Source organism: Mustela erminea, chromosome X, assembly GCF_009829155.1.
Source record: "Mustela erminea isolate mMusErm1 chromosome X, mMusErm1.Pri, whole genome shotgun sequence".
NCBI lineage: Eukaryota > Metazoa > Chordata > Mammalia > Carnivora > Mustelidae > Mustela > Mustela erminea.
In genome coordinates this window covers 124,282,539-124,859,254 of record NC_045635.1, presented here as the reverse complement: position 1 = coordinate 124,859,254, position 576,716 = coordinate 124,282,539, and the positions used below count along the sequence as shown (strand labels likewise).

Below are 576,716 nucleotides of genomic sequence, written 5' to 3'. Positions count from 1 at the left end.
TTTTTTTAAATTTATTTTCAGCATAACAGTATTCATTATTTTTGCACCACACCCAGTGCTCCATGCAATCCGTGCCCTCTATAATACCCACCACCTGGTACCCCGACCTCCCAACCCCCGCCCCTTCAAAACCCTCAGATTATTTTTCAGAGTCCATAGTCTCTCATGGTTCACCTCCCCTTCCAATTTCCCTCAACTTCCTTCTCCTATCTCCCCACGTCCTCCATGCTATTTGTTATGCTCCACAAATAAGTGAAACTGTATAATAATTGACTCTCTCTGCTTGACTTATTTCACTCAGCATAATCTCTTCCAGTCCCGTCCATGTTGCTACAAAAGTTGGGTATCCATCCTTTTTCTGATGGCTGAGTAATATTCCATTGTATATATGGACCACATCTTCCTTATCCATTCATCCGTTGAAGGGCATCTTGGTTCTTTCCATAGTTTGGCGACTGTGGCCATTGCTGCTATAAACATTGGGGTACAGATGGCCCTTCTTTTCACTACATCTGTATCTTTGGGGTAAATACCCAGATGTGCAATTGCAGGGTCATAGGGAAGTTCTCTTTTTAATTTCTTGAAGAATCTCCACACTGTTCTTCAAAGAGGCTGCACCAACTTGCATTCCCACCAACAGTGTAAGAGGGTTCCCCTTCCTCCACATCCCCTCCAACACATGTTGTTTCCTGTCTTGTTAATTTTGGCCATTCTAACTGGTGTAAGGTGATATCTCAATGTGGTTTTAATTTGAATCTCCCTGATGGCTAGTGATGATGAACATTTTTTCATGTGTCTGATAGCCATTTCTATGTCTTCATTGGAGAAGTGTCTGTTCATATCTTCTGCTCATTTTTTGATATGATTGTGTTTTGTGTGTGTTGAGTTTGAGGAGTTCATTATAGATCCTGGATATCAACCTTTTGTCTGTACTGTCATTTGATAAACTGAACTTCATTAAAATTTAAAACCTTTGTTTTGCAAAAGACAATGTCAACAGAATAAGAATACAAACCTCAGATTGGGAGAAAATGTTTTCAAAAGACACATCTGATAAAAGACTGTGTTATCTGAAATATACAAAGAACTCTAAAAACTCAGCAATAAGAAAATGGGGTGTTGGGGGGGGGTTAATTGGTTAATTGGTGATGGGCATCAAGGAGGGCACTTGATGAAATGAGCATTGGGGGTTATATGTAACTGATAAATCACTAAATTCTACCCCTGAAACTAATAATGCACTACATGTTAACCAAGTTGAATTTAAGTTAAAAAAATTAAAAATAAGTGAAATGGGCCAAGACCTTAATCAACACCTCACCAAAGAAGATATATGGATGGCAAATAGCATATGTGAAAATGTTCCACATCATATGTCGTTAGGGAATTACAAATTAAAACAACAATGGGATACCACTATTACACCCATTACAATGATCAAGATCTATAACACTGCAATACCAAATACTACATAGAATGTGGAGGAATAGGAACTCTTATTCATTGCTGAGAGAAATGCAAAATGGTATGGGCCTTTAAAAGACAGTATGACAGTTTCTTACAAAACTAAACCTAATCTTCCCATACAATCCAGAAACCATGTTCCTTGGTACACCAATGAGTTAAAATTTTATGTCCACACAGAAATCTGCATATTAATATTTATAGAAGCTTTATTCATAATTACCAAGACTTGGAAGCAACCAAGATGCCCTTCAGTAAGCACATGGATAAATAAACTGTACTACATCCAGACAATAGAATATTTTTCATGACTAAAAGGAAATGATCTATGAGGTCATCAATAGATGCTGAGGAGTCTTAAATGCATGTTATGGAAACTGGACTGGCTCCTGGCAGAAAAACCAAGCAGCATTCGGAGGCTCTGGAGGACTGGAGGTTTATTTAACATTGGTGGGCTCAGATGAGATTGTTCTCCAAAGGTCTGAGCCCCGAGCACAAGCAGGGAGGGGGATTTATACCCTTCTACTTCTGCATACTTGGTATATTTGGCACACATGGGAAATGGGGTAGGAAAGAAAAACCCAGAAAGGCTTTGAGACAGGGACTGGAATTCCCTTGCTGGTTTGGTCAACCATCTTAGAGTACAGTTTTGCCCTATCACTTCCCTTTTTGATGCCCCTTTAAACACCTAATTTAGAGGGCAACATTATCATCTATTATGATGGCCCTGCTAGGCTAGTATTTGAACAGTGAGTGGTTCGCCTGGTAATAGTGTTTTCTTTGAACTTAGCAATCAGTCTTAAGGTTCCTAAGGCTGCCTAATAAGCAATAACAATAACAAGTTTCTGGGAGAAAGTCCAGTCAGAAGGGGGGGCAATGTAAAGTCCAACTCCTGATGTAAGGGTGTCAGTGTTGTGCCAGCAAAAGCCAGGGACCATGGTGAACAGAAGTCCATCAGTCGGTGGGGTCTCACTGAAGGTGTAGCTGGAGCAGGTCCATAGGATCTGGTTGGGCTTTCCACTGGTGTGATTCACCCAACTGGTGAGAGCCTTCTTTACTCTAGAAGGGTGGACTCATTCGGTGGCACCTAAGACCCTGAGGGCTATAGGGGTAGTTAGAACAACAGTGGCAGGCCCTGTCCACCATGGTTTGAGGGGGTCCTTTCTAAAGCATCTCAGGAGATACACCTTCAAGCTTTTTCCAGGGCTTGGAGGTGTTGGGACACCTCTAAGTTTTCAATCTGTTCGAGGTCTCCTCTAAGCCTACTTACCACAGGGGGTGGCCTGGCATAGAGCTTTTGAGGTGAATTATAGCTGTGGTAATCTTTTAAATCCAGTTGACTAGAATAAACAATATCAATGACCTCCAGCAGTTATGCTCTACAGAAGTGTGACATTCAGGTCCAGGCATAGGGGTAGCTGGATTTTAAAGTCTGACAGGTTTTAGGTATTATTTCAGTCATGTCTATCAGTGTATCCTGGTATTTAATAAGTTGGCCTCCCTCGTCCATCAGGGGCCTTTGGTTTCTAAGACAAATCGGCACCTGATGTGAAGTCATTACACTCAGGGACTGTCCCATAGTAAGCTTTGTGGCTCCTTTTATGAGGGCTGTCCTATGCTTAGCTAAGCCTTTGTTTGTAATTGTACCTCAATAGAGGTGGCTTCTAGGATAAATATGACTAAGGGATGAAGCCATTAAGAAGCCCTTTTCCTGAGTGATCCAGCCTTGATATCCTAATTATAATGGATCACTGGCAAGTGGGAGAAAACTTGTCAAGAGATAGGGGGAGTCCCACATGCATCAGCCAATCCAATCATAAAGAAAGTATGGTCATCTATTATCTCTACAAGTCCATAGTTAATCCTTTAAAAAAAAAAAGATTTTATTTGTTTATTTGACAGACAGAGATCACAAGTAGGCAGAGAGGCAGGCAGAGAGAGGAAGGGAAGAAGGTTCCCTGTTGAGCAGAGAGCCCGATGTGGGGCTCAATCCCAGGACCCTGGGATCATGACCTGAGCCGAAGGCAGAGGCCTAACCCCCTGAGCCACCCAGGAACCCCTCCATAGTTAATCCTATGGGGTGGGGTATGCTTCTGGATTTTAGGCAGTTTTAGTATTCCAGCCACACAGAACTGGTTAAGGTGATAATTAAGTTATATAATTGTTGGGGAATCAATCCCATTTTCCAGTTGTGCCATGGGGTCCTGTTATTATCCCCCACAGAATAAAAAGCAAGAAGATCGTCCAAACGAGTTATTGTGTAACTTCTTCGAAGTTTACCTCAAGGTGTCTAGGTTAGGTAAACATTAAAAGACAATCAAATCTAGAATCTGCAAGGTGTGTTATTAAAACATAATTTTTCTCTCTAAAATAACCCTCATTTCCAGAGATGGCCAAATTAGGACTAATTTATATGAAAAGTCCAGTTTAAACAGATTTGGGCTAATTATTTTCATAGCTCAGCAAGAACACTGAGTGACCATATAGATCTTTTAGAATATGCTTTGCTGGAACTTCTTATAAGGAATCTCTAGGTTGAACTTTCAGTAGCCTCTCCAGGCCAGAAGCCAAGCCAAGTACTTGCCATCAGACATGCCTGCAATACCTGCCGATTTGGGCAAATTCTTCTTCCTGAGGACTCCAAAGTATCCTAATATTCATGCACCTGCTGGGAAGTGACATTCTTTACTCACCTGGTGAGGCTGCTTGGAACTCTGTAAGCAAGGTACCAGGTCAACAGTTCCAAAGGGCTTTATGGCTCCAGGTTTCATAAAGTCAACCTTAGTTCCTTAAAGCTGTTTGGTCATATTTGAGTCTATGCATGTCTTTCTCAAATATGACATTCCAGTCAAGGCCTTGGTAAAATAACTAATGTTTCCAATGGTGTCCTGTTACAAGGAGAACAGATTCTTATTGAACTTATGCAAATGACTGATTGCCGTGGAAGAAGGAATACTTACTGAGACCTTTGGGTTTAAGAAGGTTCAGATAGAGAGAAAAGTTGAATGCTTTGATTTGTTTAAAAATGAATATTTTTCCATTTCTGTAAGTCACAGATAAGTAAAATTTTCCTTAGTGTGTAAGAGTAAACATAACACTATAATATTTTAGTTCATTTGGTCCCATGTTACTAATTCTGGCTTAGTTTGAATGCAGCTTTAGTTAGTTCTGGAAATATTTACTAATTTCAGTTCTGATCTTAAAGATACTGAATACCTGTGTTGTCCTGAAAGTCCTTTTTATGAATCTCCTTTAAGGTGGAACTCATTTTACAAGAGAATTAAAATAATTATAAATGATAAAAATTCAGAATAGATATGGTTAAAAAGCTGATGAGATGAGAGTTTGCAATTTAGCTGGCAAGGAAATCAGGTTATTTCTGTGACACATAACACTTCAATAATTAAATATCAAGTGATGACCTTATCAAAACATTAAAACTTTAGGAAATATATAGAACCTCTAGAATTGTTATAGCATTTACCCAAATGCAACCCAAGGTTTATCATTTGTTTAGTAGTACTTCCTGAGTAACTTAGCATACCAAGGAAAAGCCTAATGAGTTAAAGAGATTTTATTTACAATTTAAATCTTGTCAACATTTGCTAAAATCTTAGAAAGTTTTAAAGCACATGCCTAAATATAATTAAGGATGTTAAACACCTGATACAGGCAAATGTTGAAAATGTTTTTTCTGGACAGGCAAAGAGGAAACAACTGTTTATGTTTTCTTCTTAACAGCAGATCAATTAACTTAAGGAATCTTTGTCCTTTTGAACAGAGAGAAAACCAGTTTCTATACCAGTGTCTTTTTAAAATTCATTTCAATCTTAGTCCATCATGACCACACTTAAAATTCTTTTTCTGAAGATTTCCCTTCATAATCCTTCTACAACTTTCCTTTGCATTTGGGTTTTGTCCCAAGCCACTTCCTTCTAAACAACCATCTCATTTAGGACAAAATTACCTTCTTTTCCTTTAACAAAATGCATTCCCATTCTTTATATCTTTCTTACATATCTCCTAATTTTCCACATAGAGTTGTTTCCCTTATTTCCATTAGTCATAGTTACGGTAGCAAAATTTTGTACTCTTAGAAACACCTTAAAATCTAGTGATGGCTAAGTATTAACTATTTGTGAACTGTTACAACAGAAATATTTAGATGGCAAATTTATGAATCAGTTAAGCACAAGACATGTTTATCAACAGATTTAAATATTCTTAGTTTCTTTGCAGTAAGTCAAAAGCATAAACCTATGTCCAGTAATTAATGACTTAGCATTTTATCCTATCTGAAATGAATTTAATTCCATTGTCATTCAACCAAAACTTTATAAAGCTTCAGGTTACCAAAGACTTTGGAAGCTTTATTAACAATTACCCATGAAAACTTTGAGACAATTAACCATCAGTTTAGTCATCACTTTGCTAACAAATTTCAACAGAGATAACGAGCTTATTTGACCTTCAGTAAACCTTAATAGAATAAAATTTTCATGCTTACCACTGATAACTTCAAAGACACATCTGTCTGAACTAAATCAACAAACTTAGTTTAAATGCTGAAATATATTCCACTAGGATCTTCCCCATGGTCAATTTTCACCTGAGATATGTGGGAAAATCTGGAGTGAGTGGTGTTAGGTCCTGGGGTGCTCTTCTTGCTCCTTGGCAGTGTTGCCTGAGGCACTGAGGATGGTCTAGAAGCAAGTAATGCAGGCTGCACCCAAGGTGGTGCAGAAACAGGAAAAAGGGGGGTGGGGAGGCAGAAGAAACAAAATACTGCCAGAGGGCAGAGAAAGGGTTCCCAGTTCAGGCTATCATCTGCTCCAGAGGAGCAGATGCCATGTTTTCCCGTCAACAAGCAGGGGTGGGAGGGTGGGGGGGGGGAGACAATCTATATTGGGCCAGAGAGGACAGGGAATTTCCCTGAAACAAAGGAGTTTTGGCAGCAGCTTGGGAATATTCCTTAAAGTCCCCATCCTGAAGGACACATGGGATCGTGACCTGAGAAGAAGGCAGATGCTTAACCAACTGAGCCACCCAGGCACTGACACCACCCCCACCCCCCACCACTTTCTCTTAAAGGTAAATATGAGCACTCCTGTTAATTTACATCCTGTTTCTGTCTGGATCAAGTTTCCTGTGGGCCATCAGAGCTGCTAAATTGGATATCTCCCCACACATGTCACTTACAAGAAGCAGGAGCACTGTCTTCCTGCAGCTCAGCTTTAGGCCCTGGGTCAGAGGACTGTGGTCCCCACACTTTCTGATGGGTTCTTCCTTGTCCAGAGATCATTTATGTTGCTGCTCCTGATGTCCCCTGGCCAGGGCCTCCCTGATAGCCTTTGCTTCCTTACAGACTTTGGGCTCTTTTACTTGGGTTACAAATATCCTACTTTGGTCTTTACTATTAGCACAGAATCAGACCTGTGGGGGGCAGAGTTTGGGCTATCTGAAGCCAAGAATAAATATATGGGAATTGTTCAGGTTTCCTGGGAGTCCTGACCATAATTTTATAAATGAACTGGACAGTGGGTAGGTCTTAGGGCCCCTCAGAGGGCCAGTTGACCCCAAAGGTGGCCCATTCTGATTCACAAAAATGTGCCTAATTTTCTAGATGTACCCCTGTGGCCTGGGATTTTGATAGTGGTGGGGGGTCAGGAAGGGTTGTGAGTGTACAGGGGTAGGGAGTTGATAAGAACTCCATGCCTTTCACTTGATTTTGCTGCAAACCTAAAACTGCTCTAAAAGTAAAGTAGACTTTTAAAAAGATTATAATGAAATAAATGAGAGAGCACGGAAAGAAATTCAAGAAACCTCTCCATGATCACACAGTAAGTGTTTATTAAGTTAATCTACTGGTAAAGAGAATACACAATTATTTGAGTAGTTGTGAGTAGTTCACACTGAAGCCAGAGCTCAGACCACCAGGCTAATAGTCTCCACGAATTAAGAGCATTTTCTTCACAGAACACTCCTGTACTACTCAAGGCTGCTCAAATAATTGTGTAAAGATACATATTTTTATTTTTCTGGACAGAATATCCCTGACTTTCCCCCAAACTCCCAATAGGTTAAGAATCACATTGAACTCATGATATTGGAAATTTCTCTATGGCTAAAGGCAGGAAACAAACTTTGGAAACTATTTAGTGTTATCAGTTTGAGTGTAATGGTTATAACATGTTCCAACCTGTCTAGGTTAGGACTGTTTAGAAAAATGAAAGAAGCACATCATTCCTGTTTGTTACTAAGTTAAGACACCATACCACAGGAAATCCCAAAGGTTGATTTTCTCAGGCTAAACTATATTCTCTGAATATATAAGAGCCTCCTTTTTCCCTGCAGTATATATTTTTATAGTCAGAACTTATAAATTGTAATGACACGTTTTTTTAAATTTTATCAGAATAATTTACATATAAATATATATATATATATTCCATGTATTAATATGTTAAAAGGAGCATACATGTGGTCATTGGAGATGTGACTTTGAGGAATCCAAGTTAAGTTGGATTTTTGAACTCTCGTCACTAAAGGCTAAACTTGTTGAAGACCACCATTTCAGCTACATTATCTTTCTGTGCTGGTATGAGAAATATGTACACAGCTGAGAAAAACTATGGTTATGGTGTATGATGTTAGGGCAGAAAAGGACCTTACAATTCTGCTTCTCTCTGTACATAAAGGATATTGATTCTGAGAGAGGAAAGGAAGCTTGCCTCTTGCCTTGGATCACCCAGAGCAAGTTTTAGGAGCTGAGTCAGAAAAGAACTGAGGTTTCTTGCTTTCCAGGACAATATCTGTTCAGAAAGGTGATTCTCTAACTTTCTGACTTGTTGTCTCCAAATACTTACTGAATATCTCTACTTGGATGCTCTTCTCAGGCAGCTCAAACACAACAGACCTCAGACCAAACTCACGACTTCCCCTCTATTCCTCTCAAAAGATCCTCTATTACCTCCCATCTCCACTCTCCCTTCTCTTCGCAAACCTTCAAGCTACTTCCGTAACTCCTCCTCTATTCCTGTTATCTACTGCTGCATGAAAAATATCTCAGAATAATGGCTTAACACACTTTTGTGCTTATTAATATGCAACTTGAATAGGGCTCTTCTACTTGACCTCAACTGATTGTCTTGAAAATTGGGGAATGACTCTCTCAGATGCCTTGTAGTTACCTACAAGTAGCCTTTCCATGTAGCCTCATAGCTTTCTCACATGATGGTGCCTGGGTTCCAAAGTCAAGCACCCTAAGAGAAGAATGGAATGGGCAGGTGGAAGTTTTATTGTCTTTTTTGACCTAGCCTCACAGGGTTACTTCTGCTACATTGTGAAGTCATTTACAAAAGCCCGAGTAGGTTCAAAGAGAAGATGAATACACTCCACCTCTGACAGGGGAATAGCAGTGTTGTGCAAGAGCATATAGTCCAGAAATCTTGCTAAGACATCTTGAGATCATTCATCATGGCACTGATCACTGGGAACTACTTCCTATTTTAGGATTTGGAGGTTACTTGTCTACTTTTCTGTAACTCTAAAGAAAGAAAACCCCAAAAAACTGTGTGGTGTTAATATTAACAGGGCTAATCTTACTTCTTAATTTTCCTCCATAATCTCTAAAAATATGCCCATTAAAGTGCCAAGGAGAAGGGCCTTGAAAATTCTTTCTCCATAAGCAGTGTTGCATTCATTAAGGACCTACATCTAAATCTACTGTCAATGTCTGTGGGTTTTATACTATTATGACATGTTCTGTAGACTCATAAGGTAATGTTTAATACAGTGTTCACAAATGTTTCAAATAAGTTAATGACTTCCACTATAAAAGAGAACATTTTCATTTGGGGATTTCACTCACTCACTCACTCACTCATTCTCTCACTCATTCACTCACCTATATTCTGATTGATTTATTTAAAATCATAATACTTCAATGAATCCTACAAAATATTCTATCAGATGTGTTCTTCCTAAAGGGACCATTAACTGACTGCAACACGATAATGGAAATGGGAACTTCATAATTGAGATGGTTAATTGAAGAGTATTATGACTAAAACATGTTAGCAAAGTGTCCATACCAAAAAGTTAATGGAATCTCGTGTGACATAAAGTAGAATTTTCAGAAATTGATGAGGAGTCTGGTCTACTGTGTATAGATCAGATAATACATGGAACCAGGCCTGATAGACACCATGTCAAATATAAAGAGATGACCACTGGTAAGTATCTGCTGACTATCAACCTTACCTGGAGTATTATATAAGCCATAGGCCCAGGACATCATCAGAGGCATAAGGAGAAAAATGATCATTCTCAGAGGAGAGTTCTCATGATGGGGAGGGGTCTCAGAACTATGTTGTGTGATGAATAGTTGAAGACCCTAGGGGTAGTGTGGTAGACTAATATGTTGCACCCAGTTCTTTATCCTCTGTAAAATACATCCACATCTTCATCATAGTCTTATGGTGAGTGCGGTACATTTTCCTGACCCTTGACTTTGGTCTTACTCAATATGATATCAGTACATGTGATGCAAACAGAGCTCGAGGTTTGGTTATTCTCCTGCACTCCTACATTTTACCATAAGAACATGCCCATGTAGCTCCTGGTCTAAGGAGAATAAGAGACCTGTAAAGCAGAACTTCATCCAACCCACAGCCTAGAGCCAAGCCCAGCTGATCCCAACCTAGACCACATATACCCCAGCCAATTCTCAGATGCATGAATGCAAACCAACTGCCTGCTATCACATTGTACTGAATTTTGGGAGGAGGGTTTATTATGTACCATTATTGTGGTAATGGCTAACTAATACAGATGGTGAGCACTTAGAACTTACATAGCACCAGTGCTGTATTATAATCAAGTACCACACAGAGTAGAGTAGAAAGAAAATGTGACTATATGTCCATCTAAGAACTCTTGTACCCCTTATACTTTACAGTTTCAAGGAGGGATATGAAAAGTTTTCTGAAGTGAGCAAATGTCTTTGATTTATAAATTTTTACAATTCAAATTCAATCAGAAAAAACACTCCACTGAGTTAAATGAGTTAAAGTCAATATCAATCTTATTCTACTGCCTCAAAATCTTTTAGATTTCTTACAGGTATGTAATGCTGTGGTTTTGGATCACCTTCCTCACCTCCAAAAGTTTGGTGAAGCTTCCCAAAGGCACTAACTGGCTCAAAGGCACTGGAGCTCTGCCTCAGTGAAGGTCAAGAGAATGAAGCTGGGCAAAGTGGCTTGGCCACCTCTGTAGGTCCCAGAGGGAAGTCATCTACTAGCCATACTTTCCTTAGCTTTAACATACACCAGGGAGATAACCTTCCTTTAGCAGATTATATGCTACTCTAATAAATTCCCTAAATCCACAAGGGAAAAACAGTAGGTTGACAGTTATATTGATGTCCATTTTTCATAAGAACTTTGGTCTTGGAATGCCAGTATGTTAGTGCTGCTAGAGATTTAAAAAATCTAGGGGGCCACTGGAATCTAAATTACATATATATATAAAGCATCTTTCCAAAACTTTCTAAAAGTAGAGAAAAGTGGTAACTGGGTAGCAAAGATGACTTTGTAATCCACTATACCACTGACCAGCTCAAACTAATTTTCAGAGATATTAAAATATCTGCTAATGGGATTTTTTATTTAAATAGGAATTAAATAGTATTGATTTTCTGCCTCCATTGTTTCTTGCCTCCTGTTACACCTGCACCACCACCCCGAAAAGATGTTAGAAGAGTTCTAACACCATACTGAAACTGATTGGTTGAGCCCTACAAATAAATATACAAACCACACTAGGGCCAACTTAAATAAGGAGATGTTGTTTCTCAAAGTGCAGACCTCAGACCACTAATGGATCCCTGATAATCTATCAAGTGATTCCAATAGCATTCCGTAGTGTTAGGTAAAAAGCCAATGAAATTAATTCATTCCTGTAGATTCCATAGGTCTGAAGGGTAAGATCAGTTATGACTGTCACAGAAATTCCTTAACATTTCTAATAAGTAGTACGGTCTTCAAGGATGGAATTTATCAGCTTGTCTTACCTAATAATTCAGTTACCAGATGGTTCTTCACTTACATTTTTATGTCATTTGTTGTTATTGTTTATGGGTATTATATTTTTATTGCTCCTATTGTTTATTGTGCTTGATTATATCTGCAATTCAAAACAATATATCCATGACTCACAATGGTTTAATGAGGTATAAAAGAACTCAAGAAAATGGTAACATAAATATAGTTCCAAATAATGCTGTAAACTTAGCAGAACTCAAGTATGACTACAGACTGTGTAGTCTAGGACAACTGAATGTGTGCTTGCAATGATTTCGCATAAGCAGCAAAAAAAAAAAAAAGGAGAAAAAATGTAGCTAGGAGATATGCTGATGACTGTGTAAAAAAATAAAACTTTGTCAGAAGGTTGTATACAGGCTTCACACTTCTGATGTCCTTTTCTAACAAAACACATGCATTATTTCCAATGCAATGTATAATAAGGATTTCTGGGAATAAATTTTTTTTTCACTAAAAGCAAATAATAAGCCAAAGTATAGGTGCTTTATTCAAGGATTTCTCCTTGTAGCAAAAATCAGGAAATGACAGAGGCTGCTAGATGTCACCCATATCCATGTATCTCTTTTTGCATAAAAAAGAAACTCTGACTTTAGTTGGGCACATGCACATTCAGAATACATAGGAGATGGCTCATTTTTTTTGCCGCTACCCCATGGGTGGTCATGTGACTAAATTTTAGCCAATGGGATGTGAGGACAAGTGACACGTACAACTTCTTGATTGAGTCCTTAAAGGGAAAGAGTATGTGCCTTCCCCACTTCTTCCTCCATCTGCCACCTGGAATGTGGATGGGGCAGTGAGCAATCTTGGACCATACAGGTGAGGGCAACAGTTGAGAGAAGGTGTGGGAAAAAGCTACAAGGAGCCTAGATGTCTAGATGACTTCCTGGGGTGGAGCCTCTGTGCCAATTCTGAAGCTTCTGACTCCAGACTGACACGAGGTAGAAATCAACTTTTAGTTTGTTGAAGCCTCTGTTAATTTTGGTCTCTATTTCACACAGCTAAACATATATTCAGACTTCATAGCCAAGTTAAGCTAATTGATTGCCAAGAAGGTTGTGATAGCAGCTGCAAATTTATGACAAATACTCTGTTCAGAGAGAAAGACTATAAAGGTGTTAAATGACACTGTTGGATGTTACAAAACATTAATGACAAACAAAAGGAAGAGCAATTACTATCACGTGTGCATGAAAGCAGATATCTTGCATTATAGTTAAATAAAACCACTGACATATAGAGTATAAATCAGCTCTTGGCGTATGTGTAGGGCACATATGATTGTTACATTCAACTACTTTTTATTATTGCTCTGTTTATCACGGAAAACCTGGAGTACAGAAGAAAACAGTTTATTTTCTTCATTTAGTTATTGATTATTTTGTGAGTGATGATTTTTTTTTTAAAGATTCCATTCATTTATTTGACAGAGAAAGAGAGATCACAAGTAGGCAGAGAGTCAGGCAGAGAGAGAGAGGGAAGCAGGCTCTTGCTTAGCATGGATGTTGAGGCAGATGTGGGGCTCGATCCCAGGACCCTGAGACCACGACCCGAGCTGAAGACAGTGGCCTAATCCACTGAACCACCCCGGCGCCCTGTGAGTGATGATTTTAACAGGGAAGAACAGTGTGTCTGGATTAGTACTGATAGAGAATACATAATGTACACAGCAAGGAAGGGTATTATAAAACAAAGAATTAGAGGTTGTGCCTGAATACTCCAAGCAGATTTGTTCATAGAAAACAACTGATGGTCAATAACTTGTCTCCTGATCAGGTCTCAGTTTTGAAAGGAATGGTGAAAATCATGAATATGATCAAAATATAGCCTCTGACTTTACTTATTTTCTGGCTGCTGCAAGAAGAGTCAAGCAGTGAATCCAAGATCACTTTTTTACAACAAAATATGCTGGCTATCAAGGGGCAAGATGCTACACGTGCTTTTGCAACCAAGGCTGAGATCTCCTCGAGACACTGAAACAATGTCAGCAACCATTCTGACTTTCAGAGAGTTGCTCAAGTGTTGCATCTCAGCGATAGGTTCTTTAACTAGAAGAGTCTGAATTGCCCCCATTCAGGCTTAAGCTTTAATGATGTTTTATAAGAAGGCTGAGATAGAGGAATTTCTTAAAAACAAATTGGTTCTAGCATCTTGATCTCTAAGAGTTGGACTCTTTCCCATCAGTTGCTCATTATTTTCACTTGTGGAAAAAGGCAACTGATGACATATCATTGGATGTGGTGGGATGACACATGAAATAACAATATCGCACGTATTTTCAGTCTCTACTATCCTTTTATTTGCCACATTATCCCTCCCTACTCAAGGTAGACTTTGGCCTTCACAGCCTCAGGAAAGGAATGTCGCCAGTTGAATTAGAAAAAAAAGAAAGAACTTAATTCTTTTTTCTCTTTTTTTAGCCACTTTAATGAGGTATGACTGACATATAAAAAGCTGTATATAGTTAATGTGTACAAGTTGGTGAGCTAAGAGGTAAGTATCCATCCAGGAAACCACCATCACAATCCGTGCCATAAATCTTGACTTCTGAGAGTCTAGCTGGTTTTACCCTAATATGGAAGGAAAGGAGGTACCAGGTTTCTAGGCAGAAAGGTCCAGGTGAGAGTTTGGAAAGGAAGCAGTGCAGTCCATTTTGTACAGGAGCCCTGAGGCTGCCCCCATTACCTCCTCCACCAAGCCGAGTCCCAAGACAGGCACCACATGATTGCCTTCAAGCTTTGAGATTAGGCCCTCTAGCACAAATGGAAGAGCATTTAGTCTAAGCATGAGAGGGCCAGGCTTGGTTCCTGTGACAGAATTGCAGAGAATGGAATCCATAAGTTCTTGTATCCATACACAGACCTCCAGAGAAGGCCCAAAACTTAAACTAGAGAGAATTACACCATTGCTTTTTTGCTTTCAATCAGCTCATTTGCATCAACAAATATACCTGCTATGTTCAACATGTGAACACAGCCCATCGTAAAGCCATGTCATAAAGCCATGTCATAAAGCCATGACTCTGCTGTGATCTGAATGTTTATGTTTCTCTAAAATTAATATGTTAAAATTCTAACTCCCAAGGGTGATGGTATTTGTAGGTGGGGATTTGGATGGTGATTATGTCCTGAGGGTGGAGCCCTCAGGAATGAGATTAGTGCTCTTTCAAATAAAATTCCATAGAACTCCCTAGCCCCTTCCATCCTGTGTGAGGATACAACCAGATGTCAGCAGTCTGCAACCCAGAAGAGGGACCTCATCCAACCAGGCTGGCACCCTCGTCTAGGACTTCCAGACTCCAGAGTTGTGAGAAATCAGTGTCTGTTATTTATAAAGTCCCCAATCTCTGACATTCTGTTATAGCAGTCTTATCAGCCTAAGACATCCTCCTTGACCTTACGTGTCTGTCAAACTTCTGTCTCATTTCTCTGTTTCCCTTTATGGCAAAACTCAAAAGAGCTATCTACTCTTCCTTCAGGTAGCCTTCAGGCAGGCTTTGGCCTTACTCTTCCACTGAAGATGTTCTTTTCAAGCTCACACATGACCTCTATATTATCCTATCCAAGGTCAATCTCAGTCCTTAAATTACTTGCAATCATTCTTATAATAATATATAATAAATGTCAATTCCATTCTTCCAGTTGCTCTAGTCAGAAATTTTGGAGTCCTCTCTGACTCCTTTCTCTTTCCTACATCTAGTCCATTAACAAATCCAATGGGCTCTACCAGCATGATTTTTATTATTATTATTTTTTATTATTTTATGTTAGTCACCATACAGTACACCATTAATTTTTGATGTAGTGTTCTAAGATTCATTGTCTACCAGCATAATATATCCAGAAACTTAGCACTTATCCCTGTCTTTAGGGCTACACCCCAGCACAGCTTCCATCATCTTCACTTGTATTATTGCAAAGGTTTTTTGAGAATTTGCTTCTATTTTTGCTGCCTGTAACAGTCTATTTTCCATATATATATTACATACATACACATACATGCATGTGTGTATTTTTATGTCTATATGTATATGTGCATATATATGTTATGTATGTACTTAAATATATGTATATATGCCATATTATATATGTAATTGTGATTAATATATTAAGACCATGAAATATGGGTATAGAAATAGATATATGGATGGATGGATGGAACAGAATATATATATATACATACATATATGTGTGTGTGTGTATACACTTGGGAACAACATAATCATGTTACATTAAAAATCGTACTGGTATTTTGATGTCAACTACATTAAATATATAAGTTAATTTGAGGAAAACTCACACCCTTACAACAATAATTTTTCCTTTCTAGGAAAAGGATTATGACACATCACTCTTTAGTATTTTTTTAAAGATTTTATTTATTTATTTGACAGACAGAGATCACAAGTAGGCAGAGAGGCAGGCGGGAGTGGGGGGAAGCAGACTCCTAGCTAAGCAGAAAGCCTGATGCAGGCCTCCATTCCAGGTCCCTGAGATCATGACTTGAACCAAGGGCAGAGGCTTAACCCACTGAGCCACCCAGGTGCCCTCTCTTTGGTTATTTTTGTGTAACTTTCTACATATAGGTATTTGGGTTTATTCCTGGACATTTTCTATTTTGTTTTTATTATTATTTTGCTTAATTATTTTGTTGGAGAATTGTTATTTGCTATTGTAGAAAGAATCTTCTTATCATTTACACATTCTAAATCATCACAGTCAATATAAAAGAAAGTTCAGAGTTTTGTTTACTAACATTTTATCTGGCCACTTTAATGAATACCCTTACCTTTTTAGTAATTTTTAGTTAAGGGTTTTATGTAGAGATAACATATTATCTTCAAAATATTATACTTTTGTCTTTTTCTTACCAGTATTTACATATCTTTATTATTTTTTTAACTCACCTTATTCCATTAGTAGGTATTCCTAGTGTACTTCAGGAGCCATCTTGGAATTCTGCCTCTCATACTCCTGATACCTTATTATTTATGTTATAGTTTTATGAGGGGCATATTTTATAAAGTAAAGAAGATACCTATAATTATTTTTTGTCAAAAAAGGGTATCAAATTTTATCAGCACTATTTTACCACGTATTGAGATAATCCTGGTGTTCATTTCCTTTAATATGTTAATGTAGTAGATTATATTAATGCATTTCTTTTTTTTTAAGATTTTATTTATTTGACACAGAGAGAAACACACAATGGGAACACAAGCAGGGAGAGTGGGAGATGGTGAAGCAGGCTTCATGCCAAGTGGGGAGCCTGATGCAGGGCTCCTTTACAGGACCCTGGGATCATGACCTGAGTAGAAAGCAGATGCTTAGTGACTGAGCCACCAGGCGCCTCTATTTCTTTTTTTCAAGATGTATTTATTTATTATTTGAGAAAGAGAAGGCATGGTGGGGGAGGGGTAAACGGAGAGAGAAAGAGAGAATCTCAAGCAGGATCCCTGCTGAGCTCCGAGCCTGATGTAGGGCTCAGTCTCACAGCCCTGATATCAGGACCTGAGCCGAAATCAAGAGTCAGACATCTAACCGACTAAGCCACCCAGACATTCCTATCAACACATTTCTTGATGTTTAAGTTTTCTTTCTTTGGCTCAATCCTATGTATCAATTAGGAGCTACTTTTGGCTGCTAATGATAAATGGAAGAGTGGCTTAAATTAGTTAGCAGTTGATTCTCTCATGTCAGGGTAGTCCAGAGCTGATCTGGAGACTGTACCCAGTTATCAAGAAGCCAGACTACTTTCTTCGGCCTCCCCATCCTTCACATGCAGTTCCATTCTTCACTTTGCCTCATTATCTGAGATGGTTGTGGGTACTCCAAATAACACATCTGTGCTCCAGGCAGGAGACATGACAAGTGCATCAGGCAGGGTCCTGGCAAGACCTGGAGTAATGGAGTGCATTTAATGATGGACTCTTCACAACAGTGTGGGCAGGGTGAAGGGAAATAAACAAGGAATGGTAAAGAACCCAGGTCAGCTGCTTGCCGAGCCACAGAGCAGAGTGGGTTGAGTGGGAAAGGGCTGAGAGTGGCTCTGCAGAATAGACAGCACAGAGGAGGGAAAGGATGAGAGAATCAGGCCAGCTGCCTGTCCCCACTGTAAGGGTTCTCATGGAATCCCTACTGAGAAATTTCACTAACATTGTCTTTGCCAGTGCTGAATTACATCATCCCATAAATCTGTAGGTGATATTGGGAAATGTAGGCAGTAATTGCTTCTTCATTTGCTTGTTTTCAGCTGGGCTCATTCCCCACCAAATAAAATTAAACTACTGTTACAAAGGAAGAAGAGAATGGATAATGAGTAGACAACTGACAATCTTTGCTACAGCCTATTTGATCTGCTGCTCCAGTCAATTGCTAACATATTACTTAGGATTTGAGATCTATTTTCCCAGATAAGATTGCCTATAGTTTTTCCTTTGGTGCTAAACCTGTCGTTTGTGGAACTCAATGTAGTATAACCTTGTGGAACATGAAAGTAAACTCTCCATGCCATCATATGCTATGAAACTATTTGTATTACATATAAACTTTCTTGCTTTTCAAAATTATTGGGATATGCTTGTATATTCTCTTGTAAGGTATATTCTTTCATAAACTGTTCTCAGTAACTAGTTATATCCCCTTTCTTATATCTGATTTCTTTAGGTGTGTTTCCTCTCTTGGCACAGTTTAAAAGATTGGTCTCTGTTATTTATTTCTTTTAATTTTATTGATCAAGCCTAATTTTTATGTTTTATTAATGTGTGCTTTAGTAATTACTTTTATCACTTTTTTTGAGATTGCTGTGCTTTCTTTATCATCTTGTGTAAAAATTAGGCCATTTGTTCTGAATATTTCATGTTTTCTAGTATATGACATGACATCTCCCTGTGAATTCTACACTGGATACATCTCACAGGTTTTGGTTGAGAGTGTTCTCATGGTTGGTTATTTCTAAACAGCTTAGAAATTTTGGTAATGAGTTTTTACTTTAACTCAATGATTAATTAGGAAAATATTAAAATATTTTTGTTCACCCTTTTGTGGTCTATTTCAAATCCTATTGAATGAAGTTAAAGAATATGACCTGTGTGATCTCTGTTTTTGAGAATTTGTTGAGATTTTCTTTGTGGCTTCATAGAGGGTTAATTATATTTTTGTCTATTCAATCTATTGATTTCAGATGGTTAAGTTCAGGTCTCCCAACAGGAGTTGGGGACTATGAATTTTCAGTTTTTAAATCATATATTTCCAAACTATGTTGCTAAATGTGTAAGAAACTCAATACAAAATGTCTATTTTGCCACTTTTATTGTTTCTAATAGCACCAAGAACCATTAGATACCTGGGAATAAACCTAACCAAAGAGGTAAAGGATCTGTACTCGAGGAACTACAGAACACTTATGAAAGAAATTGAAGAAGACACAAAAAAATGGAAGACCATTCCATGCTCTTGGATCAGAAGAATAAACATTGTTAAAATGTCTATACTGCCTAGAGCAATCTATACTTTTAATGCCATTCTGATCAAAATTCCACCAGGATTCTTCAAAGAGCTGGATCAAATAATCCAAAAATTTGTATGGAATCAGAAGAGACCCCAAATCGCTAAGGAAATGTTGAAAAACAAAAATAAAACTGGGGGTATCACGTTACCTGATATCAAGCTTTACTACAAAGCTGTGATCACCAAGACAGCATGGTACTGGCATAAAAACAGACACATAGACCAGTGGAACAGAGTAGAGAGCCCAGATATGGACCCTCAACTCTATGGTCAAATAATCTTTGACAAAGCAAGAAAAAATATACGGTGGAAAAAAGAGAGTCTCTTCAATAAATGGTGCTGGGAAAACTGGGCAGCTATATGTAGAAGAGTGAAACTCGACCATTCTCTTACACCGTACACAAAGATAAACTCAAAATGAATAAAAGACCTTAACGTGAGACAGGAATCCATCAGAATCCTAGAGGAGAACATAGGCAGTAATCTCTTCAATATCAGCCATAGCAACTTCTTTCAAGATATGTCTCCAAAGGCAAAGGACACAAAAGCGAAAATAAATTTTGGGGGCTTCATCAAAATCAAAAGCTTCTGCACAGCAAAGGAAACAGTCAAGAAAACAAAGAGGCAACCCACGGAATGGGAGAAGATATTTGCAAATGACAGTACAGACAAAAGGTTGATATCCAGGATCTATAAAGAACTCATCTTGAATTCTATCTTGTTTGGTATTAATACTGCTATCTATGTTTTCCTTCTGTGAACATTCACATGGAATATCTTTTCCATCCTTTCATGTATTTTACCTTCATGTGTCATTTTGTTTTAGGTGCATCTCTCAGAAATAGTATGTAATTGGATTTTTTTACACCCAGTCTGGGCATTTCTGTCTTTAATAAAGGGATTGATTTGCAATTATTATGGTTACTGATCCATGCTATCTTAATTTGTTTTCTATTTACATAAGAATTTGTTATTGTTTTTCTAGCTTTTCTGTCCAGCCTCTGTCGTCTCTCACATTTTCCTTAGTCTATGTGTTTTTCCTGTAGTGGTTGTCAAGTTGTACATCCCTACTTCTATTTCTATAGCAAGAACCCTAAAATTCTGTCCACATATTTAATCTTATATTTGTAAAGTCAACATCTAGAGTTAACACTAACAATGCTAATAGTAATAGCTGACATTTATGGAGTGCCAGACACTGTTCCAAGTGTGTACAACTATTAATTAATTTCAGCTTCACAGCACTTCAGCAAGATGGTTTTAATTATTTCCATTTTACAGATGAAGAAATCTGAGGCAAGGAGAGGTAAGTAAACTTTCCAAAGTCATACAGTGATCAAATAGGACTTGACTAGCCAATTGATCCTGCAGCCCAGGTTCTAAACCACCACCATGATCCAGCCTCTCTGGAGTGACAGAATCAGGTCAATGGCCTTTGAACTCTAACAAGAACTTTAGTGTGAGTTCTCTAACTGCTCTTGCCCTCAATTTTTAGATCATGTGGTATTTAATTTCTTACTGTTACCCTCCTTTTTCTTTCTAAAAATATTATTCATCAACTATTCTTTGGACTGAACTATAACTTCTACAGTTCACTTCCCTTTTGTGCATTTCATGTCATCTTTTGTTCTTATGTTTATTATTTCATTTTGCTGACTACAGCATCAAGACATTCAAAGGTTTAGGGGCACTGGGGGGCTCAGTTGGTTAAGCATCTGCCTTTGGCTTATGTCATGATCTCAGGGTCCTGGAACTCCCTGCTCAGCAGGGAGTCAGCTTGTCCCTGTCCCTCTGTCCCTCATCCCCACTCTTGTTCTCTCTTTCTTGCTTTGTTCTCTCTCTTCCAAATAAATAAATAAATAAATGAAATCTTAAAAAAAAATTTCAAAGGTATAAAAAAAAAGAAAGGAATTCGAAGGTGTGGATTATAAACGTTTGGGGCTCAAGTATGCCTAAAAATCACCTTATTTTACTTTTCTGCACAATACCTTGTTTAGCTAAGAATAGGATTCAAGGTTCAAAGTAATTCTCACTTTTACCATCTCATCCTATCCTCTTCTCACATCCAGTATTATTGATGAGAAGTCTGATGTGAATCTGATTCTGTTCTTTTGTATGTGATCTCTGACAGCTGTTAGGATTTTTTATTTTTTATCTTTGGGGTCCTGAGATTTTACTATGATATCTAAAAGTAAGTATATTTTTCATTCATTCTCTGTAGCATTTGCATCTTTCAAGTGTCGTGGTTTGTTTTTTTTTTTTTTTAGCTCTGGGACATTTTCTTCTATTATGGATTCTATCCCCTCTATCATCTGTTTCATCTTTTTTTTCCTAGAACTTTTTTTGGAAATAATTCTCCAGCTACTTGCCATGAGAGGTATCCTGGAGACTCTCCAGCTACTTGCTTCTATTGTTTGTGAGTTTGAAGTGATCTCTTGTGTGTATGTTGGCCTTAGTTTCAGTCTGATCTGTTTTCTATCTTCCAGAGATTCCTTAACGTTTCTGGCCTCCGGATGGCAATCTTTCTTGTTTATCAGCACTGCTTTACATTTATTGCTTTCCTGTAAAACATATTTTTATGTATTTTCTAATGATGTTAAACAGAGGGGTTGAAGATATATGTTCTTAATCTGCTATTTTGATCCAAGCCTCTACATTTATTTTTGTCTTATTTTACAGTATATGATTTATGTTGCCTCACAAACTTTGGAGAACTAGGCAGGTTAAAAATAACAAATACATAAACATAAATAAACATTATAGAAGTTATTGAGATGTCACCTGTTCCTTTTCATACAAGTATTTACCACAAACCCCTGCATCTCTGAAAGCTGTCAGTCATATGTTATTTTGCAGACAGTTTTGGGGGCTTGTGCCCTAAACCATTAGGGGTCTGGGGCAGAAATATGATGATTCCTCCATGATGAAAGATTATTTCAGGTCCCTCAGGCCCACAAGTGGGAAGAAGAGGTAGACTATAAGATTCACTCATTAAGGGACTATATCTATTTGCTTCATTGCTCTATTACTTGTGCCTAAGCCATATTTGTTGTTCAATAAATGAATGGAAAAAAAGAACTTGTTGTCCAGTGAGAAGGTGTCAGTTATGCAGTCACACTTGGGTTTTCCTGCTCTTATATGAATGCCAGAATGAGATTTTGACCCATGGCCCCCTGTGGATACAATCTCAAAGGCAGACATATGTAAATTCTTTCAGCAGTAATCCAGAATCCTTCCTCTATCCATTAACAACAACAACAACAAAATAAGAGCTAATATTCACTTGGTGCTTATTCCATGTCACTCTTCTAGGTGCTTTATATGTGTAATCTCATTTTATCTTTATAACAAACCACTGATAGACACTTTAATTATCTCCAGTTTACAGATGAGCACACTGAAGCTCAGGGGCATTAAGTTGACTGTGGTCACATAATTGTGGTAGTAGAGCCAGGATTTTTCCTGAGGCAATTGGATTCTGAAGGGGAGCAGAATGTACCAACCCAAAATATGCCTCTTTGGCATACTGATTATTTTGAGCTGGTTATTTCTTTTTTATAAACAGTAGATGTGGAAGGGGGGTGGGGTTATGGACATTGGGGAGGGTACGTGCTTTGGTGAGTGCTGTGAAGTGTGTAAACCTGGCGATTCACAGACCTGTACCCCGGGGGATAAAAATATATGTTTATAAAAAAATAAAAAATTTAAACAGTAGATGTGGTGAGGTTTTGAAAACCAGGTGTAAGTTATCTTTTTATAAGAGACATTTACATTTACAAGAGAAATCACCATTTGTAAGGGTGTCTTCCTCCCTGTACTGGGAATTTGGGGGCAGTGGACTCCAAATCACTAGAAACTGTTACCAGTGGAGAAGAGGGTGACTTAAATCCAAATAACAACCTCTCCCTTATTACCATTTTCTGGTCACCTTTCATAATTGACTCTGCATCCCCCAAAATATTCTTGTGTCTTTAGCTGAGGATGGTATTTAAGGTGGTGGTTTTGGCTATTTTGGAGAGTGACACACTTTTGTTGCGTCTCTCTCATGTTTCATCCTAAGATGAAACAGGAGGTAAACATGTTATTAAACATTTGTTTGATTTACTTCTGTTAATCTGTCTCATATCAATTTAATTCTCATACCAGCCAAAAGAATCTTGAAAAATAAAGAAAAAAATTTCCTCCTCAACAATTCTGCCTGCTAAACTGCTATGACATATTGCCTCTATGCCAGACCTTTTTTGCTGGTCTTTCCCCATTTTATTTTTAAAAATGTCTTGAAGCCTTTGTCCAGATCACTGCACCTGATTCCAGAGTCTCTTGGGACATGGCTTTAGAAGTTCAACCTGGTCTTTTATTAGCGAGTTCCATAAAGTCAAGACACTGAGTCAGATCTGAGTCAGTGCACTCTGGCCCAATGCAGTGTTCCCTCAACCAAAGATGTCTTGCATGAAATATTATGTAAATCTGGTTGTAAATTCTCCTTATAAAAACCTGGAATGGATAGAAACAATTTCTGATGTTAATATTATTAGTAAGGAAACAGTCATTTAATCAATGTTGTACTGTCCTTTAGAACTCATGATACCTCTACCTATTAATTTATGGATCACACATTCGTGCATAGACTATATTTTAACTCTATCACACACCTCATAAAATGAGCAGGACCAATGCACAAATGATGTAACAGTCTCTCTCCTCCCAAAGGAGACTTTTTTCTTTCCTGCCTGACAGACCCAGTGCCTTAAACCCAAAAGCCCATCTCTTATGCATTCATTTTTGGCTGTGTCATTTTTCAGAGCTGCACTCATAACTTTTAACCATATTTATAAGAAGTGAGGTATTATATTAAACCAGAGGATTAATGTAGAATTTGAATTTAAACATTCCATTTTTGGCTCCATTTTGCCATGTTTCAGCCAAGTATACATATATCTGTGGAATGCGATTTAGATTTTTCTTTGCTGCTTGCTGGTTTTCTGCTAGTTTATTTTTTCTGTTAGTTTATTTTTCCTTTAGCTTTTGTAAGTTGCCTTCTGTCTGGACATTTTTAACTCTTGAGAACTGCAGTAATATCTTGAAAGAAGTTGCTATGGCTGATATTGAAGAGATTACTGCCTATGTTCTCCTCTAGGATTCTGATGGATTCCTGTCTCACGTTGAGGTCTTTTATTCATTTTGAGTTTATCTTTGTGTACGGTGTAAGAGAATGGTCGAGTTTCACTCTTCTACATATAGCTGCCCAGTTTTCCCAGCACCATTTATTGAAGAGACTCTCTTTTTTCCACCGTATATTTTTTCTTGCTTTGTCAAAGATTATTTGACCATAGAGTTGAGGGTCCATATCTGGGCTCTCTACTCTGTTCCACTGGTCTATGTGTCTGTTTTTATGCCAGTACCATGCTGTCTTGGTGATCACAGCTTTGTAGTAAAGCTTGATATCAGGTAACGTGATACCCCCAGTTTTATTTTTGTTTTTCAACATTTCCTTAGCGATTTGGGGTCTCTTCTGATTCCATACATATTTTTGGATTATTTGATCCAGCTCTTTGAAGAATCCTGGTGGAATTTTGATCAGAATGGCATTAAAAGTATAGATTGCTCTAGGCAGTATAGACATTTTAACAATGTTTATTCTTCTGATCCAAGAGCATGGAATGGTCTTCCATTTTTTTGTGTCTTCTTCAATTTCTTTCATGAGTGTTCTGTAGTTCCTCGAGTACAGATCCTTTACCTCTTTGGTTAGGTTTATTCCCAGGTATCTTATGGTTCTTGGTGCTATAGTAAATGGAATCGATTCTCTAATTTCCCTTTCTGTATTTTCATTGTTAGTGTATAAGAAAGCCACTGATTTATGTACATTGACTTTGTATCCTGCCACATTACTGAATTGCTGTATGAGTTCTAGTAGTTTGGGGGTGGAGTCTTTTCAGTTTTCCATATAAAGAATCATGTCATCTCGAAGAGAGAGAGGTTGACTCCTTCATTGCCAATTTGGATACCTTTTATTTCTCTTTGTTGTCTGATTGCTGTTGCTAGGACTTCTAATACTATGTTGAACCCACGGAATGGGAGAAGATATTTGAAAATGACAGTACAGACAAAAGGTTGATATCCAGGATCTATAAAGAACTCCTCAAACTCAACACACACAAAACAGATAATCATATCAAAAAATGGGCAGAAGATATGAACAGACAATTCTCCAATCAAGGCATACAAATGGCTATCAGACACATGAAAAAATGTTCATCATCACTAGCCATCAGGGAGATTCAAATTAAAACCACATTGAGATATCACCTTACACCAGTTAGAATGGCCAAAATTAGCAAGACAGGAAGCAACATGTATTGGAGGGGATTTGGAGAAAGGGGAACCCTCTTACACTGTTGGTGGGAATGCAAGTTGGTGCAGCCTCTTTGGAGAACAGTGTGGTTATTCCACAAGAAATTAAAAATAGAACTTCCCTGTGACCCTGCAATTGCACTCCTGGGTATTTTCCCCAAAGATACAGATTTAGTGAAAAGAAGGGCCATTTGTACCCCAATGTTTATAGCAGCACTGGCCACGGTCACCAAACTGTGGAAAGAACCAGATGCCCTTCAACGGATGAATGGATAAGGAAGATGTCGTCCATATACACTATGGAGTATTATGCCTCCATCAGAAAGGATGAATACCCAACTTTTGTAGCAACATGGACCGGACTGGAAGAGATTATGCTGAGTGAAATAAGTCAGGCAGAGAGAGTCAATTATCATATGGTTTCACTTATTTGTGGAGCATAACAAATAGCATGGAGGACATGGGGAGTTAGAGAGAAGAAGGAAGTTGGGGTAAATTGGAAGGGGAGGTGAACCGTGAGAGACTGTGGACTCTGAAATCTGAGGGGTTTGAAGTGGCGGGGGGGGTAGGAGGTTGGGGGAACCAGGTGGTGGGTATTATAGAGGGCACGGATTGCATGGAGCACTGGGTGTGCTGCAAAAGTAATGAATACTGTTATGCTGAAAATAAATAAAAGATATATTAAAAAAAAAAGAGCCAGCTCAAACTGTCTTGGATCTACATTTGTTAGACTAAATACATGGAGAATAACATCAGATATGACTCAAAGGAGAATTTTACATGTGGGCTCCTTGGGTGTGTGGCTTTCATCTATGTTGAAGTGACTAAAAACAATCCCTGTGGTAAATAAGTAGCAAATTTATTCTGCAGCATGGGGGAAGGGAGGACCTACTCTAACTGGAATCTACACATCCTTTGTGTGTGTGTGTGTGTGTGTGTGTGTGTGTGTATTGGGGGTGATGCGTACAGAAAGAGGATAGTGTGATTTGTATTAAATCTCTTGTAATCACGTTCAAGTTGACAAGATAACCTATCACTTAATAAGAAGCTAATTATACAGTGGATTGTCTGGGATCACTCTGTTGTTATCATCTTCCCTCTGAAAACTGTGTTTTAAAACCTTCCCACCAACACAAAGACTCCGATCTATAGAGTGTTCACTGCCATGCACAAAACTACTCTGGTTAAAAATTTCCTGAGGGACATCCCCTGTTACCCTCTGCTCCCACCCATACACATATACAACAGATATCATGATTACAGCCTCATGTTGCCAGCATCTGGAAGGCACATGGACATACTCTAAGATGAAACAAGCCTTGGGGTTTTGGTGCAATAAGTGAATTGCTTAGTGAGTTTGCCTGTTTCATCCAAGTAACTAAGATGTGGATGCAATAAATGTATTTGTCTGCCAAAGCAGACTCTGGTCTCTGATACTCACTCTCGGTGACTTCAGCGTGGCTATGTGTGCTCTTGAAAACAGAAATCTGTTCCCATTTCTTATTTTTATTAATCTGCCTTCAGAAGTTTGAATTTCTGATTCAGAACCTAGAAGTCTTAACAAGGGAAATACAGAAGGCAGTGGAAATAAGAATGAGTGCTTCTGCTACACACAACAAAAGGATTCAGGTGAAAATGAGTAAAACTGGAATCCCATCTGAAAGTAGAATTTGCAACACTAGGTAGCAGCTGCCTATGAAGGTCTGTGGGGAATTTATTTTTTTCCAAGTTACAAATTAAAAGGGGTTCTTTGGCTAAAGAAAAATTTTGGGGAAAACAAACTCGAACTGCCATAAATCTGAGACAAAGATATTCAGAGTGGTAATGAGAGACATTTGGAAGCAATAGCATTGTATGCCTCCTGAGTGATTGCTTGATTTTAAGGAAGTGATCTTCTCCACCCCCACCCCAAAAAAAAAACAACAAACCTTTTGAACTTTCAGAACTCCATTTGTGTTGATCTAATTTTTCAAGGCTAAAAAGGCTGTCTGGGTGAAATTGACACTCATTTCTAGGCATGCATTACATGTCATAACCAGATTACTGTTTTCCTGATCCCTCTCCACTGTTTCTTCCTCACTGATGAGTTATTACATTGTGGGTTGCCACCTCAGGTCACCCAAGAAGGTCTCCATACATCATCACGGCTGGAATCTGTCACTTTTGGCTGGCTCTTGTTTTGAAGCCTGCGATCTGGTGTTAGGGAAGTTGGTACCCATTGACCTTTTTGGTGTAACTCCTGGCATAGACTGCTTGTTTAGCTTTTAGAGCCTTTAGGTTGATTAGAGTGATTAAATCTCCCGGATATGTTCACTTACATTGAATGTTCTTGGACATTAATTTTAATGCTCTCTAAGTGACTTGGCTTTATAAGGTGTTAAGTGATCTAAATGGATAGAAAACAGCTCAGGGACCTCAAAAAGCCTTTCCCCCCAAATTGGGTGGGGGAATTTCTGAATGAGAGACCTTGTGGGAAAAGTTATTCTTGGGAGGTTTTCCATCTCTTCTTACTTCTCACTATCAGGAGGCTCCTGGTTACTTGTTTGACAGGAAGGTTGTGAGTGAGGGATAGCACAATGAGGAAGGGCAAACAGCCCAAATGTGCAAGCTTCAATCAGAGTGCCTCCCTCAGAAATCCTTCAGAGAAACATTTCATTTCTGAAGATAAATCTGGTTTAACTACTAAAAAATGAAAGCAATTCCCCCAAAACAAAGCCATAGTCATAGCCATATATGGCTATTTCTTTCCATGGCCAGTCCCAAAGAAAGCTAGACAATTTTTAACCTCCAAAAGTGGCATGTTTCTGTAACCTGCAGTCCAGAATCAAGTATTTCTTATTCAGCTCGCATCTCTACCTGAAAATGACAACTCAACATGAAAATGTCAATTGACCCTTAATAATTGGCACTAGGGAAAAAATGATTTCTAATCTGTGGTAACTCTGATGCCTATAGTCCTCATTAGAGGGTCATCAATACATATTAAAATGCATGTTAAAATCAAGATCATCAGAAAAATATTTTAATTCTTATTTAATGACAGTTGAATCATTGTCACATATGATTAAGTAATGAGGGCTAGGTGATTCAGCTAATGACATCTTTACTAATTTGAAAAATCTTACAAAAGAATTCCCAGTTAATTATGATTGAGCTGTTTTCTCTTGATAAATAAGGTTATTTTCAATAAAGTTAAAAGAGAAATCCTGTTTTAAAATCATAATCTTTTTGAACCTATTTGCATTTTAAGTTTTCTAAAATCTATATTAAAAGGACATTTAGAGGACCAATTATAGCTCTTTTTGGTTTAACCACCATTCATTGGGTACCCACTTGGGGAAGGTACTAGAGATATCAACATGGTCAAGACAGAAGATTATGGAGACTATTGTAGGTAGCAGGTGGGTATACAAATTATAGTGCATCTTACAACATACAAAGGATACATGCATTCAAGGAAGGGTATACAAAGTGTTATAGGAGGAGAGGGGAAGCAGCTCATTGCATGGTAGAGGTGATGTTAGAGGCTATTATGGACCTGAATAGGATGGCAGGGAGCCAAAAGGATAGGAAAGGAAGTTATAGAAGGGACCCACTTGAACAAAAGTCTTAAGGCATGAGACTGATGATAGATGTAATAGAAGGGGGCATAATCCAGTATAACTCAGATTTTAAGGGGGTGCTGTGATATGAGGCTGGACAAGTGGTTTGTGAACTAGTTTTAAGTCAACTTTGAATGCCCAGTTGAAGCAAGAGTTGGATGTAATTCTTCAAGCCCCCAAAATATACAGTCAAATAGTCAAACCTCAAGTCAAGGAGTGTGATGGTCATGAGAATGTCTATGAAGGGAGCAGGAAGGAAAGAGGGAAGGAAGGCTGGGCAGAGTGAGGGAGTCTGGCAGAAGGGCTAGTTGGTTGCGGTTTTCCAGGTTTTTTTTTAAAACACAATTTAGATACGTCGCTAAAACAAGCATCTACTTTAGGCTGAATGTAGGAAAGATTGAAATTATTATTACTTTATTGTTACTTTGTGAGAAAAATTGGGACAGAAGAAACTGGCAACTAAATTTTTTTGTAGTGTGTGATCAGCATGAAGACTCATTCATCCATCTGAGGGATGAATGCTTTTTATGTGTCAGGCACTGGGTTAAAAGCTAAAGCTACCGAGACAATAAAATTACGTTTCTACTCTTTAAGGGGGTCACAGAGTGTGAGACCAAGAGATGAATAATCCTTCCCCATGCAAAGGAGTCAGTGCTAGACTCCAGGTCAGAAAAAGGTGGCAACAAGGTGGGAAGGATCAAGTTCTTAGATGGGTCTGGGAAAGCTTCCCAAAGGTATAGAAGTATAGTCTGGCCACTCATATATTCCTGATGGATATGAGGTAGTATCTCATTGTAATTCTGGATCTTGTCCTTATAAATAGGAATGGTTTGCCAGAGATACCAGACTTTATAGAGAAGCCTCCAAGTTGCCTTACTGCAAAGCCCAGAGTGTCCGGTCCTGAAGAGTAAGGACCATAGGTAGTAGGGAGAGGATAGGGGCTAGTGCCAATAAGAGCCTTGAGGTGGGATGGGCTCAAAGACAAGATGAAATTGGCTGGGGGAAAGCCTGGGCATTGTAAAAAGGAAGCCAGAAAGCAAAGAACATATCTTTCTTCTGAGGGCAAGAAGCTTCCTACCAGATATTACTGATTGCTTTTGTTGAAAGTTTAGAGCAAGAGATCATGAAAGCCATGGTTATTTGTTTTTCTTTTTTAAAAATTGTGGTAAAATATAAACAACATAAAATTGACCATCTCAACTATTTTTAAGTGTACAGTCCAGTAACATTAAGTACATTCACAGTGTTGTGCAGCCAACTACCACTAGCCATTCCCATAAGTCCTTTCATCTTGCAAAACTGAAAGTCTGTCCCCATTAAACACTAACTCTCCAGGCTTCCCTTTCCCCAGTCCCTGACAACCACCATTATTCTTTCTGTCTTTATGATTTTGACTATTCGAAGTACCTTATATAAGTAGAACCATATAGTATTTGTCCTTTTGTGACTGCTTTATTTCACTTAGCATAATGTCTTTCATGTTCATTTTTATAGCATATTGTGCAATATTCTTCTTTTTAAAGGCTGAATAAAATTGCATTCTGTGTATGTTCCAAATTTCACTTATCCATTCATTGGTCGATGGACATTTGTGTTACCTCCCTGTTTTAGCTATTGTAAATAATGCTGCTATGAAATGGGGTATAAAAATGCCTTTTCAAGACTCTGTTTTAAGTTATTTTGGGTATATAGCCAGAAGTAGGATTGCTGGGTCATATGATAATTACATTTTTTAATTTTGGGGAACCTTCATACTGTTTTCCATAGCAGCTATACCATGTTATAGTTCCACCAACAGTGCACAAAAGGTTCCAATTCCTCCACATCTGTGCCAACATTTACTGTTTTCTGCTTTTTTGATAGTAGCCATCCTACTATGGCTATGAGGGATATATGGATATGAAGTGGTATCTCATTGTACTTTTGATCTGCATTTTTCTAATGAATTAAGCATCTTTTCATGTTACTAGTTATTTGTATATCTTTTTTTTGAGAAATGTCTATTCTAATCTTTTGCCCATTGTTGAATGAGGTTGTTTGGCTTTTGTGGTTGAGTTTTAGGAGCTCTCTATGTACTCTAGATATTAATTTTTCATCATATATATGACTTGCAAATATTCTCTCCCATTCTGTGGGTTGCTCTTTTACTCTACAGATAGTGTCTTTTGATGCACAAAATTAAAAGAGTTTCATGGGGCACCTGGGTGGCTCAGTGGGTTAAGCCTCTGCCTTTGGCTCAGGTCATGATCTCAGGGTCCTGGGATGGAGCCCTGCATCCATGGGATGGAAGCCCCCTGCTTCCCCATCTCTCCCCATCTCTCCCCATCTCTCATGATCTCAGGGTCCTGGGATGGAGCCCCGCATCCTGGGATGGAAGCCCCCTGCTTCCCCATCTCTCTGTCTGTCTCTCTGCCTACTTGTGTTCTCTCTCTCTGTCAAATAAGTAAATAAAATCTTCAAAAAAATAAAAAAGTTTCATGACTCTTTTAGACTATTTAGACTATTATTTAGACTAGTTACCTGTGCCTTTGGTAGTACAGCCAAGAAATCATTGCAAAATCTAATGTTACAAAGCTTTTGTCCTGTGTTTTCTTCTAAGAGTTCTATTGTTTGAGGTCTTACACTGATACATTTTGAATTAATTTTTGTGTACAATGTTAGGTAATGGTCTAACTTCATTCTTTGGCATGTGGATAGTCAGTTTTCCCTGCACCATTTGTTGAAAAAGGAAGCCAAGATTATTGGTATTAACTTTAAAAATGGGTTTAAACCAATCACTACCCCACCTGCTTCTAAGTGTTCTTTAGAAGAACAGAAAAGATAACCCATTTCTCAACCCATCATAATACATATGACTAAAAAGAGATGACCATAACAAGATCTGAGTAACTCATGAAAAATGGTATAAAAAGGACATTCTAAACATGATACCCTACTCTTTTTTAGTTCATTCATCACAGCCCTTGGACCCTCTGTGTTCTATTTTCCCCACCCTGCTCCTGCCGCCCTTCCTACGGGGAACTGTCATTGGTTTCTGTTCAATGTTTGCCCACAGTCCTAACTAATTGCAGGTGGCAGAGCTGAGATTGGGCCTTGATTGCTCAGAAACATGTTGGTTATTTGATAAGCAGGTAGAATTAACTCTTGGGCATCTGTAGCCTGGTCCTTAGGGATGTTTGTAGAAACTGGCCTTGTGTCTGTCGGTAAGGACAGCCACAAGGCTTCACCTCTTACAGCCACTGCTACTGACATAGATTAAAGCTAGGATGGCAATTAAAGTGGCTTATAGCTCTAGTGAAAGGGACTTTCAGGGGTTAGAGCTGAGGCCTGTTGAAATAAAGGGAGGTAATCTCTAAGATGTCAGATAAGCCCATGTGTCCAAGAAGGGTCACTGTGCTGTTTTTACAGGTGTCACCCTGAAGACACTGTCCTCAAATAATAATGTTCATGAAATACAATTAAAACTGGTTTTGGCAATTTATTAATTAAGGATAATTTATTATTAAGGATAATTCCTTGCTAAATAAAATATACAAACCAGTTGTTACAGTGCTGTGTCAACTTCTGAATTCAACTACTTCTACTCAATCAAAACACTTGATATGGTTTAAATAAACTAAAGAAATAGGTTTCTCACATAATATGCTTTTTGTAGTGAATAAAGGTAACTATAGCCAATCCCTTCAGGAGTGCATGTGCATTGAGTTTAGGATTATGCTGCATCATCTAAACTCACCAATAATAATGATGGCAAAATAGTAGCCCCTATTCACAGAGCACCTACTAAGTTTACATAATAAAATGTAAATGTGGGGCACCTGGGTGACTCAGTGGCTGAGTGTCCAGCTCTTGGTTTTGGTTCAGGTCATGATCTCATGAGCTGTGGGATCAAGGCCCCCATCTGACTCCCTGCTTACCACGGAATCTACTTAAAGATTCCCTTCCTCTCCCCCAACCCCAACTCATTCTTGCTCTGTCTCTCAAGTAAATAAATCTTTAAAAAAGGAAATGCATGATTTCTCTTAATTATCACAATACCCTTTCAAAGTAGACATTATTTTTTTTTTCCATTTTCCAGTGTGTCCAGTTTTCATTCTACTCTCCCAGGCTGCCATTTTACTTGTTCTCTTGTGGCTAGAAAGAGACTGATCTAACAGTGAAGAATAATATGTTCACTTCATACCCACCACAGTGTGACTTGCCTCCCATTCTGATGGCCTTCTAGAAGTTTTGCCCCTTCTTGATCTGTCCTTTGGCAAAATCAATTTTCCCAGGAGGAGATAGTAGTGGTTAGAAGGGGCCTGAGGAAGACTTTTGGGAACAAGTTAATATTCTGTTTCTTGACCTGGTTGGAATTCCATGGGTGTGTTCACTTTAAAAATTCATTGTTTTTATAATTTTCTGTGTATATATACTATACTTAAAAAAAAAACAAAACTCCTATCCTATTTGGCCCTGATCTGTTACTATTTTTTATTCCAATTTGAATTAAGTTATTCAGTATCCTGTTAAATGGCCAGGAACTGTCCTATGACAAAGTATCAGAAGGCTAGATGGAATTAAGAAGATAGCATGCTACATGGCCAAGCAGTCCATGTGTAATCAGTATGGAACCTTTGATCTGTTGAGCACTGTGTTCTCCACATGACTGAGTTAAGTTAGCCAGTTAGCACAAAATGGTTCCATCACAAATTGTTTTTTTTGCATAAATCCAAAAGATTCGTTCTTATGCCTGGGTGTACTCTGGTCAGACCTATGAGCAAAAGCTTTATCATTTGCATGAAGCTGCTTTTGAAAAACAAAATAGGCTCTTTGGGGTATTTTTGAGCCTGTCTCACTTAGAAAAGGCCAGAAAACAATCTACTCCATTGATTTACCCTGGGACAGAATTCAGATTAATTTTGGTGGCAGGGATGGGGTTGTTTATCTCCTCACTATTCATCTGCCAAAGTGGATGGAAAACTATGATGAATCCCTCTGGCCCCAGGGAATGTCAAGAACACATTAAAAAAAAAAAGAGAGAGTGGTATTGACTGATGATGTTTGTTGAATACTTCATGTGTCCTTAGTGAATATATTTTCCTCTTAATCCCAGTTTCCCAACCAGGATTACAGATCCATTTTACAGATTAGGAAAGTAAAGACCAGAGAGGGAAAGTGGTTTGCCAAGAATATATAAATTGAAGGTGGCAGAACACAGGTTAAAATGTATCCTTTCTACTATCCTACAGTATGTGTACACCCAAATCACTTAGAGGGAGGAGGCAGGTAGATGAATTGAGTCAAACAACTCACATTCAGGAAAAAAAAAACTGTCTTTCTCTTTCAGTAGGAAATTTCAACCACCTTTTTTTTTGTATTGACAAGCAGGAGTTATAAAGACTTGGAACTGGAAGAACAAATCTGGGTTTGACTCCTGACTTTACCACAAACTGTGGGGCCTTGTCATTTATAACTCTAAGTCTTATTTCTTCTGTAAAATAGGGATAGCAAAGCCTCCATGTGTCACAGGATTGTTAAGAAGATCACATGAAGTATAATATAGGACAATATTTGGAAATAAAAAAATGCTGTTACTGTATAAGGAGGAATTACCTGAATATAAGCTAAACAGTGACAAAGCACAAAAGAGGTAAAGAGCACATATTCTGTAAGTTCAGAGGGAAGGCTATCACTTCTGGCTGTGAAAACAGAGAAGACTGCCCAGGAGAGTTGACCTATGAATGGAATCTTGACAGATAAGTAAGATGTTGGGGCACCTGGGTGACTCAGTCAGTTAAGCATCTGACTCTTGATTTTTGGCTCAGGTCATGATCTTAGGGTCATGAGATGGAACCCTGCATGGGGCTCTGTGTTGAACATGCAGCCTGCTTGAGATTCTCTCTCTCTCCCTCTGTACCTTCACCTGATCCCTCTCTCTCCCTCCCCAAGAAAATTAAAAAAATATATATATATACATATGTATATGTATATGTATGTGTATATATATATATATATATATATATATATATATATATAAAAGAAATATGAGTAAGATTTAGACATGTGGGCATGGGGTGGGGGTAGGATGTGAATGATGGAGGGAATAGCTTAAGCAAGAGCCAAGGCTTGGAAAATCTGTTGTATGGGCAACAGAAAGTAGTTTAGTTTGAATGGAAGAGAGGATACAGGAAGAGGAGTAGTAACAAAATATTGGTGTGGGAAGGTGGTACTGGTGAGTCTTCTGAACTCTCATAGAAGATGATTTTGAACACCAGGGCAAGGAATTAGGACTTCCTTCTGCAAGCAGATTGAAGGCTTTCAAGGTTTTGCAGTGTAAGTGGTGAGTAAAGAGGTATATGATAGGGCTGTTTTAGGATAGGTGCTCAGCCACAGTGTGGTGGGTGTATTGGCACAGGTATGTGCGTTGATGATAAATGTATGTGTAGACCCTCAGAGAGATCATTACAGTATCCTGTAGGGGCCAAAAGCAGACCACCCCAAGTTGGGCCCCTTGGCATGAACATTATTTTGAGTTAAAGTACTCAAAACCTATCAGATTCAGGAAAAGCTCTTTACCTCTCCCTCAAATGCATGCCTTTACCAGGAAGAATGCTGTTAACAGAGATTCCTCTTTACCTAAGAAACTTACTTGCTTAACAGGGTATCTTTGTTTTCCAAACATCCCTCTTACCTTCTTGCTTAATTGTCTTTCTCCTTTTTGTATCTGCAGACCCCTGCCCTTCTCCTGAGCCCATATAAGCATCACCTTGACCTTGATTACTGTCTTTGGAGTTCCATGTCTGTGTGGATTCCCATACATATGTTATTAAATTTGATTTCTTCCTATTAATCTGCCTCATGTCAGTTTGATTCTTAGTCCAGCTAGAAGGACCTTGAAGAGGAAATTCATCCTTCCCAACAGTCCCAATAAGATGTAGGAAGGTGGTGACTAGGGGAAGCTACAGGGAAGATGGAACAGAAAGAAGAATCCACAATACAGAGAAATAACAGGACAGACCCACTGACAAGGGACAGAAAATAAAGGGATATGAAGGAGTAAAAATGTCTCAAGGCCTAGGGCCAGAGGAACAGGCAGGGGGGTGATGGTGCAGTCTCTGATACACAAAAAACTGGAGCTCTGCTGTTAGTGTCCGGAGTGTTGAACCACTGAAGCCCGGGTACCTGGGTAAATCTGCCTCTACTCTGACAAACAGGCAGAAGGTCATTCAAGCTTGGGTTGAATAAAACCTCTGGCAAGAACAGCTTTTCCATTTTATTGTTGCTAATAATGTAGACTCAACTATATCTATATAGAGAGTTCCAATAATATATTTAACATCTTAAAAGTCCCTAGCTGTAGCACCAGTTAAATTGTAGTGCACACACATGGCCCACTGCTCTCTGGGGTTTAATATGCTGGAAACATGTTTCTGCATCTTTAAATGAACATAACACATTTATTCAGACCTCTGGCCTCGCCTTGGTCCCATTGTTAATATGATAGACCCAGTCAAATGCTATCAGAAAAGTATGATTTATACATCAAAGATATTGTCAGAAATGGTTGAGGAAAAAATGCATGAAGGAAAGGAACATTTCATTTGTCTTCATGTAACTCTTTAAAACCAGTGAGAGTAGCAAGATGACTGTATTCTTCAATAAACCTTTGATAAGGCATTAGGAAGCTGACATGGGATCTCTTGATGGGCCATTACTACCTGCTTTGGATGCCAAGTACTTTCATCCACTCCAGAGGTATATTAATGAGGCAGGAAAGGCATATCTGGGAAATGAAATCATCATCTAAGCATGGCTTTTCTTCTTTGTTAATCATCCCTTCTTTCTTTTTTCTCCTTTCCATTTCAAAAGTTGGTCTGGCCAGAGTGAAGCCTGCTGGAGTTTTAGGAATAAGAAACGCAGGCTATCGCTCCCACTGGGTTTCTCTGACTTTTTTTTTTTTTTTTTTTAAACACATGCAGGGTGCTGGCATTTTGATGTTTGCTCTTGGGTGGTTTTCCCAGGTCTTTCCTCCCTCTGACTTCTCCTTTTTGCTGGGCTTCAAAGGGGTAAATGAGGAGTCAGTGGCCACATTTAGCAGTTGAAGTAGAAACAATGGCTTTTCAAAGGGGTGCCACAGAGGTGGAGGTTTGGAAGGTGGCTCAAGTGGCATTTCTGGGAGCAAGGAGAGTTCAGCAGTGCATGTTAAGTTGCTTCGTTCAACAGAGCTTTACTAGCACCCAGGAGACTTTCAGCTCTAAGCTTCTGCATTTATTTTATTTGAAAGGGGGCAAGAAAAGAAATCAGGAGCATTCTTCAGATGCAAGTCACCAGGAACCCTGCCTGTCTTCTGCATGGAAGCCTGTGTTAATCCGTACAAAATCGATTTATGTCACTGTCAGTTATGTGCTCATGTGGAGACTAGAGTGGCCCCATTGAGATGAAGGACCACTCTTTGTGCTACCTTCGCATTCGTGTGAAGAACTTAGCCAACAGAATTGCCCTGGGCTTCTCCCCCACTCGCTTATTCTGGGAGACTTTGGGTGTGTTAAGGGATAGTGTTTGCTTAATGATGCACTTAATGAAAGTCCTTGATCAATGATTATTTGTGGACCTCTAGTAGAAGAGGCTTGAAAAGCACAATCATTTTGCTAGTAACTATTTTCTCAGGCAAAAAGAGGGGGAATTGCTGCCACAAGTCTAGCAGCTGCAGGACTATGACAACGATATGGACAGATAAAAACTAGATAGACAAAAGCTACAGATGAGGCTGGGAGAAGGGGTATAAACCAAGATGATAATGATAATTGGTGAATAGGGGATGTAAAACCATGACAGTGAGTGACATGTAAACAAATAGGTTAGGGGCGCCTGGGTGGCTCAGTGGGTTAAAGTCTCTGCCTTCAGCTCAGGTCATGATCCCAGGGTCCTGGGATTGAGCGCCATATCGGGCTCTCTGCTCAGCAGGGAGCCTGCTTCCTCCTCTCTCTGCCTCTCTCTCTGCCTACTTGTGATCTCGGTCTGTCAAATAAATAAATAAATCTTAAAAAACAAACAAACAAACAAACAAACAAACAAACAAAAAGAATCTCAGGGAAGAATGGGAATGACTGAAGTGACTGGCACGGGAGGCTGGAGAGCGGAGCGCCGTCAGAATGCAGCAGCATTGGGGCACCTGCGTGACTCAGTGGGTTAAAGCCTCTGCCTTCAGCTCAGGTCATGATCTCAGGGTCCTGGGATCGAGCCCCGCATTGGGCTCTCTGCTCAGCAGGGAGCCTGATTCCTCCTCTCTCTCTGCCTGCCTCTCTGCCTACTTGTGATCTCTGTCTGTCAAATAAATAAATAAAATATTTAAAAAAAAAACCAGATAGGTTAAATGAAATGAAAGATGAAATAAAGAGTGGATTGGGTAGCAAGGGCATCCTTGCTGAAACCAACAATTTGGGAGACCAAAAAGGAAAAACAAAACAACAACAACAAAACATACACAATATGGAGATCCAAATCAGAATTAAATTATTTATAAAGGAAGACAACAAAACAAGGTAAATGGTTGTTAACTAATCAGCCACTTGGCATACAGCAGGCAGTAAATCAATCAGTAATTCAATCAGGGAGGGGAACCCTTGCAGCAAGGAGAGAGCCCTGAAGTAGGACTCCCTCCCTGTCACAGGAACAGGACAGATGGGAACCTAGAGGAAGGAGAAGTGGAGTCATATACAGCACGCAACCTAGCAGGGGCTTCCTGGGGTAAAGGGATGGCTAAAGGGTCTGTGGTTCCTGGCCTAGCCTAGCCTGCCACTTCTGCAAGCCAAGTGGAGCATCCTCTGTTTCTTAAAACCCACAGACACTTTAGGTCAACAGATAATCCGCTTGTCTGCATCCTCCCGTATCGACTTTAACATTGATATCTGTTCTCACCAGTCCAGACTACTACATGAACTTCGCATTCTGCAATTTTCAATATAAAATCAATGTTTCCTCCCTTTTTGAAATATTCCATTATAATATGAACAGTGCCTTTTCGATTCATACACTCTGAGAATCTGACACACTCTCACTTTGGGGAATGCATCCCACTCTCCCAATGACCAGTGTATCTTGGAATAAATAGTAAAAGCCAATCAACATGAATATTTAAAGGCAGATTCTTAGAACTATTAATACTCTTAGTCTAATACTTCTCTTTAAAGATGGAGAAACAGAGGTCCAGAGGTGGAAAGGATTTGTCTAAAGTCATACTTGGAGTTAAATGCTGAGTCAGATTTGATACATATTATCTCTTGAGCCTTGTTTAGCTGTTATTTCTGCTTGCTTTCATTAATTTCTAATTCAACTTGGGCTGGGCTGAAATATGCTTGGGCTTGATCTGGAAATAAAAAGAATTTTGTTGTGTCTACTATAAAGGAAGATGTCTCATCTGTCTGCTTCAGGAATTTGAGAAAAACACAGGAGCTGGTCCTAGCACCTAGCACAGAAACTGGCACATTCTAAGAGTGCAGGATGTATTTGTCTAGTAAATCAATGAATGAATAAATGAAAAATCAATCATGGGAAATCTGCCTAGTATAGGGTCCAAGGCCAGGCCTCCCCAAGATGGGCCACTTTAGCATGAAAATTATTTTGAGTTAAAAGCAATCAAAATCCAGCAGATTTAAAGAAACCTCTTTGCCTCCCCCTCAACTGTTGAAATTTATATTGGAAGGGAGAGACTGCACCAGGAAGACAGCCATTAACATATTCTTCTTTACCTAAGAAACTTATCTCCATAATGGAGTAACCTTTTTTTCCGGAACATCTCCTCTCAATTTTCTGCTAATGGTCTTCCTCCTCCTTTGCATCCTCAGACCCTTACCCCCCTCCTTAGCTCAGGTTGTCATATAAGCCTTCTGTTGCCTAACTGTCTTTGAAATTTCAAGTCTGCAGGCATTCCCCATGCATAGGAAACCACATTTCACTTTCTCTTGTTAATCTGCCTCACATAGGAAACCAAATTTCATTTTCTCTTGTTAATCTGCCTTATGCTAATTTGATACTTAGTCCAGCTAGAAGGACTTTGAAGAACAAAGGAAATCTCTTCCTCCCCAACACTAGTTTGTCACATAGCCCATAATGTCCCCTTTCTTCAGAAAGCCTCAGTTTCCTACTTTACATAAGAAGAGTATTGATGCTCTCTGTCTCAAGCAGCCAAGATTTATATGGATCAAATGCATAGAAAAGTGATTTGTAAACAGGAAACATAAATATTGTACTGAAAAGCTCTATGATTAATAAGAAACCTAGAGAACAGAGATAAATAAAACTCCCAAACCAAATGGAATTATACAACTCCTTTCCCCACTGTGAGTTCCCCTTAAGCAAAATTCTAGTGTAGATAACTTTGTCTCTGTATACTTGACCAGAAACAAATGTCCATATGAGAAAATGTGAGTCATTCCTGATGGGGGTAATTAAAGAGAGAGGGGACCCAGGTGGGAAGCAGGAAAATGGAGGGGGTATTCAAACAGGAGTGGACACGTTGGGGTTGTAAAATGAAGCTGGAGATGAAAAGGAAACTGGAACATGAACATTAAAACTACAGCAAACATTTCTAAAATGCAAAGCAAAATTTTAAAGACAGATTTAAAAACCATGGTGCCTCCCTTCTTGATTATAGCATGCATGACATGATATTTACATAATAATTTTAAAAAGCCCAATGTCAGTCTGCTTTAAAATAAAAAGGAAAAGGGGGAGAAAAGAGCCTTTGGGAAATTAGGCAAAATAAAAAGAACAAACAAACCTGATTACCTGTAACTAAATTGGAATAAGATTAGAACAGGTTATTTTTCTTCCTTTAGCTCAGACATATTTATTTCATTATACCCATACCTATATTAACACAGTGGTGTGTGGCATTTACGATTCATGCATACAATAATTATGGTTTGGTTCTCTATGAAAGAGGTGATAGATTTGCACATATAGAAACAAGGAACATTGGTAAAGATAAGAAAAGGATAAAGAAAGGTACGGAAGTTAACATGTGCTTTGTGGTGGGTGTCTGGGGGCTTGGGAGAGACCCAGGAGGAGTTAATCACAGGACTGCAATATAGGAAAGTTCTTGAATGGAAAAGCAGACATAAAAATAAAATCATCTTCACCATATCGTGTGTAACAAAGCAAAACAAATATAGAACCCTCTCATTGACAATGCTGGGAGAGAGATCCAGGAAACTTCCTAGTTAGCAAAGGTTGGTATGTGTAAATGAATTGGACAGTTTTCATGTCTCTCATTTGTGATGCATAAACACTCTTTGAAATCTTTATTCAGTGATCTGTCTTTAGCTGCTTTATTTTTGTAAAAATAGAAAGTATTGTTAAGGGGTTTTAACTGCTACCTTTGTCCATAGACTATATTGGGATAAGGCCTGTAAACAGTCAACCTCAAAACAAAAACAAAAACAAAAACAAAAACAAAAAAAACCAAAAAACACTATCATAATTATCTCTTGATCAAGCAAAGGTAAATAAATCAATGTTAAAGCATGATTAGGATTGGACATAGTTTGTGCCATATTAATAGCTTGGAATTTGTAGACCGTGAAGTGAGGGTTTTGAAGTAAGCCTTGAAGAGTAACAATCATATAAAAAAACCCTTTGAATGACCTTTCATTTTGAGAAGAGGATCATTATTCTGATGAGAGTTAGTTGTCCTTTTGTTCAAAACAATGTATTTTCAGGAAGTCCTTGGCAGGGGGTGGGGAAGTTATATATAATTTCATCTTCCTGGATTAGAATTTCATGGAATGGCAAGATCTTGATCTTAACCCTATTAACCTGTGTGCCAAACTGGTGGTAACTTTACCATTTTTTCTCCTTCAGTATCTCTGTTCCTGAGCCCACGGTAGCTTGGGACCCAGAGAGGGCTCCAGGAGAAAACTTCTAGTTCTGGCTCAAGAAACGGTAATCAACTCTCTAACCCCATTTGGACTCACTATCTTATTACCAGCCAAATCTATGAAAGTGTGATAAGCCAACCAAGAAGCTGCTACCATGCTATTACTCAGGGAGTGCTTGACACTCACTGGAAATTGTTTAGGCCAGAAAGAAAATGTAAAACTTTTTTAAAGCATTGACAGGAAAAAAACTGTCAATAAGAATTCTGGGTAGGGGTATGATATCAGAAGGAAACTTGGAACATTAGGAATGAAAGCAGAGCAATGTAAATGGTAAATGTCTGGGTAATTATATGATAGATTATTCTCATCTTGAGTTCTTTTTTTTTAAAGATTTTATTTATTTGATAGAGAGATCACAAGTAGGTGAGTGGTAGGCAGAGAGAGAGGGGGAAGCAGGCTCCCTGCTGAGCAGAGAGCCCAATGAGGGGCTCCATCCCAGGACTCTGGGATCATGACCTGAGCGGAAGGCAGAGGCTTAACCCACTGAGTGACCAAGGCGCCCCTCATCTTGAGTTCTTAAAGCATATTTAAAAGTTGAAATCAGAAGTTATTATCTGATTAGGTTGTAATGAACAAAGATATAACACATAACACAAGTACAACATAAAGTGGGGGAAGGTAAAGGGACCAATAGACTGGTAAGGTTTCTATATTCCTTTGAAGTGGTAATACACTGATTCTAACTAGACTGTTAAATATGTAACTGTAATTGGTAGAACAACAAATAATAAAAAAAAGAACTAGTCAAAGATATATAATACAAAACACAAGAGATAAATTAATATGCATTACTAATGTTCAAATAACCATAAAGAAGGCAGAAGAGTGGCAAAATATGAAAGAAAAATAGAGAAAACAAATAATAAATGGTAATTCCAAATTCAAATCTAATTATATTAGATGTACACGATTTAAACATATGAGTTAAAAGATAGAGATTGCCAGAATACATTTAAGAACCCACAGGACCCGGCTATAGACTGTACACAAGAAACTCATTTTAAATGTAATGGCTTAGCTAGATAAAAAGTAAAAGGATGTAGGAGTACATGGCTGGTTCAGTTGTTAAAGCAAGAGATTCTTCATCTTGGGGCCATTAGTTCAAGTCCCATGCTGGGTGTGGAAGTTACTTAACAAGAAAAAAAAAAAAGCAAAAGGATATGAAAAGATATATTGTCAATCATCAACACCCAATGTAATCTGGAGAGACAGATGAATTTCACACAAATTACAATTCTGAACAAGAAAGATTATCAGGGATAAAGAAGGTCATTACATAATGGCAAAGTGGTCAATTTATCAAGAAGAAATAATAATCCAAAATGTGTATTCACCAACAGCAGATATTTATAATATATGAAACAAAAACTGACAGGACTAAAAAGAAAGTTAGATGAATCCAGAAGTATAATTGGAGACTTCAACACTCTTCTCTCAGTGACTGAAAGAATTAATAAAAATAATTTAGGATATAGAAGAACTGAACATTACTATCAACCATGAGGAATTAGTCAACATTTATAGAATACTAATAAGAGCAGAAGAAAAATTCTTTTCAGAAGCATGTGAAACATTAACTGAAATAAGCTAAATCCTGGTTTGTTTGGCTGGAGATCAGAGAAGAAAGAAGAATGGTAGGAGTTAAGACTGGAGAGAATGGTAGGGGCCAGATCATTCTGGGTCTTACAAAGCCATGTTAAAGATTTTGTTTTATTTTAAGGTCCATAAGAAGTCACTTATATGGTTTTTTAAAAAATATATATTTATTTATTTAACAGAAAGAGGGAGAGAGAGAGAGAGAGAGAGAGAGAGAATATGAGCATGAGTCTGGGGAGGGGTAAAGGGAGACAGAGAATGTAAAGCAGACTCTGTGCCAAGCATAGAACCCCACTCAGGGTTGATCCCACGACCCTGAGCTGAAAGAAAGAGTTAGATGCTTAACTGAATGAGCCACCCAGGTACCTCTCATTGAAGTGTTTTAAATTAGGTTGTGGAGGCAAGATGAGTCACACAATAGGCTTGTTTAGAAAAACCCACTCTAGCTATAGTGTGAAGACGAAACTGGAGGAGGGTCAATGTGGATGCAAGGAGGTAAGTTAGGAGGCTTTTGGGCTGGATGGGTCCCTTTTGGGACTTCACAAAGCCACCTAGCATGGGTTAATAAATGGATCTTGTTAAAGAAAATACAAATTTATAGAAGCAGGATAGCCAGGAAAAAAGGCATAGACCTTCCATTTTCCTGTCTTCTGATGGAGAGGTGAGCCAAGGGCCAGAGTACTACTGGGTCTTAGCAAGGAGAACATACTTCCCTTGTAGTTTCCCCTTTTATAGGACAAACATGAAGAGGATTCCTGACAATGGGGGATGACACAGGCTGCTGACCAACAGGCTGTTTGGATTTTGGGGTGCCAGTGCTTTACAGGAATTCTCTGGGAATGCCAGCTGCCCAAGGAATGTTACGATCTCCACTCTTGGGGTGAAGAAGGCACCAATATCAGGGGAATTTGAGCTTGGCTGCAACCTCTTCCATTCTAGGAAATGGGAGAACCCTTAGCCCCAGCTGGCTCATTGTTCAAGTAACCCAGAATGACCCGTCATGGTCATAGTCTTTTTAGTTCTGCTCATGGCACTGCAGAAGATTTTGCAGTGGCCCAGACCAGGGTTTGGCAAACTTTTTCTGTTAACGGCCAAATAAGAGAGAGTTTGGGTGTCTGTCACAACTATGTAACTCTACTCTTGTAGCACAAAGCCAGCCACAGATAATATGTAAACAAAATATAAACAACATGGGTGTGTCTTTGTTCCAATAAAACTGAATACAAAAATAAGTAGTGGGCTGGACTGGCCCATGGGCATGGTTTGCTAATTCCTGGTCTAGACAGAAGATGACAGCTCCAATTTTGTACCTTTTGACAAAGGTACAAAAACAATTCAATGGAGGAAGGATTGCCTATTCAACAAATGGAGCTAGACATTCATCCACAGGCAAAACAATAAAGTTTGACCTAAACTTCATACTTAAACAACAATTAACTGAAAATATATCGTAGATCCAAAAGTAAAACCTAAAGCATCAAAACATTTTTTTAAGATTTGTTTATTTATTACTTGAGAGAGAGAAAGATAGAGGGAGAAGGAGAGGGAGAAAGAGAAGAGGGAGAAGCAGAGGGAGAAGAGGGCATGTGATGTGATGAGCACTGAGAGATAGATCCAACTAATGAATCATTGAACACTATATCAAAAACTAATGATGTACTATATGTAGGCCAATTGAATTTAAATTAAAAAAATTGAAAAAGAGAGAATCCTGAAACAGACTTCCACTGAGGATGGAGTTGGGTATGGGGCTTAATCCCAGGACCCGAGATTATGAGCTGAGCCACTTAATCAACTGAGCCACTGAGGACACCAGGTGTCCCTAAGACAACAAAATTTTTTTTTTAAAAGGAGGATTTTGACCTAAATTTAGGCAAAGAATTCTTAGATATGACGCCAAAAACATAATGTATAAAAGAAAAACATGTTAATCAAACTTTATCAAAATTAGTTTCACCCTGCCAAAGCCACTGTGAAGAGAGTAAAAAAACAATCGCAGCTGGGGAGAAAATATTGATAAACCACATATCTGACAAAGGATTTGTGTGTAGAATATGTATTTAATTCTCAAAACTCAACATTAAGGAAAACAAACAACCCAATTAAAAAAAAAGTGGGCAAGATACTTCAATAGACACATTATCAGTAGAAATATACAGATGGGAAATGAGACCACGAAAAGATGTTCAACATCGTTAGACATTAGTGAAATATAAATGCAAACCACGATGGAATACCATTACAAACCCATTAAATGGCTAAAATAAAAAAAAATATTGGCAATATGAAGTGCTGGCAAGAACGCAGAGCAGCTGAAATTCCTACACATTGCTAGTATGAATGCAAAATGATAGAGCCGCGCTGAAAACAGGTAATGTCTTATAACTCATTATATGATTCAGTAATTACTCTTCCCTAGGGAAATGAAAAGTCATGGCCATGCAAAAAACTGCAGGTGAATGTCTATGGGTCTATTCATAGTCACCTGAGTAATCAACTGGAAACATAAGCAAACTAGAAACAACTCAAATATGCTTTTATTTAAACAAATTGTGGTACATTCGTACAATGGATTATCAAAAAGCCATAAAAAGGGAGGATCTATCGATATACACAACAATCTGGATAAATCTTAAAGGCATGCTGAGTAAGAGAAGCCAATTTCAAAAGGTTGTATACTATATGATTCCATTTCTATGACAATCTTGAAAAGATAAAATTGTAGTGATGAAGAATAGATCAGTGGTTGCAGGCATAGGTGGGGGAAGTGTCCTTATAAAGGGATGGGGGGGTAGTTTTATGGGGTGATGGAATAGTTCCATATCACTGTTGTGGTGGCAGTTACTTGAATTTGTACATATGTCAAAATTCATAAAACATATACCTTCAAATGTCACTTCCACTTTGCGTGAATTTGAAAATAAAATAAAAAGGGGGAAACTGGGGGGCTCAGTGAGTTAAACTTACAACTCTTCACTGTGGCTCAGGTCATGATCTTGGGATGGTGAGATCGAGCCCTGTGTCAGACTCTACCCTGGACATGGAGCCATCTTGAGAGTGTCTCTCTCCCTCTTGACTTCTGCCTAACCCCATGCTTATGCTCTCTCTCTCTCTCTCTTAAAAACAAAGAAAGAAAAGAAAGGAAGGAAGGAAAGAAAAGAAAAGAAAAGAAAAGAAAAAAGAAGAAAGGAAATGGTCCTATCAAAACTTGAAGGGAGAGCCATGACTCCACATGCCATTTTCCTTCCCCGCACTCTTACACGGCTATTTGTTGATGCACCCTGTGGCACCAGTGTCCCCCTAGTAGCCATGAGGGCCACACACTTTCCCTGGGCAGGGACTGAGCTAGCTGGGACATGGGTGCCAAGCTTTGTACCTGCAGAAGTCTGAGTCACCCTTCCCTTGAGAAACGCAGTCCCTTAGCCTCTGGGTACCCCCTACTCCTCGCCTTGAAAGTATCCCTCTGAGCTACCCGGGAAATGCACTTTTATGGTAGTGATTGCTTGCTGCTCGGAGGAGAAAAAAGAATCTCTTAGACCTAATTTTAGAGCCAATTAATAATATCAACAATAATAATTACTAATATGCATTGCTATTCTTTTAAGTCAAATTATATGTTGCTATAAACCAGACCTAAATTATGACTTTCTCTACTAGTGAAAGTCTTAATTAAAATGATGCATTTTAATATACTTTTGCTACATGATATAAATTATTTCTCAGCACCGCCGTTTTTGTACTCTTCCCTTTAATAATCTTTGCTGTGCAGTGTTCAGGAAGACGAAAATTGGTGATTAATAAAGGCGTGAACAGGTGGCTACACTGCTTCCAAAAGATCAGTAGTGTAATAATTTCTTAATTATTATTATACTCTGCAAAGGTTTTTAAATACATGATGATATATTTCCTTCCGCTTCTGGCACCCTGTAGCTCCTGGCATTACATTTCATCCCAAAGAATAATTAATGAGAAATGAGGTATCTGTATACATTTTATTCCTCCTGCTTCAGACTCTTAAGTAACCATCCCGCCCCATTTGCTCTGCATGTAATTGCAGCAATATGGGAGACCGCCTCCCAGAATGCCTTGAAGCCTTGAAGTACTTTTTTTTCTTTTGAATTAACATTTTATTTCTGAAAGCAGAATTTTCCACATGCCTTTCAAAGAGGCAGATGAAAAAGCCGCATAATTGCTCTGTTTTCATCAAGGTGAACGAACCAATGAAACACTGGAAGTATCCGACAATGGAGGGACAAAATCAGCTTGTCTTTCCTGCCATCCCCTTAATAACCACCCACTTAGTCGGATAAGTGTCCTGCCCATCCAGATAAGGCATGTGTTTGATTAAGGGAAATCATTCAGTGTAAATGCTGGCCTATGTAGCCAATCAAAGGCAGAGTCAGCTTGTCTATTATGGCTCTGTCAATCCTGTCTGTGTGCTTATTAAAGTTTCTTTGGCAAATCCAGTGGCCTCCCTTTGGTATGCTAAGTAGTCCTAAACGTTGCTAACATCTTGGAGTGAAGTCACAGGCCTTTGAATGACTCTGGGAGAGTCTACAGGCTTCCCCAACCTACCAAAGCATTTTTGTTCCAAAAGTTTGTTTGTAAGTCAGTTGTTTGGAACTCGAGAAGCGGTTTTTCCCATGGAAACAATGTTACAAATGGTGAGAAGGTTCCCAGGCCAGTCCACAAAAGCCTATTTAACCCAGAATATGGCTGGACTATAAGGCCCTTAGCACTAGGGAGCCAGCCACCATTAGGATCATTGTTTCTATGGGAAAATGTGCTCCCAGGGCTAATTGTGGATGCCAGAAGCAATTCTCCAGCCCTTTCTAGCCTCTGGCAGCTAGAGCAGAAACTCCCCAGTTTCTCATTTCCTTGAGCCTTGTAAGGTGGAAGGTGGGAAGTCCTAGGGTACTCGAAGGGGGGGGGCGTGGGAGGTTCAGGGGCTTGGGCAGGAGATCTCTGCCTGGGGTAGTGTGGCCAGATGAGCAAATAAAGGTATCGGGAGCCCAAAATTGACTTGCAGAAAAACAATGCATCATTATTAGTGTACGTCCTATGCAATATGTGGGGTAGTCTTATACTTAAAAAAGTCTTTGTTGTTTGTCTAAATTCTAACTTAACATGAATGCTGTATTTTATCTCACATCCCTGGGTAGGGATCACAGGCCTAGTGGGTTGCCAGGACTGTGAGGATTCTGGAGCAGAAATCCAGGGGTTCAAGGAGGAAGGATGGAATATTCATAGGTCAGAGAAAGTCTTTGATTTGAGTTCTTGCAGCTGGAAATCTTTCAAAGACATAGGACATGCTTCCTTGTCTTTTTAAAAGTGTGAATATAAGTTCTTCTTGATGATTTAGGAGGGACATTATGACCTTGGGAAAACTGTGTAACCTTTCTGTGACTCAGTTTTCTCATCTGTAAATGGGGCTGATAATATTATCTTCCTCATTGTTTTGTTGTGTAAGTTAAATCTGCTACTATGTGTAAAGGGTTTAGAATGGTGTGTTTTCTATTTTACCTACACTCTCAGGCACAGTGAGCTCTTTGGAATTTTTTTTACTCCAGCACCACATGGGCCAGGGTGCCTGGCTGGCTCTGCCAAAAGAGCATCGGACTCTTGATCTTGGGGACATGAGTTTGAGTCCCACGTTAGGTGTAGGGATTACTAAAATATATAAATAAACTTCAAAAAAAAGTCTTCTAGATAACATTTCCTTCTCTCTCTCTCTTTCTCTCAAGCTCTCCCCTCTCTTTATTTTACTTATTAGCTATTGTTTTTCTCTTTGTCTATATGCCTCAATGCTTCTAAGCTGGTGCCTTATTTTGTATAACTACATTAAAGCCTGAAGTTTGCTATGGCTTCTATGGCTTCCCACCGAATATAGAACACAGATTTGGAGATATATATATATATATATATAGAGAGAGAGAGAGAGAGAGAGAGAATAATTTCCCCAAAAATTTTATAATGAAAATGTTCATTTTACAGTGGACCCCCTGCAGGAGGTTGCCTTTATAGATGACACCCTCTGATTTCCTACCCCCACACTCCCACATCCTGGGATTGAGACCTTTGAGTAATCCCCTCCCCTTGAGAGTGGGCTGGACCTAATCACTTGCTTCTAATGACTAGAATATGGCCAAAGTGATGAGGTGTTGCTCTCAAGATTAGTTACAGAAGACTGATTTCTGTCTTGCTAACACTCTCTCTTTCTCTAACACCTTATCACACCGACAGAAGCCAGCTGCCGTGTTGTGAGTCACCCTACAGAAAGGCCCACGTGATAAGAAAACCAGGGAGGTCTGTGGTCATCAGAATTTAAGGAACTAAATCCATCCAATGATGTCTTGAGCAAACTTGGTCCACCCCCGGTCCAGTCAACCTCACGAGAGACTGATCCAGAAGACCCAGCTAAGCCAAGCCCTTGCTTCTAAGCCATCATTTCCAGTCTGCCTTGTGGGTCCTTTTGTAGTGTATTTACTTATTCATTCATCTTTCAACATTCCTTATTAAGATGTTGTCATCTTTTGGTGCTTTAGCACTGAAATTTTTCATTTTATCATTCTGTTCCAATTACTATTGTTGCATAGCAAACTATCCCAAACTACCCTTTGAAATACCAACCATTCATTTACTATGCTCAAGGAGTCTGTGTGTCAAGAATTTGAACACGGCACAGTGAGGCTTTTTCCTACCTTTTTGGGGGCCTCAGCTGGGAAGACTCCTAGAATCAGGGTTACTTAAGCAGTTGGGGACAGGAACTACCTGGAAGGGGTCCTCACTGACATCTGACACCTAGACTACAATGTCTTCAAGGGTCGGCTTAGCTGGGACTGTTGACTAGAGTACTTCCATGTGGCCAGTCACTATGACTTGGATCTCTTACGATATGACAGCTCTTTCCTAAGAAAGAACATCCTGAGATCAGCTTTCAAAGAAAGCAAATGTTTCAAGAGAGCGGGGCAGAATCTTCATAGACTCTTATGACCTCATCTTGGAACATAAAGTCACTTCTGCCATACCCTAATTGTCAATGATATCGCAAGCCTGCCCAGACTCAAAGAGTGGGGGCGTGAACCCAGAATCTCAGTTGGACGAGTGTCAAAGAATTTTCAGTCAACCACACATCTTAATTTCTCTTAACTGTTCTCTGTGCCTGCTGAAGAAGAATAACTCAGAAGATACTGCCAAAATTGTTCACACACCACTTTCAGACAATCACTGGAAACAATAGTTGGCTCAGTAAACAATGTAATTTCCAAACTACAGCTGTTATATAATACTCGAGAAAAATTGACAGAAGTAACCGATGACTCATTTGCAAATTTGGGAATAAAAAGTTGTTGATGTTACAGCGCTTGTTGCCATCTTTCACTCAACTGCCAAGAAAGCTGCAGCTGAAATGGAGAAAAATTCTCCCTTAAATCATATTTCCATGGGTCCTTAAAGTATATGTATGTAGGAATTTCACTATGCCCTTCATGTCTCTCTTTTCATGAGCAGTTATAAATCTGCTCATTGAATGGCTTGATCCATATCCTTTCATTCAAATAGCCTCTTCAAAAACATTTGTTGATTGAATAATTGAATAGATGAGCGAATGAAAAAATAAATAACTGATCCTTTACACATCTGAAAAGACATCCAGCAAAAGAAAATTATTGAATTTGGAGTCTGGAAATGGAGACCTTTCTCCAGATATGAAGAGCAAATTCTGGATTAAGGATATGACTATGTTATTAGTTTAATCCCCAACCACCCAATCATCCATCCACCCATCCATCCATCCATTCATCCACCCATCTACCCATCCACATTTAATATATATTTGGAACTTAAGTGTAATTAGGCAGATGGCTGTGAACAAGTAAAATATTTGGTTTATATAATGAAATATACACTAAGTTCTATGAAGAAAAAACCAGGGTGTTCTAAGAGATAATAACTTGAAGCCCTACTTAAATTAGATGGTCAAAGAAGGCTTCTCTGGGGAGGAGACATTAAGCTAAAATCTAAAGGATGGGAATGAAAGTTAGGTGAAGAATAGAGTAGAGACAGACAGAAAACAACGTGTGTGAAATCCCAGAGGTAGGAAAGGCATTTGGAGTATAGCTGGATTATAGTGGATGAAAGAGAGAGAGAGAGAGAGAGATACTAGACCAAATATGGGCTAGGGTGAGAAGGTAGGAAGGTTTTAAGCAAGGGAGTGATACAATCCAATTTCTAGGTTTCAGTAATGTTCTCGCTGCTATATTCATACTGGAGTAAAGGGGTACGGTTGCTCTTTCACACTTTTAATGAGATCTCTTAATAAAAATAACATTAATATTTTCTTTTACTGTTTGGTGCTTTTTGTGTTCCATTTAAAATTACTTTAAAAAAAATTAAAAAAAATAAAATTACTTTTAATCTTCAGCTTTTGAAGACACTCTCCATATTAATTTCTAAAAGGCTTATTATTTTGCCATTCACATTTAGCTCTGCAACACATGAACTGGTTTTTCTCTATAAATGAGGGACAGACCCAATTTCATTTTCCCCCAAATATATATCTTGTTTATACAATACCATTTATTGGAAAGGCTATGCTTTCTCTAGTGCCCTATAGTGACCTTTTCCATAAAAGAAATGTCCATATATATGTGGGTCTATTTCTGGGCTTTCTATTTTGATCATTTTGTTTACTTCACTGTGTGTTTGTACCACACTATTTAATTAATGCACTTTTTCTTGCAAAGCAGTTTATTCATATTTTTAAGATTTAAAGATTTTTATTATTTAAAAAAACTAAAAAATAAGGATTTGCTATTGTTACCTTTTGGATATTATTTAAAATTTTATTAAAGCATAAATTTGGAATATTGGAGGCTTTTTTCTCATATCTCTATTACTTTAATTTAATTTAATTTAATTTAATTTCTTTTCAGTGTTCCAGAATTCATTGTTTATGCATCACACCCAGTGAATGTACTTATAAAAAATCTTAATATCCAACAAAGTAAATCCTCCCATATTATTCTTTTCAATGCATATTCTTGGTCCTGTGCATTTTTATATAAATTTTGGAAACAGCTTTGAGGTTCTGCACACACACACACACACCTGTCGAGTAGAATTGGCATTGAATCTATAAACTGGTTTGGGGAGAATTAATATATTTGCAATATGAGGTCTTCCATTCCACGAACATGAAATATTTCTCCATTAATTTCCATATTCTTCAAATTCTCTTCATATTATTTTAAAATTATCTGCACAGATGACTTGCACATTTTTGTTATACTTAGTCCTAGGTTTTGTGTTAATTTAATGTTATCTTAAAGGATATCTGTTCAAAAGTTATATTTATCTAGAAATACAATCAATTTGTGAGTATTGTTTTTGAGTCTAGTAAACCTGGTAACTCTTATTAATTAAAATAATTTATCTCTAAATAATTTTGGATTTTTAATGCATGTAATTATATCATCTGTGAATGATAGTTTTATTTCTTTAAAATGCTTATACTTTTCTTTTTTTCTTGCTTTACTGTGCTGACTAGGAACTCCAATGCAATGTTGAATAGAAGTGATGAGAAAAGACAGTCTTTGTCTTCTTTACCACAAAGTGAAAGATTTGAGTGTTTCATCATTGTGGTAGGTTTTTTTGAAACACTACCAGACTTACAAAACTCTCTGCCATTTAAGAGGTTTTGATGCTTTATCCCAAATATATGTTGGGTTTTATCAAACATAATTGCCTCATCAGTTGATAAAATCATGTGATTTTTCTCCTTTATATTAATTTAATAGTAATTCTCTCTATATTAATAATGAATTACATAAATTAATATTCTAATGTTGAACTTACTTTGCATTTTTGAGGTAAACCCAGCTTGATTATGATGTATTTTTTTTTCACAAACTGATGGGTTTGGTAGGCTAGTCTTTGTTGAAGATTTTTACATCTGTGGCTATGAGTTAGATTGACATGTAATTCTTTTGTACTGTACTTGTCAGGTTTTATATCATATTTATGATATCTTCATGAAATAACTTTGATGTTGATCCTACTTTTTCCCCTTGAATGGTCTGTGTAACTTTGAAAAAATGTCTTTTTAAAAATTTATTTATTTATTTATTTATTTGAAAGGGAGAGAGAAAGAGCAAGTGGGAGCACAAGAGCAGGAGAAGGGAGAAGCAGACTCCCCACTGAGAAGGGAGCCTGACACGGGACTCAATCCCAGGACCCTAGAATCATGACCTGAGTTGAAGGCAGACGTTTAACTGACTGAGCCACGCGGGTGCCCCACTGAAATAATTTCTGAAAGGTAGAATTCTTCTGTGAATTCATCTGGATCTGAAAGAACCCAGCTCATGGAGAGCAGCTCTGGAAGCTGCATAGCCACTTGACCTATGGTCAGGCACTTTATCTCCACCAGGGCCCAGTAGCATACCAGGGACTATCTTGCAAAATGTATATAATTCTCCACTATAGATGGCATGGCCTTGCTGTAGAACCCCAGAGGTCTTCGCTGTGATTCTCCTATGTGGGCTTGCCATAAACCCAACTGAAACAAGAGGCTTCCATTTGCCCTTCTTCACTGTGGTACCTCTTGTATCACTGGCCAAGAAACCAATGCGGGGCTCGTGGCAACTACCAAGTATGTCCATTTTCATTATACACTTGGAGACCAGGGAAATGATCATCACATGACTCTGGATCCAGTGGACACACTGTAAGCCAGACTTGGGCCAGGACTACATTTATTATCTAGACTTCATACGTCCCTACTTTAAGGATCACGATGATGCTTTCAAGTACCCAGGTATCCATTCCATGGATATCAATAGAAACTTGAATTCTGTGAAATGTATAGATATTCCTCTCTCATGAGTGTTCAGTTACCCACATTTACATTTTCTGAGGAAAACCCCAGAGGAATAATTGCCATATATACATGCATGGTGCTGCAAGATTCTCCCTCCTAGGGACCCTTCATTCAAGTCTGAAAGGCAGCTCAGGTCTGGAAACTAGGCAAGGGATTTTTCACTTTTTTGTTGTTGACTGCCCACATTCTCTTGCACCCATCCTGATTTCCTCTGACTGTGCACATTGAATAATACCCTTCCTGCCTACCCCTCTATCTTATCTCTAGGTAGCCTGTGTTTTGTTGACTATGTCCATAGCTTTCTATGGATCAGGCCTTCCTGGCAACTCTGATATTGCTGCTCAATGCAGGGATTGCATGCATGTGGTTTCTGATGCTAACATGTCACCCACCTGGCCTTTATTTATGTCTGCACTGCTGTCAGTGAATGCAGCTCTGTGATCACGTCTTTTACCATCTTCCCTGTACTATAAGGGAGATCTGCCACCGACCTTCTTAGTGATGTTAGTGCTCCTCTCACTGCCTTTTTCCTAATGGCCTGGGGAATGATGTATACTCCAGGCCCTCCTGTCTGGTAATCCAGACTTTCATGGAATACGTACTCACATGACTGTGAGTATTTATTGACAGAGCAAGTGTCACAGCCCAACTTTTTGGAGATTTAATCCTTTTATTTTCTATTGTCTGCCTTGACAATTCTGGCATTTCTGGCATTTCTACCTTGCTTGGTGTGGACCATTGTTTTTTTCTTATTTCTAAGAGTCATCTCAAGCAGCATTTTCATCTGGTCTCCCGGGATCCTTGCCAGGTTAAGTCTTATATTTCTAGTGAGAGCTCCCTTGTCAGTATCTTTCATCCAGTGTTATGTTTGGCTCCCCCTTGGCCCAGTACACTCAGGATTCAGACCCAGGCACACTCTCCTGACTCCTGCTGGTCCATGATGACTAGAGCCAGTTGCTCCTTTGAGGTCGGGTCCCTTTCCTCCCTTAGCAGGCCTAGCTAGCACTTCCTCCAGCCAACTTATATAGTGACCTAATCTTAGATACTGGGCAGAAGCAGAGGCAGGTGGAGAGTCTGAGGGAGCACGTGTCATCTTCAGGGGTAAAGCCTCTGCATCACCCTCAGATAGGAGGGAGGATTTCTAGAAGAGTAGGCTTCTTCTGCAGATGCAGAGACTTCAGGGGAAATCCTGAGGATTCCAGATTTTTAGATGCCTCAGATCGGGTGTCACACGTCATGATTTGGGACCCCCCTCTTCCCCAATCAGTGTTAACAAAAGTGGAATTAGGGGTATGAGCTTCTTTGGAGCTCTGCTACTCTGATGACTGATTTCTAAGCCTGGACCTCAGCTTTCTTTTTTCTCTGAATGAAAGAGATGAGAACTTCTTTACTTCCTCCAAGGGAATCCCTCTGTTTTCCACGCTTAGCTTTTAATTGCCAATTAATCACTCATAGCCTTGTGGTTGTCTTTCTCCAAAGCATCAATCATGCTTAGCAAAGGCCACCCTGTTCTACTCCTGCAAGTGAATTTCCTTCAACAAGCATGACATCCCAGGTCCCACAGGTACAAGTGTTAACAATTGAATTGTTACCTTGTCCTGGAGCTGTTCCAATGCCACCTATGTCTCAGTAAAAGTGGTCTTGGTGCCTGTTGTCTGACAGTTGGCTCAGCTCCAGAATGCTGTCTTAGTGGTTGTTTCCTCAGATGACTTGCACCAACTTCAGCTGTTTAAGTCACATTGGATTCTGAGGTGGAAATTAGGGTGTCAGAATACTAGGGAATCCTTGGGGCAATCCCAGGGATCACAAGGGCATCCTTGTGATCAAATGCTCTTGCAGAATGGCAGGAAGCAGGCCTGGAATGAGCGAGACCCTGGGCTGTGACACTTGCTCAGTCAAAGCTTTAGTCACTCTCTTTGTGATTGCTGAGGCTGGAAAGGCCCTTCACATTACAGTGATGCAGCTGTGTCCTTGAACTTCACCAATAATGAGTCTCTGCATCAGGCTCTCCCAGAGGTGTGGTCTTTCTAGTCAAGGTCAAGTGATGGCACCATTTATAGAAGCTGGGGAAATGAGTTGTCCTGAAGGAGAGTCCGGATGGCACATCATGGCATCTATACAGTGTGTGTGTATGCAAAATTAGCTAGAGGTGTCAGGGTAGGACTCTTAGGGGTGATATTACTAGGGCTGAGGCCTGATTAGCAAGAAAAAGCCAGCCCTGTACATCTCATCAGGAAGAGTGTTCCAATTTCAAGGATTCCAAGATACCATGGGCTCTGAGGCAGGAGAAGCTCAGCATGTTTAAAAAAAAAAAAAAAAAAGGCCAGTGGCTGGAGCATGCTAAGTGAGGGGAGGAAAGCCCCCAGATGATTATGGAGAGATGAACCAGGGCCAGCCAAGTCTCGTAGGGCCTTGTAAACCACAGGGAAAGCCTGATTTTATTCTCAGTGTAATGAAGTCTCTGGAGGGATTTAAGGAGGAGAGGGGTAAGTAGTTTTAAGGCTCCTTTTATGAAGATAACCGTAGCTGCGGTATTGAGAACAGCCAGTGATTACCAAACTTCCTGCATACCAGAATCACCTGGGTTTATAAACATGCTAATGCCTGGCCCCCACTTCCAGGCTTTCTGATTACAATAGTATGCAGTGTGACACAGTTGAGGGAAGCCTTACTAGCTCCCCCAATGATTGTAGCACATAGCGAAGTTTGAGAAACAGTAGAGTAGATTGAAGGAGACCAAGAACTGAAACTGGAAGACCAGTTGAGGAGACTGTTAGAGTAATCTAGGCAAGAGATGGTGCAGCCCTTGACCAAGCGATTGTGGTGGCTACAAGTGGATCTTGGCCATATTTCTGACCTCTACTATCTTTTCCTCACCAGCCCCATGCTGATCTTCTCACTGTTCCTGGTCTCACCATCTCATTTGTGCCTCTGCTCCTGCTTGGTCATCTGACTGGCACCCTCTTCCAGACCTTCACAAGGTTTGCTTCCCTGCCACATTCTCCCTTCTGCTCAAAGGCCACCTCTTCAGAGACACTTTTCTTGATCACTCGATCTTCAAACAGCATTTCTATCCCCAGCCTCATTTACTGTGTCACTCATGGATCTCTTACGCTGGTTCATTCTGCTTCATAGTGATTATTACCACCTGATATTATATGTTCATGTGTTTGTTATTTGTCTCTCCTCCTAGACTGCAAGCCCCACGAGGGCAGGATCTTTGTCCAATTTGTTCACCCCCGTTCCAGGTAGGAGGATGCATAAGTAGCTTCTAGAAAGCTCAGGGCACATGTCACCTTGCTGCCTGCTGCAGTGAGGGGTTTACCATCATTACTGCAATGTTCTTTGTGCATATACTTGAATGTCCTGTCAACCACAGGGGTGAAATTACAAATGGGTTTTCTGTGCCTGGGGTTCATTGATTTCCCTGGTATGCCTCCCTTCATCCTCCCATCCTTTGGCCCAGCACTCAGAGCCCTTCTCCTCCTCTCTTTGGCCTTCGGACCCCACATGTTTACCTAAAAGGTATTGATATAGATCAGAGCTCTTTTAGGTGTTATATCTATAACTAAATGTTGACACCCAATCTGATTAAATTCCAAGCCATTGAGCATTTCCAGTCTAGGGTCTCTCCTCCCTGTGCCTGTGTGCTGGGCTTTTTCCCACAAAGGACAGCAGTAGCTCCTGGCTAAGATCTGATTTATAGGATCTAATTTTTAGAATCTGCCCAGCCCCTACTTGAAGAGGGCAGGGTACATTTCACCTCTTGTGACTACCATGGAACCATATATGATTTTTCATATTTAGGAGAGGAGGCAAGTCATACGGCCATTTTTCAAGGGCCATTTTGTGAGTTAGGAAAATAGTGACCATTTACTGAATGTCTTCTCTGTGCCAGGGACTATGCCAGAAGCTTTTCCAGATATTACTCCTCTAAAAATTGTGTAATACTGATGATTCATGGACTGGTACCCTTGAAGCAAATAATACATTATATGTTAATAAAAAAATTAAAAAAAAAACCCTGAGAGTTAGATGTCCATTTCACATGTGAGGAAAATGAGGTGTAGGCTGGTTAAGGAATTTATGGTAACTTTCCCAGCTAAGAGGGAGAGTCTCATCTTGGCCTAGTATCACTGGGCTCCTAATAAACGTTTTTTGGAAGGCTGGTAGAGCAGTGGGACTGGGATCTGAAGCTGGGCCCACCCAGTGCTGGATCTCAGACTTGGTTCAGCTAGACAAATGGCTGGAGAAACACCAAAGTCAAGGGACAATGCATTAAGGAAGCCTGTCATCCTTTATTTTGTACATCCAAATCAATCATGAGGTCTTCACTTGACAGTCATTACAATTTTTGGCATCGGTTGACTGAGAAAAAACAGATAAACTACCTCAGTTACATTTTATAATAAATTTATATTTCATTTATTATGTCTAATATAGACATATATAATACATTAGAAAATTGTGATGTGTATGGAATAATGATCCAATATTTATATGCTTCACATATGTTAACTGTTTTGTGAATATTATTATTCATGTCTATTATATAGGTGAGGAAACAGACAAGGCAAAGTGAGAAACTGTTAGAACTGAGATTTGAACCCTGGCAATCTAGCTCCACAGTCCCTGCTCTTGACCACTATACCATGGCACTTCTATGAAGCTTCTGGACCATTTATTTAGTCTTAGGTCAAGGCCTGGTTTCCATGCTGAGCCCTCTGCATTAAGGTGGAAACCCCTCAAAGATGCATGGTTTTGCCAGTTGTGAAACATTGGTCTAGCATGTAGGCCAATGAATCTTTTTTTCTTGGTTGCTTCTGGCCATCTTTCTCCACTGCTTCCTCTGTGCCCATCACAGTGTCATGCAGGCAAATGGTATGCAAATGTGTGTGTGGGTTGACTGAGCAAGCGTGGGGGCAGGGCAGAGTCATGAGTGACAGATGAATGTCCTTAGTCAAGTATGCTGCTCTGGCTCTATCTGGGTCTGTCCTGTCCTGGGCAAACATTAACAATTCCAGCATGAAGCCATCCTGAGAACTGCTGGCCTCAGCGTCAGCAGAACTGTCAGCCCAGGAGGCCCACCGGTGATGCCCCAAGATTCTGGCCCTATACTTCATCCCCAGTCTTCTCTCTTGTTATAGCTTCTCCTCCTGATTTGTTGGGGTCCCTGCTGTGCTACAGCTGCGTTCAAAGGTGCAGGTGATACAAGTGGCCTTTCAAAGGGACAGTAGACATTCAGTCTTACCTAGGTCATCTGAGACTAAGAGTGATATACCCTAATGAAGAATGAAAAATGAGTGAACATGGCAGGGTATGGGACCTGTGCCTACAGTGGCCCTGGGTCTCCAAAATCCCCCAGCTGTTCTGGGCTGGGGGACATCCTCTAGGCCCATCACCAGCCCATTGTGGCCAGCTACTTGTAGCCTCTGCAGATGCTTCTGCAAATAAAGGGTTATCATATATATATGATGACCTTTATCATATATATATCATATATATATGATAACCCTTTATCTATCTATCTATCTATCTATTGTGCTAGAACACAGATAACATTAAAGCTACCTTCTCACACATTTGTAAGAATGAAACCCAGTTTTGTTAACTGTAGGCACGCCCCTGGCCTGCAGACCTCTAGGGCTCTTTCATCTTTCATGACTGTAACTGTAACCTTTGCACAGGATTTCCCCATCTCCTCTCCCCACACTTCCCGGCAACCCCCATTCTATTCTTTGCTTCTATGAATTTGACTATTTTAGATACCTCCTATGACTGGGATCATGCAGTATTTGTCCTTATGTGGCTGGCTCATAGCATCATGGCATCCAGGTTTATCCATGTTGTCACACAGAACAGGATTTCCTTCTTTTTAAAGGCTGAATGATATGCCACTGTATGGCTAGACCATATATATATATATTCTTTTGATCTGTTCATCCATTGTTTCTACCTCTTGTTTATTATGAATAATGTAGCAATGAACATGGGAGTGCAGCTAGCTATTGGAGATCCTGTTTTCAATTGTTTTGAATATATATCCAGTAGTAGAATCGCTGGATCAAATGGTAGTTCCATTTTTAATATTAGGGGGAACATCCATACTGTGTGCCATAATGGCTGCTCCGATCTACATTCTTAGCCAACTGTGTACAAGGGTTCCAGGGTCCCTACATCTGTGACAAAACATGTTTTCTGAGATTTTCAATCTGGTTTTGGTTTTCTTAATAATGACTATCATAACAGGTATGAGCTGGGTAAATTTTTTTTGTTTGTTCATTTTTTGCATGTTGCAGGAGTGTAGCAAGATCCTTAAAAGCAAGAGAGACAAAGCACCATCATGGATGCCACATGATTTAAGGCTTTGTTTGCCTTTGGAAGGGATTCCTGTTTGTTCTTCTGCCTTCTAAGTTTGGAGCATATTTATGGTAAGAAGAAATGGGTTTCCTTATTTCTGATCAGAATCTGTTGCACTCCAGAGAGACCTACACTTATGGAAGCTGGTCTCTCCAATGAGAGAGAGCTGGCATGAGGGGTGGGGACAGCTACTGACCCAGCCTGCCTCCAGAGACCATTGTCTGATGACTGGTGTATGGTGGTCTTTTCAATTTCATGGGCCTGCTCCTACTGGTGAGCAGTGGTGACGTCAGTGGTTCACAAACCAGGTAACTGACGAGTCATACCACAGAGGCCCTGAAGGGTTACAGCACCCAGAGGGAGCTCCTTCATTTTCTCACGTGGCAAGTCAGCCAGGGCTGCATGAACCCAGCATGCCTAGGTCTCAGTGACCTGTGAAGAAATGTCTGGGCCAGTATGCAATAGATGAAGGGCTAGGAAGGCTGATTCATCTAGGACTCCCAGGAGTGCTGGAACAGGTCCAACTCGAAATGCCTGCCGCAGTGCCTATCCTGCCATTGCCAAGCCCACTGTCACGATGTTTTGGCTCTGACCACTAAGAGGGGTCAAAATCCATCTCCTGCCAAAACTTCAGAAGTTCTTGCTTGAGCCATTAAAGACAATGCTGAAACGTAAGCTGACATGGAGACACCAGTCTGCTTTGGAGCTGTTGTGCCAGAGGCCACGAGAGGCAGAACTGTCATGCTCAGCCTCAGCCTTGGCAGAAGCTGAGCAGAGGAGGCAGGGCAGGAGGAAACTCCTCCAGGGTCAATGCCCAGCAGGTGCAGCAAGCCCGTGTCTGTTGTAGAGTGACTATGAAAGAAATAGACGATATGGTTTATGTTCCACAGGCCTGGTGAGAGCTCTGATGTTCAACCAGCGAGTTAGAAAAGGGACAGTGTGAAAGCAGCAGCTTGAAGTGTCCTGAATGTACGATCCTCCAGAACATGTGGTCATCAGTCTTTGAAATCTGCCTTCTCAGATCTCAGTGGCTGTTGAGATGGATGGAAAGAAAACGGACAATTGAGATTTCATCTGGGGTCCCCCACATCCTCCGCTGCTTTAGGAATCTGACAGGCATATTTTGCATCCCCTCTTACTCATGTTAGAATTGGTGAGAGCTTGGGACAACATTTCATCCACATGTTGCTGAGTCCTTCACAATTATAAAAAGGTTGTAAGGGCTTTTTGATGTCCTCACAATCTATAAAGCCTCTGCCGATCCCTTTCTTCTGACTCCAGCAGCTCACAGCCTCATTTCAGAACCTAGAAGTCAAGATTATTCAGATACCAACTCTGGCAGGCAGACCCTACTGCCTCCTTGCAAGGCCCCCATGGGCTTCAGGGTATGGCTTCAGCTGGAAGGTGAATGGAGGAGTCTCAGATGCAGACAGGAGGTGCTAGCAAACAAGGTCCTGGTTCGGCATGTGTTGGCACCCTCGGGAGTCCCTGCAGGCTAGCACGGGGACCTGCTGGGAGGAGTTTCCCCGAGAACCACATGCTTGTTGGCTATCTGCTCAAGTGTGTCTACCCATGTCTTTATGTCTTTCCTGTATGAAATAGGATGATGGAGTCAGAGAATTGTCTGCAGCTGGGAAGCAGTACTGCCATGGGACCCAAGCCTTCTTACTTGGAGGTCTGGTGTTTACCACAGCATTTCTGATCCCAGAGGCCAGAGGGAGTGGGAATGAACCCAACGCCATACTTTGCAAGGCTGAGTGTAAAATGAAAATGCAGGCCCCTGTTCAAAAATTATTATAAATTTCAATGCTCCAATAGCAGAGCATCAAATTGAGTACACAGAGGCCTTCCAAACATGGAAGCCTGAGAAAATCCCCTGTTGGGCCCCCATTCAGCCAGTTCCGGCTATCAGAGGCTTCCAGCCTCTTCGAGGAGACACTGTGTGATCATGTCCTGTCTACATAGCTGCCTAGGTAGAGGCTTGTCCATTTGGGCTTACAGTCCTGACAGAAAGGCATGGTGGGCTTCTCCGCAGGCCTTATGTCCCTCAGTGGGTTCAGTCCCAGTGGGTTCAGCCAGCCTGGGCACACAACCTTTTGGCTTAGTGGGGCTTCTGGGGTTTCTTTTGAAACACTTCCTGAGGTCCACCTGTTGCTCACTCACCCAGGATACATCACACTTCAAAATTTTAAAAGACACACACATAAAAAACACACCATAAAATAAATCAAAAGATAACTAACAAACTAGAGAAAAGGGAACCCTCTTCCACTGTTGGTGGGAATGCAAGTTGGTGCAGAATCTTTGGAGAACAGTGTGGGGATTCCTCAAGAAATTAAAAATAGAACTTCCCCATGACCCTGCAATTGCAAACTGGGGAAACATACTATAACTGAGATCTCTGTTGAGGACTAATATTAAGGCTAATATTCCTTATATTTAAAGACTGAAAAATCATTAGATGAAGAACCCAAAACCTGATAGAAACATGTGAAAAATTATAGACAATTCACAAGAGGGATATAGAACTGACCCTTAACCATATTAAAAGCTGTTTCAGCGGAGCCTGTGTGGCTCAGTTAAGTGTCTGACTCTTGGTTTTGGGTCAGGTTATGATCTTAGGTTCCAGAGATCAAGCCCCATGTTGGGCTTCGTGCTCAGTGGGGAGTCTACTTGAAAAGTCTTTCCTTCTGTCCTCTCCCCACTCACATGTGCAAGCTCTCTCTCTCAAATAAATAAGTCTTTAAAAATTAAAAAAAAATAGCTGGGTGCACCTGGGTGGCACAATCGGTTGAGGATCCAATCTTTTTTCAGCTGAGGTCATGATCTCATGATTGTGGGATTGAGCCCTGCGTGGAGTTCTGTGCTCAGATCCAAGTCTGCATGGGATTCTCTCCCTCTCTCTTTCTGCCCCTCCCACTCATGCTCTCCCCCTCTCTCAAATAAATCAATAAATCCTTTTAAAAAAAGCTATTTTACCTCATTAAGGTAAGAAAAACACCAAAAAAAAAAAGGTCCCCAAACAAAATTCCCTGTCCTGAGAATAGGAAACCAACCGAAAACTGACACAGATTCTAGAATTTGTGGATAGCAATGTGAAAATAGTTATTATAAATGTATTCTATATGTTCAGTTCAGTATAGTCATAGAGGATGTTAGGGTCCATGATCAAAGGAACAAGACTGACACAAAGCGAAAATCAAACAAAGCTTTATTTTGCGCCAAGCATCGAAAATCAAACTGACTGGTAGGGGCCATCTCTTATGAAGAGACAACGACGATGACCCTGACAAGGTCACTCCCAAGAAGGCCGCTCCGGATGAGGCCACTCCGGACGAGGCTGCTGCTGACGAGGTCGCTCCCTAGATAGGGCCGCTCCCCAGAATGATGCCACTCTGGCAAGGCTGCTTGCGGAGGCGCTGTGGCCCGGGGCAGCGAGGCCGCTTGCAGCGGGGCTACGGCCTGGGGTGGCAGGGCTGCTCGTGGCTGGTCAGTGGCTCAGTGGTGGTGAGGCCTCTCGCTGTGGCGCTGCTGCCTACGACTACGATGACCAGGACAACCACGACGCTCTGGATGACCATGATGACCACGATGCTCCGACTCTCCCGAAGACTACCCTAACGGCTATCCCAATGGCTATTCTAATGGCTATCCTAACAGCTAGTCTAACTGCTATTCTAACTCCTCCTACTACTCCAATGGCTATTCTGACTCCTACTACTCACCCCCACCCCAGCCTCACAGACTAACATTTATAGAGGTGGTTGAGCCCGGCCCACACACAGGTGGCCAATGGGATTTCAACTCACCACAGTAAATATATGTGCACCCCACTGATTGGATGTCTCCATCGGGCCTGGCCCACCCCTATATCCGGGGTTTGCAACTAAGTTCCTATGGCTAACCAAGCCCTTACAGAGGACATGAAAAAGACCCAAATTAGATATATATAATGTAAATATATGATTTATATTAACTTATATTTTAATTAATATATATTATATATAACTATATAAATTAATACGTATCTCCTAAGATACATATCTTAGGAAGAAAGCGGCCTAAATAGCGTTGGGTTTGTGGCCTCCAGAACTGTCATTTCTTTGGTCCTTTGGACTAACTTTTAGTGGGGTGAGAAGTTCGGTTTTTTCGAGGGCTGTGAGTGGTTGACACAACAGGGTTGGGTATCACAAACCCCTCTGTGAAGTAGGTGACCTGTGGGCAGTGACTCTGTGTGCCTTTTTGGGGACTGACCCTACTGTACCACATATAACACCTCTCCTAGCCAGGTTCACACCCCTACACACACAAAGAAATGCCAGGTTCTTCCATGGGAAGCTCATCTTTGGTTCTCCCTCCTGAACCAGTCCTTGTCCCCACTTTCTAGCTAACTGGCCCTTCTGGTCTAACCCCTCACCCCACAAGATCCCGCTCCCTCCCTTGCAAGCCTGCCTCTTCCTTTCCTTCCCCACTCTCCACCATCAGAAAACTCACAGAGACACACATAGTTTCATAATAAGTTGGTTTTATTTTAATTTTCATGAATGGTATACCTCATTGTGTAAAATTTGATGTCTACACAATTAGTCATTTCTCAGGGGCCAGACCTCAGGACTTGGCAGGTAGTTCTGAGGTCTCTGGCCTTGCTCTGGAGTTACTGGCTGCCCAGGTAGGCATGGGAAGTGGTGGGTTTCTCCACCCTCTCTTGGTCCCATCCTGGCTCTTGGCAAGTCAGCACTTCATTCAGTCTACGGTAGTGACCAAAGAGTTTTGACCCTCTGGATTTCTTCACTTTCCTTGAAGGGGTGGAAGGTTTTGAAGAGGCTTCTTTGGCCAAGGTCCTTTGAAAATGTCTTTTTACCCTCGTAGTTGTTTTGGTCACCTGGAAGGACAACAGAGTGATCAGAGAGGGGGACTGGTTTGGAGGAACAGAGTGAGGGGGTGGATGGAAACAGGGGCACTCTGTTGGGAACAAGTACACTATGAAAAGAGGGTGTATCACAGGGAAGGAGAGGGGAGGAGTCTCGTGGGGGTGGTGACAACAGGAAGAGCTTGAGTGGCATCATCTCACCTTGCCACTATCTCTGGACATGGGTTGACAGGATGTCTTCGGGTGTTTTCTCCCTTTGGTGCTTGAGGTCGGTTTCTGTGCAGCTGTGGTAGGAGTCAGTGGAGTTTGTGCTTTCCTGGTCACCTGAGCCATTTTGAAGACTTCTAGTGGTATACCCCAGAGCCCCTGAATCCCCCTATATATACTCCTCCCCAGGGCAATGATGAGCCACACCCTTAAGCTTTGTGTGGTCAACAAGTCACTCCCTTAGCCAATGATGGCTCTGGGGTGGGGGCAGATATCACAAAGCACCATCCTGACACCTTCATGGGTAGGAGGGAGTGCAGTGCAGGTGAAGCCGAGATGTTCTGGTGGGAGTAAGGGGCCACATCTTTATCACGCCCTAAACAGCCTTCCAGACTCATCTGCCAACCTCCTCATCTCCACAAGTCAGTTCTGCTGGGTCATTTGGCTGGGTCGCCTGTCTCCTCCAGGCCTTTTTTCAGAGTAAACCTTTTCAGTGACTCATTCTGTTGTCACTCACCCACCATCACCTAGATTTGGTATGTCTAACTGAAAATCCCTGCATGGTAATGTGGTCACATTTAGCTTTCTGTGGAGGTGTGAATCATCTTACTTCCTGACTACGAATGACTCTTATGCACTGGGAAACTTTCCCATCTCACCTGCTTTTCCTGACATCCACGTAGCTCTGCTCCATTTTCCATTTTCCAGTCTGAAATCACTGCTTTCAGGTTGTCAGACGTTGGCAAATAGACCTGCCCCACTGAGCGTCCCAGTCTTGTTTCAAATCTGGGGGATCAGGCTTGTTTCTATAGGTGTAGTTCCCATCTTGGGTGTTAACCCTGTAGAGGATAAGGCAGGTATCTACGTGCCACAAGCATTGGTTAACGGCATGCAGGAAAATACAACATAGGACTGACGAGTATTCCAGAGGGGTGGGGGTTGGAGGAGTCTTAGCTTAACCACAGGTGCGTGAGCCTCACGTGCACAGGTCTTCTCAACCTGTGTCCTCAAAGACCACATTTCCCACCTGACTTTATCATTGGCACTGTTGGCACCCTATCTCCTTTGGAGTTTATGTCACAGCTGAGACATGGGTCAGGTTCATTTCTGTGAAGGAGCCCAACAAGCTTCCAACCACTTGAAGGAGACACCATGACATCAAATCTTGTCCGTATAGTTCCCTAGGTAGAAGGTCTTCCATGCAGGTCGTTGGCCCTGGAGGAAAGGGGAAACAGGCCACAGGCCTCACTGCAGGCCCTATATTCCTAACTGACAAGTGGATTCAACCAGTCTGAGGTGCTGACCCAGGCACACAGCCTTTAGACTTAGTGGGACTTCTGGGTTTTCTATGAAGCGCTCATTTTCCAGTGTCCACTGAGTGCTGACTCACCCAGGATGCAACATACTGCTTAAAATTAAAAGGCAGAACAAAGCACACCATACAAAAATTCAAAGGACAATGGGCAAAGTGGGGGGGGGAGTGCAGCCTAGATCATTACTATCACTCATATATAAAGCCTCTTCCAACTTTTAGAACAAAGATCCAAAACCTGATAGAAAAAAATTGTGAAAAAGATATGAGCAGACAATTTATGAGAAAGATGTAGCACTGGCCTTTTGCCATACTAACAAGCTATTTAACCCCACTAAGGGAAGAAAAAATAAAAATGAGACTCCCTTGAGAAATCAAAACTGCCCTAGAATTGGCATAGATTTGAGAATTAGCAGACAAGGACATTAAAATAGTTGTAATAAAACTGGATGCAAACAAGACAGCCTTCAATCAGTAAATGGATCAACGAACTGGTCCATCCATAGAATGGAATATTAACCAGCAATAAAAAGGAATGAAATATGAAGGAGACAAGTCTGAAAAGGTGACATATTGTATGGTTCCATTTCTGTGACATTCGGAAAAGGACAAAACAGAGACAGAAAGAATATCAGCAGTAGTCCAGAGGTTCCAGAAGGAGGTAGCACTGAATAGGTGAACCACAGGGGATTTCTTAGGATGGTGAAACTATTCTATGATACAGTGGTTGTGGATACACAAATATATGCATTTGTCAAAACCTATAAAACTTCACAACACAAAGTGTAAATCTTCATGAGTCCATTGGGTGATCATGAACCCCAATGGGCAGACCATGACAAAACAATATAACTATCATAGATGGATAACATCACTTCACTAAATAGAGTGCGGTACAAGGTTGTTGGCCTAAGTTACATTTGGAAATGAGTGACAATGTTAAATCTAAATACAGAAGGAACTGCACGTAAGTACTGTATTCTAGCTGGTGAAGTTGTTTCTTATGGTCTGGGCTGACAATTTGGAAATCACTGTACATGTATGATGGGATTGAACAAAATAAGTAAATGGAAGGCAGAGGGTGAGAGACAGGTTGGTCAGTGTCGGAGTGAAAGACAGATCAGCAAGGAAGGCAGGCTAGAATGAGCCTTGTGGTCCTAGAGCAGAGTAGAGATAACAGCGTGGACTCATGTTGAGCTTCATATAGATACAGATGGAGATACGGATGCAGATAGAGAAATAATTACAGATATGTGTATACACATGGGTTAGTATGCACAGACATATTTTATCTACCTCTTTCCATGGAGACAGACTGGAAGCAATGACATCCCCATAGCAACAAGCAGAGCTAGCATCCGAACTTGGTTTCTAATCCCATTATCTAAAGAAAGAGACCAGGCTCCTTAAAGAAATGGAAGATTCCAGGTCTGGGGAAGGAAATCTACAGGATCAGCCTGGAACATCTTGTAGGGCCAGAGAGTAAGGATGTGATCAAAAACACAAAAGGGTAGCACATCTCAAAGTGCCACAGGAGCCACTGGAGGAGTTCCACATGGTCACAGCTAGAACAAACTGAGCAACAAAACAAATAAAGGAATATTAAATTATATCTCAAGGCATTAAAGAACATTCAAGAGTCTATACTGACATAAATAAATGATAACATCAATACTTAAACGAAGGAGAACAAACAGATCTTCTGTACAAGAAGTCCAAGGAATTTACGTATACACTACCTCCTCGAGGAGGCAGAGAATAACTCTCCAGCCCTTAAGGGTGGGCTGTGTATAGTGGTTTCCTTCTGAAGAGGACAATGCAAAGATGAGAAAGGAATAACTCTGCAGCATACAGACCTGACAAATACTGTGTTGGCCAGGTGATCAAGGTTGTCTTCAACAGTGATGAGTCATGCTGATAGCATGCTCCCTTGATACGAAGAAATGGGAGGGCATTTTACCCCTGTGACTGGTCTTCCTGCCCAAAAGCCAGAGCCCCAGTCTAATCATCTGTCTAAATATCAGACAAATCCCAGCTGAGTGTCATTTGACAAAATACCTGACCCATACTCCTCAAAACTGTCAATGTCATCAAAAACAAGGAAATCCCGAGTGTCATAGTCAAGAGAAACCTAAGGAGACATGACAACTAAATCTAATCTTGGATGGGATCCTAGAACAGAAAAGGGACATTAAGTGAAAACCTAGAAAATCTGAATAAAATATGAGCTTTAATAATAATAATGTATCAACATGGGTTCATTAGTTGTAACAAATGTCTCATGTCCATATTAGAAGTTGACAATAGGGAGGACTGATGGACACAAGAACTCTAACTACCTAACAAATTTTCTGTAAATTTTGAATGGTTCTAAACTTAAACTTTCATTAAAAACACAAAACAATAGGCTATTATAGCTCTGTTTCCCATGTTCAGAAGTAGCTAGGACACCTATAATCCTCACCTCCATTATAGAGATAAGACAAGCAAGACTTCGAGAGGTAGACCAGGTAGCCCAACTTGATAGAGGCTCATACATGAAGAATTAAGACTTTGAACCACACCCCCCTGATTCCATAGCCCATGATTCTCCTGCCTCCATCTGAATGAAAGGAAGTCAGGTAATAGAGAAATGCCATGGTATTGCAAGCCACGCTTTGTCTGCAGGTTTGGCTTATGACATTGATGGTTCTACTTCTGGTTGATTTTTGCTTTCTGGATTTCATATCCTGGAAAATTTCTGACAGAGCACTCAAAGAGACTGCACTAAATAAGAGATCTCTTTTGCACAGGGTAAAACTTGTATTCTTCTCCATCTGCCTGGGGGAGGATAACTGAATGGTGATGTGGGCACAGCTACAAATTGAGATCTCTTCTAGGCTGGCCCAGGACCAGGAAGTAGGACCCAGCAGTTACCCTCTGAGACCCAATGGGACCAGTCCCCATCCAGAAGGCACCCCCAGCTCCAAAATTTTCTACTTCTCACATCTTACCACTCAGTGTCATCTTTCCAAAAAGAAAGGGAATTCATAGCCCACAAACCTCTCTTTAATATAAGGACTGAATGGTTTCACTTATCCCACATCTGTAATTCCTTCTCCCAGAAGAGAGGAAGGAATATGAAAGGCAACTTGGCCTCTGCCAGAATTGTTTGCCATCGTGTGTCTTAGAGAGTTCTTTATCCTCAACCCCCCTCCCCTCCAGGCCCTCAACTGAGTGGCTTGAGATGGGATGGAGTGAGAAAAGGTGGAGAAAGGTGTAAGCAGAGATTCGTCAAGGTGGGTGACTCTAAAGTCACCACTGTCCATTTTCTTCTTCCCTCAGGAGATAGTGGAGGCCTTGGTACAACATTCCCACTGTCATCGGGACTCACATTTCCTCATTTCCAAATGAGCAAACTGAGAAGTTCAGAGAGGTGAAATGACTTGCCCAAGGTCATACAACTAAGAAGAGGGACCGAATTCAGAATGGGCCTAGAAGACACTCTAGCAGATGGGCATAAGGCAGAAAGTTGAGGTAAAATCCACAAACCTTGGTCTCTATTTCCTCAGTGAAGTAGGAACACAGGAAGAACACAGTAGGAATAGGTATTGTCATAAGGTTCAGGTGAGTGGGAGAGCCAGCTTACGGCCAGTGCCAGACAGACATCCACGAGTGTCCGTGTCAGCATCTCCCACAGCTCAGGTCTGTGAGCACCTGAGGCCAAGTAAGTGGTGTAGGAGCAGACACTTCCAGGGGCCCACTTGTCTCTTCTCATCCATTCAGAAGGAATGGGGCGGGGGTGAGGAAGGAAAGAATTAAAACCAGTTGTTCACGAAAAGCCCACAGTCCATGATCCCATATTTTTCACTTTTCAGGTGATTTTATTGGCACTTGTTAGACAGCCCACGGCCAGGTTTCCGGGCCTGTAATTATACAGGCCACTAAGTCAGTGTTTTTCTTAATTACTCAGGAAATGAAAGAGAAGGAGATTATTTACTTTTTCAGCCAGAACTATACAATCTGAGCTGCCCACATGCACAAGACTTTGCCAGTCCTCCGGAGTTGGCAGCGTGGATTTGTCTGCATGAGTTGTAGCGCCCCTGTGAGCTCCCACGCTGAGCCTTACTGGGAACTACTGCCTCCTCCCTCCCCCCTTCCCCACTGGCCAGTTTGTATTGTGAAATATTTTATTACTTAGACACCTCTGGGTGTGGGGGGGAAATACATGACTTCTGGGTGCTGAAAAAGGCAATTGATCTCCCGTTTAATGTCAGCCACCTATACTTGTTTTAATGGCCATGGAATCAGATTCAATGAAAGCCTCATAATTTGGCTTGAAAGGTGGTTATGGCCCCTCAGCTGAGTTTGTGTTCCCTTACACTGTACAATTACATTGCTATACAGTAGGCTTTTAAATGGAAGAGGGTGTTTATCAAGTGAAGGCAAAAAAATGCTATGTGCTAATTTGGCAAAAGAAAATGTGGTTTTTATGTTAAATGTACACACACTTCATATATCTCTTAACAGACAACTTTCAATGCACAATTTTATGAAAGTTGAAAATGTACATCTGTGCAGAAACAATTTCTGATCTCAGGAAAGAGGAGCTATTAAGAGGTCAAATTGTGTCATGGACTCCAAACACCGAAGGGACTAAGTGTGATAGCCCACCCATCAGAGCTGACTAGATAGGCTTCTTGCCTTGCTGCTAGGCTTTGGCCAATGAACATCTCAATGTTTACCATGATGGCCAAGAGGCAAGTGGCTCTTCCTTGAGTTTCTTGGATGGAGTAAGCCCTGTTATTCTTTTCAGAACCATTGGAAGCAAGGAGGTTCTCTGGTATCACCACCACTAAGAAAAATAACAAAAAAGATGAGGCTCTCCTGAAAGCAGAACACTGGCCCCCAAAGATATCTATGTCCTAAATCCAGAAACTGTGGATATGCTACCTTTTATGGCTAAAGGAACATGAGTTGTTAAAAGCTGAAAAACTTTCCTGACTGTAGTCAGAAGAAGATGTCATGATGAAAGAAGGGTCAGAGAGATACAGCATTGTTGACTTTGAAGATGGAAGAATGGACCATATGCCAAGGAATACGGATAGTTTCTAGAAGCCAGAAAGAAAGAAAGAAAGAAAGAAAGAAAGAAAGAAAGAAAGAAAGAAAGAAAGGAAGAAAGAAAAACTGATTCTCTCCTAGAGCCTCTGGAAAGGAACTCAGCCCTGCTAACACCTTGATTTTTAGTACAGTGAGACCCAAGTTTGAATTTTGACCTCTGGCACTATAAGATAATAAATTTGTGGGAGCATCTGGGTGGCTCACTTGGTTAAGTGTCTGCCTTTGGCTCAGGTCATGATCCCACCAACATCCTGGAATCGAGTACCGTGTAGGGTTCCTTGCTCAGCAAGGAGTCTGCTTCTCCCTGCCCCACTCTTGTGCTCTCACTTGTTCTCTTTCTCTCTCTCTCTCCCTCTCTCCCTCTCCCCATCTCTCCCTCTCAAACAAATAAAAATCTAAAAATAAAATAAATTTGGGCTGTTTGAAGCCACTAAATTCTTGGAATTTGTTACAGCAGCAATACAAACGGACACAGGTTCTGATGCTGATCAGTGAGTATGTGGTCAGGAAGGTTATTATGTCCATTTGAGTACAGCATTGTCCATGCCACTCTAACCAGAAGAAATAAATTATAGAGTGAGTAAAGTGGGGTTCAGTCTAGCAACCAGGATTTTGCAGTTAGGATCATGCCTACAGAGTGCTGTGAATAAACAGGCCCACATCCAGTTGGTTGTTTTGGCATTGGACTGTTAGAACCAGCACAACTTTCCAAGGCTCCCTGGTTCCTTGCCCATGCAGTTTCTGAGGCGGATCCATGAACAAGAAAGGCAAATTGAGAGAGAGCAGGAGAGGGAGAGGAAGCAGAAGTAAGAGTGTGCTGCCAATTGTTTTTGGCTACATTCAGGATATTTGAGCTTGAAATCCCTTTTAAACATAAATTTTAGAGTTTTAATGGCTTAATCTTAGTCTTATATATCACTTATTCCTTCAAAATGTCTTCTAATGCCTTAGTTTCAAATTGTTGCCCAAAGTGGTTGATGTATATACATGTGTACATACACACACACAAACACATACACACCATGCACACGTGCACACACACACACACACACACACGCCCCCATGACAAACTGGGTAAAAGTGATCTTTAGCTTTGTTCTGAAAAGAACAGAATATGCATATAAGGAGACACCTAGAGTGTGGACTTAATGGACTCTGTCATTTTCTCCAATTTTGTTCCTTTTTCAAAAACTCACATTAGAAGCCCTTTTGTAAGATGTTTGTATGTGTAGTTGGACTCTTCATTCTCTATTCAGAGAGTCATCCTAATCTAATATGTAACAAGAGTCTAAAAGCTGATCAATAATGGAACACAGCTCTGCCTATGGAAGTCCCCGCACCTCCTTGGAGAGGAAGCTGCTCAAGAGAGCGGACCTCCAAGGGCACTTTCAACTTTATATTTATTCCATGATGATTCAAGTCCATGTGTAATTCTTTGTATTGTCACTTCCAATTATTTTTGGAACAAAAACACCAGGGAAATGAGTTACTTATTTCAAAAAGCACATTCATATTTGATAAATAGCTTACAGATTAGAGGGAAGATGTTTACTGAAACCAGGATTCAAAGCTCTTTCCTGGGGATCAGACTAAAGTGCTAGATGAAGGATGACAAATCCGCATTGCCCAGATCATCTGAAGCTAATAGTGCAGGGCTGAACCCAGTTCCCCACGAAGGCACTTCTCCGGGGAAACAACATGAAGTTGAGGCTTTCAGTGACGTTCTGACCAGATGCAAGACTCTGAGAGGCCTGTGTCCGTCTCCTTATTTCATCTTTAGTAGCTCAGGAGCAGAGCGGGCAGGGGTCAATTCCGCCTTGAAAGGCAAGAGCCAACTTCCGGTGTCAATGACCTGTGCTGAAATGACATGGCTGCCCCCATGCATTGCGCCCCTCAGTTCCCGAGTTCTTGACTGTTCACTACTTTGCATTTCAGGGCCCAGAAGGGGTTTGGGAACCCAACAGAGTCAGGTGTCTGCATTCTGAGCTCTGGGTCCTGCAAAGTAGAAATGAAAATTATCTTCTTACCTCTCTGCTTTTCTTTGATTGTTTAGCTCTCAGATTGTCCATTCAGGCTGCTCACAAAATGCAACCGACTATGTGGCTTAGAAAGAGCAGAAATTGATTTCTCATGGTTCTGGAGGCTTGAAGTCCAAAATCAAGAAGCTGGCCTGGTCATGTTCTGCTGAGAGTCAGCTTCTGAGCTAGAGACAACTGACTTTTTGTTGTATCCCCATAGGGTGGAAGGGGAGAGGGATCTCTGTGAAGCCCCTCTTGTAAGAACACTGCTCCTATTCATGATGGTTTCACCCGCATGACTGAATCACCTCCCGGAAGCCCCATCTCCTAATGCCTTTGCCCAGGGAGTTAGGATTTCAACAGAAGAATTTGGGGGAGGACACAAGTATGCAGACAGTAGCAAGGGTCATTTAACCTAAATCTTTGCTGAAAAAAAATTAGTAGGCTTCATTCACTCATTAATTTATTAACCAGCTGATACATACTATCTCAGTATTAGATTGTATTTTGGGATGTACACCGGGTGCCAGGTTCGGATCTTGTACACATTTCATTTCAAAAGTTAGGCTTCTTCTGTTTCTTTGTGCCCTAGCCCCAGCTTCCCTCGGTGTACAAGGAGAGGGCGTGCTGTTTGGACTGCAAAGATGACTTCCTTGGTGGTGTTTGGTCTCTTGAGGAACTGAGCAGCTGGAGGCTCTGACATGTTTGAGCATCTACTTCATGGGGTTGTCTGTGAACATTAAGTAAGCACGTGCATGTAAAGGGCTTCGAAGCATGTCTGGCAAGCAATAATCACTTTTGGAATGAAAGCTAGGCATATAAGATTAGTAGAAATAATGAAGAACTGGTTTCTGCCGGGGGCAGCCCAGAATCTGTGTTAGTCAGTGTAGGTGCTGGTTATCAACATTCTGCCTTTGTGACACTCAAACTACTGTCCAGCTGGTCTGGGGAAGCCCTCGTAATCCTTTGCAGAGGGACTAATCTCTAACAGGTAAGGAAGGTGTCCCTTCTTTGGGGATTTAGCCATTTAAGGCTGACCAAGAAATACCTACACTGGGTCTAGGAGGGAGACCTTGGCTTTATGCTCTTTCTACCACTGGCTCCAAGCCAAGCCACTTGGTGAATGCGTGTTGTTGTTGGTGGTGAGGATGTGTAGTGGCTTGGGGGTTTTATCCAATGCAGCAGAGATCCCCGTTCTGAGCCATGGGAGTGCTTGCTCAGACCTCACCTTCCAGTAATTTACAGAGACCTACTCAGTGCAGAGCAGCATGGCTAATGGCAGATGAAGGGGCAGGGGGCAGTCATGCTCCAGGGTGACACTGGGCTAGAGCCCCCTGAGTCTGTGGGATCTGCTTGTTGACAGACTGAACTGCATCTGAGTGTAGTGATTCCTGAAAATGTTCACTTTTCCCCTTCCAGGAAATAGAAGCTACAAAAATACTTCAGGAAGGCCATTGAGCATTCCCTTTTTTGAAACACCATCTTACAATGGCAATAACAATAGCAAGAATATATTAAGGATATAATGAGTGCTGGATACTGTGTTTAAAGTTTGACATGTATTAACCTATGCATTCATTCTCACGATTTTGGGAAGCCACTATAGTTATGCTCATATTTTACAAAGGAGGATATGGAAATTTAGAGGATGATGACTGATATTCAGAGGAAAATGACTTCCAATATCACATCATCCATAAGGGGAAGGGCTGGCATTTGAGTCCAGGGCTTAAGACTCCAGAAACCATACTCTCAAACACTGTACATTACTGTCTTCCCCAACGGGACTGTGCCCTCATGGAGAACAAGAGCTCCAGTGGAATTTCCTTCCAGACTACTTTGATGGATGCATGGTGACTTGACAAACTGGCCCTGTGAAAGGGTAATACGGAACCTGCCTCTGGTGAGTGCTGCCGGAACCTCCTCCAGTCCCACTCATCCCAAAGACTCCATGACTGGACACTAACTGGGATCAAGGTTTTCTGCAACAAGCCCAGGGTGTGGGAGGGGTCCCCAGTCTTTACTCCATGAGTCCATTCTTTGCCTTTCAAAGTCTTTTCTTGCTTAACATGCAGAACTGATCATAGACTGTTCTTTTCAATTTAAATGGGAAGACAATAGCTTCCATGTTTGAGGCCTTTTACAAGACTCTGATGATCTTTATCTTGTGCAGAATAAATATCATTATGGTTATTGAACGCATGGATCATTATGCTATGGCTATGTCTTTCGCAATTAAGCAGTTGGCATGTTTGTTGCTAATAATGTGTTAATATGGGAAAAAAAGTTTTAGAAACAAAAGGGCAAAGTGGGAGTCATTCATGGATTCCAGGTACATCTGGCTGCCATTTCATGTTATGCTTAGAAATCAAGGTAGCATCAGTATGAACAGAGATCCATTAAGAATCAGTGGACATCACTTAAAAACTGTGGTTTTTGTATTTTCATCAGGATGATAACACAATTACCATAGTTTATACGTAGGCTTTTTAAAAATTGTGGTAAGAAACATATAACATAAAATGTACCATCTTAACTACTTCAAAGTATACAGTTCAGCCCTGTTCATTATGTTCACATCCTTTGCAACTGATTTCCAGAGGTCTTTCACCTTGCAAAGCTGCAACTCTATTCCCGTTCGGTGTCACCCCCCAATTCCCCTTCCAACAGCCCCTGGCCACACCCTTCCTTCTGTCGCCAGGAATCTGACTGCTCTAGGTGCCTCCTCTAAGTGGAAACATACAATATTGTTCTCTTATGACTGGCTTCTTTTACAAGCATAATGTCCTCAAGATTCATCCAGATCATATCGTATGACACAATGTCCCTTTTTAAGGCTGAATAACATCACTTTGTATGTGCAGACCGGATTTCGTTTATCCATTCTTCTGCTGGTGAATTGTTGGAGGCCACGGCACGGTTGGAGTCGAGGACCAAACCAGGCCCTGACTTGTGTCTTCTTCAAAGTCCGGACACCTTGACAAGGTTAAGGATGGGAAAGTTGAGTGCACTGAGAAAGGGTCTGTGCTATGTGTCGTGCGCTCACCTACGTGACTTCCCACACACTCTCCCTACAGTAGGGAACAATGTGGCCAGAGTCCTGAGTTCTTAGTTAGTTCTTGGTGTTCTGTACCTCTCATAACCCACTCCCTGGTTGATTGTCTTGCTAATGGCTTTAACCCTGGCATCACAAGGTTTGCTTGTAGTTAATGTAAACTTGTTATAGAAACTTGTGGTCATCTGACTATGTACTGATGTAATTCTTCTCCTATTCTGGTCTGCCTTATAAATGCTTGTAAGATGTGGAATAAAATTGGCACTGTTGGACATCCTCCTCGGTGTCCCTCCTGCCCCCATCTCTTTATCTCTTGACTTTTTTTCATCATCCTCTTAGCCCTCACGGTTACCCTGGTCGATTCATCACGCTGGCTGCGACAGTGCATGCTAGGCTAGTTTTTACCTCTGGGTGCTGTAAATAACACTGCTATGAACGTAGATAAGCAAATATCTCTTCAAGATCTTGATTCTGTTCTTTTGGAAATAAACCAAGACATGTAATTGCTGCATCATAGGGTAATTCTGTGTTTGATATTTTGAGTGATGGCCATACTGTTTTCCATGGCATCTGCTCTATATTCGGATACTAACAACAGAGATTCTAGTTTCTCCACATCCTCACCAACAACTTTTTTTTTTTCTGTCTGCAGTAATTTCTTGACATAACAAATGTCTTTTTTAAAACATATCGAATGTGGTCTACCTTGTAGAATTTCACGGCGCTGATGAAGAATAATGTACTCTCTGTACACACAGCAGCACAGGGATACTTGGTGTGCTTGCTTGGGAAGAAAGCCCTAACAAGTTTCTTTTTCTTTTTGTTTTTGTTTGAGTCTACCATCTAGGAAGTGCACATCTCTGAGGCACTACTCTGGGGTGCTTGCCAAGATTGCCCTCGTAGAGACTATAGGCAGTCAAGGAGCTGGGAGGGGGCAGGGCCAATGCATTCTCTAGGGAGCAAAACAAAGTTTGCCAGACACTTATTTGGATTCCTAGGCTACCATGGTTAATTTTCCAGTTGTTATTCTGGAGTCCCAAGTAAAGTCCTGCAAAGGCTTATTTAAATGCTCGAGCCATCCATCTTTTATGTTATGAAGTGATTAAAGGGGCGGGTCCTATGTCCAACCTCTAGCCAGAATGATGGATAACAGGGTGGGCCCACTGCCGCAGCTGTCACTGTCACTCTCCACCCTCCACTCCCCCCACCATGCCCACTTGCCACCTCCAATATGGCCCCCATGTGAGCCGAGTCAGGAATCAGTGAAGAGGCAGGATAGGTGATGAATGGGGCTTTTGGCTCAGGGTATATGATACAACTTGGAGAGTCCACCTTCTCACTTGAAGACCCTCCCTCAAGAAGGATGATTGTTTTAGCTCAGGTTGTTGTAACAAAAATATGGAACTGGATGGGCTTAAACAACAGACATTTATTTCTGGAAGTTGGAAGCTAGAACTCTAAGGTCGGGGTACATGCATGGCTGGGGTGTGGTGAGAGCCCGCTTCTTGGTTCACAGATGGCTGCCATCTTGTATTTTCACAGGGAAAAGAGCATCTTTTAGCATCTCTACTTATAAGGGCACTAATCCCATCATGAGGGTTCTATCCTCATGATCTAATTATCTCCCAAAGACTTCCTGTCTAAATACCATCTTGTTGAGGATTCAGGCTTGAACGTATGAATGGAGGGGGATACAGACATTCAGTCCACACCAGAGACTGCCAGCCTTGAAGAATATAAACTTCATTTTATATTAAGGAAGGTAGTAATTTCCTTAACATGGTCAGAGTCATTGATACAAGTTTATGGATAAAATTTTATTTGGGATTATTTAATCTTATGGGTGCAGGACTCGCCTGTAGGGCTCTCTGGCTGGTCTGTCCCTCATTTTCCAGCCAAAGAAACCCAGGATGAGAGAAGAGAAGCTTTGCTCCTAGGGTAGAGCCAGGATGAGGACACATGTCCCTCAGACGGTGCTGTGAGCTTTATGACCCCTGCGACTGCCTCGTGTGACAGGATGGAACTTGGCACAGAGCATTTCAGTGTCACTTGACCTACCTTCTCTCTTGCTTGTCAGAGACAACGTTGTCTTGGGACTGAGGCTGAATGAGAAATCACCTCTCGGAATGCCTCAGCGAGCCTGCTGGTATGGTTGTGTCAGGAAATTCTTGCAGATGAGGGTAGGAAAGACATTTTTGTTCACTCTTTGGTGAGTAAGAGGAATGGTGGCCATCATTCAGGTCATACCAGGAAGATTTAGTACCCTATTAATTTTCAAAAGGCCTTTCATTTTTTTAAAAATCTACTTCATTTCAGGGCCTTTTTCCCCACTGGCCCCTGCCTGCTGGCTCTATAAGTGGAACGGAATCCACTCTTTGGCCTGCCCTCTTCAGGGAAGAGCAGGCCTGTGGCTTCCCCAACAGTGGCGACTTTGTGTTGGCCAGCAGAGGCAGGGGCTTCTGGGACCAGCAGGCCATTTGCAGTGACAGAGATGAAGAAGGCAGGAGCAGTTTACCTTTCACAAATATGGATAATTACACAGAACGCAAAGCTGTGGAGGGATTAAGAAAGTTCAGCAAGAGTCTCGGGAGCCTTCGCGAACTTTTGAGGATTTATCCAAAACGAACCTTTACCCTTTTTCAGTTCATCCTCAGCTAATAAAAATAAATCAATTGCAGTTATGATCCTGTCAAGCCCTCCAAGAAGGAAGCTATCAGAGAGGACAAATCTGGAGATGTGTTTGTCCTTGGAAAACTGGGTCTAATGACAGGAAAACACTCACTCGCCTTAAACGATACCTTTCTGGCAAGCTGCCTCCAAGCCTCCCAGTCTCACTGCGAGCAAACACGTGGCAAGTTCAGGTCGGAGACACTCTTCTGGTTTTAGACACAACGAGAAAACCGTGCAACTGTGGGCTTCAAAGCATGGTGTTCAGGCCGGCCTGCAAACTCCGGGTCAGCTGCAGAGATAGGACACACATCAGCTCAGGACATATTTCCCTGGACCAAGGCTGCTCCAAGCAAAGAACAGTGCTTTCTCTAAACCGTCTGCAGCAGCAAGGTGAGGCAGCCCATCATTTTCTGTCTGTGTCGCCTAACTTTCTAGGGGCCTGATAGCATCATCACTATTAATAAAAGCCAAATAGTGAATATTAGTTGAATGCTTATTATGAGCTGGGCCCTCTTCTCAATCTGTTTCCCATGCTAGGTCATTGAAGCGTGCCCAGACTCCTATGAGGAAGGTGATATTAAGTTGAATCATACAAAATTAGAATATTTGACCACTCCTAACCCACAAAATGGCCATTTCATATTGTCAAACCCCAGACGGCCCAATTTACAGATAAGAAAAATGAGGCACATCAGAGCTAAGTAACTTGGACCCCATGCTCATAAGTTACAGAGTTAATAAGGACAGGCTGGCTCTGTAATTCCTTAGAGTCAGTGCAAAATCAGAATGAGACCCCTGGTTCAAAAGTCAGGACAAGTCAGGGAAAGGACTCTCAGAGTTACAAAAATGGGAAAAAAAATTTTTTTTTTCTTCTGCCATCTCTCTCAGGACCTATCCTGGTGATTTCGATTTGCTATTTAATGTCACCTTCACTTGAGCACAGAGATGCTTGCAGGGAAAGTATAGACTCTCACACGTACCCAGGGGGCCCCGTGAGGTCCACCAGCTGTCAGATGACCGCACAGGGCCCTGCCTGAGGGCGCAGGGGCAAGGAAATCAAGCCCGGCACTTCTCTTTCCCCAGCCCAACCCACAGCACACAGGAGACCCCCACAGCGGGAAGAACCCGGGTCAATAGGAGGCTCACCTCTTCCTAGTCACAGAATGTGTGGTGATGCTGCTAGCCTGGGGCAGGGACAGCCACTGCCATGTCCCACCCTGATGCTCCACAGCACATGCGTGCCTGACTCTGCCTAGACCCGGGCCCCAGCCAGGGACACAAAGCTGTGGAGGGTGAGGTGAGGCGGTGCCCAGGAGTAGCAGGATCCTGTCAGCAGGCCTCCTCTTGGTGGCCCACTGGAAGACGGCTGAGACAGAGCCTCACAGAGGAGACACTGTGGAGGCTAGCTAGTTGATATAGTTCAAGCACTTTGAAGCTAAAATGTGCTACATTAATTCTACATTCCATTATTACTAATAAATGCTCAACCTTCGTGCATCCGAATATCCAGAAAAGGACATTTGATTCGTGATGAGTCAAGAGTGATTTAAAATGTTGACCCTAGCTCTAAGCACGGCCAGAGTGTTGTGCATCATATAATGCAATAATTACTATGGCAACCACTCATTTATATTAATTAGAGGAGTAAATAGAGTTCCATAATATATATTCCAGACTAATGCAGAGAGCATAAGTAAGATCTCCCCATTGAAAGATTTAATTGATGTATTTGCCCGTAGAAAAATTTGCTTTTTTTTTTTCCTTCATAGGTATATTTAGCCCGTTTAAAGCAATTTTCTTTTGTTCTCCCTCTCCCTTCTGCCTTGCACTGCCTCTGGGATTCCAAGACAATTAGCCATTTGTGTGGAGGAAAAGGAGGCCTTGATGTGCAGCAATTGTGAGATTTTTTTTCTCTCTGTGAACACTGAAGACATTTCGTGAGTAAATAATAGGAACAGGTCCTTCCAAAGCTCTGGTCATTATTGGAGCAAATCTTCTAAGCATAAAGGGTTGAAAGTTTAATAAGGCCGTCAGGTGATTTTAAGCCCATCACTGGAAAGACGTTAGGGGAGGCCTATTTTCTGCTCCACCCATTTGGTTCTAAATTTGTCAGCAGAAAAATGTAAAACCCTAATAACAATAGGATATCAGCTGGACAGATCTCTCTAGAGGATTGCTGAATGGCTACAGCAACAAGCAACTCCCAAATCCAAGTGACACAATGTAACACAAGTCTGGGGCTTTTTTGCACCTGCTACACATCCAGCAAGGGTCAGCAGAGGGACTGCTGGTCACTGCGCTTCAGAGACTCGGGCCCTTGGAGGTCCCACCTTAGCATGCCATCTCCTCATTCCCTCCATTAAAGGAGGGCAACTGAGCAAACGATACCCAGAAGTGACACGTGTCACTTGCCTCATCGTTCGTGGGCAAATCAAGTCCACAACCGAGCATAACTTCAAAGAAGAATAGAGAAGTACAATGCTACCACATGTCCTAGAAGATAGAGGGCCAGAAACACTGGGTGGGCAGCTCTCATGACTCCCACGGGAAGATATATGCCACCTGGTACCCAAAACTGATGTGGGGTGGGGGAGATCAGTTCATACTATTTCCGTGTTACCATGTTCGGTAATTCTTCCCCCAACATACTATTACAAACCCTCAGGACACTGGGAAAATAAAGGGTGGTATTGTAATTTAGTCTTCTTGCATTTTTGAAGAGACATCTTTTTTTATTATTATTACAAAAATCTGTATTATTCCCATAGAAACTGAAGAAAATACATAAAAAGAAAGAGAAAGTGAAGAAAAATCATCACTAATCACATTTCCCAGAGATAACCTTTGTAACCATTTGGAACAATATACTATTTTGTCTCATCTTGTTTTGCCCTGTTTTTCTTTTCCTAAATATAAAACTATGTCATCCTGACTGGGCATTCCTTAGGTTTTTCCCTCCTCTGGCCTCTTCACAGGCCTCTCTCAGTCAGAAAATATTGATGCCTTCTCCTTTTTCTCTTGATGGAGCTGGAAGGGAAGCCCATAGTGAAATATCAGTGGCCTCCAGCTCTTTCCTATGACGTCCCAGAGGCCCCTTCCAGGAAGGGAATGTGGAAGGGAGAAGGACTGCCCTGTGTCAGGTACAGGTCACGTGGTGATCTCTTCCTCTGCTAAGTTATAGTGGCAATTGCCATTTGATGTCAGATTTATGATGTTCCTTGGCCACAGTGAAGTCATCTTGTCATGACATCGCTTTTAGCTTCCTTTTCCCCCAATGGGACAGGTTTTACTGCTTCGTGTCATTTCTTGGATCACTCTTCTTCATGCCACTGAAGGATATCCCTCAGTAGTGGCGGTAAGCTCTCTTATTTTTTGCGTGGAAAAACATGTTTTATCTTTTTTTCTTGAATACTGTACCAGTTTCTCTTGATACAGAATTCTAGCTAATTTGAATAATTTTGTTTACTCCAGAGCTATGGTCTTTTAAAAAAAAAAAAAACTTTCTATTCACTTTTGAAGACACATCTCTTTTATTATACCAAAGTGAGCCTGAAATAAAATTCAAGATTGGTGGCTATTTTCCTTCAGCATTTTGAAGATAGTCTTGCATTATCTCTTTGAATCCATTATTGCTTATGAAAAATCTGCCAATCTAATTTTTTTTGTCAGTTATAGCCAGTGGTAGGTAACCTCTAACATGAATGGGGCTTCATGATCTCTACCTGCAGGTGTATGTCCCTTCTTGTAGTCCCCTGCCTTTCAGAGTGGGCTGGGCCTGGTGATTTTCTTCTAATGAATGAAACATAACAAAAGTAAGGAGATCTTACTTCAAAGACTGGGTTACAGAAAAGATCTGTCTTCCATATCAGATGGCTTCCGTTCCTCTCCTGCTTTCTTGCTCTGGTGAAGTTGGCTGCCAGCTTGTGATCCTCCCTACAGAGAGGCATCCATGGCAAGTCTCTGAGGAAACTCCTCTGGCCAATATCCAAGAAAGAACTGGGTTCCCGTCCAATAACCAGTGAGAAACTAAATCCCGTAATGCTTCCATGAGTGAGTGCAAGAGGTTGGTCCTCCCTCGGCTGAGCTTTTGGATGACGCCTTGGCTTTGGGAGAGCTTCTGAGGCAGAGTCAGCCAGCTAAGCTGCACCTACATTCCTGATCCACTGAAACTGTGCGATAAGGCTTTTTTATTTTTAATGTTATATTAGTCATCATACAGTACCTCATTGGTTTTTGATGTGGTGTTCCAAGATTCATTGTTTGCATGTAACACCCAGTGCTCCATGCAATATGTGCCCTCCTTAATACCCACTACCCAACTCACCCATTCCCCCACCCCCCTCCCCTTTGAAGGAGTTAAAATGTTCTTCAGCAGACAAATGGATAAAGAACTTGGGGTCCATATACACAATGGAATATTATTCAGCCATCAGAAAGGATGAATACTCACCATTTGCATCAACATGGATGGAACATGAGGGGTTTATCCTGAGTGAAAAAAGCAAAGCAGAGAGAGTCAATTATCATACAGTTTCACTTACTTGTGGAGCATAAGGAATAATATGGAGGACATTAGGGGAAGGAGGGGAAAGGTGAAAGGGGGGGAATCAGAGGGAGAGACTAACCACGAGAGACTATGGATTCTGGGAAGACTTGTTTTAAGCCACTGAACTTGGGGGTGATTCATATACAGCGGTAGGTAACTAATATACTGCCTGCATGGCAGTGTAGAAGATTTTCTTTTTTTCCTTCATGTCATAACATGAGAATTATTATGTGTATGGGTATACAGGTCAAGGATTTGGTTTCATTTATCCTGCTTGTCCTTTTAAACATACTTGAAAAATATTTTTTTTTCCTTTGAGTCTAGTTGACACACAATGTTACATTAGTTTCAGGGGTGCAACATAGTGATTCAACTTCTCTATAGGCTCTGCTGCACTCACCACAGGTACAGTTCCTGTCTGTCACCATACAACCCTACTGTAATATCATTGTCTATCTTCCGCATGCTGATTTTAAGCATACTTTAAAAAGCATATAGACTGGGCGCCTGGGTGGCTCAGTGGGTTAAGCCGCTGCCTTCGGCTCAGGTCATGATCTCAGGGTCCTGGGATCGAGTCCCGCATCGGGTTCTCTGCTCCGCGGGGAGCCTGCTTCCTCCTCTCTCTCTCTCTCTGCCTGCCTCTCTGCCTACTTGTGATCTCTCTGTGTCAAATGAATAAATAAAATCTTTAAAAAAAAAAAGCATATAGACTATTACACATCTAAAATGATAATTCCTTAATATCACCAAACATTCAGCCGTGGGTCAAATTTATTTTCAAATTGTCTATTAATGTTTTATACTTGGTTTGTTCAAGTTGAAATCCAAACACATTGTGAAGTTCCACTAATACTTCCAATTCAAAATCAGGATTGTAGATTTCATAGTTAATTTCTACAATATTATGTTCCTGTTTCTTTTCTCTTGTGAAGGGAATCCACTTCCTTGTTTGCTTTACACATATCTATTTATCTATAATTTAATCAATAGATTGATAGCAGATTCAGAACAATACCATTTTTTAAATTACCAATATGATGACTGAATATAATTTAAGGATCATTTTTGCTTGTTTTGTTTTGTTGTTCTGAGGGTTTGTGTTTTGTTTGGCTGGTTTTGTTGATTTTGGTTGGTTGGCTACTTTGCTTTTCTGTATAATTTTAAGTCCAGAGATGTGTGTGTGGAGTGTGACTACTTTTTTTGGGGGGCGGGGGAGTGTGACTACGTTTTTAAACAAATTTTCTCCCCACATTTCATTTCACATTGGCGTGGGTCTGCACAATGAGGAGGGAAGGGAGTATGGAGAAAGGGTGATGTGATGGGGCTCAAAGTATGAATCTACAGTGCCTTCTTGAGCAGATATTTCCATTTTTTTCTTTGCGAAAAGATGTTTGCATAATTTTTTGTGTGACAGGGAGGCAGGGTTATATATCCTTTTTTTCTAATATGTTGTATCTTAAACATTTCCACATGCCATTAAATATTATTGGACAACAGTGTGCTTCTATTCACTCTGCTCAAGCTAGATTGTGGCAACCTACATGTAGGTCTCCCCTGCTGTACCGTGAAATTGGAGGCTTAGGATCAGGCCTTGTTCATCTCTTCCTGTATCCCCAGGGCTTAGCACAGAGCAGACCTTCGGGGATATGTATTGAATGAACAAGTGAGTCTATGAATAAGTGATATTTGATTCCTACTATGTGCACATCATTGAGTTAGGCTTACTGTGTGATTTTTGGAGGTGTATACAAAGATGAGGAGCTGACAATACTCCAGTCCCAAGAGACTCGTGATATATTTAGAAGCTGACAACCCAGTTGATGATAAAGATGTTGCTTTTCACACTGCCTCTATCTCTCTGTCTCACTCATATAACTCCAACACTTAGCTGTTCAGTGTTTCTTGGGCTCCGATATCTGGGTAATGACAAAAGAAGCGATTGCACTTCCTAGAAACTCCCAGGGTTGGAGTAAAGCCAAGACATTTCCTATTGAGATGAGTTCCTGCATTAAAACAGCTAAGAATGAATTGTCCTTTCTCTTGTTTTCTAAGGCATGATTGCCATGGCTGGAAATCTCAGAGTTAATAATACCTGGGACCCTTTTGACAGCTACTCTCTGACTAAAACTTTACAGTTCTTAAAAGATTTCCAATTTAATTTAGAATTCTTAATGATCTTCATTGTCTTGTTTCTTATTATAAGCCTCATCCTGCAAATCTGGAAGCTGCTCAGCATGTATGCTGTCAACCACTAAAAATGTCAATATGTTTCAAATAATTACTGTTGCATCTCATAAAAATCTGTTCATACTGAAAATCCCCCATTAAATCAATATCATCCATTATTAGTGTTCTATATGCTTTATTTCACAGAAAAATTGAGACTATAAAGGGCCAGGAAATCATGTAGTCAATCAAAGTTTTGCCTAATAAATCCAGGGAGCGCCAATCCACCTCAATACCTTTCTCTGTTTATTTCTTTGGCCCCAGAGTTCGCCATCATTGTCTTGCTTCCCCTGTTTTTAAGATGGCCCCTGGGGATTGGAGGAAATTGTGGAAAGCTTAGACTCAGCCGTCAGAGCCTAAAAGATCAGAGTCAGTTTTGTGGAGTATAGCTAGAAATGCCAACATGCTCAAAAGACAGACCTGTCCCTCTTGCATATCCTTCTTCCCTGGGCTATGACCTCTAGGCATTCGGTATCCTTACCTACAGCAGTCCCACTAAATCACAAGCTATGTCAGCCATAATGAGGTCACTGGTGACTGGAATGCTAGCAGAAGCATTTGGAGAGCATTAACATTATACATGCCCATTCTAAACATAAGCCAGTGTACACTTGGGCCGTATAATTTGGTTGATGCTGGTTCTCTAACAAATAAACCTACCGAATGTCAGGAGCTGAACACACTCAAAGTGGGTTTCTCAATCAGGTAGCAATGCACTGTGGACATTGCTGGTTGGCAGCCTTTCTTCCACATGGTGACCCTGAAGCCCAGTCCTTCCATCCCATCGCTCTTCTACCACCCAGGCCTCAGAGCAGTCTGCTTCCAGCTGGAAGATAGGTCAACAAAGGCTGGCAAAGTCATATCTGCCCTTTTAGCTAGTTAGCTTGGTCCAGAAGAAGCATGCTTCAATGCTATTCATTCCATTTGTAAGGACTAGTATTATAACTTCACCTGGATTTAAGGAGAGCTTGGAAGTCCAGTTTCTCACTGTGTTACTGCCCTCAGACATGAGCAAATATGCCACCTGTCCCTGTCCCAGTTCCCCTCCCTCAGGAGGTCCCCTAATTTGGAATGCCTTCCAAAATTTTCTAAGACCCCCTCTGGTGCTTGGGACTAGTCAGGACCAGCAATGTCACCCAGGCATGGTGTCCCAGGGCTGGACTTGGGCCAGCTTGGGTCCTATTCACTACAAAAGCCTTCTTTGACATTCTGTAAGTCCCTAATGGTGGCAATTAGCCAGTCTGGCAGTGCTAATTGAGTATGCCCTGAGCCTGGATAGAAACCCACACAGTTCCCAGTCCCCATTTCCCCTCTGAGTACTCTACAGTGATTTTCCTGTGGTGCCCTCGCTCTCGATTGTGGGTTTAATGGGATGCCACAAGGAGCTCCAGGAGCCATACCCAAGGGTCGCTCCTAGTGTGTTGTGTGGCATTTCTTTCATGACACCTTGCAAGCCTGGCTGGCGAGAATATTGCTGACATGCAGATTTGACGTGGATCTCATTCCTGAGTGACGCAGGGTGAGTCCAGGGCTCTGGGCTCCTGTCAGTCCACCACCAACCCTTGGGCTTGTGTTGCATTTGTGAATCCGTGCATGGGGTCTTGCTCATCTGGGTTCTGGCCACTCTACAGCACCTGAGGTTTGGAGGGTAGTGGCAGGAATACTTTAGCTGGTGTGTTCCCCAGAACACTATCCCTCCCATGGGTCTGTGCCACTTGTCAAGAAGTCATAGAATATGGAAGCAACTGTTGCCTCCTTCTTCCAAGGACCCTTCTGATAAATGTCCTCTTTTGTTTTCAATCATGTGGTAATGTCAGGTTCATTTCTTACATGAATGGGACCACTCTTCATTTTCACACCTTGCCAGTGGGCCTCTCACCCATACTCCCTTCCAGTGGCACTGCATGGAATGCAAGATTGATGTCAATATGGAAAGAGATCCCATTTTAGGAATGCAGTGATTATAGCCTGGGGAGCTCAAGAGAGGACATGGTAGGAAGATGTGCTGTTCTACATTTATGCTATAAAATGCCAACTAGTACATTGAATATGATCAGAAAACAACTTATCATTCACATGTTCCTGCATATTTTGGGGGAAGGCTTGCATTTGTGGTCATCATCAATGAAACACTGTAACAATGTCCAACAGTCAGTCGATAGTATGAAGTTCACTTTCTTCTCCATGGGGAGATATGGAAGTATCCATGCACATTTCATTGGACAGTAAGGAACATGGAAAGGTAATTCCTGGACCTGAACAGGAATACATTGAACCTGAATCCTATAAGAACCTTCACGCACACTGATGAGGCAAGAAACAGACAGGGAAACCCCTTCTTTCTCCCTATCGTACTTCTTAGGCCACGAGTCCAGATCTGTCACATGGGTCCATGAATTTTGTCACATAGGTTTTCATTGCTATTTATATAGACAGGGGTCCACTATTGGCCAGGCATTGTGCTAGGCCACAGCGAACGAGACAGAAGGGTCTCCCATCCAGCGGCTGTGACCTATGCCTTCACTATGCATGCAGCTCACAGCAGAAGAAAACTTCCCTCTGGGTTGCCTTTTCTCCTGCACACTGTTCTTCCTTCTGTCATCTCTGTGAGCTATGCGTTAAATGTGAAATTTGTTTTCCAACGTGGCTCTCCTGTGTAAGGCTCTCTGTAGAGTGGCTTGGAAGGGCTGTTTGCCAAGCCTCATCCCAGGTCACTGCAACATGTCCATTAGGCACGGCCTTGTCTCCCTGGGGGCCTCCTGGTGCCACTTCTTGTCAGTCAGACGTCATTCGGCCAGCGTCGTCAGTACCTTAGAATGAAAAATCAAATGGCCTTTGCATGAAAAATAGTGTAATTCTCATTCCGCCCCCCCACCCACCCAAGTTCTCATTTAGGGAGCGCTCTTCTGATGGTAGCAAACACTCCCTGCAGAGGGCACTCTGTTGATGTGGCCTCTCCCTGCCTCGGGCTGGAAGCCCCACGTCCGCATCCTCTTCCATATGCAGAAACTGGCACAGTGGAGAAGGATCTAGAGAGCCAGGCGGCCACCTCTAGTTGAACTTTTCATAGCTCCCTGTGTTCAGCTCCCCTCAGCAATTCATCCAACTGTTCCTCTGTCCAGTCAGCAAATAGCTCACGAGACGCTGGGCAACAGGGACACAGCAACAACCAGAACCCTATCCTGACAAAGTCTGCACACAAAATGACTCGTGTCCTGTGGTCTAGGGGTGGTGGTGGGGGGGGCTAGTCACCAATTTTAAAGGATATGGCATGCAAATGAAATGAAGCAGTGATTCCTGAAGTGTGGTCCATGGACCGCTAAGGAGTCCTGAGAAAAGTCTATGTCACATTTGCACCGAGAATGGCTCAGAGTGCTGGCAACTGATCATGAATCAAGCCAGTGGCCCAAACTGTGCTGGTAGTTTTTTATGTTCTTCACTGTTACTCACTTGCAGTTAGAAAAAAGAAAGAATGAAAGAAAGAAAGGAAGGAAGGAATGCCAGTTTCATTTAAGAAAGTCTTTGATGAAGTAGAAAAACAAATACTAATTTTATTAAAGCTCAGACCTTGCCCATATATCTTTTTAACTTTTGGTACAACGAAGTGGTTTTCTATGTGTAAAGTCTTTCCCATGTACCACACTTGACTCAGAGAAAACCACTTGTGCAATTGAGCTGTGATCTGAACCCCATAGATCTGAACCCCATAATGGATTTCATAGAATCCCATTTTTACTTGAAAGAATGAGGGACAAACTATGGTTATTTAGAGTTGGACACTTAGTAGAGATTTTCTTGAAAATGAACAAAGTGAGCCCATCACTTCCAGGAAAACAACTAAACATCTCTTTTTTCCAGTGATGATAGTTGAGCTTTCAGGCAAAAACTACAATTTTGGAAAATCGGGATCCACCACTGTGAGCTTGACAGGTTCCCAGCCCTTGAAGACTTTTTCCCTCAAACAGGGTGATATGAAGAAATGCAGCTTTGGGGTATTGCATAATAAAAGGTGGTGTCATCGTTTGGAAGACTGACGTAACTCAGGACACCAATGTTTTCCAGGTAACTAATGCACAGGGTTGCCAAATCATGACTGCTTAAAAGATCCATTAGAAGAGCAAGAAAGATCAATGGATTTTAATATAGCAGAGTAGAAAATGTTCATTGATAAGGTTTTCTATCTTTATAACTAACCTTTTAACAAACTTACTTTTGTTGAGATTTTCACATTGTATTGAAGAAGATTGACAATTCCCTGAAAAGTCTATTAAACTAGCTTTCCCTTTTCCAAATGCATGTCTATGTGCATTTTCTTCATGTGCCTTCAACTGTAACAACATATTGCAACAGGTTCAACCTTAAGTTAAGACAATATTAAAATTTTTGCAAATCTGTCAAACAATGAGACTCTTGTAACTAAATTGTTTTATTTTGAAAAATACAGTTACTACTCTTTAACAATATGTTATTGATGTTACCAGGTACTGGGTTTATTTTATTTTAAAGTGAAGGAACAAATTTATATTGTCCAAAATTCCCAGTTTTCATTTCTAACATGGTAGATGAAGATAGACATGGCCCACATACACACACACAATCAGTTTTAGGAATATAAAAGTACTCCAAAACCAAAAAGCTTGAGATCTACTGATGTAGAGGATCTGTTCACATTAACAGCCACAGGTCACCAAGCACAAGTTTTGTATGTGTCTCTCATCTGTCTTCTCTTGAGAAAGAGAGCCTGTGGCATTCATTTTCATATTCTCCATGCCCATTGTGGTGCCTGACCCATGGCAGGTGTCTAGTGACTACTGAGCTTGTGAAGGCATGAGTGAATAAGACCCTGGAGCGATTCAGAGAAGATGGGGGTTGTGAAGTCAGGCAGAGCAGTTCAAGTCCACACGAAGCCAGACAGGGGTGGAAATAAACCATGAGATTGTACCTGAAGACCCAGTCCAGTTTGTTCCAAAGGAGGGCCAGCTGTCTGGGCTTTTGCCCTTGGCTTCTCTAAGTCGGCCAGCCTGAGCTATGGATCCCCTGAGGAAGGATTGTTATAGGATGAGAAACCTCAACTGCTGTGTTTTTCTTGGCTCTGTAGCAATGACCCAATTCAAAGGGAAATGTGTGTTGTCCCGGCTGCCACCACCATACCAGCTGGGCTCAGGAAAGTTTATGAAGCAGCCTGTGTGGACGCATGCCTATGAGTAGAACCCACTCAGCAACAGAAAGAGCTTTACCCTCAGCCAGCATGGTTCATTTCATCCTGTCTGGCCCAAAGTTACATGTGTCATGCACACTCTGCAATGGTCATTGTCAAGTGCCAATATGTTGGTCAGTCTCCTGCATAGACAAGCCAACGACCCTGGTCATTCTTTCTATACAGGTGCCCACAGGCCACTACAATGGAAAGATTTTTTAATGGTTCTACCAGGCCAGAACCTGGCACTCCAGACTACAGGAATTTTCTAATGAGAGAGACACGATGTCTCAGTGGACTTTAAAATGTTAATGCAGAGCCATAAATGCTTTGGTGCATTTGGAATTCAGGCTGCTGTTTGATTGGACAGTGGCAGAAGTCTGCCTGACGCCCATAGGAATTTGATCAATTGAGAAATACACCCCCAGCTCTCTAGGCCAGAGAGCACTGCCAGATCTGCCCCACTCCTGCACGTTCTTCCAAATGTCTGTTTCTAAATTAGTGCAAGTGTGTGCTTTTTAATATCCTCCCCACTATGAACTTCCTGTTCTATAATCTTAATGTCTTCCGTATGAGGGAAACCTTCATTATCCCACCCCTACCCTTGGACTAACTGGGTCCTAACAAGCTCCCAGAAATCTTCGCGGGAGATCAGGTCTCTGCCTTGCCCTTCTGTGGTCCCCCAACCCCTCTCTTGTGAGCCCTTTATTGACCACTGATTTTTTCCCTGGGGAAAGATCCCGGTTGCTCTTACAGGTCCCTCTGTAGTTATCTAGGAATGAGTAGAATGGACTAGAGATCCAGATGTGTGCCTTTGGGCTGGGCCCTCAACTCTCAGGATTTGTGGAGGGGAACAGACGGCAAAACTTAGAGGTTCCCATGTCTTCCCATGCCTCACACAGGACTCCCTCCAAGGGGCATTTGGGGAGGCCTTAAGATTTTGTGTTCAAATGGGACATGACAGCCTGTTGGCCTAAGTGACCTTCTGAGGGAAGCTTAGCTTTCTCCTTTGAAAGATGGCAGCCATGGTGTGGCTCTGGGAAGGGAAATGTGAACTAGGCAGAGGGGAGAGTAGAACAGTTCTCAGCTGACTGTCACTTTCAGAGTGCCAACTCCAGGCAATGCCTTGTACTAATTGCCAGGAAGAAGATGAGAGACACAAAAGTGAGTCTGATTTTGCCCAGCAGAGACTGAGGGATAAATAGCACTTCAGGTCAAGAGAACCATGTGGGGGCACCTGGGTGGCTCAGTTGGTTAAGGCTCTGTCTTCAGCTACGGTCATGATCCCAGGGTCCTGGGATCGAGTCCTGCATTGGAATCCCTGCTCAGTGGGGAGCCTGCTTCTCCCTTTGCCTGCTACTCCTTCTGGTTGTGTGTGCGCTCTCTCTCTCTGACAAATAAATAAAAATCTTTAAAAAAGAGAGAGAACCATGTGGGCAAAGGAAATCACGAGGCAATTCTGGAGCAATGGAACTCGGTCAGTATGGCTAGAGAGGAGTGCGTGTGGGCATGCATCAGAGGGACAGATGGGAAGTTGGGGTGGTCAGAGTGAAGAGGCACTAGAGACTCAGCTAGAACAAGATGTTCCTTGGATTAAGCATTTCTCCTCCAGGTATCTTTTCCTGAACCGTGTTTCCCTGAACATAAGCATTTCATTCTGAGGATTGTGTGCCCTTTGGACATGGTGGAAGGACCGTCTATACTTCAATCATCTTTTTGCCTTACTTTCACACTTATTGCCTATGTTCTGGATAGGTGAGTGTGTTGTGGGCACTGCCTATTTTCTTCTCTGGACTTCATGTTTTCAGTGATGTATTTTCAACACCTGGACAATTCACAGCACTAAGTAGCACCCAGCCACAAATCCTGCCTGAAGGAATGATGTGAATGGTTGTTCAGCAAAGGCATCGTCAAATATATTTAGGAACCTGAGAGTTAACCATAGTTAAACACCTCTCCCCTTCCAGAGATGTCTCAGTCTTGAATAGGTTAACTTGCAGGTGGGGGAATGATAGTGCCTCCAGGGTGGAGGCAGAGGCAGTTGGAGGTGGGTGGGAGGAGAAGGTCTCTGGACTGTATTGGAGGTACTATTGATAGGGCGGCTTGATGGATTGGATATGAATGATTAGGAAAAAGAAAAGATCAAGGACAAAATGTGTGTGTGTGTGAGAGAGAGAGAGAGAGAGAGAGAGAGAGAGAGATTTGAGCCCCTGGGTTGATTCATGATGATCAAGGGAGTTGTTGACTGGTTGAATGAACAGGGAGAAGACATCTGGAGAGCAAGGCAGGGCCAGGTCATATAGACGTTATCAAGTCACACTAAGTATTTTGGACTTTATCCTGGGGAGCCTTGTAAGGATGCTAAGCTGGAGGACAGCGTGATCAGACCTGCCTGTAAGAAAGATGCTCCTGGCAGCTGTACAGGTGGAGCACAGGGGACTGCGCTGGAGCAGGGGTGGGGACAAAAGGCAGGAGGCCACTCTGTAGGGCAAGGATGGAGTTCTCTGGGCATCACAGCTGGCCCAGCAGCTAGTCAGACCACTGAGCCCCGCACAGGTCAGATCCCTTCAACACCCACGGGGCCCCTTTTTTCACACTGTCTCCTGCAGAGGTCTCCGGGCACCCTGGATTCCTCACATGCTGATGTGGGATGTGGGAATGTGCACAAACACAGACCCTGGGCCCGGCGGCTAGTCCCAGAGACCAGGCCTGAGAAGCATGGTCCCTGGCCAGCCCCGGTCCCCTTGGTCCATGTGACTCACCAATCCATTACACCCCAAGTCCCCTCTGCTGTCTCTTTAGCCATGGTCTAACTTTACTCTGTTGTGGCTCTGCCAGTCCCAGCCTACGGACCAGGTACAGCCCACTCCTTTGGAAGAGAATACACAGCCACTAAACAGCAGGGCCACTGCAAGGTGTGGAGATCGAATTTGCCAGGTCTGGCAACTTGGGGCGGATTGGTTTGGTGGTGGTACTGTCCAAGTGGTGGGGTGACGTGGGAAGCAGAAGAAGGGGAAGATGTGCCTGGAGGGTAGGGACATCTGTCTTTATACCTCTCTCTGCTCTTAGCACCCCATGCCTCAGTTTCTCCTTCTGAGCAATAGGGGCCTGGGGCCAGGATCCAAATACAGCACATAGCCCTTGGTTCCTCGGGTTGCTCTGAAAAGGCGGAAGCTGTCTCCCTTGCCCCGCCTCAGTGTCACCCCCTCTCCAGGCTGGGCAAGGATGACATTCCCTGGGGCAGTTTCAGACCAGCTCCTGCCCGCTCCTGCACCACTCAAAGAGCATCCTAGAAAGAGGCTAGGTCCCGGCTGTGGGAACTCATAAAGTTGGGGGTGGGGGCGGAATCCCAACCTGCTCCAAAGGTTTACACCTGAGCAAAAATAAAATTTTATCCAAACAGCAAACCTGCTAGGCTGCAAGTTTAGTAAGGTATTAAACGGCACCATCTGAAACCTGCAATCAAAGCAAAAACACTGTAAAATCAATCAAGAGAGTTAAGAAAAGATTTTACATTGTTAAAAGTTTATGCTATTTATGACTTCCTGAATGTTACCATTAACCTGGGAGTTAATCAGACTTTTTCATTTACCCGTTGTTTGGAGCCATGAATGAGCACTTTAACAGGGTAAATAAAAAAATCTAAAGAAGCAATAAACGTGAATGTCACAAGTGGCAATCATCTACCTTGTGAGGCTTGTGAGGTACACAGCATTGCACAGCTGGAAACAAATGAATCCTCAGAACACTGTAAATAACCTCCAAGCCCACTCCTAATTAAAGTAGAGCCTCACTTTCTCATGGGCATTGAATATATGAACCAATTAAGGAAATATCATTTCTTTCCTGAAAAGCCTCTGTTCTCTCCTCTCCTCCCTTTCTCACCCCCTCTTTCCCTCTCCTCCCCTATTCTCCTCCCCTCTCCTCTGGCTCACTCTGTGTGCTTTCTCTCTCTAAAGAATTTCCAGCAAAGAGCCGGCCCCCAACGTTCCTGAGCTGCAGTAATGAGACATCCCTGCTTTAAGCAAATTTTCCACCTGTAACCTGCAGAAATATAGCCGTAGCATTTGAAAAATTACCTCCATGCTGCACAGTGCCATGAAAATTTATCTTTGAGATGATTTTATTGCATGGTTACCCTAGGCAATTAAATCAATAAATCTTAACTGTCAGGAAGGTTGGCCCTGTGCCAGAAATAAATGAAATGCGCGAAATCAGTAAATAAAAGGTTCCTGACAACTCATTCCAGAAATTATTTAGCAGTTGGGGTTGTGGGGGGGGTGTGTGTCTCACTCCCTAGCCTTTATTGACATCCTTTCGGAGAAATGTTTATGCTAACAAACACAATGGCTCCACTACAAAGACAACAGAGTTGCAGAACCATAAATTATAGCCCCCGAAAAGCAGGAAGCAAATACAGCCAATGGCCAGAGGTGGTGGGCCGGAACCAGCCTGGGTTGGGGCCAGGTTTAGGGAGCAGCTCCCAGGTGCCCCACGGAGGGAGGGAGCCTGGTCCTGCTTCCTACCCTTGGCTACCACATCCTCACCCCACTGACCTCTGCCTTGATGGGAGGTGCCCTCTCCTCAGGGGCCCAATGTGTTTGACCAGCACCACCCGGGGTCTGCTGGGACTCCAAGGAGGTTTATGGTCTGCCCTTTTCCACTTCCAGAAACAATACCAATACGGACTGGACCACGAGTGTGTGGTGGGGGAGGGGGCCAGGCTCACTCTGTTAATATGAACTGCACTTCTTGTGGAGTGTTTCGCCTGTTGCATGCTTTAGGTTGGATCAACACTGAGAGGATAAAAAATTATCCTCATTTTACAGATGAGAAAATTGAGACTCAGGGGAAGTGACATGTTTGAGTTGACCTGTGGGCCATTCAAGCCAAGACCAACCTCCTCATGGCTCTGCCACACAACACCTCTGCTGTCTGTAGCATGGGTCTCACATGAGGACCCGGGGCGGGAGGCTGGGGATGGAAGCTGGTGCACACTAGTTCTTGCCTTAGCTCGCAGGCTTTTTTTGTCATCCAAATTTTTTCTCCATCCCCTATCAATGTGTACACCTCAGGAGGGTCAGTTTAGGTGCCCTCATACAGTTGGCAATGGCTAAATGGCTGTAAGCCTGATGGATGTTCAAGGGCCACCTGACAGTCTGAGCGGGGTCTGTGGCAAGTCCTACCACAGGGCCTTTGTACCAACTTTTCTTCCCGGTCTGCCTTGTCCACTTTCAGATTTCAGCTTAATCAGTACCTCCACGGTAAAGCCATCCTTCACTTGCCACTGAACCCCATTACAGGCTCTTACAGCAGCAGGCAATTTTCCCCAGTTTTCACCTTGAAGTAATTTCACATGTGTTTGTATCATTATCTGCTGAATGATTTTCTCTCTCACTTGCCTAGTAGCTCCACAGGGGCAGGGCAGGATCTGGCTCTGCTCACCCTTGAGGCCCCATGACCTCGTACTATACACGTACGTAGTGACTATTTGCCTAAGGAATGGATGAGGATAGGTATATTCCTGTCCTCAACCGTTGCTTGGGCTGCTCTAACAAATTATCACAGACTGGGTAGCTTGAAAAACAGAAGTGTACGGTCTCCCAGTTCTGGAGACTAGAAGTCCAAGTTCAAGGTTGTGCGTAAGGTCGGTCCCTTCTGTGAGGGAAGGATGTGTTCCAGATCTTTTGTCTTGGCTAAGAGATCGTCGCAGTCTTCATGTTCACATGAGGTTCTCCTTGTATGCACTTTTGTCCCCAGAAACCTCTTTTTATAAGGATACCAGTCATGTCGTTGGATTGGAGCCCACCTCACTGACCCCATTTTAATTTGATCATGTGTGTAAGGACACCTCACTGACCCCATTTTAATTTGATCATGTGTGTAAGGACCCTATCTCCAAAGAAGGTTATATTCTGGGATACTGGACACAGAACTCCAACATATGAAATTTAGGGAGATGTAATTCAATCCATAAGAAGAAGCTGCTGACCTGGGGGCAGAAATTCCTTAGGTGCCTCAATGGCAAGCATTTAGAGTCATTTTCCAGGTCAGAGCTAAGGAGAATAACAGGTCTGTCCTGCAGGGCCACACATTCAAATCCCGTCTCCCTGTCCCTGGGAGGATTATGAAAGGGTCTCTTGCAGCTGGTGGAGGGCTGGAATAACCCAGAAGTGTGGAGCCAGATGTGAAGCCTCAGGGTTCGGTGTCTGTAGGTCAAGGTCTGAATGTGTGGCCTGCTGGGGCGATTGACCCATTAGCTTCCATGGTTAGGGCTTTCTGAAGGGGTAAAAGCTAAGTCAGTAGAACAGAGATCCCCCAAGACCAACATGGGGGGGCCAGGGTTTGCAAGGAAAGGGCCCAGGAGGGGATACACGGCATGATGGAAAGTGACAGAAGGGGGCAGAGACTCAATAGGGACACTGTGGGAGACAAGGCTTGGCCCGGCAAAGAGACAAATGCTGCCTGGGGAATCATGGTTCAGGTCTTTCAAGGAGAGCTTGGGAAGTGGAGACCAGGAAGGGGAGTTGCCCCTTAGGAATCCCAAATCTTCTTGGGGCAGCTGCAGCTGCCTTCAGAAGGAAAGAGCTGCCGGGCTGCACCTGGCCCACCAGGACACCAGGTCCCCCTAGGAGAGGTGGGAGATGCTGGCAGGCCATCCTCAAGAGGGAAGAGAGGCAGTGGTGGTGCGGGGATGTGCTCCTCCTGCTTCCTGATGGGTTCTTCTCTTTGAGCTTCAGCTAATGCGCATCACTTTTTTATAATTCTTGCTGGCAATTTCCGAGGGCAGATATTTCCCCATCAGCACATCATGAGCACCAAGGTGGTTATTTTCAAATTAATGGTTTGAAACAAAATACGCGCATTGTTATTGAACTGGGGGCTGATAGATGGCAAAGGCACAGTGTCTAATAACCAAGATTTCAAAACAATAATAACTTGCATGTTGATAGCACTTTTCATCTGACTAATGAGTTTAACACGTTTAATTCATTAATTTATTATGCTCTTTGAGGCTACACAGAAGGAAGTGTTGCTTGAAGAATTTTTCTGCTTGGAGAAATGAAGGTAGGGAGAAAAGGACCATGTTGGTGGCAGGGCCACAATTCAGGAAGAGGTCCACTGCTCCAGACATCACGGAGAGGAGAGGGAAAAGTCTGCTAGGCAGGGGGTGAATGAAGTCTTCTGGTGCTCAGAGGAATATGGTGGGCAGAATTCTAAGGTGGGCTCCAATATTTCTCCCTCCACTCTTCATGCCCCGAGTAAAGTCCCTGGGGTATGGCCACGAACTGGGAAGAGGATGGATGTCACTTGGGTGTTTAGGCTACATTATATGGAAAAGATGAAGGGATTTTGTGGAAATAATTGAGGTCCCTAATAAGCTTGATTTGAGTTAATCAAAATGGAGACTAACCTGGGTGGTCCTGACTTAATCCGGCAAGTTCTTTAAAAAAGGGTCTAGAGGAGAGACTCCCTCTCCTGTTGGCCTTGACAGAGCAAGTTAACATGAGTTCTACAGACACAAGGAAGTAAGTTTTGCCAACATGCTGAGGGGGTCAGAGAGACTAGTTGGGAAGTTGTTGAGCTTGTCCACGTGGTGACGGTGATGAGAAGTTCAGCTGGTCATGAAGTGAAAGAGCGCTTCACAGTGCACTTGAACTAGAGAGGGCCTCAGAGGGTACCCAGTTCAAGACAACATGCTGAGAGTTTGTCGAGCCATGATGAAGCAAGGACAGTGGGCTGTCAATTTGGTCTTCAGAGTGGAAAAGCTAATTTTTATATTAAAACAAATATGGAATTTATGTAGACTATAGTGCAAACTATCCAAAAGTTTTAGGATGAAGCAGGGACCTAAAAGAAAGTGTCTACTTTTAGACATTCTCCTAGATGACGCCTCAGACTTTGGGGAAGGATGGTCAGAAGAGGAAGGTTCTATCCAGAGAAGAATCAGCCTAGGTCTCATATTAGTCCCTATGTCAGAGACTGCAAGCCAAGCCCTTGTCCTTGCTCCCACTGAGTATCAAGTAAAGGTGTTGTCATTATCACTGTACCCAAAGGACACTGAGGCACAGAGAAGTAATGGTCACAGGGAGTTCATGCAGAGGTCAGATAGAATTCTGGGTTTCCTCTTTGCCCTCAGCTAAAGGTTATAGTCCTTTTTTTTAAAGATTGTATTTATTTATTTTAGAGAAAGAGAGAGTGTGTGTGCATAAGCGCGAGGGGCAGAGGGGTAGGGAGAAAAAATCTGAAGCAGACTCGGCTCTGAGTACAGAGTTCAGTGCGGGGCTTGATCCCACAACTATGAGATCATAACCTGAGCTGAAACCAAGTATCAGATGCTCAACTGACTCTGCCACCCAGGTGCCCCTAAAAGCTATATCTTAAGAAAGAACTGGCATGTCTTAACTCATAAAGGGGTACAATTTGCCCTTGACAGTTGGTTAGAAATTATAATTGTTTTGTGGATTACTATTTCTGTTGGTAACAGATTCCCCAGGGATTTTAAGAATATTCTGGGATCCAAAGAGAACACTGTGCCATCTAAATGAGAGCTCCCAAAGCCAAATGTCTCCTGGCTTGCGAATGACCTTTAACACCCAGTCTGACACAGGCTATGAGCCAAGAAATTCAACTATATGTAAGGATCCACTCTGCCAATGCCAGACACTGGGTTGGGGAGTGCTAGGAGATGGGGTACAGCCCCAGCCCAAGGAGCTTTGGTTGGAGAAATGATTCTTAATCCTGCCTGCAGATCTGAAGCAGCTGGAGAGTTTTAGAAACTATACTCTTGAGGGTTTGGGGGATGGGAAAGCAGTACCCAAACCAACTAATTCAGAATTTCTGGTAAGATATTAAGTTCAGCCAAGGTTGAGGTGCCCTTTGTCAGAGGTCAGGAGATGAGCCCAGCCCTAAGTGCAGAGCCAGAGTCGAGGCCCCCTATCTAGCCAGGAAGGCCAGAGCTGGGTCTGGGTGGCAACAGGACACTGGCGGTACCTGGGACCCCCCCTTGTAAGAGCTGGCTCTTTCTGGGGCAATGGTGGACATTGCTTAGGATGGGTCTAGTGCTTGTCACAGGACTGGTTCAGTGAGTTGAGGCCAAGACTTGTGTTTTGTCTTGTCCCAGCCTACTGTCCTGCCAATACTTTAGCCCAACTAAGTCTTGTGGGGATGGGGGGTGTCTTCTTTTAAAGATTTATTTATTTATTTGAGGGAGAGAGAGAGAGAGAGAGCTGAATGGGAGAGCAGGGGGACAGGAAGAGAGAAAAATCAAGCAGACCCTGAGCTGAGCTTGGACCCTGACGTAGGACTGGATCCCAGGACCCACAGATCGTGACCTGACTGAAATCAAGAACCAGAAGCCTAACTGACTATGCCATCCAGGTGCCCCAAAGGGTGTCTAAAAGAACTTCTGTGAGGGAAGCTTCCTTCTTGGTCCCTCGGTTTTACTGTGTCCCCGGAGTCTGGAATTCTGGGAGAATCTCCACTCACCACCACCAACCTCTGCCCGGGTCCAGCCCCGCCTTAGATAATGTTTCTAAAGAGGGGCAACAAGCCTTCTCTTAGGATTTCCCTCACTCTCGGGTCTGCTGCAAGGCCTGTTGTGTTTAGGAAATGACAAGAAGTTCAAGTGAATTGTGGTTTAAACTAGGAAATTCCTAGAGAGTTATGTAAATGTGAAAGGGAATCCCTTCCCTGGTGGAAGCCTGCTCTGAGCTCAGATTCCTGTGGAATGTTTTTTCTGGAGCACTGGAAGTACCACTGGGGCCTGTTCCCTCTTGACTCTCAAAATCTTCCCTTCCCCATTCTCAGGAAGGTGGGTAGGAGGCAGGACGGAGTCACAGAACTAGAAAAATGGGGCATGCAGGTCATTTCCTGGCCCCCACTTGCCTCAATTGACACACTAGGTCCTGTTACTTGTAGTTCCAGCACAGCCCCAGGTCATGATCTACTTGTCACTAATCACAGTTACACAAGATCCTGAGAACCTGTGTCCATGTCAAATGCATACACCTGAAATTTACGGGCAAACTGCCCCCTCAACAAATAACACAGATCCATTTTCTATCATAGCTAGAGGTTTGAGGATTGTATTTCCTTTTCTAAAAGAGGGGGAATAGGGGGACAAAATAGCCTGCCCAAGCCCCAAAATGTGTTTTTTGGAGGACCTGACGACACTAAACCCATTCTCTGTGCAAAGCATGAGGATCGGTGCCCTCCCAGTCCTCTGTGTGGCCCATGCTGCCAACTGCCTGCACACCGTGGACTTGCCCCCGCCAGCAGAGCAACCTTACTGAGACCATCAGAGCTGTACCACCCTTCGAGGGCGCAGACCTCTGGCCTTAATAATGGTCCTGCATCAGGGAGATTATCTGGGGGCAAAAGGTCCTGCAGAGTTGCCAAGAGGGGATGTCCAATGAGAAAAGCCGGTCTTTATGACATCTTGCTCCTCCCTGGGAAGCAGCGAGAAGGCTGAGATTATGAAGCCCATTTTGCAGAGAAAGAAAGGGGGGCACAGAAGGGCTAAGCTCTAAAATCCTGCCTCAAAGCCCAGTGCAGCTGCTCCCCAGGATTGCCCCACTTCCTTTCTGAACCTGGGCTCACAGGTCAGAGACCAGAGGAGGGGCACAACCACCCTGCCCAGGCTTGTGAGGGAACTGATATTAAGACTGACCCAATGCCTGACCAATTAGCATAATCCCAGCACTCTCACTTTGAAAAAATGTCATTCTGCCCCTTTCTTCCTGTTCTTCTCTGCACGTGGGTATAATTTAACCCAGGTATGATCCTAATTCGTGGCATCAGGTTTTTGAGAGAAGTGGAAAACAACTTGGTTTGCTTGAGAATAAGTTTATCATCCATTTAGCTCTATCAACTCAGATGAAAAGTCTTTCATTATCTCATAAGGAAAATGTTCATATTTACCGACACTGTAGGCATCACATTTTGGAAAGGATTTGGAATTCTGAAGGATGACATTACGGCCACCAGTTTTGATGAAACGTAGCTGTGTTGATGTCGGACTATCATTAGGCCATGTCAAAATATCCTACAAAGCTGAAAGCAGTTCATTTGTTCCTGAAAATTCCACCAATTTTTAATGCTGTGTTCACTCACAAGTGTCTGTGAGTGCCATATGACATCTTAGCATTGCTCTTTTTCACTTTGTGTGGCCAAAGAAATTTCCAGATATTTGAGACCACCTCTTTCATGGCGTAGAAAATGTTTAACATTTTGAGGCAAATAATTCTAAAACATGCCGCGTTCTTCTGTCTTAGTAAAATGGGTATACTGAAGATAACTTAACCTTTTCCTGATGTCTTCAAATCATATATTGAACTAAATTATGGGGTCTGCTGTACTCCCATCAACTGTACTTTAAAGTTTGTAGGCTAGTTTGAGAATTTCCTCTTCCCTTAGCACTTGCTACACTTATGACTTTCCACTTCATTACCTTTTTTTTTTGGTGCTGTTTACCAGGGACCCAGACAACTAAACATTAGATGATTTTCTCTGAAATGGGCTTTGAACAATGGGCCAAGGGTATCTCTTATCAAATGAGTCAGCTTCGTGAGAGTTCTTTATGTTCCAGAACCTCAGTTTTAAAGCTGTTGAGGTAAGTAAGAGCATCGAATATGTATTATAATTCACAAGGGGTGCGAACAAGGGACTCAAGGCTGGAAAGTCTGTAAGCAGAATAATCTACATCTCTAAAATGAGATTTTCATAAAAATTTTATTTTGCATTTTTAAATAATTCAATGCATTGGCAGTATGGTTAATGCCTCTAGGAGAGAAACCAACACACCAGCTCAGCCAATATCATTTTTACAGAGACATCATGTTGGAAAACAACAAAATTACATTAGAATGTTTGTACACAGAGTTACTGTACTGAGAACAAAGCACCAACAGAATGCTTGTGCGCCACACATTTGAAATGCAAAGCCACACAGGCAGATAAAGTTTTATACATATGAAGCACATGAAACCAGTTTCAGCAACCAGATACCATTTCATTCCTTGCTTGATATTAAGGACAGTGACCTTGGTCTATACAGAACATCTGAATTCTGACAAGACGAGCATGCTTACGAACAGTGATAGTTCGTGCATCTGCAACGAGTGTGACTATCATTGGAGATCTGCACCCAAGAAAAAGTGGTTCAAAAGACTCATTAGATCATGGTAAAGCAAAGGGGGCACTTCATGAATTTCCCATGACATTTCAATGGCCACGTGGGCTGCCACCACTGTGGAAAATGGTCTTCCACTAGGGGCAGGGCCTTTTCTTCTCAGGATCCAGGCCAGGCTATTTCTGATTGTTCTCCTTGTCCACTGACATGGAGGAAGCCCAGGCTAGGACACTGGCCCCAGGGATTTGAGCTGCAGCTTCGAGGCAAGTTCGGTACAATCCAGAGGGCTCAACTCAGCTGAGGTGGCCTCTATCTTCCCTCCCATGTGTCTTGACCTATGGTTTTCTGTTGGAAACTCAGTTGGATTGGAACAGAGCCTCTTCCCTCACGAAGGCCAGTGAATCCATGTAGTGGAACCATAATGTTACGATAAAAGTTCCCAAAAGGAAAGGATTTTTCATTTCAAACCACTGCCTTCCTACATAATTGTAGCCATGGCCTCCTGGAACTGCAAAATAATGTTTTTTCAAGAAGGAAAAGCTAAAATCCAGCGAGGGTCATGGCAAGCCAGACATGTCGCACATGTGCACACACACATACAGAGATGACATGTTCTATTTGTGCAGTTATGGCTTGCCACAATGGTCCGGGTCATGGTGTTGGCCAGCAATCCCCCCCCACCGCCCAACACACACACAATAAAAGCTGATGATGACAATTCAATTCCCATTTGTATCCTGGTTACTCAATACATATTTTCTGTGACACTTAAATATACAAAGTTTCTGTTTACAATATGCATGAAAATGTCTTCTCTTTTGAAGAGTAAGGGAAAGGTTTATAGAGTCACATCTTCATTTACATCATGTTGGGATTATCTTTCTGGTTCTTATATACAGGCTAATGAGAATGCTAGGAAATACTTCACATGAGCACACAATACATGAATGTGTGTCCTAAATACAAAGCAGACGCACACTGTAGACCAGGCAGACAACCCCGGCAACTCTCAGGGGTATTTTTCAAGTCTCAGTCAAGTGGCTTACTGGAAAAACAGGTGGAGTCATTTGTTAAACTGCATCAGGTCTCAGAGGATATTATAAAAGTACCCTGTTGCAAGAAGTACCTCTGTCTTATCCTTTGTCAATTTGGGGCGTGGAAGGGCCCAATGAACATGGAGTGTTACTCTTTGAAATCCCATCAAAGTTTGTTTAGATCTTGATTTCATTCCTTGCCTACAGAGCAATCTAATGCAGATTTACCAAAGACTCCAGATTTCAATAGTTAAATGGAGAGAAAGACACACAGAGAAAGAGAGGAGAGAGAGAAACAGACAGAAGGAGGAGAACAGAGAAACAATACAATCAAAATATTTCTTCAGTCAATAATAATAAACAGCTTCAAAAAAAACCCCTGGGGATAAAAATATATGTTTATAAAAAATAAAAAATTATATTAAACAAAACTAAAAGAAAAGGAGAATTGAAAAAAGAAAAAAGATGAATATAAAAAAAATTCTTGATGGAAAGATTCTGAGAAATTTCTAGAACAGAAATTCGTTCTTCATTTTTATAATGATTAGAACAACATCTGAAGATGTTTGCCTTTGCCAGGCCTCCAACTATATAGTTCATTGCAAATTCCTGAATGTAAACTGTCTCATCTGCCTGCAACCACTCCACTTGCTCCAAAATTACATCATAAAGGTCAAACCAGCGCTCCACAAAGTTCCAATTGGACAAATGGATTCAACAGACTAATATTTCTAATTTCATCATTTCACAATACAATGTGCCTTTCCAGGTGGTATGTTTTAAGTTAGAACACATCTATTTTTATTAATCTGTCATGTCTTAAAAGCATGAAGAAGTACAATTCAAAAGCTCATGTTTAACTCAACTATTCATTTGTTTTGAGAGCGAAAGAGCCTGAGCAGGAAAGCGACAGCCAGAGCCAAAGCAAGTGAGTGAGGGTGAGAGAGAGAGGGAGAGAAATAGGTCACAACCACAGCCACAACCACAACCACAAAACCAGAAATGAAACCAGACTTTTCTTTGGAGGATCTGAAGGGAATGTCCCTCAACTAACCAGTGTGTCAAGGGGAAGAGTTTTAGGGATCTACTGATCCCAAGGAGCACTATGAGCATGGTATTGAAACTGGGCTCACTTATATATTAATTTTATCTGAAGACAACTTGATATCAGTCTCCAGAATAAATACAGCAATTTGTAGAACTGAATAATGTGAGGGATTTCATCTCAGACATTTCTCTTTATAGAATATCCAGAGTCTCGAATCATCCAGGAAGAAAACTATTTGACAAATTGTCTTGAGACAGAATCGATCTCATTTGTAATATTTGTGGGTGAATATGATTGTTTAAGGAGGATGGTTTTGAAATAGGCAATCACCGGATGATGATGAACGTCTTTCTCACTCTCTGTATCCATGCTAACCGGTCCATTGTCTACAGGGACTCCAAGTCCTTGTGTGAGTGCAATGTCAATTAGACCAGCCCCAGATGTTACCATTCTTCAGTAGGACAAACATTGCCCGAATACCATGAAGGGACAGAAGACCCCCTGCCACCCTATTAGTGTACTGGCCACAGAAGGAACCACAAGGGTAAAAGAGAGAAAGGCTAGAAAGAAAGAGTAGGATATGGGTCTCCTTCAGGGCTAACATTCAACCATGAACGTGGACTCAGGCAGAACATGGAAATGTTTAAAGAATAATAAGATCGTAGGACAAGTTCTTCAACCTTTACAGATACAGATCTCTTATTCACTGCAGAAGATGCACAGGACCAAGAGAATGGGTCCTTTGAGACTTTCTATTCTACTCTCAGGAAGATTTACAACGAGGAGGCCTAGGAAAAAAAGTTGCGCATGTGTGCGCCTGTGTGTGTGTGTGTGTGTGTGTGTGTGTGTGTGTGTTTAATGAAAACCTCACTCTCTTGAAAAAGTATACTGAGATTTATGCCTTCTTGTTAGTGACTCTGGTTTTCCTTATATTGAGTAGAAAAGGGAATTATTTTGGTTTGGATGATCAGTTCTGAGTATTAGTCATGTAATTGATACGGGAGACATTCTGGTTTGAATTCAGAGCTAGGACAGTAAGTAGACACTTTTAACTAAAAACACATGTTGAACACGTAACTTTGATCCCTAACAACTAAAGTAAAAATCTTCTGAACAGCAAGAAGGAAGGGGGAGAAGTACTGAGTTTCCATATCACAAGAAAACGCAATGCATTTTGGTTTGTTCTATTCTCCATAGAGGCCCTAATGTTTCCTAACTACACAGAGGTTATCATCAGAAGGATGAAGAGTAAATAATTTATCCAAGTTACATTTACAAGTTAGAAATACCAGTTGGAAAAAAAAAATGCCAGTTGGACATTTACAAAATAATAATGATAAAAGAACACTCACCAATCCTATTTTCAACCAACTATGTGGGTTTTCTAAGAGCTGATCTCACTGCTGTTTTTCCTTTGAGATGCTATGACCACCCTCCCCCCACTCCCATTTGTTTGTGCTTTGGTCTCAAGAGGCCATTCTTCTTAGCTCTCCTGCTTAAAATCCATACATCTTGCACCGAATCACAAACTACCTACATCATAGAGGATCAATTCACATTTGAAAGTGATGAAACAGCTTGTCACACAAGTGTATGCATGTGTGCTTGCAAGTGTGTGTCACTGTGAAAATAAATGTGAAATCAGAACCCTCCTTGGATGGCTGCCTTTGGCAGTGTGTTGGAGTTGTCTTGCTTGGACTCCCAACTTTGTGTGCATCTCTTCCCAACTCTGTGAACTGTGACATCATAGTCAGTGGCTTGACATCAGCCATGGTGGGGAGATTTACACTATGGAAATTGGCAAACCCTACAAGTAAGTCAGGAGCTTTATATTCTTAGAGAGCTGGCTATTAAACATTTTACCAGTACCCCACTGGTTGCATGCCAGACTGACCAAAGGAGAAGCTCAATCCGGGCAGTGCAGCACCAACTCAGCCTGTTTGGGGTTCTCTCCAATTCTGCCTCCTGCCTGGAGGTCCTCTGCTTCCGAGTTCACAGAAGGCTGAAGCACCTGGAGTGTATCGGGCTACCACTGTCACTCCCGGGTTCTCCTCTTAGAGATACTTCTCCTATTTGGTAGCCCCATGAGGGGTGTGGGCCGAAACCAAGTCGGTAAAGCATTTATAGTTCTTATTAAGCTCTGAATATGGCAGCTGGCTTCCTGCTGCACAGGCTGGAGAACAATAAGTCCCTCAGTAAAAAACAAGCTACCTCCGGCTGGAAGCATCCACTGTGGCATTCTTCGCAGGTTTCCCCCAGCTGGTCTGCACGCTGCCACCACTTACCAGCAAGTGCTGGCGGCCACTGGGTTCGCCACCGCAGCATGCTGCCAGGCGCCTGGGAGCAGGCTTCCTTTGCTTCCCCCTTCCCTCCTCAAAGTCTAAGACAAAGCAAAAAGGTCACTGGCAAAGAGTTTGAAATTTTGAATGATTTTTATTAAACACCATTAGTCTACACTGCACAGTTAATGAAACAGCAAAGCTCCAATCTCTTAGAAGAACGATGATTGATCATGGATTGGAAAAGCAGTTCAGTGTCCCCTAACCCAATGTGAGCCTGATGAATGATTCATTAACATCTCATGTCAGAAGCAGAACGGGGCAAGAACTGCAGCCTGGCCTGGAAGGACTTCCCTACCCTCCACCCCCCCAACCACCCCATACCCCTCCGCCCTCCCCACAATGCAATTTTCTTTGAGTCGATGGATTACAGAGGAAAATGTGATGCTCTTGGTAAAGAGGGCTTCTAGATTTGCAAGGAGGAGAATGGAAAGGGAATTACTTTTTTTCCCCTGAAAATATCAGATGGTAGGATTAACGTCTGAGACCAGCCTATCCGATTAGCCTCCTGCCAGGGTAAATGCCAGTTATCAATACACAGATGCCATCTCTGCTGTTGGAGTTTGCTAACACCAAAGAGAAAATGAATCAGGGTTTAATTATGAGAATAAGGCTGTGCGGGTGGAAATGACAAACAACGACACAACAACAACAACAACAATAGCAACAACAACAACAATCATAACGACGAAGAGGAGTTTAGTTTGCCAGTTGCGTAACCTGAGCAGGGACAACTGGCTCAACAGCTGACCCCCACAGAATTGATTTGGGGGGCACTTAATCAACCCATTCATTTGATATTGTGTAGCTACACTGTCTCGCCACACAGTTTCTCTATGGGGATAGTGATGCTTCTCTAAGCAAGCAGTTCATTTGCCTTAACTGAGTAGTCCTACCCAGTGATCCAGTTTGGTTCTTGCACCTGCCAGCTCACGCAGGTGAATGTTATCAAGTCTGTTGAGAAGTATGTGAAGGGGAAGCCCTCACAGCTCAGTTGATTCTGCCTTCAAAAAAGCTTTCCAACTTCATACTACAACTTCAACCTCCAGGATGCAAACTTGAATAAAATGAACTCCAAATCAGACAGCTTTGGGAAAGATATGACAGAGCAAGTATCTTTCCAATGCATTTAGCGGCGCAATATCCAAATGCAAATCCGTACGTTTGGAAACTCAACGAAACACATTTTAGCCAATGGTTTCCAATTTAGCAACTTGGTTATTGACTGAAGATTTGAAATTTTTTATGTCAGCCTCAAGTCTTTTAAAAGTTAGCAGCAGCTAATCTGCTTTCCCAATTATGTCATCCAAATATAAAACTACAAGTATTTTCCCAATGAGATTATTAAGTAATTAACAGTCTACAGGCTGGCTAACAACATGCTTACGGCTAAATTCTACCCCGAGGACCACACTAGTATACTCTTTTCAAATTAATTCTACCTACCAAACTCAGACAGTAATATGACAAAACCACTAAAAAATCCAAAGTTAATTAAAAATACAAAGCCCAGCCAACATCCTAACACGAACTTGTCAAACTCTCTGTGTTTGGAGCTTGGGTGACAAAGGAAGGCATAGTGGTGGCTGCCATCCTTCTGTGTACTTGCTCAGGTGGAGCTTCCCATTACTCTGTCCATTCCCCATCTCTGTGTGTTCATTGAGATGTGTCTCACCAAGCCTCCGTCAAGGTCTCCAGGCAGGATCTCTCACTGCCATCCACACATCCTACCTCCCTCCCACAAACTGGTACACTGAAGAGATTTACTTGGCAAAATATCTCCATTCCTCAGATAGGCACACACCTATGACACACACCACCATTCACAATGTGATAGATACAGTGCCTAGAAAATAGCAACAATCCTTAAGTGTGAAACCAAAGACTGTCTCATCTCCAGGGAAAGGAAGGCCATTCCTCCTCTATGCTTTATTGGCTTCTAGGCTGCTTTACAAATAAATCTGCTAAATAATCAGGTGATGATCCTGGATTCAATTGTCAGATGTGATCATCGTGCTGCTGATTTGGCACACACTGTATGGTCAGCCACTGGAGGTGACATCAGGCAGCAGGATTCTCTGATGCCTCCCTGTTGTGTGTAAAGTAGATCAAAGGTCTCGCTGAAACTAGAGCTATGCGCCTTTCATTCATGAAGCAAGATGCTGGTTTCCTTTGGAAACTGCTCCTAACATTCAAGTGTCTAGTTTCTGGAGACTGAATTTTAAGAATCTACCCCTAAATCCGTGATGGTCTAGGATCATGGTTTAGATTGAATTTACAAGTCAAGCCAGTGGGCTTCATTATGCAGTAATAGTCAGGTGCTCTACCTGGTAAGCCATGGAAATGTGAAGAGAGAACTTGAGTCACTACAAAGCCATCAGCTTAATTTTTATATGTGACACACACCTTAGGTGTTTGGAGTCTTTCATATGACCATTTTCCCCCTTTAAGAGGCTCAGAGAAGATTCTCTCCAGTTTGATTTGTCTGTGTGCACATCTGCATGTGTGTGTGTTGTTGCAAAGACTGCGAATATAAAGCTCAACCACACCGGGAGCATAGATAGTGCTAGGTTCAGCTGCTGTGTCACCTGACCACATGGCCTCAGCTGTTGGAGTACAACTTCCACAACTTCATTATAAAACAAAGGGTCTTGAACTCAAAGATGACCAGAGCGGAGCTCGAGTCTGGCACTTTTGCAACTGGGAATGTATCTAACCTCAACAATGAGAGTGCAGGGTGATCCCTTGCTGTTCCTATCACAGACTTGCATGACTGGCTTTGGGAATCACACAAGTTTGCACTTTTCATGTGCATATGTCTATTATTTGTCTGGTCATCACTCAGTGAACAGAATTCAATAAACTCAACAGAATCAAGGTGACATGGAATCATATACCATAAAGAACTAACGTATGACAAGTGTTGACTACAGGCGGGGGATTCTTCTGGTGAGATGGTATTTACATGGCGATGTTTGGGGACATAAAATGAATGTGGAGGATCAAGAAGGGTGACAATAGTTACAAATGATGTGGAAATATCTCCAAATTAGGTGAGCTGTTCCCAATCTTCAGGGCTCTTTCAAATCACCCTAGAGTGAAGTGTTACCTCAAGAATTATTTTTAGTTAAAGGGTTAGCCACTACTTAGAGAGCTTGGGGTTTTCCCTGGAATGTTCATGGAAATGATTCATGCTAATATAGACTGGAATAACATCACTGATTTCAGTATTCAGTCAAAAGTTAATGAGCCCCCAAAAAGGCAAAGAAATATCAAAGAAAAGAGAAAGAAGAAGAAGAAAGAGAAGAAGAAGGAGGAGGAGGAGGAGGGGAAGGAGGGGGAGGAGGAGGAGAAGAAAAAGAAGAAGAAGAAGAAGAAGAAGAAGAAGAAAGAGAGGAAGTAGGATGATGATGATGATGATAATAATAATAATGATAAGAAGAAGAAGAAGAAGAAGAAGAGGAAGAAGAAGGGGAGGAAGAGGAGGGGGAGGAGGATGGGGAAGGAGGAGGAAGAAGAAGAAGAAGGAGGAGGAAGAGGAGGAAGAGGAGGAGGAGGAGAAGGAGAAGAAGAAGAAGAAGAGGGAGGAGGAGGAGGAGGAGGAGGAGGAGGAGGGTAGTAGTTGGAGGAGGAGGAGGGGGAGGAGGAAGAAGAGGAGGAGGAAGAAGAGGAAGAAGAAGAGGAGGAGGAGGAGGAGGAGAAGGAGAAACACTGTGAACTAGAAAATGTGGATTATAATGAGAAGCAAACTGTATATTTTAACTCCTAGGTAGTGATAACTTGAATTTCTTTTCTGAGATTTGAGCAAAATACAATAAAAATATCCTTCCAGCAATGGACCTGCCTACCAGCTGCAAAAGAGGCAGAGGTATGAGTTCCTTGGACATTTCCAGACTTCTAATCTCTCATCTCTAAAACTGGAGTGCAGTATTTTGGCTCCTAGGGTGTACACCCATTTAACTGCCCTTCAGAAGGAGAGCTTTACACAAAGAGAATCCCAGGTGAGGATTTATGCTTCAGATCAGGGAGTTCAAAAATATTTAATGACAGCTGATGCCTTAAAGTTGTCAAAATAAATGTTGCCACTTCATCTCATTAACATTTTAAAAATAGGGCATCAGAGAAGGGATGCAAGCAAGAAAGTCCTCTGGTTGTATACAGTATTGGTTTGAGAGTGGCATTGCTATGCTTGTTTATTTTCTTAATACTCTTGATTTTATGATGTGGCTAAAACATCTAACCAGTGGGTTGACAATGAAAATTCTCACCTGGATACTGAGTCTGTGGGAACCACAAAATTTTAACAATGGATTCTGAAATACGTTTTTTTTTTTTTTTTCTGGACATAAGAGTACAGTTTGGGGAATAGCTATTGTGGAAAATTTGAATCTTTGTAGGTCCTTTGCAAATATATATATATATATATATATATATATATATATATATATATATATGGCATTTCATTTCATTTCTCAGGAACGTGTTATCATCACAAGTACTTCTCATTTTTTGTTTTGGGTAGTGTGGGCTTACAACAATATTGTAGGGACTGTATCATTGTATCAAGCACAAAAGGATGGTGGGATCTGAGAAATGCATATAAAATACTGAAAAATGACTAAGTAATAAAACATACTGCTCTCAAGTTGTAGTGTCCACTTACAATAACTTCTGTTTTTCACAGATATCAAAAGAAGCGTAAAAACAAACATAAGCAAAGAGAACTTTCCCAAGTGAGTGGAGTTCCACCAGTGACCATTGGTGCTCTGGTAGAGGTAGAGTGAAGGGTGGTGATGCTGGAGATGGGGGCCCCCACTACAACAAATGGGCATCGATGCGCAGCCAACACAGTCCTTGGCGAACGTAGCGAACGAGGTTGGTCATGCTGCTGTGCTGGGTCAGGGGCCCCATCAGTGTGTCCAGATCGCCGAAGAATTCTGAAAATCAGAGCAGACCTTGGTCGGGCCTTTGAATATCATCACAGAAATACATGCCAGATTGCTTCAGCTGCCTTTACATGATAACACAACCATGTGGACATTGGGAAAATTTTCATTATTTATTCACTCATTCCACAAAAACGTATAGACTAGGTGCTAGGGGACCAAATCTCCATATGTATAGGAGGCATGATTATTTTAATCTTTACGTAGATCCAAAAATTCTGCAGCATAATTAATGTTTGTGTTACTGTGATTCACAAACCACAAATCAATTTAAATTTGTTGATTCATAGTAAGTTTTTGCAAATCACTATATATTCTTTCCAATAGTGGATTCTATAAGTATATTATAATCCTGTGGAGGTTTGTGAGGTCTGTGTGTGCATGCATCCACACACACATCACAACATTATATCTAAAAATGTATCATCTATGTTCATATAATAAAGATGTATAACACATATATTTTAAAATATACACATAAATTACATACCTAAAATAAAATATATTTAAATATATTTTAACATTATATAGAGAATTTGTATTTTTAGATATTATAAATTAATATTTAGAAAGACTTTCAGATACACAAAATGGTAGGGAGCCATGGTCAATAGGACATTGGGCCATTTGCCATTGTATGTGTTACTGAATTGAAAGTATTCTCTTTTCCCTTTGTCTAAATGAACTGAGTTTACGGATTTTTCTTGGCATGTTGCAGACATAGCCAGTGAACCTGGACAGCAACTACAGCTATCAGCAGTTAATGCTAAATAAACATCTAAAAGACATCTGATTCAGTAAGTCTTATTACCAATTCCTTTAGGGAAGGGAAATGACCTGCAAATATCTGTCGTGAACAACTCCTTCCTTGCTGTGAAGGACATGGATGAAAAGGCTACTCAGGCTGATTCCCCTCTAGCTGATCTGGAGAAGGGGCAGTGCTGAGGCCACATTGCTAACCACTGGGGCTGGGGTTTGGGACAGTCTGCTTTGGATTGGGGAGGGGGTATGTGGAAAAGACTATGTGATGTCTAGAAAAGTATCTAGGCATCCCCTTTTCATATCTGCATTTATTTGTCCACCATTGTGTTGATCTTGGTTATGGGAGGACTCTTGGGTGTCCTCTTTGTCAGCTCCCAACAGAGGAGGGAGCCCTAACTGTGAGGACATCCCGCCTGTTCCAGTTTGCGGTGAGGAATCTGGCAGCAGTGGGGATGGTGTGTACTGAAGTCTACCTTAAAGGGGCTGGGATGTTCCATGTGCTTGATTGACCCGCAGATGGTATTGCCGGAAACAGTGCACTGATTCTTCACGTTATGTATAACATATGGGCTCCTTCTCTAGGTATTGACTTCATTTGATTATGTGATACCTTTAAACCTGTACTATTCAATAAAAGTAATTTCTGCTGATAAAGGAGTAAATTATTTTTGGCACCTGAAATATTTTCTTATGTGACCCAATATTAAGGGGAATGCTAAAGGACCTAGGTGCTGCTGAATGAATGTGAGCCGCCCGTGAGCCAGGATGCCCCCCTGGGTGTTCTATGCACAACCTGCTGTGGCATTCCTAACTAGATATCCAGGTCGCCATTTTTAAAAAAATATTTAAATTTTAAACATTTTTTATTTAATTTTTATTTGTCTAAAGATTTTATTAATTTATTTGAAAGAGAGAGCATAAGAGAGAGAGAGGGAGAAATCATAAGCAGGAAGGAGAGGCAGGGGGAGAAGCAGGCTCTTCACTGAGCAGGGAGTCCCATGTGGGACTCAATCCCAGGTCCCTGGAATCATGACCTGAGCTGAAGGCCAACGCCTAACGACTGAGCCACCCAGGCATCCCCAGATCACACTTCTAAAGAGTAGCTTTGAGTAAGAAGCTGGGGAGGTAGGGGATAAGGCTTCTAGACGAAAGGCCAGGGGGCAGCCTTACCCTCATTGGCTGACTTTAGGTTCCGAGTCCTCTGCCTGAAGCTGCACAGGTGTGCAGGTATGGAGCAGGGTGGGGGAGTGCAAGGACATGGTTGTCCCCAGTCAAGAGGGAAGCTCTGCCGTTCCCAGCTCTAGGTGGACCAAACAGATGGGGAAGTCTCTCTGACTCTAAGCAGACTGCAGAGCTGTTCTGATTATCAGGTGGGGAACTTAACAACTCCTGACACACTGTGCTAAAGATAAGATTAGCTCCTTTTCTCTTGGATATCAGCACAGCCAGCACATGGCTCCTGGGAAGTTTTGTGGTTAATTTTGAAGGAATTACCTTAACAGATTTTGAAAATGGATGCAATTATGATGGAAATCCATAAATATTGAACCGCCCTCCAGTTACCAATACAAAATAAAAGAGGAGAGTGGAGGCCCACAAGCTAGGCAAGTCTTAAGATGCTTATGCTTTCACTTGCAATTCTAGAACTTTTGGATGGACCTGGCCATCTGAGCCAGTTGTCCTTGGATTTTCAGAAGCTTAGAGAAGTAGAGAAGTGAAGAATTGCCCATCACTCAGGTAACTGAAGGCAGGAGCTCAGTGAAGTTCTCTGAGGACCTCTTATGAATCTCGCTCTCTAAATGGGCAGTGTAGCTAGTGGTTTAGAGTTCTAGATTCAATTCCTACTTCTAACATTAAGAGCTGTGATGTCAGAGGTTAGTTTTTTAATCTCACCTCACTTATCTACAAAACAGAGACAAATGAGGCAACATACATTACTATATCCATTACAGAAATGGAAGCTAGGAAGCGGCTCAGAGATTTAAGTAATTTGCTTGAGGTTGCCCAGCACTGCATGACCCAGACAGGATTCCAACTTAAATGATCAGGCTTCAAAATCAGCACCCTTCCCAGTTACCAGCAAATATTTATTTTCTTACTCCATATTATTTCATATCTATATGATTCCAGGATTCTGTGGCTATCAGAGCACATTCCATCACCTGAGACTTCAACCCACAGCCTGGCTATAAACTTACACTGACCCCTGGGGTTATTTGCACATATCAGTTACACTGGTAACTGGGAAGAAATCAGGCCACAATTTCTGCATGCCAGATACTGTACTATTTGCCCTATCATTTGCTGCCTCATCTATCCCTATCCTGGCCAGACAGTTCTGCTCCTCTAAACTGTTGGGCCCCTCTTTGCCAGAATCAGCCAAGCCGAATGAATGGCCAGGGCAACACTGTAGTCTGTTCATGCATCCCTCCTTCATGAGCATAGTGAGGCTTCTCTGTGAACCCAGGCAATAGCCACGGTCACAAGATGGAGGCAGGAGTTGCCAGAGACCACTGACTCACTCTCTGATGAAGCAGGGTCCTCCCTGCATTGGTTCTGTAGAAAACCCCATATGTTACCACGAACAGGACCCTGATCCTTCATCCCAGCTGTCAGTGTGTGAAAAATACCTGCTGAGCTTTGGCCTTTGCTTCTGAACACAAGCTGTATTACCATGTGCTCATTGGAGCCGACAGCTGTAATGAAAGTGGTAGGCCCTCAGTTCAACTTCAACTCTCCAAAAAAAGAAAAAACCAAAAACCAAAAACCAAAACCAAAACAAAACAAAAAACTCCCCAAATTAAATTTGACACACGGAGGCCAACGGGATCTTAATTAATTTGCAAATCATTCTTTTTTTCCTTCACCTCTGTTTCTCGTTGCCCATCCTTACCATGGATGGCAAATCTGAAATGGTCGTTTGCCAACATTCACAGCTCAGATTAGTTTAAGCTTTGAAGGAGAAAAAAAAAAGTCCCAGGCTTTGTTCACTCTCTCAGAAAAAAAAAAACAATTGGTTACTGTGTCCTCCCTGAGTTAACCTCTCTTTCCTCTACACCCTGGAAATCAGAGAGATGGGAAGATAAGGCACCATGGAAAACTCAAGCGCATCTATGCACCGTTAACCCTACTATGGCCAATGAGCGTGGGCGGAGGGGGTAAACATACCTTTGTTCTCTCTTGTCAGTTTGTCGGCCATGTCCCAGTGTTCGTAGCCCCGTAACACATTGCTGGTGATGTTGACATGGCTGGCGGCCATGTGGTGAATGCGCTGGGGAATGGTGACCGGGCCGTTGTTACAGCTGCCCATTGCGTTAATGGGAGAGACATTGTTGAGAGACACCGGGGATGGAGTGTTCCTGGGGGAAGGGGAAGAGACAACCTGGTGAGGCTGGTCGCAAAGAGTGATGGCAGCCTTCGAGGACTCCCTCCTATGCTGAGACCTCAGGAGAAGGTCACTGGTACATGAGGTTTAGGGTGGTGAGCATATATGAAGCCCAGCTTCAGTGAAGCTCGCTCTCAGAGGACATTCTGTGGCTTCTGCCAACACGTTCGTTTTCTCTAGAAGCCCCAGAGTAGAAACAGCTTATTTATCACTGCATTCGGGCCTTGTCTGACCAACCCATGCAGGACTACAGGGCCAAGCTCTAGAATGAGCTATGCTTCTCTTTTTCTAACTCAGTTGAACACCGATGTCTCACTGCCTCTGAAAACCCCAAGTGACTCCATCCACACTGATTCTTTTGTTTTAAGATAGCAGGGGGAGCTGGGTGAATCTTTTGCTGGCATTCATTCTCTCCACACATGTAGCTCTTATTTTGAATATATATAACAAGTGTTGTGATGTTTCAGAGAAAGACACCACTCAGAGCTGTGATGATTTCTCTGCCTGTTTCCAGAATGGCTACTGGCAGCAAGGAAAGGCCTGATGTGCAATACTGGGCCATTATCAAAGTGTTTTGTGGAACCGCAATGACAATTTGCTCCAAATACAGTCACCACAATAAACAAAGTGCAATTCTTGAAAGCCCCCCAAGGAGGCTATTGGGGAGAAGGAGAAGGATTAGGGAAGGAGAAGTATTAGGGAAGCCGGAAAAAATAAGATTCTGAATATCTCTTCAAGATTCTCAAAGACATGCTACAGAGATGGCTGTTAATTGCCGACCATTCACCTGCACGCTGTTCATGAAGGGAAGTCTCTGCAGGTCCTACTTTGGGCAGATCCAATGTCTGGATATAGATTTTGGTTCAGTTCCTTAACATCAGCAACAAGGAGTCCCCCGCAGTCCACACAGAGCAGGGAGGGCCAGGGTGGCTTCCTATGGCTGTGAGCAAACTCTATGCCCCTCCCCCAGCCTTCCTATCCTTCTTCACGGAGACTTCCAAGGACTGCCCTGTGGTGTCCCAATGTACCACTTTGTTACAGTAGAACATTTGAGGGGGAGTGGAAGAAATGGGGAAATTTGTGTTTGGGACTCCTTTTCCTTCCTCCAAGCACAACGAGCAGATCATCAAGGCTTCTTCTCACTCTCTCACTTCTCATTCCTAGCTGTAGCTGCTGGCAACTCTAGGTTTCCTGGGTGGCTGTCTGTGTTCCTCGGAGCCGATCTGTGCTCACAGAGTGGACATGCACCCTGACAGGTACCATGCACACAGGATTTGAGGCAATGGTTGGCCTCAACCATTGCTGCTAACTTAAGTCAGGGGCAACTCAAATAGATATGCTTGGCTCAAGACTCATGCAAGTTGTGCCAGGCCCTGTGAGTGAATCTGGTCCATTTCTGGAAACAGAGCATATCTTCTGGTACATTATAGTATGAGGGGGAAAGGGGATCCTCACACTCATTCTGCACTTGTCTGTGAGAGGGTGGGAAAGTTTGGTGCTCTATTTCTAATTTCTGAGACCTTCTGACACTTCTTGGTGGAAAGATTTATTCTCAAGGCAGGGATGGAGTGGCTCCTTTCTAAGCTAAAGAGCCTAAGCACAAAAGGGTTAACTAATGATCAAAAAAAAAAAAAAGCCACCCCAAAACACACACACACACACACACACACACACACACACACACACACGGCAGTGAATGCTGGATTTCTTTGTTGTGGTTGCTTGCAAATGCTATTTTCTTTTCTCTAAGTAGTGGTCATTAATTCTTTGATGCCAAATTAAGGCAAGAAGTGGGTATGTCTTCATTTGTAATCTCTGGAGAAAATTCACAAAGCTGTTAGGTGTCTCAAATGCTGAAATGGGAAGCATGTCATTCTGGGAACAGAATGTACTGGAATCCCAGGATACTTGTATTCTAACCCTGGCTCTGCCCTGAATTTCTGTGTGCTCCAGGCATGTCCCTTCCTTCCCCTTGCTGAGCCTTTCCTTGACTGAAAGAAAAGGGTGGATTCGATGATTTCCAATCATGTCCAGAAGTCACAAAGGGAAACACACCACCTCTTCTTACTTTGTACATCTTGAAAAGGTCTTTTGAGCTTACAACATCAAAATGCTAATTGAAGGGTTTTCTTTGCCTCTTATTGCCTACTTTTTTGTAAACAATCAGTAGCAGATGCAAGGGAAGCTAGGGCACGAGTTTGCTTCTGGTCATGGTGGATCTTCCATGAGGCTCTAGGAGTGACTTCCTGATGAGTGTATCTGCAGGCCACATTGTACTGATGAAAGAATTCCAACCTGCCTAAGGAAGGCTGTGACTCTGGTTACAAGGGCACAATGCAATGCTCATCTCGGGAGGCCTCGAACTCCTACCTGGCTTTCCACACAGCTTGGAGTTCCTTGTCCTGTTTTCTATCTGGGGTCTACTTGTAGATCTTGCCTTTCTTTTCATACTTTCAGGACACATGCAAATGAGGGTATACACACAGGCACACACTTCCCACTGCTTTCACCATTAGCACACTGGTCCAATCCATTTCTTAGCCACACTCACCCCCTTGCTGTTCATCAGACTCATTAGGCACACCCCACTTTGGAAGATGGCTGTTGTCCTGCTTGGAATGCACTTCTCCTAGGATTAGTATCTAGATGAACTATTCTCCGCCATCCTTCTCTAACATCCCAATTCAAGATGGGTGTCCTGCTCCCCACACAATCCCCAGACAACCTTCCTGGTTTCCATTTGTTCTATGACCTTTACCACCATTTAGCAAAAAACATAGTTTTTTTCTGTTTCTTCTAACAGAAGGTGACCTCAAGGAGGGCAGGGATTTTTGTCTATGTCTATGCCCAGAATCTAGAACAGTGCCTGATGCACATACTATGTACTTAATGAATGTTAGTTAAATAAATGAATGAACTGGCTTCCAACCATCCCTCTGTCATTATTTAGTATCCACTACATAGAAGAGGCTCTGGAGAGGGTAGGAGCACAACATATAGCACAAGGATGGGGTGTCAAGTGCCTGTCAAGTGCCTGTCAGAGTGTCTCATCCATAGTACACACTCAGCAAATAGGTGGTAAATGAAATAATGAATAGCCCCTTATTAGGAAGAACAAATGGTCTAGTAGGGGAGAAGACCCATAAGTTTCTGACAAGCTAGAATAAGTGCCCAAGGCGAAGTGTATGGGACAGTGTATGCTTTCCAGCTCAAATGGTAAAGTTACTATGTGCCAAACATGGTGCTCAGATATTACATCTAAGCCTCAGAAAAAGTCTGCCAATCCATGTTCGGTACTAAGCAGATTGAGCTTCTCCTTCTTCCAGCTGCTTCTTTGCAATTTTCTCCCCCAGTCCTCATGGTCAGGGGTTGCTGCTTCTGGAAGGTGCTTGTTGGGGCCAGCCACACTCATGTGTTGGGGAAAGCAGGCTATGGTCTTGTTTGTATAGAAGATGCCCTCCGTGACCATCCAGGGAAGACCAAGCTTGTTTTCTCTTGGGCTTCCATAGACCTTTGTACACATCTGTCACCTCCCTCCACTAGACTGTGTGCTTCTGGAGTACAGGGATCCCATCAGTCAGCTGTGCCTCTCATGTGGAAATGCATCTGAGGTGTTTGCTGAATGAATGGGATGCAACCCCTGGGTGACCCTCTGGAGTTACTTCATTCAAAATCTTTCTGGCCCACCAAAGGGAGTGAGCTTTCTTCACACAGAAGCTGCCTAAAACATCCTTTCAGGAGGCTTTTAATGTGACTTCACAAGCTTAGGATGCATTCTAGTTCTTTCGTTTCAGAATTAAAAGAAAAAAAAAATCCCAGAAATCCTTTAATGGCTGCTTACCTGAACTTGCCCTCACTCTACTCTGTGCTCAGAGAAATAGCTTTCCCTGGGCCTTTCAATGGTTATTTTTATTTTCTCAACTTCTAGCGAGAAGCACTCTTTTGCTTTAGTTCATCAATATAAAAGTAAGACTTAATCAACAATTTAAAGGGTACTTCCTTTCAGTACAGTAATTGAGATAATGCAGAGTTTTTAATGGGTCTCTTCCCTCACTCTGGATGTTTTTATGATATCGAAGTAGAGTTCCTGTTCCACTGCTTGGAGAATTCGCTTTGTAGATATTTATAAAGTGGCAAAAGGAGACTATCATACTCTGGAAGAAAATGTATGGACCAGAGCCGTAAGAATTTTGAAACAAGGAGAAATGGAAAAAGCACCTCTTTGTCAAACTCTGGGTCCGCAGTCACAGAGTTTCCCTTCCCAGTGGTGGTGGCAAGTGGGCCTGGGGTCATGAGGGAGGGACTGGAATCAGAAGGAACACTGATGCTCAAGCACAGAAGGGCAGGCATGGAGCCAGGTCACTACAGGGACAGAACTGGTCTTCCAAATCTTCCTCTTAGCAGGAATGGCTCTTTGCAGGGGCCTCAGATGCCAAGGAGTCCAGCTCTTTCCCTTTAGAGCTAGAGGAACACACTCGGCGTTGGGAAGGGACCCTTGTGCCCCACCCACCAGCCCTGCCCCTCCCTGAGTCCCCCTGGGAGCTTGGGACAGCCTCAGAACCCAGTGGGTGCTCTTCCAACTCTGAGCAGAGGAGAAATTGGGGGATTCTGCTGAGCCTTAGATCAGCAGTAGAGTGGATGCTTTTATGTATTTTAGGTCAGGGTGTTTTAGTATTAACATAAAAATCACCATGAAGGCTCAGATAATTGGCTGACTAAGTGCCTTCACATTCTCAACACTATTATGCCTTTGGTTTTATTAAATGGCACTTAGTATGTATCAATGAATATTTCATTGGTCTTTCATTACCAAGTGAATCATTGAAAAATCACTGCCATGGAGTTAACTTTACCCTGCCTCCCTTGAAATGTCACGGTGCTTGCCATCTCATTAACAGATATTTTTATGACCATAATTTGGCTTAAAGATCAAATAGTTGAAGAAATTTGGAATTACATCCCATTAAACTTTTCTGTCTTGCCCTTAGCTGAAACTGGACCAGAATTTCGTGTGCACAAAAATTACTCTAGTCTCAGGAATGACCTTCGCTCCTGAGTTGTTGATACAAAATATTTGGGGGGGGGGTCTCTTAAATAGCTGAGTTTCTGAAAAAGCAATTTTTGTAAGATACTTACTTTCCATTGCCTACCCAGGGAGACGGTATCTGAGCGACTTTTGAGGCATTTTGCTAAAAAAGAGAGAGAGAGAGGGAAATAAGGACATCTATTTTGTGTTTTATTAATTCAGAAACAGATGGAAGTGTGATTTCGAGTACATTAATATTGATTGCAGCGTTTCGGGATGCCTCCTGTTCTGTTCTCAGAGCTGGGATGTTAAGTGCACGTCAGCACACCACGACGCACACTCGATGAAAATAGCTGGGTAGGATAATTAGCGGGCTCCAATCAGGACCATGCAAGTCACTTGATGAAAGATCTTATATACTAAAAGGCCCAGTGAAATCAGACTCAGTTCTCCAAGAAGTGGCTTAATTATCCTCATCTGAAATTTATTCTGCAAAACAAGCTCTTCAGAGTACTGGCAAGCCTTTCACCTTTAGCTCCCATGGCAAACTTTTTCCTGGGATGCAACGTGGGCTGTAATTTCTGACTTCCCAGGAATGGGCCAGGACTGAGCAGAGTGACAGGCAAATCCCTGTTTAGCAATGCCACTGATCCGGGGGTGCATTGCCATGGACCACCGAGGATCCTTTGTCCCTCTGAATGGAACTGGGCTGGTTTCAAAAATGGGCCTCCTGCATTTGAGGGGACGACATACCTTTAGAACATTCAGCACCGCCACATTAGGACAGTGGTCCAGCTCACCACAATGACATTACTGGGTCAGAGCCCAAATTGCACAGGACCAGCCCCCAACCCCCAGCCTGACTCAGGCTGGCCTTCTCTGGCAAAGACCAATGTTATGTTCCTCCCTGCCTCTTGGGTTGCGGCCCAGCCCCATTTGCAAATGAGGTGCTAGGGAGAGTCAGGCATTTTCAGGAGCCCAGACTGGCAACACTTCTCTGGAGCATGGCGGGAGACCTGCATCTAAGTTGTGTTCTGCAAACTCCAGTTTTTCATCTAAAAGCAGCTCAGCACACTGCCAGAAGAGTGAGTTATTCAACATCTGTTTGGCATTTTTACCATGCCCTGAACATCACAAAGAACAGGCCAAAGAGGACAGATACTAGAGCTGTGGCTCTCTAAGCATAAGCCCAAGACCAGCAGTGGCAGCAGGATCCCCTAGGAACTCATTACACGTGTCAGCTCTCCAGCCCTGTCCCAGACCTCCAGTAGCGGACTCTGAGAATGGGATCATGGACTCAGAGTTCATGAGCTCCCCAGGGCCTCCAGATGCCCACTCAGGTTCGAGAGCTACCTTTCTGTGGCACAGGTGGAGAGCGGAAATGTAGTGGGGGCGATGGGCAGCTGCTGTATTTGATGCATCACCCCTACATGAGTACCAGCTTCATGGAATTGTGGCCACACCAGGGAGTAGCTGGTAGATGTGCTCTTTCCCCCAGCCCAGTCGGCGTGCTCCTATAACCATGCCCTGTGCCACTTAGTGCACTTGGGAGACCAATGTGAGGGTCATGGTTCAATTCATCTCGGACAACTGCTTTGGTGCAATTTAGCTAAGCAGTTTCATGCACATGGCAGAAATAATAATAATAATAATAATAATAATAATAAATAAATAATCATCCTTTTCCTTTAAGACATGACGAACAGGAGCCTTGAGCCTTCTCAAATCTAAATCATGACCAGTTGGGGGGGAGGGCTGCTGCAAATGAAGCAGAAGCTTCAGAGACCATGAAGCCAGTCAGTGGCCAGTTTTTATCTGGGCTCAGTCCCAAATTTTGGCATTATTTTGCAGTTAAAATTCCTTCTTTCCTTCCTTTTCTTTTTCTTTCTTTTTCCTTTCCTTCCCTTCCTTTTTTGCTTGTGAATTAAAATCTCCAGTTCCCTAGACCATGGGCTAGTTTATTTTGGTAACCAGAGCAATCAGTTGTTTTGTTTTTTTTTATCATTTAATTAATCAATTAATTAATTAATTTTGATCAGTAGTTTTCAAGAGCAACCACTGCCCTCCAAGGCTACCCATGGCTAAAGGGCTCTTACGGGAATGGCTATCCCCCTAGAGCCCAGGGTGGCTGCAGCGACTTATCCCACTGTTAAGACATTTCTGGGCTGGCTGCTCACTTCACAGGAGACAGGCCATGACCATGGACACAACCTGTGTCCCCTGGTGTGTCCCCACCGTGCAAGGTGGGGAAGAAGGCAGCATCATTCCCCTGACTGCAACCAGGAAGATGTTAAGGGTCATTTGGCCAGTCCAGAAGGTAATCAAGGGATCACACTACTGCACCTTCTCTCCCAGGAATCAAATCAAACGTGAGCTCTCTGCTGATCCCCGAGGGAGAGAGGCAGGAGGGCCATGGCTGGCTGGGATGACAGTGGCTAAGCCTGTTGCAGCAACAACCTTGATATTTAATCACATGCTTGCCATGTCTCATTAGTGATTATGTCCACCCGGTACTTATAAATTATACAAAATAAGGATTACCTTAAAATATTCCATCAGTGATCTGGAGTACTTCATAGCATGGTCCTTCTTCAGCTTGAACATCCGCAAGTAGAGAAGTGATAAACACCTGTAGCTGTGGCGAGGAGGAAAGGATTATGTTAATGCTACAAAAATGCTGATTCACAGGCTGTGCTCCCTCCCTTATGGTTACTGAGAGCCAGAAGTAAAAAAAGGAAAATGCTTCAAAGAGAAGGGGTAAGCATTAAAATCCCATCTTGATAAGGGTATAAATTAGGAGAGTAAATGTTTAGTCAGCAACTGAAGAAATCCATTAGTTATCCTTTAATAGTTTAATGGAAAACAAGAATAATGATCTGAGGTAAGCAGCTTAAGTCGATTTGGAGTTTTCAAATCCTTCTGTGACATTTCAGTTGCTTTCCCGCAACCTCTGTGAGACTTACCATAATACCGCCAGCTTTTTGTCCCCATCCGAAGCCAAGGGGCTTGCAAAGTTCTTCAGTCTCATCGCATACCTTTGAAGAGAAAGGACAAGCTCAAGTGCCATCCGCATGACCCTTCAGAGAGTCTAGAGGTCATTGCTATTCCCATCGCCTGAACGCCTTAGTGCCACATTTGCTCGGGGTGGGAGGAAAATGTAGGTCAGGTGGGCAGGAACACGAGTTCCTGGAAACAAGTGTGAAGTGATGATCCAAAGAGTGGCGTACAGAAGTCAGCCCTGGAGAGGTCAGCTAAATGTGGAGCCCACCTTCTAAGGCAGTGATGTGGAACTACCATAGTGTGGCAAAATCCTCAAAAAGAATGAGTGCTCACCATCGGCGACAATGTGGCTGGAACTAGAGCGTGTCACGCTAAGTGAACTAAATCAGTCAGCGGAGGACAAATACCGCATGATCTCACTCATATGTGGAATTGAAGAAACAAAACAAACAAGCAAAGGCAGAAAAAAGGGAGACAAATTCAGAAACAGATTCAACTCTAGAGAACAAACTGATGGTGACTTGGGTGGGGGAGAGCGGAGGGAACCAGGTGATAGGGATTAAGGAGTGCACCTGTTGTGATGAGGCCCGGGGGATGCATGGAGGTGCCGAATCACTGTATCATACCTCTGATAGAACACTGTATGTTAACTAACTGAAATTGAAATAAAAACAAACAAACAAACAAACAGAAAAACATGCTGGCCACAGACCGTCCTGAGGACCACTCTAGCTAACCAGCATGACTGGTCTGCGATGATAGGCGGCCACAGGTGTCCGTCTCAGTTGAGTTCATGACTGACAAGGTAAATGATACATGACTCTGTCTGACACAGGAATGGGGAGCCCACAATCACACAGTTAAAAAGGTCTTTTCTAATGGCTCATGTTTTGAAGATATTCCTATAGAAAGTGGTTTTATTTTATTTTTTTAAGAGGAAGGTCAATTTCACAGCATTTGCCGGTCTAAGAGCCTTTAATTTATGATGCTTATATATTTTGTCTTTCCATTCTCTTTAATTGTTACTGTTCCACATTGGGGTGGTCAAAGGTGGAACGGTTCTCATTTTTTTCTTCTAGCTGAGCACATCCCATTCTGGGCGTTTAGACTCTTGAAAATCAATTCATTGCATAAAATCATTGTCTGAGCTTTAATGCAATTTCACAGGTACCTGTGGAGGAATAAGTAATTGAGTTCAGCATTGCAAAAGGAAGCTGGAAGTGTGCAGGCAGCCTGGGGTCGTTCTTATTTATGAGAAGGTGATGGAGAGCCTGCACCATGGACTCCCCATTTTTAACAACCTCCCCAGAACACCAGGTGCCCCAGGGCTTGCCCCCTAAGACCGGGCACCTTGTCTCCTGGTTATGGCTCCACTGCTATGAAAGAATATTTTCCAGCGAAAGGACTTGTGAACTGGGTGTGGGTCCCTTCTATTGCCATATTAAGTGAAAGGATTTTTATTATGTAATAAATCAAACTGTCTTTGACAGCTGGATCACTGAAATGTCAAGTCATTGTGATGTCCCACTTGTTTGCACAAATACATTTCTACTGCAGATTCCCAGGGCTCGGAGCTGCTATAATTGCTTGATGGAAGAAAACTGGGCTCTCTCTGTGGCCAGCATACTGCCGGAGAGTGATAAAAATCTCTCCACCACATATTATGCCACTAAAACCCATGTTCATATTAGTTACCCTCTAATTGCAACATCTTTTGAAGTGAGTGGCTCATGGAACTTCAGTTGCCTCAAGGGACCAGAAGACCTAAATTGTTTTTGCCCATTTTATTCCCAACTGAAATTTTCTTAAATATATATATATATGTATATTTATATATACATATACATATGAATATATATATATATATATATATATATATATATACACTCCCATATATATACCCACACATGCTCTACAAAAAATGTGAAATCTGTAAATGTAAACAGAGGGCACATGAAGGGGTGCATGTGAAACTCTGAAAGAAGTCCATTGATTTTGTCAATTTCATTGTCTGGTTTGTGATACTGTTGGGGGAAACTGGGCACGGGGCCAGAGGAACTTCCTTGATCATTTCTTACAACTGCTCAGGAATCAACAATTAAGATAAAGTTTCAAACTATTGACTCTAAAGTGAACGTCCATACATTCTCCCCTGTAAATAATAATGGAAAAAGAAGTGTTTTCTAATGGGAATAAATGTTATTCCAAGATTCGCACTGCATTTTTACCAGAAATGAAATACGATGCTCTGCTTTTGTATCTTTAAGAAAGCATATGTTTTCCTAAAAAAAAAAAAAAAATGAAGAAGAAAGAAAAATATAGAGAGAGATGGGAAACACCCATCATTTCACCCTACTGCAGCTGGGATCTCATTTCCCTTCCCGCATGGTCTACAGGCAGAAACATGCTTTTCATGGCCAGAAATGTAGTGTGTATATAATTCTGCAGTTACATAGTCTCCATCGTTGCTGATATTCACTGGCTACAAAGAATTCTGTTGAGTGTACTACAGTGTAATTACTTACTCTTCTGTGATTGATTATTTGGTTTGCTTCTAATTGTGTGCTATAATATATGCCAAACTTAACACCATACAGATAACTTGCTCTACTCTCACAATTACTTTTTTCAGTACAGGAAATTCACATTTTCAGAAGTTGAATTACTGGCTGAAAAGATATGAATGCTCATTTGTAAAGCTTTTCCTCCATAATGCCAAATTTCCCTCACTTTATAATGATCAGGTTCCATTCCCCCAGCAAAGGTGAGGCCTAGGTCACCATTATTTGGCGCATGTCTGCATGTGTGTATCTAAACACTAGGTATTAGTATTTTTTTAACTTTCTTACTAATTTAAAAAGTGCCTTAAAAAAAGTTTGCATGTTGGATGGATAGAGAACATGAATTTTCTCTGTGTCTGTTCACTAATGCTGCCCCTTGGTTTTTAATTTTTGCCAGAAATTTCATCCTGTGCATCTTTGAAAATCACTGGTGGCCTCGAATACACTGAGAAATCAATTTCCTATTAAAAGCTACAGAATGGCAGTGGTGGCTTTCACAGAGCAGAAAGCAAGTCTGAGATATAGATGCCTTACATGCTTCTCTGAATAGAGGAAAGCCAAAGGTGGTTGCCTGGTAAGGTGAGGCTGCTTTCCTCATAAACCCCCTACTTTAGTGACTTGAACTTCCTTTTCTGATTCTATGGAAGCACAGTTGGGTTTTTTTTTTTTAATAATACTTTGCATTCTTTTGATCTTTTGGAAGACTTTGCTGGATAAAAATGCATGCTCAGTGTGTCCAATGTTTGTCTGGAGGTTTAATTACAAGGGTCTCCGATTTGTAACAGTAAAAGCGAGGCCTGGCATTATCAATTAATCGAGCCAGAGGTGACCCGAATAGAAAGGACTTATCAGGTGAGGAACTGCTCACTCAAACAAAAGCAATTATTTAGTCCATCCAGCAAATGATGGTGCTTTTCAATTATTTTACAAATATCTGCACATTGCTGGAAAATACAACAGTGGGCATTTCTTCTCTTTCCACTTCTTCCAGGAATTTTTCTGATTACTCACAAATTCTATTCCACAAGATCAGGGGCAGGCCAGGAAATTTCATTTCAAATGCAAATGAGACCAATAATCTGTGCAGTTAATATACTGGTTCCTATTCCCATCTTCTGATTTTTATCCCTCCCCCTTCTACCACCTTGTCTGTTTCCTTGAAGTTACAGACACAGGGGAAGTTCATGCATACCTGCTGCCCTCAAGCCAACTTTGTGTAGGAACAGTGGCTCCTCCTTTTTAACAACCAATGCAGAAATTCTGAGAAAACTTGGTTTATAACAGAAATCTTGATAGCGCCACCTTCCTTGAATTATAAAACTGCACTTTGAAAAGGCAAGTGTCAATACCAAATGGTGAAATTATTATACTTTACTTCTACCCACTATGTTTCCATTTTAATTTTATGAATATTGTAAATTATAACACTCATGTTACAACCTCTGAAGGGGATAATTTATAAAAGTAGTGTCCATCAATTATAAATTTCCATGACATTAAAAAAATGGCAAGAACTAATTACGATGACTTCTAAGAAGAAGATGCATAAGACAAACCATTAGTAGGAGGAAATGATAGTTTTAAAAAAACATAGCAGCTTCTAATTACGACTGAGATGAGCTTAGGAAGATGGCTGCAGAAAGGCCATTAACCTGAGGAGCTCCACGGTCTCAGAGTACATGGTATAGGGAGACTTGGCTTCTAGAGGGTCACGCTCCATCGCATTGCCACATTCGGTGAAGGACAAGGCTGCGTCGGCGTAATTCACGGCTTTGCCAAATTTCTCAAACTAAAACAAGAAGATGACTTGTTAATAGCATATTGTCTCTTTTCTCCCCCAGGTAAAGGAGCAGGTCTCAACCCCAGGGCCATTTTGCACCCTTCCCCCCAGGGAATTGACTAGACAGGGCCTTGGAGCATCCTATGGGCAGAGCTTGCCCTGAAACTCTTCTTTTCATGAGACTCATGGGCAACTTCCCTATACAGTCTATGCGATCACATCAACCCCATCCCCAGGGGAGGAGTAACAAATTGATGCTATTGTCATGAAAAGTGTGAAGCTTCTGGTGTGACTGTTGACAAGAATCATATCACTTTCATTGTAAATGATGGCCTGAAATAGTGTGTCAAAAAGCCAAAAAATATAGCACTACTAAATATTTTAGTTTAGTAAAATTTTATTGCAAAAGGTTTTAGCCCCGATAATGGTCATGATTAAACTGACTCAGACATACTGATTTCTTTTTTATGTATAATGAATACTATATATGACACTTTTATAGTGAGTATTTTATAACAGTATTTAATGTTTTCAATTTTTTGATAGCTGGATGTAAGAATTCCACTAATACGAGATTTTATGTAAAAAGAACCAATATAATGCAGATTTAGCTATTTTAATTTTCTTGTATACCTTTTATCAAAATATTTTCTTGCAGCTATGAAGGTTTCAATTCTCAAAATGGCAGAGTAGCTGTTTCTGGAAAAGGATTAAGTACAACTATAAAATGATGAGTTACAGGTCCTACAGAACCACTGTTGTAAATGACTCTTTTTACAATAAATGTTCTGCAGTTTCCTCACTGTGAGCTGTTATGGAAGAATACTGGTTTCAACCACGTTCAAAGCGATTTTATGAAAACCTATGTGTGTGTGTGTAAACTATCTCCTCCTTCTCGTGCCTCACCTGATTATTTCCTTAGGTAATCTGGCTCTGACTGCCTTTCTTGTGAGGAAATTCTTCTTTACAACTTGATTTTTCAAAGTGATTTCTCATTCAAAAACCCACAGCAGGAAGGCTTCCTAAAGATCTCCTAGACCAAACCTCTCTTTTTCCAAAAGGAGAGACTGAAAAGTCCAGAGAGACGATTACGTGGTCATTGTGCCACTTTGTGGCCAGGTCCTACCCTGGTCCCAGGCCTCAGTTTCCCCATCCATAAACCAAGGGGTTCAAACAACAGGGGGCCTCTGGGTCTGGCACAGACATGAGCCTAGCAAAGATATCTTCCTTTAAATGAGTGTCTCTCAACCTTTGTTTCCATCATTACCACCTCTCCCCTGAACCCTGTGGGAGTTATTTGAGGTATTTTTTTCACACACCTCCACCGAAACATAAAGACCAAAAGTATGCTCAGCATCTCTTCGTGCCCTGTGGACTGGAGGGTCATGCACCATTCCAATGTCTGACATTTTTACTTTAACCCCAAAACTGGCTTTTGCCCCCAAGGGGGGTTGGAGTTGCCTCAAATGAAAATGCATTTTCTAAATGGCTTAGACAAAAAGTGATTTTAGGGGTACACATAAACATAGCCCTGGAAGGTACAGAGTGATGTTGGCTCTTAACTATCTCTCTCTCTATATATATATAGAGAGATAGATAGATATAGATAGATAGATATAGATAGATCTATATCTATATCTATATCTATATCTATATCTATATCTATATCTATCTATATCTATCTATCTATCTATCTATCTCTATATATATATCTGTGGCTCTGATTTTTCTCAGTTCCTCCAAACCTTTCCTACATGGTCCCACTCCATGAGCCCATGAGTCTCTTCAGCATCACCAGTGGAGTGGGTACCCAGCCTGCCTTGTCATTTTTGTCTGCAGAAGCAGGGGACAGTAGCTTTCAAAGGAGCGCTCCTGCCACAGAAAGGTTAGCCGTAGACAATACCTGAGCAATTTGGACCACAGTGGGAAAATGACTGTCCAACATTGTGAGCCAGCTAAGTCCTGGATAGACACACTGTTATGATGGAGGACAGTGGGCTTTTTTTTTTTTTTTAACATAATGGAGTTGAACTGAGGTGAGGACCCTGAACTGAAGCACTGCCCTTCTCTGGGGACAGTAGAGAGTATTAATATCTATGCCTGGGTCCTCATCTCAGAAATTCTGACTCCATCTATCTGGGGTGAGGCTTGGGCATTGGGTTTATTTAAAGCTTCCTGAGTAATTGTGACATGTGGCTGAGACCCCCATTAGGAGGAGCAATCAAGGCAACTCAACATGCTGAGATCATCGTTGGTCTCGGTGGCCAAGACCCTTGGAGGAAACAAGGCCATATGTCCTCAGAACTCTGGATGACAGAACTTCATTTCTCTGTGTGGGGTCCTAGCCTGACTGTGGGCCTCACCTGGAAACATGTAATCAGTTCAGCATGGAGCTGCATTTTTTTCTACACACCTGGGTTTCTCAAAGCCATTTTTGGAGGCCACCTGACCAGCTGTCAACCACTTTGTCTGTCTACACCAGTTTGGATTTACTGAAGCCAAAGGGATTTCCCACTTTCTCCAGGGCACTTTCAAAAGTCATCTCGAATTCACTCGAAAGCCTGCAACAGTATGTGGCATTTAAGTTGGGAAGTTGGGGCAAGGGGAAGAAGAGTGAGAACATGAATAAGGGCAGGGAAACATGCTGCCAAGAGCTCGGGAATTCTGGTGTAAGGAATGAATCAGCCCCAATCTGCCTATGTCAGCATAGCAATGAGACAGTTGGACTTATTGATAAGATGACTTCTTTGTTTCCCTTCAAAACATGATACTGGAATGGGAGGGAAGCAGCAAGAGGGGTAAAACCTACCAGTGCATCAGCTTTGTGCTTCAGCTTCTTAGCCTCTTGCATGTAATAATCAGCATTGTGAACCCTGAAGAAACAAAACAGACTCCTTAAAGTTTCATCTTTTCCCCAAAAGACTGAAGAGCCACAAATAGTTTTGCTATAAATCCATGCCAATACAATGCCTTGGAGAAGGCAGGTGACCTCTAGCATTTGCAGAATAACCAACTTTGAAAGAAGCCCAGAAGTGGGATGTGAAGTGTGTAATGGCCCACTGGGATCCATTATTGGCCCCTGCAACCCAGTCATTCCACTGTACGAACATCCCATGGACCCCAATGAACCTAGCTGCTGCTGGCGCTCTGTTCAATCTGAGGACATGAATAAGAAAGGGAGCCAAGGGGCAGCTGAGTGGCTCAGTGGGTTAAGCCTCTGCCTTTGGGTCAGGTCATGATATCAGAGTCCAGGGATTGAGCCCCGTATCAGGCTCTGTGCTTGCTGAGAAGCCTGCTTCCCCCCATCTCTCTGCCTGCCTCTCTGCCTACTTGTGATCTCTCTCTCTCTGTGTCAAATAAATAAATAAAATATTAAAAAAAAAGAAATAAATAAAGAAAGAAAGGGGGCCAAAGCAACCTAGAATTAAGCACCTGTCTTTGGAAATGGTACCAGAGCTCCATGATCAAAATGGGCCAAAGACATTTCTTGGTGCAGACAGAGGATGTGTGGGGATGAGGGGCCACCGCTGAAGTCTTACTTTGGTGCTAGAAAAGCCATCCTGCATGCACCCATCCCCATGCACCACCCCCACACCATATCTGTGATGATCTGGAAAAACATACGAGTCATCAAAAGTGAGCTTGGGTCTCCGGACATTGGCGGTGCTGCTGGACAGAAGAGGCAGGGCTGCCCAGGATGCCATCTCCAGGTGACTGCTATCCATGAGGCCTGTAGTGATTGTGGAGGTGATGGTAGAGATGGTTGTGGTAGTGGTTGTGGTAGTGGCTGTGGCCGTGGCAGTTGCAGTGGCCGTGACAGTGGCAGTGACAATGGCAGTAGCAGTGACAGTGGCAGTGGCAATAGCTGTGTTGGTAACCATAATGGCAGCAGAGCTTGTCTTTTTTGGAGTGTCTCCATCCTGGGGAAAAGGACAGACAGTTGCCATAAGGTTCAGCCTCTTAGAACATCTTTTCACATATACTTTTAATGTCAAGTACAGTAGGAAACAAGGCAAAAGAAAGGTAACAATGCACACAGCTTGAGAATAAACAGGTGACCCTGGTAGATCACCAGCGCTTGTTCTAGGATAATACCAATCCATGGAGCTAGTCAGTTGCTGTGATTACATCATTATCTCAACAAGAGAGCCATTGGCAGATCTTATAGGAAATGTGGGTGGGGAGAGGAAGAAGGGGGTAGGGAGAGAAAGACAAGAAGGAGGAAGGAGAATGAAGACAGCAAGAGCGAGCATGGGTGGGGGGATAGAGAAAGAGAGGTGACCCTGATATGAAAATTTTTGATAAGGGAACAGCCCAAAAACTTCCATTAGGGTAAATAAGGTACTCCAGTCACTCTGCAATTCAGTGCAGCAAACCAGGACTTATACCCTGGAACCAAAGCTAAAGCTGCCCTTTTGTTCATTGAGGCCTTGACTGATGTCTGGCGAAGTGAATGTCACATGAATGCCTCCTCATTTTGAAGTCTTGAGATGGTGAAAGCTTATTTTGAACAGATCAAAAACTAAATGGGCAAGAGATTTCTGGGTTTCATCCTGAACTGTCACTGCCATGGAAAGAGTGGAATCCAGCCGAAAAAATGTAGGTGCTTCTGTGACAGTATATGTGAGACCACGGTACACTTGGCCCTCCCTACCCGGCAATTGTGGCGTGATCTTGACTGTTCTACCTCTGACCATGTTTGCCATGGGACCTCCTCCTTCTTCTGCTTGTCTGAGTTGCTATCTCTCTAAGGTTGATATCTCCCAAGGTTCACTCCTCAGGTCCCCATCCATTCCTCTTCTTTCCTGAGCTTGACAGGATTTGCCAATCCCATTTGTGTTGGCATAGATTGGATAATATCTAGATCACTGCCAAATGGAAACCTCAATCTTACCCTCTCTCTAACGCTCCAGTTGTGTGGTGATCACCTCTGGCTCATTATCACCAAGATGGCCATTAGCCCATCAAATTGCCCTGAAACCAAATTGATAACAAAACCAGTTCCCTCTTTCTGTTAATGGCAGCAACGGTCTTCCCTTATCACCAAGACTGGATTTCTCCATGTCAGTAAGGGCACTGTGGTCATCCCCGGGCCAGAAGCATTGGAGCCAGTATACTCCCCACCTTGCCTTCCATCTGAACTGCTCTGCTTTAATCAGCTTTATATGTTGAAGTGCTGTAAATTCTTCCATTTCAAAAAATGATAATGATCCTAAAACTCTTTTGAAAAGAGCTTCAAAAAAAAAAAAAGTGAATTTCCCCGCTCTATTTCATCTTTAATATCTTCCCCTCCATTACCCTTATCCAATCCATTATAGAGTCCTATTCATTGCATCTCCCCACCATTTCTCAAATCTGTCCCTTCCTGCTCTGAAGCCACCAAGTGCGGGCCCTCGTGGCTTCTGACCGAGACCATCAGCAACCCAGCTGGACCTCTGACCTTGGAGCCAGCTTTTCCAATCCATTTTCACTCTGCTGCCGGACCTTTTTCCACAAAGTTCCATGCATTTCACTGCCTTGAATCCAAATGCAAACCCAAGGCTGAGCTCCTTTGCTGGCCTGTGAGGTCCTCCCTAATCTGGCTTCTGCTTTCCTCTTGATCTCCTCCTCCTCATTCCTATAGACCTTCCCCCAGACTGGACACAACCTGCCTTCTTCAATTTCCTGCTTTGGTTCATGTGCAGTCTTAGAGTTGAAAGAACCTTCCCTTCATTACTTTTCCTTTTTCACCTGGTGAAAATTTGCTCTAATTTTTAATTAAAAAAAAAACTGTGGTAAAATACATACAACTGGCTTCTTTCACTCAGCGTCAAGTCCTCAAGGTCCAACCACATCATAGCACATGTCGGAATGGCCTTCCCTTTTAAGGCTGAAGAATATTTCATTGTATGTACAGATCACATTTTGTTTAACCACATCCCTTCATTTCTAAACTGTCCTCAACTTTTAAGACCCAGCTCAACAAATGCCTTCTCCTCCAGGAAAACCACCTATGTCTCCAGCCAGAGGGGTTTTAATCTTCCTTGCCCCTTCAGAGAACTGAAGTCTGTCTTAATCCCTCTCTATGACACCACCCACCAGACATTTTATATCGTAGTTCTTTGAGCACGTGTCTCATTGTTTACCTCACACTGAGAGCTTTCTGAACACTGGTGCCATCTCTGATTTCTGACATCGCTACCCCACCCCATCCCCCCGCCCCACAGCCTCATGCTCCCAATAATTTGCTGACTGTGTGCACCATACCTGCCTGACTCAAGAGGGTCAGTTGCAAAATAGAAGCCAAATGTGAACATTCCTTATGTCCATGCAAGTCTATCTTTTCCACTCGACCCTGAATCTTCTGATTATCAAAACTTACAACCAAGAGCTCACTGAAAGAAATGTGGTGAGAGGCTACCCATGTAACAATTGTTGGGATGGATAGGGAGAAAATCCTTGACAAATCATCATGGATTTTATTCAACCAAACACAGAAAAACATTGAAGCCTTCTAAAACTCCAGGTTTCCACTGCCAAAGCCAGATGGCCTGGACCAGGCAGTGGAGTCAACCCAAGATGGTCCCACTTGTCTCTATGATCAAGCTATGTGACAAGGACCCCAAAGCACTGCATCCACTATGCACATGACACTGTTGTCAGTCCTGGCATAGATGACTTGAAATGGCTGTGTTCAGTCATGATCATGCAAGTTACATAAATGTGTTCTCCATCCATTTTCAGCCATCTATTGAATCAATAAATGAGACTTCATGCCAAAGTAAAATACAGAAGACTCTGAGAGCACAGGATTGAAAATCCTTTGGGAGCTGGAAGAAGCCTTACAGATCATCTAATCAAATCCACTCGTTTTATGGACTCAGAGTGGTTTTGTAATTTGCCCCAGGCCATAGAAAACCTGTTGAAGTTTTAACACCATGCACCAAGCCTCCTAACCTCCAGGCTAAGGCAAAAATGTATTTGTCTTCCAGGTTTCAAGTCATTTATGAAAGGAAGTGGCAATGGGTAGTCAGTCATTGGAGCCTCTCATGGGAGACTCCAATGAGTTCCTTAAGGAGGGCAATCCACTTCTAGGTGCTGATGGAACCATATTTATCGGGTTTCCCTAGTAGCTTTTAGTTCTTATAGATATGAATTTGCTGATGCTTGTAAGCATTACCATTGTCACAATCACAACTTTATTAGGCACCTAATTCTCTGTGCTAATACACCAGGCATTGTATGAAGAGAATTGCCTAGGTCTGGCGTATGTCCTCCTAAAGCTTGCAAGAGAAAAGAGCACCAGTTGGAGTTTACCATATTAATTACATTCAGTATGAAAAATGGGATTGATAGCATAATTACTGTTTAGAGTAGATGGTTTAATTTCTAACGAGGTCAGCATTTTTAAATGTGAATGCAAATATTGTGTGGGCGCATGCGTGCACACACACACAATTTCATATGGAAAATGACTATTTTACAATACACCAATTGCTCCATACCAGCGATGAAATTGGCCTAGATATGCGTGCCATGCCAGTCATCTCAGATGATGGAGGACTCTACCTTGGAGTCCTTCAAGCTCAGAGGCCTTGTTGCTTTTCATGGAGTGGTAAATGGGCATGTTTGGTCCAGGGTCCACCAGGCTGGCATCAAGACATTTGAAAGCTCATTGATTTTCCCATATTTGCTTTTTTTTAATTTATTTATTTTCAGCATAACAGTATCATTATTTTTTCACCACACCCAGTGCTCCATGCAATCCGTATTTGCTTTTTTACATTACACTTAAAGGAGACTAGATGCATACAGATGCCACATCTGCACATACATACATTTACATGGAAAAGCAGATGCATTTGTCATTAATATTCACCGGTGACACTTTGCTTGTGGCTTTTGTGCTTTAGGTACCTATACCTGAGACAGACGGAAAGACTGCACAGATGTGAAAAATGATGCAAAGTCTCAATTTTCTATGCTAACAGAGCAGTGGTGCTGAAAATCCAAAGGGCTGGATAATCCTTTAGTTGAGCTTAGAACCACAGCTGTGCAATTTTTACCAACAGATTCACCTATTAAATTCCATTTTTTTGGGTCACTATTTTAAAGACAATTCACACCTGCTGCACTGGGTGCTGGGAAGATGCAACTGTGAGTTTCAGCCCTGTTTCAGTGATGTTGGGCAATCTCACCTCATCCACTGGTTCTTTCATTCACTAAATGATCAGTGCTGATGCCATGTGCCCGATCAGTACTTTGTGTGTCTCCACTGCCAAGATATGAAAGTATTAGACCAAAGGATGTCCAAAGCCCCGAGTCTCTGCATAATAATTTGTTGGGAGAAGTAAGACTGGAATGAAAAATTCATCCTACATTAGAACAATCGAGATTTGAAATAATGGAGAGTTTGTGTATTTCTGTACACTGTTCTCTCTGCCTTTTCCTCCCATCCCCCCAGGGGTCACATCTGGTTAGACAAGCTGGGTCAACCTGTTTGTACCTGATGATTATAATACTTCTTCTGAGATGCTTACATTTACGGATATCCCTTTGAAAGTAGCACAGAATTTGCCTTCACTTCTCTTCGGTTTAGTAGAGGTGATCTGTCCGATCATAGGGATGTTCTTGTCTTGACCAAAGGGGCCATTGCTGCCACTGATGTTTCTGCGGCGTGGAGGGTCCTCTGGCAGTGGGGAAAGTGGAGGAGGAAACAGCTTTTCTTCCTTCCTTCTATTTGCTCTCCTGGATGAACTGTTCCTGTGTAAACAAAAGCATAGAGTGTCAAAAAGTTTTGTCTCTCTTCTGTGATTTTTCCCATGATGTGGATACTTTCAATATAAGTATGATTTTAGTTGATCGTCCTTTAACTATGGTGAAGAAGAGTATATACAAAAATGCATGTAGACATAGATATCTATAAAGAGCTCTAGCTATAAATAAATGCAAATAGATGTATCTAAGAATAAACACATATCTCTGAAGCAGAACTCCATGATAAATGTAACTGTCTAATGGAGGGTGCTATAGTATGATATTTGTAACATTTCAAGATTTCTCTCAATTAGATTTTTTATGGAAAATCCAATGCAGACTTTAATCCCATCATTTTTTAAGATGGTTCCTACTTATTTTGCCCTAGGACTTACTTGCATAATCACACAATAAATGGAACAATAAACAATGAGTAGGGGGATATTTTCTTAAGAAATATTATGCTGTACATTACTTAGCTATCAATAACACACTAAATACTTTCGTGACACACTGAAAACCATATGTTCAACATATTCTAGGCCCATACCAAGGTACAAGAAGCCACTGACCTTACACTGTTATACTGGAGTACTGATGTGCTTCCTTTTATGGAACCCATTTGGAAACTATTTTGTCATATCGCCATAAGACATCTGTAGTCCTAGAAGTACTCCCATGCTTTCAGACTGATTTATCTGCCCATTAAATGGGCACCATCAAAGAAACAGAGACTTCAAATAAAACAGAACAACTAAAACCTTATGCTAGCTGCTTAACATGGTAATTGGGTCATGGATTTTCATTTTAGTTACTGTCTTAGCCTAATCAATGAAGATTACTTGAATTTTAATCTTTTCTTAGACAACTAATATGGCACTATGCAGCCATTTACTTTCCATGATTATTGATACAGTTTTCAATAGCAAATGAAGTCAACAAGAATTTATGTTTTCCTCTTGGTCAATTTCAGTCAGTGTCTAGCAATATAGATTTACAATATGTCAAGGCAATAAATCAAAGATGAACAAGCATTCAAGTGGTCTGATTTCCCTGAGATGGTAGAACTCAATGCAGTCTCCTTGTTCCCCTTCCACTGTGTTGCCCACGTTTGCCAACTATAATAGCATTTGCTGTCCTCACCAACTTTTGTTTCATAAATGTGGCCCTATGTCAAGTTTTGTGAAGCAGCAAAATATTTAAAAACAGTAACTGTTTTGCCATTACATTAATTAGTTAAGATCAATCAAAAAATATTTGCCAATGGAATTTAAAAATTGCTTTGACATGTAGAACCATTTTAAGATAGCCGTGATGCCCAATAAAAAAGATGGCAAACTGTTGAAATAGGACCCATGTCCATGAGGAAGCTATGCAGCTATCAGCTCGCATTAAGTATGATCATTACAGAAGCAGTGGACATCAGAGAGATGTCAAGCATTGCTGGAGTGTCTATGGGAGGTGAGTGGTTCATTAGCTAGAGCCACTCCTCCACTACTTGAGCTGCGTCTGATTTTCCAATGACCACTACAGTTGTGCTTGGCCTTCCCATCGCCACTGTACACACAACACCACACACACTCCAGCACATTCTGTGCAGTGGGCACCGATCCCCTGGTCCCTTTTCCATCTGTTTGGTAGTGAGCTGGAACCATGGGGCCTTCAATAACTTCCCTGGTGAAGGATAACCAGGGAGCATTTTCTAGAAATAACTTTATCACCATTATGGCTTCTTATTATAAGAACAGGTTTTGCCACTTGGGCACCTCCTGTAGGTCAGAGGGGGACAGTGGACAAGATAAGTGTGTCACTACCACCACTCAGTGCTTCAGAGGCCCTGCTGATGCTTCAAGCTCCCAAGGAGGTATGTGTTGGGAGGCAGGGGTGGGACTCAGCAGGGCCCTCCTGTTAGATGATGGAGAACTGTGGCTGTCATAGTCGTGTGTGGCATTCTTTGTTGGGTTTAGAACATTCATTTAGAAAAGTGAATGTTTACAAATTTCTAAGAATTTGGTTTGGAAGGTCAACAAGGAACAAAGGAGCAGATGGAACTTGAGGAGGGGATTCCTGGGAGAAAAGCCTTGAGAGGCCAGTCCTGGCTTCATTCTCTCTGTCTGCTCTGGAGATCTTTTCCACACATCTGGGTTTATTTGATGAGCTTAAGAATCTGGCCCAGGCCCTTCCTGAACGATGAATGCTACTAGGTAAACACTGCTTTTCTAATGACTACAAAAGCAGAAAGACTATAAAGACCATGAGTCAGCAACACCATTTTCTGAAGAACAAACTCAAATTACTAGACATTTACTTAATACTTGATTGTATCTCTTCCATGAGATGGGAGAAGTGGAGGGTCACTGGACTGCTTACAGAGACTAGTGTCAGAGACTAATGGTTGTGGCAACACCTCCTGCCCTTTCTTTGTGTCTTTGGGTTGCCTGAACGGGTCGAAGCCTGGAAACTGGGGAGCTATGGCCACAGCAGCCATACCATTTCTGTCTGTCTTCCAGGGAAGGAGGAGGCCATGGAAGGACAATGCTTGATCCCCAGGTAAGGAGCTTGCTTCCCCACAGGGCTGGCTCACTTGGGAGTGAAGAGGTCAGCTTGCCCCGCTGGAAGGGTCGTTGGGTCTGAGAACTCCAAGTATGTGAAGGGATGTCTCAGAGCAAAGTTATACCACATGCATTGTATGAAGAGCCACAGATTCTCAGGGAGAGGAGAAGCTTGGGGCCCCAATCTCCTTTTTATACCAAGTGGATAGAGAGGTAATTGGTCTTTTCCTACCTTTCATCTCCAAACAATATGGATCTCAACAACCACAAGCTGAAAACTTATTTCCGACATCTTATCTGTGGCAGATTGATACCATATCACTGATGTTAAACAGTAATCTGTGAAATCAATTGTTAGCAGCAGTTAGCCAGATTGCGCCTCTGTTCTGGGCTGCTAATAGGCTCCCAAACTGGTCTTTGATGGAAATAATCTTTAATGTTGAATGGATTTATGGTAATAATTATCCAGACGGAATGGTTCCAGTAGCTAACATGACTGTTAGTTAACTGATACTTCTAAGATGTAAGAACTTGGTCACAATGCTTGGTAGCAACAGATCTCAGGACTTCTCCAGGGAAGGCTGGGGCCATCTGAGTGAAGAGGAGAGAGAGGCCTCCCGCCTGACTCTGGCACTAATGGATGCATCACCACCAGCTTTCCCTGACATACCATGGCCCCGAAGGGGTGGGGGGCAGCTCTCAGATGTCTCCACTTTGCGGCATCCTCAAACATGTTACTCCCCTGGCCTCTCAGGATGTCAGGATGGACCTAGTAGCCCTCAAGCTGTCTTTAGGTCACGGAATGGCACCAAAGAGGAAGCAGGAGCTGGGTCATTGTGCAAAGGCTGCTTTCATTGCCATCAAAACTGGAAGTGGCCCAGAAGCAGGTGATCTGGATGCTCTCTTATTTTAATTCCTTCACTTCTTTTACTCTTCCCTTCAGGCTAAAAGGTCACTTTGTCCAAGTTTGGGCCCCACATGACTTGGGCTAAAGAAAGATTGCTATAGAGCTCATGGACTATGCAAGATTTGGCAGTCTGCATTCCAGCTTTCATCCCACCCTTGGTAGAACAGCTGTCAGGACTGGCTGTTTCCTTACTTGCCATTCCTCTGAAAGAGGGCTCTCCCACCCCACCCCACCCCCAAAAGGCTTCCTTTGAGATTTCTGAGGGGTCCAAACAATCGAGGCGTCCTACCAAGACAGGGCAAACTCACTCTCTACTGTGCGGAGGTTTGTGGGGTGGCGCTGGTGAGATGCAAGGGGGCAGCAGGCAGATAGCGGGGGCCTCGTCCAGGCGTTGCTTCTTCTCAGGGATTTTCTCTGCGATCTCTGTTGGCTTTAATGGGAAGAAAAAGACAGAATTTGAAATACATGGCACATGCTGACACTGAAAAACCATGAGCAAGGTAGACAGTTTGCTTCCATTTTAACTTCTAGTTTTGCTCGGGGAGTTAAATGCACACCTCTGCTCAGACAGAAAACAATCAGCCAAGAAGCTGGCATTTGAGCAAGTTGAGCTGTACTGTGAACCTCTGATTAAAGATTGGGCGGCACAGGAATCTCTGACCAAAAGTAAAGAGAACTTATCGTTTTCAGACTCTTCTTCCATCAATAATGCCCCCACCAATGAGTAGCAGAGAAACTAACACTGCAACTCTAATATGGCATGAGGCTGTGCAAACAGTGTGGGGCTCATGTGTTACATATAAAGGTCACTTAGACAACCAATAACATGCCAAGCAATAAACCATGTGCAAGACATGCCTGTGCATTGGCTGGTTCTGAAGTTACGCCTGTCATCCCAAAGAGGGGTGAAGAGTGAGGGCCAGAGCTCAAACTCACGAGGCCGAGATTGATGGTTGCCCTTCTGGTGAGAGTTTGTAGCCCTGGAATTCAGTCCTAACCTCTTCCAGGTGAGGTTTCCATGAGTCAGGCCAACCACACAGCTCTGGGACCGAGTAGTCTGGGCAGACTGTGTGTCTGCTAGGAGCATCAAAGTATAACTAGGGTGTGGTGATGCTGATGTGTGTCTGGAGAGATTAGCAGACCCGGGGGGGGGCATGTTGAATGCTTGGGATCACCTGGGTGCCCTGCGGCTGCCAGGGTGGGGACTGTGGGGGTGACCCTGTGAGTCTATGAAAGCCGGGCAGCTTAAGGAGCCAATGCTAGGGACCGGGTACCCAGGGAAGGCAACTGTCTCCACAGCCTTCTTTTCTTCCCATCGTAATCTCCCATGTGCCATTTCGGATACTCTTCATATTGGCTGCCCAATGCTGACCATTCCTCCTAGGTCACATTGAATCCCACATTTCCCATGGAAAGCATCATTGCCCTTCAGAGACTGCACTCCATGGCTGTTAGCCTCTTTGCACATGAGGCTTAATATCAAGTTCGCCAACACAGAGCTGCTGCTCATGATCCCTCGGCACACCATGGAGGATGGGAGGACAGCCTACCTTGTGTTTACGCTTGCCCTTCAGGATGGGTTTTTCAGCGGCTGCAGTGGTGGTCTGGCGCTTGGGCTTGGATGCAGGCTCCTTGGGGTCTGGCTTGGCTGGTGTCGCCTGCAGTGAGTGGTGGCCAGGTACTCTAGACAGCAGGTCAAGGTCAATCTTCACCCACAGATTTTTCAGGTTCTCATGATCTCGTAGTGGCGACAGCTCGGTTTGCATGACAGGGATGGGTGAAAATGCAGGCTCTTCACTAACGGTGGTTAGGCTGTTGTTGCTACTGTTGCTGACCAAAGAGCTGAGGGTCAAGCTGGCACCACAGACTTCCTTGGATTTGGCGGTATTGCGTCCCGGAGCAATGCAAGGAGGCAGGACCTTGATCTGTAAGGTCTCTTCCTGATCGGTGTTGGAATCGGACGTGGACGAATCCGTTTCAATGAATTCCCGGGACTTGGGCACAATCTTGCCAGGCCCTCTGTACTTCTTTTTCTCGGCAGCCAGGGGAACGTTTGGCCTTGGTTCCTTCCTAGGGACTGGTTTGTGGGCAGTGACTTTGTTGCGGCTTCTTGGTGGGTCAGGAAGCTCCATGCTTTCTTTTTCTTTGGGGGTGCTGCTGATAATATTTGGTTTGGGCCAGGTAAACTCATCAATGCTGGTGTTCTTCTCGACTTTTTTGGGCTGTTTTTTTCCAATCGTCCTTTGAGAGGCTGTCTCAATAGTTGTCGACAACTTATGCTTCAAAGCCTTGGTTTCTGGAGTTTTCTGGGTCGGCCGTGGACGGACTTTCTCCCTAATAAGACTGAGGAGAGGCCTCTCTTTGGGTTCAGCCAGGATCTGGCTGGGGGTTGTTTTCACTTTGACCTGGACTTCCATTGGCTGGATGATAGGAGGAGGCACAGACACTGTCTCCATGGGTGTTTCATTTTGGCCACAAATAAATGACTTGTTCTGGGATGTCACTTTGTTAAGCCATTTATCCAACTGCCACTTGTTGGTGGAGGGTGGCTCAGGCTGCAGATGAGAAACAACAGCAGGAGTGAATCTCACATCTTGGAAGAATCCAGAAGGACCCTTAGTACACTGAATGTTGATAAAAGCTGTGGATGTTAAGTGCCCATTCACACATTTAAAGACACACATGGAATCTAAATTCATCAAATTACCCAGAGAGACAAATACTCCACAAACCAGCCTCGATCTACTTATTGCAACAGGCTTCCACCCCTCTTCTGAAAGCAGTCGCCACTCCAGCCAGGAAAGAAAGAATTATTCACAGAGAGTTTTCCCAGAGGGTGGGCACGGAGGCCTAGCTGGGAAACCTGTTCCCAAAATCCTTTGGTGGGACTCATTGCTCATCCTCTCACCGGGAGGCAGAAGTAATGATCGTGGGTCCTGAAAGCAATGTCAATGTGCCTCAAGTGTAATTCAACAGGAAAGATTTTCTATTCACCAAAGTCCCAGTGCCTTCTCTATGGTGCTGTAATTCACTGCAAAAAAGGACAAGCCTTTTCTCTTTTTACTGAAGGATGAAAAGATTTGACTTCCCCAAAACCACCACACTTTCCCAGTGTATGGGCAATAACCAGTTGTTGGGGACATGCATGCAGACATTAGTGTCTGCTGTTAAGCCACGGAAATGATGCGTACAACTCAGGTGCTTTATTCCCAACTCTGAATTCTGCCTGTTGAACTAAAAGAGCCATAATTTTTATTAGAACTGCTCTTCTTTTGAAAGCCAATCAGCTGAGGCTTAATGGTACCAGCCAATAAAGGGTGACAGAATTAAAAACACTTGAGTAGCTGTGAGTCGACCGCACACAGGGCAATGATAGACAAGGGTTGGGGGAAGTTCTCTCTTAACCTCTCAGAACCTTATTCTTTAATTCGTAAAATGGGAATAGTAACAGCAAGGACCCCAGAGAAGTGTTATGAGGATAACACAAAAAAGTGAAGGTCAAGAGCTTCTCAGCCCAGGGCCCATGTTCAAACAGTCCTGGCTATGACTAATGGTGGGGTTGGCACTACTGCATTCTCCAATATTTCTTTCTGATGATAATGAACAAGTGTGCATGGAGCCCTGGAGTGGATCTGTAAGGGGCACAGGCTTCAGACCACTGAGGGGTCATTCTGGACTCAGCAAAGACAGGAGGGGAAGTGCTCGTTGTTTTTTATTTCAAAAGTGTAATTTGGATATTTTAGGGAGCTGTGTTCAATATTTTCATGAATTATCATCAAACACATTTGGAGGATGCAACCAAAATTTTCAAAAATCCATCCCATTTCTTTGGTCTTCTTTGCCAAGTGGCAACTCATCACTTTAACCTGGAGTCAGGGGTAGTATCCCTGGGGCCAGAAGTAGGTCTGGTTGACTGGTTCTCTCAAAAGAGGAGTTGCAAACCTGGTCATGACTCCTCCAGATTTACACATGAGAAGATGGGGGCTCGGAGGAGCTAAGTGAGTCATATAGGAAGGAATGTCCATCTTTTAGTGTTTGTGCACTTATATGTTTTAGAGGGAAAAAAATGCTTTCAGATATCCAAGTACTTCACTGAAATATTTATTGTGTGTGTGTGTGTGTGTGTGTGCATGAACGCGCACATGCATGTGCACTGGGAGTGCCACGCAACCTGGTGACAGGTGAGAGGCAAATCGCACTCATAGCCCCCATACCCCTCACCTCTGGAGTGGCTGCACGAGGGGCCTCATTGGATTCACTGTCGGTGGTGCTACTCTCGGTGTCTGAGTCTGACTCAGAGCTGCTTTCAGAGTCACTGGAGCTGCCGGATCCCCCACTGGCTGGCACTGCGGGTGGCGGCTGAGGTGTGGCCAAGAGTAGGCTGAAAGTAAAATGACATTATTCATTGCCTTGCTTGTCTCCCATCATCAGGCCAAGGGCCTGCCCTCACACAGCATCGGGCCTGTGATCTGTCAGATGTGGGCTAACTGGAGTACACCGCCCTATTCTACAGATGGGAAATATGAGGCTCAGGAGGCCTGGTGAGTGGCTGAAGGTCAAACGTTTCATTAGAACAGGGCCTGAATGTGGCCAAGTTCTTTGGGTTCCACGACATTATCTTCCCTCTCAGAAAAGCCTAGCCTCCCGCATTTTATATAAACTCTTTAAGCCAAGGATGCATGCCTTCTGGACCCAGAGACAGATGCTACAGACTGACACACAGCCTAGATTCTTAATGATCCCATGCTTTTTGGGTTGAGATAAGTTTTCATTTCCTATGGCCATCTTGTTCAGAAACCCAGAGGTTTGTCACAGGGCTATGGTCTCAGCTATACACACGGTATAGTTCTCTCACAAAGAAGGGGTGAATTCAACCCCCATTTTAATTGGAGGAAGCTAAGGTCCACAGGGGGAGAGGCTGGCCTCTGCCTCCCACTAGTTGGAAAAGTGAGATGGGAACTCCAAGGACAGGGATTGTGAAAAACATTTTCACTGCTGGTGCCCAGCACCCAGCACTGAGGGGGCCAGAGTCACATTTCTTGGCCTCCTCCACCTTAATTTTTATCAACTCTTTGTAAAACTCTTAGAAGGAGATATGTTCATAAGGCACCAAGCAAGTTTAATGATTGATTTCAAATCTGTAAAGCTGACCAAGCAAAGTATTTGGAAATTGACACCATTTGCCACTCTGCCTTCACTGATAATCAATAGTCTTCCTTACTAATCGTTTGCTCACTGTGCCCATAACAAATCAGCCTGCAACGTCTCTTGCCATGGTGGGTGATATCCTCACCCCGTCCTCAGGCTCACTGTGAGAAGTGTGGTTCCAGCCTCAGGGGGTGGGGAGGACTCTCCTCACCCCCACTCCCGTCTCAGCAGCCCGATCTCCTCCTCGGAAGTAAGTTCACTGGTGGTGAGTATTGCTGCTGTGCCAGTGGCTGCCCACCTGCAATTTGCTGGGCTCACTGCTGCTTATGCTCCCAGCTCCCAGCGCCCAGCTAGGCTCTCTTCCCCACTTCAACTCAGTCAGCAGAGTGCAGTCCTCATCTCAGGGGCACCTCATCCTGTGGTCACACTTTCAAACTGGAGTGAGAGGGGCCCCTGCGACCCGTCTCCTCAAGACTCTGGAGGCACAGAGCACTATTCCTTGCCTGCCCCCACCTGTCCAATGCAGAGAGCATTTTCACTCCATGTGCCTTACCTCCCTAAAGGCTGCCTTTTTAATCTCCCAGTTAGGTATTTTCTTTCATAAAGCAAAGCTCATTTTAAAATGCTATCGGCTAAGTAAATGCTATCCGAAAGTACATTTCTCTGCCAAATACACCAAGAGATTAGGGGAAGCAGAAGAAATAGGGGACTGTATCCCCTGGGAAAATGCACGCACACAAGCCTGCGTGCCTGTGTGTCCCCGACAGTGGGGGGTGGGGGGCGCAGGGTCCTCCGACCCAGCAGTCTCCTTCCCTTCGTTCTTTTGCAGGTCTCTCCTTTATGGCAGTAAAGACTCCACATTTATGCAAAGTACCTTCTAAATCTAATCAATTGTTTCTGTCTCTGGTTACTAAATAAAGACAGAAGGAACAGATTTAATGAGACCAATCCAGACATTATGCTAACTTGGCCTCAGTTCCTCCCAAGTACGTTTCAGGTCCAGCATGGAGCAGCCGCAGCCCTGAGCTGAGGGGCTGCTGGGCTGAGACACAATCAAGTGGTTTTCTAGTTTTCTTTCATATCTGTGCCTTCATGTCTGGTTTCTCTTAAGACTCCACTTATCCCAATATTACCAAACTCAAGTCTAGATTGACTTTGGAATATTTCTGGATAGAGTTTCCATTTACTGGATTATTTTTGAGCCATTGCTGTAAGAAGCAAAACAATTCCAGGGATTATTTTGCTAAAAACGAATGCACTGAGGTGAAACACATAAAGTTAGTCATCAGCTCCACCACAATAAAGTTTCACGGACATAGACGGAAACTTGCATATGTGTGTGTTTGTACACACATGTTCCTTATCCAAAGCCTTCTGAAGGGGAAAAGAATTCTGATGTTCAGATTTTTTAAATTTTAACAATGTGAAGATACCATTTTATATGTATAATAGCTCAAGTGGGATCTGGGGAAGGATCCCTTTTTTAATTGCATTATGTTAGTCACCATAAAATACATCATTAGTTTTTGATGCAGTGTCCCTTAATAAAACTTACTAATATTGACACAATAACATTGATGCAGTGTCACTTAATAAAACTCACTAATATTGCTACAAGAACATTAACAGTAAGAGGTCGGATTCTGTCATGAAATGAGTTTGTCTCAAAGTTCAGGAAGATGACAGCTCTCAGGACTTTTTTAATTTCAGAATTGTGATTAAGGGATCATGGATGTGGGCAGAAACCATATATGAAAAGTGGACTATAACTATATGTACAAGTAAATATAGGTAGATATGGATATGAAGTAAAGACTCTTTTAAACCTCAGAGTGACCTTGACTGAGACTCAATAGAATGAGACCTGTGATTATTTTCCCTAAGACTTCTTACGACTTTATCTATTGTGTTCTTACGAAGGACCCCACAGTGAGTCAGTATGGACAATGTCCCCTTGAGGGAGACTAGTGTAGAAAGAACAGGAAGAGGCTCACCAGGTTTTCATACCCACCCCAATGAACATGGATGCTTGGGGATGAGAGGGAAGGTGGGCTTGAATTCAGAGAGGGTAAAAGAGGATTACATTACTTGAGCACCTTAATGAGAAAGAACTGCTTTCTCTGGGCAGTTGGAAACAGGGAGGGAATAAGAGTTGTTTAAAATGGAAGCGAAATTGCTCTCCCCAGTACCTCCCTCTGCCTCTATTATCCATCTGCTCTTCCCAGGCTTGCTGGAGATTCTGGCTACACCCAGCGTATGGAGGAATGTAAGCCACATATTTGAGCCTGTTTGATCCTCACTTCCTCTGGGCCCACCTTGCACCCAGCAATGCAAACATCAATATGAGAATGACTGGCCAAGGGCCACATTGTTGCCTAGAATCCACGGTGGAACTTTCGAGTGGGCAAATCATTAGATTATTTCACTCACAGATTTTCACTGAGACCCGTTAGCTGTTCAGCTAGTTAAATTGCCCCTTCTGCTACATTTATTTTCATACATTGCCAATTTATTTTCTGCATATATATTAAAGTGGCTATGAGAGAAGCTAGATCATGCAATACTTGGTTCTGCCTAGGAGATTTAATACATTTAATACATTCTTCATTCACCAAACTGTATTAGAATTACTGTCCATGCACCATTTCCTCTTATATTTTAGTCATTTGTTTTTTTTTAAAAGAATGCTAGTGGTGACAACAAAGATAATGTATTATATTAAAAATCATTAGCATTCATCATACTAAACCATCTATCCATAGTCTGTAAATATTACGGTGATACTCTATAACTTCACCCTGATGCAATAAAACTTCTCAAAGGACCCACATTTATACCAACTTCAAAGTCAGTGGCTCAACCTTTTCAGAGATCCGATTCCGGTATTGTGTTCCTCAGCATGAGCCATCTTCAGTGAGTAGTGAAACCTCATTTTAACCCCAACCCCAATTAGTAGGTCCTCATGGTCAGGGGCCAGACTAAGGACAAAGGAGCTGGCTTAGTAAAGTCAAAGATCTTACCAGGGGAAATCCAGGGCTAGGGAAGGGGATCAAAGAGCAGGTCAGTGGGAGAGAAGTTTGGGAGGGATTTCCAATGCTTTGTCCAGGCAGGGTTGGCCCTGCTGTGGAAGGCTTGAGCATACCAGGGAGAAAGGTGGGTTTTGAGAGGTAGTCCAGGCACCTTAGTGTCTAGACATGACAGTGTCTCTATGTTTACACTGACTGGGCCTCTTCTGCAATAAAGAGGTTCAGTTTGTACCAGAAGATAGAGAGTTGGAAAACTGAATGAAGGAACTGGAATGACTTTGTCTGGAGAAGATTCTGGGGCAGGGAGGAAGAGGTTCAGATGGTGACAGTCTTCAAAAACCCAGAAAGTCTGTCCTGTGTGAAAGGGGGTGGCTTGTCCTGAGGGCCTCCCAAGGTGAAACTGGGCCAACAAGCTAGAGATTTAGTTGGAAAAATCTCACCTCAACATCAGGAAATACTTAAAAATCAACAGCTGGGGTGCCTGGGTGGCTTACTTAGTTAGGCGTCTGACCCTTGACTTCAGCTCAGGTCATGATCTCAGAGGGTGAGATCAAGCCCCACATGGGCTCTGTGCTGGGCGTGGGGACTGCTTAAGATTCTCTGTCTCCCTCCTCCCCAACACCTCCCCCCTGTGCCCTCTCTCAAAAAATGTGTAAGAATGGCCCGAGAAGGAAGCCAAGGCTTTGTAGGCCAGTGAGCCAATGCCTTTAGTTGACCAGGTAGACAGCAACAGAGAATATGATAGATATATTCCTATCGTGGGTCCCAAGTGGGTTTGGATGATCTTTAAAATATTTTCCAGCTCAAAGATTCTGATCCTTATGAAAGTACACTGTATAAAGGATTGTGAGGGGGACTTTTTAGGATCCTAGAAGAAGCATGTGGGGACAGGTCTGCACAATCCAGTCTGCTCCTTAAGGCAGTTCTGCAGTGTTCTGCTCTTGGCAACACTTTATCAGTCACAGAGCTCTTGTGTAAGCCTCAGAGGATTAAGGCTGCATTTCTGTAGGGCTATTTTATAAATCAGACTTTTCACTAATTCAGATTAACAGCCTCCAGAAAGCCAAACATCTGCATCAGTGCTGATTCTAATCCTAATTTAACTGTAAATTCCTTTCTCAGGAGATAAACAGGAATGATGAATTGGCCATTCTGCTCAATCAAGCTGTGTGGGCATCAAAAATGAAAGGATCCCAAACGGATGGCAATTTTGTGGTGGGAGACGTACATGGGAAGGGTTTGACAAGCAAGGCCTGACGTATTGACTTTGGCAACATATTTGGCACATGACTGGGATATGCCAACGACATGTAGCAGGAGATGTTTGATGGGGAGTCCTGTATTAAACCCTTGTCTTTTGTTGAGACTCATATGAACTTCATCAACATGAACTTTTTCCAGTTTTATAGGAATGAAATGTCTGTCTACAAGATAATTTGAAATGCTTCCATATTTGAAGTCATCATTAAGTTGTAAAGGGATGGCCCTGGGGCAAAGGAAGAGAAATTTATTGCTGATCTTACCCCTCTTCCTCATTCTCCTTTCTGAATTCTGGGTTCTAGAATTAGAACAATCTGCCTCATCATGCTAGGCCACTAGAGGCAGATACTCTGAACCCTGAACCTATCCCAGCCAGTGGGTAGGAGAATCCATTTTTGGTCTGAGTCAGTAGTTCTGACCTCCATCCCACCCACCTCCAGGAAATCCCTTCAGTCCCTTGATCCAGTAGAAAGCAGAAGCAGAAGCATGATACGTAAAGCAGAGTTTTCCTGGTGGAAACAGGGATTGGGCAAAATGTGAGGAGAGTGTGTTGCCAGCAGCATCCTCCTCCCTGGGTGGTCCCCAAGCACAGTTTGAAAGTAAACTGCTTCATATCCCAATAGTATCACCAGCAACTCAGGATCAAGTGTCTTTGGTGTTAATGCACTAACACTGTTGATGAATGTTGATAAGCAAATCACTTCCAGCTGTAATTTGGGCTACACTGGAGATAATCTTTGTTCAACATGTGCACACTGGGTATCTGCCTTTTTTCCCCCTTTTCAATGATTTATTTTTATTTTATTTTATTTTATTTTATTTTAGAAAGAGAGAGAGAGAGTGGGAGGGGTAGGGGCAAGGGAGAGAGAGAGAGAGTATCTCAAAGAGGCTCCACGCCCAGCATGAACCAGACACAGGACTTGATCTCACTACCCTGAGCTCTTGACTTGAGCTGAAACCAAGAGTCAGACATTTAATGACTGAGCTACTCAGGGGACTTTGGGGGCCTGACCAGCCCCAGGCCCTTGTCTTCTTTTCCTGCCTGTGGCCTATCTCCATTTTTACTCTATTTCACACATCTAAATAGCTATGTTTCCTCTATTGCTTTTTTTTTTTAATTTTAAAGATCTAATGGGTTTATAAGATTCATGAATCAGGCAGCAGCCCATCTAGTCAATAGAGGAGAGCTCCCTCTCCTACTGGTTTTAAAGAGGTAGTTTTAATCTAGTGGGAAGAACACGGGATTGGAAGTCAAAAGATCTTTTGAGTGTTACCTTGGATACTTAAGCACTTAACATACATAGGGTTTCTGATTCCTCATCTGTAAAATGGGTCTACTATATCACATAGGCTGTGAGAGGACCTAGTGAACATATTTAGGTGAGCCTCTCAAATATTAGTATACACACAACTCAGCGGGAGACTCAGGGTTGAATTTGCTAGGCCTGGATGGAGCCTGAGTTCTGCGTTTCTAACCCACTGCTCAGTGAGGCTGATATTCCTGGTTGGTGGGCCATAGAGAGAGCAGTGAGGCTAAAACCTACATGGGCTATTTAGACATAAGCTGCTGGGGCAAAACCTAAGTTGGGGATTTTGAAACTGAGGAAAAAAACACACTTTTGAGATCAACTGTGGATTTTATGTTTCTATAATTATTCTGTCCTCCTTTACCAACAGGCAAATTGGACCACCTTATGCCATTTTAAGTCAACTGGGCAATTGTGGCTGAAGAGGTTGTATCAGATTCCTTTTGAGAAGCTTACAACGTTACTGAGGCTATCTGCCTCTACCAGTGGTTGACCAAAGGCCAAACTTTGAATGAGGCCCATTGCTCCCTGCAAAGCTCAAAGGCAACTTGCCACTAGCCTGGCTGAGGCAAAGGTGGGACCCACTGTAGGAATGGCTGCAGCTGGGACACTCTTACTACTTCCAGAGCACTGAGACTTGGTACCAAACGATGTCAAGGTGAAAAAAATTTTTAAGGATACTAGGGGACAAAGTTCAATGTGCAGTTTCAAAGAAATTAAAAACAAAACAAAACAAAACAAAACAAACAAACAAACAAAAAAAACCAGAACAAAACAAAGCAACAACAACAAAAAACCCAACCCAACCCAAGGTACCTGGCTTCCACCTAGTACCCTCTGGGGCAAGACAGCACCATGGAGGTGCCAGCATGCACCCGGTAAGGCTGGTCAGCGCTGGCTAATGGGCCAGTGATGTCTTAAGAACACCACACTTTGCATTTGGGAGAACATACAAGCATTTTATTTCTTCTGGAAATAATTAAAAGCCACACAGACTTTTCTGCTATCAGTCAGAGCTGCTTCCCTCAAACAGCTAGACAGGTGGCAAAAAAATCATAGCCAGCAAGGTATTTTTGTCCTTTTTGCCTTTAAAGTGCATTGACAAAAATGGGAGCAAGGGAGAGAATGAAGGCAGGTGAGTGACCCTGAATGCTGACTCCCATGAGCCCTGCTCTCTACCAAAGCAAAGAATGAATACAAATGGCAGAATACGAATATGAATTGCCAGAAAGAATTTAATATGAATGCCAGAAAATCTCTAACAAGGTCCAACAAAGAATTCCATTAGTCACAAATCCAATGTGGAGCACACTAGGTACTTTGGTGTTTTATACCCAGAAGAGAATCACTGTATGCACAGAACTGGTTTGGAGGTGGGCACAAGAGTCTGGGCAACAGAAAGGCTGAAGATGCTAGGAGAATACGAAGCAGGCTGGAGATAGGCTCAGTGTGGCTCAGCAGAAGCCTCTGCCTTTTTCCTTGCTTGATGGCTTCTTTGGGTCTGTTGCCCATTATGCTTAGGGCTGCCTCGTGATTTGGGAAGCAGGCATCCCTCTTCCAACCTCTCCCTAGACTACATTTCTTCTTTGATGTCTCTCAATGCCACTTTCTCAGTATTGTCTGGTCCACTTCAGGTCTGATTTGTTACCTGATGTATCACAGGCGCTTGATTTAGAGAATAAGCTTCAATGGCTGGAGGCTTTATCAACCACACACACACACACACACACACACACACACACACACACACACTCAAATGCTTTGTGCACCTAAGACACCCTAGAGTAAAGCCCTAAATGAGTTTTCTCTATAGATCTCTGGGAAAAGGGTCCCTGGGTACCTCCACTGCCTACTGTCTATGTCTCTGTGGTCCCAAGAGGATACTGTCATCTTTGAAGCAATGAGACCAAAATACTTTTTGCACTGCAGAGCACTTGATAATGTGCTGGCATTTTTACTCCCATGACTTCATTTGGTTGCCATAAGAACAGTGAGTGGGGTGTGGATACAACAGATATCCTTACCACCTTCATGGGTTACCCATGAAGCTCCAGAACCTCTAAGCCAAAGTCGTGCAGCTGGGGTGTGAGGGGGGATTTCACCAGGCTCTGGTGACTCTTTTGGCAACACCAAGTTGGCGTGAGGAAATGAAAGCAATCGGGAATCCGCTACAAAACTCACCCTTGTCACCAAACTGAAAGGCAACGGGGACACAGAATTAATTCTGAATGCTTTCTTCAAGTGGCTGAATGAGAAAGTGCAAGAATGTGATGTTGAAAACATTGAAGACCATCAGTGCTCTATGCCAGCAAGACTGTGCTGCATTTGATTCAAATGACAAATGTCACTGGGTCCAGAGGAGACCTACAGCTCACAGCAGATAAGTCTTCCACATACACGAATAGATTTTGAGGAGTAAGTAGGGAAAATTTACAGGTCCTCTATCTTTCTACCTTTTCAAAAGCTGTATTTGTTTTTAAATAGGTGATAAACATGATACTGAATTCAAAAGATACGGAAAGGGACACAGGGAAAAGTAGACTTTCAGATCCTCTATCGTCCATCACCCTGTTTTCCAGCATTTTTCACGGTTAATGTTTCTTATGCTTCTTCCAGTAATATCCCCATAGATTTATGAATATTGATATGTGTGCTTTTAAAATAAAGGCTTTTTTAAATTATAAAAGTAATAGCTTAAAAAAAGTTTCTGTGTGTGGGATGGCAGGACATTAGATGAATGGCATTCAAAGTCACATCCATAATTTCTAATATAAAACTCATACAGCTTCCTTAATAAATGTGTCTTCATAATAGTGCCTAAGATATATTACAAACATCAGCATTAAAAGACTCAGGTGAATGACAAAAATACAACTCACAGCACTGCAGTGTGTCACCCTACCATGAGCGGGAGGCAGTAACGTAACACATACCATGAGGAATAGAAGACGCTCAGACAGCCCTGCTTGGTGGGACTAAGCTGCAGGTTCCAAATCAAGAAGCAGTCACTGAACTTCTTCCATCACAGACACTTCTTACAGATGTGGTCAATGCATGCTGGTTCTGCTTCCTCACCACTAGAAACTTCCATAGGCCCAGTAATCAGACTTTTCAACTCTTTGATCTACTGAGACTGCTTTCATTTGTGACCACCCACCCCTGTCCTCCCCGCTTCCCATCGCAAGTTCATCGCAGGTGTTCTTCCCTTACTCTCCTTGACCTTGCTCCCTGTTGGACTAAAAGCTTTGACTTCTTTTGTACTTGGTCCCAGTGACCATGTACAACATGAGATCTCTAGGTTTCAGAATTCACAAGGACTCCCTCGTGGGCAGATGTGCTCTTCTCTACGGGATTTGCCCAAGATCTATCTCCATCGACACCCTACCTTAGTGCCAGTTTTGATTCCCCTCTTTTTCCAGCACATCTGAGACTTTTGTCTTCTTCCTCTTCCTGCATTGTCTCCAAGCCTTTGCTTAGCCTGTTTATTCTGTCTAGAATGACACTTTCCCCACTTCTGCTTGCTTAAATGATTATCTTTAAAGCTCAAATTCAAATAACATAAGGTCCTTCCCAATGATTTTAATTCTCCTTGATACCTCACTGTTCTGATTTCTTTGCACTACCTGAATCACCATTTATTACTTAATTATTTTCAAATTCTTTCATCAGGCTAGCCTTTTGCCTATACAACTAAATTGTCCATTTTTTGATGACAGGTGCCAGAGTTTACAGTCATTTTTTGTGTGCCCTAAGGTGCCCAGCATAATACTTATATGGGATTTTCTTGTTATGAAAAAAGTATTCCAACTGGCCTTATAAGGTGTAGAAAATCCATTCAGATGAGGTCACCTGGTAAAGAACAATACTTAACTCCAAAATGTCAAGCTTTCAACCAGTTGGTTAAGTGTTAGTCCATCATCACCTGCCTCTTTCTTCAGCTTCAGTTCCATGGCAAAAACGCAACTTCTTGGGATGGTCATTTTAATGTAATTGTTATTTACAGCAACAGTTGTTGGGTTGCAGAGTGCACGCACACGCATGAACACGAGAAATAAATGGTGGCTCTTACGGAAACTGCGTGCTACACATACACACAGACCTTCTTATTTTTAATTAAGATGATGATTCCATTATTCCAAATCATGTGAAATGTGAGCTACTCTTGTCATATCATTTTGATACATTAACCAGCCCTGTCTACATTGTGCTTGATATTAACTCCCTTTCTACTTGATGGTTTTTCTAGTGGCGTAATTAATTTCCTCATGGAAGAAAAAATATTCAATCAATTTGGGATTAAATATGAGGTTGAAGGACTTTCACAAAAGATGGAACTAAATCTCCTAGCCCACATGCCTTGCTAATTATGACACACTCACATTAAGAACAAGAAGGTGTTCCCTTCCCATGATAAATGGGCCTGAAAATCCTCCCCAGCGTTTACTATAAATCACAAAGACCATTAATAAACAGGCAGGAAAAAAAAAAAGACAGTTTCTACAAGAATTCGCTCCCATTTTTTGCCTAAGACTATCAATGTCATATTTAAAGCTGATACCGGAAGGCTTCTATACAGAAGCCCTCTAAGTAAAAAAGCCCAGCTATTTTAAACAGAGTTTCCCCATGCCTGTTATTTTGAATGACAACAAAGGAAACACTGGACCTTCTTAATCCTGCATTGCTCTCTGCCCCAAAATCTTCCCTTCCAGCTAACAGCCTCCCTTCTCATCAATGCTAAATTAAAGGAGGTCAAGTGTAAATGAGAGAAGAGGGGCCACACTAGCCTCATCTCACATCCAGCTTGCTTTAGACAAAAGTCTGGTTGCAGCCACCAGGAATAAGGTAGCTGAGCACAGGTAGCCTTCATCAACACTGACCCCTGTATATGGAATGGCAGGGCTTACACTTGAATCTAGATCAAAAGCAACAAGAATGGCAATCTTATATTATGAATGAACACAGAGCCACCTAAAAGATGAACTAGAAAGAAATGGAAACAAACTTGGGCATTTCTCCAAGAACTGGCATGATCTGTGATAATGACAAACAGGCTGGTAGTAATAAGGTCAGGGTGTTTGATTTTGCCGTTAAGAGGAATCTGTCATGTGGAGAAATTTATCATGCAGAGAATTTGGGAAATTTAGCAATTACAAAGATGATAGAATTCAGAATAAAAAAGACTTTAAAAACATACAATTAAAAATGCCTTGTGAAGCTAAGCAAATTACATTCGTGGCCAGCCGAAAAACTTGGGAATGTGCATGTCCTGAACATTACATACATAGTAAGTCACAATTATGTAGGCCCCTCCCCCAGATAAGGTCCTTAAACAAAGGTCCATCTTAGGGAGTTACAGTGAAGACAAAGTGTTCACAACTTAGGGGCATTAAACACACAGAACAAGAAAGATATGCTCACTAGCAAAGCACATGACACATGCACTTTCAGTGAGATGTGACTATATTTTCTTGTCTGATGGTATCAATGGTATCTCCAATTTCATTGCAGTTTCCAAGAGTCTACAGTGCTCTAACTTTATCAGGACAAGATCAGGGTATATTACTTTGCTAGTTGGAAATGTGGGCAAAACAAAACAAAAAACAAAAACAAAAACAAGAAAACTGTTGGGAGAAATGTTTTCCAGAAAGGTTGTATATTAAAATGTTCCCTTTGACAATAATTATGTTTCAATATACATTGCAGACAACTATGCCCAAATTCAAGGTGTTTGAATGAAGTGTGTTTGTTCCCATGTTTAAGTGTGTGTATGTGTGTGAGTGTGTGTGCGTGCCTCATGAGTGACTACTAGCTAAAATCCAAGATGGCTAATACTAAGAGAAGTAAAGTAGTTTTGGCATCAGTTAAGATGATTGGCTAAGAAGGACAGCAATATTGGGAGCAATATCATCCTTCAAGTGAGGTACATAATATTAATTTTAAAAATAATGTCATGATTTAGGACAGAAATGTTGACTTCTGTAGTACATACTGGGCATTCAACATTTAGCAGAGAACATATTGTTGCTGGCCAATGTTGGCATTAACCTCTATGTGGGTTCAAGTCATGTATTAAGAGGAGACACAAATGTACACTCACATGTATGAGGATTAACTATCAAGTCTTACCGTGTGTTAGTTTTATAAATAATATATAAAGACAAAAAAAGTCCAAAAGAACTAAAATGTGGTTATTTTTCTATCTGTTAGACAAGATTTATTAAGTAGACAAGGGAAATGTGAACTCTTTCAGTTAGCCATGAAACTCATGAACACTGACAGGTTTCCAATATAGGGAAACAACTTAAGTGTTTGCCAACAGATGAATGGATAAAGAAAATGCAGTCTATGTATTTACAATGGAGAATTATTCAGCCTTAAGAAAGAAATACTGCTGTTTGAGACAATGTGGGTGAACTTGGAGGACATTATGCTAAGTGAAATAAGGCAGACTCAAAGAAAAATACTGCATGGGCTCACTTGAATGTGGAATCTAAAAAAAATTAAATTAAATTAAAAAAAAATCCAGCTCAGTAACATAGAGTAGAATGGTGCTTACCAGGGGCTGGGGGGTTGGGAAGAAAAGGGACATGTTAGTCAAAGGGTACAAATTTTCAGTTGTAAGATAGATAAGTTGTGGGTATCTAACATACACCCCAGTGGCCATAGTTCATAATAAAGTATTGTGTACTTGAAATTTGCTAAGAGAGTAGATACCAAGTATTTTCACTGCTAACAGAGAAGGTGATCCTGTGAGGTGTCGGATGTGTTAGTTAGCTTGATTGTGGTAATCATCCCACAATGTATGTTTGTAAAAATGACACAGTGTACGTCTGAAATATATACAATTTTTATTTGTCAATTCTGCCTCAGTAAAGCTGGAAAAAACTGGTAGGTTTCCAGTTGGTGGTTGGACAATGATAAGTTCCAGGTGTTGGTATGGCGTATATAGAATTAACCCACTTCTCTAGTAGTACAGATGACCTAGTAGTAGTACAGATTTAGTACCAATGATCTTTGATATTTTTTAGTAATTTTTTTATCTTGTCAAGAAAAATAATTAAACACAGATTTTCTTTTCTTTCATTTTTCCTCTTCCTCTGCCTCATTCTGGTGTCTTGTAATAGTCTCATTATTCAACATAATATTGTCCATTTTTAATGGTCTTTTCTTTCTGAATTATATTTTAAAATGATTTGAGAAAGTCTATTTTAGAAATGTTTCCAGTATATGTCTTTTTGAACTATTTGAGTCATTGGAAGGGGAGAATTTTTCCCCCCAAATCCCCCCTACATATCTTATATGCCTCTAATCTATGTAAAATAACAAGTCAAATACTTAAAAGTTTTTAATAGTTATATTTCAATAGGTCTTAGTTAATTCCATTTTGGAGTGAACAGGGAAAAAGAATACAACTTCTTAAAATTTGCATGTTATTAACATTGCCATAGAAGGGTAAGAAAAGGCACCACTTCAACTGGAACATAGAGAGATTTTAATCAAAGCTTCCCTTGCTGTGCTCTTTCTTTAGAGACTGCCTCTTCAGGAGCCCATCCTGTGTTAATTGTGTTTCCAAATTGTACACGGATCTGCAAGAGGAGACCAAAGCAACTTTTGCTTTGTGATTTTACTTTCCTTTAATACGATGGCTTATACTCTGTGGTTTATTCATTTATTGGTCTGATGGTTTTTATGAGTTGTGATTCAACATAGGTTCATTTCTAGTTCCGTGTTTTATAAAGATATGGAGAATGTAATATAAGTCTGAAACAATTATGGTTATGTGCCACGCAAGACAATACTGTAAATATGAGGAGAGTCTTGAAAAGCTGCTTAGCAAAATGATCTTAACGTACAAGGCAGTGTGAAAATATAAAAGGAATCTATAATGACGATGAAGATTAGCCATTTGCTCTCTAACCTTATTTACAGAAGCAATCAGAGGTATTCAGGTCGAGTTAATGACCCTGTCTCCAATTAATTCAATTGTCTACAAACAACACTGGTGCAGGGACTGTCTCAAAGTCTGCCATGCAGTCTCAGAGGGAATACATAAGACTCCATTAAAAGTGACAATAATAATGCATTTATTACTGAAACACTATTGTATTATAAATAAATTCCTCATGTTAAATTATGCTCCATGCTTTAACAGAAATTCAATTACTGAAATAATAAAAAGATGGTGTATTTGCCAAGTGCTTGGACTATAATTTGGCTGCTTAGTTACCAGTGGTTGGCTGTTTTGCAATTTTTCCTTCATAGACTATTTCTTTTGAATAAATGCCAGACTTTTTCATACAAATTTTATGAACAAGTTGCAAAATGAAATTTTGAGCTTTTGAATCCAATTATGAAAGACATAACTAAATCTATTATTGAAAAAAAATTCTAGTAAGCCCTTTCTGCCGTTGTTCAGAACTGTCTGGTAATTGAGGTAAGCACAGGTGCTGCTCATTATGGACCATTGTGCACCATCTGAATTCTGGGAACTGTGGAATTCAGATGGTTTAAACTCTGTTTGTGTGAATAACAAACAGGCCTGATTCTGCGCTTGTTTGTACAAGCTTGTACACAGCTCATTTGGGACTTCGAAGACACCTGCTTACCCTTTTGAAGCCAAAACAGTATCATTTATGTTCTGGCTATCCTTCCGATGACAATTTTGCAAAAGCAACAGATTTTGTGCTCTCTCCTCATTCCTACCATATCCTCCACCATGTAGTAACTTCAACACATCCTTGTCTTCAGTGATAGGAAAATTAGTTGAGTCAAGCTATGGCAATTATCCAATGATCCAAAGAAAAGAAGAATGAGCTCTTTCCGTGGACAGATGTCTCTGACGAACCAACTGGTGAAGGTGGACTAGGGACATGGTTTATTTGCATTTAGGACTAGATTTTTCCTCTTCATTCCCTTTCTTTTGCTCTGGTTCCTCACAATTTTCTTCTTAATGTCTAATGTCACTGTCTTTATTATGTTGCCTAGCTTTATCGAAATATAACTGACGTATCACATTGTGTGAGTTTAAGATGTAGCATTTGATAATTTGATACACTTATATATCATGAAATGATTACCACAATAGGGCTAGTTAATCCCTCTGTACCTTGTATAATTATAATTTGTGTGTGCATGTGCATGCATGTGTGTGTGTGTGTGTGTGTGTGTGTGTGTGTGGTGAGAACATATAGGATCTTTCTGTCTTGCTGCCTTCATATAGCTCACCTGAAAGTAGAGAAGCTTATGATCACAGAGATTTGTTTCCTGCTTTCAGGATGCAAAGGAAAAGCTACTCTTCACTGTGGTCTCCTCTCCTATCCCACAGGGCCACAGGCCAGTGACTGCCATGATTCTGCTGGCTTGCCTGAGGAGGCTGGGATCTGCACTGCCGTCCTGAGTTTCCGACTAATGTCACATGCCAACCTGAATACTCTAGCCCTGCAGTAGTTTCTTGGCACTATGACTAACTTTAATTATTCAGTGACTTTGCATTTTCTCTTGTTTTACTGAGGTCTTACCCACTATAAAGATAACACCCAGAAAACAAAGAGTAATGATGCAGGAGTTCTGTTGCAGAGCAGGAAACAAATCTGGACTACTCCAACTCTGGGTCCCTCCAACTGCAGCTCCCTGACCCCAACCACAATGACTACTCATAAAAGATGACCTTCTAAAGGTGAGAGCTTGCTTTCCTATGAATACAGGAAATAGCTGAAGATGTAGGGAATGAAAAATAAAGAGAAGAAATTATAACTGCATGATTTAAAGCTTGCTGGCACAACCACTGTGGAAAAAAGTATGGAGTTTCCTCAAAAAGTTAAAAAGAGAACTATCTTACAATCCAGCAATCACACCACTGGGTATTTACCTAAAGAATACAAGAACACTAATTCATAGGGATACATGTTTATCCCTATGTTTATAGGAGCATTACTTACCATAACCAAGATATGGAAGCAGTCCACATGCCCATAGGTTGATGAGTGGATAAAGATGGTGTGGTATATACACAATGGAATGTTACTCAGCCATAAAAAGGAAAGAAATCTTACCATTTTCAATGACATAGATGGAGCTAGAGAATATAATGCTAAATGAAATAAATCAGTCAGGGAAGGACAAATACCATATGATTTCACTCATATGTGGAGTTTAAGAAGCAAAACAAATGAGCAAAGGGGGAAAAGAGACTAACCAGACACAGACTCTTTCTTTTTTTAATGCTTATAGCATTTCTCTTCAGAATGACCCCAAATTGGAAATCACCCAAATCTCCTTCAACAAGATAAATGGTGGTACACCCCAACTGGAATATTACTCAGCAGAAAACGAGGAACAAACTACAGATACATACAACAACATGGATGAAAGAACTCAGACTCAAAAGGGTACATACTGTACCATTTATAATGCACTCTGACAGATAAAACTCCTGTGATGGAGAGTAGGTTGATGATTTCCAGAGGTTGGGATTTGTGGGGCATCTACTAATAAGGGGTTAACTATAAGGGATTTGGGGGCATGATGGAATGAAGAGACTCTTAACTCTAGAGAACAAACTGATGTTTACCAGAGGGGAGGGAGTGAGGGATGGGTGAGACACGTGATGGAGATTAAGGAGGGCACTTGTGATGAAAATCGGGTGATGTATGGAAGTGTTGAATCACAATATCATGCCCCTGAAACTAACCTAACACTGTATGTTAGTAATACTGGAATTAAAATTAAAAAATAAGAAATAAAAATAAGTAAATTTTAAGAAGATTTTAGGCTTGAAAGTTCTACTCCAAGACATTCCAATTCCCTCCACAGTGTTCATAGAATCTGGAATGTAACCCTTCCAATTTAGCAAGTACTTTCACTCCAAGCAAGGTTCTAGCAAAGTCTAAAGGTGAAACAGAATAGTCAGCCTACACCCATATGCAAAAACACAATGGAATGTTAACCAAAGCACTGTTAACTTGACACTTTTTCACACATCTTGTCCTTGTCCCTTGTCCATCAGGCAAAGTTAAGATCATGACAATGCTTAATAAAGCCAATCAAAGTAGTGACCATCAGACATTAACTGACCTGACCATCAGACATTAACTATAACTAATGTAGTTTGATGGTGCTCCACAGAAGGCACACTGGAATCTTACCTTTCCTCTTATCATTATCACAGGGAGTACAAGGTAAATCTCTGTAGGAATATAAATAATTTGGAAACCCTCATAGACAATATTCTACTGTGTGTCTCATTTGCACTTAAAAACGCTGCCCTACAGACCTTATGTACTTTTAAGATTTATCTGAGAGATACATGAAGACGACTTCCAGCCAAAAAAAATGTACATATTTAATGGAATTAGATCTCTAGGCAAGAAAATGTCAAAAGAAAAGGCAAAATATTAAAGCGAATGTGAGGTGCTCCTTTCCATAGCTTTCCCTCTTTGATAAATATCTTCTGGGATGTCATTTGCTAGAAAGTCATGATTTTACAAAACAAAACAAAACAAAAACCTGGAGTATAAAATATACTCTCTTTATTGCTGAAGTCAGTTGCTATTTTCTCATTTCTCTCTGAAATCTGCTTTTGTCAGCCAGAGGCCTTGATATTTGCCTTTGTATCTGCCTTTTTATCATTCTTATTGAACACATGGCAATTATTGTGAAATTGTCAAATTGCAGGCAAGCTTCATGATTACATGGCAGTGGCAGAGTGGTGTTCTGTGCTTGCACAAGGTTCTCATCTCCTTTTCAGCCTCTAGGGGGAGGTGAGTTCACCTGACACTAAAGATCACATGGTTGGTGGGGGCTGTGTCCTCACCAGAAACTGAAGATATATTTCACCATATATATATATATATATATGGTTTCAAATGACAGAAAAAATCAGCTTATTGTTAGCCTATCAACAATCTGCAGCTTATAAATAGAAATTCTTATACAAATCTAATTTCAAAAGCAGTTCTTCTCTCCTCTGAGTTTGATACCTGGGTGTAAAATCTATAGAAGTCATTAGGAGGTGGAACATACCCGTTTCCTTTTGTTCAGCACTCTCCTATCAAAATCTTTTTTTAAATCACCACTGCTACTCACATTGCATGTAGTCATGGCAATACCAATAATATTTAAAGTTATTGAGTGCTTTTTTAAAAGAAGATTTTATTTTGTTTATTTATTTATTTATTTATTTGAGAGAAAGAGAATGAGAGGGAGGGAATGTGAGTTGGGGGGAGGGGCAGGGAGAGAGACTCTCAAGCAGACTGTGTGCTGAGTGTGGAGCTCAAGTCGGGGCTTGATCTCATGATCCTGAGATCACGACTTGAGTGGAAACCAAGTCGGACTGACACTCAACCAAGTGCACCAGCCAGGTGCCCCTAAGGTTCTTAACTTCTTAGTATGTGACTTGTCCGAGGCCTAACAGCCAGTGAATGGCTGGGAAGCAACAATCCCGCCTTTTGGTTGTTTTCCTGTTTGTTTTGCCGGCACACATTTTGAAAAGTTCTGCTCTATTTCTGCCAATCGCTCATCCATATGTGTATTTTCGGAAAGATCTATTGGAGAACAAGCACTAAAATCTTTAAACATATGCTTTCACAAGATTATTTGCAGCCTTCTGTAATGATAATTGAAAATGCATAATGCTTACAAATTATTCTTCAGTTAATATCAATGGTGACGATGATGATGATTATTTATTAGGCCCCTACCGTGTGCCAGGTCCTGTGCCAGGCAAACCCACTTGATACTATTTTACAGGTGAGAAAATGGAGGCTTAGGCAGTAAAGAAACTTGCTTAAAGATCTTGTTCCAGAGGCTGTGACCTCTTACCTTTCCTTGGAAAAGTAAGATTCCAATGTGTCTTCTGTGGAGCACTGTCAAACTACATTAGTCATAGTTAATGTCTGACAGGCAGGGACTTTCTTTGGTTGATTGCTATATGACTATGCTATCTTGCAGGGGTTGGGGATTAATCCCCATATGTAATTTATTTTTTTTATTCTTTTTAAAGTATTTATCTGACAGGAAGAGAGAGAGATCACAAGTAGGCAGAGGCATGCAGAGGGAGAGGAGGAAGCAGGCTCCCCACCAAGTAGACAGCCCGGTGCAGTGTTTGATCCCAGGACCTTGAGACCATGACCCAAGACGAAGGCAGAGGCTTAACCCACTGAGCCACCCAGGTGCCCCATCCATTAATAATTTAAATAAAATATCCATCACTGCCAGTTAGGTTTCTGGTTTAGTAAATAATGCCGTTCTAATGGCCTTTTGCCTATTAACAGTTTCATAATGACAGAACAGAATCATAGTATCATAGAATCATGAAGCTATAGAGGACCCTGGGGATTTATGAATCCATCTCTCTCCATTGTGAGAAGAGGAACTGAGGTCAATCAGCAGTATGTTCAGTGAACTAAAGGTCACGTAAGTGAGTCAATCAACCTCCTAACCCCTCCTCCTTTGATAAGATCGGCTGTGGCCAATTTGCTCTGGTGGTGGACAGGAGCTGATGAGTACAGACACCCCAGAAAAAGAGATCATTTTATTGAAAACAATCAGCTATTTTATTGTAAGAGCTGGTTAGTGATGGGCCACAAACCAGGCATTGATGCATTCAATGGTGTAAAACCTAACAGTGACAACATGGCGTGGGTGCTCATACACATATGCTTAAAACAGAGTGTCTCAGGGTCATAGGTCTCAGGATGTGATCACTTATCTGAATTTCTTTTTCTTAATATTTTATTTATTTGACAGAAAGAGACACACCAAAAGAGGGGAACACAAGCAGGGGGAGTAGAAGAGGGAGAAGCAGGCTTCCCACCGAGCAGGGAGCCTGATGTGGAGCTCAATCCCAGGACCCTGGGTTCATGACCTGAGCTGAAGGCAGGCACTTAATGACTGAGACACCTAGGCAGCCCACTTATCTGAATTTTTTAATAAGCTTCATAGGTGATTCTGATGAACGTCCAAACTCAGAGCCGCTGGCTAAAGAGAAATGTCCTTTTGTATTCTGCACATTCCCCCTTCAATATTAGTAAATGACTAACATTCTCCTGGTGCACTTATTGGAAAAAATTATTCCGATATTTCCATATGATCTCATTGTTATCAGGTAACTGATAATAGTTATAATGAATTATGCAGTTAATAGCAATAGCAATTTTTTTCAAGTGTTCAGGTTAAAATTCTTGGAATCATTCTTCCGTATTTTTTTTTTCCTATTTGCATTCAGTGAACCCATCAGCAAATGTTATCTGCATTCCCTTCAAAATACATCTCAAATCCATCCACCAACCACCCTCACCACCCCTACCATAATCCAAGCCATCACCATTCTCACCTGAATTATGGCAATAACCTTCTTACTGCTCTCTCTGCTTCTGCCCCTGTCCCCCACAGTCATTTCTCAATAACCATGGTGTGACCCTATTATGACATAAATCAGATCAGGTCTCTCCTCTGCTCAAAATCTTCCAGTGGCTCCCAACTTAGAGTCATAGCCCAAGCCTTTCCATTGGCCCACCATCTCTTGTACAATGATTCCTAGTGAACACACAGACCTCCTCTGCTAACATTCTCACCCTTAACTCTGTTGCAACTGAGCTATCTTCTTTACTCTTTCTAGGCACACCAGGTACACAGGTACATGCCTGCCCCATGGCCTTTGCATGTGATATTCTTCTTCCTGGAGTGCTCTTCCCCCAAACTTCTGTAGGGCTCATGGCCTCACTTCCTTTGTTCTTTGCCCAGATGCCAGTTCTCATTGAGGCCTTCCCTGACCACCCTGTTTAAAATTGCAACTCCAACCCAACCCCCTCTAGTTCTCTTTCCTGATTTTTCACCATAACATGCATCATCTTGAAGCATTATTTTGTCATTACAGCCTTACGTTATTTACTGTCCATGAGGGCAGAGCTCTGGACTCTTTTTTTTTTTTTTTTTCTGCTTTGGCTCTAGTTCCTAAAACAGTGCCTGGCATCTGGAAGGTATTGGTTAAATATTTGATGCACAAATGAATGCAAATAAATGTAACAGTGTGTGTTTTGTGAATTAGGTAAGATTGGTGGCTTCAATGACTGACAAAGTAAACTACTAATAAGTGATAATAGGAATAAGAGTGCTTGTTTATTGAGCAACTACTCTGTGCCAGGGTTGAGTACTTAACATAAATTACCTCGGTCCTTACAGCAATTCTCCAGAGAGATGAGGACAGTCCTAGAAGCCAGCTGGACTCAACTGGAGGGAGGGAGTGTATGAGTTGGATGTTGGGGGTGGGCAAGGAAGGCTCCTCAGAGGGTGTGGCGCTGGACCCAGCTGCCCAGATGCTGAGGCTCAGGTAAGTGAAGTAGTTTGCCAAAGACCACACAGCTAGTAATCAGAGGAGCTAGTGAGCAAATCCAGGTCTGCCGACACCAGAGCTCTTCCTACTATGCAGAAGGGAGAAATGAAGAGCCTGGTAGATGCCCTCAGCTCCTTCTTTCCAAACCTGAAGAAGCAGAGGGGCCACTGAGCAGGCCTATGACTTATTGTAAAACCCCAAGAATTAAAAATTGACCCTCGTTCTTAATCTGAAAAATCCTCGGGAGATTAAGTGGCACCAGGCTATACCCAATCTTAGACCATGTGGTACCCTTGGTCCCATAAGATTCACCCCCAGAAGCAAATCCAAACTCCTAGCATTCCACATGGTAGTTTTCTAAGTGGGACTTGGAGTGTCTCATCCGTCCCTCTCACTTGATAGCAGAACAGACTGGGAGACCATAAAGAAAAGGGACATGCCAAGCTGGGGGCAGATTTAGGGGGAGAGTGCCAAGCTCTTGGTTCCCAGTGGAGTCTGCTACATATTTCCTATCCTGAGGCTGATAATGGCCCAAGTCACCTTTCCTAATATTAGCAGTAACAGCGACAACAGCAAACAAGAGAGGGAGAAAGCTCCCGTTACATGTTAATAACAAGGGAATGACACTCATGGATGGGTGTAAGGGTGAACGTGCTGTGACCACCACTCCTTTCCTTTTGTTGTGGGTCCTCCTCACAGTGGTGTTTGGAGCTAATCCTCCAAGGGCTTGGCCAGTCAAAAAATTTGACTTCTTGATGCACTTCCAGAAAGAGAACCCCGCCCCACTCCAAGTGGCTTTAATACCTGGAGCAGAATGAAAACATGCATTTCCACCTTCATCTTACTAACAAACCCAAGGAAAAGCAAAATAATATATCTTTCTTTTTCGGAGTTGACATTAATAAAGTTATTTCAATGACATCAGTCATTACAGATGATAAAAGTGCTATAAGACATGCAAATTAGAAGATGTTAGCTCTTTGTGTTCATATAATGACTAAGGTTACCAATTAATTGGGGAAGTATTATTTATAACTGTACCACCTTGATAAATAGGTTATAAGGGCTATTATAACCTTCACATGTTTTTCTTTTCTCTCTTAAGAAGCAGATATTATTTAAATGACCAATGTACTGCAACAGGCAGACATAATTCAGTGTAAAATAACTCAGTGTTGGGAACGTACAGCACCAACATGGCTTATGAAGGAGTTCTTAAATGCTCCTCTTAGCACAACCACTTGTCCAATATTTGCAGTTTCTGATGACAAGGAAACCCATGACTCAGAGGTGTTTGCAGTTGACAGAAACACCCTTCATGCTGAGTCCCTTCCTGAAGTCAGCCAGCAGTGGTTGTGGAATCAGCACTGTATTGGTGGGACCGGGGGCACTGTGCTCTTGAAGCCCCCATCAGCTGTAGGTAAGTGATGAGCAACATGACAGACATTTCCCCGGTTCCAGTGGCTAGAGGCCTCAGATTCCTTGCTTTGTTTGTCATGCACGTAGTGGTTTGGGACCAATGCAATCGAAATCTGAACATGCGATGCTTGTGCTGAATGCGGATAGAGGACAGAGATTTGGGACAGGGTGACTCATGGGCAGGGTACAGCTCCTAGTTGGCCCTGGCCATCTGAGGTGAACCAGTTTCTAGGCTGGGGAAAGGAACACTGGGACAGCGGACTCCACACAGGCCACAGCAGTCCATGCTGACTCGGGGGCACAGAATGCTCCCCCTAGTCCCCCACTAGTTCTGTTCCACTGTGTGGGAATGACAAGTGCCCTGGAAGACCCCAACCTTGCATGACCCCAGTCCCCACCAGGGCCTCCACTTCCGCTCTTTTTCCCCTTTGGCTGAGAGATGTGGATGTGGAGTGAGGTGAAAGGTTTTCCGGATGATTCCTAGGACACTTCCTCATGTCTTCTATAGGCCAGGACATATTGAGGCTTGATGCTTTATCGACCCCTTTGGCCAGTGTATGGGAAGGATAATCTCATGTTAGTTTATAGCTTCTTATCGTTTACACATCATTTGGACAAGAAAACATTCTCTCTCATTCCTTCAAGTCCCTTGAAGTTACCTTGTGAGGAGGCCAGCACAGAGATTGTGATCCCCGTTAACCAATGAAGAAACTGATGCCCCTGCAGGAAATGAGACAAGCTCAAGGCCACATGGCTAGCATGCAGCAGTGTAGGGATGGCCTGGGTCTGCCTGATGTCTGGCTTCTCACATCCTAGCTCTTCCTGAGGCTGTGATGTCCACACCCACTTCGTGCCCTGGGCATGACTCCTTGGGTCAGTAGGTTCAGAACTGGCTCGAGCCCTGTGAGGGAACCTCCAGGACTCTTTCGGGCTACATATGCATCCAGGTTTCTTCTCATCTTTGGTTTTGTAGATGAGGCAAGGGAATACACCTGGGTTCCCAGCTGGCCCCTAGCTTAGCGAAGACCAGCAAACCATCTGCAGAAAGAGCCCTTTAGTCATGGAGTCAGATGACTGGGGATTCTGCAACACACAGAAATAGACACCAGAAAGGCTACTCTAGATAGAGACCAGTGACAAGGGGGCTCAGAGGAATCTGTTGTGTTGCCACAGGAAGAAAGTACTTGGGCAGATCACAAGTGATGCAAAAAGACAGGGACTCTTGCCTCAGCTATACAACAGCCTAAAGATAATTACGAGATGTCAGGTTTTCTAATGACATTTAAAGAGGCAGTATTACTTTTCATTTGTTTGGTGAAATCAGATTGAGTACAGCAGAGACAGCATTTCATTCCATGTATCTTCATTAATGGAGTGCTGCTCTTTAAAGAGAAATGTTAACTGAAGGGAAACCAGAAACTACTTTTATTGCTCAGATGGAAATAAAGATCTGGGTAGACTGGCTATGCATTAGCTTGTAATCAACAGTGAATCATAAAGATTCATGCCAAAAGACTTGCAATTGTAATCTAATTAGTTTTCTTACTGTTTGAAGGGATTAATTTAGAGCTAGCACAAGTAATGCAGAATGGTACATGTCTAGGAGGTCTGTTAGTTCCTGCCTCCAGTCTGGGAGAACCTGAAGGTTAAATCTCAGTGCAGTATTGCCAACAGCGACCCAAGGATAAAAATGTGTGATGTGTGTGCCTCCGGTCATCAACGGACTCATTGAGTGGAGGAGGAGCCTGATGTCCTGGCAAGATCCCAGGTGGGGAATCCAAGCAACTCTGGGTCGAATTCTCAACTACTACTAAATAATTTTTGTAAGCCTTAGTTTTATTATATGCAGAAGGAGAATGAGGCCTTGCAGAATTGCTCAAGCAAGTAGAGAAGATGCATGTAGGATGAGTGGTGCCCAGTAGTTGCTCAGTATGGATAGGAATTATTGCCGCAATCACTTTCAGAAGGCCGGCAGGTCTGCAGAGACTATAACAATGGATAAAGGCATCTGATAGCAGGAAATACCTCTGTGCGCCATCTTGGAATCATAGAGTCTTTACGGGCTCTCAAAGGCAGGCCCGTTCTTTTGTCTATTCTTGCCTCGCAACAATTCATCCAGCGTTTGCGAAGCTATTTTGAAAAATGTAAATGAAACATCCTGAGTTATCTCCCAAATTTGTTACTGACAAATGATCTTGGGTGGCACCTTCCCATTCTGTGGCTAAATGAACCCAAGAAGCACTAATTGCTTTGAAGTTAATAAAGACTTTATTGGCTTCAAATAATTGGTGTTTGTTTGGCTGCTATGATTATAGTTATCACACACTCTTTACATAATGTAAGCTGGCAGAAGTTTCTACCTTTTACAAGTTTTAAATCCCAATAGAATTGACAGAAAAAGCTATAACCACAAATTGGTTTGCAATTTTCCTTTCTTCCTAGCAAGTCCTGTATGGTTATATTATGAACCTTGCTTCGCACAAACTGCTTGTGACTTTTATGGCCCTTTTGTGATCTAAATGGCTATCTCATAAGATATTCCATCGCAGCTTCTTTTTCAATTGCTTTTACTGTGAAATGCCCTTGTGGAGAGTTCTGGGGACCATTTCATACTCTTATGGTATTGATTTGCTAAACCTGATGATAGGTTTATATTTAAGATACCATGTTATATAAAAACAGAGTGGGAAGCTTATGAAAAACAGAGACAAAACTTCCATTGAAGGGATTTTGGATACTATCTGAGTGTTCTGGAGGACAAGGGGAACCCCTAATTATCTCTGCATTAATCTCATAAACTCAGCACATGGCAATACAACCTGAACACTGGCAAATTCTTACCCAATACTATGGTGCTCAGATGAAGTCCAAGTTAACAGTGGATACATAAAAGATGATAATATCATTTGTTCAACTTACTAAAGTAGGGAGTTTGGCGGTACTTTTGTCATTAATGTTTTTCATGACCCTCCACAAAAGAAGCCAACATCTGGCTGGGACGCAGAATGCACAGTAACTCTTTGCCCATGACTGAATTGCTGTTCAGTGTTCAAAATCATAACCAAATGCAAGAGACTAGTTGGAGGCCCCTCACCTCAGATGCAGCCTTCACTTGGCTTTGCATGAATTCTGTGGGCTTCTATATAATGAGAACGAGGCTGAGTATGAGTCCTGGCAAGAAGGGAAAGAGAAGAGGGTTCCAGGAAAATCTGTAAGAGAGGGAGACAGGCACAGAGTGAAGAGGAAAGAGAAAATGTGATGAAAGAGACAAACGTGAGAGAAAAAAGTAGAAAGAGAAGACTGATTTGCAGTAACAGAGTTAACTTCCTGAAAGACAAAAATGATGGAACTTCTTGGTCTGGTTGCTGTAAGGTCTCTGCCAAGACATAGCTCCTGCCTTGAATCCAACTCTGGCTGTACTCCCTCTCATGCAAGAATTCCAGCTATAGCATTAGTAGCTATTACTGTATGTCTATGTTCAAGGTCCCAGTTTCTTTTCCTCCCAGAATCTAAAGGTTCTCTGGATAAACTGAAAAGCGTGAGCCTTGGGCATACTGTAAAAAAATCCTAACATTACTCAAAGTGGCACCAAAAGGTAAACCAATTATTAGAATTCATTAAAACAAAAAAAACCTGAAACACAATCACTAGAAGAAATGAAGCCTTAGGTCTCAGGGTTGGAGAATCTTAAATTATCAGGGAAGAAACAGAGCTGGGAGGAAGGCATCAACCAAATGCTTTCTAGACTTTTCAATTAGAACATCAGGAAAGAGTTCATAAGCTGGGCTTTCCATGTGACACCGAGACTTTTATTCTAAGAGGTCACCCAAATAGATCCACCAATAAGCTTCCATTTGAGTGACAAAAATCAATGAATACTAATTGAAGTGGGGTGGGCAAGGTTCAACTGCCAGGAAAATGCTAAGGGGGTCATTGCAATTTGGTGATGCTTTGATGTGGGAGAGAGTGGATTGCTGCAAACACCAGCAAGATGGACTCAACCACAAATCCTCTATAATTATGAGCTATAAATTCAACTCCGCATTCTCCTTATGCTCCTTCTTCATTTAGAAATGATGGCATTATGGCTGCTTCCACCTCAGCTCTGCAATGAATTGATATCCCCACAGATGCTCAACAAAAGTGACTCCCATGAACTCTGAAGATTTCCCTTTCTGCCTGGCGTAAGAAAGGTGATGTGATTTGGGGAGGGCGTCTTCCTCCTGAGCTATAAGCACCACTTGGACAGTGTTAGTAGTGTGGAGCTCATGCAACCAGAGTGCTACAGAGGAGGGGAATTTCTATCCAGACTTCTCGTTTCAGAAGAGATGGAGTAAATAGAATTGTCAGGCTTTGATGAGGCGAGGCTGCTTTTGGCAGAAGACCCCAATGCATATTTTGTTATTTTCTTTTATGACACAATAAGCTTTGAACTCAAATGGAATTTACAGTACAGCCTTGATGCTTCCCCACCTCCCAACTTAGTCTTGGCATAGGGCGCAGAACATGGGAAGTGGTGGAGCCACCAGATGAGGCAAGGAAAATATTAGAAATATTGGATCGACTGAACCATGGCTTGCTTTGGGGGCAATTGCTCTAAGAACCTGCATCCAGCAGACTCGGCAGATGTTTATCCAGCACTTGCCATATGCCAGGGATTTTTATACACATTACAGGAGGCATTAGCCCATTTTAGAAATAAGGAAACTAAGACTGAGAAAAGTTCAAGATCTTGCCCAAAGCCACAAAGCTAGCTAGGTTTCCAATCCCAGTCTTCTGACACCACGTCCAGAGCCCTTGCCACTGAACCCAGCCAGCAGGCTTTCTGATGCAAGGACCAACATCAGAGCAGATATGTGGACAGCTCGCTCTTCCAAGGGCCTTATGCATCATCAACACATTTATTCTCCGTCGTGCCCTATGGAGCAGATTCTATCATGATCCACATTTTCCAGATGAGGAGTAGGAGGCAAAGAGAAGTGAAGCAAATCTGTCCAAAGTGGGGAAGGGGCAGTGCTGGGATTTGAACTGTTGCCTATGCTCCTCATTTCTTTACTCAGTGTCTTCTGTCACCAGCCTCTCTGGAAGCCCCTCGGAGAGGGTGTGGAGTCCTGAAGCCAGGGCCAACAGCCAGAGTTGTGCTGTGGAAGTGACCTTTAGCATCCCTTGGGACAAGTGTGCATGTGTGGTGCACTGCGGACTTGCTGTACCAAAGGCTAAGGTCACCTTCACTATTTCTTGCATCCATTCATTGAAATAAATATTAAATGCCTACTGTGTGCTAGACACTGACTCTGTATAAGTTGGTTACAAAGTTCAAGTTATTTTTCCATTTTTTTCTAGTTTTCTTTAAACACAGAGATGACAACAACATGTCATTATGAAGCTATCATTAAAAAAATTGCCCAGATGTCACCGTCAGTTAAGCATCCAACTCTTGATCTCCACTCAGATCTTGATCTCACGGTTGTGAGTTCAAGCCCTGTGTTGGGCCCAAAAAAAATTGGAATAAAATAACTAGATATTCTCAGATTTCTCCATATGGCTGCTTAATGACAGGAAGTTGTACATTAACAGAACAGATTCATAGATTAGACAAGATCAGAGCTGCCTAGTGTCTCAGAGCTCATGCAGTTCCCACTTTGATTCGATTAAGGGGGCAATGGGGGCAAACTGGACAGCAGCTTTTAAAAACAAATTGTGAAAATGATTTGATCTAGTATCACACAGATCTACTTTTTATCACTGTCTGGGCAATGGTTAGATTTGGGGGCATGTGCATCCCTTCTGGAGTAGATCTGGTTGGGTTGTTTGCTGATATTCAGCCTATGAAGACCCTCTTGGTAACATCTGACACAGATGAAGAACATAGACCTTAGACCTCAGTGGAAGCTGCACAAGCCCACATTACTCAAAGGTGTGGCTTGATTCTAACATTAAAAAAATATTACTCTGTATCACACTTAGGTTGGGATCTATCTGGAAGTGGAAGCATCTGAACACCAAACCCAAATCCCACCATTAAACTCTAATGCCCCTGTGTGCGGATGCTGGCGTCCCCACTTCGGCATCCCCTATGGTATCTCACATACTAGAAGCTCAACATACTTCCATTCAAGTGCATCAAATCCTACAGAATGCTTTCCCTGGGAGAAGGAGGAGCTGTACAAATGATCTCCATTTTCGCAACCCCATAAAAAATCAAGCACTGTTCGTCTACACGGAAGGCATGGCATACAGGTCAGAACTCTGAAGCTCAAAAGGTTTGCCTTAAGTGACAGAAAGCCCATGTTTGCTAAAACTATACCTACACAACATGGACATGCATACGTGGTAGTTTGTTGTGCTTTTGTTTTTTTCATTTACAACTCTCACTATTCTCTTTTCATTAGTCAGTGGGTTTAATCACGGTTGTTGGTCATCAGTTAAGTCTCTGACGTAAATAAAAAATGCATGCAATAGAGTTTCAGTTTTGAATTCTCACAGTTGCCCTTCTACCTGAAGAGGATTTGAGGCTTAGCCATCTGCAGAATGGTAAGACTCAATACACTTTCTATAGAGGACTCTAAAATACAGGGGTTGTTTCTAATGTTACTTGAGCTACCGTCAAGAGAGCTGAAGTCTTAAATATAATTAGGCCCCTTTGGCTGCTGGCGATTGCCAAAGGCTCCCTTTTGACATTACCCAGTTTCTCCACCAAAGATAACCATCCCAGAAAATCATTCCTAACTTCCTTTTTCTGTAACAAATCCATGCAGACAGTCCTCCTCCTTCTAAGATCTAGATACTCACCAGCCTCATAAACACGTGCAGTCAGATAAGCTTTTGGTTGGCTTTAGAAAATGATTTGGTACCCTGTGAGAGGTTTGGTACATGGTAGATTCCCTGGCAGAGAATAAAACCCTTCTAGGCAGAGGCTATATGCATCCAACAAAGCAAATAATCATGTGTTTTCCTAGGAGCTGAAGTATATTTCGATTCCCTACACTCTATCTGTGGGACCCTGTTCAACTCCACTAATGCACACTGTGATTTTTCACATATGCCCATATTTGATCTGTCACACATGCTTTGTTTTTACTTACTAGTAAGTTAGACATGGTTTGCTGTGTTTCAGTTTCCAAATTTCAGCAAACAGAAGTAGAGTTTAATATTCATGCACTTAAATCTCACATCATAAAGCAGATCTTGGAAGTCATTTATTTACTGGGAAGCCACCTTTTAACAAGGTGCTTTTGGCAATTCAGGGACAAGACCCATTGTGCCAGGCATATAGGCATTTAAGGTACAAAAGCAAACCATTTAATCCTCAAATCTATAAGGTCTGACAAAAGCAATCAATAATCGAATCAAACCATAATTTCATCTATTACGTATGGGTCGTCATGGTATGGATTTGGTTTTGAGGTGTCAACTCCCCAGAGTTGTTGGTATGTGAATGGTATGATTTGTTTCACTATCTTATAAATGTCTCTGTGCTTTATAAGGGGCACCTGTGTAACAATGAGCATGGTGAGGGCCAAAGGACATTAATGCATGAAGAGTGCCAGCCAATTGCTTTGCTCTGGCTTCAAAATCTGTCAGTGAAATCTGGCAGTCATGTGCTTTCCATAATAAACTTGTTCCTCTACCCGTGGCTGTTGGATCACCACAAACCAATAAGCTGTTCTGAGTTTGAAGCAAGAGACTGTACCTTGGCCAAGAGGAAACAGAGTAATGAATAATGAATGCCTTCTCCCTTTTGCTGGTGCGGAGGGAGAGGGGTGAAGGTGGTGCTTCTTTACAGATGACTGACTCCGAGTGGCAGGAAGAAGGTAGGAGAACAGAGATAGTAAGTAGGCAATGATTTAGAATCAAGTGTTGGTGGGGCACCTTGGGGCTCAGTCAGTTGAGCGTCCAACTATTGATTTTGGCTCAGGTCATAATCTCAGGGTCATGAGATAGAGCCACGTCAGGCTCCATGTTCAAGTGGGGAGCCTGCTTGAAAATTCTTTTTCTCTGGCTGCCTCTATCCCTCTCCACACTCTTTCTTTCAACCTTTCTCCAATAAGTAAGTAAGTAAGTAAATAAATAAATAAATAAAATATTTTTAAAAAAAGGAATCAAGTATTGGTGTTTGGCTGGGAAAATCCTATTAACTGTGAAGAGAGTAAGGATGTCTGATTGTCCATTAATAGCACAGAGGTCTCTAAACCCCATTGACTGCCATTCCGGTATCTGAAGAGACAAAAGGAGGGGGAAAAAAAGTCCTTGGATAAGAACTACTTTCCATTTTGTCTTCTTTGTCCAGAAAACGCAAGACAGTAAGATTAAGAAGGTTCACTAAATTCCCCAAAACCAAAACAATACTCCACAAGGACCAAATGGTGCAGCATTTGAATTATTCTTTAGCCACAAATTAGCACCTTTTAAGAGCTTTATGGTTTTGAGCCATTGATTTTTGATAAAGCCTGATTGGCAAATGTGAGAACAGATGTAGGTGTGCCAGATGGTTTTTCCAGACTTACTCAGGTCTAACTGCCAGACTTTGGGCCAACTAAAGCTGAGAAAATTAAAGAAATAATTTATTCCCTTTCTCCTGACTCTGGGGACCGTTCCCTCTGTGCCTCTCAGTTCCTGCACTGGCACAAGCTGCTGTCCATTTGGGAGAGAATCACTCATTCAACATCCCGAAATATACCAAAAAAGGGAAAACAGCCAATAGTGTCAACAAATGAAAAGATGCTGGAAAATAGTAAAAATACCAATTATCGGTTATCCAAGATTTTATAAGAAAATGCTTGATCCCTTTGAACCAGTGTTTATAGTTGCAGCAATGAAAATTCTAATTTTGCGCTCTAATGAACACAAAACAATCCATACTCAACCTTGGCAAAACTTATAATGACTGCGTAATTGAAGTGATTTTGTCATATTAAAATATTTCATAAAATTACAGGAAACTGCTAAGAAGTAAGAACACAGACTGGGAGGTCTTGACTATGGGGTACAACAGCCACACCACCCCCTGTTTTGTAAGTAGAATGAATCAGTTTATAGAATTGAAGAACACCATTCATACTTAACACCAGCTTACCAAACCATATGATGTGAGATGCTTTATCCACATGATGTAGTCATTTTATTCTAAGCATTACATAACCAGTCATAATTTACTTTTGTTGCAGTATCTCCAACATACTTAAAATGTTATTAAATTCTCCCTCAGTAGACATTTGGAATGGAAAATAAAGGAAAGCTTTCCTGTTTTCTGGGTGACATTCCTTGGGCAGAGTCAACTAGTGGGTCTTACCTACCATGGAGGCTGGGGAATCCCAGACTCCCGCATGGTTGTAAGAAAAATTGAAATCACAGCAATTCATGAGTGTAAATGCATGGATTTGGAGAGAACCTTGATTCCACCATGGTTCAGAGACATTTGCATACATTTGAGGCTTAATTTCCAGTCCCGTTCTCTTGGGGTTCTTGAATTTAGAATTGGAAATACCCACTTCCATACTGAGTGAAGGCTTTTTGTCTTTGTGTCCCAAAGACAAAGTCCAAATACTGGCTCAAGGGCTGCCTTCTAAACTAAAAGTCAGCATCTGTACAAGTCAAGTGAGGCTAAAAAATGTGTAAATCGGACCCAGAATAGCCAAAGCAATCTTGGAAAGGAACAAAGTTGGAGAAATCACACAATTTCAAAACCTACTAAAAAGCTATAGTTATCAATACAGTGTGGTATTAAAATAAAGACAGATATATAAATCAGTGGAACAGAAATAGGAGCCCAGCAATAAACTCTCACGTTTATGATCAACTGGTTTTTGACAAAGGCCTCAAGACATTTCAATAGGGAAAGAATAATAGTCTTTTCAGCAAATGATGCTGGGACAACTGGATTTCTACACACAAAAGAATTGAGGTGGACCTTCACTTCAGACCATACATAAAAATCTTCTCAAAATGGTTCAAAAACTTAACAATAAGGCCTAAGAACTAAAACTCTTAGAAGGAATCATAGGCACAGACCTTCATGACATGACAACTAACGTACAAGGAACAAAAGAAAAACAATAGATACACTGGGTTTCATCAAAATCAGAGACTCTCGTGCCTCAAAATACATCATCAAGAAAGTAAAAAGGCAACCCACAGAATAGGAGAAAATTTTTATAATTTTTACAGATACTATGTCTGATAAGGGACTTGTAGCTGGAACATATAAAGAATTATTACAAATAAATAATAAAAAGACATAGGACCTGGATGGCTATCTCTCTAAAGGTATAAAGTTGGCCAATAAGCATGTGAAAAGATGCTTAACATCATTAGTCATCAGGTAAATGCAAATGAAAACCACAGTGGTTTCTCACTTCATACCTACTAGGATGGCAACAATAAAAAGACAGTTAATTACCAGTGTGGGTGATGTTGTCCAAAAATGGGAAGCCTCATATACCACTGGTGAGAATATGAAGGGATCAGCCAGTCTAGAACATAGTCTGACAGGTTCTCAAAAGGCTGAACGCAGTGTTACCATATGACCTAGCAACTCCACTACTATGTATATACCTAAAAGCGCTGGCCAACGTAGGTTTCCACAAAAACTTGTGCACCCATGCTCACAGAAGCATTGTTCACAATAGCCAAAAGAAAACAACCCAAATGTCTGTCAGTTGATGAATGGACAAACATGATGTGGTCTACCCATAAGATGCAATAGTATTGCTCATCCATCAAGGGGAGTGAAGTACTGATTCATGCCATGGCCTGGGTGAACCTTGAAACTATTATGCTAAGTGAGGGAAGCCAGACACTTAAGGGCACTCTCATATGGAATGCCCAGAAGAGAAAAACCCATAGCTATAGGGTGATAAGGGTTGTGCAGGGTGAAGAATGGGGAGTGACGGCTCAGTGGGCTCAGGGTTTCCTTCTGGGGAGATGGAAATGTTCTCAAGTTGATTGTGGTGACTGTTGCACAAATTTGTGAATATAGAAACCCACTGAACTGTACACCTGAAATCAGCAAACTGTATGGTACGTGAATCATATCTCAAAAATAGCTATCTTTAAAAATTATGCTATCCTCTCGAAACCCCCCCTTTACACATCTGCAAAGAAGAAAGTTTTAAGACAGGGCAGACATATACAGGGGATGCTGATCTAGACAATATGGGTATTTGTATTTAGCTAATCCATTAGACCATAATTCCAATTTTCCAGCTCACGTTACCTGCTTATGGTGTGGCTGTGGCTTGAAGACTCTGCTCAGGACCACTGCCTGCTGATTCAGACTAGTGGTCCCTTTAGTGGCTCCCTTGGCATCCTAGTGAACCTCCCAGGTTCGGCCCCAGGGGTTCCATATACCCAAAGTAGGTTAGCTAAAGAGACTTCTGTTTCTGGCTCAGGGAGCTGCCCTCAAATGAGAATTACTTTGCTTAACCCACTGATAAGTTGACATCATTAATGCAATCCAGTTTTATTTACTGCAGCATATCTCAAAGCAGATTCTGAGATTCTATTGACAAAAGCCTTCTGGGTCAAATGAGCTTGGGAAGTGCTGCAGCAAACTACATTTTCCCATTGTAGACATGCACACTGTACATTAGAATATTAAGGGTTCAGAGTTAACTTAGAAGAAAACATTTTTAACCTAGCATTTCCCTTATTTATTTGAACATTCTTTACCACACGCCCCCATCCTCGTACATTTGCTTGTTTTGTTTCCTTGATAGCACCTATTAACATCCTTCAAGACACTCTCCATGGACCACACTTTGGGAAAAGCTAACTTAGCCCATCCAATTAGCTGGAGGAAGAGAGAATCATGACCTTGAAGCTCAACCTTAAGAAAATGAACATGGAGGCACAACACCCAGATCCCTAGAATGATGTTTCCTGACCTTCTGCACATCATGGTCCAAATAGGAAAGGACTGAAATAGTAGGGTTTGCAGTCAGGAGACTCCAGGGCTCCTGGACCCTGCTATCCCAAGGTTCACAAGGATCAGCATATCTGCATTTCTGTCATCTACTCCTCTAAGAAGTTGCAGGGAAGTTCTTCTCTGGACAACCCATCACAAAACCACCATCATTCAATTCTTTTCATGCTTGAGAGCACGCAAACTGTGGAGGCAATACCCAAATTCTCTGGACGTGTGCGTATTTGTACAGATGCTACCACCATGTTTTTCCCATCTGTGTAAAAGTGGCTATACTTTTCTTGAGGTCGGAGGAAGCAGGTGGAGCAATGGGGTGACTGAACATCAAATTGTTAAATCCAGGAGCAGAATCGGATACTTTGAGGAATCCAACTGCGCATGTTTACATCTAAGCATCTGAAACTTTTTCTCTACCTTGACTGAGATATAATTGACATATAAGGTTGTGCAAGTGAAGGGGTACAACACGGTGACTGGATGGGCTTTACTGCAAACTGAATACTACAGTAAGTTCAGTTACCACATCCATCACCTCACATAGTTACCACTCGCCTGTGTGTGTGGTGAAAACTTTTAAGATCTACTTTTGGAGCAACTCAGATATACAATATGGTGGTATGAACCATAGTCACCATGCTGGGCATTAGGTCCCCAGAACTTATTCACCTTATGAGTGGGAGTTTGTACCCTTTGACCACCTTCACCCATTTTCCCACATACCCTCCCCTGACAAGTACCAATCTACTTTGTTTCTATAAGTTTGGGTTTTATTAGATTCCAAATATATGTGAGATCCCACGGTATTTGACTTTGTCTTATTTCACTTAGTATAATCCCCTCAAGGTTCATTCATTTGCCGCAAATGGCAGAATTTCCTTCTATTTTTTTGTGGTGGTATAATAGTCCATCAAACATCACATTTTCTTTACTCATCCATCCCAGGTCTTGGCCATTTCCATTTCTCTGCTCTCATGAATAATGCTGCAATGAACATGGGGGGGGGGTGGTGCAGCTATCTCTCTGAGATGGTGATTTCACTTTCTTCAGATATATTACCAGAAGAGGGATTGCTGGGTCGTATGGTAGTTCCATTTTTAATTTTGGGGAGACCCTCCATACTGTTTTGCATAATGACCACACTGATGTACACTCCCAACAGCAATGCACAAGTTTTCCCTGTTCTCTACATCTTTTCTGACACTTGTTACCTTTATTTTTTTTGGGGGGGGGTTGTTTGTTATTTTGGTTTGTTTGTTTATTTAAATAAGAGAACACTATGAATGGCTCTCATCCTGCTATTGGCACAAGAATCTTGGTTATTCTGAACTTCTAGGTGCTTACTGTTGGTAACTGTGTGCTCCAGTTAGTGAATTGTTGATGACTGAGTCACAGAGGAAGGATTGGATTATACCTGGCATTGTTTCTTGTCAAGGGTATTCACTCTCTCCTAATTCCTTGAAAATCATTCTCTCTCTGTTTGATAGCTCTGTTAACCAAATGAGTTTGATTAACCAGAGCATTTCTTTACCCAGTCCTGTCAAATATCAAAAGCAGAAATATAACTTTTTTTTTCAAACACAGAGATTTTGTTTTTATTGTTCATTGGCTGCATTATTCTCGTTTGGGGGAACTTGAGGTATATTTATGATTTTTGCGGCAGTAAAAATTATTTTAAAAATCAGATTTCAGAAGGTTTCACCTGAAAGACAAATTCAATTTGACATGAAGTTTCATTACAAAGAAACTGTTACATGTGATGACACTGGTTATTGAAAATTGAAATGAAGTGAGGGGAAGCTAACACCAACATGCATGAGACTCTGCTTTCCCTGAATGACACAAAAAACTCAATATATCTAATCATCTCTGTTATGCCCACTGGGGAACTGAGCTCCCGTAATATTGTACAAGGTTGCTTCTTGATTGCTGGAAACCCAAGTACTAAACCATATGCCACTGACATCAGTACTTAAAAATCTTTGTGTGCTGGCTGGATCATGGGAATCATTTTACTTTCCCTCTCTTGGTTAAAGTAAATAATAGTAATAATCTGGGGCACAAAATTCATAAAAGAAGGGTGCCAACAAGTCAGCATAGATCAGCCATTGGGCTTTTATTCTTAGTGCCTGAATGATTTCAAACCCGGCAGTAGGCATTAGACACATCATCTCTGATCAAGTTTTCTTGTGCTCCAATGAGTGGCCTAAGCATTGAGACTTATAACAGAAGCATAACAGGGAGAATTGTCTCTCTCCTGCCTATTGTAGGTTTTGCCTAGGAAACAAAGGACTATTGCCTTTTAGCGAATAAACATCCCCTCTGCTCTGTTTCCCTCTCTCACACATTAAACTATTCTTTCTGGCTTCCCACACCCACCTTTTCTGTCTCCATGAATCAAATCTTCTTTCAAGGACCTTTTATCCAGCCTTCAGAATCAATGCCATCACAAGGTTTCCAGACTCCCCTGATGTTTTGCTTCCCTATCAGTTTCCTCCTTCCCTTCCTCTATCTTAGAGGCTCAATATATTTTGTCTATAATAGTCCCAGTTTCCACTTGGGGGAGGAGTTTGAGAGTTGGGGTACATTTCTTAATCGGGGTCTTCTGGTTAGTTGTGCTGCACCATGCCATGAGAATTCTAGATTCTTTATATACTTAACAAAGTCAACAAGCAGGAAATGATTGATAGATGTGCTATGCCTACAAAGGTACTGTGACAGTTTCAATATGCAATAACACTGTCCTCTCTCCTCTTATCCTACCCTCCATAATTCTGTCCTGTTGTCCACCAGGATCTTTGCAGACTTAAATCATTACACAAAGTGGTTTTGTGGTAAGCATCGAAAGTAAAAACTACAGGGAGTCTGGCCACGACTAGGAAAACATTTCATGTGCATGTTAAAACTAGAGTTTGATTACTGCCCTGTTACCTGGTAAGTCCCGAGCACAATTCAAAGTCAATTCCCCTAATATGTCCAGTTATTCTACCCTGCCTGAAGGATTGCTACTGAACATGCTGCCTGAAGGAATGGAACCATTGGAAACTCGAACAGCATAGGCATGGCTAACATGCCCCTGGAACCAGAAAACAGTGTGTCCCATAGAAAGTCTCTTCTGAAGTATGTTCCTCCTCCAGAGGTGATTTTCCAATAAAATCAGCCTCAATTATTGCAAGCATAAGAGCAATCCTTGAGGGAGGAGATTGGGCAATTCAATTCTAGGAAATGCTGTATGAGGCAAAATTAACCTTGTAGTAGGATTATTTCCTGAAACTTGGTCTTGGGTTTTCAGTTTCTTTCATACACATTGATATAATGTGAGGGAAGTTGTTTCAACCCCATCACCGAGATGTGACCAAAGGAAATAATGACGGTACTTACTTATTCATGAAATTAACATGAAATTCAGGAAAGCTTGTTTAGTTCTCATTCTCAGAGTTACTGCCTACACGCCTGTGGCTGGAAATGTCTGTGAGTCTGTGTGTCAAGCCTGGCTGAAGGATCAGCAGAGCCAACCAACTCCTGGGATAATTGACCAGTGGGGCAAGTTACCAAAAGCATCTTCACACCATGACAGTGAAGTATGGTGGGAAGGATGAAGGGGAGATCGGGGCTTCTCAGACTCCCCAGCTCTGAGGAAGAGGGCAAGTGTAGGTGTTTGGGCACTGGCTGTGTGTCCCATCCTGCTAATCTCTGAGCATCAGGATGGCCTTTCAAAAACAGGAAGTAGCATGTGTTGTCAGCTGTTAACTTAATAACCTTTCTGGTTCCTTGTTACCACAGTGACAAAAAGGTAATTTCTGTCATTCTTGAAAATGCTTAATAACATCTAATGCAATCACCTGTGCATAATCCCAACCCATAGGAAGACCAACATGTATATCCCTATGCCTTCCCTTCAAAAGAAAGAGTGGGAAGATACTCTGAGTAGGAAGGTGGGTATAAGACCAGAAGAAGGAATCACCATCTGTGAGGTAAAATTCTAGTGCTATAAAGACAGTAAACCAAACTTTAAAATGCCTCAGAATTAAAGCAACATGGAATTCAGAATATTTTAAAAGAAAGCTTGGTTGGTTTCCAGGAAAAATAAGTAACTCACGGTAGGGCTAATAAGGTGTTCATTAATTGTCCGAAAGGCAGGGAAAAAAAAAAAAAAAAACAGGCTTACTCTAAGACTAAATTCATATTCATACTGAACTCAAAAGAATGGCTGAACTTCGAAGTTCCCCCAACCGCCCCCCAATGCCTGTACTCATTCATCTGACAAATATTGAGCTCCTACTCTATGGGTGCTCTTTGAGGTGCTAGGGTTACAGTAGTGAATACAAAGTCCTCGCTCATATGGATTCTACATTCTTATGGGAAGTGAACCTCAAAACTCAGAGAGATGACAGCTGGAGAGATGGATCTGATGGACTGATACAGTATGATAATTGTTAAAGTGGGGGAAAAAAGGAGGGTAAAGGGGATGGTGAGGTACATGTGGGAGGAGTTGCTGTTTTGCATGGGGCGGTTGTCCAGTGCTGTCGTTCTTTGCAACAAAGCCTTCAAAATTCCTCTTGGAGACATTCGCTATTATTTTGAACAAATAGCCATGTTCATTTCCTTGACTGACCACTTTTTCAACACCCATGGCTCTGAGTCACCTCTTGGATGAGTTTTCAAAAGTTAAAGCTACATTCAAAGATTTAGCACCCATCACTAAGCACCAGCAGAAGAAGCTCACACATGTGCGACAGTATTCTGCACATTGATCTCGCAACAGGTTATGCCCAAAGGCATCCCTCTGTCACCGCAGGGGGGGCCCTCACTGAGGTGGATTAAAAAACACATCCTTTGAAAAAAAAAAAAAAAGAAGAAAAACACATAGCTTTTTCCTAGTGGCATCATCTATGTAAGCAGATATTTCTATAGTGTGAGGATCTTGTTTCATGACATCAAATCCATTTTTGGAAACAGGCGTGGGTTAATCTATATCTGAGCAGTGTACGTTCCTATATGTGTAGAGAGTGCATACACTCATCTGCACCTATTGTTAAAGCAGATTTGCAAGCGGGTCTAATCTATTTAGTCAACTCTTGCATCAGGGTGTGAGGCAAGTGAAACTTAACACTTAACCAGCGCCAGCATTGGTAGTAATCTGCATCTCTGCATCTCTAGTGAGCAGGAGAGAGATGAAGAAGGTGTGTCTAGCAGAGGTGCTATTATTAGCAGATTCCTGGCAACTTGCACTGCAGGGTCAGATGAGGCACAAATAGGGAGTAGGAAGGAGCCCCCTGCCTGGCCTGGGCTTCCATGGAGGTGGACAGTCATATGTTTCCTAGAGCTGCTAAAAAAGGAACAAAAGCCCCAAGGCTTTTCTGAAATATCTTCCCCAGCTAGGTGGAATAAATACACATGTAGGAATATGGTCTTGGGAGGAGGAGAAGAGTCAGATATTAGGGAGTGATGAGGACAGGGAGACAGAAAAAGAGAAAAGATTTCACAACTTCTATAGTTACAGCCTCTCTGCCTGCCCATCACCACCGCTTCTATATTGGATGTAAATTACCATGGAGCATGAGGGTGTATTAAGGCACCGAGTATATAAATGGGTGTGTATATAAAAATTTGGGTTGTGGGCGCCTGGGTGGCTCAGTGGGTTAAAGCCTCTGCCTTCGGCTCAGGTCATGATCTCAGGGTCCTGGGATCGAGCCCCGCATCGGGCTCTCTGCTCAGCGGGGAGCCTGTTTCCTCCTCTCTCTCTCTGCCTGCCTCTCTGCCTACTTGTGATCTCTCTCTGTCAAATAAATAAATAAAAATCTTAAAAAAAATTTGGGTTGTAATGACATGTAATCTACCCTCATGCTGTAACTTCTACAAATGGAAGCACTTCCCTATGGGAGAATAGTTTACCTTTCTTTTTTTTTTTTTTCTTTTTAAATTTTGGCTTTGTAGACAACTGCTGTTGGTTTCTGCAAAAGGTTTAATAAAGCAGAAAATCTTTACTTCCTGTTTCAGTTCCTGGCCAAAGGGAGTCATTTCCATTGTTTTCTGTTCCCCCTCACACAACTACTAGTCTACTAAATAATAACTTATGACCCCAGGCTCCTGATTATGAACATATTTTTTGGTCAATGGAGAGCTGATTTACTGGTTGAAGCCCCATGTGTGGTTATCATGGGGGCACACCTCATTTCCCTAGAAATCAAAATAGACCTACTGTGCTTATGTCTGTGGCTGATAAATTCAGAAAGAATTTTTATGTCTATGCAATGAACTCAGAAAATGAAGCTAAAATAATAGTGTTATGTGTCATGCCTAAAATACTAGACATTTGAATAATGTGAAAGGAACCGTATGAAAGCAAAATGTTTAAAATTGTAAGAAACAATCAAGGGTGGATAAAGCCGCAAGGAAACAGCCGGAGGAACCCTCCCTGTGAGCTGAGATTTACATAAAAGTCCGCTGAGAAGGACTAGCCAGATCTAATCAGGAAGGATTTGATATGTCTATTTCTCTGCAAACAGTTTAAAAAGGGTGGTTTGTAATCCCTCCCTAACTCTGACCTTTACCTTTCTAGAACAAAAGAATCCTTTTGAGCATTTTCTTAGTACCATCTACACTGCACTGCTCTCTTCTTAATATCAAAAGTGGGTCTGAATCTCCGGCAGTGTCATGCTTGGGGTGATATGGCACACACAGTTACTACTTCCCTTCTCTCTCCTGCAAGCCCCAAATGTGTTTCCTTCCACTGAAAAAAAAGGTGACCCCCCTCCTTGCCTTCCCATACCTACCGGACACAGCTCCCAACACAGTCTCTGCTTTCTTCCCTTCAGGCCGTTGGCTAGTGTTGTTCTGCTCTCTTAAATGGCTTCATCGGCTCTGTTCACCTGGGGACTCCTGTGGAGTGAGCGGGAGCCCACTCCAAGCGGATGTTCTTTCCTTTGTCTGTGCCTTGTGGAATGCTTTCCTCTGCATTATCTGCAGACCCTGTCTATTCTGTAGTGCAGTAAGGGCTGCATTTCCTTAGGACAGCGTGGGGACCTTCAGAGCAGACACTGTACCTTACTCATCTTCCCATCAACTGAGCCTGGAACAATTCATGTTTGTCAAAAGAACACATGCACATGGCTTGCTTGAATTTCTAGCAGATCAGCTATGTGATGGGTTGGACTATGTAAATAGATGAAACAATTGTCTGTTCTTGTCTAAGCAGCACATGATAAGAAGCATAGAGTTAGAAAGTAAGACAGTACTTTATGAAGGACGGGATAAAGAAGTATTTTATGAATGCTGTTGTTTAAAAAGTGGCTTTACTTCCTTTAAAGTGGTTTGATCCCACATTTGCTGGCTTGTGTGAGGTCCCTTTGCTTCACCAATAAATGTGTGCTTTCTACTTTCATTTCATCATGAGAAAAGGCACTAATGCTTTTGAAAAGATCAGTGATGCTAATGAGACAAACCAATGTGCTTGGGGTATTGAAGAAACTCTTCCTTATCAATATAAAGTTACCATAAGTGAAGTTGGCCTAACTGTCCAAGTGCCTGAAAGCTTCCTGGTTTATTACTTCTGGAAACATTTTTTGTTTGTTTGTTTGTTTTGTCTTATTTATTATTATTTTGTATGATATTATGTTAGTCACCATATCATTAGTTTTTGATGTAGTGTCCCACGATTCAATGTTTACATATAATACCCAGTGCTCTGTGCAATCCGTAAAATGTTTGATGTCATACTCCCAGAAAACAAGCTGTTATACGAAGTTAGCTAAAATGACTTTAAAAACCAGCCACAAGTCTGAAAGCGAAAGTATGTGTCCTAAGAGGTGATGAGAAAGAGGCAGAGTATCCAAGGTGAAGAGAATTTTCTGGCACCTCTAAGTTCTAAGCAGTCTGCTCTCCGGGTCTTGGTTACCTTGTCTGGGACTGCCTAGATGATGCCACTCCAATTGCCAATGGAAATTGGAATGTCCAGAAATTTGTGCTGTGCAGCTGACTGTTGGAACCTTCCACATCTAAATATAGCTACTGGACAACATATTGTTATAATTCCTTTACCCTTAAAATGGCGAGTCCATTTAAGACAGCTTAGACTTTCAGTGTAGGGAGAGTATCAGGCTGGGCGCCTCAATGCCAGGAAACAGGTGGTCACAGATCTCACTCTGAGGGACATAACCCTAAAATGTCCGTTATTGTCACTGAGGACTGCCCCTCAGCATAGTCCTAATCCATGAAAATCACTTAGTGTGAAACCATAAAAGAGACATGGGAGATACTTTATCATTTCAGACTTGGGAGATTTCTTTCCTTTCCATGGTTGACTTTGTAATTCAGCTGCTCATTTCAAATATTCTTATTAGGGATGGGATGCAAGGTATGAGGCCCTAGGGTTCTCAAACAACCAGGCTCCCGTGTGGTCATTGTATTGTCCATGGAGCTGAACATCCAGTTCTGCATTCCATGAAGCCCTATGCCAGATAAGGCTATCCTCTGGCCAAACAGGACTTCTCTGAGCCTGCGTTATTCAAAGTGCATAGCAGCAGTCCAGGAAAGGGATGTGATAGCACATGCCAAACCCTGGGACTGGAGCCTTTTATTCTTAAAGGAGATGATCCCATAGGACGAGGGTTTGGCAGAACACAGTATAAAATCCTTCGCCTCCTTGGTTCTAGAAGATATGGTGATTCCAGTGACATCCTGCACAGCTCCAAGAGCATCACAAGAGACAGGGACTCCAATTGCAAAATGTCCCTCCCACCCCCACCTTCTCCAAGAGCGTTAACTGGAAGTGCTTTCTGTCCTTAGAGCTTCCTTCATACTTTATCTGTTTCCTACTTAACAAACATCTCTATCTTGTATTTAGTTCTTTACAAACTGATTTTATCTCTCCTACTGGACTCTAAACTCCTCGAGGGTAAGACCTGTGTCAGATTTATTTTTTAATTCCCTCAGCATCTATCACAGTTCCCGGAACACTGTAGCTTCTCCATAAATATTCATTGGATGAATAAATGAATAATGCACAAACACCATGGTCAGGACAGTCTTCGTGGCTATTTGTCATTTTCAATCATGAAACCACCATATCTGTAAGATAGATTGGCTCCTAAATAAAGCTGTAATTTCCTAAGCAAAGCGGGTTCTGATCCTGATTTGCGAAAGACAACAACCATGTTGTTTAACTTTGTTAAAGTGTAAAGGCAAGAAAGAATGTTATGCTTGACAACCATTCTCTCGATTGCTCTCCCCTCCCCCCACCTCTTTTGGTAACAGATGTCAACCTTGGTTAGATTCAACTCAACTTATTAGTGCATGGCTTTTAGCCAAAAGCAATTCACATTTGCAGAAGTGTACTATCACATATGTCTTAATAACAGAAATGTGTTTTTAAAAAAATGTATGTGATAAGTCACATATGGTAGAAGAAATCTGTACATCTCTCAGGCCTTGTTGTCACAATGAAAGCTTGAAGATAATTGCTGCAGAACATTAACATACAAGTGAAAGTCTCTCTGACATGTTAAAGAGCCACATTTTGAACAAACTAATCAAGATTGGATACCTGCACAGCTCCAGCAGACTTAGAAATACACCAGCATCTCTTGTCCTGATCACTGATCTTAAGAACATTCAATTTTGATTCTTACTCTCAGAGGTAATATTTAATGTTCCAAGGTAAAATCATTAGTGTATCCGGATACATTATGTGCTTACATTCACTAAGCATATATTTAATTTCTCCTTTATATGGCATGTAATTAATGTGTACCACAGTCTCCCTATTGTGATGAAAGAGGCTTACGACCGTGAAGGTATTAAAAGTAAACTGAACAAGTGGCTGAGAAGTAGGGAAGAGGAGGCAAACCTTTAGAGAGGGAAACAGGCAAACTAAATGGATATTGTGAATCATTTACCATAGCTCTAATGCAAAGTATGCTCAGGCTGAGTTAGATCTTGGGAAGTGACAGAATTTAAGAATGTGCATATGCCTTTTGGAAGCTATCCATCCACTCACAACTTGGAATACATCACTGAACTGTCAATGGATCTCATATCCAGAATGACTTCAAAGATAGTAAATTCAGAGCCATCTCTTTGCTCTGAATGAGAACTGGGTGGTATATCAGCCCCAGAAAGTCCAGAACACAGGAAAAGGGCTTGGTGAATGCCTGTTCTATGTTTAAAATGACAAAAGAGAGAGAGAGAGGTGATAGTTTAACCCTTACAGTCAGGGAAAAGCTCACCTCTGTGCCTTTTTCTTCCTGACCAACGAGAGTAGGAGCCAGCAAAGGCTTGCTGTAATGGGTCAGATAGTAAATAGTTTCACCTTTGTGATTTGTACAATCTCTGTCGCCACTAATCTCTGACACCATGGTACAAAAGGAGCCACAGACAATATGGAAACAAATGAGTGTCGCCATGTGTCAATATAACTTTTTTTAAAGACCCTGAAATTTGAATTTCATATAATTTTCACATGTCACAAACGATTCTTTTGATTTCTTTCTGCCGCCATTTGCCAAACTCTGCACCAGAGGATGACATCCAATCACACAAACGATCATATGTACCACTCTGTGTTCAGGCTTTAGTTGCAAATGCTTCCAGACCTCGACTTTTCCAGCAAGCCCGTACACATTTTTCGTTGTATGCACAATCAAATGTTAATTCTGACATACAAGAGCAAGCCGGTACCCATCAGAAGCAGAGCAGCGAGAATGAACCGGAGCAACATGGCGTGAGTCAAGAATAGGAGGATAATGGATGACTTGATCAGTTACAACACATAGCCCCTTCCAATCTGACACTCTAGAGTGGGACCACCAGTCTCATTAAGCCTCTAGGCCAGTTCCTGGAAGGACTGCTCTCTGGGATGTGTCTAATTTGTTTACCTCATCATTCATTCAGGAAAGCATGTATTTGGGGTTTCAGTGCACCATGTGTAAGTGAAATTCTCGGTCAGATATCCAAAATAATAAAAGGACCACTATACATAAAACTTCAAAAAACCCTGCTTCTCCTTTGCTATCAGGCAGTGTTCATGAACTGTGTACTGGGATCTATGTCCCTGAGCTGAGGTCCTGAAGAGGTCTTCTTCTTCAAGTGCCCAGTGGTTGTGGCTGGGCAGGTGGTGTAGGTATCACGAGCCATGTCCAGTAGGAAACCCAAATGCACACCGAGAAGGGCACCTTATTCAGTTAGAAGGCAATTCTAAACACCTACCAGTTGATCACAACTGAGGCTTATTACTAAGCAGATTTTTAAGTCTATTTAAAGTAAAAAGCTCTATATTCTATTACTAATCCTTTGGTTTTTCTAGTTTTCCTGTTTTCTCTTTATGCTATTCCTTAAAGCACTTGACATTAGAGTCTGCATTGTGAATTAACCAGAGCTTACAAAAAATATAATTACCTGTAGGGTCAAATCCTCACAAGGAACAGAGACAAAATTTGTCCCACTTCCAGGCCACAAGAGTCCGATTTTATGCAGCCCCATACACTACCAATGGGCTGTCTTGTGCATCCCAAGTTGGAGCCTGGGACTTACTTCCTATCAGGAGGGCTTGAACTTGGAGATGTTTGTCCCACTGAGGGCCTCCAGCCCTTTCCCCATCCCTTGTGACCTAGGGCAAACATTTGCACACGGGTGGACTAGAGGAAAGGGTGCAATTGGACTAGGGGAAAGAAGATCACTAATGGCCCACCCAGGGACCAGCAGTCCTGGCCTTGGACTCATTAGCACCATCCTCTAATCCCACCACAGGTGTACAGTAGAGAAGCCTTCAGGGCACAAACAGAAAAGAAATCAGGCTGCAGGGGAGATTTCAACCCCAATCAAACAACCAGACAAAAACTCAGCAACCGGAAATACTCCCATAGGATGACTAGAGCACAATATATCTCCAGACTACAGATGCTTCTCCAGACACTACAAAAGTTGATATGGTATATTCTGCAGCCTATGAAAAATTAAATTTAAAAACAAAGTACACAGAACCTTTTGGAAAAATGAATTAGAGTTTGGATATAATGGTGGGCTAAACACTACTCTGGTGACTTGGAAAAGCAGCCTCCTTGTCACTGGTATTAGCTGATCCATTCTCTAAGAAACAATTAAAAACCAATGCACTCCCTACTTCTGCATTTGGTACCCACTACCATGGAAGTCGGCCATCATAGATTAACACGGAGTTCCTAGAGATGTGACATTGAAAGGCCTATGATAACCCAGCAAGGAGAGCAGGGCTTTCCTAGGCCACATGGCTGGTGGGCCCAGTCCGCATAACACTGCGATCAGATGTCACAAACCCAAACAATAAGACAAACATCCTTCTTAATTTGAAAGTCTCCTTTCTGGAAGAGTTGGGATATCTAAGATATACTATATTTAAAAGAGTGCTGTGTTGCTTGTTTATAATTTAAGAGTGTCCCATAAAATGCCTTGGAAACAGCTCTCTGTTAGCTAGAAAAACCTTTGGTTAAATATATTTTTACGAGCTTTTCATTAACAGAGAAGCAAGGACTTGATGCCAAGGTGCCAAACCTCCCCACGTGGCTGGAAATCACTTGGCACATTTTCAGCCATTTCAGTCCCTGTCATAGGTCCAAGGTTTGCAATTAAAAATATAATCTTTTTAGCATGTGCAAGACCCAAAGGCTTGAAGTACCATGCACTGAATAGGATTATAATAGTATGTGGCAGCTCTTCACGGAGGGCACATATTAATTTATGTAAACTGGGCACAACCTGGGGCACTGCCTCATCAGGATCACAGGCAAAAATCAAATCAAAATAAAAGCTGATCCCTACTCAACTGGAGATTGGGGTTTTGTGTTTTGGTGGTCCCTCCTCCTTCTTTGTTTTTGTTTCTTGATCATCATAAATAGAGAGGAACTAAAAATTCAAGGTCTCTTTTGTGACATGTGCATGGAGTCCACTCAAATCAAAATTTCCAACCAATAAAAAAATTACTTACTTTACAGGATTATTCTTAGGTTTTGCCTTTTCAACAGCCTGTAAACAGAAGAAAAAAAATGCAATTAGACAACATTAGCAGGCATAATCTTCACAACTAGTTACCAAAACAATAAGCAATATAAATTGCTCCTCCGAAACACAAGGAGCTAACGGAAGCAGGCCGCTTACGATAAGCAGCCTGGAGACATGGAGCAATTTTCCTTTCCCGGGGCACATGGGTACCTGTCTAAGTGCAGCTTTCAGACACAGGCACTCATTCTTCTCTCCACCTTGCACTCAGATATTAGCCCCTGGGTGGGCCTGCTTGGATTGTTATGATGGGGGGGGGGAGCACGTACGTGGTGGGGGGGTGTCATGGGCACATCCAGGACTTTCAGATTTGTGGTGGGGACCCATTTACCCTGAGCAACTCCTGACCCCTGGCTGCACCTGCATGGTGAGAGCAAGGCCAAAGTAGCCACTTCTAAAATGATTTTTATTAGTGTATACCACAAAAGGCCAAGGGATGACCGACCCCTCAGATCAATCTCCTCTGGTGGAACCTTTAAGAAAACACACACCAAATCATTGAAATGAGGAAACCTCTGGGCCTCTCGGCCTGTGTCACCTTAGACACGGAGCCTGGCTCCAGTTTATTGCTGAACCCATTGATCTGTGTACAGTCCATTTATCATTCATGAAAAGAGCTAGTGATCTTCACAGTATATTAGAAGAAACAACTCAGATCATCTGTCAACAGCCCTCTTATTTCTGTTTCCCTCTCCACAGGGATTGCATCTCCTTGGATTCTTCTGGAATTAAAATGTTGCTAAGCAACACAGCTGGGGGCACTGATGGCAGAATGGCTACATTCTATCAAACTGTTTAAGCACCTGGAGGGTTTTAGCGATGATTTTTTTCATACTTCTGTAGCATAATTATGTAATCAGAACCAAACTTGTACTCCCCTAGACTTTGGCAGACTATAGAAATAATGTGTAATATGGGGAGCATTTAAGCGGCAGCTTGGTACTCTCTGGGGTCTTCAGACCCTTTCAAGAAGCATCCGTTTGGAGACCTTTATATTTGTGAATTCTGGAGGTGGGCGATGGCAGCTCCTCGTAACACCAGACTTGGAATTCTGGGTAACCGGTGTGGAAGGAAGTATTCCGGACTTTCTACTCACAACAGCTCAAGACACTCGAGCCATTTTTTTAAATAAATGAAACACTTCTCAAGCTTAGAGATTAGCACTGGAAATTCAAGTCCTTCTCTATTAAATCTCAGGTTCTGTTGCTAGGTAAATATCCATTAATATTTGGGCACTTTCTTTGGCTCTCAGTGGCAAAAATCATCTTCTCACCATCTGTGCCTGAGGTTGAAGTTTGGCAAACGGTGGAGCAGCAAGGAAGCGAGAGCGGGAGGTAGCAGGTGAAAATGATAAAATAAGCAATATGTGTGTGGTCAGCCCAAGTCACATCTCACAGGTAGTTAGGATACAGAAGTGTGTCTCTGAGCAGATCTGGCCCTGGAATGGATGCGAGAAGGAACAGGGGGACGCTGGTGAGGAGGGGGGCCGGGCCCAGTCTGCCCGGCTGTGCACACCCACACTTGCCTTCTCTATCACCCTTTCTCCCCTACTCCTCGCTGTTCCGGAATGGCGTATGGTAGTGAGAGGAAGACATGTCACTGTGGAAATCACAGGGACCCATGTTCCCTTGTTTGTTACAATCCAAACAGGTCTGTTCTTGGAAGACTTTGGTTATTGTAAAGGCACTAGCATGGTGTTCGAGGGGTTTCCTTTGAAAGCACACCGAATGTGATAGCATGGGCATGCCACTGGCAGAAGACAGGGAGGGAGAAATCACAGTGACATTGCTTCACCTAGCTTTCATTCAGTGACATGGTTTTTGAAAATGTCTTCTCTTTTCTGTGCTTCAGGACTGTCAATTAGACCCAGTTAGTTTTCTCTGATCAGGAGGAACATAATCATGTTCAAGGCCAGTTTTTTTGAAACCTATGTCTTTTCATACAGCCATCACAGGAAAATAACTTCATTCAAATTAATGTTTTCTGGGCTGCTTGGCTATTGATTGAAAATGTCTCTGCTGAGAAGTTCTCTTTTCTTTGGAAATTAACTTGGGACCATTCCAGAGAGCCAATAGCTTTAGTCAGACGTGCTCACATCATCCTCCTGTGTGCTCATCACCTTTCATGTCTAAGCTAAATGGTTACAGGGAGTCGCCACCAGACCTGAGACAGAGCTCACAATGTGCGTTCTTTGTTCCTGCTTTAATGTGATACTGTGTTCCGCCTGCTATAATTATTCAACTCAGAGACTGTGAGAGAAAGTTAAGTGAATTATCTGTGAGAAAACTATATATGCCTTTAAGGTCTAAGAAGTAGTCTAAAAAAAAATGCAAAAAGAACATTCCTCTTTTGAGATAATGGGACATGAAAACACCAGCCCAAGTTCCGAAACATGCAAAAGGAGGGGAATCAAAATGAAATGATCTCATGTAATTTGCCACACATTAAGAGGGTTGCATATTGGGATTACAGCTCATTTTGAGTTTAAAAACATACATTAAAGTAATTTAAACTGATTGGAAGATGGAGGCTAGATAGTTAACACCCATGCCGCTTTAATTTGCAACATCTATATGCTTTCTAAAAGCTATATTCTACTTATTTTGTGCCACATTTCCCTAACATGATACTTATCTTACCATTAAGGAAGCTCTAGTATAAGAAAGGATGATATGATAAATTAAAATGCTAGAAAACAGATTCCACTGTTTGTGGTGAAAGGCCGTGGGCTACAGTGGAAAGAGTGATGGGCGGGAAATTCAGAAACTGGGGTTCAGCTCCCAGCTTTGCCACTTATTATCATCAGGATGCTAGCAAGGCGGCTGACACTTCTGAGTCTGTTTCCTCATTTAAAAAATGAAGATAATCATTCCTGTCCCATCTATATCAAGTGTGGGTGGGAGCAGCCAACATCCACGGCGGCACCCTAGAAACCATCAGGCGCCATGCAAATGCAGTGTGGACTGTGCCTGCTTTTGGGCTTTGGGGCACACATCTGCATGGCCAGAGAGTTTATGTGCTTGAAGACTTCTGGGCAGGGTTGTGGTATTGAACCCATACAGTTATTCCAACTAGGCTTCTGGGAGCCACTGTGTTCCTCTCTCCATGTCAGGAGCAGTTCTGGGCTAAATAGAATGCTTCTGTCTGGAAAGTCCTACTCGAGAGAGATCTGGGTATGTTTAGAGCCTGACCTGTCTGGGCCAGGAGGAGAGACCCCTGTACTTTTGCACAGGCCTCTGGCCTGAAACTTCTTCGGGTCTGGTGCTGGTGGCCAAGAGGCCAGGGCACCTGAGGTGTCATGGGGACACAAACGCAGGTGCATATTCTCAAATCTCTTTGTCTCCCTCCTTCTCCCCTACCCCTCCTCCACAAGGAAGCCTAGGAAACCTCCATCCTTTCTAGTGATTTCTTCATCAGCGGTCCCCCCTTTCACATCTCACTCCAGGAGGATTGTGCTTTGCTTTTTCACTAACATTTGACCCTGAGGTTGAGAAGCCCTGAGGTGAGCCTCCTCTGTCATATGGTATCTTGGAAAATTATATACCAAGGGAGAATGCACTTCTCTCATTCCAAGGAATGTGTATGAACAGATTCGTCTCTTATTACTAGCCTTGTACGATCCATGGTATCCTGCTAAGCAGCAAATTTATTTCCTCAGGAGGGATGATGTGGCTAAGGACATGCTCATAGTTGCTCATAGTTGCTCACTCATTAAAACTGTCTTCCTAAAAATAAGAAGGATCTTGTCTTTCTTCTATGCAGAGAAATTTCTGGTTCCACCAAGGTCCAAGCAATTCAGGGACCATACCGAATTACGTGAACCATAAAAACTGTAGAGCTGTCATAAGAAAATAGAAGGAAAGAAAGAAGGAAGAAAAGAAAATTGCTGTCTCTTGAGTCCCATCCTCCATGGCAAACATAACATCATGTGTTTTTAGGGAGAAAATGCTACATATACTTTTTTGACATCTTCTAAAAAAGGATCTAACTTTAAAAAAGTTCTTTGTTGATTCTGTCCCAGTGTTATTCTAATCCAACAAACATACATACTACATTTATTTTTTAAAATGAGAGACTCTTGGTCCACCTGGTGGCTCAGTCGGTTAAGTGTCTGACTCTTGATTTAGGCTCAGGGCATGATTTTGGGGTCCTGGGATAGAGCCTTGCATCCGGCCCTATGCTCAAGCTGGGAGTCTGCTTAAGATTCCTTCTCTTCCTCGCCTTCTGCTCCTCTCCCCCTCATGCGCTTTCTCTCCCTCTCTCTCTCTCAAATGAATAAATAAATCTTTAAAAAATTTAAAAATGAGAGGATCTTTTTGGGTTTTTAAGAAGCATGTCCTGAACCAGGATATCTGGACTTACCGTAATACCTTCCCCTTGCCCCCAGATTGGCAGAAAACAGACCCAATACCATATGTTTCCTCTTTGTTGAGACTATAGAGGTGAGCACTTAGAGGGCCTAGACATATTGTAGTGGTGGAATCATTTGACAAGGCTATGTATTCAGGTGCTGCTTTTTTCCTTAGTCAGTAATCATGCTGTCAATCAAGCAAAAAATGTGATTCTATGAGCATTGCTCTCTATAGCTTTTACCTTGCCTGCTTCTATGTTTTTTTTTTTTTTTTTCCTGGTGTTCTGCTAGCAGATACACTCAAATTGGGTCTAATCAATACATTTCTTGATTAAAAAAAAAGAAGTCAATCATTCAGATAATTTTAAATAACTACACATTGGGCATTATGGAAACGAGACAGAAGAACAATCAATTCCATTGCTTTTGAGTTTCTATGTTTTGTCTTTTTTTATCTTTTCACAGGACCGTTCTGTGAGACACAGCATGCCTTAACCTAATGATATGTATTGGTAAATTGTATTGGTCACTTAAGTTCAGAAGAGAAAACTCTTCTATTAACAAATGAACTCATCATTAGGGTATTCAGATGGTCTAAAATCAATCTACAGAATTGGTTAAATCAATTAAAGAGACATACTGAGAACACTTGCCCAAATATAAAAATGAATTGCTTAATTACAGCATTTAAATAGATTTCACTGGAATAAGTAGAACAGCCAGAGGCTTATATTATCTCCTATAGGCTGGGGTTTCAGCTGGGAGCACACACATGCAGAGTCAGAATTGCAGATTAAGAGGAGAAAATGTGACTCAGTCTTTTCCAACACCTGGATGCCTGCCTGAATCTCGGACTACATAAATAGGGCCTGAAATCTTCAGGAAAACACCACCTATTGTATTTTCCCCTTTGGAGAGAGACCGGAAGGAAATGTGGAAATGTCAGGTGTTTTAACCCTGAACTTCCATGTTCCCTCTCCTTAGAGTATTGAGCTTCTCCCATTTTAATTTAATTTGCTGTGTTCCATGCATCTACGAAGTAGGCCTGACTGGCAGAGCTTGGAGGAAACTCATCCCAGGTGGAGGGCACCCCGTCTTGCACCTAATAGTCACTTAATAAACACTGACTAGATAAACTAGTGAGGAATGAGCATGGAGTCTGAGCAGTCTCAGCCCTGCTGTGGAAGCAGGAGGCAAAGCTGAGCTCCAGGATGCATGTGTCTGGATTGGAGGTGCCACAAAGGCCCCTGAGACTCACCTTCGTACCCAGAGAGGATGAGGAGTCCAGGGTGCCTAACTCCATCCTCATTACCACTCACCTAGACATCAGACATCGGTAACTGCCCCTTCACCACACTGTCGGTCTTACGTTGATGCTCCACTTTCACCCTGACTTTCTCAGAGTCCTTTATGGTTTCCCACCACTCGCTGAATTCCTATTCAGCTTTACGCACCTAGGTTCAAGTCCCTGCCAGTGCTGGCCAAACAGCGCCCCTGAGTGGGTCCTGCTTGGGCCTGTGAGTGGAGTTTGACAAGAGCCTGTCAAGTGTCTTTAGCAAGACCCATGTGTCAGCTGGCGATTTGGTTTCTAACTAAGGTTTTGATCTGTTCTAACTAAATGAAAAATGCACAGTCTTTGGGGGGAAGACGCACGTTTCACTCCTAAGTCTCCTGTTGATGTTAATCATTCTCTAATTGGAGTAAATATGGACACAACAGGCACAGCATCTCAGCATTGGCTGGACTTATTTATTCTCCCCATTACAAGGGTCAGTGTAAGAGGCACTCGGTTACTCTGTTCCCCCATGGGTTTGAAACTTGAATTTTCTTCCCCCCCCTTCCCTGGCCAATCCAAGCCCTCTTGCCCCTGGTACTAGAGGCCCCCCCCTTGCAAAAGGACCTGTATCTTGTGGTGGGAGATGGTCAATACCTAATAGAGACGCTCTCCTTACCACATGTGACCAGGAAAATGGGAAGGATATTCTTAGTGCATAGTAGGTACCCAATGGTATAAAAGTATTCTACAACCTACATGGGAGTGAATACTGATGATGCATCCTTAGCATGAACATCCTAATGTATTCAGGCTTTCTGTCCCTTTAGAGCATGTTATACTCCAGGTAAGAACACCATAGCCATCGTTATCCATATACCTGTATTAGAAAACCCACTAGTCTCCCACCTGAGAATCTCCTTTCCTCTCACACTGCTACCACATTTGCAATACTTCTAACACCAGATGTGTGAGGGGCTGTCCCCCCACCAAGCAGTTCTGTGTCACACTGGCAGGGCATCCTACAATTTCACTAATTTCTGACATGCTCTCCCTAGGGATGGTGTCAGACTCTGGAGGCAAAGGGCTCCATCCCACAACACTGGCTCCAACTTCAGATACTCCTGGTAGGCCCAGGTTGTAACCTTTCATTCTAACCAATTAGCTATTAACCAGATATTCCCACAACTCCCTTCTCAGGTTCGACTAACTGGCTGGAGGGGCTGACAGAACTTGGGCCAACAGTTTACTCATGTCTACCACTTCATTGAAGGACATGATTGAAGAGAGAGATGGACAGCCAGGTGAAGAGATACACAGGGTGAGTTCTGGATGGGTCCTAAGTGTCAGAGCTTCTATACTTGTGGACTCAGGGTTCATCACCCTCCTGGGATGTGGGTGTGTTCACCCACCTGGAAACTTTCCAAATCTATACTATTGGGATTTTATGGAGGCTTTGTCACATGAGTACAATTAATTATTAATTCAGTTTCTGGGCTCTCTCCCCTCTCCAGAGAAATGTGTGTGCGTGGCAGGGGTGAGTGGGAGAACAGGGATGAAAGTTACAAGCCTCTAGTCATGACTTGGTCTTTTTGGTGAGAAGCTCCCATCCAGGAGCCCATGCAGAATCACCTCCTCAGAACACTCCTATCACCCAGGAAATTCTAAGGGATTTCATGCCCTGTATCAGGAACTGGGGTCAAAGACCAAATGTCAGAACAAAAGATGCTCCTAGTGCTCTTATCAAATTAGGAAATTACAAGGGTCTTAAGAGTCCCATGACAGGAACCAGGCACAAAGACCAATATATCAATATACATTTTTTATTATCTCACAACACCAAGTACCAACTGACTTCTCTGTGCCCCAGTGTACTTACTGGTAACATGAGGCAGCTGGAGCAAAGGCTCTCTATGGTCATTTTAAGGTCTGGTATTCTACATTCATACAAAGTACTGTAGTATCTCTATATACATATGACTCAGGGATAAATATGGAACCTGAGCCTACCTCCATTAGCAATAAACAAGATTTATTACCAAGTTCATAAATGTTTCTATCTGATGTTCCGGAGAGTCCTGTGTGGTACTCTGTGAAATATGGGTTATGCCATCCCATAGATTCTGGAAGTGTCTGCTGCTTTTTATCTGTCCATCTACTTGAATTCAGAATAGTTAATCTTAGGTTGGTAGCTAATCTCAAATTTGGATACCTCTTCTGTGTATTTACAATGCCTAAGGTCTTTGCTTTTACTAAATAAATACGGAAAAATATGTATGGCTGTTTAGGAATAAGATAGATTCTGTTTCCCATTCAGGACAATGTCCTGGGTGTTTGTAGCCTGCCTGGTACCTTTTCCAACAGATGGTAGATATTTCGCGGACGAATAAAGCCTTCTTGGTCCCTAAATCAAAGCCCCAGTATATTTTTCAAAGCCAGCGCATGAATTTCAAAATCTCACATTTTCAGACGGGTGGTGTTTTATTACCCAGCTTTTACTGGAGATGTTCATATTGCTCTAGTATATGCTAGAACCCTGGTTAAATTCAAGACTTGGAAACTTCCAATAAACTTCCGGTACCTGTGGTACACTGTCTGGAGTTTATTGGAGAATGACTGAGCCAGGACCTCCAGGCTCCAAGCATGGATCTGGGACCCAAACTGGAGCAACGAAGGGGACTAAGAGAAAGAAAACGATTGGACCCAACAAAGGGCAGGGTGAGAGTGGAGAAAGGACCAACCCAGGGATAGTGACAAGGGTAACTTTAATTCAAGTCAACTTAGGGATCCTCCACTTCCCAGAGGTGGCTGCTACCCCTGCCTCTGCCTTCGCAGATAGCTCCCTATTCTACATGAGGTTCACCTTTTCTGAAATAATGGGTCAGACCCATTTTTGCTTCTAGTTGGCTCTTAGGGTGTGCAGCATACCCTCACCCATGTCTGAGTTCAGCTCTCTGTGGGAGTGTTCAGCTAAGCAAAGGGGCCAGTGGCTTACAGTTGGAATGCTCAGAGATGGATACTTCATAAGCTGTAGTGGACATTATCCAGTATCTGGTCATCAACTGTGACAAGCACCACATGTAAAAACAAGGTGATTCTCTGCATGTCTGTGTGCTCTAAGCATTTTATTGAGATCACAATAAAAAGGTAATCTATGGAGATTACAAGTCAAAATATTTGGTACTAAAAGTAGAAGAGCTAATTACAATGAAAAAATCAGCACATGGGTTTCTAAACAGTCACAGACTTGCCTGGAGCATATTAAAAATCACATCATACAAGCCCTAAGCAGTTTCTTATTAATCTAGTCTCTATGCTAATACAGCCAAATGGGAAACACAATCTTGGGAATACGAAGGCCAATGTTATTCTATTAACCTTATGTTATCCTATTTACTTTCCTATCTTTAATGAATAAATTAAAATGTCTTCTCATTCTCTAATTGCTGCATAGTTAGAGTATGACAATGTACGGATTTTATTCAGCTATATTCCACAGCCTTAACTGCCCAAACTCTGTCATTTTGTGGGGGGTTTCAACGAAAGGCAATGAAAGATAAACTGTTTACATTAAGAGACTCTATCAAAGTTATTTTGCACCTGGCTTCATCCTAATCCATCTGCTGTTTCTCTGGCTTTGACAGGCTGACCTCTCTTGCTGTGTATGCCATGTTGATGTCATTGCTGAAGGGGGCCTTCCCCAGCCTTTCTGCTGATAACAAAGTAAATGGAAATACAGAGAAACCCCGGGGAGGTAACAACTTGTTCAGCATGATGAGGGAGAACTGTAGCTAAAACAAGAGGACCGATTACAGCAGGGAAGAGTGTCTGTTGTCAAAACGAATGCCTTCGCGACAGCACATCAGCTTCCCAAGAGCTGCCTGAGAGCAGGAGCAAAATGCATTGCATTGTTTTCATTAGCAAACTTTAAACGTGAACATGGGCTTGAGTTTCAGCTGACTACTGTGTTTCAAAAGTGTAAGGGGCATCCCAGGTATAAGGAAAACATCCCCCCAAAGCGGCCAGAATATTCGAGACCTCTGCTACCATAGAGTTCAGCTCATCTGCAATATGATATGAGAATGACCTGGTCAGGGAGCTGTCCCAACAATAATAAAAACAAACAAGTAAAACTGGATCAAATACAAAACGCAAATCAAGAACCTGGGTTAAAAACAAGCTACGTGTGTGTGAGGTAATGACAATCTTTAGCAAAAAAATACAATTAAGAAGTGGAGAGAAGACACAATTGTTCTGTAAATGTTAACGTGTGTGAGGTGCAGAAAAAGGAAAAAAAGATCCAGTTAAATAAAATGAGGAACAAGGGGGCTACTTGCAACGACATATCCAGGCACAACTCATTAGAATGCCTTTGTGCTCAAAGCAAATCTGAATTGTTCTGCTGTTTTTAAAGCATCAATACCACTCTAAGCTCTGGCTGGGCTCAAGAGTTGAGCCTAGACCCTGACCCAACATTTCCCATCACAGTACTCACTTTCTATACTTCTTATGGAGCTAAATGAAGTCCTCTAACATTTCCATCTAATTCGCATTAATAACAAGATGGTATTAATAATTAAAATGCTCTGAAGGTGGTTTCAAACAATACCCATTTCTTTACAGCCTTTGTACTTCTAAAGTCTGCTGCTTCTGATCCCAGTCTGATATGGCCAGGGCCTGAGAGCCCAGGGCCCCTCCGACCATCCTGCTGGTGGAGTATGATGGCGCACGGCCAGAGCTGCGCATATCCAACAACACGATCATCAGTCAGTGAAATGTTAAGTGGACGTTTACCTGGTTCTGCGGGTATATGTTGGAGGGAGCTCTGGAGTTTGGCCACCACACATTCTAGAAGTCTTTGGAATAGGTCAAATTGTGGATAGCTTAAAACTTTAAAGACAGCAATTTTAGTAAACCTGTCAATACAATTTCTTTGTTAAGAAAACATTTGAGACTGATTAGGCTGCTTATATCGAAAGAGAAGTGCAAGGTCTCTATCTTTAGATCTTTCATTGAACTGCCAGCACAGCATGAATAACTGCTCCTTAGCTTTAAATGAAAATTGATTCCAGGTTTAACTCCTCATTTTCAGGGGTCCTCGAAGTCCCAAGAAGCACACAAAGACACATTTGACCCAAAGGAAAACTGGACCAGGCTGAGGTTTCAGATCTGTGATGCTCAGAGGGGCAATTGGGTTAGTGATAGCCAGCTTTGAAAAATGAAACACATTGCAACACGGATATTTATGCATATGCTAAGTACAGAACACTGTATCCCATTTGAACCCTGTTCTGAAACATTCCAGTGTCCAAGGTCAACTTCAAGGATTATTTCCCAAACAGGGGAAGGTCCAAGAGAAAGCCATGATGAGTATAGCATCACAGCATGTCCTGTCTTTCTCTAGGGCAGAGGGAGAGAAAGAAATATAATGAAAAGGTGATGACTCAGCTGTCCACCTGTGTCAGTTTCTGAAGAGAAACTCTTGTTTAGAGTCACGTGATTTTCCTGGAAGAGACTTGGAGCATTGTCATTGGCAACCTGGCCTTTTCTTCCGGTGACTTCTGATTTGAAACTTGTCAGAGGTCAGAGGGGAGGAAAGGTCATTCACATCCAGTGAAGGCCTTTGGATGGGGACAGTTAGGAAGTTCAGTCCTGTTCCTAGCAGATCACTATAGACACCAAAGCCAAAATGAAGGTCTAGGTACCAATGGCTCCTAAAGAGGGGACTTCCAATCAGTGTTTAAGAGGGCCACGAGGAAGGCTTATCTGTAAATGTTTATAAGCTCACAACTACTTCTTGCTTCCAGGGCCCAGCAAGAGGGAATAAGTTGTCATTCTGCCTTAACCTGGATCTCCCAGTTCAATCTCCGCTTCGGATGAGAAGCTCAGTTGATGAAAGCATGACTGGGCTAAGAGCGGTACACCATGGAGAGCAGCCAATGCACCAACCAGGATTATCTGATGGTCCCAAGACTGACACGGAGTTACCGAACACACATCCTAAAAACCCAGATGACTGGGGCCAGTGGACCCACAAATGCCACTCCTTCAGGTAAACACAGAATAAAACAACTTGAGAAGCTGAAAAAACAGAGCATGTTTATTTAATCACATAGAGAGGAAGTCAATGTGCAAAATCTATTTTCAGTTATTGTTGATTATTGCTTTAAACATTTCCATTAAAAAGTAATGTCACATCTGTCAAAATCAATGATCTAGGGTTTTTTGGTTTTATTTACCAATGCTGTGCTTGTCCCTGGCATAGTAAATGCAGAAAGCAGGAATAACAGACCCTGGAATTTCAGTGTGCATTTTGCATCAGCTCTAAAGCCCATGGCTCACATAGGAGAGGGACTGCTTGCATCCAGGAAGGTCCAGCAAGCCCCTGGGAGATGAAGGGTGATTGATCTTGACAAGGCCCCACGGTGCAAAAATGCAAGTGTTATATATTAACAAAAATGCAAGTGGATAAAGGAGAAGAAAGTAAGAGCGAGTCAGGTGTTGGCCACATAACATTGCAAATGACCTCAATTTTATTGTATTATATATTTTTTTCAATTTTAAAATTATACCAAGTTTTGGGGCTTCTGATATGGTGAACAACTATGTATGAGAATGGAGTAGGTGAGCCCTGAGAGTTTTTCCTAAGCTTTTCTTTGCTGACTCTTCATAACACATTTAGTGAATGTGGAATTCTGTATTTTTTTTTTAAGATTTTAAGTATTCATTTGAGAGAGGGGAGAGACAGAGCACAAGTTCGGGGGTCGGGGGTGGTAAGGAGCAGAAGGAGAAGCAGAGTCCCCGCTGAGCAGGGAAAACAGGGAACCCAAAACAGAGCTCGATCCCAGGACCCTGAGTGGAAGGCAGACACTTAATGACTGAGCCACCCAGGCGCCCCTGGAATTCTGCATTTGATAATGATATTGGTATACCAGTGCATGAGCATTCCTTAAAACAGTCTGCTTTCAGTTTTCTAATGCAGTGGACTCCGCTGTAAAAAGAACCTGGTCAAGTACCGACTTTTAATATAAGGTGCTCCTTGGGTACCTGAGTGGTTCAGTCCGTTAAGCAACTGCTTTTAGCTCAGGTCTGCTTCTCCCTCTGACCTTCTTCCCTTTCATGCTCTCTCTCTCTCTCTCTCTCTCTTTCCCTCTCTCAAATAAATAAATAAAATCTTAAAAAAAATTTAAAAGAAAAGGCGCTCCTTCTGTGATCCTCCCCCAAGGTTACAAACATATCCTTTAGGAGCCTACATGTGGGGGCGCCTGGGTGGCTCAGTGGGTTAAGCCTCTGCCTTCGGCTCAGGTCATGATCTCAGGGTCCTGGGATCGAGCCCCGCATCGGGCTCTCTGCTCAGCAGGGAGCCTGCTTCCCTCTCTCTCTCTCTCTGCCTGCCTCTCTGCCTACTTGTGATCTCTGTCTGTCAAATAAATAAATAAAATCTTAAAAAAAAAAGGAGCCTACATGTGAAGTAGTTATGTCACAGAGAAAGCGCACATACACCACCCAGAGCACGCACTACACTGCCATTCTCATGGTTCAGAAACCACCCCTTGGCCTTTTCCAACCAACAGGTCCAGTTTCACTGGAAATGCTGAAAACACATTTCTGCCATCTTTTTCATGGGAAGTGCTGGCAACACTGATAATGCAGAATAGAAGAAGAAGGTGCAGTGGCAAGTTTTGCCAACCGTCCCTGTGCTTGCAGTCCCGCGCATGCCACGGGATGCTGGGTGCCAGTTCTCGGCATGTGCTGTCGAGTGGTGCACCTGGGAGAGGGGAATGCAGCATTGCATTTATGCCCTAATTAATTAATGAACATGGGCTGTAAGCCTCGCACTGTTATCACTAAAGGAAAGTTACATTCACCTGAGACAATGCTTAGTCCAAGGGAGGGAAGGACACGCTCTTGCTTACTGACGACCCCTACGTGTGTTTGACAAGGGAGCGGAGGGAGGGGGTGAAAGCAACGTTTAAGAGCTCAGCCTCTCCTCACTGTGGCTTAAATGAAACTGTGAGCTGATTCCACCTGTCCCGGAATACTGTGCCTAGCTTTGCTTCCTTTCCTTTCTCCGCAGCCCAGGGATGAAGCAGAGGGTAGGCTGGCGGATGGCAAAACACTCCCGGCCCTTTATGTTCCCTCCCCTGAGGTCCCAAACCAAGAGTGAAGCTCTTCCTACCTGGTAGAGCTCAGTGGTGGTGCAGTGAGTGGCCAAGGTCTTTACAGGCTCAAGGTCATCTTCATCACTGCTCAGCTTCAGGTCGTCCTCAAGCATCCTATAAAAAAAGCAGGGTGATGTTCATGTTAGAAAGTGTCTTTTCTAAATCATCCTCAGATACATCTTGCAATGAGGATAAAATATTGGAGCTACAATCTGACAGCTGCAATTCTGTCAAAGGTGCAGAGGGAACCAAGATTCTTTCAGCTAATTAGATATTTGAGCACTTATATTTATGTCATACTCCGCACACATCTTCCCTCTCTATCTTCCCCTAAATCAAGGGGAAAAAAAGGACTATTTCAGCATCTCCAGAGATGACTAGAGTCTATATATTTTTACTACTGAAAGTGTAATAAATGTACTGATCAATCACTGTGGAGTGGAACGTGACACTAGATCTCTACAGGAAAACATGTTCTGCGTCTCCCATGAAAGAATTGGGCCAGGGTAACAGCCCCAAGCTCGAGAGGCTGTTCTTGTAGTCTGCTGGGGCTCTCTGGATGACAGAGGCAGAAGGCCCAGTGACCTTCTACTGCCTCACAGAGCCCTCTGCACCGTGGCAGCTCTGTGGCCACAAAATACCTGAGTGAGAAATGGCTAGTTCTTAACCTTTTGATATATGTCCAATTGCTTCCTGTAAAATTTGATCCAAGAGATGTAAGCCCTTGATGTGGATGAGAAATCTTTCTCTCCTAAGGCAAGGCACTTGAAAAATACGTGTTTTCTACGGTGTCACCTGTTCTGTCCCCAAACTCAAGCCACACCAGGAAGAGTGACTTATTATCTTAAAATTCCAGATACACACAGCCTTCAAAGTCCAATCGGTATTAGTATTTCTATGTATTCAGTACAACTTTAGACCTTGTTCCCAGCCTTCAAACAGAAGGCAGTCCCAGTCTCCCTGGATGGATGACCATTTTCTGAGCGTGCTTTGCTCTTTCTTGCTTCCAGATGCTGAATCAGGCTCATCTCCCAGGCTAGAATTTCCTTTTCAACTCTGAAATTCCTATTTTGCTTCCATAGCTCAGCCAGATCCCACCTTCTCCACAAAAGCTTTCAAGAAAAAATCTCCACCTCCAAAAGTACACCTTTTCCTTCTTCCTCAGCCCCAGCTCCAGCTGGATCACAGCATGGCCTTCTCCACCGAGTGTCCCCACACCAGTCCCTCATCCCTGCATGGGCTGCAGTTGCCACTTATTCACTTCTGTCTTTCCAGAAATGATACAGTCCGCCACCCTCATTTTGCAGATAAGGGAAGAAAGATTCAGAGATGCCAAGTGCTTTGTGCCAGGTCACACAGATAGATGTATCTTTTCCAGAAGCGAAGCCAGAAGACAAAAGGCAACTTCTAATTTGATAAATTAGGGAACACATTATTTTAGAAGTTATGTTCAAATGTTGGAAAGAGGTTCAGTTCAGTATGGGTATCCACTCTTAAATCTCTGAAGAAGGCATGGCTCCCCCACTTTCATGCTCAGCCACCTAAGACCAGGATATGTTCCCTGAGGTCTGAGAACCAAAGACTGATATAAAGATTGATTGGTGGGAAGGGTAGGTGTTAGAGTTGGTTTCAGATGAACTAAACTTGCAGGATTTATGACTGTCCTTCATGAGACTAATGGATGTTTTGAAGATCTTAGAGAAGAAGACAAAATGTATCTTCCCATTTCTTTTGCAGTTATGGGCCAATGACTGTGAACAAATAATTCTTCATAACACATTGTGGAAAATGAAGACTGTATGATTCTCATAAGCTACAGAACTCAGATATTTTAAAACTACCTATGCTGGTCATAAAGGGTTTCATTTTCCATGTGTGTGTATGTGTGTGTGTCTCTGTGTATCTCAATACAGGTAGGCAATGTCTACAGTTAATTTCCATAGAAGTGATAGAAGTGTTGAGCAAAACAAATTATCATCAATTCATTCCATTCAGAAGATCCATTTATGTGTCAGGAAAGTGCTAAGTATTTGACCAGAAGCTTGTAATTTGGACCCTATGAAGGAGGGACTATCATTAGCCCCATCTTCCAGACTGAAACACTGAGGCTTAGAGAGGCAAGGAACCTCTCATGATCACACAGTGAGGAAATCATGGAGGCCAACATGGAGCTTAGACCATCTCCAGCCAGAACTCCAGAGTATATAATGTCTTCCCAGAAGGTGTAATTTACAAAGGATGGTATATTAAATACAATCCACAGCAACAACAAAAAACCCACAAAACATATTGACATGGAGTCAAGATACTTGGATTCAACTGCTGGCTAATCATAAACTGCTATCTTGCGAAAATCATTTACTGTCTCTGAACCTCATCTGTTTCTCTTGTGTGTTAAATGGGATGGTAATTAAGCTCATTGATGGGGTGGTGCCCATAGTGGACATAATGTCAACTAAAGCAGGTGAAATATTTTATGAAAGTGCAGAATGAATGCAGGGTATCATAGGTTTGTAACTACGTCATCACAGTTAGAAATAATGTACACCATTAACACCACTAACAAGTAATCACAAGCAAAACCTCTGTGAGACTTTGTTCTCATCTTCATTTGCTGAACAGTCTGAAGGTAAGCTTCATGGTAACCCATGCTGACTCAGGCAATGTCTCACAAAGTCTCAAAGCTGAACACAGAAATGGGTTTATGGTCTTCGGACTACTCTTCAGTTATTTCACCCTTCAACCAACTCTATGTGATTCTAGCATGGAAATGAAAGGCCTTCCAATGTAAAATTTTGGAAATAGGCAAACAATCTCCATAGCGATTGACATTAAACACCCCCCCCCCGAAGCAACAAGCTGGGTATGGATTTGGTTATTAATAAAGGCCAATTTGATGCATATATTCAAGTCCCAGTAAACACAAGTCAAGAAGTAACTAGGAAGGCAAGCCACCATTTGTTATCTCTGGAGGTGTTAGGCATTCGTTTCATTCTGCTCCTTCACTGACCTATTAAGCTTTATTCTTGAATATACATGTACTTGTTTGCCTTTCTCTCCATAGCTAATACTGAACATTACTCTAGGGAAAGAGGAGGATTATGAAAGATTTTGGATTTAATTATTATAACAGCACCATTCACACCCACTGCAGTTAAGGTAGTCTCAGCAGAAAAAAATGGTAAGTTCTTTTCACGAGGTCACAGCTCCATAGACAAATTCATCACACACTGGGTAACCCACGATGTGAGAAAATCATGTTTACATGTATGCCTGTATGTGTAATCTTAAAATGTGACAATCATTCTTCTGCTTTTCAAAGAGATGAAAACTGAACAAAGCCTCCTTAGTGACTTTAGATATTTGTTAGGAATCTAGTAGTTCATGGTGCCTGTCTTTGCACGAAAATGCTCTGGTTTTTATTTTCACCACGACTTACAATTTTTATATTATTAAGAAGTAAAATGGCCCCCAAAACTATGTCAACAAAACCAAGTCCTTGTCCTGAAGAGATGACCCTATAGAAGCTCCAATAATGAAATTTGGGGCATATGAGAGAGAACGAGCAAAGAAAACACTGCAGGGGCCCTAGGGAAGGAAGGGAGAATTGTGCCCATGGTCATCTCTTTTCCCAACTCTCTGGGTCTTGAACTGAACCTGGTGACTTCAGAGGGCTCTTTTCACTGGGACAATGCAGGACACAATGCTGCAGCAGGCTCTATGTGAATTATAACCATAAAATCATATAGTGGAACGCTCAGGTGATTATGAAGAGGGAAAAAACAGAAGGCTTGAAACATTACTATAGATGGTTCTATGGCAATGGAGCCTTCAGTTGGGTTTGCTCTCTTCAACTAGTTAGTCCAACTCTTCGAATCTCAATTTTCTCACGTATTAAATGAGCGACAATAATATGTTACTCTGGAGAGTTTGGGAAGGATCAGAAAAAGCAAATTTGTACAGATTGCCTAGGAGTCAGCATACGTAGCTACTGTTGGCATCCTGGTCATTATTGCTGTTCTGTCATTATTACTACCCAAGAAACAGTGCTTTACAGGTTGGAACAATAACACAAAAGGCTCTGTTGGTGACCCAAAGACTGGCAGAGGAACCAACGAGCAAGCATCACCGGATGCTCGATGAGGCATGGTTCAAAGATCCTTAAGGAGTTTGGAAAGTTTCAGTTCTCATTTATTTTTCAAGAATGTTCTAAACTCATCATGGCTGTTTTGAGTTTCCTGAGATCCTCCCAGAGTGCTTAAGATGCCCCAGAGATTTGAAAGCCCATCATAACATGAAACACACAGTTCCAAGTGAGAGTTTAAAAAAAAAAAAAAAAAAAACGAGTGGTCCTGATACCTTTCTCCTTCTATCTGTGGGGTGACCTGCTGATCCAGAGAAATGAGCCAAAGATGGCCTGCACTGGAAGCTTCTCTTTGGGCTTGCCATTCTCAGGAGGCATTTCTAATATACACCTGGATCTAACCTTTATATAAAAAGCAGGGCTTCAGAGGCTGTTGGTTGATTTAGAATCCTTGCTCAGAAGCAACCTTCAGAGCCCTGAATGTGTATGTTGAAAGCCTATAGAGTGCCTTTTCACGATAACAAAATGGTGTCCCTCTGGGCAGCCAGATCATCACATGCATCACTTGATATGGGCTGGATTCCAGCTTTCAAGTATCCAGGCAAAGAGCTGCCATGCTGGTGACCTGCAGTCTGACAGACCATGACTCCTACAGTTGGATGTGCCAATCGAAGGGGTATCGATTTTACCTTGTCACCCAGCGGAGCTATCCACAACATCCTCAACACATGGCCAGAAGCCATTGTCTGCAGGGTTGCAGGCCATGCCCTTCTACTGTTCAGGAGCTTTAATTGTTGGAGAGTTCTGCCACTTTGGAATTGCCCTGTGCTTTCTCGGAGCTTCCATGAGGGAGACTGGGTCTTATTCTCTGTAGTCCACACTAGGAGCCTGGACTTGGAATGGTGTTGGGGACAGAGCCAGTGCTGCTGTCTACATTGTGCAGTGGCAAGGTTGGGGATGAAGGTGGGGGCTGGGGGTGCAGCTTTGCTCAGGTTTTGGGCTCTAAACAAAAATTAGGAATCATCTTACTGTTGGCTCTCTACTAGAACAGTAACTTAGCCCTACTGACTCCTTAAAGGGCACTTCCTCTTCATAAAGTAGGCTGGGAGGAATGAAACATGACTGGTTTAGAATTACTCAGGGAATTATATATTTTCCTACCTAGTGTGATGTAGTCTCTGTAGCACTGCATCATTTGTTGGTAAGCAAGGCAGGAGATGAGGAAGAGGCAGTGATACTTTTCAAAGCACTCATTCTGTTTCCCTGAGGTAAGGGTGCTCAGGCTTTTTTTCCTTGGGAGAAGCTGCATTTAATTTTCTCAAGGTTTTAACTTAAAAGTCTGCTTCCATGACCAGCCCACTGGGAATCCTGGAAAATCCCAGTCTAGGGGCCATGACAGTGAAAAATAGTTTGAAAATCTTGACTATATTCTTGAGGGCTAAATCTCCCAAGACCTGTCAGGTGGGGCCCTCTAGCCCAGTGCCAATCAGTGAGCCCACAGCCTGGGTCTAAACTAGATCATGCTCCCTTCCATGGACATGAAGATCTGAGAAAGATCTGTAACTTCTGTAACTGATGGCCTGTAGGGGTTACCTAAAATGAGCACCCCGTAAAGTTAGTCTGTTTCTTTATTGTGAGAACTGGGAGTTCCTTGAGGAATGATATGGTCCAGGAGTTGGCAAACTGAGGCCCTCAATCCAAACCAGCCCTCCCTTGTTTCTTAAATGGCCCCTGGGTTAACAATGGTGTTTACCTTTTTAAACAGTTGAGAAAAACAACATCAAAAGAAGAATGATATCTCATGACATATGAAAATAATATGGAATTTAAATTTCATTATCCATAAATGAAGTTGTATTAGAACATGGCCACACCCCTTCGTTTGCATATTTGCTGGGGTTTCATGCTATGATGGCTGCATTCTGTAGTTGTAACAGAGAACACATCACCCAAAAAAACCAAAATATTTACTCTCTGAGCCTTTACATACAAAATTTGTGGACCCCCTTGCTTGAAGTAAATGGTTTTCAAACCCTACTCTCTTCAATTAAAGACTCTTTCCCCTGCCCAGTGGAATCTTATAAGGAAATCTGAAAGAAAAAGAGATTAAGGTTGTAATGTTTTCATCATAGCCGGGTTGGGTTGGTGGGAACATCTGGAGTGCCCCCAGTGATTAGAGGAACACAGTGTGAAAACAACTCAGCTACTTGAGTCTTATTTTGGGGAGTAATGCTGGCTTCATGGATACTGGATGGAATTTAGTTTGAGAACCTAAATTTTATTTATATAACCTCTCCAAACCTTGATTTACTTCCCTGTGCAATGGGAATGAAACAATATGTCTCTTGGAGATCCGGAAATGCCCACCAGTCACTTTGGGCAGAATGCTGAGTACTAAAAGGCAATAGTAGGAAAAAGAAAAGAATAAATATTCTTTTTCTAGATGTACCTGGGGTACATGTAGATTTATATCTATACTGTACACATAAGCCAAAGCTAATAGTATGAGCTTTAATATATATGACTATTGACTTGTAACAACTGTATCTCTTCAACATTGGACTTCTTAGAATTGATCACATAAATTCAGCACCATACCAATTTTCTGTTGCATGGTCATTATTTTGAATTTGATTTTCATTTTCTTGGTATATTTCTCTGGGTTATATAATTTTCCCAATGCGGGAACTCAAGTTATCATGCAAATGACAAACTGCCTAATAGAATTCAGATGGTTTTCAATCATGTCACACACAGTATAACACCACTGTATCATTTTTCAGGGGTGTGTTTGTGTAAAAACATCTAACAGTAGATTGCCCCAGAGAAGACCATAGCCCAGTGAACGCACCTGGACCTGAAATCAAATGTTGAGATAATTTCAAAGGAGAAAAGAGAATCTTTTGCCTTAAAAAAATATCTCAAGTGTGAATCTTAATATTTGAAATTGCCCTCTTCAGTAGGACCATACAAGTCATCTTGAATGAACTTTCTTTGGGTCATACTGGGCAACAGAGTAATCCTAGTGGATTAATAGGGATTCACCCAAGACCATCTACTGGGCCAATATTTGTGGGTGAGATACAGCTCTTTAAGGACACAGGCTGTAAAGTTGGTCTGTGCTGATTTGAAATCCAGCCCTAAAACTTAACGAGTGTAGACTTGGGCAAGTTACTGAACTCAGAGTTTCAGTAAAATGAAGCCAATAATAATACCTAGTTCAGAGGGTTGGTATGAGGACTGCATGTGTTTACGTACGTGAAATGGTTGGCAAGCATTCAGTAACGACTGTTACTGTCATTATTACTTGTCGTGGCTGTGCTTGAAATATAGTTGTGGGGAAGGAACCAGGAGTAGAAGACGGTCCCTCCCTTAATAAGTTTGCCTTTTAGCAAGGACAAAGGCTTCATAAACAAACAATGACAATGTTGTCATTCAATGCTACACAGAGAGGCTGGTGAAGCTACAAGGAAGCAGTGATCTTCAGGCCATGCCTTGAAGACAGAATGAACAGCCAGGGTAGTAAGAAAGGAAAGAGCAGTCTAAGGAGAACAGAGGTACCAAAAGACTTGAGGTTTCAAGAAGAGTGGGCCATTTGGTCTGATTGGAGTACACTATATGTGGAGTACACTATATGTGGGTGCCACTGAAAAGGGTGTGGGGAATCTAAGAGGTAGGCTGGGATGAGACTTTTTCCAAAGAATGGGGAGGGAGTGGGATGACCAAAGTTTTTAGGTGGGGGTGGCGGGTTGGGGGAGAGCATGGAAAGTCAGAAAGAGATCTCTGAGAGCAGAGAGGATGAAGAGAGGAGACAAGAGTCTAGAGACAGGTCAGAAAGAGAATCAGCTGAATCAGGGTGCTGATGGTTGTGACATTGACTGTGGTCCCTTCATTCTCCCAAGGCTCTGACACTGCACTGGGACCTCGGCTCCCTGGTTGAAGGGTGTCTCTCTCTGGCATTCAACCCTACTTGCTGGACACATACCTGGTGAGCTCCATTCCTAACTGATAAGGAAACACTGACTTCTGGCCATGAAGACTTCCTTCAGCTTTTTAGAATGACCAGAGCTGATGAGAGAGAAGAAACCCCTGTGGTTACCTCCAAAATACCTCCCTGCCCCCAATCACAGAGGCTGCTTCATTACTTCTCCCTGTACATCAGCTCCTAATTATTAATGGATTAAGTAAAAAAGTCCTTTATTGAGCTGGTCCATTAATCTTTATCTATGGAAACTCTTCAAAACGACAGAAATACTAAGTTGCTGTTAAGTGCACTACAAACTCTGCCTGCTGATAGACACTGTGCCTCACATGAAGGTCAGTGGGGACAAGGACTGATTCTTGGATCCAAGACATGGCGCCATTATCAGCTGCTGGTAGCACACAGCACTTGAGCTCAGAGTGCCTGAAACTCTTCTTCAGACCCATTTCATGAGCAAATCCTCTCCAGAAGGTCTCTTTACCTAAACTGACACAGCAGGTAGGATGATGTCCTTTATGCTGCTGCGTAAAGAATTCACATCTTCCTTCATTTGCAAAATGGTCACACCTGGCAATTTAGGCCCAACTTGAACGTCGACTGGCAACATTGCTCCATTTTTTAGGAAAACCCCACCTGATTTCTATGCTCTGCACTTTCTGTCACATCAAAAGGTAACCCCCCCACCCCACACACACTTTGGTTTAGGGTAGGAGGAAGAATTATCTTACGGCCCACACTGACGGTGTTTCCATTTTATAACATGCTACAGTTGGAAAGATTTTCTTGAGCACATGGAGCTCAGGGCCCAGTGAGCATTCCTTCTGGCAAGCATCAGTACCACCTGTCACACATGCACACACAAGCCAGGCCACAGCTAAGGCCAAGGCCAGAGTGATTCAACTGGTGAAGACACAGTGATTTACTTGTCGATTCAGACCATTTCATACTCACGTAATGAGAGAGAGGAAGTCTTGCCAATGGTGCCGGCTTCACCTGATCCTTGTCCCCAACACCAGAAAAGACCACAGCAAAGCAGAAGATGTCGTATAACAGCAGAGGGAGTTGGGGGGTATTCTGTTATCGAGGAACCAATTCCAGGTTTCAGTGAAGGGGTTGTGTAGGCCGCGGGTCTGTTCTAGCAAGGGTGCAACAGAACGTTCTCTACCTCATCAAAACTAAGAAGATGATGGGAAATGGTTTCATGACAGCCTCCCCCAAGAGAAAGGGGGCAAGTGGCAGATGGCCTTGAAGTATATCTCAGGAGCTTCTTGTCCTACCCTCTTTTGGGAGGATCACTGGGTGTTTTGCCAAGACTCTACTGAGCTGTGGTTTAAGCCTTGGCCTGCATGGCCCGTGTGGTCACCTGCACGGTGTCTGTGGTGCTGTGGGAGGGCTATTCCCCCCTGCCACGAGACACCCCAGTCAGTCAAGAATGACTCCTCCCGGGAGCTGCTTTTCAGATTCTGGTGCCAGGCTGAACATTCTCATTTACTGATGTTTCATGTCAAATGTGCTGCCACATTTAAGTTCTAGCAAAGGCTCATGGTATCATTACCATAAACACATAACAATGGCTAAAGGACTTGTTTCTCTGCTCAGAGTGACAAATGTGAGATAAGCTAGCCATAGCTCGAGTCCAAGGAAACACATCTACAGGAACTAGCCAATATTCAGAGTCCTGGGAGACCAGCAGCTTCCCTCTCTGCAAAGCCCTCTACTTGCATATGACTCTTGAGCACAGTGATGGGCTCAGTGTCATCACTGAATCTTCCCTACAGACAGGCCCAGGTCCAACCCTCCCCAGCTGTAGCTGTGTCATCTTTGACCAAATCCCTTGAACTTCCAAGTGCCTGGATGAATAATAGCACCATCTTCACGGATTCTGTAATAATTAAATGTAAGAACTCACGTCAAGTCTCTAGCACACAGAAATCAGCCAATCTTTATCATCTGTTCTCGTTACTGACTCAAGACAGTTATCCTAGATTATCTGAGACATATCAGGTGTCATTTGATTTGAAAACAAGAAAAACCAGAGAAACATGTCCTTGTATTACAGCAAAAGTTACTGGAAGGAACAGAACTGTACCTTCACCACAGATAGCTTTTGCAGGCTGTAAGTAGAACAATTTTGTGAGTACAGAGCTTTTATTAATATTGTCATATCGATATATTCAAATCTGGAATGTTCAAATCTACATAAAATGCAACTGGACCACATATCTATCCAAAATATTAATCTATCAGATTCCAGGAGTGCATTAACAGCTTGATATTGAGAAATCTATTAATATGCTACATCATGTCATCCACAAATAAAATGATAAAAACCGTATGGTCATTGTGAGTCTCAAAATATACTTGATAACACTTCATCCCCATTGCTGACCTGGGTCCTTTAAAACCGAGGTAGAGAAAGGGTACATCCTTTCTGGATAAGGAAATATGTAAAGGAAAAGTATCGATCTAGAGGTAGGTTTTAAGTAGGGAGGGAGGTTAGATCAATTTTTAAACATGTATTTTAAAGCAAAAATGGAATCACAGATGACTATGTTTCAAGTATTTCTAAAAGTCTGTATTAATATCAATTCACTGGGTAGACAGAAGGAATACAAACAGACTAATATCATCCAATGACACCATTTGTTCTGATAATTACTCCAATTTAAGCAGTTCTGAGGCACCACATATGGTTTTCCACAAGGGATTCTTTCCATGTAAGTAAAAACAAAATTAGATAGTGACACGAAAAACCTCAGTTTTCACTTCCACATTTCATAAAGTATTAATCCTTTCAAAATACATCAGCAGTTTATTGACATTCATATCTGCCAGCAAGCCTTACAAATGTAGAGATGCTGGGTAACAGGACTGAAAATCTGATCCTATTGTTTGAACAAAATGAGAATTGTCTTAGAAGGGGCTCCACAATGTCTGGGCATATATTTTCCCTAAGAAACATGCATATCCTCCAGGAATTCAACATTTATGTTGATGCACTTGGCTGCAGAGCCATCCAGCACTGGCTCTAATACAGAGGAATTTTCTGAACATTTTGAGTAATGGGACTGAAAGAATTCAATGGCTCCTTCTGTGCATGTTAAATGAGTTGCATGATATATTTAGCTTTTGTAGAAAACTTGTTTATACTATAAATTACAGCACACAGCACAATCACATTGATGCAGAAAGCCAGCCATGTTGAGTCATTTTGGCCATCTCTCTCCAAACTTTGACTTGGTGCAAATGAATTCATTGTGGCTCATCGACACGCTGCGAGTGTTTCCTAACCCTAGGACCCTGCTGAATGCAGGTTAAGGCCCTCATCTGAGCACTGCCTTTGATCCAAAAAGTGGAGCTGTATTTCTAAGAAAGGAGGATTCTCAAAATAGGGGAGGGCCCACTGTTGACAACTGAGTGACATCGAACTCAGTTGTTATGTACCACCATTCCTTGATGGGTCAGAAGGGATTGGCTTTCTAATTAGAAACACAGAAACAAGCAAGATGCCTATTGATTCAGGGTACTGATAAATCCAATCTCCTAAGAGGCAACATGATATAAAGGAAAGAGCAAAGACTTAGAAGTTGGATGGACTAGAGGTCCAGTCTGAGTTCTTGCGGTTACTAACTGTGCAAATCTAGACCAACCGATTGACCTCTCTGGGCCTCTGTTGTTTATCTCTAGAAGGAGACTGCTGATACGTACTTCACTTGGTTGTTGTGAACAGTAACTTAAATAACATGTGAAAAGAGTATGATGGTGAATGCTTAATAAATCCTACCACTTCTATTATTGCTGGTGTAAGTATGAATGGGAGACAAGTCTGAGAACAATACATTCAGAAGCAGCGTTAAAGGGCGCCTGGGTGGCTCAGTGGGTTAAGCTGCTGCCTTCGGCTCAGGTCATGATCTCAGGGTCCTGAGATCGAGTCCCGCATCGGGCTCTCTGCTCAGCAGGGAGCCTGCTTCCTCCTCTCTCTCTCTCTGCCTGCCTCTCTGCCTACTTGTGATCTCTCTCTGTCAAATAAATAAATAAAATCTTCAAAAAAAAAAAAAAAAAAGGAGCAGCATTAAAGGAATCACCACAGCAGAGTGCCCGGGTGGTTCAATCTTGATTTCAGCTGAGGCCATGACCTCAGGGTCCTGAGATCAAGCCCAGCGTTGGGCTCTTTGCTCAGTGGGGAGTCTGTTGAGGAGTCTTTCCCTCTTCCTCTGCCCCTTCCCCACTCTAAAATAAATAAATAAATCTTAAAAAAAAATAAAGAATCATCACAGAGGAAATCATCTGTCTTTGGTGGAAGAAAGTAGTTTAAGAACAACAGAGAGCCAGCAAAGTAGGTTTTAAATACAGGAGGTAAACATTGTAGAAAATTTAAAATACATTCTTTGGTGATTTGGCTTTAGCTAAGAAAGTGCAGAGTCTGAATACCCTGCTCCAGTACTAGGCTATTTCTAACCTCTTATTCACAAACTCAGATTCGTGATAGATGGGTACCTAGCTGTCTAGATAGAGAAAAACAGAGAGAGAGCTATAAATACAGATATATGGAGAGTGGCAGATCCCCACACTGGCCAATAGTTATTACCTCATTTCTACGACTGTAAAATGTATTTGGAATAAAAATGTTATCAGTCCCCCCCCCCAACTGCTCCAGTCATTGTAGGAATAACATGTTAGCCAAATCAAAGTACTTTGAACCTTTTACATAATACCTGTCAGAGGGGTCATTATGACTTGAGGGCTCACACCTTGCCCCATCTCACAATGAATCTAAGTTAGCCAATGCTTACTCAGGGAAGCTTAAGGCATGCCAGACATTCACTTGCCCAAGTGCACCAGTGGGCCACTCCATTGACTCTTTCCAAGAAATCTGGGAGGTTGTATTTGTATATATTTTTTGTTTTGTTTTTAGGCAGGGAAACTCAGGCTCAGAGAAGTTAAGATGAATGTCCAGAGGCTGGGAAGAAATTCTTGCAAGTAAGATATCTGATGAGGGTCTAGTAACCACAGTACGTAAAGCAGCCTAGAAACCCCAATGAGAACACAATAGGGAACCCAGTTAAAGAACTGACAAGGGATCTGAATGGACATTTCTCCCAGGAAGATCTACAAATGGCCAGGAAGTAGATGAAAAGAAGCTTGGTATTGTCAGCCATCAGGAAATAAACATAAAGTGCAAGCCACCTAAATGCTCATGAAATGATGAATGGTTAAACATGATGAGTTCAATCTGTGCTGGAATATTATTCAGCCATAAAAATGAGTGAAGTGCTAGTCCACGTTACAGTCAGACAAGAAAGGCCATGTATTAAATGATCGCATTTATGTGAACTGTCTCAAACAGGCAAATCTAGAGAGGCAGAAAGGAGACTACTAGTCACCAGGACCTGGGGTAAGGAGGAAGGGGGAGTGACTGCTAATGGCATAGGGATTCTTAGGGGGTAATGAAAGTATTCTGGAATCAGAGAGGGAAATGATGGGCGCACAATGCTGTGACTACGAAAAACTACTGAATCACTCACTTTCATAGGGTGAATTTTATGGTATCTGAATCTCAATAAAGCTGTTATTTAAAAAAGTCACACAGCTGGCCAAGTGGGAGAGAGGGAGCTGGGATGACAACCCACACCTGCCTGATGCCAAAGTCCGGGTCCCTAACCACTCCATAGGCTGCCCTGAATGACAGAGATTGGCAGAGGGTCTCACGTGCATTTCTTCTCACAACTACAGAGAAAAACGCTGAGAGAAAAAGAGCTATTTCCACCCCTCCCACACACACATAATCCCTCTTGCCTTCCATTTTTCCTACATTAAAACGGCCATTGATAAAGCCAACAGAAGCTGCACCAAGGGAAAAGGGCTTTGTTTTTTCCAGGAGCGACAAAGCATTACATTAAAGAGACAGCCGTCTGGATGGGGCAGAGACCGAGCCAAGGAATTCTTCAGTAAAGATGGTTCTACCCCTCCTTGACTTCAGAATTTCCAAACCTGAGGCTAGTAAAGAGAGGCATCCATCCACGCAGGGGCTCCTCTCTCCTCCCCCTGCCCAAACCCCATGAAACCCAGAGGCAGGTCCATGTTTAATGTGGGCTGACAATTTGGATGAGCTGATGTAAGGGGACATCAGGACTGATGGCAGGAGCCCTGCAGTTTAGCAGTTAAGGAAGGAGAAGCCCCAACAAGGAGGCAGGAGTGGCCCTCAGCCAATCCTTTTACAGGCCAGGGAAAAGAGTTCCTTCTTGCTGGTCTGACAGCTGGCCACCTAGAGACGCAGCAGGGACCCCTCTGTTGAGCCAGAACCGGGCCTAGAATCGATTTTCCAGACCCTGACAAATAGGATCGGGGAGTGGGCTCCTACTGGGGCCAATGCTAGGGAGCTGCTCTCAGGTAATGTAAGATCACAACCCAATTTAAGTCAGGGATCCCTAGAACCCCTTGCAATTTGCCTTGAAAGTTGCAGAGGGCGAATTTCCCTTTAACTGTCTTCTGGTTGTCTATGTCTAGCCTTCACAACCCCAGACAGGACCCCGTGAAGAATGTCCCCACCCTGACCCACCCTCAGGCTGCAGTGTCAGCAGGAAGAACCAGACACACAACTCAATTGCCCACCTGCCATCCCCCAAACCCCAGCCAGCCTGCCTGTTTGTCAGCTTCACCATAGCTACCTTCCCTTGGAAAGAAAACAAAAAACAAAAGACAAAACAACCCTGTGATTTGGTGGCGAGACAATGTGGGGCAACAGCCTGGTCTGTCTCTTGGTCTCCAGCCGGTTCTCCTGGCATCAAGTGGCATGGCCAAGTCCGAGAATGAAGGATGGCAGAGAAGCAGCCTGGTTGGAGGCTCAGCTCAGTTCAGGATTTGAGGAAACACCATAGCAGCCCAGCTCACAAAGAACATGGGGGCTGCTTTCTACCAACACAGTCTGTCTCCACAGCAAAAAGAAAATCTGCTGGGAATTGCCCAAGTGGTGGTTGAGCAGGCTTTTCTGAACTTGGCAAAATCAGGAACCAGTACCTTATGGGTTGAAGTCCAAATCATATAGAGTTCTAACTTCCACTACCTCAGAATGCAACCTGATTTGGAGACAGGGTCTTTACAGAGGTAATCAGGGTAGGCCTTAATCCAATGTGACTGGTGTCCTTATAAAAAGGGGGAGTGTAGACACAGAGACATATAGAGGGAAGACAATGTGAAGACTCAGAGAGAAGACAGCCATCCACGAGCCAAGGAGAGAGGCCTGGAAGAGATCCTTCCCTCATAGTCCTCAGAAGGAACCAATCCTACCAACACCATGACCTTGGATTTCAGGTCTTCAGAAGTGGGAGACAATACATTTCTGTCATCCTAAGCCTCCCCAGTTTGTAGAACCCTGTAATGACCACCCCAAAGAATGAACACAGGGCTCTACCCCACTTAAGATACATGGCTTGGGGGGAATGCATTCACACTCCCAAATCGCTGCCTTTTTATATACTTGCCTCACCATCTAATGACCTGGGGAAAGAAACATTTAGGGGTGAGACAAAAACACGTTTGCTAAGAGAAAAGATCAACTAAGCTGATGGCAGGGAGTGTCCCAGGGACCAATTTTCTGAAGTAGGAAATAACTGAAACTTGGGTCATCCAAACCTCTTGAGTGAAAATATCTCCCGAGCTAAACTTAGTCAAACCCCGTCTCTCTCTTTACCCTGTTTAAGATACTGATTATTTTTAAGAGAGATTATTGTCATTTTGTTTAGGTAAACCTCATTGATTTCATTTCTATTCTTGAGAGGGGCAAAGCTGAATTTTGCTTCCAGTTATTTCTGACAATGCCATTGGAAGGCAGATTCCAACTCTTTAAATATGTGAAATTTTAGAATGAAAACATTGCTATAGCATGTTTTTGTCCCCGTACAGAGATTAAAACCTCACCCTTTTGGCACATGCTGGACAGAAGACCTCAAAGCAAAAAGCGAGCCACATAGCATGAAAGGTCAGAGGCCAGAGAGTATGACATAAATGAAAAGGGCAGAATACAAGATAATTACTGATGCTGGAGGCATGGCCAGTAAAGGGGTTTATGTCTCTTAACATAAGGAGTTGAGAGAGAAAGGGGGTACAGACATGGCTCTCCCCCCATCTACCTGCTTGCAAATTCACTCTTCCCCTTGATCAATTTGCTTTTCCATTCTTTCTGGGTGGCCTTATCCAGTGCCCTGATCCCCTCATCTTTATCTTTAGTCTAGAACACTGTCATGAGCTGTGGACTCAGATCCAGCTCTCCTCCTGGACAATCCACCACTACAATCCACAAATGACTCGCGCCCAAGAAAACAAAACTGAACTCATCATCTCTAGCTTGTCCTCCCTCCTACTTTGTTTTATTTAACCATCTATCCATCTGTCCACCCATCCACCCATCTACCCACTTTATGATCTAGCCATTCAGCTATCCATGTATTATTGTGGTAAAATATGCATAAGACTTACCATTTTAAAATGGGTCTCGTCCATGCTTTTTCTTTTCTAGTAAGATTTCATTTGTCAGAGAGAGATAAAGAGAGAGAGATAGAAAGAAACTGACATAAATAGTAGGAATGGCAGAGGGAGAAGAAGTGGGCTTCCTGTGTGGGGAGCCTGATGTGGGACTTGATCCCAGGACCTTCGAATCATTACCTGAGCCTAAGGCAGATGCTTAACTGACAGAGCCACCCAGGTGTCCCTAGTCCATGCTTATGCATACATTTGCAATATTGTGCAGCAATCACCCATACCTAGTTCCAGGGCATTTTCAAGGCTCCAAAAAGAAACTCTGTACTACTGAGCTATCACTCCCTGATTCTTGCCCCTCTCCCAGCCCTAGGCAACCTCTAGTCTTCTTTTTGTCTCTCTGCATTGGCCTGCTCTGGACATTCTGTATAAAAGGGATCGTACAATATGTGGCCTTTGGTGTCTGGTTTCTTTCACTTCACAGGACATTTTCGAGGTCTATCCATGCTGTAGCGTAGACTAGCACTTCATCCTTCTGCTTCCTATGTCTCTCGATAGCATCACCATCTACCTGAATTTCCAAGCAAGACCCCTTTGAGTTACTTTAAGATCTCTACCCCACCCTTCCCATCATCTTGTCATCCATCCTCTCCTCTTGATGGGACACAGACTACCTTTCCAGTCTGTCCTCTTGTCCCTAGCCTCACCTTATTTCCGGCCTTCAGCATCCCTCATCCAGACCACTGGGATTTTTCTGGAGCATAACTCTTGGCAAGCAGTGCTTTTGAGTGAGATCCCTTCAAGGGCAACAGAGGCCACAGTCTCTGAAAGTCATGGCTGGGCTGTCTAGAATCTGTGGAGCAGTGAGAAAAGTGACCTGGTAGTGCCCACTTGCACACTCAGGGAGCAGAAATGTGCTGCGAGGGGCGCAAGGTTTGTGAAAGCCAGCAGGAGGGTGGGCCCTACACTCCAGGGTGTGGTTGGGAACTCGGAGAAGATAGTACCATAGCATGTGCAGTGACTTCTTGCTGGGATGCTCCGGTGTTCTGGAAGGCCTCACCACTGTTTGTGGACAATCCTGGGAGAGGATTGTAAGACCAGGACTCAGTGGCAGTGCCACAGAAAGCACAGGAAACCCATAGGAGGATGGACAGCTATGAAGAAGAGCTCATTTGTAGGACTAACATCTGTGTTTCCATAGCATGTAAACAAATAGGAACCCAAATGAGCACGTGTGTTGTCTTTTTGTACTCAAAATGAGGCTATTCACACTGAAGAAAATGTTGGTTAGCGCCTCTGGGCACTGACCACTGATCTTCCGAAAGCTGCTCTGTAACCGAAAGGCAGGCTCTAGTTGAGACTGCCACCTTGCTTAGCTGTCTTCCCCGTCCCATCCTGCTCTCTTCACTTCCTCAGAAGGTTTCTCTTCCTTCAAGTGCATTCTCAGGAAATGCCTAAGTCAGGCTCTGCCTCTAAGGAACCTGACATCCGGTTGCCCCAACCCCACATAGGATTTTGCACAACTGTGGGTCTTGTTAATGAGATGTCTCAGGTCTGTTCTGTTGGGGAAATCTAATCCCTTAGTCTTCCTGGGAGAAAATAAAGGCTTAATCTAGACATACTACCCTCTCTAGCTCTTCAGAAATGTATACCATCATGCTACAGCCTGAGAGAATCTGTCGTGTTACTAAAAATGGCTTTAATCCATTCTTTGAATTCCTTATTAGCACTAAATTAAATAAATGCAAAATAACTACTTTTGCATAATTCCCAAGTTTGTAATTATAGAGTGAGGAGCATTGCAGAAACTTAAAGCAGATTTCCACATAGCTTTGCTTAAGATTTATTAGAATGCAGTCACAACCTTCTTCCTCATGTTTACTGTCCAAACTCCCTCATCCTCGCAATACTGGTGCCCTCTCACAAGGCTGCTGGCTCTTCCCATTTTACAGAGGGGAGGGTAAGAAGCAGAGCGGTGACAAGAGCTACACACAGCATGTTGCAGGGATCTGCGCTAGTACAAAACATCACCTATGTTCTATATGAATGTGAGCATCTAGAATGTGCCAAGATTGTTGTTCTCATCCTTAATACACCTTCTTCTGTTTTTTATTTTTGTTTTTTTTGTGTGTTTGTGCATTTTTGTTGTTGTTGTTGTTTTTCCTTTTCACTTCTGCTTCTTTAAGCAAGGGCAAACAGACCAACAAAAAAAGTGCCTGTCACTCTACTGTATTGATCGTTTCCTACTAATTACACTTTATTTAATTAAAAATAAAAGCCAATGTATATCTTAGACAATGAATCTCTCTAAGTTGACAGCTTAGAAATATGAAGCCTCTCTTTGTTTGGGGGCACAAGTAATCCTTGAAGGCTAAGAGCAGGAGTTTATTTACATTGCCCTCCCCTTGTCCTGGAAAAAACAGTTCTGAGAGTCGGCAGGGGAAAGGGTGCCATAGAAATAACCTTGTCAATCCCTCCCTGCCAAGGAGGGTGCTAATTAGTGCCAATTAAGACCCTCGTTTTTTTGTCTGTGGAACATCTGTCCATAGGCATTGAACTCAAATCTCCCCAACTCATTTTATCAAGGCCAGAAATATCAGACAGCAGTTCATTTTTGGTCCCAGTTAATGCAGTTTAGTTTTAAACTCGTGACAAGTTCTGAGTCCTGTTCTTAGTAGGCTTAGCTACTGAGTTCCTGCATAGCCTAGTCATCATTCACATTTACCATATCTTGATAAACATACAGCTTCGTGAAGTCTAAGATGTGTACTGGTTGAGAAGAGAAGTGGTAAAGAGGAAAACCATGGGAGACCCATGCTCTTGCTTACCCTATATTCTGCACTCTGGCTCATTTTTTTTTTTAATGTATTGTTACATAGATAAATGGTCTTTGTTTTGTCGTCTTCTTCTTCTTCTTCTTCTTCTTCTTCTTCTTCTTCTTCTTCCTCTTCTTCTTTTTTAAATTCTGGCAGGTTAAAGGCCAGTGTAAAATAGCTTCTTTTTAAATTGAACCTATTCTGTGTACACAGTGTGTCCATAAAAGCTCCTCCATCATTAGCGTTTGGTGATGCAAATGAAGGTGCCCTGCTGTTTCTTTCTCCTTTTATAAAGTGCCCTTTCCATCAATGTTTGGAACAGGACAAGACCCATGGGACTTGCAGCTTGTTTTATTCTGTGTGGCCATGAGAGGACTTGCACGCATTCCCGGGATAGCTTTATAATGATGTGTTATCACAGACAGCACCTAGGATATTTCTTCCTACTGCAAAGTACTTGCTGTATTTTCCAAATTCGTTGCAGACTGGGAAAGCTGTTTATTTCATCTGGCAAAGATTTCTTTAATTCAGGCGTTTCTCCAGATTCCATTAGGAAGCCGTTGTCCTTTCACTTCAAAGTAAACAAACACACTCATTGATCTTCAGAGAACCATCAAATTTTACTGTAAAATGCATTATTGCCCTATCATTGTCTTCGGTTCCCTAATAATGTTACTTCCAGATACTCCATTTGCAACTTGCATAGTGCAGTGAAATGTCATGAGCCTTCCCACAATGAGTTAGAGTCTCACAAGAAGCAGAAAAATAAATTTTATTTAAAATAAGATGGAGTTCTGGCTACTAACACATTATAAATTGCTCTATTTTAAATTCCAAACTGGGCACCCTTAAAATAAAGGGCATATTTCATTAGCATTTATGCAATTTTTCAGGCGACTTTCCCCCAATGTTTCACTCATCATCAGATGAGACCGAGCTTGTCAGGAAAAATTGCAGTTAATGGTAGTTAATGGTGGCTAAATTCAATGGGCTTGTTTCTATTTTGTTTCACTCTTGTTGGAAATAATGAAAGTATTACATGAACAACCCTTAACGTTGCTTGCAAAAATGCGTCCAGTTTCAATGGTAGGTAACACAAAGCCTTATCTGATTTATAAAACAATCTATGTAAACCAATTTTTATGTTTTATTTGATTCTAGCCATTAGCCTGAGCTAGGAAGTAACTCTAAAATATATCTCACAGCAGCAATTTGCTGTACTATGCTAAATTAATTTGCACAAATCTATACCTGTTTCTAGGACACTGGAACGCATGTTCATGAAAAAGAAACACATTCAGACTATTGTTTTTGTCAAATCTGGGGGAAAGTCAAACCATTGGGCTTCACTTCAAATAGAAAGATTCCTTTCCCCAGAGGCAACGCCCTTTGTCCAGATTAACCACATCAACAAGACTCCCAGTTCTCGACTGCTAAGTCAGTTACAGACACAGAGAATCCTTTCCACCCTTTCCGGCTGATGTGAAGTCCCTGAGTTGGATCCCCAACCAGCTGGAGTTGGCCATCCTTTTGAAAAACTGCACCGGTTACCCAGCGGAAGCCAATCCACTCTGGACTTTCAAGGTAGGCCACTGGCAGAGTCCAATTCAATCAGTTCTCTGCCTGCTTCTCTTCGAGTTAAAGATCTCTCTTTAAAGAGTTAAAGAACTAATTTAACAATGCACCAAATGATGAAGATGTGCTCAGAGGGTGGTGGACCTTAACAAAGGACACAGTGCAGCATCAGCGTATCTCGGAGGCCTTGTTTTATTCTTTTCACCTTGTCTCTTGGCTTTCATCAGAACTCAGCTGCAGTGAGAGAAACGAAAAATAAGGATTCTTCCACCCCAACGCCAGGTCCACCTGCAGCTGATTTGCTGGCAGAACTTTATTTGATGGCAAACATAAGAATCTTCTGACTGCTAAGAATCTAATTTCTACTTCTCTTTGTAGATGAAAATAAACATGCCTTCTCACTCTGCTGCCTGTTTTTCCAGAACCATTCTCCCCCTCATTCTCCCCATGGACAAAGGAAAATACAAGGACAGCAAGAGAAGGCTCGACTCAGAGTAAGAAGCATACCTTTCATAGGATGACTTTGTGACTTGACAAAATAAGCTGGGCTTCTGTATCTACTCCAGGTATTTCCTCAAAGAATAATCATGAATCTAGATAGGAAGTCTACTGGGGTGCCTTTCAAAAATTGCCTCAGAAAGGTAACCTGTTATCACCTGGATGATGTTTCAATCCGAGATTCCCAAACCTCAACGAATAAGACACTCACTCAACCAGCTTTTGTAAACACTACACGCAGTTGGATGGCAACTTCCTGGTCCAGGGAACCAAGATAGTGCAAAGAAGAGCTTTGCTGTGCACAGATCACCATGTGTGACCATCAGCTGTCCTGCCTCACAACTTCTGACTGCACTTTTGGACCAGCCTCTTGGCAATCTGTATTTTTATATTTGTTATTTGTGTTTGTGTGTGTTTCATTCTTCTACTGCCAAATTTTCTAATTTAACCCTATCAATTTGCTGAGAAACATGATATTTGCAAAAATGGGTCCCTGACACAGAGGCATAAAATCAGTAGTGATAAAAAGCATGAGAGAACCTAAAGGCAAAAAGTTAGTCCCAGGAATAAAAACTGTCAATATTTGAGTTCTTCCATGGTATAAGGTAGGTGCCATAATATAGTCCAAATGCCACCACCAAACCATCTCAGTTTCTACCAATTTTACAAGACGCATGCTACCAATAATGAGTATACATCAGGAATAAATACAAATAACAACATGTAATTGGTGAAGGCAACTAGTCAGAGCTCATCTCTGCTTCCCATCAATATGTCGGGTGCTTTCATACCCAATCAACTAATTATCTACTATCATGCCTCAGATAATGTGAATGACATAAGACATAATGAAAATTATACATGGCTTGCATGTCACAGTTATTGTTGTAAAATGTGTACAAAACTGATGCTTTGGTCAATAAAGTCATTCAAAATGATAATTAAATGGCAGACTTTATACACAGAAACACCCTCATTTTAAGCATGTAGATTCAGAAGGCCAGAATACCAGCTTCATTACCTGGTAACTCTCTTGTCATAGGAGATCTGTTCTAAAGAAAGTGCTTAAGTAAAGGACCCATTCTTGGCCTTGTTGAAAACACAGTTTGGCTCTTCAAGAAGGACTATATCAGCTCTGGATTACTGGATTGTGTGAGATGCAACCTCCTTCTCAAAATTAAAAAAAAAATCTTAATTGTATTTTTTTTCCTCAATCTAACATTATGCAAGGTCGCATTTCAAAAACACACCCCCACAAAAGGGTGTGTGTGTGCAAGGAGACCACCCAGAGCCGTCAGCTCGGGAAGGCACAGTTTGAAGTGGACAATCCACATGCTTAGATTTGAGAGTTGACTTCATTACTGCATTTTCAATAATACCAGCATTCATAATGGTCTCAAAAGTCACCAGGATAATAGGACTATTATCTCTCTCGGCAATAGCTAATAGAAATCTCTTAAGCACATCCAGTCCCTGGTTTTCTAAAACATGGCAGCAAATTATCTGCCAAGAATGTTCAGTGAGTGTGTAGCGATTCTTTCTCTATTCAGCCAGCTTTTTTCCCCACAGGGAGGGAAGGTGATGGGAGGATTGGAGTCAACCACTCAGGAGAAAACTCACAGTTGCAGGTGGTCTAGGAGGAAAAACCAAAACCAGACAAAAGGTGCCTCACAAAGGAAACCTTCACAGTGACAGTTGGTGGGATTTTGGAACACCTTCCATGTCATGGATGCAAAAATAAAGTCTCCACGATTTCCAAATACACACTGTAATTTCACCAAGCTGCTTAAAAGGGCCATTAGATTTAACATATAACTTCTGATGGGGGGATAATTAGAGGAAAGCCAAGTAGGAGTGGCAAGGTCAACAAACACGGAGCATCTCCACTCCAGGAGGCTAAGGAAGCAGAGGTTACATCTGCATGGACCTTGGTTGGTATTCTGGGGGAAAAATTCTATGGCCCAGCTAGTTTGGGAAACACTTCATATTCTATACCCCTCCTGTAGAAACACAGTGAACATTAGCATATTAAAGGCTCAAAGGATTTCTACAATGAAAAGACTTGTTAGGTTTTTTTTTTTTTTTTTAACCCACTGTCTCCCAAAAATATTGGATCATAAAAGCCTTTTTTTTTTCCCCTGAAAAACAATTACTATTCCGTGGTGATGGTTGATGGTAAATGATAGAGGGAGAGTGAAGCTAGATATTTCATATCTAAAATAATTCTGCCTTAACATGCCCACATCGCGGACAGAAAGGCGAGGTTATTTTCTTTCCTGCTGAATAGATTTGCCTCAAATGTCTACATCGTTTGTGTGACATAAGTTTAAGACCATATAGCCAAAGCTTCCTTGATTCTCTGGCCAACCTTCCCAGTGCTCACAACTGGGTGCAGAAACGGACCTTTTTGTTTTACAGTTAAGAAGCTCATGTGATCTCAGAAATTATCTGAGACAAACTATATTTGAAAAAAGCAGTCTGAAGGGGTGCCTGGGTAGCTCAGGTGGCTAAGCATCTGACTCTCTAATTTCTGCTCAAATCTTGATCTCAGGGTCTTGAGATCAAGCCCTGTGTCTGCTTGAGATACTCTTTCTCCCTCTGCCCCTCCTCTCTCTCTCTCTCTCTTTCTAATAAATAAATGACTCCTTAAAAAAAAAGAAAGAAAAACAAAGTCTGAAACCAGTGTCCCATAAATAAAAGACCCAGGATTAACCCTGTATAACCAGTACTGAAAAAAACCTTTGGCAAAACTGCTCAAGCTAAATTCCATATGGAAGTTCAAAACCGTGTTTAGCCAAGTTATTGGATGAGGGTTTTCAAATACTTGCATCTATTTCTGGGGCTCTTTGCTTTAAATTTTTTTTTAATATTTTATTTATTTGAAAGGGAGAGCAAGCATGAGTGAGGTGGTGGGTGGAGGGACAAGCAGACTCCCTGCTGAGCAGGATGCCTGATGCGGAACTTGATCCCAGGACCCTGGGATCATGACCTGAACCAAAGGCAGAAACTTCACCAACTGAGCCACCCAGGCTCCCCTGGGGCTGTTTATTTTCATGCAAAGTAATATGAGTTTCCCAAAGAAAGCATCTTAGAAGAGAAAATCCATATAGTGCATATCTCTATATTGCTGTAAGTGTTCCTGCATGGTTTGACCCTCTTGCCAACAAAGACTGAACACATTGAAGAGCCAAACGATCCAGCACCTGGATGAACATATCCTAGGGCACGTGGGGAGGTGTGTCTTCTGTAACCTGGATGTGCTCACAGACATCATATGGCACCCTGCTCTGTTCAAAATGATGATCCGAGGGAAACTTTCCACACGGGCTGCCAGGGTGCTTTAGAGAATTCACATTCCAAGAGATGCTATGCCCCATCTCCAAGTCCTATCTGTCTACTTAGCAGTGACTGTGAATATTCTGCCCATCAAGGATTGCATTCCACCCCAGATGTTAGTAATGAAAACTGCCCTAATTTTCTCACTAATTTATTGTTTGGTGTTCAGCTCATGGAATGTGTCCATGGGCCAGGCAAAGTGAAGGGGGAAGAAGGGACTCCAGGATTAGATTCCCATGAGAACAAAAACAAGGTCACGTCTGATTGGCTGCTGCTGAAATACGACATTTTGCTAATTCTGAATGAGCATTATGGAATTACCTCTCAAGTAGCCTGTGACATCTTCATCTCTACTTGAGTTAGCAAAAGATACTAGACTATAAATAATTAATATTAATGATGAGCATACTCTATAAACCATGGACCCCAATTTTCAAAAAAAGAAATTTTTACTTTTTGATGCTATACAACTAAGCACCACTTTGCACAATAGATTTGTTTCTGGATAGTGCATGTAAATTGATGTTTTGAAAATCAAACCATATTGTAAATGCATGAGATGAGCATACTATTTAGAGGAAACCTGCAGTGAATCATTTTCAAAGTGAAGGATTCTTTTTAAGGATGAAAAATTACCTTTTAATCTGTTTGGAAATATATGCTAGAATTTTGGTGACAGGTTTGCTTCAAGTGGGAAAACATCTCTATATGTCTGTCTTTCTTCTCTCCCACATAAAATGTGAGTTATAATCACTTGGTGATAACCATCATGCAGCCAAACGACACGGTACTCGAGCGAATTCGTGGGTGAATATTCTCTCAGTGTTTTCATTATGAGAGACTGTCATGATTTGCCTGCTTTCTGCTTTGCCTTCTTTTGAGAAGGAGGGACTGTTGAACTGATATTTATGAGAAACAGTTCTTTGAAATCTTTTACTGGAATTCAATTAAGAAAAGAGTTTTATGCCATGCCTTCAAGTGTGGGAGATTATGTAATGGCTTTAAACTGGAAATGGCTTGACACACTCCAATGTGTATAATGAACTCTCTCATATCTCATCAAGCTTTTTTTTTTTATGTGGAATTAAAAGACAACAAACCTTAATTGTGGTATGATTTTAAAAGCCAACTTACTTCACAGTTCAGAGCTAAATGTTTAGCAAGGGCAATAGCAGGACATATGCTTAGGAAAACCTACTAGTCTATCACTTGGGGACAGGGCTTCTAAGAGTTTAAAACAAGATTCTATGCCAAGAATGGTCTTTGAGAGGGTTCCCCTTCCACAGAGGTAGTCGTCTGACCAGCAGAATTTACACTGTCCAGAGAAAGATCAATTTCCAGAACATGGAAATTCATTTCCTTGTACTGATATGTTTATTTTACTCACAGAATTCAAGATCTTATGCTAATAAAGGTGCCAGTAGCAAATGCAATACTAAATACTAATAGTGTGAAAGGCATTTCTTTGCTCAGAAATGCTATCTTCAAAAAAGTATTTTTGACCTTCGCTTAATACACCACTCAACTAAATTCCTTACAGTGTACTTTTCCTAGCAAGGGAAGAAAAAAAGATTAGTCTATTGGGTCCAAAAGAGATATTAAAAAAATGCACAAATATTTTTAAACAGTGCATATCTTCTTTATGGCAATGCTCTCTTAACTCAGTGCTTAGGGGTAAGGGAAACAGCACCTCAGTGGATTATTTTTCATAGTTCACTCAGCAATGTGTTTACTAAGTCACTGTTACAACTATGGGCTTATATATTTTGATATACAGCATGTTCTACAATAGTGCGTCTTCTGAGAATTCTTTCTTATTTTTAAAACCTATTTAAATGTTATTTTACCTTCCCTCCCAGCAAAAACAAGTTTATTTCTCAAGGGATTCATAGTCAAGCCTGATCATAATTAAACGCAGAGTCTGCAATGTCTTTTCAGACCAAGGAAACAGAAGCAGAGATGCAACTCAGGAATGATTTGTCCAGGCAAGGGAATAAAGTGTTTATTTCACAGAATGGTGGGGGCTAGCCCATGAAATTTCATTCCTCTGTTTTCTGATTCAGATGAATCCTCTTATGCATTCAAAAGAAGAGGGGAGGATTCAAGAAAGGATTCTGTTCTACCTGATTATTCAATTGCCAACATGCTTATTATAATATTTCAGAAGTGGTTATTCATATATATGTGAACCAAGTAGTCCACAATTATGACTCAGGATATTACTCCAGTGGCAATTTTATAAAAGGTGAAAGGGGATCCTGGGCATCAGGGGTAAAGAATGTCTTTGGTCAAGTTCTGGTCCTCTGTTGTTCTCTCTGTTACGTCTGAGGAAGTAGGTACTGCCATAGTCCCAAACAACCAAGTTCAGGTGGACTCTGGGACTGATCATTCCATGAGTAGTTAAGAAGGCCAGGGTTCGGGGGTCTCTTCCTGGACTCAGCCAGACATAGGTCCAAGACACGAACCCACCATCATTGGCTATGAGAACGTCTCTTCAATTCATGAACCTCAGTTCCTCCCAAGTAAAACGTGGATAAGAGCAGTGCCTACATCTTATTGGGGTAGGACAATTCAGTTACCTTGGGGATAGAAACAACTGTGAGTAATGCCTGGCACTGAAGAAGTCCCAGCTTTTATTTTTAAAAACTAGCACGGAATTAAAAGTACAATTGTGGCTGTGATAAGATGCTGTAATGTACTCCGAGAAGAAGAATGTGCCTAGTACCCAAGGGGTATGCATTCCAGATATTTTAGCCTTTCATCATTTTTATCCTCGGGGGCTGGAGGGGGTGGGTCAACAGAGGAAATGTTCAATGTAGTCTGGGTTTCTTAGCCCTGGAGAGGTCTTGCTCTAATTGGGAACCTCCAGGACAGTTCAGGGAATTGAGTGAAAGGCTCCTGTAGTGGCCAAAGATGGAACACAGTGCGAATGACAGTGGCTTGGAGCACTCAGTAATAACGACAGTACTAATTATGAGCATAATTAATCACCATAATTAATGTCTACCGAGAACTTTCTATGTACCAATTGCTGCAATAAGCACTTCAGTCACTTAATCCTATGATGTAGGTGCTATTACCATCCCCATTTTACAGATGAGGAAAACTGAGTAATAGTTTGAGCAACTTGCCCAAGATCACATGACTAAAGATGATGGAGCTGGGATTTGGACCTAGGCAATTTGCCTCCAGGGCGTATCCACTTCGATCTCTACACTATATGGCTTTCCACCATATTCAGACACACCGACATGTGTCTCTATATTTCTTCTTATGATACTACCTCTTCAATGTGGATTGATGAATAGAAGAATAAAATATATCAAAATGTAAATATTCATTTAAAAGAACTGAGACCTTCTGGATCATTCTTGCTTTCTGGATATTTTACTTGCCAGTTTGCTCAATAGTGTTTGCTGTCTACCTCCTGTGTAGTTGGTCTTGTATCAGCTGTGAGAACATTCAGGCAAATCTATAGCACCCCTTTCCCTAAGCAGCTTGTGGACTTGTGGGCCTATTTTGTTCAAGATGCTATCTGGGGGATCCACAGTCCTTATGAGTGCAAGGGATTACCGGCTGGGCTTTCCTGGAAAGTTCCTTGGGTTTGGAGGAATATCACAGTCTAGTCAGCGCTATCTCAATCTCCTCAGCACACAGACTGACCAGACCAGAAGGAAGAGGCTCTCAAGTGTCCCCACTTCCCCGCCCCTGCCCCCAAGTGCCTTTAGACCAAGCTACCCCTCAGTCTTCTGCTATTCCACATCCCTCATGCCCAGTTACCTGATACCATCTAACAGGTTTAATGTTTGATATCTGCTGTGTGGGAATGAGTATGCCCAATTCTCAGAGTGAGAGCATCACCTGTGTCTGAAATTGGTCCTTTCAGAGCATTCGAGGGAGAGATTTTCCACATGTTGTGTAGGAAAGACATGTTGAAATCCTATTATGAACATGTCAAAAAGTAAATTTTAAAGGCCCAGTTGTATAAAAAAAATCCTGTTATGGAACCACAGACAGAGCCCCCCCCCCCAGCTAATTATAAAGTCAGACCCACTGTGACATGTTTGTCTTGGGGAAAATTTGAAAAGGAAGGGCAGTCAGAGAATCCCTGAAATTTCAAATGCCTCAATGCCTCATCTTCTTCACGAGCGAGATAACCTGGATTGCTTTTTTCATTTCCCTGTCCTGGGGCTGTTGCACATCTCCTTATAGTGCTGAGCCCTGGGTCCCACAATATCTGTTTGGCAAGTGGCTGCCATTTGGAACCCCAGGGCCATGAGGGTTTGTCTGGGATGGATCCCCAAAAGTAGATTTTCTGTGCCTCTATGTCTTTACCGTGCATCTTGGCTTCCTGCCATCCTGAATATCACAGTTCTTTCTGAATAGTATAAATCAAGCTGAAGTCGATTTAAATTTCATGTGGAAAACAGCTTTGCTTCAAAGCACAACCATTTTTTATGCTAAAAAAAAACCTGTCAAGATATAATCTTTTTGCATCCCCCCAAACTCTTTCTAGCAGAGGGCAAGGCAGATTATTTCTATTAAGCGATTGTCGCTGACAATGGTAAGCAATGTTTTTTCAAAGTTCATGGCAGCAGTGCACTTTCAAATTTTGTAGTGACTGTCGAGATCTAATTTTCAAGGTATAGTTACCACAACAGCAAACTGGAATTTTAATCTGATAGTAAAGGTCAAGACAGATCACAGCTTCAGGTCCTCTTCAATCTCAAAGTTAGAGAGCACCCCCAAAAAAGCATGAAGATGAAGGGCTGACCTAACTCCAGATTGCATGCTCTAAGACAGTGAAACTGTAACACATATGAGTTTGGGTGGAACGTTTTCAAATTTGTCCACAAATGTACAAACTATCACTAAACCAGATAAATGGAACCTTGGATGTGCAGAGGTTGGAAAAGGCACTCAGTCTCATGAATGTGGTGAAATGGCCAGAAACGTGCTGGGTACGGCTGGTCTAACTAGGAAAGGAGTGGCACACACAGTGATTCATTTTAAGTCAAGGGCTCTGTCAGCGCCAGGGGGTCTATCTTTGATTCAAAGCACATCAATGCAATGGCAGATATTAGCAAAAAGAGCACCTCACTCAACCCCTGCAAGTGTGACTTGCCTGATTTCTACCACGGGGAGAGAAGGGATGTGAATCACCGCCTGCAGTCCCATTCATGAACTCCTCTGAGAGCAGCACAATTTACGAAGGAACCCAAGTGATATCGAGGCTCCATTTTATATATGATGCAGTAAAGTCCCGGGGAAGCACTAAGTGATGTCATGAAGTCACATGGCAAGGAGTGAGGAAGCTGGGATCTGAGCTGCCCCACTTTCTGGCTCCCAGGACTGGGGAGAGACTGGTTATAACAGTACGTGTAGAAACAGCAAGCCTCACGGGATTAGAAAGCATGATTATTATTAGCAGTGTTCTTTTCCTTCATACTTAATGATTAATGATTATTCAACTGAAATGTGATGCCAGTGTGGCAGTTATAGTAGAAGAGCTAAAAGTGAGGTTTTTTTTTTTTTTAGATTTTATTTATTTATTTGACAGAGAGAGAGATCACAAGTAGGCAGCGAGTCAGGTAGAGAGAGAGGAGGAAGCAAGCTCCCTGCTGAGCAGAGAGCCCGATGCGGGGATCCCAGGACTCTGAGACCATGACCTGAGCCGAAGGCAGAGGCTTAACCCACTGAGCCACCCAGGTGCCCTAAAAGTCTGAGTTTTGAAATCCAAGAATCCTAGAGTGAAATTCTAGCTCTTTCACTAACTAGGTGTGTGATCCTGAGCAGGTCATCCAACTGCTAAGAGGAAAACTCCTCTGCAAGGTTGGTTTACTGTTATGAAGCACTGTAGGATGAAGGGGAACAGGGCAGGCCAGGTCCCCAGGATTGGGACTAGTGGTGGCTGTGTGAATGTGGCTGTTTGGGGTGAGAACCTGGCAGGGACAAGCCTGGGAGTGGTAGAAAGGGCATACAGAAGGTGGCTGGAAGTGATGGCTGGAATGACCCAAGTTCACATATAGTCTCTGTGCTTCCTTTCTCACTGTACTACAGGTTACACAAAACTGATTTTGGAGACACCTAGAATAACCTTTTCAATTTCCACGTATCCTAGAGAATTTCTAGATATTATGAGTATGAGGGACTTTGGGAAGATTTTTCTTTTGAAAATCTAGAAGTAACTTCACATTATTACAATACTGAGATCCCAGTCTGGAATTTTAAGAAGTGGCCAACCTATGCAGAAATGGTGTTGGTCCTGAAGCTGGGGAATGGAGGTGGCAGAACTACAGGCTGACTTCTGGGTAAATCATTACCTTCCCCCCACCACCCCCTTCCTAGATTCCCCTTTTCCTGAGCTAAGGACCAGACGGTGTATTAAGGGCTGCACTGGTGGATACTGGGTGCCAAGATCCCAGGGGGTTGCAAAGAAATGATTTTGTGCTCATTTGGATTTACAAGGTGTACCATCCCTCTGTCCCTCTGGGTCCCCATCTTGGCAGCATATTTGGAGATGTCCATCGAATAGCTTTGAGACCTTCTCCTGTTCAGGCCCTCTTTATGGACATGGATGGATGGGTCACAAAGAAAGGCATTGGTCAGATTTTTCAACTGACTCTTCAGCTGGAATTGTGCAAGCATCTGCAGTATTCTACCAATACTGTTCCCCACTTGTCAGTAGAATGGAAGGGCTTTTAGCAGCTCTGGGAAGGTGTCAAGAGCAGACCATTTAAACATAGTGCTCCTGACAACGTAATTGTGGCAGATGAGCTGGCTGTTTGTGAAATGCTTGATAAGATGGAAAAGAAGAATGAATAGTTTAGAAGCAGGGCAGATACTCCTTCACAGCCACTCCAGCCTCTGCTGGGTTGGTTTTCTTGTTTCTTTTTAATTTCTGGGAATGATCTAGAGGCTTGTCTATACTGTGGCTATTGTTTCTTTGCCTGGAAGACTAGTCGGTACTCTGGTTGATGTGCTCCAGCCCTGTGGCCATCGGGGGGATCTGGGGACAAGGCACTATGCTCTAATGGGCATGCAGAACTTGGGCTTCTAGCTCCAGCTCCCTCATCCCTAGCTCGGGGACATTGGGTGAGGATTTCCCCCAAACCCAACCTGGTTTCTTTTCACCTGGGGCTAACGGGATTGCTGTGATACCAATGTAGGGCCAACATATTTTGTGAGGGTTTTTAGGACAATGAAAGACAGGGGTGCCTGGGTGGCACAGTTGGTTGAACATCTGACTCTTGATTTCAGCTCAGGTCATAATTTCAGGGTCATGAGATTGAGCCCCACATTGGGCTCCCCACTCAGGGGGGGAGTCTCCTTGGGGATTCTCTTTCTCTCTCTCTCTCTGTCTCTGTCTATCCTTCCACCCACTTGTGCTCATTCTCTCTCTCTCTCTCTCAAATAAATAAAAAAAATCTTAAAAATCACAGTGCACAGGAAAGTAGCCTTGGTTGTAGCTACATTCAATTATACAAGTGGAATTATTTTAATTCTGGTGTTTTCCACCTGTGTTATTTCCTTCACTCCCAGTTATTGTTCAAAACATCAAAGAGAACTTGGGGTTGGTTGATCACATTGGGAATAGTTTTTAACATTATTTCACAATGAAGACATAGAAAAACATTTTGATTATCAACCAAGTTGGTAAGCATGAAAGGCCATGGATGAGCTTCTCATAAAAATAGACCTAAGTATCAGCTGGCTTATGTTGGCTTAAATATGGCAAAATGGAGCTTTCTGGAGACAGAGAGAGAGAGAGAGAGATGCTATTCCTACCACAGGTCACAGAAATCGGCCTCCCAGGGATTTGACATGGTGGTGTAAGTCCCCTCAGAGTCACAGATCCTTCTGCCTCTCTGAAGAACTCATTCTATAGGCATGATGACACAACTGAGCTGTTGGCCCTGAGTTGAGGGCAGACCCAAGCTCACCTACACAGTGTCCATGTCCACACATGCAGTATTAAGATCTAATACTTTCTCTGATCTAAACTAAACTGACAGCTACCATTCTGGTCTGCAGCTATGGTCAGTCCACTTTAGCCTAATGCCTGGGCAAGATCACAACTGAATGGAAATCAGTAGGGCCATCTCCAAAGTGTCCATGGAATGGCTTTAGTGTAGGTTAAGGGCATGTGCTCTGAAGTCTGTCTTATTCTGGCTTTGTACTGTAGCTCTTTGGGCAACTCACTTAATGTCTCCAAGATTTGGTACTGCCCCTGTGGCAAAAAACAAGGTGACTCCCACAGGCTTCTTATCAAGAGACAAACTGCCTGGCATATAGTGGACACTCAGTTGATATGGCTTAGTGGAGGTATTGGTGTCATCAGTGTGAGTGTAACCTTCACTGGGAGCTCCTGGAAGGAAAGACGTGTGAATTTACCACAAGGCTTCACCCCAAGCTTTACAAACCAGTGGCTTCATGCATTTTTGTGGAAAGGAAAGAAAGCCTGAATGAATGAATAAAAATGGATGCAAATCAGGTGGAAAAAAAGAGATACTTGACTTTTCCCTGAGAGAAAGAGAGGGAGACATTGGCTTCTAATTACAGATTCTCACAATCCACCAGAAACAGATGAATCTTGGGCACGTGAACAACACAGAAATCAAATCTGATCTTTCAAGATTTATGCTCACTGCGCAAGACATCCCTGTTTTGAGCTTCTGTCACGAAAGTGGAAGCCCACTCCTCCCGCTGAAGAAGCCTCACTTTTCAGTCTTGGCGCCTGTCAAGCACCAGCAGCTTCAGCACTTCCTGACATGAACATTCCAAATGCCAATATTGCTTGTTGTCCCATTAGCCAATATACAATCCTCAAAATAAAATCCTCTCGATGTCTGATTACTCTTCTTAAGGACCTCATGCTGATTCATTTCAAACTGTGAATTACCTTTAATTCACAGCTTGAACAGGCTGCCAAATTTTGTTTTCTCTGCTCCCAGGTGGCTGTCCCTGATGTGGTGGAGAACATCCAGAAAAATATTAAGTCCTTAGGAAAAGCTGGCAAGCTCTAAGATGCAGAGCCTACAAGACAGGCTCAAAGCAAGAGTTGGCAGGCATCTTGGCCTGAAAACTGGAATGGCTACAACTAGTAAAAGCAATCAAGATAACCGGCCAGGTCGTCAGGGCGGTTGAGTTGGGTGTTGGTAAGCTTCACAATCCTCAATAGCCGATCCAAATTCCAAGTGCCAAATCACGGATTCTGATTAAGAATTCATCAGATTAAGAAAATCACAGCCTCCATCCCCTTGCCTCATGACATAGTAGCTTTGCTACCAGAGGTGTAGCTAAAAAGCAGACCAAACATCTACTTATGGAAGAGTATATGAAATTGCTGGAGATGTGGGCTAGTGTTCCACAAGAGTCCCTGGTGGTCCTTGAATCTCAAATCAGATTTTTTCAATGAGGAAATTTTAGATAGGATGGTGAGGATTGTAATGAACATGAGGGTTTTTTTGTTTGGTTTTGTTTTGTTTTTGAGGGGGTTAAAAAAATCCAGAATTCACCTGAGAAATAATATAATGCTTGTTATTGGTTATAGTAAAGTGAAAACATTCTAATAGTCCTTGTAGTCTTCCTACCACATAGAGAAGAGTTTAGAAACCATGCTTTATTTAAGGCAATTTTGAGCAGGTTTGGCTATAACTAACTTCAGCCATCCAAGTCTTCCATGTTCAACATGCCGAATGGGTTGTTCTGAATCCCTCAACTCATGAACGCCCACGAGAAAGGGTGCTGTGGTTGGGGGAAAAGAGGCCTACCTTCAGGCTTGCCTGCCAAGGAGCAGTATACTCACTTTGCCCTTCTGGGCCCTCATAGACAAAATGTTTCCTTTTCCTCCTAACTAGCACTACCTTCAAGTATCCATTCATATAGTGTACATACCCATCTCCTGCGGGGGAATGGAGACTGGCTACAACTAGTCTGTCGCTGTGAGGCCTTCCATCAAGTCTCTGGATTCATGGCTGGAATGTTTAAAAACCTGTAGCTAAGACTGAAAGTGAAAGAACTGTTTTTATGGCAAGAAAGGCATTATGGCTACATCTGCCTACATATTGGGCTTTTATGGAAACCATCCAGACGTTTGAGAGAGCAGGGTTTAAAACACAGGAGTGGCTTGATTAAAATGGGGTCTGGAGGGTTTCCAACTGGACAGGGTCCAGACACTAACAACCAAGTATAACGAAGGCGCTGGATGTTTGGAGCTTATATCTTCTCAACAGCGCTCACAAAAATAGCTGATGTCAAGGACCAAGTACACAGATACAATTGAGTACATGGATGCTGTCTGAAAATGCTTCTCAGGGATACTGAATGTATCTTATCTGTTCCTATTTAGGATGGCTTGTAAAAGACCAACAAGGTCATGAATTTTTGTAAAGCCACTGTACTGACAAAGAATTGACAAGATATTATAAACCAGATGAAGCAATCCAACTCGACAAAGACAATCCAAGTTCTTTGGGTTTGGTTTCAGTTTTCTCCTCCATCAGTCCTCAATGGCTTCATTAAGAAACTAGAAAGTAACACAATGTCTGGTGTGTACATTCAATCCCTGAATCTTGTAATGGAAATAAATGGATCTTTCAGAGGCAGAATGGACATGATATTACCACACAAATATATGAGTCTAGAGTCCTGAAAAATACAGTTTGACCTTCAGATGCCCATGACCTACCCTCTTTTGGGAGAGGGACCTTTTTTAAGAGACTAGAAACTCTGCTGGATTTAGAAGCCCTGGGTAAGTCCTGTTCTAAGACTCATAGAGGGGGAGAGAAACAAAAACCATTGGGTCTTCTTCCCTCTAGAACTTATTAAGGGTTAAAGGTTTTATGTTGTAAAGTCTAATTACTAAAGAGTATAACTTTTTTTTTTTTTAGAGTGTAACTGTTTACTTTTGATTTTTTTTTAGGATATATTTACTGTTTATTTACTAATTTCCAAATCCAACCTCTTCTATTTTTTTTATTTCTTTTCAGCATAACAGAATTCATTGTTTATGCACCACACCCAGTGCTCCATGCCATATGTGCCCTCCATAATACCCACCACCGGGCTCCCCCAACCTCCCACCCCCTGCCCCTTCAAAACCCTCAGGTTGTTATTCAGAGTCCATAGACTCTCATGGTTCATCCCCCTTCCAATATCCTCAACTCCCTTCTCCTCTCCATCTCCCCATGTCCTCCATGCTATTTGTTATGCTCCACAAATAAATGAAACCATATGATACTTGACTCTCTCTGCTTGACTTATTTCACTCAGCATAATCTCTTCCAGTTCCATCCATGTTGCTACAAAAGTTGGGTATTCATCCTTTCTGATGGAGGCATAATACTCCATAGTGTATATGGACCACATCTTCCTTATCCATTCGTCCGCTGAAGGGCATTTTGGTTCTTTACATAGTTTGGCAACCATGGCCATTGCTGCTATCAACATTGGGGTACAGATGGCCCTTCTTTTTTTTAATTTTTTATTTCTTTTCAGCATAACAGTATTCATTGTTATTGTACCACAGCCAGTGCTCCAAGCAATCCATGCCCTCTCTAATACCCACCACCTGGTTCCCCTAACCTCCCAAAACCCTCAGGTTGCTTTTCAGAGTCCATAGTTGCTCATGGTTCACCTCCCCTTCCAATTTCCCCCAACTCCCTTCTCCTCTCCATCTCCCCTTGTCCTCCATGCTATTTGTTATGCTCCACAAATAAGTAAAACCATATGATAATTGACTCTCTCTGCTTGACTTATTTCACTCAGCATAATCTCTTCCAGTCCCGTCCATGTTGCTACAAAAGTTGGGTATTCATCCTTTCTGATGGAGGCATAATACTCCATAGTGTATATGGACCACATCTTCCTTATCCATTCGTCTGTTGAAGGGCATCTTGGTTCTTTCCATAGTTTGGCAACCGTGGCCATTGCTGCTATAAACATTGGGGTACAGATGGCCCTTCTTTTCACTACATCTGTATCTTTGGGGTAAATACCCAGTAGTGCAATGACAGGGTCATAGGGAAGCTCTATTTTTAATTTCTTGAGGAATCTCCATACTGTTTTCCAAAGTGGCTGCACCAACTTGCATTCCCACCAACAGTGTAAGAGGGTTCCCCTTTCTCCACATCCCCTCCAATACATGTTGTTTCCTGTCTTGCTAATTTTGGCCATTCTAACTGGTGTAAGGTGGTATCTCAATGTGGTTTTAATTTGAATCTCCCTGGTGGCTAGTGATGATGAACACTTTTTCATGTGTCTGATAGCCATTTGTATGTCTTCATTGGAGAAGTGTCTGTTCATATCTTCTGCCCATTTTTTGATAGGATTGTCTGTTTTGTGTGTGTTGAGTTTGAGGAGTTCTTTATAGATCCTGGATATCAACCTTTTGTCTGTACTGTCATTTGCATATATCTTCTCCCATTCCATGGGTTGCCTCTTTGTTTTGTTGACTGTTTCCTTTGCTGTGCAGAAGCTTTTGATCTTGATGAAGTCCTAAAAGTTAATTTTCACTTTTGTTTCCTTTGCCTTTGGAAACATATCTTGAAAGAAGTTGTTGTGGCTGATATCGAAGAGGTTACTGCCTATGTTCTTCTCTAGGATTCTGATGGATTCCTGTCTCACGTTGAGGTCTTTTATCCATTTTGAGTTTATCTTTGTGTACGGTGTAAGAGAATGGTCCAGTTTCATTCTTCTACATATAGCTGTCCAGTTTTCCCAGCACCATTTATTGAAGAGACTGTCTTTTTTCCACTGTATACTTTTTCCTGTTTTGTCGAAGATTATTTGCCCGTAGAGTTGAGGTCCATATCTGGGTTCTCTACTCTGTTCCACTGGACTATGTGTCTGTTTTTATGCCAGTACCATGCTGTCTTGGTGATCACAGCTTTGTAGTAAAGCTTGAAATCAGGTAATGTGATGCCCCCAGTTTTATTTTTGTTTTTCAACATTTCCTTAGCAATTCAGGGTCTCTTCTGATTCCATTCAAATTTTAGGATTATTTGCTCCAGCACTTTGAAAAATACCAGTGGAATTTTGATCAGAATGGCATTGAAAATATAGATTGCTTTAGGCAGTATTGACATTTTAACAATGTTTATTCTTCCTATCCAAGAGCATGGAATGGACTTCCATCTTTTTGTGTCTTCTTTAATTTCTTACAGATGGCCCTTCTTTTCACTACATCTGTATCTTTGTGGTAAATACCCAGTGCAATTGCAGGGTCATAGGGAAGTTCTATTTTTGAATTCTGACAAGTGTTTGTGTGTATACCTTTATGTGTATACACATAGCTCATTAATTTTCTGAATTTCCCCTAGGGGGCTGTATCTGTATATTTTGAAATAAAAAGTTCCCCCATAATTTACACTCATATTATCTGAATCCTGTTATCTGAATCAATGCTTTCCCCTCAATACTGTAACTACCATTGCAGAGAGAAGCAAACTCAGATCTTGGAACTCCCTTTGTCTAATGCTCTTGCCTAATAGGCAGTGAGAGTTCTAAACAGAGCGGGTAGGACAGCACCTCATGGATGGACATCCCATAAAAAACATGGTATGGCAGTGAAATCTACAGAGCAAGGAAAGACCCAGTTCTCCAAAAGCCAGTCAGACTGCTGGGGTCATGCCCAGAGAAAGCGTGGCTGTCAGGAACACAGAGGGAGCCTGGCGGGTTCCCAGTTTGGATTTGGACATACTTAGATTAGTGCTTTTGAACCTGCTACCCATGCATGCAGTCCTTACAAACAATCCAGGCCCAAATGGAAGGTCTGGCTTTCATCAGCTGGGGAAGATAAGCAAATACGTGGAAAACTAATAATGTCTCCCAGTGATTAAGGGATTCTGCTTTGCAAGACTCTCTACTCTCTTACTGCAGTAAAGTGGGAGGAGCATATCTAGGATATCTGCCAGTCTCAGGAAGGTGTCTCTCCTCCAGCAAGGGCCAACTTCGGGGCTGTTTCCCACCCAACTCAAGCCACCAATGGCCATCTACACAGGGAAAGTTCTTAGTTGCCTGGAGGATTACCCTGCCACATGGAAAATCCTAGAAGCTGGCTTGAAAAGCACACAGTAGTAAAATAGGGGAGAGTAATAGAAATGGCTAAGCAGATAATAGTTTGGAAGCTAAAAGCAAAAATAATAAATCCACACCCTACAATAAAGAAGGGAACTTATTCCAGCTCAAATCTGATGGACAACACTTGGCCCTTAAATCCAGTAGCTAAAAAAGAGAGCAGCTCATTCATAAAGTGGACTCAGCACCTTCCAGTTTTATTGACTCTTCCCATAGAGAACCTCAGTCCTACTGAATTACGCAATATACCCCTGTGCTATGAAATGCTGTTTTCTGGAAATGCAGCTTCTAACTATAAATCACAATTGATGAGTTTATTTCTGTTAGTTACAAACTATTGAAATATTGAATTTTATGTTCTATATGGAAATCAGCATATTTCACAGCAGGAGCCTAATACTCTTGCTTTAGGAGTAAGATCATTTTCCAGTGGGAAAAATACTGTTATATTTTTTCAACTCTGGAAACCTGTGTTGATTTCCTAAATACTCAAGTGTGTGTGCGTGTGTGTGTGTGTGTGTGTGTGTGTGTATTAATTTTATTGACATTTTAATGGGAGGAGGGCAAAGTATGAGAATAAAACCTATTGTTTACTAGAATCACAGAATGACAAGGGGAAGGGCAATTTAAGATGCAATGAATGGAAAAGCTGAAATGAACAATATTAAAGACAATTTGGATTTCCATGTTTCCACATAATTTGGTCCTTAATTCAGGGTTAGGGCTTTATTTCCCCCCTTTCTTACTTTTTTCTCACCTCTTTAAATGAGAGTTCTTGGTTGCTGAAATTGAACTTGGAATGAGAAAGCACAGATCAGGCCAGAAAACTAAACAATAAAACTGATGATGGGGCCAGGGCTCTGGGGGCTTTGCTGTTCAATGGAACTACGAACACAGAAATGCCATTGCCTTTCTTAGAACCATGGTCTATTTGGGAGTCATTCCCAGTTGTTTTAGATAATTATTTGCGATCTTCCAAAAGGTAAGTGATTTACTTCAAATGTGCCCTTAGACCACTTGAATGTCATAAATTATTTCATTTCAAACATTTTCAAGTTATGTGACTATTACTCACATAGAAAAGCTGACTTTCATTTTCCATTACTAGGAATGGAAGAAGTTGTGAGAGAAATACTCCCTTGATATATTCTCGGACAAATGGATATTACAAAATCTACAGTAGTCAATCTGAGAAAATCGGTTTCTCCTTACCCCTCCTTTAGTTAGCATTAATAACAAATGAAGACAGTGCTGAGAGAATCACAGGGCCCTGGCTTCTGAACTTTAACCCAGCATCATGTAATCTCTTATTCCACCTCTTCCTGGATCTACTTGCTTGTCTGTAATATACAGTCACCAGATGACGTGCAAAGAGCAAGGTCTCAAGCTGACTGGCCATAACAATCCACTCAACACTTCATGTCCCAACATGGCTGCTGAGATGTATCCTTACTTCATCCTAGCTGGTCATGTCTGAATATCATGTATGATGAGGTCTGTGGTGGATGTTACATAATGTTCAGACAACTAGTCAAGAATCACAGGTGTTTTCATATTCCAGGTATTATTAATCCAGCCTGTATTTACCTCACTAGAGAGTCTAATGGTGACCTCATTCATTTTTACTGTTACTAGTTTATTGTGGGAAATCTCATTCTCCTCTCTAATCGAACTCCATATTACTATGAGCCAAGTGTCCTATTTTTGAGGAGCAGGAGAGAGAACAAGATTCACTCAGCACTGAGGCAATGTTTCCTTTCCAAATGCCCCTGAAGAAGCCTGCTTTGGAAACCCAATACTCACGCCTCCAGTGATACTAACTTCGTAGAAGCTCTGCTGGTTGGGTCACTCCACTCTGAAAAGAAAGGGCACATTCAATTATTACCCACATTTCCTACTGTCAAATGATCACTCTGAATGAGATCGGTCTTCAAACATGCAGCCCTTCCAGTTATACACACAGATGCGCGCGCACACACACACACACACACACACACATTTTTAGCATTCTGTCATAAATCACAGATGAAAAAGTAAAGGAACCAATTGGATATATCACAATATGACTTTTTACCACTGTCAATTCATGTTTTCATGATATCAGGTAGGAAAGAGAAGAAAGTAGGGGAGGAGATGACATGAATGTTTGGACTAAGTATAAATTTTAAAAACACCTACTTTGTAAGGTGAATCCTGGAGTCAGGTGTTGGGATTCCTATAAGGAGGAACACATGAGACAAATATTAGTGAAATACTACAGAGGGAACAAAAGGTGTATTTGTTATTGTTGAAGGCAGAACTTGCCTAGTGTTCGCCAGAAAGAAGCCACTCTTAACAATTCCATTAAGTCGGCTTCTATCCCTAGGTCTATTTGAAGGATAAACATTTGCTGGTCAAACCTGCCATAACATGACCATAACTGCCATTCCATCAGACTGATGAAACGTGTGCAACATGGGAACGAATGACCCACATGTGTGAAATTCAAGTGTTTAATTTCTCACTTAGCTAGCAATGATGTCTCTAGGGAAGGAAAGGGGCTCTGGTTCAAACTAACAAATGATCCTGGTTTTTGTTGAAGTGTAAACAAGACCAAAATTAATAGATGTGCTCAGTTGCTCCCTCTTATAGGAACAACTCCAATTTTCTACTTTAACTGTGATACATACACGATAGATGGATCTCGTTTTCACAAGACAAGTGTTCTTAAAACTTCATTACAAATTTGGTGACGTACAGGAAGCCATTTGAAATATGCGAGTGGAGCACATTATTTAAAGGGATTTAGATTTGATTTTAAAGTTATCCTGCACGTAACTCATTCACTGATTTTGAGAAATACAGATTTCTACACATGGTGCTTTCTGGGAGCATGGCACACCTGTGTGGATTCTGCCCAAACTCGCAGGCAGAAGCACTATGACGATGGACAGAGCACACATGGCACCATAGGGACAGAAGGGAAAGAACTGACTGCAAGACAAGAACTTCAAAAGGGAGACAACGAATTCAAGGGAATACAAGAATTGGTTATGTCCACTGCTGCTGTAAGTAATCTAGTTTTGAAGCCAAATCTTGCCACCCTATATAAGGAAAAACAAAGTCACAGCATCATTTGTTTTTAAGAGAAGTAATCATGAATAATAATGCTGTGCTTTCATGGCAAGTGAATGTTTTGATCTATTTAGCATGATTTTGTTGCTAAGGAGACTTCGCTTCCAGCAAGATTACCACTCCAGAAGACTACCATAAACTCCACATGAGATGGAAAAGGCTTCTCAAAGGCTTCTTTACCCTCACTTGATAGAGAACTGACTTTTGACAGAAAACTCTAACATGGATGGCCATTTGATTCCCAGTCCTTAGCAAATCATAGATGGTGAGGAAGGGGAAACTGTCCTAGAGGCACAGCCACTGGGAACACTGAGACATGAAAACCAACAGCAAAGGAGGCCAAAAAAGATAACATAGCCAAGTTAGAACTTAACAAAGCACAGGAATCTATGGCTATTTAATATAGAGGCAGGTATTCCTATGCATCTTAATAGCTCCTGAGGGCATAATTATAGCATAGTCCAATAACTGGTGCTCACCATAATGTCTAAGTTATCAAGAAAGACAAAAGCATGTTTAGTAGAATATTTATAAGAAGTCAGAAAAATATTAATTATATCTCAAAATGATTTGTATTACATGATTCCTATGGAAGGATGGACCTTTGGTTATCCAAGAATTTTGATTGCCCAGAACACCTCATTTCTTTCCCAGGATGCCAAATAAATGGGGGATTAACCATTTGTATGACCTTCACTATATACAATATTTCTACCCATTATTTTTTACAAGGGATTTCATTACAATCATATGGGGCAAATATGGGCTCTTATACCACTGGGAATCAAATGACAAGTTCAGAAGTCAAATAAACCAAACACTTGGTTAGAGAGTGACACATGCAGCTAGCCAGTCCCTGTACTGGTCCCAGGAAGGTGGCCCGAAGTTTTAATCTTCATCCAAGTATTCTGGACTTTAGGCCTGAACAGTCAGTTGTTCAAGACATTGGGGAAGTGATTTACAAAATGAATTTGAGGATTGCAATATTTAATGTATTAGGGTTACTGGAGTTATACATTCTTGATACTTTTTTTTTTTAAAGTAGTCTCCACACCCAACGTGGAACTTGAACTCACAACTCTGAGATCAAGAGCCAGATTCTCTATTGAGTGAGCCACCCAGGTGCCCCTTTATTACTATTGAGTGAGCCACCCAGGTGCCCCTTTATTACTGTTTTTAATGTTAAGCTGCATAAGACTTCTTAAAACCAGAATTCCAAACAAATGAAACACCTTTGGATAACACCCAATTTACCATACAAACACACCCAATCCCAACTGGAAATAGCTTGGCTGTGTGAAAAATCTTCATTGTTCATGCCATAATTATTGATGCCCATAGTATAATTTTTTCCTTTATTTATTTATTTATTTTCAGCATAACAGTATCATTATTTTTTCACCACACCCAGTGCTCCATGCAATCCATGCCCTCTATATTACCCACCACCTGGTACCCCGACCTCCCACCTCCCCCTGCCACTTCAAACCCCTCAGATTGTTTTTCAGAGTCCATAGTCTCTCATGATTCACCTCCCCTTCCAATTTACCCCAACTCCCTTCTCCTCTCTAACTCCCCTTGTCCTCCATGCTTTTTGTTATGCTCCACAAATAAGTGAAACCATAATATAATTTTTTTTAAAAAGAGGCCTGACTTTGGTCTGTGTGTTTCTTTCATAGGCATGTCACGTAAGTGATTTTAGTAACAGAATATGACATCCAATTGTTTCACAAGCTTAAGTGAGAATATTTTCAGTAATAACTGTGATGATAAGCCCACAATCAGACATTCCCACAGGATTTTGGTCCAGAGCAGTGACTGGCAAACTTTTCCTGCAAAGGGCAGGAAATTTTAAGATTTTAAGATTTGGGGTGGATTGGGCATATAGTCTCTGTCACAAGTACTCAACTCTGTCACTGCCCTGCAAGAGCAGTCACAGCTGATATGTAAATGAATCAGTGTGGCTGGATTCCAAGAAAGCTTGAGTTATAGACAGCAGAGTTGGATCACCTCTGTGAAGACTTTACTGAACTTCCCCTGGGGACACTATCAGTTCCCTCACTTCTACTAAGCAGTGTACTCTCTTCCTTGTGGGTCCTTTTATTCCTTCTGAGAAAAGGGCATTTTCAATTTGGAATGTGAACATAAATTTCAGTATGTTGGGAATTTTCAACTGTGTCTGTTTTTGTAAGTCTGTAGACTCACTGCTTCTCTGAGCTGAAAACCCCATGGGGATTACATGGTACGCACAGACATGCGTGCGCAGATACATGCACAGATAGCACAGATGGGGAAACTGAGGCTCATAAGAACTAAAGCTGGACCATCTGGCTAGTGATTGGCAGAGCCAGCATTAAAAGCAGCCAGGTCGGCAGCCCCCAAGGTGACTCTCCGGCTCTAACACGAATGTACAATAAGGATGCTTTCTGAGAGGATGGTGTCACCTGGGTCCGGAAAGAGTGCTGAGGGAAGGGGGGAACCTAGACATGTGTATTTACTGTACATGGCCATGTTTTGGAAAATGAACTTTGAACCAAGGCACCTGTAAACCTGTGTGATAAATACATCGTCATAACACCTGAATCAAAAGGCTGGTTCGCTGATTTATTAGCTGGGTGATTCAGAGAACATTATTTTACTCTGTGCCTCAGTTTCCTCATCTGTGAGTTAGGGAGAGTTGGATTACCAATCTCTTTGGGTTTCAATGAGGATTGAATTATTTACTAGATACATTGTGCTTAGAATGAGGCAATGCACATCACAGCATTACAGTGTTGATATACTTTTCTTTCAAACCAACCTTTTGGCAGGAACCAAGTAAAACAAAAGAGTGGGTATATATCCACCCTGGTTTCACCATTTCATGCCAGTTGCCTCTACCTTTATCATGGGGTCGATGGGAGCACAGATAATTGGCAGAAAATGCAACTCGTGCTTGATTCCAAATTGTGCACTTACTACAAAGGCCCATTTAAACAACCAGTTCTATTGGTCAATATTGCAACTTGCACAAATTATCTAAAAAATTGGAGAACACAGCTGAAAACACTGCAATTGCTGAACCAGAGATGGATTCAACTCCTGAAATGTCTGGATGGATCCCTTGGCAGGGATGTTAAGGATGACGGGGTTCCTTCTACAAATAGTCTAAATTCCTTGACTGGTACTCAAGGTCTTCTACAGAGATGCACTCATTTGCCTCGGGTTCAGATCTCTCTCTGCTTCCCATTACATGAATTCTGAACCAGCCACTTGAGACCGCATCAGTATAGATCATGCCATGATCCTACATCTTCTTGTGCCTTAGCCCATCCTGTTCTGCAGTGGAGTGTTCTTCTTTCCAGTCCTTCACCTGTCAAACTTGTAGGCATCCTACAAATTATGCCACCTCTCTGAGCAGTTCCTCAACACCCAGGGACTGTTAGATACTTCTCTGAACCTCCAGTTCTCTGTGAAGACACTTCCTGCACTGTTTTGTCATTTAGCTGAAACCCCATGGAGGGGTTTTCTTCATCCCTAACTTTAAGTCTTATTATATGACCTCAGAAAGTGGTTTCTGGATAAACAGATGGATGGATGGATGGATAGATGAATGGGTGGTTAATTGGATGGAAGGAAGGAAGGGAGAAAAACATTACTTTTTTTTTAAAGTGTGTTATTAGAATAGCCATGGTGATTTCAGCATTTTAAAAACTGATGGTGAGAAAAAAATCTTACTGGGAGCAGGTGAGGAAAACAAACATTTGAAGTCAGGGAGCTGGGGTGGCTCAGTGGTTTAAGCCTCTGACTTTGGCTCAGGTCATGATCCCAGGGTTCTGGGATTGAGCCCCACATTCGGGCTCTCTGCTCAGCAGGGAGCCTGCTTCCTCCTCTCTCTCTGCCTGCGTCTCTGCCTGCTTGTGATCTCTGTCTGTCAAATAAATAAATAAAGTCTTTAAAAAAATTTGAAGCTCCACCAATATGATGTGTTGGCATGTAAAGATCTGTGTGCTTATGAGCAAGGAATGGAAGGTGATAAACAAAATTGAAAATCGACCCATTAGGGTGAAGAGTATAGGTTTTTTAATTAAAAAAAATCTTGGATGTTGTTGTTACATCAACAAGTTGGTCTTCTTAAATGGATGAGCTCATTATTGTAATTCATCAGTTCTGGACACAGTAACTTGGACAGTGACAGGGCTCTAGGTAGTACAATATACAGGCCAGCATCTGAGTATATATGCTTTTTTTAATGTATTTATTTGACAGAGAGAGATCACAAGCAGGCAGGCAGAGAGAGAGAGAGGAGGAAGCAGGCTCCCCGCCGAGCAGGGAGCCTGATGTGGGACTCGATCCCAGGACCCTGAGACCATGACCTGAGCCGAAGGCAGAGGCTTTAACCCACTGAGCCACCCAGGTGCCCCATGAGTATATATGCTCTTAAAGACTCTCCTTTGGGGGGCACCTGGGTGGCTCAGTAGCTTAAGCTTCTGCCTTCAGCTCAGGTCCTGATCCTGGGATCCTGGAATCGAGCCCATTATTGGGCTCCCTGCTCAGTGGGGAGTCTGCTTCTCCTTCTCCCTCTGCTTGTGTTTTCTCTCTCTCCCTCTCACTTGTGCGCTCTCTCTCTCTCAAATAAATAAATAAAATCTTTTAAAAAAGACTCTGCTTCAGGAAAAAGGAGATTTATATTATCTCGAGGGGCAAGAGGAGGTCTGGATTTTTGTAAAGATGTCATTTATTTATTTTAGAGAGAGAGGGTAAACAGGAAAAGGAGAAGATGGGGAGGAAGAGGGAGGGAGAAAGACTCTCAAGCAGACTTTGTGCTGAGCATGGAGCCCAATGCAGGGCTTGATCTCATGACCCTGAGACCATGACCTGAGCTGAAACCAGGAGTTGGATGCTCAACTGACTGAGCTACACCGGCACCCTGAGGAAGTCTAGATTTTATAGCACTAGAACATCGAGGCCATCAGTATTTTTAAGACTCCAATTGGAAGACTGGTACAACTGAAATAAGATAAAGGAAAATGGAGGTAGCAAGAGAATTGACCTGTCCTGGGATGCAAAGTGAGTTCTTCTCAGAGTTTCCGGAAGTATGCATGACAGTGAGAGGAGCAGGCCAGGAATGGGTCATCTCCTGGTGAGGAAAAACAAAGAAACTTTATTTTGGGGCACTTAGCAAATGAAATACTTTCTTGGCACTAAATATAGTAGGGTTCTTTATAAATACTTAAGGACTCAGCTGGCCTTAATTGTTTTCAGGAGAACTTAAATCAATTCCATCTGCTCCCCTGCCCCACTGTAGTTCTGGAAGCCTATCTATGACACAAGGGGCCATCTGACATCCACTCCCACAGAGCCAGGAACAGGGAGCTCACTAAGTCTTGAAGCAGCCTGTCCCACATTGAGACAGTCTGATCTCACTATTCCTCCTGGTTGTGAGCTAAACGTCTGTCTCCCAGGAGTCACTCTCTAAGGATCATACTTTGGAACCGCACAGAATATATCTCATCTCCTCTTTCTTCGCATGGCAAGCCTTCAGCTGGTGGAAGACAGCAATCCTATCCCCTGGTGCTGCCTTTCTCTAGTCTGAGACATTTGTAGCTTCTTTATTCATTCATTGGGAACCTTTAACTTTTCTTCTAATGCTTGGGTTCTGCATTCTGTCAACTCTCCTAGGTGCTTCCAGGAGGACCTTCTGATGGCCTGGGGCTCTTCCAGCTCCTGGTATCCTGTCTCCCATGTGATCTGCCCAGCTCAGCGGGGGGTGGAGGGGGAAAGCAGTACATTCACTACCTTTGCTCCCTCAGTCTGGATACTCTGATACTCGTTTCCCTTGGCGGAGCCTCACAGTGACAAGTTTGGACATGTGTCGTTGATTTCTCCATGCAAAGACAAGACCGCTGAGGAGAATTTGTTCTCATTCACAGAGAAGGTTACTATGAGATTGGTAGTGCCATTCCGCCCAGCCAGACACAGGGTGCTCCTGTGAGTTCGAGGCTCAACATAGGAAGGAGAGGTCCCTGCAGCTCCCACTCCCCATTATCAACAGGGGCACCTTCTTGATTCAAACTCCCAGTTTGAAAAGAGCTGCTGTTCAAACCTTGCTTGAGTCTTAAGGCTCGTGGCCAACATGATTTACTCGGGGAAGAAGGGTGACTAAATCATAGGCCCAAGGTCCCAGCACCAAGGATGACACAGTTTGTGAAGCAGGAGCAGACCAGCCTGTGTTGCACTCATCAGACATTCTGGTGTAGAAACACTCAACATAAAAACCAGGGCAATAACGGACAAAAAGGAGAGCTTTGGGGAGGAGTGGAGAGGATCAAAGTTTATGAAAGGTCTTTTTATTTATTTATTTATTTATTTTTAATGAGCCAGTTACATAACACTTTCTCCCCATCTTTACAGGTAACATAATTAGTCATTTCAAAGGTTATATTAATAAGAACTCTCAGGTAGCACTAAAACATGTTTTCCCCCCCTTCTATAATTACCCAGTTCAAAAAGAGCCTTTGATGTATGAAGAGGTACTTCATGGATTCATTCACAGCAGCAGTGCTGAAGCAGAATTCGTAAGTATGATTCAGACAAGGGCTGACACAGATTGGAGTCTACCTAGCACTATTTAAAAGGAGGCGCTAAGGACATTAAAAATGCATATGAGATTTAGAGGGGATGCTTAACCTACTTAAGAGAGAGACTATTTTCAAGTGTTTTTGAGTTGTGCATTTGTATGCAGTTGATAACATTCCTATGCTACTTCTGCATTCATCAACACTGGCCCAAAGTAACTCTCCGCGGCAAGAGTTGGAAGCCTAATTCTAATTACTGAAGGATTTATGTTACATTTTAGGTGTTCCTTTTATTGATGAAGGTTGGTCTTCTCCAAAATCTGTCTCACGTAAAACATACAGGTCTTATTTAGCCAAGGGGCAGGAAGGCCCTCATTGGGATCAGGAAGAGTTGTCTCTTATCAGCAACTAGGCACTGCCCCTGGGTTTTTGAAAAGGTGTTTCAGGGGCACCTGGGTGGTTCAGTGGATTAAGCCTCTGCCTTCGGCTCAGGTCATGATCCCAGGGTCCTGGGATGGAGCCCCGCATCAGGCTCTCTGCTCAGCTGGGAGCCTGCTTCTCCCTCTCTCTCTGCCTGCCTCTCTGCCTACTTGTGATCTCTCTCTCTATGTCAAATAAATAAATAAAAATCTTAAAAAAAAAGAAAATGTATTTCAGACACCTGAAAGGATGAACTCCCTCCTCAGAGGTGTATCCCTCTCCCCCAGGTCATCTGAATTTACTCTGTGGCAGAATGAGGTTATCTCAAATCACTGTCCAAGCATGCCACATTGCTAGCCAGGCCACATGGAACCATGACTGTGTTTGCATTTTCAGCAACTGATTCTCTATTGGAAATGTGAGATTTCAGGAAATGGCAAGCCAATTCTGTGTTACCACTGATGCATTTGATTAAAGCACAGAAGGTGTAGTTGAAAGGAATATAATTTCCTGAAAGGCTATCTTCAGCAAGAAACTTTGGTGCAAGTTCTTTCACTTATCAAAATGAGCTAGACCTGTAAAGTATGAAAGGCTCACAGCAAATTTTCCATTGTCATCCTTTTCAATCACACTTGAAGGATATTAATCTGTTTTTATGTTCTGCTATTCTCAAGATAAGAACACCCATGCATCCCGATCTAACTATACTAAGTCTGCCTGTTCATCAGGTAGGGATGAGCACCTGCTGCAGTGTTGCCAAAGCTTCTACAACAGGCTCCAGGGCTGAGCACCCGTACTGAACACCAAGCACCAGTCCCATTAACAACACAGATGGAGGCATCCATGCACATGAAATGGGTCTGAAGCTCCTTCATCTCCAGCCTCCTTCAATACTCCCCAAGAAAGAACTAAAGCAGGGGCTCATCTTGCCACTGGACAGTGGCAAGTGAATGCTGGGGACCAGTTCCAAAGCACACATTCTTTCCTCTACCCCAGATAGGTCGACTATTATTGTAGAGTTGACTACCATGGTTAATGGAGAAAGAACGAAGGAAGAAATGATGTATTATCTTTCAGCATTTGACAAAGAATAGGTTTCACAAGCGACAGAGAGTTCTATGTGATCTCTACCATGGTGTGGATGCTTAAATTAGTGTGAACTGAAGACTTCAATGTCAAACCCAGAAAAATCAGAAAAGGCCCAATTTTCTTTTTCTTTTTTAAAAGATTTTATTTGTTTGTTTGTTTATTTGTTTAGAGCACTAATTGGGGAAGAGCAGAGGGTGGCATTGAATCTCAAACAGACCCCATGCTGACCACAGAGCCCAGTGCAGGGTTCGATCCCATGGTCTTAAGATCATGACCTAAGCTGAAACCAAGAGTCAGACACTCAACTGACTGAGACACCCAGGCATCCCTCTCTTTCTTTCTTTCTTTTTTTTTTTAAGATTTTTTTAATCTACTTGAGAGGGGTGGTATGGAGGGGCCCAGGGAGAGAATCTCAAGCAGACTCCTGCTGAGCACAGGGCCCAACAGGGGGATCAATCTCCGGACCCTGAGATCATGACCCAAGCCAAAAATCAAGAGTTGGATGCTCAACTAATTGAGCCATTCCAATGGCCCAGATAAGGCCCAGTTTTCCACGAGTGATTACTTCTATACCATATTATCTGTATCATAGTTCATGGCTAGAACTCTGGTGAATCTAAAACAACTTGTCGGGAGAATCACTTTATTGGACTTAGATACACAAGCTGGGTGCACCACTGGCTGAGGAGCAGAAGAAAGTCTGGGTTCCAGGCTCCCCTAACACAGAGCTGCCTGGCTAGCTGTTCTTTGTAGTAACTAGGATGTTGTCCCAGCCTGGTCTTCCTCAACTTTGTATCTCCAGTGCCTAGTATATAGTGACTAGTTAATATGATATATTATTATTATTAGTGTCTGAAGTTTCTGTGTTTGAATTAATAATAAGAATCATAGCAAGATTCACCAAGCACTTAGAGTGTGCCAAGCACTCAGTTTCCACACTCAGTTTTTGTATGCTACAAAATAAAGAGGCAGGAGTTACCATCATAACTCCTTTGGAAACACAAGAGATCAAGTGACCTATCCAAGGCCACACAATCAGTAAATGGCTGGGTCTGTTTTGTTCTACTAACTTCTACCAAATATTCATTATGTATAAGATCCAGGGATCTAGAAAGGATATGAAGTCAAGCTCCTCCTCTAGAAGAGCTCACTCTGCTTAACATGTTAACCACCTCCCAAGGGGAATATGCCCAGGTTCTGGAAGGAATCTATTGTGTGAGGCTTTTGGGAAGGGCTTCATAGTGAAGGTGAGAGGAGCCGAGCATGTGCACATACATGTGTGCATGTGTGTGTCTGCATGTGTATTCCTTTCAGAGGAACATTGTATGTGGTAGATGTTCAAGTGGGGTATGTTTGGGTTAAACAGCGGTAACATAAATATTAAGGTCCTTACCGTGAAGATTTAACTAAAGAGATGATGAATTTTTCATATAACTATATTCATGAATGAAATGGTGGGATCTTACACATTTCATTATTGTTGTTAGAGTCAGAATGATCCCCCAAAGATCCCTGGACTAAAAGTAAGGAGAACTTAACTCATGTCTCAGATTGGCAGAGAGCTACCTGAGTGACCCTGGCCAAGCTGCTTGCCCTCTCTGAGCCTCAGTGTTCCTACCTGCAGCACATGGGCTTCAGCTGAGATGGCCTCCAGGGCTTCTCGCAGCTGTCCCCCCTCTGCCGCCACGTCTTCAGGCCTGCCGCAAGGGAAAGGGAGCTACTGCATGGCTCAAGGGTCTAGGCAACATGGCGTTGGATGTGTCAGGACGAGCCCTGCTAGCAGACCTTGAGCACTGCCCGCATGAGCTTAGCAGACAGGCAGCTCAGGCTCCCGTCCAGGGCTCCAGCTGAGAGCGGCTCCGTACACCTTGCCCCTCCCCTCTATTGAAATGCAAAGACCAAAACAGCTGCAATTTGGGAAGTGCAAATTCTTGTGATGAAGAATAACAGTGGGAGCAACTGAGTGGTTTTAGAAACACAAATATGATTGAACAGAAGAAGTCCACAAAATTAGGTTGGACTTTATTTTCAGAGACTTAGACTTAAGTGACCTTGGACTCCAACTGCCAGTGGGGGAGAGGATAGCTTTCTTCCTGTTTTTAGTGCCAGGAAGCATAATAGGAAAGTAAAATCAGACACGGCATAGTCTGGGTTGCCACAGGGCCTAAGGACACAGAACATCGGCACCTTCCTTACTCCAGAACTGATGAAAACCTGAAACTAGGAACTCCAGTCCATGGGTCCCAGCTCTGCATGTGGGTGTGTTCACTAGGGTCCAGGCTGCTTCTTCAAAGGGCCTTTCCTCCTCCAGAGCAAAACCTCATATATGTCGGGGGTGGGTGGGTAGGAGGCTGTCAATAACTTACCGGAAAATTTAATTTGCTTGAATAAATGATTTAGAACCTTTGTACTCATGGGCCCTGATGGTTCTCTGAAGAGCCAGCAATGGGGAGTGAGGTGGAGTGAGGCATAAAGATTGCTAGGCAGAAAGAGGCAAAGGCCCTTGGTGTTCCCAGCGGGGTCGGCACTGGGGTATTGAGCATCAGGACAATTCTTCAGTCCACAATCCACTATCAATTGCTAACAGGCCTGCAGGAGGTTCTGCTTCTCCCAGGCAGGGGTTTTAGCACTGTTCTCTGCAGCAGCAGTGAGGCCAGCTGTTCAACAGGAAATGGACCATGGGTGCTGGAGCAGGCCTTGGCCTGGGGCCCCCATAGGGAGCCGAGCTGGCAGCTGGGAGAGAACCCACAGGGTGACCGTGGTCTGCACAGCCAGTCACTCCCAGTGCGGGCAGTGAGCACGGGATCCCTGCAGAAACATGCACCTGCCTGCTTCCCTTGGCAGGCTCCCCTTCCTAGCAGGCCCCGGGAAGACAAGGGCTGGAGGATGGAGCCCTTTGGCCAGGGTCATAAAAGTTCCCATGAAAGGAAGCAGGGCACATGGGAAGAGCTATTGGTCAGTCTCTCTCTTTTCCTTTCTCCTCTGGGCCCTCCCAGGATAGACATTGTATTTCCCAAAATGTTTTGTCCTAAAGATGCTCATACAAAATGGGCTGCTTACTTAAGATTCGAGAGCCTTTTTAAGTCTGGTCAGGCCACAGTCTCGAACATGGACAGCACTTGGGAAATGAGATCCTAGTTTGGAGACTGGAAGTGGCCACAGCACATCTTGGCATCAGGAAGGCATCCATCAAACCTCACACAGAACTCCTACAGCTAAAGGTGGGGGTATGTTGTGTTATTGTGTGCTAAGGGGGATTTACGGAGCAGCAGAATAAGCTCACACAAACTGTTGAATACATAAAGTCAAGCTAGAAGGCTGCCTTTAGAGATATTCCATGGGGCTCTGTCATTTGGGGTCCTTCCCTGTTTACCAGTTTTAATGATAATAATGCCTTACTTTTTACTACACTTTTTGATTGAAAGAAATAATTGTCAGAAACGCTATCTCATTTAATCAATAACTTCAGAACATACAGAATGTCTTCTTAACCAAATTGTAGATGAGACTACATGGCGAATAATTGAAATTCAGAAAGATCTTACAAACCTGGCCTGAAACCAGGAAGATGAAATTTTAGCAGAGGTAAACGAAAATCACAGATATGTTCCACAAACCAAGCATAAACACTCAGAATGAGGAAGCCCAGCTGACTTGGCTATGATTCCTGGGCTAAAACCCCAAGGATTTGAGTTTGGCAGGGAGGTTAGCAGCCAAAAGAACCGATACCAACACAGGTGATAGGAAGGTAAGTGTGACGCCCACAGTGTGGTTGTCAGTAGTTGATCACACACACTAGTATCCTGTATGGGAGAGACCACATTGGAAAGCGAATGCCAATCTCGATGGCCCATTTCAGCAAGGACATCGGAATAATGCACTCTCTACTGGGGACAACGATGCGGACCACAAGAGCTTAGAAAACTCATCACATGTGTAAGTGCACTTTAAAAGAGAACATTTAGGGGCGCCTGGGTGGCTCAGTGGGTTAAGCCGCTGCCTTCGGCTCAGGTCATGATCTCAGGGTCCTGGGATCGAGTCCCGCATCGGGCTCTCTGCTCAGCGGGGAGCCTGCTTCCTCCTCTCTCTCTCTGCCTGCCTCTCTGCCTACTTGTGATCTCTGTCTGTCAAATAAATAAATAAAATCTTTAAAAAAAAAAAAAAAAAAAAGGAGAACATTTAGTCTACAGAAGAGGAAGATAGAGGGAAGGTCTAAGAGGTGACTTCAAATACCCTAAGGGTTCTCATGTGGAAGAGATCTGGGATCTGCTTTGTGGACTAAGAGGTTAAGATCCATCCTATGCGTAAAAGTTACCAGGGAACCCATTTTAGCTCAAACTATAAAACATTTTCCATTCCTGTGTGCTTTCCAATCACAGAGCCTATTTCTTTAGAAGGTAATGCAGGCCCATCTCTAAAGGCAGGAGGATTTAAGGGATTCTTAGAAAGGCGGGGCAGGGAGGTTATGCACCAACTGTACTGCCTTCCATGAGCCTATGATCATATTCTTCATCGCAGTAAAATCGAGGATATTTATGATGCAAAACCGAATCTGAAACAGCATTTGTTGTTTGTTTGTTTGTTTGTTTACATGACATACAAACATGGCTGACCAAATTGGCTAAGGAAATTCATCATTCTCCCAGGGACAGTGGGGGAGAAGTCCTAGGGAGGGCCCTCTATCTTACAGTGGGATGGATAGCAGCCCCATTTGTCTGACTATTTGCTCAGCTCTTGGAAAATCCAAAAACAGTAGAACTATAGACTTTTCTGGCCTTGATCACTAATACTCCCGCCAAGCATCTCTAGTGGTCACAATGCTTGCTGTTCTATGAAATTGAATGAATATTCTTCTCTTTGGAATGGTCTTAAGACAGTCTCCTGAGACTGCATCTCTGATTTCTATGCAAGTGCCGGTAGGGAAGACATATAAAATCAACTGTCCTATTAAACACAACTTCCCAACAATGAGCCAACACAAAATGCAATCCACCAGGGGGGAAAAAATGGCTAATTCTTTTAAAAGTTTCTAACACTAAGTTATGATTTCACTGACATGGTATAAAAATCCTGGTGCTTTTTCTTTCTTTCAAATAAATAATTGACTGCTTTATGCAAAAGTCTTCAGTCCCAGTGGGTGTTTCAGGAAATCTCAAAATTTTCTCCATCAGGCACAGGACTGTACCCCCAAACCAAGATTCTACTTTTAAAGGGCCTAATTCTAATTTGTAGTTGGGGTCCATGGGGATCGATGACCCTGTGGCTTCATCGTGTTTTCATTCAGACAATCAGTCCACACTCTTGTCATTGCCAGATGCAATGAATTCCACTTCATTCATTAAATATAATGGGGATGTGTATGGTCATGGGCCAGGACTCAGATGCTCCGTATTCAAAGTCCACCAAGAAACCTCTCCAAAGGCAGCAACAGATAGACAAACCACCATGGTGACATACTGGGCAGAATTCAACCACACCCTTGGAGCTCTACACATGTTTTTGGCAGTGGCAACCTAAGGCCACAGCCCACCTAATTAACGAGATGATTGCCTTGTAAATCTGGATCCTTCTCAGGACATTTGTCTCCATTAGTTGAACTAATCAGTACAGAAGACTGGCCACCCCATTAGGAAATGTTGCAAGATTGATTCCAATCTAAATTGCCTTCTTCGGTAAAGGCTTCTGCTCAATGGTCCAGTCCAGGCATCAGAGGAGTCTGAGGTTTCCTGAAGGCCATTTCTTCCCTAACTTGGGAATTTGTTTTCTTCATCCAGAAGCTAATTTTGACAACTATTATTCACTTTCAAAAGTGACTTCTAAACTTTATTGTTCAGTTTCTAGATTTTGTGTTTCAATTTTTTTTGACATCGCCAACATCCAAATGACCATCATTTAAAATATGATATAATAGTACAACCATTTTTTCCCCAGAGCAACTTCCCTGGAAGGAACGCCACACCATACCCTCATAACATGAAAGAATTCTTTCTGGTTAACCTCTAATTTGTTCCTTTAGATGCAGGTCAGCCAAAGCGATCTGATAAAATTCACACACCTTCATTGGCCACTCCCCCAGCACCATCTTTATTGATCTACATTTGGTTCCATTCACCAAACAGAAAAAAACATTTTCTTGGGTGTCTACTATCTGCAAGGTATCTAAGAGCTGAGTAGCTGGACCAGATCCAGGCACAGGATGCAGCTGAGCTCTATCTACATAACTAGAGTATTTGTAACTGGAATAGGTATAGGATAATAATTACTAGCTATTGTTCAAAAGTAGAACTAAAATAAACCCATCAGTATTGGATTTTTTTTAAAAAAAGAGTCACGTTCAATTTGTTATTATGTTCCAGAAACCACCAAAGAGATGTGCTGATCTCACGCTGTAGGACAGACAGATCACGACTGCAAGTGCAGAGACTCGGATTCTACGGTAAGTGAAAGACAAGTCCGGGCAAAGGGAGGCAGGAGGAGACATTTCGTGCAATCCCCAGGCTGAGCCTTTTTAAAGACTTACACAATACATCAGTATTTCTTTCTAAGGGCTGCTGTAGCTTTTCAAACATGATAGCTTTCTTGTAGTTTACACTTATCACATTAAGAAAAATGGTAATGAGGAGTTCACGATAACTGCCTTTAGATCGAACAAAGTCTCAATTGCTGAGGAAAAAAGAAGTAATATCTATTTTCATGGAAAGATCCCTCCAGTGAACAACTTGGCCGTAGCTTTTTTCTCTCATTATTTCTGAGCTTAGTAATAATAAGGCATCAGGCCACCAATACAGCTAAAACTCCAGCCAATATGACTTGTATGGAATTGTCCTTCCTCTTAGAATGACAGAATCACAGCGCCAGGGAGATGAAAAGGAAACGATTTGCCCCATTCACATGAAATTAACAAATAGATCATAAGGTGTTGGTCTAACTATTGAACACCAGGCCCTCATCCCCCATCAACACACACCACCGATAAAAGTAAAAAATAAGCCAGGGGAGCCTGGGCGGCTCAGTCAGTTAAGCATCTGCCTTTGGCTCAGGTCATGACTTCAGGGTCCTGGGATCAAGGCCCACTTTAGGTTCCCCACTTAGTGGTGAGTTTCCTTGTCCCTCTCCTTCTCCCCCTGTCCCTCTCCCTGCTTGTGCTCCTTCTCTTAAACAAATAAATAAATAAAATATTTTTAAAAATTAAAAAAAAATAAGCAAAAATAAGCCAACAGAGGCATCAAAGTCTTTGCAGTCGCCTGAATTTAATAACATTACCAGCATGACTAAGGCTTAGTGAAATTGATCTAGAGAGCCCCCTCAGAATATTCCCAGACCATAACAGGTTGAGTATTTTTCAATGCCTGGACAGTCACTCCTCTCTCCAGATCAGTTTCTTTTGGCAATTACTTCAAATAATGGGAAATAAATAGCTTCTTTATTCCATATTAAGACTGGCAAAGTAGCAGGGCAAGTGGGAGCCATATCTTCTTCTAAAGGGATGCCTGACTAATGGAGAAGGAGAACATTCTGAACTGAATATGAACACTTTAGGGACCAGGCAGTGTGGACATAAAACCTTGCCCCATAAGCATGCTATAAAGCTTCAATCCTATGTTATAATCAGGAAGGCCGGCCCCTCTCTACCTCGGTGAAAACAGCCACCTATCAGACAGCATAAGCTAGAAGTAGCTACTGACATGATACTTCCTTATACTAAGTATTTACTAAACAAAAATCCAATCTAATTCTTGCATCACCACTTAATCATGTTTGTTTTTTAATGAAAAGGTAACAATTATAGAGGCTTTTTATTAAGAATTTCCTGTTGACATCTTCAAGGCCCCTAAAGCATTTACACGCCATGGGAAAGGGACACCTTCCAACTCCTCTCCCCATCCCGCCCACCCTGCCAAGGTTTTTTGTTTGTTTGTTTTGTTTGTTTTTGTTTTTTAATGACATTGTGAGAATCCACTGTCCATAGATGTCTCTAAATCCTCTTTAAACATCTGTTTTCAGCCCATACCATCTCTTGGGGGTAACCAGATCCATACGTTTCCTCCCTCCTACACATTTAGGAAAACACCAAAGAGAAGATCCAAAGAGAACACCAAAAGAGAACTTTTCCAGGGAAAAGTTCTTTCGAGCAAAGGTCACTTTGGGCTTGAGGTAAATAAATGAACATGGAGGACTCTCCCCTGGGCTTCAGACAAATACAAATTGTGTGATCAGTTTATATCTCTCATCCAAACGCCAGTTGTCCACTGGTGGTTTTCTACTGGGTTCTAGTCACGTGCTTCTCCCCAGTGTGACAGCACCCCACCCTCTCCTGCCACTCCCTCCTGCTCAACTAGTTTGTCCTTCATTTGCTTTCAAAAAGAAAAGAAATGTGCAAAATCATTAAAAACAAACCCGGACAGGGATTTTCAAGCTACCCACAGAGACTGTTAGACAGCTGACAGCAATCGACGTGCCAGGGTCTCTGGGCTAATTAAACAAATGTGACAATTTGAAAAGCTGCAAAGTGCCTTATGAACCAAAAAGAAAGAAAAATGCCCTGTATTAAAAGACATGAAAGGAGTTTATATATTTAATAAATAGGAAAAACCATTGTGGGGTAATTTATACTCCTCAGCAAAGGAAGCTTGGGAGCCTATGAAGGGTTGAAATGCCGAATTCAAAGTCACACTTTGGGAATCTTCGGAATTGATGAACCATTCAGAAGAGTCACAATTAAATCCAATAAAAGTTTGCATGTATTTAGTGGTTAGAAGTCCCTGGATGTTTGGATGTTTCGTTTCTGTTACTGTGTTCCATCCACTCAAGAATCCAGGCAAGCATCTCAGATCAGATTCCCAAGTCCCAGTGAAGACCCACCTCCGGGACAGAGTCACACAGCCAGCATGTGGCAGATGCAGGACCTCCATGCAGGTGGCGGCTTTGCCTTCCAGGCTTTTGCCACCACTGAGCTCCATAAGGATGGGCTCTCTATAAGGGAACATCGTCAAACAGCAAGAAGCAGGCATTGTTACCTTCCTGTAGGCCAATGAGATTTGGGGGTGGTTAGGAGCTCCTTTATACTTGTTTAGAAACCACTGCCCTTACTCACACTACTTTCTCAATTCATTGTCACATGTGTGCATCACACAACCTAGATGGCAAATCAAAGCCAATTAAGTCCACCTGTAAGGAGGAGCCTTGGATTTTTAAATGAGCCTTGCCATGGATGTAAAGTCCTAGTGGCTATTGCTAGGACTTAGGCCATATTGAGGTTAATAATCCAGATCTAGGTCCCTGTGATAGTATGAATCATGGTGTAGGTGAGCAACTTTCCTCCTTGAAGTAACGGGTCATCTAAAGTCTCCAGAACTGTCAAAATGTTGCCTGTGGTCCTTCTTTTCATGAGATACCTTATGTGAATATCTCACAAGATGAAGAAACTGGAGAGGGTAGGAAAAAGGAGGAGTGAAAGAGAGGAAGGAGAAGGAAGGAGGGGTACATATGAACCAGGTGCCAGGTTTTTATAGTACCATTTTTCCAGAAGGGGCCCTGCCAAGGTCTTACATATCCTTTGCTTCCCAGAGCCTGGGGATGAAGGCATTATCACTCCTGTGGAACACAGGGGAAAGAATTTGTCTGAGGCCTGGCACTTTCCCTGTGCTGCCTTCAATTTCTCTCTCTTCTCTGTTTTATGGGGCCATTAACTTTATCTCTTTCTACTTACTTAGTCTGATTTTTGGTCCTTTTTTATATAGTAGGAGTACTGTTTAGAACTAGAGTAGAATTTGACTAATGGATTCTACATAAGCCTCAGATGGAAATAAATTATTCACATAGACTCTAAACATGGCTAAGGGTACATAGTCAAAAAGTAAAACTAGATTTGGTTTTATTTAATGATCACACTCAGAAAGAAGACCCAGAGCAGATCTTAAGAGATAAGTTAGGGGCAGTTCTCTTCCCTAGAATTTCCAGCCATGATGGAAATGCTGTTATTTTGTACTGTCCAGTGATAGTCACTGGCCACATGGGGCTCTTGAGTGCTTATGATGTGCCTCATGGACTGAGGAACTGACTTTTATTATAATTTAACACACTTAAGCTTCACTATCCAGCCACATGTGACTACCATTACTGTACTGGACAGAGCAGACTAGTCGACACTTCGATTTTACAAACAGAAAACCCAAAGCCAATAATGCTTCAGAGACAAGCCAAGGGTTGAAAAGCAGGTTGTGGATGTGTCAGGCCTTGCTCTGAGGTTTCCTGATGCCCAGTCCAGTGCCTTCTTCTGAATCCCAGTTCTTCCAAAGGCAGGGGATTTGTGGTCTTGGCTGGGGAACACAGACCACCATTTACTTTGGTATCAAAAGTGCTGGGTATGTGAGGTTGTGCCCTATAGAGGGCTGTTGGGTTGAAGAGCGGGAAAGAGGCTGCAAAATTTGAGAGTGGACAAGCTCCTTGGGTTTTCTCCAGTCCCATCAGGTCCTGAGAAGTTGGAAGGTACTGAAGAGAAAACCACCAGAGGTCCAGACTGCCGAGGTGGTTTGGTTTTTGTTTGTTTATTTGTTTGTTTGTTTTAAGCAGGCTCCCCGCGTAGCAGAGAGCCTGATGTAGGGTTCAATCCCAGGGCCCTGGGATCATGACCTGAGCTGAAGGCAGAGACTTTAACCCACTGAGCCACCCAGGCACCCCTACTGAGGTGGTTTTGTCTGCCTTAACTTTCGATGGGCCTGCATTCTATATTTTGTGATCTGACAATTTCTAATTAACATGTTGGCAGGGGAAAGTGGGATGAGCTGGTTTGTATTAGTGCTCTTATCCCAGGAATGGGTGTACTGGGCGGTGGGGGGATGCTCTGTTTTGACACAACCTTCGTTGTAAGGTTGAGTATGTCTAATAGAAGCAAAACACAGTTTTTTTAGCCATAAAGAAAAGTCTGAAAACTCCCTTTGGAGAGAAAAAAAAAAAAACACATGTCATGGAAGCATCTTTTTTGTAACCACAGTGATAATAAGCACAGTGAATGGTACCAAACCAGCCCCTTCAACATTATTTAAGAGATTTGAATCAGCTCTCTGCAGTTATAGTAGCATATGGGGCCTCTACCTTTGCTTTTAATCAGTGTCTTATTTGAAGCGATAATGCCAACATTATTGTACTTTGAGGAGCAATATTAAAAATAGGTTAGAGCAAAGGTATTAAATAATGCTTGGCAATGGAAAAACCTAGCACAAAAAGTAGCACTAAATATATTAACTGAAGAAAAAAGAAATGGAGTCATTATAATGCCTAGTGTTTGTATAACTCTTCTACTTACTAAACATTATCATCTTCTTATTAACTTACAATAGCTCCATGGAAAACATATTACTTTACCAAAGGCAGACATGACACTGTGAGGCCATTTTCTCTAACCATTTCTCTACAAATTTCAGTCACCCAATAAACAGCTGCTCTGTCCTTCTTATACACCTACACTTGTCACCTTTGTGTACATATGGGGGGTGGATAGAGGGGCTTCTGGGCTGAGCTAAGGGGACAGAGAGATGAGTGTGACACAGACTCTGATCTAAGGAATGTGACATCATGCCACGAGAGGCAAACCACCCCACTGCATGAAAGTGACAAGTGGGGAGTGGAAAAGGTGGTGGGGGGACCCAGAAGAAAGAGGGATTCATTTCATTTGTACAGTTAAGGCTTCAGAGAGGAAGCAGTCCTGGTGTTGGCTCTTGCATGGTGGGAACGGGAGTCTACCAGGCACACCTAATATTTTCCCGGCATTCCAAGCACATTCTAGGGGCATAACATACATTAGCTCATTTGATTCTCCCATTAATCCTGAAAATTAGGTCATATTATTCCAGTTTTGTGAGTGAGATCGAGGATCTTTATCTCCTTGTAACTGCCCCTCAGGGGTTGGGTTCCACCATTTGAGTACTCCTAGCCTAAATCCGGACTCAAGCCTCACTCTAACACTGCAAGTCCCTCAGGCAGCAGTGGCCTGCTCCCTCTTCTGATTTAATTTTCTCTTGGCTAGCCTCTCCCGCCATTCCCTTTGTGGATCCACTCACTATATCCTACTTTACTTCTTGCTAAATGCATTTTTCAGTTCAGCAGATACCTCTTTAAATTTGTTATAAAACTAATAAAAATTTTAGAAATTGAGAAAATTTAGAAAAAGAAAAAAAGCTCACCCATAATTCTGTCACTCTAACAAAATAAGAACTATTATTTCAGGGTATTTTCCTTTAGTTTCTTTTTAGTCATATCTTTACCTGGCTATCAAAAGTAAGTGCAGAAAATGTTATAGTCTGGTTATTTCCCTTCACAGTATATTGTAAGGTTGTTTTTTTCCCCATGTTGCTACATCATCCTCAAAACCATCTTTCTAATGGCCAATTATTTTTTGAATGTATAAATCAGAATTTTATTAACTATTCCCCTATTGTTGGACATATAGTAGCATGTTTGTTATTACAAATAATATTGTAATGAATAACTTTGTTCATGCAGTTTTTCTAGGGCTTTGGATTTTCCTTGCAGCATCATTCCCCCAAAATGGAATGACAGATTATCAATGTCCCTCTAAAAATGGTGTGGACATCCTGAATAAATACAGAGGCACACCATGTTCATGAAATAAAAAGGCACAAGTAAATTCATCTATTGATATAATGCAATACTAGCAGGATATTTTATAAATACAGACAACAGACAACATGTTTCTAAAATTCATATGGAAAGGAAAGGCAACTAGAACAGTCAAACCACTTTGGAAAAAAGAACAAAGTTGGAAGATTCACATTATCCTAACTTTAAGACTTGCTATAAAGCTACAGTATTGAAGACATTATGGTATTGGTGAAAGACCAGGGGCATGAACCAATGGATGAGACTAAAGAATCCAGAAATCGAACCACATATATAAGGTCAATCTACTTTTTATAAAAATGCAAAATCAATCCAATAGAGAAAGACAGTCTCTTCAACAAATGGTGCTGAAACACAATGAACAATGAGTTTCAACCTATACCTCACAATATATACTAAAATTAATTCAAAGCAGGTTAAAGTTCTAAATGTAGAAATATAAAACTATAAAATTCTTAGAAGAAAACACAGGAGAAAATTTTTATGACCTTGGGTTAGATGACAAGTTCTCAGACTTGACACGAAAATCATAATCCATGAAAAAAAACCTGATAAATTCAACTTCAGCAAAAAACTTTTGCTCCTAGAAGGGCACTGTCAAGGAAATGAAAGAAAGAAAATGTTTCCAAAGCACATATCTGACCAGAAACCTCTATCCAACACATATATAGAACTTTGAAAATTCAACACTAAGGTAACAAACAATCTGGTTTTTGAAGTGGGCAATGCATTTGAATGCACAATTCACCAAAGAAGACACACAAAAATGAAAACAAGCATATGAAAAGATGTTCAACATCATTAGCCATTTGGGATGGCTATTTAAAACCACAATTTGGGATAGCAATTTAAAAACCACAATGACATACCACTACTTACTTACTAAAAAGGTTTAAATAAAAAATAATAATAAGATCAAGTGCCATCAAGGATGTGAGTTAAGTTTTTCATAATTTGCTGGTGTGAATGCAAAATGGTATAGCCACTCTGGAAAATGTTCAGCACTTTTTAAAAATAAGGTTAAACATACATTTGACCCCCAGCGCCCCTTCTGCCATGGGCTAGCTTTTGAACTTGGAAAGTTACTTAGGCTCAAATTACTTCAATTTCATTATCTGCAGTGGTGGGGCTGATAATAACACTTGCTACCAAAGAATGGCTATGCAACTATTTGATATTATTATTAGGGTCTACATTAAATTCAGGCTGACCTGAGTTCCAATCCTGTTTCATTCCCTTAGTAGCTATATAATTATGTGCTTTGAGATAATTTATTTAATCTCTCTGAGGCCTCCAGACTGCCCTCAACCCATCAGTCAGTGGTCTCTGGGTAATGAGCTAAGCCTTCCAGGAAAAAAAATAACACAATCTTGGGTCACCTGGCTGGCTCAGTTGGTTAAGTGTTTGCCTTTAGCTCAGATCATGCTCCCAGGGTCCTGGGACCGAGCCCTTCCTTGGGCTCCCTGCTTAGTGGGGAGCCTTCTTCTCCTTTTCCCTCTGTGTCCTCTCTGCTCATTCTCTCTCTCTCAAATGAATAAATAAAATCTTTAAAATCATACAATCTACAGGTTAGAACCTTGACATTGCCTCATAATCTTACTAATAGTATTCCTTGGGTAGCCACCTCTCCCCCTGTCAGTGACTACTTCTAACTTTCTCCAATTTCCTCAAAACTCTAAACTTTCTTCTGACTACCACCAACTCCATTGGCTCATCAGGAGACTTGGGCTGGAAATAAAGAATTCTGAAATGTTCCCACATTTACTTCTAATATTTTACATTTTTAATCTTTAATGTACCTAGAAATAATAGTATTATGTGGTGTGAGGTAAGAATCCAAGATCAACTGGAGGAGAACAGAAATGTTAGCCATATCATCCTTCCTATCCAAAAATAATAATATACCTTTCCATTTTTTAAAAATGTTCTTTGATGTATCTCGTAGTGACTTAGTGTGTTCATATAGCTTCTGGCACATTTCTTGTTAAATGAATTCATAAGATATAAATGGAGCCTTTTGGCCCATTTTATCTTACAATTGGTTGCTTACATGTAAATACTGTTTCAATATATTTATTCTGCACACTGAAATAGTGCTGAAGTGTTGTATCATTTGTAATAGTGCTTTTGGTTAATTCTTTTGGGGATTTCAGGAAAACATTATAAACACACATATATAATCTACAAATAATAATCATATTACACATTCTCTCCCATTTTAATACCTATTATTTATTTAGCATATTTAATTGCCTTGGCTCACCTCCAGGACAATATTAAATAATAATGGTGATAAAGAACATTTAGTCTGATTTCTCAACTACAATGGGAACGCTTTTAGAATTCCTCTGTGAAATGTTATACTAGCTTTTGGGTTGAAATGGATACATTTTACCACATTTAGGGTGTTTCCATCTATTTCTACTTTATCTAGAGTAAGTGTTGAGTATTGTCAAGTATAATTTAGCATCGATGAAGATGATCATGTAGTTTTTTCTTTCTTATCCTATCCATAAAAAGCATTATATACCTGGATTTCTTAATATTGAACCAGCTTTACTTTCCTGGAATAAAACCCACTTGGTCATGGTGCATATCCTTTAAAGTTCTGTCTGATTCCATTAGCATTTCATTGAGGAAATTTGCATCAATATTCACAACTGATGTTACTCTGAAATTTTCTGTTTTGTATGCTGTTTTTGTCAGATGTTGGCATCAATATTATGTGCTAATTTGACTCTTCTAAAAAAATACTTTGCAATATTTTCTTCTGGTTCCATGTTCTGAAACCATTGAGCTGTATTATTCCTCCATGGTTTGGTTTAATTTCCCTATGAAACCCTGCCTAGGACTGATGATTTCATGAATGAGTGGGACTCCTCTTCATTGCATTGATGGTGAAAAGTCTGTTTAGATTTTCTATCTTCTGGAGACAGTCTGAGTCAATTATATTTCACTGGAAAAGTTGTCGGTCTCATCTAGGTTCTCATATTTATTTGTGCCAGGTGAGTAAATTGTCACTAACTGTTATTTGTATTTCTTCTGTATCTGAAAAGTTATTACTCTTTATTATTCCTTCCTTTATGTATTTGTGCTTTTTCCTTTTTTCCCCCCTTGCTGAGGTTAACAAATGATTGATTGCTATTACTCTTTTATCTTGGAAAATAAAAACAGATCTTAAACGTGCTAATTCTAATGATTTTCTGTCTGTAATTCATTTCCTTGCAGCTCTTGATTTATCTACTTTTAATAAAATAGCATCTTTAGGCTCTTGTATCACTGCCTTGGCTCTTGGGTTTTTTTTATTCTTTTAGATAAAATTGCTTCATTTTTTTCATTAATATTTTAATTTAATTTTTTAAAATTTCTTTTCAGCATAACAGTATTCATTGTTTTTGCACCACACCCAGTGCTCCATGCAATATGTTCCCTTCCTAATACCCACCACCTTGTTCCCCCAACCTCCTACCCCTCACCCCTTCAAGACCCTCAGGTTGCATTTCAGAGTCCATGGTCTCTCATGGTTCACCTCCCCTTCCAATTTCCCCCAACCCCCTTCTCCTCTCCATCTCCCCATGTCCTCCATGCTATTTGTTATGCTCCACAAATAAGTAAAACCATATGATACTTGACTCTCTCTGCTTGACTTAGTTCACTCAGCATAATCTCTTCCAGTCCCGTCCATGTTGCTACAAAAGTTGGGTACTCATCCTTTCTGATGGAGGTATAATACTCCATAGTGTATATGGACCACATCTTCCTTATCCATTCGTCCATTGAAGAGCATCTTGGTTCTTTCCACAGTTTGGCGACCGTGACCATTGCTGCTATAAACATTGGGGTACAGATGGCCCTTCTTTTCATGACATCTGTATCTTTGGGGTAAATACCCAGTAGTGCAATGGCAGGGTCATAGGGAAGCTCTATTTTTAATTTCTTGAGGAATCTCCACACTGTTCTCCAAAGAGGCTGCACCAACTTGCATTCCCACCAACAGTGTTAGAGGGTTCCCCTTTCTCCACATCCCCTCCAACACATGTTGTTTCCTGTCTTGCTAATTTTGGCCGTTCTAACTGGTGTAAGGTGGTATCTCAATGTGGTTTTAATTTGAATCTCCCTGGTGGCTAGTGATGATGAACACTTTTTCATGTGTCTGATAGCCATTTGTATGTCTTCATTGGAGAAGTGTCTGTTCATATCTTCTGCCCATTTTTTGATAGGATTGTCTGTTTTGTGTGTGTTGAGTTTGAGGTGTTCTTTATAGATCCTGGATATCATCCTTTTGTCTGTACTGTCATTTGCAAATATCTTCTCCCATTCTGTGGATTGCCATTTTGTTTTGTTGACTGTTTCCTTTGCTGAGCAGAAGCTTTTGATCTTGATGAAAATTGCTTCATTTTTTAATAATTCCTGCTACTGTGATGGTCATAGTTTTGATTTGTTCCCTAACAACATTTTTTATACATTTTTTCCTTTTCTTCTTTGTTTTCTTCTTGGTATTTTTGCATTGCTCTTGAGTGGTTCTTTTTTTATTATTACTGCTTTTTCTAGTGACAGAAGTTCTTCCTGGACAGGAGTTGTTTATAGGATCTTTCTGTGGCAGTGGAGACTGTGGTTCCGTCCCAGACAAGCAAGAGCTCTCTTCTCAACACCCATGTGTACGTTCAAAGCCTTTGGCCTTTATTTATGTTTTATCAAGAGACATCAGGCCTACAGGCTGCTCATAAGGTAGCATCTCAATCTGCCACGTTGCCTCAGTAGCAAAGTGCTTTCCACAAATGTGGATTAACTATGTCACTTCTCATTCAATACTGCCTTTCCCACTTCTTAAGATCTGTATGTTCCAGACTAAGTCCAAAGAAGCTCCAGTTACAAAACTTCACGCTCAGCCCCCCTTATTTCCATATTGGTTTTGCTTTTCATGGTGTGTCACTTACTCTTTTTTTAAAAGATTTATTTATTTATCTCAGGGCAAGAGAGCACAGCAGGGGGAGAGGCAGAGGGAGAGGGAGACAAGCAGACTCTCTACTGAGCAGGGAGCCCAATGTGGGTCTCCATCCCAGGACCCCGAGATCATGATCTGAGCCAAAGTCAAGTGTTGGATGCTTAACCTACTGAGCCTCCCAGGTGCCCCTGTGTTACTTATCCTAAAAGCAGTGAATCATCAGCTGTGCTCTAGAGCCATGACCATGGGAACCATCCTTTGGATTCTTTCCTGTCTGACCTTCACAGAATAAATTATGACTTAGTCTTATGTATGTCTTCTGGTTAGACCAGTTGTGGGGTTCACATTTTTTTTCTCATTCCCCATGATGCTTTTTTCAATTAACAGGAGAAGGTGTGAGCTTTGTTCTATTATTTCATTTCAAAACTGAAGATGCCTACCAAATGGAATCTGGGAGGCTTCACTCTCAATGTATTTTCCAGAGACACTTATCTTACATCTATACAGATGCAAGTGCAACGGCCAACCTCCTGGCATTACATTTTTTTTTTTCCAATCCAATCCCACTAGCACAGCTGGGACAATGAGGTTGGTTCTCAAACAACAGTTGGAAGCTATTAGTTCTTTCAGATAAGCCTAGCCTGCTTTTTGGCAAACCAATACACTATTTCATTACCCTCTCTGTACACCCAAGATACAGAAAGCAGGTGTAAATTCTACACATGGCTTAAATTCTCACCTGCTTTCATTCAGTTCAATAGAAAATAATAAATCACCATATTCACAGAAGGAAACAGGTTGTCAGAAAACAGACTTCTTTTTATATAGCACACCTACAAAATTCAGGGACTCATATATTGACTTGGTGACTTTAAAGGGGCTACTCTTGTTCACTCCCTGGACAGCTAAATGCTGAGTTGCTAAGTTGCTGGTATTTGACATCATCTCTTCCCTGACATGTCCCACATTTGACAGGTTCCCATGAATCACTGGGCCAGTCACCTCATTACTCACGTTACTCATTCTCCCAATGACGTCTGTATAACCATTTAAAATTCACATCAGACACTGGCTGCAAACCCCTAGATTCCACATGAAAATATTTAAACTGCTTGACAGGATCTAAGTGCATTTGGAAGCATACTGGATGGCTTACATACACTGTTCACATAATAGTTGTTATAATTAAATTTAGCATCTTTCTTCTGGGTTGGTTTGTGTTTGAGAAAAGAGAGAATGATTACTGGGAGGCAAATAATGGCTAATATCTCTTATGGGCTAATTTGTTCCCATGAATTGCTCACCTCACATATGCATGCTACGTATTAAGTCCATTAGTGCTTTGAATTAGCTTCAGAAAAGGTAATACTCCACATAATTTACCCAGTCAAGGGCATTTTCACCTGCTGACAAATTTACATATTCCCCAATGTCATTAGGTAAGAGCTAGTCATCAGAATAGCAGAGGGTGCAATCAGTAGTTAGTTCATTTATTTGACTCCATCAATGTTAACATTAATTATAGTCTAAATTATATTTAGCAATTGTTGTCTTTCTTGGATGGAACACTACATTACTATTTCAAGAAACTATAATTTTAAAAGTCCACACCAGAATAGGATAGATGCCTTTTGAAACATTCTGGAAGGACTAGTATTTAAGACTGCTATAGAGAAAATCGTTTGCATGATTCCAATTTGAACATTATTTATACATTAATTTGACAGGATATAAAATCAATTGCCTAATTATTGGTTAAATTTATCAAAGAAATTCTACTGAAAGGTGCTTGATTATGGTGCATAGTTATGATAATATAATCAAATTTCCTTTCAGAGATAATTGACCAATTTTGTTCTCTGATCCATTTTTTTTTTCATTCTTAAGATGGGCTTCTTCATTTGTTTCCCCTTTTAAAAGTAAAAAAAAAAAAAAAAAATAGCAAGTACTGTGCACAGTCGTCCTGTAATTATTTGGTAAGATCTCTCCATGCTAAAACTGTACACCCAAACACAGACCTAATATGTGGAATTGCCCTAATTTAGAATGCTGTAAACACAGATCGTGCCGTCATCCAAAAGAGGTACCCATGTCGATGTTTACCAACCTGATCCATATGGCAGGGAAAGATCTGTAAGATTATACAGTTTATCAAATCAAGTTCCGTAAATCTTAGCTAGCAAATTCAGCATTCCCCATAAACAGTGAATTACGCTTACAGATGTTAGACTATGAAATTATCAACTACTGAAGGTACTTTGCTAGGAAACACAATCTGTTCAGTGTCAGGGCTAAGAGACATGCTCTATCTGCATTTTTGACTCAAGAAAGGACTTAATTGATAGTTTGTTGATATTTTTAAGTAAATTCTTGCGAGGAACAAATAAATCATACCACTGCCAAGCAAATAATCACTGAACATCCATCCTCAGCTAGTAGCATTTAGTGCATGCAGCTCTTCTTGGCTGAACTCTTCCAGAAATGATTACTTGAGGACCCATCAAACCCCGCGGAGCTCAGGAGAGAAGCTGATGTGGCCCATATTATTACATATGAGCAGCTTCAGAGTCCCTTATCTGATAGATGAATTGTAACTGCAGAACACCACCAGAGTTATTGTTAGTTTTCATTTCTGTTTGGACTTGAGGGTAGCTTGAGTTGAAAGAGCAAATGGTGCACTGACCAAAGCAGGTGCACAGTCTGGGACCATCGTCACCTTGATGTTTATCTTTTTTTTTAAGATTTTATTTATTATTTGACAGAGAGAATGAGAGAGAGAGAGAGAGATAGATAGAGAGAGAGAGAGAGAGAGAGGAGATCACAAACAGGCAGAGAGGCAGGCAGAGAAAGAGGGGGAAGCTCTTGCAGGACTTGATCCCAGGACCCTGAGATCATGAACTGAGCTGAAGGCAGAGGCTTAACTCACTGAACCACCCAGGAACCCACCTTGATGTTTCTGATTTGCAAAATGTTAGACTAGGCAACAATGTACTTGACAAGTAGTGAAGACAAGTGGATCTACACAGCATGTTTTACGGCAGAAGGGCAGTTGGAGGAGAGGTGCTGTGGGTTGGTGGTTTCTGGTCTGTTTGAAAAATGACTTGAAATTGTTTTGGCATAACTGGATTTGTATGAATCAAGGAAACAATGGCAGCTGGAAGGAATGGGTAGCTGATGCCATCATGATACTAGTCATAAAGGAGACCGCAGTTGGGGAAGGCAGAATGGACTAGAGTGCGCCAACAAGAGCCAAATGCATAGGGAGGTATTTGTTTTGCAAAATGGGACTCAAGATGCAGAGTTTTGGAACTGTAGCAAGGTGTACGCGACCTAGTGTACATAAGGAACAGGCAGCTGTGGTCCCCAGGTGGAGCACGCCAGTGGATTTCTCAACAGTTGCCCACTCTCCACTCCAACCCTTAGGCCCCAGGAAAGATAACAGAGGGATTCCTGAGCTCTTCCAAAACTGGCATAGAGGGGCACCTGCATGCCTCAGTCAGTTGGGCATCTGCCTCTTGGTTTCATCTCATGTTGTGTTCTCAGGGTCATGAGTTCAAGCCCCATGTCAGGCTCTGTGCTCAGCCTGAGTGGGCTTGAAATTCTCTCTCTCCCTTTCTGCCTCCCCTTTCTCGTGTTCTCTCTGTCTCTTTCTAAAATAAATAAATCTTTTTGTAAAAATTGGCCAGTATATCCCCAATTCGGATACTTTCATCTCTGATCAGAGTATCATCTTGTGGGTAACAACACTCACAGGCTGAAAATGCGGCACGCATACCCCCAACAGGTAAAATTGGTGGCCAGGTGAACTTGACAATAAACAACTCTGTCCTCTTTATTTTTCCTTGGGCTGCGCTATCACAGACTCAAGATGTAGAGTTTTAGGACTGTCGCAAGATGTACGCAACCTAGTGTTCTCAAGTGTTCTGCCTGGAAATGGCACATTGCTCTTATTTTTTTATCAGTGGCAGTTATATGCCATTGTTATTATTTTATTATTTGAGGTGATATTCGAATATATTAAGAATGTTAGGAAGAAAGAATTAACTCCTGATGCCTGCTCAAATTCCATTGGTTAGGTGGGATTCTTAGAGTGGTTAGGACTAAGTCAGCCAGCATCTGGGGCAATTTTTTTGTTTTGTTTTGTTTCTTTTTAATCCAGAGGGTTGTGAGAGGGTGGTAGCCGGTTTGGCATAGTGAAATGCAGACCAAGTTCCTTTTCTGCTTCCACCGCAACCTAGCTTCACCGACGTTGCAGGTCATTTATAACCTCTCTGGGCCTTACTTTCCTGAAAAAAATAGGGACTACCCCATGCTTCCTCTTATCAAAATAACATAATGTGGTTCAAGTGTTTTCAAAGGCAGTCATGTGCCACAGAAAAATATGGTCACCCTATCAGGTCAAGTTAGCCCTGGAAGACCAGAGGAGGTGGGTTAAGATGGTATGAGAAGCAGGAGCACAAAGAAAGCCAAACGGTTTGAATTGGAACAGCATTTTGGAGAAGGATGCAAAAATAAAATGCATTAGGGAAAAGTATTTCCATTGCCTGGGGACTGAGGGACTGAGAGAGGGGCGAGACCAGTTCTGTTGTAGTTGGTTTATAAAAGAAGTCTGTCCCCAGGGGAGATGAAGTGGGTTTGCATGCTTAGCCTGCTGGGCTGTGGAGGGCAAAAAGGGGGGAGATCAGTGAGGTGGGGAAGCTGAGAGAGCAAACAGACTGAGCTCTCCATGTTCCCCGCACAAACCGTGTGCACACTTTAATGATTCTCTCACTGCAGGTGGGTCGTATGGTGGCAGGGTGAGTTATTACCCCCTGTTTGCTGCACGAAGAGATCGAGAAGCCACACAGTTAGAAAGTGAGGGACCCAGGGATTCCTACTCCAGGGCCAGAACCCCTTCCTCCCCACAGCTACGCTTCAATGAGGCAGAATGTGCCCTTGCTCTTGGCTGATCTGAAAAACGCTGATGGTGTCAGAGAGAGGTGGAGGGGAAAAGGAAGGGAAAAGCCTCCCCCCCAATACCCACCAGGGAGGAGGCAGTTGGGGAGCACGGCCACACAGAGAGCTGTGGAACTATCCGCTGGGCTCCACAGCCCTCAAACAAACATGACCACGAACCTGTTGTGCCACACAATGTGGGCTATACAAATTTAAGAATTACTCATAAAATTTAGGACATAAACTTTGGAATGCTTATTTTTATTCTAAGCATGAGACATGTCAGTCATTCTTCAATGAAGGAAAGCCAACTCATTAATGATGCTGTTGAAAAATACCTGGGATTCTATACAATCTACAGCCCTTAAAAAAAAAAAAAAAAAAGACATTTCCCTAGATTCTCTTTCAAGAACAGAAGGACTTTTGTTACCTCCTCAAAGGGTGCTATCTTTTACGAGCTTATTAAGGCAACCTGCTTCTTTTCTTTTCTGTTTAAGTGACATTCTGTTGTTTCTCTAAGTGGCTCCTCTAGCAGACAGGGGCCCCCAGCTTCTGCCAGGTGCTCACCAGGCTCTCCTCACTCGGGCAGTGGGGCAGCGTGGGAGCCCCATATACCCCAGGGCCAGGCCGCTCTTAAGAAGAGATTCCAATTGCGACCAATTAGGTGAAAGTTTTGAAATGGGAACCACATTCTGTGGGAATTAAGAAAAGACCACTGATTTCATTTGGGAGAGAGGAAGAGATTTCTTGCCGTGTTACCTTTCTTTCAGGAATGCAGCCAACACACACATGAGCAAGCATTTTGTGTCTCTTGTTGATCTGACCCATCTCCACACAATGGAAGGAACAGGCAGCTGTGGTCCCCAGGTGGAGCACACCAGTGGATTTCTCAACAGTTGCCCACTCTCCACTCCAACCCTTAGGCCCCAGGAAAGATAACAGAGGGATTCCTGAGCTCTTCCAAAAGTAGCATAGAGGGGCACCTGCATGCCTCAGTCAGTTGGGTGTCTGCTTCTTGGTTTCAGCTCATGTTGTGTTCTCAGGGTCATGAGTTCAAGCCCCATGTCAGGCTTTGTGCTCAGCCTGAATGGGCTTGAAATTCTCTCTCTCCCTTTCTGCCTCCCCTTTCTCGTGTTCTCTCTGTCTCTTTCTAAAATAAATAAATCTTTTTGTAAAAATTGGCCAGTATATCCCCAATTCGGATACTTTCATCTCTGATCAGAGTATCATCTTGTGGGTAACAAGGCTCATAGGCTGAAAGTGCGGCACGCATATCCCCAACAGGTAAAACTGGAGGCCAGGTGAACTTGACAATAAACAACTCTGTCCTCTTTATTTTTCCTTGGGCTATGCTGTCACAGAAGGTAACACAGCACGGGAAGTCTCAGGAAGAAGTGGGGAGAGTTCCTCACATTGGTAAGTGGGGGGATGGGGGGCAGACTTCTCAATGGTACACAGATTATTCTTTTCCCTAGGGGGCAAGACTGCGTGCTTTTTTCATGGCCACACTGATCATCATTTATCATAATAATGAGCATCTCTATCTCTTGGTGGTTTCAAAGGGAAATAGAACAGGTATTATCATCCTGTTTCACAGACAAGGAATGGAGTTTCAGAAAGATGGAGTTCTCTGTCCAAACTGCACAGTGACAAACAGCAGGGCTGGCCCTGGGACTCAGTGCCATGACTCCTGTTCTTCACACGCAGCATTGCCTTGCCTTATGGTGCTAACAGCTAGAGATGGGAGACCCATTTTCCAGGCTAGGCTCTGGTATTGCCTTTGTTTTTAGCATTGTTCTGGGAGAGGTCACTGCCACCTCTTGTCACTCTTACGTACACATTCCCTCCCGTTAGGAACAGGTCCTACAGCTTACCTTCTCTCAAGTCTCTCCACCTCACTGCCCTCCACCCTCCCACATCTTGTCCCCTCATCCTTGTGCAAGGATGAAACAAGTCTGCAACCCCCACAACCTTCTTCAACCCGTGTTGGCAAGGGAGGCAGCAGTGAAGTTGAGGCTTGAGATTCCAGAGAGCAGAAAGCCCAAGATTTAGGGTAGGCTGCTTGAAGAGGGGGAGAATACTAACAAAAGAGGGGAGTCTCAAAAGAACTTCATCAAAGTCAAAAGCTTCTGCACAGCAAAGGAAACAGTCAAGAAAACAAAGATGCAACCCATGGAATGAGAGAAGATATTTGCAAATGACAGTACAGTCAAAAGGTTGATGTCCAGGATCTATAAAGAACCCCTCAAAATCAACACACACAAAACAGACAATCCTATCAAAAAATGGGCAGAAGATATGAACAGACACTTCTCCAATGAAGACATACAAATGGCTATCAGACACATGAAAAAGTGTTCATCATCACTAGCCACCAGGGAGATTCAAATTAAAACCACATTGAGATACCACCTTACAGCAGTTAGAACGGCCAAAATTAGCAAGACAGGAAACAACAAGTGTTGCAGTGGATGTGGAGAAAGGGGAACCCTCTTACACTGTTGGTGGGAATGCAAGTTGGTGCAGCCACTTTGGAGAACAGTGTGGAGATTCCTCAATAAATTAAAAATAGAACTTCCCTATGACCCTGCCATTGCACTACTGGGTATTTACCCCAAAGATACAGATGTAGTGAAAAGAAGGGCCATCTCTACCCCAGTGTTTATAGCAGCAACGGCCACAGTCGCCAAACTATGGAAAGAACCAAGATGCCCTTCAACGGATGAATGGATAAGGAAGATGTGGTCCATATACACTACGCAGTATTATGCCTCCATCAGAAAGGATGAATACCCAACTTTTGTAGCAACATGGACAGGACTGGAAGAGATTATGCTGAGTGAACTAAGTCAAGCAGAGAGAGTCAATTATCATATGGTTTCACTTATTTGTGGAGCATAACAAATAGCATGGAGGACATGGGGAGTTAGAGAGGAGAAGGGAGTTGGGGAAATTGGAAGGGGAGGTGAACCATGAGCGACTATGGACTCTGAAAAACAATCTGAGGGGTTTGAAGTGGCGGGGGGGTGGGAGGTTGGGGTACCAGGTGGTGGGTATTATAGAGGGCACGGATTGCATGGAGCACTGGGTGTGGTGAAAAAATAATGATACTGTTATGCTGAAAAGAAATAAAAAATAAATTTAAAAAAAATCAAAAGAAAGACCAGGAAAGGTACAAGGATGAAACAAAAGCTTGGGGAGATGACAAGACTAGCTTGGCCAGGGATGGGGAGAGGATAAGTGAGAAATGAGCCAGGAGGTATAAGCAGAAGGGTCTTGAAGTGGAATGAGAGGATTCCCCACCAGGATACTCCCAGAAACAGCGCAGTAATTACTTGAAACAGCTGAAGCAGATAGATTGCTTCATTATTAAAAGGCACAGGAATAAAGGTTTAAACTCACCCGCAAGATTTCTTCAACACAGCTTGGATCACTGGGAAGGCTTACCTAAAATAAAATAAACAAACAGAAATTAAGCATCATTTAGCTACTCTCAGAGAAGCTTGTTCTATCATAGTTTACACGGTAGGAAAAACTGTAAAGAAAGGAAATAGAGCTATCAATGTGGGTTTTTCCCCTGTTAAGTACAAAGCTGAAAGTATCTGCTAGTGGCCAATTTTGTTTTGCCTTAATGAAGCAAGAAGACCATAGTGCAAGGAGCAGAAAGAGAGTAGCTTGTTCCGACACCGATTTTCTGTGGGATGCTGGGCTGTCTCCCCCCACCCTCCCCATCACCCAGGCTTTACTTTGCTCATCTATCCAAAGAAGGAGCTCGACTTCCTCATCTTGACGGCCCATTTGGCCCTTTGCCACAGTTTAATATATTATTCATAATCATAGATTTTAAAAACATGAGGCCTATAGGACATACTTCTATGATTGAATTAAGTTCTTTTTAAATTTAGTAGTCTAACCAGTTGCCTGCAATTTTTATCTGAAACACCAAGTTTCAGACTCCTGTGTAAATTGCAGGCATGCCTTGGCACTGAGAGAGCATCTCACAAACATACAAAGTGAATCCCATGAGCTGTCTTTCCCAGCGTGACATCTTCCTGATCAATCAAAATTCAAGCAACTTGAAGAAATGTCCTGAGGACTCACTGCAGGTCTGGCACATGGATCTATCCTCCAGGGACTCTATAATCAGTGAAAGCCAGAAGCCGGCACCAAACTAAGACACCAGCCTGAAGGCAGTGACTGGTGGGGGATGTGGGCATGGGACAACCACTCGAAGAAAGGTCTGCCGGGTGTGACATCACCTGTGTGAGTTGCAGGCATCCCCCAAACCTCTCTCTCTCCTGCATACCCTCCCCCTCTCCAGGACTGCAATTTGTCACTTCTGCTTCCCTCCAGTTCTGGCAAGGAGAACATTTGGTCTCCTTAAATCACTGCCTCAGAAGGTGAAATGTCAGTCCTCTAAAGATAGCACAGTCACAGAGACTATACATCCCAAATATCTCACAGGGGCAATTAGGTGATGAGCCCCTAGTACTCCAATAGACTGAAGGATGAACATAACTCTACTTGGGGAAATGGAAAATAGAATATGGCCCCAGTCTCCCTCAAATTTGCAAGAAAACCTGATATAAACATCAGCAAATCTTAATTCAGCATTAAAGTCACTGCTGTAGTGGTATTAATTTCACCTTGCATTTTTTCAGTACCTTCTTCATGTAAAAGTCCCTGCTTCAGGAGCATAAAATCCTTTGTTGGGGAGGCAGGCTGAGAAAGAGTCCCCCATAAAGGAGGGACTATCCAGTACTCGGTACACTTCCAGTTTACACCTGTTATCCTGGAGTCATTATTGACAGTATCTCCTTTTTCCCCTCACAGATCCCCCTCACAAATGTCCCAGTTTGGATGATAAATCATATAGTCACTCTTTCCCAGCACAGTGACATTCTAATACTGGGTAGAAAGAACAGTAGAAGGAAAGGCAGGAAAAGAGGGCTAGGCATTACTTTCCAGAGGACCTTAAATGCAGGTCCCCAATAGGGAACTATGGGTATGCTTTGGCCTAGCACAGTACATTCGTTCATTCAACAACTTTTCTGAGGGCCGAGGACTATGCCTCCAGCCTTATGCTAGGCGTGGGTACCATGAAAAGCAAAAGGAGACATAGCTTTCTCCCTCATGGAGTCTGTACACTCAAGAGAAAGGTAAATAGGAGGAATCACATAGTTCATGTAGGACTGAAACTGTGTGTACCGCTCCCTAAGACCATCTCACAGCCACTAGTTGTGCAAAATTAAAGAGTCCCTGTCCAGACTGGTGTGGGAAATACTGCCATACAACCCCTATGTGGAAATCCATGGTGCGAATTAAAGGCTCCAAGACATCTATCTAAGTGTTTAACACATGTTCCCAACTTTCTTGACCGCTGAATTCTGGGCTTTTTAGTTTTTGTGATTTTTGTTTGTTTGTTTCCCAATCATCAAATACCACCATTCCATGCAGAATGAGTGTTTGTGGAACATGCACCGGCAGATGTCTAACGCCCTGCAGTATTACAGAACTCAACGGATTAGTTTTAACCACAGATACAATCTCATCCCATTGCTCAATGCTCTAGTAACTGTATTTTCCAAGACAATCCATGAACTTCTAAGAAATAACCTTTGCCAAAGGTCAAAATGATTCTAGCAGAATTAAATCTTCAATATCATTGTTGCATTCTGTCTGTGTGGGCCTCCTGGGCTAAAAATGTATGTCCCGCTCTCAGAAAAAGGTCCTTGCTCTTTTTGTTCCCACACAAAAAACATAATGTTAATTTTCCAACCACAGAGAAAAACATACAAACAATGTGCAGACACCACAAGAACACTTGCTTCTGGGTGTATAAGGAACTAGGTGGGAGTTCCAGCCCTACCACTTGGGAACAGGACTTGGTAACTTTACCCCTGTGAGTTCCAGTTTTCCCAACTATAAAATAAAGTAGAATAAAATAAAATCACCATCATACTAATACCCACTCTTTTCAAATCTCACAGGGTTTCTGTGAGCAGCATGTGAGTAATGTGAATGTGCTCTGTACCCCTTGTCCTGTTGTTCTCCTCACTGCTTTATTACTAAGTTGAGTTTTCTCATCTTTTCCAGGAAAGAACTGACTTACTCTCTCCCCCTGCAAATATCATCCCTACACCTGGTATTATAAAGTATCTATTTCCTTATGGGGGAACTGATGTCAAAATAGAAAGAGTTGTCAACTCGGGGGTTTTGCAGCACATCTAATAACGACTTCTTGGTGTCAGTAGCACTCAGGTTTGGGAAGGACTGCTGACAAGGGCAGTCAAATAAGTCTGTGTCCACACCGAGTGTTCAGATTTTTTTTCTTTTTAAGAAAGCCCGGAATCCAGCATTGGCATGAAGTCACTAGTCCTGCAAACTTCTCTAGCCCTGCCCCACAGCTTTTTCCATTGCAAGACAGCTACATTTGAGCAGCAAATGCTTCTCCCCCTGCAAGTGCTTTTGAATTAAGCAGCGGAGCATTTCCTCTGCGCCTAGAATAGTGTTAGGCATTGCAGGGGGGCAGTGATACAAACAGCTCTGAGACTTGGCCTCTTTCTCTGGGAGTTAAATGTCTGGATGGGATGGCAAAACAAACAATTAGAGACCCACTGGGACAGACATTGTAAGGTAGTCATGACAAGGGTAATAGGATCGTATTTACCGCCCGACCGCCTATTCATCAGTTCTCCCATTTATTTCTTTAGACAACAAATCCTGATTGAGCTCACACTGTGCTCAGGATGGTGCCAAGGGGGAGGGTCTGAAGACACTGAAGACAACATAATTTCTGGCTTTGAGACTCCATGCAAACTGAGAAGACAAACATTTACACGGGAAATAGACAATACAGAACAGGAGGTCTGATCAGGTGGCAGGGAGAGGGGACCTCGCGGGTTCACGGACAGAGTCATGTCCGACAGAAGCCCCCAGCTGCCGGGCTCCCCACTGTAGTCCGCACTCCACATGGGAGTGAGAGACCAAGGATCTGTCATGGCTGAAAAGTGGTGGAGCCACCTGAGGCCACTTCAGTCTCTGAGATCCCCTGCGGAGCTGCACTCCAGGTTTGGGGGGGAGTCACTCTGCACACTGAAGACAGCTGCACTGAGGCAGGGGCTCAGCCCCGGAATTTTGCCCAGTGGCACTCCCCCTCCTCTCTCTCTCTCTCTCTCTCTCTCTCACACACACACACACACACACACACACACACACACACACACACGTGCGCGCACACACACACACACATGCACACACTCCTCTCGCAGTACTTCTGGAGTCACTCGGACAGGTGGGAAAGGAGACTAAGAGAACTAGTGGTGACACGGGGATTAGAACTGCTGCCCGCTGAGTTGCCAAGCTGCTGCTTAATTCCCGAGCCACCTTCTCCTCTCTTTCAATCCACCCTTGAGCATTCAGATAGTCCACAGAGCGCAAGTTAACCACTCAGAGCTGCAGCGGCCTTTCCATCCCCCTCTCTGCCCCCTCCTCCCAGAGCAGAGAGCAGGCTGCGCGTGGCAGAGGCAAGCCTGTGCTCTCCCGCCTGGCCCCAGATGACCCTCTCATGCTGGGCACAGATGTGGTCCTCTGAGGGCCAGGGAAGGCAGGCACACGGCAGGCAGGTGGGGGCGTTGATGGAGAGCCCTTCCAAGTGCCTACCCTCTTGGCATGTGACAGCGCAGTCTGCCACCCCATGTACCCACAGAAAGACCACACACAGATCATCTGCCTGGTGATAAATACATATCTTTGGAAATAATGAGGGTACCTTTAAATCATCAAATATTCAATTAACTGCAGCAACAATAAATGAATTGCATAGGATGTTTTAATCATTCCAGAATTAATCAGTTTGGAGCATACTTCTTGGCGATTAGGGTAATACAAGATATCAAAAATACCCTGATTGTGGCATTGAGAGACATAAGCAGCAGCTAGCACTAATAGAAAACATGGAGATTAATGTAAAACATTAAAAGAATAATGATCATCACATGGTTAACCAGGGTTGGGGCCAGGGAGAGCTCAGTGCCTGCCTGTCAGTGTATTATTATTAAGGGACTGCAAGAGAAGGGTCATTCTTTTTTTTTTTTTCTTTTCCCCTAAAAGCACCCTGAGGTTGTCCCACAATATCTGGCAATCAAAGCTCATGATTCCAGGCATATTCCACCTTGACAAAGACTTCGTGAAGCAAAACTCAAAAATCACAGGTTTAATTGCCAGCGAATGCTTGCATTCCCCTAACAAGTGCAAGTGACACAGAGTGTCAAACACCATGCCAACGGCCCAGTCAAACAATATGCATGAATGACATCCATGGCAGCTTCTGAAGTAATTCCGTTTGTATTTTCATTAACAAATTGCCGCATTTATCCCCATGATTGATTTACGGGACACGGAGTTCCCCTGATGTGGCATTACTAATAGAACGAAAAGTCAGGTTATGATATTGCATTACCAAATGAGTTGCCGGCTTTTTAAAATTTTTAATCCCCACGGTCTGTCATTTGTAAAAACAAGGGGGAGGAGCCTCTGGAGTTCTGATCCCTTGATCTCCCCACCCGACCTAGGGAATCCCGGGTCTCCAATTTGGAAAACTACAAACCCAGTTCCCATTAGGATCTGTCAGTCCCTTGCCTCCTGCCTCACCTTAATCTGTCCCTATTCTAGTTGGTATTCATGAGGCCCTGATTAAACAGGAACAGTTAATATTACATAAGCTGTCAACAGAAGTCCTCAGGTAATAGGACTTTTTAATCAAAACAAAAAAGATTTCACAACTGTTACATGGTACAGCTAAACAGCTCATCCTCCAGTTTCTTTTTAATACAGCTGAAATCCTGGGTGCCCACAGATTTGGAGTTTACTTTCAAATACTGCTTCCAGTCCATTTTTAAGAGAGTCACATGGTCCAAATACCCCATGTAAAATAAGTTAGTAGTCATGGTTCTCTCTAAGACAGAAGAAACAAAAGTAGAGCATAAAGATCAAAGGAATTTAATGTCCTTGCCATTTCAGGCCGGCTTAAAAAAAAAAAAATGACCTTTTATGTAGACTCTTCCATGGCATCAAAACTAAAAAGGCAGTGAGTGCAATTACATTTTATTTATTTGAGCAAATAAATGAGATAATTTACTATATTTTCTGGGGGCATCAAGAGGTAGTGAAAAGAATACACTCTTTGAAGCTGGGCCGACTTGGATTTTAATCCCAGCTTTGATACTTAATTTGTTTTGTGGACTGGGGCAAGGTACTTGAACTTCTCTGCATTTGTTTCCCTGCCTGGCTTTCTGTTTCAGTGTCTATAGGAGGGGAATACAAGGTACACTCTTAGAGTGGTTATGGGGCTGAGATGTACATCGTAAGCTCCCTCCCCGACTTCTGTCCCAAGTCGCCTCTAAGGCTTGTGGCGAGGCATCATCACACTGAGACTTAGAACCACTAAGGGCACAGTTTGGTCCCCTTGTAAACTGGCCCCCAAGACATCCCGTGCAGGTAACTAATTATGAAAAGCCTATCCAGGGGCCCAATGTATAACAAGTCTCGGGCTGCTGCTCCATCTGGTGGCTCTCCCTGAAGACGACAAAGGAGGCTGGAGAGGGAACTTGAGGGGGTAAGACAACAGAGAGACAAGGGGGAGTAAGGGTGGAAGGAGTGGGGGAAGGGCGGGTGATGTGCTTCATTATGAGGACATCTTGTCCCTGATTACATTAGGCATGGGCAAGGGCGGGATGCATATGCAGAAAGGCCCATCATCAGCTGAGAGGACCTAATGGCAGTTGGAATTTCAAGTGAAGAGTACTTAATTCAGTGAGCTCTGAATAGCCATTAGCTCACTGTTCATTTATCTGGTGTAATAACTTGTTCTATAGAAGAGTGAGCTATAAATGGGGAGCAGGGTTATGGTCTTAAAGAATAATAAGGTACACATCTAGAAAGATTGCCCTAAGAAACCAAGAGCCTATCTGGAAGTGCCTGGCCGCCCACCCCTCATTCCTTTGGTCACCCAAGCTGGACAGTGAGGTCATTCCAACTGCTGCTACTGTGTTTCCACCACCCAGGTGCCCTGGGGCCTTACCTCCTGCATACACATTCTCAAGGCTTTGTGCATAGATTCCTTAAATGTGCTGCTCACAGTTAAGGTATATCCTCCTACTTCTCTTTGCCAGCCTCCCAGTCTGGCCCACCTTGTTTGCCCCTTCCTGCTTGTGCTTCTAGCCTTCTGCCGGCTCTTGGTGCTTGCCCTAAAACCCATGGATCTTCTAGCCATGGTCCCTTCCTTTTGACATTTCTAGGCCTGCAACAAACCCCTCAGGGCCTGCAGGATACCCAGTGTTGTCTTGTCTGGGGTGTTAGGGCACTGCAACCAAGAACTGTTTAAAATTAAGATCTCGATCCCACTAAATGCCTTCTTGCTGTACTGCCTGCCATTCATGCTAATGGCTGAGTTGTGTCCCAGGCCTAAATCTCTTATGGTAAAAGAGGAAACTGTTAAACTACAGATGGACAAACTGGAGTGATGTCAGGCAGCTTCTGAACTCTGTCAATGGCTGCTGTTAAAGCTGTTAAGGCCAATATGCATGATCTAAGCATGTCAAGAAGGAATGCTGAGAAGCAAGTTCACTTCTGAATTTTATCATTTAAAGAAGAAATTTAGAGTTTTTAGAGTGTCCAGATACTCCTAACCACTCCACAATCGCAGCATATTCTCACAATGTACAGCAGCTAAGCCACCGCAAGGCAGCCATCTTGCTTTCAGCTAACTATGATTTAATAAAGTAGCGGAAGAAAGACATACTGACAGGAAAGAGTTTAAGTGTCCAAGTTCTACTACTAATTAGCTGTTTGGTTTGGGACAATTCACTTCCTCACTCTCCAGCCTCCACGACAAATGCAAGAGGATATATCACAAGTTCCTAATGTTTTGTACCTCACATAGCTTTATAAAAATAATCAGAGATCTACATAAGATAACCAACTTTTTCATTTGCCATGAAGGCCATAATGAAAACAATATCCAAAAGGTAGGAAGTGTACAATCTCCAAATACATGACAGATTCTTCAAGGTCTATGACAGCAAACTTATACCAACATCAAACATACTCACACATACCACTGTTCTTATAGTTCGCATTTTGCCACAGAAAAACCTTCATCTCAGACACGTTGCCAGGTGAGATAATCTCTTGGGCATCTTTTAGATTTTGTAAATTTATTATTGAAATGCATGGGAGAGGCAAATTAATTTTTAGAACAATCAATGCCAGAATAATTAAGAAGGCAACCCTTAACACAACGAGTCACACAGAACACACAGCACGCACACCCTGTGGGCCTTACCTGTGAAACTGATCTCCCACCTTAGTCGTCCCAAGATGAACCTGAAGACCATTGACAAAAAAACATCTGCAGTGTCTTTTGCTAAGAGTCCACCTTCCCTATAGCATAGCATGTGATCTATCATATGCCATGGATTCCAAAGGCAAACATAAGTTCTTAGGAGGGACTGGGCGGGGGAGGAATATCAGGTAGCACAGTGTCCCAGAAGACTGGAGAAGAAAGTGCTTCAAAGAGAAAGTGGCCATTAAGTAAGATAAGGATGCAGACTTGGCGGTTGAGTTTGGCAAGGTCTAGGTCACGGGCAACCTTGGTCAGAGCTGTTTCAGTGACACGCTGTGAGCGTGAAGCTGACTGGAGTGTGTTGAGGAGGGAGTGGGAGGATGGGAGTAGAGAATGGATAATCGATTTCTCCTGTGAAAGGGAAAGGACAAATGGGGGGAGAGGAAGTGGTGATGTGGGCCAGGTCAAGGTTTTTTTCTTTTTGTTTTTTGTTTTCAAGAGGGATGATATTAAGGCATTTTATATACCAGTGGGTGGAGGAGAAAAAAGTGTTGCAAAAGAGAGAGTGGATGGTTATAAAAGCAAAGTCCTTGAGAAGGAGAGAGTGCATTGGGACTCAATTGGAGAGGACAGCCTGAAATAGGAGCATGGACACTTCTGGATACTGCTTCCATTGTAAGAAGAGGGAAGGCAGAGTGTTTAGATACATAAGCAGTTGGGTTGGAGCAATTAAAGATGGGAAGATGCAGCAGTACTTGTCTGATTGTATCTATTCTGCTCCTTGCAGTGGGTGGCAAGGTCATCAGCTATGAATGCGGGGTGCCTGTTGGGAATGCAAAGGGAAAGGAAAGGCAGGAAACAGTTGTCTTGGAGGACAGGAACGTGGATTTGCTAGGGAAGTCTAACAGAGCTATCTGGCAATTGTCAAAGGGAAAGAGAGAAAGAGCTAGCTAGCTACGCGGGAAACACAGGAGACAGTGTGCATATCTTGAGTATAGAGATAAAGGAAGGAGGTGGGGGAAAGGGGAGAGCTGCAAGCCAAGTAGCTCCAGTGATTTAGGAGGAGGTGACACTCTGCTCCCCACTATTAGCACTGCCCTTTCCAACACTGATTAGCTAATTACCCACAGTTCACAGTTCTCCAACTGCTCTAATCTGCGAGAGGCTTCATTCTGCATGAAACAAGCCGAGAGCCCAGGAGCAGGAGTAATGATTTTCTGGGACCCCACAGTGGCGAAGTCCATAATATTACTCAGAAGGCCAGATGAGATTAAGCCCAGGGCCAAATATGGCCACAGTGCTTGAGGATCTCCTCTCGGGGGCTAAATGAATTCAACTCTGTCTGTAGGGAAGCAGAGAACCCGATTAACCCATACCCTCCTGAGAGAGATCATTCTTAGACAACACTGGAAGGGCAAGTTTCCGAATTGTGTAAAGATGGGCTGTTTTAAATATTTTGCATTTAAGCAAATATTTATCACATGATGCTTAGTATGAAATATTTCAAAATGCAATTATCTTTCATAATATACCTGGGACTGACACATTCTTCAAAAGCATTTATGGTTTTTAAAGATACAAGGACTTCCTCACTGGGGCAAAAAAATGAAGGAGGAGCTCAGGTTTTTCTGGTAGCTTCTGAAGACATTGCCACAGGCTGTCTTATTGGTTCTTCAATTAAGTGTTGTAACCCCATTTATAAAAGAACCTTTTAAATACCTATCTTTGTCTCATAGTGCCTGACAAACTTGTGCAAAATGAAGGTCTTTCCTTGACATTCACAATCCCTCACCCTAAAGGAGCCACTTCAGTCTTCTAAATACATACCTAATGATTTAAATGTCTGCTTCAAAACGAGAAACCCAGATTTCAGTTGGATTTTCTTCTAGCTAAATTTGCCTTAAAGCCATGTAAGCGGAACAGGCTTTGTAAGTTTGCAAGTGGCTCCACTTTCAGACTAACCTCTAATGAACTTGGCGCCTTCTTGACTCTATACACCCTGCACTTAGGATCATCTTAATTGTCAGTGGATGACACGGTGGTTCCACAGATAAAGTTACAGTTGCTCTTCTCCCACAGTGATGAGCCCAAAGAACAAGCCGTGCGCATGGGGACTGAATCCTCTCCAGATCTCCTATTATTTATAACTCTAATTAAAACAATTTTATCTATTAATGCCAAGTGACACTGCTAAATATATTCAAGGAAGTTCACATCTTTTTCTATACTTCTGAAGTCTCTTAGATCTGTGCTCACTTACATGTGGTTTCTTTGCTTGCTAAAATGAAACGATAGCTAAGAATAACTCAATTCCATTAGATTTATAAATCTCATTAATTAATTCTACTTCTCCAATGGTATAGAGACCAAACTCAAATGCAAGATCTAATTAAAGAGAAGTAAAAAAAAAATGTTAAGAAACAACACTGAGATTGAAACACAGAAGTAACTGTTTAGTCCCAAATTAACGAGGCACTATGCTAAGCAAGCATGTCCATTAATCCCTAATGAGGATTTTAAACACATTAAAACTTCCTAATACAAAATGTTTGCCTTCCTTTTATCCAATAACAAATAAGCCAATAATTTTCTGGTTCTAAATGACACTATTAACTGTCACGGCATGTTTTATTTGACAAGCCCTCCATTCAAATACTGTAAAACCAATTAATTTGCCTGCTGTGAAATGTGTTTCTTGATAGCTTTCATGCAATTTTTTTTCTCCTCAAAGAAATGTAAATAGGAGGTCAATGTAGGTGCCTGAATTTGCTTTAAAATATATGCCAATGGCAGCTATAGGTTGTCTACCTGGTTTGCAATTCAAATGAATTGAAAGGCAACCTCCATTTTCTGGTCACCATTACAAATTGGTCTTCTGATAAGTAAACTGTGTCAGAATAATAGTTTGATTACCAGGAAGATGGTCTCATATTTGAGAACAGAGAGTTGGCAAAATTACCCTTTCGTTTGATTATAAATAACGACTTGCAATCCTGGCCCTTATCCTTCCTGCTTTGTTAGGTGAACTGGCACTGGGGCCTGTCTCTGGCTCCATCCAGTCTTCCTCCAAGTGCACCTGCACGTGTGCCCAGGAAACTGCTCCTAAATGCGGACTTAAGTCCTGATGCTTTTATTTGAAAACACCACAACTGGTCACACTATTTTGTTGGCAGAAAAATCAATAGAACAAATACAAGAAGTTCCTGTTTCTTAAACTTCCCCTGGGCCTTACTTAGTATCTCTAGTTAGCTTGAGAGTTGGCCCCAAGGCACCATCTTCCCAGCATTTATGGGACACTCTGAAACATTTGGCTCATGGAAAGGCGTGATGCTTTTCCAGAATATTAGTCTGCAAACACAGACACTTGATATAGCATTATAAAGAAGGGGTCTGTGGCATTAAGCGTGGATCTGCTCTGTGGTGCATCTTGAGCCCATTGCATCATACCCTGAAGACCAAAGAGGGAGTGATGTTGGACAACCATGGCTTATGAAGCCTAGTGTTTTATACCAATCAACGTGGACAGTGTATGCATGACACCAATAATCTTTGCTTGCCTCACATCTGCATGAAAACCCAGGATTGGTCACTTTTCAGCTTTGAAAATCTGCAAGATAAACGGCACCTGGCCGGTGTTTATAATTCCACATACAATTACAACACATTACTGATACAAATAAAATACACTCGGTGAGATAACCACACTTACTCCCGAATCAGTGCATTGGAGTACTTCCAAACTTGGGAGTTTAGAAAAACTCTGTTTGCATTAAGAAAACCATCCTGAATGGAAAATATACATTGCATCCCCACTATGCACAGTTCACTACAAGAAGCATTATGGGAAATTCAGTAAAATGCAGCAGATGATAAAAGACTAAATGTCCACAGGAAACATCTACTCCAGACGAGCATACAGAACCTGCGTACCTAAAACAGTGACGACAAAGCATGTATTTTCAGATCCCTGAATCAGGCACATGGGAGGAGGATTTTTCTTTGAGTGAGTATGAGAATATGAGGATGGCATGCATTGGATGACCAGATATGTGGATTTCCAGAATATCTAATAAGGGAAGAATGAAAGTGATTATTTCATGTCAGTACTATCCTAGAAATCTAGACTTCATGGCAATCCTGCTTTAACAAAACAAAACAAAACAGATGTGGGATGCCTGGCTGGCTCAGTCGGTGGAGCCTGCGACTCTTGATCTCGGGGTTGTGAGTTCAAGCCCCATGATGGGAGTAGAGATTATGTAAAAATAAAATCTTAAAAATATAAAATAAAAAAAGACATATGGTTGGCTTTGACAATAGTTGTAACAAAAGTCACAGAAGGCAGAACTGTCTGCAGATCCAGGAAAAGTCAGGAAAGGAAGGGAGATTTGACCTTAACTTTGAATATGAGAACAGATTTGGACAGGTAGCAACTACAGCACAGTATGCCTTTTGGCAAGTCACAGTTTCTCCAGATATAAAGCAAAGGAGCTGGCCTACAACCCAGTCTCAAAAGTGACTCCCATCTATTAAAAACAAGTCTATTAGTCTGTAGTCCAAAGCAGATTAATTTCAAAACTTCAAACTGTATTCATCAGATGATGTCTCATTAATAGAAGTCTCCAATCTAGGGACACCTGGTTTGCTCAGCCAGAAGAGCATATGACTCTTGATCTCAGGGTTGTGAGTTTGAGCCCCATACTGGGTGTAGAGACTACTTAAAGTAAATAATTTTTAAAAAAATAGTATCAGAAAAAAGAAGTCTTCGATCTAAAATGAAGAATCTCAAAGGTGTAGTGTCCACATGATCTACAGAAGTAAAAATGTCAAGCCATTCCAGCAAATACTCTCAAAATGGAAACAGACAGACATTATGCTTTAGAACTTCAGTGGAAGCATTTAAAATATGAACAGTTTGACTTTCATTATCAGGGAGACCACAATAACAATTAGATGTCATTTTCAAAAATAACATGTTGACCCCGAAGTCAAAGAGTCTCAATCATGGGAAATTTCATTGAGTTAGAGGTTATTGCTAAATGTTAGTGAAAATACAATCTAGACTTGGCTAAGTCAACAAACTTGAAGCCAAAACATGTAGAAGTGGTTCTGTTTAAAAAGATTATTTTGAAAAATTCCATAGTAGTTCCTAAATCTTCCCTTTTTAATCAAGATTTGGGACTGTACTGAGACCACCGGACATCAAGTGTGCTTGCGACCTTTTCGACTGTCAGACCAGACAGATTTTTATCTTATGCGAATCAACCCCGAGCCTCCAAGGTGCAATGCCAGAGCACGAATCCATTTCACTAGACAGTCATTGAAATTATAATTCAAAGTTCAACTTACTTTCACATTTTCTACTGCAATACTTTTGGCAGCCCAGGGCAGAAAGTCGAAACCTGGTTTCCAATGGAGACCACTTCTAGTGGTTTCTAAATGTTGGCAGCAAGAACTCCTTCTTGTCAAAGAGATCAGCAGTCACTGTCTTTCATTAATTTACTTTCAATGACTGCTGCTCACTCTGAGGAAGTCTTTCTTTACCTAAGGATGTTGACCTGCTGTTGGACCCCATCAGAAACAGACACGAAGAGACACTGATATATGAGGAGATTGGGAAATCCCCTCCAGTGGCCTTTCCAGACTCCACAACTTCCATTTATTCTCACTGAAGCCATGAGCACAAAAAACAAGATTTGTGGAGAAGACACATAGCTGGAATCTATAAAAGCTCCTGACTCGAGATAAATAAACTCACTGATATATATTACACTATTAAGTATTATTTGACAATCTTTAGAATCAGTTTAATGGCATTCTTCATTCGAATGGATTATCATAAAGAAGAGGGACTTCTAAAATCACAAGCAATGTGCCAACTTAAATGATGTAATTACCAGTACTTAGTGCGCATTTAGTTGGGTACCCAAAAGGCCCTGGGCTGAGGGTATATTGGAAATACAAATTTATTGTGATCACACCAGTCCGAAATTATCTGGCCTTGCACACAGATATCTATACAACATATTTTATTAATTTCTAACTGTTTTGCCTTTGTTTTTGGAACTGTTCTCCAAAGGCAAACATGATACCTTATCAGGATGCTCCTAGGTCTTTAGCAGCATCAAACATCTATTTTGTAATGAAAAGCTTTCAAATTAGCATTCTCAAGATTCTCAGTTTCTCTTTTCTGTAAATGATAATCCAACTGCAGGTGAGATCTCCTAAATCCTTAATGTGAAGATCTTAACCCCTTTATGCAAAACTCTAAGAACAGCTCCCCAGTGACATCATTTCCTGCTGCTGGTCTATAAACATAGACTCTACAGAGTTCCCATGAAAGCCACAGGAATTCAGGAGCCAAGTTCATGGACTGCAATGAAGATCCCCATGGGATGAAAGGATACTTGTGACAGAGAAAATAATGTCCTCACAGGGGCGCCTGGGTGGATCAGTGGGTTAAGCCGCTGCCTTCGGCTCAGGTCATGATCTCGGGGTCCTGGGATCGAGTCCCGCGTTGGGCTCTCTGCTCAGCAGGGAGCCTGCTTCCTCCTCTCTCTCTCTCTCTCTCTCTCTCTCTGCCTGCCTCTCTGCCTACTTGTAATCTCTGTCTGTCAAATAAAATAAATAAAAAAATCTTTAAAAAAAATAAAAAAAAATGTCCTCACAAATTCAAAACCATCAACAGAAATGGGAAGAAGACCACTGACAGCCTAAAGAGAGACCTACGAAATGGCATTTTGAAAACCTGAGAGAGGAAGAAGAGCATCTTGAAGGTTAATCACCTGTACAATCATGAATCAGAGTCCATGCTTTGAAGAGCACCTGCTGTCATCACCAGTAGACCAACCTGTAGGTCCAACCAGGACCCCCAAGTTGCTAAGCATTGAGGTCTTAGGTTCAACACTGAGGTCAGTGCCTTGCTACTCTACTTCACTCTTCCTCTGGCTTCTGTGTTTCCACCATTTATATCCAACTGAAAGAAATTCCTACAGGTGCATGGGCTCTCCAAATATGCCATGAAAACTGTCTTCCCATGAACAGTCATGGTCAAGCTTGATTTGAGAAGTCCCGAGTATGTGGTGAGATAAGCTTACTGGTGCCAGGCCGAGGCTGGAATGAAGGAAGACACTTGATCACTCAACACAACATACCCTTCCCCTTCAATCATTCCATTCAAGGAATGGGGAAAGAGACAAATAGTGCTGGCAGGGGCAACCTTTCCATCTTTAAAAATTTGGTCCCTTAGAGTAAGATAGGCATTCTGAAAAAGAACCTCCTGTGATAGCCATTCTAGGTATGGTGGAAGCCTTTGGTCCAAACCGTTCAAGTTCTGACCATGATCTACTAAATCTGCTGGAGGGCACGGAGGAGAAGGACCAGGTAATAAATGAAACAACTCTCTAATGATACATGTGCCATCTGTCATCTGTGAGCTTATTGTCAATGGACTACTTCTCAATTGCTTGTCCAGTAATGGATATTTTCATCTCACAATATATTCTTGTCAGAGAAAGGAACTGGGGGTTATATACTCTAACCTTCTAACATGTGGCCCATTTTAAAGCTAAGAACCAATGAGGTGCAGAGAGGTAAAAGAATTGGCCCAAGGTCACACAGCCAGGTGAATGGAAGGACTGGGGCTAACCTCTGGTCCATTGGACAGAAAATGTCAAGTTTTTGTCGTCATATGATACAACCACTAACTTACATAATCCTCATGATGGATGACTCATTAGCTCATGATTCCATTTGATTTGCCTCAAGTCACTTCAGTTCCATTAAACTACTAAAGCAGCTCTACTCAAGCTTCTTCTGGAAGATCTAATTTCTCTATTTACACAGTCTCCTCTGTATTCTGTTGGGAACTGGTGGGGCAGTGGGGGGCAGCAGGGAGAGAAGTGACTGCCTTACCCCTGAAAATGGCATCTAAATGGAGTGTCTCTTCAAATTTTTTTTTATTTCTTTTCAGCATAACAGTATTCATTGTTTTTGCACCACACGCAGCGCTCCATTCAATCCGTGCCCTCTCTAATACCCACCACCTGGTTCCCCCAACCTCCCACCCCCCGCCCCTTCAACACCCTCAGGTTGTTTTTCAGAGTCCATAGTCTCTCATGGTTCACCTCCCCTTCCAATTTCCCCCAACTCCCTTCTCCTCTCCATCTCCCCTTGTCCTCCATGCTATTTGTTATGCTCCACAAATAAGTGAAACCATATGATAATTGACTCTCTTTGCTCGACTTATTTCACTCAGCATAATCTCTTCCAGTCCCATCCATGTTGCTACAAAAGTTGGGTATCATCCTTTCTGATGGAGGCATAACACTCCACAGTGTATATGGACCACATCTTCCTTATCCATTCATCCACTGAAGGGCATCTTGGTTCTTTCCACAGTTTGGCGACCATGGCTACAGATGTAGTGAAAAGAAGGGCCATCTGTACCCCAATGTTTATAGCAGCAATGGCCATGGTCTTCAAATTTTTTTAAAAAAAAGAATAAATGAAACAAGATGGGATTGGGAAGGAGACAAACCATAAGTGACTCTTAATCTCACAAAACAAACTGAGGGTTGCTGGGGGGAGGGGGGTTGGGAGAAGGGGGGTGGGGTTATGGACATTGGGGAGGGTATGTGCTTTGGTGAGTGCTGTGAAGTGTGTAAACCTGGCGATTCACAGACCTGTACCCCTGGGGATAAAAATATATGTTTGTAAAAAATAAAAAAATAAAAAATAAAATAAAATAAAATAAATATTAAATAGTGTGATGTTGTGGCAATTGTTAAGACTGTGATGAAAGACCTCTGGGAAAGCCGTTTCTGGCAGCCTCCCCCACCAGCACCACCAGAGGCTGGATCATTGGAAAGTCAGAGTACAGCTCAGTCTGAAGCCGAGTATGCTGGGCAGTAGGCCAGAGCTCCTGCTTAGATTCTTTGGCTGGAGGGGCATAGTATTCATGGTCATTGCCTCGGCCTCGATAGCACCATGTTCAGTCTAAACACCTGAGCCAATCAAAGCAAAAAGACAGGAAAAGGGAAGTATTGAGAAGAGAAGTTAGATGAATAAACGCATTTTGTAAATTTTGACTAAGGTGCAGAAAATAATAGTATCTGTTAATTTTTGGAGCAACATGTTTTGGAGCAGCTATACATGTCCCACGTCTGTAAATGATCCTTCATATGCCTATGTCCTTCTATGGTCATGGAGATTAAGTAAGTTCAAGGATGAGCCTGGCCTAATACAAGTGCCCCACAAGCATTTCTGTGAACAATAGGCATTTAAATGACCATTTTAACACAAAATCGATAACCAAACTATGGCCTGATATCAAGGTCTAGGCCTCATCCGTCTAGACTCTAGAGTGAACACTTGGTGACTGTTGCCCCCAAGGCACACTGAGCACTATATGCAGACCATCCCAATGACAGCAATTTGCATAATGATTTTCACAACGGATTGCTTAACAGTATACTAAGCTAATGGTTAGTTTCAAAAACGCAAACTATAATGTCATCAAAGCCTAGAATATATATTATTATCCCCATTTTTAAATGATGAAAGTGAGGTTCAGAGAGGTTAAGTGATTTGCCCAAGGTCACACAGTTAACGTGATAGATCCAAGACAGAAAACCATGTTGGTATGACTTCAAACCTGTGTTTTCAACCATTGTATGAGGAAAAAAAAAGTTACTAAAAAAGGTATGCAGTAGCCCTTATTAAAGTTGTGTTAATTATTTTCACTTTGCAGAACTCCTCTGTTGTACCAATATAACAGAATGTAGTGAACATACAAGTTGCAGTTCAATAAGCCCAATTTTTCCATTGTTCTGATGAGCATAAGATTATATATGCCCAGCTCTGTAGGATAAACAAGATATCATGATTATGTCTTTGCATTCACAACTACTACGACCAATACAAGCACTTCAGATTAATCTATACAAAGTGCAATGTGTAGCTTAATGGGCTATTTCAAATGATCTCAAAGAGAAGCTGATTAAAATGGCCATGAGAGGACTTGGTGGCATTTTTATTTTGTACATAACAAATTAAATCAAACCAGAAGGTAAGATTATGTGGAGCCTGTTGAATGAAGACAACTGATTCAGAAGTGAAAGTTTTTTAAAAGAAAACTTGAATTAGCCTGCTATGGATTTCTGAATTTGAAACCTCAGTGTATCTCTCTACAGATGAGAAATACGTGTGTGAATGTACATAAAATAGATAGATACTGGCCCACAACTGAGAATCTAATGGCAAAATGGGTCCCCCTTGAGGGATTTTCAAAGCCAAATTTTTCAAAGGCTGCATTTCTCACAAATTCCCTCTAATGGTTTGAGTACTCATTTGTTTATTCTATCTGGCTCTAATCAGAGGAAACCTACTCTTTCTGGTATTATCATGAAAAACTTTGTGGTTCAGCCATGTTTTAAATGCTCCTTTGACCTTGATCATGGCCAAGCTGACCCTCTGACAACCAGTTCCACTCTCTGGTCAATTCAACATATCAGTATCCTTTTATTTCCATCTCCCTGTTTCCAGACCCCTGGTTGGACAATAAATACACCTCATAATCAGCCTGCCTAATTCAACCAACAGTAGAGAAGGAATTTTTAAAATGTATGGTTTACTGAGGGAGGACAGGGTAGCCAATGGGAAAATCTTGCAGCTGAGGTCAGAAGAGCCTGGGTTCTACTCTTCTCTCTGGGTCTCTCACCCAGGAAATGAAGAAACTGGAGGAGCACATATCTCAGATTTTACAGAGCTCCCCAAAATAATACCATGACTGGTGATCAAGTGAATTGGTCATACTGAAACCACTAAGACTGAAAGGAAGTCATTTTATAATGACCTACAAGCAATGATTCCTTTGAGGAAGGTAAATTATACTTTAACCCAGAGTGCTCAGTAAGGGTTGGACTCTCAGACAGTCTTCATAACATTTGAAAGCTTCAAACTACATCACCTGAAGCATCCCTCACTATTTATTCTGATAGTTTGGGTCCATTTTTCATCAAGTATGTGTCTTTGGTGAATCACCTCTGTTCTGTTGGCCAAAGCCTCCTTGCTATGAAATGAAGGGGTCTGAGGCTTTCTATGATCTATACTGTCTATGAGCCTCCATCCATATCCCTGTGATCCCCTGGACCTCTTGCAATGTTAGGATGAAATAATCACTTCTGGTGATAACCAGTATTTCCATCCCAACTCAAGGGACACAGATCCCACTGGGACAGTAGAAAATGCAATCCACTGTCCACTCCCAGCTTCAAGCTACCACTCATTTCTGGGGTCCTGATGAGGACGGCAGAACTAGATTCTTCATTGGCTGAGATAAGGCATGGGCATCTTTGCATCTAGTGTGTTCTTAGGACACAATTTAAAGCGATTTACAACCAAATAAGCATTTTGAGAGATGACAGACAATAATATTCTTCAGTCATTCTGGTGGGAAATATCTCATTCCGGCTCCTAACTTCACAAAGAAATTAATGCCTTCCAGGTATATCATTTCTCCCTAGAACACATCTAAGGGGGCATCACATAGTTCAGCCTCTGTAGTAAGTATGCAATAAGTTGTACACAGGAGCATGGTAATCTGTTCTAGTGCATTAAAGAAAAAAAAAAACGGAGTACACATAACAGCTTCAAACCTGAAACTGATGTAAATTCAGTTTTTTAAAAACCCTACTGAGCCCTAGGTGAGTCGCTAGCTTCGAGAGACCCCGTGAGGTTCTCTGGCTCTGCAGTGCTAGCCCTCAGACTGTGGACTGGGTACGGATGGCAGCTCCTGGGAGTAGGGCGGCAGCTGAAACAAAGAGGGCCTCATTACCATGCAAGGCACAACAGCCTTCAGATGTGATGAGAAACGTGACTGCATGACAAACCGAGCCTGGGGAAATTTCAGAATCTGACCACCCAAGCATGCAGAAGAGGGTGGTGTGAACAGGGTCAGGCCAGCGGGAAGGTGGGTCGGCCCTGCTCCGGGCACGCCAGTGGAGGCCCCCCGGCTCTCAACAGCCAGGGCCCCTTGGGCCCGCAATTACACAGCTTTTGTAGGACTAGGGAGCCCCCCAGACCCAGTTCTTGATATGTGGCTGTGTGGAACTGCTGGAAACAGAAAAGCTAATGGAAGGACATGCTTCATTTTTATTGCATTAGGCCATTTAGTATGCATTTTACACACGATTCTATACCACTCTGGAGTGAGCATGAAACCAGCAGCCGCCTGTGGATAATTCTGAGGAAGATAAACAATCGCTAAAGTCCTTATCTCTGCCCCAAATGATTTCTCCATGAGGTCTAAACCGGTCAGAATATGCTGCCAAATGCACTTAGTGGGGAGAGATACATCAGCTCTCAGATCACACAAATGACTAAGCAGGCTCACATTAGAACCTGGAAGCTGAAATCGAACAAAGTATCCTTAACTAAAATATGGACTTTCGTCTTCCACCAAATGTGGAAGGTAAAGGTATCTGCTACAGTTCTAGAAGGATGAGATTAACTGACAGAGAGTTTGCAAATTCCTCCGCTCAGATCAATACAATTCTCCAGCTCTGGAGTCTCTATATTGATGACAATCTCTTTCATTATAGTGATTAGAGATTCAGCACCTTTTAATCACCTTCAACATGACAGCTGCACATATCTATAGCTCTGTGATTTATAGCAATTGACACAGTGTTAAAAATTGGTGATTATGAGGTTGGCTTTTTGGTGTTACTGATTTTCCGATCTATTTCAACCAAAGTGCAAATAATGCCCATTAAGCCATTGTTGCAATGTTGACACAAGCAGGCAAAAGGAAATCTGAGTTTGATTTTGACACTTCGGTGCTAACAAACTGAAAATATAATGAAGAACAATGTCAACATGAACTTTCAATTTTCCTAGTCTCATAACGAGTGCCTATCTTCTGCTTCCTAACTACGGGAGTTTGAGGCCAATCATCTATAATACGTTGTTGTTATTGGGAGGTTTGGGGTTTTTTACATAATGACAGATTTTTTTCTGATTTTTAAATTTTTTTTATTAACATATAATGTATTATTAGCCCCAGGGGTACAGGTCTGTGAATCACCAGGTTTATACTTCACCATACTCACCATAGCACATACCTTCCCCAAATGACAGATATTTTTGAAATGCAGTAGACATATTTCAGTTTGGAGTAATAATGAAATAGCTTTGCCTATTCACAAATTAAACAGCACATCTCAAAGAGGCAGCTTGGACTACTTTTGGTCTTTCTCTCTCTCTCTCTCACACACACACACACACACACACACTGATAGTTGTTCAAAAAACTGATTCAGAAAGTTGACTAACTTCACACCACTATATATTGATGCACAAATGACTTTCCATTACATAGGACTGGGTCAAAAATCATGAAATGCAATGAAAGAGAGACCATCTTAACAAAGAAGTAAAAAACTTAACTCTGGCCAACAGTTGTGATTAGACACCTAGGTTTTTAATTAATTCATGCATTCATTCAGTAAACATTTGTGACTAATAACCACCCTTTACTGAGTTGTCTATTATGTGCTGGTGCTTGGCATATATATAAACTGTAATACTCATAATGCCTATGAAGTAGTCACCAGAACCTTTCATTAAACAGGGGGCAGGCTTGCTGAATGTGCCCGGTGTCTTCACACATGCATACCCTGAGATACTGTGGTTCAAAATACAGTAAGTATCATAGTAAAGCGAGTCAAATGAGTTTTTGGGTTTCACAGTGCACATAAAAGTTATGTTTACTCTACACTATAATCTATAAAGTGTACAATAGAATTATGTCCAATAAAACCACAATGTACATACCTTAAATAAAAACACTTTATTGCTGGAAAATTCTAAGCATCATTTGGACTTTCAGTGAGTCATAATCACTGATCACACATCACTATAACAAATACAATAATAATGAAAAAGCTTGAGATATTGTGAAAATTACCAAAATGTGACATAGACAATGCTGTTGGAAAAGTGGCACCAATAGACTTGCTCAACATAATGTTGCTACCAACCTTCAATTTGTAAGAACAAAAACAAAACAAAAACAGAAAAAAAACACAGTATCTTCAAAGTACAATAAAGCAAGGGCAATAAAATGAGGCATGATCATAAAGGTAAAATCTGGACAAAGACATGCAGAGGGGAAAGAGACAGTGAAGACACAGGGATAAGACAGCCATCTCTAAGCCAAGGAGAAGCCTGGAACTGTCCTCCCTCACATGCCTTCTAGAAGAAATCAACCCTGCCAATACCTTGATCTCAGATTTTGAGACCATACATTTCTGTTGTTTAAACCACCTTGTTTGTTGTACTTTGCTCCAGCAGCCTTAGCAAATTAATTCAGTCATACAGCCTAGTTGGTGGGATAAGACAAACACAGGAATGCCTATGCTACAAGGCAGACAAAAGAAAATGACCTAAGGTGGGATGCAACTGACTGAGCCAGGTGAGCATTGGACTCTTGATTCTGGCACAGGTCATGATCTCAGGGTCTTGGGATCAAGCCCTGGCCTGGACGTGGAACCTGCTTGGGATTCTCTCTTTCCCTCTGTCCTTTCCCCCACCCCCACTCTCTCCCTCATGAAAGAAAGAAAGAAAGAAAGAAAGAAAGAAAGAAAGAAAGAAAGAAAGAAAGAAGAAAGAAAGAGATAGAGAAAGAAAGAAAATGACAAAAGGAGGTAGGAACAACATTCAGTGGTGGGGATGGATAGTGTTAATCACTGGAGGAGGGGGAGAAGACAATAGTACTGTGGGGTAATTCCCCATATTCATAGAGTAACAACAATAGAAATAAGAACTGTAATAAGAATAATGATTAATAATGATACAAACTCTAGCCACAGTTACTGAGTACTTAATATGTGCTGGGCACTGTGCTAAATCCCCCACAAGGATTATCTAATGTAATCCTCAAAGCAATCCTGAGAGGTAAGTTCAAGAATTATCCCTGTGTTCCACTGGACACCTGCTGGGCCACAAACTTAGATATGAAGCTGGTAAATTCCATCCCCCCATGCAGCAATGATGCAGACTGCGTCTCTTCTACCAGACCAAGCCTACACTCAGGTGGCTCCCTGGGCCCCTATCTTCAATGTTCCCTAAAAAGTTTCTCTCATATTGCTCACAAACTGATTTGTCTCACATGTAGTCCATTTCCCTTTTGACATTGGGCTTACGAGCCAGTGCCAAATAATGTTTTCCTACAGACCTGTCTTCCTTATAGCAGGCAGGGTATGTAAAGATTCTCATAAGAGAGCCAATTCCTTAGAGCTAGGCTTACAGAGCATGGGATCAACACAGTCAGTAGACCCTACAGGGCCTGAGGTAGAATGTGCAGCCTGGGATTCCCACACTCTGTGCCCAAATGGGTCTATGGTGACATAAGCCCTTATGTGTCTATACCACCCCCCACCCTAACTCATGTTCCCCTCCTTTCCTGAGCACAAAAGCTCCAAATCATCAAATGCATATTTGGTGATGGACACTCACTCAATTTTAAATTTATCAGCTGCACTTTGAAACTGACAGATGGTCATGACAATAACAGAAACCTGCAGCTAATGCTGACCATATCCTTCCAAACAAAAAAATAGAAACAATCATCTCACAGGTGTGTGTGTGTGTGTGTGTGTGTGTGTGAGTGAGAGAGAGAGAGAGAGAGAGAGAGAGAAGAGACTTGAGTATATTTGGACTGTAATTCTTACCAACTTCATTTAGTTATCATATATCCGAAAGCAGACTTCCATAATATAATGTATTTAATTCAATCAAGGCTCTTTGATGAACTGGGTGACTCACTTGGTGTTAAAACAGGAAGGATTGGTGGAATGGGTTCTTAACCTGGGATCCACAAAGGGGGTCTCGGGGGATCTGAAATCATGTGAAAAATTTCATGTGCATGCCTATGGGCATTTTCTGGCAAGAGGTTCCACCATTTTGATTGAACTCTCAAAATACACTGTGATCCATCAAAGGGTAAAAGACTTAAGGCTTATGGGGATGATTGGGCAGAATATCTGATATTCAAGGGGAGAGTCTTGAAACATTGAGGCATATCTATAGTGTATCTCCTGCAGCATGAAGGGTGCACACAGCTCATCTAATAGCTGGCAGGACTTGCACCCATACCCAACACCAAGACTGAAGAGGGTGAAGAGATGAGAGAGAAGATGAAGAATGCGAATTGCTAAGGAAATGTTGAAAAACAAAAACAAAACTGGGGGCATCACGTTACCTGATTTCAAGCCCTATTACAAAGCTGTGATTACCAAGACAGCATGGTACTGGCATAAAAACAGACACATAGACCAGTGGAACAGAGTAGAGAACCCAAATATGGACCCTCAACTCTATGGTCAATTAATATTTGACAAAACAGGAAAAAATATACAGTGTAAAAAAGACAGTCTCTTCAATAAATGGTGCTGGGAAAACTGGACAGCTACATGTAGAAGAATGAAACTCGACCATTCTCTTACACTGTACACAAAGATAAACTCAAAATGGATAAAAGACCTCAGTGTGAGACAGGAATCCATCAGAATCCTAGAGGAGAACATAGGCAGTAACCTCTTCGATATCAGCCACAGAAATTTCTTTCAAGATATGTCTCCAAAGCAAAGGAAACAAAAGTGAAAATGAACTTCTGGGACTTTGTCAAAATCAAAAGCTTCTGCACAGCAAAGGAAACAGTCAAGAAAACAAAGAGGCAACCCACAGAATGGGAGAAGATATTTGCAAATGACAGTACAGACAAAAGGTTGATATCCAGGATCTATAATAAACTCCTCAAACTCACACATGAAACAGGCAAACACATCAAAAAATGGGCAGAAGATATGAACAGACACTTCTCCAATCAAGACATACAAATGGCTATCAGACACATGAAAAAGTGTTCATCATCACTAGCCACCAGGGAGATTCAAATTAAAACCACATTGAGATATCACCTCACACCAGTTAGAATGGCCAAAATTAACAAGACAGGAAACAGCATGCGTTGGAGAGGATGCGGAGAAAGGGGAACCCTCTTACACTGTTGGTGGGAATGCAAGTTGGTGCAGTCTCTTTGGAGAACAATGTGGAGATTCCTCAAAGAACTAAAAATAGAACTCCCCTATGACCCTGCCATTGCTTTACTGGGTATTTACCCCAAAGATACAGATGTAGTGAAAAGAAGGGCCATCTGGACCCCAATGTTTATAGCAGCAATGGCCACAGTCGCCAAACTGTAGAAAGAACCAAGATGCCCTTCAACGGATGAATGGATAAGGAAGATGTGGTCCATATACACTATGGAGTATTATGCCTCCATCAGAAAGGATGAATACCCAACTTTTGTAGCAACATGGACGGGACTGGAAGAGATTATGCTGAGTGAAATAAGTCAAGCAGAGAGAGTCAATTATCATATGGTTTCACTTATTTGTGAAGCATAACAAATAGCATGGAGGACAAGGGGTGTTAGGAGAAGGGAGTTGGGGTAAATTGGAAGGGGAGGTGAACCATGAGAGACTGTGGACTCTGATAAACAATCTGAGGGGTTTGAAGTGGTGGGGAATGGGAGGTTGGGGTTCCAGGTGGTGAGTATTATAGACGGCACAGATTGCATGGAGCACTGGGTGTGGTGGAAAAATAATGAATACTGTTTTTCTGAAAATAAATAAATTAATTTAATAAAAAAAGAAAGAATGAACATGGCAGGAGTCCTTGTTTTGGTCCCACAGACATAAAGCACTAGGGGGTCCCAGAAACTGCTGAAATTTCACCTCCCAGGATGTAGCTTACCCTGAAAGTGGCATAATTATCCTGACACTGGGTTCAAATGAATGAGAGTCCTGGAACTATATGGGTGACCAGGAAAGAGAGTAATAGAACCCCTGGCTAAAGGCTCATCTCACCAGGCCAGGAAACCATTACGGAAAAGATGAGCAGAGCCAGCTCCCCAAACTGGTCTGTGTGTGACTGTGGGACCGGGTCTGAGCATGTAACTATGCATGCACCCCCTGCCTCTCTCTGCTAATGTGGGGGGGGGAGGAGGGGGTGCAGGAGAAGCAAATGCATAAACAGCTGAATTTAGTCAAAGGCCTAATTGTTTCCCAGACGTATATGCTGTGGCTCCCAAGTGGAAGCCTCACCAGATTGACCCCCACTGATGGCCTGTGGCTTTGTGTGTGTCACCCACTTATTCCTGCCTCTGAGAGGGACGGCTCATGCATGGAGACAGTGGGCTGTTTGGGAGCTGCTTCTGCGTGTGTAATTAGTCACGGTGCACCTGTACCTAACTGCATTAACAATTAACACAATTACACACACAATTGTGGAATTGCCCCCACTATTTGAATAATTAGTGAGCTAACAACATGATTTGCAGGTGCAATTGAGCAATTATGTACAGTTCCAAAGTGGAATATGCATATTTAGAGGCTTGGATGAGGTCCATTACTAAATCTTGTTCCAAATGGTCAAATTAATTTTATTATTAGAAGGACTGGTACTCAGCGAGAGTGAGCTAAACCTTGAGCATGCTAGCATGAGGTATCAGGCACTGGTTCAGCTCATCAAGGTATTCAGCTCAGGGGTTCAGCAAGCAGAGGCACCCCTGCCAGAGTCCCAACTTGTTCTTGACTTGCCTTTAGAAACCCGTTTCAAATTCATTGGCTTCCTGCACTTTGTCTCAGCACAGCTCCACTGTGCCCCAAGTCCTGGGTCTGCAAACTGAGAGCTCAGCACTAGGCACTGAACAAAAACATCACCTCAGCTGTGTCCTACAAGAAAGATACCCAGAAACTCGGTGCCAGGAATGGGGTACTACCCATAGCCAGGCCCCAGTGGGCAGGGCAAAGGCGGGAGTGACCACACACTCAGATGCAGACAGCCAGGGCTGGTGCACCTTGCAAGTTTTCTGGCATTTAATAAATTTTCTTCAGTTCACTCCCAGGCTAAGTGAGTGTTTCTTTGCCACTGAAAAGAACATTCGCTAAAGGCTCAAGCTTCAGATGTACATGATGATCAAGCCAACTGGGCTGTAAGCCATTTGCCCCCATTACTGTGGAAAGCCCAGGAGGAAATGCAGAAGCTAGATTGTGCTGGAAACCCAGGGAGTGTGCCCACGTTCAGTTTACAAGGCACCCAGGGCTTGACTTTCTGTGATCTTGTGGACTCTGTTAGAAAAAGCTGGAGGTTTCTGTTCAATCTGTATATCATTCAGCAGCTCTGCCCCGAGTTTGAGCTATCCAAAAAGAAGCAGCAGAAAAATCCACCTGTGGGTCTAATGGCAATTCTGTAGATCTCACAGGGACCAAGGTAATGCTTTCTTCTATAGAGACAAGGCACAAGTCACACCTGAAGATTGTTCTTATATTCTAGAATGAGCCCCAGTCATATTGAGGCATCCACTGAGTCATCTATGGGTGATACGTAATACGCATCATTTAAGGGCAGAGGTAAAAGGAAACGGGAGGTATGACCTGGATACCGTGCAGCAGGGGACATGCCAATGCACCGCCTGCATCTGCTCTTCATCCTTTAAGCACTATGCACTGCTGAGATGGTTTGCAGTGATGTTCTAGTTCTGTCCCTATGTCTTCTGAATATCAAGTGCTTTTTCCATATAAAGAGGGGAAATGTCAATAAATTATGACTAGCCAATTAGATTTGAATAGGAAAGCCTATAGATCAAAGATGGGAGACCACCCCCCACCACAATGTTATTTGCTCCATAACATTGTGAATCAGAAACGGAAGGCTGGAACAAGGATCATTTGTAAAGATTCTCGTAAAGAATCAATCCCCTTTTCCTCATTTGTACTTTGCCTAACTTTTAGAGAGCAGGAAAATGAGATGAGACTGAAGATAAACTCTGTGTGCTGACTTCTTTCCAACAAGACTCTAGGAAAATTCTTATTTTGGAATATTGCATTTTTTAGCCATCTCAATGTCATATGTTTTTACTGTTCAGCTGCATGAAAAATGACCTAACTTGTTGAAATAGATTTCTTGACCCACGTATAGCTACATTAAATGGTGTAATTTAATGCAATCTAGCTAAATTAGCACCAATTAGACAGGCTAAATTAAAGGGCATATCACTAATAAATTTTATGCTAAACATATTACTGATAATAAGCTCACTAAAATGCATAATGAAATAAAATATTTTTTAGTGTAGTTTAGTCTAAATAATATCCCAAAGTCTTCAGTGTGAAATACACCAAGGAAAACCCTTACTCCCTTATAGAGAAATGGCAAAACAACATTCTGCCTGTATCAACTGTGGGTGTGATTTGTTATTATGTTTGTCATTCTGATTTCTTAACAGTATTTCCAAGGGGCTCCTGAGGTGCTCAGTCAGTTGAACATCGGACTCTTGATTTCGGGTCCTGTCATGATCTCAGGGTCATGAGATCCAGCCCTGCATCAGGCTCCATGCTCAGCAGAATCACCTCCAGGATTCTCTCTCCCTCTCCTGTCACCCCCTCCCCCTTCAAATAAATAAAAAAGAAATCTTTCATAATATCTCCAAAACATTTCTCCTTAAGAGGACTCAGTTTTGTAACCTCTAAAAGGTCATCTCCACATTTATTCTGGAGCAGAGAGCAGGCATAATTTAAGATGGTATTAGAAAGAAAATAAGCTTTGGTATCAAGATACCCAGATTTTGATCAGTCTCAGGTCTGCCACTTATTGGTTTGAATAACCTTTGTGGAAGACCAAAAAATGGTTTCGAGAAAGAAATGTCCATGTTCAATCCCTGGGATCTGTAAATGTTAGCTTCTATGACAAAAGATGTGATTAATTTAAGTGTCTTCAGAGGAGTTAATTTGTCCTGGATCATACAGTCACATGTATCCTCATGTAAGGAAGAGTTTTGAGATAGACATAGAATAGCAGAAGACACATCAACACAGAGAGAAGCTGATGTGAAGACAGAGGCAGAGACTGGAGAATATGGAAAAGCTGAAAGAGGCAAGGGAGTCTTCTCCCCAAGGGCTTCCAAAAAGTCCCACATACACCTTCAAGTTGGACTTCTAGCCCCTAGAACTATTGGAGAACCAATTTTGGTTGCTTTAGGCCACTCAGTTTGCATTAACTCATTACAGCAGAAAGAAGAAATGAATACCACCCAGGCTCTCACTTTGCTTGGGTGTAACATGAGGCCAGCAAAGTCTGCTTCACAGATGCAATGTGACAAACTTAAGAGTAAGTAGTTAACCCTTGAACATTGTAGGTTTGAACAGCAATGGCCCACTTATACATGGATTTTCTTGAATAAATATTTTCTCTTCCATATGATTTCTTAACATTTTCTTTTCTCTAGCTTACTTTATTGTAAGAAGATGATATTGAATGCACATAACATACAAAAGATGTGTTGACCGTTGATGTTCTTGGCAAGGCTTTCTGGTCAACAACAGGTTATTATTAGTTAAGTTCCAGTGGAGTCAAAAGTTATCCACAGGGGCACCTGGGTGGCTCAGTGGGTTAAAGCCTCTGCCTTTGGCTCGGGTCATGATCCCAGGGTCCTGGGATCAAGCCCCACATCGGGCTCTCTGCTCGGCTGGGAGCCTGCTTCCTCCTCTGTCTATCTCTCTCTGCCTGCCTCTCTGTCTACTTGTGATCTCTGTCAAGTAAATAAATAAAATCTTTAAAAAAAAAAAGTTATCCGCAGATCTTCAACTGCATGGGGGATTGGCACCCTTAACCGCCATGTTTGTGCTATTGTGGAAGGCCAAGTGCACTCCAGCACTGACACCAACCATATAAAAATGAATGGAGAGGGTTACACTATGCTTTTCACTAAGGGCAGATAAGGATGTGCTGATTGTGCATAATTACAAAGAATCAAGCAAAAGAGCTAAACTACCCAATCCATAAAAATTGATCTGCAGGTTCCAGTCCAATAAAGTCCAACCAGCTCTTCTGATCATGAATAGGCCCCCAAAGTTCATTACGTGAGGAAACCCTTAACAGATTTTTTATTTTTTTCTGCCATGTGGCCTACAAACAAGGGAACAGCACTGGGCAATTCCTCTGCAGAGACTGGTCTGTCTATCTAGTTGTGGACCTCACTCCCTACCTACTGGTCTTGAGGCCAAAGAAATGCAATTTCCCCCCAAGCAAAACCTAAGTTCCCATAAACATGAGGGAGAAGGAAGGGACCATGAGGATTATAGCCATGGTAGCCAACTCTATGGCAGAGATATCTCAATTTGGCAGGAGACACAAGAAAGGCTGATGAATGAGGGAGAGAGGTAGGATATGAAGTCAGCAAAGTGGGAAGGAAGAAGGAAAAGGAGGGGAAGAGATAAGATGGTGAAAGAGCTTGTCATTAAGTGCAGAAGAATGGTCTGCGTCAATAAGGGGATAGGCACCTGTCTCCAGACTCTTCTGTCCCCTTCTGTGTTGGTCTGTGCTCCTACATGGAGAAGAAGACATCTATCTCATGCTAAAAAGGTAATTATCAGAGCTAAAATAAGTGCTCACTTGTGGATGATGATTGTATGGAAGGTTTCTGGTATGCCTCCTCCTTATTCTCCTAAATAGTGCCTTAATCACTTTTAAACATTATTTGAATTATGTTTGCCAATATTCATTTTCAATTTTTTTTTTAATTTATCGGGGGGGGGGGGAGAGCGAGCACAGGCAGACAGAATGGCAGGCAGAGGCAGAGGGAGAAGCAGGCTCCCTGCCGAGCAAGGAGCCCGATGTGGGACTCGATCCGAGGACGCTGGGATCATGACCTGAGCCGAAGGCAGCTGCTTAACCAACTGAGCCACCCAGGCGTCCCATTCATTTTCAATTTTTGATGGCCTTGATTCATTTTGGGAGAGATCTGGGCGATAAACCAATAATGGTGAGTGAGTTATCTGCTAGGATAGAGGCAGCCATCTCTGCCTTGCCATTTCCGACCAGTATGTGCTGCTGGTTGTAGCTGCAATCAGGGAAGACTGAATCCTACATCTTCATTCGAAGAGGAAACTCTCAGAAATGGAGGTTTTCTCCCAAAAGCTCAAGACAGTGTGCGTGAAATAACTGATTGGAGCCTGGTGGTCACACATCTCTCATATTTTAACTCCTTGCAAAATGAACGACTGCTCCCTCTGATTTCCTGGGAGACACCTACTTTCCTGTACATTTGAGGGCATCTTTATCCTTGTTCTGTCTATACTTCTAATACTGAAGGACTATGCAAAGCCAGTGTACCTGGCTGAGATGGTTTCCATCCAGGACAAAAAGAAAAACTACCTTCTGTCCTATTTTCCCCCATAAAATCTCCCTACTTTAAGGGCTCCTGCAGTGCAAGCTAATTTTACCAGACCTTTGACAATGTTTTTTTCCAACAGCAGCTTTTCATCTCTGTAGCATACTCATCATTTGCATTTGTCATTCTGAATAATTCTCTCCCCAGTTTTGCATATTTCGAGGATGAATCTCATTTACTACTCAGGAGGCTACCCTCTTCACCCAGTGCTTGTAAAATTGCCCTGGCCTTCATTCAATCTGGTTACAAGAGGCTGGTTAATAAGAGCTAGAAACAGCCTATATTGGAGGGGCACTTTCTCCTCTTAAAGATCTGGGATGGGGGAAAATAACTGCATTCAAATGTATAGTTATTATTATTTTCATAGCACCCCAAACTAATTACTTCTTTTTAAAAGATACATACTGTTTTAAAGATTTTATTTATTTATTTATTTATTTATTTATTTATTTATTTAAGAGCCAGGGCAGGAGCAGAGACAGGAGCACCGGGAGAAGCCAACTCCTTGCTGAGCAGGGAACCTGATGCCAGACTTGATCCCAGGACTCCAGGATCATGAACTGAGCCAAAGTCAGACACAACCCATTGAGCCATCCAGGAGCCCCCAAAGATGTAATTTTATCTTACAACCAAAAATGGCATGGTATCTAAATAAAATTTAGGCAATAGAGTTATTGAAAAAGACTCTATAGACTCACCCCACCTAGAAATTACTAGAGAGAACATCTCAGTGCATGGTCTTCTAGTGTTTTGTCATTTTTACATACATAAGCTTCTTGAAGAAAGAAAATATATTATACCATACATAACCAGTTGCTTCTTGATCAGTAGATGGATGATTTGTTATCATTATACTTTGTCTTCTTACGCTGGTTTTGTTTCCATAGTAGTATAACTACATGACAAATTAAAAAATGTAAAATAAAATATATAAGGCATCAGTTTTCTCACTCCCACTTCTAAGCCCAAATATCCCTTATTTCTTCATTGCTTTCAATTATCTGGAGATTCCTAATAAAGACATCTTTACACAGCTTTCATTAGAAGATAAAACAATTACATTCCAAACAGACTTTTGGAATGGTTTTTGAGAGAAATTTTAACACCACCAAATAGTACACCTGAAATTCATAGGGGTAGAAAAAAAAAATAAACCAAACCTTTGTAAGTGCAAACCACTCTTCTATAATCATCACATGGTATTTTATATATCCCATGTTAAACTCATAAAAAGCATCATTTTGCCATTCTTTCCTCTTGGATTCCAAATTTCAGACATCGGAGCTCTTTTCAAATGCCTCTATAATCCTTTCTTCATGGCTACACACTGAGATGCATAAAGGATGAGAAATCAAAGTTGTCAGCCATCTGAGAATTTTTAATGTATCAAACATCGCCTTCCAAATACATTTCTATTTCATTTCAAAAACAAAACATGAGTGATTTAGTTTTTAAAAAGTCAGTCTGGTTCATTAACCTATAACTGTACCAAAGCAAGAGTCAATTACATTGCCACATCAGATGTGTGTTGAGATAATTACCCTGAAAAGAAGATGTAAGGATGCCCATAAAGGCAGTGAAATGTGACCTATTAAATCAGGCTGTAACCTATTATGGGTCAAAAAACACATTTGTAGGGCCAATGGTCTCCTGCCTACATCCAGTCTTGCATGAATTCTGCAGGTGTCTTTTGCAAGTAAACTTTCGATCTGTCCTTGCATTTCAAATTGGGGTCCTGTCTTCCTACCTTGGCTATCTGGGATGCATGTATGCACTTCACAGAACTAATTGCCTACTTAAAATTATGTCTCTTGAAATCTATTGGCAAAACCCAACATAACAACAGGCCAAGATCATACTCTATTAAATAAGCAGGGAGCCATTCGGGTTCACTTTCCTCTAAGTCCTCCTCCTGTTAATACTTTGTAACATTGATTTCCATCTCCAAATGCAAAATCTGTTACAGCAGGGGAGCAAATGAGTCAGCAATCAGATCGACTGAGGATCACCTGGTGTGAGAGGAGAAACAATATTTACTACTGTCTTTACTTGAATTACTGCCAGTCACAACACAGACAAGATGGTGATGGGCTAAGAAGTGGTTTCTATTCTGGGAATGAAATAGGGTGGAAGGAATGTTCATTACCAGGTAGTACAATATGGAAACCAGGGGCCACCTTTTTGCAATGACAGATGGAAAAGAGAAGGAGGAGACGGTGATAAGGACCAAACACAGGTCTCGGGTCTGTTTGTGGCAACTGCTGCATCTGAAGATGGATGGTCTCTTCTCTTAGATGACACAGAAAAGCCATTTAGTCCTAGGTACACCAGAGTCCTCTTCTGTGGTATTCAGAGAACTCCTGGGAGTCAGTCAGCATATAGTTAGAGTCATCGCTAAGGCTGCCCACAGTGAAAAGACACATGACAACACCATAAGGGAAAAATGTTTCCTCATGTTCCCTCCCTGCCTTGAAGGGCCACACAGAGTTTACTGTCGAAAGAGTGTGTTCTGCCCCAACAGTGAATGTGCAGTCACATGCATGTGATGCTTCTGTCCAGGGAAGCCTGTTATAGACTTAGCACACAAGGTCTGCAGCCAAGGCTGGCCACGTGGGGACTTTCTACCTAGCACGTACTCCAAATCCAGACCCTCAGAAAGAAGGCAGGTGTTCAGCACATAGTGCGTTGCTTGTAGGAACAGTCTAGGCACAGTGAGCCAGCTTTTATAGTTAGGGAATATTTCTGAAGTCAAGTTCCCAAACACCAGCCAAGGGCCAACCTTGCAAGCAGACTTTTCTAAAGATTATGGTATTGGTACTGCATAGATACACTTATAGTGAAATGCACATATACTATATGGTTCATCTTAAGCAGATAGGGGGAGGCACTGCATTAAAATATGTTCTCCAATCAGTCCTCATAAAGGATTGAGAGGCTTTCCCCATTCAAGTTCTTCAGAGGCCATGGTCATCCCTTTAATGCCTCAAAGGATCAGGGACTCCCTGGCAGTATCACTTATTACGCAATTTAAATTAGCATGAGATCTTACCCCTTTGTTGTGTCTTTATTGGGCTGCCTCCACTTGTTCCGCCTCCTGCCCTTGAAACCATACACTTGCCCCCCAACTCCACAATTACAATCCCACTGAAATTTCAAAGTTCAGGCCAAATGCCATCTCCTGCTTCTGAAGCCTTCCCTGGCAACCCTGGCAGGACTGTCTCTACCTCTCATAGTAGTTTCTACCTTGAGTCATGGTTATTCACGCGCATATACTGTCCTGACTTACCCTTCTAGCCGCAAGCTGCATGAAGGCAGGGGCTAATTTCTAACAGTACTCACAGCTAGTGGGCACCAAACAAATGTATGTCAGCTGGGTGGATGATGGAATAATCTGGAAAGGTTTTGAACTGGCCCATATGAATTTTGCTGATAACTGAACTTATAAAGAAGGCATGTGTTCACAAAGAAAGCTCTGCCTGTGGCAGCAGGAATCACAATGCTATAGAACTGTTTTTACTTGAATGCAGAATGTACTTCTTTGAAATGAATTTCCCATTTGGACAGCTGGAAATCTGCAGATCTTTCCTGGGAAACAGCCCAAAATTTAATATCAGGGCAATGAGAAGGGGTCTGGGTTTGGAATCTGTTCAATTAATTTTGAGTCCTGAGTCTGAGGAGCGGCATTTTCCACATCACTCCAACAACTCTGGCTTGCTCCCAAATCACTTGGAATGTCTGTTCTAGACTCCCAGTGAAACTACAGCCCCGAGAGGGAGACAGGAGCCAAGTCCAACTTGGAGGGGCAAGGCCGAAGTCTTTGTCCCCTACATACCCAGAAATGGCTCTATAATTCTGACCAAGGTAGCCAGGAACACACTTGGACACGAAGCACAATCCATTTAAAAAATGTTTAAAAGTTTCCCAACAGGGACCAAAAATACATTCTCATCAGCCCTGCCTGCTATCTGGTCACCTTAGTTTCTTCTGCTACAGGTTTGTATTCTTGCCATTAGGGGAAACCGCTCATGCTTCCTGCTTGCTCGCAGCCTTCATGCCGCTCTAACTGCCTTTTCTCCGGTGTATTCGAAATAGCCCCTTCAGAAGGATGGTGCACCTGCCTTTCCAGAAAGCAAGTCCAATGGTAAAGATTTTTCTAGTAAGCCTTATTTTACAGTAAAAATTTGCATTTGTCTATTTTGTAATGTGGTTTTTGTCACCTATCAAGTTCCTCCCAAGCAGGGTCCCCACTCCGTGTCGCTGGATGAAATGAGAAGCAGCAGCTTCTGCAGACACATGCCAGGCACCGGGCCTCTCGGATCTCCACCTTCTCATCCAGAAATGGGAGCGAACAGATCCTATTTCCAAGGGCTACGGAGGGGAATTTAATGGCAAAGGCTGGGATTGTAAAAAAGAAGAAGGAGGAGGAGGAGGAGGAGGAAGTGAGAGAGTGCAAGATCTGATTCCCTCACAGACAGGTTGTACAGCGAACAAATCAACACATAAAACTGTACCCTGTAATTTTCCGCCAAACTGAGCATATTTTGGCCAGTGAACCCAAAATGCTGCTTCCCTCCCCCTGTAATCTCTACCCAAGGAAGGAACTTCTCTTTTGAATGTATTCTCTACATGTTGTCTGTGGGAAGGTCTCATCTGTAACCTAGCCAGTTAGTGCCCCCAAACTGAAGGGTCCTACAAAACACTGGGGCTTACCAACACGTGTGTGTGTGCAGGCACATTTTTGTTCCATTTTGAAAGGGAATCCCAAAGACACTCTATAACACTGTACAGTAATCCCTTCTCTACAGAAGACTCAGAAGGAAAACAATCTACAACTGATTTCAGTGAGATCCACAAACGTAAAACAGCTGTGTACTATGGTTCATTAAAAAAACATTAAATATCCTTCACCTACACTACAAGCCCAGTTGTGAAAATAATGCTATCTTATTTCATTAGGAATAACCAAGTGAGGGGTGCCTGGGTGGCTCAGTGGGTTGAGCCACTGCCTTCAGCTCAGGTCATGATCTCAGGGTCCTGGGATCAAGCCCCACATCGGGCTCTCTGCTCAGTGCGGAGCCTGCTTCTCTCTCTGCCTCTGCCTGCCTCTCTGCTTGCTTGTGATCTCTCTCTCTCTCTCTCTCTCTCTCTGTCAAATAAATAAATAAATAAATAAATAAAAATCTTAAAAAAAAAAGAATAACCAAGTGAGTCAGTAATGCCAATAATCACCCTTTATCAACATGGCTGTAATTTGTCTGTCAGCCCTTTTAAGTTCTTAGCAAATTAGTTCATTCAGCAAATGGTTGAAAGGATACTCTGAGAAGAAGAGTTTTCAACTGAGAGATGGAGACATACAGGCTGACTGAAGGCAGGGTCCATTAGGGTGCAGGAGAGGCCTGTGTTAGTGAACCTTGCCTTCAGTTGGCCCGTACGTCTCTTTCTGCTTGCTTCTTGACAGAACTCTTTCTGGGGTGGTCTGTCTCATTGATGCCATTTGTTGCTTCACATTTACACTTACTTCAATGATGTCATTTCCTCAAATAAAGACCTTTCATTCAGGGGCCCCTGGGTGGCTCAGTCAGTTAAGCATCTGCCTTCAGCTCAGGTCATGGTCCCAGGCTCCGTGCTCAGCATGGAATCTGTGTCTCCCTCTCCCACTCCTCCTGCTCCTGCTCTCTCTCTCTGTCAAATAAATAACATCTTTTTAAAAAGACCTTTCAGTTAAGAAGTTATTCATGAGAGAACACTAAGCCAAGACAAAAAGTAAAACCATCCTTGCCAGATCAGAATCCTTGCTTATATAGACCTTCTTAGGAAGGAAATCTACAATGTCACTTAGATGGCGAGGCGTTCAATGTTGCCCTACATAGAAATCCCATATGCTACACAGAAAGGGGTTCTATAGACCCTGCTTCATCTGCTTGCAGAAAGCATCTAAGGTATACCTTATTTATTCATAGTTAAAACTCTACCCGCAGTCAAGAAGTAAGGGGTTTTAAAATCAAACTCCACTGGTGTGTTTCGGTCTGTCTCTCTCACCAAGAACCCATACGTTACTGATAAAGATGGCATTAGGAATTTCCCAATATCTAGTAAGTAATGTGCATCACCATATGATATACGGGGTCTAATGGGAAAGAATGCAATCATACCCAAGGGTCCCTGGTGGCTTAGTTAGACAGCTCAGCCCACTGTTGCTACTTAAGAAACCAGAAGGTTCACCTAAGAAGAAGGAAAAAGAAAGAAGTAAAGAGAAACAGGGCAAGAGATCAGGAAAAGCTGAGAATACAGAGTGGTAAATCATGTCCCACAGAGTAATGACTTCCTGGGGTCCCATTTGAAGCCCCAGAATGTGTGCCAACACCTTACCCTGCCTCTCTCAACTGCCAGGATCACTGCACATGTCCCCGAGCCAAAGACATTGATTCTAGTGAGGAATTCAGGAACAAGTGTTTCAAAAGGATCTGTCAATGATAAGCAAATTTTCCCTTTGAGTGCAATCATTCAGAACTAGCAAATTTCAGCTTGAAGATGAAATAACGAGATTGTATCACAAAAACTTTCGAAATCTGCATTTGTGAAATATCACAAAGAGTTTCATGTCACAAACTCGTGCATGCCAAGTGAACAAGTGGGTCTTCTGTTTTTATAAGGCACATGTATATGTAGGTATACATGCAAAAAGAGGCTTTGCAAAAGGAAAAAAAGGCAGATTTTAAGTTGGTTTTTTTTTAAGATTTTATTTATTTATTTGACAGGCAGAATCACAAGTAGGTGGAGAGGCAGGCAGAGAGAGAGAGAGAGAGGAGGAAGCAGGCTCCCTGCTGAGCAGAGAGCCCGATGCGGGGCTCGATCCCAGGACCCTGGGATCATGACCCAAGCCGAAGGCAGAGGCTTTAACCCACTGAGCCACCCAGGTGCCCCAAAGGTTTTAAGGTTTTAATCAGATTCTCAAAACGAAATAAAACGAAGCCAACAAAATTACAATACGTCATTGACAAAAGAAATTAACATAAGTCACATTGCTGTTACTATTAAAGTTGTATTCTTAAACTAGTTTCCTGTTCTGATCTTGAACAAACAGGGCAATAAATTTGCATGTCCATAGTCCAATTATTTAAACAACTTACTCTATAGCAAAACCCAGAATTCATCAAAACTGGCATCTTTTAATGCTAATTCTAATTAGAACAAGCATTGCATTTTGTATGCTTTCCAATTATGCACGAGAAAAGTCAGTATAAGTGTCCTCTCTTATCATAATTATCTGTTTCTAATTTCAATTTTGGCTATGACTTTGCACTCAATGATGTAAATGTAACTGTTCCTGTCAGATGAAGATTAATTTGATTTAAGCCCTCTTTGTTCTAATTATATATTCTATTTCTGCTCACTATGCAAGTCCCTTTCTAAGCACATTTGTATTTTATCACAACAATGGGGAATTTCTTTGGTATTTAAAAGGCGACTATAAGATTTCTTTTTGGCACCAATAGGACAATTCTCATTAAGCTTGTGCCAAAGTATTTAAAATTTCAGCTGACTAATCTACAGATTAATATAATTATTATTTGAATATTAAAGCATGAGCTTTTCTGAAATCAAGTCTCTAAAAGTTATTGTCTAATTATTCCCTCTGCTCCCAGGAAAACCCTATGGTGTTAGTTTATTCCCTGAGCAAATTCCTTTATTGGGTGACACCTTTTGCATGCTATGTTGCCAATCAGAAACACTATAAAGACTGGTAAAGATAAAAAATGGTCACTTGGGATTCACGTTGTCTATCTGGAGGTCCAGAACTTGAGCACCCCTGTGTTCATCCTCGATTTCTCTTACTAAGTTTCTACCTGATTTTCACAAAAAATAATCAGGTGACAAGACGTGAAAAATAGCTCATCAACCTGTAGTGAGTGTTTGGGGTATGGCGTCATCAAATACAGATTCCAGAATCCAGCACTAAAAGCCAGGCTGCAGTTTAACACATATCTTACGGACCAAGATTTCGGGTTTGGGTTTTTTTTCCTTAGGTCAAATGTGCAGCAGAATTCAATTCAGCAAATATGTTTTGAGTGTCCAGCACCAGGCCAAGTGCTAGAAAAGTTTTTACCACGAGCATACAGTGAAGTCTAGACATCTTTAGCCTATAAAATGCTTTGAGGTTCTCAATCCTAAAAAAGAGTTTTTGTTTTGTTTTGGTTTGTTTTTTTAAAGTCAGTGTTTGTGGTTCTGCAAAGGACCATGATGCATGTATTTAAAAATATAAAGTAACTCAACACAACACACCCAGAGTTCCAGAAGTAAGTAACCCAGAAAAAGCCTCATCAGCCTAGCCTGTGAAGGTCAGTGACCTTGTACTCCCCCATACACTTCAATTTTATCCTTTCCAAGTTCAATACTGGCTGGTCACAAAACAGGTGGGCTGTGGAAATAACCCTAATACAATGATAGAAAAGTGCAAGGAATGAAAACAGTGGGATTAGGGCAGGATTTAGTAGCCCAAATGCTTTCTATGAAATCCTGGATACTTACTACAGGTGGGTCAAAAAGGAGGAGCCGGTTCCTGGCAGCCAGATCCAACAGGGGTCTCTGAGAGGTTAGGAGAGGGAGAGGGGACATAAAATTAGAAGGGCCCCCATAGATGCTAAGGAAGAGCCCTCTCCTTGGATAGAGATCTGAGACAACTCAGTCTTCCAGATATTCCTAATAAGATACTAAATGACACAATGGGCCGTGCCCAAGCAGCATCCTGATATTGTAAGTCCTATGGTGTGAGTCATGATCGGCAGAGAAAGGTGCTTAGAGCTAACAAAGTCCCAAACTACAGAAAACTGTAGCACTCACTTTCAATAAAAGTCTGCAGTCTGCAGAGCCTTGTGAGTTGGAGGGAGTTGACCTAAAGGTCAGGGCTGGAACTGGACAAGAAGTCGCAATAGACTGGACAGTGGATGCTTTCAGATGAATGCTATGCTATACCAATCATTCCCTTTCTCTATCATTCTGTGATTTGATGTCTCCCTTCCCCCAACATACACACACAGGACTAAGCTCTCAGTACAATGACTGGTCCTCAAACTGCAAAATATCTAAAAATACTTTAAAAGAATAGATGAAAATGATTTAAAAAATACTACGATCGCTGAAAGTCTCCAAATAGCTGAATATTTCAACTGCAGCTAGAGCTCTAACTCCCAGCCCTTTGGCCTGACCAACATGCTATCACTCCTAATTGCCCCCACAAACCCACCAAGTGGTTGGAAGACATAAGGCTCACTTTATATGTAAAGACACTGAGGCCAGAACACCTAGGAAGAGCGTTACTACAATTTAAGACTATGTTTTCCACTTTCCTCCTAACGCTACACATGGACACATGTGGTAACATAGAAAGAGCCAGAAACAGACGAGTTCCACTTCAATCCTCAACCAGCAAATCAAGGTGCTGAGGTGTTATCATTGCAGGCTTGGGACTGAAAGTCAGGCTAATACAGGCATATTTTAAAATCCTGCATGTTTATGTTTTGACGAAATGACTTCAAACTTTCCTAAGAGTTGCAGAGGCCTTTATTTGACTCTACTGACAAGCCCTCCAACCAACAATGCCTTGCTAAAGGCACTTTGAAAATGTTCTAAGTGTTCCAGAAGATGAAAGATATAAAGTCTAGGTGTGCAAAAGTATGTTTCAGAGTGTTTCACTCTTTTACACACAGAAAAGTCCCTATTTATTTTCAGTGATTTCGCTGCTTCTCAGCAACAAACAGCTGGCCCTTCCATTATCCGTGGAGTCACCTCGGGTGCGAACATGGCCTCTCTCCCTGAAGAGATTCTCCACAAGGCTTGAGGGCTATCTCTCTTCCTGAGGAGCCACAGAGACACCACTGAAAGTCTGAGGACATTTTTGTGAATTCTGTCAGAAAGGAAGAAAGGGGACGTCTCTCATTTGTCCTTTATGCTGCTTTCTGTAACTGCGTAGTACAAGCAGGAACTTGTACCACATCAATACTTTAAAAGAAGACCCATAGAACATTCCACTTGGGGTTTTTACACAGCTCTGGTCAATGATACCTCACAGATGCAAAGAGCTATGCCACTGTTTCCATTTTAAATCCTTGTTTGGCTAGGTCAGGGGCTCTGGTTAGTAAACCTGACATACCAGGCCTGAGCTTGGGAGGGAGCTGTACTTCCAATCCAGTCAAAAGTCCAACTATGATACATTGGAACAAAAAAATAACAAAGAGCTTCATTGCAGTGTTTTGTTTTTAACTTTAAAATGCTATTTATTATTATGAAAAGAATAAATGGGCTTTGTGGCAGCTCAAGTTCCTAGAAAAATGAGTACGCTCATTCAGAAGAGTTTTCCCCTCTATTTTCTCCACCTGTGGCTCAAAACACAAGTTTCAAGAAAAGCTCTTCACAGGGTTTTTTTTTTTTTTTCTTCTTCCTCCCCCTACAATGTGCCTAGGAAGTTGATGAAATTACTGGATTCGCTTGGCGGGACAGTGATTCTCATCCCAGCCTGAGTGCAGCTTGGGTTTCTCACACATTCTCCTAATCGAGGTACCCAGGTGAAGTGGAGTGGGAGACGACATCAGTGTCCTTGAAGCTATCAGAGTCTATTTATGATGGATATAGAGGAGACTGGAGGCATTTCCATTAACAAAACTATCCCTGGGATAACATAATGATCCTTCCAGCCTCAACAGATAATGAAAAATGTCTCCACCCTCTACTTCCACTACTGTGATTTGGAGTCAACACCATCTACACACAGCACTTTCTGTAGTTACCATAATGTCAGTTGAGAACTATGTCAGAAAATGTCATTTTCAGAACCACTTTTCTTCTCTGAATACATTGTGTCCTCATTGTCACGCTGCATTCATACCTTCTTATCTCAGTAACAATCGTTGAACTCATTTCACAATATTTCTTGAGGAGCAAAGCCCTTCATTCTTTCTGGTTTGGGTTTAAATGTGTTGCCCCCACCCCCCATAGTTCAAAAGAAATAACATATGTCCCAGAACCCGTAAAGTCATGCAAATAATTAAGTCCAGTTCTTGAACTTTTCAAAACTTCAAAAGCAGAATGGCTTACAATTTTGTAAATATCTTAAAGGATCATGAGAACCGAAGGAAAGACTCACAGAAACGTAGCTTTCTGTATGGACTCCCTCACATTTGAAATCCCCTGTCTAACATTTCCAGAATTCAATTCTATGTCCAGGTGACACCAAGCAGAACAGAGTGAGTTCAGAGTCTAATGGTATTGGATTGCCCAGTTAAGCACCAAGAGTGCAGGATGGGCAAGGGGGAGTGCACACCTGGGGAGCTCAGTCAGTTAAGCATCTAACTTTTGATTTCAGCTTAGCTCATGATCTCTGGGTGGTGAGATCGAGCCCTGAGTTGGGCTCAGTGTTGAGCATGGAGTCTGCTTAATATTATCTTTTTCCCTCTCCCTCTGCCCTTTCCCTGCTGCTTGTGTGCTCTCTCTCTCTCTCTCTCAAAGGAAAAAAAAAAAAAAAGAAGTGCAGGATTGTTGATCTTTCTACCTAGAACATAGTCTTTCCCTGGCAGCAAGATCTGAATCATTATGGGGGCCTGGGCTCAGAACTAAGAGAGATATGATGTGCCTACTTTGGGAAACACCCTTTCCCACAAAGCCTCCTGAACAGCAAAGACTCAGCCTTAACTGTCAGAACATCTCTAAATGCCTGAACAATAGCCAATGGAGAAGGAAAGGAAGATATTTCATTAACATACATTTCAAAACAATACATGTAAGCTTTTGAAACAGCAAAACTTTCAAAGTGATGCCACCTACCTATGTTAGTCAAGGGCAGGTAGGGGATACTGGCATTCTCTCGTCCCTCTAGAGGACACTCAGCAAAAAAATATCAACACCTCTGATCCAATAATTCCGCTTCTAGGATTTTCTCCTAAGGGAAAAAAGCCTGACATGCATGAAATGACTCATGCATAATACTATTTATTGGAGTTCTATTTACTGTGCCAAAGAAAGGAAAGTCTAACTGTTCAATGAAGGGGGAATGGTTAAATCAAATACGATGTGATCATGTAATCATGTTCCATAATATTATATTATCAGCCTCTAAAATAAAGTTTTAAAAATTAATGATAAGAGAGAATGCTCAAAAAAGCATGACAGTAAATTGCATACACAGTATGATTCTGTTTGGCAGAGATAAATAACTGAATGAATGTCTCTAATGGTCATTATTAGTTGTTAAGTTTATAGGTAATTTTCATTCTATTCTTTACACTTTCCTGCAGTTTCCCACTTTTCCACAATCAACTCCTATTATTTTTATTAAAGCAAGTTATTAGAAATTTCTGCCAAAGAATCACCCCCAAAACCAAACAAAACCACAAAAACATCTATCAAATATATGAGGAGTACCCCTATTCCTTAAGAATCTATGAATAAGTTTCATTTATTGGGAACCTAAGGCAACCAACAAAAGCAATCACAGACAAGAGTGGAGAAATGGGAATGCTTGTGTGTTGATAAAATTTTATTTGCAAAAACAGGTGTCTGTAGTTTGTAAACCCCTACTCTATACCAAATGAATGTGATATACTACTGGTCACAACTGGAAAGTTAGACCCTGAGGCAATACTGTTAGAGAACAACATTTCCTAAATATATCAGAACGAAACTTAATCAGACAGGCTTTTACAGCTCAACTTCCTCACATGATTTCCCTCTTTGGAGGACAAGAATTCAAGACTTCTGACCCTGTCATTGATTCCATGTGCTTATGATCGTGTGACATGAACCCCAAACCCCCACTCAGTACAGTGTGTGACTCTTGACCTCAGAGTTGTGAGCTTAATCCCCATGTTGGGTATAGAGATTACTTAAAAATAAATTCATTCTATCTATCTATCCATCTATCTATCTATCTAATCATCCAGAGAATGAGGAAGTTTTCACAGCAAAGCATCGGTTTTATTTATTTTATATTTAAAATTCAAAGCTATACTTTTGGTGATCGTGCCTGGGCAGGTTCAGTACTGTTCAGACACAGTGAGTGAAGACTCTGATTTACGAAGATTGAGATAACATAGAGAAATCAGTCAATTCTTGAACTGCCTTTCTTCTGTCAAATAAATAAGTTGATTGTTTATAAATTATAAAGGATGCGAATAACCACTATCAAATGAAATGTTCACAACTCAAAGGCATAAAATTCAGAATTCTCATCCTTCACCAGCAAAGAAGAAAGCATAGATCTCTCACATATGAGATTGCTTCAGTTCAAGGTCTGCAAAGCACCTGCATTACTGTATTCAGCTGCTAACTGTTCTTGCCTTCCACCAACCCTAGCCAGCCCTGTTCTTCCACCAAGACCACTCTATTTAAATGTTAGTACATATATGACATACTTTGCTGGTCAAGTTCAGTCCATCAAACTTTTAAATAATCACTAATCACAAACACTAAAACTTGCCAATGTTTTAACGTCAGCTGTTCTGTTGCAGTGATTTTTTTTTTTTTTTGAAGGAACAAAAGGCTCAGATGAGAGACAACATGTTTGTTTCAGAGAATGTATTCAGGAGTACTGAGCAAAATTTGGGAAATGTCTCCTAAGATGGCATGGTAGACAGAAGTGGACAGATATGTACAAAAGCATTGCATCTTTATTAAATATACATATGTATATATTTAATAATATATGACACACAAATATAAATATATGCATAGGTATTTTATTGTAGAATAGCTTTAATGATGTTTGGGTATTTGCAGTTTTGCTGTTGGAAAATTCAATATGTTTCTCTTACCTAAAGAATAAGGTGCTGTCACTGTGGTGCTGTGACCTCATTTCAGACTATGTGCACATGGGCAGTGACCGCCTGTGTCTTTTTGTCTGTGTCAAAATTTGGCCCATAGAGGCAAAAATCACTCAGGGGATTCTACCTTACTGCAGAACCTGTCACTACTCATTCGTTTAGGATTTAGTGTAACTGGAGCAGGAACCCCTCTGCTATTTTGTTGCAGAGCAAATACAACATGATCCAGAGCTGGGAGGTCAAGACCAAAGGCTTTGATTAAGGTAGTCTGGAAAAAAATGGAAACATTTTCCTGTAACTAAATATCATAATTAAGCACAGACAAAGCACTTAACTGCTTCAGCATCACCATGATTTGAAAACAAAAGTGGCAAAAGCAGTTTCAGTCATGATCAATATAGGGCCAAAAATACAATATGGGAAGAACTGACTGAACATGGGAGTTTCTGGTTTGAACGTAGGTAAAGCATAACCTGATGCTGAGATGGAAAGCAATCAGGAAGTTTCAAATACTCATCTATCCCCTTAACTCCCAAACTCCCTCTGACACTTGTAAAAACATAATTGCCAGTACAACTGACATGAAAATCATCATCTATGGGACAGTGAACAATATTAGCCTGTTTATGCCATCATCTGATTTGTACACGGCCCAGAAAGATGCTGTTACAGATGTCATTATACTTTTCTGTATATTTCTAGTCCTCCTAATAGATGATGAGCTTCTGGAGGGCAGGGAATGCAATATATTCCATATTATTTCTTAACGGTGCATTTAAATGGAACAATCTCTCAACAGGAAGGAAGAATCATCACATTTCAGCACTTGATACACTCCCCATCAACAGTGGCCAACTGTCCCTCCAGCAATGCAGAATCCATACCCAAAGGCTGAATGGATTCTCTAGCAGGGCTCTCTGTCTTGTCCTGGAAAGGAAATGGGGGGGGGGGAGGGCAAAGCAGGAAGAAGGGGTCAATGGTGGCTAATTTCATTAGTGGCATTAAGGTCAGATGTTTGCGTCCATACTGGGAGCCCATAAACAGCCCTTGTATCCTCAGGGCAAAAAAATAAATCTTCCCGTTTCATACCTTCTTCAGCCACCACTCTGTGACATTTTGTGATTTCTGGGTGCTTCAGAGATACACTTGGTGTTTTGTTTTTTTGAGAGAGAGAGAGAGAGGTGTTTGTTTGTTTTGCAGAGAGGCACAAAACTGAGACGAAAAGAGAACCAAGAGGATTCTGGTCCCCAGGCTTTTATCACGGAATTCCTTGTGAGTCCTCTAGAGGTTTCAGTCCATCAGTGGCTATTTCTGGAGCCCGGATACACACATTACAGGGGTTCTAAGGTCAAAGCATTGGTAATGATGGTCTTTCCTAGGGAAATTCATTAAAGAGGCAAAACAGCTATCAGCTCACAATTCCCAGAAAAAGACTTTTAAGGGATCTGAAAAAGCAAATCAGTTGCCAAAATTTCCTTAGAATTCTAGGAAGCCAAATACAATTATTGGTAATTAAATGTTGAATTAATGCTTATTAGATTTAGCTTATTAGATTAATAGAGATTAAAAGTCTTAATAGTATAGTTGCTCAAGTGTGTTGCATATAATATATGGCATAATGAGGTCTCTTGTAAAATCAATGTGTGATGTACATTAGTGCTCTTTTAATAGGATTTGGAACATAATTTTGTTAGGTTCTGTGATTTTTGGAGGCTTCCAGTTGTGCTTTCTGCTTTCCTGGTCTACTCTTGATAGTAGCTCTGATGAACTGGGCGGGTAGTTCTTGATCAGAAACAAAGGTCTGCCATCACATTGTCCCTTCTTGGCAACAGAAGAGCTTGATTCAATCTAGGGATATTGTGGAATTTATTACATACATCTTAGCTAGACGCCTGCAGGAGGATTGGGAGGTAAGATTTATCCAGAAGGAGTGGGAGTGAGGTTTGAAAGGCTGAGTGGCAGACGAGGGAATGGTGGATGCCCTAGAATGGGGAGCATATGTGGGAACAACACAGACTCCACGTGGCCTCTTCTATCTGTGGTCTTTGGGAAACTGTCAGTTCAGGACACTGGCTAGAATTTCAGTGTCCACAAGTTGTCCCAGTCCTAAGCAGCAAGGACATGTAGCTTTTCTGCTACTCCATAAAATATAGGGCATACATGAGAGCTCTCAGGAGACCCAGGCAGAGCTGGTAGTATCTTTCCTCAAAAGATGTAATGTTGCTGTTTTGCCAACCACAGAAATCAGAAAAGGTATTACATGAAAAATGGGTCAGAATCGATTTAATGAGATATATGAAAGTGTGCTAAAGTGTGTGGGACCAGATGCACGTGTCACAAAATCGGCTAAGTCCATTTATGTTCTTGCCTCAAAAGTTTCCTCCAGCCATATATAATTGCACACAAAATTCACCCCAGAGTGTATAATTTTCTGAGCAAAAAACCCAAACTTAAAAATAGCCGCAGAACTATCAGAGCAGTTACAATTCATGGATTCTTTTGAAGAATTTAAACTAGCATTATCAACACCCAGGGGCAGCTATTTTTGTAAAACAAGAAATAAAGAACATCTTTCATGACTTTCAGGAAGAAAAAAAAAGCAGATTATGCATACTATAAAAATGTGGAGTTGAGTGATTCTGGTATGGTTTCATTTCATTTAATCCTATTTCCTCCCCGACAAACAGCTATATCCTCACAACATCCCCAAGGTCTCAGAGCTGAAAAAGGAGAAAGGAGCCTTATAAACGTTCAGGTTCCCCTGACTTTGGCCTTGGCATTCAGGCCCAGGGGATGAGGTGCCCTGGGAAAGGAAGAGTACAAGCGGCAACATGATTCTAGGAGGAAAGAAGAGATTTTAATGTTGTTAAAATGTACAGTTTTAAGAAGTGGAGTCGATGTCTAAAAATCCTGTGCTCAATGAAGAAATCACTGAGCACTTCTTGGCAGAATGTCAAACACTGCATTTAAGAAGACAATTAAAACAGTATAATGCAAAAGCTATAATTAGAAACATATCTGCACAAGTAATATACTATTTTTCTTCTATGCAGTTAAAAGAAAAACATGAATTTCTGCCAATGTTCATTAGGGTCTTCACCAGATAATACCACTTTATTGAGGAGATGGTTTCAACTGCCTCAAAGGTTAAATTAAAAAACAGCAAATGTCCCCAAAGGGGTATGTTCTTACATCACTACTTAGATTTTCACATAACATAATTAAATCACGAGCGTGCTCTGGCTCGTTCAATACTAATGTGACCATGACATTCTCACTTAGAATCCAATTTTTTTTTAATTGGGATGCTATTCAGGAATAAAACTAGATGCACAAACTCCATAGTCAGATTATTAATGAGTTGCTGGATTCCCCGGTAGTTTGACTAAGTTGTTGTCCCCTTCTGCTTCTATCTCCCTCTTCCACTCTCTTCCTTCCTTCCATCTGTAAACATTCAGAGAGCTCATCCTAGGTTCAAGACAATGTGTTGAATACCAGACACACAAGGGTAAGTGTACAGCCTGGCATCAGAAAACACAAGGACTCCCAAAGTTCACATAGTCATTTGTTGGCTCCATTGTATTTGGAGAGTGGGGATGGTTATCAATTAGCAGAGAAGAGGGAGGATGGCATTCCTAACGGTGGGAAGGGCACATTTAAAGGCATGGAGGACAGGGGCTCTGTGCCGGGTGTGAAGCCTGCTTGAGGTTCTCTCCCTCCTTCTCCTTCTGCCCTACCCCCCTGAAAATATCAATAAGTAAAATAAAGTTTTTTAAAAGGCGTGGAAGACAGGAGTGTCTGGCTGGCTCCATCAGAAGAACATGTGACTCTTGGCCTCGGGGTTGTGGGTTTGAGCCCCAGACTGGATACAGAGATTACTTAAAAAAATAAATCTTAAAAAAAAAAAAAGGCATGGAGGACAGATAAACAAGTCATGTCAGGTAAAGGAGCAGAATCCACGAGGACAAGTTAAGGGTGACAGGTATCCATACTATAGTAATTTAAACACCTGTCATTGGGCCAGCCAAGGCAAGATAGATTCAGAATTCATAAGCTCCCGGCCTCTACTATTGTATACACACACACACACACACACACACACACACACACACACACACACTACTTTATGAATCTAGGAATCCCGAAATGCTCCAGAAGTGCCATACCGCCCTCATTCCTAAGGCAACTCCCTCTTTTGGAGAGCAGCACAATACATGGAATGTATTTAGTCTGCCGCACATCAGACTGAGGCTAATGAACTCATTGCGGAACACTGCTGGTCCTCTTCTGCTGTCTACAGAGGTTCTAATCCAGCACTGTCACTGGGCTGCAGCTGGACAAACCAAGTCAGTAACTTCATCATAAATGTTGGTGAAATTAGCAATTTTTTTTCTCAAACTGGCTCTTTCCTTAAAATATTAGACAATATTGTTAGCACAGAATTATTAGCTCTGTGTTCTAACCGTGGCATCTTTATGTGGTTTCAATTACAGTCTGTAAACACGGAGAATTTGGAAATAAGCACAAATTGTTCTACTCAGCTCACAGAATGTAAATGAACTACTGTAAATGCTGGCCACGGAAACAAGAGTCAAGAGTTTGCCTTTTTATTGAGCTACACGGATCGATACCTATAGTTCCAAGGTGCTGGTGGTCTCTCTGGGAAGCAAGACGCAGCCATTAAAAATGACACTGTAAGGCAGGCTATGATAAGTGACCAAGGACTGATACCAGTAACAACAGCTCCCATTGGCTAAGGGTGTGTCACGTGCTGGGCACTGTGCTCAGTCCTCTACCTTCCTTACTTTGGTTTTAATCCTGGCACAACTCTGTGGGGGCACTGACTCTTCCCAGATGACAAATGAGAAAACTAGGCTTACAAATGTTCATTGATTTTCTGGAGGTTAAAGGTCAAGCACCTTGGCGGATTTAGATTTAAATCTGAATCTGATGCAGGCAGCAGCCAGCCAGGAGCATGGGAAGGGACTCTTGGGAGAGGAAGCACAGGTAGGAGTGTGTGGCGGACAGCCAGCAGCGCTGGGAATGAATAAATCTAATGACCGAGTTTGCTCAAGATCAAAACAGGGACATAACCCCCAGGCTGGAGCATAGAAGGGAGAGACGTTGGATGATAGATTTAGGGGAGGGGGTGGATTGGAGGTGCTGAGAACCAATAGAACACAATGTCACAGGGAGAGTTTTTGAGAGAAGATGGGGAACTGTGGTACATACTCGCTCCTTCACAAACTAAACTCAAGAAAGATGAGGTCTGTGGAAGGGTCGCTGTTTAGGAGACTCTGGATGAGAATCAGGGCTATAGGCCTTTAGCCTCACGGTGGAGATTTTATCTGTGGTGCAAGGAGGGCTGGAAGAAGGGCCACAGGGAAGAAATGGAGAGATCTTGACGCAAATTACACATCAGCCACGTGTGCTCTTGATAACTTCGCCTTCCCCAGCCTCAGCCTCTTTGTCTGTAAAATGGGATTCAGGCCAGTTCCTTGGAAGAGCAGTGAAGATTTGAAGGAGAAAAGCATGGGGCCTTGTGCAGCAGCATTTTGGATCTGGGGTCAGCCCATGCAGGGCTGCAACGTGGGGCTTTTCCACTTTGAGCATTGGCTAGAATGGCCATGGGCCATTCCTCAGGGGCCCCAGCACTGACCGCAGATTACTGTGACCAGCAATCTAAAGTGACCAGCCTGGTATGTCAGGGTGGCATCTGCCTTTGGCTGGGGTCCCGCATTGGTCTCCCTGCTCAGTAGAGAGTTTTGCCTCTCTCTTTGCCTCTCTTCTGCCCCTCCCCAACTTGTGCCCTCTCTCTCTCAAATAAATAAAATGTCTAAAAATAAATAAATAAAGTGACTGGCCTGGCCCAATGTAAGTGCTCAATATGTAGCAGATGTAAGTATTAGTATTAACAAAATTCAGAATCAGGCAATTAAACTAAAGTCTGCTCTTAAAAAAGGTCAACAAAACATGCAATTTAAAAAAAGACTACTTAGCTGGGCAACATAAATTGCACTAGGTTGAGTAATTTTCAAGCAGCAAAATGACTACATTGTGTGTAATTTCAAACACAGAGAGCCAATACACATGCAATTCTATTTGGGGTAACAGGGAAACGAAGATGTATTTGGATCTGAGCTATGTACTAGGGTTTCCCCTGTTAAAATTCTGTGAAGCACAGCTTTTACAGTTCCTCTAAAATCAGAACAAAAACGGGAAAAACTTTTCCCAAGCCTACAGGATATTATTCTTGGCAATAAAGAACCATGAAATTAATGAGCTGTCTACTAAAGATCTACCATTAAAAATGTATATGAGAAAACCAGTCTATGCAAACCCCATTCCCTCAATCCATAAACGCTATCCTGGGAGTTAACTCAGCATTTGCGGGAAAGTTCCATTAACTCTTGCAAACCACCACCACCTAAGTCAGCTGTGAAAGAGGAATTTGTTCCACCCCTACCCCCATGGCAGCCTTCAAAAGGGAACACTCTTTTCCAGGAAAGGTTCCCACCATGGTTCCCAAACCACAGCGGGAACCCCAGTGCTCCCATATGGCAACTGGGGTGCTCCCTGAGCCCCCCTCCCCCACTGGATGAGGGCCCAAGATTTGGCCTCACCAACGGCTTATATTGGAAAATGAGGAAATGCTAATGAAATTGCCTCTATGGGCTGACATTCATGGATGGCAGAAAGGGACATGAGAAAATGAGTCCAGTATTTGCTCTTTGAGAATGTTCTAGCACCCGGCCAGAACTCAGTGACAAAATGCACATGTGCCCCACCCCTGAGGCGTCCACTCCTGCATGCCGCCTGGAAAAGGTCACCAAGCACTTGTTAACCTTGAAGGGGAAGGAAAAACCTCCGTATTTTCCCCCAACAACACTCCCAGCCTCTTGTAAATCATATTCATATTCATACACTTAAGCATTAATTTACATACTTAATTTCTGACAGGCTGACAACCACAGCCCTTCTCCCCTCTCTGCGTAAAGTGAGAAGTCAATTGTTATTCAGTGTATCGGTTACAGTGGTAGTGCCACTAACTGTATTTTATATAATGTGCTATCTGCAGAAAGGCAGATAAGAATTTGATTTAACATCCAATTAAAAGCCGTCATTGAAAAATTACTTCAAATAAGCCTTTTATTTTCTTTAATCAGTCTTCAATTCAAGCCTTCCTTGGACCTACTGAACCAAGCATCAGGACTCATGAATTTTGATTAAAAAATTTGAGCCCATTTCTAACTTAAGCAGATTTTTTTTTGTTGCACTGTTTGATAGAAATTTAATAAATCTATGAATCCTAGCCAGCATCATTTATCATCTTTTTTTCCGCAAGACTGGCCTATTATACCTAGGCAGTAAATTATGAGGGAACCAGCAAACCAAAACTTTTCAGCCCGTTACTGAAGAAGAGATATAATCACTTGCATTGAACCATATAATTATAGTAGAATATGAAACTCTGAAACATTAGGTCCTGTTTTGAATATGTAATACCCATGCTTTGAGAGCCTAAAAGATTTCTAGCTGATCTAATACAGCTCAGTTTAGCATCCCATTGAAGTATTTGTTGTTGGTGAAAATCACAGCAAGGGGAAAAAAAAGAAACCTATAGACCACAAAACAGTCCCAAGCAGGACTACCTGGGAAGTAACCTCGGGAAACCAAACACCTTACACTGGGTGCCTTAGAGTTGTTTCTTGCAAGGAAGCCTCAAACTGTATTACCTCCATGTGCTTTTAAGGCCAAAAGGTTTTTTCTTGTTTGCATATACGTTCCCGGCTGTGCCTGTGTCCTTCACAGAATGTTAGTGGGCTTCATGCAGATTTTTTGTACATTCAGAACTTGCTTATTGAGCTCCTCCTAGGGACTGGGTACTACTGCTGGGCTCTGAGACACAGCAGTGAGCCAAACACAGAGAGGCCAGACTGGGGCAGAAGACAGGCCATTTTAAAAAGGAATACCCGTCACATGTGATAAGTGCTACATGAGCATACCAGTGGGCAGAGATCAAGAGGGGCTTCCTTGCACAGGAGCCCTTCCAACTGGGTCTTCAAGGGGGAGTAGGAGTTTGTGATGGTCTATGTGACTGCCAACAATAACTTTGACTTATACCTGTGTCTCTGCATGGGTGAGTCAGGAAAGTTCCATGAAGAAAGTCTGAAGGTCACAGTGAAACATGTACTTGAATAAGATTTGTATTTTTTCTGAGAGAAGTAATCAAAGGTCTACTGCTTCTGTTGTGTTGGGGAACCTTGTCCCCAGACCATCTGTGTCTCTGCCACCAAGCCAATGGCTCCACAGGCCGAAATTTCAAAGTCAGCCTGGACCGCTCTCACACTGCTGGGCTTCGCTACAATCTGTTTCTACCTGCTGGGATTACGTTCCCAACCAATTTCTCCCAATGAATTGGCCCTCAGATTTCAGAGTAAATCCAGTCTGAACAACCTTCGCTGATGGCACAGGGTCCCTCCTTGTTCGACTTCCCAGCACCCTGAGCGCTTCTCTACAAAGGGCATGGTATGGCGGCCACTGCTCATTTGCTTTGTCTCCTGCACAAGACAGAAGGCGGCGGATAATGGGGAATGAATGAATGAATGAGTCAATCGATAAAATGCCTTGAACCTCTTACTCTGCTGATTTGTATGGCTGTGGTAATTCCTTTCTAGAAGGGAAAACACTAGCCTAAATCCTTTAGTCAGGGGTTTAATGTGCTCCAACAGATAAACGGCATTGATCCCTTTAGAGAAACCAACACTCTGATTGATACGATAAAAGTAAGAGGGATTCTGCCCGGCTTTGCAACCTGTGTTCGTTTCTTTGGAGTTTCCCAAACACTCTGGTTATAAAAAAGGTAAATGATGCTATGAAATAATTCATTTTCTAAAGGCTTCAGCCAGAAAAGGTTAGGCTATAGCTACGAGAAAGCTAAGTAACCTCTTACAAACAAGGGCCAATATCCAAAGGCTGAAAGCATAATTTTCAAGGAAAAGCCTATCAGGGATTCAAGATTAATTAAGAATAGACAGATGTAAGGGCACCTGGCTGGCTTAGTTGGTGGAGTGTGCGACTCTTGATCTCGGGGTTATGAGTTTGAGCCCCATACTGGGTGTGGAGATTACTTAAGAATAAAATCTCTTAAAATAAAAAAAAAAAATACACATAAGTAGAAGACTATTGTTCCTTGTCTGCCTATAGCATCACCACACACTACTAATAAAGGAGCCATTTCAACTGATATTTCTTCGTTTTAGCTTTGGCTATGATTTTTTTTTTTTAAGTTGACAAGCTACATGGTGCATGTTTCCAATAATACAGTCTGACTGTCCGTTTACACCCACTGGCTCCTAAGTGCACATATAATCGTCATGGACACTGGAGGCTTCGGGATTTAAAGAAAAAGGAACAATAATCATCACATTCATAGAAAGGCATAGGCACAGGAAGTCTGGGTTATGTTTCCAAATACTTTTAAAAACATTTGCCAAAGTCCTTCTTGTTTGTTTCATTTTGAAACCAATGGATATTTCAAGGAAAATAGAGTCCATATGTTGCTGATCCATCTTAAATTAACACAGCAAAACATTGTTTTGTTAAGAAGCCAAGAAGCACTTGCCTTCTAAAAGAAATCCTGAAGTGGGGATATGTGGGGGAAGGGATTAATGGAAATTACAAAATGTATGTCTTCCACCACTCCCACCTCCCGTCCCTGCCTGTGGAGCTGCACAAGAGGGCTCCTGCTTGGTTAGCTGCTCATGGTCCAGAAGATGAAGATCACATACCAAGTCTAGAACTTGTAGGCATGTGGAGATTAGTTAGTCCAATCTTCTGAGAGTCCAACATTTTAAAGATGAAGACACAGAGAGGAAATGGCTGGCTAGGGGCCATACAGCATTTAGAAAAAGAAAACAGGGAAGCCTAGCAGTGCTAATAACCAGTTGATTCACAAAAGGATATTGACAAGGGGATATTTACAAGAGCAATAATCCCCTAAGGGCTCCCTCTAGGTAAGGAAAGCAGGGAGTCAGGTGCAAAGGTTGCCACCCACCATACCATGGTAGAGACATGAGAAATTGTAGAGACATTGAGACTTGTGTCTCATTGTAGAGACATTGAGAAATCTCAGCCTATCTTTTATTTCCTTAGCCACAGTATTACATGTTAACGGATCCCGAATCTTCACTGAATCCTCCCCACACTGGGAAGGGGCATGCCTACTTTATAGATAAGAAACAAAAGAGGAAAAAAAAAAGAAACAAAAGAGGGATCATGACAACCAGAGGGGTATAAAGGGAAGCAAGGTCAGCTTAAAAACCTGACAGGTAGCTACAAAGTCCCCACTCAACATGCTGTCCCTCTTTGGAACCGACACAAAACAAAACAAACAAGAAACAGAGACAAAAACAAAACAAAACACTAACATGATGCTTCCACACAACAATGCCATCATAAATATTCGAAGGCTCTTAGAACATCAGCATGTATCCTGTTTCCCTTTTGGGCACTGTCCCCTTGAAAAGGGGCAGCGTAAGTCAGGTGAAAGGCCCTGAGAGTTGAAAATTTCAATCGTGCGTACTATGTAATGATGTGGGGAAATGTTCATGATGTTGTATTAAAAGGAGTAAAACAAGGTGCAAAACTCTGTCATGATTGTCTGAATTCTTGTCGTCTATGTGCACACACACCTAAACCAAGAGAGCTGATATTTCCGGGTGATGATATCATGCCTTGACTTTGTTTTCTTCTCTATACTTTTACATACATGCACAATTCTCACCATTATCCAACAATAAAATTTGATCATGAAAAATAGACAACACACTTGGTTTTAAGTCCAGTTGGAGTCCCAGCCCCTCCACTTACTGGCAGGGTACTCCAGGGCAGATGGTGACTTAACCTTGCTGAGCCCCAAATTAATTATCCTCATAGGGGCTCCTCCTAACACACAGCTGTTTTGGGCACTGAAAGACAGGAAGGAGAAGGTAGAAATTTAAAAAGTGTAAGGTGATCTTCTGGGGTTCTTAGCACCTTGGCTTACTTCTTTCTTTGGACACATAAGATATAAATGCTTAGGAATAGAATTCTTGCTGTTTCTATACAGAAATCCCAATATAATATAAGCACACAGTTACACATTTCTTTCTATGCTTTTCTTTTTTAAAAGATTTATTTATTTGAGAGAGAGCGAGAACGAGCACATGCACATAAACACGAGTGAGGGGAGGGGCAGAGGGAGAAACAGACTCCCCGCTAAGCGGGGAACCAGACAGGGAACTCCATCCCAGGACACTGAGGTCATGACCTGAGCCGAAGTCAGAAGCTTAACTGACTGAGCCACCCAAGTGCCCCTCTATATATTTCTTATAAGTGCATTTATTTATGCTTCTAACCCCTCTTATAAAAGCCATTCAAAGAAATCCATTCTGTGGTTGACAGTTTTTTTCCACTCTTTGCCAGTATGCTATACCCCATAATCACGTAGGTATTTATTTATGACAGAAACCATTAAGGACTTCATTTTTAACCAAATAACTAGTAGGCCTTATTCTGATGCTGAAGAGTCCTTTTTATAGATAACATGAGAGCTCTAGCCTTTTCTCTTTCATGCACGTCCTCAATCAATGTTTGTTGTTGGGTGAGTAGTCATGGTTAAGAGAATAAAGAATTCAGGGTCCTCCAGTAAAATGAAAATAGTAGAAAGGGGTAGAAAACAGAGCTCTCTCCTGTACACCAATGCTCCCCCCACAACTTTCAACCTATAGACACAGGTACACACTGACAAATATACCAAATATACTCACTCCTCACCCAGAATTCAAAGGTTTGTTACTGAGCAGTCAGTTTTTATTGATTAGCAAGACATGAAGAACAAAATATACATACACAGGAAGAGTAATTGTGTGTCTGTGTGTTTCTACAAAGGAATTCCTTTGTTATATTTAAACACTTGCAACAACTGCTATTCTCGGATTCATTAAAAAAACATATAAACTTAGATCAGTAAAATCTTCACTTGCATCTACTCTTACTATGGAAGGACACCAAATGCCTTCTATTATTCAAAATGGAGTAACACATACTTGAGAAATACTGTTATTCACTGAGAAACACCTCATCCACACAATAGTTGATTGCATTATATCATCATCATACCATGCTATTATAACTCAGGTTCACAAGGCAGTAGTATCACAAAAGCTTTATGGGAAAAATCAACTGTAAACTGAAAAGAAAATGAAAATCTTAAGGCCAGATTAGAGAAAGCGATTGTTAGAGTAGGAGGAGGCAGCTAAAAATAAAGTTGTAAACAGACAGTATGTGTGGTTTACCTCTGCCAATAAACATAAAATAGAAGCAAATCAATAAAAGAAGAGAAAAGTAACAGTATAAAAAGAAGTAAATTTCGGATAAATCAAGACAATATAGGCTATAACAGTATTCAAACAAAATTTCTGAGGCAGTAAGTCTAGAGAACTTGCAGACTTCTTGAGTTCTGGCAGGAAGATGGAGTGATACAAGTTCATGAAGGAAATGGTAAGTCCAGAACAGAAAACATGAACCACTAGTATTTAGTGAGAAAATTAATAAAAGCAAGCCTCATTCAAAATGGTGTTAGAAGGCCAGTGGAGGGAATCTCCGAGGCCCTACTAGTCGAAAATAGTAGACCAGGGGCACCTGGGTGGCTCAGTGGGGTAAAGCCTCTGCGTTTGGCTCAGGTCATGATCCCAGAGTCCTGGGATCGAGCCCCACATCATGCTCTCTGCACCGTGGGGAGTCTGCTCCCCTCCCCACCCCCGTCTCTCTGCCTACTTATGATCTAGGTCTGTCAAATAAATAAATAAAATCTTTAAAAAGAAAAGAAAATAGTAGACCAGACAGGAAGAGCTCTACCTTGCAAGTCTATAATACTTCAGCTACTACCTGACTACTCCAGCAGGAAGAAGATTTTCTCCTCACCCAGCAAGACCACGGTCAAAGGGAGATTGTCACAACTCAGCCAATTAGAAGCTACTACACTATCAGCTTTCAGCTTACTCCAATGGACATTTTGTTTATTATAAACCCTCACAACTCTCCTTCTACCTCCTTTGAAGAACTTTCCCCTCCTTCGTTCTCAGAACTTGCCCATGGTTTGCCATAGCTTACATGTCCCAAATTGCAATTATCTGCTATTCCTATATAAACCCATTTTTGCTGGTAAAATAACAGACTTATTTATTTATTTATTTGAGATGGGGGAGGGGAAAGGGGAGGAATAAGAGGGAATATCTTTTTTAAAAGAATATTTCATGTATTTTTTTGTCAGAGAGAAGGGGAGAGAGAAACAGGCAGGCAGAGAGAGAAGCAGACTCCTCACTGAGCAAGGAAAATGGTATTTAGAAAATAAGACGTGGGGGTTAGGTATGCTTTTTTTTTAAGATTTTATTTATTTGAGAGAGAGCATGAGCATGAGTTGGGGGAAGGAGCAGAGGAGAGGGAGAAACAGACTCCTTCTGAGCAGGCAGCCCAATGCCAATGCAGGACTTGATTCCAGAACATCAGGATCATGACCTGAGCCTAAGGCAGATGCTTAACGGACTGAACCACCCAGGCATCCCAGAGAGAGTGTCTAAAGCAGGCTCCACACCTAGCATGGAGCTGAACACAGGGCTTTATATCATGACCCCTGAGACCATGACCTGAGCCAAAATCAAGGGTTGGATGCTTAACCGATTAAGCCATCCAGGTGCCCCCAGGCAGTTCTATTTTGAAGACTAACATTATGATCCAATCATCCTATTCATGTAGTAAGATCATACTCAAAACAATCATAGTCAAAAGACATTTTGTTTTACAACAGTGTTCTTAATTTCCCTACCTGCAAAGTAGATGCAAGTTTACCAACCACATGATGTTAGCATTTTAGGCACCTTAAAGATAATTTGAGTTCCATTTTTACTTTAAAGACAGAAAAACAGATGTCCAATGCATTCTGACTCTGATGCAGTAACTCCACTATCACATGCTATAGGTCTCAGCAAACGGAAAATGAAAAGTTTACATTAACTTTGGCGCTTTTAATTATACTTTTTAAACTCAAAACTGGTCATTTCTAGCACTTCCTACAAAATGGAGTTCCACTTCATATAAAATGGAGTTATTAAACCAAGAATTTCACTTACTCCTTCCCCATTATGAAAGCATTAAGTCCAAGTTTTGAGGGGACATGGTGAATCAAGTACAATTTTTATCCAGAAACTAACATGGATGTGTTGCAGAAAGCTGCCTAGTAAACTTGGACATTAATTTGTATTTTGATCTGTAAAAGACATGAAACAGAGTCTTAAAGGTAATAGACTGAAATGTACAGAGCTACCATCTTGATTTTTAACTCATGTGCATCTAGAGAAATTTATTTGCTCTGCTCAATCAAAGAGACTACACTAACTTGCACTCATTTCTTTAAATAAGCAGGAAAAAGGTGAAGGTACTGGAAAGGTAAATTTTAATATTCTAATATGTATGAATCTGTTGACTTGTTTTAAAAATTATAAACTATATGGTAGAGCCACTTTTCAGCCATATTCTACCTCCAATGCAGTCTTTAATGTGCTCTAACAAAATGCAAAACAAAACAAAAAACACAGGCTATGTTTAAATTCCGAAGAGCTAAATACAGGACGGAAAGAATAAGTAGAGAAAGAGTGGGTAGGTATATAACTATACACAGATCTTCAAAGAGAAACATTCGAGATAGTGTTTTTGTACCCATTCTCCAATGAATAATGATTTTACTAGGTCTCCGATGTTTCCATCATCAAAGATAAAGTGCTGTCTCTTGCTTTAATGCCTAAAATGTATGTGATCTCCATGCAAGCCACTTGTACATACCTGTCAAGCCACTGCAAAGTCCAAGAGTCTATTCTTATCTTAACAGCTGCCTAATGAGTTTGGGTGATCTAACTTATAGCTATAGGCACATAGTGACAGTTTCTTCAGGGTTACATTTTACTGCTGCCACTTGCTTGCTGTGTGATTTTGCAAGTAAGAAGAGTCTCCTCTGGATTCAAATTTAGTCAACTGTCAAACAGGCTAGATGATCGTGAAAGGTACTTTCAGTTCTCACACCTGATTAAACTGATTAAAAGCACACGAAAAATACAAAGGCACAAAATATAAGGAAAACCAGGGATATAATAGACTATTTTTGTGGATGGGTTTCACTGCCCCCATTATTTTATGGAAGTGGTGGGAATGGGGGCCTCTCCCTTTCGATGGGGAAATCTGGAGCTAGATTTTTTTAATCTTTTAAAGTCCTAAAGTGGTTTTAGTGAACATTTTCAAAACGATGGTATTGGTCAACTTAAGCCACCCAAGAAAATAGCCTGTCTTCAATGGCTATCATCTGTCATATCCAGGTTCAATGTGGACAGATAGAGAGGGAGTCGGTGTGGTATAGGGAAAAGAGCATAACATGGGGAGTCTACATGAACTTGGGTTTGAATCCTGACTCCATACATACTACACGGCTTTGGAAAGGCTGGCTGGTCACTAGTGGGGATATAGTATTAGCTTCTACTCTCAAGGACATTGAGACGTTCAAATAAGATGACATCTGTACAGGTCCAGCAGAGTCCCAAGCACACAGTATGTATCTAATAACTTTAATCTTTACTATTCCTTTTTCCATGGGTAGTCGCCATAGCACTGCCACCCCCGTGGTCCCCTCCTCCAAACCTGGACCAAACTCTTGAACTGAGATCAGACAAGACCTCAAGGTCAAGAGCCAAAAAGGGCCTCTTATGGGAAAAGAATCCATAAACCAGAACTGGAGGCAGAGAATATACAGAGCAAATGCTTCTCCATCACCCTTCCTGTGTGAGGTTAATATGGTCCTGGAGGTCTCCCCTGGGTGGGGGGGGGGGCACAGAGCCAGGGCACACATGTTCTGTCTCCAGGCTTCTGGCTCCACACCATTATACTTACATAAGATGATGCCTTGTGAGGATATTTAATAGTGTTACTGAGAATGATACTATTTCTGCAAGTGAGGCTATCATGTGGAAATAGCTGAGTAGGTTTTGATCTCCTTCTGTTTAGATTCCAGACCATATACACACAGCTACATAACTGGTTAGTTTTCTTTTTTCTCCCCAATCAGCATTTGGGTGAACCCACTGTCAAATGGAGACATTTTCTTGTGCTTGGTAAGACTGAAAGCTACAATTTCCAAGCATTAATGATATATGTTGGTGACTTGTGCACCGACTGATATGGGAACCCAACGGTAGCACTCCAAAGGAGAATAAAATAAAAAAACCTTAGAAGCAGAAAAAAATAAGTCATGGAGTTTAAAGAAGTTTGGGTTCTGGTTTAATAAAATTATAGTTTTTCTCATCAGCTGTGTTTTAATTTTTTCATTTTCATAAAAATCAATTTAGAGACTCTTCCATGTCAGGGATCATATAATAAGTCTACTAAACCCCACCTCTGGAGTACTAGCAGAGTCTAATAGAAAAAATTAGGATTCATTTTGAAATTTCTCAAGTAGATGAATGAACACACAAAAGACAGAAAAGTATGGTAGACTTTAGAGACAAAATGGTTTACAGAAAAAAATAAATAAATAAAATAACCCTACATTATTTAGTACCTAGACATATGAGTTACCAATATTTTAATGAATAAATGAACGACAATATCACTCATCCATAATCAAATGTCCTTATGAGATAACCTAAAACCTGTGGGCAGTATGTTGCATGAGTGGCCAAAATAAACTAATATTTGATTACTTTATTCTCACCAGTTCATCTATGGGGTAAATGAGTTAATCCAACCTCCAGCCAAAACCTTACAGGGAAAAAAAATTACTATAATTGTTTGAGGTCAACCACAGCCATTGATGGAAAGTTAACTGCATTTCTAAATCAGAGTCAGTGATAACCTCTTGACCAAAGATCAACTCACTTCTAAGCTAGTGTTATTTATATACAAGGAAAAAGGAAACCACAAACATGTCATTCACTATTGTTTGAATATGAGTGGTCTGCTGGGTTATTGGATTCTTCCTGCCTCTACTGACAGGTAATTAATGTGGACAATCACAGGCTATGTGCTCATAACACATTTCTAACCCCAAACAAATAACTCTTGATTGTTTCCAAAGAATGAGAATAGGAAACATCTTCTTTGGCCAAACCAATGCTGAGAGACTAGTGGAGTCGGTACTAGACATTCCCCTTTTATATGAGAAGAGACAGATGGTAACTTACCCCAAATCACAGGAATAAAACCATCAGCAGAATTTCTCCTTGCACCTCAGGCCTTTTAAATCTGTATCCAACGTTTTTTAAACTCTTCCTTTCTAAAAATAAACAGGGTTCTCTATCTAGTTCAAAAGTAAACACTCTGTCCCAAATGTTCCCTTTCCTGTTACTTTTTTTTTTAAGACTTTATTTATTTATTTTGTCAGAGAGAGAGTGAACACAAGCAAGGGGATCAGCAGGCAGAGGCAGAGGGAGAAGCAGGCTCCCCACCGAGCAGGGAGCCCAATGCTGGGCTCCATCCCAGGAACCTGGGATCATGACCTGAGCCGAAGGTAGATGCTTAACCCACTGAGCCACCTGGGCATCCCTCCCCTGTTATCTCTAAGACAGGGCAAAGGTTGCAATCTGAAGGAAAATGCTTCCACTGAGCTGTTTGGAGTATGGTACAGAAATGAGTCAGTAGTCTCCTATCAAGTCAGGGCCAGCCCTACCATCCTGCAGGCGAAATCTTCCCATTCCTATTAAAGCAACCCATTCAGATGGATTCAAATGTTGCCACCTCAGATGCAGTTCACTGCAGCTGGTCCCTCACCAAAACCAGCTAGGGAAGGCCATGTAGCTTGGCTCTATACTGCCACGTCCCGAGGAGTGTACATATGAAAAGGTCTGCTTCTCTAGAAGCTGGTCTAAGGCATCTGGAGCAGCACAGAGGTAAATCTTTCAGAAATGAGAACATCACTCAAAGGAAACCTCATTTCAAATGGAGTCAGGAAGCTAATAGGGGAAAGCTCTTATGCCCTACCGAAGGCAGACCCCATCAGAAACAGGCACACCTTCCAATCCCAACAGGAAGAAGCTACTACGTTATGACCCCAGGAGAAGGAAAGATTTTATCCCTGCTTGACAACAGTCCAGCCAATGAGAAGCCACTACACTTCAAAACCTCAGTTTACTCTAGTGGGCTTTTTATTTGCCCCAGCCCCTCCCAACTCTCTCTGTCCTCTATGAAAAAGCCTTCCTTTCCTTTGTTCTCCAGATTGTTTGCTGTAGCTTGTGTGTCCCAAATTGCAATTCTTTGCTATTCCCCAATAAACACATTTTTGCTGGTAAAGTAGCTGATAGTTTTATTTTTAAGGTTAGCAGGGTCTAAGGTTAAGGTTAACAGAGGAGGAAGAGGAGCAATAGGGGGATTTAGGCCACTTAAGAAACTGGATGCCCTTCCTTGAAGCCGTTGTCTCACTGAAATGACCTGCCAGTGCGAGCTGATCTCTGAGAGTGGTGTCTGGGATCTTGCCCAGTGCTTAGAGTCCTCTCAGTTGCTAAGCTTCTCATCCAGGAGTAAGGTGCTTCCACATCACATGGGTTGTTAATAGCTGAAACGAAGCTTCCTCTCTTCCACAGCTTGGCCATGGCACCATCACAAAGTCACACTTCACCGCAATGGGGAGCTCAGCTGTCACTTGCCTGTGTTTCCTGGTAAACTGGTTTTACGCCCTGGGAATAGTTTCACTATTTGTTTGCTGGTGGTAGAACTGACATGCGTTGTTGGCTTTGGGTGTTTTTATTTTGTGTTTTATTTTGTTTTGTTTTAAGCACTGCTAATCCTGGCCAACCAACCCCGGACATTTTGAAAAATGTAATTTTGGCCATGTCAATGCATCACAACAGAACTGTGCATCTCATTAATGTACATTTTTGTCTTGCATGTGTTGGGACGATGGGGAGGCTGGTTTCCTGAAAGAAAATGCCAACGAAATCCACCCCCCTTTAATTCAGCCCATTTATTTCCTTAACACTCTACAATAGCCCGAGATCAATTAGCAAAGGCATTTGTTTTTTCCCTTAAAGTTGTCATCACCGTTTTGAAAACTAAAAAAGCATCATTCAATCACCGGGCCCTAGGACCACAAGCAAAGGACTCTGCCCAACTCTGAGATAACCACTGAATTTCAACTGTCACCACAGACAGAAAACCTCTAGGAGTTTGGGGCATCTTTTGAGCTGGTGGAAGGGAGCCTCCAATTCAAGGAGAAAACCCTAGAAATTTTCTCCAGACAACACTGGATGTTGCATTTGTTTTATAAAATGAAGTTCTGTGAATTAAGTGAAAATGGATCAGAGAGGATTTGCAAATGAAGGGGAAACCATCAGGAATTATTGCTTAATGAGATGGTGTCACCCTTTTATTACTCCTGAATGTTTCCTCGTATTTAAAATATTTAGTATTTTGGGATGTTGACTTTTCATAAGATCTCGAAGCACAGTAGCAGAAGTATTAGAAATGTTATTAATGATCATTTCATGCCAAGAATATGCTAGCTCTCACACAAGTGCGTAGAGCATTCCTATGAGGCCATTACCACTGGCGGCAAGAATTTTTATCCCTATTTTACAGCTGGCAAAAAGGAAACCTAGAGATACCAAGCAATTTGTCCAAACTATACAATGATTCTGACAAGGCAAAGCAAAGTGGAGTGTTGAGACAATTATCTGGCCAAGTCAAGTCAACAAAGACAAGTGATTGAGATTAAAGTGCCTCCTCCACCCACCCTCCCACTCCCAGATTAGCCAGATCACACTCTGAACTGATTAAATTCACTAGATAATTGTTTTAATGCCCCTCGCAAGCTCTCATCAACCCTCCCCTGAACTATTACAACAGCTGCTAACTGGTCAGCCTCCCCAACCTCTTTCCCGTCCCACAGATCCATTCTCCAGTGGAATTAAAACAAAGTCCAAGTATGTGAGTTCCCTTCTCACAAAACCTATGCGGAAAAGAGAACCTCTGTGCTATAACATTTAGACCTTCCATCATCTGCTCCCTCCAGCCTCACCTCCTTCTACAGTGTCCCTTAGAGACCATGCCCTTGTGCTCCTCTGTGCCTCTATGATTGCTCCTTCCATGAGAAATGGCCTTTTTCCATAGTCCATTTAACAGTAACAGTTTAGTCCTTTAAGGCTTCACTCAAATAGTCCCTCTTCTCTCATGCTCTCCTTTGGTCCATTTGGTCAGAATGTACTCCAGGCTCTGGGCTGGCTCAAGACTCCCCTTAAACCTTCATTTTACACCCACATCACATCAGTCGCACTTGTTTATACATCTGTTCTCACCCAACTTCTGATCCACCTCCATGGGCCTGTAAATTCCTGGCAGGCAAAGACAGTGTCTAATTCAGTTGAGTGTTTCATACACATCCCTATGGCTAGGATGCAGCCTAGAACCCAGGAAACACACCAGAATAAGTTTCCCCAATAATGAAACCCAACACCAAGTATACCCAACATAACCCAAACCTTCCCGAGTCATCAGATCCCACTTCTTTCTAAAAGCTTTAAACTGCTAAATGGATGAAATCTGTATTTATTCTGTCAGTCTTAGCTCAAAGGGAAAACATGCTCCAGGTTATATGTTGAATTTTACAACATTTGCCCAGTCCCCAAATCACTGATTTATACAACTAGTGGATATTTTCCCCATTTATCAGATTTGTAGACCTGCATGGAACTAGGGCTTCAAGGCACATTGGAATAAAGTGCTTATAAGTTACTGTCAAAAAAGATTTCACAACTGAATCTGCATTTGTAAGCAACTATTAAAATATGCTTTAACGTGACCAGAACATTTTCAAACAGCTGGCATATTCATCTGAAAGAAATAATTAGTTTTCAATAAAAGTTGCTTTTTATTACTCAGGAAAAGTTCTCTGGTGACTTTTAAGGATCTGCCAAGTGGAATTCCAAAATGAAAATAGAGTCTCCCTGCTGGCCAGTGGCCAAGTGGAATGAAATGCAAACACACTCATTCGTGCCAAGTCCTAACCGAGCTGCACCGAGGCAAAGTGGGTAAGTGCCCGCTTGGGTTTAATGTTACATAAGCCCGCCCATCGTCCTCTCCAGTTCTGCAGAAAACTGTCCACTTGGGGCCTATGGCCTACGGATTGTGCCAGATTTACCCCTTCTCTTCTTGCTGGCAGGAAATGAAAATGGGTTCAGAAGCCGGCAGAGAGTCCTTTAGTGAGCAGCCAGGCCCAGGGAAGGCAACTTGCTCCAAGCTTCCACCCTCAACTCGCTCTGCACAAACCACTGAGATAGAGAGCTGATGACTCAGCTCCACAGCAGCAGGTCTGGCTAGGAAGGCCAATAAGCCCCAGAGCCTGGCAGATCACCTCTGTTGGCAGGACTGTTAACCAGCCAAAAGCTTCTCTGGCCCCCATGATACTCAGAAGGGACGTCGTATGTGATATTTGGTAAGTCCGCAGGTTTATGTCTCCCGATATCTTCCCTCGTTCGAAGGACCTTCTGCAGCTCTCATCTGCCCCAAACATCAAAACACACAAAATGCACCTTCTGTTGGGACTCTATGAATCCCTGAATGGAAAAAGTGAGGAATGTCTGCAAGAGAAACATCAGGCTTGAGGTGCTAGGAGGCTACGGAGAATGTTTTCTCTACTGTAAAAGCCATTTCCTGGCTGAAGCCGGATGAGGCCCGATGATGGTTCCGAGCCTCATGGTGACAGTGAAGGGCAGAGAGGCTGGTGGGAGGAGGGCAGGATGACCATGTTTGGATCTCTGTTTCGCTATCTGTTCACAGTGATTTTCAGCATGTGCCCACTTCCATTTTTCTTGACCTCTAAAGTGGGAACAAAAATGCCAACCACAGAGGGTAATTGTGAGAATCGATGGGATGATTTTGTAAACTATAAAGTGCTACGTCCTTATTGACCCCTGTGTCATGCTCTCCATTCACCTTTACTTCTAAATGTTGTAACGCGAAAGCCACTTTCCCACTTAAAAGACAGTGATTTAGCTATTCATAGTCATTTGGAGCAGAAGCCACCAATTCTCCAAAGTGTTATGGTTGGAAATAGAATGTACACGACTGGCAAAAAGACAAAAAAACAAACAAACAACAACAAAAAAAACTTATCTGGAACCTCTGACCTGATTTCCAGGTGCTTAGAGGGTCGTTTTTATAGGGCCATTTGTTTACTAATATATTTCTACTGTTAACTGGATCCTGAAATCTATGAAGTGTTTGTGTTTGAGGTTGAGGGCAAAATAGCTCAATTCCTATAGGTCACATTTAATAAAATGAGGACAAAATGCTTTTTTTCTCCATCACAATTTACAAACTATTAGCACTTAGGTAATTCTAGCCCAATAATTCCATGGAGAAAGAAAGCAGATCTCCATGTTATTATGCTTAAATTGCTCAATCAGTAGATCATTACTAATTTTAAATAAATAAATAAATAAATAGAACAGCAAACATCTAAATTGGACTGGAAAGCATAACTTCTATCTTTTAGACCCACCATGGCCTCTTGCAGTGGAAGGTCAGTCACGCTGGGGGCTCTGTTAGCCCGTAGAGCCTGGGGCTCCTCAGGTGTGTATGCCCTATCAGGACAGCACCTTGATCCTGGAAGCTTTTCAGGTCAGCTCCAACTTGCTATCAGGTCCAAATGTTTATGAGGAGACATTAGAAGGAAGCCACCAGGCCTCTCTAAGACACACTGATAGAGACCTTTCCCTAAGTGTAAGGCTATTTTACCTGCCAGGGCACTGATGACCCTCAGATTCTGGGAGTGTGAAAATTTGGTAGTGGCTAGGCAGAGTGGGCCTATGTGACCAGACCCCAGTCTTGGACACTAAGTCTCAAAGGGGATACCCTGGGCAGAAATATGTCACACATGTTGCAACATTTTTGCTGCTGGGGATAGAGCATTCAGTGTGGCCCCTGGTGGGAGAGAGACAATATTAGAAGCCCCCACGAGGGTTTCACCAGACTCTTCCTGATGGATCATTTCCCATACTGATCCAGCTATATATCCTTGCTGTTGTGTCTATAATAAATCTGAGCCGTGAGTAAGACTGTACCTTCAGTCCTATGAGCCCTTCTAGGAAATCAGTGGACCCTCGATGATCTTAAGAACCCCTGAAATGATCACCACGTGGCCATTACTGAGGACAACTTGACTGTCACCCTTCAGATACTATATTAGTTTTACATAAAATCCCTCCAAAAATACATTTGCTCAACACAGTCTAGAGGATACTCTTGGCTACCTTGAAAAGCAGGAAGGAAAACCAAAATGACCCAGATATTTTGTCCAAAACCATTACAATATTCCAAATAAAGTAAGTGTGAGTTGCCTAAGTTCTTAGAACAAATTGTCTTTTGGGGGAAAAAATCAATTAGAGATCACAGATGTCTAGATTCATTCCATTAAATATCACAAAGAGACAGAAATGTAGAAGTGCAGTCAATGGTAATTTGTGTTGAATCAGGAAAAAAAAATTATAAAGGAACAAAGTAGGAAAGGGAGAAATGTCCTGAAAGTTTACCAAAGATGAGAGTTATGTCAGAAAAGCAGAGTGATTTAAAGGTACCAGCTGTCTCTTGGTGAGCCAAGTTTCCTTAGGACCTCAGCTCCATCTCTAACTTCTCGCAGACTCAGAGGGAATGTCTTCTAAGACCATGTGTTAAGTCTTTGAGGCTTTCCCAGAGGTCACTGAAGCCTGATTTTGTTTCATGTTTTATCAAAGGGGGAAGAGTCTTCTAACGCACCAGACAATATCCCAGACCCAGGACCTATACTCACAAATCTGGAGACGAAAACCCCAGCAGAGAGCCATTACACCCATACCTCCAGGGAAACCACACTGTGTGTGGAGGACCACATCCATGTGGACAGGGCTAGGCCATGGGGGTGTGACACTGCCCCTGGGTTAGCTCAGTGCTTTGCAGCCACCTTTTCCACTCCTCACTCTGCATCTATGAGGCTCCCAAGGGATGATGGAACTACTGATGAGTGTGGCTGGAGGAGCTTTGTTCAGGTATTCTGGAAGAATCCAATGCCACTCCAAGGCTCAGCAACTAGAATAGGGTGGTATTTCCTCTTGACTCGAGCTATTGGGTGCCAGCTGTCCGTATCACCTTACTTGCTTCAGGGAAACACATCCTGGTGCCTAACTGTTATCTAAGGCCAGAACTGTTAAGATTTAGCAGTGACTCACTGGAGAGAAAATGTGGCTACCAATAACAGCAAAAATGTAAATGATGTACTCATTACATTTGTCTCCGTGCCCCATTGCTATTCCACTCCTACTCCCTAGCTCTCCGTGTGAACCATTACTGCTCCAGCCAACACTGATCCACCCCTTCATTCTTCAACTATTTGGAATGGAAACCCATAGTCTTCTTTTCTGTTCTTAGCCATACGTATTCTTAAGAGTTGGAGAATTGTACTCAAATCCATTTGGCATTGTTCAGTAATTTTGAGCCCTCTAGAAAGTCATTCAGTCTCTCTGTTGCCGAGTCCCTTCATTTTTGAGTGGCATAATAATATCTCACAGGCAAGGTTGTTGGGAAGATTAAGAATAATGTAACTAAAGTGCATCAGGAGCTCTCATCCAGCAAGAGTGGCTGCCATGGACTGTGGGCTCATTCGTTAACCATGATCTGAGCATGGACATAGGCACAACAATTCTTCTAGCAAGGGCACACCTAATTGAACAGTGCGCTAAGAGCTGCTGCTGTGTCCAAAGTCTCACAGAAAAGGTAAGTATGTGGGCTATTTTCATTTGCTTTTGTCTGTAATCCAGGATGATTTATAGTTAGTCTTTTGTTTGCTGGATATGGGGTGGGAAGAAGTCACCCACCTTGCTAGTGATTTGCCCCACCCTTCTTAGGTATATTCTCTGCAATTAGCGCAGCTGTGTAATTAACATGAGGCACGCTGTCCCCTCTCCATGCTCAAGAACTGCCTCCCCCACCACCATCACCAAAAAGGTCTTTACACCTGAATACAATTTTGGTTACAGAACAATAGAGGACAGGTGACAGGCCCAGCTGGAAGGCCTCTTTTTCATTTTCCTGTGGCCACAAATCAGACATCTTGGGTTCACAGCAGGGCAGGCGCCACTGGCAGTAATTGGCACCATCTGTAGCTGTCAGAGCACTGGCTGGCATTCCGGCATTCCATCTTTCCAGTCAAGGCATTCATCACTCGTCCAAAACTCAGCCAGCTGACACTGAAAGATTAACTTGCATTGATTTGCTCGGCTAAACTCGCCTGAGCTTCAGTCGGTACTGAGCGTTCCTGTATAATAGCTATCCCCATCACAAGATGTTTACAAGGTGATTGTCTACTGAAGTTTTTGCCTCACTCCCCATCTTCTGCCTAATGTTCTCTCAATAATTAGACTTTGGGAAATGGTGGATTAAGACAGAGAAAAGTGAGTGCTTCATATGGTCCCTGCCAAACGACAGGGGCCCGTGGGCTATATAATTAGAAAGTTTCTCCCCTTCTCTCTCCGTTGCATTAAAATCCTCTTCAGGTACAGGGTTTATAGGGGTTAGAGAGGATGCTTCTACCTGCATTTTTGCCAGAAGACATTAGCAGGTCAATTATCTCAGGGGTAACTCTAAGGCCATGACGTTAGCCTGCCTCTGCTCTTCCAGTCTCCAGCTGTGAACCTCTCTCCTGGCAGTCTTCCCTGGGCCAGGCCCCATGATAGGCATGGGGGCTACAGAGGCATGAGACACGGGCCCTTCTCAAGCCCTTGCTATGTAGTAGAGTGGAAAGCCAAGGTCATCAGTGCCCGTAGTACACTGTGCCATGAGACCGGGCACAGAAGTGACAACAGCTCTATATTTGGGAAGCATGAGAAGGAGGAGCACTGTCAAAGACCAGAAAGGGGATCAAGAAAGGCTTCCTGGGGGAGATAATACTTGAGTGTTGAAGGCTGAGAAGGAACTAACAAGACCATGAACAAAGGCACTCCTCAGGGCAAAGTGATGTAAAGAAGGCATTGCACATGACACCACATGGGATGGTTGAGGCACTCTGGGTGGGGGTTCAGTGTGATGGGAATGAAGAGTCTTTATGGGGAAATGGAGTCCAACCATGAAGAGGCAGGTACGTTCACGCCTTTGTCCTACAGCAAGGAGCCTGACTTTCATTGTATTGGTGTTGGAGAACCACTGAAGGGGCTTGGGGTGATAAGCTCTGCAGCAGTATGTTAAATCAACTAGACAGAAGACCTGGTGGCAGAGGAACAAGTCAGAAAGAGAAACATAGCCATGTCCCAGGCAGTAAGGCTATAGGAAGAGGTCAGCCTGACAGCCTATAGTGACTGAACAAAGAGGGGCATGTGGAAGTGGGGAGAGGTTGGAAGTCTAGGACCTCTTGCAGGTTCACTTCTTGTAAGACCAAGTGGAGGTAAGGGCCAGTCCCCAAGTTGGGCAACAAGGCCAAAGGGACCAGTATGATTCCAAATGTCATAAGGCCTGGACATATATGACATGGCCCACCTTCACTGCAACATCTTCACCACACTCATGGGGAAATGACTGCTTGGACAAGCATATCAGCATGTTATTTCCTGGACAAAACTGTGCTTTTCTTCTCCAGAACCTCTAGTCACATGATGTCCCTCACTTATAAGTCCTCCTTCACTCTGCCTTGCCTGCCTGTCCTTCTGAATTAATACCAGCACCCAGCATGGATCAGAATCTTAGTTTAGACCTTTTGTTAGAGGCTGAGCTATGTCCTTCCAAAAAGATAGGTTGAACTGCTGCAACACCACCCCCTCCCACCAGTACCTGTGACTATGATGGACCTTGTTTGGGAACAGAGTGTTTCAGCTGTAATTCATGAGGTTAAGAGCAGTCATACAACAGGAAGTTGGGCCTTTAATCCAAAATGACTGGTGTCTTCATAGGACGTGAGAAATCTGGACAGAGAGGTATACACAGAGCAGACCATGTGATGAAGGAGGTAGAGATTGAAGTACATGGCCAAGGAACACTTGGGGCCACAAGAAGCTGGGAGATATAAGGAAGAATCCTCCCCTGGAGGCTTCACAGTGACCATGGCTCTGCCATCAACTTGATTTTGGATTTCTAGCCTTCAGAACTGTGTGACAATACATTTCTTATACACTTGTGAAGCAAAACGAATAAAATCATGACTCCTCCATGAAGCTTACCCTGTCTCCTCAAGCATGAAATGATCTGTCCCTAACAGAGAACAATCATTAGTCCACAATCCTTCCATGGCCCCCACTGATAGCCCTGGGTGCATGGCGCTATAATAATGAGCGGGGATCCATCTGCTCCAACAATAATAGCTGCTCTTGTCTATTAAGTGATTCCACATGATCACCACTTGATAAACCTTATCTTGTGGTATCCTCACAAGTGATTTTCAATGCATCTGTTTTATTTGAGCCTAACGATGATGCCCCAGGCAGGGTCTATTATCCACATTTTACAGGAGAGCAAACTGATCCCAAAAGACTTTCTCCAATGTCACAAAGCAAATAAGTGGTTGAGCCATGTGCCCTTCACTTCCATGTTCAAGTTTCCCTCTATCCACATGTAAGTTTCTTCTAGCCTTGCCCAATTTTGTTCAGATTCATGTTGACTCTTGTGATTAAAAAATCCCTTCACACTGTGGATGGTCTTGCTTTGATTAGGAAATAAACACTCAAAAGAAAGTTGCCCTCCACCAAGTGAAATGAATTCTCCATGTGTAGGTTTTAAGCCTGGAATGCCAAGGGGCAGTGAGACATATAAACCCCAATGGACTGGAATCATCTCAGCCTCTCAAGGCAGGGAATTTATCCCAGGATGTAAAGGAAGGGTTGATATAGATATAAATAAAAATATGCAGATACAGATATCTGTTTTTCCCTTGTGAGCATAACAGAAAACACACATTTTGAAAGAATGATCACAGATCCATTTCAGGGGGAGGGGGTAGGAGGTGGTGGGGAACAACTTCCAGGATCTGCCTTGGAAAGCAAAGCAAGTGATAAATTGCAAGTCTCAGTTAAACTGCCACCCTCTTACTTGAAAATGTAAATAAAATGTTCTTCTATGAATGAAGATGTAGGAGTCAGAATAGCATGACAAATATGTTTATATAGTTACTATCAAAATATTACTAGCAAATTGCTCCCACCATCTTTTGGGGAGTAACTAATGGCAACATTTATGTTTCAGAAGCACCAAGGAATAGCCCATGTGTTGCTCTTTCCACCACCATTACGACTGTGACTTACAGTGAATGGTTGTGGAGCAATGGCTATGGATAGTTATTAAGCCCTGGGAGGGGGACAAGAGATAATGGACAGGACTTGCAGGCAAAAGATTGAGTGTATGTTCATGTACAAGGATGGAGAGAGGACTGATCGAAGGGAGGGAGGGAGAGAGAGCAAAAGAGCAAAAGCACACAGGTTGCTTTAAATTTTGGTTCTCAGTAACCTTGTGTTGGGGCTGTGGTCTCTATGGGTTCCCTGTGACGATGCTGTATAAACAGTGTTGCACAGAACAGGCATTCCAGTGGAATCCATCTAATAGAACTGAACTAAACTGGTGGTATTTTTCAAACTTGATTGTGCCAAAGCAACGAAACTAAACATGCTGACCACACCCCAGATCAGACTTAGACTTATGTGTCAGATGTTTCTACCAGAAAAAAAAAAAAAAAACATCACAGACTAAACCCACAAAGCCGACGTGCAAATATTAGTCTAAGGGAGAGTGTTTTAAATAATTAGGGAGTAATTACACATAAAGATATACGCTTGGAATCTTACTGGAAAAAAAACGAGGTGTCTGTATATTTTATCTTCCTAGGCCCACAGTAATTAATAAAAGTTTCCATATTTCTTCACTCCAGATACAACATGTCAACAAGTGCAGTTAAATGCATCATAGAAATGGAATGCTCCTGCAAAAGGTTTCATTAAGTCTAACATGATTTACAGGACTTAAGACACATCGCTGGGAGATTTCTATATCACATCAGCAAGTACTCCAGGGATGTCTTGACCCACTTGAAATTGTTTTAGCTCTACTATTACCTGGGTCACAACTGATGTCAGCATAGATCAATTACATTGTAGTCATTTAAAACCTGTTTCCATGCATCTGGTCATCCAGAGATTCACTTTGCATTTTCATCCCCTGAAAGAGCCATTGGAACGGAACTAACTTCTTGAGCAGACTAAGATTAACTCATTTAACTTCATCGGGCCCCTCCAACACAGGCTGCTAGGAAGTATGCCACCCCCCCAGCCCCAAGATGGCAAACATCCTCTTCCTGCATTTCTGAAGAGGCTAATTTTTCAAGCCTCTTCCTACATTCTCCTCAGCCTCTTCTATTTGAGAACTGACTACCTCACATTGATTTTGGCACGCAAGTCAATAACTGGGCAGACTTTTCAAGTTTATTTCTACCAATGGAGAGAGGGGATGGTTCAGATGCCTGTAATTAGGCTGACTGCTTGTGGTTTGGGAATGGAATTTATTGTCGGAAATTCTGCCTGTTGGGTGGAACAGAAACCTCTGGAAATTCTATACTAGAGGCATTTCCTGTGAAATCTATTGCTCATTATTTAAGATCAGGGCAGACTGGGCATCCTTCAGTGCAAGGCTGGTCTTCCCCTGCCCTGAAGGTGCTGGTCCTCAAAGGTATAGGTTATACCACATCCCCTTACCAAAGCTTATGTCAAAGCTTATGTCACATACTAAGGAAAATCAACTAAATTTGATGTATTTGTTTTAATTGACCAACATGCCATGCAAGTGTGCCTAGCTCACACTGCTCAAAAGCCTCTGTGCTTCTTACAGGAAAATCCAGGACCCTTACAAATGGCCTGCTAGATGCTCCCTAACCTGTTGTCTTCTACCTTTCTCCCTCTCATGTGCTCTGATCCTGCCTCAATGGAATGCTTCATATTTCTCAGACACACTTTTGCATTTGCTATCATTGTCTGGAAGGCTCTCCCCCACCCCCAGAACCCCATGGCTCGTTCCCTCACCCCCTTTAAGTCTGTTCCCAAATGTCATCTTCTCAATGGGGACTCTTAACCACTCTTCTAAAAACTGAGCTGCTGTGTATTTTCTGTCCCCCGTCTCCCACCCCTCTGTGGAACAGGAGGTGAATGAAGGCAGGGGCTTGGCTTTATTACTATGTCCCCAATGCCTAAGAAAGTGACAGGTTCATAGTAGTATACAGTAGACACTGTTGAATAAATGGACAACTACGAATGTGCAACAGTTCCTCTCTCCAAATGAGACAAATAATTAGATCTTGAATTTCAGATTCTACTCATTAAAACACCATATTTGATAGCCCATTTTCTTTCTTTTTTGGTTTTCTGAGCAGGGTTGCCCATTCCATTCTGATCATTGTTTGTCTTTCAGGGAAGAATTCCAAACCAGAGTGGCTGTCTAGACAGAGGAACCTATACTATGTGATCTTTTAACTTCTGTGTTGTCCTTGTCCCCAGGAAACACCATCTTGTGGAAGCATGAACTCCAGATTTTTTTTAAGTGGGGGATACTGTTTAAAAACTATTCAAATGCAGTATTAGAGTGTGCTTTCAAAATCAGAGTTATTTAGGTGAACTTAATCTTCAAGTGTAATCCCACAGGTTTGGCCTGAGCAACATTCCCACATCACAAGGATTCCTGATCTTCATGATAAACACAAATTCTATTCTTCCAATTCCTAGGATTACCACTTACTTCTGCCAGTCAGAAAGAATGAAAACTAGAGTAAAATCCCAGGTGGAGTAATCTGATCCCACTTTTATAGGTGAGAATGGGGGCAGATGAGACCCAGGGCTCACAACCCCTGCTTTTATTCACCTCTCTTGATCGGACATGGATCAAGGCAGAGCAATGCCCCTCAGCAAGGCCCATAGAGGCTCATTCAATGTAGAATTCAGCCACCACCACCACCACCACAAGTATCCACAGGTGTAGACAGGGCACAGCGGGGAGAAAGGCAGGTTAGAATACCAAAAGGGAGAGGGATTTTTAACGACTACCACTCAAGACATTCAGAAGGCAAAAAAGAGAGCATTTGTCTAGCAAAAGGCATGTGTGAAATGACATAAAATGGGCCTAGCACACGCTACATTTTAAGCTGTGGTAGTAGCTCAGCACAATTGATGAAGTGCTTCCATTTCAAGTTATTAATTGTGATAATGGCTTGAACTCAATAAAAGGGCTATATTGGATAAAAAGGAAAGCTGAACAATATTGTCTTCATTAACATAAAATCTTTCAGGTTCCCCACTACACTTTCCAAGAGGAATGGAGAGATCCCTCAATTTTAACCAAATTTTTATGGTTTTACAGCAGCCATGGTTATGCATGAATTTCAGAATACATTTACTTGAAAATTCATTATATGAAACATTTATCCCATGAATAAATTAGAGATTCTGAAATACAGTGCAATAAAACTTTTGCTGCTAGAAGAATTTTTATGGGTGAAATAATGTGAAAATTAGTAACATCAAATATGATTCCCCTTAACCCAGACTAGTCCCACACACAATTATTTTGACATGGTCTGTCATACATAATAATGTAGATTTTCAAATAATGCTACAGAAAAGACTTGTAACAATTTTTATCAGAATTTAGAAATACATGATGAATCACTGGGTATGGAAAATGTCAGTTTATCCATTTTACAAAAAGATTTTTTCCCCAGAGCCAAATTGGATTGAAGACTTTGTTCTCTCTTAGAAAATTTTAGACTATGATATATACAAGCAAGGGGAAAACTACTGTACATGGAGCTATCGCCTTCATCCCTTGTTCCCTCAGCTGCTCTTGACAATGAAGTCTAAACTTGCTACATCAAGCATTTTCATGATTATGTTTGACTACAGTTGGTACATTTAAACACATGGTAATGCTAATAACTTCATTAGGTACAATTCATTATTACAGAAAGAGGTTTCTAAATAATTAAATAAAAACAGCAATCAGGATGAAGAATACTAAAATTAGCCATGTCATTATTTTCAAGAGAGATATAATTATAGGTCAGCCAGCCAATTGACCTAATACCAATGTCTCCTCCCATCTTATGGAACTGTTAGGGTTTCACAGATGCAAAATCATGAAGATTGCCTCAGAGGAGTCTGGCACAGGCTCAGAAGATAAAACCAATTGTTTAAATTAAATTGAACAGGAGAAAAATGCATGAAACAAACCCACTTATCTACATGGAGGTAACGCACCATCCCAAGACCATTTTCCAAAAATCAAGTTCTGGTTCATTTTCCAAAATGCTCTATGTCTGTTCTGGATAATGAAAGTTCTGGCAATGGATTGTGGCACTGGTTAGACATCATTGCAAATGTATTTAATATCATGGAACTGTACAGCCAAAAAAAAAAAAAAAAAGAGGGGGTTAAAATGGTGAACCTGGTGTTCTATATATTCCACCAAAATAAAATAATTTAAATGCTATGTTATTTATAAAGTCATAAGAACTTAAATGTTTCCATTTGTCTACGCAGGAAGATGGAACAGAACCCTAGAAAAACTTATAAATGTTGCTCGCGGATCTATATTGCCTAGATGATGGATGGGCACCGCTATCAACAGAGGCAGAGAGGAAGGGGACAGGGAATCATCCATTTTCAAAGAGATCCATTTTATCACTGCATATGTTTTAAGAGCCTTATTTGTCTTCTGTTCTGTTGTGCCATTTTTTTCATCCAAGTCAGTGATGCAATAAAAATAACTTGATCAAGCTCATCACCAACTGAACACCTAATTTCTAATCAGGAATCTTCCCCTTAGTGACAATGACCGGCCTTGGCAAATTTACGTCACTCAACTGGGACTCTATTTTCAAATCTGTTGCCTGAAGAATTCTTTCAGTTCAAATAATCTGTCACCATTTCAGAGTCTCTGATCATCACCACAATAACAATTTTCAGATTAAGTATTTATAAATCATAAATCTATTCTCATATCAGGCTTTCATAATTTATGTTAAGATGATCATTGGCTTGTGGCCATTAAATATCATAGAAAAACCCTCGAGAGAGGATTTGTCTTCATAGCAGTTCAAGTATTATAATTCCCATTTTACAGGCATGACAAATGAAGCAAGATATTTAATGATGCTTCCTTGGGGTCAGAGGACATGCAAATTATGGAACAAGTTTCAGAAACCAGTGCTCTTGGCCACCAGGATGTTGCCCTTTCTAGTATGCCACACCGTGTGTGTGTGTGTGTGTGTGTGTGTAGGTGCATGTGTGTGTCTCAAACTTAGTTCCAACAGCAAAGTCACTGTAAGAAGCCATTACTATCTAATTTATACTCTAATATTTATTAAGTGATTACAATATGCCACATACTAGTCAAGGGACTTCACATGATTATATAATTTTATCCTTATACCAACCCTATGAGATAATAGTAATTATAATTTTATAGAGGTGGTACATAGTACATTGTGTTTTCCCCCCAAGGGTTCACATTAAAGATGCTAATTCATACACTTAAAAACCACATTTATTAAGTGCCCACCATTTATTGGGTGCCAGCCAATAGTCTTACTTAGTGTTAAGAACACACAAAGACATGTTTTGAAAATTGCCATTGTACTCATTCTAATGTTATCATTTTTTGTTTATTTTTTATTACGATCAGTTAGCCAGCTCAGTTCAGTTAATACATCATTAGTTTTTGATGTTGTGTTCAATGATTCAGTAGCTGTGTATAACACCCTGTGCTCTAATGCTATCTTTTCACATTCAAGTTAACAGTAGGTCAAGAAGCAATGAAAAGACTCCAGCACATCTGGCTGACACTCAATCTATTCTAGAATTTGATTAGCCTACAATTTTACTGTAAAAGTTGACCCATGAAATGTTGGTCTGAAGTGGTCCATTTTGTATCATATTTCCCTATTTCTAGACTTCTTCTTGTGACTGAAGGAGATGAAAGGCAAAGAGTTAACCTGCTGGAGATTTCTCTATTGCTTTTGTGTTTCCAACTGAGTTGAGTTGATCAAAGAATATAAGAACAAAGTTATTACATGTAAAACTTACTTTTCACCTAGACTACAATGGTACATGTGAGTAGTTATCTTTAATAGAGTGACATGAGATAGCATTAATCTTCAATTTAACATTAATCTTCAATTTAACTCCTTTTTATTCCATGGCATGAATTCCTAGGATGCTGTAAATATCTCTATGTGGTCATTAAGACATGCAGTTCAGGCTCTAACACATGCAAATTTACAGACAAGCTCATCTATAATATACTGAAGATTTTTTTAAAGATATAATTATCAGAGCATTTTGGAACAAAAAGTGAGCAGGCATTAAAAAAAAAGAAGAAGAAATAAAGAAATGGTAACAATGACAAGGCAACAAATGCAACAATAACTTAATGGAGCTTAAAAGATGCCTGTGGCGGGGGGGTGCTGCAAAGTAATTCTGACAACAAGGCTTATCCTTTCTATTTTATGAATTTATTTTATACTTTCAACCACTAGAAATCTCAGCCCCCTGACATCACCAACACTAAAATTTGAGAGACCAGCCTTCCTGCATCTCTTCTATCTTTGCCATTCTTGGAATAAATGACAGGCATTACAAAGTTCTAATGGTGACACGCACAGGATCAACATTAAAACAGCTGCTAACATCAAACACCATACTGGAGCAATTGGGTGGCTCAGTCAGTTAAGTGGCTGGCTCTTGACTTCGGCTCAGGTCGTGATCTCAAGGTTATGAGATCGAGCCTCATGCCAGGCTCCACACTGAGCATGGAGTCTGCTTGGGATTCTCTCTCTCCCTCTCCCTCTGCCCCTCCCTGCTTCTGATAAAAAAAACTAAAAAAACAAAACAAACAAACAAAAAAAACCAACCCACACACCTTACCACAGTGCCAAAGTCCAACTGAATGGGTATATTGTAGTATAAAGAAACATCAGTTTTGAAACTGGAGAGATTGGGGTTCAACACCTGTATGCTGTGCCCTCAGGCCAGATACTTGAATCCCTCACAGCTGCAGTTTCAAACTTCATAGAAGTTTGGGATGATGATAGCTCCTGCTTCAAGGAATTGTAGAAATGAAATTAAATCCTGCATACCAAAACCAATCACATTTTTGGGGCATATACAAGATACTCTCTAAATGCAACTTCTACTCCTCTCCCCAAATGACCAAAAAGAAATAGAAAAAACACATAGTATTTTAAATTCTGTAACAGGGTACACTCTTTATAAAGCAATAAGTCTGCCTAATTCTGGGACAGAATTTCCAAACACAGAAGTGCCAAAGAGATCCTATTTTGGATAATTAAAACAGATGTATATGTTAAGGATTACAATGCACAGATTCCAGTCTCTACAATGAGTAGATCAAACTTTAATAAAAGATATGCTTGTACAAATACAGCAAGCAGAGCATATCAACTCTCAAAAAGGGGTAATTGAGAGGAATGTCAGCGGTCACCTTATTATTATCCCTAGAAATGAGAATTAAATTGTCTCTCTGTATATTCATATTGCTTTTTGAGATTTCTTCTAACAGTCTAGGTTCTTCCAACTTGAGCATTGGACCCACTGTTAGGGAAAAAAAAAAACAAAATTAAAAGCTAGAACAGATCAAAACTTTCCAAATTAAACTAATACCATTCACTCCAGCAAATGGCTCCAAAGCCACTAGTATGGGTGCAGGTGGCCCTGACAGGCTCTGCAAACACTAAGAAAGACAAGACATAATCTCTGCCCTCAAGGAGATGACAGACCACTGAGAGAGGTGGCTTGGTTCTAAAACCAGATGGAAGAAAGAATGTTCTCTCTCCGAAAATAAGAATCTTCTGTTTAAGTGGGCATCAGACAACACATTTGTAGACAGTGTTCAAAATGGCTGATGATTTGTTTTTTCCCACTACATTCAAAAGTAAGCTTCACTCATAGAGTATGGAATAACCTTGTAAATGGTCAGTGAGGCAGCCATTGAAATACAGATAGCCATATTCTTTGCAAAAGAACTCTCCCATTTCATTTTCTATGCCTTAAAGAAAGACCATCCTTGGGCTCCAAGCTAGATAGGACATCAACACACCCCATGGTCCTAACCAGAACATTCTTGATCTGGAAAATGGAGCACGTGGAGACAACTCAAAGTACAGGCATTACAGTATTGGGTGTTCTTCTCATTTTGTGAATACCATTAACATGTGGGTTTTCTCAAATTTTCCAATAGCTGAGCTTACGTGACATGTGTCTTTTATGCTAAAAGTACTGCTGGTGGGTTTGATGGTGGGAGATCCTTTACAGAAACCATGAACAGTTCCTTCTAGGTACAATCCTGCTGCTCTATATGCCAAGGTTAAGCACTTGTTTCCCTGCTGGAGGGACAGTGTCCAAAACAGTATCCTGACCATATGGCTTCCTAGGAAGAACTATAGTTAGCATGGCCACAAGAAACCCTCACCTCTGAAACTGCAAATGCACTACAAGTTTCTGAGAAACAAGGTTTCAGACTTAACTGGACAGCACATGTGCTTCTGGCACTGAGATTAGGAAGGTTACATCAGAAGCCAGATAAATAGGGAAGTCTGGGTGGCCCAGTTGGTTAAGCATCTGCCTACAGCTTGGGTCATGATCCCAGGGTCCTGGGATTAAGCCCTGCATTGGGCTTCCTGCTCAACAGAGAGCCTGCTTCTCCCTCTGCCTCTGTTGCTCCCCCTTGCAGTGCTATCTTGCTCCCTCTCTCTGTGAAATAAATAAATATAATCTCTTTAAAAAAGGAAGGAAGCTAGATAAATAAACCAAATAAACCAGTTAAGGGGCTCAAGAAACCTAGCTGCTTGATAAAGCATTAAAATGTCCATGGACAACTTCAGTTCATACCCATTACACAGAATGCAAGGAGAGCCCTCCCAAATGTACAAAACTGTAGGACTGTAGGGCCAGAAGGGTCTTTAAGTTGTGGTCATCTAGCTCAAATCCTCAACCAATACTTGACTCTCCTGTGCAGCGTCTCCTCATGTACCTTCTGCAACAGGGACCTCACACCTCCTCTGCCCCAGGATGATGCATACATCACTCAACATTCAGCCAGAACTGGCCTGCCTGACTGACTGGGATTCCATCTCTTAGAACCACATAGAACAAGCTTAATTTGGCTTTCCTTCCATTTGACAGATTGTGAGATGTATATCCTGTTCCCTTAAGTTCACTGCCTCTGCTTCCTATGAGAAGCAGAGAATTCATAGCTTCCTATGAGAAGCTATGGGAGCTTGGAACCCCCCCTTCCCCCTTCTCATCCATTCCAGTTTATGGTCCTTTCAGCTATGGCACTCAGCCATCAGTGAAACTCACATGTCATAGTCTTGAAAGTTCCAAGTCAACTACAATGATCACTGACCTTTTGTGAAACGCTAGACTTCCTCCTGACCAACTAAGTGTCTATTTGCTGTTTTGATCACAATAAAAAATGACAGCCCATGCAAGCAGTAGAAAACATAGGGCTCCTGCCATGAAGTCATGCCTGTGGATCCCATTTGATTCCGGTAAATTTAATTAACATTTGTAAAGTACCCACTCCGTTTGAATTTGAGGATGTTGAATACTCTGTTTGAAATTGAGGATGCCATGATGAATACAACAAGAAGACTACTCAGGAAACATAAATTCTAGAGGAAAGGCAGAGGTGGTCTAATAAAAAAATTAAGTGTGAGATATTTTATGACTAAAATATTCAAAAAGGTCCAAAGAGGAAAGCATCATCAATTCTGCTTAGGAGATATGGGAGCACTAAAAATGCCCCAGAAAGAGGAACTTTTGTGGATGACTTTAAAGGATGAATAGGATTTTGAAAGGAAGGGAGATTATTCCAACCCAAACCATTCTGTGCCAAAGCACAGAGGTGGGAAACCATCCTTCATCACAGGTGGGAGCACAAGGCTCAAGGGGCAGATGGAACTCTGAAGAAGTATGGGAGAAGGGCTTGGGCCTGAGGGTTAGGATGAGTTTGGATTTCACTCTTCAGGAAACATCATATCACTCAGCTTTTTGAGCACTGAAATAAATGCTGAGAAAGGTTTTTGTTTTTTGAACAATCAGACAATGAAAGAATATGGAAAGTGAGTTAGATGGAAGAGAAAGCAGAAATTGGTAGCAGAACCAATAGTAGTTGTAGTTGGAGAAGCTCTTGCAATAATCCCAACAGGGGATGAAAAGAAGGTGGTGACAGGCAAAGCCATGGTGGTAAATGGATGGGGCAGCAAATGATGGGATCTGAGGGGCATGGTTTGAGCCTGGGCGCCTGTGTGAATGGTGGTCTTTTAGCAGGCAAAAATGAAAAATACTATGTTGTAAAAGAATATAGAGCTCAATCTTTGAGTTTTATATGTTTCTTTTTTTTATTTTTTATTTTTTATAAACATATATTTTTATCCCCAGGGGTACAGGTCTGTGAATCACCAGGTTTACACACTTCACAGCACTCACCAAAGCACATACCCTCCCCAATGTCCATAATCCCACCCCCTTCTCCCAAACCCCCTCCCCCCAGCAACCCTCAGTTTCTTTTGTGAGATTAAGAGTCACTTATGGTTTGTCTCCCTCCCAATCCCATCTTGTTTCATTTATTCTTCTCCTACCCACTTAAGCCCCCATGTTGCATCACCACTTCCTCATATCAGGGAGATCATATGATAGTTGTCTTTCTCTGCAGCCATCAAAAGAAATGAAATCTTGCCATTTGCGACAACATGGATGGAACTAGAGCGTATCATGCTTAGTGAAATAAGTCAAGCAGAGTTTTATATGTTTCTATTAATAAACATAACTCATTAATTTAAGTGTAACACTTAAGAATAAAATAGTTGGTTTTTTTGTATGTGCAAAGCATCTAGGTAAAAATGTCCTGTGCATTTGGAAATGTGATTGTGGACAGGAGGTGTACGTTCAGTATCATCAGCATGAGTGGCAGGGCAAGAGTGCAAACAAGGCTGAGAACCTTAAGGTAAAGCCTCTGAAATTCCTTTACCTTAGAATCAACCACTGACATACTGCTTGTCCCATTGGATCAGTCATTACAAAGCAAGGGCTTTACCCTCAAAGCCTACAAAACAAAAACTGAATTTCAAAACCCATGATCCACCTACAATAAACCCACTGTTTTACTTTTCCAAGTTGATGTGCTTTGGGGGCCACATTCAAGTCATGAGACCCACTCTCTCTGGGAGACGTGTCCAGCCACAATATGGGAACCAGATATGAATTTAAAGGAAGCATTTGGCATGACACATGGTTTCTGTTCATGAATGGGAGGAGTAGTTCATATTTAGTGATAAATGAGGGCCAGAAAAAAAACCAAATATCTTGTAGAGGCTGAGTAGTCCTTTGTCTTCATGGCCCTAGGAGAGGGAAAGAACTTTGGTATGCAATTTGCTCCTGAATTAGAAGACTGTGGTAGATCCTAAAGTAGAAAAATGGCACATTGTTAAAGCAAGAAACCCAGGCAGTAGGATCGAGAGGACTAAACACCTTTACACCACACCGTGATTAAATACTTTTATATGTACTTTTGTTTGTTCTGGCCCCTCAAAGTCTTTGTCTCCCCCTGACTGGTTTTACTAGAAGATAAAACAACAGAATCAATTACTGTATATAAATATTGGCAGCTTTCAGCCTCGCTTTTCATCCTGAGCCTAACAGGCAAAGAGCTTCAGTGAGTTTGCTGGCTTTTCCAAGTGAGTCTAGAGGGGCTTTTTACCCTAGATTGAATCTTGGGCAAACAGTTCACTATTGCTCTACAAACAAGCTAAAATTATGACCTTATGCTATTGTTTCTCAGCAATCCAAAGCTTTGATGCAGACTGTCTGCTCTTTCTAATATAATGGGATATGAAGCCACTTTTGCTTTAAACCCCTAGGAAGATTCACTGTTAATCATATGGGTTTGGGCTGCAATGTTAGGTAATTCTACTCTTCAAGGTTTCACTAAGCATCAAAGTGAGTTACAAGAACCCTCTGGAGGGGAATGACATATCAGCACTTTGGGCTTTCATATGACACTCCTGACAGTGCTAAATATTCCTTTACCAGGTGAAGTGTCCCTCCTGATGCACACACAAGGGACGGAAAAAGTGCTAAGATTGGGTGGCGGGACAGTGAGAACAAAGGATGGATTGATAAGGCACCATTTAACAGAAAAAAAAATCAAATACAGAAAAAAGCTGCTTAGAGATGGTGTTTGTTTTTCTCTCACCACCACTAACCTGTAACATCATTTTATTTATTTATTTATTTATTTATTTATCTATTTATTTGAGAGAAAGAAAGAGATACTGAGAGCATGCAAGCGAGGGGCAAGGAGAGGAGGGAGAGAGAGAGAGAATCTTAAGCAAGCTCCATGCCCAGTCCTGATTCCCGCACTGGGCTCGATCTTATAATGCTGAGATCACGACCTGAGCCAAAATCAAGAGTCAGGCACTTAATGGATTGTGCCACCCAGGTGACCTTCCCATTTCTGTTTATACTGCTCTGTGCCTAGTTGTCAACAATGCACACTGTTCTAATGGAGCTGCTTTACCCCATAGTTCTGAGAAGGACCAAGTAAACTTTGCTGTTTCTAAGGCATATAGCTCAATAGCTTTAAGTACAAGAAAATTTAGTTGGGAGGTCTGGATTTTTAAAAATGAACTATAGTTATGATAAAGTCCATTAACCAATTCTGAATTAAAGTGAAATTGAGATAAAATTATAGTAGAACATGTATAAAAGAACATGTGACATCCACATAGATACGAAATGAATCCATTATATTAAGTACTTTTCCAGTAATAGCAAATGAATTCATAACGATGGCATACTTAAGATCAAATGAAACCTAAATATATAAATGTCAAAATATCCATACATGGTTCACTCTCACAATTTACGTTTTCATTGCACACCAAATACAAAGTCAAAATGCTTCCATGTTGAGGATTGTCGCCAGACACTTTTCACTTGTGAATTGGGTTTGATGATTATAAATGGAGTTTTATGTAAATCAGAAAGACAGATGACAAATTTCATGGGTTGGTCATGGCAAAGATGGCAAATTTCACAGTAAGTCCCAGACTGATGTACAGACACAAAACCGCAAATGAAATCAATTTAACTGCTAAGTAGATTACCCTTCAGGGTTAAAAATGAGAGCAAGGGTATGCCACAAGATAGGTCCATAAGATGCACTGAAAACTACATTCTAAAGCAATGAGTCTAGAAAAATCCATCCTCAGGAAAACAGTGTTCTTCTGCATGAGTATTCAAATAATTTCAAAACTTTCTCATTTTTGAAAACCCAAAATCATGGATAATCATTGCAAATGGTCAATGTGTTGTATTTTAAATGGTCAAGGTGTTGAATCCCTCTGGATTCATTTTCATCATTTGGACTTTATATGAATTCCCTCAAAGTTTTGTTATTTATCATGACAACCAAAACCAGAATTTTTATATCCATGAAGGAGTGGAAATCAGAAGAGACAGAGGGCCCTATCCAGTTTTTAAACAACTCATGAAAAAAAAAAAAAAAAAAAAGATCGCGTTCAGTGTTAAAACTGGCCAGTGTCTGACCAGGTATTGAGAGACAGGTCAGACGTTTTTCACACAAAAGCTCATGCTCATCAAAATGCTTATAAGCACATAGAACATGATTTTGTCTGCTGATTCAAACATCATGTCATACTCAATCTGGGAGGTCTATTTCAATATTATGGACATGACATAATTGCTCCTGCCAGCATTGCATATTTTTGCACAGCTGAGTGGAATCCACCAAGACAATGTACCATAATGGTGTGGGCACATGCGCACATGGGCGAAACACACACAGAGATGCACATGCATGCACACACACATACACACACACTCACACACACACACTCCTTATTATTGTACCTATGAAAGAAAGGTTTTCACAGAATACAAAAGACAAAAGCCCTATATGACAAACAAAAATTTTATTAGGAGGATTCTAGTTAATTTTGAGCCTTACAATCTCTAAGAGCTAGAAAGATCTCCAGCCCCAGAAAGTATTCTGACCAGACATTTGCTTGCCAATTCAATCCTCAAGAGTACAGCAACAGACTAGGGCTAAATACAGATAATGTAATTTGGCCTGTTTTTTTGCACAGCAGTAAATTCAAATCTTGAAATATAACGTCTACAGATGTTCTTTCTAAACAACGATGATGATGATGTCAATTTTTAATGCTTTTCTGTTGCTATATTCCAAAACATCTCTTATGAATTGCTTCTTCCTGAAAGCATCAGCAACAGGCCAAGGTCAGAATAGCTTCCTGGGAAGAACGCATTAGGGGAGGGGAGCATGTGGAGGCTGAGCAGGCTGAAGTGTCAGGACCGTGGCTTTATTCAGCACAAGGTGGGCACTGAAAATCGAACCTCCTCACGCCAACATCACACGTTTCTTTGGTTCAATATGGGGCTCAAGTACGCCCGTGGGTAACTCCATCACGTTGGGTGTCTGGTACATTTAATTAAGCTAAGTAGAAGGAGATCCTACCCTGGGAGTCAGCCTGCGCGCCTGGCCCTGTGGCACACAAGGCTGGTTTGAAGAGAGCATCAGCAAGTAGAGATTTGGCTATTTTTCAGGTCATCTGTTCAATAAAAGTGGCCAAGGTAGATTATTTTTTGTCTGAATTATCAAGTTTGGCTGTCTCTGTTGATGAAATGACCCAGATAATTGCCAAATCTCCATTTCACCAGTCTCCACAACCCAAATATGTCAGCAATCTTTGCAGGATCACATTACTTACCCTGACAGCTTCCCCATTTGTTAAATAAGATGAACAGTACCTGACATCACATCTCGTTAAGAAAGCAATATGTAACCTTCCAGTGAAATGCATAAATTACTGTGTATTTAAGCTTTAACAGAAAATACACAATGACAAACACCAATACAAATGCAATTTGCTAGGAAAATCTTGAGATTATATTGGATATGTTGGGTCTTTATTTTGTCCTTCCTCAGAATTACTGTCTGATTTTTAAGCCCTTTTAGTGAATCTGCTCCTTTCCAAGGGAAACATATGGCAAGGGAAAATTCAAAAGCAGAGACCCACTAGTTTTCTCTCTATAGCATCTATTCTGGCAACTTGTCTGAGGACACATTGTGGCTTTCACTGTGCTGCATTTCTAGAAACTGATTTTTCCCCCCTGAAAGACCCAAACACAGACCCAGTATGAAAGTTCATTATTATTCACCAAGAGTTGTGATGTCCCTGATCACTTGGACTTCCTTCTGACTTTATTATGACAGCATTTGGCCTCTAGATAGGTTCATCCCCAGCCCTTCCAAGTATCAGCACCACCCAGATGGCATTATGGATGCCTTTTTCAAATCCCACCTCTACATTTTCCTCGACTGCTCTACACACTACTAGTCATTACTGTGGCAGCTTCCTCTAAGTCAAAGGATATAAATATGTCTGGAATCTGACTGGCAGGGGTATCATAAAACAGTGCAGACTGAATGTGTGTGTGTGTGTGTATGTGTGTGTTCGTGTGCATGCACCTGCATGCGCACACCTAAACACCTGCACGCACATGCATACTCATATATGCATGTGTATACACACACACTGCATATACACAAACACACTAGCTTGCTTTGTAACCCTCTCAAGGGAAGGACAAATATATTTTTCTCATGATAAAAAGCTAGGACTGATTCCCATTGATCAAGCCCAGTCTTTCACTCGCATCCATCTCCATCTGTGGGATAGCCAGTAACTATACAAGGAACCAGTCGGTCAACTCCAAAATGTCTCTTCACGTCATGGTATGGCTACTCTGTCAGCATCAGGATCATGGCATTGATTCAAATAGTGGCATATCCAAAGGTGAGACCCTTAAAATATTACACATTTGAAAACAACCTGGGCATGAGGTTTTTTTGCTCTCATCAATTGCTGCCAATCGATCTCTCCAATTACCAAACAGACAGCAAGACTCCACGAAACACACATCTGTTTACCTTGGTAGTAACACAGTTCAGTCCTAGACCAAGTACAGAATCTAAGCTGATGTATTACATGGAAGAAATACTAGAACTCAGAGGACATTCACTGCTTCAGCAGCACACTTCATTTTATTTATACCCTACGAGGGAGAACACATCTGTAAACATTTTCAAAGTTGAAAGCACAATGCAGAGGGACTGCCTTCGTTATTATCTATGCAGAGCACGCAGTTTAACATTTGTTTATGCAAACCATATAATTGGAAACTCTGTCCATTTTCTGCTTGTGCTAAGTATTCTGTGTATAAATACTTTTTCATAGTAGATAAATAGGGTTTTTATTTAGGTCTTATCACCTTCATATTACATATTCATTGATTTCTAAACTGCCTTAAACAGCTCTGTAGCTGGGAAACATTATGAATTCAGCTTTGGCACCTTGGTATTAAATTTGCATAGCAGGTCACGCGTCGCTTGACATACATGCAAAATTGCACTGCGGCTATTTTATTACAAGCCACAAAAGATATTCAGAAACTGCATACAGCATCAAAAATAAATTAAAATGGATCAAAGACCCAATAGGAAGTCACATTTTTTATTGTTTTGTGATGCCTAAAGCCATTTAGATGTTCTAGTCAATAAACAAAAGTTAGACTAACAATTTTTAGTCTTCCTGGTTTTATATTCTAATTACCAAAGGTTAACACAATTTTTCTTTATCACATCAGGACTAACTTTGGTTGTAGTTAAGAGTTAAATATTAAATCCCCTATACTAGGAGGCCTGCAATTACATGTATTCTCCAGACACACATGTGTATGTTTGCCACGGTAATAAAATTAGGTTTTGCTGTGATATGTTCAGCATTTGTAGTTCTGAGGATATTTGGTTTTTATTAAAAGTGTGTGGGCATCCCATTACCAATGAACTGTCCTGGTATTTTTATGTTCAAATACCTTAGCAAAACATTTTTTCCCTAGGCTAAACCTATAACACATACTAGAAGTCCGCTATAGTCCCATTATTTCTAGATGCTCCATAATAGTTTCCAGTAGACAAGACACCCAGAACTGCACATATCCAACACCCCTACCAGGTCCTTGCAGACCCAATGACCTCAGATACTCAGGTATAGAGACTATTCATCAAATTGGCAAAGTTCAGAATTGCAAATTTACCTAAATTGGCTCCTTTTAAAGGAGAACCAGAGATAAGATATATGTCTCCTGTTGGCCAGGAAGAGGGGTGACCAGAAAAAAAGAGGAGAGGGAAGGGCTCTACAAGCAAGAGAAAATGGTATGAACAACGGCACGGAGAGAAATGTGCATGAGGAGTTTGGAGGTCAGTGATTGGCCCACTCTGCCCATGGAAGAAGATGTAGTGGCAAGACCTCAACACTAGAACCCTAATTCCCAACTTTCTTTATTCATCGGAGACAGTAACTCAGCCTAGAAATACACTCAAGAGTTAAAGAAGCTTTTTCAACTGGACTTGAGTACAACCTGTAGTTGGGTCATTGAATCAAAAGATTGTTCCAGGGAATATCACAACATTTGATACATTAAAAACTATAAAATTTCACCCATAAAATTGTTAACTCATACATAAATCTTTTAATCCAATGTCAAAGTCTCTGAGTACAGATCACAGATTGGATTTCTATAGCATACTTCTCACATGAAGCAAACCTCTAGGGCATCCTCCAGGATAGGCCATTTGAGATTCTTGCAAGTGGACTAGGAACTTAAGACATTAAAGAAGCAATCTGAGTCCAGGATATTTTAGGTTTTTATAGCTGTTTCCTTCACCTTTAATTGTTGTCTCATCAATACTTCTCTTTCTTAAGGTTTTATTTATTTGACAGAGAGAGATCACAAGTAGGCAGAGAGAGATAAGCAGAGAGAGAGAAGGAAGCAGGTTCCCCACTGAGAAGAGAGCTCAATTTGGGGCTCGATCCCAGGACCCTGAGATCATGACCTGAGCTGAAGGCAGAGGCTCAACCCACTGAGCCACCCAGGTGCCCTCTTCAATACTTCTTTAATCAACTGAAATTTATGGATGAAGCAGGTTGAGACCTTGTGGGTATGTTGGGATAAGGTGTATGTATTTTGCATGTGGGATGGACATAAATTTTGTGGGCCCAGAGATTGGACTATGGTAGAGGAAAGAATGCCTCTCCCAAAGATGACCATAGCCCAATCCCCGGGGCCTTTGAATATGTTGGCTTTCAAGGCCAAAATGATTTTGTAGCTGTGATTAAGTTAAGGGTCTTGAGATAGTGAGATTACCTTGGACTATCCCAGGCCAACAAAATTACAAGAGTCCTCAAAGGTGGAAGAGGGAAGCTGTAGAGTCAGGGTGATGTGACAGTGAAAGCAGGGACAGAACAGGCTACATGAGGATGGGAGTGGAAGTCACAGAGAGAAGGATTTGAAGGTGGTGCATTGCTGGCTTTGAAGATGGAGGAAGTGATTATAAGCTAAGGAATGCAGGTAGCCTCTAAAAACTAAAGAAGCCAAGTACCAAATTTTTCCCTAAAACCTCCATAAGGAACACAGGCACATTGACTTTTGCCTATGATTCCCATTTCAGAATTCTAATTTCTAGAAGCAAAAGAGAATGAATTTGTTTTCAGCCACTAAATCAGTGGTGATTTGTTATGGGAATAGTAGGAAACTAACAGAACTAATTTTGTTGAAACATTCAACTTCATGTCATAGAAGAAACAACTTCCTTTTCTTCACACTTGTTTTTCTTTGGCTTACACAATACTGAGTTAAATTACATAATTATAATACTAAATACAAATGTCAATAACAGTTTTGGGAACAAATGTTACCCTCGCAAGTCATACGCTTGAAAAGGTGGGAGCTGAAGCAGCAGGTGTGTCTGAAAGTTGCCTCTGGCCATCAGTACATAGGTCCTAGGCAGCCAGGAGACTGCCCACAGGGCTTAGAGAGCACTGACAAAACTTCCAGGCTCACAGCTGGGGGTTGGTAAATTAAGGAAGCCACTATGGTATTTGATGTTAGAGCAAAGGTTCTCTCCATTCCCACAACTTGTACTGTTCTTAAAAACACATTGCCGGGGCACCTGGGTGGCTCAGTGGGTTAAGGCCTCTGCCTTCGGCTCAGGTCATGATCTCAGGGTCCTGGGATCGAGCCCCGCGTCGGGCTCTCTGCTCAGCGGGGAGCCTGCTTCCTTCTCTCTCTCTGCCTGCCTCTCTGCCTGCTTGTGATCTCTCTCTGTCAAATAAATAAATAAAATTTAAAAAAAACCCACACTGCCATATGACCATTATCCTTTGAATACTAAAATGAATTTTTAAAACTATATTTTGTTTTCATTTCCATTCAGATCATTGGAAATGCCTGGTGGTATCACAGGAAAAATAAGAAAAATGAGAAATTCAGATGGATTCCCTGGCCTGGTTGCATATCACTTCCAGAATGCTGTACCTTTTGGGTGTTCATGGATCTGTGCATATAAATATACAAGGATGCAGGTTAAAAGCTCATTTGAAAATATTACAAGTCCCAGTGTCTAGGTCCCTGGGGAGAAACAGAGGTCAGCATCATTCCATATTCCAAAATAATGTGGATATTTTCCAGAGTTCGTTCTTATGAAAGGTCATTCAAGATTTGATTCCTAACCTGAACTACTTTCTCTGGAGCACACATTTTAAGAAGGAACAAATGAGTTCAAACCATTATTACAGACTGTCGTGTGAAATTCCCACAATCTTAGCAGTTTGAAAAATGCTTAATTTATGTTTATGTATTCTTATTCAAAATGTTAGTTAACAGCCTGTAGGGACCCAGTAATAGGACCTTTTTTTCTTTTTTATGTTTATTAGCTACATTAATGACTGTTTCTGCAATTCCACTGCAAAGACTTTCGTTAATGAATGCCAATTAATTCTGAAATGATTTTAAACAAAGGGTGATGAGAATAACCAATCAACCATGACAGTGTAAAGAGCAAGCAAGCTGCTGTGGCCTAAATTTCCCGTGTTGATTATTTGCTGTCAGATGGTATTGTTATTCATCAGGCTGTCTTCTGATTCTCTATACATGCGTTAGACTACAGTGTCATTATCTCAGACAGAGGTGGGGCACTGTCTCCAATGGCTCTGATTCCATTGTGACCGGACATCAGCACCATCCAAATGCATAGCCTCGCTACCTGTCACCAGATGGGGTCTTATCAGATGAATACCGCTTTCTACTTTGTAGGTGCTCAGTTGATATTTGGGAAGTGAAATGGGGCTAGAAATAAAACTTGGCCCACACAAATGGTAACTAACTGGGCACAGTGTATGGTGGTTAAGATATTACCTGCTTTCCTCTATCCCATGCATAGTTTGAAACAGACATTCTATTTTCAAATTTAAAAACAACACAGAATCTCAAAAACCCTTACTGGAAATTGTTAACCAAATAATTCTCCCAAACTCATTCATTATAATTAAATGACAATTGCACTATGAATTAGAATTTTCTGTGACTGTATCTCTCCTGAGTTAGAGCACCAAAAGACTAAAACAAACCCCAGGTAATTTAAGCCCAATGAAGCCAGTGTTTTAAGTTATGAAAATACTCAAGCGTGTTGCTCAAGGGCAGCTTGGGAACTTGATGAGCTTCACTGCCCCTCTTGTACCCCCTCCTCGCAAGGTGTATGGACACTAGATTGTATGCAATTGTCCCTTTAAGCTTAACAAGAGTCATGCCCTAGAGCACATGCCTGTGAATTAAGGGTCTTATCCAGGGAACAGTTTCCCCAATAATGCACCAGCAGTAGGCTGGTCCTAGCCAATTACACAGCTTTCTGTCCTTAGGTATTTCATTCTTAAATGGGACTCTGATTTTTACTTTCATTTTGAAGGGGTGGCATGAGTTCAGGGACCTGAAGTCAATGTACGTGTATACTAAATGACAGCTTACTGGCAGGTTGAGACCAGAAACTCTCATAGGATTAAAACAATGACTTCCTCTCCTTTGGCAGGCACAACCAATGGGCTTGGGCACTCACAGGCATACAAAAGAAAGAATTATGTCAGTATATAGCAAATGATAGCCTTTCCGCAACAGGCTTGGTCCAAGAGGCCAGAAACAAGTATCAGGTTACATCAACTGGAGACAGTTTAAGGAAATATACATACATCAGGGCACTCCAGAGACGAACAGTGGAAGAACTAAAAATAGGCAGGAAAGTCTAAGCCAAGCATCTATTAAGTGCACCATCATCAATGGAAAGCCCACTTTCCATCAGATGCAAAGAATATGCAGATTTGTGTAAATGCATGGATCCATGTAGTATCCCCGGTGTCCCAGACCCCTGTCCCTATTCCAGAGAGAAGCACCCATTCCTCCAGCAGTTCGGAGATTTGGCTGCTGGTTACCCTCAATTGAGTTACATTCCCAGGCATTGCCCTTAGTTGAAGAGAACTCCTCACCCAAAATCGTACCCCTCCCCAGGGACAGTAACTGGATGATGCAGGGGTTTAAAGGCCTGGAACCTAGTTTCAATTCAGGACAACTCTGAAAGGTTATTTCAGTTTCTTTACTCCCTCATAGGTGTTGACCTTAAAATCATTCCCCAAAAATCTCTCCATGTACAGATCTCCTTCTCAGAGTTGGCTTTCTGGAGAACTAATCTGGAAGAGCCTCACTAGATGTTGATAACATCCATTATCTCTGCATACATAACACAAGAAAGTAAATAGAATGTGCAACTGTATCTTAAATTTTGTATGTATATATGTCTAGTGTTAAAACAGATGTTACTTCATCTTGCCAGAAATTAGTAACCCATTATTCTTAAAAATTAGACAAAATTCACCAAAACCAGAAGTGACCATTTAACCTTAATTTACCTTAACGGCAACCTCTTCCATGGTGAACAAAAACACAAGTATTAAAACAGCACACTGAAAATAAAGTCAAGTTTTCCAGAATGTTATGTGCAGTCCATGGACCCTTGTGATACAAACTGGTTAATACTGACCAATATACTGTGTTCTAAAAGACTACCTTATTATAGGTAATCTCAGGTGTTTTGTTTTGCTTGGATTTGTGAAAAAAAATAATTTGTCCATAAGAGAAAGCAAAAATACTAAGATGAATCATTCTTTGAACTTTCTAATGCTCATTAGAAAGTTCAGCTAATTCAGGCCAAGATACCCATGGCTATGGTACGATGATGTGACTTGAACATTCTGTTGTACTTTATGAACCTTATATACCTTATATACTATAAATATATACCTTATACTTTCAGATGACCATGTGGGGACAGTTCTATCTTTTATTTTATTCAGGAAACCCTTATAAACCCAAATTGTTGCCTCTCGTTTAAATTTAGTTCTTTTGAGGAATTTTTCTATCACACCTACAAATCAGGCAAGGAAGAACATTTAGAAAACTAAAAACTTGGATAGCTTCAGACTATGACCCCAAGACTAGTTGTTTTTAGGAAAGACAAATGTTTCTGACTTCATTTGGTTTGTTGATAACTGCCACTGCCTACAGCTAGGCTACTGGCCATCTCCAGGTGATGAGTAGCTATGGCTGTGTAGAGACAGAGTTGGAGGCTTCATTCAGACTCACTAGGAGTAAGTGCAGCTATCAGTAATTCTGACCATTATGCATACCAACTCCACCTTACAGAGTACAAGCCTGACCTCCTAAGATGGCATAGAACCTTCAATCTCAGCACTCTGGTCAGCACATGAGATGGTCCAGCAACAGCAAACTATGATGGGTCCACTCATGACCTGTTCTTCCAGATTCCCTAGACTTTATGGATATTATACCCTCATTTGGCTCTGGCCAATTCATAGTCATAGTTCATGATTTCAGTCTTCACTCATATCCACTGGGAAATTTTGCAGGCTCCTTTAGGCTGAATTAGGGCTTCTGAGTTAGTGGCCCCCTTCTCATGTCTATCATTTCATGTGATTCTAATCCTGTATCTCCCCTGTACAGTACGAGTTTCTTGAGGGGAGAGATGACAATTTCTGCAATATAAGATACATGAAATAAACATTTGTTTAGTAAATGAATGAAAGTAGAAAAATGTATGTACATTTCCAAAAGTCTCTATTTCATACATCCCATCCACCAGGGTGCTAGGCCCAAAAGAAATTTCTAGTGCTAGTCAACTGATCAAGAAAGAAGGTTCTATTAAATAACGCCCCAGGAGAACCATAATTCTATCTTTTGTTACTTATTTTTTACCCTTGGGGGACATTATCTAGGACTGTCTTTTTAAACATAATATGTTTCTAGCTCTCAGAAGCCTCTGTATGAAGGTTTGGTGTGTTTCAAATTATACTGATCCACTTGGTACAGTCCAATTTAACAAAGTACTTTAGATCTGGTCTTGGTTTGTGAATTAAAGATCATTTGGAAATGAGGAATGTATACTGTTGCTGTGTTTATATGGTCAACAATAAGACAGCCTCAAAACTATTCTGAACCTAACTTTCCAGAACATTAGGCAAGGCTTCATGAGGGCTTACCACATACAACATACTTGTCTAAGTACTCTAGGGGAGCCAACTCATTGAATTCCTACACCTTGGAGTAGGACCTATCATCATTCATAGGTTGTAGATCAGGTAACCAAGACCTAGAGTCATGGTTATGGGCTGAATTGTGTCTGCACAAAATTTGTATGTTAATGTTCTAAGCCCTAGTATCTCAAATGGACTGTATTTGGAAATAAAGCCTTTTAAGAAGTAATTAAGGAAAAATGAGGTCACTGTGGTGGGCCCTAATCCAATATGACCAGTGTCCTTATAAGAAGAGGGGATTAGGACACAGACATGTAGAGAGGGATGGCCAGGTGAGGACACCAGGAAAACACTGCCATCTGCAAGCCAAGGAGGCCTCAGAAGAAAACAACCCTGCCAACACCTTGATCTTAAACTTCCAGCCTCCAGAACTGTAAGGAAATAACTCTGTGAGTTAAGCCATCTAGGCTGGGAAATTTTTTATGGCAGCCATAGCACACTAATACAAACAGAACACATTGTTGAAGGTCAGAGAGCTCATATGACATCCTGACTCAGGCAGTTTGGTTCTGGAATGCAAGCTCTAAACCACTAAGCTCTACTGCCCTCCACTGACTGAGCTGGTTGGTCACGGTCCCTCAAAATGGTGAGCTCTAATCACCTCTGCGTATTAAGGAAAGAAGGCTGGACTGAGCGTCAGATCTAAATCCTGGTTCCTGCCCTGTTGCTGGCATGATACATTGACCCAAGCAACATGTTCCCTCTCATCACTGGGCCTCATTTTCCCCCAGTGTCTAAGCAGTTTAGACTAGATGATCCCTATGCGTCCTTCCTTCATGCCCTGTAGTTCAACAAGTCTTTGATCCACATGGCCAAAGAACTGGTGGTAACAGCTGATCCAGTGGAAAACAAAAAGCTTTCTGCCACATGACGGAGTGATCTTTGACTTGCCATTGAATGGTTATAGAGTTGACCCTTAAACAGCACAAGTTCAAACTACACAGGTCCACATATACACAGATTTTTATTTTAGAAACATGGGACAGCACTATAAATATATTTCCTCTTGTAATTTTCTTAATAACATGTTCTTTTCTCTAGTTTATTTTATTGTTAAAAATACAGTATATGAGGTGCCTCGGTGTCTCAGCCACTGAAGCCTCTACCTTCGGCTCAGGTTATGATCCTAACATGAGGATTGAGTCCCACATCATGTTCCCTGCTTGGCAGGGAGCCTGCTTCTCCCTCTGCCCCTCAACCTGCTCATGCTTGCTCTCTCTCACTCTATCCCTCAAATAAATAAATAAAATTTTAAAAAAGAATACAGTACATGATACACAAAATGTACAAAGTATGTGTCTACTGTTTATGTTATCAGTAAGGCTTCTGGTCAACTAAGTAGAATATTGATAGTTAAGTTTTGGGGGAGTCAAAAGTTAGACATGGATTTTTGACTGCACAGGGGTTGGCCCCTTAACCCCAGCACTGTTCAAGGGTCAGCTGTATATGCTGACCGTTTGAGACATTCTCTTCCTCAAATATGCTATGGTTAAATTTATCAAGTTCTCTCTTGCTGATGATCCCACACTGCAAACTGCAGTCTGTGTAGGCAAGCAGCACTATTCCTTTGGAAGATCTATGATCCTAGATACTTCTTCTCCTCTGAATAGAGCAGTCTGGGTCTGATGACATCAGGGGTCCATTGATTCAAACAGGCCTCCCATTAGATGAACTATGAGGCCTGGCTGAGAAAGCTTGAGTCTTTCAATAACATTTTAATTTCATATTTCAACTGCACGTGAGTCTGGAATTTTGTACACAAAGAATACTTTAGAGGCTGCAAACAATGCTTGTCAATCAAATATACCAGGGAGAGAATAGGCTATTGATAATTTGTCTGTCTGAACCAACCAATAGCTAATAGATTCCATTCATCTTAGAAGGGGACAAAATGCACCAAGGTTAACCTTGGTAACTGCTCTCTGAGTACCCAAGTTCACTCTGTGGCAGCAAAGCAACTCAGAGGAGCTAAGGATAAAGTTTTTCAAATAGGCTTGCTGAAAGCAAATGATTAGATCTGATCACATCAGCATGGCCTTATGCTGGGGGAAAGCCCTTGGGATCCAGTGGTAGAGCCAACATTATCAAAGGGCATCCATTCATCCCTGCCCTACAGAACAGACCATTGGCAGTGCCACTCAAGTAATCAGGTCAACCAAAGCCACGGACTACAAGAAGGTATGCACTATGCCCAGGAGCAGTCTTGGGGGCACACATGCTTAAAACTCGGGGACTCCCCAACACCCCAGGAACCCACTGTGAAAATCATACTATTTTTTTTAAGATTTATTTATTTATTTATTGACAGAGAGAGATCACAAGTAGACAGAGAGGCAGACAGAGAAAGAGGGAAGCAGGCTCCCAGCTGAGCAGAAAGCCTGATGCGGGGCTCAATCCCAGGACCCTGAGATCATAACCTGAGCCGAAGGCGCAGCCTAACCCACTGAGCCACCCAGGCACCCCTGAAAATCATACTCTTGACATGTTTACACATCTAGTAGATAGGTCTTCAGCAGGGATGCATTCCTGGACTGCTGGGATCACAAAACCAAGTGTTACAGGCTAAGCTGTCCCCTCCAAACTCGTATACTGAAGCCTTAAGGTCCAGTCCCTCAGAGTATAACTGTGTTTGGAGGCAGGGCCTTTAAAAAGTGAACTAAGTTAAAATGAGGTCATTCGGGCCTAATCTGATGAATAGTGCCCTGATAAGAAGAAGATAGTAGAACACAAAGACACACAGAAGACCATGTGAAGACACAGGGAGGAGAGGACATCTACAGGCAAGAGAGAGAAGCCCCAAAAGAAATCACTGCTGTGGACATTTTGAACTTGGACTCTTAGCCTCAAGAAGTGCCAAAACAAACAAACAAACAAAACAAAACAAAAACTAAGTGTCTTGTTTAAGACACCCCTGGCAAGTATAGCAAGGTCGGGTCAAAGGGTGATTCCAAAGGCTTCATCTCTGTCTTTAGGCAATTGGAGACACTCACAGGTCAGCCTGGCTGCAAGTTAGAGAAGGCACTGGAGCGGGTGGGGGTGAGGGGAAGGAGGACAAGATGAGAGGCAAGAAAAGCAGGTATAGCAATCAGGTGAGATGTGATGATCACCTGGTATAAGGTGATGGCCAAAGGGCTGGAGCTATAGTTTCAAAGTAAAGGAAGGTAGGGCTTCATGACTGATAGGCAACAGAGCAAGAGGGAGGGGGAAGGGATCTTCGGTGATTACATGGTAGCACCATCAACTGTTCCATGTTAGTGAAGTATGGGGCACCTGTGGGAGTACCCAAGTCCAGATGTCTAAAAGGCATCTATGTATGGGCATCTGATGTCTAGCCAGAGCCGGTGTTCAGAATGGAAGAAAGGAGAGGAGGAGGAGAAAAGTAGAAGGCAATGAGGTTTATTTATCATATGTAAGTCCAAATTGTTCATCCAGCTGGATTTCTGTAACACCTTCAACTGTTTAAATACCAGTGTCCATGCAACCTTTTTTAAAAATTTTATTTATTTATTTGACAGATCACAAGCAGGCAGAGAGAAAGAGAGGGAGAAGAAGGCTCCCCGCTGAGCAGAGAGCCCTATGCGTGGCTCCATCCCAGGACCCTGAGATCATGACCCGAGCCAAAGGCAGAGGCTTAACCCACTGAGCCCCTCAGGTGCTCCTCCATTCAACATTTTGATACACTTCGCTATGCCTGGGGTTGTGTGGCAAAAGAAAAGAAAAAACACTATATAGAAGGAGACCAGGAAGTTACAGACACAAGCTTTTGGTTTCACAGCAGGATCAAGCAGAGGGAAATCAAAGTCTCAAGATAATGAGCTCTTATCTAAGTACCAATATCATCTTAAGGAGCAAACTAAATATGTAGAAAACTCTAAATCTCATCAACTAAATGACATTTGAAAATATGCCTTTCAACATTTTTCTACTATGAAAGGCACTACTGAATTTTTTGCTGCTACCAAATCAACACATTGATATGCACCTAATTGACTTTAATTAAAAATAAAGAAACAAAGCTACCACCATGAGAAAACTTCCAATTTTTGCAATCTCTGTAAGTTATTTTTAAACATCTAAAAAAAACCCCTCAAACTCATCCCAAAATGGACAAAATTACAAGTTTTAAGGCAAGTTCTTGGCAATATTTTTTTTTGAATAGTTGAAAATGAAACTTGATCATTTGTTCTTTTTTTATTAATTAATTAATTTTTTAAAAAAATTTTATAAACATATAATATATTTTTATCCCCAGGGGTACAGGTCTGTGAATCGCCAGGTTTACACACTTCACAGCACTCACCATAGCACATACCCTCCCCAATGTCCATAACCCCACCCCCCTTCTCCCAACACCCCACCCCCCAGCAACCCTCAGTTTGTTTTGTGAGATTAAGAGTCACTTATGGTTTGACTCCCTCCCAATCCCATCTTGTTTCATTTATTCTTCTCCTACCCCCTTAACCCCCCACATTGTGTCTCCACTTCCTCATATCAGGGAGATCATATGATAGTTGTCTTTCTCTGCTTGACTTATTTCGCTAAGTATGATACCCTCTAGTTCCATCCACGTTGTCGCACATGGCAAGATTTCATTTCTTTTGATGGCTGCGTAGTATTCCATTGTGTATATATGCCACATCTTTTTTATCCATTCATCTGTTGATGGAAATCTAGGTTCTTTCCATAGTTTGGCTATTGTAGACATTGCTGCTATAAACATTTGGGTGCACGTGCCCCTTCGGATCACTACATTTGTATCTTTAGGGTAAATACCCAGTAGTGCAATTGCTGGGTCATAGGGTAGTTCTATTTTCAACATTCAAAGAAATGAAACAAATAATCCTAAAATTTATATGGAACCAGAAAAGACCTTGAATAGCCAAAGGAATATTGAAAAAGAAAACCAAAGTTGGTGGCATCTCAATTCCAGACTTCAAGCTCTATTACAAAGCTGTCATAATCAAGACAGCATGGTACTGGCACAAAAACAGACACATAGATCAATGAACAGAATAGAGAGCCCAGAAATAGACCCTCAACTCTATGGTCAACTAATCTTCGACAAAGCAGGAAAGAATGTCCAATGGAAAAAAAGACAGCCTCTTTAATAAATGGTGTTGGGAAAATTGGACAGCCACATGCAGAAAAATGAAATTGGGCCATTTCCTTACACCACACACAAAAATGGACTCAAAATGGATGAAGGAACTCAATGTGAGAAAGGAATCCATCAAAACCCTTGAGAAGAACACAGGCAGCAACCTCTTCGACCTCAGCCACAGCAACATCTTCCTAGGAACATCGCCAAAGGCAAGGGAAGCAAGGGCAAAAATGAACTCTTGGGATTTTATCAAGATCAAAAACTTTTGCACAGCAAAAGAAACAGTTAACAAAACCAAAAGACAACTGACAGAATGGGAGAAGATATTTGCAAACGACATATCAGATAAAGGACTAGTGTCCAAAATTTATAAAGAACTTAGCAAACTCAACACCCAAAGAACAAATAATCCAATCAATAAATGGGCAGAAGACATGAACAGACATTTCTGCAAAGACATCAGATGGCCAACAGACATGAAAAAGTGCTCCATATCACTCAGCATCAGGGAAATACAAATCAAAACCACAATGAGATATCACCTCACACCAGTCAGAATGGCTAAAATTAACAAGTCAGGAAATGACAGATGCTGGCAAGGATGAAGAGAAAGGGGAACCCTCCTACACTGTTGGTGGGAATGCAAGCTGGTGCAGCCACTCTGGTAAACAGCATGGAGGTTCCTCAAAATGTTCTTTTTTTTTTCTTTTTTTTTTTTTTAAATAAAACCCTTGTCATATACATATGACCATTTCTTCACTTTCACCCCATTCCAATTAAAATGCAATATGTGTTTTATGAAATCTAAACTGATGATTCCAATATCAGAATTTAGTTGGGAAAATTCCCTTGGTCATAGCCACTGCTGGAGCACGAGGCCACAAGAGCTCTTTAATTTCCCGCAAGTTCTTATGTATTCATTCCACGCAGGCATGCTTTATTTTACCTGCCTCTCTATACCCACATTGTTTTAAAAAATATTTCTGTTAAATGAGTGTTTTTCATCAGTAACTAATCAATTAATTAATGGTTTCTTGGTAAATGCAGAGATAAATAAGGCACACCCAGCTCTCCAATGAATTATGCTCCAAATAGCATTAGAAGATGTGTGTGTGTGCTACACACCCCTACAGAAGAAAGTGTGTGCTCAGGGCCGTTAAGTATTAGACAAAAATGCATGGGATTCCAGTGGTGGGAACATTTCCAGTGAAGAGGAAGAAATGAATGCTTTGGGGGGACTTACTGTGTGAACCAGGCACCGTTAGGCACCATGCACACACTACCTGTGGGTGGGTGATTCTCTTCCACAGTTGAGACGAGAGAAGCTTAGAGAGGCTAGTAAGTTACTTGTCTACAGGTCTGTCACCTGGGGTTGACTGCCTGAGCACTGGTTCATGTCTCTTTTAACTTCCAAAGTATCCCACTCAGAATAACTCATATTGTCATGTGGGTCACACGTTGTCACAGTATCCAGCACAGAGTAGGTGCTCAGCCACCATGAGCGGTCTGGACAAATGAAGAACAGAAGAGAAGGGGTCACTGCTGCTGTGTACATTCATGTGAGGGTCTGAGGACCTGCTGGTGGAAGGTGTGGTATTTCTCTCTGCCTGGGCCTCTTATTCATCATGTGTGAAATGAGGTCAATGATTTCACTTCTTTCCTCAGTTTCCAAATGGCGCATATATATATATATATATATATATATATATATATATATATATATATATATATGAAATTGTCAGGAATTTGTCAGAATGGAAAACATTATAGAAATGCAACAGTTTATTATCATTTTTATTAGTTAGGCCGGATTCATTTAGATTTTGTTAAAAATCACAGACTTGACAATTTCCACTGCCAATAGGCTACTGGATTCCATGTCGGCAATTTTTGAAATTACAAAGTACATAGGCCTTTGGACTTCAAATATTCTGAGAAGAAAATGAAAGCACATATCAGAGTGGGGGGTAAGGAGGGAGGGAGTATAGGAGAAGGTGAGGAAGAGAGAGGGAGGGAGGAGGGAGGGAAATGTGGGGGAAGGAGGAAGGAGGAAAGAGCGAGGGACAGAGGGAAAGAAAGAGAGACAGAAAAGAGAATGATATGGATGAAATAAATGAATGAAAGTGATATACTAGAGTTTTGAAATTTTACAAATGAGTTAAATAGACTGGCAATTTTTTAAAAAATGAAGGTAAAGTAATGTTTTGGTAGGGGATGGGGAAGGAGCTCTTCAGAAAAAGGGAGACCTGTGGCAATTTGGAGCATTAAATTTCAAAGCCCTTAGGTGTCCATGAACATGACCTCTGAAATGGCTCCTCTCTACAGTGGTATTTCACCGGAATAGCTGTTCATCCAAAAGGATTCTATTGTCCATTCTAGAGTTCAGACATTTCATTTAGGTCTTCATAATTCGAAATACCTTACCACTATTAAAAAAAAAAACTGATCTCATAGGAAAATCAAGTGATCCCCTGTGCTAATTTGCATTAAACAAGAATGAAACCTTAAAATTTCTATGCCAATGCTTTAGATGACCCAGTGTGTTCCTTTGGCATCCTCCAATAACCTTTGCTATGGGACAGGCATAACTAACTAGGTTGAAAATGTTCCTGGTTTTGTTTAAATAATGCAAGAACTAATGAGTATGCCAAACTAATTATTGCATTACTGGTCACTATTCATCCAACTGCCCTTCCCTATTTCCAGGCCCTCCCCCATAGAGTCAATGCCAAGAGCCCAACCAAGCCCTGATCTAGCACTTCCCTTGTCATTGTCCAGGACCGTGGCTTAGAATAAACTGGCTCACATCAGATTGATTCTAATTTGGGTTTTAATGTATTTAATTTGAACTTAAGCACCTACAGAAATATCTTTAGTTGGAAATGTCCAACATGGATCCCGTCCCAAGTTATACTATTCAAATCAGAAAAGCAATGTTCCCTTCTTGTATACTAAAAAAGCTTTTTTTTTAACAAGTACACATTTACTTCCACTTAAGCTGTTGGATCCTTGGAACTGCTTCGGTGTCTAAACATATGTAATATAGATAATGTCTATGGAAAAATAGGTGCTAACACACCTGAGGTTAAAAAAAATCAAGACATTTCCCTTTTGAGTTTATGGCACAACCACCAACGTGCAACTCCAATGACCTGATTTCCGCTTTGCCAAATAATTACAATTGCATTTCTCAATTTAGCAACTGGGGTACTCATTCTGTAAATTGATACTTGCTTACTGAGGTTCACTTTTAAAGTCTGGAGCTCTGCTCTGACATTCAGTAAATCAAATGGGTCTGTAGGTGGCCAGGTATATATTTGTTCTGAGTGCCTAAGTTCCATTTCGAGCAGTTACAGGAATCTGTGCTTTGAAGAGAGGGCCCAGGTTAGGGAATCAGACTCTGCCTCATTAATGATGTACTTACAGGTGATCCCTTTATCAGATTTGGTATATTGCCTTCTAAAAATATTTTGTAGAAATGAATTGCATTTCTCAGCAAATGCTATTTAGGTTCACATACCACACTGCTGAAAGAGATTGCATTAGAAGCTAAATGTCCAAAGTTAAAGAGCAACCAAAAGCCTCCTTCAAAATCAAAGCTGTTGGGCATTGCTGAATTGAAAGAAGTCAGAATTCTAAGGGCTGACTCTAATTTGAAAGGTTTCCGATTAGGGAGGTCCAATTATATTCATTAATCATTTTCTAACAATAATGATCCCACTCAGATTAAGAAGAGCCTCCCCATCACTTCCTCTCTGATGACAATGCTTTTAAATTTTTTAATGCCTTTCAGATCGAGATTGTGCATTAGCTTATCTTCATTTAAAATGTTTGCATAGGCTTTCACACAGGGTAACTTTGGGGGTAATTAGGTATGGGTAAAATTAATGTGAGGCAGGCACAAATTCATTTTAATGATGTAAAGTCAACAGAAAGCAAGTTTCTATCGGGCAATGCTGCCTCATAAAAAGAAATGTTCTAAATAGTTTCCCAAATCTCAAAAGCCGACAAAGTCAGCAATCCCAGAAAAGTGGACTTCTGAGAGACAAGAGGACAACTACAAGTTTAGCTCGGCCCTAAACCTTGACCAGGAATAGGCAAATCACCTGGGGCTCATGTTTTGTCGCAAGAAAGGCTGAGAGGAATGAGGCATGGCCAGGTTTGGAAAGCTGACAAAAACTGCAGTTACAACTCAGCAAAGGAGAAGGGAGAACAGGCCCTGGATGTAAACTCTGCACTTAGAAATACCCCAGACCAACATGTAAAGTGTACATTAATTAATTAATTAGCTAATTAATTAATTAATGTAGCAATGCTCCAGGAACCCTCCAGACCCTCCCCTTATCCCAAGCAAGTGAAGTAGAAAAGGCAACTCTATGTGGGCAACTCTTGAGTTTCACAAACACGTAAAACAAGAGCTCAAAACATGGCATTTTCACCTCAACAATCAATCCATTCAGCTGCTGACTACTACACAGACAGATATACTCCAGCTCATAATCACGGCAATAAAGGACATATATGTGGTATTGAGTGGGCAGAGAAAATGATCTGGGACACTCTCATCTTACATGCATAAGGCACTTCACCGTGTATACATCACCTGCATGCCCATCACCTTGGTATATTTTTGTGTAGCCTTTGAAGGAAAGGAAAGCAGGGGTTACTTCTCCCTCTGACAGAGCCAAGAAATACATGGCTCAAAGAAGAGATGTGACTTGCTGGATACAAAAAGACCCAAGACCACAAGTTAGACCAGCTGTTGCTGGTCAAGTTCTTGTCTGATCTCTCCACCCTGCTCACCTCATGCAAGGGTGTGGTGTAGCCAAATGCATATCCACTCTTCCAGCTCCAGAACAACTATATTTCTGATAATAATAACATCAAGAGAATAATATCTGCCATTTCCTAAGCACCACAATATCTATGATACATTCCACTAACACCTGAGTTTTAGGAATTTGTACCTACTCAAATCATCAATTTATTGGAGTTTCTCCATACCAAGGGGAAGAAAGCCAAATAATACAGGTTAAGATCATTTTATGGAAGTGGTTGATCAGAGAAATACAGAGTGTTCACTATTGTAAACCAAATCCCAAGGATCTTGTTTTGAAAATTTTCCTTTTTTACATAAGGAGTAACCATGCCTTGATCTATTCTGAAGATTCCAATCTTGCTACACCACTAGGCTAGCTCAAAATGCCCACCATCCTCCATCCAAACAGCCACCTGTTCTTCCATTCATCCATCCATCCACCCACCATCAACCACCCATCCACTAACATACATGTATGAAATACCTACTCAGCGCCTAGTCTCACACAAGACCGCATTGCTCTTCTTTAGACTTTCCATTCTGCATCCTTCTAAGCCTTTTCCTTCCCATGTAACCTGTGAGACGCAGATTCACATGACACTTGGCTGTGGCCCATCTTGGCAGGGGGTCTTTGGCACTTCCATTCAAAGACTATGGATGTCAGGAACAAGGCTTGCCCCCATGGCGTGTGTGCTAAAAGTACTTTCAAATAATTACCCATATTATTTGGGAGAAAATAACTGCAGAGCAATGAAAAGCTGAATGGAAGGGCTTTTGTTTGCTCAATGAGCATTTATTCTACCAGTTTTCTTAAAATTAGGATCACATTCATTTAAGCCCTGCAATCAAAATACTCACAGGACACAAAGCCAACGAGAGTCACCTAGATGATGACCAGCTGAGTAACTTTTGATTTTAAACCCAACCACCCATTTCCACTCTCCTTTTTTTTTTGTACTTAGCACTCTGTAATTCTTTTTTTTTTATTTTTTATAAACATATATTTTTATCCCCAGGGGTACAGGTCTGTGAATCGCCAGGTTTACACAGTTCACAGCACTCACCATAGCACATACCCTCCCTAATGTCCATAACCCCACCCCCCTCTCCCAAACCCCCTCCCCCCAGCAACCCTCAGTTTGTTTTGTGAGATTAAGAGTCACTTATGGTTTGTCTCCCTCCCAATTCCATCTTGTTTCATTGATTCTTCTCCTACCCCCTTAAGCCCCCATGTTGCATCACCACTTCCGCATATCAGGGAGATCATATGATAGTTGTCTTTCTTCGCTTGACTTATTTCACTAAGCATGATACCCTCTAGTTCCATCCACATTCTCGCAAATGGCAAGATTTCATTTCTTTTGATGGCTGCATAGTAGTCCATTGTGTGTATATACCACACCTTTTTTATCCATTCATCTGTTGATGGACATCTAGGTTCTTTCCATAGTTTGGCTATTGTGGACATTGCTGCTATAAACATTCGGGGGCACGTGCCCCTTCAGATCACTACGTTTGTGTCTTTAGGGTAAATACCCAGTATGCCACCCTCCTTTTACTTCTTCTCTAAATATCATGTTTGTAAAGCTACATTATGAGTTTGTACAACTACAGTATGTATTTGTCACCTGCTACTTTTGTTCTGTTGTTATACAGGTGTGTGTGTGTGTGTATGTGTGTGTGTGTATACTTTTGTGTTTGTGTGTGTGTTTCTGTGTGAATATGGATGTCCTACCCAAATATCGAGGCATCCACCAGTAAATCAAAACAGACCATGGGGAAATATGGTAAGATGGTTTCAGAAAGCCCTCTGGAAGGGAGGGTAAAACAAAGACCACAAATACCCATTATTCACACAAATACACAGAAATATGCATGTACACACGCCCACAGCCATGACTCTTCCAGCACACTGTGATGGACAACATCAGTAGAGAACACTTGCCTCATTTTCTAATTTGCTTTTCCTAGGAATCCAGTATAGGATATTTCCCAGTTAATTTTGCCCCATATGCTCATTCCCTGTTATATACTGGGGATTATTTTAAAGCAAATAACTTGTTGGTGGGAATGGATAGAAGAAAGACCACACATTAAAAAACAAAACAAAACAAAAACAAAAACAAAACAACAACCTAGCTCTGCAGCCAATCCCCCTGCTTGTGTTTGGCACCTGGCAACATAACTTCGTGACTTCTTCTGACTAGTTTTATGCCTTGCTACTCTGAAATGGGTATTACTGTCCTTGTTTCATAGACAAAAAAGCCAAGACTGAGGGCTTGAGAAACTTGCCCAATTCACATAGCTAGAGGTAACAGGGTTGAAATTTGAATGTGGCTTTACCATTTTCCAAAACCATTTTTTTCCTGCTATGCCAGAGGTCTCAGTTTGGGGTAAAGGGACTCCCTGTAGGCTGTACAGGTAGTCTTCAAGAAATCTAAGCAATCATATATATACATGTTTGGACTTGCCCAATCGGGGAAAGGAACTGGAGGTTTCATCAGCTTCTCAGAAAGGTCTAAGGCTCCTGGAGATAATGAACCCCAGCGCTTCATAGAACTTGGTGTAGATGGTGACACTTCCCCAGAACTATCCTCGATCTGCAAGCCAGCTTGCCCCTCTCCATTCTCTGGGCTCCTGGAACCCTGGTATTTGGTCTCCTTCTGTGGTTATTTGTGTGAATATCTTAGTTGTCCTGCTAGAGTTAAGTTTTTTGAATGTAGTGTGCAATCTTGTCCAACTCTGTCTCCCCCAAAGCCCCAGCACCGTACTCTGCACATAAGGGGTGTTAGACAAGGTCAAACAAGGCTGCTTCAGTGACTGGCTGCTCCTTACCCAAACTCTTTTTACTTCTACTCTTCATCTTTGGTCATCTAATTCCCCTCACCTAGAGGGCTCCCCTCCTCAAGCCCTAGCCTTGTTGGCTGGTCAATCTTAGGGGTCTTCATCTTCAAGAAAGGCCTGTTCCTAAAATACCCTCTGTTTGTCCCTTGTTACCCCACCAGAGAAGACGTGTTTTCTTGTGACTATTTTCTGCTTGCCACGGACACACTATGGACTCTTTACTTCTTCCATGGATTCATTTACTTATTCAGCACATGTTTAATGAGCACCTATTCTGTGCCAAGCATCTGACTGGAATTGGCAAAAACCCAGTCATCTCTTTTAACATTTTTGAGTCCTCCATAAAGACTGAAACTACATTATGCATGGAGATGTGCTCACTACATAATGAATGATTGAATAACAATCAATGTTACCTGGAGATTTCTTTTGTTCTTCATAATGGCTCAGAGCAGGCTAGTTCTAGGCCTCCCATCTTTAGAAACATTGATTTTCTTTGAAACCAGTATGCTTATTCAGAATTATAGGGTTTATTAAGCTTAAAAGGTACTTTCTAATTAACTTATATAGTTGAGAAAATAATTGCTTTCATATTTATATTTGAAATCAAGAGTCACATAAATGGCACTAAGAGGCTTCAAATAAACTAAAGTAAGTGCCTCCTTGCCTGGGGAATGGAGAGTTCAAAGCTTATAATTCAGAAAGCTACAACCTTGCGATTTTACATACCTGGAAAGGGAGGGGGACAGGGATGATGATAGAGACTTTTTCTAAGGAGAACCAAACAGCATAAGAAAAAGCAGCATGGGCTGATCTAAATGAAGGGTATTTAGATCAGCAAGGTACACAGGTAGGGGCACTTCAATTTGGCGTGACTAAGGTCTCAGCTGTCCTGGATGTTACTCAACCAACTGAGGAAATGAAGCCATATATCTGGGATGTCATTCTGTCAGTGGCCTCCCAGTTTCCAAGATTTTTTTCTAAATACTACATAAATGAATAATTAAAGAGGCAATTGAAAATAAATATTGAGAGTTTTCCTAAACCATGTTCTCAAGGCATTTTTATCCCATTTAAATTTTAAAGGTAATTATATTGCCTACTGCCAAGAAAGTTAACACTAATTATTGGAATAAATAATGCTGTACAGATTAAATAGGACTGCAAAGACAAAAATGCCTAATGGCATATTCAAAACAGGACTCACAACACTGTTATTTCTAGCTCTAAGTACTATATCTTCTTGATTTATGAAGACGCAATTTTTAAGCTTCTGTTAGTGAAATCTTTTTTTCCCCATGCCACTTTGACTTTACTATCAGATTGCCACTAAAAAAATTATAGTAATCTTTTCTCAGCAGTGACGAAGTATAATTTTTGCTTATTTTATTATATGGCTTTTATGTGTTATATTGTTATATAACAATTTGAAAAGAAATATATTTATGTCTATCTATAGAAATCACATAATAAATTATGTTGCAATTAAAATCCACAAACTAAGTGTAACATTTCATTGGTAATTTCTTCCCAACTCATTATACATTTTGCTATCTCAAAGCTTTAATAAAGAACACATGGACATTTTGAATAGGATTAGGACTAACTCTATTTAAGGGCTAAACAGTGCTGAAGCAAATGGAGAGTATTTGTTTTGTTTTGGTTTGGTTTGGTTTTGGTTTTGGTTTTGGTTTTTGTGTGTGTGTGTGTGTGTGTGTGTGTGTGTGCGTGTGCGTGTGTGTGTAGAAGGCATTGGCCTTCAATCTTTCAAACTTCCCAAACTCTACAGGCAAATTCCAAGAAGATTCAATAACACACTGTAACTGCAATTTCCTTTCTTTTCCTCCCAGAAGGTAAAAAGAGCATATTTATGTGGTAGGGATGCTTTTTCCTTCATAAGTCAAAATACGGAAACTAGATGTTATTTTTTTCACATAGTAATATATTTGCTGCAACACCCTATGAAGGAACTTTAATCTGTATCTTTGAATAGTGGAGACTAGCCAAGTTCCATGTTGCACGTGATTATTTTTGGTGCAATTACTCTTCGATGAAGGTTTCACTTATGGCTTACAAGGACTTGCCTATTCTTGAGCAAGGAACTTGAAGCCTAATAGCAGACTGATGCATCTTTTTGAAACCAGTGGAACTGGTTGGCTTTGCAGAGTTCTTCCATCATGAAGGTTCTCTAATTCTAGAAACCATACCATTGCTCTTTAGGCTACTGACGACTTTTTCCTTTAACTTAATGTCCAGAGCTATGAGTCTAGAGTCCAAGGCTCAGCCCTGTAACTGGATACAGTGAGGCCTTTGATGAGAACTTTTCCCACCTGGCTTCTATGTTTGCCACTGCCAAAAAATGAGGCTCTCAGCTCCTGAAGTCTGAGTATAGTAGAATTTTCAAATAAGGAAATAAGTAGGAGTTACAGAGAGAAGGTAAAACAGTTGAGGACAGAAGAAGAGTAGATAAGTAAAATATAGTAAATACATTATGATCTTTTCCTATATTTGAAAAACACATTTCAATCCTGGTAACCATGGAGCACAAACATGTTGTAAACTCAATTCTGCTCCTTTCTCCTGCTTCCACCAGAAATTCATGACCTTAACTGAAAAGGCAATGACCATGTCCACCAAATAAAGGTAAGGAAGCAAAGCTTAACAGTTCCTAAGGTAACAATTTATCTAAATAGCCAGTTGCAATAACCATACTCCAGCTTCACCAAAGTCAAAGGATGCAATTTCTTCCTGAAGATTTTATCATGGCTGGGAGGAGGATAGTGTTGAGTGGAAAGTTACACCAACACTCCATGGTAAGCACATTCCCTGTGGAGACAGCATGAGTCTAAAGGGAAAAAAATCAGGAAGGATCATAGCAGAGTCCACAGTAATCATTACAAGAGAAATTCAATGAAATGTGTTCATTTAATTTTCAAAAATTATAGCATACAAAACAATGTGGTATTTCATATACTCCATGACTTACAGAAAATTGTCACTTTCAATTCTGTGATTTCTATGAAAGTATTCAGCATAGTTTCCCATGTTCCCTGAAGTACTAGCATTTTTCTGAGATAAGATATTAATTTTTAAGTGAAGAACCAAAAAAGTCATTTATAGGAAATAAATCCTTCATCAAAGCATGAGAAAATAATCATGATTTTTTTGTACAAAGACTTGCACAAAAAGCACTGTGCAAACATTAATCAAATATCATGATATTCAAAGCCTATAATATCATGACAACATAACAATAAAAGAGATAGAAGAAACTTACTTGCTTTGTGAGGATTTGGGTATCAAAGTAAAGAATCTTGGGTAATGGTGTCCCTAACCACTGACTGCCCAAGCTAGAAACCTCAAAGTCATTTTAGAATCTCTCTGCCAGCTTTCTCTCAATGATCCCTGAATCTCATCAAATCAACCTTAAAAATCAACAAAATGGCCCTAATTCAAATTTATGGCATTTCTGGCCTGGAACATTTTAATAGCTTGCTCAGTGCTCTTTTCTGCCTAAAATCTCACCAGCCCTATCATGCCTGCTACTCCCTTCCTGCAATCCTGGCCAATCCCTCCTCTGGCATGACTTATCTAAAACACCATCTGCCATGCTTAGAGCATTAAAAGGCTCTTCAAAACCTAGGGCTGACACTAAGACCCCAATCCTCCCAACCAATCTTCTACCCAAACTCCCCAAACAGAGTGGATTATTTGGCCTCTCAGGAATCGCCAGTCCCATTTACAGCCTGATGTAGGCTGACATTGTAGGAAATGTTCTTACCACCACTTCACCAAGACAACTTCCAATCATGCTTCAAGAGCCAGCACACCAGTTTCAACCTTCTTGAAGAGGCTTTCCTGAGCACTTCAGACAGTCTTAACCATTCTCTCTACTCCCAAAGAATACTCAACAACCATCTATTATATTTCACTGTGATTTTTCTGTTTTTGTGTCCACATCCCCCTGACTTAAACTACTTAAGATCAGGCAACATGTCTTCACCATCTCGGCCTTAAAGGTCCTGGCATAGCGCCCAGCACACAATGGGTACTCAATAAAAGTCTGTCGAATCATTGAATGAATAAAACAAACATAAAATAAAATATCTTATAGATATTCTAACAGACCTTTCCAATGATGTAGATGACAATATTTTCAGATTTAACATATCACAGTTCATAATATCAGACTCAATGTGAACAACTCAAAATATTACACTCTTTTTTTAATGTCCTTCTTGAGCCAAATGTGCTCACATATCTAACAAGACCATTTCCTTTCAGATTTATAATAGGTGGATTGTGGATTCAAATTGAATTCTCTAACATGGATTCTCTTTACCCATTAATCTTGCCTGGGAGGATGTTAGATTTATTCATCATCCCGAAGATCTGAAGATCACATTTGTTCAAGCAAATCAAGCAGAGCTGCAGAGAGACTCTGTGTGGGTATGCTCGGTGAGACCCTAGTCAGCATAAGCATCCTGGTCTGCATCTCCAATGAGTCCCTGGGAGGGCATTTCTGGGTATCCCAGAGGAGGCCAGCTTCACTTGTAAGTTTGCCTGAAGATCTGGATGAATTAGATGCTGACAGGCAAAGGGAAGTCCAACAGCAGGTTTGCTCTAAAGCCAGCACCATTTCCTTAAAAGCAGCTTCAGGAGTCATTGTTCACCTGTGTAGTCTATGTGAACGGTGACTCCCGAGACTGTACAAGATGGCAGCTGCCTTGGCCACCCCCAACCTCATTAATAAAATTATGACACAGATGTAACAATTCTTCTACGGTACATACTTCAAGCAGAGAGCTATCGTGGCATCCCTCCGTCACAGGAGCATGGCCCTTGAAACTCCACCAACTTCTAAGGCTGTATTTCCGTTCGTTTGATCTGGCTAAGATCTTTCTCCCTTCTTTCCATCAACCCACATATATTAATTTTTTGAAGCCTTAGCTCAATTTCATTTCATCTTTAAAGCCTGGAGGAGACAGATCCTTTCTCCTAGCAGCTCTTCAGAGCCTAGATACTACCCTAGAAGTCCACTGGCTTCTCAGGCCTCCCAGGGAGATACGTGTACAAATGCCCCACCCCCACATATCAGCCCCAAAGAGCCCATGCAGACTGCCACAGAACATTGGTCCTTTTGTCCCATTGAAGACAAAGTCTCAGACTGTGCAGGATGACTTGCTTTTCCTGGGATCTAAAACAAAACAAAACAAAACAAAAACAAAAAAAACAACCCTATAACCTCACACCCAAGTCAAATCCATACTTCAGTGCCCCAGGAACACAGGCACTCCCATTCTAAGACAGCAAAAGACAAATCATCATTACCTCATGAGTTACCAAGGAAAAAGAACCCTCCTGAATGGTGATGTGATTTTTAGTGTGAAAGGTATTTCTGATTCTGCATGCAGAGCCTTCTTATCCACCTGTATAAGACCTAATGAAGCCTCTACTCCAGGGGCCAGCTCTACCTTGACTACTGACATCTCTCCTGTCTCTAGGATTCTGCCCTCTACCTGCTGAAGGGCCGACCTTTCTCCCTTCTCTGCTCAAAGCCATCTTCCTGTTGATGACACACAAAGGATACCAAATGTATCTTACTTTCTGAGGCTTTGTCTAGATCTGGTCCAGGGGTCAGCATACTACGTTCTCTAAGTTGGATCCAGCCCACTGCTTGGTTTTGTATGGCTCATAAGCTAATGTATGGCTCATATGCTCCAAGATGGTTGAAAGAAATCAAAAGAACATCTCACGACCCATGGGAATACATGGTATTGGAGTTTTGGTATTCAAATGTAAGTTTACTGGCACACAACCATGCCCATTCATTCAGGTACCATCTCTGGCTGTTCTCACATGACAGTGGCAGAGTGGAGTACCTGCCACTGGCTGGATGACCCACACAATGGAAAATATTTATTTCACAGAATAAGCCTGACCACCTAAGCTCTCCTTCATAATTGAGTCCACTGCATCGACAAATTCTTTCTTCTCTATTACTTAATCAGAAAAAAAAAATACACCTTTATTCTTACTATTCTAAAATATTTTTAAAAATCACTTTTCCACAGTTGTACTTTAATCATTTATCCACAAAAACGATCTCGCTAATAGGCACAGTCAAGGTGAAGAGCTTAGAGAACTAGGCTCCAAACCTGAAGTGGTTTCTGAGATGGGGTAATTCTCAGCTTCCACTGTACCAGCTTGGGTTTTTCACAATGAACACTGCCTGGTCTCCCTCTATTCCCGGTCTGAAGAGGAGAGGACACAGAGAGACCTACAAAGGAGAAGATGGGCGATGGGAAAGACAGTGATGGTAGTGATGCTGCTATAAGCCAAGGGTCACCTGGAAGCTCGAAGAGGCAAGGAAAGATTTGCCTGTAGAGCAAGTGGAGGCGGTTCCGCCCTGCCTTCACCTTTGTGGATCTCTAGCCTCCATAACCACGAGAGAACATACTTCTGTTATTTTAAGCCATCCAGTTTATGATACTTTGTTAGGGCATCTACAGAAAGCTAATATATCATCCATTTCCAGAGTCTTATACATTTTTCAAAGACCTTTCAGAGCTATGTAGCTCGCTTAAGCTCACAGTGACTTTCTGCGCAGGCATCCATGGCTGACCTGCATTCTTAGGCAGACATCCAGGGAGACTCACCCTCTTAGTACCTACAAATACAAGCCAGGGATCCTGTCTGTCCTTTGTTAACTACTCTTGCAATTTGATGATCTGTAAACTTTTTCCATCAGTCTACTTGGTGCGGGTGGGGGAAGGTAGTCAAACACTTGAGAGAAGTCTTACTGTACCTTCTACAGCAATCATGTTCATGCCTGCTTTTTACTGACCTCTCATTCACATGTCAGGTTTAGTTCCACAGTGGTTGAGTTTCAGTCCCAGAAATCCAAATTTGAGCTATGCTGTCTGAGCGCTCTGCTAAAGTCATCTTACCAACTAGGCAAAAACTCAGAAAATTTATGAACCAAGAAAAGATCCTCTAACAAGTTGTGTCATATGTTACTCATTTAGGAATATTGCAAAAACACTACTTCTCACCATATTTGCAAATGAAAAACACATGACTGTAACCTGTAATACCACAAGAAAAATTGCTCTTTTGGTATGCTTGGCCTCAGACTTTTGAAATATGAATCCAGCAAGAGAATTTCAGCTTAAGCTAGATTCAGCTCATTATTCTCTTGCCCCTTATGTGCCAGCAGAGACGCTACTTTGAGAAAATTAACCCATACATATACAGTAGCATCCTGGGCACCAAATGCCATCAAGGAAATGGCACCGAAGACCTGGCTTCTAGTCCCTGGAGAGTCCCTTGCTCGCTGTGTGACTTTATACAAAAAACTCTAAGTCTCTCTCAGACTACACTTCTGATCTATGAAAAGGGAATAATGATAATCCTGGACTCTCATAGAATAGTATCCAAATAAGATGGCTACAGGGAGGGGAAAAGGAGAAGATGTTGGTCAAGCAGTACAAAGTTCCAGTTACACAAGATAACTAAGTTCTAGAGATCTATGGTACAGCATGGTGACTATGGTTAGCAATACTGTATTGTATACTTGAAATTGGCAAAGAGAGTAAACCTTAAGTGTTCTCACCACACACTCCCAAAACAGCAGCTATATGAGGTGATGGATATGTTAATTTGTTTGATCATAGAAATGATTTCACAATTTTCATGTATATCAAAACATCTTGAATACCTCAAACATACACAATTATTACTTGTCAATCACACCTCAATACAGGTGGGGGAAAATAAGATGATGTATGTGAAAGCATTTGTAAATTATAAAGTAGAAAAAGGAGAGGTTTTTATTATAGTCACTTATATTATAAACTCCATTTGGTAATCAAAGCATGGTACTTCTTAAAAAGATAGTTAATTAAAGATTATTTGTTTTCGTATCAATTAAAAAAATACTAAAGAGACTTACAAGAGCCATAATGAGTTTATAACTCCTCTCTAAAGCCCTTTGCATTCACTATTTGGGTTGAATCAATATGGTTATCTACTTGCCAATTTTTCTTATTCTTTAACACAGAATGTGAGCAGCCTGTTTTTATGACTGGCTCAGAATGTACTAAGCTAATCGATATATCCAGTGATAACAGGATGATTTGGAAACAATGATTTTAGAACAAAAGCTTATCACTTTACTGCGTGCTGAATCTGTCAAAATATTTTCTGAGAATTAATGTGAAAATAGAAGTTCTCCATCTTTCATGATGTGAGTGGGTAGCGACAAAGGGATTAGCAGGCTATTTCCTAAGTTCACAGCTTGGTGTTTTCCAGTGAAGTATAGCAGATAACTGTTTATCTTTTTTTTTTTTTTTTTAAATGAGTTGAATCTGGGCCGAACTAGTATCCAATCCCCAAAGAGGATCTAATTCTAGTTTCCCCTTAGTTATCTAGTCTTAAAATTTCCCCAGCTGTTCTGAGGGATGACAGTAAGGGGATGGTGCAGGCAGAGATCCCATCCCTCCACGCTGTCCCCAGATTCCTGGTAGGGTCTGGATGACAAGGGGACGGCTGCAGTCACTTCACAAACAAGGCAGGTTTGGGCCCATCACAAAGGATTAGCTCACCCTCAGGGATGGACCGCTGGAAGAAACCACATTTGTGAGCTAGTGTGAAGTCCCCACGAAACAAGAGCCAAAATCACTCTCAAGTTCACAGAGCAAGAAAAGGCCAGATTTGGAAACCACAGCTCAGTAGGACCTCATCGAAACCCTGTTTGCTACTATAGCACGTGCTTCTTCACATAAAATTGGCTTTCAGCTCTCTTCTAAAGATGCACCGAAATGATGAATACATAGTGATGTTTTAAAATGTGTGATTTATAAAAGAGGACTAAAATTTGCATGGTGTAGGAATTAAAGGGTTTTAGTTTTTCCTTGTGGAATAAAAATAAGTCAATCTTTTGGCTTCTTTCCAACCAAAAGAATGCTCAAAGTGACAAGGGATTTAAAATCACAGAACACCAAGAAATAGCAGATATTGTTCCAGAATGCCAAGGGCAAGAATCACTCACATACAGCCTTAGAAAAGAAAATACAGATGCTACAGAACAGAACTTGAGGAAATGAGAAGGAAAAAAAAAAAACCCAAAACAAAACATAACTGGGGATCTTCAAGATCTTTCCTAAGCCCAAGCTGAGCTCTAGACCTCAGTTGGCCTAGTGCTGATGAGCAAATGGAGGGCAAGGGACAGCGTGGAGTGGGGGCACCAAGGAAGGAAAACATGGCTGAGAACCATAAAGAGCCTTGGGAAAGCATGGAGAGGAAAAGCTGATGTCTCCAGCGCAAGACACCCTTACTAATCATGCAGCACCTCTGACCTCACCATCACAAACAACACAAGGCTCCATGATCTATCTGCATTCCCGGCTTCCCTTCTCAGAGGAAATATGTGCTAAGGTCAAGGCCTCTGGGGCACCCTGAAAGGAGGAGGAATTCCAGAGGGATATTCATTCATTTTGCGGTGAGAATAAAACCTGTCCTAGCTTCGGACTGGATACTAGTTCACTTCTATAAGAATGAGCCAAAAAATTAAATAAACTCATGAGGTACATCAAGTGGAAAATGATCATCCCGGTTGCACACAGCAGCTGGTGATCCACCATTTTTTGAAGGAGCTGCCTGGGCATACTCAGCACACAAATGCTAAGTTCCCAGCATTTTCTGCAGTTCTCACGCAAGGGACTTGAGCTTCCTATCTACCTCATAATAAATAAAGCTAATTATACCCATGGTGTTCACTTCATAGGATACAAACCAAAACAGGCACAGTCACAAATGTGGGCCATAACTTTTTAGCTGGTTGACAAAGCCAGCCACTAAAATTAGCTAAAGCCAGATCCCATCATTCGTATCAGTTCCATTAAACTCTTCTAAGAGCCTCCTAATGTTGAGGCGTTCAGAGCCTTGGAATAGCCTTAGGTCACAGCCAAGAGCAGCTTGTAAGGCAAATAATCCTTTATGGTGATAGCATTCTACACATTAGTACTGTACTTATGAAAGCTTATTGACCTAGGATGGAAATACTACCTGTCATCAATCCTTTCATTTCCATGCAATTATTTACTTCCCAAACCAGGCTACCGATGAATTGCACCCAAAAGCAAAGCTAGCTACACCAAAAGATTTTATCCTAATGAGAAACGTAAGCAAAAACATACATCACGAAATCACATATAAATCTGCATTTATTAGCAAATTCATTTCCTAATAAAATACCATCTGCAAGCTACCCCCAGTTTCCATTTGATGTATATCAATCTTTTACTGTTTTCAGATGCAGTTCCCAGAAAATTCTCCTAAGTTCAACTGCAGAACATATCAGTCTTTTTTGGTGGGTTGGGAATGGGGAGTTGCCTGGAATGTTAGTAAATTCTGTAAAACTAAGTCTTTAAACAAATTATTTTGTTCCAAAATCATGCTTCAATTGAAATGCTGACCTTCTGCAATAAAGTTGATTAGACTCCTAGAATCTTTATCATTGATAGAGAAATCCTAAGAGCCAAGGGACCATTTCGAGGATGGGCTGAAATTAAAATTTCCCCACTGTATACACGACCATAGACACACAAGCAAATGTACACACACACAGGCTCATTCCATTTCAGTAATAGTTTTTGTCCCTCAACTCACAAGTATATTCCTATCTGTTTATTTGTACATCGTAGAATGCTGTGTTTTCTGGTGTTCAAACCCCCACCCACCCCACTTTGCCCCTCTGTTCCCAAAAGCACTTCACTAATACATGGAACAGCATCTTTCCCTAGATCCAGGGACAGAGTGGGGAATACTCACAGAGACCCTGTGACTGCTCTCTGGACAAACCCTTTTAGCAGTAACTCCAAGGAATAATGCTACCACTCATCAATGATGGCTACTTTGACTGGAGACCCAGATCCCAATGCCTGAACCTCTTGACACTAAAGACTGGGGCTGAATTCTCAAGCTGAGTGCTTTTGAAAAGTGCATCCAGATTTGATAAGGTGAATTTTCAGACTTGTCGGAGTTTCAGCCACATAAACTCTATTAGGTACAAAGCTCCATAATGTTCCACCCTGTCTATATTTATGCCCATGTTTGAATTTACACCCTTGTAAGCTCCCGGGCAGGCTGTTGGACCTCTTTTATTTCGTCCTATCCTCAGTTTTCCCATTACTCTTGAAGCCAGTATGTCCTCCTGACCTTAGGGCCCTAAGCCTCTGTCTCACCCCTTTTTCAAATCCTTCCTTGAGACCTAGGTTTTAAAATAGGTATCTTCTCCACTGATCTCTCATCATTACTTTATTGGACCTGACCCATTTTTCATACAAGGCTCTACCAAAATCTATTTGTACCATCACCAAAGGCTGAGTGCACATAGCAGCTCCTCGGATCATCATCTCCAGAGCTGAAGACAGCTCAGACTCTCTTTGGAAATGCCCCTCTCATTCGTGTGCCAAAGCACTGAGGGGAAAAAAAAAAAGCATGAAGTCATTTCTGAGTCTGGGTCAGCCATGTTGTGAATGTACAAGAGAGAGGATTATAATGGAGTGAATCTCACTGGGTCTGTGACCTGTCACTTGGCTAACGAGGTATGGACACAAGCTGATGGACCTCTTGATGTGCCAGTGCCATTCCCAGACCAGCCCTGAGTGATGGCACTGCCGTAGATAGCAGGGCAAGCAAAGGGACAAGAAGCCTCTCATTATACTCCTCTCTTGAGGCAGGCTTCTGTTTGGATTTTAAGCATTATGATCCCATATGAAGTCATCCCCTAGAAATTAGGATGAGGATTTCCAAACAACTGTGTAGTAGCAGAGCAGAGTAAGACATAGGCAGACAGGGTACCATTCAAGAGATAAAACTGATGATGGATTTGCTAGTATTTGCTTCCCTTGGTTCGTGTTAGTTGATTAATGCCATGGCTTAGAAAATGTACTTGAGTAACCATTTCTGAAATTCATTCATTCAACAAACATTTATTAAGTAGCTACTATGTGCCAGGCATTTGCTAGGCGCTCGGGATGCAGAGAGGAAGGAGACGACCCTTGCTCTCCAGGAGTTCACAGTCTAATAGAGGAGATAGACACATGAAATGAGTGACTACAGTACATGAAGTAAAGTGCTAGTCAAGGTGTACGTAAAGTGTTAGAGGAGCCCAGAGGAAGCAGGCTACAGTAAGCCTGTGGAGTCAAGGAAGCTTTCACAGAGAAAGAACAATCAAGCAGATTTGAAGAAGGAACAGGATTTCACCAGAAGACAAGGGAGGGTAGGGAAAGACATTCTAGGCTGAGAGAACGGCAGGCACGAAAGCAAGGAAGTGTGATAACGCATGATGTGACAGGGAACCACAGGTAGCTCCATGATGCTGAGGCTTTGTCTGCATGTAAAGACATGGTAAAATGGGAAGTCAGAGAAGGAGCGTGGAATCAGAGTGAAGAGCTTCGTATGTGGAACTAAGAAATCTGGACCTTATCCTGGAAGCAATGAGAAGGCACAAAAGAATCGAAAGCAGGGAGTGACATGGCTGGATGTGCCCATCAAGTCAGCCCAGATGGAGGATGGTCTGGAAGAGAGGTGAGACCAGAGGGAAGGAGAGCAGCGAGGAGGGGCGGTCACAAGGGCCCATGGGGACTCTGAAGGCAGGGAGGGTAAAGAGGTGACAGGCTGGAGAGATACTTAGGAGGAAGCTTGATAAGACTTGATGAATGATGATACAAGAAGCAAAACCGCCTCAGGGTCGAAACAGTATGAAAAGCATGCATTCCAAAAATATAATCCACAGCCCCACTCCTCCTTCCCACTTCACGGTCCCATTGTCCTCTGCAATCACCGCGTGTGCTGAATACGAGTAATGAATAACGGCGCAAGAGCCAGAGGTGCACATGGTCAGACTTTTCTAATTCAGACCCCACTGACTTAGAATCTGCAACAATTCACATCGACTGTCTCGGCCTCCTATTGAGCAAAAATTTCAACCTACTTTCTTCCTCTACATCTTTTCAAGCCTTCAGGCACCAGTAACAGGAATCCAATCTAAAAGAAGTAGCTTCTTCCAATCAAGTGCTGGAGGTACTGTAGGCAGCCGCTTACATGGTGGCATCTGAGGGGCACCCAGTACATGTCCCCCACCCAGCAGCCACAAGGTCTGGGATCCAATCATTAGTGATTCATTCCTTTGGGAGAGGCTTGGGTCCCTCCAACTTCTCTTTTATAAGGCAATGATTCCAGAGATGGGTAGGACATTTAGTCATTCTAAACCCAGGGGGATTGTGGTTGAGCACAATGCCTTTGGCTTTGACAGAAGGGATCTAGGTAGTGTAAGAGGGCTATGGAGGTACATGTGGAAGACAGTGGTGCAGAAGGGAAGACTAAGGGACATGGAAGATAACGTTAGGATCTTGCCAAGGAATGACACCATAAGCACTCAAGAAACCAAGATTCTTAAAGAATGCCTTCCACTTCTGATGCCAGCAAATCACACTTTTACATTCTTGTACCTTAAGGAGCTTCTGTGTTTTATGCTTATGAAATGCTATTTACTAGTGAAGGCCTATGGTGACTCCCAATCTTTTCGTGGACCTCACACTGCTTACGACCGATTACAATATCCAGTGTTATTAATTTGTACATATAACTACAAGTGCGCTCTCTGAAACTCTTTTGTAAGTGCAACTTTTCACTCACTCACACTGACCTTGTCTTTGGCCATTCCACATTATGGAGATTTAACTGTATTTGCAGAATGGTAATCACTCAAGTCACAAGCGACAGAAGATTGGGACACAGACTGACCTTGAAGAGTCTCATTTCTGGCTCAAGAAGGTAAATAAGAGCTGCTTGTCAATACTTGACCATAGAAGTTAGAGCAGTGAACTAAAAAAAAGGGGGGGGGCGGAGAAAGAAACAAACAAAAACAAAACTTTAAAAATTACTTACTTCACTTGTTTGGAGAATCGTGAACTTTGGCAGTTTAGGCTTTGAACTGGCTGCACTGGGTTTTCCGTCCAAGAGTGATCCAAATGACAGATTCCCAAAGCTGTTCTCAAATTCAATGGAAGGTTTCAGTGTTGGAGGGACGTCTGGTGCCTGATCCTGGCCATCCATGGGTCTGACATATGCAGTTGGCTTTTGCTGCCCCATGTTTGTTTTGCAGTAAAGCCCTGGTGGAAAGTTCTGAACTGAAAGGCCACTGCTGGGAGCTAACAAAGAGGAGGCAACTAGGGGAGACCCAGGAGCTTGCACTGTAAATTCAGATTCTTCTGATGAGATGGACTGAAAGATTTCTTTGAACGTATCCCCTGCACTGGACTTGAGACTACTGTCTTCCTTTGCAGACACGTTTGACTCTTCAGTGGCTCCAACCTGGGGTTGTTCAGCTGGGTAGACAAAGAAGTCTTCCAGTCGGGCTAGGGGTTGGTCCTGTGTAGACGGCGGCAGCTTGTTTGGCTGACCACTGGCCTGGTTGGCTGGGACAATGTTAGCGTTATGACTATCACGTGACCAGTCAGCTTTTGATTTCCTGTTGCTGTGTATGAGAGTGGAATTCAGTATCACGACGGAAGGTGGAGGCATTGGTGCTGAGGGATGAGTGCTATCCTGGTGAGGTGGGAGCATTCGGTTCTTTTGTTCTGGGAAAAAGCTCGGTTCATTTTTGTTGATGGGAGTCTGGGGCACAGAATTCTTTGGGATCCCCACTAGATGATTCTGATTAGAATGGTTAGTTAGCAAATCCTTCATTTCATCATAGTTTCCCAGCGTGTTCTGGACTCGGTTGGCAAGTGCATCCCCTTTGTTTGTCTAAAATAACAAAAAGATGGGGGTGGGAGGAGAGAGAATGAATAGGTTTGTGTTTCCTAATGTTAATGTTTCAAACAGATGTCCTAAGTAGACTAGCATATAGGGTGCTTTAAAATTCTCATGCTGCTATATAATTCCATACTTTTCATGTGCTATGTAAGAAAAAAAAATCAGTAACACTATTGAAAGAGCCTCTTGGAATGAGCTGTGTGCTTAATGTCTGTATGCTCCCTGGCCTGTCCTTAAATATGTTCATTGGGAGAAAGTTTTAAATTACGTCACTTATAAATTTTATTAGCAATGCAACTTATTTTAGGTCAGATAAGCTGAATGGTTACATTCCATATTGTGATAAACAACTTCAGCTTAGTGATCACTGGAATTGTAATGGAATGTTCAACATATATTTGTTCTTGACGTGTCAGCCCTTTGTGCCACATTATACCATGAAAATGGTTTAGCCCATTGGATCAGGAAGTCAGTGAAATTGTGCGATCATGAATATATTGGTTTAGAAAAGCTCAACATCTAATTGAGCTAACATGACTAAAGCGAATCTAATTCCTTTTAATCAAAGGACTGTATAAATTACTAGTGTCTGCCCACATATTCTGGGGCAACTGTGTTTATGTATTGATGACTCATACTTGTTTACTTTGAAGTGGTGCAATTGTTCATCAGCACTGACTCAAGCTCTCCTGTGTTTTTTCAATGATTTAGAAAAATTTATTCAAGAATTTTAAGCTATTGCTTACGTAAATGAAAACAAAGCCAGATTTCCAAAGTGATGTTGGCAACTAAATCATTCTATGGACAATCAACAGACCCAGCTATATCATCCCCCATAGGAAATACTAAGCTTGTTAAAAATGGCTGTGCTTGTTCTTCCAATAATTAAGTTGCTGCATGGGTTTCTGTAATACATAAAGCACAGCTTTCATAACTAGAAAATGGTAGATACCTATATACTTAGAAGAAATGACTTGGATGAAAGCTCAGCTGTTCATCTTTAAAAGTGACTTTTTATTATTATACCCTGTACCTGCCAAAGGTGTTCTCAAAACAAGCTGTTGGATTCAGAAGGGCAAAGGACTTCTTTGTGCTTAGGCTGTACTACTCTAGCCCAAGATGTTGCAGTGAGACAAGGTTACTGGCTTCCATGGAGACATGTGGTAGCAGGACCACTGTATGGGTAAGACACCCACCCTATGTAGCCTCTAGGTCTCTGGGACCATAGGCATGCCCTCCATTCGCAGGAAGGGGTGACAACTTCCCCAATGACACCGCATCCACTGAAGATAGATGTTTAACCTCTCAGAACTCTTACATTCCCTTAACCCAGCCCAAGCTCCTGACATCGATGGGGAGTGTGCCTATCCAAGGCTGGGATCTCAGTCTAGACCTAGGCTGTCTGGCTGTGTGCTGTTCTCTGTATGTGAAGATGGAAGTGTGCAGATGAATGAAGGGTGAAGTGCTGGAAATGGATGAAATCACCCAGAGAAAGAAAATACAGAATGAGAAGATCAAGCTCAGGAGGAACCCTGGGGAACATTAACCTTTAAGCGACCGAGAGAAGAAGAGGAGCTGGCAAAGGATACCAAGAAGGAGCAACCAGAGAGCGAATCAAACTGGTGACCTTGGCCTTGTTGTTAACATGATCTCCATGTATTGTAAGCAGTATCCAACTCATAGCATGTGTGAAATCATATAAGACATTTCCAAAGAAATAAGGGCTGTGAGGGAAATAGGATTCCAGAGATTACAAAAAAGTACACTCAATATTTGCTACGAGGGTCCTGTTGGGGGTGGGGAATTTGGAAATCCAATAAATGTCTGTTTCAGTTTTCTTATGCACAAGAACATCTGATATTGCATCACATGCAACCTTAGTGCTAAAGCAGTGATTAAACAATTAACATTCCATATAAACCTCAGCTGAATAATTGCTCCATTTTCAGAAGTACATTTGAAAGGCCTATTTAATAGATAGAGACAGGTAGAGATCACTTCTATTCCCTGAAAATCCCTAGGTTTGTCCATTTTAATGGCACAAATTACTCTTCAGCCAAGACCAGAATGCACTCTGGATAGAGTGGTCTCCTTTGATAAATGGTGCATGACCAACAATTTGGGTTGCGGCCAAACCCAGTCTCCCTCCTATTCAGTCCCTTAATTCAAAACAAAGAGATTTTATAATGCTGAGGGCCCAGTAAGAATTTAATGCAAGCTCCAGGGGAACCTGGGTGGCTCAGTCATTAAGCGTCTGCCTTCAATTTGGGTCATAATCACAGGGTCCTGGAACAGAGCCCCACATTGGGCTCTCTGCTCAGGGAGGAGCCGCCTCCTCTCTCTCCCTCTGCCTGCTACTCTGACTAATTGTGATCCCTCTCTCTCTGTCAAATAAAATATTTTATAAAAAAATGATTTAGTTCAAGCTTTAAATACTTACAGAGTTGCTCTGGCCCCTGAAACAGTTTACCTCTTGGGTCACATGATGGCTTAACAAACACCAATACCTGGCTATCTTTAAGGATCTGACCCAGCAAAGAGGGAGACAACACCATGTTGTTCCTCATGTTAAATGCCTTTGTTTTACACTGACTCATTTAATGAATTTGGATGTTGCTTCCTTCCTTCACACAAAAAGAATTCTATAAGAACTTTTCTCTTTTTGCCTTAGCTAGCAGAAAGCTCCAAGTTCAACTGACTGAACTTTCTTTGGGAGTTTACTGGACTTCTATTGAAAGCTCATTGAACTTCCATTGAAACTAAGCTCTACAGCATCAGAACCTTGCCTTGAGATGTCAGAGAGACCAGGACAATACCTCAGATTCTTGAAAAGTAATTCACTCTCTCCAGGTCAACATAATCAAGACTCAAGAATCTTAAGACTCATTTGCTTGCAAGCAAGCTAGTCACATTCCTGTTCCTGTTCAACAGTAAATAAAAGGGATGTGCTTATCTTTTCTTCAATGGAGAGAACCTTGGTTAAGTTTGAATATCTCTTCATTTACTTCTACTATTATAATGATCTGGCTTTCCAATGCATGCTGAGGTTTTTTTCCCCATCTCTAGGTTTTAAAATATGTTTAAAATTAGAACTTATAAACCAGCCAATGTCTAAAATTATGTCTACTTAAACAAAATTAGAAGAAAACTAAAGTTCTCTGACTAGATCTAGAAAATCAACCTCCCACCATGTAGGGTTTACTATAGCAATGATTTCTTTTTCTGCATAAAACTATAAACTCTTAAAGGTCAGAGACCACCTTTCATTCACCTCAGTTCAGGACTGAGCACCAGGTCAGGTGCATATCAGGTACTCAAAAAATTGTTGCTGACACAAATTGAATCCAATTATAAGTCATATCCTACCTATATCAAAATAAAGGCTTTGCAATAGCTTGGAGTAAATAAACAAATAGAAAATCAAAAGTCAGGCTGACTTGGTTACTATGATTGAACATTAAATTGAACTTTGAACTTCCTGGCAGCTAAGGCAAAAAAGAAAAACTCACAGCTTACTGAATTCTGTTTGTCTGAAGAAAGGAAGCATATCTTAATTTATTAAATAAGACAAATGGTTGCCGGATACTAAAATGTAAAAAAGAATTCTTCTCATTGGTTCAGTTATAAGAACCTCTGAACATGGGGTAACTGGGTGGCACAGTCAGTTAAACATCTGTCTCTTGATTTTGACTCAGGTCATGATCTCATGGGTCATGAGCTCAAGGCCTGTGTGGGGCTCCTCGCTCAGTGTGAAGTCTCCTTGAGATTGTCTCCCTCTCACTCTGTCCCTCCTTCTGCTCCTCCCCCTGCTCTCTCTCTCTCTCTTGCTCTCTCAAATAAACAAACCTTTTAAAAGAAACCTTTTAACAAGAAAACAAATTTTTTAGCACCAACTTCACAGAAGATGCAAAGATGTTCTTCATGTGGCTTATTCTTATGATGACTAAAAAAAGAGCACTGCATTAAAGTCTAACTCAGTGAAGGCATATCTCTATGTGAGTTGGGGGGCTAAACTAAGAGCTCCAGGTGTGGGGTTTTCCTGTGCACAGACGACACAGGGCCAGAGCTGGGATACCTTGGAGGAATGAAAGGGTGTCAACTCCCTTAGACTAGCTTCCTCACAGAGCAACGGTCTCACAGGGACTTGTGATCAGAACTGCGAAGCAGACAGTTCAAGGTTGAGTTCACTGGCGACACTTTCTGAGTTTCTGATTGAAGGAAGATCCATATGCTTTGCAAAACAGACGTGCTGTGGCTACAAGTAGGAATTACCATGGCCATGCTTAAGACACATACTGGTAAATTCAAAACAGTCACGAGAAGGGTTAGGCACAGAGGACACACAGACACATAGCCTCAAAAAGTCCACCATTTAACAATCTCCAAATAATAATTAGCAGGACAGTCCAGGTCACCTGATTCACCTCTCTGCCTTTCCACCACCAGTGCTGGGTAACTGTCAACCAGTTTTTTAAATTACTCTAGATGTAGATAGAAGAGCCACTGGATAAAAAACCCAGTGGGGCCTGAAACACATTTCTACGCCCCTACACAATGGGGTGACTATAGACCACAGAGACTTGATTTGCACTGAATGTTCTTTTGCACTTTCTGGATTCTTAGTACTCCTATTAAGGAGCAAGGTATTCTTGGCAGTTTTGATTGGACATTATAAAAATGGCAAAAATGAAAGTTGGCCATTTCATTCAATTATAGGCTTCTTTCCATTGGCCAGTTCTTTACCTCCCATTCTAGATGATTGGTTCATTCTTAAAGGTAACCTCTGCAGTTCTTATTTTCTAAATAATCACAATTTCTCCATCATCAAGGAAATTAATTTTCCAAGTATTTTCAGGCATAAATTATATGTCTGGTTTGTGGCCCATGACTAACAGCACTCCTTCATATTGAAGCTTTTTGCCTCTCATTATTCTAAGAAATGCAAAGTTGCCTCAGTTTGCTTCTAATGCTATCTACAAATCAGTAGTAGAGGTTCATTGAAAATTAATGTACTAGGAGGCAATTGTACCATAGTATTTCTTTTAATAAAAAGTAGCAAAATAATTTAAGTTTTGAGGCTCATTTTCCCCCTTTATTTTATTGTGGCTCTTGTATATGATTTAGTAATTCCTTTTTTCCTAATTGTAATATTTCTATAGTTAATCTCTCTAAGCTGTAAGTTGCTATTTCTTTCTTTAATTATAATAACATTAACATGCTGAACTTGTATAGCACTTTGCAGATTTCAAAGCAAGGTCCCCGGTTCATTTGATTTGATCCTTACAACAACCACATGAGTCAGGGGAGCAGCTCTGATCTCAGTCTGGCTTCTACCTCCCCAATAAAAATGACCTGGGATAAGCCACTTAATCTCTCTGTGACTCACTTTCCTCATTCTCATAGAGTGGAAAGAGCTATACAATGTCAGTTGTGGTTGTTGCTTATTATATTATCAGGGATTACTTCATATCAGGTATTATTATTCAGTTCAGAGAGGAGGAAACTATAAGTCAGAGAAATAAACTTTCTTCACCAAAGTCACACAGAAGGTAGGTAAGCTTATCAGGTCTTCTCACCCCCTGTAGAAAGATCAGCAGCTTCCTGTTACAGGTAATGAACCACATAACTGTGTTCTAGATTCACTGCTGGCACAGATATAAGCTGTAGAGAAGCCACTTCTCCTCTCTGAGTCTCAGATTCCTTGTGGGCCAAATGAGGAAAACAAGTACTCCAGTTGTTGGAAGGACTAAACAGGCCCATATAAAGCCCTAGCATGTGTCTGGCAGATAGCAGCCGCTTGCTACACACCAGTTCCTCAGCCTTCCCAGTATTTCCACACTGGCTTAGACACGTCAAATAGCTTCAGGTTCTTCAAGTGCTTTTGAAGGCATCCTTCTCAACACCATAGCACAAAGTCAGATTTGAAAGTTATACGCAATAGAAGCAGCCCCATGGAGCCCCATTCACCAACTGAATGTAAGGGTGGTCAACCTTCTTTCCATTCTGGGAATGGTAGGGGTAAAGCAGAGAAAGGAAAGAAATCAGCCAGGATGATGAGAGATCACCATTTATTCTAACTGCTGAGAAAGGCAGTGGGTCTTAGGGACTGATGCTTATTGGCTACTTCACAAACTACCAACACTACTAGATAACTTAATAGGCCATGTTTTAGGTTTTAGGGTGGCAAGAAATTTCCTGAAAGTCCTGATCCACCACCAGGAGTTTTGATTTTTAATTTGATAAGTATTCCTACCACAACCCTAAGGAAGGGTCTACCAATGGACCATGGACCAGCTCTAACACTTCCACTGCTACTGGCATGTCCAGATACCCCAAGGGTGTCCATACCAGTCCAGGTCTAGAGAGCTGATGGAGGGGAACATCAGTTCTAGTATCATCATCTGGGGGAGGGGGAAGGGAAAGCAAACCCTCTAGGGATTTCTCAGGGAATCCTGAACATGGACACAGTATAAGATGGTAGCTGATCATCAAAGCAATGGTGAAAGAAACAGAATCACTAGGTCACCAACTGTTAGCTCAATTCCTCTCCTATACAGTCTCAACGGAATCACAACCTCTATCACCTGTTGAGAAACAGAAAGGCAACAGGCTACTAATCACACAACAGTCCTGGCCCTGAGCTAGATGAATGTTCCCTCCTAGCATCTCTACCTGATGCACTCTTGTCATAGCAAGACAGATGACTTCTGAAAATGTCTGGCAATGTTGATCACAGGTTTTTTTTTTTTTTTTTTTTTTTAAACTGCCTACTCAAAAACACACTGCTGACATCTAAAAATAAATATGTATCTATATTACAGACCTTTTTAATAAGAGATAGCATTTACCTTAAAGGTATAAGACCATTAATTCAACATGATTTAAGTTATAAAGAGGGGATAAACCAAGGGCTCTACACCTCATCATATTAATAACATTGAACATGGAATAGACTTCAAACTTTAAGAATGACTCTGAGTAAACCTCCTTTTTCTAACTCATCCAAAGTTAAGACATAAAACTCATCTGGTTATTCCTTTCTTAAGAATGGATAAGGCACCTATCATCCTTTGACCTCTCTTCCATTTTCTGGAAAAAATGAAGGCCACAATGTCTTGCCATGGCTGGCCACTCTTCACATACTCTTGACTTTGTGTCTGCTCATCTCCTCTGGGACCCTGCTCCACTTGTCACCTTTTCCTCCTGTCCCTTTACCCTCTCCCTTTTGACTGACATCTGGTCTTTCCCATCAATCTCTAAACATGTTCACATTTTTCCCATTATGAAAAAAGGAGCCTCTTTCCATAAAATTTCTCCCTTCAGGTTCTACCTACCTTCCTTTCTTCCTCCCTCCACACAAAAAGTTACTGTCTTTCTTTGTTTTACTACTTCCCATTTACTCCCTGAGCCCAGGCAGTTTACTTCCCACAATGAGCACCACCATCAACAAAATAAAACAACTCTTCCTAAGGTCATTGATTCCCCCCATCCCCCAACTACCAAATCCAACAGCCACTTTCCAGTGGTGACCTTTCCTGCCCTCCCAGACACAAATAACTAACAAATCCCTCCTCCATAAAACCCTATATCCCTTTGATTTCTATTAAATGATTCTCCTAGTTCTCTTCCTACCTCTGTGATCATTCACTCTTTTTTAGTTGCCTTTCCTGATGTCTACGTTGCCACCTCTTTTACTCCTTAAATGCTGCTCCTCCCCAAGACTCTCTCTTTGTCCTCCTTATTCAGTCATCTGACTGCTTCCATGACCACCTCCCTGCTCACATCTAACTCTCTTGAGCACTCTCATTATCTCCAGATCCCTACACCCAATGCCTAACAGTATGCCTCTCTTCATATCCCACCAGCATCTCAAACCAACTGTGCTCAAAACAGAACTAATTTTCTTTTTCTTTGCAAGCACCAATGCTGTTTCCTCCTGAACAACCCGTTAATGAGACTGCCATCTTCTCAAGTCAGAAGTATGAGAATCATTTACTCCTCACATTTTCCACAGCCAGTCAGATATCCAATCTCATCATGTCACTTTCTCTCTGTTGTCTTAAATCCTCTCTGCCATGAATTCCCCTTAGCTAACTACAAAATCTTCTTTATCTGCCTTCTCGTTTGCCTCACCTCCAACCAACTCACCACACTGCCAACATCATCTTCAAAATGCTTTGTCTGTCCTGCCATGCCCTTCCTTGAAACTGTGCAGTAACTTCTCTTCATGTACAGAATTGTGTCCAGTCTCCTTGGCATGAGGTACCAAGTCTCCACTAACCTCTTGCCTGCCTACCTCTGTGGCAGCTGCTCTGTACGCTTGCCTTCCATTGTTCATGATGTCTTATTCCTCTTTGTGCATTTGTCTAAGATGTGACTAGCATGTAGTGGGCCTTCAACAAATGTTCACTAAACTCTTATATCCTTAAATACACATGTTCACAGGCGCCTGGGTGGCTCAGTGGGTTAAGCCTCTGTCCTCAGCTCAGGTTATGATCTCAGGGTCCTGGGATCGAGCCCTGCATTGGGCTCTGCTCAGCAGGGAGCCTGTTTCCCCCTTACTCTCTCTGATTGCCTCTCTGCCTACTTGTGATCTCTCTCTGTCTGTCAAATAAATAAATAAAATCTTTAAAAAATACACATGTTCAAAGGCAGTATGTAAATTAAATCAATTGAGATAGGAGAAATGTTTTTTTAAGGATTATACTATTATTGACAAATTGGAAAGTAGCAGTTTAGGTAACCTAACTATCTCTGTCAGACTTCCTGAACTCAGAAGGCACCTGAGTCTCATTCAAGAGATGCTCACTTATCGTGAAGAAGGCAGCAAGACTCTGTTCTCAGTGGTCAATGAGCCCAACAGCTTACTCTATACCCCAAAGTGGTATTTGTGCCAATGCAGTCCTTTCCTTTCCCAGAAGTCATTGTCCCCTAATTGGTGCCCTTCTAAAAGCATGACTCTCAGAAATTTCCCTCTATTGTTGTTTTAACTCTTACATCATTTTGTTTCATTATGGAAAATTACACTGCTACTAAATTTCAATAAACACCAACCAGCTGCCAGCTATTCCACCAGATTCTTCCCCCAAGCCCCACCCTGAATAGAAAGTTCAGAGGCAGTCATCATGAAATCAGTAGTTATAGACAGAGCAGCAGGAGTGTTAGTGGCTATGCTAGGCAATCCACCTGGCTATGCTACCCCCTTGCCCACCCCCCCATCCTTGGTTGAGGCAATCTCCTCATCCAGGATGATTAACCACCAGGAGAAAATGATCAGCTTTTCCCTTCATCCTAGAACAAGGATTTTCAAAGAGCACTCAAACCACTCCACAGCTACTAACAACCTAACACGGAAAAGGAAAACAGTGGCCTTACTTGCAACAAATGGCACTGATTGGGAGGAGAAAGACACAGCCATTGACTTTCTGATGAAGTCTTCAGGGGCTGCCTTGCCAATAGCCAAGGTGGGGAAAAGCATCAAGGGAGCACTGCTTGCTGTAGGAAGTGCTGGGCAAGACAGAACTTCTCAGAAACAGGAAGACTCACTAGTCCCATTGAAATCCGAGGACAGAATTTGCCTCTGAAGACTTCTTCAGAAAGCTGCAGTTGCCCCAAATACAATGTGTTTATAGATTTTATTTGTCAAATATATTCTCCTGGAAATGATTTGGGTGCTTTAATAATAGATGAAATGTTGATTAGTATGTTCAAAAACTTAACAAGCAACGATTTTCCAGAAAGACAAATTACATACATATTCAGCTACCTTGTAGGGCTCCCCAAATAGATCAAAGCCTGAAGAAAAGAGATCATCTTCTTGCTGGACTTCTTGATTCCTCCGCTCCCACTCCCTTTTTTTAAGTGCACTACGGTCTTGTTCATAGTGACTGATAGGAAAAGAAAAAGACAAAAGAAGAAAAAGATTAATTAGTCATGTCATTCAGATCTCTCTTGTTATCAATAAGAAGAAAAATAATACAATCCAAGGCTACCCAAATGGATATACTGCATGGGGAGTGGAGAAACATTTTCTTGACTCCCGAGGGGTTTAAGATCATGACCAGTTCTTTGGAATATAGAAGAACACGGAAACATGCTTATTAGCAACCATACTCATGCCCATGTGAGTGTTCCAGAATCCTCTTCTCTTGTCCCTACTTGAGTACCACAGGCAATTAGATGCTCCCTGAAAGTCAGTCCACTTGCAAAAAAGTGCTGAATTCAAGTTGCTTTGTGTTACCAACTGCTTAAGGCTCAGAATCACAGACGTCATAAAGTCCTAAGGGAAAGGAATTAACCAAGATGTCACAGGCCACCTATAATTCTGTCCTGAGCCCACAGCCAAAGTTAGCCTGTTGTAATGAAATCATAGGGGAGTTTACGGGCATTTTTGGAAGTCTACAAAACACTGAACCACTAATTTGCTCACACTCCTTTTTTGTGGTGGGCGTGTCTTTTCTCTCCTCATAGTTGTGTCATAGGAGACTGACAGCCTCTTCAGGAAACTCTTCACAAAGAAAGTGTCTGGCTTGAATGGCAAACAGCTAACAACAAAAGGTATCACAAGCCTTGAATGACCTCAAGGCATACCTGTTTTATAAATGCTGTATAGCTCTGTGACTCTTCATGTTTCAGGCTTTCCCATTGGAGAATCAGTACAGAAGCTTCCAGACAATATCTAAGTTATACTCCAGGCCCTGGGATTTTCTAGTATGAAATGCTTCCCAATGAAGAATTAGGCAAGAATATACCTATTACCCCATAACCTGTATGTCTCAAAAGTGGTGGGTTTATTTTGTCCATTGGGTTTTCTCTTCCCCTGCCTTTGATCAAAATCTTACCTGAAGTGAACACATATAAGTGGAGCCAATCTAAATCATAGGAACATACGTAAAATGCCTAGCAGGTGGTGTACAAATGTTGCTTTCCTTCCCCATGTTAATACTGCCATGTTAAGACTTAATTAGATAATTGGCATGCAAATGAACATAATAGCTAAAGGAATTACAAGAGATAAATGATAGAAGAGTAGAGTCGACAGGTTTTAAATACATCCCAGATCTTAGTGCCTACCCTTGGTCTTCTAGTTTGCTCATGAGTATCATAACTTTTAATTTATAAAATAAGAGCCCAGAGCATGAAATAGCCATGCTTAACTAGATATTTATATACATGGAGTATGAGTTTACACTTAATCACTCCCTTTCTCCACAGGAATCCTTGAACTGACAGATTCAAAGTGACTTTGATAGCCTTATCTTCTGAATCAACAACACTTCATTCCTCTGATTTTCAAAAGTGGCCACATTTAAAGAATGCTCAGACGTACGTTATACTTTCACAATACAAACAATGCTAGACACAGAGGAGCTTGCTAGGCCAGGCATGAGGGGGCTCAATGAATGTTATCACCATCTGGGGAAAACAAGGGAGATTGACAGCACTACACCAAGCCCAGACCCCACATATGGGCCCCGTCTGGTCGAGAAAGATGACAAGTCCAGATCCTGGAAGGCAGTCTGTCCTTCAGAGTCTCAGACACCATCCACAGAGGTGACACTTGCTGGCATCATCTCTTCTCACTGGTCATGAGTTGAGATCGGAACCCCACACGGTTGCCATGGGTCGCAGTGTCTTTGTGTTGGAGGCTGAGGTGTGATCAAGCAGACAGAGTCACATCTTCAGAACGTACACATGGAGCATGAGATCAGACTTGAGCACGATGCATGGGTCGTGCATCTCCCAAGCCCAACATTAGTGTGTCCAAATGTAAGAAAGAGAGGGGGAGCATCAGGGGTGGAGGTGCACCAAGTTAAAGCAATATTTAGTGGGGGGGGGGAGGCAAGCCGGGAAGTTCTGTTGCAAAGGAAGACACTTCATTTCTTTGCCTGCCACAGCAGTTGGCTCTTCACACAAAAACAAGAGCCCAAATCTCGTGCTTCCGAAAAATGTGAGCAAGATGTCAGCTTTCTAGCTATCTGTTCATTCAGTGCATCTGATAGCCAGGAATGACAGGCCCATAGATCACATTCAGTTCTTCCATGAAGAGAACTGAGGTGCTTTGGTCTCTTGGCTGTGCAAACTACCTTCCTTCTTCTCTGAGGGAAAGATATAATGAAAACCCTGAAGGAAGAGAAGGATGAGGAGAAGAAAAGGAAACGTATTTCCACTTGTGCAACACTGAGCGGCCAGCAGCCAGGGCACTCTGGGCGCTTTCAACCTGGGTTTGATTTGTGAGGGAGGCTCCTGGCTCCATTTTGCATCAGTTCATTAGCTACCAAATTCCAGACAAAATGTGAATAGCAGATTGAGTGTGCACATGGGTGTTATCTGTTGCAAGCAAAGTGCCTGCTGCGTTTTTTAACACCTACACCAAAGAATAGTTAATTCTCCTATCTCTGGCGAGAATCAATTGAATCTCCATAGAATATCACCGCTTTTGGAAGGCAACCAAATCGTTCCAACTTCTTCCTCCTTTGCTCAGCATGGTGTTGTACTGAAAGCTTCACAGGGCGAGGTGTAATGGGGAATGAACTCCACAGTGATAAGGCTTTCACAGTGCAGAACATCACCGATTTCTGACTGAAACCAAAATTACTAATTTGAAGCACCGGCTAATTAAAACCCCAGCTATGTATTTAGCCTCTTGTTATACCTACTGCAGTTTATAATTATGGAGACCTCTTTATCTACTCAATTAAAGTTCTTATGATTCAGGCAGGTTGCATTTGAACCTGTTTGCCCCGTGGGGACCAGAGAAAAGCATATGGCTGTCCCCCAATGATGTGATGTACCATGTACACTGTGGGCTTGTCCAGAGTAAGGAAGTGCTCCGTGGCCCCCAAAGAAATGCTCAGGCCAGAAATGTGAATTAATCACCATATGATTGGGCTAAACAATTCAAATTTATTCACACTGAGGAGGACTGGGGGAATTGGTCCTATGAGTGTGAAAACCTATTTCCCTGTTGTGAGGTGGAGCCAAAAAGCTCAACCAGAGGACTTTTTCCTTCGTAGCAAGTCAGGACATTCTTCCAGCTTTTTCCCCCCAAGATAGAACACAATTCATCACATTATGGTGCCATCAAAACCACTGACCCACCACTCATAACTCACTTTACTCTCAATTAACCAAAAACCTCTGATCGATCTCTCTCTCTCTCTCTCTGCATCTTATGTCTTAGGATTCCAGTTTTCCTGACCACCCCACTAGCTGATAGGAAAAGGAAAGAAATAACGAGTTACTTGTTACTCTGTCACTCACTCCAATGTAAGGTGTGATGGTGAGAAGCTTCTCTCTGGAATGGGGCTTTTCTGTTAGCTCTAATTTCTTCACCCATCTGTCCATTCCCCTCGCCTTTGCCTGAGAAACTGCCCTTGTTAACACAGGAGGAAACTAAGGTGCTCCAGAGAAGAGGGGAGTTGGGTTAAACCCTCAACAAGAGAAAAGCAAAAGAAGCTGTGAACCTGGGTCTCTTCCACCTCGGAGGTCAAGTGATTTCTCCTCCTCATCTTCTCCTTCTCTCAGATACTCTCCAAATCTTGCACTTAAACCGATCATGTACATAGGTAACTCCAATTTTCACCACTAGAAGCCACAGGTGCATCACTAGGATGATAAAATCCAGAGCACATGTAGATTCATGGAGATTGAGAAAGTTCAATTAGGTCATCTTCATTAGCTCCTGGTAGTAGCATGCTTGAGCTAATGATGCAGGCTCATCTTTTAGAACAAAGACCATTAGAGCAGGAAGATATGTTGGCAGTCAGGCTGTTCTGGTCTCTTCATTTTCCAGATGAGGAAATTGAGCTCAGAAAGGTAATGGGCTTTGCATAATGTTTGTAGCAGCACTGGGAACCAAGAACCCAATTTTTCCAGTGCCCCAACTCGTCTCTGCCTAACACCCCCATGGTCTGTGCCTTCTGCAGCCCATGCTCCCATTGCACTCAAGAATAAATATCGGTTCTGTTGGCACTCTGTTGGTCAACTTTCCTTAGGATTGTATTTGATTAGAGATTGCCAGTAGGAAAAAAATATATAGGAATTTAATTTGGATTCTAGTATAGAATAAACATTAGTTTCTTTACACTGAACATACACACCCTAAAGGGATCATAAAAATTAACTACATCTGCAAGGAGAGGCTGAGCAGGGGAGAGTAAAAACCAGTTGAAGTCCATTTGTTCTGTGTATTTCATGAAGTTTAATAATCATTGTTTACCTAATTTGGTGATTTTACAAAGCTAGGTGAGGAAATATTTTAAAAACACTGTTATCTTAAAATGACAAGTTTGTTTAAAAATATTAATATAGGATTTACTGTAGTAACAACATATATGAAAGTAAATAATTCAATCTCATTATCTAATCCAACTGGCACTAAAATATCTTTATTTTGGCTAATATCTTTGTAAAAGCATAAAAAATACATATTTAATTCACCCGAGGGACAAACATAAGCTATAACTCACTCCTTATGACTCTCCTGAGTGAATTTCTGCCTTCTATAAAATTTATATTTATACTTATTACATGTTCCAGTGTTCTAAGTGCTACCCTTTTTTTTGTCAATAGTCCTGTTTTCAATTTGACATTGACCTAATCTTTACACAGCTTCTATTAGTTAAAAAAAACTCTGCTATTGAATACCCTCAAAATTACCCCCCAAGTTATGTACTTATTTTATCTGTTAATAATTCATCAGCACTTCAATGTAAAGTGTTAGGGGCCCCTGGGTGGCTCAGTTGGTTAAGCACCTGCCTTCAGCTCAGGTCATGATCTTGGGGTCATAGAATGGAGCCCCATGTTGGGCTTCCTGCTCAGCGGGGAATCTGCTTCTCTCTCTCTCTCTGCTCCTCCACTCATGCATATGTGTGCACTCTCTCTCTCAAAATCTTTAAAAAATGTAAAGTACTAAATTCAAAACTATTAAATAAAGTTAAAAGCAAGCCATAATTATTTTACACATATAGGGGAGATGCATGAGAACCGTGGATCTGAAGATATGAACACAGCCTTGAAAGGGAGTTTCTAAAATCAGTGGAACCTCTAAGTCATGTTTAGACTGTAGGACTCATTGAGACCTCTGCATAGAACCACTCTCTTCACCAAACGGACTCTCTCCTCATGGACACCGGCTCTCATTAAAAAAAAAAAAAAAAAATCAGTTCTTCACTCCTTGTATACCTAATACTCCACTGTATACTCCTGGTACTATGTTATACCATGCTTATTAAGGGGGTTCACTGTTATGAGCTTACAATGATTTCACCAGGGTCCTCTATGTCTCCCATTAGACTTTACTCCTTAAAGGAAACGTTTGTCTTTTCTAAGTCACTGACACCACACTACAGGTGACCACAGCAAAGCTTCTTGAACATAAATAAGCCATGTCAAATACAGACATACAAACAGAGATATTTAAAAAACATTTGCCTTAGGCTTAGAATAAAATTATTTACACCAGCCTATCAAATTCCTCAAATGTTGTAGTACTTCTAACAAATACACAATACTTAAGTGGCAAAGGCAATTGATTACATCTAGGAATGGCCAAAACCTAGTAAAAACCAAACCCAAGATCAACCGACAGGTTATGCAGTTTCTCAAGAATTCTGCAGGTGTCCAGAAATGATGGTCACCATTCTCAGAAGACCTGGGCTGGGGCTCCACCTCTTTCACTTCCAAGTCACTTGATCATTTATAAAGCACTTTCTATTTCTAAGCCTCAGTTTCATTATTTGTAAAATGGGAATAATCTTTCTCTTCCCTCTTCCTGCAGGTGGTATCAAGGTTAAATGTGAAGGTGCATGAGAAAGGCTCTTGAAACTACTAATGACTGGGATCACTGGCACCCCAACCGGTCTTGACCTTCAGCCCTGTGAACTTCACTGCACATTAATCACGTGTGCCCCACCCACACCCAGCAAATTAGCGGGGCAGCAAATATCATTTCCATGTAAGGATGGGAAATGGAGGGTCAGAAGATTGTTCCAGACTATGAGAGCTATGTCCAGGACACCACGACCTGATTCCTAATTCAGAGCTCTTGTAAAAAGTCTGAGACATGTAGTTTGCACAAGTTCCCTTCATGCCACAAAAATTAGAGCCACATTTTTTTACTGTTGAGGTCTAAAGTCTTTCTAGTAACAGATTAGGGCAAAGAATATGTCATCAGCTACCCTCTGAGACATTTTCTCCATAGATTCAAAAATGATCTTTGTGATAGAGGCATTATATATAGGGAATTCAGTCACAAACTAATACTGACATGAGGTTTAAAGTCATAACTTTTTAATCTAAAATATTTCCAAATATTACCAATCTTCTATCATCTCAGTACTGGCTGTACATGGAAATCACCCAGGGAAGATCATATAAATCCTCACGCCCTGGTCACAAGCCAGGCAAAAACCATCAGAAGGTTCCAGAGTGGATCTCAGGCATTGGATAGGAAACAACTTTTGGTCTTCACATATGATAGGATCATTTGTATATAAACTTCTTTATTGGACCCATTTCGGTGTGCTTAAATCTGATGGACTTAACATGAAGGTAAATCAAGAACCAGGCCTCTGTGGGGAACAGATGTATTCTATTATGCAGAAATCGACATTGCTAATACATGTCGGCACAAATGTCTGGAAGGTGAAAAGCAGCTACCGCAAGAATGGCACAGGCACAGGACAAATGATCCAGGGGGAATATCTAAAACTTGAACTCCCTGCACAATATCCTGGCTTAGCAGGGGCTCTTAAAGCTTCTTCTCAGAACAGCAAGCACAGGTAGACACTCAAATGAATATTGATTATTGACAATATTCTAAGAGTGCACTAAAAGTCCATTTTTTTTCCAGAGGATTCCATTTTAATGGAAATGCAACTTTTATACTGAATGGCCATGAGTCCAGCACGCGAAGGTTCTCATCTGCCTGCAGTGGCACTCAACTTCTCAATAACTTTCTAGAAGCCTGTTAAAATGTACTTTAAAAGCAGTCTTTGTGGAGAAATTAAATTCTTTTGTCCTCACGCACTCTAACCGTCAGTTAAGAGACATAGTCCAATATCCGTGACTGCTGGAGAGAGGGCTCTGTGTCCTCAGCAAGTGTCATCTCCCTCCTCTTCTCAGCAGCTCAGAATATGTGAGCCTGTGTCTCCTTCATCTTCATGTCAAGCAGCCCCACCTCTTCCACACTCAGGAACCCCACTATAAGAAGATGGCATTGCACAAGACATATATAGACATCCCTGAGTTTTCTCTGCGGTTTTTGTATCATTTTCTTAGGTTAAGTGTCTGATTTCCATTTTTATTGAAATTCACTTAAAAATAACTCTACTTCTGATCCATCCATTAAAAATGAGAATTCACTATCACTTTTTCTGGCTCATTGACCCATGGGTCACACAAACTGGTGTCTTACAAGTACCTCGCATTCAGTATAGCCAAAGCAAGAGAGCTGCAAACAACTCCATGATTCAGAAGCTTCCCAAAGCAGTTTTCTTTCTAGCAAGGGCCTGAAGTGGACACTACCACCAAGAGTACTGGCAATGAGAGAGCAAATATAGTGAATGTATTTACTTATATGACGCTTGAACTGGTCCAAAAACTGAAACCATATAAAAATCAAAATGCCCTAGAACATTCTCTTCCCCTCTCTCGTTGGCATCTACCCTGTTCACCACTGCCAATCACACATAATCAGTTTTATTCTGTTCTTGTTTATTTGCCCAATGTTTCTTCATGCCCGCTTTTATGTTGACTTGAAATTATCTCATTTATAGGTCTTTCTTTAATCAGAGTGGAGGCTAATGCTTGAGCTTTAAAGAGATTTGAGAGCTGAACCTGGAGCTACTGGAAGGAAATGTGAGTGCGCTTTGTGTTGTCAGACATGAATGCATGGATCCACACATAAGACAGTGGTGGTGACAAGCTTTGTGTGCCCCTGATGGTTCAAAAGGTCTCTGGCCTGGGCTGGCCAGGGCTTGGCTTAAGTCTCTGCTCTTGACAATCTCTTGTCCAGCCAAGGCAGATCCTGGCACTGTCCCACATGCCACATCCTCAGCTCCATATCTGCTGCTTCTATGCCCGTTAAATATCGGGAATTCTTTTCCAAGTTAAAGCCCTAACAGAACTTGGCTTCTCAAAAATGACACTTTTTAGAAGGTGTTTTATTTTTTGTTACCAATAAGCAAGACAATTTTAAAAACTACTTAAAACCATATTTTCTCAGAAATCATATTCTTAATTACTTGCCAACTAAGGAAATTAATGTCCTTAACAAACAGTTGATAATTGACAGTTTGAGGTGGACTCTATTTTCATGTCTCACTAAAGCCTTTGATCGGCGAGGACTGGCTAATTTTTATCTAGGCAAAATTTACCTCCTAAAAGCTCACCCTTTGGGCTTCTGCCTCTCCATGGCAGGCAGCCCCAGAGCTCTGGCTGCTCTTCTGATCCTCTGCTTGCTCTCACGGCCCACGCCTGTTTCCTCATGTGTCACATGGACCTAGCATGGTGACTTTCTCCTGGGTCCCTCTTCTCCCTCTTGCCTTGATGAGATGCCTGACCAGGCACCCCACACCATTAGGGGTGGAAGTGTGTTCTCCTCAAAATTCATATGAACTCCTGACCCTCATACCTCAGAATGTGATCTTCCTTGGAAATGGGGTCATTATGGATGAAATTAGGTCAGTTATGATGGGGTCATCCTGGAGGAGGATGGGCCCCTAATCCAATATGCCTGGTGACACTGTAAGAAGGGGACATTTGAATGGGGAGAATGCCAGACACGTGAAGATGAAGGCAGAAATGGGGGTGATACTGCTACAAGCCAAGGAGAACCAAAGATGTCCGCCAAGCCACAGCAAGCCAGGGAAAGAGGCTTGAAACACAGCACCCCCCGCCAACTTCACAGCCTCAGAGGGAACCAACCCTGCCCATGCCTGGATCTCAGACTTCTAGCTTTCAGACTGTAAGACAGACCATCCATTTCTATTGCTTAAAACCTGCCTCTGCGGTACTTTGATATGGCAGCCCTAGCCTACTCACACGCCCTCAGAACACACCTCTGAGCTAGTCCCTGGGGAAAATGTCACGTCACATCACAGTGGGCACAGGGGATGGAGACCTCAGTATTCCCTTGTTTACTCCCAATTACATGCCACCCATTCCTCTCCTTTCTACTCTGGCACCACTCTCTGTTTTCCCCTCTTTCCTGATCTGTCTGAGACAACTGTGGGTATTCAATGAAACTGTCACCAGGGAGGAATGAATGCATTTTTGCTTCCCATTTATCTGGAAAAGTACCAAACTCAGTGTTCAGTTCTCAATAAATATTTTTTTGACTGAATGAACAAATGACAGGCAAACACATTTTTTCTGCCCAAGTTCGTGACAAATGTTGACAAAGATCTATTAATTAATATATTCATGAATTTGTTTATTTAATCCACAAACCTTTCCTGGGTGCCTACGTCACATCAGGCACCATGTTTGGTGCTTGGAAAAAAATAAGGCACAGTGCGAGTCTTGGAGAAAGTCACAGCCCAGAAGAGGAGGCAAATCTATTCCAAAATAATCCTAGTACAGGGTGAGGCATGCTGTGCTTATAGGAATAAAGTACTGTGGGAGCATTCTCAGGTTGGGGTGGGGTGGGAAGCAAAATCAGGAAGCTGTGTTCCAGCTGGGCCTTGCACGATGAAAGGGTTCACACCCTGCACATTGGCTAGTTCAAGTACATGCTAACCAAAGATGATCCCATGAGACAAACCTGGACAAGTGAACAAAAGATGAAAGAGGCAGCCAAACCCAGTCCCTAGGCTTGGCCATGTCTGGCGAAATTGGTCTATGACTGTGGCGGTGGGAGGGTAAGGTTTTCTGCTCTTTAGGGAAGCAGGAAAATCAGACTTTGGTCTTTGCAGATGCTCATACTCAAGGGTAAAACCCTAATTGCACTTCTGATACCGAGAGGAAGTGCCATATGGAAAGAAATGGATGCCTGAGATAAGCATGTGAATGGTGAGCTCCTAAAGGATAGATGAGATTTCAAAGGGAAGCATTTATTGTTTCCTGTATTATAGCACATTGTCTCGCGATATGATTAGTTATCAGTCTCAGTTATCCAAAACTGGTATGAAATAAAGCGTTTACCCAGTTATGCTTCATTGATGTCAGCTAGGGGAGCATGAAAATCTCCATGAAGGTGGGTAATTGATGTGTAAATCAGAGCTCAATCACTCTGTAATAGAAATGGTCCCACTGAAAATATGCTTGTTGAACACAATCACCCAGAAGCCAGGGGGAGGGAGGGAGGAAGCGAGGCAGGAAGATAGAAGGCTTATTTATTAAAAATGATAATAACTAGCAATTTTTGCAATTTTCCCTTCAACAGAGGGCTGCTGTCAGAAATGCTTGCAAGCTAGCTGTGACCAATATATCCAGATAGTTTCCTTCTGTTCTAATGAACTATTTCTGTTTTATTTAAATGCTTAGAGAGACTGTTGTGGATATTTAAAAATCAAATTAAAACAACATGTTCATCTCTGGAAACATGACACATGTTAATGACATCAGTTAACAATGCTTATCCTAGGTGTGCTTGCTATTGATTCTAAAATCCTTCTGTCACTTTGCATTTGCTCTCTGAAGAGCACTGAATAAAAATGGACAATGCCTTGCAATTTAGTGTTTTACTATTTCACACTGAAACAAAACTAACATGCTCTTGTTGATCAAACAGCAGGTCTGTATCTGTCATCATTATAATCATTACCTGATTGTCGCTCAAGGTGCCACGGCAATGTCTGGCAGCATAGTTTTTCTTCCCTTCCACCATCCTCGCTGAATAAAGAGAAAATTCTCTACAGCAAATACTGTCACAGAAGGTTTAATGGCCAATATTCCTGCCAATTAATATGGAAAATAAAGTGCTAGCTTTTTTTGTTTTTCTAGATCTTGTGAAAAGAAAAGAGTCTGCAGGAGAGGCAGGTGGCGGGCCCTTAGCTTACCTGCAGTAAGCCTGTCATTCCAAAGTGTGCACGTGCTGACTGCTTGTTCAGTATCTAGTGAGGGGCCCAAATCCCAATGTCCCCACCTTGACAAAAGTTCTGTATACGTGGACTCGCAGCAGGTGGCTGGGGGGACGGAGAAGAAATCGGGGGTTGACTGAGGAGGACTTAGCAGATTCACTTATTATCAACATCATTACAAAATAAATACAGAAATGAATCTGCTACAGACCAGGAGTCTAGATTTTTGCTTCTCTTTTGAAAAGCAACAGACTCTTACATTTGTAGGCTACTTCTCACTGTGCAAAGGACTTTATACAGGTATGATCTCATATGAGATTTGCAACAACCCTGCCAACCAGGAGGGACAGGTGCTCATTCTGACCTCCTCACCTCCCATTGCACAGAAGACACTGAGACCCATATGAGCTAACTGCCTAATGTTCAACTGGTAGCTGTTTACTAATTCTGTTCTTCTAGAACATGGGAAAAATTGCTAAGTATGAGAGTGCAGGGATGTTATTTTAAGGTTTTATTGAAAATAGTCTTAAAAAAAAAAAGCAAAAGAAGAAGAAGGAGGAGGAGGAGGAGGAGGAGAAGAAGAAAATAGACTTCTAGGGGTTATCATTATTAGTAGTCCATAGCTAATAGTCAGCTAATAGCCCATAAAATGGAGGGACATATATAAAACGAACTTTTGGAAGGAAGACACTATGCAGTGGAAAGACCTCAGAGAGTGAGGCTTTCACTTAAAGCCATGTGCCCTTAAGTAAGTCCCAGGATCCCTCTTGGCCTGCCTTTGTAGTCAGCACATTCAGCCTCATGGTCAAGTTTTCAAAAGAACCACTTGTCCAAAGGAATATACAATATAGGGGGAGAAAAATTGTAATGGGATCATCTCTAACTGCACTGTCAGATTTCAAAGACTTGACATGAAAACAGTATTAAATACAGAATTAATAATTTGATAATGACAGCATGTTGAAATGCTATGTGTCGTACATGAAGTCAAAGTTTACTAAATTAATTTCACCTGTTTCATTTCCCTTTTTTAATGTGGCTACTAGAAAACCTAAAATCATTCTATGTGGCTTGTGTTTGTGGCTCTGTTATTTTTCTGTTGGACGTCACAGGCCTAAAAAGAGCAATGTTCTAGGTCTAGGCAATACCCCACTTACCCTGAATGAGACTGGGTTCAGAGCTCTACCTCAGGGCCATAGGAGACTTCGAACCTTTGGGTTCATTGTAACAGTCTAACCCAGCGGTCCCCTTATCTATTCTCAGTTGCTCCCTCAATCTTATTTTCATTTAGGCCTTGGGCACATATGCCAGTGTTTCTTTTCATGACTGTGGTATTATCTAATTGGCGCATTGTTGATCAATTGTATGTGAGGTCTTGAGCTCTGTTTGTGTAATATGTTTAATATGCTTCTACACAGTGCACCATATGGAGACACTGCACTGTATTTTATGGGCGTATTAATGCTATGACTCAACTGAGTATCACTGGTGCGTAGTAAACTAGTAAAACAAAATCATGCTAAGCAGTTGCTGAACATTGTGATCCCTAATATTTTTAATGAGCATGGCAAGCACCCTGCTCATATGGGGATGCCCAACGCAGGCTCATCTCTGAAATATCAGAGCCTAAGCACTCTTCTAGGCTAATGTCAATTTCATTTTATAAGAGAAAGGCACTCGTTCAGATATAGAAATCCATTCAGATCCATAGAGTGGGACTTAACCTATCAGTAGCTGTGCCTTTAAATCTAAACCCTGTGTGGTTTCAGGGGCTTCTATGCTTATTTTCTTTCCACGATGATTGTAATAGCTAGGAATAATGTTGATCAGCATAAACCACTAGCAGTTTCTTTCTACCTGTTTCACATACATTTAACACATTACTTTTAAAACTCCTAAGTTTACTGATATTTTCTTGGAAAATCGCCAGCCAATCTGCAGCAAAATTAAACTGTGCCTTTTAATATAAAACAATCATTGATTAACACATACTGTGTGAGCCAGATGAATCAGCAGCCTGTAAGGATGAAGCATTTGATCACAGTAACACAACACCCAAATGCTCTGATAGCTGCATTCATTTGCTGATGGGCACCTCAGCACATAAGAGCACAGGCCCCCCCGCTCTGCAGCACTTCACACTCTTGTTCCTCAGCAGTGTGCTCAAAAACAAGAATGTAGTCAAATGAACAATTTGCTATGATTAGTTTAGTTTCATTTGTTAATTACAGATTCAACAAGAACAGAATGCTGAAGCTTTTCAAGTATCAGATACCCATTGATCCATAGTCCCCAACATGCTCAAGTCATACTTGGAAGTCTAATATAATTTATCATTACGTAGAGCACTGATTGGCTAGAAGAATTACACTCCAATAAATGATGGCACTGTCATTGAATCCGCCTGTAATTGCCTCCATTCATCGTAGTGTACGCTCTAACGCAAACTGGAAAGAAAGGAGATGATCAACTTCAAGCTTCAGCTGTTTCAAATTCCACAGTGTGTCCCTAAGTTAATGGATGTTGAATATTGTGCTGATATATATGCTTTGTTGTGCGAGATGGATCGTCAGAGTCAGAGATAGGCACACTCATTTATATTTCATGTATGTAGATTTCACGCAGATCCCTAATCGATGGCTGCTTAGTGGGCTTGCTTGCCTCCATGGAAGCAGATGGAATGACTCTGCCAAGACTGGGACAGAGCAGATTCCTCAGGAACAGTGGATCCTCTACTGCTCAGTCCCCACTCTTCAGGACAAGTGGAATCCTCAGGCTCTTCATTTCGCTTGAGAGAGATCCAGATGTTTGTGACTCATCTTCCTTGTCACCTGATGCTGCACCCTCCATCCAGGCCAGGAGCCATCTTCAAAGCCAGCAGTGTAGCATCTCTCTCTTACACACCCTCCCAGGGCCCACCGGTTCAATCCAAGACAACCTCCCCAGCTTGAGGATCTTAATTTTTTTTTTTTTTTTAGTTAATGAGAGAAAATATTTGTAAATAATATATCTTTTAAGTTCCTATCTGAAATATATAATTAACTTATTCAGCTCAACACCATAAAAAAGCAAAGAATCCAATGAAATTATGGGCATTAAATCTGAGTAGACATTTTCCCACAGATACGCAGGTAACCAATATACACGACTAGGTGCTCAACATCACTTATCGTCAGGAAGATGATCTTAATTTAATGATACCAGCAAAGTCCCTCCTGCCTTGTAAATAACATACTCACAAGTTGGGGGGAATTAGGACATAGATGTCTTTTGGGGGAACCTTATTTCGTCTACCACAGTTACAATTCTCATCCTCCCAGTGTCTCAGGCCATTACATGGCATTAGTAGGGTTTCAATATTAGCAGAGGTAAGGGAATGGATGCATGAGAATGACCCATTAAAGCTTTCAAAGGCCTCTTCTGAAAAATATCTCACACAGAAAGAGTGTCCAATGGGCGAGATAGGGCAAAGCTTGAAGCCCCGTGTTCTTTGCTCTTTAACACCTGCTCTATCATGTAAAGCTACCTCAGCCCTCCAAGGCTTGACTTTTCTCACTAGTAATTTTCTCTAGGAATTGCTGTGACCCTCAAATATGATCACATGTATGAAAACATCTGTGAAGATAACTTGCTTTGTCCATGTTACTTAATCTTATCCTTGTTATCACTAAGAGAAGACAAAGCAGACCTTTGGGAGAGAGGGAGAAGAGGGAATAGGTTCTACTTCCACAAAGATGTAAGGTATTATTACTCAGTAAACCTCAGTAAGAAGAACCAGCTGAAAGTGACCCAAAATTGTGTTTTCTATTCATATGCAAGTAGCTGGAGAGACTGACACAAGACATTTAAATTACTTCAAATGACTATATGCTCAATTGCTCAAGATAAGTGAGGCCACACTTGCCCTCTTATGTTGTAGTCGAATACAACAGTCAAAGATGGGTTCGCCCTGTTTACATATTACATCTTCAGAGTCAGATGTTGTTACTCATTTATCAAACCCCACATATGAAACCATCAATTTTATTGATTAATAAGATGGTTCCATGACATTACAACAATAGAGATGACAATACATTTTCTAATAGGAGCAAAATTAACCCAAAAGGCACCACACACCTGCAAAACACTTTATTGTAGTTCAAATTGAGGTTGTGAAAATGGGAGAAAATTGAGCATGAAAACAACTTTCAATCAAATGGTCTTGAGAGGGTATTAAGATCAAAGCTGTCACTTCCCATTATGGGGCAGATCAAGCATAAAGAGGGGAACTGGGTGGCCCAGTGTCATCTATGACTTGGGCAAGAGCCCAAGTCCTGACTCTTAAATTAGTGCTTTCTTCTCTGTGCTGCGCTTCAGGTGCCCTGACCCCTACTCAGGGCTCCCAGCTCACTGCTTTGGGAGAGAAAGGCCAGGCAACAGAGGAAGTGAAAGGGGCATTCCTCCACTCCAGGGGTTTGTAAACAGGAGGTTGAGCCAATAAAATGTGTTTGGGAAATTTGCTTTCAAATGCTCATGGATCACTAAAAACTAAACAGGCCTTAGTGTCTCCACTTAGTCACTCCATGTGAAAAGGCTGTCATATTCCAGACTGTGTGGGATTACTATAAGAGAAAAGTAACTTGGAAGCTCTCCAAGGAAAGCCCATGGTTTGGCACAAAGCAGAGAGAGTTATTAAATAAAATAAGAGGGGCCGACTAATGGCCAAGTGAGTGACAAAATGTGTTTTTTGTAACTGGTTGCCTCAGTGTTGTCTTGTATACACAACATGAGGCTCTTAACCCAATGGTCTGGCTGAATGGTGGGCTGCAGTGAAAGTAAACGGCATGAGTGTAGGCACACAGGCGCATCCACAACTCAGGGGTGAGGAAGATTTCTACCAGAGCATCTCGGAATAGAAAAGACCAGGGTGCCTGGGTGACTCAGAGAGTTAAAGCTTCTGCCTTCAGCTCAGGTCATGATCCCACGGGTCCTGGGATCCCTGCATTGGGCTCTCTGCTCAGCAGGGAGCCTGCTTCTTCCTCTCTCTGCCTGCCTCTCTGCCTATTTGTGATCTCTGTCTGTCAAATAAATAAATAAATAGATAGATAGATAGATAGATAGATCTTAAAAAAAAAAAAAAAAGAATAGAAAAGACCACAGAAGTCATTGGGGTCAACTGTCCAACCCTCCACTCAGTAACAAAACACTCTCACGGGTTAGCCTGACAATCCATTCTTGCATGGCTGTGACTGGGGAGAAAGGGTTGCTGAATCCTTCCCCTCTTGGCTTTGGACCTGAGCTCTTTTCTCACAGCTCCCCTAGAAGCCTGACTGGGAGGGTTTGAAACGTGGCTCAGTCGATTAAGCAGCTAACTCTTGATTTTGGTGTGAGTCATGATCTCAGGGTAGTGAGATGGAGTCTCACATTGGACTCTGCACTCAGTGGGGAGTCTACTTGAGATTCTCTCCCTCCCTCTCCCTCTGCCCCTCACCCTGCTCTCTACTACAAACAAAGAAAGAAGAAAGGAACAAATGTATCATCCAATTGCCCTCCAGCCTCCCACTGACCCTGGAACACACTTTACAGCAACAAATGCATAACCTTCAGGCAGTGCATGAGGGTTTTCTGCTGGGAGTGGTACAGCTACCCGGGTAGAAGTCTGGAGACTGGGGTTTCCATCTCAGAGTTACAACTAACTAGCTTGGTGACCTCAAGCAAATTATGTCACTCTTTGAGGCCTCAGTTTACTCACATGTAAAACACAGTGTTTGCAGGGGTTCATTTCCAGAGTCCTTCTGTGATCCTATTCACCTCTTGGTTACTCCCTCTACACTGGTGTGGTGGACAAGTATCTCAATGAGACAGAAATCAATGAACAGCCAGTATACAAAGTACACAGTGCCATGAAACCCAACACACGAGTACAAGCGAGAACTGCACACTTAGCAGCATTTACCTTTAAAACTGTTTGCTCCAGCTGCCCCAGTCTGGGCATTAGATAATCCCCAGGTTCTGGGAGGTAATGGTTACCGTGCTGGAATTCCAAGGCAAAGTGTATCCTATTTTGAATTCCATAGTCCCAATCTGTTGCCTAGTATAAATATTATACTATGTAATGTGTAAATATTAAAATTTAACTTTAACAAGTTGAGTCACAGTCATTGGAATTTGGCCAAGACTCTAACACTTTTTCATTATTTCCAAAGAAAGACCAATTTAAGAAATGCAAACCAGTTCCAATTCACTTCAAAATTTGGCTTGACGTCAAAGAAATTTTAATGAAATTCTGCCTAAGCATTAAACATGAAGGTATTTATATGATTATTAAGTTAGCATTCAAGTTAAAGAGAAATTAGTTTTCGGTCTTTCACTACTGGGTTCATAGGCCACTGAAACTCAAAATGATGGCTGCATTTCAATGGAATCCCTCATCTCACACAGGCAGGCTTGAAAACAGACACAAAGACATGACATTATTATCTGTGCTATATCTGGTCCTTTACTGCTGCACGGAGGCAGAGGCCTGAACCACAGCAGGTCTGAGCCTTGGCAGAATGCCTTGTGCTCCTCATGAACACAAGAGGCTGCAAGGCCGGCTCCTACCTGCCTCCTCAGCTCCTTCCCTGGAAGCCCATCAAGATAGAGTTTCTCATCAACACCTGGGTTCTGGCCAATACCTATCCATCCTGTATCTTGGAACTCTTCAGCAGAAGGGTCCCCACAGCTCATCCGGCCCCTCTTCCTTCCCAGTTCTCCTTTATATTGAGTTCACTCAGCAGGAGGGGACCTCAATCTGAAACTGTCTTGCTGTAGTATCTTTTCCAGTCAGATCCGTCAGGCTTTGGCCTTGGCTTTGTCTTGCTTGTGTGTGCCTGACAGCCATACATACCTTTTTTGCTTTCTCTGAAAACTTCCCCAAAGCAATCTTAGCAAAATCAGGACTTTGTGTCCTTGTTCCTTCCTGGGTTTAAGCATGAACATGTTCTCAGATGGAGAAGGGACTGATTCGCATTCAGGCTGCAGCTTCTCTGGGGGTGAGTCTTCAGGCAAATATAACCCTCCACGACCCTCAACACTGACATAAAGAGGAGAGAAAGCTCCAGTGTACCAAGACTGAGGGGTGAATGGGGGAGAGGGCAGGACTCTTCTCCTAAGGCAGAAAGTGACAAGTGCTGGAGAGATGCGGTGACAAGATGAGTCCAACTGCTCAGAGCTAGGAGACGGGAGGAAGACAAGGCTCACAGAGAAAGGAAAGCTTTGAATGGCAGCCATGAAGAAGATGTCAGGCCGAACCAGAGACCTGCTGAACAGTGAGGAGAGAGGACCAGTGAAGGTTAGCCAGGAGCTGCCCAGGGGATAGGACCGGGCAGAGGAGGAGCAAGAGAGGTCATATGTCTGCCGGACCCATTCACGGGTCCCAGGCTCCTGCAGGAAGTCCCAGAGACAGTTTCTACACCTGGGCCTACAGCGGGGCAACGGGGCGGGGGGGGAGGGGGGGGGCGGACAGAAGGGCAGGCTGGCAACAGCATGGAAAACAGCTTGGAGAGTGCCCCCAGGTCACCTGTGGGTTTCCCACCTGCAAGAATGAGGGAAGGCTTTGAGGACAACGAAGCAGAGAAATACTTCCCCCCAACAAAAAAACAAAAACAAACAAACAAACAAACCAGAAATACAGTATAAAGGCAAGTACAAATGTATCTGGTATCGCCTGACCACTGCTCCCAGTCATTTACCCAGAAAATGGGAACCAAAATGCACCATAGGGTCCTCCATGCATTTCAAAGCCCAGTGAGGGACTTATGCCTGCTGGGAAATGCCTACTTAGGGATGTTTTCAGGAAACACCTGCCCCCTCATCAAGGAGTCTCCCAGGCCTGCACAAAGACCTTGAAGGAAAAAGTCTAATTGGTCACCCTGACTCCCCACAGGGAACATTTCCATGGGCTAGTTCTCAGCAAAATGGAATGTGCTCAACTTCCAGGGAAGCAGAGGGGGCTCTGGCACAAGCTTGTGGACCCTGACTGAAAGGGCTGGGATGTTTTGCTTAAGAAAGACAAGGCTCCAGGCATGCAGGGGCTCTGGTTTTCAATTTCTGAAGGGCAGTCATGGGGCAGAAGGAGCAGCCTTCTGAGGGGCCAACAGGGGGACAGAGGAACATAGGGGAAGGTCTGGCTTCACCCAAAGGGACTCAAACACAACTGCTGATTCAAACAACCGGAAGAGAGCCTGATGATCTCGAAAAGCCTCCGCATCTCTGAAATGCTGATTTTTCAAGTTCATGGAGGGCAGCGTGAACCATACTGGTCAGTGCACCACACTCGTGAAAACTCTTGCTTTCCCACTGTTCTGAGAGGGTCTGGTTGCTTGGCCCGGCTCTCCCTCTGCAAAGAGCTTGGTAAGAGAGCATCATTCTTGCAGCTGAGCTGATTTCTTAGCATTTGCTATGTTTCACTCATCAAACTATGTATCAATGTGCCTTTTGTGTTAAGAAAATACAGAGGGATTTTAATTCAATTACAAATTTACATATTACAAACTGGAAATTAATTTAATAAACAATTTGTTTCAATCAACTAATAGGAATAGGTTAATTGTGCAATTAATCTCATATTTGACTTTTCAAAGTTTTGACTCATTAAACCAACAACTTGCCACTTGAAAGCACATAAGGCTTTATCTCAAACTTTTAGGCATGCCTGTTGCTGTTCTAGTCACAATATTAGGGGCTTATAATATTTATACTTGAAAGTACTCTCAGAGGTCAGCTGGTCCTGTGCCCTCATTGACAGATGAGAAAACTAAGGTTCAGGGAGGTTATCACCTCCCATTCCTCCCAGCCACCCCCTGCCGTGTACACACATACACTCACACTCACACACTCACTCACCACAGACTCATGACTAACGCGAGAGCAATTAGTCCTCTGTAAGAGGTTTTGATGCCCTTGGATAATTGTTTTAAAACAGGACATAGTTTAGGAAATGCGTCTTTTATTTCAGTTTATCAACTGGGACGATGATAATTCTCAAAAACTACATTTATGTCTGCTGCAAAGGCTCATCCTTATGGGCAATGCCAGCCAACACATCCAAGAGAAGTTAGAGCAAAACTAACAGCTTAGCATTCCAAGAGGTGCCTGCTAGAGACCGCCACAGTTCATCTGCCGAGGAAAAGTTCGTTTTCCACTACAATGCAGGTGTTACATCAATCCGGAGGAGGCGGCAAAGTCTTGAAGAAACTGTCACTGGATCTTTACGGCAATTAGCATATCATTATCTACAAGCATTGTGACTGCACTCCTAAAGGAATATCTCATAGCTACCTTCTCTTGCTCTGATGTTTAAGCATGGACATGACCACTTTGGCTCTAAGGAGCCCACGCATTCGCAGCGCCGTGAATCTTTTTATAATGCCAAGCTAAGATATGCACCAGAGGAAGCAACCCACTAATGCAACTATGTTTTTCCAAATGGACAAATGAAGTAGAATGACTGCGGGCAAATACATGACTTTTCCAATTGTGGTTCTCTTGGGGCAACTATTTTAAAAGCAGTTCGCTTCCTCTTTCTGATTCTTCCCCCTTGTTATCTATACAGATAGAATTTACTCCCTATCATGTGTTGAACAGTGACCTCCCAAAGATATGTCCAGCCAGAACCTGTGAATGTATCCTTAGTTGGACAAAGGATTTTTGTAGTGTATATGCCACCCATTAAGGATCTCCAGATGACTTGAGGTCCTTATGAAAGAAAGGCAGAAAGGGATCAGAGACACACAGAGGCCATGCGAAGACAGAGGTAGAGACCTTAGTGATGTACCCACGAGCCAAGTAACACCAGGGAACACCAGAAGCAGGAAGAGGCAAAGGAGGATTGCCGCCTCAAAGCTTCAAAGGGAGTGCGGCCCTCCGACACCTCAATTTTAGACTTTTGGCTTCCAGAAGTATGAGAGGAAAAATATCTGTTGTTGAAGACACCAAGTCTGTGGTAATTTGTCACAGCAGTCTGAGGAAACTAGTGAATCCCTCCATCTCAGAATCCTAGCAGCTAATCTACTTTTCCTTTATATTGATCTATATGTATTTTTGGCATCTGCCCCATCTTGGTAAACTACAACATCTGGCGCACAGAACGCACCCACTTCATACTTTTGAAGGTAGGGGAGAGGGCAGGAAGGATGGAGAGACAGAGCTGACCCTGCTCCCATAGTGGGCAGAGACTTGGCGGCAGGCTAGAAAGCAGAAGGCCTGTCTGGCTTCCAATTCCTCCTCCCTACTCTGAGCACAAGTAACGCACTGAAAGGAAATGGTCCAGAGAGGCCACTCTAGGACTATACAGCCTGAAGTCAGTGTCTCTGCAGTCCATGCCATCTGGGATCAGGAACTGAGCACAGAACAGGGGAGGGAGTCCACTGAACTTGTGGGCCACATTTCCAAAAGAATATTTCCTTGAAAACCAAATAAGGAAACTCACATTTCTAAGTCCATCTACTTATTCTTGGACTAACATTATAAAATAAAATGATCAGAGCTCATTAATGTAATTCATGCGCCTCTGTTTTTTTTTTTTTTTCAGGTTATAACAGCAATAATTACCTCTGAATGGGTTTTCCCTGGGAATTAAATGACTGATGGGGGTTAATGGCCCTTTGGTTTTGCTGTGGGTCATCAGCTCCCCTGAGTCTGTCATTAATCCCCATGATACGCCCTGCTGAAACAGGTCATTGGTGATAACGGTCTTTCGTGCTTAAATTGAACTAATGCATTTTACTTCTCCTTCGAAGTCAGACAGGCTGAAGGATCCTCTATCTTTAGGAACAAAGACATTTCTCCAATGGTGGAAAGAAATTGTGATTTTTTTTTTTACAGCACATTAATAAGACTAGGGAAATGAAAGAACTGAATCCTTTGATGTCCAGTCCAGAGGAGGAAGAGACAGGCAGCACCACATCATGAAATGAAATGCAGTTTGATTAAGTGCAAGGCAAAATGTGACGGATAATGAGGCTGATTACAGTATGTGTTCTTTTGGGCCTGCCAGGGGTGACCAAACTCTCCTGTTCTTTGAAGTTTCCTTTTGCTCCTTTGGCCTTTTTAGGGGGAGAAGGGGGTCAAGAGTCAGCACCACTAAGCACATCTGTCACTGACAAGATAACAATTCCACAAGTCACACTGGCCACAGAGGCATCTGTCTTGCAGCTCAATGCCTAGAGGTCTGTATTCATGGCTAACCTTACCAGCTCTGGCTGCTGGGTGGGGATCCTCAAGTTAGAGCTCCCTTTTTTGGAGTATCTAATCCCCGTGGACAAGCAAAGGCCACACAGAAAGCACATTGCAAGGACGGAGTTGGTGAGAAGTGGCAGGTCCCTCCTACTCCCAAGCAAACTGCTCAGAGGCCGGCCAGATGGATATAGCATGAAGGCCACTATGTCTGATTAGCACGCAAAGGGTGAAGCCAATGGATAAAATGGAGCTCATACACAGAGACTTGAATGTTGCTGCAGGTTTCTCATGTTCACTTATACTGTGCTATTGGCTAAACACAAACCAAATTTCAGACGTCCTCCGGGAGTTTGCAGAAATCCATTCTTAGGGCATCGATGTTTCCGAATACAGTTTTAAGATCTAGATAATTTCCAAATGGAAAAAGGACCATCATCATGGGGAAAGAGGGGAGATAGGATTGGATTTGTGACAGAGATTTTAATCCCCACCTGGATTTCAGATGCCCTACCATCTGTCTTTGGACAATGGTAATTTGTCTTACATTGAATGTAACAGTGAATGTTATTTGACATTATAAATTCTATTGATGTGTGAGCAAAAAGAAATGTAAAAAGAAGTGAATACTAGATACATTTATTTGGAACAATCTAGTCTTATTTTCCCTCTGGTCATTATTGTTCTATAAAAAAGTGTATGTATACATGGGGTGCCTGGGTGGCTCAATGGGTTAAGCCTCTGCCTTCAGTTCAGGTCATGATCTCAGCGTCCTGGGATCGAGCCCCTCATGGCGCTCTGCTCAGCAGGCACCCTGCTTCCTCCTCTCTCTCTACCTACCTCTCTGCCTACTTGTGATCTCTGTCTGTCAAATAAATAAATAAAATATTTTTTTAAAAGTGTATGTATACATAAAGGGGAAAATGTAAAAATGAGTTCTAACTCATCCCTTTATGAACAGCAACTTAACTGTGAATTACACAGGCGATATAAGGTATACTGACACAGGTACAGAATGTAAAATCATGCTGGTAATATGGCTACATAACTTTCAAAGGCAGGAGGCAACTTCAATGCTGCACTGAAAAAGAAAGCAAAGCCTTTAAAAAAAAAATGCCAGGGGGCACCTGGGTGGCTCAGTCAGTTGAGCATCTGACTCTTGATTTTGACTCAGGTTACGAACTCAAGGTCATGTGATCAAGCCCCAGGTCAGGCTCCTTGTTCAGCACAGAGCTCTTTGAGATTCTCTCCCTCCTCCACTGCTCCTACCCTCTCTGCCGACACTCTTTCTCTCTTAAGTAAATAAAATCTTAAAATAAAATTAAATTAAAATGTCACATTGTCATCAAATACAAATAGAGCTAGGCCATTATAGTTTTGTGTGCACAAGATTTTTCTTTTTTTATACATTGGCAGTAAAGGAGAGAATCCCCAAAGAGAGTGGCTGGTGACAAGTTTAAGAGCAGTGACGGGGGAAGGCTGAGGGTTGTAACACTTCTGTGGATTCAAAAAAGCTTAACTTTAGAAGATGCATTTCTCAACACTTCAAAATTGCCCAATAAATCAGAAATTGTAAAGATTTGGCTCTTAAAAAAAAAAAAAACTATGCTATGGTATTTATCACTAGCTTTCAATGTCTAGAGTTACTTGTTTAGAAACAGCTTAAGAACTAAATTAAATGTGTGACATTTGTCAAATTGCCCTTACAAAATCACTATCTGAATATAAAACTGTCAGCTTATCACAGCCCTTCCACTGACCCTGTAGGCTTTAAAGGGCACACGTGCTTGCTGACTTAGGAAACCCCTTGTGAAAAGAGCAGAGCAGAGCAGAGAAGAGCAGCTTCTGCTGCAGACTGTGGGTCTAGTGTGTCCCCTGAAGCCTCGAAGACACCTTGAAAGGTGCAGTTTCTTTTCTGTTAAGGACTAACATCTCACCAAGTCTTCCCAGTGGAGGTCATCTGTTTATTTGTATTATTTTACTTACTAGTTTATAACTAGTTACTAGTTACTACTTACTAGTTATAACTCTCCATGTTCCACAAATTATTTGAGGTGGTTTTGAACAAGTGATCATTCATTCCAGACCAAGTGAAAAAGGACATCTTTATTCAAATGTTTGCACAGGACATATATGTATGAACTACCCAATAGGACTCAAAGAAACTTTCCAATACTTCTGTTCTTCCTCTAGTCAGTTTCTGCAAATATCTCCCCCATGCCAGGCACTGAGTTAGCCACTATGGACTCAAACATGTAAAGACATCATTTCCTTTTTTTCAAGACACGCCCATTCATACAGATCTTAAGAAAAAGAATTTTTTTAGAGTAGGCTACATGTCCAATGTCAGGCTTGAACTCATGACCCTGAGATCAAGAGTCATGTGCTTTACCAACTGAGCCAGCCGGGTGCCCTGAAAAACATTTTTTTTTTCAAGCTCTAAGCCTCTCAAATGTTTCAAAAACCAAGTCTATGGTGTGGTTCTCTCCATATGAGAGTCAGACAAAATCACTGGCAGTTAGTTATAAGAACACTTTATGTGGCCACTTTCTTTTACATGTGAGGAAAGCGAGGGCAAGAGAAGCGTAGTGATTCACTAAGAGAGAGTGCTGATCTCCTGAGACGTATTATTCCATATATTAGATGTTGTTATATTATATATAATACGTTTTAAAAGACCACCAAAACTTAGTAAATAAATATATTTTATACATGGGGCACCTGGGTGGTACAGTCGGTTAAGCATCCAACTCTTGGTTTCAATTCAGGTTGTGATCTCGGGGTGGTAAGATCAAGCCCCATGTCAAGCCCTGTTTGGGGCTCCATGCTGAGCATGGAGTCTGCTTGAGACTCTCTCTGCGCCTCCCACGACTCTCTCTAAAATAAATAAATAAATCTCATATATCTATCTATCTGTATATATCTATCTATATGTGTGTGTGTGTGTGTGTGTGTGTGTGTGTGTGTGTGTATAAAATGCATGTTAAAAAAAGTAGAATGTTTTATATATTATAGTTTTTCAATACTTCCCTGTTCTGACTTTCGAATTAGTGAACCAACCACTGGGCCCAATCTCACCCAAAAGGCTTCTGCTCTAATATAAGTACCAAAATTCAAAAAATGTCAGCCCTTAGTTTCTGCAACACTTCTATAGCAGCCAGGCCAAGACAGCTCCCAGAGATCACCTCTTCTGAATTCATATACTTGTTTGGTTTGTAAGCTTTTAATGCCTGGGACAGCTCTTCCTTGAGAGTGTTTTCCATCATTATTTTGCACTCTGACAGAGTCGTTAAGTGTGTGAATACTCACTAATACTACCAATGGAGGGCAGACTAGGAAAAAGAAGAGATTGTCCATCAATCCTTCATGGTATGAGTTGGCACTTCTGATAAAAGGTTTTCATGAAACGAGTTGTTATGACAGTTGGCTAAAATTTGGAGACTAGACAGGCATGGCTTTCCTTTGGGGAAAGCAGAATTCTGAAACCTCCTAGAGAGGGAAAAAAAAAAAGCCCCACTAGGGACAGAGTAGCTAAGACTCAGTAGAGATGTGTAAGCCGATTTGCTCAAAGTCACAAATCATGATCAGAATGTCAGAGAGACTAGAATCCAGCTCTTCCAATCTGGACATCTTTTCAGAGTAAGGCCAATCTAATTTACAACCAAAAAGAGATGATATGGCTATTTTCTGTGTTGAAACCTGGGGATGTTGAATGATTCTGAAATTAATCAGATAAGATGAAATGCACCAATTTATAATTCCAGTGAACAAATTAAGATAGTGTTCTGTTTTGTTTTGTTTTGTTTAAGATCCTGGCCTTATATTTTGAGGAGTTCTAAGGTATAGCTTATGAACAAGAATGGTATGACAAAGGGTTGTTCTTGAAAACACGTAAACAATTTTTATTACAAACCCGACTCTTCTGCCACCTTGCTCATTCCCTTCACATTTGCCAGCCACAAACCACCATGTATGGATTTCCTAAGAAAAATCACATGCTAGGTCACTGAGTAGGAATGACAGACAAGCCTTATTTTATACAACTGATGGCCCAAGGCATTATTCCCTAAGAAAAAACGAATGTCTTTGACTCCTGTCTTGGTGACAACTCTGCCCAGCCCAAATTCCAGGGTTTTATGATGTTAACTACATCTGTATGCTCATCTTAGTGGTATGTGGAGGACTTAGTCCTCCCAAACAAAGCACAAAAGGGCTTGCATCGAGATGGTAATTACCATCACTCTCTCAAATGATGAACTTCTAATCACACTGAGAAAAATGCTTTGTCAGGACAATAATCCCAATTAAGAATTTCTGTGCAAAACTGCTAGAGCAAACAAAAATGTGCTGGTAGATAACACAGAACTCAGAAAACCACCTATCCCTAATGTGAAATAGCAGCTGAAAGTCACCAATAGAGGCAAGGTGACAAAAACAAATGTTATATATTTATGCATGTATCATCCCCTTGACCTCTCTATGTAACTCAGACACACAAAATACAACAAGGCATCCCCACATGGTTGTTTCCAGAATGTGTATGTGGAGTATGTGGTTATAAGCAATACAGAAAAGTTTCACATCGATGCGTCAGCTCCTCTTCCATTGACCCCCTTCTCTTCTAGCCACCCTACAGCCTCATAGAAGATCAGCAGCAGGAGTAAAAGGTGAAACTCGTGTTTCTCAAACTGGTCATTAACAGCTCTGCTAAAATGTCAGTATACCAAACACACTGGAACAATGTGGGACAAGAAGTCGAAGGGGGCAGTCAGAGGATTGTTTGTATAATGCAAGCTCAGGGCTCAGCCATATATTTGGTCGGAAGTCCCTGTTCTGGTCCTACCTCAATAGTAAGGCCACACCCCACACACATGGCACCCACCATTCCTGACATCGCTTTGCCACCATTAGCTCCTGAGCCGTTTGCAAGGAAGTCTACAGCCCGAGGATAAGAGAGGTCAGAAGGGGCTCTTGCAGGACATATTATAGGGCCTTTCTGAAAGCCAGAGGGCTTGTATGTAGGGCTATTTGGAGAATCCTCTCAAAGCCCCAGCTTGAGGGATTCTGAGAGGAATAACAGGCCTTAGTGAAGAAAAACGGAATACAAGCAGCCAGAGAAGAGATAGGAAAAAACAATGTTCACCTCAATTCCCCCAGAGTCCTTGAGTGTTCCCACACAGGTTTTGTCCTCTGAACACATAAACTGCCTCAGGTGCCTGGGTGGTTCTTTCTTCCTGATGGGCTGGCCAACAGTGCCTGGGCCTATGGCCTGCAGTGAGACACAGGGCGCAACAAACTGGGTTAGTTCCAGAAGTGTTGCTCAGTAGGTGTCCATCTCGGCTAGAAATCTCTTCCAGTGTAGGACTCACCCATGTCTTCCAGTAGCAGAATTTGTTTGTTTATTTTCTTCATCAAGAAAATTATAACCATGACTAAATAAACCCTCCCATCTAAAATGAGATCCTCTTGTCAATTCTACCTTGTACCAATTTCTGCTGATGACATCAGATAGGGAACGTTTCATAAAGGAATGAGATGGTATGATTTTTTAATTAGATTCATTCAATCTCAAAGGTTATAAGCTTCAATTGTCCCCTAGGTAAGAAAATGAATTTTGTTTAATGACTTAAACAGATATTTAGAATTTTTGTAAGACTTAGTTACAGGAGGGATAGAATTCAGGTTATAAATATCTTTCAGCTTCTTCTAATAATCTGTATCTCTCTCTCTCTCTCTCTCTCTCAATTATATATATATATATAAACATATATATATATATAGCTCTCTCTCTCTCTCTCTATATATATATATATATATATATAATTTAGAGAGAGGGAGAGCTTAGAGAGAGAGAGAGAACAAGGGAGCATGAATAAAGAAGAAGGTTCTCTGTATATACTCTATATATTCTCACTAGATGTCACTTCAGTTTAAAGGCTTATCAAGTTCTCCCTGCTGTAAGATACCTTTTAACATAAAGCAACATTTTGAAATTCAAAGCTTTATATCATAATTCAGAGAAACTCTACTGAATCTCTTCTGGAAGCTAATCTTTCTAGTAACCAAATATTATGGTATCTTGGGGATAGATATTTTGTATGAGATTCTTACATGTCAAGTTTATTGAAAAGGTATATATTTTTATTTACGTTAAATTTGAAATATATATATATATATATATATATATATATATATAAAATGAAAGATTTTATAAGAAGTAACTGTGAGGTGACTGTGAGTAACATCAACATAAAGAAAATGGAATTGTCTTTTAAAATGTCTTTTTATTAAAAAAAATTTCAAGAACCATATTTTCAGTTATTGTGTACTCTAACAATTTCCCCAAAGATGACAAAATAACTTCAAAACCAGTAGAGATACCAAAAGACACACAGGCACAGTAATATCCATCAGCAATTAATATCTATATACTGGGTAGAACAAAAGGAATTCCTAGAACTTTGGGTTACAATGGAGTCTTGGCATTTACAGGGTCCTTGTTCACCCCTGTACTCTTGCTTTCCATGTTAGAGAAGCCAGATCCCAAGAGAAGTTCAATGAGTCTCCAAAGATCTAGAATCTTCCAGACTTGGCTAAATGTGGTTTGTCTAATGACTTGGCATAACCAGTTGCAGACACAAAATAGAATTTCAGTAAGACACCTCCAAACACAATGACCCTACCCCTATATCAGTGGGGAGGAGCAGGGGAGGCAGAAGCGGATGAGCAAGAGAAGAACAAGGGAAGTGTGTCCCTTTCCATCTGTGCATTGGAGTAGCCACGAATGAGTTAACACACACACACACACAGAGAGAGAGAGAGAGAGAGAGAAGACTCCTAGTCTGGGTCTCTACAATGCCAGACATCTGGATAAAAACTGAAACTCTTAGTTTAAATCCCAGATATTTACAAACACATGTTTTCATCTAAATATTGGATTGTGCATAGACAGACCCTTAATGTAGGTAAGTGGAAAACAGAAAATCGCAAATCTCCATGATTGGGTGAATTATTGCCATCGGTTGGGGAAGGGGGGGCAGGGCTGTATGTTCAGTATGCATGAAACATTTTGAGACGTTTGCTGCGATGGATATTTTTAAACTCTTTCTAGCCATACATAGAATCCAGAAATTAACACAAGAATGTCTTAATTGGGCCTATTTTATATACAAAAGAATAATGGGCTAAATGGGTTGGAATGAATGCCATATTTATCCTTCAAGGGAGGAAAAGGCAGGATGATTCACAGGCGGCGAGGCCAAGAGCATCGAGCCTTCTCAGGAGTAGAACAAATAGATCTCTTTTCATAATATTCTGCCTCCTAGTCCTTGAAGGCCCCCTAAAGGCACAAATAGAACAGAGATGGGAAAATCAAGAACAATTCGTTTTAATTTCACATACAGTAATTTTCTTTTAGGGATTATGATGTGGAGCCACAGTAATAACAGACAACTCTCTCTAAACTTTAAAATGCCCAGAATGACACTGTTAAAAGAAAGTTCCTTTATAACTCTTCCCAACTTATCATACGCCTTCTGTGTCTAAGGTAGCTAGTTGCAAAGAGACTCCACAATGGCGCATGAGCTAAGAAGAGTCTTATCTTTGGCCGCTGAGAGCATTCTGGCATTTCAGGCTTCTGTTTATTCTCTTCACCAAAAAACGGCTTGAACTCCCTTGGTTTGGAAATGACAGGAAGAAAAGGCAGGCAAGTGTGCGGAGTGTCCAAGGTCATATAAACTCATGGCAAACATGCAGGAACTGATGAAAAAAATCACTGGAGCTAAGAAAAAATTATTCTGGTTAACAGAAATGGACTTCTGTTTGGGGAACAAAAAATAAAAGAGAAAGCAAGGATGGGACAGCAATGCATAGGATTCTCGCACAGAATCATTCATTCAGGGAAAATGATCAGTCCTTTTTCTTTGCCCAGAAAGAAAGTAAAGAGTGAACATCAATAGCCAACAAAAGACAGCCGTGCAAGAAGTCACCTGCTACAGAAATTTGGATTTGGCTGAGTTTGGTTTCCACAAGTCCAGCTGGCTGGGATGAGGCCGAGGGGCTCACGATGCCAAGCAGGGATCACTGCTTAGAGGGGCTGACAACAGGAATACTGGATCTCATTTGTTCCCTCAGACCCCTAACATTAGATGCACAAGTGCCATTAACAGATGCTGCTCTCCCTCCAAAGGACAATGCTGTTTCCCATCAAATTCGACAATAATGCCGGATATTTCAGAAAGGCATAACCACCTAAAAAACAGAACACAGCTTGGAGGTGTCACAGGACTATGTGACACTGTTCTTGCAAAGGGGCATGCCAATTTAAGTACCATCAGTCAGTGAGCCACTTTCTCATTGACTGTAGTTTTAAAAATGGTTTGTCTTCATTTCCAATTGATCACCAATTGATAGTTTATCCTAACAATTCAGCTCTTTGTCTCAGATGGCCCCCAGACTCTCCATTAAGTCGTTAATGAGCTCTCAACTCTTCATATATCTTATTTAAAGAAATGGGCTCAGATTTTCTTACGCCAAGTTTTTCCTAAGCTGGATATATGGTTGTTATTAATTTAATGAATTGGTGCCAAAACACTGGGCTAGGTTTTATAGGAATACACAGATGAATGAGACATAAATCACTCTAATTCAGGCCTAAGTACCAAAAAGAAAAAAAAAAAAAAAGAGAGAAGTACAAGGTGCTGCAGGATCTGGACAAGTTTGTCAGAAGAGATGAGGATCTGAAGAAGTAGTTCTTGACAGATTGGCCAAAGTGTATAGAGCAGGGAAAGGCATTTCAGAAAGAGGGAAGCACCTGGGTGGGGAAAAATAGGAAACTAGAGATCAGGGTTCAGGAGCCATAGGGTGGGGGTTAGGGGTCGATGGGAGGCAAAGTTGGGGGACAAATTGGGCCGGGGTTTATAAGCCAAGCCCAAACATCAGGCCTTGATTTTAAGGGATGGAGAGGGGTAGAAAGCTGCACAGCTACTGAGCTCTCACAGGCAGATGGAAACACTATGGTGTGCCTCTAATGGCCTCCCTTTCCACTTTGTCCTGGCCATTTCTATTGTGAAGGGCTTATAGTAAAGGTCAACCCTCAGACAAGCAATGTCAAGTTCGTTCACTTTCACTGGCTTTGACAATTCTTTCTTGGAACGGCATCTGTATCCATTTACTATTCTTTATACCTACCCTTCACAAATCTCATACCCCAGTGCATAATGAGAGATCTACTTCTTAAGATGATTCCCACCAAGACCTCTCAATCGATGCCTTCAAGATTTTGCACCTGCAATTGGCTAATTGCCAGCACAGTAGGCCACTTGAGCCTTCAAAATTAAGGATTTTAATGGTAAGTGGGGAACTGCAATGACAAATGAAAGGCTGAATTCATACATCTGATTTCTATGGCCTTGTACATTAGGGGGTACAAAATGGAGGCATGCCATAATGAAAGCTAAAGACCATCCTTATGGTTACCATTGAGTGTCCTGGAAAGAGCCTCTCCAATTTAGAAACTGGAGTGAAAGACTGTCTTAAAATTTGTGATGTGATCATTATTATAGCCTCAAAAGACAGCTTTGACACAAATATGGTGATTATTTTGTAATGTCTATGGACGATCAAGCCCTCGTCTTTCCCTCCCCTTCCTTTTAAAGGATCAAATTAAAAAAAAAAATACAGGATCAGGAAGGCCATTTTCTGAGGCCTCAAATCACTTGGAATTTTCACCATTAAGCTCATAAATATTTGTACATTTTGGTTATTTTCTCTTCTTCCTAACCAAAAAATTCTGTTGCACTAAATGTCCAGGGCTGGCTTTCTCCTGCGACCAGTCAGCCCAAAGGCAAATTATCAACTCACAAACCCACCTCTTATGGAACCCACAAACCTGGGACAGGTCTAAAGATCATGTCTTCTCATCACTTTGAAAGCTCCTAGAGACATTTTCCTACACATACAATATCTGTATTTCTTTGCTAATACGGCTGCATATACTTTTCAGTTTGGCAGCAGCAAGGGTGGTGGCAGGTAGAAGCTTTCATAGAGAGTCTACTGCCTCATATTGGGGGCATCTTTGGAGGAAATTAAAAAGATGATGCCTTACTTGGGGTGCCTGGGTAGCTCAGTCGGCTAAACATCCAACTCCTGATCTCAGCTCAGGTCATGATCTCTGGGGTCATGAGATTGAGCCCCACATTGGGCTCTGTGCTGGGTGTGGAGACTGGTTAAGATTCCCTCTCTCTTTCCCTCTGCCACCAGCCCCACTCATGCTTTTTCTCTCTCTCCAAAAAAAAAAAAAGAAAACCAAAACCAAAACCAAAAAACAGATGATTCCTTACAAAAACAGAGCACAGGGAGAAAGTACCTATCAAGCAGGGAGAAAATATCCAGAGACAAGAGAGCTCTTTAGATGGGCTTGGTCAGATATATGGAGGGAAGCTGAAGAAAAGTCCCTATTGTCAGAACTACAAAATGTTGCCTGTGTAGCTTGCTACAGAATTACATGAGCTTTCATATAGTTTCATAGTCACAAAAATGAACCAGTACATAATTTTCTATAGCAGACAGAGGAGGCTTCCATATGTAAGTTAAGAAATTAAATGTGCATATATTTAAATGGCCTGAAATGCCTGATTATTAGCACAGGAAAATAAATCCCAGAACAAAAGGTCTGAAAAGCTAATCTCTATTCACACACACTGTTATCAAGAAATAAGTATTTAAGGCTACTGGGTGCTAAATGCTGTGTGGAGAGCTGGCCAGTGTGAAAGGTATGGCCCTTGATCTTGAGAGGATAACTGTTTGGAGAAATAAAACCTATTGACATGTAAAGATAACTGACCAAATGAGATACTCCCTAACAGTGGCCAAAATGAGTGATATAGATTATAACTAGCAGAGGGCTCATAGAAGGGAAACCCTTGAAGGCTGGAGTGGACAAGCAAGGCTTTATCGATGAGTTGAAACCAGAGGCTTGCCACATGGGGAGGCTACCCAAGGAGGCCTAGGGAATGAGGGTGACATGAGACACAGGGCTGGGAGTTTACACAGCCCACTCAGGGTACAGTGAGTGTCTGAGTCTGTCTGAAGAAAGAGGACACTTTGGGAATCAAAGAAAGGCAAGTATGCGGAAGTAGTTTGAGGGCACCATGGAAGGTATGGGAGGGAGGCTTCCTCAAATGGCTCAGGGAAGGAGATGTCAAATGGGTTAAGGGCTAAGTGGCTACAAGCAGGAGAATAACTATAGTCACATTTGGTCAGTGAAAACGTGGTGGGAGATACCAAGTAATACACAAGAAAATGCTGAGTTTCATGTTTCAGATTTCAACTAGCACATCATTTTAACCACTTTTATTCATATCAAAACTGGTTCCCGAGGTGCTTAAAGCACTTCGGGGAAACCCCTCACTAAATTTCAAAGAGTAGAAAGGATCATGGGGAGGTGGGAGGTGTTTTGGTCCATCCTTTACAAATGAGGAAACTGAGGCACAAAGTTAATCATATGTGTGGTCAGTAGAATAATGTCCCCCAAAGAGGCCCACATCCAAATCCCTGGACCCTGGGACTATGTTGTCTTACATGGCAAAACAGACTGCAGAGGTGACTGAGTTATGGGTGCTACTATGGGAGAATTATCCTGGATTATGTAAGCAGGAACAATGTTATCGCAGAGGTTCTTCAAGGAAGAAGGCAGAATCAGAGAAGGAGAAAGGGGTAGAAATGGTAGAATCATAGGTCAGGGTGACAGAACCAACAGCCAAGAAAAGTAAGCAGCCTCTGGGAACTGGAGGAGATGAGAAAAGAAAATCTCCCCTAGAGCATGTAGAATGAGTGCAGCCCTATCAACCCATTCCAGCTTTTTGACTTCCAGAACTGTCAGAGAATAAATGTTTGTTATTTTAAAACACCGAGTATATGGTGATTTATTGCAGTGGCCAAAGAAAACTAATACTGCATACGTATACACAAATATATTTCTAATTTTCACAGACTCACGTTAACCACCAAACGTACTACCTTAAATTTGTATTTCATTTCAACAAATTGTAGACATAACAGCAAGACATTGAGAACCATCCAGAAGCAGGAGGCAACAAGCCATCCCCTCCCAAGAGATTACCTTCAAAAATTCAAATGCCTCCCTAGAAGTGTTACCTTCCAAAGTACAGAATTCTCAAAATTACAACAGTTCCAGAGCATTAGCTGTTGTTAACTTTAATAAATTAGAAAGCTACATCTCAAGAATGCACCATGGAAGGCACAAAAATAAATACATGGATCAATAGAACAGAATAGAGAACCCAGAAATAAACCCATGATTATATGGTCAATTAATCTTTGCCAAAGAAGGCAAGAGTATGCAATGCAAAAAAGTCTCTTCAACAAACAGCATTAGGAGAACTGGACAACTATATGCAAAAGAGTGAAACTGGACCACTTTGTTACACCACACACAAAAATAAACTCAATGGATCAAAGGCCTAAATGTAAGACTTGAAACCATAAAAATCCTAGAGAAATCCTGGGCAGTAATTTCTTTGACATCAGCCATAGAAACATATTTTCTAGTTATGTCTCCTCAGGCAAGAGAAACAAAAGCAAAAATAAACTATTAGGACTTCATCAAAATAAAAAGCTTCTACACAGTGAAGGAAATAATCAACAAAACTAAAAGACAACCAACAGGATGGGAGAAGATATTTGCAAATGACATATCCACTAAACGGTTAGTATGCAAAGTATATAAAGAACTTCTATGGGTTGCCTTGGTGGCTCAGTCAGTTAAATATCTGCCATCAGCTCAGGTCATGATCTCTGGCTCCCTCAACAGGGTTTGGCATCCAGCTCCCTGCTCAGCAGGGGGTCTTGCTTCTTCCTCTCTCCCTCTCTCTATGCCCCTCCCCTCCACTCATGATCTCTCTCTCTCAAACTAATAAAATCTTTCAAATATATAACTTCTATAACTCTAACACCCCAAAACCCCCCAAATAATCCAGTTTAAAATGGACAGAAGACATGAACACCCATTTCTCCAAAGACATACAGATGGTAAATAGACACGTGAAAAGATTCTAAACATCACTGATCATCAGAGAAATGCAAATCAAAACCACACAAGATACCACCTTACACCGGTCAGAATGGCTAATATCAACAACACAGGAAACAACAGGTGTTGGTGAGGATTTGGAGAAAGGGGAACCCTCCTGCACTGTTGGTGGGAATGCAAACTGGTACAGACACTCTGGGAAATAGTACTGAGGTTCCTCAAAAAGTCAAATCTAGAACAACCCTAGAATCCAGCAATCACACTGCTGAGTATTTACAAACATTAATTCAAAGTGATACATGAATTCCTATGTTTATAGCAGAATCATGACATGAGCAGAAACCAAGAGTTAGACCCTTAACCCACTGTGCCATCCAGGCACCCCTCAAACATTTTTAATAAACCACTCTTCTTGGAATTTGCAATGCAACTCTTTCAAAGTATTCTTTCTTCCTTAGCTGTATTTACCATTTAATAAGGTCCCTGAATTACCTTTTTAGGGGAATTTATTTATATGGAGAAATGGAATTTATGAAAAACAGATTTTATCCTAACTCTTAACACCATGGACTTTGCAAAGGCTGTCGGAACCAGCTGAAGCCAGTGTCACCCTGTGCGGAGATAACCTGATAACACTTCCAAAATGCCAGGTTGTGCCCGCACCTGGTGTGTCAGTCACATCAGCACGTCAGTCCACAAGACTCTCCTGGCAAGTTACCCACTAGAGATGTAGTTGGAATGTCAGAAATTCACTTGGAGGAATAGATCCCCAGCTGACTCCATGAATCACTAATCTGGTAGACTACAAAAGAGGCGGCTACACACCTTTCACACATACTCTTATGGCTCCCTCAAAATGCAAGGGGGAAGCAGAGAAGAGAAGTACAACTAGATCCGCCCTCACTAGAGGTTCATTACATGTGAAAACCTTAGTTTTCTCTTTTGTTTTGTTTTGCTGTATTGTTTGGAAAGGAAATGCATAACAGCAGGCACAGCACTTGCCAAGCAATATAGAGAGGGCAGGAAGCCCATCAAGTAGGATAAACCCTAAACTAGGAGTCAGATACCCCAGATTCTCCTTGTGGGTGGGCCATTAATCCAAGTGACCAAATGGCCAGTGCACAGACCATTTTTACCACCTGTGACTTAATACCAAGTCATTTCCAATCAGGATTATCCACAGCAGGGAAGGAAAAGCTGCAGTTATCATGCTGTACCCATACTGTGTACCAGGAGCTTGCCTGCCCTCCTTCCCTCACTCTGTGTGTGTGTGTGTAATAATTATTAAAACAACCCTAGTTTACAGGTAAGAGAAATGAGGTTCAGCGATGTTCCAATTACTCAGCAGCAGAGCTGGGCAAGTGCTTCACACTTCCCCTACTTCCTAAGGACAAGCTGGATGCAGGAAGAGCAAAAGGCAGGCCACTGATCTCAGAGAAAATTCTCCTCTCCGGACTGCAGGTGGTCTTTCCTCCTGCCTTTCCACAGAAGCAGGGAAGGATTGGATTTGGCAGTTCTGCTTTGACAAAAATTTAAAAGTGTGTAAAAGGAGGACTGCTGCAGTAAAATTCCCAAAACTCAGCCTTGGTTTTGGATCAAGAGCTAAGAAAATAGTGAGAACCCCTTGTAATCCAACCAGTCATTATATACACAAGTTCACATGGAACACCGCTCAAATGGTATCCCAGAAACACACCCATGTATGTTCAGAGCTTAATATAACCCAACTAGCATATAAGGCAGGTGTTAATACTATTATCCAAAACACATTTCCATGGCATTTCAAATATTTATAGCTTGTTGTAAATTATAGTAAGGCCACATATCAAAGAACGAAAGTCACCCATATTAAATTAATCAGAGATTTTAGAAAATTATACATTGCACATGGTTGAATAAAATCCATTTAATGTTATAATGTCATGAAATATTTGCTTTATAAATAAAATATGAAGGTGATTAAGATCTCACAGACCCTTAGGAATATCACAAATCTATATGAGACACCTGCCCCCCACAAGCCCTGGATTTGTATCTCTAGATTTGGGTTAGTGAATAAAAATTTTAAAAATCACAACTGAACTAGTTGGTGATGCTCCAGAGGAAAGTCAATGTCAGCATGGGGAAAAGTGAAATTCTATATCCCAGCTTCTAAAACTCTGATTTCCTACAGCAGAATTCAAATTTTACCCTCAGCTCTGCGAGCTCAGTTGCAACTCCCCTTTAATGGAAACTTAAGTGCACATCGAAGGCAGGATTTGGCTCAAAGACTTTCTACACTGCACTAAACATTCCTATTGTTAAAAGCACCTTTACACACAGATGCCATTACAAAATAAGATTGAATTTCAGGACAAGAATGTAAAATGCAGACTTTAGATATGCCCACAGAACAGTTTGGAATATTTTGCCAACTCCTCTGCCAATCAAACAAACCAACGAACAAACAAAAAAACAAACAAATATCTTTGCCTCCTGCAGAACCAGGCACCTTCCCCAAAGTCACCAGGCAACCCGAACTTCCCATGGATTCTGTGTTCCTCGGACTTCATGACACCCCATATCCCATTCCTTATAGAAAAGTACTGTCTGATATATATACAGATATATATATAGATAAAGATACAGATATGTAGAGAGATATTTATTTTAAATCAAACTAAAATTAATTTTTATTGGATAACCTTTTGTTAGCTTTATCACTGCATCTGGACAAGTGCATCAACATGCTGGGGCATGTAGAACTCAGGGCTGTTAGCTCTGGAACAAGACTTGCCAGACCATAGACTCCAATAACCCACCATGACTTTGTTGTCAACTTCTCTAATCAAATATCAGATAGAGAGCAAGGCCAGTGCCAACAGAGGACCCTACTCTCAGGGGTCATCTTGACTCCTAGACCTCAGGAAAAGCAATAGGGCTAGATTCTGTCTGTATGGTGAGCTCCCAGTACACAAAATACAAATGCCTCTTTATAAGATACTTTAAATACGCTCTTCTAGCAGGAGTTCTAAAGATGGTGAGGCAGCAACCACTTCTTACAAGGCTCGTCTTATTCTATTTCTAAACTGCACATGACTGGTAGGAATCATCCCAAGTCCAAACCCTTCTCTCAGTCTGATCAAACAGCAAGGGCCTACCGGAAACCTTATCCGCATGTAGCTTAAGAGAAAAGAAAACAGCTTTAGAATGATTCCAAAGAGTTTTCTTCTCTTATGATGAAATACAAAATAAGTTTTTATGCCATAAACTTACTGATCTAAATCTTCAGACAATGAAAGTAAGTTTGTATTAGGTCACATATTGGTGACGTACAGGGCCTTCCTGCAAGATCTGTAAAGAGTGGTGTGTACATAGTATGGGTACATACCGTTGTCATGTTGTTTCCCAAGTCTAGACTGACTGTGTCCTCAAGTGACTTCAGACCCTCATTCTAGAAACGATGGGGGATAATGCAAAGAACTTTGGTTGTGGAATCCAGGAGATCTGGGTGAAAGGGTCATTTGCAAGCTGAGTGAGCATGGGGGCCATTTAGTGCTCCTCTCAGAGAGTCTGTTTCCTCATCTTGAAATACTGAGCACATAGCAGGACCTCAACGTTCTTATTCACATCTAAATGCGCAGGACCCTACATATGGTGCTTGGCACACCAGGCCAAATTCTCCTCTGTGCCTTGGGACAATAGAGCTGTGTAATGCCCAGAAACAAGGTCAACTGCCCTCAGAGTTCATGCTTTAAAAAAAGAGAGAGAACAAGTGATTTATTTCATTCTCATGAACTCGGATCTCCATCTGGGGAAAAACTCCTTTTCATGGCATTGTATCAACCAGAATTCTCTGTTAACTGGCACTTCCGTGCATGTCTCTTACATTGTACAAGGAGAACTAGATGTTCATAATCATGACCCAGAGGTAATGCAAACTCTGGAAGTGTTTCTTACATCCAGTATAGTTTTAGTATTACATGAACAAAGACTGGTAGTCCTTGCATAGTACAGAAACCGTGAGAAATGTGCTGTAGAGCTTTCACATGTCTCTTAGTTTGCTCAGACTACCACACACTGGGGGGCTTAACAGACTTAAAAGGGCACTAACCCCATTCATGAGGCTCCACCCTCACTACCTCATCTAATCCGAATCACTTCCCTAAGGCCTCACCTCCAAATACTACCACATGGGGAGGCAGGGTTTCAACATAAGAACTTTAGGGAAGATCCAAGCATTCCATTCATAACAATATACTACGGCCTTTATAAGACGTGAGAACATAGTGAAAAATATGAGGGCTGATAGGAAGTGGGCTGTCATTAGAAAGTGTTATGAATCTTTTTGCAAGACTGACTTAATTTTTCTAATTTGGGGAAAAAATTTTAGACTTTATAGAAAAGTTGCAAGTCTAGTACAAAGAACCCATGACCATCCTCTGCCCAGGCTTCCACAACGTTAACCAATGTAACTATAATCCAATTATTACAAAACAGGGAATTGACATTAAAAAAACACTAAATCTCATCGTTTTCCTCCTAATCTCCTTTTCTCCATTACAGGATCCCATTCCAGATTCTACACTATATTTAATTGTGTCTCTTCTGTCTCCAGTTTGTGACTTTTCTCTCAAGGTCAAAGTTTCATGATCTTGACACTTTCAATGAATACTGGTCAACTGTTTTGTACATGGTCTCTCAATTTGAGAAGGTCAAGTGTTTTATCACAGTTATATGTAAGTAAGGCATATGGGCAAGATTTCCACATAAGTGACATTAAAGTCATCTTACTCTGCTCAGCACATCACCTCAGGAAGTTCATCAGGTCCATCTATCTTATTACTGGTGATGCGAAGGAACCTTCATCGTTTAGTTTAAGAGATATCTGCTACATTGCTAGTTTTTTTTTTTTTTCATTTTTTTTTTTTCCTTTGCCACTGATCAAAATTTGGCGGAGAGATTTTGAGGTCATGCTAACATCTTGTTTCCCTTAAAATGTTCATCTACAGATTTTAGTATCCATTGGTTATCTTGCCTGTCATGATAATACCATGCATGATCTCTCTTAAATGGGGCCTTGGTATTTCAATCATTCATTCATTTATTCCTTTTTAGCAGCAAGAGCTCATGGAGATTTATTTTAGTCTATGAATTATACTGCATTACTACCATTATTTATTCTATTGTTCAAATTGTCTGAGATTTGACCATTATGTGCTTTTTCATGTTGGCTCCTGTGTCCTTCTGACACGCCTCAACAACTTTTTGCACTTCCTTACGTCTGACGCAAGATATTCCAGACTTGGGGCGTCTAGGTGGCTCAGTCATTAAGCGTCTGCCTTTGGTTCAGGTCAAGGCCCCAGGGTCCTGGGATCAAGCCCCACATCTGGCTCCTTGCTTGGTGGGAGGCCTGCTTCTCCCTCTCCCACTCCCTCTGCTGTGCTCCCTTTCTCTCTGTGTCTCTGTCAAATAAATAAATAAAACCTTAAAAAAAAAAAAAAAGGATACTCCAGACATATTTCTCCTTGTCCTAGTGCTGGAATCAATGTATTCACCAAGTGCTCATAGTTTCCTATGTTGGAATATGGTATTTAAAAAACAAAATCTAGATGCTAGGTATGCTCATTGCTATGAGGATGCCATTATTTTTAGGCGATCCTTGCAGCTCCAGCCAGGAAATGTGTTTCTGTATCCATACTCTTGTCACTTATCTATCTGAAATACAGTAGTTCATTAGATACATATTGATTGCATCTAATTGCATTAGATACAAATGAAATCCAACACTAAAAGTTCATTCCAGGGGCACCTGGGTCGCTCAGTGGGTTAAAGCCTCTGCCTTCGGCTCAGGTCATGATCCCAGGGTCCTAGGATCGAGCCCCGCATCAGGCTCTCTGCTCAGCAGGGAGCCTGCTTCCTCCTCTCTCTCTCTGCCTGCCTCTCTGCCTACTTGTAATCTCTGTCTGTCAAATAAAATAAATAAAATCTTAAAAAAAAAAAAGTTCATTCCACCCTCCTCCCTTTGCTTATTTTTAGCTCTTTCTTCCAAGAGTGAGAAACCTACACTCATTATCTACAACATAATCACAAGTTTGGTCAACCCTAAGGTAAGATAGTTTCAGAACTATGAAACCATCTGGTCTTTTGTGAGGTAGTTGGTTAATAACTTTCTCCATTGCTTTCATAGGTGCTGATAAATTTAAGCTTTCTAAATCAAATTGTCTAAGTTCTGGTAGCCTGTATTTTTCTAGGGAATTGTCAATTCTATTTAGTTTTCAACTCTCCATAGATGTCTGTAGTCTCTTGTGATCTTTTAAAAATTTCTTCTTTTCAAATAGATACTTCCTCCTATCTACTATTTGGTAAAGTTTTGCCTTCCCTTTATTTTTCTTTATTTAGTCAGTGGTTTCTCTATTTTAGTAATTTTTTTAAAGACACAGGATTTTGATTTGATTAGATCTATTCTTTCTTCTGTTCCCTAGTCATTATTTTCCATTTTTATCTTTATTATTTCTCTCCTTGCACTTTCTCTTGATGTATTTTGTTGTTCTTTTTCCAGTTTTTTTTTTAAAGATTTTATTTATTTATTTGACAGAGAAAGATCACAAGTAGGCAGAGGCAGGCAGAGAGAGGAGGAAGCAGGCTCCCTGCTGAGCAGAGAGCCCGATGCGGGACTCAATCCCAGGATCCTGAGATCATGACCTGAGCCTAAGGCAGTGGCTTAACCCACTGAGCCACCCAGGCGCCCCATCTTTTTCCAGTTTTTTAAATCTATTTTCCCGTTTATTTCCATCTTCTATTTTTATTGGTTAAAGTGTTCACTGTGATGAATTTTCCTCTCATCATTGTTTGAAATGCATCCCATGGATTCTTACGTGTGAGAATCCATTTGTATCTTTGAACCTATAGTTTCAGTGTGTATTTCCTCTTTCATGAAGGAGTTAACTGGAGCTTTCAAAATTTCTAGGTAAAAGTTACATTCTAGTTTTTATTTTGTTAGTGCTTTTAAGTTTTATTATACAATGATTACAGAATGTCATTTGCACTATTTCTACCTTATGGACATTACTGATGTTTGCATTGTGACCTAATATATGATCACTTTTTGTGAAGCTGTCATTGCATAGGAAGTGAAAATTTATACTCAACAACTGTGTGAATTCCCTTTCCAAGAAACCATTTTGAAGAACAAGAAAAGTATTGCCCTAACACTGTAAAGAGACAGACTAAAAAGAACATTCTCAAAAAGATCTGAAGATATGAGAAACCACCTTGAGTCAGAAATTAAAACTAAAAATAACTTAAACTAAAAAACTAAAATTAAAAATGTACAAGAAAATACAGAAAGGAATGAGAAGCGAGTTCATGAAATAGAGGAACAAAATGGAGAAGACAAAACTATCTGGAAAATAACAAATTACAAGGCAAAATAGTTTCAAATGAAAATTTAAGAAGAGACCTTAAAGAAAGTAAAACAACCAAGAGAGATTGCCAGTGACACAGAAACAAAAGGGAAAAAGTCAGAGAGAAAGTAGTGCAAATGGAAGGAAGACAAGAAGGAGTAAAACTCATATTACTGGAGCCCCTGGAAAGGAAAAACAAGACTGGAACAGTTCATGTTTAAAATTATAATATAAGAAAATATTCCCCAAACATAAAGCAAGGGCTGAATAAACTCACTGAAAGTGGCTCAATGCATACCTAGGAAAATTAGCCAGAAGATCAACTCAAATACAAAAGGTGGTAGAACCATTCGATTAGAAAGATAAATACAACGCTCTCAAAATCTCCTGACAAAAACCTTCAAGTAACTCACAAAAGCAACAGAGTTAAGACTGACATCAGAGCTTACAAAACGAAAGAAACAATGGAGCAGCTCTAAAAAAAAAATTCAATCCAATGAAAGAGCGTCACTAGATTTTGTATATAGCTGTTTCATCAAGGCTATAGAAAAAAAGAAAAAAATGTTTCAACATACAAGAACTCAGGGAATTCCACTCACGAGCTCTTTTTGAAGTTTTTCTCAGATTCCCTTTGGTCTCCACAAAGCCTTTCGTCAGAGCAGGAGACTGAGCTGTAGAATAAGATCAGGCACTGCGATTTGGTCATTTCTCCCTTTTTATTCACAGTTATTTCACACTTTTTGGCATTCTTGATCTTCAAATTACACTGAGCATTAGATTTTGTGTAGAATTTACTTTTCCAATGCTGTTCTTTCTTATGATTCCAGTATGGGGCAGGGGAGGGGTGCATGGGAATCTTTCAAGATTGTCAACTATGCTACTGACATTACTCTCAGCTAACTAGAATTTCTGACTTGACTTTTTAACCCGTTGGATTGGAAAGTTCACATTGTGTGTGTGTGTGTGGGGTGTCCCTAATCGGTAATTTAATAAAAATTTATACAAATTTACAAAGTTGTTCATCTCTTAACATCCCTTTGTAACGATCTTCAGAGCACTTATTAGGATGCACTGTGCTAATGAGCCCTTGACTGGCTTTAGTTCTTATATGTTCCATTAAAAAACAAAACAAAACAAAAAACAAACAAACAAACAACAACAACAACAAACCCCCCCCCCCATGCAGTAGCTATTATTCACTTTCTACATATGGGGAAGTCAGATCTACAGAAGTGAACTAATTCGCCCTAGGATCAAAATCAAGGAAGGGACCCCATTCCAATGTGTGAACTCCTAACAATGACGCTACATTGCCCCCCTCTTCCTTAATCCTCTGTCTACCTCCAAGATGTATTCCCTTTCTTCCATCTCTAATAAGTCCATACTCTGCTCTAAGCCAGAACCAACTCCCACTTGGACATAATAACCTCCTGCTTCCACCCTCACCCCCTCCAATCCATTCTCCACTCAGAAGTCAAAGCAACATCTTATTAATGAAACATAAATCAAATCTGGTCACTGCCTGAGTTAAATCCACCAGTGGCTTCCTACCTCACTCACTCATTGCCTTCTTTTCTCTCTGAATGTATCTCATGTTCCTGTCCAACTTAAACACTCTCTTCATGTCAATACCGGCCTCCTTTCTCTCCCTCGTATCTCAGAGCCTTTGTAAATGCTGTACAGTTAGCACAGAATAATCTTCTCCTTGCGCTTCCTTCATGTCTCTGCTCAAATATCACCTCCACTGAAAGACATTTCCTGAGCACACTATCAAAGGGAGTGCCTCACTCCACCGTTTCAACCCATCCTTCCCTAGCAACATCAGCCAATGCTATTTTGTTCAGAGTAGGCATCGCCTTTTGCTTTCTCATGATGTTTCTAACCTCAAGTAACTAGAATGTGTAGCACATATTAGTCACTCAATAGTAATTTATCCAATGAGGAATGAATCATCAGTGTACTGGCCGTATTTTGTGTATCACTGATGAGGACAAGGACATAGGGTAAAACCAAACATTTGTATGGTCCTTGCTGAGACAGGCTTCTAGAGTTTGTGGATAGGATGCTGAGACATTGAAATTTTTAAGGCATTGTGATTTATGAGACTTAGATAAAATCTTTTAAAACGAACTGTTCATGAAAATTCACAATATGTAATTTCCAGTGACAAAGTCACTGCCTTATGAATTCTCCCATTGGAGGGGGAGAAAGTCACCTGTAACATGTGTGCGCACTTGAGCACACACACGTAATTTATGCCAAATACCAAGTGAGGACCCCGAAAGTGGAATGCCAAGGGAGCTTAAGGAGCTGAGGAATCCTAAAGGTAAATGTATTGAAAATTGATTTTGAAGGATGGGAAGAGGTTAGAAAGCTTTTGGATCGGATTTGTGTTTCTTTTTTTTTTTTTTTTTAAAGATTTTATTTATTTATTTGACAGAGAGAGATCACAGGTAGGCAGAGAAGCAGGCAGAGAGAGAGAGAGAGGAGGAAGCAGGCTCCCCGCTGAGCAGAGAGCCCGATATGGGACTCGATCCCAGGACCCTGAGATCATGACCCGAGCCGAAGGCAGCGGCTTAACCCACTGAGCCACCCAGGCGCCCCGGATTTGTGTTTCTTAAAGGTGCATTTGGGGTAAACCCACTGAAGATTTACATATATGTCAGATTCTTCTAAAGTGTCAACTCTCCTCTAACTTTGAGATATTTGAGGAAACCAAGAAGGTTTTGCCCTCACTGGGGCACGATTTCAAAACAAAAAGCAGATAACTTGTTAAATAGGACCCCCACTGGTCCCATGGAGCTCTTAGGGCTTCTTAAGAGCCCTCATTCCCCAAGCTAGGCATAGCTTCACAATTCTGAGAACAAGATTCATTAGCAACATATGTGCTACATCTATAATTACAATTAGTACTTCAGTAGCAAGATCTTCCCATGAAGGCTAAGAATGACCAAAAAGAAGAAGAAAGATAAAATAGTTCCAAAATCTTCTTTTTGGTCATTGTTAGCCTGCATGGGGGGCGATGGGTGGAGAGGGCAAGGGGGTGATTTCCCCCCGGAACAGTGGTTGACAAACACAGAAGAGTCTGGTGCGTCGTGATGGGAGAAATGGTGAATTGTCAACAAACATTTCCTACACCTGATAGCTCTGGTCTGGCAAGCTGCACATTTAATAAAGAAGCAGCTGCCACTGCTGGACAATTAATCAATACTGGTAAGCTGACATCCGAAGAACTGCTGAACTGAAGCTTTTCTCTGCCCTCCCCCCAACCAGCCCGCATTTACAAATAAAGTGCTCACTATTTGACTAAAGCCTGTCGACTTGACCGGAAAATATCAGAGTCCTATTTAAATGACATCTGCAGAGAATGAGATTTTCTTCTGGCCACTGCTCCTTATCGCTAATAATAACATCAGATTAGTGGATTTAGGCCAGTGGAGGAGCAATGCCTTTTCTCATCCCTTCTTAAAGGAGCCCTTTCCATCTGTCTTGCGAAGCCAGTCCCCACTTCTTTGGGTCATTGAGCAGGTCCTTGATGGCACTTCATTGATATCATGTGGGCTGTCTCGCTAAAGACATGATCAGGTCTGCTGAGCCTGGGAAGATCAAAAACACCTGTAATGTGTTGGAAGGTGCAGACTCCTCTGTTCAGCCTCCAACAAATGTACACGAGCAGCAGAGATTCAAACCAAAAAAAAAGAAAAAAAAAGAAAGAAAGAAAAATTAACTCAGTCCCACTGATAGAGTTTTCCATCCACGAAGATTCACCTGTCATCATTTTAACTCATCAGCTACCATGATGTTTCACATCATAGAGACGGCTAAAGTCATGAGGGTTGGCTGCTTGGGGGAGGGGGAAGGAACACTCACGGCCAAACACGTCTATGGCACATGTGGATGATTATTCTGGAAGATGCCTGCATTATTATTTGGACATGAATTGTGCAAGTTTGAAGAGTGCACACAGTTTCAAATCTAACTGCCAGGTCTCCCAAGAACAAATTGAAGTATTTCTAAAGCTCCATCATAAATAACTACATTTAATTTCCTTTTTCAGCCTCTGGCACTTTAAAAGCCCTTTTACAATTCGTACCTATTCTACTTAAGTTAATAACTGACATTTCCTCTTCGTAATGCATAATGTGAGCCTGAGTACCGCTGCGAACCTGAGATAAGCCGGGAGACCAGTGCACTCCGTAGGAAGCCAATGTTTCCAGATCATACTGATCGCCTATCTCTTGTGCCTATTTTGTTTTTCAATAAAATCTTGCTTATTCTTAACCCTGACCAAAATGGGCTTCTGAGGGGAGAGAGCCCCACGCCAAGCTGAGCTGCATGGAGCCAAATGGTTTGACCTGATCAAACAATATGGCTTGAATTGAATACTTATCAAGGTTAAAGTGAGACTGTTCTTTTCAAAACCAGCACTTACCGACACTTGAAGGCAAAACCCTGGGTCTAGTGTCCAACTGTTTTACCTTTGGATCTTTTCAAAGCATTGCACCGTTAACAAAGTTACATTAAAAACACAATATAAGCAATGGAAGGATGCATTTATGGAAGGGATGCACTCAATTGTCAATTCATGCATGTCATAAAGTCGGTAATGTATCCTGCACGTGACACAATTTATCTTCATTGTGCAGGGTCACAATAAGTACACTACTACATTTCCTTCAGGAAGCCCACAGATGCTAAACTGGGCATCCTCAATTTGAAACAAACCTGAGCCAATTCGGATGAATGTCTTCACCAATCAACAGTCATTCAAGTTCTTTGTGATTACTCCATAGTTAAAATAGAAAAACAAACAAACAAACAAACAGAAAACCGCTCTGGAAAAAGTCCTAAATTTTTTAGCCAAAAGGAGGGGGAGAGAGGTAATATGAAATGAAATAGATCTGCTCACTAAATATAATTCAAATATAGTGATTTTTACTAAAAAAAAAAAAAAAGGAAGATCAATTGGTCAAAATAAAGCTTATGGGCTATCTCTTTACAGTTAGCAAGAGGGAAATAGTTCTGTACAGTAAATGCAAATAGCACACTCTGAGCCACCTTGGCCAGATGGAAGTTTGTCAGCCATGAGGCGTTAAACTCCTCTTTGTTGCTTAGACCAATTGTTGGTACAATTGGTGGCATTTCTGTTCTTATTTTGCTTTCCTTTCGCATGACCCTGCCCTAACCCCATTATTGTTGCTAAATGAAGAAATAAGTCAGTCTGGGGTTGGGGGTGAACTCACCTTTCCCACACCATGGAGTGCACAGGTGAGGAACACAGAGAAGCTAATGCCACAGACCCAAGAGAGCAGAACTTTCTACCTTGCCGGCAGGCCCCGGGCACAGGAAGGATACTGGTCATTTTGCTTGCTCTTCTTTGTGTGTGATCTTTATCGTTCCTCTTTCCTTTGGAAGAAAGGGAAGGGAACCATGTCCTAGAAAGAGTCTGAATTATCCTAAGTTGTTGTGCCTTCCCACTGTTCAGTCTGGAGCTGGAAGCGATGGAGGAGATCACTGCTGAAATCCAACAGATGTATTTTGTTCTTAGACTTTGTAAGTTGCCCGACTATTCTTTGTTGATTTCATTAAAAAAATGTTTGGTACCACGAATGCAAGAACTTTCCAATTTGATAAAAAATTACTAGACGTATGAGCATTTGGAGGTTCCATTGTACACACCCAAACCACCAAGTGTGGGCATTCTCCAAAGTGTAAACAATAAATTTAAAATAAGCTCCAACACCCATGGATAACATGAGAACAGTATGATTGATTATTTAACCTTCTAAAGCACTTATTAATGTTATCCCTATTAATAGATGAAACCTTTATACTGTAGTGAACCATTTCCTATGATCAAAGTCATTTTCCTCAATTTATTTCTGTGTAAAACAGAGAAAGTTTCCGATTAGCAGTAAGGTGCCGGCGGGGTATGTGGTTATCTGAAGGTAATCACAGCCCTGTGGGAGCAGAGGTACTCAACTGTACCTTTTGCTTTGTGACTCCTCAGGGGGGTGATTATCTCATGATAATCATATCCCCCCACCCCATTGTGCCTTATTGCTTAATTAGCTACTGCATGAAATGTAGTTCTGTTTGCATCAACTTTATGTCTACTATAATTGCCCTGAGTTGCAGTTCCAAGATGAAAAAAGTGGATCAAATAACTACATATATTTTGTTTGATTAATCATGAAAAAATCATTAAGGGATTAAAGTGAAACCATTTTACTCCTGCTGATCATGTTCAGCAATTTGAAATTATTTTATGATCCTGATCAATGTAATTAATGAGAATGGCTGTTAATTAGTTACACTAGCAGGTGGGCCATGAAAAATGTATTCACTTAATAATACCATAGAACAACATGCAATTAAGGGTTCCTGTGTGGATTTTACCTGGTGCACAGAAAGAAAGTCCCTGGCCAGCCCACCGTGCTCTTTGAGATTACTGCACTCCCTTCTTTGCCCACCTTTGATCCCCACCCCCTTCTAGGGCCTTTCTTAAGGCAACTCAAAAAAACAGCAGGGCTGGAGATTTTAAATGCCATTAAATACTTTCCAGTTTAAAAGCTCTCCTCTTTGTTGCAAAGCCCTACAGACAGAGGGTCCTGGAAAACTCCAAGGCACAATCTATTTCAAATGAACTAACTGGAGCTGCACCCCAGAAAACACAGTAGTTTGGACAACCTCATCCTCTTCTGCCCCATCTGATGTTGCTAGTCCTTTCTCTGCAGAGTCCAGCCACAGGAACCCCTTGGTCACTACCTGGTGACAGGAAGTGTTGACACAGCACCTTTATGGAGTCATTCATTAAGAACAGTGAGAGTTTCACTCAGCATAATTTCTTCCAGTTTATCAGGGAGTTTTCAGAGTGGCAAGATATATCGTGTTCTCTGAGGACTTAGTCAATATATATCACCACTGTCACATCTTTATTATGCAGAAAGACAAAAGGAAATGAAAACAGTAACAAATATTTCCCATATTCTCCTGGCTAAACGACTGAGTCGCATCAATTATGTAAATGTCTACAAATGTCTGTTAATATGATTTTCCTGTGCGCTGAGCTCTTGGATTTCATTAAACCTTGCTAACTGGTATTTAGGATCTGTCCCAGTGTTCAACATGTTGCTATTTAGCCTCATTCAGAGAGCTTAAATACTAAAGAGTGATGCTAATGGCAAAGTTAGGGACAGTGGTGATCCCTAGACAAGGAGATTGGAACATAGGAATCCTACTTTCTGCTCCTTTCAGAGGTCATGCTGAAAGTGCCCATAGTCTTTGTGTTAGGACCACCAGATTTTTAGGCAAGGAGAGAAGACACCTGGCTCCATGAAGGGGTCCTTGTGCTGTTTTCCTGGCCCCTTAACTGGGCAGTCACGCCAGTGTGCAAGTGACCATCACTGGTGGGGGCAGGCTCATGTTCCTCTGGAGGGACAAAGCCCATTTTCTTGCTATTAGATTGCTTCTATTATTTTGTTCATTTTCTCTCTCAAGGTATTTATTATCCACTGGGTATTTGCAAAAATGAGAAGATGCTTGGGGTTTTATCAATTTTATATATGCCCACCATCCTAAAGAGTCCACTAGGTCCAAATGATTTGTTACAACAAACAGTGGTCTCCAGCTCTGCCCTTAACCCCCATCCCCCTCCCCCTCCTCAAGAGGCAACCATTGCTTTTCTTGAGTTCATCCTTTCCACACACAGCTCCATTTCTCTACATGACACAACTGTATGGCCATTTCTTGATTTTCCAATTTCAGATATTTACCATTTATGTCCCTCAGTGAAAGATGAGGGCTTCACCTTCCTTCTTTTTCCCATCCCTCCATCTTCCTGACATATCTTAGAAAAAGTTTGGTTACATCAAAAATTATTTTAAGATTTATATATTTTAGAGAGAGAGTACATGTATGCACATGAGCAGGGGAGGGGGTAGAGAGAATCCTAAGCAGACTTTCCACGGAACACAGAGCCTGATGTGGCCTCAATCTCACAATCCATGAGATCATGACATGAGCTGAAACCAAGAGTCAGATGCTTAGCCAACTGAGCCACCCAGGTGTCCCCTCAATATTTATTTTAACATTCTTATGATTACATATGCTATTCAACACTAAGCCATCTAGTAAACTCCGATCTCCCTTTCCTGCACAACGCTTTGGAGTTAATCCTCAGCTTTTATTTTTCTATGTAATTAACACTAATGCCAACCCAAACTCCCTACCACTTGTGGAAATACCATCAATTGATCTTCGATAAATTTGATAAATTTCATTCAGAGCTTCCTGACCTCCCCCAACCTAGACTGGTCCCCTTTACGTGTGGGATTCATTTCACCATCATCCTGCAGCAGCCTGCCCTTCCCTGGCTCCTATGTTGGTGCTCCTGTGTTCCCTTCCTGTATGGGTACCATCCTCTTCCTTGATATATTCCCTTACTTCACTGAACAAACAAATCCTCCAGTAGCTTACTGGCGGCAAATTTTTTCGAGATCCTGAATGTCTGAAACTGTCTTCATTCTACCCTCCCACTTGACCAATAAAGTGGCTAGGTAGAAACCTTGGGGAGAAGTAATTTTCCTTGAAAATTTTCTTCTAGCTTCCAATGTTGCTATGAAGTTCATACCCATTCTTATTTCTGTCGTGTTGCTTGTTCCTCTTCCTCTCCTCCCCTCCCCTCCTCCAGCTTTCTTTTTTTTTTTTTTTTTCTGGAATATCACAACAAATCCTGGTGGCTAGCATTGTGGGAAGCAGCCTGGCAGTCCGTGAATTTGGTTGGTGGTGCATGTATATTTACTTAATGTCCCCATTTCCAGGCAAGTAACCCAGTACAAGCTTCTGTTTTATGCTCTCAGAAAATAAACCTCCCATGTTCTGCAGAGGTTGGAGAATGGAAGAGTAAGGGAGGAGAATGAGGGGTCTAACATCTTCTTACACAGTTCTCAACCAATCCTCTATATTTCAGACTCTATTTGCTCCCACTTCTGGGGAACAATACCTGGGCTTCCTGAAGGTTCTGTGACATGAACTGGACTGATTCTCAGCTTTTCCAACTGCCTGCTTAGGACTTCTATTTTAGATCTGCTAAATCAGTTACTATGTCTTCGAATGTTTTCTAGCTTCCCAAATTTGATTTCCGCCCCCATCTGCCCCCATGTCCTTGGGAGTTTATCCCTTTAAAAAGTCCCTTCACTGTAGTTTTGGTACAGCTTTGAAAGAGAGTGAAATTGGATGCGTGTGATCTATCTAGCCTGAAAAAAGTCAAAGCAGTTAATTCAAATAGACTATTACATCTCTCTTTTTTTAAAACAAAACTACTGTAGTTTTGTTCCTGATGATACATAGTTAGCTCAGTACACTGAGAAAGAACCTGAAATTTAGCAGACATAAACATAAGGTAAAAAGAGGTCCTAAGGAAGGTGTCCCAGATGTATTTCTGAATCGATTCCAGACCTCGGTAAAGCCTGGCTGGCTCAGCATAAGCAGTTCCAAAGGGCCAATGTCTCATAAACTGAAATTTCCTGCCCAGTCTTCTTATGACTATGACCACTATTAATAAACAACCTCCACATGCATATCCACATGCAGTTTAAAGACTATTCAAACAGACAAAAACTCTGCAAAGAAACTACCATGAACTTGGTGATCCATATTTTTTAGAATAATGGTGAAAAGCTTGGGACTCTGGAGTCAATGTCACCTGGGTTTAGAGTCTTGGTTCTGCGTTTTGTATTTGTATGACCCTGGACAAACGATCCCAACTCCCTGAGCCTCAGTGTCTGCATCCGAATAATGGAGGTAACCATAGTATTCCTATGTTCTGAAGTGTTTGTGAAGATTCAATAAGACCCCACGTGTAATGCAGCGGACACCTGGCTGGTACACAGGAAACTGACAGATGGTACCCATTTGAGGCAGACCCTCATGCTTTTTCCACCACACATGTGGTTTTCCTCCCTGGGAAACTATGACAACAGACCCACACCAGGGCACTTCCTGGAGGTTTGGACATAACTGTTAGGGATGGGTTCTGGACCTGGACCTGTCTTCCAAGCTCCCTAGGCGAGTCTGATGCTAAGCCAGAGTTGCAAACTTATGCTCTTTACCAAACTTCCTCTTTAGGCCCCAGGGGGTCTTCAATTCTGTGTTTTATGTACACCAGGTCCTTATTCACACCCGGGTTCTAGACCCTTTGTCATTACAGAGAAATGTAACCATGAGACACTATTTATACAAAGGGTTAAACAAATATAAAAATTGTTCCCCACCCACCCACTGTTTGAACACCCTAGGGCCTTCTTGGTCTAGAGAATGAAAAGCTGGTCAGAAATGACTAGAAAGTAGCACGTCAAGTTCTGACTACAGTCTCCCCCGAGTTCCCCTGAATATGTGGGGAGCTCATTCTGTACAGTCAGCCTGCACTGCCGTACAGGGTCTCTAGAATGCTCTATTTCAAACACCATTAGAGCACCCTGAGGTTCTGAATGAAATTGTTTTAAAGCCAAGCTTCTGTTTTTTTAAGCCAGAAAGGATATGAACGGAGGCTGGACCCAGGGACGAAGAGAGAAATGCCATGTGGCTGTACTTTCAGATGAATGGCAGGATGGGAGGAGGCCAGGCAATAAGACTGCCATCAGGAACAGGTCGTCCTGCGTGAGCTTTGGTGGATGCATGTGGCACTGATGAGACCAAGGTCACAGAGTCATGCTGCCCAAGGCACCTCTCCACACTATCCAGAGACCATGACCAGTAGCCCCTAACCCCATGCAGCTAGCTCTGGAGTGTGGGTGGGGTGCGAATTTGCTTGGGAATCCGGAGCCCCATCACAGGCAGAGTGTTCCACCAGCCAGGTTGGCCAGGAGCAGTTCCAGAAGCTCCAAACCTCATGGAGCATCTTTACCTTCAGCCATGGAGGAAGCTGTCATCACACATTCAGGAAAACTTTGTAAAGATACAGCTGAAATGAGATGCTCCCTAAGAACCAGTGTTTACTTGCATTTCTTTTTCTTTTTTTTTTAAGATTTTATTTATTTATTTGACAGAGAGAGATCACAAGTAGGCAGAGAGGCAGGCAGAGAGAGAGGGGGAAGTAGGTTCCCCACTGAGCAGAGAGCCTGATGCAGGGCTCGATCCCAGGACCCAGAGACCATGACTTGAGCCAAAGTCAAATGCTTAATCCCCTGAGCCATCCAGGCTCCCCTACCTGCATTTTTTAAAGTACATTTAGAAAAACATATTCTCTATTCAGCAGGCCACTGTTTAATCTTTTTTTTCCCGTAGCCCTGGGAATAATGAACTCATCTATTGGACAAGAAATCAAAATGAAACTCCTTCCATCATGACCCCAAATTCATTCGCACAGCCCATACCTAATGCCAACAGATTTAGATGCTTCTCAGCTGCTCATCCTAGAACACAATCCACTGGTCACAGAACTGCATGCTCTAGGCAGTGTGTACCAGCATCTTCAGAGAAAAGACAACTGGCAGCGTCAGGCTCCTGAGCGCATTTTCATAATCAGCCCGATCGTGGGTGCACGGCAGCTGCTCGATTGATGGTGTTAGACAGGGAATAAAGAGAGATGCCAGGACTGCCCTCAGATCTGACAGAACGAGGCAAACATCAGTCATTTGGCTAAAAGGCTCATAAAAGCTCCATGAGCTGTGACACAGGAGCCTGTCTTAGGCAAAGCTAATGAGGAAATGTGGTGGTAAGCATTTTCCTGAGACAGGAACAAGTTGTGGGTGAGCTGCTTTTTTTCATGAAAAAAAGAATTCCTGTTGAAAACGGTGTGTAGCTTTACTCTAAACAGACAGGAGAAGTCTGTGTTTTGAAACAATTATCTGAATGAAAAGATGGTTTTTTCAAAAGTGTTCCAGCTCATTTGCCAAATGCTCAAGAGCACATAAAATTAGTACTTGAAAGTGGTCACTTCTAGGGAAGACAACATAACACAGAATCTAACCTCGGGCTTCTCAGCAAAAGAAGTTTCTTCGCTAATGATCGAGGCTGGAAGCTATCAAAGAAGGAACACAGATAATAATATACAACGCACAAAAATAATCACTCTTTGGTATTTAAAGCACTTGTTTTGTATTTTGTTTGATCTTTAGTGACAGAAGCAAGGTAGGCATGATAGCCAGCTCGATCCCAGAGAGAGAGAGAGACTGAAGTTCTCACAGGTGAACTAACCTAGCCATAACTTAGCTCAAATCCAGAGCTCTGGAATGCTCTGCCCTAGCATGGAGCCAGCAGACCAACTTGCAGACAAACTTCCACACACATTGAGCATTCTTTGGATTCCAGGACTGCCCGAGAACTTTGCCATCAGCTGATTATGATGACCTATGTGTCCCCTACTCCCTGTGGCTCTTGTCTGTGGACGGACATTATGTCTGATATTATCTTGTGATGACGCACCCAGGAACCACAGCAAAGCAAGAATGAGACGCTCAAGAGGAGGAAAAAGCAGACCTAACATACATTTGAATAAGGACTGCCAATGTTTCGGTACACACACAAGCTCATCACTCATACAGGTGTGTCTGGGATACCCAGGTGGCGGCAAGAGTAAGTCAGAGGAAAACAAAAACAACCATCTCATGCTTTTAAGGGAAATTGGAAACAGGGGTGACACAGTAAACTGCACCCCAGCCTGCCCCCACTGCTTGGATATGTACAAGTGTTTTCTTAATGAAAAAAATCACAAGAGGAGACATATGGCTTCTGGGGTTATGCTCCAATCATTTGGTACATATGGATCTTCCCCTGCCTTCCTTTACCCAGCTATGAGATCCTAATGCAAAGTAACCATTTTACTGAATCTTGGGTGTAGGAAACATTTCCTAAAGAAAAGAAATAAAATACATGTGGGAACCTTTCATTTTGAATATTGAGCTCCACTCCACCTTGCCCTCATGACTCTCTGGTTCTTCTAGAAGGATGCCACTGAGAACATTCCCACACTCTGACACCCTGGGACCATGAATGATGCAACACTGTGTTTACTTCCACTTCCTAGCAGAGAATCTGGGGAGACAGGAATGCATTCCCTGGAGAATTGCCAATGTGTCAGGAGCTCTAGAGATGAAAGAAAGAAAAGAAAAAAGAAGGTAGAGAGGGAGGGAGAGAGAGAAAGGTCTAAAAACATGCCGAGTGTGGCTATGACAGCTCTTAGTGGATCATCAGAAGCAAGGCTGGGGTATATGGCCATTCACCAGGCAGGGAAAGTTGGTAGAGAGCACACAGATATGGTAACAGGGGTGTGCCTGTCTAGGTCCCCTTGAGCAATATGATCTTTAGACAAAAGGGAAGAGTTAATTACATATTGATGGATTTGCTTCTTTCTTTTTCTTAACAGCCAATGGCTGCCTTTGCTCCTCAGGCAGCCAGCAAATCCAAGAAGAGCTCTGTATTCATGCTGCTGGTTCTGCTCTCTATGGAAGGTAGTATATTTTCATGTCTATCCAATTGTGTGTTTTCTGGTAATGATTAGCAGATGTCTTTACTAAAACACTTGTGTTCTGGAAAGGTCTTGACATGGAGAATTACTCTGTGATCAGCTTTGGTGCCTAATCCATTGAACAAGAGGGCTATAGTCTGGCTGAAAGATAGCATTTTTACAGGTTAACTGATTCCATTTCTAGGTGGGTTTCCCCCATAATACAGCCTCACAGCTGCACTATTTATATGGGTATTTTTTGCAGTTGACTTTCCGCAATTTATTTGTGGTAACAAGACCGTTCTTCAGTATAATACATCAGCAGGGTGGAAGAGTGCCTAGTTTGCAAGGACAGGGCGAAATTTCCTTGAAAGGGAAATGCACACCCAAGAGCCACTCAGGCGACATACATCGAGAGCCAGCATGAGGTGGGGCATACACAGCAGGTGGTTAGAACTGTATTGCAAAACTCAGACCATTCCAGCAGGCAAAGAAATACGTTCTCCTTTTCTGGATGTCACCAGACGGGGTGATTTCCAGGCGGGCGCTACAGTATTTTCCTGAAACTGTCTCCCTCGCTTCATATTAATGCAGTGAAATGTCTCTCACCGCCTCTGTGTCTCCCCCAGTATGCTGGAAGAGGAAAGTTCTTGAAGTCTATCAAGTTGATTGTCTTGTTACCACACTGAGAGACCCACCAGACTAGGTGTGACCTGGGCAATTATCCAACTTCCCTTCTGGGAGTGCCAACCTTGCTTGGTTCTCCACTGGCTACACATGGCATGGTCTCTGTCTCTTTCAGTCAACACCCTACAGCGACTCCTCTGATCTCCGTGGCAAGTATGTCATTGTGGCCGGACAAACTCTGCTGACAGACAGACCACGGGTGCCTGGGACTCACTTTAATCTAACCTCATCTCCTATCAGCTCTCTCCAACACTCCGGAGCAAGACGATTATAAAGAAAGTGACAGCAGTGTGCTGGGGACCAAACACACCCGCCTTGCCCAGGGGAGCTACTGTAAATTGCATAATGCTTTGGTATTTCAACCTTGACTTCAAGAACAACTTTCCATGCTGGAAAGAAAGTGTACTGATCAGTTTACACTTGGGTTTTGATTTTTTTTTTTTAATGAGAATTGGAAATGACCAGTCTAGAGGAAAAATTGCATTTAATTTCTGCGACTTGAATCGCTGACCAACTCCAATGACTCAGTGCATTCTTTATTGGAATCCAGAAGTCATAGGTCAACCACTCTCTGACCTACAGAAATAGCTTGTCTCTAGTTTGATCTTGGGGTACAAAGTGGCAAATTCAAAAATCAGGAGGGTTCACTAAGGGGGGACCTGATGAGGTGACAACAGTGAAAATTGCATAGCCTGGGGCACATCTACGGCCTCTGCCCACTTCATGAATGAAACCCTTAAAGCACCAGCTCTCACTGCCATTCTGTAATTTCAAAGAGTGACTCTGGCTGGCTCATATCACTGCATTAGAAACGTTAAAAACATTTGGGGCACCTGGGTAGCTCAGCCAGTGAAGCATCCAGCTTCAGCTCAGGTCATGATCCCAGGCTCCCGGGATTGAATCCCACATCAGGTTCCTTGCTTGGCAGGGAGTCTGCTCCTCCCTCTCCCTCTGCCTGCTGCTCCCTCTGCCTGTTCTCTCTCTCTCTCTCTCTCAGACAGGTAAATAAATAAAATCTTAAAAAAAAAAAAAAAAGAAATATCAACATTTTTCCCATATGAGCAAATGTTGCTCCTGGATCAACATTGACATTTCACATGAGTGCACGGGCTGCCTTACAGCCTGTGCCCAACAGAGGACCGGAGCCTGCCATGTTCTGGCTGTTCAAAGTCCACCAAGAGCATCAAAGGAGCCATTCTCCGGACTAGGCAAGGCACCACAGCTAAAGCACACTGGAGATCCCTGAAGACAACCTTGGGGGACTGCCGTTTGGGGGAAGCAGAAACCCTTCACAACAGGGCATCAACAATCCTTCCTCTGTGCAAAGCCCATGCCAGGAACCAGGAAACTGTGGGGCATAAACTAACATATCTCGAGATCTACACGTCTGCTTTTCTGACAGGAGCCAGCATGCCCCTGGATTCCATCTGTCCCATTTGCAAAAGTACTTAGGGCCAGAGGCTGTGCAGATCAGCCACTCTTCCCCATGCAGCTTCTTTACCGTGGCCATGAAATAAAGGTATCTTTAGTGTGATGTTTCCTTTTAAGGACTCGACTCTGACCTTGAACTAATGCTCAAGCAGTTATGCATGGCGTTATTAGTTATTAGTTATTACTAATTCATTATTAGTTTAAAAACGAATAAAACTCTTTTCAGGAGTTATTAGGCCCCTCAAAGCCGTGTTTTTGTAATCACCTTTCTTTTTTCAATTATGATATTTATCACATTCTTCATGTGGCATATTGCAAAATTCTGGAGCTATTCACAGGTACTTTGCTCAATAAAATATTCATACACTAAAAGGCATGCTTTTTCATCATGAGTGATAGGTTTAAAAGTAATTCCCCACTGGCCATCTAATTTTGGAGTGGTTGGCCTTTCTGGCTTTGGAAACACTGTCAGAATCAGGATAAACAGAATCACCCCTTCCTGTACCTATGCCCCAAAATATGCAAAATGCTTTATACGTGCTTTTGTTTAAGGCAGAGACTACCTTCCCCTCTAGATGGTCTTGGTCAGTGAATCCTTAGGGGGATAACAGAGTAGGGTATGTGCTCCAATCTGGAAGAAAGGCATTTAAGAATGTAGACTGGGGTTGTGAGAGCAGGGAGAATTACTGCCTCATTCACTGCTGGGTCCCCAGTATTCACAGTGGTCTGGTACCTAAAAGGTACCCGGTACATAAATGTTTGTTGGAAGAAAAGCAAGAAGCAGGGAAGGAGAGGGAAAGGAGGGAAGAGACAGAAGGGGCAGAGGAAGAAGGAAGGAAGGAAGGGGAAGAAAGAAGGCCGGCAAGAAGGCAGACGGTCAGAATTCTATGAGTTAAACCACCCACTGGTGTCAATGATAATACAAACAATTTTAAAAGTACTCTCAGCTTGCCAATGAATCATGAGAAAGTATTCAGAAGAGCACCCCTTATTAGTCCAATATCGGCCCCATTCTCCAAACACCGGAGAATTCTTTGTTTCAAATATTTAAACTGCACTGGAAAGATGAACTGGGCATATATTTGCTTAATTTGTAGACTGACAGGGCTCAGATTCCAAAGTGTTTCCACAGATTTACTAAAATACTTGTCACCACTCTAGTTCAACAATTTGAGTATTATCCTCCTGTAATAATGTATACTCAGGAGAGGAAAGAAAGCTAGTGTCACCTAAAATGAACATGTGTGGAATATTAATCTCTTGAATCTCTAAAAGCCTAAAAAGTATTTTTATCAAACTGGCTGAGATTATCTTCTGCTAAGTCCAGCACTCCACCACTAACTCCCCTGCTTCCCAAATTAATAGCTCCCGGAAGTGACATAATGACTTCTCTCCCCAGTATCCACAAACCCTCTAAGTCAAGGCTAGTACTTATATTACAACCTATAAGAGTATTTGTGCAACCTCACATTCAGTATTTGTGAGTCCAGTGAAAAAACTGAGAAAAAAATCTTTTGAGAGAGAGAGGGGTGGAGGAGGGGGAAGAGGGGGGAGAGAAAGAGAAAGAGAATCTCAAGCAGGACACCCCCAACACGGGGCTCGATCTCATGAGCCTGAGATCATGATCTGAGCCAAAATCAAGAGTCAGTCGCTTAACCGACTATGCCATCAGATGTCTTAATTTAAAAAAAAAAAAAAAAAAAAAAGAAACCTTTGAGAAGAAAATCATATTTTCTCAAGTTTGAAAAAAAATTCCAAGATCATACACTTCATCTACATGAACACCAATCAAAATTCTTACCGCCCACACAGTTGTACTGATCCAGTGAGATGCCTTCTCCATTACACAGCGTTATACCTACTGAAAGGGGCAGCTCAAAGCGAAGAGCGATCATTCGGTCACTGGCTTCGCCCTCGGTAGTGCCCTCTCCCTGCCTGCCTGCCTCTCTTCTCCCCTCCTTCTCTTTCTCTCTCCCCTTCTTTCTCGCTTCATCTAATATCAGAGGCAGCTTGAATAGTTAAAGCAGGCAAGTTCGTGGAAGTAACTGTCCTCACACCTACACATACAATTAAAGACCCCCAACAGCTCCCCAGTGTCTCCAGAAAAAAATTCAAACTCTTTGATCTGACACCTAGGAGCCTCCACTCAGGGGGAGTGTGAACTTGGGCAAGTTACTTAATACCTCTGTGCCTCAATTTGCCTTCATCTGCAAATTAGGGAGTCTAGTAATCTAGTAACTAGTAATCCCTAGCTCCTAAATCTGGTGAGAAGAGTGGACAGACTGGTATACATAGCACAGAGTACCCACAGTAAGCACACAGCAAGCCCCATATAATAAATACTAGCTACTACACTTGAATATCCCTCCAATCAGACTGCTTTATTCGCTCTTCCTAAATGACATCCCCCACTTTCCCATGTTTGTGTTTTCACACAAAAGTGGCAAATATTTATTGAGAGCACATGATGATATGATAGGTATTGTTATCCCTCCATTTTATAGATGAAGGTACCTGGCAGGCAGTCTGGCTCTGGCATTGGCCTCAAAACCACTGGCTATACCATCTCTATTTGCACCTGCTAGCCGATGCACATCCTGCAATGGCTTCCCTGCTCCCTATACGGAGCCATCTGCTCTCCCATCTCAATTGCCAGTTTTCAGGCATCTCCTAACCTGACCAGACCGGGCCAGCACTCTGAACCCTCAGAGCAGTCAGGACCTTCTTGGAAGCTGTTAACGATCCATTTGTTAAATAATTACCTACTATCCTGGAAAAGTGTCTCATCTGCAATATTAATTTTTTGTTTATGCATGTTTGGCTTCTTTCTCCAATTAGATCTGAAGCTCCTTAAGGTCAGGGACTATATCTTGCATTTCTTCGATGTCCAAATGGTACATGGCACAAAGCAGATACTCAGTAAAAAAAAAAAAAAAAAATTAAAAAGTGACGATTTGATTTATCCCCAGGGACACATAACTAGGTCATGCTGACCTTGGTGATTCACTTTAACAGCTGGTAAGCAGACAAAATAAAGTTCAGTTTTTCAATCTCTTCCTTGATTATTTGATTATTACAACAGCCATTTTCCTAGTTCTTACTCTTGGATTGTTAACAATTTCCTGTATATTCTCTGCCATCTTTTAAAATAGTCACAGGCATTTAAAAATCAGTTTCAAAATAAAAGATTAAGTGACCTTTCTTGTAAAGAAGCAATAAATTATTTGAGATTCCTTTACCAGAGATTTAATTATAATAAGCTCAAAAATGAGGAAGAGCTCTATGAACTGTTATGGAGTGAACTCCAGGACATAATTTTAAGTGAAAACCTCTAACATTTGAAACCATGTTAATGTTTCACAATGATTTCAAAAGAAAGAAAATAAATAACTGAAGATTGGGAAACAAAACCCCCCAAAGAAACAAATGAACTGTACTATCTTTCAAATGAAGAACATAAACCACACTCCAGGCAGGGACTGGTAGGGTGAGATGAAGAAGGAACCAGGGTAACTTTTGAAACCAGTCTTTCAACAATACACCTTCAGGCTAAAGACAAACATAAATCTACAAATGAATACTGCACACTAGTTAGTAGGCATCTTTTCCTAGTGTCGTGGGTTAGCAGTTTTGAAACTTTCTGTGTATTCTAGAATTGAGCAAATAAGTTAGGGTACAGTGAGTAAAGGGATCCAGGTTTCTCAACATCAGATAAAGGAACTATAAATACGGAAAGAAAAAAAGAATAGAATGAAACCCAGTGTTGGATTGGAATGGGAGACATAAGTGCAAGCAAATTCATGGTTTCATTTGTGTGGGTTTGTGTGCAAGTATGTGTGTATGTGTGTGTGTGGTGTATAAATTGTAGGTATTTTATATACACATATATTGAAGCCTGTATCTTTATATATATTGAAGTCTATATGACATATAGATAACTCTAGAAACATGTAATTAATGTTTATACATGTGTGTATGCATGTATGTATAGACACACATTTCTATGCACCTGAATTTTCTAGCTCTGTCTGCTAAGAGGGCTTGGATTTTATTGCATCCCAGTAGTAATAAACACATGTAGTGCCCAGATCTTGCTTTTCAAATGCCATTTCCACTGACGGTATTCCTTGGAAAACAGCGGATTCCAGAGCTGGAACAGAGAAAATGTAGCATGAACCAGGATTATTTTTAATGTATAAAGTAACAACAGGCTTAAAGAATGATGAATGTGTGACAAAAAGACACCAGGACCAGCCTCACAGGGCTCTCGCTGGTCAAACGAGGAACAATTTGAGCACCAGAACACATAAGGATGGTAAAGGTTTACAGCCAATTGAAAAACAGAAGAATCCACACTGAAAGCACAAGAAAGGAAGAAAGAGGAAGAGAGGTAAGTCTGTATTCACTATAGAAAGCCAACATAAATGTCACAGGAGTGGCAGTATATTAAAAATCACCACTTAGCACCCGCCATAATAATTGATTCAATGGAATCACCAATGAATCATCAACAAATGTCGATTTGTGGCTTTTAGTATATTCATAAGCATGTGTGACCATCACCACCAACTGCAGAACACTCTTGATTACCCCAAAGGAAATACTGCACCCATTAAATAGTTGCTCCCCATTTCCTCATCCTTCAGCCACTGACAACCACAAATGTACTGTCTCTCTGGATCAGTCTATTCTGGACATTTCATGTAAATGGAATCATACAATATGTGGTCCTTTGTGACTGGCTTCTTTCACTCAGTGTGGTGTTTTCAAGAGTCAGCCATGTTTAGTATCTATCAGAATTCCATTTCTTTTTAAGGTTAAATAATACTCCATTTTATGGAGACATCACATGTTGTTTATCCATTCATCAGTTGATGGACATTTAGCTGACTACAATAAGTGATGCTTCTATGAACACTCGCATACAAGTGCTTGTGTAGATACCTGTTTTCAGGTCACATGGTAACTCTATGCTTAACTTTCTGAGGAACTTCCAAACTTCTTTCCACATCACCTAAGCCATTTTATATTCCCACCTAGCAATGTCTGAGGATTCCAATTTCTCTGCTTCCTCAACAATGTCCACTTCCTCAACAATCACTTATCATTCTGTGTATTTTTCATTACAGTCATCCCAGGGGGTATGAAGTATGATCTCACTGTGGTTTTTATTTGTATCACCCTGATGGCCAAGGATGCTGACTGTCATTGCTTTTGCAAACACTCTTTGATGAAATGTCTACTTACATGCTCTTGTCCATTTTCCAATTGGGTTGTGGGTGAAACTGAGATGAGGAGCAAAATAACTGAGACACAGCCTCCAAGTACCTCCCCAGAAGATGCTTATTAATTATAAGGAGAAAAATACAAATTTACAGGGAAGGAAGCTGACCGATAACACCCTAACCTAGTGATCCAAGAATATCACCAGTAATTGGACAAACCGACACTGTGATAGTCCTGCCAAGAGTCTGTAATCTGAATTTCCCCACAAGAAAATATCAGACAAACCAAACACAAGGTACACCTGTGAAATAAATGGTCTATAACCTTCAAAAATATCAAGGTCATGAAATAACAAGGACTGACCAAATTTTCCAGATTAAAGGAGACTAAAGAAGACATAAAGGCTGAATGTTAGGACAATTGGCAAACTTGGAATATCTCCAGATCTGATGACAGTATTGCACCAAGGGCAATTTCACATAAGAGAATGTGTCTGTGTTTAGGAAATATATATTAAACTATTTAGGGGTAAAGGAGTACCATGTTTATGACTGATTCTCCAATAATTCAGAAAAAAAGTGCATAGAGAGATCATTATATAGATAAAGGAAAGAAAAAAACATGTGGTAAAGTGATGACATTGGGGGAATCCAGGTGACATGGATACGTGAACCCTTTGTGTGATTCTTGCGACTCTTCTGTATGTCTAAAAGCTTATTAAAAGTTAAAATAAAAACTAAGCCATAAGAATAGTATAAAGTCGACTTTTCTTATTATTTACACTAAGAAGTAGTTTCACTTCAACCACTGGTCTGAGTTTGTTTTAAATAGAACTGTCAGAAGCTTAATTCCTTCAACAAAGTGTCCAACTTCAAAGAGTTTCCCTCGAAACCCTGGTTGAACTGCACCATTATTTTCAATAATGGGCCAAATTTATTTTTTATCTTACTTTAACTATTTTTACCTTAAAAGAAATATGCAACGACCTGGAGTTTTTCTGGGGGGGGGGGGGATCCTTTTTCAGAAGTTGGACCGGCTCATTCCAAGAATAAGCCAAGCCCCTCAAAAGCTGAGACTCCTAGATGCTGAGTTCAATTTGAGAAGCACAAGCCTCACTGATTCATAACCAGCAGCAGCCAACTGGCAAATAGGATATGAATGGACAAGCGCAGCCAGGCAAATCTGGCTCTGTAGCGGCACCTTGGTTCTAAGCAGCAGAGCATGGAAAATTTAAAAAAAAATAAAAATTAAAATTAAAAAGTCACATGGTATCCCTAAAGTCAAAACTGGCTGCTCCCTCCATCCCTGCCCACGAACCAGATCTGGTCACTCCTCGTGGCCACTCCCAGCACCCCCATTTTTTTTTTATTTAGCCTGGTTTCCAGTTAGGTCTCTGAGCATCAAAAGATTCTTGCTGTCCTATTATATTCAATAAAACAAACAGGAAAACAGCATTTATATTGGGGGCATAAGTGACTAACAGCATCATTTAAATATATTACTACGGACAACTCTCTTTTCACTCTGGCAAATGACAACAATCACTTTATTTTTCAAAACACATATGGCCATGATATACATGTTACTGATAAAAGCCTATTATTCACTGAACTAAATTGTGCTTGGCCTTGCACTGAACTCAGAGAAAACTGTGAGTGTGCATCTCAGGTGAAATTTAGCTCCATACAGACATGTGTCCCACTCCCACATTATTGACAGACAAAATATATTGGAGACAATCTGGTAACAAATACAGAGGTTATATTCAGCCATTTCAGCCATCAGTTATAGACCTAGTTGGGTTTTCAGTTCAGCATATGGAGACTAACAATGATGCTTAATTGTCACAACAAAACATTTCTATTTCAAATTACTATCTGATTTTATCTGCTGCTGTATTCCTGATCATAGACACATTCCCCATAAGTTCACAAGCGCCCTTGGCATCTCATGCTTCAAAACAGCTTAGTGACCATGCTGACACAGGTGTGGCTCAGGCAGGTGTAGCGGACTCCAGCCCAGGAAGAAAATCTGCTACTAAGGTAATTCCCAAGCACAGCCTCTGGGAAAAGGTGTCCTTCTTAGGGTAACTCCTGGAGTCCCTCTCCAGGGGAGAGTTTTTATCTGTGGTTAATTAAGGTGACAGTGGTGATTTTGGGAGGAGGGTGGGGAGTACCATTTCAAACATTTGCCAAAGAGGCCAGATTCTAACATTCATATCACATTCATATTCACACTCCACATTTTTGGGGTACTTTTTCTTCAATGTATGTGGATACTGAATTGAGACATTTCAAAATAATTTGATATTTTAAACCAGTATGTTTTGGGATTGTTGAGTGGTTCGGCCAGTTAAGCATCTGCCTTCAGCTCAGATAATGATCCCAGGGTCCCTGGGATGGAGTAGTGGGAAGCCTGCTTCTCAGTCTGGCTGCTGCTCCCCCCGGCTTGTACGCTTCTTCTCTCTCTCTCTCTCTCTCTCTCTGACAAATGAATAAATAAAATATTTAAAATAAATAAATAAATCAGTGTGTTTCACAGTCTGTATTCGACTATCTTGGTCCTGCAGAGTGCTAGCTAGGTGACGAGGTGTCTCAGAGTGTCCTGTGATGTGTCTGTTTTTTCCAAATGGAGCACATCTAGAGGTAGCTCAAATCATCTGAGGTTAAAAGAAAGAAACAAACAAACAAAACAAGGCAGTTTGATAATCTTTCCATAGTTTGAAATGGAACCCACATTGCCAGGGGCATTTATTGGGCATCTCTTATGTGTTGGACGCTGTATTAAGGGCTGGGATAGATGACCACGACAGGGTGCTTGTCCTGAAGACCCTCATGGTTCCTGGATGGTAGGGGCAATCATAAGGGGTGATCTGCCCCACACACCTGCCAGTGCTCTAGTGGGCTCTACACACAGGGCACTTGGTTCCGTCTGGGAGCACCAGGTATCATGAAAGGGGAAGAGGTGACCCAGAAGTGGAACCTTCAAAGAGGAGTAAGAAGCAGCCAAATAAAGCAATGGCAGAGAGGGAAAAGGCTGAAAAGCCATGGCAAATAACCTTAAGAAACAATGAAGAGAAGAAAGGACTGGGAGAACATCGAAGTGACAGCCCTGGGGGAAGCAGGGACATAGGGGAATAAGTCAACAAGTCCTTGCAAGCAGGTAGACTCCAGAAACATAGACTGTGAACTTCAAAGAAGGAAGAGCACCTCCAATCAGAGGTATTTAGAATTTTTTGACTGGATCTGTTCATAGGAAAATTTAAAGGCCAAGAGCTCCAGTAAGTCCAACACATGACAAAAAAAAAAAAAAAAAAGCAAAAAACAAAAACAAAAGCAAAACAAAAAACAATAAAACAAAACAAAACAGTAATGGGGTACCTGGGTAACTCAGTTTGCTAAGCATCTGACTCTTAGTTTCAGCTCAGGTCTGATCTCAGGGTCATGAGATTGAGTCCCGCATCATTGTAGGGCTCAGGGCTCAGAAGGGAGTCTGCTTGAGCTTCTCTCTCTCTCTCTCTCTCTGCTGCCCCCCTAAAATAAATAAATAAATCTAAAAAAATGCACCCACTGGGGGACCAAAGAAAGAACTAGGGGACTTCTGTGGAAGCATCAGTACAGTGCTTGGACTGGTAATTCCAAAAAGAATCACAGAGGAGCTGCAACTTATCAACAGATAGATGGCACCCAGGCCAGCAACGTCACCAGAATCCTAATGCAAGTCCAAGCTTGCACTGAGGGGTGACAAGCAGGTGGGGCCTCCTGCAAGTGAGGCCCCGTGGTGCTGTGGTAACATTTGGGGAAGAAGGGAGAACACCACATAACTCAGGAGAAGAACTGGGGGCTCCAAGGAGGACCTCACAGCTCAGGGGTCCTTGGCAAGTTGGGAGGCCACACAATGAAACAGCCCAGACCTGCATAGGCTTCTCTGAGATGACACACTGTTATGAGTCAAAGTTTCAATAGCACACAAAAAACCCGTGGTAGCGACGAAATGAGGTCTTTGCTTTCCTTTATTATCTTCACTGTTTCTTTGTTAAAGGTTTTACTAATCACTTCCTTCATCACTTCTAGGAAAGCAGAGGCTCAGGAGCATGAGACACTACAGTTGTTGTGGAATCGACCTGACCAAATAACAGCACAACATGCTTTATGAAACCAGAAGGTTTACACTCTATAAATAACTTCCATTTATTCTTATTCTTTACACGTACACTCTTACTGAAGACTGGATGATAGCTTTTTGCTATTGCCTGGTTGACTTCTTACACACACACACACACACACACACACACACCCCAAGGTAATGACGACGATATTGATTCTGAAGAGACATTTTTGAGACAAATAAAAGAGCTATAGAACTGGTCTAACAGAACAGGTCTAGAAACTTCATGGAAACACTGTAGCCCTTTTGTATAGAGCAACTGTCTCTAACCCTCCATCCTAATATCATCAGAGGTTTGGGGCAGTAGGAGAAGACATGTGATACCTTTGAGATACTCAAGACAGCAAGTGGTCTATGCTATTTTATTGTAAATTTAGTTCTACATTTTCTCTTTAATAAAAAAGTAATAACCGGTGACCATGAACAGCAGTAGATAAAGTATGAAAGCAGAAGCTTGAAATGTGAAAACATCTCAATTAAACAGGGAATCCAAATATAGAGCAAAGGAAACCAATTAAGCAATCCAAACACCAAAGTATAAAAATGGTTTTATTCTGAAGCATGGAGTAGGCTCACATACACCCCAAAAACAAACAAACAAACAAACAAACAAGCAAACCTGGATTCATTTCACTGAGCTAGGAGAATTGGGAAAAATATTTTTGACTCTGAGGGACAGCCACCTCTTTGGGTTCAATGTAATATTCAAAATGTGCCTAATTCTTATAATCCAAATATGTGACACTGCTTGCGTTTCCATGACTACTGCTCTGAAAACCATATTAATTATTCAAGAGGTCCATGCCATTCTCCCTGTATGCCCTAAGGAATGCTGGGAACCGCAACACGCCATTATAAAGGGAATAGCTGTTAAACAGACTGCATGACCAAATCTAAATAGGAAAGTTATTCCCTTGAAGTACTGACATCGTCCCGATAGCATTAAGCAGTATTATTTAAACTCCTCGGGACAAAATGAAATGAGGGAATTAAAGAGTTTGGCTTCCATATGTAATATCCTAACAATCTTTGTAAGACCATATAATTGTAGCCGCTGCCCTTTCTTCTGATGGGATCTCATTTTTAAGCAAGTCGGTTGTCTGGCCTAGAACATTGCTAATCCAGGGAAACTCTACCCGCAAAGGCTGCCACTTCCACATTGCAGAACTTGGAGGAAATCAGGTAATCAAGTTAATAAGACAAATTGTGACCAGACATCTGGGTGCCGTATCTGCCGACGCCTGAATACCACAATAACCATAATCTGTGCAGCCTGTGATCTCGCCTTCATCATAAATAACATTATCAAAGCAGAGGCAGGGAGGTCTGAATGTACTCAAGCAACACACACACCGTTACTGATTTCCTGTCACCGCTAAACTCGCAGTGTCAATCCTGCAGCAGGGCAATGAAAGGCATCATCGGCCCAATTACTCAAAGAGGGGGAGAGGAGACCAGACACCACCGCCGCTACTATGCTCTCGAGCTCCCTCAGGGGTCAGAGACGCTTGGACATCACATCTGCATTTACTGTCATGCATATTTATTATAACACCATTAGATATTATGGTATCGTTCATGATTACACATGACTGCATTACATGTATTGCTTTGTTTTGTTGTTTACATTGATATTTTATTTGCATTTATTAGTAAAGGAGACAGATTTCCCAAGAGATAGCTATCACAAAGGGAAACAAGTAGAAGTTCCCAAGTCCAAGTTCTGAGGTCTCTGATTTGGGGCATTTAGAGAGATCTGCACAATTATCGGGTTTCATTAATACTGAATTGTTATGTATCAGGCATATACAGGGAAGAGAAAAAGAAGTGCAAATTTTCTGGAAGCAAAGAATGTGAGCAAATTCAGGGTGATTTGAATACACTGAATTCTGTACGGCATAATCTTGCAATCAAATTTCAAAATAATGTGATAAAAAATTATACCCTGTGGAAATGTAATCACCTGCCACAAATGATAAAGAAATAAAATCAAATGATATGTAACAATTATCTAAAACATAATGAACAGTCTATTTGCTAATTAAAGGGAAAACATATCATATATTGTAATTACTATTCAATATTTAGTAATATGATTTCTCTGTAGTTAACTTATAAGCCTTTTCGTGAATTAAATGCTGATGGAAAGGAGTGAAAACCATGATAAATGCTTACCCTACAAATAAACAACCTTTATTATTAATTATTCTTTCCATCAACCAATTACCAAACAAATTGTCAGAAAGCTAATTACACAAGGAAAGCCAACTTACAAAATCTATTTAGCAAGATTTTAATTCAATTCGCCTACTATCTCTTGAACCTCTTAGGCACTGGCAAAATACTCAGGGAGGTGCAAGACAAAAGAAGTATGGCTTTCATTTCCTGAGGGTTTCTCATGTCCTTTTCATGTCCCAGGCACTGTACTCGGTTTCCAGTCACACGCACGTGTATACACACACACGTGTACACACATGTGCACATCAGTCCACCAGCAGGGGCTTCTCAGACTCTCAGTTTCATCATTGTCTTTAAAACTGAAAGAATAATGTGTACCCCTTAGCTTTTTGCTGAAGAGTAAGTGACAAAGTGCGTAAAGGGCACGGTCCGGTACCAGTTAACTGCAATCGTCACTGTTACACCTTAGAAAGTGGGTATGAGGCCACTAAGGCCAAAACCGCCTGGTAGCAAATTAATCAGTTGTCTTCCTGAAGCACAGAGACAAGAGAGAGCAGCACTGATTCAGCCCACCGGCCCCACACATCCTCCCTCACATCTCCTTCCACGAACAGTTTGACCCAAATAGGAGCTCCTATTATTAAGAGAGATTTCCAGGTCACTGGCTGGGATCAAAGCAACCAGACCCAGAGCCATGGTTAGGGCTCAGTCTGTTGTGTTTCTGCCTACGAGAGGCCATGAATCATAATGAAGAGTCCACTAACTTTGGCTTTGTCAACACCAAATCTTATAGAGCTATTCAATCAGATCCATTCACAAAGCCCCAACCTTCCCCTTTGTCACGAGGGCATGAGAGCCACGAGTAATCTACATATCAGAAAATCAGTTCTTAGATTGGTAAGAACAGATGAGATGCTGTCGACTTTGAACAGGCTAATGCAGATCACTGAATAGTTTCATGAACCATCGGTACACTGAGAGACAGAGTTACCAATTTTCAGGACTCAGACAATGATAAAATCCAGTTGTTACTAAATCCTTACTGAACACTATTTATTCTTTCTTTGGGTGATTCAGGTCATCAGAAACCCTGATGCTGCTGTGAGAAATATAGATTGGGCTAAATCTCCACTATCCTTCTGACATAACTTCTATATTATTCTCTTAAAAGATTGGTGGCTTATCCTTTGTCTCCTCCTTATTAAGGCAGAGTACATGAAGTGAAGGAGGAGAAAATCCAGCTCTAAGCTTTTCAGTTTGGAGCTTCAGAAATGCACATTTGCCACACAATCTTAGTTTCAGTGGTTAGATCAGAACACAAGAGCTAATACTAATTTTATTGCTAAATGATGCTTTTTCTTTCTCCCCAAATATACAGAATATTCCATTTCCCCACCTTTTATTTTTGTAGTTTAAATTTATCTTGAGTTACATAAAATATATAATAATTGCACATTTTTGCACAAATGCAATAAACAATAAACAAAAAGGATAATTTAAAATGTCTTTATAAGTAGTTTTGATTAAAGAAAGAATCAAAATGTACATGAGAAACATGTCATGTTCCACCTTTTAGCTTCTCTTTCCAGAGGATAAAATTGCAAATCCCTATATTATTTAACTTCAACTAAAGCTCTCCATGTGTAGAAATAAGAGCAATGTTAACCTTAAATGTGCTGTTGGTTTCTAACAGTTGTTCACATCAAAGTTAGCCTTCCTCCACACATGCTGTTTTTTTTTATTTTAAATATAATTCAAAATAACCCCAATGTTCAACTGAAACAGACTCTAATTTCAATGTCTCTTCTATGCTATTCCTGAGGACAAAAAATTTTGTCTTGATCACCATTTTAAATAGTGCAAGTTTAGTATCGACTTGCATTTGACAGGCACACACCAGAAACTGTAGGCTAGCCCAGACTTTCTAGTATCCCTGATCTGGTTTGCTCCCCCTCTAGTGGAGGTGCTGGGGATCAGGGTCCTGGAGGCTTGAAGGACACTAAATCTTCCAACTGGAATGCCAGCAAGCCACTGCTCCCGGCCTGACACTGAAAATTCTTTGTGTATCTTTTTCCAGCAGCTTGGTGATTCTTACCTAACTAGGGTGATTAATGTATTCTAGTGTAACTTCCCTAACAATTTGTAAGGCTGTCTGCTATTTATTATCACCGTGCAGCAGCGATTCTAAATGCCAGTGCTAAAATACTCCTCCCTGATAGAAATTTTGCTGACCAGGAAAGGGTGGTGGGGTTATGGACATTGGAGTGTGTGTGTGCTGTGGTGAGTGCTATGAAGTGTGTAAACCTGGCGATTCACAGACCTGTACCCCTGGGACTAAAAATACATTATATGTTTATTAAAAAATTTAAAAAAAAGAAATTTTGCTGGGCTAAGGTGTAAACAGTGGATCTAGTTACCATTTCAACGAATCACCAATGAATGTGAAAGACAGGGACTGACACTTTTTTCTAACAGCCTAACAGAGATAGAATTCATACAAATCCAGTTCACCATTTTGAAGGATCTACTCCATTGGTACTTGTATACACACGGAAATGTGTTGGTACCTCATGCCTTTTTGTGGCTAATAGCATTGTATGGATAAAGCAGTTCTCTTGGAGATACACTTGGGAGTGGAAGTGTTGCACCCTATAGTAACTCTATGTTCAACTTTTTGAGGAACCACCGAACTGTTCTCCATCGTGGCTGCATCATTTTACCTTCCCATTAATATAAGGATTCTAACTTCTCTACATCCTTACCAACACTTCTTGTCTATCCTTTTGAGTATAGTCATCCCAGAGGGTGCAAAGTGGTATCTCACTGTGCTATTGATTTGCATCTACCTGATGGCTAAGGATGTTGAATGTCTTCTCACGTGTTTATGGATCTTTTATCTTCTTCAGAAAAATGTGTATTCAGAGCTTTCACTCATTTTTAATTTGGTCATTTGTTTTTTGATTATTGAGTTCTATCAGTTCTTTATATATTCTTAGATACCTGACTTGCAAATGCTTTCCCCCATTCTGTGGAATGTCTTTTCAATTCCTTGATAGTGTACTTTGAAAGTCCCTATCAATTTTTAATCAATATAACTACTAATGCCCCAGCATATTTTTTTTCATAATTTCTAGAAAGTGCTTCCTATACATAGATGGACCTTGAAATATTAGTCCTACAACCACTGGCCCTCTGACCCTAAGCTGATATTAGATTGGGCCATAAATACTTTATCAGGTGTCCATCTGTCCTTAGGACAAGGAACTTTCTCAAACCTCCCAAAAAGATTTAGTAGTATTTAAAATGATAATGCTTAATTGTAAATGCCTGTTTCTGAACAAATGCGCTTTCTTTTTTTTTTTTTTTTTTTCTAAGTTAGCCTTATTTACCTAGGAGGATTTCTTTTAGCAGCTTCTCCCACTGGTACACAGTGTAGCTGCAAAACTTTTAGAAATCCTTTCTTTAGTCAATACTACCTTGTACTTTACAATCCAAGACAGCTTTGCCATCTGGTTTCCCATTTAAATTTAATTTGTCTCAAAGTTTAAATTTTCTTTATGTCATTCAGATCCAGCTAAACTCACCAACTTGGACTAACTGTGGGTTGGGGGAAGGGGGGCAGAGGGCAAGCCAGGCTGAATTTGTGACACATTCATGACAAGTTCCAGAATATTTGGAAAGCAATGCTGCATGGCCTTAGGTCAGGTGGCCTAACAGTGGGGACTCAGCAACAATTAAGTAGCCCACAGGTTTGTCCAGCAAGGAGGTCCAGAAATTGGAGTTGCTTTTTTGGGGCTAAAGCTCCTCCTGGGCCCCAAGTGTTAGAGGCACAGCTAAAAATCACCAGCTTTTGGGATGACAGGTCATTGTGGGTTCAATTGTGTCTCCCCGCAAAAAAGGCATGCCAGAGTCCTAACAGCCACTACCTCAGAATTGGGCATTGTTTGGAAACAAGACTTTTACAGCGGCCATCAGGCAAGATAACATCCTTAGGGTGCACCTGAACCCATTGTGAAGACACAGAAAGAAGACGGTCATGTGAAAGAGGATCGGAGTGATGCATCTAGGAACTGAAGTAGCATGAGGCTACCAGAAGCCTTTCCCTAGTGCCTTCGGAGGAGGCACAGCCATACCAACAACTTGACTTTGAACTTTTACCTTCCAGAAAGGAGAGACAATACATTTTTGTTGTTTTAAGCAACACAGCTTGTGGTATTTTATTTCCCCATCACTAGCACCAGCTTTGACATGAAAAGGAACAACACAGTATACATTCCACATTTCTTCTCCAAAGACGCACATTTTCACTTCCCTAAATACTATGAGATGTTGGGTCTTGTTCTGGTCATGTGTATGGTGTGTAATAAAGGAAGAACAATGGCCATGTGGGTCAAATTGATGAGTTTGTGAGCTGAGTAAGTCAAGAAATCAGGGACGTATTATTTATGTAGATATTGTGATGCAATGTAACAAGTGGGATTCAAACTAGGTTAAAAGATGGTGGTAATGACTGCTGGGGATTACAGATCATCACAAAGAAATGCTAGTTGTTTTGGGTTGGTGAAATTACAAACAGCCTGCACCCTGATCCAGTCAAAATTAAGTCAAATACTAATATGATCAATCATGTTGGTAAGAGACATCGTATGTACCAATAAGGACAGTGACAGAGAAATCAGGGTTCTTTCCATTTTACCTATAGCCACCCCTTCATCATATATGGCATATAGGCTAAAAAGACACATGATTGTGTGGGAGGAAAAAAAATCATTACAACAGATTTAGTGAGGTGTATCTGATAAGCATTACACTTTCAATTTCATCCCATAATACCATCATTTATTCACCCAACAAGTAGTTACTGGGCTCCTACTATATGCGCACTAAGCAACCAAGGTTTATCCAGAAATAGGAAGAGCTTCTGAGAACTAATGGCAGATGAGGCTGATATCTGACTTCAGTCCCAGAAGTCAAACACACACAATTCTCCAGAAAACCTCTGGGTCCCAAGGTTTTCTCATCTGCAATCCATAGAAGGGTTTGATAGATTGTATACTTGAACTCTACTCCCAGGACAAAGGGAACCGAAATAAAATGTGTCTAGCAAACACTGTATTTCTCATGCCATGTAAGCTTCTGACTTAGGGAAGTTTGTTTACTCTTCTGCCAATGTATCTTTTGACAGTGGAGAGATGAAAGCTAAACACTTGGTACAAGAGAAATGCTCACTACTAATGTGGTTACTTTTAGAGATACAGAAACTGAAGTTCGGAGAGGGGAAGTGACTTACCTGAGGTCACACAGCCAGTGGGAAGTCACTTCCTGCCCTCCACAGTGCAGCTTCAGGGAAGTTAAACTAAATGCAATATTCTATGCTCGTCCCAGTATTTTATTAATGACAGTGGATGTTTATAACCTGTGGACTACTAATGGCATTCCTTTTATTTCATAATCCACTCCTCTTAAGTCTTTTGTTTTCTCATGATATATTTTAGATCTGAGGAAGTTTATATATCAAAATGATTCATTTGGCTCTGCCAACTGCAAGGCAACACTGCAATAAATGTTCTCCTGCTGATCAAGAGTGTGGTTTTGAGAGCAGAAAGACAGACTATCAAAATTCACTTCATGTTTTGGACCACAACCAACTAATACACTGACATGCCAATATACTGGATTATTTACATACAAAGTAAATGTCAAGCAAAGGGAAAGCCCTTTTGTCAGTTACTAGATATTCCTTTTACCTTCTGGGACATGCCAGATTGAAGCAAAACATGCCTGTTTCATCCTGTCATTACATTTGACCTAAACTTCATTTTAAAGCTGTAGTATTGATTAGGCTTTAGAAAAGCATTTGCCTGGGAATCTGATTTAAGTCATGCCCACCATTCACTTGTCAAGAATGTAACAGCTTCACAAATGAAACTAAAAGGGACACATTTAATTCTAATTTCATTAAGCAGGAGATGTTATGGAAGTAGACAAGTTGGCAGGGCAACAAATTGTCTGAACTGTCCGATGGCTCAAATGCTTATTCAAGCCAGGCTATCAGGGGCCTAGGCGGGATGCGCCCAGGACATTTTGTGCTCACTGGTAAGGAGCAGTTTAAAGGCCTGTTGACAGCTGATAGTAAAGCTTTCCTTTTGTTTATCTTTTTCTTCCTCTTTCAACAAGAGATTCCTGTTAAGAGACTTTCTGGATCTGGGAGGCTGAGCGGCTGTGGACCGCAGCCCTTCTCCACCTGCAAGGAAGCAGGAATTTGCAGCGAGTTGTAACCCACTCCCAATGAGATCAAAGGGACACACACACAGGCACTCCCCTTACTACCATGTACACTTGAAAGAACACCTTGCTCCTCCTGATCGCTACTGGTTTCTATAGAAACAAGAAAGAATCTTTTACTAAAATTTTCCCCTAAAGCTTTTTCTAGCACGGTATAAAACATTTATTTTTTGCTATCACAGTCCTCCATTTAGAGCATCATTTAACCAGTCAAAGAACAATAGGCTGGGTAGAGATGAATATGTGCTCTGTTTCCGGAAACCGAATCCTCTGTGGTCAGGGAGTCGAGGTCAGTTCATCGCTCCTGGGTCCCTTTAGGACTCAGGCAGTTTAGAGTAAATCCTGGAAACAATGGTATATCATAGAGTGGGAAGGGGTCAACAAGGTATCTGTTCAACCACAAGCTGACTTTTGCACTTCATCAAGATCAAAAGCTTCTGCACAGCAAAGGAAACAGTCAACAAAACAAAGAGGAAGCCCATGGAATGAGAGAAGATATTTGCAAATGGCACTACAAAGGGTTGATATCCAGGATCTATGAAGAACTCCTCAAACTCAACACACACAAAACAGATAATCACATCAAAAAATGGGCAGAAGACACGAACAGACACTTCTCCAAAGAAGACATTCAAATGGCTAACACACATATGAAAAAATGTTCATCATCATTAGCCATCAGGGAGATTCAAATCAAAACTACATTGAGATACCACCTTACACCAGTTAGAATGGCCAAAATTAGCAAGAAAGTAAACAATATGTGTTGGAGAGGATGTGGAGAAAGGGGAACCCTCTTCCACGGTTGGTGGGAATGCAAGTTGGTGCAGCCACTTTGGAAAACAGTGTGGAGATTCCTGAAGAAATTAAAAATAGAGCTTCCCTATGACCCTGCAATTGCACTACTGGGTATTCATCCCAAAGATACAGACGTAGTGAAAAGAAGAGCCATCTATGCCCAATGTTCATAGCAGCAATGGCCACAACAACCAAACTGTGGAAAGAACCAAGATGCCCTTCAATGGACAAATGGAGAAAGAAGATATGGTCCAAATATACTATGGAGTCTTACATCTCCATCAGAAAGGATGAATATCCAACTTTTGTATCATCTTGGATGGGACTGGAGCAGATTATCCTGAGTGAAATAAGCAAAGCAGAGAGAGTCATTTATCATATGGTTTCACTTACTTGTGGAGCATAAGGAATAACACGGAAGACATTGGGAGATGGGGAGAAGTGAGTGGGAGGAATTCAGAGAAGTGAGTGGGGGGAAATTGGAAGGGGAGATGAACTATGAGAGACTGTGGACTCTGAGAAACAGACTGAGGGTTTTGGAGAGGAGGAGGGTGGGGAGTTGGGTGAGCCTGGTGGTGGGTATTGTAGAGGGCATGTATTGCATGGAGCACTGGGTGTGGTGCATAAACAATGAATTCTAGAACACTGAAAAAAAAATAAAATAAAATTTAAAAAATAAATATTTGCTAAAGTAAAAAAAAAAAAATACTTGAGCTGTCACTGTATTTAAATGAACTCTGTCTCATCAGTGTCACCATAAATTATCCTTGAGAACTCCAGAGCTCCCGACCACAGAATTGTGAGTCATGGCCTTGAAGCCTGTAGAGCTTGGCTTTGAGATAACGGCCGGGTTTTCCTGCTTTATTATTGTGTGCCCTTCTCCAGGGACTGCATTTGCTCAGGAGTTGCTAAGGCTAGTAAATATTGTATCTGTCTCTTGTAATCACCGAACAGTCTTGCCCTCCATCACATAAAACCCCCAGAGCTGTTAGGCCATGAAAGAAGTATTGAACCAAGGCTATGCTTAAAAACTAAGAATGGGGATCTCTATGGCATCCATCAAGATGAAATCTGTGTCATGGTGCCGTGTGTCTCATCTTCCATCAGATTCCATTCATTTAGTCCTGGCTCGATTAATATTCACTGAGTGCCAGTCATGGGGGTCTTCAGTGCTGCAGGTGAGGTGCAGCCCCCAGCAAGACACAGTCCCCATTTCCCTGGAGGTCATGATTAAGCATGGGAGACAGGCATTAAACAAATAATGACACCAACAGTGAACCACAATTATAAGAAATATTATGAAGCCAGAACCACCTAGTGCCTAAGAGGGGTAAAAGGTAGTCTACAGGGCTGCGGGTAAAATCAACTCGAAACTTTTGTGTGTTTTGCAAAATCATTAACACTGTCTGAGATCTTGAGAGGTTGATGGCTCAGTGCTTCCTGAACTCTTCCATGTGGAGATTCTTAAGGATGCGGGCCTCATGGACTACCATGGTGGCTCATCTGCTGTTTCAACACATAAGTCTGAAAGTTCCTCCTTTGCTACCATGATGATAGCTAAAGGACCACACAGTGAAGTAATTCAATCAGGTGGTCTTTGGCTGGAAGGGGTGGGGGAGGGAATGCAGCAGTCACTGAAATGCTGTTATTTCATCCTCTATAACAAAACAGGACCAAGCACCAGAGTCTGAGGGCTGACTCTTTATTCCCAACGCATGTCTTGAGTAAACAAATAGACACCTCGGTATTCATAGTCATGCAACCAATTTCATACTTTTCATTCTTTTCTCTTTTATTCTGAATCTGAATGGGTACGGGCAAAGAACATGAGTTTGGAATCACACACATCGGGTTTGAACCATGACTGTACCACCTTTTAGCAAATAAACTTGAGCAAATTGCATAGTATGACTGAGTCTTGGTTTTCTTATCTGTGAAATGGGGACAATAATAACTCATGGAGTTGTCACAAATATTAAGTGAGATACTGTGTGTCAACTATTTGGCACAGTGCTTAGCAGAGAGGAAATGTTCTGTAAACAAGGGCTTAGCATATGCACATACCTGACAATGTACTTCTGACGTATACTTTCATATGTTCTTTATATACACACATGTATGTGTGTGGATACCTACCTACCTTATTGTTATATATATACAGCCTATCTTATTGCTATCTATACAATACATCCATATCTACTTATCCATCCTTCTGACAGCCTTAGTGACCTTTTTGTCCCCAGGGTTGAACTGAGAATCCAACACATAGTTGTTATGCAACAAACGGTTGCTGGAAGGAGAAAAAGAAGAATAAAGATAGAGATTTTAGAGTTTAAAGTTATGAAGGTTCTGCATTAACATGCTACCTCAAAAGTCAGGTTAACTGGGTTGACAAATACCTTTGGACTTAATCCTTCTGTTGACCAGTGGACAATTCTAGTGAAATAGAACTAATTGTAATCAAATGTTCTCAGGGCCATAAACCTAGGAGCAGGCAGATGAATTACTACATTATATTTGTATTCCTAAGGTTTGTTAAACACCTTAGGATAAAAAAGCTAATAAATATGGGATTTATTTTTATCATTATTAACTTAAAATGGAAAAAACTAAAGATAGCACAGAACCTAAAAGCTAAAACTAACATACTCAAATGACTATGTATTTAAAATTATTATGGCTAATGACCTTAAAATTTTTGTAGCTCTGTTTCCTAGGAATAAAAACCAAATCATCTCTAATAAAAAATATCCATAAATTTTTTGCTGTGGATGCCTTTGGGGGAATATTGAATAAAGTGGTTGAAAAAAGTCAGTTTTTACAACCTAAGAAAATAAAATATGGGGGATACAGAATTTGTTCTTCTCATGTATATGAACTAGAGATGAATTACAGAATGTTACTCCAAGCACTGAGAAAGATTCAACTATTTTCTGATACACACTGTGGCAAAATCTTAGGCTGTCGTCACAAGGCCAAGCACTGCCACTTTCCTGGGTTGAGACTAACAGGCCAGTCATTGGTATAATTTCTCCTGTCAAGTCGATGATCCCTACTGATGACAAGCATCAATGTTCTTACCTCTTCACTTTGACTGTATGAGATATATCAGAGCTTGCAACTGTTCTGACCTGTTGTAAAGAACATGGCAGAGAGCAGCCGACTCTTCACATGCCCTCCTTCCAGTACAGAGGAAGAGGAGGAGAAGACTGAGTGTGGTATTATTGTAATCCCACTTAGTGATTCAATAATCTCTATTGAGCATTACTTTGTGGAATGCACTGTCTAGGGACTGTGGAAGATAGGGACAGTGTGGTTCTGTGAAACAATTAAAAAAATGAACATAACATAAGCCAGAGGAAACACACAGGAAGAATCTGGAAAGACTGCTTGGAAGAGGTTGCACTTCAGCTGAACCCTGAAGGATAATTCGGTGACTAGAGACAGAGAAGGTGAGGGAGGGGTCTTCCTGAACATTGGAAGACCAAGAGTAAAGGCACAGAAGAGAAATGAAGGAAAGAAGTAAGAATGTGAAATGGTGTCCAACAGCAGAGTAGAGAGTGAGTGTGAAAAGTCAGGTGAGGCCAATTTGAGATGCCTCCAATATAATGTGTTGAGTAATGTCAAAGCTTTTCTCTTTAATCAAATGCCTTGTAGAAAAACACCTTTCTTCCAGGCAGGTCCTTGCCCTGATTGCATCCACGGAATGAGGCAGCTCTTCTATACTTCCCTGGCCATTTGGACTTTCCTTTCTTAGTAATCGCTTTATTAGTCACTGAATATAGACTTCTGACAGTATATCTGTCATCCGCAGTGTCTCAGACATAAACCAAATGTATATTTAAAATGTATCTGGGACTGAATTCAAGCGATCAAGCAGAGTTGAAATTTAACTCCTAACCATGATGATATCGCCAGACCAGTAAGTGCAACCGTAGATTTATTGAATCATTCCACAGTGCAGGAGAAATTATTTACAACATGTTTGTTGTTTTTGGACACATTCTTCCCTTCCAGGTAAACTGAGGTTTCCTTCTCACTCTGCAGACAGTCCCTTCCTTCAGTTCCGTTTGCACAGCACCTCCGTGCTCATGATAACCCCTGCGAGTAAAAGGCAGACAAGCCCTAAAGAGTGGCAGGTGTCTCTCCTTCCCTCCTTCCAACAAGCCTTCACCAAGCCCCTGCCATGCACCAGACATTCACAATGACCACAGAAGCCCCAGGAGGAACAAGGCAGAGTACCTCATCTACCCTCACGTAGCTCTCTGAGCCAGGATGCTGGAGAGTCTAGAAATGAGCTTGTGGGTGGGGAGTAAGAGGTGAGCATTAGCATGCTGCAAATAGTTCTGCTTTATTTTATTCTTGTTGAACCAAAGATTAAACATCAGTGATTAGTAGGCACTCTGTTTTGCACAAACCGTGTCAGCAGACACTCTCGCTACACAAACACAAAGCAGGAAAAGTGACGGAGCCCCTACCTGGAGAAATTACTGAGCCACCACCCTGCCGGCACCAAATACAAGGCTGGAGAGGGCTCTTCCAATTCCTCCAACACCTTCCCACTGCAGGCAGAATAAAATTCAAATTGCTTATCTCAGCCTTTGAAGGACCACTGATCCGGGCCTTGCCTACCTCCCTGACCTCATCCACTGTGAGGTTACCATCCTTGACGAGGCTCCTTTTGTGCCTCCAACAAGCCAAGCACATCTCCGCCTCGGGGCCTTTTGGAATGGCACACAGCGGTCTCTTGCAGCAGCTTTCCCAACATGCTCGCTTCCCCTCCTCATTCAGGTCTCTGCTTAGACAGGACCTTCCGCTTCTGTAGCTGTACCACATCATCCTGTTTTAATTTTTCAGATCACTCACTGCAATTGAAAATGACACCCTCTCTGTCTGTGTCGATTTCTGCATGTCGGCTCCCCGGGACTAGAAGGGAATCGCTGCAGAAATGGGCACCCAGTAGCCTCCCAAGGCCCTTGGCGCCTCGCACAGGTGCACAGCCCTTAGCTCCATGCCAGAGGTGGGGACAGGAGGGAAAGGACAGAGGAGGACAGGAGGACCGAGAGGGGATGGCTGGGAGGGAAGAAGAGAGAAAAGTAGGTGTGTGTGTGTGTGTGTGTGTGTGTGTATGTGTAGCCTCAGTTGCCATAAGGCTTGGGGCAGGGTAAGGAGCACAGCCAGGGAGATGTTTTCCTCGACGCCTTATAAGACGGGACAGGACTCTGTAGGTGAGGCGCTTTGGCACCTTTCTGAGATTGCTTGCAGGAGACAGGGTGCCAGGAGGCGATGGCAAAGGTGACACTTTCCTGAGCATCTTGGCAAGCTCTGAGCAGCAGAGTCTCTGCTTTGCCATGAGTTTGTATTCTAGTGTTGTAAGACTGCGTCCCCACTCGGCCACAGCTTCTTAACATGAAATCAAAATACAACTCCCAGGACAGCCCAGGTTGTGTCTACATGATGCCAGAGCAGCCTGCCAAGTGATTAGATGTGATTATTTGTCATTGGGTAGACAGAGCCACGCTAAAGAAGTAACAATGGTGAGGGCTGGCCAACTCCTCTCACTCCTTAACATTTTCCCATAAGGAGGCTCAATAATTTCCCAGTGTCCTACAGGTAGTGACACAGCACTGTTACTGATCTTGTCTGTATTTAACAATTAGAACTTCCATTCAGCATGGATTTTTTACCTTAAATTTTTTTTTAAACAAATACTACATTCAGTATCGTTTGCCTCAATTACCGTCTTTGGTGCCACCTGGGATGCGAGGCTCAAATGAGGGCCTCACCCACCTCTCCCCCAACACGGCTTTCCCCGAGCCAAGCTATCCATGTGATGGTGAACTGGAAAAATCAGTCCCATTTTCCATCCCCTCCACTAGTAAAGACCAACTCAAATTGCCAAACTACCTACCCCTACATAACGTACAAGATGACAGGAAGTGCCAACCTTGGGTGGGCCCTCATACTTTCCATAAGAACAGAAGCACACAGCATGTAAGAGGCAGCTCCCAGGCCGAAGGGCCTACCTGGGGCCTGAGACTCCTGCTGTCTGCTGATGGGCTTCCTCTAAGTGAGGTCTGCACTGCAGAACAAGGCCATACCCAGACATCAGAAAGTTGAATGGCTTCCATTGCTGTTTTCTTCCGTTTGACTAAATCCACACTTTCGGCACTGGTATACAAGTTCCCCTCAGCTGAGGGAAGCTAAAGAGCCAGTGCCAGGGCCTGAGGGTGGGGGCGGGGGAGGATGGAGACACTTCCAAGAATTCCAAGCTATAACATTTACTTTACAGTGTTATTACCGAGTGGTGGTTTTCCATTTCTTCTCTTATATGTTTGGTGACAGACATGAGAACATATGTGCTCTCTATTATTTCTTCTAAATATTCCTCCAGTTTCAAAGGGGAAGATGGGTATTGGGAACCCAGCTTGGTAACAGAGCAGCTATATATAGGTCTGTAAATGAGAGAGCTGTTTTTTGCCTCTGGTTTCTGGCTTCAAATATGCAGCATGGTAAGCAGGGAAGAGTGCCTCTCACTCTCAGAGCTCAGAACCTCATTGATTTCAGTCCGCATTTATGGCATCATTTGTTCCTGAAAAGAGCTACTCGCTTGCACGCCTCCACTACGAAAAGGCAAGATAGAACCCAGCAGGACAAACTAGAAAGGGAAAAGAAAAATCAAACCAGGTCAGGAGTTTAAAAAATTCACCGCTTTTGCCCTGATTCTTTTGTTCGTTTAATAGAACTTGCCTATACCGTCCGTATTTTGGCCCTCGTCCTCCAAGAGGATGGCTACAATGGCAGGAAGTAGTACACCCCAGTTCTGCCCATGGTGCACACACTCATCACAGGTAATCGCATGGGGGTAAATATCAGATTGGCCTTTTACAAGCTGATGTAATTGGCAGCCTTTGAAAAGATAGGTATTTAAGTTCTTGGAAAAAAAAAAAAAATCACAGGCAGGGAGCCTGGCTGGCTCAGTGTGACTCTTGGTCTTGGGGTTGTGGTTGTGGGTTTGAGTGCCATGTTGTGTACAGAGATTACTTTAAAAAAAATCAAATCTGAAAAAGAAAATCACAGGTGAATGAGTTAAAAGCACAGAAAACACACTGCCTGACTCATGGTAAGTAAGATGCTAGCTATCATGACAAATATTTTGCAGAGTACTTATAGTCATTTGTAGAAGGATGTATTTTAGGAATTTTTTTAACACATATAACAGGCCAGAATGATTTTTAGTGCCATTGAAGTTAATCACTGAGTATTTTTAAGAAACCTCCTTTTACTGATATGGTATAGGACCATAAAATAATGAAACTCTTCATAGAACAAACTAGCAGAATTTGACATTCAAATGAATACCAGCACCTTCGAAACAGCGCCAAGAGGAAACTATACACTGTTTTCAAGGAGACAGGCATTTCTCAACAGAGTCTGGAATTCCTCAGAGAGAATTACCTTCAGCTGTAGTTATGAACCATGCATGAAAATGAAGCTCATTATTTTAGAGACACAGCTCGTTTTTTAGTAAAATGTGTATTCGACCTTATCAACCTCCTTATTTACCAAATCTGCCTCCATATCACTTTTGGTTGTTTTAGAAAAGAATCACCAATGCTATCAAGAGATGAGAATCTGAGGCCCATAATGATACTCCCAACAAATGAAACTGCCAACCATTTTCTTGTTCAACAACCTTTGAATGGAGCCAAAGCCAGGTTGGATAGGTAAGTTCTGGATGTAGTGATTAAGTATCAGCCACTCTGTACTTTCTAGACAATGTTATAAAGCCTATGAAAGGGAGGCATGAGCCATTTATTAGCAAGTCAATTTCCTGTCTACACATTTTGATCATTTTCACTTTTTTTGAAAATTAATCTCTGGCTATTCTGAGATTCTACACAGAAACAGCAATCTTAAAATAATTCCTCTGAAATCCTATCTTTTTAAAGTTACCTTAAAAGTAGATAGGCCATTCAATTGTGATCCATCCCTATATCGGATGCAAATATTTTCCTGAGGAAAAAATAGACAGCCAGAAGATAAACCTCTTCCACAAAGGGTTAATAACAAAAACACTGTTACGACCTTAAGTGTGGTGGCGCCCGGAACCAGCACTGTAATTAATCTAAATGTACTGTAATTACACTAAATGTTACTTCTGTAGAATAGTTCCAAATCATGTGGCTTTTTTATGCTTAGATAACATGCAGTTTATTTCCAATCATGGATGTAGGCATGATTTGCTAAAGGAACATTAGGTCTGGAAGCAATATCTTAATCAAATCAGAACTTCTTCTGTAAAACAAATCTTTGGCTTTTGAAGAATTAGCAGCATCTAATGCCTTAGGGTAGAGATGTGAAACTGAGCTGAAATCTACATGGCTTGATCTCTCCCTCTACCCTCTGGCTTCCGGTCATTTACCAGTATATTGGTGTGGCCTCCTACCTACAAACCTGCATATACTTTCTCTGGTCTTAAACCTACTATAGCTACTTCTAAATTATACCCAGAAAGCTCCACACTGAAAATCAGTTATAGGAAAGTTTATCTCATGCATTTTATTTATTTCTTCAGAACAGAAGCTGGTTGCTTTCGGGAAGGAACTCATTTAAACAAAACTTAATAGCAAGCATCCATAAACTAGAGGGTTATTGGTATGTGCCTGATTTGATGCAGCAAAACCAAACAGATATTCCAGATCTCTTACGGTGATTCTAGTTTTGTATGGAAGGACTGGATGGGGTGGGACACCTCCAGTCATTGGCTGGTATCATCTTTCTAACAGTTCAGTAGCTGTTTGTCCACAATCCTCTCCCCAGTACTGTAAGCTCACATAGTAACCAGCCACAAAAAGCAATGCCAATCGTGCTGCCAGACACCTCTTCACAAATACAGATCTGGTGCCCAAATCAGGAAGCAGAACATATTGAAGATTGAAAAGGTCAAGACAGAAACTGCCTTGTGAGGGCAGAACTCAGACTCACTCTAGCATAGTGCTAACGGGTACTTCTAAGTGCAGATCGGAGGAGGCAGAACTCCTTTTTGTCACATAGAGCAATGATCAGGCACTCAGGGCATGGAAGATGACAAGACAGAACCAACAGAGACCAGAATCCCCTTGCTGCCCTTTTTCACTCCCATTTGTGGCCACAGTGGAATGAAACATCTTCACAGAAACACTCATTCATGTGCTCTGTCTTCCATGGGTGTGAGTTCAGTTCACCAAAGTACAATGTGTGCATGCTAGGGGCTGGGAGCATGGAAGACACAAACCCTGGGAACCAGATGATCACAGAATGTGAAACGAGATCCCTGAGGTCATGGAGCTGAAACTCATTCTTTTGCAGGTTGGGTAACAGGCTCAGAGGAGTTAAATGACTTGTCCAAAGTCACAAAGCAAATGAATGACAGAGACAGGGCTACAATGCATATGTCCTAGTTTGTATGCCCAGGCTCCTTTGGATCACAGCCTGGATGTGCACGGGTATCAGACCACCCATTTGCCCCTTTGGCTTCTTAACCCACATCTATGGAGCAAACATTAGATGCCAGGTCTGGTGCCTGGGACTATGCCTTCAGTGCAGTCAACAGAAACCTAATCCGGGTAGCACTACGAAAGGACTTAGCAGAAGAATGGGGGTGAACGATTGTGATGCAGCACGATCCCCCATCCCAGTGTGAAATCTGCATGGCAGATGCAAATTTTATATATATATATATATATTTGTCATATATGATATGGCAAATGCAAATTATATATGACATGCCATATATAATATATAATATATAATATATAATATATAATATATAATATATATGACATGTCATATATGACATGGCAAATGCAAATTATACCAAGTGGCTCCTGTTATCCCTACAATGGCTCAGTCTCTCCTGGTTTTACTAGACAAATAATCCTGAACATTGGTAAAAACTGAAGAAGATTCTCAAAATGTTTTCAACAGGAGGGAGACTGTGAGGTGGGCACCACTCTAGACCCCCAATTTTATCTCCCTTCACTAAGCCCTCCCTTCCTCAAGTCTGTCTCTTCTCTTGATAAAACAGCTACTGTAAATTACACCCCTCAGACATCAAGGTTTGGGATGATACACACCATGCTACAGTATTCCCAGAAACTAGCCCAGCACCCAGCATGCAGTAGGGGTCTTAAAGCACTTGCTGAATGAATCAATGAGTGGATGACCCAATCACTGCAACAGCTTCTTAAAAATCTTTTTCTGTTTGATTTTTTGACATCTCTGGTCCAGAGGTCTCATTATCACTACTTTATAGATGATGGAAAAGAGGCCCAGAGATGTAAAGCAATTGGCCCAAGGTGACACAGCCTGTAAATGGTGGAGCAGGCCATCTGTCTAACAGTTAATTCATGCTCTATTCATTCTCCGTGCCTGTTCCTTCTGCTTTGCCTCATCAATTTCTAACCATGCTTTAAAGTTTAGGCCTCATCTTCCAGAAGTCTCATCTAACCCAAGGGCTGTGTCTATTATTTGTCTATGATGGTGTGGGAGAAGTTTCTCATTCCACTGGGTTGTAAGCTGCTCCAGAGCCAGGACAATGTCCCTGGCTTTCCCTCACCAACAACTCTACAGATTCCCTGCACGTGGTAAGCACTCAGTCATGTAACCTAAGAGGAAGGAAGCTGGGGAGCAGAAATGGGAAGAGAAAAGGAGAGATTGAGGGCACAGCCTGAGGCTCAAGTATAAGTTCAGGTCTTCAGATTATGTCACAGAAAGATGTCTGCCTTCTGTCCACAAGGATCCAGAATTCAGTGTCTCTGGGATGTGAGAAAAATGTCCCTTCAGAGACAACCATAGTAAACCTTGTGTTAGGTGTGATTCTCTACAATGTTCTTCAAAAAGCTAGCATGTAAATTGAGTTGTGTTATATAGACCAAGTTTCAAAGGCTTGTTTTCAAAAAAGTGTTAGCATTTCTTGGTATCAATTCTGTATTAATTTTGGGTTGAAATCGTGAGGGTTTAAATACACTAGGTTAAACCACAGTATTAAAATTAGCACTGCTGGTTTCTTTTTACTTTTTTGAACATGGCTCTAGAAAACTGTAAATTATGTACAGGCCTGGCATCAATTGCTAATGAAGAGATCTCATCTGTATTTTGTTTCGTGTGGTCGTTGGTTACCTGGAGGTATGCAACTGTCAAAACTCATTGAACTAAACACCCAAGATCTGTGCTTTTTACGGTCTGTTCATTATAGTTCCATTAGAGAAATGACACATACACAAGACAGAAGGCCACAGAAGAGTCTCCTCTTTTTTAACCCTCAAAGGATATGTTCTGATGAAAAAGGGAGAACCAACTTGAGCACTTTTGGAATCCCACTAGATGTCAGATCTTTGGTGTAACTCCCTCTCTCACCATCTGGGCCAAGCTATCAGGGAGAAACCACTCATTTCCTGTTTATTTTTTCTCCCACAGAGCAGCAAATACTCAGAAGAGAGCTGGGCCCGGACTGGCTTAGGAATTGTCACTACAGAGGCAGTAAGTGAGGGATGTCCCTGATTTCCATATCTTGAGGAAAACAGACTTTGAACCAAACATGTTAGAGAAAGATCGAAGACCATTAAAGCCTTCCATTCTCCCAGATTTGACTTTTTCATTTACACAGAAGTATGTGTACGGTGAAGCTGAGAATCACTTTGTAATATTAAACTTGGTCCTTATACTCAAAAACAAAACATCCAAGTGAGCAGACCAAGGAGCGTGGCAGGCCGTTCAGGAACACCGCCCAGAACACATTGGGAACCAAATGCAATCAGACGTTCTGCTTGCTGGCAAAGGAAACTCTGGCAAATGCACCCACATGTCTAACACCATGTGTCTGACTCCATGAGGACGGGGGACAGAGCAGGAGCCTCCCTGGGTGGAGACAGGCCCGAGGCTACAAGGGTATAGATAGGGGCTCTTCACACCACAGTTCACCCCTAACCTTCCCACTCACTTGCTGTGAGTTAGAGGACCCTCCTTTGTGTAGGGGTCCCCAAGACCAAGCTCAGGTACAATGAATGACCAGAATGACTCATAGAACTCTTACAATAAGAGTATGTATAAAAAGTAACACAGGGTCATTGTAAAACAAAACTGGACACTTTTAAGAAGCACAGAGAAGAAAAATTAATAATCATCTAGGATGTGGATAAACCAAACTTAGGCAATTCTTCTCTCTCTGTTGAAAATTTGAACTGTTCCCCCTTTTCAGTCTCACTTTATGATTTAATCTATATAAATAAACCCACGGAAATCAGTCTTCTCCATCTGCGAGGGGACTGGGGCATTTAAAAAATTATCTTCAACAAATGTATGCCACAAAGGTCCTGATTCCTGATTTAACTTCATTTCACAAAATTCACACACAATGTCCCAAGTTAACATCCTATTTGTTCTCAGTTTTTACCATTTTGCAAACCCTGACACACTTTTCTTGACTAAATCCGAATTCTGTCAGCTCTCATTCTGACAAAAATCCAGTTTCGGAGATAAGAAGCAATCCACTGGGGGTAAACAATAGCAAAATCAATATTTTCCAGCTAAAGGACAATTTTAGAGCCACAGAATTATATGAGAGAGGAGAAATCTTTCTCCAGTTCTTGGAGGAAGCTATTTGCAAATGCTTAATAAACTATTAAGCATATCATTTTCAACAACCAAGAGGGAAACCCAGTAGTCTCCTTTCCTGATGCAGTCTAATCACAACTGTGAGTTCCAGATTTTAAGAAAGTCATCACAAATCCAGCAAAACCTCTATTATTTTATGGTTTTCTTCATCCACTAATGAAGTCTGTGATTGCCCTATCATCCAGGTTTAGATACAAAATGTTCACTAATCCTCTGTCAACCTCACTTTGGCATACCCAGGCCTGAGACCCACAACACAGAGGGGATTATGATGCACTCGGGGCTCAGAGAGTCACAGAGACTCTTCCAGGCCTGGGAAGATGAAACTCTGAGGAAAGGTAGATGAGGCTGCAATTATCCAGCTGGAGAAATACTGGACTGAGGGAAGAATTCATAACTTCCTTCAAATATAGAGGGGATGGTGAATAGACAAGGGACCTCACAGTCTGCAAACTGAATAAGAAAAATGGATTTTATCTGCAACAGGAGAAAATCACCTTAGCTCAGCTGGAAAATTTCCCAGCAGCTTGTCTGTCCATTCTCCAAGTAGGCGTCCACTCCACAAATATGTGTTCAGAACTTCCGTGCTAGCCAATAAAGTGTGTTTCCAATAAAGGATCGTTCGTTAATTTGATAAGTATCTGTCAATCTTCTGGCTGAGAAAACTATTTCTCAGGAAACCTTCGGAAGGCAACTACATTTCCATTTGCCTAGAATGGTTAATCCCTATATGGTGAGGACAAATCCAATGATTTCCAGAAGTTCCCTACAGCTCTTTGATCCATACTTTTTAATTAAGGCAAACAAAAAAAAATCATAAAAGCCAAAACCTTTATACCGATGTAGAATTATTTTCATGGTCGATCATATTTGAAATCTTTTAAAAATGACAAAAGATCTATCTAGGGGCACCTGGGCGGCCCAGTCAGTTCAGTGTCTACCCTGGGTTTCAGCTCAGGTCAGGATCTCAGGGTCCAGAGATTAAGCTCCAGGCTGGGTGTGGAGCCTGCTTAACATTATCTCTCTCCCTCTCCCTCTGCCCGGCCCCCTGCAAAAAGATAAAAGATCTATCTAGCCAATGAAGATCTATCTAGCCAATGTAAAGGCACACATGTGTGAAAAGATGACATTTTTATCCTTTTGATTCCAAGAGCTAATAGGTCAAGATCCATTCTGCTAAAAGTATTCCCCACCTTATGGAGAGGTCTACTCTGTGAGAACAGAATGTTATGTTTTCAAGTAAACAGGAAATGGCTGCTTTCTGTAGCCACCTCTTCAGACGTGGATGGACATTTCAGTGGCAGCCAGCTCTGAAATGCAAATAGCAAGAACCCCATGCGTGCCCAAACCCTGGGAAATAGTGGCTAGAAAGGAAACATTTGGCCAATAGCCCAGCACAGAGTATCCAAGGGTAAAACCCACCTGGCACAGGACAGAACGAACTGATCTCATCCCTCCCACAGCACAGTGTCCCAAAGCATGACACAGGCAGAGTGCTAAGCTGGCCAAAAGTATTTGCTGCAGTGGGGAGATGGCTGAGTCACAGTGGCCACACAGTGTGGCCCTGTCCTGTTTTGCACGAGGCCTCTGTCAAGTCATGAGTAAGTGTCCAGTGATGAAATCCTGGCAGTACAAGCAGGGGAGAGTGACAGATGCCAGAGGAAGAGGAGATGTGACCTTGATCTCGTACACACCCAGAGAGACAGGGAGCCCAGAAGAAAAGGGGGCACCTCCAGCTCAATCTAGGTCTTCAAGGAAGGGCTTTTTCCTTCTTTAATTTTGATTAAACCTGGATGCTTGGAAAGTCAACACCTCTTTCTTGAAGCGTCTTATTATAGAGAGGCCTTGGGACCAGATAAAACTCATGGAAACTGCTTTTGCTCTGCCACAGAGAAATGCTGAGGACAAAATCAGAGAGGGCCAGAGGATCCCCACCATAGTCACCGGCCCATACCAGGCAGGTGGCTGGTGGGCAAAGGACACTGGAAAGGATGGTCCCAGGGTTTCAGGGTTTCACCAGCCTTTTTCTTTGCCTTTTTTCTCCTGTATCTGTCCTTTCTCATCTCCTCATGTACAAAGCCAATCTCAAAGCCACTCTTTACCCCTCACCGTGGAAAGGGAGCAATCCTTCCTCTGAATTTCCACTAGGCTCTCTCTTTACTCCTAACTCTGTCTACTTGCCATGGTGTTTGTGGGCATGTATAATCTCCCCAACAATACTGCAAATGACATGAGGGCAAAGTCAGTGTCTTGATCACATGTTTATTTCTCATGGCTCCTTGCACTTACTAGCCCCTTGATAAATACAAACTACTACCGAGATTTAGTCAGGGCTAAATTTTTGCATGTGACCGCAGCAAACATGAAACCGTGTCACACCATTCAACACTGTTTTCCATCAAGACTCTTAAATATACCTGGCCTGCCAAGAAGGAAAAGTTGAGGCACAAGACTTCAGGATTTGTTGTATTATTGATAATAGGATTAGAACGAAGGTGAGGTACCCATCCAAAGGATCTTCTCCCTTGGAGACAGAGAGGAATGTAATTTATGTGTACCATCCTACTGAAACATTCAACAGTAATAAAGTGTCAAGGAGACAACAATGTGGAAACACAGAATGATACAATGATACTTACTGGGTCTCAAATTTAGTTCTACAAGGGGAGCAAGGCAGAACATGTGCAGCAGCCATTGACAAGCTGGAGATGCCAGCATGGAACACTGGCTTTACTAAGAAATAGTGAAAGGAATGATTGCTACCAAGTTTGTTGTCATCATAATAGTCAGTAATATGTGTGCATGAACACACCTATCTTTTGTTCTTCCTTTATATGAAGGGCCAGGGCACGAGATCACTTTGTGCTAAGTGTACCAGATAAAAAGGTCATGGACCTGGGCCATCTAGGGAGCAGGTGTCAACTCCGTCCCCAAAGCCACTGCTATACAAGGATGGTATGCTGCCTCTCCTAAGCAGTTCTGTTTCTCTTTAAATAAAAACTAGCTATAGAGTCACTGTAAAATGGAAAATGTGTAGGGGAGAAAAAGCATTAGCAAGATTTATAAGCTATGTTCAAATCAGAGGCTGCTGCATCCACCACCATTTGGGACTATTAATGGTACTTGATAATATCGATGTCACTTTTTTATGTACAGCAATATAATTAGGAATGCCATTACTATTATCTCGCCTGTGTCACTAACTACATCTCTATAAACATAATTTACTAGATGGGAAAGGTGAAAAATATATTAAAGGAATGTATCCCATGGCATTGTGCCATGGGACGTGGTATAAAAGATTACTTCCTATTAGCAAACATTAATAGTAAACCACAAGTGAAAATTTTCATGATGTTACCATACTAATCACATGGTATGTCCCTGATTCTGAAGGTGAGGAGTCCCACCATTGTTGTTTGCATCTTAGCTCTAAAATCAGTGCACAGTATAGAGAAAACCTGTTGGTAATTCTGGTCAACAGGGTATGGGTGGAGGCCAAGCCAAATAATTAGCCCTAGAAAGCAAGACTATTTCCAACCCCAAGCAAGAGCCTAGATACCCAATGACAATGCCATCAGCTTGAACTCTTCTCACCAGGTGGTATGAGGATAAGCCACGTTCAATGATGGAGTCTAATGCGAACTTCAACCTGGGTGAAAACAGAGTCCAAAGGCTAGGTTCTTACTGGAAAATGTACATGGCTAGAGTGATTGGCTTATGGAATACTTTTCCTAGTGGTGTTATGAAAGACAGACGTCCCTATTACTATTCAAACTATGAACCACCAAGGAAACATGATTTTACTAAACTATTTGAGGGATAGGTTGTTCTAATTAAGTACACTTTGTGGTTAAGTAAAGGGTTCATTGAAAATCTCTTATTCCATCTCTTATTGCTAAAATTCCTTTGAAAATGTGCCATATCCCTTCATGTTTCTGCCCTTAATAAGTACAGTAATAAGGTACTTCTCCTTCTGGACCCTGTAGAGATTCAAGGTCATTTCTGAACACTAACATGTCTAGTAGATGCAGACAGGAATGGCTGCATCCTCATTCCATCATATAACTCAGAAATGGAATCCAATCCAACCTAACAAGTAGATATGTACTGTGCTCAAAACTAGTGTGTGCCCATACTGGGAGTGGGGAGCAACTGTTTCCTTACCTCTTGAATTTAAATAAAAATGAAGGGTAGGAAATGCTGATTTAGGCTCATGGTTGGTGTCCAATCAACTGAATGATTACTACACTTGTTGAACAGATGAGGAAAAAAATGATTTGATAAGGTACTGGAAGCTCCATACAACCTTTTTCTCAGAGTCCAACAGATAGACCTCGTGCCCACTCACAGAGCACCCTATACCCCTCATTGCAGGGTCTCGTCCCTCTGCATCTGCCTTATGGCCTCTGTGCTCCCACCAGACTACATCTTACCTCCAGCAACCAGCACGGTGCCTGTCACGCCTTGGATACGCTTCAACCGTTCATTCACCTGGGAGTGTCTGTCCAATGCTTAGGACGGTCGTTCTCCAATGGGGTCCCCGAAAGGCAGGACTGGCATCACATTAGAGTTTGCCATAAATGCCCATTTGCAGGCCCCGCCCCAAACCCAATGAATGAGAAACTGTAGGGGAGGGGCACTGAAGTCTGTGGTTTAACAAGCCTCCCAGGTGATTCTGATGGGGAGCAAAAAATTGAAAACCAGTGGCGTGGGGCAATCGTATAACTGATCAGCCAAATCTCTATGCTTTGGAGGGAGAAAAAGGACACTATGGACAATTACACCTGGAAAATAGGTACAAATTGGGACTGTCCCAGGCGAACAAGTATGCTTAACACTTTAAAGGTAAAGATGGATATCTTATTTTAGATCCCAATCTCTAGTGGATTGTGCTGACACCTAGGTGGCTCATTAAGCGTCTGCCTTTGACTCAGGTCATGAATCAAGAGTCCTGGGATCAAATCCTACACCGGGCTCCCTGCTCAGCAGGGAGTCTGCTCCTCCCTCTGCTTGCCATTGCCCTTGCTTGTGCACACTCCTGTTCTCTATCTCACAAATAAATAAATAAAATCTTTTTTTAAAAAAAAAAAAAAGATAAGCAAAATGTACAGCAGGATGAGAGTATGCACCTACATATTTTCCACAATGCTTTCTAGAATGGCACAATATAATGCAGAAGCCTGAATCTGGAGTTCAAAAAGAGATTTATGTTCTAACACCAGTGTGGTCCCCGAAGTCATGGTATGACCTGGGACAGGGCATCCCCCTCTCCAGCCCATCTTCCGATCTGAAATGAAGGAGTTGGAGTAGCTAAAGCTGAAACAATTTGAGTAAGAAAATAAGTAACAATGGTATGAGATTATAACCCATAGAATAAAATAAAAACCCATGAGTTCCTACTAATATAAATAAATGACTGAATAAAGATATAAAGGTGGAAAAGGATAGCTCTTCTTTACAGAAAAATTCCAATTAATCAAAGTAGAAGAAAGGAAGGAAATGAAAATCCTTCTTAGAACACCACAGTAAGAATTTCTGCGGGCAACGTCCACCAATGGGTTCTAAGTTTGTGGGACACCATGCTTGAGATATTTGCACAGACTCAAAGTATCTCCTCCCAACTTGACTCATGACTGTGGTGACTGTCACACGGGAACACCCGTTCTGCCAATGGCTGGCCTGGCCACCCACAAGAGCTGAGCTAATGGACCCAAAACCTCATTTCTTTCTCACTAAAGGCTTTTTGAGAAGGCTCCTTCTTAAAAACTCATGAGCCTGAGAGCATGGCAGTTGACAAAGCCTCAAAATAAGAATAAGGCAATAGCCTGTTCATACAGAATTGTATGAACAAATGCAGGAGAAAGGGGTGCCTGGGTGGCTCAGTCACTTAAGTGTCCAACTCTTGATCTCAGCTCAGGACTTGATCTCAAGTTTGTGAGTTGAAGACCCACACTGGGCTCCACGTTGTGCATGAAGTCTACTTTAAAAAAAATTAAATGCAGGAGAAAATCTTAAAATTAGTAATAAACATGTAGGCAAACCTGCCCACTACAATGTTGCCCAATCTAAAACATTGACGAATCAAGAGTCAAGCATGCACCCCCATACACACATACACATACACACATGCTGTTCGTCCAGGTGGAAGAAACAAACAAACAAACAAACAAACAAAAAAGAGGCAGAAACATGCTTGTTTTTTAAGGCATCCAATCATTTCCCACCTGGGATGCTTTCAAGAAACTGTCCTTAATGTAAGAAGTCATGTGGGTATTTCAAATGGTGAATCCCAAAATCTTTTGTAAAAAGTAAGGCAAGTGTTAGTTTGTATTTAAACCTGGTGAGTACTTTGTTCAGGGAAAAGGTAACCACAGAATGAACCAGGGCTGGCTGTGCAAGACCTCATGAAACACCATGCCTCTTGCAGATGGTGGCCCTGGGAGGGTCCCCTGCTCAGTGACCATCCTTGTTCAAAAAGGATCACCTCACCTCAGCCAGTGGCAATCACCGGCTTTCAATGAACTGACCTTGTGGAGTTTTTCTGTCTTTCCAGCTCCCTCCCGTGGGAGATAATTACACGTTTTGGCTTAAAAGACTTCTGTCTTCATGGAATGTGGAGGGACAAAAATAAAGAAGTGACAGGGACAGTGGCAGCCAAGGGTCTGAACATCTGCTTTAACCCTGTTACTAAAAAGTGGAAGGTAAGACATGCAGATAATGGAGCACTTGACAAAAGCAACTAAACTTAAAGCACTGACAGCCCATTGTTATTTTTCCCCAAATAACAATTACTGCATGTTTATTGAGCGATGTTAAGTTCCTCTGGAGGCGCCTGAAGGCCTCAGCAATGCCACCTCTGCTGGCTCTCCCCTCTCTCGCTGGCCTCAGAAGGCTTTGGAACCCCACAAACCTGAGGCCTCGGGGTATTATGGTCTTGATTTCCTAGTTTATTCCATGCAGAAGGTAGTGCTCATGTCACAGCATGGTCAGGCAGGCCGAGCAAGCATAGCTCTAACACACCAAGCACATTCAGTGGGACCTCAGTCAAGGTCAGGTCCCTTCCTTTTCTGCAAATGTAAAGCAAGACATTATCTTTGCTCGTTCAGTGTAAAATTCATATTTTGGTGTGGGTCAAGCTTTAGCAACACCTCACTCCAGGGCAGGGCTTCTGCGCCCTTACCTTGCATCTGCATCCCCTATGGACCAGGGGACAATGCGGGCGGGACCCCGAGACTGGGCGTTTCTAACAGGCTCCAGCAAGCGAGACCTCGTGCGGTCATCCAGAATAGGAAACCATCTGCTAACTCACACAGCAATGTCCAAGGCCAAGAAGCCAGGATCAGGCCAGGGAGGCATCTAAAACAGATTTCACTCCCCTTCTACCCCTGGCGACCCGATCTGGGATGTGGAGGACCAAGCACCACTTCTGTGCACGGCCTCACTGGTAAATAAGGGGAGGATGGCCCCCAAGATTATCACTTTCCTTTCACAAATCTGTACTGAGCTTCCACTCAGGGCTGGGCTCCAGCCCATCTAGAAAAACATACACAAATGTGACAAGAAATATTCTTTGCTCATGTCCCATCCCGCTTCCTTCGTCCCGTGACTGCCCTTCAGCCCGGGAGCACAGGCAGGCGTGGATGGATGCCGACCAAAGTGGGTTGCCAGAGATCTGCTCACTCCTCTTCAGGAGATCTAGGGACTCACACCCCAGTGCAGCAGACTTTAATTTGTAGCTCTTACCCATTTGGGCCCTGAAGTGTATAATCACAATTGTATATGCACCACACCTGTACGGGTGGGTGGCCAAGTTCCTTAGCATAGCAAGGATCAGGTGTGGAGATTGACCTCACCATACCTCTAAAGGATAAACTCTTCTAATGACTGCTTGTAGCACAGTGATCTCCTGAGGGCCATAGACCCAGGCCTGTGTCTTTAAGAGCCCTGTGCTTTGCCAGAAAGTAGACCTTAATCAATTTGAGTGAGCAGAACGTTGATGTTGATATTTTTTCCTGTCAACTAAAACCACCCACAGGGCAAGCTTCCTGGTGCTGCAGAAGACACAGATGACTTGCCCATACAGCATTTGACTTTCCTCCCCATAAATACAGAAGTAGCAGAGGAACTAGCACAATGCCATTGTTTAACAAACTCTTCAAAGCCCTGGTTAGCTATGACTCAAGAGGGACTGAGAGATTCTCAGCACATGCTTTGTACAGCTTCCCAACACAAGACGTTTCTTTTCAAGAGATGTGTGCTGACGAGGATTTAGTCTCACTTTTCCAGCAAGGGATTTACATGGGAGAAGTACAAGTCTTGATAGGGGGAAAAAAAAAAGAGGTTCAAGGAGAATGTGAGTATGAAACCTGATAGTCACTCCTCAGGTGATTTAGGCTGGCTAAGCTTCAGTTCAGTCATCTGTGAAATAGGGGTACATACTGCCTGTCCTGTGTACCTACTGAGCATGAAAGGGCTCCGTGAACTCTGAAGCACTCTACAATTGGAAGCTCTTTCTGTTACACATGGAACAGAACAACATCTGCTGCAATGTGTGGTTTGTTTAAAATTAACCTGATGAGGTCTAGCGATGAATACAGACACCAGTGTAATGGTAATAATATGATACGCTGGACTGATTAAAATTTCAACTATGCCATCCACCCCCATCTCCTTGGAAAGTTAATGAATTAATGAATCTTTAAAGGACAGTCAGGGAGGCCTTAAAAAGAAGATGCCTTTTTGAGCAAGGAGAGAAAGTGGTGGATTACTACTTAATGGCTTCAGAATAATGGTAATTTCCCTATTTTCTTCACTCGCCTTAGCTCAGCTAATGGTTTCATTAACGGCCACACTCCCCAGCGAATAATAGAGGGTTAGATTCACATCCATCGTAGTCATGTCACAATAAAACCAGCTCCCTGTCTCATGCCAGTCAGCACAACGAATCAGAAGTAGGCAAACAACTCATATGAAAGCTTCTATGTCCAATTCCTTTTGACAACGGGCATGCAACAGGCTACGGGTGGGGACACGTTAACTGTATTGTGTGTGCCACACTGTGCAGAGACCAATGGCAACAATCAAAAAGCCATGAGGATGAGCCACTCTATTCCAAGTTGAACCACGATGTCTTTTTATTTCTTTTTTTTTTTTCTGGTTTGATCAAAGTAGCACATTTTCTCCCAATTAGCACAGTCATGTCAAATCTGCAGTGTCATATCATAATCTAAATGTCACTTCATAAATTCAGGCTGTTTGAATGACTGAGTTCTTTCTTTTCAAAAGTGTCTGGCGGAGATGAGCGCTCCTTCATTTGTAGACCTTGTTTTCCCACCCATCTTTGCTATGGAGAGGGCAAGTCACCACGAGAAGGCAGCTCTGCTCTTGTGAAGGAGGTCAATGAATTTTACCCACCAAGGTATCAAATGTGGCTGTGTTTCAGCTTTACACTGGGTGTAATGGGATTTGGGAAGTTTCAGAAGCATCCCATGGCATGGATTTTGCCTGGTTTACAACGCAGCAGGTTCTCCTTATGCACTAGCTACTCCCGTAAATTATGATCTCATGGAAGCTGCATTCATTCCCTTTGGAGCCACTAGGGCGCCATGAAGTGTCCTGAAGCAATAACTGAAGTGAATGGGACCCTGGTGGCCTGAGAGCCACCTGGGGGAGCAGCTACCAAAAAGGATTCATTTACTCCCGGGAAATGGTGTCTGCTCCTGAAGGAAGCAGAGTTGATATGAATTCTACCGCAGGATAATCTCAACTCTGGGGAGTATAAACTTCGCTTCTCTGACTATATTGGCTTTTCCTTGTTATATTTGGGTCCTAATATCATAACGCAATTTAATGGAATTCATTCTTAGATTCTGAAATACTGGGGTGGTGGGGATGGGAGTCAATCTTTAGCGGGTCAGTGACAGTCTGTTCCCGCTGATCCTGCAGATAACGATTTGTCCCTTTAATTTTAAGAATGCACAAGCTGGTGGGCATTTGCACTGTTTCCTTCTGGCAATGTAAATATGAACCAGCTGGACCTGGTAAGGTTTTAGATATTTTGTTTTAGTCCTCATCGTGAAATACTGTTTATATTTAACATTTCTCTTTATTAGCAAATGTAATATATAAACCTCTTTTCCATTCTCTTGAGTAACCCCAGATTAACAAAAGTACACATATTTTCAGCAGATGCATTTCAGTTCTTTCTAATTGGAACAAGCTGGTGTTTAGAGCTACAATAAAAGAAATGACATCTTGATCTGGCAACTCAGATCAGGTCCTTCTAAGCCCACAGTTCAGACATAATCTAACACTGAAACTTTCCAAGTGACATGGGGGCACTGACCTTAATTAAAGGGAAGTGAATGGTACTCTCTGAAACTGTAAGGGCGGTAGCAAAAGCCACAAGCTGGAAGATATAGAAGTCCAAACTGGAGGCTAGACAAGGTATATTTCAATTCCAGAGAATCTGGGGGGAAGGAGCACCAAGGGCTCCCAATCCATGTTGGGCCTCATCAGAATAATCCAACTAACACCAGCTCCCCTGTACTGAACACCTCATCAATACCAAGTACTGGGATCTGCCTGAGTAATGGGTCTTATTCTTCCCATTTCACAGATGAGGAACGAGAGGCAGCAGGACCTAAGGGAAAGAACTGGCTTCTGGGCACAAATCAGTTTCTCTAGCTGTGTGATGTTGAGCAAGGCAGGAAAGATAGTTAGAAAAGGAAAACAGATACTAAAGTTAAAAGATACATAATAAGACCTAATAAATTACATTGTTTTGTCTGCCCATAACTCTCATAAGACTAAATTTAAAGGTTACCCAGAGTTTAAGGAAAAGTACAACTCTGTAATCCATCACACGCTTATTGGAGGATTGCAGAAATTTCCAGTCAGTAGAGCTGGTTTGCTTATCTATGTGGAGCCATAAACATTCTGTTAGCAGAGAACACATCATAGGACATGTACTTTAGGTATCAAATGGAAGTCTTCAGGGGGATACTGAGTGGTTATGACAAGAAACAGTGTAGCAGGAAGGAGAAGTCTATGACTCTAAAGTCAGTCACAGCTGGGTTCCAGGCTGGAGACTGCCATTAACTTAGCTGTTGGGACTCAAGCAATCTGAGGCTCAGCTCTTTCATCTGTAAAATGGGGATCATCTCCACTCAGTAAGTTCTGGTTGGGACTAAATGAGAGAAGGCACGCAGAGCACTTAGCTCAACCATGCTGCACATGGCAAGAATTCATAAATGGTAGCTATTTGGGAATCCAAGCCTTATTTTCTTTGTAAATGCTGTTCTTGTAAGGATAAAATTCTTCTGGTGAGTTCATCAATAGGTTTTTCTCAGAGTCAGGTAGACTCGACAGGTGCCCCTCTCTATCTACTGAGCTGCAATCTGCATTTCAACACATTCAAGTGCGAGAAGCACAGATCCAGTAAAAAGGTATCTTTCAACTTGGCTGTTCCAAGGGTGGTCCCGGGACCAGCAGCACAGGTGTAAGCTAGAAGCTTGTAAAAAGGCAGCTTCTGGGTCCCATGCTGGACCCATTTATTGGAATCTCTGGGGCTGAGCCTGGCAATCTGCATGTTTCTCACCATGCAGTGACTATTAGGTACAGTAAGCATTCAATACAAGTCCCCACGACATCTGTTTGAATTAATTTCTAGATAAACAGCTACTACATTAGAAGAGATAGATTTTCTTGGATTTACTCAAATATCAGTCATTTCTGTTTAAGACATTGATAGCGTGGGGTGGGAGGAAGGGGTTGGTCTAATCACACTGGAGGCCACCTTTGTGGAGAGGAGAAGTATGGCCCATGTCTGGGTCTGTTTCTTAACTTGCTTCATTACAAATCACCTCCACCCCCACACGTCCTATGTGGCACCACAAGGACACAGCTATTGGAGTTTGCCCTGCTGAAAATGCCTCATTTGCTACCATCAGATGGGAGAACTGTTTAATCTTGATGCTACTGATGGGGCCACTTCCGCTTTTATCTGAGCTGCTGCTTTTCCCTCCCTTCTGCTCTGAGAACTTCATCTCAGGACAGAGGGACACCCTCATCATCCTCACCTCCCCAAACCAGCCAAGCTCTACCTGCAGCTATGAGCTAAGCAGTGGGAAAAAGAAGCAGGGCATGCCACCAGGGCATAAACAGGGAATGGACCTCAGTGAAAGCTCCTGAAAATTAACAAAAACCTGCCTTATCTCTGATTTTGTGTTGCCCAGCACATGGGAGAAGCTCATTCGGTGTTTGTGCCTGTTGATATGGACCTCTCACCTAATAGGTGTCTACCTCAGGCCTTGATCCAAGCTTGCCAAACCTCTCCTTTGACCTCTTTTGCCATTTCTGCTGAATTTGCTTACAGGATATTAAGAAGCCTTTTCAGTTCCATGCTTATCTTTAGAGAAACTTAAGCATCCCATGACTCAGAATATTCTTGGATTGAGGTGAAATTAACGCATCACTATGGTCAATCTGAAAGTTGGGAAATGAGTTCAAAACCTGGACCATGATATACTCACAGCTGCACAAAGAATTGTGACAAATCAAGAGGTCTACTTTGTATTTCAACAGGATGAGGAACTTCCTCCTAATGTTTGATTCACCATTTTTGCACTTTACAGGAAATTTGCTTACAGGTCTTACTAAAGTATTTTTTTAAATGCTATGGTCCTTAATGAAGCTGTGTGTCCATGCTGACCAACTACTGATGCTGTGCTAGATTAAGAGTCTATTTAGTAAAAATACTTAGTTTCAGTATCATCAAGTTTATTTCCCATGGTCATAATGGACATAAATATATTAAAATATTTCTATGAAGACAGTTTATGTATTTCTTTTGACTATCTGCTTTAGCAGAGGCTGGGAGGCATTTTCAAATAGGTTAGCAAGACAGACACATATGCCATTTTACTATTTAAATGGCACCAAACACAGAACTCCCAAAGTGTATACCATCTCTGAATGAGAGCTGTAGCAAGTGTACTGTCTGCCCAAACTTGCCTTTTATGAACAAAGTTTCCAGTTTAATTAAATTTTTCCTTAATTAAAATGCAAATGTTCTAGGACTTTAACAATAAATTGTTTACACCAGACTGAGTAACAGCCCTCAGAGGGTTTGGGGAAAAAAATAGTTTCAATTGCAAACTATAGATTCAGATTTTGCTGCTCACTGAGATGGGTAAAGATCTTTTATTTTCCTTTTGGTTTACCCGGTATTAAACCAAAGGCACAGATATCATAATGGGTGTCTAGGATTCACACACAAAGACAATTCCCAAAGTTTGTAACTGCGAAGTATACAATTAGACCAGTTCAATGTCTCCTCTTTTGGTTTTTGAAATAACTTCCATGGATCTTGAGGTAGCAAGGTAACACTAGAAATCAAAACCTAATATTCATGTATCCTATGAAGACTATTACCCTCTTTACAAAGTTTGAATACGGGGTGTGGGGTGCCTGAGGACTCAGTCAGTTAAGCATCCAACTCTTGATTTTGGCTCAGGTCAGGATCCCAGGATTGTCAGGATCCCAGCTCCACATTGCATCAGGCTCCATGCTCAGTCGGGAGTCTGCCTGAGATTCTCTCTCTCCCTCTCTTCCTGACCCCTTCTCAAATCAATAAATAAATCTTAAAAAAAAACAAAAACTCAAGGGGAGAGTCAAGATGGCAGAGGAGTAGCAGACTGAGATGACATCAGGTCGCAGGAGATCAGCTAGATAGTTTATCAAACCATTCCAAACACCTACTAACCCAACAAGAGATAGAAGAGAAGAGCAGCAATCCTAGAAACAGAAAATCGACCATTTTCTGAAAGGTAGGACCTGTGGAGAAGAGAATCCAAAGCGAAAGGAAGATAGACCACAGCAGGAGGGGCCAGGTCCTGGCAAGTGGGGGAGCAATGGAGCACAAAATCAGAACTTTTAGAAGTCTGCTCCACTAAGGGACATCACACCAGAGGCTAACCCGGGGAGAAGCCCTCGCAGGCAGCATGGTCTCAGGTCCCATGGGGTCACAGAAGGATCGGGGGTGTCTGAGTGTCACAGAGCTTGCAGGTATTAGAGCAGGGCAGCTGGCTACAGGGACAGAGCCAAAGAGTGAGCTCTCAACTTAGGGTTACCTTAAACTGTGATCCATGGCACAGTCAGACCACTGCTCTTTGAGCAGGGACTCCACAAGTGGCAGATCTGGGGAGAACCCCCTGGAAGAGCAGCTGGGTTTGGGTGATCTGCTGGGTTTGGAGACTCCAGTCAGGCTTCAGGTGGGCCAGAGACAGAGAAGCCCAGTCACAGGCCGGGTGAGCTTGGTGTGCAGCCAGAGGACAGGGAGACGGGAGTGATTGAGAGCTTTTCTCTGAGGGTGCACTGAGGAGTGGGGCCTCCAAGCTCTCCACTCCTCCGGACCAGAGATTGGGAGGCCGCCATTTTCATTTCCATCCTCCAGAGCTCTACAGAAAGCGATCAGAGAACAAAAGCCCCCGAGAGTGAACCAGAGGAGATTACTTAGCCTGGCTCCTGGCAAAGGAGGTGCAATTCCACCTCGGGCAAAGACAGTTGAGACTCATTACAACAGGCCCCTTCCCCCAGAAGATCAACAAGAACATCCAGCCAAGACCAAGTTCACTTACCAAAGGGAACCACAGAATTCCAGAGGAGGAGAAAGCAAAGCATGGAATTCATGGCATTCTCCCCGTGATTCTTTAGTCTTGCAATGTTAATTAATTTTTTAACCTTATTTTTTTCTTATTCTATTTTTTTAACTTTTACTCTTTGCTCTTTTAATGTTTTTTAACTAACTAGTTTATCTTAACAATACCTTCATAAAAGAATATTTTTGAAACTTCATTATTATAGTCATATTTTAATCTTCATTGTATCTAACTTTATTTTTTTGTATACACATAGTGTTTTTTCTTCTAAAAAAATTTGGGATACAACTTCTTCTAATAGATCAAATTATACCCTAAATCTAACACAGGCTTTGTTCTAGTCTCCAGCCTGAGAAAATTCTCTCCACTTTCTTTTCCTTTCTTTTCCCAACCAACTTATCTTATCAACTCCTTTTTAAGAACTTTTTAAAATTTTTTATCTTTACATTCATAGTCCATCCCTTCATCATGTTTACCCTGATTTTGCTGTGTGTGTGTGTATATATTCTGTGTGTGTGTGTGTGTGTGTGTGTGTGTGCGCACGCGCACGCGCACACACACACACACACACACATTTTTCTTTTTTTTAAATTTTGGGAGGTAGTTTCTTCTAAGAGACCAAAGTACTCCCAAAATTAAGTGGGTGGCTCTGTTCTATTCACCAGTCTAATATCTATATTTTCTTTTTCCTTTTTTACTTTGTTTTTAATTTTTTTCCCTGAACATCTTTTTATCCCCTTTCTTTCCCCCACAATTTGGGGTCTCTTCTGATTTGGTTAACACACATTTTTCTGGGGTCTTTGACACCCTTTTAGTATTTTTATTCTGTCCTTCATATATTCTTATCTGGATAAAATGACAAGGCGGGAAAAAATCACCCCCCCACACACACACACGCCAAGAGACAGTACCGGAAGCTACAGACCTAATCAATAGGGACATTGGTAATATGTCAGATCTAGAATTCAGAATGATGATTCTCAAGGCGCTAGCTGGGCTCAAAAAAGGCATGGAAGATATTAGAGAAACCCTGTCTGGAGAAATAAAAGCCCTTTCTGGAGAAATAAAAGAACTAAAATCTAACCAACTGAAATCAATAAAGCTATTAAGGAGGTGCAATAAAAAATGGAGGCTCTGCTAGGATAAATGAGGCAGAACAGAGAATTAGTGATATAGAAGACCAAACAATGGAGAATAAAGAAGCTGAGCAAAAGAGAGACAAACAACTACTGGACCACAAGGGGAGAATTCGAGAGATAAGCGATACCATAAGACAAAACAACATTAGAATAACTGGGATTCCAGAAAAGAAGAACAAGGGAGGGGAGCAGAAGGTATATTGGAGCGAATCATTGTAGAGAATTTTCCTAATATGGCAAAGGGAACAAGATCCAGGAGGTGAAGAGAATCCCCCTCAAAATCAATAAAAATAGCTCCACACCCCATCATCTAATAGTAAAATTTACAAGTCTCAGTGACAAAGAGAAAATCCTGAAAGCAGTCTGGGACAAGAAGTCTGTAACATACAACGGTAAAAATATTAGATTGGTAGCTGACTTATCCACAGAGACCTGGCAGGCCAGAAAGAGCTGGCATGATATATTCAGAGCACTAAATGAGAAGAACATGCAGCCAGGAATACTATATCCAGCGAGGCTATCATTGAAAATAGAAGGAGAGATAAAAAGCTTCCAGGACAAACAAAAATTAAAGGAATCTGTAAACACCAAACCAGCTCTACAGGAAATATTGAAAGGGGTCCTCTAAGCAAAGAGAGAGCCTAAAAATAGTAGACCAGAAAAGAACAGAGACAATATACAGTAACAGTCACCTTACAGGCAACACAATGGAACTAAATTCATATCTCTCAATAGTTACCCTGAATTTAAAAGGGCTAAATGCCCCAATCAAAAGACACAGGGTATCAGAATGGATAAAAAACCAAAACCCAGTGGCACCTTGGTGTCTCAGTGAGTTAAGCCTCTGCCTTTAGTTCAAGTCATGATCTCAGGGTCCTGGGATCGAGCCCCACATCGGGTTCTCTGCTCAGCAGGGGGCCTGCTTCCCACTCCCCTCTGCCTGCCTTTCTGCCTACTTGTGATCTCTCTCTGTCAAATAAATAAATAAAACCTTTAAAAAAATCCATCAATATGCTGTCTGCAAAAAATTCATTTTAGATCCAAAGACACCTCCAGATTGAAAGTAAGGGGGGGGAAACAATTTACCATGCTAATGGACATATGGAATATATATATTCCATTCCATATACATATGGAATGGAATACTATGCAGCCATCAAAAGAAATGAATCTCACCATTTGCAACAATGTGGATGGAACTAGGAGGTATTATGCTTAGCAAAATAAGTCAATCAGAGAAAGAGAATTATCATATGATCTCCCTGATATATGAGTAAGTTGAGGCAATGCAGGGGGTTTGGGGGTAGGGAAGGAAAAAAATGAAACAAGATGAGATCAGGAGGGAGACAAACCATAAGAGATTCTTAATCTCACAAAACAAACTGAAGGTTGCTTGGGGAGGGCGTAGGGAGAGGGGGGAGGGCGTAGGGAGAGGGGGGTGGGCTTATGGACATTGGGGAAGGTATGTGCTATGATGAGTGCTGTGAAGTGTAAACTTGGGGATTCACAGACCTGTATCCCTGGGGCTAATAATATATTATATGTTAATAAAATAATTGAAAAATTGAAAAAAACAAAGTTTCAATACAGGTAGTTAAAAATTCTTTTAGTTTGGGATAAAATGATCACAAAATGTCTGCATTAATTCTTCAGGAAAACATACTGAGAGTAGTTATGCCAAGTTTCTGTCTCTAGTAGGCTTATGGTAGGTTAGGGCCTCTACACATATGGTCAGTTCCGCTCAACAGCCAACGATGCACCTCAGTGATGCCACTAGGGGAAGGAACAGTGACTCCCAGCTGGCACCACAACCCTCCAGGGTTCTGACATCATGGGAGAAGTAGCCAGGCATAAGAAGGCTGCCCCTGATGGAAGGCGGGTGAGGATGAGTGTCCGGGGAAGATGAGTAAAGGGACAGGATTTAGGGTCTTCACGGATAGTAGAACTTTTAAAGAGAGAGATGTGGGCATGAGGATGGGGGGGGCACTCCAGGTAGAAGGAAGAGCTTGCAGCAGGGGCTCAGCAATTATTCACCACCCTGCCACGCAGCAGCAGGAGAGCTTATGCAACACTAGAGAAGCAGATGCCACTGTCTAGAGTGGAGGACTGCAGGGAGAGTTAGTGGGTGGGAGGGTCAGTGAATGGGGTTGGCCCCTGCAGCGAGGAGCCACAAGGAAATTGGGCAGGCTGTCCTATCTATATACTGCCCATTTGTGGGGCAAGAATAAAGACATATTAACCAAGAAATGAAGGAAAAGAATAAAAATATTTCTTGCTATAATCACACGCTCAGTGGTCTGAGCAGCTCTTAAGTAGAGACTTAGGAAGTAGGGAGGCTCTCTCCTCCTAGAGGCCTTTCTCCCCTTGGAGGAAGGGAAGGAAGTGAGAAGGGGAGAAGCACACACAGGAGGAAGGCTGGCAGATTTGGCAAGTGAGAACAGGATGCCAGGTTAAATTTGAATTTTATGTAAATAATGACTTATTATTCAGTATAATTATGTCCCATGCAATATTTGGGACATACTTATTCTTTACGTTTTCAACATGTTAAGGAAGAATGGAGGGAGAGACCATATTATAGAGCTTTTAAATGCCAGTCTTGGGAATCACAGAAATGAAAGTTACAGCATGAAGAATATAGTCAGTGGTATGGCAAGAACGTTGTATGGTGACTGAGGGTAACCACAGCCCTGAGCACAGCATAACATATAGGGTTCTTGAATCACTATGTTACACACCTGAAATTAATGTAACAGTGTGCATTAACCATACTTCAATCAATCAATGCCAGTCTCAGGAATTTGGACTTAATTCTTAACAATCAAAACAATAATACTTTTGGAAGAATAACCACAATGATGGCAGTAGCAGCAAATATTAGTAAGTATTATGGGCCAAGTCCTTGTGTGGAAAATCTCATAATCAGGTTCCCTATGACTCAGCTATTATGAGTATCTCTGTTTTACAAATGAAAAAACTGGGGCACTAAGAAATTAACTTTCCAAGGTCACTCAGCTAGTAAGTGAAAAGGTCAGCATCTGAATCCATGTCCCCCTGTCCACAAAACTACACTTCTTTATCATTTCCCTGCATGACATCTCAGGATGTCATTTGTGGGGCCATCCTGTTCTACTGAGTAAGCAGGTCACGAGATTTGATTCAAGCTGTAGAAACAAAATTGCACTATGTTGGCAAATTAGAATTCAACAGGTTTTTTTTTTTAAGTTTTTATTTATTTGAGAGAGAGAGAGAGAGAGAGCATGAAAGGGGTGAGGGGCAGAGGGAGAAGCCGGCTCCCTGATGAGCAGAGGGCCTGATGTGGGACTTGATCCTGGGACTCCAGGATCATGACCTGAGCCAAAGGCAGTTGCTTAACCAACTGAGCCACCCAGGTGCCCAAGAATTCAACAGTTTTAAGCATCTAAACTTCCATAAGGAGACGATGAACACAAAAAGAAATAAAACTATCAGAGAGCTTCTAGTACTGCGAAATGAGCAATACTTCTATTTGGTCAACAGCAATACAATGGGTCCCGAGAATAATAGCTAACCTTTACTAAGTGCCTTATTATGTGCCAGACATGAATCTGTTTAATCCTTGTAACAATCTCATGAGGTAGATGATCTGTTATTTTCACCATTTCACAGATATGGAAACTGAGGCCTGTCTGGTATCATGGAATGAGCTTCAGTCGACGCATGATGCCGACTTTTCAATACCTTGCTCTATTCACAAGTGAAAACCCTGCCATTTATACGTCCTTTCAGATTTCTGAAGAACTTTCCCATATATGTATTATTTGATCTTCATGGAAGCCACAGATGAGGACACTCAGACACAGAATTTGAATATGCATAAAGTTACGAAGCTGGTCCCGAATAGAGGTCTTGGGACTCTTGGCTCAGTGCCGGCCCACCACCACTCCCAAACAAAATTTTGACTCCCATGGTAATGCATAGATTTACCTCTTTTGCTGGAAGTAGAGTTCTATTCAAATCTTTGGGGTCTAAATGATTTAGTGAGCTAGCATGAATGACATTTTCATAGTAGAGGACTTGCTCTAAAACCTTGCTTCCCCCGATGGGTTTAGCCAGGGAAACAGAAAATCTGGCAAAAGTAACAGGGATTATAATTAAGTATGGTTTGTAAAGGAAAACCAAAGGATTTAGTGAGCTGTATTTCAAGCCATAAAATTAAAAATGAAAAAAGTCTGCAGGAGATTTATCATTCATTATTAAAATACTACATACCCAAAACTGAAGTTAATGATTAACTCAATGAATTTTTCAGAATTCTGATATATTTCAAGCCAAGGAAATCCAATGAAAATCAGTTTGGAGGTTATGGAAAACACATTCACGGAGTCAGTAAAACTAATCAATTTCTAGATTTGTCTCCATAGAGTTCTTATTAGAATCATGACATAAATATGACCTCTGTAGACATTCCATAACATCTTCTCATTATTTTGGTCAAACTCTCAGGAAGATCAATTGCTATGAATCTAGAAGTCCCCCAAATCCATCGCCGATTAGAGAAACTAAAATGAAATAAATTCCCAAAGTCTGGCATGTTCTGCTCATCACCACAATGCCATGTTTCAACATTAAAGCCATTACTGCCCTTGCAAATCATAATTTACACACTCCTTCCCCACAATAATTTTGGAAGAAAGGAAGGATTTATCTTCCTCTCACAATTATCATACTAACACACTTAACCTTTGCATCTGAAAAACCCAACCTGACTCCCAAAGACTGAAAGGTGGTTGGCATGGAGCTCTGTTCAGTGGGAATAGAAGACTGCAAATTCCTGTCTTCCAGAGAAATGGGTTGAGGTGATCTCTTGCAGAGTTAGTTGCAAATTGGCTAAGCTCTCCCAAGATGCTGACCCTTAATAATGTAACTAATGTTTGGTTGCGTATGAAGATGGTGTGCCACCAACTGCTGAAAACACACACGTGTGTGTGCACACCCTCACACACCCCCAGGCACGCTAGTCAGGTAGGGTGCTTGTGCATGGCTCTGTGATTTGGGAGAAAGCACTGTGTTTCAGAGCAAAGCACCTGCAACTGCCTTGACCAAATCAGGGCTGAATTTCTCATCCATATGCCAAGAAGGCATCTAAAATTACAATTATTCCCCAGTATTCTGCTCAAAAGACTGAACAAGATGCTTTGACCTCCTGCTGCAGGCTATTTCTTTCAAATATTCTTAACTCCATCTCTCCAAGTGCTCTCCCTTTATCTTATTTTCATCTTTCTAAAATAACGTTCACAAGGACTGTCTATGTTAATGGACAGAAGCTCTATTTTTTTTTCTGAATGGACTGCCATAAAGCCGTTCCTTGACCATGCTTCCTGTGTGTGTGCTAAATAAATCTTACTGAAATGCACAATAGTGTCATCTATAACCAATTACCATCAGCAATTGCTTTGTAAACACTCAACAATAAAACAATTTATTTTAGTGAACAGAATCTATGTCAGTCCAACATTAAGTTAAAAAATAGCATGGAATCTACCTCAACCAGAGTAGTGCTTAATTGCTACTCAATTTGCATAATTTATACAAATTAATGTAGACTCAATAATTAGCATTTTCATATGGTTTATTGGAATCTAAAAGGCATAACAGTATGGTCTGTTAGCAATCTGAACATGTTTAAACAATATGTTTTGTGAGTCATTGGCATCTTAAGTTAGCTTTGCACAAAATGAGAATCAAGAAAATGTACAAATGTCAATTTGTGTGATCTGCCTTAGCTGTGTTACTAAATCTAGATTTCAATGATGTACTTTTTGGTGATGATGATGAACTGATTAAACACCACCCCTGAAGAGTGTTAACAACACTTGAACAAATAAGACAGGCAGATGCTAGTCCAATATTTTGTTTTTTTAAAAGGGCAATTCATGATCTCTTGTAAATACACAAAATTACACAGCTGTTATAAAAAATAAAAATAAAAGTTGAGTTAAATCAGCTGACTTGCATGCCTTTTGAAGCCGCCAAATATCTGATCTCCTCATAATAAGAATACAAATATTTCCAGCTTATTATATGGACAGACTTGCCGTATGGCTATAACATCTCCAAACTTAAAACTAACAATGGAAAAGAGCTAACCCCTTAACCAACCCCCACATTTGCATAGTGCTCAACAGTTTACAAGTGCTTTCCCCTATACTGCCTCCTAGGAGTTTCACAACAGTCCCATCACAGATGGAAAGACTGAGTCTCTTAGAGGTCCCACTCTCCTCGCTCTATATCATGTTTCACCTATAGGAAGTGTTCATGCATGAATGAATACATATTTGCATTCCTCTTGTTCCAATGACATGCACAGTAGCATTCCTGAATATGCTGATATATAACAGATTTTCTATTTAAAGTACAAAGTAGGGGGAGCCTCGGTAGCTCAGGCTCTAAGCTCTATGCTCAGTGGGAAGTCTGCTTGGGATTCTCTCCCTCTCCCTCTGCTCCTCTCTCTATATAAAATAAATACACCTTTTAAAAAAATAAATGTAAGGTCAAAGACAGGTTGGAAAAATGTGACTTATATATCATTGCCACAAGGAAGATACAGCAGGAAAATATTCAGAGTTCTGGAACATGAGAATTCATTTTATGTAGATCAGTATGAAGCTAAATTAGCTTCTTTTGTGAGGTTGAGTTTTCAGTCCTCCTCATAAAGTCAGTGTTTTGTGAAGACTAATTGCAAAGGGCAGTGGGATGCAGGGTACTGTGCCATCGAGGCTCACCTCCACTTCATCATCTCAAAAATGCATTTGAATGTTCTGTTCAGATTTTTACTATATTTTTTAAGATTTTATTTATTTATTTGACAAGGAGAGAGAGCATTTGTGCACAAGGTAGGGAGAGGGGCAGGCAGAGGGAAAAGCAGGTTCCCCGTTGAGTAGGGAGCCTGACCTAGGGCTTAGACCCAGGATCCTGGGATCATGACCTGAGCCAAAGGCAGATGCTTCACTGACTGAGCCACCCAGACACCCCTTTAACTATATATTAATTTTATTTTTTTGCTTTAATCTTTCTGATACACATTTAATAAAGAAAGTATGTTTTAATGACAGAGCTTATATTTTTTTTTTAAACAAACTACCATTAAAGCCATTTTTCCTGTGTGTGTGCCTATAAAAAAAGAAAAGCTCAGGGTCAAGTTAATGTATGTTTTCTACTAATGTATGTTATCTACTCTGGTCATCAGTTCCAAAGTACTCACTCAGCTGAGTGTCTTGCAGACAGTAGGCACTCAAATATTTACAAAGGGATTGAACAAACAAGAGCAGGAGGCTTTAAGATTGAAGTTCTCTGACAAAAACAGTGAGGGGACCACACCTATTGGCATAACTTGCCATGGACTCATTCATTGTACGTAAGTTCCAATGTCCCCATTCACTAAGTACAGCCCAAATTTGTTTCCCTGATTTCCCAGCTTCCAGTCTTAAAAATGAGGCTGAGAGACATCAAGTGTTAGTCATCAGCACCTGCTGGTGACAGAAAGACATGCAGCTTTACTATACTAGACATTTGCCAGCAGGTTAAAAAGAAGAGGTAATTTACAAGAATTACCAGAGCAAGGAGATCTCAGTGCATCCAGTTAATTCTCATGGACAGTGGAGGACACGTGAGGGGACAAAACTTACAGGAATTGTGAACAATCTGCAAATTGCCCTCAGGGAACACCTGCCAAATCATTGACCTTAGAAAATGTTTTCAGCTCAACCAAATTGGAGATTTCTGGGCCTTTTCATAGTGTAATAATAAATAACTATAACAGTAATGATAACTAATATTTATTGAGCACCTATTATGTGCCAGACCAAAGATCATTGAATAATAGCTACTGTATTTGGAGCATCTACTCTTCAAATGAAGTGAGTAGCAAACCTACCCCCAGATGACCTGAGAATAATAATTATAACAGGCACTGTTCTAGATCCTTTATAATGTATATTAGATGTATCAACTCATCTAATGCTCCCCAGAGCCCTGTGAGGTAGTCCTTGCTATTTATTATAGGCCAGACCCACTTCTCAGCCCGTTTGTTGACACATTAACCTGTCTAATAGCCACAACCGCCCTGAGAGATAGGCAGCTAACATGCTGAGGAAGCAGCAAGCTGTTCCAAGAGAGACACTTACATCTCTTCATTTCCAACAACAGAAGCAAAGAAAAATGTTCCAATTCCATTTAAAGCATCTTTATGAACACTGGGCAATCCATAGGAAAATCTGGGTGGCTTTGCAAGACGTCTCATTCTTTGGTTTGAAACCTGGTTGTGAGGGTGCTAGAAACTTCAAAGCTCGATTCCTTGACCCTCACTGGAGGATCTGTACATATCCAAAGGTTGTTCAAAAATCATTTCACATCAGAGACAAGAGAATCAACACACACCCAAGTTATCACTTTTTAAGCTCGGTTTTGATAGGCTAGCAGCCATCAGTTAAAAATACTAATGATTAGGTTGAGAACAGAAATGTCCATTCAGCCAGTAGAGTCACTTACTGATCTGCCCGTTGCCATGGCTGTGTTCACCTGTACCTTGGGTGTGCGTATCAAGGCGTCATTTCTTTGGAACAGAGGAGGTGCCTGAGAAAGGTGCCTGAAATATTCTCTCTGGTCCTTCTCGAGAAGCTGAAGCCCAGAGCCAGGAGGTGGCAGAGCTTCTCCTGCCTCCTACCCCACTTCTCATTCAATGACAACACACTGCCCCATGCCATCTTTAGTGAAGGACACAGGATTGAAGGAAAGCTCCAGTGAGATGGCAAAGATCGTTATAATAGGATCACTCTCTCAACCCACCAAGGCCAGCCCTGGGCTAACACAGATTCTCTCACTAAGAGGCAGACAACGGGTCTACTTCTTTTCAGTGCTTTGTGTGGAAATCTTGATGTTTCATGAGATTTCAAGATGTGGAATCTGGGACACATTTTGTATCAATATAATCTGGGGTTATGATTTTCAACTTCATTAGCAGAAAAAGAGAACTAAAGAAGTTTCTAAGGAAAAGTCTTCAAAAGAATTTTTCAGTATTTGGGACGTTTCACTTTCAACATTTGATGGTATTTGTATGGATGTTCTTATGTATCCACTACCTGCCCACCCTCCCCACCCCTGAAAAGTCTTATTTTTCAAAAGAAAAAAAAAGGAACCACTGCACTTAATATGCTGAAGTTGAAAGAAAATAACATCTATGTGGCTTTTTGAACACACTGTTTTAAGTGACTTGAGGCCCAATGTTTTCTTTTAGCAGTATCCATCATTTTAAACTATTGCAGCTACTTAGGAAAAACAACAAAAACAACAACAGAAAAACAACAACAAGGAACTGAAAGGAATCCAGAATGCTGTTGGGAAGGCACTGCCCTCCCTCCCCAGTTCTAGAATCTTTTTTGATCCAGCTGATTCCCATATAACATTATGTCCAGCACCAATTTCCACTCTCTGCCTTTTCAGAACTTGTGACCAGGATTCTGTCTGAGGTCTAGGCTGGACACCAAGAACATCATAAGGATTTCCCTAACAGATACATATACTTCGAAGTAAAAGACAGAAGAACACAGAAAATATTTACTTGGTCAAAAGAAAGAAGGAATGACTTATTTTACAAAGGAATTTATCTCAATTCCCCTTTATTAATATTTTATTTTTAAGTAATCTGTACACCCAATGTGGGGTTTGATCTCACAACCCTGAATTCAAGAGCCACACCCTCCCCCAACTGAACCAAGCAGGCACCCCTCAATTCCTCTTTAAATGGGAAGCCCATCATGATACATAAAAATACCATAGACTTCACAAATGTACTAATGATTTCCCAAAGTAGACAGAATGCATAAAGTGAGGTCTACCTATGATGATAAATATCAAATAAATAAATTAATGAATATCATCTCCAATTCTGTGGGTTGTCTCTTTGTTTTATTGACTGTTTCCTTTGCTACACAGAAGCTTTTTATCTTGATGAAGTCCCAAAAGTTTATTTTCGCTTTTGGTTCCCTTGCCTTTGGAGAGACAACTAAAAAAATATGTGGTCCATATACACAATGGACTATTACTTACTAATCAGAAAGGATGAATACCCAACTTTTGCATCAACTTGGATGGGACTGGAGGAGGTTATGTTAAGTGAAATAAGTAAAAGAGAAAGTCAATTATCATATGGTTTCACTAATTTGAGAAACATACGGAATATCATGGAGGGCATTAGGAGAAGGAAAGGAAAAATGAAGGGGAAGAAATCGGAATGGGAGACGAACCATGACAGACTATGGACTCTGGGAAACAAATAGAGGGTTTTAGAAAGGAGAGGGGTGGAGGGATGGGTGAGCCTGGTTATGGGTATTAAGGAGGGCATAGATTGCATGGAATGATGGGTGTTATTTGCAAACAATGAGTCATGGAACACTGAATCAAAAATTAATGATGTACTAACAAAACATAATTAAATGTTATGTACTAACATAACATAATTTTTAAAAAAGTGGGGGGCACCGGGTGTCTCAGTGGGTTAAGCCTCTGCCTTCAGCTCAGGTCATGATCCCAGAGTCCTGGGATCGAGTACCACATCAGGCTCTCTGCTCTGCGGGAAGCCTGCTTCCCCTCTCTCTCTGCCTGCCTCTCTGCCTCCTTGTGATCTCTGTCTGTCAAATAAATACAATCTTAAAAAAAAGCCCATATACAAAATTAATCAATTATTTAATTAAGTAACAAATCCTCAACTTTTTACTGGTCCTCTTGTTCTTCCTTTACCAGAGATGAATTTAAGAAACTAAATGAATTACAATTGTCTTTGCTCTTCCCCTAGCAAATTGTTATTTGTCATAAGCTACTTTGGGCATATCAGGGAAGTTGAAATCTGCAATTAAAGACACTGCCTATAGTTCATTGAATCATCACTTTCTCAGGCTAGCTAGATACAAATGGTCGCTGGAGAGCTCGTGAGGAGAGGTAAGCAAAGGGACAATATGTACACTGTCCTGAAAATGTTTCTCTGTGGTCAGAAGAATGAAACTTCCAGGAACAACGGAATATAGAGGCAGGCTCGTCAGAGCTGAACTAGACAAGATGGCACCAGGTGGCTTAGAAGGGACACTATGACTATTCCAGGAAATGATAGTGGTACACAAGTAGTCCTTTACTTATCTCTTTTTAAAAACACTTTTAGTCTGAAAACAATTCAATCTTCCAGACAAGACCTAAATGTTAATTCTCTATCATTAGGTGTAATCTACCAACTTTATTTCAAGTTTGCCAATTGCCTCAAAACTATACTTTATAGAAAAATAAAAACAGACTCGGGAGCCAATCTAGGTTCATGCCTTACACATAGTTGTCATGTGCCTTTAGTCTCTTTAACCTGAAATAGTTATTCCATTCTTCTGCTTTTCATGACCCCTTCAGTTTGGGTTTGTTGTCTGATGTTTCCTCAGGATTACATTCAAGTTCCATATTTTCATCAAGAACAACATAGAAGTGATGTTGTTTCCTCTCCAATACCTCATACCAGGAGGTATAGGAAGTCCACGTGTCCTACTATCAGAGATAGCATCCCTGAGCACTTGGTTAAGGTGGGATCCCCCAGGTTTCTCCACTGCCAAGGTACTATTCCTCTTGCAACATTTTGTGGACTGATACCTAGAAACTGTATAAATATCTCACTCCTCCTCAAGCTTCCATTCACTACTTTCAGAATCTATCAGTGATTCTTGCCTGAATCAATTTTTCATAATGGTGTGGGTTAGTATGGTAGGATTGAGCCAAATAAGAACGTGTGTTGTGTATCAAGAGAGCTAGGTTTCAAAACTTTAGAGAAGGGAGTTAACAGTTAGCAAAGAGGGGAGACAGGAATGAGGTGGTCTTTGACTGGAACAGGTGATATAAGTACAACCTCGTGGTATGCTAACATATATGGATGGACAGACATAGATATAGATATGCATATACGCATGTACCTGCAGATATGCAGAGATGAATATCTCTTGACAGCATACTCTTATATGGCATAGAAATAATGGAATTCTGGTAAAAAACATACTTAGGGGTGCCAGGGTGGCTCAGTCAGGTAAATATCTGCTTTCCGCTCAGGTCATGATCCCAGGGTCCTAGAATCAAGCCCCTCATCAGGATCCCTACTCAGAAGGGAGTCTACCTCTCATCTGCCTCTGCCTCTTCCCCCTGTTCATACTTACACTCTCTCTCAAGTAAATAAATAAAATCTTAAAAAAAAAAGCAGGGTTGGGGGAGAGAGCAAGATGGTGGAGGAGTAGGAGACCTGAATTTTGTCTGGTTCCAGGAGTTCAGCTAGATAGTTATCAAACCATTCTGAACACCTACAAATTCAACAGGAAATCGAAGAAAAGAAGAGCGGCTATTCTAGGAAGAGAAAAGCAACCACTTTCTGGAAGGTAGGTCATGCAAAGAAGTGAATCTCTGGTGATATACGGGAAGAGAGACCATGGGGGTAGGGGCCGGCTCCTGGCAAGCAGTGCAGCAGGGGAGCACAAAATTGGAACTTTTACAGTCTGCTCCACTGATGGATGTCACTCCAGAGTCTAAGTGGGTGGTGGAGTCCTCGTGGGGACAGTGTGGTCTCAGAATCTGCAGGGTCACAGAAAGACCAGGGATGTCTGAGTGCAGCAGAGCTCCCAGGTATTTGATAAGGGAAGCTGCTGCAGAGACAGAGCCAAGGAGGGAACTCTCAGCTCAGGGTTACCTTAAACCATGATCCAAGGCACAGTTAGACCACTGCTTTTCGAGCAGGGCCCCCACAAGTGGCAGATACAGGGAGACTCACCTTATCCCCCAGGAGGAGTGGCACAGGAGTGCATGGAAGGAATCTGCTGGGTTTGGAGACTCCAAACGGGACCGTGCACCAGAGATAGAAACATTCACAGGTGGGGTGAGCACAGAGTGTGGCTGGAGACCAGGGAGACGGGAGGGATTGACTGCTTTTCTCTGAGGGTGCACTGAGGAGGGGGGCCCCAAGCTCTTGGCTTCTTCAGGCCAGAGACTGGGAGGCTGCCATCTTCTTTCCCATCCTCCAAAGCTCTATGGAAAATGTTCAGGGAACAAAAACTCCCAAAAGTGAACCCGAGCAGATTACTTAGCCTGGCCACTGACAAGGGCAGTGCAATTCCACCTCGGGCAAAGACATTTGACGCTCACTGCAATAGGTCCCTTCCCCAGAAGATTAGCAAGACCAGCCAAGACCGTTCACCGATCAACAAGAACTGCAAAACTTCAGAGCTACAGGAATATAGCACAGAGAATTCATGGCTTTTTTCCTATGATTCCTTAGTCTTTCAAAGTTAAATTTTTTAATTTAATTTTATTCTTATTCTATTTTTTAAATTTTTCCTCTTTCCTATCTTAACATTTTGTAACTAATTTATCTTATCAATACCTTTTAAAAACCTTGTTAAATTTTCATTGTTATAGTCATATTTTATCCCTTCATTGTATTTAACCTTATTACTTGTATACATATAAGGTTTTCCTTCCCTTAAAATTTTGAGATACAGTTTCTTCTAATAGATCAAAATATATCCTAAATCTAGCACATGACTTTGTTCCAGTCTCCAACCTAACCACATTCTTTCCTCTTTTTTTTCTTCCTTTTTTTTTCTTTTTTTTTATTTTCCGCCAACTTCTTATCAATTCCTTTATAATTTTTTTTTAATTTTCATCTTTACATTCATAGTCCATCCCTTCATTGTGTTTACCCTTATTTTCATCTATCTATCTATCTATCTATCTATCTATATATATATTTCTTTCTTTAAAAATTTGGGAGGCAGTCTCTTATAACAGACCAAAATACATGCATGCAAAATCAAGTGTGTGGCTCCATTCCACTCACGAGGCTAATATATATATATATATATATATATATATATATAAAGGAGGAATATATATATATTTCTCCTTTCTTATCCTGCTGGTTTCAAGTCTCTTCCAATTTGTTTAGTGTATATTTTTCTGGGGTCATTGATACCCTTATAGTATTTTGTTCTCTCATTCATCTATTCTTATCTAGAAAAATGACAAGGTGGAAAAACTCACCTAAAAAAAAAAAGAAGAGGCAGTACCAATGGCTAGGGACTTAATCAATACAGACATTAGTAAGATGTCAGAAATAGAGTTCAGGGGGCACCTGGGTGGCTCAGTGGGTTAAGCATCTGCCTCCAGCTCAGGTCATGATCTGAGGGTGCTGGGATTGAGCCCCACATCAGACTCTCTGCTCAGCAGGGAGCCTACTTTCCCCTCTCTCTCTGTCTACTGCTCTGCTTACTTGTGACTTCTCTCTCTGTCAAATAAATAAATAAAATCTTAAAAAAAAAGAAACAGAGTTCAGAATAACAATTGTCAAGGTACTACTGGACTTGAAAAAGCAAGGAAGATACTAGGGAATACCTTTTTGGAGAAATAAAAACACTTTCTGGATAAACAAAAGGACTAAATCTAACCAAGTTGAAAAAAAAAGTTATGAATGAGGTACAATAAAAAAATGGAAACTCTTACTGCTAGACTAAATGATGGAGAAGAGAGAATTAGTGATAAAGAAGACCAAATGATGGAGAATAAAGAAGCTGAGAAAAAGAGATATAAATAGCTACTGGACCAGGAGGGGAGAATTCAAGAGATAAGTGATACCATAAGATGAAACAATATTAGAATAATTGGGATCCCAAAAGAAGAAGAAGAAGGAGGAGCAGAAGTTACACTGGAGCAAATTATAACAGAGAATTTCCTTAATTTGGCAAAGGGAAAAAAAATCAAAATCCAGGAGGCACAGAGAACCCCCCTCAAAATCAGTAAGAATAGATCCACACCCCACCATCTAATAGTAAAACTTACAAGTCTTAGTGACAAAGAGAAAATCCTGAAAGCAGCTCAGGACAAGAAGTCTGTAACATACAATGGTAGAAATATTAGATTGGCAGCAGACCTATCCACAGAGACCTGGAAGGCCAGAAAGAACTGGCATGATATACTCGGAGCACTAAATGAGAAAACTATGCACCCAAGAATAATATATCCAGCTAGGCTATCATTGAAAATAGAAGGAGAGATTAAAAAGTTTCCAGGACAAACAAAAACTAAAAGAATTTGCACACAACAAACCAGCCCTACAGGAAATATTGAAAGGGGTCCTCTAAGAAAAGAGAGAGCCTAAAAGTAACAGACCAGACAGGAACAGAGACAATATACAGAAACAGTCACCTTACAGGCAATATAAGGACACTGAATTCATATCTTTCAATAGTTACCTTGAATATAAATGGGTTAAGTGCCCCAATCAAAAGACACAGGGTATCAGAATGGATAAAACAAACAAACAAGCAAACAAACAATACTCATCAATATGCTGCCTTCAAGAAACTCATTTTAGACCCAAAGACACCTCCAGGTTTAATGTGAGAAGGTAGAAAACTTAAAGGGTCTATCCAACAAGAAGATCTAAAAATTTTAAATATCTATGCCCCTAACATGGGAGCAGCCAATTATAAAAACCAATTAATAACAAAATTAAAGAAACACATAGACATAACACAATAATAGTAGGGGACTTTAACATCTCCCTAACTGAAATGGACAGAGAATCTAAGCAAAAGATCAACAAGGAAATAAAGGCCTTAAATGACACACTGGACCAGATGGACATCACAGATATATTCAGAACATTCCATCCCAAAGAACAGACTACATATTCTTCTCTAGTGCATGTGGAACATTCTTCAGAATAGATCACATCCTGGATTATTAATCAGGTCTCAACCAGTACCAAAACACTGGGATCATTCCCTGCATATTTTCAGACCACAATGCTCTGAAGCTAGAACTCAACCACAAGAGGAAATTTGGAAAGATCCCAAATACATGGAGACTAAACAGCATCCTTCTAAAGAATGAATGGGTCAACCAGGAAATTGAAGGAGAATTGGGAAAAAAAATCATGGAAACAAAGGATAATGAATACACAATGGTTCAAAATCCGTGGGACACAGCAAAGGCAGTCCTTAGAGGAAAATATATAGTGATACAAGCCTTTCTCAAGAAACAAGAAAGGTCGCAAACACACAACCTAACTCTACACCTAAAGAAGCTGGAGAAAGAACAACAAAGAAAGCCTAAACCTGGCAGAAGAGGAGAAATAATAAAGATCAGAGCAGAAATCAATGAAATAGAAACAAAAAAAACAAACAAACAAACAAAAAAAAAAACAATAGAACAAATCAATGAAACTAGGAGCTGGTTCTTTGAAAGAAGTAATAAGATTGATAAACCCCTGGCCAGATTTATCAAAAAGAAAAGAGAAAGAACCCAAATTAATAAAATCATGAATTAAAGAGGAGAGATCACAACCAACACCAAAGAAGTACAAACAATTATAAGAACATATTATGAGCAACTCTATGCCAACAAATCTGACAATCTGGAAGAAATGGATGCATTCCTAGAGACATATAAACTACCAAAACCGAACGAGGAAGAAATGGAAAACCTGAACAGACCCATAACAAGTAAGGAGATTGAAACAGTCATCAAAAATCTCCAAAAAAACAAAAGCCCAGGGCCAGATGGCTTCCCAGGGGAATTCTACAAAACATTTAAATAAGAATTAATTGCTATTCTCCTGAAACTGTTCCAAAAAATAGAAATGGAAGGAAAACTTCCAAACTCATTTTATGAGGCCAGCATCACCTTGATCCCAAAACCAGACAAGGATCCCATCAAAAAAGAGAATTACAGACCAATATCCTTGATGAACACAGATGTGAAAATACTCAACAAAATACTAGCCAATAAGATCCAACAGTACATTTAAAGGATTATTCACCTCGACCAAGTGGGAATTATTATAGGGCTGCAAGGTTGGTTCAACAGCTGCAAATCAATCAATGTGATACAATACATTAATAAAAGAAAGAACAAGAACCATATGATACTCTCAATAGATGCTTAAAAAGCATTTGACAAAGTACAGCATCCCTTCCTGATCAAAACTCTTCAAAGTGTAGGTATAGAGGGCACATATCTCAATAGTATCAAAGCTATCTATGAAAACCCCACTGCAAATATTCCCAATGGAGAAAAAACTGAGAGCTTTTCTGCTAAGGTCAGGAACACGGCAGGGATATCCATTATCATCAATGCTATTCAACACAGTGCTAGAAGTCCTAGCCTCAGCAATCAGACAACAAAAAGAAATTAAAGGCATCCAAATCGGCAAAGAAGTCAAACTATGACTCTTTGCAGATGATAGGATACTATATGTGGAAAACCCGACAGACTCTACTCCAAATCTGCTAGAACTTGTACAGGGATTCAGTAAAGTGTCAGGATATAAAATCAATGCACAGAAATCAGTTGCATTTCTTTACACCATCAGCAAGACAGAAGAAAGAGAAATCAAGGAGTCCATCCCATTTATAATTGCACCTAAAACCATAAGATGCCTAGGAATACACCTAACCAAAGAGGCTAAGAATCTATACTCAGAAATCTATAAAGTACTCATGAAAGAAATTGAGGAAGACACAAAGAAATGGAAAAATGTTCCATGCTCATGGATTGGAAGAACAAATATTGTGAAAATGTCTATGATACCTAAAGCAATCTACACATTTAATGCAATCCCTATCAAAATCCCATCCATTTTTTTCAAAGAAATGGAACAAATAATCCTAAAATTTATATGGAACAAGAAAAGACCTCGAATAGCCAAAGGAATATTGAAAAAGAAAGGCAAAGTCAGTGGCATCACAATTCCAGACTTCAAGCTCTATTACAAAGCTGTCATCATCAAGACAGTATGGCACTGGCACAAAAACAGACACATAGAATAGAGAGCCCAGAAACAGACCCTCAACTCTATGACCAACTAATTTTTGACAAAGCAGGAAAGAATGTCCAATGGAAAAAAGACAGTTTCTTCAACAAATGGTGGTGGGAAAATTTGACAGCCACATGCAGAAAAATGAAATTGGACCATTTCCTTACACCACACATGAAAATAGACTCAAAATGGATGAAGGACCTCAATGTGAAAAAGGAATCCATCAAAATCCTTTAGGAGAACATAGGCAGCAACCTCTTGGACCTCAGCTGTGCAAGTTCTTCCTAGGAACATCGCCAAAGGCAAGGGAAGCAAGGGCAAAATGAACAACTGGGACTTCATCAAGATCAAAAGCTTTTGCACAGCAAAGGAAACAGTCCACAAAACCAAAAGACAACGGACAGAATAGGAGAAGATATTTGCAAATGACATATCAGATAAGGGCTAGTATCCAAAATCTATAAAGAACTTAGCAGACTCAACACTCAAAGAACTAATAATCCAATCGAGAAATGGGCAGAGGACATGAACAGACATTTCTGCAAAAACAGACATCCAGACGGCCAACAGACACATGAAAAAGTGCTTCACATCACTCAGCATCTGGGAAATACAAATCAAAACCACAATGAGATACACCTCACACCGGTCAGAATGGCTAAAATTAACAAGTGAGGAAATGACAGATGCTGGAGAGGATGAGGAGAAAGGGGAAACTTCCTACACTGTTGGTGAAAATGCAAGCTGGTGCAACCACTCTGGAAACAGTGTGGAGGTTCCTCAAAAAGTTGAAAATAGAGCTACCCCATGACCCAGCAATTGCACTTAAGATACAAATGTATTTACCTTAAAGATACAAATGTAGTGATCTGAAGGGGTATGTGCACCCAAATGTTTATAGCAGCAATGTCCCTAGTACCCAAACTATGGAAAGAACCTAGATGTCCATCAACAGATAAATGGTTAAAGAAGATGTGGTATATATATACAATGAAATAATATGTAACCATCAAAAGAAAATGAAATTTTGCCATTTGCAATGAAGTGGATGGAACTAAAAGGTATTATGCTAAGTGAAGTAAGTCAATCAGAGAAAGACAATTATCATCTGTTCTCACTGATGCGAGGAATTTGAGAAGCAGGGTGCGGGGTTGTGGGGATTAAGGAGGGAAAAAAACTAAACAAGATGGGACCAGGGAGGGAGACAAACCATAAGAGACTCTTACTCTCAGGAAACAATCCGAGGGTTGCTGGAGGGCGTGGGGGAGGGATAGGGTGGCAGGGTTATGGACATTTGGATGGGTATGTGCAATGGTGAGTGCTATGAAATGTGTAAGACTGATAATTCACACACCTGTACCCCTGGGGCAAACTATACATTATACATTAATAAAATAAAATAAAATAAAATTTTAAAAAAGCACACCTAACCCCCACGTCTTGTTCTCTAAGTACCATTTTCCAATAAAAGGAATCAAAGCTCTTCAGGGCTGAAGCCAGGAAGAACAAGATAAACCAGAACGTCTCACTGTACTAGAAGTTAAGAACATGCTCAAAGATCAAAAGAACACAGGGATCAACCTGAAGGGTCTCCCACTCGTGAAGTCTGGGAAAATGCGCTTCAAAATAATGAGACAGTAATGCTGTACTATAAGTTTTGTAAGCTATTACCAAGTGGAAAACTGGATAAGGGTACAGAGGATCTCTGTGTATTATTTCTTGCAACTGTGTGTGAATTGATAGTTATCTTGCATTTTGGAGATAAACATCAGTGACAGTAATGTATTTTTTCAAAGGTATTTTTAAAAATTGTCTTAGTACTGTTTACCAATGGGGAGATGCCATTTATTTATACCAGAAGCCATGGGGGTGAGGGGAATGCATACTTAGTTAGCAACCCATACAGGATGGAGTACTTATACAGAAATAATAATCTCTGGGGCATCTGGGTGGCTCAGTCAGTTAAGTGTCGGCCTTTGGCTCAGGTCATGATTCCCTGGTCCAAGTCAGGTGCTCTGCTCAGCAGGGGGTCTGCTTCTCTCCCACCCCTCCCTCTGCTTGTGCAATCTCTTTCTCTCTATCAAATAAATGTATAAAATCTTTAAAAATGAAATAATAATCTCCAAAACAAAGGACACTGGAATAAAATAAGAATAAACTGATGAAGTATTTAAACCCCTCAATAGGGGAGAAGGGAAAGTTCTTAGAGTAGAACACCAAGGGTTTTGCCCATATTTCCTAAGCCATTTCTACCAAAGTTTTCTTGCTCTCCGATGATACTACATGGAATCAAAATGACTACCGTAATTGCTCTCAGAAACCTCTACAGATGTCACTACGTCTAAGGGTCTGTCTCTTTGAGCTGTGCCTGGGCAACTGCAGAGTCCCAGAAGTCCTTAACTTGGTCAGTCATCAAGACCTCCAGCTCTGTGGAGGTTCTGAGTCTTCAGGGCACTCACTTGGGACTTCTAGATTTCTTGGACATCATTAGAGCCGACTGACGCACTAGGACTCCACCATGAGATGAATTATATATGTAAGTATGTGCTTGTGTATATACACACACACACACACACACACATACACACACAGAATAACCTTTGTTGCTTCCTTCATTCATCTCCAAACTGGCTTAACTATTCAGAGCACTCTTCCTGTCTTTCTCTGTGAATTGGACAATTCAGTTGTTTTTCTAGCATTTAAACTCTTTCCAACTATGGCTTGGGTGTGATCCCTTTCAGTGATACTACAAAATATTTAAGTGATAACTTACTACATTTAACATCCATCTCTCTGTAGCTATATCTACAGCTAGATAGTGTTGAAATCTATAGTCAAAATCCTAATGTATATTTATGAAGGCTTCTATTCTGATTATTTAAGTATTAGTTATTTATCTGTAATATAGATGAGGTAAAATGACCAAATCTGACTAATAGCTCCATTAGACTTGAATAGTGGTAGTTTAGTGGTAAGTGTCACAATTTTATTTGTTCTTTATAAGCTTTAACATTAGCCAGGCCTTTTTGATTAAAGTCAATATTAGCTATATAATATTGACATTGGCTGTAGTTTATATTTTAAATGTTATGTCAAGGCTCTTTTAGTGTCTTGTGTTTGGTTACAGAAAGGAAGAAGAGGAAACCAGTGACTCACCTCTGTCTCTCTGTCTCTTTCGGTCTCTGTCTCTGTCTATCTGTCTCTCTCTCTCTCTCTCTCTCTCACACACACACACACACACACACACAAATGAAATGTACTCACTTGCTTTTTATAGAGTTATCAAGGTCAATATAGCAGAAAAATATTACCCAAACTATTTCTTCCTAATAGAATTCTGACTACTCTGTTTTTCACTTTTAACAAGCTACAATTACAACTGCAGTTGAAGCTTTGTGTAGGGGTAATTTGCATTCCAAAAATACTAGAAAATTCAACTGACCTGATTTCTTAAAACTTGCAGGGAGGGGTGTCTGCACCAGTTGTCGACAAGGAGACGGAGAACATTCTAAGCTGTAGCTCCAAATGGTGATGTGGCAGCCGCAGCCCCTGAGTCCAGGGGAAGAGAAGCCCAGTGTCCCAGGACACACATGAGGCCTGTCGCCTGCTCTTTGGAAGGCATCAGCAGTCCAGATAGAAAATGTCTCTGAGTATAGGTAGGAAAATAGCCCTGAGAATGGAAAAGTGCTCTTTACGCTAGGCATCTCAGATTATTCAAAGTTTCTCAGTTCAGACTTTGCCTCTACACTTCCTTTATGATGGGAATATTCTGGAAAATCCTACACAAATAAATGTTTACAGGAATTAAGTATCTGGGGATCCTTTGTCAGTCCCTCTGTATCTTCATTTATGAAAATGTTTTAAATTGGGGAGGGGGTGGTGCTAGGAAGAGAACTCAAGTCTATAGCCAAATTCATGAGTGAGACTGACACTTGGAAAATAATTTCCTTTGGGAATTCCATATGGTACATTTGGAAAGGCAAATTTTAATACTAAGTTTCTGGAGAAGTACTTATCTGAAAGGCAATGAAGAAATGAGAAGTAAACTGAATGATTAGCCTACAAAAATAGAATATTTCTGGAAAGTATAAAGTCATACAAACCCTTCTGGTACAGTATTTAGAATGGGCAAATTAAAAATGGAAAGGCAAAAATATATTACCACCTCTTCTCTTTAGGGGCATATATTTATTTTTACCCTCGTCCCTCATATTAAAAGTCTAGGTTACAGTTTGCAGGAGGGAGACTCATGCTTCTCAAATCACGACAACCACGAGGACCACATGCACACACACGTGTGCATGTACACACACACACACACACACACACACACACACACACCCCACAGGCTTTAACATAAGTTGTACATCAGTGCTGACATACTGAGTAACTTTAAGTGGCAAGAAAGAAGGGTGCTTTGAATGAAAATATGAGGGTGGGGTGGTTGCCTTTATATGTCAAGACACGAAAAAGAATTCTCTCCCCTTGACCATCCTCTTTATCCCTGTGTACATGATTACAATGAGCAGTGTGTCATTTCTTTCTCAATCTAGAGGAGCTGCATCCAAGGGCTTTCTTGAGAGGTGATAGGGTTGAAATATCTTCTATGAATTACACAAAAGAGAAGAAAAACATTAATTTTAAACTTGCACAATTTTAAAACCGCCCAAGGAACAGAGATTAATATTCAGAGATTATTTTAGGCACAGGAGATCCAACTTTTTTGTGCATGAAATCAAACAAATCGGGCTTTGACTTTGATTCGAATTTCAAAACACTTCTTATAAATGGTTGCTAACATCTCTATTTGGGCTGCAAGAGAGCTATTTTCACTTGAACTACATGGTATATAATTGAAGTCAGAGTTGTAAATCACTTGGCCATCTGTCCTTAAGCTGTCACAAATCATACATGGAAGAGCATATGTATAATAAAAATAGACTGACAAACTTTTTAGAGTTTACATGCTTCTGAGTTAATTAATCCTCTGTCCTACACATTTCCGAGATTCTCCAACAATATGTTTGATGAATCGGTTTAATTACATGAATGGGGTGTATGTGCATGCGTATGTTTCACAATGTCTCTATTACAAATCCAGAGGAAACCATGCAATTGACTTAACATTTTCACTTAAAATGAAAATAAATAATTTTAATCACATACAGAACCAAGATCTATTGGCCTCATTTTATTCATCTGGTTATTAATGTTGAAAATAGATATTAACATTAACAGTTATGATAATATCTCACATTAATCTTAATGAAGATTTATGTGCATATACATCACCCTTGCATTCCACAAAGATGCTGTAGGGAGCAAATGCTTTAGCGACTGCGGCTGAATGCCAATTTCAGAGATGATTTCTCAATGCTAACACCAACATAAAATCTTACCTCAGGAAAGGTACATGATTTCTCTGTGCCTCGGTTTCCCTTGTTATGTATGTGTGTTCTTGTGTGTACACTGAAGTATTGGAATGGCTTATAAATGAGGATGTGCCAAAAGGCTGAAGTTGCAATAAATGAGAATATAAGCATGATGGGGTGCCTGGGTGGTTCGGGCAGTTAAGCCACTGCCTTCAGCTCAGAGCATGATCTCCAGGGTCCTGGGGTCGAGCCCTGCACTGGGCTCTGTGCTCAGTGGGGAACGTGTTTCTCCATCTCTTCCTCCCCCCTGCCCATGCTCTCTGTCTCTCAAATAAATGCACAAAATCTTTTTTTTTCCTATTGTTTTTAATATGGCTTTTTTAAACATTTTTTATTAATTTATTTATTTTCAGCATAACAGTATCATTATTTTTTCACCACACCCAGTGCTCCATGCAATCCGTGCCCTCTATAATACCCACCACCTGGTACCCCAACCTCCCACCCCCCCGCCACAAAATCTTTTTTAAAAAAATAAGCATGATCATATCAACAAGATAGGTATATCTTAAAACCTCCCCCAAAAGTTTATTAAGGTTCTTGAGGGATTTTTTGCCAGCACTGGGAACGGGCTAGTGATGCTATTCCTGCCTGGCTGGAGTCTGTGGAAATCAAGTGTGGTGCAACTGTGTACTACAAGTATTTTCAAGGATGTAATGTGCATTTAAAATTTAAGTCCCACTCAATGGAGCACCAGAACAAATAGTAAGACAGTGACTACAAAACCCCAAAAGGTCCCTATAGCATCGCAGCCCCTGCAGGAAGGAACTAAAGTTTCCCTTCAAGGCTTTTTTTTTTTTTTTTTCCCCAGATTCTTTGTAGATGCACCATGTGCCTGTTTCAATAAACAACCAAGTACGTGCTCAGGAAGCCCGCTCTCACCTCTTAATACAAAAAGCCCCCAAAATACACATAATGTGAAACTATCCTTATCACCAGATGGACCAGAGACAAGAGCTGGCCATCCAGCCCACACAAATGACTACATAGCCGTGTCAACTGCCTCAGCGTGAGCCCACAAAGTTAAATATAAAGTGTTGTGCACCTGCCACCCTTGGAGAAGTGAAGACTCTAGGTCAGGACAGGTGGCCAGCAAATAACAGCCGTGGTTTGACTATTTTGCATTGGAACCTTTTGGGGGAGGTTTTTGAGAGCCCAAAGGCAAGCCAGAACCCGCTGGGACCTGGGGAGACCAGCTGTGTGAACTCTGGCAGCCACAAGCACAAAGGGAAAGGCTCTGGCTCACAGGCCATGTGGGGACAGATGCTCACATTTGGGCAAAGGTTTCACTGGCAGCTCTCTGCCCCTGCTCACTGCCCCGAGCTGACAGGGACAGGAGCTCCGCAGAAAGCTGCCCCACCATAACAGGGGAGAGCAGGGGGCTGTCCGTGGAGGGAGCAAGGTCCTGTTCCACCCCTGCAGTGCCTTTTCAACTTACGGTAGGACTCCCAGACACAACTTGTTTGACCTCTCCCCTTTCACCCTGAAGCCACATGCTCACAAGCTACAAAAGTATGAATTTATGATGAGATCGAATCTGACCTGAGAGAGTCACATGGCCCTGACTGAGAACCTAGGTAGTCATATAGCCACAGGGTTCCACATTGAGACAAACCCAAGGATTGGCATTATCAGGTTTAGAAATCCCTGGAGATTACTTAAACACACACACACACACATACACACACACACACACACACGGATATATATTGTTTGGTTCTAAGACTTCTTGATGTTTGTGATAGAAGGAAATTATCTCTTGAAAACCCAAATGATCTCATATGATATGTTTCAGTGTTAATTCCTGGAAGTAGACATATTATTTTTTAAGAGAACTTCTTGGGGTGCCTCGGTGGCTCAGTCAGTTCAGCATCCAGTTCTTGATTTCAGCTCAGACTGTGATCTCAGGGTACTGGGATCCAGTCCCGAGTCAGCTCCATGCTCCTCGGAGAGTCTGCTTGAGGAATTTCTCTCTCCCTCAGACCGTCCCCACCTCACTTGCATGCACACCCCCTCTCTCATGCTCTCTCTCTCTTAAATAAATGAATACATCTTTTTTTAAAAGATTTTATTTATTTATTTGACAGAGAGAGACACTGAGAGAGGGTATACAAGCAGTGGGAGTGGGAGAGGGACAAGCAGGCGCCCTGCAGAGCAGGGAGCCCGATGCGGGACTCGATCCTAGGACCCTGGGATCATGACCTGAGCCGAAAGCAGAGGCCCAGTGACTGAGCCACCCGGTGCCCAAATGAATACATCTTTATACGCAAACAATGAATCTTGGAACACCACATCAAAACCTAATGACATACTCTATGGTGATTAACATAACATAATAAAAATAAACAAAATAAAGTTTTAACAAATTTTAAAAAGAGAGAGAGAGAGAGAACTTCTTAGCAAGAAGAAGACAAAAGTTTCTTTTCCAGGCTGTGGAACGACTATGAGTTTTATCTGAACCTTGAGATCAAGTAATCACTAGAGGCTGTACTGGGTTTGCCATTAGTCCTCTGTGTTGTTCCAGGGTGCATGAAGGGTGACAGTGGCACCATCAGAGGCTTCGCTGGAATTGTACATGCTTCCATCAGGCCAAATTTCATTTTCGGGCCATGGAAGGCAGAGTACCACTAAGTGACCGCCACGGCCTTTGTAACATGTGCCGTCTTTACTCTCCACTACACTGACTTCCATGCACACTTCTTCTCAGGGACACTGTCTGCCACCAGCAGCAATCAAAGATATTTCTGATTGTTTTATATCACATTGCTTAGTAAGTAGGGAAAAAAAATTAACTTCAGGGGAAGTGAATGCGATTTTTTCAAAAGCTGAAATGCGTAAAGTAAAAAGCACATTACAGTTGAGGTATGGAGTGATTTCCACTTTCTGACATTTTATTTCAGATGACAAATTGGGACAAACGCCTTTCTTCTCTGAAGAGCTGAATGAAATTTTCAGTTAAGGGGAGTCCATTCCCTGTTCAGTGTAAATGTATTCAGAAATCCCTTCTACTGCATCCAAAACAGAGCCAGAAGATTTATGTGACCTGACGAGCCCATCAACCCCACACAAAACCGTGGGAGCCCTGCGCCTGCCCCTGGAGCCCCCAGGCACGCTGCGACTGAGGACTTCAGAACTGTGGGCCATTCCAGTTTGTTGACCTTCAGCAAAACACGCCCTTCTTGAGGAGACGTGGGGGTGGTGGGGAAGCTTCTTGAACATCCAATGGCTCTTACAAAACAACATTTTGATGAGTTGAATGTAAATGAATTAGAAACATATGGATTACATTTCCCTCAAATACACAGGGGTCTCAGAACTAAAGAGGGGCCAAGGCCATGGGGCAACATGAATTTGGGCTTTCCCTGGATCCAAAAACAATTTGAAAATAGTTCTTGACAAGCAGCAGACCCAGAATACGGCCTGGCCATGAAGAGACTTTATACATTTGAAGCATCTCAGATGTAAGCTGGTTTTATATCATTTTTTTTTCCTTTAAATGCATAAGTGTGTGGGGCAGCTGGCATTGATTATTTTACTGTTTTTAAAATAAAGAGTGTTTAAAAGAAAATAATGACATAAGTTGTTTAGATAAAACAGTCCTCAACCAAACAAAAAGTCTAACCCAGTAAGAAGGGTTGTTTGTATAGACTGGGGAGGGAGGTGGAAGAGAGTATCAGGACCACCTAGCTTAAGAGTTTAAGTTTCACAAAAGCCTAGAATCTTCAGCTAATTTATGTATGCACACATCTGTACATATATTTACACAGACATGTATACACGATATACATGCACAGGTGAACATTATTATTAACTTCCTCGTGTCTCTGAAGAGCCCATCCTAATATCATTAACTGATGCCACATGCAGGGACACAAGGGACCATTCAAATTCCTCCCTGAGTTTTTAAGCTCTCTTTTTCTCATTTCCTTTTTTTGGTTCATTTTGTAGTTCCTTTCGCTTTGTATTATGCTCATGTCTACACGAGTCAAGACATTTCCTACAAACCAAACTGATTTCATTAAGAATGTGTTTTCAAGACTGTAGTATTTGTTCCATGGTGTTATAAAACAAAGAAGAGTAAGATGCCTGGGTTTGATTTGGAAAACACACAGAAAGTGAGTGGGTAAGAGGGAGATGAATATACCTTCTCCATTGTGAGGATGTTAGCATCTCCCTCCTGACCCAGAGAAGAGCTAAGCCACTTCTGTAACAAGCGTGTCAATAACCAAATGGAGTGTGGTCCCAGCACCGAGCAGGAGTGCAACAACGAAGAGGTTTGGGAGTGCAACGACCAGCTTCGTAGTGTCTAGTTAGATAAAGGCACCATTTAAATGTCAATGCACGGCGACCGTAATTAATAGGCTCCATTTGTTGAGCTCACAAATGAGGCAAGAATTTATTGGACACTATATGTGTTGGTGGATCCCCATCCTTTAATTTTTTTTTTTTTTTGAAGTTTGGGGCATCGATGCTGTTTTTGTTGTCTGCCGCACTTGACATTACGGTAACCTTCCTAGTCTCCCTCTCACCATAGTCCCTCCCCGCAAATCAGGCAAAATATCGTGAGCCATACATTTCTAAACTGTAAAGTAAATATAGTATGAGCTGACTGGGGATTTATTTTCTGCCAATGCCAAGCCCGAGATTCGCCGCCAGTGCCCTATACCACAGCTTTTCTCCTATGGGATTTTAAAGTATCATAAAAACTCAGCAGTTGAAACAACCTTAAACGTCATCTAGTTCAACTTTTATCTACTGCAGGGATCCCCTCTAGAACCTTCCTGATAAGGGTCAGCCAGTCTTAAGTTAAACACAAGACATACACACTCCCCTACCTGAAACTCCACAAAGTAACCTCCACTCGAGTAGAAAGTGACCAAGCACCACCTGCTACTCCTTCCTGTCCCCATCAAAGGTCGGTCACCTGTGGGGTCAGTGCTGAGGGCAGAGCACAGAGGACAGTGGCTTAGAAAGGTTTCGTCTGACAGTCGGTAAACGGCCCATAGTTATGTGCAACTTTCTTGCGGAAGAGGTCGACCAGTTAAATACGATGGACTTCATAACACAGGGGCCATCATCTATCACCCGCACTGGTAGTCAAGGTGACTCTCTAGAGAAAACAGCGGGCAGTGTTCGGTCTTGTTAGCAAAATTCATACTGCAGGGCCAAGACTCGACCAAAACAAAATGGAATCGCAAGTCTCCTTACTAGGCTAAGCCCCCAGGTGGAGTCTCTGGTCTGGATTCTAAACTAAATATTTATTTAAAAGAGCCCTGGGTAGCAAGAAATTATTCCCCTTAGGATGCCCCACTAATAGCAGTGGCAATAAGTGTGAAAAAGTTATTTTGTAAGTTAGATTCCTTTTGGCACAAAGAATTCAGGGCTTTATGGTAAATCCATCAATTGTGCAGCCTGGGATGTGGTTTGATGAACACTGACTGAAAGAAAGTCTGCGGTAATCAACAATGTAGTGCTGTGTCACAAGGTCTAGGTTGTGATTTAAGATCCCTCTGGTGCAACAGGTGGGAATGAGTACTAGACACCGAAGAAAATATTCGAGGTAGCAATGGGTCAGCCTAGCCTCCTGACAACCACAAAGAAAGCCAGATGCCCCATGTTGTATGTTTCAACAAATGACTGATGACTCAAGCCCTTCCAGAATGGTGTCTTTGGAAATGTGGTTCCGGCCAGATCCTGTTTCTTATGCTTGCCCCCTTCACATAAATCTCCAGCGTGGATCAACCAGAGCAGGGATACCAAACGGTAGACTGAGCAGGACTGGTAAAGGGGTATCTGTTTTTGCCATCTGAAAGAGGGCCATAATCCCTGCAGCTGGAAGGATCTTCAGAGGGAACGTCTGCTCCTGCTTCGAGCATTTCATGGTCGGACTCCAGGGGCCATCTCTACAATGGCCACCACGAGATCCCCAGTGCCTGGCCAATGGGAGACACTCACAACATGTTTAACAATTGAAGGAATGAGTGAATGTCCTACTCCACAATTCAGAAGACGAAACACTTAGGATTCATTCATTCATACTTAGGATTCATTCATTCTTGTGAGACAAAGTGAAGATCCCAGCAAGAAGAAGAGGGGCTTTTCCCACCATCCAAGTAGTTGTTTGCTCAGAGGTGACCAGTATGGAGTAACACCTCAAGACTTGTCTCTGAGGAACTGAGTTATTACAGTGCAGTGTCACAGGACCCGGGTTCGAATCGGCCTCGATGCCTACCTATGTGATCTGGAGCAGACGGCTTAGCCTCTCTGGGCTTCAATCTCCCCACTGTAAAAATGTCAGTAATAAACATGTCTACTACCTCACAGGGGTGCTGGAAGGTTTAGCAAAGTTCACGCTCAGAAAGCGGTCAGAGGGTTGTCTGATGTGCAGTTGCTGCTCTATACATGGGGGCCACTGCCTCTGCCAAGTGTGGGTCAGTATAGCCATGGTGAGAGAGACACACAGTTTCCCCGGAGGCACCCACGTTCAACATTAGTTATTTGATTCCTTCTGGAAAAGTTCCTGTTAGTCTTCCGATCTGTTCAGATTCCCATATTGTGGCAATTAAAGGAGAAACTATCCAGAGGGAAGTTTGTGTGTACAAGGCAGAGGGCCTCCCCCTGTTCTGTCCACCCTAGAAACAGAACGAGAGCCTTTGGGGCATAGCCATCTCCCACCTGCGTTTCAAGGCAGGGTGGCTATGAATCTCTCAAAGCAATCATCCCCAGGCGGGGGCATTCACCCTGAGAAATGAGAACACAGTGAACACAGGAGGGCTGTCCTCAGACCCAGGAAGGGCGCAGGCAAACCGAAGAGATTACATTTATTCCGCATAATCTCCAGGGCAGAAATATAACCCATGTAGGATGGAATTAGCTGCCTCAAGAGGTATTTTCATTCTCCTCCAGTTTTTTGAGACTGGCAGACGCTGGGTACCCACTGGCAGGGTTATTGAGAAAAGGGCTCTAAGCCCTTTAAAGACCTCCACAAGCCTGAAGTTCCAAGACGGCAACTGCTCTTGCCAATCTCACATTTCTCGAGAATCAAGCCACAGCTGCCTTTATCATGGTGCCCGCACACCACTAAGAGGAGCTCAAATTGATTCATGACAATTGATCATATTTCTTTATATATTTTTATAGCTTTTATGATTTTTACATTTCAGTTTTTAAGTGGGAAGTATCATTATTAGGGGAAAAAGAGAAAAGAAAAGAAACGTGGCTCACAGAGAGCTTGAATTCTCCTGTCAATAAACAAGGAAGGGCGGCAGAGTATCAGGACTGATGCTAGGAAGCCTCCCTCATCCATTATCTGTTGATGGAAATTCAGCCTCACTATTAGACACCAGAGATAGAAACAAGTGTGGCTTAAGTGGCCGAAGCAAAATGCCTGGCATTTCCCGCATCTTTCCATTTTCTTAAAGAAGAAGATCGAATAATTTGAGAACTTAAATACAAGAGGATTTCTCTGATTCTTCAAGTTGGTGGGGCATAAATCTCTCTCAGCTGCAACAGTTTGTGACCTGCGATTTGGAATTCACTGAAACACTTTGCAAGATGTCATTTCTGCCCTTTCCTTTTTTTTTTTTTTTCCTCAGGGAGGAAATAGAATGGTTTCTTCAACACTGTTTCAAAATAAACTTATGAAGGGCAGAAATTATTTTATTCCCTTTAAAAAATATTTTATGGGGCGCCTGGGTGGCTCAGTGGGCTAAGGCCTCTGCCTTCAGCTCAGGTCATGATCCCAGGGTCCTGGGATCGAGCCCCGCATCGGGCTCTCTGCTCAGCAGGGAGCCTGCTTCTTCCCTTCTCTCTCTCTCTGCCTGCCTCTCTGCCTACTTGTGATCTGTCTGTCAAATAAATAAATAAAATCTTTTAAAAAATGTTTATTTTGTCTAATCTCCTCAGTCTTCCAGGTAGCTGCCTCATTCACTACAACCTTTTAAACATTTCTCTGGTAAAATGCACAAACAGTCCTTAGGAGAAATTAGTTAAATGACTCCCAGGAAGCAGCATTGTTTTTCCCCTTTTGAAACACTGCTCTAAGTATCCCAGCTCACTAATAAAGGGTAAACAAGTCTGAAAATTGTTCAGATGTAACAGATATGATTAAAAAGAAGATAATGAAAAGGACAGTGATGCTCATGCTGTCTTTTTCTAAATGATATTAGACCTACCCAAGGAAGTCAAGAAAACTGAAACAATTAAGCTGTTTGAGGAATAAATGTCAACAATTCAAAAGATGGTGACAACAAGGTAAGGGAAAGAGGACAGAAGGTTGTATAATTCATTTTTCTTTTTTAAGTAGTCTCTACACCCAGCGTGAGACTCAAACTCACGACCCTGAGATTGAGAGTCATGAACTCTATGGATGGAGCCAGCCTGGTGCCCTCTCTGCACCCCACCCCCGAGGGTTGTGCAGTTCAAAGCAACATCAGGCTTTTCTTGAAGGCTGCTAAGCTCTGGGCATCCAAAGAGAGGGGCCAGAATTCCCAGAGGAGGCAGGAGCACATTCAAGGGTCATCAATACACGAGCCAATTCAACTTGAACGTTTCCAACCCCCAATCCTCCCACCACCACCACTACCAAGAGGCTGCCTCGGGGTTGGAATAAACACCCATCTCTTGATGATAAAATAACATCACAATTACATTCAGGAAATCCAATGAACTCACACATGTCGGTTGCATGACCTTCCAGCTCCCCAACATCACTCATCTACCCAAGTGAAACTGTGGTCAATTCCAATCTTGTACAGCACACAGGGAATGAAAGGAAAAACGAGACAGAAGAAAACACCTGGAAAGATGGTTGTAACTTTAGGATTGCACTTTCCCTTCTTTTTGTGTCTCTGTCCGTTTGACTTTTCATTACTGGTATTCACACTTCTGTGGTTTTCTGGTTGTTGTTGTTTTTAAAAAAAAAAAAAATGGGTGCTTGGGGCACCTGGGTGTCTCAGTGGGTTAAAGCCGCTGCCTTTGGCTCAGGTCATGATCTCAGGGTCCTGGAATAGAGCCCCGAATCTGGCTCTCTGCTCAGCAGGGAGCCTGCTTCCCCTCTCTCTCTGCCTGCCTCTCTGTCTATAAATAAATAAAATCTTTTAAAAAATGGGTGCTTATGAAATAAAGAGAATCATATTAACCCCAAGAACCTGGACCATTTTTTTGTCGTCAGATGGTCACTTTCATTCAGTTAGGTGTCCCCCTCTCTAATTCTTATGAACAATATGAAAGAAATAACTTAATTAAAGCTCAGTGAAGATTTATGAGTAGACTCTCTTCCCAACTTCTCCCCCTGTAGCTGGGTGAGGCCGCTTACGTAAAACATCTCTGAGAAATGCCATGAGCCATGAAGTTTCTGACTTGCATATCATTTATGATACCCCCTGGGGAGCAGGCACAGAACCTCATAAGGTTCTCATTACAAACAGGAATGTGCCAGGGCCAGATGCACTGGGGGCTGTCAAGCTTTGCAAACTCTCCCCTTGTGAAAAACTCATAAATTTTTCAGAATATATTGCTTTTCCCCTGAATTTTTATGATTATGTTCAATTTAGAGAAACTTAGCCCATACTTCATCATTTACCTGTTTTTAGGAGTTATTTGATGTCCGTGAAGTTCTATGAACTTTCTACTAATCGTGTTTTTTACATCTTAAAAATATAAGCCCGCATATTTCCGGTCAGCCATGAATGTGAAATCCTTCTTTTCCTCAAATTTTGGTAAGCGACTGCAGACCAAATAGATTTAAAAGCTTATCTGTTGCACAAACTCACCTCTCTACCTTCCATTAAGGCAATGAACCTAATGAAAGATTCCAGTAACAGTGATCGGAGTAGAAAATGTTGTCAGGTCTTGGCACAACAATTGAATGTGGGATCACGTTGTAAGGTTCAGATGGATGTACCTCCTGGAACAACCACTACCCCAATTCATGGTCCAAGGGAAAGACACCCTAACCCCAGGGTCAAGAGTAAAGGCATGACCACAAGTTGGGCTGGAATGAGGCACCTACGTGAAGTTTAGTGGTCTCTCACATTTTTACTTTATAATAATGTATATTCCAGGTCTGAAAATTTAACCAATCTCTAACTGGTTACCAACCAAAACTGAAATGTGTTGGCTCCTCATGCATTAACAGGGGTGTTGTCTATAAATCTCTCCATCTGCTTCACTGTAGCTGTGATAGTTCTTTTTTTTTAAGATTTTATTTATCTATTTGAGAGAGAGAAAGAGCATGCAAATGAGCTGGGGGAGGAGCAGAGGGAGAGGGATAGGGAGAAGCCATCTGCAGGGGAGCCAGAGACGTGGGGCTTGATCCCAGGACCCTAAGATCACAACTGGAGTCAAAGGCAGATGCTTAACTGACTGAGCCACCCAGGTGCCCTAGCTGTAGCATTTCTTAATATTACACCCAAATCAGAAAGTCTTGCTCACACACAGGAGGCAGGGTAAGGACGATACGGTCTGGTCTCATCTAATGAGATATGAAGCAGGAGACGTAAGGATCCCACTCTCCCTCCAAACATTTAGGAGAGAAATAAACTACAGAGTCAGATGTAATCCTGTGCTAAATCAGATTATGAGAAGCAGACAAAATCACAACTTTATTCAATGTGTCATTTATCCCGGGTGACTAATGCGTTATTTGTATGAAGTTAAAATTGAGCATTGAGAAACTACAAAATAAATCAAATGCCTGACTCTATGTAATTTTAACAGACAGATCCCATTAGGATTCTACTATGCATAGCTGTTGGTTAAAATCATTGACCAGTATCCTTATAAATTAATCAACTGAGGTAATACTGGCTTGGCTGTCATCATTTGGTAGTAATCAACATTTAGAACTCACTTCAACTTTTCAAGCCCCTTGAAACAAGTTCATCAAATTTCTATTTTTTGCTCAAAATATATAAATAACTATGATGATTTACAAAAGCCTGAATAGTAGACATGTGCCGCTTCTGTCAATTTTCAATGACATTAGAGTATGCACTGGCATTTCATGTAATTTCTGGGAAAAATCCTAATGAAAATCCAAAAATAATGGTCTTCATCATTCTAGATGGGAACTTCTACCACTTGCGGTCTGAATACATGTGCACTATTACAGAACTTCAAAGCCAACTGACCAAAATGACTTAACTATAGGAAAAGGGACCTAGTTTGTATATGATAGTTAACTCTTTAAAAAGTTCATCGTGGGGGCATGCCTGGGTGTTACCCTCAGTTTGTTACCCTCAGTTTGGACTCAGGTTGTGATCTCAAGGTTGTGGGATAGAGCCCTGCATCCTGCTCAGCGCTCAGCAGGGAGTCTCCTTGAGTTTCTCTCTCCCTCTGCCCCTCCCACCTGCACTCTCTCTCTAAAATACATAAATAGATCTTTTTAAAAAAGGTCCACTGTGGCTCGTGCCCTTTTCCTGGATCTTTAATATTCAGGTACTTTTCATTTCTGATTATGAGACCTAATTTATTAAAGACTCATAAGTACCTACTGTCTCTCTTCCTAGTATGTATCTTAGTATCTGATTAATTGAACTACTTGGGGGTTTTATCTGCACTTAAATGTCTCAGATTTTCTCATCACCATTTATCTCTTCCTTAATGTGTATTTTGTCACCTTTAATTTTGCACAGAGAAAACAATAAAAAAAAATTTAAAGGGTTTTTTTCCCAAGACTATTTTTAATGCTTTAAAGTTGACCATCAAACTATTTTTTAAAAGTTTTTAATTTTAATGCCAGTGAGTTACATACAGGGCTACATGAGTTTCAGGTGTACAATATGGTGATTCAACACTTCCATACATTACTCAGTGCTCGTCATAATAAGTGTGTTCTTTAATCCCCATCCCCCCACCTTCTCCCCTCTGGTAACCCTCAGTTTGTTCTCTATAGTTAAGAGTCTGTTTCTTAATTTCTCTCTCTCTCTCTCTCTCTCTCCCTCTCTCTCTTTTTCTCCTTTTTCTCCCTCTGCTTGTTTAGTCTCTTAAATATCACATATGAATGAAATCATGACATTTGTCTTCCTCTGACTGACCATTTCACTTAGCACTGTATTCCCAAGCTCCGTCCATGTCATTGCAAATGGCAAGATTTCATTCTTTTGACGGCTGAGTAATATTCCGTCTTCTTTATCTACTCATCAATCAATGGACACTTGCAAATGACCTACCTGATAAAGGGTTAGTATCTAAAATATATGAACAACTCATCAAACTCAACACGTAAAATACAAATAATCGAATGAAAAAAAGTGGGCAGAAGACACAGACAGACATTTCTCCAAAGAAGACACACAGATGGCCAACAGACACAAAATGTTCCCCATCATCCATCAAACTCAGACATAGCTGATCCCAATTCTGTGAAGGCAGGGGTAAAAACAAACACCTATCTTTTGGGGTTGCTTGTTCAATAGAGATCATGTGCATAAGGCACATGACATGACACTCTGTAAATGCTGGTTCTCCTACCTTGACTATCGAACCATCTTACAGAACATATGGAAACTTTTCTGCACATCCTTGGGATGAAACTGAAATCTGAATCCTCCAGAGGCTTAAATAGAAAATGTGCTCAGTCTAAAAATATATGTTAGGAAAACCCAAATCCTAGGTTAGCCTGCAAAGCAGAAACTATTTTTTTTAAAGGATAAGAAAGACAAAATAAACAAAGCATCTGGCTCACAAAAGTTGAAGGTGTGTGCTCCCCCCCCCCACTAAACAAAAGCCTCATCCAATCATGGTAATAAATCAAGACATCTTTTTTTTTTTTTTAAGTCAGCATAATTACTCTTACAGCATTACTATAGATACTAAATGTAGGCATAACTTATGGGAAAAAATGCTATATGTAAAAATCTAAAATTGCAAACTTCATAAGTTTAGGGCTATTTGGGAGGGATTATTCACATCAGTAAAGAATTACCCCACAGGATTCTTGGCAAGCAAGGTGCACATATAGAGTGTTTAATTTATAAAACATTAATAAGCATGCTATTTCAAAAATATATCTGTTGAAGGTAAGGCAACTTACCTCCCTGTACCTACCACTCTGCCTGACCTCTGTGATTTTAGCTCTTCTTTTAGACCTCATTCTTGCAGCTCTAAACTATCTCTGTACACATTTGACCCCAGAATGCATTAAGCAGGTTCTTGTAGATCAACCCATTTATTTATTCAGTAAAAGTCACTAAGCACCTACTGTGCACTAGACAAGGTTCTAAGCAGTGCAGACACACTAGTGAATACAACAAGCAAAATCCACACCCTCCTTGAGCTCCTGTTCTTGTCAAGTTTGATTTAAATCCAACTTTACAGATCAGTACAGTTCCCTGCCAAACACCTAATCTGTTGCTTACATCCAAGAGGAGCAGAATCTTTCAGTCTCTTGCTGTCTATATCACGTCAGTTACATGTTCCATTTGGTTATGGTCTCAAACCCAACCTGATTTGTAAATACCAAAGTTGCAATGATGAAGATCTCACCACGCATGGCTTGCCACTTCTCTAGCCTTTCTCTCAGGGTATCATCACTGGTTAGCAGAGAAGCCAAAGATTCATGTGGCCTGATTTCATTTCAGCTGTGTGACCTTGGGCAAGTCAGTGAACTCCTATGTCCCAATCTCCCCACCCTGTAAAACTGGGAAATCAGATAACACAAACCAGAGCCTGTTACACAGGAAATGTTAGCTCTGCTTATTACTTTCACTTGAATTTTGATTACTATGGCTTCCCACCTACACTTAAAATGTTGAGACCTAGAACAGTGCCTGAATGAATCGAACAGATGAACGATGCTGCACCCCAAATGGATCAGACACTAGGAATACAGAGATAAAAGCCATACTCCCATCCCTCAAATCAATTTCAGGATGTCACGAGTTTGTTCAGGGTGTTACGGCAGCACTGAGTGGGGAGGCTAACTCGACAAGGCTGGAGTGATTTCAGTGGGCAGAGGAAGTGGGAAGATGACAACTAGTGGCTCCCCAGGGACACAGCTGAGATTTGAAGGATGAGACAGTCAGAAAAAGAATTATTTGGTGGTGAAACGACTAATCATAAACAGAGCTATAAACCCCAATTAGATGGCACCAACTCACACTTTAGAGGAAGGAAATGCAGAAATCAAAATATTGGTACCTACTTTCCTGAAAAATGAGAGCATTATTTGTTTAAAATGGAGAAAGAACAAAAGAAGGGATCTATTTGGGTGCATCTCGAGAGCCAGAATACATGCTTCTTTTGAAAACAGCGATGTTAGCATTTGGGCCAATTTACAAACATTAGTTTCAATGGATTCAAGAAAACAATTTTCATTTGGTGTTTATTTGAAGAATGTTCGCATGAATATTTCCATAATTCAGAGAGTCAGAATACTTGTCAAGAGTTCTGTGCTTGGGGCGCCTGGGTGGCTCAGTGGGTTAAGCCACTGCCTTCGGCTCAGGTCGTGATCTCAGGGTCCTGGGATCGAGTCCCGCATCGGGCTCTCTGCTCAGCAGGGAGCCTGCTTCCCTCTCTCTCTGCCTGCCTCTCTACTTGTGATCTCTCTCTGTCAAATAAATAAATAAAATCCTTAAAAAAAAAAAAGAGTTCTGTGCTTGTCCCCTTCCCCCAACAAATGGTGGTCAGAATACACATGGCAAAACATAACTTCAGTAATCCTGGGATGAACGTGAGCTACTGTCAAACCAGAGAACTCAGGGTCCAAAATCATTGTTTAATACTAAGTGTTGGCTACTCCTGGTCCTCCAAACAATCCAAATTTGGACTGTGCTAATGGTACTCCAGAGAGTTTCACGGATCTCCGGGCTCCCTGCTCCCTCTACTGCTCCCCCTGCTTGTGCTCTCTCTCTCTGTCAAGTAAATAAATAAAATCTTAAAAACAAAAACAAACAAACAAAAGAGGGTTCCTGGGTGGCTCAGGGAGTTAAGTGTCTGCCTTCAGCTCAGGTTAAGATCCCAGGGTCCTGGGATGGAGACCCACATCATTGGGCTCCCTGCTCAGTGAGGATTCTGCTTCTCCCTCTCCCTCTACTGCTCTCACTGCTTTTGCGCATGCTCTCTCTCTCTCTTCCTGTCAAGTAAATAAAATCTTTTTTAAAAAAAAAGTTTCATAGGCCTCAGTGAAGAACACTTTTTTTTCCTCTAGCTCACATTCTCACTATCTCTGAATTCTTATTTTATTTCTATCCATAATATACTATCTCCCCGAATCTAGTTTTATGTTCCACGGTCAACTCAGCAGAACCAGAAGTTCATTTTTACATCCCTTTCAACTCCCCTAAAAGGGACTGCCTCACAAAGCACTGGGCACAGAGTAGGTACACAGTGGAAACAGTTCTCAGTAGAGTTGACCAACACCGGACCACGGCATGAGGCCTCCCAACCCAGCCGTATCACTTACCCAGTGTATGTCCTTGAGCAAGCCATTTTTCCCCATCCTCTGCCTCAGTCTCCTCATCCATCCCATGAGGAGGCAGGTTTGAGGGACTGATTCCTTTCTACATCCCGAAGCCAAGACTTTTTGGCAGCAAATAAATAATGGCAAGTTGAGGAGACCTCGCCATGATTCCATGGCGCGTCATCAGAAACATCCATCATCCCGAAATTCAATTTAGTTACTATGGCCATGCCGACCTGGCATGCAAACCCCACCAGTCAGTCCCTTTGGAAAATTAATGTATTTTAAAAAATTAGTTGACTGTCATCCTGAAAGGAGAAGTAAAGCTTCTGTGAATGCATTTTTCATCAGTCACTAGATAGCCAGGTCATTATGTACATATTACCACAGTCAGAAGGTTAAACTGAGTCTGTAACATGCTCCTTCTGGCAGGTTGGTTTGATCAAACCATGCTAAGAGATCCAAAGACCAAGGAGACATCGGACTCCTCAGAAACTTCTTCCTCCAATGACTGTTAAAGCAGACACTGCAGCGGCAGTGTTACGATAAGATAAGTAGGTTTTTACCTTTTGATTTATATAAAAAAATTCAATGCTCTTTCCAGAAGATATGTCGCCTGTAGAACCCAAAATTCGGACTCCAGTCATAGAGTTTAATCAAGGCCACCAAGCGAACCAGTATCTGCTACTGAGATCTGGTTTCCACTGAAGATGACAGACAGTACAGAAAATTCTTATTTGGAAATGCAATGAAACGAATCATTCTTCATAGGATGAAAGTAATGTGGCTTTTTTTTTTCTTTTCCTTTTTTCCCCAGCAAGAGGAACATTAGAAAAATAAACAGATGAGTGATTTTGAGTTTGTAATGAAAGCCAAACCTGTTTCCTTAGCTTATTTCCCAATGTGTGGCTTTTATACCTTCATCTACGAGCACAGGCCTATTGAAGAACCAAATCAAAGATTACTTTAAATCACTGGCTGATTTTCTTTTCAAATGAAGCAAAATGCACAGGTATATAAAAAAATAGCATTCCATAAACCAAGCAATCCATAATCAAAATCAGATTCTAGCTGTAGTGTTATTGTCAGCTCTGCTTAAATCATGCCATTTTATTTAAGCCCTCAGATAATTTTTCTCAGCTCAGTAAGTAGGTGGATGTTAGCAGCTAAGGTCATCGAAAAGATTTACTTTAAAATAAATTCAACAATTCAGAGCATTGGCCTCTCCACAGTGTAAAGTGTGCCTTGCTTTGAACATGCATATAAAATTTCATTAAAGTGTAACATAAAAGTTTTACATTAGAGGAACCTAGTGCTGGACCTTTGTTTAACAGTCATGATAATTTATGGCATGGATCTGCTACAGTTAAGTAGAAAAACAGCCTTCTCGTGATGAAATACAAGTCATGAAGGCTGAAACTCAAGGAAAGCTGGAGGAATCCCAACCTCTGACCATTCAGTTCCTTCAGATTTTTGTCACACATTCTTCTTTAACGTTCTCCGTACGGATGAAGACACAGTACTAGTCCGTTAACTCCCGTGCCCAGTACCTTAAAAGTTGAGTTTTTCAGTTCTATGCATATCTTGGAATTCACAGAAGTTCTGTTTTTTTTTTTTTTTCAATCACACCAATAAATAACAAAGTTTCTAATTTTGCCTCTTACTCTTAAGATTCTTTGGTAACAATTTTTATTCCTGGTTACATTCTGCAAAAGAGACCAGACTGGCTAGGAGACCTTCAAAAAGATTATAGACAAAACACTATCAAAGAGGCAGAGGGCCAGTACTATCACCGGGATTTACTGAGCAACTATCTTTGAAAGTACAAGCATTTGCATAGGTCCTTCTGAGCTGATGGGCTCTAACATCAATCAACGGATGTTTATTGAGCACCTATAATGGGAAAGGCACTGTGCTAGATGATGTAGGAGGGTGATATACCATTCCCTAGGAAGCAGTTTGGATATTTAAACATAAACGACTTAATACAACAGCAAGTAACACAGTGAAAAGAGCAATAAACACAAATCCTAAGATCATCCACTTACTGTGTAAACTTAGGCAAGTCATTTAACCTCTCTGAACTTCAGTTCTCTCATCTATAAAATACAGCTAATAATAGTGGTCCTGAGAAACCCACAAGGTTAATGTAAGGATCAAATCAAAGAACAGATGTGGAGGTTACAAAGCTTTAGAAAGAAATGTTATCCACCTCAGGCTCCCAGCTTTGAGGTTCCAAAACAAACAAATATCCCATGGTCTTCTTTTTGTTCAGGTATCAGATCTTCAAAATTAAGGCATTCAAATTTAAATGGACAGTTCCCAAGGATATGTATATATATTCTATATATATTCCACATATTATATATATATTATATATGTGTATACACACACACACACAAAAGAAGCAAAATTCAAGTCATATATATATATATATGTATATATATATATATATATGTATATGTATATATATATATGACTTGAATTTTGCTTTTTCTATATATATATATATTTTTGCTTCATATATATATGTATATATATATATATGTATATATATATATATATATTTATTTTGCGATTCACATGTTTTTGTTAAAGGGGCATTAAAGGGGCATTCACCAAAGAATTGCTAAGAGATTATATAAGTACACAAACTGTTCTTATTTTATTTAAAAGAAAAAAAGCAGAGTTCCATGGCTAGTCAATTACATGCTAATTCCACAGTTGTTGTTGTTGTTGTTGTTGTTGTTTTTTACACCAGTATGGTATACATAATCCAAACCATTTGTTTCAATGACAACTAAGGGCACAGACCCACACAATAATAATAAAAAAAATAGGCAATGAGGTTCTGGGGAAAGACACCTGACCTGGAAATCGGGAGGTGTGGATTTCTGACCAAGCTCTACTACTAACCAGGCTGTGTGAACTTAAGTGAGTCAAACAACCTCTCTTAGAGCTGTTGGCTCATCTGTAAAATGGGAATGACAGCTGCACACCCTAATTTATAAGGACCAAATGAAGTGACACACAGGAAAGTATTCCACATGTTGAAAAGGCTTAGACAAAATGTCAGTTGTCAACGGTATGTATGGACTCTGGGGTCAACTCCATCTCAAGTAGAACTTGGCCAGCATCACCAATGCTAGTGATTCCATTACTTCATCTGTAAAATAGAGATCGTAGCAGGTCCTGTCTCATAAAGATGTCTGAAGGATAAAGTGAGATTGACTATTCAAAGCACTCACTGATGCCCGGGGCACAGACTAAACACACAAATAATAGTAGCAGCAGTGGTGATGTATACTAGAATACACAGGTGAAACACACACACATGCATACACACACACTGGTCAAAAGGCTTGCTCAAGTTGTGGTCTCAGGTTCTTTAATCAGCAACACATTCCTTCTCGCTATCAGTAAACAAGTTCTTAAAATCTCTCTTTCTTTATCCCACAACAATCAGAAAAAGAAAGACAAAATTAAAAGTAAAAAATGTTATCACTGGAACAATGTTTTGTCTACATGGCTACAGGCTAATCAAGGATATGGCAGTTTCACTTTCCGAGGTATGAGCTACAAGCTCATAAGGCTACAGCTTCTAGATGATTCCAGAGATGGCCATTTTATTGGACCTTTACGATTTTGAAATTACATGAAACGTATACAAATTTTGCAAGCAAGAAATAGTCTTAGCTAAGAATAATGGGCATAAAATAAAGGTTCAGCACATTAAAGCCATTTCTATTCAACAATAATTAGTATGTTTAAATACAATATAATTTTTATCCATCTACAAAATGTTTAAATGTTTGGAATCTCGTTTATGTCTATAATGACAGATTCATTTTTAAGGCAGTCATTTTCAATTTTGATTTGTAGATTTTAAAGTTATTAAATGCTTGACTGAATCATTAGCAAAACAATTCATGTATCATTAAACTGATTTCGAACATGAGATCATTTTCTTTCTTGTCCAATAGATGTGCCTTTCTAAGATTTACAGAGATAGCTTTTATTCTTTGGGGATGTTTGCAAGGGGCAGGGGGCGGGGAGGTGGTTGTAGAGGAGACCTTTCTTATCACGCTAGCTAACTTCACTGCCTCCCATCTAGCCTCCCCAGACACTCCCTTAAAAGACTCAAACCCACAGGCCTCCCTGACGGCAAACAGAGGGGAACAGGGAGAGAGAAATGGATGCAGGTAGAGAATGAGAAATCCTGGCAACCTGTAGTCCTTAGTCAAAACAGGACCCTGCCGGGGGGCCTCCTCGTTCCTGCGACCCCACCAGTCCCAAGGCTGGCGCAGGTTGTGTACCGCCCCCCACCTGCCAGACACCTTCCCATCCATAACCAGGTCTGGGCCACTCTTGCACACAACTACAGCTACACAGGCCTTGCTGGCGGCCAGGCTGCCTCTGAAACAGTTCACTTTTGTCTGGAGACCTGGGTCTCCCCCTCCCCCGCAAAGTCGAGGCCAACTGGGGAAAGCAGGGGCTGCTGGGGCAGGCCCCCAGGGGCTCCTTCCCCCTCTGCCTCACACCCTCCCCCCAGGAGAAGAAGCCTGGCCTGCACATGGCCCTTTCGCAGCCTTGACAGCCCCACGCAGACCTTTGAACTTTCTATTTATATAACAGTTTAGTGAGTTTAAGTCTCTTCCTGTATAACTGCCCGTGTGCAAGCTGGCCTCTAATGAGGCTACTTGTGAGCCATCGCTTAGAAACTACAAACGATCCTTCGCAGCCAGGATGCAGCCACCCTCCCCTCGGCTTTGCCACCATCTTCATGAGACTTTTTCCACAGTCTGATTTTGCTGTTGTGGTGGTTTGCTTCTCATTTTCGGTGTGGAACTCTGTGGTTCCTTTCCGTACCTGTCTGTCCTTTCTTGTGGTTTGTTGTTGTTGTTTAATAATGAAAAGAAGATAAACTTCCCCCAAAAGGACCTTGGCCTGTCACAAAGCGATACCTAATCCATATGGGGCAGGATGGGCAGGGAAGCTCCCAGGACTGACAGGCTGCACACTAGGTAGGTCCTCTGATTTTGCTTTTATACCCTCCTAAATGGGGATTAATGACATCCCCCTGGTAGTAAACAAGCGTAAACCTAGCTACGGGATCTCCGGACACCTCAAGAATTCATTTACTGGCTAACCACAGGCAAACCTATAGGATCACATAAACAATCACATTTCATTTTTGTCTTCATCTTTTTTCATTTTCTTTTAAGAGCAATGGTGTCTTTGGTGCACACAGACAGACATGTGCACACAGGCAGACATCTGCACCTTCCTCTTCTTTCACAGAATGGCTCATATTAAATTCATACTCAGGCAAACAGCGCTCCTTCATTCAACAATCTTAAAGAACTTGTGCTTTAGCCCTTTAGTCGAGTCCAGAACACAACGTATTAAGATACTCGTGCAGTTTGTGAGATCCAGGGTTATGTTCCTCTGGGCTTGGAGTGCTCCCAGACCCAGCGCGGGAGCACACTGCAGTGTCATTCATGCTCCGTCCTTCCCATTTGCATCCATCCCGACAAATGTGTGTTTATAAATGAGCATGTACTTTTTTGTTTACTGTAGTCGAGTGTTTGCAAATAACACATATGCCTGTGTATGTAAATTCTTCCTTCATTAAGTCTAGGTAAATGAGTTTATCTTTTAGCTAGCTTGATCCATTTGTTGTCAGACATCTAGGGCTGCGGTAGACAGAGCTCAGAGTTTGCTGTTCCACAAGTGAATGTTGAGAAAAGATCCAATGTAAATGAGACCCTTAACTTGGCTGGCGCCTTTTTCCTCCTTGGACCTCTTGCGGGGCAGGGGCAGAAAGGATGCCAGCACTCTAAGCAGCTACTTACTCCCCAGGAGGGGAAGTGAACATATAATGAACATGTAATTGGCATGCTCTAGATGTCCTCAGAGTTTGGAAAGGTACAGATTTCCATTCAAAACACTATCGAGTTTTTGAGTTCATCCACCAGCATTTATGTTCCCTTTTTACCGGTGGTTGCGGGGGGTGGTCAAAACAGATGCACAATCCTCATTACAAATGTTTACACACAGATTCATAAAGAAGTTTGCCCCTCACAATCACACAGTAAGAAGGAGAAATTTTCCTGGTGCATGGGCACAGAGGGAAAAGGCCGGCTTATTTATGCAGATGTGTTACATTAATTCACCCGTATTTCACATCATATCTGCAGACTGTCCAAGTCTGCGTGTTTCCTAACTGATGTGGCATAGTTACAGAACTAGAGGGAAAAAGGTTTTGGATTTTCCTTAATAAAAGAAAAAAAAAAGTCCCCAGATTTGGGGGAATGTGTCTTTCTGAAAAAACAAATCACAAGAGTCCATCGTCTTTAAATATACAACTGCATGTTTTCGTGTTTTAAACTGAACTTAAATAATATAATAAACGCTTTTTTGAAAAGCCTAATACCTTGGAAATGTTTAACATTTGAACTACACCCACGAAATCAATTATAACAACGTCTGTTAAATTAATGATGTTACCCACACCATATATTAGGCAAATTGTATGCAAATAGTAATGCGTTGGTTATCAGCTGTCTGCAAAATAAATTAGCGAAGCAGAGTAAAGGCTGTTTGCAGGAGCGTAATATTTAATTGATGACTAATTTTATTGTGATCTTTACTTTTAAATAACAGCATGGTTATTAAAAATTGTAATATCGTGTTTTTCTGCAGGGCTGATAAAACCCTGCATGGTATAAAAAATGCCTTACAGATTAATACTGATACAGCGTAATTTGATGGCTTCAAGGATTTACCCAGAATTGCTGTAAAATAAAATGTATTTAAGTTCTGATGATCTTGGATTTGCAACTAAAGGAGTCACGATTGGCATAATGAAGCTATTGGCTAAGAGTATGACCCTTTTCTAAAGAAGGAAATTGCCTAAAATATCACATCAGCAAGGGAAATCCTTGTAAAAATACACAGCAGTCATAGTCAACGGCTGCCAGCAGTTTAACATTGCAGAAGATTTCACACAATCGGTGGGTATGGTAGATTATCTTAACTACATTTAAAAAGGCAATAAGCAAGGATGCAATTCTAAATTGCTGCAGTCGCATCCTCTCTCCCCCCCATTCCATGGGCTGTGTGTGGGGGGAGGGGGGACAATTGATATGTTAAAATGTTGTGACGGATTAACAATAATAACGCATGTGGCAGAAGATGGAGTTTTTACAAAAGTTAATAGATATGTATATCGCTATTTATGCACACGCGCGCTCACAGCATGCAGTGAGTAACAACTTTCAGGCTCTCCAGTCACCTTTGCACCATCTTTCAAAACGCTCTGAGCGGCAAGTTTACGGTATTTTGGGAAAAGCTGACTAGTCCGAGCTGGACACAAACCTGCGGCTGCCTCCCAGTGGGGGCGGCGGACGGGGGTCCAGCCGGTCATTACACGTGCATACACGTTGGAGCAGCGGACTTCGGGGGCCAACTTCAAAAACCCTCAGTCTTGAAAGCTAATGCTGAAATCGGCCCGGACCCGGGGTCCTCCGCTTGCTGGCCCCCTAAGCCACCAGGCGCCCGAGAGCGGGTAACTTGGGCTGAGCGAGTGGAAGGAAAGGTGTGCGCGCGGCGCGGGGAAGGAGGTGGTGGCGGCGGCGGCTGCGGCGGCGGCGAGGGAGGTGGCCGCAGAGGGAGCCGAGGGAGGCCGGCGGCACCTGGCCGCCGCCCGTCCCTGCTGCCGGCCGCCGGCGCTGGTCACCTGGAAAGTTGAAGCATTTGGGGCAGGCAGGATCCGGTGCGCCGGGAGGCCGGCGGGGCCCGCGGAGCGCAGAGAAAATCCCCGCGGAGGTCGTGCGGCTCAGCCCGCAGGCGGCACGGGCTCCGATTTGGGCCAAAGGCAACTCTTTGGACTTGAGGTGCCAAGCTACGCTTTCGGGACCCTCATCCCACCCCCGGCCCGCCCCTCCCCCCCTCCCCACCCGGGCACCCCACCGAGGAGTCGTGGCGGCGGGGCCAGAGGTGGCTGAGATCAAGTGGGAGGGCGTCTGGGGCGCCCCCACCACAGCCCCGGCTCCTCTTAACAAAGGCGAAAAGCCCAGCCCCAGCCGGGGGACCTGCGTAGCGAGGAGAAGGCAAAATTCAACACCTACCACTGCTGCTCCAAGTCCCAGTCCCTGAAAAAGTCGAATAGATCCATAGCGGCCGGGCGGCAGCGGCGGCGGCGGCGGGCGGGCGTCCGTCCCTGCTCGCGGCGGGTTGGCGCGGCTCTCGGCGCTGCTCGCTCGCGGCTCTCGGCGGCCCGGCTCTCCGGCCCTCCCGCCCGGCTAAAAGTGCCCAGGCCGCATCGGCGGCGGCGGCGGACGCCGGAGGTGCCGGGTCCTGCGCTCCGGAGCGGCGGCAGCGGTGGCACCGGGCGGGCGAGTGCCGGGTCGCCCGCTCGGGTCCGCTCGCTCCGCGGCTGCCCGCGCACCCAGCGCCCCGACGCTGCGGCGGCAGGCGCTGGGGGCTCGGGCCGGAGGGGCCGCCCGCCTGGCGGGCTGCTGGCCGGCGGCGGGGCGGGATCGGCGGCGGCGGGGGCGACCCGGGCAGCAGCGGCAGCCGAGGCGGCAGCGGCGGCAGCGGCGGCGGCGGCGGCGGCGGCGGCGGCGGCGGCTGCACAGGCGGCGGCGGCGGCCGCGGCAGCATCACACACTTACACACTCACAGGGGGCGGAGCCTGGGCAGCCCGAAGCCGCGACATGGAGCCGGCACGTTATCGGGCCCCGGATCTGGCAAGGGCTCGCTGTGCCCGCCTGCGCCGCCCGGGACCCCTCTCTGTCAAAATCAGCTGGTGGGAGCGGCCGCAGAGCCTGGGACCCGGGCCCGAGCCCGGGGGACAGCTGTAGGGATGCGGGCGGGGGATTGGGAGCCGGGATCCGAGAAGGGGACCCCCCCGTGCACCCCCACCTACTCCCACTACGGGAGTTACTGTTTGGAACCGGAAAAAGAGCGCACTAACTGCTACGGGGAACGGGGTCGACCCCCACACAGCTCAGGTACTCTCCTCCAGCTCCCCAGCACCGGAGCAAACTTTGGCGGGCCCGAGCATCCCTCGGGCCCGCAGCGCAGGACACGCGGGGCCGGAAAGGAGAAGACGGTCACCTTCACCGTCCCCGCGGCGCCGCGTGCCCGCACCCAGGCCGGCCGGGCATGCCGCAGTGGCGGGCCCGGCTGCGGGACGCGGCGCGCACCTAGTAGGTGCGCGAGCTCTGGGCCCCGGATTCCGTGGGCGCGAGGAGAGGCATTAGCGACTGCGACTGTGTGAACCATGGCTTCGGGATTAGGACGCTGGGAAAGTCAGCGGCACGATCAGCTTCCCCGCACAACCGCCACGTGCCTGGGGCAAACGACTTCTGCTCTTTCCTCCTCTGGGAAACAAGAAAGCCGTGGGGTATGTGCCCACTGGCCCACCCACCGGCTGCCTGTCTCCCTTCTGGCCGGAGAATCTGTCTCCCTCCACGTGCAGCTTCTTCCTGTCCTTCAGCCTCCAGTGGTGGTCCAGGACAGGGTGCACCCCGTTAGCCAACACCCTCACGGAAGGCTTCCTGGCCTCCAAAGGGAGAAGGGGTGTAGGAAGGGGTAGGGCTTGATTCCAGCATTCAGGAGCAATAGTACTCTGTAGTCCCAGAATTCTCATTTACCTTCTTCATGTTATTATACAGAGGGAATCGTCTTGGCACATTACCGAAATCCTAAGGCCAGGACTCTCAGGAAGAGCAGTAGACAGCTTTCTGACAGAGCAGGGTGCCAGTTCTGATCCTATCTGTGTGACTCTGAGCAAAGTCTCTTCTCTGGGGCTCATTTTCTTCATCCTGTTCTCTAATACTATCTCATATTCTCAAAATCGTCCAAATAGCTGTGCTTTACTTCCCCCTCCCCTGAGGAGAAACGGAGGCACGGAGACTGGGTACTTTGCTCAAGATGTGACATTTCTCCTTGAGGAGAAACTGGACAGGAACCTAGAATCCGGGAAGCCCGTTTGCGGCTTTAATGAAGTAGAAGGTGCTACAAGAAGCGGCTGCCTTCAGAGTCTGACCCTGAAGGGGCCCAGAGTTTCACCTCTTCTGTAATCTTAGTCTGAGAAAAGAGCACAGCGCTAACATACAGAAACAAGGGGCTAAGATACAGCTCCTCCAGTACCCAGGGGGGCCGTGTTCAAATGTTTATTTATTTTGCATAAAACCAGGTTCTTAACCAAATACAGGTTGACAGCCTTATCAGTCTGACTTCTTGTAAACTCCTCTGGTCAAAGCCTCCACCGTCAAAGAACTATGGGCAAAAGTGGTACAGGGAATTTTCAAATGATCCCTGTGGCTTGTTGATTCGTGGGCATTCCAGTCTTAAACCTTCCACTGGGAGCCCTTGAGGTGGCGGGGACTGACTGCCCTCAACCTCCGTGCCCTCGGTAAATGATTCTCAAATTGGATTTGATTGCTAATAATGATTGTTTCCAGGACTAGAACTTGATCTACTAGAAAATCCTTAGAGGAAACTCAGAATATCCACAATTAACATTTAAATGTGGTGATTATGGTCACTTTATATTCACTTTTCTCAGCAGATTATATTGATTGTGGAAAGACAAACAATAAATAATAATAATGTGCTGGGTAAATAAAATTCCAACAGTAATAAAGCTGCTTCTTTAAGATATCCAGACCCCCATCACTCCGCTGGTGCGCTTTCTTCCCAGTCAGCAGGAGGACCAAGCAGAAGCAGAAGGAGCCAGCAAGAGGCAGCACTTGGAACAGAAGTGCCTGCGGGAAGGAGAGAAGAGACAAGTGGTGCCTGCTGCTGCTTGGGAAAAGGGGCAGGGGCTTTCTCTTCCTGAGATCAAAACCAGGAGGGAAGGCTGTGCTGGGCAGAAGGAGCCCTTACTCCCGGCCACCCTCCTGAAATGGAGAGGATGCTGAGAGAGGCAGCATGGTAGGGGCTGGCCAGCCTGCCCAGGCCCAGCACTGGCTCCCAGTCAACATCAGCTCCCAGGCAGTGGAGCAGCCTTGCCTTCTCCCTTCCTCCTCCTCCTCCTCCTGCGCATCTCGGGCTCTGATGGGGCCCTACAGCCTTAGAACTGAGCTCTTGAGTGGACCTTCAGATGTGCCTCTGAGCCAAGCTTCCTGCAGCAAAGCCAGTGGAGGAAAGGGGAAGCAGGTTGCAGGGCGGGCAGGAGCTATAGGAAGCACAAAATCAGAGCCAAGGAACCGCTGCTGTCCTCCTGGTGGCTCAGCCATCCAGTCCCTCCATTCCACTCCCTGGGGCACCTCAGGAAAGTGGAAGATTCCTCTGGGCCAGGCTGTTGTCCCTCTCTGATACGGCAACACAGCTCCAAGCTGGGAGTTTGGCCCAACTTCCAGAAGTCACAGCCTCTCCCCTGGGGCCTTCCCCTGTCGGGTAGGCTTCTCCCATTCTCTCTGACTGGGGCCCCCTCTACACCTCACCAATATCCCAGATTCACAAACCCTGATGCAAAGAACCTCCTGCGAGGACCACTGGCCCAGGAGAACAGAATCAAAACCGAAGACTTCGTGACTCAAGGAGACTGGATGGGTCTTTATCTCTTGGGGATAAAACCAGAAATCATTTAAGAGGCTTGATTGTATAGAAATGCTGATTCTCCGGCTTTATAAAGTGAGATTTTTGACTTGAATTACTTCTAAAGGAGTTTAATTTGGAGTCTCCAGGTACTAATCTTCATTTCAAAGAACTTGAAATCTTCCATTCTTAGAGCTGCAGTAAAGGCTAGATCACAGGGGCTCTGGTAGATAGTGTCTACAATTAAGATTAATTTAAGAAAGCTTCACTGTGAATGTCCGTTCTGAGAAATGAACAAATCAACAGCGTGTGATACATGTGTCATCCTGTCACACCTCAGATTTCCACTTAAAACATTAAGCATTTCTTTCTGACCTGGCTGAGTTACTCTCTGGAAGGAAAATCTGGCCCAGATAACGGCTCATCTGAGGAAGCGTGGACTCCATTTTGGGAAGCATCACCTTCCACTCCTGTGGCTGGTGCATTTCAACCCTTCTTAACTTCAGAATCTCTGTGCCTGTTCCACGGCAGAGCCGTGCGTGGCAGAGCCCCCCACCCCACCAAAACTGTAAGCCTCATGACAGGAGGTCCTCCTCCATGTCATCAAAGCCCAGCACAGGATCCGAGAGGTAGCAAGTCCCTGCAGGGTCAAGCCCACCAGTCTCTCTAAAGGTGGTGATCCCAGGAGGTGATCTGAAATTAGATCAGGACAATTCTCTGAACTTCTGGTTCTACCCTTTGGTCTTGTGGATCTCAATCTGGTGTCAAAATTGCAAGTCCCTGCTCTTGGGCTTTCTGATGATCATAGACAATGACCCCATTTCAGAGATTTTCCTCTGTTCCCGGCTCTCGGTTCTTACTGGGTCTTAAATATCAAATACCACATAACTTTACATCAATCACTGCTTAATTAGGTGTACAGTACTGAAGAAGATGCTGTTACGATTTTCTGTGGGATATTCCTATGACTCCTCATACATATTTAACCTAAGAATAAAGAGATGATGTCAACTGAGCCTTTATTAAGCACCAGGAGCTGTGCTGAGCATTTTACTTATGTTATTTGGTTTACTCCTGCATCATGATTCTCTGAGGTAGGCACTGCTATCATCTACTACACATCTGGTGAGAGGACACTGAGGCTCTCAGAGCCTGGGGACTTGCCCAGAGTCACAGAGCTCATAAGTACCATAGGCAGGCTTTGTCCCCACGTTTCTTTGCTATCAATGCTCAGGTCCTCATCCCTGCTTACCACATTACTATTTACAGTCCTGTGGCCCCTCCCAGCAACTCTGACACCCTGGGACTTTGGGACTGCAGTGGCATCAGTTAACTGTTGGATTAAAAAAAAAATTCTCATGATGCAATTTCCCTCATCTCAACTGTGGCTGAATGGGGGAAAGGCAGTTTGCTGAGCCGCGCCCTCATGTGAAAGAAAGTCAGTCAGGCAAGAGGAAGAAAGAAGACGGTGGAGCAATTCTTGCTTCATCACTTAAGGAGACTCACATGGGTCTTTTTCCTGGAGATTAGAAATCTAGGTTCAAGATAATATTTAGGCTGACTGGGGTAGGGGAGAGTGTCGGGTGGCTGGCTCTGAGATGTCCCTGGGGAATCAACTTCTGCATCTGAGGGCTCCATCCCCTTGTCTATAAATTAAGGGGATTGAAACCCTCTAGCTCTGACATTCTAGGGCTCCTTGATTTGAAGTCCCTTTGTACAACACCCACCCCCCAACCTCCATCCATGGCCAAGTGCAGATTGGTAATTTATAATGATGAGAGAGGTAAAATGAAGAGTCACCGAGATCAATCATCTCCATTCCTGGTCTGGTGATTGAGAAATCTGCTTACTGGAGCTCCAAGCCCTGTCCCTGGGCTCCTCTCAAAAACCCATTGAGCAGCATGGCTGTCAAGAGTCTTTTCCCGGAGCTCACTCTGCAAGGCTGAAGGGCTGAATTCCAGAGGGAAGTTAAAGCATTTTCCCAGTGGCCAAAGAGAGGGAACCTAATGTCTATGAAAGTGTTTTGTAAATGGTCAAAAGACACATATAAACACTTCTCCATCAGGTGGGAATCAGCAGCACTGCATGGACTGGCTGTGTTTGTAGGGATTTCCTTTGTGTTTGTGTTTTTGTTTCTGTTTTCCTTTGGTAAAAGGACACACATGCTGTGGGGGCCAGCGTCTGGTTAATAAGCTATAAGTTTTGATGCTGTCAAAATAATATTAAGAAGTAGAAGTTTCTTTTTATTGAGTAATCATTTTTTGGGAATATTTTTTGGAAAGGATTCAGGTTATAGATTTTCACTTTGAAACATTTAAGAGTTTTAAATCAGTGTGTTTGTTTCAAGCTTCCTGGTTCTTAGCATCATGTGAAACCTTTATTTTGCTATTAAGTTGTTAACAATCAAATCCTTAGGAATGGCATTAGGAGAAATGAAATGACTGCCTAC

General features: G+C 41.8%; 1 protein-coding gene across 9 annotated transcripts; it reads right to left on the bottom strand.

Moving 5' to 3' along the window:
• Positions 1–112,165: 112,165 nt before the first annotated feature.
• Positions 112,166–571,246, bottom strand: AFF2 (AF4/FMR2 family member 2). Of its 9 annotated transcripts, none has more exons than XM_032330752.1 (21): positions 570,847–571,246; positions 418,429–418,561; positions 407,805–408,665; positions 284,363–284,407; positions 255,408–255,494; positions 249,440–249,476; positions 249,065–249,116; positions 208,434–208,530; positions 194,560–194,597; positions 146,412–146,571; positions 143,741–144,745; positions 142,499–142,620; positions 138,515–138,737; positions 133,620–133,915; positions 132,805–132,868; positions 129,868–130,004; positions 125,618–125,689; positions 125,196–125,289; positions 122,765–122,817; positions 117,412–117,602; positions 112,166–113,472 (listed from the first exon to the last, which is right to left on the bottom strand). In XM_032330752.1, the coding sequence occupies exons 1-21, from the start codon at positions 570,891–570,893 to the stop codon at positions 113,351–113,353; spliced, it is 3,936 nt and encodes a 1,311-aa protein (XP_032186643.1). In that variant the 5' UTR covers positions 570,894–571,246; the 3' UTR covers positions 112,166–113,350. The 9 variants fall into 9 exon arrangements, with proteins under 9 accessions (XP_032186643.1, XP_032186645.1, XP_032186644.1 ...); XM_032330754.1 differs by having other exon boundaries at positions 249,083–249,116; XM_032330753.1 differs by having other exon boundaries at positions 418,441–418,561.
• Positions 571,247–576,716: the final 5,470 nt, after the last annotated feature.

What these genes read in the sequence shown, in the direction of transcription:
- AFF2 (XM_032330752.1), bottom strand. Translation starts at nt 570,893, where the DNA reads ATGGATCTATTCGACTTTTTCAGGGACTGGGACTTGGAGCAGCAGTG. An exon ending in CTCGTGCAGCCACTCCAGAG is followed by an intron (nt 144,746 to 146,411) that starts GTGAGGGGTATG and finishes TCTCATCTGCAG; the next exon opens with CCTGAGCCACCCTCCACCAA. An exon ending in AAAAAGCTGGCGGTATTATG is followed by an intron (nt 125,290 to 125,617) that starts GTAAGTCTCACA and finishes TCCTCGCCACAG; the next exon opens with CTACAGGTGTTTATCACTTC.